Source organism: Acomys minous, assembly GCF_964271855.1.
Source record: "Acomys minous genome assembly, chromosome: 7".
NCBI lineage: Eukaryota > Metazoa > Chordata > Mammalia > Rodentia > Muridae > Acomys > Acomys minous.
This window is the reverse complement of record NC_140488.1, coordinates 13,992,927-14,569,642: the sequence shown is the minus strand read 5'-3', so window position 1 is coordinate 14,569,642 and position 576,716 is coordinate 13,992,927. Positions and strand designations below refer to the sequence as shown.

Genomic DNA, 576,716 nt, shown 5'->3' with positions numbered 1-576,716 from the left:
GCCCTAAATAAAAATATATAGAGAGTGGTACCGAGTGGTACCTTGTACTTCATGCTGGACCAGAAAAAGTTATATTAGATGATGCCTCATCACTCCTCAAGACTCATAATCAGTTAACAGTTTCTATAAGTATCAGGGGTCATGAAACCATGACATATAAGCAGTAAATAATTAACAGCTACAAGAAGGGAAGTCTCATGTGATATTGATTAGGTGAAAAACCTGTATGACGAGAACTTCAAATCTCTGAAGAAAGAAATTGTAGGAGATATCAGAAAATCAAAAGATCTCCCATGCTCATGGATCTTTAGTATTAACATAGTAAAAATGACCACCTGACCAAAAGCAATGTGCAAATTCAATGAAATTTCCATAAAGAACTCCATCAAAATTCTTTACAGATCTTAAAACAAAACAAAACGAAACAAAACAAACAGGATAGTTAGAACAAACCTGTGTGTAAAAGAACTTCTGGGGGTATCACCATCCCTGATTTCATGCTGTACCACAGAGCATCAGAAATTAAAAACTGCATGGTACTGGCGTAGAAACAGACTTCTAAGAATTGAATTGAATAAAGAAACAGAAGTAAATAGACACACCTACAGACACTTGATTTTTGAAAAAGAAGCCTAAACTATACAATGAGAAAGAGAAATCATCTTCAAAAAATATTTCCCATCTAACTGAATATCTCATGTAGAATAATGCAAATAGATCCAAATCTATCACCCTGTAAAAAAACTAAAATGCAAGTAAGTCAAAGGCCTCAATATATAAAAATGGATACACTAAACCTAATAGAAGAGAAAATGAGGAATAGCCTTGAATACATTGGCACAGGAGACAACTTCCAGAACAGAACACCAAAACCCCAGGTAGTAAGATCAACAATTAATAAATGGTACCTCATGAAATGGAAAAGCTTCTGTAAGATGAAGGGCACCACGAATAAGACACAATGGCAGTCTATAGAGTGGAGAAATATTCACTAAATCTACATTAGACAGAGAACTAATATCCAAAATATATAAAGAACTAAAGAAACTAGATAACAACAAACCTAATAATCTAATTTAAAAAATTGGATATAGATCTAAACAGAGAGTTCTCCACAGAGGAGTCTTTAATGGTTGAGAAGTACTTAAAGAAATGTTCAATATCCTTAGCCACCAGGGAAAAGCAAATCAAAGAGATAATGCGATTCTATCTTACACCTTCCAGATTGGCTAAAAAACCTCAAGTGACAGAACATTTTGGTGAGGATGGGAAACAGGAAAACACTTCGCCATTGCTGGTGGGAGTACAAATTTATACAACAACTTTGGAATTCAATTTGGTGGTTTCTCTGAAAACTTGGAGTAGCTTTATCTTAAGATGCAGCCATACTACTCCTGGACATGCACTCAAAAGGTTCTCCACCATACCGCAAGAACACTTGTTCAACTATGTTTATAAAAGCTTTATTCATAATAGCCAGAAACTAGAAATAGCCTAGATGTCTCCCAACCAAAAGGCAGATAAAGTAAGTGAGGTACATTTAGACAATGAAATATTACCCAGCTATTAAAAACAGTGACATCATGGAATTTGTAGGCAAGTTCATGGAACTAGAAAACATCATCTTGAGTGAGGTAACCCAAACCCAGAAAAACAAACATGGTATGTACTCACTTTTAAGTGGATAATATACATAAAGTACAGGATAACCATGCCTTAAAAAAAAAAACAGACTCAAAGAACCTAAGTAACTAGGAGGGCCCAAGGGGGGAACCTTGATTGTCACTGAGAAGGGGAAATAGATTAGACATCTGGAGTGGGTGGAAGGAAGAGACAGAGTGGGGAAGAAAGATGGATGAGGTGGGGTAAGGACAGAGGAGGGAGTACTGGGATTGAGGTGGGGCATCTTTGGGATGAGCTAAATACCTAGGATAATGAAAATTCCCAGGAACCCATAAGGATGACCATAGCTAAGTCTCCTAGCAATGGGGGATGTGGAACCTAAACCTGCCATATCCTTATAACCAGGAAAGAATTCTAATGGAGGGATTGGGACACCAACCCAACCACAAAACTCTACACATACACTTTGTCTTGAAAACAAAATGTACAGTGGTAAAAGATGGAGCATAATTTGAGGGAAGGGCTAACCAGTGACTAACCAAGCTTGAGGCCCATGCCATGAGTGGGAGTGCACCCCTAAAATTTTTAATGATATTCTGCTATACTTGCAGACAGGAGCCTAGCAGAGATGCTTCACCCAAAAACTGATGGAACCTTATGCAGAGACCCACAGCCAAACATTAAATGGAGCTTGGGGAATCTTGTAGAAGAGGAGAAAGCAAGAATGAAAGACCCAGAGCTGTCAAGGATACTTCAAGAAAACCTAAAGAATCAAATCATTTGGTCCTATAGGGGCCACAGAGACTGAACTGTAAACCAGAAAGCAAGCATGGCCCTTTATGCATGTGTAACAGTTGTGAAGCTAAATCTTCATTTGGGACTAAGCCTGACTTTGGACTCCTTTACTCTAACTGGGCTGCCTTATCTAGCCTAAAAGAAGATGCACCTAAACTTACTATAATTTCATATGACAAAGCTGCTTTATATCCATGAGAGGCCTCCCCTGTTCTTAGGAGAAGAGGAAAAAGGGGTGGATGTGGGAGGAGGAGAGAGAAAGGAAACAGAAGGAAAGGACAAAATGGAAGCTGCCACTGAGATGTAAAGTTAAAAAGTAACTTAATTAATAAATAAACAATAAAAAAGAGTTTCTGAGGAGAACTGCCAGGGCCCCAGGGACATATGCCCCAAACTTTGGTCCATGGTTCTATACACCTTACCAATGAGAGTTCCTGGGTCCCAAGATCATCCAGTCTCTAGCCCATGTCTCCACCACCTTCCTCAGTAGACCTACAAGGGCCCCAGGGACACAGGGTTCCAGGCTTCTGCCCATGGCTTTACCCACCTTACCAAAGAGGGTTCCCAGGACCCAGGATCATCCAGTCTCCAGCACATAGCTCCACCTGCCTTCCTGAGGAGACCTGCCAGGGCCCAAGGAACACAGAGTTCCAGGCTTCAGCCAATGCCTCTACCTACCTTACCAAGGAGCACTCCGAGGCCACAGTATCATCCAGGTTGGAGCCACCCACATACTCTCCTGCCTTTGAGTGAAACTGGTACACATCCAGCAGAGGAGAGATGCAGGCTATTCCATGAGGTATAGCCTCTTGCCTATGTCCTTATCCAACATCCCAAGAAGGGCTGCTGGACCCCAGGAACATCCAGCCTCCAATCCAGGTCTTCTGTCTTCTTCCTGAGAGTTGCAACACACACCAGGAACAACCATCCAACACCAGAAACAACCAGATGTCTCAAGGCCAGAATAAGAACACAATCAATAAGAGCCAGGGCAATATAGTACCACCAGAATCCACCTATCCTACTTCAACAAACCCTGGCCACCATGACACACCGGAAGCAAAAGAATAAGACCTTAAATGCAACCTTATAAAGATGTTAGAGGCCTTTAAAGAAGAAATAAATAAATTGCTTAAAGAAATACAGGAAAATACAATCAAAGAGATAGAGGCCTTTAAAGAGAAAACAAATAGATCCCTCAAAGGAATACAGGAGAATACATGAAACAGGTCAAAGAAATAACTAAGATGGTTCAAGACCTGAAAATGGAAACAGAAACAATAGAGGATACACAAACTTAGGCAATCCTGGAGATGGAAAACATAGGTAAGAGAACAAGAACCACAGACATAAACATCAACGACAGAATACAAGAGATGGAAGAGAGATTCTCAGGTGTAGAAAATACATTTGAAGAAATTTTTACATCTGTCAAAGAAAATGTTAAATCTAAAAATATTCCTGACAGGAAACATCCAGGAAATATAAGGTAGTATGAAAAGACAACCTATGAATAATATTTTATTTATAATAATAATAGAAGAAGGTATAAAGTACCAGCTTCAAGGACCATAAAATATTTTCAAAAAATTATAGAGGAAAATATCACCAAACTAAAAGAGAGATGCCTATAAACATACAAGAGGCTTACAGAGCATGAAATAGATTAGACACCCCCACACAACATAATAATAATGAAAACATTAAATCTACAGAACAAAAAAGAATATTAAAATATGCAAAGCAAAATGACAAGTAACATATAAAGTCAGACCTATCATAATTACTCTTGAGTTCTCAACAGAGAAACTAAAAGGCAGAAGTACCTGGGAAGATGTATTGTGGACCCTAAAAGACCACATATTTCAATCACCATAGATGTAGAAAACAAGATATTCTAAGACAAAAAATTTAAACAATATCTATTCACAAATCCAGCCCTATAGAAGATACTAAAAGGAAAACTACAGCCAAAGTGGTAAACTACACACAAAAAAACCACAGGATATAACTAACTCCACTGCAGAAAAATCAAAGTAAGAAAAGCGCGCACGTGCACACACACACACACACACACACACACACACACACACACACACACAGCACCACCACCACTATCAAAAAACAAGCACTAACAATCATTGATTATTAGTATCTCTCAAAATCAATGGACTCAACTCCCCAACAGAAAGGCTAGCAGAATGGATGTGGGAACAACATTCATTATTCTGCTGCATACAAAAAACACACCTAAGCAACAAAGATAGACACTGCCTCAGTGTAAAGGACTGGAAAAAGGTTTCCTAAGCAGAGGAACCCAATAAGAAAGTTGAAGTAGCCATTGTAATATCTAATAAAATATATTTTTAACCAAAATTAATCAGTAGAGATGGGGAAGGACACTTCATACTAATCAAGGAAAATCCACTATGAGGATGAAGACATCTCAATTCTGAACATCTATGCCCCAAATAAAAGGGCATTCACATTTGTAAAAGAAACATTACTAAAGCTTAAATCACACAAACTAATAGTGGGGTACTTCAACACCCACATCCCCACTCTCACCAATGGACAGGTCATTGAGACAGAAACTAAACAGAGAATGAAACTAACAGATGTCATGAATCAAAAGAATCTAACATATCTCTACAGTAGTTGTCATGCAAAAACAAAAGAATATACATTATTCTCAGTACTTCATGGGACCTACTCAAAAACTAAGCAAAGGAAGTCTCACTTATATAAAAAAAATTATATACCCCTTTGTATTTTATCACATCAGCATGGATGAAAGCTGGAATGAAACAATATAGTGCCTTTATACTCATGGAAACTGAAATGCTCTCAACTCAATAACTGCTGGATCAAGGAAGGAATAAAGAAAGAAATTAAAACATTCCTGAAATTTAATGAAAATGAAGGTACGCCATACTCATAGTTATGGGACACAATGAAAGCAGTGCTAAGGGAAAGGTTCATAGTGCTAAGTGCCTTCATAAATTAATTGGAGAGATATACCAGCAGCTTGACAGATACCTGGAAGCTCTAGAACAAAAAGAAGCAAAAGCACTTAACCAGAGTAGACCACAGAAAATAATCAAACTCATGGCTAAAATTAATAAATAAGAAACAAAGAGAACAATACATAAAATCAATGAAACCAAGAGATGATTCTCTTAGATAATCAACAAGATAGACATACCCTTAGTCAAACTAAAAGGCACAGAGACAATATCCAAATTAACAAAATCAGAAATGAAAAGGAAATATTATAACAGATACTGAGGAAATTCAAAGAGTCACTAGGTCTTACATTAAAAGCTTGCATTCCGCAAAATGGAAAATCTAAACGAAATGGGTGATTTTCTTAAAAGGATAGCAGGGTACCAAGAAGAGACTTGATACGCTATGAGCATATAAAGGGGGAGGAAGTCCCCCTCAGGCACAGTCATAGGGGAGGGGAGTAAGGGAAAAATGGGAGGGAGGGAAGCATGGGAGGATACAAGGGATGGGATAACCATTGAGATATAACAAGAATAAATTAATAAAAAAATAAAACAAAACAACAACAACAAAAAGATTTCACTTACCCAAATTAAACCAAGATTAGGTAAACAATTTAAGTAGTCCTATAACCCATAAAGAAAAAAAATCAGTCATTAAAATTCTTCCAACTGAAAAAGGCCCAGACATTCAAAGAAGAGATAATACCAATACTCCTCAAACTATTCCACAAAATAGAAATAGAAGGAACATTGCTAAACTCATTCTATAAGGCCACAGTCACCCTGTTACCTAGACTACACAAAGAGCCAACAAGAAAAATTTTCAGACGAATTTTCCTCATGTACATTGATGGAAAAATACTCAATAAAATACAAACCAAAGCCAAAAAGACATCAAAAATATCATCTACCATGATCAAGTAGGCTTCATCCTAAGAATGCACAGGTGGCTAAATATATGAAAATTCACCAGTTTAATCCACCATATAAACAAACTGTAAGAAAATAAAATGGCATCACATCTAGTATAACCTCATTAGATTCTGAAAATCCTTCTATAAAATCCACTTCCCTTCAGGTTGAAAGTCTTGGAGAGATCAGACATACAAGGCACATACCTATACACAATAAAGGAAATATACAGCAAGCCTATAGCCAACATCAAACTAAATGGAGAGAAACTTAAAGCACTTCCACTAAGATGGGACAAGACAAGGCTACCCACTCTCTTGCTCTCTCTTCAATATAGTAATTAAAGTCCTATCAAGAGCAATAAGACAATTAAATGAGATCAAATTGGAAAGGAGAAGTTAAAGTATCACTGTACACATACATACACACACACACACAGAGAGAGACATTATATATAAGTGACCCCAGTATTCTACCACAGAACTCCTGTAGCTGATTAACATCTTCAGCAAAGTAGCTAGATAAAAAAAATTAACTTAAAAAAATCAGTAGCTTTCCTGTATACAATGAATTGGCTGAGAAAGAAATTAGGGAAACAACATTCTTCATAATAGTCACAAAAAATATAAAATATCTTGTTTTTATTCTAACCAAGCAAGTGAAAGACCTGTGTGAGAAGAGCTTCAAATCTCTGATGAAACAAAATGAGGAAGATGTCAGAAGATGGGAAGATTTCCCATGCTCATGGATCTGTGGATTATCATATTTAAAATGGCCATATTACCAAAATCAATCTACATATTTATTTCAATTCCCATCAAAATATCAACAAAAATATTAATAGACCTTGAAATAACAATTCTCAATTTCATATGGAAAAACAAACAAACAAAAAGAATTGCTAAAACAATACTATATAATAAAATAACTTGTGGAGGTATCACCAACCCTGATTTCAAGCTGTACTACAGAGCAATAGTAATAAAAACTGCATTGTATTGCCATAGAAACAAAGAGGTTGGCCAATGGAATTGAAGACCTAGAAAAAAGTTACACACCTATGAATACTTGATTTTTGTTTTTGTTTTTGTTTTGTTTGTTTTGACAAAGAAGACAAGACCATATAATTGAAAAAAGAAAGCATCTTCAACAATTAGTGCTGGTCTATCTGGATGTCTGCATGTAGAAGAATGCAAATAGATCCCTCTGCACAAAACTCAATTCCTAGGAGATCAAGATCTCAACATAAAATCAGACACACTAAATCTAATAGAAGAGAAAATGAGGATGAACCTCGAACTCATTGGCAAAACACCAACAGCCCAGGCTTTAAGAGATCAACATCTAATAAATGGGACCTCATGAAACTGAGGCAAAAGACACTGTCAACAACAATAACAACAGCAACAAAAACAAAAAAGCCCAAAAAACAAAAAACAAGCAAACAGCTGCCCACAGACTGGGAAAAGATCTTAACCAATCTTACATCCAATAGAGGGCTAATATCCCATATATATATATGTAAACTCAAGAAACTAAACATCAACAAACCAAATAACGCAATTTACAAATGAGATATACAGCTAAACAGGGACTTCTCAATGGAGGAATCTTGAAGGGTTGGGATACTTAAAGAAATGCTCAATGACATTAGCTGTCAGAGAAATGTCTATCTGAATTTCTATCTTGCACCCATCAGAATGGATTAGATTAAAAAAAACTCAAGTGACAGCTCATGCTCCAAGGGGAACATGCCTCCATTGCTGGTGGGAGTGCAAACTTGTACAATTACTTTGTAAATCTGCCTTGTGCTTTCTCAGAAAATTGGGAATAGACTCAGCTGTACCACTTCTGGGCATATTCCCAAAAGATGCTCCACCATACAACAAGGACACTTGCTCAACTATGTTGTTAGCAGCTTATTAGTAATAGCCAGAATCTGAAAACCCAGATGTCCTTCAATGGAAGAATGAGTAAAGACTTTGTAGTATGTTTACACAATGTAATACTACTCAGCTATTAAAAACAAGGACATCATGAAATTTTTGCCAAATGGATGGAACTAGAAAATATCATCCTGAGTGAGATAACTCAGACCCAGAATAGCACACATGGTGCATACTCACATATAAGTGGATTTTAGCCATATAGTATAGAATAATCATACTGCAATCCAAATTCCCAAAGATGCTAAGTAACAAGGAGGGGTCAAGGAAGAATGCTTGAATCTCATTCAGAAGTGGAAATATAATAGTCTTTGGAAGTAGATGAAGAGAGGAAAATGGGTGGGAGAGGGTGTTGTGAGCAAAAGGAACATGGGGATCAGGTGTGGGAATATTGGTGTTGGGAGGTGAGAAGGCTGGGAGAGAAAAGGCAACCACACGGGGCATCTCTGGGACAACCTGGAGACCTGCAACAGGGTAGTTTCCTCAGGGAGGGATATGAGGTGACTCTATCTGAGACTCCTTAATGTGGCAAATATGGATACTGATGTGGCCACCTGCTATACCCAGACAGGAGTCCAGTGGAGAGCTAGGGACATCAACCCATCCACACAAATCTTCGACCCCAAATTTACCTTGCTTTCAAAATGTGCATGGATAAATATAGAACAGAGATTGAGGGACTAGCCCAACCAATGACTGGCCCAACTTGAGACATATGCCATGAGATAGAGCAAACCCCTGACACAATTGATGATATTCTATGATTGCTGAAAGGAGTCTAGTATCACTGTCCTCTGACAGGCTCCACCCAGCAGAAGATTGAAATAGATGCTGAGAAGCACATCTAAACATTAGTTGGAACTCGAGGAGTCTTGTGGAAGAGTTGGAGGAAAGATAGAGGGACCTGGAGGGGACTAGAACTCCACAAGAAGACCAACAGAGTCAACTAATCCACCCATGGAGGTTTACAGAGATTGAAGGACCAACCAAAGAACATGGGTGGACTGGACCCAGGCCCCCTACATACATCTAATGGATGGGCAGCTTGGACTTCATGTGGATCGCCTAGCAAGTGGAACAGGAACTGTCTTTGACATGGACCTCGTTACCTGCTTTTGGATCATTTTTCTCTAGCTGGGCTGTTTTGTGTGGCCTCAGTGGAAGAGGCTTAGTCCTGATGTGACTTGATGTGCTATGGTGGGCTTCTGTGTGTAGGATCCCTTTTTGTGAGGAGAAGTGGATGGGGGAAGAAGGAAGCAGATACAAGGGTGGGGCCAGGAGTATAGGAGGAAAGGAGATGTGATCAGGATGTAAAATGAATAAATAAATACATTTAAGAAAAAGAAGAAAAAACTAAAATGAAATATTTTCTTAATTTTAAGAAATGTGGTATGATAACATGATACTAACAAAAATAATGTGCTGTGGGTTTCGCTATGGTGTCTCTTAATATATGTTCCTTTTCTGAAAATTTTTGATAGTAATATATTTTCTTTTCTTTTTGAGATTATAATATAACATAATTTCTCCTCTTCCTCTCCTCTACCCTAAGCATCTTATATATACCTCCTTGTTCTAATTCAATTTCATGGTCTCATTTTGATATAGTTATATGTTATGGTTTTATGCACATGTGCATATATATGTATATATAAATATCTATTTCCAAATATAAATTGTTTGGTCTGTAATATATTATCTGTATGCATGTCTTCAGGGATGTCCATTTAAAAACCATTCTAAGTAAAAAAAATACTTCATAAGCATAAAAGTTAAAGATATCAAATTCTGGCAAGTATATTAGGATTTTGGTTGCTTATGTATTATTGATAAGAATACCCAATTATATAATTACTTGTGAAATGATTTGATTGGTTATAAAGTTAAATGTACAGCTACCTTATAAAACAATCATCTCATTCCTAAACATTGTACAAATGAAGTAAGTAGTTAAATTCATTCACAAGGTATAAGACTACATTTTTACATAATCATCAACCAATAAAAGCAGGCCAAACTGCATAACTAAACAGTTACACCCTTAAAATGAAAATTATTTACTCACTAGCAGGTAGGAAAAACTTCTTTTCAACACATATGACATTGTAGAATATCTAGAACCATAGACATGATAACACTTCAATAGTTTATCTATTGAAATATGAGTTATGTACCAAAGAGTAGACAAGAGGGATTTTAGGGAGTGATGAGAATCATCTTCCAACATGTCTGCTACTATAATTAACTGAGAGTTTACATTTGGCAAAATTAATAGAATTGTACTTCAAAAGAGGATTAATATGCATATGTTTTAAAATATAAATATGTGTCAAGAGAACAGTTAAAAAAATATAGGCTATGACATTTTGATAATTGTATATAGGAAATTACAACCTAAAGTAACTTAATGATATATTAGGCAAGCAACTAAAGCCAAAATAAAACTATCACAAAATTACATTTATATCAAATATTAAAGTAGATCTCTAAAAGTTTATAAAGTCTCTAACTAAAATAAAATTTGGATATAAGCTATTAATAAAGTTATGACTATAAATTTATCAAGTAACATTTATGTATAAAATGTACTAACAAGAAAAAATAACTACTGACTTATTTAATATTTTATCTTAAATAATAATAAAAAACAAATATACAAAAATATATGAAATTGTATTAAAGAAAAAAATCATAGAAAATTTCCAAATTTAAATGTGTATATTTGATATAAAAAGGATGAAAAGCAATCATATAATTTAAGTATTTATCTCAAGGTTAGGAAAATACATCCAAATTAACCAATTGAGAAGTAAGAAAAATAGTAAAGAAACAGACTAATGAGAGGACAAATTTAAAATAGAGGAGAGTAAACCAAAAGATTGTTGTCTAGCCACTGAATTACCAACCTTTGCAATAATCTACTGAAAAAAGAGTAATAATAAACATCAAAAAGAAGAGATGTCTTGGCTTTGTCGAGTCAATCTTGCAAAGTTTATTTTGCATTTACCTAATCTATAAATACAATACTATATAAATAAATATTCTGTGAAAATTGTTAGACACCTGAATTTTTTAAAGGATGGTATTTAAAGAATAAGAGAATATCTCAAAGTTAAGTCTAAGATGAAAGTGAATGCTGATATAATGAAATATTAACAACTTGGGTAAATTTAAAATAAACATTTTTAGAAAAAAAAATGTCCTGGTCTTTGGTGTAGATTTGAAGCTGGTTCTGTGTGACATAATGAAATAGAAGAGTCAGAATAGACATCAGTAGACTATTCTACAGAGAATTTACACAAAGAAACCTGGAAATTGACACAAGTAGTAATAGGACAACTGAAATATTTATATAAATAGAGACAATGAAAAAAATCTGCAAGTGGTCTTAGTAGTTTGAGTATACAGGATGTGTAAGGTTAAATGAAGAGGCGATCCTATGTAAGATGTTAGGAAAAAGTTGTTTTCCATGCAGGGTAATACTTTTCAATGATGCAGCTGTTTGAGTCAGCCATGTTGCTACATCCATGGTTGAATCATCCATGTTCTTGTAAGCCTAGTAAATTAATGGGGTCATCAAGATCTATTTAGGTACAACCATTTCTTTGGTTTGTCCTTGGCAGCAGCATGCTACCCAGGATCAAGAGATGTTTGTCCATGTTCTTTAGGAACACATAACATGAACGGTGTGTGTGTGTGTGTGTGTGTGTGTGTGTGTGTGTGTGTGTGTGTGTGTTAAAGATAAAAGAGTTCAATGTTGGAAGAAATAAGAGGTTTAAAGCAATGGGAACATAAACATTAAAATGTATGGTATGGAAAGAAAATAAAATGTTGCATGGTTGCTTCATGCATAAAGCAGATTTAAATGTGTATAAGAGAAAGCAACAGAAGAATTTGGAGGTCTTGCTGGGAGATGGACAGAATTGAGGAAGGACAAGAAGAAAAGATTCATGAAGAAAATGAAAAAAACAATTAAATTTATGTATGTTGAATTCTATTACATTATATGCTAACTTAAAATGAAAACTCTACATGCAAAAATATATGACAATATAGCTAAACACTTTAATTACTAATTTAAAAAATGGACGTTAAGTGTACACACACACACACAAACACACACACATCAAATCAGCACATATACTGACCTAATTTATATGCATGTCTAAGCCTGGATATGTGAAACTTTCAATTGTTAGAGACAATGAATAAGCATAGAGGGTTAACCAATTGATTTATACTTAATTTCTATGGTAACTTTCAAGACTAGTTTCTCTCACATTTTTATAAGTGGGCATTTCATATTCCAATCTATACAGCTTTAATTGTTAAAATTATACTTCCCAAGCTAAATATTTTTCAAAACTAATTCTCAAACATGTTTTAATGCCGTTAATACTTAGTAAATGGATCCAAGTAACAATTGATGGCGAGATCTTTTTATTTAGATTTCATCATTTGCCTGTGAAGAAAGAAAAATACAAATAGTTTTTAAAAACTTTTCATTTTATTTTAAAAGACAGTGACTAGTATAGCAAATTTTCTGACATTACTCCTTTTGGTAGTGTGTATGACTTTCCTTACAATTTTGTTTTCCTTTCAAAGGAGTCCTAAAATGGATTTACCTTTCAAGTAAAATGATAATAAAGTTTTAAAGTGGGATAAATGTGCATATCAAATTTGAGCTAGTTCCTTTAAAATATTTACTCTTACACTTTGTTCAAATACTTTATAAGAGTAGTCAGTGAAAAGCAAATATTTTCACTGCTACTCTTTTATCTTTAATCGTTTGTTGTTAACATATGCTTTTCTCTTTGAACATTATATGATATAACTTAAAATGTTGTCAAAAGTGTTTTTCAAGTTTGACAGACCTTGGAGGACTATCATTTCTTCCATTTTGTTTCACATATACTGAAGTTTCACTACCTAAAGGGCAAGTATATAGTTCTAGATATACTAAAAGTTCTATGTGACTACTAGGCATGTGTTAATCACACAAAGTCTCTTCTGATTCTTTACTGTGTTTCTCAAATTCTGACATCCATAATAGTTAAGCTACTGCTAGACATTAAAATCACTGTATCATTAATTTTTCCATAGAATTAATGCTATTTAAGTCAAACTGATTAGTACTGCCTTGACACTAGTAACATGTATAAAAACGTACCTGAGAGTTTGATGTTTTCCATCTAATGTTGACATGTGGCTCTTTCCAAAGTGGCCACATTCTATTTACAGTAAATGGTAATAGTTGTGCCTTCCACGATAGCAAAAGAAGAAAGTCAGGCATAACTTTACAAAGAATAGTATCATAAAAAGGACCAAAACGGTCCAGGTGATCAAAATTGTGACAAGCAGCTGCTCACTTGAATCGAAGTCTAAATCTTTGTCCATGGATAAAGATACAGCTGGAAGTCAAAACAAAAGTTACAGACAAAAGGAAAAGAAAAGAAAAATTTCAAGGTTTCCTGGAATATCAAACTTCTCCTTTGGCCTCAAGCTTGCTTGTGAGAGTTCAACAGGGATTCATGCTCCAGTACTACTTACCTCATAGCTTCAATTGTTATGTCATTAACATGAAGGAAAGCAGTAGCTAGGGCAACCTGTTAGGGACACAGGCCTTTACCCTTGACTAAAACTTACTTTTTGTATACTACTTTCAAATGACTGTAGTACCATAAATGTGAAGAGAATAGAACATTCTCTACATATTTTCTTTCCCAAATCATTATACACACACACACACACATATATATATATATTTTTTTTTTCTACTCAAGGATTTATCTCCTAAAATCAAAGTATAGATTCATATTATCAGCAATTTTCCAATAGTATTCTTTAAGGAATGAGATAAAAACAATCCTAAAAATTAATATGGCCACACTCGGCCAAAGCAATTCTATTCAGAACCAACAGAACCAGAGCATTATATTAAATGAACTCAAATTGCACTATAGTGCCATATTGTCTAAAATAATGTAATACTGGAACAAAAATAGATATGTAGACCATGAAACATAGTAGAAGACTCACATATATATATTGACACAGTTATGAACACCTATTTTTGTGAAGGTGTCAAAAGATGTACTAGAGCAAAGATAAACTTTTCAATAAATGGTTACGTATATAAAAAGAAACCCACGGGATATCTACCTCCAAAAGAATATACATGCCTCCCATTCTACATAGAATTAATTACAACTGGAATAAAAACCTTAATTTAAAAGTTGACATGCTGAGATTCCAGATAATATTTGCCTCCACTTCTCCCTCCCAGCTACTTCCATAGTCCTCACATCTCCTTTCCTACTTCATGTCTTCTTTGCTGCAGAATCTACTTACTTCTGCTCCTATGTGCATGATTATAGATCCACTCACTGGAGCATAGGCCATATTCCTAAAGGCTGAGACCCACCCTCCTCAAATTATCAACTGCCAAGAGCTCTTCAGCTGAGATAAAGCCTCATGAGCTCCTCCCCTATCAATTCGGGAAAATTGACTGGCTTTATCATATATAGGTTTTATACAAGCAACCGCATATTATGTGGGTTCATGAATGTGACAATCCTGCCACATGTGGAAGACACTATTTTTCAAGAGTTGTCTCTGAGATCTGGCTCTTACATTCTTATCCTTCTTCCACAATGTTACCTTAGCAAAATAATAAGAGTAGATTTATTTATGGGGATTATATATTCTGCATCCATTTTTTGGCCAGTTATGGGTATATGTTGCCTCCTGTGGAGAAGACCTTAAATATAATAGAAACAGTTGGCAAACACCATAACATTTGTATTCCTATTGCCCCTCTGTGTTGACTCAATTTTCTTAACCAAAATATTTTTTTAACAACTTATTGACCGTGCCTACGTCAATTATAACCCGATTAACCCAAACAGTAGGAAATGAGGGTTAATTGACACAACAGCAAAACCTTAAGGATATCGGTCCCGAGAGCGACGATTCTCCAATCGGGAGCCACAGGATTTCTTCCACTGGAACCAGGGGTAACCAGACCCCAGAGGCTTAGCAGGAGCCAGAGCTCTGAAGCCTTCCCTCAAGTGGTTTTCTCTAGGAGCGTCTTGAAGGGCAGCGATGTACAGCCAAATCTATCCCAAGTCTTCAATCCGCCCAGCCGCCAGTTCTGGGCTCGTTTATATATCTCCTCCCAGAGTCTGTTCACAGGCTCTTTTTCATCTGGTAGCAATTAAGCTCCTGCACGAGGTGGTTGCTCTCCTAGTGAATTAACATCACCTGTTCTCTTACTAGACCGTTCGATCCCACACTTGGGATCCTAAAGAACAGGTTTCTCTCCTTCACCTCTGGGCATATTGGTTGCCTTGTTTTTTATATTGTAGCTCACAATTTTCATAGATGAGTAAGTCTGTTAATACCCCACCTCCAATAGTCAATGTAGCTCCTTCTTTTCTATGAATGCTAGCTCATAGAAAAAAGATTTCTGGTCATTACCAACTTAATTTTTCCATGTCTTGTGGTCAAGGTGTATAGCATTTTCTTAATATGGTTTTTGCCCATCAAGTTCAGAAGCAATGTCAATAATTCTATATTTTTTAATAGGTTCTCTAATACTCCTTTACCAACCAAGCACTGCAAATTTTATTTTATACAGTATGGCTTCTGGTAGGAACATTATCTATCACCACCACTCCATGTAGAATATATAGATATATTTTTCATACATATAATGAGTTTATAGAATTTTATGTTTCCATGTATGGCCTTTTCAACCATCTTCATTGTTATCTCACCATTCAGCACATCCTCTGCTTTACACTCGCCTCCTCCTTCACACCTAAACCTTTATTCACCCAGTGATTTGCCCTCCTTCTTAATACAATAGTGCCTGTCTTGTTTTCTCGCTTTTATAGGTACTCTAGATTAAAGATGCAAATCGAAAGGTCCAAATCTAGAATCCACATATGAGAGAAAACTCAGTTTGTGTTTGTGGACCTGGGTTACCTGGTTCAGTATAATTTTTCCATTTCCATACATTTATCTTTACATTTAATATTTTAGATCATCAATAGTGTGTTTGTGTAAAAGCATTGTGGACCCAGGAGCATATGCCATGGCATGTGTGTGGGAATCAGAAGGCAACTACACGTAGTTGGGTCTCTCTTTCCACTATGCTGGTTTTAGGCATCAAATTCAGGTGATTGATTCATGTGGCAAGTTTCTACCCGCAGAACCATTTCACTGGCCCCAACACTTGGAATCTAAATCAAAGTCTACAATATCTTCAAATCATGAAACTCATTAACATCATTATAAAATAATTATCTTTTTGTATCAACTTTACACTTGAGAATTTCTGACAATGCATAATAGTTGCTGTAATTGAGGAAATCAGTACAGAATAACATAGCAGAAATGTGAACTCTAAACATATTCATTCATCTTATGAAACCCTATGTATAGAAATTGTCATATCCAATTTTTTTTAGGTTTCTTGATTGAGGAGGTATCAAATTGCTCAAGGTGTCTCATAAATACCTAAACATTGGCAGCTAAATCCTTAAGTGTCAAGGATCAATATGGCCCAAAATTTTAGAAGAAATAATTTTGTCCTGATATTTAGAAATTTTTTGATCTTTAAGAAATGTATCTACTCTCTAGTTCCATGGCTGAAAACATTTGTTGGACATGGAGAGAATTCAGAGGACTGTTACCACATGATTAAATCATTTGAAAATAAGGGCCATGAAGAAAGGTTAATGGAACTAGGCTTGTTAAGCTTGGAAAATAGAAGGCCAAGAGGGGATTTAATAATGGTCTTTAAGTGTATAAAGAGCTATTACACAGAGAATGCTCACCAGCTGGTCTCAATCTTCTCCTAGGACAAAATAAGGGGAATGGAGTATAAATTGCATCACGAGGGATTGCGACAAAATACAAGGAAAAATTTTGTGACAAAGAAACTTTAAGCTGTGCTGCCAGTCCAGAGTTCATCTGCCTGTGTATCTGGAATTCCAATCACTATACCAATTAATGTTAATTCAGTGTATATTTTGGTTAAGCAAGTTGCTATAGGCTCAAATAACTTCTATAGAAGACCATTGCTACATACATGTATTGATTTAGATGACAAATATTATAACTTATCTTGTATATCTAGTGAGTTATAAATTAAGAATCTAGAAAACATTACCTTCACATGTCATAAGTAATACTTGTTTATTTGGATATACAGATAGCATTATAAGATGGAGGTGGTGGGGTGGGGGGATGAAACATGTGATTGTGAAGGAATCCATGAATTCTTGTTTAAAAAACCAAGAGATACTTCATAGCATGAATACTATTTTTTTTTTCAGGATAAGGGCAACAGTAGTAGGTCTCCTAGCTCCCTGATTTCAGACAAGTATTATAGAGTTTGTATTGTGTCAGCCAGTACTATGGGTGTAAGTCGAGATGTACAGAACAAAATGAAGAGAATCCAAGAGCTCATTTTACCCAGTCCAGTTTAATTTCTAATCCGTCAAAGACCAGCTTCAACATCAACAGGGGAAACTAGGTGGGGTGTCGTTTGATCCAGCAGCTGGCTGATCACCCAGAAGACTTCCTTTGAGGGCATTTTTCCATGCCAGAACTGATTGTTACTGGCAGTGGCTTCCACTGATATTGGCAAGCTGAGGGGTCACAATTAAGTTACTGGAGACAGACAAATGCTGATAGCTTCCTGGATGGCCTTACATCTATTGTGGTGTGGGGGCCTGGGGGTATTGGCTGCGAGCATTGGGCTTCCACTGGTAGTGGTAGGTGTCTAAAAAGGAAAGGAAAGAAGGAGAGAAAAAGAACACACACACACACACACACACACACACACACACACGCTAGATGAAGTAAGACATATTCCAGCAGGTAGGTTCCAACAAGCTTCCTCTTTCTGGATGGAAACAGATTCCAACCTCTTCAGTTATTGTACCTATATACATATATACATTTGGTGGATGGAACAAACACCAAAAAACAAGGCCCAACAACCATTAGTATTTCTCCAACAGCTTATATAGCTCAGTCAGATCTTTCAAACAGTACAAAAATCACACTGTGGTTATATTAGATTTTTCTTTAAGTGAACGATTAGAATGAGTACATGTAAGAAAACAATGTTCCCCAATACCCTCACATGATCTAATGTTTTCAGTGTCATGGGTGAGAAACAAACATGCAAAACAAGTTATTCCCCAGAAACCATGTACAATTGTAGCTAAGCAACTTGTTATATATTTAAAAAAATGTGAATAGGCAAGATAATTTCTTTCCCAGTTTTTTTGTACATGTAGGCTGCAATTTGTGGTTACTAAGAATCAATTTTTCTTTCTTTGTTTGTTTGAACTTTAAAAAATGTTTGACTACGACAGCCATATAATTGATAGCCTACATATCACCCACAGAAGACAAGTTTTGAAATGTGAAAAATAACAGAAAATGAATTGTGTACATAATACCATTTTGGAAAGACTGCACAAGATTATTCATAGAAATTATCTTTGCATTTTTAAAACCAGGGAAAGCTTTCCTTTCAAACTTCCAAAGCACATATGTAAACAATATACAGATATTTGAGAGAAAGAATAATAATAATTTATTTTTTGGTACAGGGTTTTTCTGTGAAACAGCCCTGGCTGTCATGGACTCACTTTGTAGACCAGGCTGGCCTCAAACTCATAAGATCTGCCTACATCTACGTCTCTGTCTCGGTCTCTGCCAGACACTTGCCTTGCCTTGTTGGCGTAAACCATGTTTGCATTCACACAGGAAGAACTTCGGTGAGCTAAACCCCAAGCAGAATGGTACAAGTGAAGCCATGTTGTGCACAAAGATAAAGCCTGGAGGCTCAAGAACCTCTGTTTGCAATTTAGCATTCAGTCTAGACACAAGCTGCATCAGGCCAGTTTATCACTTGGCCCTTCTTTGACGGCCTCACTAGGCCTCAGTGAGATTGGCAAGAGAAACCAGCTTCTCTTATCTCCTACCTAGAACCTTTGGTGTGGCCACTGCCATGCCTCTGAGATACCTGCTGCAATAGAAGGCCAAAGCACCATGTCATTCTCCCCAGGTCCTCAGACGACATGACTTCTCAGAATTTGGTGAAGAAGTGAGACCAAGTCTCTGTCCAGTAACACAAGCTAAGTCACCTCTTCAGAAGGAGTACTGAACAATCCCCTTTGGTTCCTGGTGCCACTAGAAATTCTCAGGATGGGACTTTGCCTCACTCCTGAATACGTCACCATTGCTGGGCCCAAGGCCTGGGAGACCACCTGTTTCTTAGTGTCTTCATCTCACCATTGGATGTTGATTTGGTACTCTGATATTGCCTTCTTAGAAGACCCTTCTTTCTCCTCAAAATCTAACAGTTCCAAGATGGACAAGAAAGGGAAAATCTCTTTCTGCAGCTGCAGAAGTGATGGGCAGAGTTAAGTAGCTGAGCACCAGGCAGGCAGCATTCACTGTAATGACTCTGGATCCTGGAGCAAATTCAACAAAGCAAAAGCATTTGGTGAGGCACAGATACACAGTCTGTGCCCACACAGCACAGCCTTTGTGAAGGAAATAAGTGTTCTGAGCAGCGTTACCCTGTGGTCCTCCACAACTGATCCTCTCTCCTGTCATTTGTGTAGATCAAGTTTCCAGACTCCCTGCCTGAAGTTCTATGGAGTAACTCAGGATGGACACATGCCTCCCCACCTTCACCTTGAGTTGCAGAAATCATAGCTAATCCAATCACATTTAGTTAGTTAGTTAGTTAGTTAGTTAGTTAGTTAGTTAGTTAGTTTTTCGAGACAGGGTTTCTCTGTGTAGCCTTGGCTGTGCTGGACTCGCTTTGTAGACCAGGCTGGCCTCAAACTCACAGAGATCCACCTGCCTCTGCCTTCTGAGTGCTGGGATTAAAGGCGTGCACCACCACCGCCCAGCCCAGTCACCTCTTATTGCTTCCCACTCTCACTGTCCCCCTAGGAAGACATAAAAGAGCTCAGAGCTCTAGTTTTATTCTCTCACATAATCTGGCAAACCCTATGAGAAGCCGTTTTGACCAGGCTTCCTGTGTGTGTGGGTATGATGTCATCAGAAAATAGACATACAAGTGTGTGTTCACGTGCCTATTTGATTGTGAAATTGAAGTCATTCCTCACACAAGCTCTTTTGAACATCAATTTAAGGAAATGGGTCAGGCATTCCTGTTTTTTAAAATCAATTATCTTAAAAAATATTCTTATAAAAATTTTAAAAGAATAACAAACCTAAAGTTTTATATTAAAAAAAAGCTCAGCTATTTCTACTTTAAATCCTCAAGCTGTGCATCTACTCATTAATATCTTTTATTAAATCACATCAGGAAGCTGAGGGCAGAATGGGTACAAGAAAATTAATCATCATTTCTGTCACTGGCCCAGCTTGTGCTATGCTAGTCTGGGCTATTGTTCTTCCCCACCAACCTCAAAAAGGCCCTAACTTTACTATTAAGAGTACTTTTCTGAACTTCAAATTATTCTCTAAGATTTTCTATATCAGAGCCACTAGCAAAAGCATCTTTATTTAACCTTGCTAAAAAAATCTGTTTTTTTCATAACATTTTCTGCGTCTGAGGCAATAGCAAAAACATCTTTACTTAACCTTGCTAAACAATCTATTTTTACCAATTCTTTCTAAGGGTAGTGGTCACTGCTAGCAATCTATGTCCTTAGGTTCTTTTCAAGGGTGGTGGTTGAATCATTAATCTGCTTCAGCAGCAGTGCCTGAAAGAGATCAAACATTCTTTTGAGTGTCAATGATACTGTCCAATGAGGGGCTAGAAGCCTTCTTAGAGTTCTCATACAACTCATATATTATGAGGGATGCTGTGACCACCAGGGCAACAAGCAGAGGGATGCTCCATAACAGCATGAAGTCCTCAATGACCCAAGGTTTTACTTTCCCAATACACACCCATCATGGTTGTGCTAATGGGGACCACATTCCTCATTCCATGAGTTCTAGAGCTGTTTTGTTTTCCTCCTGCATGGCCACTGCATGGACACTAATCATTTCCTTTACTTCTTCTACTGCAAATCTCTTCCTCTTAAAGTTGATATGGATTCTGGTTCAATTCCTTTGTTAGATACTTTTCTTCTTTTTCCAGTAGCCAGATTGAAATAGAAAAAGATTTTCAATTTTGACTAGAGGTCAAAGTCTAAAACCAGAAATTTATATTGACACTAGCTGATTTCACTGTTTGTAACTGAGCCCATACCTTCTATTATTTTTTTTTAGTCTGTTTCCCTTAATAGCTATATTAATTTCCATAGCTTATAATTACTTTATACCTTAAATTTTCTCATCTGTGAAGGCAATAATCAGAGGATTTCAGTAAAAACTAAAAATATTTATGAAAAAAAAACTACTGAATATCTGGTACATGAATGGCATCCACTGTTACTTATATGTCTTACATATTGATTGGCATTAGCATTTATCTATACACACACTCTCTCTCACACACACATACATGCGCGCACACACACACACACACACACACACATACACACACACGAACACAAAGAAGAGAGAAATGTAAATAAAAAGAAAGCAAAATCAAACTTCTTTTCTTAAATACAAAGCTCTCCAATTATTTACCTTAAATATTTACTGATGTGGAATTTCACTTGGGTTTCTGGGTTTCTTTTGTTAATATACTGTGGTGCCTTGAATGAGAATGATCCATTTAGGCTCATATGTAGTAATGTTTCCCAACTGGGGCACAATTTAGGAAGGGTTAGGAGGTTTTTCCTTGTTTGAGGAGTTAGTGTCATTGGGGGGTGGGTTTTGAGTTTTCAAAGTGCATGGCATTATCAGTTCTCTGACACATGCATGCAAATCAATGTAAATTCTCAGCTACTTCTCCAGAAATAGGGCTGCCTGCCTGTCATGATACCTTCTTCCATGACGATTATGGACTAACCCTCTGGACCTCTAAGTGAGGGCTCAATTAAATGCTTTAAGTTGCCTTGGTCGTGGTTTCATTTCACAGCAATAGGACAGTAATGAAAGAATATACTCTAAATTGTATCCATGTCTTTCTCAATAATTCAGACAATCAGAATACCAATCCTAGATATAATCCAAAGTGCACTGAGAATTATGAATTTCTTTAACATGAAAAATGTTTTTATTGATCTGTGTTTATTTTTTATTGCTTGCTTGGCAGAAAACTCTACTTTTAAAAAAGTATTGAGTCATTTTTAGAACTGTTTTCCTTTGAGATGCTCTAAGGTGTTGGGAAGCCATGCCAAATTCTGCCAAGTCAGAAATCCTGGCTTAGGCTGCATGCTGTGACCTTCCAGATGCTGATCTCTGCCAGAGGAGGTCTTTGTGTTCCAGGCCATCCTTGGACTATTTACCTTTGAAAGAAGTAGGGCAGTCCCTACTGAGAAACACCTGGAGGGTTAAGGAAGTTCTTACAGAAAGCTATTCAGGCTATTGTGTTGTTCTTGCCTTGGGAGATAGGGAGAGAGGGATCAGTTGGATCCTATTGACCTTACTATATAAAGTCTTACTCATTTGCATTAAAGAGGAATCTTGATCAGAAATTTCCTGACTTGATTTGTTATTTCTCTCGTCTCTGTATCCTACTTTCAATCCCCACTCCCTCTTTCAGGTGAACCCTGATTTGATTTTTCCAGCGGGCTGGGACCTGACACTAAGGTTGATTTTGTCGGAAATATAGGCGGGGTGGTGGTAGTGCTGCTGGTGGTGGTGATAGCATATAGATGTTTTAAGCTCTGTGTATGTGTGATTCTTAGATTAGATAGCATGAACGAACAAATTAAATATCCAAAGTATAAAATGGGCTTTCTATGTAACATAACACATAAAAAATAGTATAAAACATTTGTCTGAGTATGCCGATTTATCAGGCTACTTGCACTATATATCTTTATTGCTGAACTTGGAGAAGTTCTTGTGTTTGTAGCTTTCACTTCTTCAGTTTACATTTCATTACAAAGCAATCTCACTTTCTCCTGGAACTGTATTCCTAAAGGTATCAAAGACTTCTTGTTTTCTTGTCAAGTAGTTTCCTCTTAAATCACTCTGTCATGTGTCATACTGTTAATCATTTGTACCAATACCTTTTCTAAGATGGTAAAAGAAGAAGCATCTGAATAGTTCAAATGCTTATATACATGAAACTCTGTGGAGTAATGTCTTGGGTGGATATAGCTGTTATCAATAAAGAACCAGGGATTTTTCTCTTTTATTTTCCTTTATCTTTCTTTCTTAGAAATGGAGATAGGGGGAATATAGAAAAAGTAGAGATGAGAGGACAAAAACTAGATTATTGAATCTACTCCACAATTTAAGACCTTAATTGTTACAAGGAAACTTATTTTTAATTCATTGGTATAGAATTTTTATATTGATAAAGAATTTTGTATATTGATGCAAAAGTAAGTTTAATTTTGATACAGGTATAGAATTCAAATTTAAGTTTATTCTTCACACATTACACATATTTCTACTCTCAGATATTGTACCCATATGACTCAATTATAATAAAAGGTTTACTTCCAATACCTTTGAATTTGTAATTACAGACTGTTTAGGATAATTAAGCAATGCATGTTAATTGTTAGTTGATCAACTCATGGTCAAGTGAAATACTAGTCTATTTTTATCACAGGAATATACATCCTAGGTTTAATAGATAGGATTCTGTAGAGATATTATATAAAAATAATTAGATAAGGTCTTCAAAAACTTCAGAGATTTACAAAAATTGGCATTTAAAGAAATTTTTCTTACCTTAAGGATTCTTTGACAATGATATAAGTCAACTCCTGGAAGCACCCCACTCTATCTCAAAGAAGATGAGCATCGAAGAGCCTCTTTTTTGGAGATGGCTAAAAATGTGGCAAACAGGCCACTGGGAAAATATGTCCTCATTTCTATAACAGACAGAATTCTGCCTAAAATTGGCAAGCTTGGATGTAGGCTGAGTCGGCGGCCAAACTCTGCCTAAACACGGTAAGTAAGTCTTCAATAGTTCCTGCCACAGAAATATGTCTGTCAGATACACTGTGCCAGAAGACTGAAGATGATGCTCTAATGTTACAGAGAGTTTTAAGTGCTTGTTCAGGTAGCAAACTATCTCTGTCATTTTTTTTTTTTTCATTTTGGAAGCTGCTAACCTGCACTTCTTGTTTACTCAGGGAATTAGTTTTATTCCTTCTCAAGTATCTGATGGGGTTGAAGACCAGAGAGTTTAGTCTTACAATTAAGCCTAGTTGTTTTGGGCTTAAGATGTTTTAGGTCTAGACAGATGTTTTAAGTTGATAGAGATGAGATTTGATTGTTTTGCAGTTCTTCTTGCTGTATGTAGTTTATTGTATGTATGTATAATAATATAATCTATATATAAAAGGGAGCCTTTTATTAGACTACAAGAGGAATTGTGGAGGAATGTCTTGTGTGGACTTAGCAATTGTCCATAGGAAGTGGAGGACCTGAAAAGTCCAAGAATGGGATATAATGTCAATTTAGATTAGCAACATCAGAAAACTCAACAGCCAGCTGCTGGAGAATGAAAGGAAGATACAGAATTAGCAAAACACAGGTAGTGAAATTACTCAGGTAAAACTAAAATTAGAGGTAGAAACTAAATCCACAAAGGAGAAGGAACTCGTACTTGACAATAATTTGCTATCTGAGGCAAAGCTAAAGTGAAGGAAATAAAAGTAAAATTACTTCAGATCTCTAATTATAATAAAATAAAATAAAATAAAAATGTCCTCTGGAGTCTTGCTTTTGTTTACCTTCCAATCTTCTGTCAGTACCTCTGATTAGCTGAGGAATACAGATTGCAGTGTTCATTTTCTTCCCTTTGACACATAGAAGAAAGCGCATGAAAGGTGAGGAATTTTTTTTAAGAAGTTAGTTTAAATTGACAAAGAATTTTTACCATTTGGCATTCTTGTTCAAACTCCTAACTTCATTGCCACTTTCCCTTCTAATATGAAGCAAATATTTATCTTATTAGCAACACTCATTATCTTCTGAACCATGAATGACAAAGGAGTTATTGATTACGTTAGTAATTTGAATGAAAATTTATCCCTTCAGATTCAAGTGGGACTCCTTTTGGTAAGTGTCCTATGGACTAACTTGTAAAGTGCCTTACCTTCCACTCTCAACAGACAAAACTGAATATGATTATTCTAAATGGCTTAACATGTCACATGTCATAGTTAATGCTAATCACTTCATTGAAAGGAAGTAATTCTGTCCAGTCATTCAAACTAGGAAATGTCAAGTCACCAGAGAATCCTTCTTTATACTTATTTTCATTTATTAAATCCATTTTAACTACTACTTATTTTGATGTATGTCAGCTCTTCTGCCAGTACCACTTTGTTAAATTAGACTTTCACTATTTTTCTTTGGTTATCTAAGTCTTCTAATTAGTTTCCCTCTTTCAATTTCTCACCTAGTAACTGAAATTCTACATGTGTACTCTGTTTAGTCATTTGAAATATAAATATGGTCATACAGTTTTTACTTTATGTCAAAAGAAACTTAAGATTCCTTTAACATGACTGGCAAGGTACTTCATAATCTGTTGAATAAGTAACCTCTTGAAGATTCATGTTCACTTTATCACTTTAATCATTTACCCAAAAATTCCAGATTCCACAAAATTATCTAACATCTAATGGACTTTTATGTCTTTGATCTTTTAAAAGTCCTGTTTTCTTTACATGCACTACATATATAATTCATTTACTTATTGGAATTCAACATATTATTCAAAATTTTATTAAATATATTTTTTACAAAGTTCCTTTTGACTCCCTCCACTCCTACTCATGATGCAATTAAATTCTGTTGTTAAAAAACAAAATTTGAATCATGTATTGTGAGTAGTATGAACATCTTTAACCCTGTACAATTGGAACTCAATTCTGATCTGCTTCAGGAAAAACATGCTAGAAGAAACTATGGTGTGGATGTGTAAACTGCCATAAGTTATGTTAGACTTATGTTTTCTTGCCAATGTTTTCCAAATTTAGTGATCATACACAGTAAAATTATTTTTTTTACAATTTGATATTTAAATATTTATTTTAATATATTTTATTAATTTATTCATATTACATCTCAATTGTTATCCCATCCCTTGTATCCTCCCATTCCTCCCTCCCTCCCATTTTCCCCTTACTCCCCTCCCCTATGACTGTTCCTGAGGGGGACCTCCTCCCCCTGTATATGCTCATAGGGTACCAAGTCTCTTCTTGGTAGCCTGCCGTCCTTCCTCTGAGTGCCACCAGGCCTCCCCATCCAGGGGACGTGGTCAAATATGGAGCACCAGAGTTCGTGTGAAAGTCATACCCCACTTTCCACTCAACTAAAATACTTTTTAAATGTTTTTGTTATTTGTGTTTGTGTATGATGTTTTTAAATGAGTGTGTACATACATGTGCCATTGTGCATATGTTAAGGTCAGAGGAAAATCAGAGGAATTTCTGTTACCTTTATGCAGGCTGCTGGTATCAAACTCAGCTTACCAGGTTTGTGCCACAATAGGGATTACTTGCTAATCGATCTCATTAGCCACACAGTAACATTCTTACTGCTATTGTAAGATCAGTATAAACTGTTGTTATTAATATCCATTACTGGATAAAAGATAAAAGAAAAATGAAGTTAACAAATTTTAATCTTTCTCTATTGCTTCTTAGGAGTTTAGCTACACTTGCAAAAATTTCTACTTCCTCTGCCTGGTAAATATTATATGGTTTGGTTCCTTAACCCAGAAATATGCACTAAGATCTTTATGATTTGATATGAAATGAGAACAATTTTAAGCCTAAAAGTACACACATTTTAATATGAATATTTATCAATATAAACATCCAGGTAACAATGTAAAATTCTATATTATTGTATCTTTCTAAGAACACTTTATATTTTTTGCTAAAGCCTAAAGATTTCCTCGAAACAATATCAGCTTGTATATCTCTTAAGGAGGAGAAATATAGAAAATTCTCACAACCAGTCAAAGTAAGAAGCAGGCTTAAAAGGAAAACAAAGAGACATCACAGCAATCAAGTATTGAAATCTACCTTACATTTAAACGGTAGGAGATTATGCCTGGTTGAAATCCCATGGTGGAAATGATCATAAACCTTGTTGTTTGCTAAATGGTTATTCTATCAAACTTCTTTCTGAATATATTTGTATCCATAGATTTGTATTTCTTTCAGTCTAAGTCAGGATAGCTGCCTTTTGCAGTTTGCAGTTGCTGACACAGGGACTCCGAACTGTTCTGAGTGCTAAGACAAGTGATTGAGTGCTCAGCTGCCAAAAGGTCATCTATACATCCTTCCCACTCCTCAAGCTTAAGGATATATAATAGCTGAAGAGATAGTTATTAAGAGGTGGAGGATTGGGATGAGGAGTATTAAATTTGTGTTCTGGACATGACATAGCTGTTACACATACAAACTCACAACAGTTGTGATTAGCTGCAAAAGACACGCAAGACATCAAGATTATTATGGGTATGGAGGAGCTTCAGAGGACCCACCGCTAGATGACAAGTTGATGGCAGTTGATGGCTGCTGGGGAGGGTCTGGTGGGCAGGATCTAGGAGGAGTTGGGAGAGGGGAAACTGATTAGAATATACCATATTTTTAAGAGTTTTCAACAAAATAGAAGTAAAAACCTATACATTATATCAAGGAGCACTTTATATGAATTGGAAACTAGATAATTGCTACAGTTGGATAACATAAACACAATTCAGTCCCAGAATATCATTATTAATTAAATTTGGCAATTAAAAATGTATTTCAGTGAACTAACATATAATTAAAGAATTAGAGTGCTTCTTAGTTCCTCAGAGAACAAAGAGATTAGAATTTTTGGAAACTGAATTTTCTTGGATCCGGAGGATAATTAACAAGAGAGGGCCTAAATCTCTGGGGTATGTTCAATGAATATGTTGTGATGTGAATTGAAAAAAAAGGTCCCCATTTGTAAAGTAGAAAATGTTAATAGGAAGGTAGAAATTTTAATTATAGTTTTACAATGTTTTTGTTAACTAAATACAGAATCAGTCATAGAAAAATTACTAAAGATCTTAATACATTTTTAAAGTATCATAGGAAATTAAATGGAGTTAAACAACCAGGTTCAACCAGAGATTAAAGAAAAGAACAATAGAAGGGAAAATACATCAAATAAATATCAATTTGAAAATATCATCAGAATTAGACCCAAGCCTATTAGCAACCATATTAGATCTTTCCTGATAGGACCAGTGCTCAGTAAAAGATTCAGGAGTTTGTGTATTCCCGTTATTAAACCTCCAAACAAACCCAATAATTGTAATAGAGATAACTAGACTAAGTACTTTAATGTAGAGAAAGCTTTTGAGTTTGGATAAAAAGAACCAATACCAGTCAGAAATAATTTACAGCAAACTTAGGAGACATTGAGGACATGAAAAATTTGAAAGTAAAATGAGAACATATCTCATTTTCAGAATAAGACCAAAAGATCGGGAGGTGATGAGGGAGGGGGCTGCAATTGGAATGTAAAGAATTCAAATAGCAGAACAAGAAGGTAGCTAATATTGCTGATCTCACCCCATGGGAATTGCTCTGAGACATGAATGCCTGTGCATAGATAAGGGTTCTTGTTGGTCACGGATTCTCTGTGACTTATTACTAGAGGTCATTCTTAGTATGGCATGAAGGAAGACTTGCAGATGTCCTACTTCTACTCATACAATGAGCAGAGAACCAGACTTAAATGCTCTGTGCATCCTGCACACCTCATATCATCATAATGTTAGAACTGTATAATGCTTGTGAGAAATTATGTTTTCAGAACAAAAGAACTGGACACTGATGCTGGATCAGATCTGACAGGATTCATTCCTCTCAGCAAGCTGGATGCTGATATCCTGCATCCTCCATGTTCTAGCACCAGGCGCCTCAGTTGATGTTACCCATCAGAACAGGACAGCTTCCAGGACAACATTGTAGAAAGCTACTGATCCTAATTGGTCCAGCATATCAGACTGTCCCACACAGGCCTCCTATTAAGCCTAGAATTTCCCAACTTATGAAAAATGAACCACAAATGCTATCCCTGGCTTACTTAACCATTTCCCCCAATTTTTTGGAGGGGCCATTCAAAGGAATTATTCTCCCCAAATCAGTCTGAAGAAATCTTAAGAGAATGACATCCCATTTCCTCTGAGAGGCGTTGGGTAGGTTTCTGTTTACTCTCTTGGTCTACAGATGCTTATTATCATTGGAAGTTGGTTATAAATATTATTGGTCTTTTACAGAAAGGACTCTAGCTTTGACTCAGGGATGTATCTCTTTTCTTTTATCTTTCTTTTTTAGGTAAGGAGATAGGAGTTGAAAAGAAGGAAAGGGGGATATAGAGATAGAGAGGGAAGATAGAACAAAAGGTAGATGATTGAATCTACTCCTCATCTGAAGGCCCTGTTACTCACAAATAAGGTTAACTTTTAATTCAATGGTATTGAATTTTGTATATTGATGCAAATCATGATCATGTCAAAACTAGTCTAATTTTATCACAAGAATATATACTTGTGATATCTAATAGATATCCAATAGATAGATATGATTCTGTAGACATATGAGATAAAATAGTTAAATAGGGTCACCAAAAACCTCAGAGACCTACAGAATATGGCATTAAGATGTTTTTATTATTCTAAAGATTCTTTGACAACAAGACAAGTTAACTCCTGGTAACACCCAGCCTGTCTCAAAGAAGAAGATGAGCATCAAAGAACCTCCTTATGGAGCTGGCTTCAAATGTGGCAAACCAGCCCTGGGAAAAATGTACTCATTTCTGCCACAGACAGAATTCTGCCTAAAAAAGGGCAAGTTTAGATGCAGGCAGAGTCAATGGCCAAACTCTGCCAAGACAGGGTAAGCAAGTCCTCAATAGTTCCTGCCTCACAAATATGTCTGTCAGATATATTGGGCCAGAAGGCTGAAGATGATGCTCCAAAGTTACAGAGTGTGTTGGGTGACTGTTCAGGCAGTAAATTGTCTCAGTCATTTATTTCTCATTTTGGAAGCTGCTAACCTGCACTCTGGGTTCACTCGGGTATTTAAGTTTTATTCCTTCTCAAGTCTCTGATGGGTTTGAAGATAAGATAGTTTAGTCTTTCAATTAAGCTTCGTAGGTTAGGGGTTAAGATGTTCTTAGATCCCTATGAGCATATACAGGGGGAGGGGTTCCCCCTCAGTCACAGTCACAGGAGAGGGGAGTAAGGGGAAAATGGAAGGGAGGGAGGAATGGGAGGATACAAAGGATGGGATAACCATTGAGATGTAATATGAATAAATTAATAAAATATATTTTAAAAACAGAAAGAAATTTGCAAAAAAAAAGACGTTTTAGATCAAGATAGATGTTTTAAGTTAATAGAGATGAGATAAAATAGATATTAATTTAGACCCAATAAGATAGGAAAGATCTTTACTTCAAGTTTGCTTAGTACAAATGGTCAAATCACTATGAAAGTAACATTTATATAATTCCTTATTGTCTTGTGGTTCTTCCTGCTGTATGTAGTTTATTTTACTCATGTGTAATAATATAAATGTCTATGTCAAAAAAGAAACATAATAATTATTTTCAAAAAAAAGAAGGAAGGAGTGAGAATAGACTATGAGAAAAAAATCTACAATATAATTCTGAACAACTATTTTTAAAAAATCACCAATTCATATTGTCTAGTATCTGGACAAACTATGCCAGAAGCCATGGTATAACATGGTCTAAGTTCGATGATCTCCTGGTAAAGCACAGAAGTGTTTTTTATTTTTTCTTTGGGTGAAGTCTGTATTGCATATCAAGGTTTTAAAAACTGTTCTTTGTTGTTGCAGCCACAATACCCAAAGTATTACTCTGGCATGCAAATAATCATTGGTGTTATGATATCACTGTACAGGATGATTAACATCAAATACATGTGTCTGTATTTTACAAATAAAAAGATGTATTAAGTAAACAGCAAATGGATCGGGTATGTAGCAACTTCTATGTAAGCATGAAACAACTTATAGAAGAAATATAGAATAATTCTCACAATTTGGCCACTTTCAAATAAAGAAGGAGCGATCAGTTCTATCTAAAGCCATAATAGCGTGAAGATAAATATTTGCAACTGTAATGATGATAGTGTCAATTCCATTGCTGAAAGCATGGAAAATGTTACTAGTTTCCATCTGATAGCTAATGTCAGATTCCTTCATCATTTATTCCTATGGTATACTTTGGCTCTACTGCTATATGGCTTCATGCAGTTACCTGGCTGACACTATTCAATTGAATTTTTGGAAAGATCACTTGGAAAAATGTCATCAATTAATGAATTATTGGCTGAGAAAAATATATTTATGGGGACATAAACATGCAGTGTTTCAAAATAAGAGGGAACTAAGAGCTGAAAATACCACAAGAAGAAGAAATGATTATTATGAAAATTTTAGAGAAATTGATGATGAAAACTTTAAAATTTGCTCAGATTTAGAATTATGATAGCAAGAATATGAACACCTTGCTAAATTCTGAAAATAAGAAACTCATTAGTTTGTTGAAGGAAATACTGCCTTGCCCAACATACCCTGTCTACATCCAAAAGTTGATTGTGAGATGAAATGTGTGATTTAGAAAGTATTTTTCAAGAAATGGATCTATAGGTCCCTTGGATTCATTCCAAAGGCAGATACTCTAATAGTTGGCAGGAAGATATGTAAAAGATCCTGCTTTCCCTCACCATCTGCCCCATCAAAAATAAAGAGAAGTTGATGTTTGGTACACTTGAGCCGGTCTGTATGATTTGTCATATGAAAATAGGCTGTGAAGCTACTTTTGTCATTCTTGAAAAATGCTACTACATATAGTCAAGTGGAAGAGACTGAGGAGTCCAACAGATAACTCTACAAGTCACAGGTGTAAAACATCAAAAATAAATGTTTCTTACAATTTAAGAGAACAAGAGATTCAAAGCAGATGCTGTGTAAGTTTTGTAAATATTCAGTTGATATATAGTAATCAAATGTACTATACAAAATACAATGAAAATCATAATAGTAAATATTTCAGAGTGAGAAATAAAATGAAATATCTTTTTTATGTAGAACTAATTAAACAACAACTCCAACAAAAAGGTTTATGAAATTTCACATGGAAAGAAGTTTAAATGAAAGATGTAAATCAGAAAACAAATGGAATTTAATATGAAAATATGTTATTGTTAAAATTAAACTTTCCATCAACAAATTCCATTATTTATTTGACTTATTTGACTTATTTCTTTGATTTATTTGACTTAGAGAATTGAAAAATTTTTAAATAATTGATAAAATTGAGTAAAGAAAATAAATGCAGCTATGGACTTTTAAATTTTTTTGTAATTTTTGAGATTTCATTATAATTAATGTCATCAATTTCCATTAGTTTTTTGCATGCTTATATGTATATGTATATTCATGTGTATTCCTAAATATGACTTGTTCAGTCCGTAAAGTGTTATTTGTATGCATGTTTTCAGGGGTGACTATTTGGCATTGAAAAACCAATTGATGTGCTTTTATAAAATAATATTAATTAATATTTAAATATTTCATCATAAAGAAATCTCTGAACTATTATTTTTCCTAGTTAATTATTTTATTAAAATGTTTTCATTCACTGGTCTGGATAGCAGGAGACTAGCCCTGTGCTTTGGGTCTCTCATAGCCAGTGATCCCCAGCTCCCCTGTACTGTGCGTCCTGTAATTGTCCTGCCCAGGGGTCATGCTCAAACTATGGCTCCAGCCATGGACAATACGTGCAGTAAACTTCAAACCCTTACCCAGATCTAGCCAATGGACAAGACATTCTTCACAGTTGAGTGGAGAGTGGGGTCTGACTTTCACACGTACTCTGGTGCCTTATATTTGACCACATCCCCTGGATGGGGAGGCCTGGTGGCACTCAGAGGAAGGATAGCAGGCTACCAAGAAGAGACTTGATACCCTATGAGCATATACAGGGGAGGAAATCCCCCTCAGGAACAGTCATAGGGGAGAGGAGTAAGGAGAAAATGGGAAGGAGGGAGGAATGGGAGGATACAAGGGATGGGATAACCATTGAGATGTAACAAGAATAAATTAATAAAATATATTAAAAATGTTTTCATTCTATAATATCATCCCAAATAACTAAAAAAAACCCTGAAAAAACATAATTACAAGAAAGAATAGTTCATATCAAGTACTCATACAAATATAAATACAAAACTTAAAAATAAATTAGCATTCAGTACATTACATATATAATTTATTAAATAAATCATGAATAAGATTCATTCAGTGAATTATTAAAAATCAGTTATTCTCATATTAACAGAATCAAATAGGAAAAAAAGCATGATTCTTTCAAACAAAACGATTGGGTACTATCAGAGTCCTATAGTTAAAGACATGTTATTTCAATATTAATTTTAGAGGAAGTTAAGATAAAATTCACAACTCTTAGCCAACTTGAAATTAAATTGACATTCTTATTAACATAATATTCTTTAAAATATTTTTATTTTATTCTTTTTTATTGGGTGTTGTTTAATACAGAGACATACAACTAGTCAAGGTGCAAAGTATAAGAGACTGGAATAATAAGTCCTAAGTAAGACGTTTAAATCACAATTTCTTTCCACAAGGCTCAGAAAATATCACAGAAAAGGTAGACAGAAGAAAGACTGTAAGATGCTGAGTACACGGAGGACTAATGTGAAGTACTAGTTCCTGGATATGTAAGGCCATTGTACTCATGAACTTAAACTAGCTTTTATTGCCTATGTAACTGCATAAAGTGAAGCCAGTCAACATTTCAACAGGAATGTACAAGTATTCATAAGCCCTGACCCCTAAGTGAAGAGTTATTGGCAGTTAATGACTGTTAGGAGAAAGAGAATACATAAGGGTGTGGTCCCTGGTTAGGGTTTCCCTATATTATATATAGGGTTTCCCTATATATAATAGGTTTCCCATATTATAACAGCTGTATATCCCTGCATTTATGAGCTTCACTAACTTAACTCACACTACAGTGAGTATATCAGCAAAACAAAGGGCTTTTTTCTTTTTTCGTGGGGATGGGTGGGAATCACAGGTTTGAGATGCAGACCTGGGGGGATTGGGAAGAGAGTGTGGTCAGGATTCATGATGTGAAATTCCTAAATAATCACACAAAAACAATTATGTTGAAAAAAATAGAGTAAGTAGAAGTGGAATTAAATGGGAAAGTGGGTGAGAGAGGTTCAAGAGTATTATAAGGAGCAAAATGAAGGATGAATCCGGTGAATATACATTGCATACATGCATATTAAAATCTCAAAGAATAAATGGATTTTAAAACTTCAATTAATTTTATTTTTAAATTATCCAACTAAATAAGAGTATTGTTCATAACCCCAAACCTACAATGTTGTTAGGAACAGATTACTGAAGCCTAAAATAAATAACCATATTGCATTCTTACAGGTTGGACTGGTTGCTAAACTCAGTACAACTCAGATTTCCCCCATAATTTTTTAATAAAGTATCATGTAATTTCAGCCAAAAATCAATTCTAAGTTTCATGTGGAAGAGAAGTGAATCTATTAAAAACAAAACCTTTGTCTTTTTTTTTTTTTAAAGTGAATTACTCTTCATGTCACGGAACAAACATGTTCTAAACTCCTGAAATTTGGGAGAATCAAATATTGGTTAGCAAGAAGTGTCCTATGGGAGTTAGGGGACATCTATATTTTTTGTAAAATAGGTATCACTCTCACCATCTCCATCTATTTTTGATATCTATTTTTTCTGCCTTTTATAAGTGAGAGTCAAGACTGGAAACAATGAGATGCATAAATGCTTTGTTCTCTTGTCCTTTATTTCTATTCTACACTCTTGTCACCTATTCCTTCTTCTCCCAGTCTGTAATATTCTTCATTATAACCCTGATATCCTGAAAGTTACAGAAATATCAAACTCTGGGATAAAATCATTGCTATACTATTATTTATTAGTCCCCAAATAATTGAATAAAACATATTTTGTAATATTTAGGAATCACTTGGTTTACATTTAAAAGAGAACAGTGACATGGCACTCAAAGAAATAATAAGCAGGCTACCAAGATGAGACTTGATAGCCTATGACCATATAGTAGGGGAGGAGGTCCTGCTCAGTGATAGATGTAAGGGAGGAGAATGAGGTGAAAGAGGGATGCAAGGCAGAAAGGGAGGTTACAAGTGATGGGATAACAATTGAGTTGTAATCTGAATAAATTAATTAAATAAAAAAAAGAGAACAGTGAAATTTAAGAATGCTTGCTTCATTTTAATATCTGATACAGGTGGCCTCAATAACTAACTGAATATGTTTATAACCTTCACTGTTATGTATTATATTTTAAACACAGATTCTCTGTTTGTAGCCCACACTAGCCTTCAGCTCTTGACTTTCCTACCTATGCCTACAAAGACTAAGATTAAAGTTGTGAACCATCACAATCTCCTGGAATCAATCTTTATTCCAAAGTAGAATTAGTTTAATTACAAAACTTTACTAATAAAGAGTGATGGAAGTTAAGAAGCTTTTGATGTTTAACCCTTGAAGAAAGACTCCTTTCTTTTTTCTTCAAGTTTGATGTTTTCAACTCCTATTTCTAGCTTGAAAATGTTCTTGGGATGAAAGCATGGTTGACTAATATACAATAATCTGTGGGTTTCATCCTTAAGACAAAAGAACAAAACAAAACAAAAACTGTTTGTTATTGTAAAAAAAAATAATCTAACCCCATTCCTTGGGAGGTATATTCATTACGAATAGAAGTTCAAGAACATTCTTGCCTACATAGTGAGTTTGAGACTGTCTTGGACTACATGAGCATCCAGAATGATAATATCTATGTTATTATTTATCCAGAATACTAATTGAGCCTGGCCATGGTGGTGCATACCTTTAATTCCAGAACTCAAGTAGGCAGAGGCAGGCAGATGATTCATGACTATTTTGATAGATGTTAGTCACATTCCAAATGGAATCATGAGGTGTCATTGCCTTCTTTGCTCTATACTTTCAGAAGAGATTGAACTTTGGCCTAATGCACCCCCTCTATGATCTTCAATTCAGGTAAAATGAGTGCTCATTTTCTATGCCCACATCTTACTGACATCACAAGAGGTTGTTTTTAATTGTCCAGTATTCCTAGGAGTGATTCTTTATGATATGTTTCTACATACAACATTTTAATGTCCTCAACTGACAGAAAAGAATACAAGTTAAAGTGTACAGTGATTTGATGACTGCATAGTTTAGCAACATATTTATTACAATGGTTCTGTAAACATTATTAAAAATTTGCATTTATTAAGATTATAATTCAAAATGGATAATATACCTTCTCTACCCATGCCATTCATAAATAAGTCTCTAGTTTCTGTGTTTTTTAATTAATTATTTTTGTGTGCATTGGTGTTTTGCCTGCATGTATATGTGTGTGAATGTATCAGATTCTCTGGAATTGGAGTTACAGACAGCTGTGAGCTGCCATGTGTGTTCTCAGAATTGAGCCAAGGACCTCTGGAAGACTTTCAAGCACTCTCAACCATTGAGGCATCCTTCCACCCCACCCCATATTCTTTTCTACATGTAACATCCTGTATATTCTGATGACTTTTTTCCTTGAAGCTTTTAATTTTAAGTATTTTCATCAGTGTCATATTGTATTAGGCAGTGCCTTCTTCCCCTCAAAAGGAAATTCCTAAACATTTTGGGTAGAATCTGATTTCATACTTGAAGATGCAAATCTAGCCATTATCTTTTGGAGCATCCCTAATTTTCTGATCGCCATCAGAGGTGATGATATTAAATGAGTTTGACATTTGCAATTACTCACTAACTAGAAAACTCACAAAGAGCTGCATCCAGAATGATAATGTCTAGGTTATTATTTATCCAGAACACTAATTGAGCCTGGCATGGTGGTGCATGCATTTAATTCTAGAACTCAAGTAGACAGAGGCAGGCAGATCTCTGTGAGTTCGAGGCCAGCCTGGTTTATGAAGCCAGTCCAGGAAAGCCAAGGTTACACAGAGAAAGCCTCTCTAAAAAACCAAACAAACAAATTAAAAAAAAGAAGGAAAATGAAAATATCTCCATAAAACAAAAAACAAATACAAACATAAAAGAGTACTAATTGTGTATTAATAAATCAAAATTTAAAAACTCAGGTAAAACCAATAAACAACACCAGTGATCAATGAATTGACAACTAAATGTTGACTAATACTATATTCTATATCTCAAAAATGATACCAAACTAACAGTTCTATGGTATATAAACTTTTTTATTATGTTTGTCAATTTGGCTGACAGGATGAAATTTCGTGAATATAAAACAATTAAATGCCATAAAATAGTCTTTTGCAATGGTGTATGTCTGGGGATACTCACTTTAAGTGAAGTTATTGACATTGCATTGGAAATTTACCTGTAGTCCAATTATTTTAAGATTTCTTTATAGATATCCATCATAGCCTTAAATATTTCCATATATTTGCATTGCCGATGTTACATCAATTTATCATATCAGTTGATGACTTATATAGCTCTGCTGTTATACATGCATTCTAAAATAAAGTGCATTAGCTTATACTAGGCAGTATTGGTTTTGCCAGGGAACAGATAATGGTGAAAAATACTTGTCAAGAATCACATCTTGAAGCGTGAAAAAGTTATTATAAAAATAGGAAGATACAAAGTTTGATTAAATGTCGACTGTGGATAAAATTTTTTGGTACTTTCTGAGGAATGTTTTATGCTCTGCAACATTTTATTGAAAGAAAGTGCCTCTAAAGTTTTTAATCCTTCTTATTTCTGAGTTGCCAAAGAGTTCTCAAACATATTACTTGAGGAACTAGCAAAGATCATCATGACAACTGGATTTAATTTGTTTCAGAAAGCATATTGCTCTTGGCTAGGGTTTAAGAGGTATTAAGACTTGTGAGATTTCAGTTATAAAGAGAGTGTGATAATATAAGGGATATTGTTGGAACTTGTTCTGGTTGCTGCCCAAATAAGCAGACTCATTTAAGCCAAACTGCTTGTAACTTTGCCTAAAACCTTGTTCTTATTTCACCAATAAAAAGCCAAAAGACCCAGAGGCAGAGCAAATAGGATAGGTGTGGCTAAAATTCCCAGGCTATTGGGAAAGAAACCAAAGATTAGAGGAGGAGATGAGGGGAGGAAGGAAGGAAGCCAGGGCCATGGGTTAAGTGAAGTAAGAACCACATGGCCAGCATGGATGAAGATTTGGCCTAGATAACAAAAATTAACAAGTATTTGGGATTATGGATGGGAGGTAGCTCGGTAGAAATTATTAGAAACAGATTGCATGGGATTGGGGCAGGGTATGGGATACCTGCCCCAATCTGGGAGGTAGTTTAGAGAATTACTATCTGCCCTGCCTCAGGTGAACCAAGGTTAATTTAAAATATAACAGGTGTCTGTGTTTCATTGATTATTAGTGGGTTAGAAATTACCATAATAATAATTATAGAGCTAATAATAAGCATTAGGCCCTACTTCTAAATTAGCCACAACAGGATATAAAAACATTCAATGGTTCTGAAATCTCTATGCACAAGAAAGATTAACCAAAATGATTTTGTATTTAACTAAATGGAATTCATATACTATCTTTTGGAATGCAATATTACATTGTTAATATGCATGGTTACCTTCCTTAATTCATTCTGAAGGATTTGAGTTCTCAAGAATGTATGTACACACCTTAAGATTATATCATGGTGTATAAACTGTCAAATGCAGGTGTTATTGCACCATATAAATACTGCAAAACAGCATTTTCATAGAGAAACTGTAAAACACTATCACAGATATTTTCAAAGGAAGAGGTTATAAAAAGGTACATAACACTACTTGAAATTTTATTTCTAAATATATTCATTTTGGAACTACATAGTCTTCATGAATCACTATCACTTGCACAGACTTCTTTTTTCTAAAGCAGGTTATGCAGACAAGTTTCAAGTCAAGGAAGTCAAACATATTTCTGTGGGAATTCATTGTCTTTTTTGAAGTAAAATCTATGAATAACCAATTGAAAGTTTTATTAAACATGAGGTTATAATATTAAATTAACATTTATTATGCTATAGAAGAATCTACAATTCATTGCTCTTTCAGGGTTCTTATTTAATTAAGATAATCTCACATCATGGGATACAAGGCACATATCTAAATATAATAAAGGCTATGTACAGCGAGCTGATAGCTAACATCAAACTAGATGGAGATAAACTCAAAGAAATTCCACTAAAATCAGGAACTAGACAAGGCTTCCCACCTTCTCCATATCTCTTCAACATAGTACTTGAAGTTCTAGCTAGAGCAATACAACCTCAAAAGGAGATCAAGGGGGTCCACATTGAAAAAGAAGAAGTCAAAATATTGCTATTTGCAGATGATATGATAGTACCTATAAGTGAACTCCAAAATTCCACCAGAGAACTCTTACAGCTGATAAACATCTTCAGCAACCTGTCTGGATAAAAAATTATTTAAAAAAACCAGTAGCCCTCCTGTATACAAATAACAAACAAGTTGAAAAAATTATGGAAAATATACCTTTCATAATAGCCACAAATAATATAAACTATCTTGGTGTAACTCTAACCAAGCAAGTCAAAGACTTGTATGAAAAAATCTTCAAGCCTCTGAAGAAAAAAAATTGAAGAAGACATCAGTAAATGGAATGATCTTCCATATTCATGGATCAGGAGTATCAACATAGTAAAAATGGCCATTTTACCAAAAGAAATCTAAAGATTCAACGCAATCTCTATCAAAATACCTACACAATTCTTTACAGACCTTGAAAGATCAATTCTCAACTTCATACAGAACAACAATAAACAACCTCTGGAGGAATCTCCATCCTGTATCTCAAGGTGTACTATAGAGCAACAGTAATAAAACCTCCATAGTTCTGGCATAAAAGTAGACTGGTTGATAAATCGAATCGAATTGAAGACCCAGAAATAATTCCACACATTTATGGAGACTTAATTTTTGACAAAGAAGCCAAAACCATACAATGGAAAAAAGACACCAACTTCAACAAACGGCCCTGGTCTAAATGGATGTCTACATGTTGAAAAATACAAGGAGATCCATATTTATCACCCTGAACAAAACTTAAGTCCAAGTGCATTAAAAACTTCAACATAAAACCAGACACACTAAATCTGTTAGAAGAAAAAGTGAGGAAGAGGCTTGAATTCATTGGCACAGGAGACAACTTCCTGAACAGAACACCAAAATCTCAGGCTCTAAGATCAATAATTAATAAATGGGACCTCATGAAACTGAAAAGCTTCTGTAAAGCAAAGGACACTGTCAATAGAAAAAAACAACAGCCTACAAACTTGGAAAAGATCTTCACCAACCCTACATCTGACAAAGGTCTAATATCCAAAATACATAAAGAGCTCAAGAAATTAAACACCACCAACCAAGTAACCCAATTAAAAATGGGGTTCAGTGCTAAACAGATAAATTGCAAGTGAAAAATAACAAATGGCTGAGAAACCCTTAGAGAAATTCTCAACATCCTTAATCATCAGAGAAACACAAATCAAAATGGCACTGTGATGCCACCTTATACATGTCAGAATGGCTAAGATTAAAAACACAAATGACAGAATATGCTGGCAAGGATGTGGAGATAGGGGAACACTCTTCCATTGCTGGTGGGAGTACAAAATTGTGCAACCACTTTGAAACTCAATCTCGGGCTTTCTCAGAGAATTGGGAATAGTGATACCCCAAGACCCAACTACAACACTCCTGGGCATATACCCAAAAGATGCTCCACCATACAAAAAGGACATTTGCTAAACTACATTCATAGCAGCCTTTATTCATAATAGCCAGAAACTGGAAGCAACCTAGATGTCCTCAACTGTAGAATGGATAAAGAAACTGTGGTACATTTACACAATTAAGTACTATTCAGATATTAAAAGCAAGGAAATCATGAAATTTACAGGCAAATGGAAGGAATTAGAAATGATCATCCCGAGTGAGGTAACCTAGACCGGGAAAGACACATATTGGTATATAATCATTTACAAGTGGATATTAGGCCAACATAGATACCCTCTGATATACTCCACCCAGTGGGGAATTGAGACAGACATTGGGACTAACCGCTGGTCTCCAGGTAAGAGTGGTATGGAAGAATGGAGTGTGGAAGGACTCAGAGTGTTCAGGATCCCCACAAGGAGACTATCAAGGCTGGTGGATCTGAACCCGGGGGGGGCGGGGGGGGACTCGCACATAATGTTGCACATATCAAGGACAACACATACCGTAAACCTAGACCTCTGTTCAGATCTAGCTAATGAACAGCTCATCCTCCAGTGGTTGTGGGGAGACCAGGACTGTCTCTGACATGAACTCTGGTGCCTCTGATTTGATCTCTTCCCCTTGGTGGGGAGGCCCAGTGGGCACACAGAGGAAAGGGATTCAGGCTATCCAGATGAAACTTGATAGGGTATGGTTATGTGGTGAGGGAGGAGGTCACCTTCTGTCAGAGGTCTAGGGAAGGGGAATAAGGCAGAAGAGGGAGGAAGGGTGGGAATGGGAAGATACAAGCGAGCAAATAACAATAGGCATGTAGTAATCTGAATAAATTAAAAATAAAATTATTCTTTGATAAAGAAAATATAAAGGAAAAAATTTCAAAAAGAAAAAAGTTGGCACACTGAACTGATTGACCTATTTAAAATTCTTTAATCACAGGTTCAGTATATAGAAAACCAATTTCAAAAAATAAAGCGCTGTCATCCTTATTAGTCTTTTGAATTTAAAAACCTAAGGATCAGATATCTTCAGTAGAATCTATTACATTCAAACTGTAACTAAAATAAAAAATATCTCTTACCTGTAATATAATAACTGTGTAATCAGTGCTCCTGGCACTGCAGTTACTAGAACAATAATTTCCATATAAAATAACTTCAAAGATGTTTAATATGATAGCGCCTCTTCTCTCTCTCTCTCTCTCTCTCTCTCTCTCTCTCTCTCTCTCTCTCTCTCTCTCTCTCTCTCTCTCTCTCTCTCTCTCTCTCTCTCTCTCTCTCTCTCTCTCTTCCTCTCTCCCTCTTTTTCTCGTCATATTAATTTTTTGACTCTAGATAATCTGTGTTTGGTTATCAATCATTTGGGTATTTTAAAGGTGTGGGTAAAATACAGGGAATTTCCAACCTCTGAGTCTGAGTTGAATATATTTGAATATAGTGAATATATGTCTCAGATATAGATCTCCTGTTACCACCTACATTCAGGAACTCTCCCCTGAGAACTGAACTTTGTTGATCATCTTGCCTTTGAGCATCCATCTTTCCCTTTCTCTAAACCTGAACACTTGAATCAAAAGATGGTGTACTTTTGAATATTATATTTTGAAGACCATGAATGTATGGCTAGAAAAGAAGATTTGGAGCTAAGTCTATTCTGCGTGAGCATTTTTAATTAATATTATATACTTCAGAGGGTTGGAGAATTGGGTCAATGGTAAAGAGCATTGGCTGGTCTTCCAGAGGATCCAAGTTCAGGTCCCAGTACCCATATGTCAGCTCATACTTCCTGTAACTTCAGTTTCAGGGAATCTGACACCTTCATACAAACATATATTCAGGCAAAACACCAGTTCACCTGAAATAAATTATTTAAAAATGTTATATGATTTAGAGTGATGATCAAGGAGGTTCGTTCTTTGAGGCCTCCTAATATCTTTATCACATATCATGGCCACACACTGCATATTGTGCTGCTCACAACAGCTTTGATTATAGTGACATTTTATTTCCTGCATGTCAATCTTGTTTAACAACTGTCTCCCTCTTGATTTTTGCTGAATTCACAGAGCTACTTCATCTTTTCGAACTCAAGTATCATATTCCATCACATTAAATTAGTAGATTTTTTTTCCTATTATATTCTGTTCAAAGCTCTATTGTGTTATTTTTTTTTTCACTTTTCATAGTAGTAACTATTTTACTCTATTTCAAAGTCAGTCATTGATTTGTAAAATATGCCTTCTGGGTATCCATCCAATTAAAAATATTGAATAATAAACTATACCAGTTTTAGAATTTTATTAATGAATATCTCACTTAGAAGGGGAAATAAATCTGCTGGCCTTGATGGTCTCCTTGTGGAGCTCCTGACCCCTCCATGTCCTTCCATGCCTGCATTGCACTCTTCCACACAACTCAGTGTTCTGCCCAGAGTCTGGCTGCAAACCCTGAGTCTTAGATAAGATGACTATCAAGGCCTGCAGATCTGGACTTCAGGGGGATCTGTACAAACTGATGTGTCAACTAAAGACAGTGCTGAAAACCTAGATCCCTGGTTCAGAATTAGACTATGGACAGCTCATTTTCCACAGTTGTGGTGATTGGGGCATGGGGACTGTCTCTGACATGAATGCTGGTGCCCCCAATTTGACCACTTCCCCTTGGCAGGGCAGCCTTGTGGGCACACAGAGGAAGAGATTGCTATCCTGATGAGACCTGATAGGCTATAGTCAGAAGGTGAGGGAGGAGCCCCCCACCTCATCAGAGGTCTAGGGTAGGGGAATAGGATGGAAGAGGGAGGGAGGGTGGGAATGGGAAGATACAGGTGAGGGAGTAACAACAATCAATAGAGATGTAATATGAAAAAAAATTGAATAGAAAAGGAAGGGAAAATAAAATAGACATAAGAAGTGGATAGAAGGAGGGGCCTAGGTGGGAGAAAGGATCCAGAGGGAAAGGATGTGGGGATCAAATGTGGGGAGAGTAGAAGGGAGAGGGTTGTTAGATAGAATGGAGATCAGTGGGGACCCATCTCTGGGATGAGTCAGAGATCTGGCACTGAGGACGCTCCTGGGAGTCGATGGAGGTGACCCTGGCTGAGACTTCTAGTGGCAGGAGATATGGAGCTTGAAGTAGCCATCTCCTGTAGTCAAGCAGAACTACCAGTGGAACTAGACACTCTACACATATGTAGCAGATGTACAGCTTGGTCAACATGTGGGTCCCCTAACAATTGGAGCAGGGACTGTGTCTCACATGGTTGCCTAACCTGGATCCCTTTTCCCTAACTAAGTTGCCTTGTTTGGTCTCAGTGGGAGAGGATGTGCTTAGTCCTGCTGTGACATGGTGTGTCAGGGTATATTGGTACACTTGGGGGCCTCCCCTTCTCTGAGCAGTAGGGGAGAAAGGAACGGGAAAGAGGGTTGTGAATGTGGGAAAGGCAGGAGAGAAAGGACGAGGCTGAAATCAGGGTGTAAAGTGAATGAATGAATGAATGAATGAATGAATGAATGAATAAATAAATAAACAAACAAATGAAAAAAATCTTTGACCCACTTTGAATTGGGTCACTCTTTTTTGTACAGGGTGAAAGACAGGGATTTTGTTTTATTTTTTGTCTTTAGCCATCCAGTTATCCCAATACCAAATACCATTTGTTGAAGAGGATGTTTGTTCACCAATGTATGTTTTTGACACGATATTGAAAATTAAATGGCTTGAAATATGTGGGATTAATGCTGAGTTCTCTATTCTATTCTACCCTTTTGTTTTTGTAACATATTCTGCAGTGTAACTTGAAAGCAATATTATTCATTTAGCTTGGGATTGCTTTGGCTTTCTGGAGTTTATTCTGTTTTCACAAGAATTTAAGTTCTTCTCCCAACTTCCACAAAGAATGCTATTGGAATTCTGGTGATATTTGCAGTTGATCTCTAGGTATCTTTTGGTAATACTGATTTTTATGATGGTTATTCTACCTATTATTGACCACAGGAAGTCATTTCAAGTTTTACTATCTTTCTCAATTTTTTTCTTCAGTATAGGAAGACTAAGGTAGGAACTAAATATGGTCAAAAATTATAATGATATACATATATGAAAATATTTTATGTGAACAACAACACAATTTATATTAAAAATAAAAGAAGCCAGACACAGTGGTTCCTGCTGTTAGTCTCAGACTCAGGAAGGAGAGATGATGAGTCTCTGAGTTCAATGCCATTCTCATCTACATGGCGAGTTTCAGGACAGTTGGAGCTGTGTAGATAGATCCTGTCTTTAAAAAGAGAGAGAAAAGAAATGAAAAATTTCCAAATGCTGGCCCTGCAGCCCTTGCTCTAAACTGATAAATGTTAATGCATCTAAATAGCACACTTTATGAACACACACTGGTGCAAACATAATTCATAAAATTGTCCTAGTTTTTAGTTAATACGTTTAAGCTTTTCTTTGAGGTCTCATAAATATCAAATTCCTTGCTGATTCTTGGATTTCATTAGTCTTATGGCATTTTCTTACAACCTTGGGCTAACGTATTGTAATGCTCACAGAAGTCAAAATCCAGGTCCTTTCCTGGGATCTACTTGGTGCTCTGGTCTTCACATAGCCCTAAACATTCCAATGGAAGTCTAATTTGTTAAAGTAGCCAAGAAAAACCTAATCTGTAACTGACTTAGAAAAGAACACTAGTATGACATACAGAGGATACTTCTGGTACCCCACATTTTTTATTTTATCATTTACCCTAAAGTCTCTAATATCATATCACTTCATGGTTCATATCATAGTTTTTAGGTCATCTATCATATCATGCTGGGGTATAAAAATTATGTGTGAAAAAGGACTCCTTAGATCAAATAGTACAACATAGTATTACTAGGTTTGTGAAGTCATGGTTTTTCTCCGTTCATGTGGGAGATTGTCATTTGACAAATGAGGTTATTTGTTTAATTTATTCTGAATATTCTCCCGGTTTCTCTAAGAACATCTTTTATGGGCTCCTAGTTTCTTATGAGCTTTAATGTGTTTAGATCATGTTCAGTCCCTCAGCTCCTCTTAGATCAGCATACCCCTACCCTACCCATTCAACTTTGTGTTTGCTTTTATTTTATTAAAAAATCAAATCCAATTTGTGCTGCCCATGTGCTCCTGGATGTGTAGTCTTTGGCTGGAGTACGGTTGACTTACTATAAGCCACACTCATAACTGTATTTTGACTCTTCAGCAGTTATCAATTGCTACTGCCTTCTCAGCTGTGTGTGGGACCAAGTATCCACCTCCTTTTTATATCCTTTTTATGTATAAATCTTGTATATCTTGTTCCAATTGCTGTATGTTCATATGTTTAACTGCCTTGATGTATCTGGAAAATGACATTTTCTTGTAGTTATTCACTCCCTCTTGTTCTAACACTCTTTATGATACCCTCTTCTGCAATGATTCTAGAGTCTGGGGAGGAAGGTGTGTGCTGTAGATGTTCCATTTAGAGCTAAACATTCTGTAGTCTCCCATTCTGTGACCCTTGACTAGTGTGGGTCTCTGTCTTAATTACGATCTCACTTTAGAAAGAAGCTTTTTCTAATGAGGGTTAAGAGATGCAATAATCTAGGAGTATGATAATAAGACATAAGGAGTCAATGTAACACTATGTTCACTTAGCAAGATGAGGTAGTATGTTCCTCCTAGAGGCTATGTCCTGTATAACCACAGAGCCAGGTATGTTTTCACCTTTTAGAGTATGACTTAAATATAATAAAAAATGCTAGTTTACTGTTATGAGATTTTTGGCATGTTTTTACCAGTGGTATGTTTTGGCAAAATATTTATTATTGTAGGCTGCATGGGTAACAACTGGGAAACTGATGGTTACTTTTCTTTCAAGTTCACATTTGTATGCATTCTTATTTCAAATAGCCAAGTCATGCGAACTTGTCATATACAATTTGAATGTGTACTAAAATAATGTAAATTCTTTATTATGTGAAAAATAACAGCCCTGTGATTATAGCAAATTTTATTCCCTATAACTAGCTTAAACGGAGCAATCTTCTTTGTTTTCAGAAATTGTATTTTATTTTACTGAAAATAGTTTTTTCATAAAATATGTACTGTTTACAGTTTTTACTCCCTTGATTCTTCTCAGTTCTTTTCAACCTCCTTTGTCATGCAGATTCACGCTTTTTCTATCTCTTGTTAGAAAACAGTTATCTAAGAGGATGCAATTAATATAATATAATAATAATAAAAGTAATTCAGAAAGACAAAACAAACAAATGGAAGAAGAAATGCCAAGTAAAAGGCACAAGAAACAGATATAGAATTGGGCAGTGGTGGTGCATGCCTTTAATCCCAGGACTTGGGAGGCAGAGGCAGGCAGATCTCTATGAGTTCATGATCAGCCTGGCATACAGAGTGAGTTCCAGGACAGCCAAGGTTATGAGGAGAAACCCTGTCTTGAAAAACAAAAACAAAAAATAAAGAAAGAAAAGAAACATATATATCCAGAGACCCATTAATTTGCACATACAGTAATCCCTTAAATACACAAAACTGGTAGCTGCAATATATATTCAAATTATCTGCAGGGTAAAACAATTTAAAAAATATAAAAAGATGAAATTTTAAAACTGAAAAAAGCAAAAGCCCTGACTTAATGCTATGAGATAAAGAACCTCCAAAGGTAACATTGATTTTTTTTTTTCTTTTGGCCATCTGCTGTCATGTAGCTTACCCTTAACAGTAGTTTGTTTCCCTAAGGAAGCTCCCTTGGAAAAACCTAAATTATCATTTACAAATGGTTATCAACTGGAAATTGCTTTTGGGTTAAGGATGGGGGCTTCTGTCCAGTTCCTCTCTCAGCTCTAAAACATGTACTTTAAAATATGTGAGTCCCTACAGAGCAGGAGCTAAACTCAACTTTTTGACATATTTCAACATTTATGGTTAGTAATTGGATAAGTTGATGTCCTAATTTGATTCTCTTGCTGTGATAAAACACTGACTGGAAGCTACTCAGCAAGGAAAGTATATATTTCAGTTTATACTTTATACTCTATTACTGAGGGAATTCAGGGAAGGAACACAATAAGGGACTTAAGCAGAGACATGGAAAAAGCAGCTTACTAGCTTCCTTTTCATGGCTCACTCTGCCATTTTTGTTGTGCAACCTATGGTTACCTTTGCATGGATTGTACCACTCACAGTGTACATGGTCCTTTTACAGTAATAATCAATTTAGAAAATGCCCATAAATGCTTACATGCCAACCTGTTGAAGGTGTATTCTAAAATTCAGAAGAAAGAAGTTCCTTCTTTCCAGATGACTCTATCTCATAGCAAGTTGATGAAAGCTATCCAGCACAGTGGATTTCAGGGGCCAATCATTAAAATTGTTGTGTAATGTTATTATGATTGACTTCTTAGATATTTATGAAGAAATATTTTAAGGATCTATTTAGTCACCTAAAACTAAATCTTGTAGTCTGAAGTATAATATCACACATTATTTAGTTTACTAATTGTCAGTTTTACTGATATATGCACATAGTCATGTAGTTTTATTTTTTTTACCTGTCAGTTTTAGTACATATTCTAGGTGAAAAGAGTGCTGTTAGCATAAGGTTATTGTGTAATTCAAATGCTGATTTCTTTATCTACCATAGCTGGTTGCAAGCTGGTTGAGGATTCCATGTCTAAATCTGAATGTGATATAAACTCTATTCCCCAATTGTCCCCCTGATATGTCACTAAAGCAGCTTAGAGCTAATTGAGAAGCAGGGCACAGGATAAGGCTGGACTTCCTGCTAGCTAGGGGAGGAGGAGTTAGAAGAGGAAGTGGGGGATGCATCAGGGGATTGAGCCACAGGCAGAGGTTCAGGATAGATGGAGAAGACTCAGCTGGAGAAAAGAAATAACTAAAAAGCACATAACTTGGGGGATTTTCACAAAGATGGAATCAGGGTAACATAGAGGGTTGAGAACAGAGTTAAATTGTCCAAGATTGTGTTGTAAAGCTTTAAAATAAATAAATAAAGGATGATGTAGATGAAGATTAATGTATGCAGAAAACTATAAACAAACAGTTGATGCATATAAAATATAAGACATATATTGGATTCAGGTTTGTCCCTTTTAACTTCATTACATTAAATTTAATTATTTTAAATTTTTCTTTATTTAAGCAGTTTACAGCCAGATACAGCCCCCCTCCATCTTCTCCCCTCAGCCCCACTTTCATGCCTCCTTAGGCCAAATTTTCCTCTTTCCTTCTCAAAGAAGAGAAGACCCCTAAGGGTCTTCTTGCACGTCAAGTATTAGCAAGACTAAGCTTATCCTCTCCCACTAAGGTGAGACAAGGGAGCCCAGATAGGGAAAAGGGATCCAAAGTTAGGCAACAGAGTCAGAGACAGATATTACTCCCTTTGTTAGGGGGCACACATGTTGACCAAGTTTCACATTTGCTACATGTATAGAGGGCCTAGTTCCAGCCCACACATGCTCTTTGTTTGGTGTTTCAGTCTCTGTATGTACCCAGGGGCCAAGGTTAGTTCATTCTGTAGGTCTTTTTGTGGTGTGTTTGAACCCTCTGGATCACCCAATCCTTCCTCTCATTCTCCACAAGACTTCCTGATCTATGTCTATTGTTCGGTGGTGGGTCTCTGCATCTGTTTCCATCAGTTAGATGGAGGCTGCTAGATGAAGCCTCTCAGAAGACAGTTATGCTAGACTTCTGTCTGAAAGCATAGTAGTGTATCTTTAATAGTGTTAGGGGTTGGCTCTCTCCCATGGGGTGAGTGAGAACTTGGAACAGTCATTGGTTTGCCATTTTCTTAATCTCTGGTCTATCTTACTCCTTACATTTCTTGTAGGCAAGATTAATTTTGAGACAAAGATTTTGTGGATGGGTTTGAGTCACCATTCCTTTGCTGGAAGTCCCACCTAGCTACAGGAGGTGGTGACTTCAGGCTCCTTAAGTCAGCTTCTAGGAGTCTCAACTACAGTCATGCCCATAGATTCCAAAAGATGCTCCCCAACTATTCTCTCTCCTGGTCCTGTTCTTCTCTCTGCCACTCACACCCTAGCTTGCCTCACACCTGATCCTCATCCCCATTATCCTTGTAACCATTATCCTCCTAACACACTTTCCCACACAGCTTCCCCTCCTTATATTTCATATGTCTGTTTTATTTTGCCTTTTGTATGAGATTCAAGCATTTTCCCTTCAGGCCTCATTGGCTTCTTTGGGTCTATAACACAGTTATCCTGTACTTTATGGCTAATATCCACTTATAAATGTCATTGTGGTATGGTGTATCTTTTGGATATATACCCAGGAATGGTATAGCTGGGTCTTAAGGTAGAGATAGTCCCAATTTTCTGATAAACCTGCAGATTGATTTCCAAAGTGGTCTCACAAGTTTTCCCTTGGAAGAGTGTAATGGAAGAGTGTTCTCTTTGCTCCACATCCTCAACAGTATGTGCTGTCACATGAGTTTTTTTTTAATCTTAGCTATACTTACAAGTATAAGATAGAACCTCAGATCCGTTTTGATTTGCATTTCCCTGATGACTAAGGATGATCAGCATTTCTTTAAGTGCTTCTTAGCCATTAGAGATTTTTTTGTTGAAAATTTTCTGTTTAGCTCTGTATACCATTTTTAATTGGATTATTTGGTCTGATGGTATTTTATTTCCTGAGGTTTTTAAATATATTTTGAAAAGTAGCCCTCTGTTGGATATAAGATTGGTGAAGATCTTTTCCCAATCAGGAGGCTGACATTTTGTTGGACAGTTTCCCATGTATTGGGAACATATATGTTCATAACTGAGATGTCATCTTGGTGGATTTTTTTATGTTGTTGGTGTTAGTTTCCTGTGTTTTTATTGATATAGTTACCCTGCTTGGGATGGAATTTCCCTTCTACTATTTTCTGTAGTTTAGATTTGTGTATAGATATTGTTTAAATTTGGTTTTTTCATGGAATATCTCTTTTTCTCCATTTATGGAGAGTTGGGCTTGGTATTGTAGTCTACATTGGCATCTCTGGTCTTTTGGAGGCTGTAAGACATCTGTCCAGTCCTTTCTAGCTTTTAGAGCTTCTGTTGAGAAGTCCGGTATAATTCTCATAGGTCTGCCTTTGTAAGTTACTTGGCCTTTTCCCCTTGTATCTTTTAATATTCTTTCTTTGTTCTCTAGATTTAGTGTTTGATTATTATGTAGCAGGGCTTTTTGAAAGGGTTTCTCTGTGTCAGCCTTGGCTGTCCTAGACTCTTTTTGTAGACCAAGTTGGCCCAGAACTCACAAAGATCTGCCTTCCTCCATCTCCCACATTGCTAGGATTAAGGGCATGAGCCATCATGGCTAGATGGGAGGATTTTCTTTTCTGGTCCAATCTAATTGGTGTTCTATATGCTTCTTATATGTTTACCGGCACCTCTTTCTTTAGGTTTAGGAAATTTTCTTTTATGATTTTGTTTAAAGTATTTTCTGGTCCTTGGATCGAAGACTCTTTACCTTCTTCTATTCCTATTATTTATACCTTAGGTCTTTTTATGGTGTCCCAGATTTCCTGGATGTTTTGTGTCAGGAATTTTTTAGATTTAACATTTCCTTTGACTGATGTATCAATTTCATCTAATCTTCTTCCATCTCTTATTGGTGATATTTGCATATGTTGTTTCTGTTCTATTCCCTAGGTTTTTCATCTCCCAGATTCATTCAGATTGTGTATTCTTTGTTGCTTCTACTTCCATTTTCAGGTCTTGGATGGTTTTATTAATTTCCTTCATCCATTTAGTCGTGTTTTCCTATATTTCTTTAAGGGATTCATTCATTTCCTCTTTAAACACCACTGCCTGTTGGATTGTATTTTCCTACATTTCTTTAAGAGGTTTATTCATTTCTCTTTTAAATGCCTTTATTATGTTCATAAATTTGGATTTAAGGTCATTTTCTATTCCTTCAGTTGTGTTTAAATATTTTAAGCTTGCTGTAGTATGATAGCTGGGCTCTGGTGTTGGCATGTTGCCTTTACCTTCTGGTAGACTCTTGTATTGGCAAGCCTCAGGTAACACAGGCTGAGTTGTGGGCCAGAAAATGGAGCTGGTGGTCTCTGATTGTGCTCTAGGCCTCTGGGAATGCAGATATGGCTGTGATCTGGGAGATGGAGCTAGGGTCCCCAATTGCCTCCGGTGTCTGGGAATGACAGTAAGGCTGTGATCCTTACTAGGATGATGTAGATGAAGCACGCAGGAGTCAGAGTATAGGGTGTGGTACACTGCTGCATTGCTTGCACTGTGGCACCCAGCAGGCAGAGAACTGGTGTGTAGATATCTCAGCTATCTGTCCCAGGTATCTACAAGCTTCTAGTTTTAATTAATTATTAATTCATTAGTCAGTGGTGCTAAGGTTTAAATCCAACATTTTACATGCCAAGAAAATGGTCTTCCAGTGGCTTTTTAAAATGACTTATTAGGCGCACGTCTTTAATCCCAGCACTCGGAAGGCAGAGGCAGGCGGATCATTGTGAGTTTGAGGCCAGCCTGGTCCACAAAGCTAGTCCAGGACAGCCTAGGCTACACAGAGAAACTGTCTCAAAAAACCAAAAACAACAACAAAAAACAAAAAAAAAATAAAAGGATATTTTTATAGCTCAATTGTCCAGGCTATATTTAAATTTACTCTGTAGCTAAGACTACAAGATTTGTAATCCTCTCACCTCAATCTCCTGAGTAGGTGGAGTTATATATGGAAGCAGCCTGGGGTAATACATGTTTTGTAGTCAGATGCTCTCCTGTCATGATCATTTTTCTGTATTGTAATTATTAATGACTCTGTAGATAATTCTGAGACACATCATTATTTATAACATTTACATTAACTTTTTAAGTAGGTCTATGTAAAGAAACTACATGAGTATTAGAAAAACATTTATGACTGTGCATTCACATTCTATTTGTATCTCTTCTTTGAATTTTTGAAAAATCTGTTCTGAGTGATATTATTCCCCATACATCAATTTATAGTTAAATTCAATGGGTAATGATTATTATTAAATAATAGAGTTTTTATGGTCTATATTTTTAATGATATTAGTTATGTAATTCCTGATTATGTTTAGACAACCTTTGTCCAAATGTGACCCTGAGACACTGAAATCTTATTCTTTTCCTTAAAGTAATTTGGATTCCAGTGTGTTAATTTGAATCAGATTTTCAATTTTTCTCTTGGCTTAACAGTTTGATTAGATTAGTTTCTCTACATACTACATATCGACTCCTGTCATGCTTATCAATAGAGCTGTAAATTCTGTATTTAGGCTTTAAAGCCAAATTTATATCCAGAGTACAGTTTGTGGAAATATTAACATAATAAATTATGTAACAATTTACAGTGTACTGCTATCTATGCTATCTCATTTAGTGTTATGTAAAAGTCTTCTTGTGAAGGTGACAAAACAGATTTCCAAGACTTAAGGAATGTTGTCACCTCTAGAGGACTAATAAATGATAGAACTTCTCTTGAGACAATTCTGATTGCTTCTTCTGCACTGCAGTGTAACTCTGAAGTTAGAGTTCCAATCACTGACAGCTTATTGTTCTGCCTCATAATCCAGGTAAAGAAATCTGGGTGGAAAATACAGCTCTAACACGTTAATCTTCTACTTATAACCTTTCTGATAGTTTATGGAACAAGATTTGGAAATCTTGACTTTTCTAGGATAGGTAATTTAGTAGAGTTATAACTCTCAAATGTAATCAATATCTGGATCTCCTAGGACTCTCAGGAAAATGGGAATTCTCATTCACTATTCCCAGAGAAGCATATGAGTGTGCATTTTTATCAAGCTCACAAGTGATATCATTTGCTGTTGTCCTGTGGATCTCAGTTGAATAGCTGAGGGTTGACTTTTCTAGATGTAACTCACTGTAGAGTAATGCTGACAATAACCACTCTTTTTCTCCACTCCGTCATTTGTACCTCCAGCTTTCCTGACTATCATAGGACCCATAGACTATGTCTATGATAACTATTCCATTGAGTTTCAGACTGTAGCATGCTTATCAAGAGCAACTTATCCCAACTGTGAGTCTTTGTTCCCTATAAAGAATGATGAATAGATGAATGTCTTTCTAGATCTCTTCCTTGGTTTTCTGCTTAAGTATATTACAACGGATGTGTAAATATGTCTCTGTAATTTTATGTGTCCTCAATAAACCAGTTCCAAACCACAGAAACTTTTTCTTTGCATCAGAAAACAAGATTCCATTGAGGCAGACAAATAAAGCTTACATAGCAGTTATTCAAGGTTAGTTTTAGCTGACTAGACATTAGGCCATTTGAATGGAAAGAGTATTTTTTTTTGAATTCTCCAAGGTTGAAAGTAATTTTATCATCAATCTCAGAGATAAAAGCCAGATTCAATGTGAAGAAGAAGTTATAGAACTAGAGTTCTCAGTCAGCAGTTTCAGAATTAGAGACTTTCATGAAGACCTCATTCATCACTTCTCAATCCCATCATGTTGTCAATTATGTTTCTATATGAATTTTGACAAAGGCTAAAACATCAAGTTCATAGCAATAGACTATCAAAATGTATCTTTGATAGTTAATGAATAGGTAATGAATATGAAGCCAATTATGTTCTGTTCAGAAAGCCGTAGAAGCTTTTCAAAGGATAATTTTATTAAGAAGTATTAGGCACTAGAGAAACTCAGTTCTTACTATTAGATTTTAAATTTTAAAATGGGTTCTTCTCTAATATAGTACATCCCAACCACACTTACGTCTTTCCTCCCATCTCCTCGCCAAGACCCATCTCCTCTAGCTCCATTCCTCCTCCATTTCCTCTTCATAAAAGAGTGGCCTCCAAGAGATGTGAAACAGGACAAAACAAGATACAATGAGACCAGGTGAAAGTCCTCATACTGAGGCTGAACATAGCAACCCAATAGGGGAAAAGTTTTTCAAGAGAAGTCAGAAGAGTCAGAGGCACACCTGCTCCAACTGTTAGGAGTCCCACAAAACCACAAAGATAATACCCATAACGTATCAAAGAAGACTTAGTAGAGATATGTGTAGGCCCTATGCTTGCCATATCAGTCTCTATAAGCCCATGTGAGCCCTGCTTAGTTGATTCAGTGGGCCATGTTCTTCTGACATCCTCCATCATTTCTGCCTCCTACAGTATTTCCTCTACCTCTTCCACATGTTTCCTCAAGTTCCTAGAAGAGGGATTTTAATGTTCTTTAACAACCAAGGAAAGGATGTATAAAGCTAAAGAATAAAATCTAGAATGATAGTTCAAGGCCAACCTGATCTGCAAAGGGATTCCAAGACAGTTAGGGCTACACAGAGAAAATTTGTCACAAAAAACCAAAAACAAAACAAAACAAAAAAAGGAGTGGTGGCACACTTTTAATCCTAGCACTTGGGAGGCAGAGGCAGGCAGATCTCTGAGTTCGATGCCAGCCTGGTCTACAGAGTCCAGGACAGCCAAGGCTATAGAAACCCTCTCTTGAAAAACAAAACAAAAAATCTTGAATGAGTAGAAAATGGTGGATTTTAGCATCCTGTAACCACCTTTACATACCATTTTAAGACTCTTCACCCTGAAAAAATGTTTCTAGCATATTAAAATGTGGCATATAAGATAAGTATATTAGTGCTCTTAATAAAATTTTGAATTGAAAAGGAAATTGAAAAATTGGAATTGGAAAAGAAGTGAAAATGTATATTGACTACTCACCTAGTAGTCCTTGACATGTTGTCCTATTATTTAGGTATTTGTGTAAAAAGAATAATAAACTTAGCTTAGAGATTTAGTTTTTGAGTAAAAAAAAACCTGACTAAACATATCAATATGCATGAGCATGCACCATAAACTACAGGTAATTCTATGCACAAATTCTATAATTACCATCATGTTTTATGTGCATTTTTAAAAAACAGGGCAGGATATAATATATATTCCTTCAGGGCTTTGGGATCTTAGAAAATAATTACATTCATGCGGCATTAATTAGAGCATGGAATAAAATACAAATCTAAGGAAAACAGGAAAAAGAAACCTAGACTCTAATCCTTTATTTTGAAAAACACTTGTAGAGACTATTCATCAAAGTACCAGAGGGTCAGATAGAGATGAGATGTCTGATAAGATTCTTAATTATGTCCATCAGAATATTTTAAACATTTTAGAGCCTCATTTCAATATCCCTAAGGAAAACTTACAGTTAGAATTTGATGTTTTTTTATTGTAAATGTTGTCTTTTTCTAAATACAATTTATTTTTAGAGCAGGTTTAAGTTTATAAAAAATGAACAGGAAGTGCTTAAAATTCCTGTATATCTCTTCCTTTCTCCATTGTTTTTCCTATTATTAACATTCTGCTATAGTGTGGATCATTTATTGTTTTTTTTTTTGTGAGTTTGTATTTTTTATGCAAATGAGATCATCAAACATGATTCATGATGAGAAAAACTATCTGTTATGTGTTTACCAGAGCTATTCTTTGCCTTGTTTCTTATAGATGACACTCTTAGTGCCCATGAGAATGAAATTCTAGTCACCCATTATATATGGGTGTTCAGATGAATTAAAAGTGAATCATGTATAGACAAAATCTTCTCTTTCTTTTAGAAGCTTTAGAATTTTAGCTTTATTATTCAAATTTTGTTCTATTTGTAATTGATTTGTATGTGGGGGAGCTGGAGGAATAAGTTTCATTCTACATGTGGATACCCACTTCTCAGCATCATTTTTAAAAAGTCATTTCTTTTCTCCAGTGAGTATTATTGTCATCTTTGTAAAATATCAGGGAACTGTAAGTGTGTGGACTTATTTCTAGACACTCAGTTTTATTCTTTGGATCAATATGTATGATTTTCTGTCAAGTCCATGTTTCTTTTACTTCTTTTGCTTTGTAGCATAACTTGAAATCTAGAATGTTGACTCATTTAGCAGTGTCTTCATTGGTCAGGACTATTTTAGCTTTTTTGAGGTTCTGCAATTCCACATAATTTTTTGGTTGTTTTCTTTTTGGAGTTTTCTGTTGTTTTATTTTTTAAAAGAACTTCATACATTAACACTTTGACACCACTCTGGCTCCTTACAACTCCTTCAGTTCCCCCTGCCAGTTTTATGATTTTTTTCTTTAATTATTACCTTTACATACATATGTGCACATACACGCATCTGTTTATCTATACATGCACACATTTATCTCCCACCAACTGAGTCTGTTTAGAATTGCTTCTATGTATAAGTGTCCAAGGCTTAGAAGTTGGGACTTGACAAATAATGCATGAACTCATCTGTGAAGAAAACTGAGTCTCCCTTTCTCAATAACCATTCACCATGGTTCATCATTCATTCTCAACCTAATGGTAGGACTATGTGGAATTTCCTCTGTCCATGTTGACATGTCATATTGTTGTCAAAGTTGGAGTCTTGTTTGGTTAACTATATTGTTGATACACTAGCAGGAAGACATCTTGGTCCTTTGATCATACAGTATTTCCACCCATCTCCATGAGTTTCCCTGAGCCATAGGAGCTGTGTTGCCTGCACATCAGTTGTACCTACAGTCACTCGTTCTCTGCATTTTTGACCAGTTGTAGATCTCTGTAATAGACTCTATTTCAAAGGAATAATTTTCTTTAATGAGTGGAATTACATTTATCTGTGGATATAGGTTCTATGAAACTGAACAGAGTGTTCTCAGAAGAAATACAAATTGTTAAGAGATATTTATAAAAAAGTATTCAACATCCTTGGCAATTAGGGAAATGCAAATTAAAACTACTATAAGAATTCATCTTACCTCTGTCAGAATGACCATGATTAAGGGAACAAAAGACCATAAAGTCAGATGAGTGAGAATTTGAGAAATGGGGAAAATTCATAGAATGTTGGAGTGCGTTCTAGTGGTTGCAGTAGAAATCACTATGGATGTTCCTCAAAAAAAGATGAAGGTATATCTACCCTGTAATACAAATATACCATTCCTAGACATATGCTCAAAGAATCTATTTCCCAGTATAGAGATGCATGCTTATCTACATTCATTTCTGCTCCATTCACAGTAATTAGGACCTGGGAAAAGTTTAGATGCTTAAGAACTTAAAAATAATTACAGTGTGTTACCTATCTGTACACAACAAAATTGTATACAAATGCAAATAAAAATAAAATTATGAAATTTTCTACCACATGGAACTGGGAACCATACTAAGTGAAACAGTCTACTTCCAGAAATCCAAAAGGTACACATTCTCATTCATACATAGATCGTAGCATAGAATATTTAGATTTGTGAGTTTAACATGGATTACTTATAGAAAGCAATAAATTATAAAGGGTAGGGAGGGGAAATAAAAATCTTGAGGCATGAAAAAGTAGAACAGGAGTAATATGAAGTAGAAAAAAGAAATAATAGCATGGAGGGTCTAAGGGGGAGAAAGAATTGGAAGGCAGAGTAGAGAAAAGGATAATCAGCACTCATAAGACTTAAAGGTGAAAAAAAAACATTTAAAGGTGCTATTCAGCTTTCTGAAAAAATGTCAAGAATTATACCCAACTGGGAACTCTATGATCTACAGCAATAGCTGCCATGGCAAGGGAGCCTTGTGCCATTAATGTTATAAGAATGACCAAAACATTTTTTGTATATGCTTCATACTGTCTGTCCATAAATGAGATCACTGGATATGGGGATGAAACTAGTAGTATTACTTTGCTAAATGGCCATAGTATCAAGCTCCCATCTGAATTCATATCTTCATACAAATAGGTTATTTGTGTTTTGGGCTTAAGATATTATCAGAAAAATTACTTTGGGAAGTGGTTGAGAGTTAATGAAGAAATTCATAATTAGTTAGAGTTCATAGAATAATATAAAAAGTGTGGAGTACTCAGACACAAGTGGAACATCTATATCACATATTCTTTTGCAAATCTTCAAGGACCATTATGGAATGGTGAGCAGAAATAGTGGAAGAACCAGAGAATGGGGGTGTGGTCGGAGTAGAAAGACAGTGTGTTCTGGAAATAATGGGACTACTATAATCTTGACGTCATAACAACTGTGAGTGCTGGCACAAGATCTGAACAGGATAAAGCTATTCAAGTTTTAACATGGACCCTGTAAGGGCACAGGAACCCCTGCCTATCTCTGAAAAGCTATTGACAGTTGATCATGGCTTCTGGGATAGGGAGGGTGAGTTTCCTTTAAGGGTATGGCCTCCAGTAAGGCTGACCATTCTTTCCAGGGCAGGGGGCCCGTATTTATAAGTATATAGGCAGTACAAACCAGGATAAGTTGGTTATAAACAAAGAAGGACAGATTTCTTAGAAGGAGTGGGAGTGGGGTGTAGATCTGGAAGGAATTATGGGTAAGAGCTGGAGAGAGTGTAATCAGAATGCCTTGCATGAGTTTATAAAATTCTCAAAAAATGATAAATAATATATTTCCAAATAAGCTTGCTTAATTAATTGCTACCTATGGCCTCACTAGCATCCCTTTTCACTCCCACAGCAAAGATTGAAGCCCAAATTTCAAAAGTCTTGTGCTAAATAAATGCCATCTAGTACCTCAGAATATGTTTACATTTATATATATGGCCTTTAAAGTGATAATTAAGGTAACCTTAAGTACCTAGAATGGTTCCTGGAGACGTTATTAGAAGAAGGGATTGCAACACAAACACAAAATTGTAGAGAGAAAAATGACCCTTTTATATATTTTTCTTGGACATCTATAATCTAAAACTGTCTTGGTAGTTTGTGATGGTAGGTAGGCATGTTATCCCTTCTGAGACAGTAATACTGTACTTACTTTCAATTCAGATACAAGTGTCCTTGGTCTCCTCTTATATTTTTCCATTTGAATTTGTTGTCTTTATGATTTATGAATTATGCTATATAAAGTATGCAAAAGAAGTGTCAACACATATACCTGGTTTATAGATCACCACACAATCTACTGTTTACTCCAACTGAATGTCTTCGTTTGAGAGCTTATAATAATAGCAGGTACTAATTGCAATGTGTTTTCTTCATTTGTATCAGAACTACAGTACAAATTTTATTACATTCAATATATATGACAACAGTTCTACAAGATGCACAACATACTATCCTTAGCCTTGGATGAAAAGCCTTGAACTCAAAAACTAACTGCATTTTCAAAAGATGATTCAAATCATGAGTGACAAATCGAGGATTAATATTAAGTCTATTGGATGCCAAGAGAATGCTTTTTCCCCCTACACTGTTTAAATATATGTTTTTTCTTTCCTGTTCACACATTCAAGGAATGGCCAATACCTGGCCTTATGGTGTTCCATTAAATGCTCGCTATAAACTTCCCAGTGCCACTTCTATGGATGAAATGATTATTGTGCATACAATAAAGTGCAAGTGATGCAGCTGGAGAAATTTCCATCCAGATGCTCAGTGTGTCATATTGAATTTTTATTACAATAAAAAGTTCCTGTTCATACTTTTTCTTATTTGCACGTATGCATAAGGCACGTTTGTTAAGCCAAACCAAGGCATTCTGTAAAAATAAAGCCTAAGATTCACAAAACATTTCTCAAAATAGCCCATTTGTGGCTTCTTATTGAGTAGAAATTGTATAAAACACTCAAGGCTCTTGCATTTATCACTGAACACTTCCACACCTTTTATCTGAAATCAGCTTTCTTTTCCTCTTCCTTTCTCTTTTTTCTCCTTTCTCAGACTGAGTATCCACTGTTGCTAGACAATTCAGCACAGAAAGAGGATTGCTCTTCAAATGAAACTGCCGAACAAAGAGGCTGTAGCTTGCTTTCCAGCTGCTTACTTTGTTTGTACCTTTATTATCATGTTTGTGGTGGATTAGAGTTGAATTTTAAAATTCTTTTTACTTAGCAACCAAAAAGGTAAAAAGGACCCTATGGCATAATGTCTTATAGCTAAATTTCTAGAACAATTTGCATCTGTCAACTCTGATCATTTATATTATTTTGAAAGAAGTGACACAGAAACTTCATTTAATCGCCATACCAAAATGTGCTTTTGAAGACGCTGTGCTGAGAACAGACAATCAAGTTTTTTCTGTTGGAGTTTCTTCATGTATTTTTTCCAGTCCCTGCCTGCTTTGGGCTAACTATATATGTATATGTGTGTATGTATATATGGGTATACATACGTGTATATGTATATACATATATAGTCAAAATGGGGCAGGGATATATATGTATATATATGTGTGTGTGTATACACACATACATACACATGCATGTATATGAACATATATGTATATGCATATATATAAACTACAACTTAAACTATCAGAGTTGACATGCAAATAACTTCAGATATTTAGCTAAAAGACTTTATGCCTGAAGGACCTTTTAACCTTTTTTGTTGCTAAGTAGAGAGGATTTAAAATGCAATTCTAATCCACCACAAATGTGCTAATAAAGGTATGAACAGAATACACAGCTTGAAACATTACACAGCAACTAGTTGAATATTATATTTCACTGTAGTATATGGACGGCTTCAAATTTTTTAAGAAAGAGCTAGTAGTAAGGTTGAGTTGGTCCTCACTGTGGAAAGGCTAAGAAATCTGCTTAAATTCAAGAAGTCAGTAAAATGGAATCAGATTTCATGTCTTTCCTTGGCCCTCTCTAACCCATTAAGCTTAGAATATAGTTTCTCTTCTTCATGGTTGAAGGAAGAATGTCAGTAATATCAGTAAAGACATTATGTTTTATCTGCTCTTATATCACTAAATTTGGAGATGAAAATTATCACCCCTGATTTTTAGGTAAAGAAAATAAGGTCATGATAGCAGGTAATGTAGAAAATAGCCTTAAATATCAAGTTATCTATTTCCAAAATGTTTACCATGAGACATATCATGTATTAGAGAGTACTTTCTTTGCACAATGCACAACACATTACCTGCAATATTTTAGGCAGTCACCACAGAAATTGCATGAGGCACACACTATTTTTTCCTTTACTGTCCACAGGTTGAAGATTTGATTTAAGATATACCTTCACTTTAGACCTTTATTTGCCCAAGGTATAAAGTGAAAATGTATTTTAATGTTTTCTATACTATCTAGTCATCTAGATTCTGTTAATGGTTTTATATTACATGTATTTACTGTGGAAAACTTGATTGTGTTCCTATAATAGGCCTCCAAAGTGGTTCACAACAATGTCCCCCTATCACCTGGGTAGTGATTCTCACTGATTTCCTGAACTAAATGTTTTATCTCCCAATTCTACTTAGTATGGTCCTATTGATTCTCAAAAGCATATTAAAAATCTCAAAATGAAACTCATGATATACAATCAACATATATTAATAAGACATTATTAAAATAAATAAAAAATAAAAAATACCCTCAATTTTCTTGCTTCTACCTACTGCCCATTTTCATATACTTACTTAAAACCAAGACCTTTTAGAGGAGTTGTATACTATTGTTAAATTCAACTGTTCTCCTATTCATTGTAAAAATACAATTAATTCGTAATTACACACAGTGTACCTGTCACTGCTCTTTCAATTATTAGCTCTACATCAATAAATGCAAGGATCAATTCTTAATTGTTAAGATCACATGCTTTATCACTGGTAACTTCAGGAATCTCACACAAACAATCAGCATCTAGGGTATTGCCACCACTTGTTTTCTTTCTTTCTTTCTTTTTTTCTTTTCTTTTCTTTTTCTTTTTTCTTTCTTTCTTTTTTTTTTTTTGCTTTGCTTTTTCCTTATAAGACTTGTTATAAATTTGTTTCTGTATTTTTAAAAATTGTATTACATTTTTAATTTATTTTGTGTACATATGTGTATTCATGATGTTATATTGTGTTTATATGTATGTTTTTAAATGATGGTATGCTTGATTCTGTAGTCAATATAACAGAGCAAGGGGATCAGGGGCTGTCTCTGATATGGATTCTGATGCCAGTTATTTTTATCACTTCCCCTGGTCAGACTGCCTTGCCATGCCACAGAGGGAAGAGGATGAACTCAGTTCTCATGTAACTTGAAAAGCTGGGGTGGATAAATAAGTAAGTAAGTAAGTATGTAAGTAAGTAAGTAAGTAAATGGACAGGACATCATGCACAGTTGTGTGGAGAGTGGGGACTGAGTCTGACATGAACTCTGGTGCCCCATATTTGACCACTTCCCCATGTTGGAGATGCCTGGTGGCACTCAGAGAAAAGATACTCAGGCTACCAAGATGAGACTTGATAGGCTGTGACCATATGGTGGATGAGGAGGTCCCCTTCTGTCACAGGCATAGGGGAGGAGAATAGGGTGAAAGTGGGAGGGAGGGAGGAATGGGAGGATACAAGTGAGGGAATAACAATTGAGATATAATCCAAATAAATTATTTAAATAAAAATATATTCCAAAATAAATAAATAAATAAATTTTTGAAATAAAAAATATTCAAATCTATGTGATACTCCATATGCACTCTTCCACTTTATTATATTTTGCCTTTTTTATTCTCCTTCGTCTTGTCCTTCTAGGTAAATTGATTTTCTCAGTATTTTTTCTTCAAGTATAGCATTGATTATTAAAGGTCAGTATTTTCTATTTGGTATTTCTTCTGATTGGAATATTCTTCCTCCAAGTAAATATATGTTTAAGTTACTACCTGGCTGCTTTGAAGTTGCTTTCAAATTTTGCTTTCCTCATCAAGGCCAATCCTTCCTGGTCGCATTGCTTAAAACGATACAATACGATACATTGTTTCCCTAAGCTCATGATTCTATTTAAGGTGTTCTACTTTTTTCTAAAACTTATAAAAATGTCATAATAAAATCCATTATGTATAATCAATTAATGGTAATTAAAAGCATTTATATTCTAATAAATTACTTGATAAACTTATGATCTCTATTATAATTTGTCATTCATAGTAGAATTTAAACCCCTACATATGTCTTATTTAGCAGCATATTCTACTCATCTAAAATAATACTTGGCCTTACCTGCATTCCTAAACATCTAATGTAATCTTGGGCTTTATATTGCCTTCCCTATGGAGTTTTTGAATGAAAGGATGAATGACAGAACTAGTTAATATGTACATAGAAATTTGGAATTGTAGTTCAAAACCTCAGAATTCATTTTCTCTCATACTGCCATAGTTCATTTCAATTAAATATTGATGTACTTCTCCAGACCAGTACATATTAGTGTACGAGTTCAGAACTTGTCCTATAGCTATTTTTTGTTTTCTGGTTTTTGTTTTTGTTTTTTGGCAAAAAATCTTTTGTGGTTTTTGCTTATATCATTGAATACTACTAAACAATAATGTGACAAAAACTGATTTATATAGACTCCAATTCTTAATTGTACTAGTGTTGCTTGAAACCATAACTACATGGAGAAAATCCTTCATATCTTAAAATTTTCACTTTATTATTTGTAAACTGAAACCTTTTTTGTAGATATTTTCTCACGCCTCTTTTCTCTGCAGAAATCTGAGCCTTATCTTTCACAAAACACATAATCCACTTAGTGAAAAGAGCTTTAGATTTTCAGTCACAGAGATGTGAATTTTCTTAGGTTTCAACAGAATTTACAAGATTAGTGCATGTTTCTGTACTTGAGACAACTTTTCAATGAAATTTGGATTATTGTTACATTATAACTTGAAGGAATTTGTGAACATAAGATTTTAGAATATATTTTGAACACTTATCAATGCCGTGTAAAATTCAATATGAGGTGCTTTGTAAGTAAAAATATAGTAAATATGTAGCCATATCTACATAGTTTTACAAGGTTTAGGGTAAGAATGTTATTGCAAGGTCAAATTGCACAACGCATTATAGATAACAGAATAAGACTCATGACTGAATTTGTAGAGATCTTAATCCAGCAACATGGCTACTCTGATCACATCTGAAGACCTTCTAGATCTATATGATCCACTGGAGTGCAGACATGCCCTTACTATACCTTTAATCCCAAACAATAAAGGTAAAGTTAGTTTGTTGAGGGAAGTACCCACGTTTTATGTCTAGTTGAGAGACAGAAAAAGCAATGAATCAGAGAAATGTGTGACAGAATATGATATTCCCAACTCTCACAGAGGAGAGAGAAAGAGAGGCAACTTAAGAGATCAGTAGAGAGGAAGAAAGAGCAGAGGTTGTTTTACTGGGATAATTGTACAGAGACAGGTTTCAGAGAAATAACAAGCTAGACACAGGTAAAGACAGAAGCCAGAGCACAAAAACATTCCAGAAGATTAGAATGCATTGCAAGAGTTAGTCTGAGACCAAGCAGAACAATTCAGTCAGAAGTTGAGAGAGGCCAGTTTGAACTAGTTAGATTGGGGAGAAGTTTGAGCCAGAACAGCTGAGATGAACCAGCCAGGCATAATTCAGAACGAACTAGAAAGGGTGAGTTTATTCAGGAGTAAGTCTCAGAGGCTGAAAACACTTAGGCCTTGATTAGATTGTATAGAGGCTAGAAACTTCTAGGATAGGGCCTAAGTTAGAAGATGAAGGAAGTAAGCTTCTGAGATAAGAATTACATCTGTGAAATAAAAGATACTTCTACATAAATTGGTATAGGCCTTAACAGGTCCAGCTACTAAGAACAAACTGTATTTAAGTACTACTCAGTCATTTTGTGTTAAGTGGCTATACCTCTCTCACTAATATATTTGCAATAAGATGCTGTCTTATTTACTACACATGATTGAATGAAAATAGGTCATAGACTCAACAAAGTACCAAGCTTATACTTGCTCTGTTCTTCATACATGTATTCCTCATTTATGAACTATGAATGCCTCCCCAGGGATGTTTACCATGCTTGCATTACATTAACTACAACTTAGAATCCAGGATGGGAATCTATACTTGACTATGGATAAAGAAAACTTTAATTTACACACTTCTTTAGCCTACAGAAATTTTAATACATGTTTTAATTTTACAGCAGTGTCCTGAAATAAATAGTATAATACTCATATCTCAGTTAAAAAATCAAAGTCAAATTTCATCCTTCTGTTCTGTTCTAGGTTTACACATATGAAAGGAAGTTCTCTGTAATTCTTCAATAGACTTGATCATTGTCACTATTTATAATTTATTGCCCAAACGCTAACATATATTTGAATTTTTCTTACATTATTTTAAGTTCAAGATACATAAATTTACTCATATTAAATGGAGAAAATCTTCAATTTTCTGAGACTATTCATGAAAGTCACAGTTTCATCAATTTAAATATGCAGGCCATCATGTATCCATAAGCAACAAACTTTATTCTTGTTTACTACTCAAAATAGATCTACAAAGGGGCTGTTGGCATGATTCAGTGGTTAAGAGCATGTGTGCAAACACAAGAACCCCAGCTTGAATCTACAGCACTCATGACAAAAATGACATGGCTGAACTTGCCAGTAATCTCAGCATTGTGGTTGGCATGGAGAGGCAGAGGATGATGGATTCCTGGAGCTTGTTGAGCAACTAGGCCTCTTTAAAACAGCTGTCTCCATTTTAGTGAGTGACCTTCTCAGAAGGCAATAAGGTTAAGAATAATAGAGGACAACACTTAATGATGGATGTCCAAATTCTGCATCTTCATGTCTAATTCAAAGTGATCTTCAGATCAACTCCTTTCAGCTTTGTTGACTCCAACATACTTTTCTCTCTTGGGCTGTTTCTACTGCATGTTAGCAGCTTTCTTTGGCAGATATCCCACAGCTCTGGCATTTACAAAGTTTTGGACTCTCCAAAGCAAATCAGGCTTCACTTTCACAGCTTCACACAATGGCCTCTCTAAGCCTCCATGCAGGGACACCCCTCACACATGCCTGGCCTCAGCAGCTTTCCTTAGTCATGGAGAGAGATTCCAGAACCCTTTCTTCTGTCCTTGACTCTAAAGCCAGCACCACATGCCTGAAGTTCCCAAGTTCTGCTGTTTGCTGGGGCTGGAGCATGGCCTCCTCTTTCCATTTTATCTTCATTAGCCTTTTGTTTTTGATGGTTTCCTTCACTGCCTAAGCTTGGATGTCTGGAACTCCCTCTGTAGATCAAGCTGACCTTGAATTCAGAGGTTCACCAGCCTCAGCCTCTGGAGAGCTTGGATTATAAGTTGTGCAGCACCATTCCTGGCCATAAACTTTTCTTCAATTTCTTTTCACAAGTTGGAAGCTTAGTTGGGTGAAATAATGCCTGGAGGTCACTACTCACTTTATTCTATTTAACATCAATTAAACCTTTCTTTAAAAAGAGTTGGGTGTACAGCCTTATTCATAATAGCCAGAACATGGAAACAGCCTAAGTGTCCCTCAGTAGAAGAATGGATAAAGAAACAGTGGTACATTTACACTATGGAATACTACTCAGCTATTAAAAACAAGGAATTCCTGAAATTTTTGGACAAATGGATTGAACTAGAAATGATCATAATGAGTGAGTTAACCCAGAAGCAGAAAGAGGCAAATGGTATGTACTCACTTATACCTGGACACTAGTCCAAGGGGCATGTCCCATGAAAGTCTTCACTTACCAGGAAAGTGGAACAGAGGGGAGGACCTCCTGTTGGGACTCTAGGTGAGAGAAGCATGAGAGAATGGGGAAATAGAAGGATCCAGAGGGTCTTAGAAACCTACAAGAATAACATTATGATAGGCAGATTTGGGCCCAGGGGTCCCACTCAAACTGTGGAACCAGCCAAGGACAATACAGGCGGGTAAACTTTAAACCCCTACTCAGATCTAGCCAATGGACAGGACATTCTCCACAGTAGAGTGGAGAGTGGGGTCTGACTTTCACACGAACTCTGGTGCCCCATATTTGACCATGTCCCCTGGAGAGGGAGACCTGGTGGCACTCAGAAGAAGGACAGCAGGTCACCAAGAAGAGACTTGATACCCTATGAGCATATACAGGGGGAGAAAGTCCCCCTCAGGAACAGTCATACGGGAGGGGAATAAGGGGAAAATGGGAGGGAGGGAGGAATGGGAAGATACAAGGGATGGGCTAATAATTGAGATGTAATATGAATAAATTAATAAAATATATTAAAAAAGAATTGAGTGTTCATGATGTGTCTTCCCAACATATTCACTAATACTCACATAACAGTCAATGCTAAGAGTTTTGAAAATCTTCTGTGCCAAAGCTGTTAGTTCATAAAGCTTTAATTTAGCCTCAGGCAGAGTTTTTTGGACAAGAGTAAAAAACAGCCACATTCTTCACCAAAATAACACAAGAATAGTCTTCAGGCCACATGCTAACATTCTTTCCTCTAAAACCTCATGAACCAGGACCCCACAGTTCAAGTCATCCCAGGAGCACTATCTTCCTTGCTCCATTAGGACAGACCAAAAAGAATCACCTAAAGAATTCTCAGGAGGGAGGCGACTATAACCGGGATGAAAAAGAAACAAATTAAAAATTAAAAAACAAAACAAAGAGTTCAAGAACTTTTCCAGTCCAATGTCCATGTTCCTCCAAGCAAAAACATAGTCAATCCTATCACAGCAATACTCAAATCCTTGGTACCAACTTCTTTTCTAGTTAGGGTTTTTATCACTATGAAGAGACCATGACCACAGGAACTCTTAAAAAAGAAAACATTTAATTAGTGTTGGCTTAAACTTTTAGAGGTTTACTCTATCAGTGTCATGGCAGGAAGCATGGCAAAATGCAGGCAGAAATGATGTTGGAGTGATATCAGGCAACAGAAAGAGACTGTGTACACATGGGTGTAGCTTGAGCACATATAAGACCTCAAAGCCAAACTTCTGTGATACAATTCCTCTACATACTCTGTCTGACAAGGCCAAATCTCCTGATAGCTTGACACTCCTTAGGGGGCAAGCATTCAATTACATTAGTCTATGGAGGTCATTCCTATTCAAATCACTACAATTAACATCACAGTTCTCTGGTATGGTACTAAATAATTGACACTAATAGTAAGCAGCTTTCATAATACTTAATGTATCAGAAGTTTTGGAAAGTTGAAATTAATTGGCCAAATAAGAAGTAGCCTGAAAACTCAGCCACATATAATATTTTATTCATTGTATATGGTTGATTCAAAGTTACAATAGAGTACACATTCTTTTAGCATCTAAACCTTAAAATATAAACTAAAAACTGTTTTCTTCACAAAAATAAATGAACTAATTGTATGAATTGCTATGTAACACTGACTAGAACTATTGAAATTTTTAAATATGAAGTATAATGAATATTTCTGAACATCATGAATATAACAAGCTTGGTTAATATCAGAAAAATATTTTTCTGTAGTTTTATTTTCAATTTATTAAAAGACCTAGAGAATCTGGTTTGTTTCTCACAATATGCTTTTCTAGTTCCACTCACATACCTGAAATTTTCATAATTTAGTTTTTCTGATTGTGATAAAGTAGAATCTCAAAGTTGAATTCGCATTCCCAAATTTCTAAGCATGTCTAACAGTTTTTAATATGTTTATTAAAAACCTATGCCTATTTTTGACTGTTAAAGATTCTTTTTTTTTTTTTTACATCTATTGACCCTTAATTGTTTGGGTTATTGGTTTTCTTCATGTTTTATTTTGTTCTGTTTTGTGTGTGTGTGTGTGTGTGTGTGTGTGTGTGTGTGTGTGTGTGTGTGCGTGTGCACATGCACACGTGCACTGTATTTATTTTAGGTACTAACACAGATATCTAGCCATCAAATATGTTCTTCCATTTTGCTGGCAGCATCTTCATTCGACTGACTATTATTTTTGCTGCCCAGAAACTAACTTTTAAGAATTCACAAATATGTATGTCAGATATACTGGGCCAGAAGTCTGAAGATGATACTCCAATCTTACAGAGAGTTTTAGGTGACTGTTCAGGCAGAAAAATGTTTCTAATTTCTTCTCATTTGGGAAGCTGCTTAACTTCACTCCGGCATACTCAGGTAATTAATTTTATTCCTTCTCAAGTCTCTGATGGGGTTAAAGACCAGATAGTTTAGTTTTAAAATTAAGCTTAGTGGTTTAGGGGTTAAGATGTTTTTACGTCTAGAGAGATGTTGTAAGTTGATAATGGTGAGATATGATAGATATTGATTTACACTCTGAATTTTAGATGCACCAAGATAGGAAAGATGTTTTCTTCAAGGCTTCCAAATACAAATAGCCAAAACACTATGACTGTAACATTTATATAATTCCTTATTGTTTCATGGTTCTTCTTGCTGTATTTAGTTTATTGTATATATGTGTGATAATATAAATGTATATTAAAAATACAAAGAATTCCCATTTATCAGTTGTTGGCCTTATTTCCTGAGTATCTTAGGTCCTGTTTCAAAAATCTGTATCTAAGCTTATACATTGCTGGATACTACCTACTTTATAATCTAGATGTTTAGGGTTCTACACTGAAATCTTCAATCTATTTGGAGTGGATTTCTTCAGAAGTTCAGAGATAAGTGTTTATGCACATTATTTTGTGTATGGATTTATAGTAATCCAAGCACCAGTTCTTGAATAATCCATCTCTATTTAGGTGTATACTTGTGGCATTTATTTATTTATTTTATTTTATTTTATTTTATTTTTGTGGAACTGTCCAAAAGGGCACAGTTTATTTATTAGGCAGCAGCTGGGAAATCAGCAGTTTGACTTGGCATCTCTTTCAAAAGAAAAATTATCAGGAGGCTGTAGTTGTGTGGATCTAAATTTGATTCTTTACTCTGTTTCATTTATCTCTGTATCTATTTTTACTAGTACCATGCTCTTTTTATTACTATACCTTTATAGTATATCTTACAATGTGATAACGATAGAGAATTATTTTATAATTTACCATATGTTTGTGTATATGTATGTATATGTATATGTACCCATGTGTGCAAATGCCCATGGAGTCCAGAAGCAAGCATGGGATCCCCTGAGGCTATCCACAGCTGGGAGCAGACTGAATCCTGGGAACCAAACTCAAGTATTCTGCATAAACAGCAAGTACTCTTAACTGCTGTGTTATCCCACCTGTCCCCCAGGATTATCTTCAGTAGCTAGTGTCTTCTGTATTTTTATATGATTTTTAATATTACTTTTTGTATTTCTGTGACGATTGACATAGGGATATTGATTATGAATGCATCTAACTTATAGTTTTTGTGGAGATAGCTTGTTAAAAACATTGCTTTTTTAAAAAAATTAGGTTATTTGGTTTAGTGACACAAAGTGTTGCACAAACCATGGACAATGCATGCAGTAAACCTAGAACCCCTGTTCAGATGTAGCCAAAGAACAGCTCATTCTCCACAGTTGTGAAGGGGAACAGGGACTTCCTCTGACAAGAACTCTGGTGCCTGTGATTGCTCACTTCCCCTTGATGGGAAGGCCTGGTAGTACAAAGAAGAAGGGGAAGCAGGCTATCCAGATTGAACCCTTCCATGCCATATGATAGGGGAAGAGGTCTCCTTTTGTCAGAGGTCTAGGGGAGGAAAATAGTGTGAAAGAGGGAGGGAGCGGGGAACAGAAAGATACAAGTGAGGGGATAGCATTCAGGTAAGCCAAATAAATTATAATAAATTAAAATTAGAATAATGTTGAAAAAGATTATTGTTTCTATCAATCTATAAGCCTCGATGTTCTTGTTGTCTTTAAATGTCATTAATAATCTCTCTTCATCTATTTTGTTTTCACTTTAGCCTTCTAGTGATTCTGGCCCAATAGCTAACAATATTTTCTTGTTTGCAGAGGGTTCACATTTGGTCCTGAGCATCTGCAACATGGCTCACAGCAATATGTAACTTCAGTTCCAGGGGATACAATGCCTTCTTTCTGTGTCAGCAGATACCAGGCATGTATATGTTAAATGTGGTTACATTTGGACAAAATGCTAAGGTACATAAAAAATAATAAATGTATCTTTAAAAAAGACAGTTCTCCTGATGCATATCTATTATGCTTGAGTCTATTTAATAGCATTTCATTTTTCCATATATATATATGGAAAAAGAGAGAGAGAGAGAGAGAGAGAGAGACAGAGAGAGAGAGAGAGACAGAGAGAGAGAGAGAGAGAGACCATGGAAGGAGACTAAAGTTCTTTGATGATAAAAACTCTGGTCACAATAAAAACAGATTATGCATAATAGTGATTTTATAATGCTCTGGGTTATTACTCTTTAAACTTTGCTATATTCCACTTATATTTCTACTCTCATTAAACATGCCATTACAAGCCTGGCTATATATTTCATTTAAATATACTCTGGTATGTCTAGGGCTTGATTTTTATAACCTTGCATAAATAGGTCTGGATTGTTTCTTTGACACTGATGAAACTCAAGATACTTTCTCTAATTAAGATAGCCTTTGGCATTATTTTTAGCTATCTGCCCCAAACTGACAATTGTTCTTTCACTGTACCTTCATTTATCTCATCCAGTACTTTTAAACAACCCAAAAAAAGCATTGATTTCTTTCAAAATTCTTTACATTTCAGTTTCTATAATTCAAAAGATTGAAATTTGAGTTTTATACTTTCCATGGAATATCATCTGAGTTCAAAAGGCAATTTCTTTTTGCATTTCACTCTTAAGTTTGATTTCTATAAATTCCAAATATCTCCTTTGTATTCAGATAAATGAATATTCTTAAGATCAAATAATACTGTCCGTAAAAAGGCATAATATATTTTACATCGGGAGAAATATTAAATGTGTCACGCACATCAAGACATTTAAAATTAATATAAATTTGAAATACTTTCAGTGTTTGAGATATATATCATTGTATGAGAATTACAGATTGCCAGATATAATATTTTATTCCTAGTGATCTAAACTAAGTTTAAAGGCTTTTGAATCCTAAAATCTCAGCAAGTCAATGATGTAAGAAACAAAAATTTTATGGCAATAATAGTAACATTTGTGGTTTTGATAATCATTTTTTTTAAATTTTTTATTAATTTATTCTTGTTAGGACAGAGGGGAGGACATCCTATTGGGACTCTAGATGAGAGAAGCATGGGAGAATAACAAAGTAGAAGGATCCAGAGGGTCCTAGAAACCTACAAGTGGAACATTATGATAGGCAGATTTGGGTCCAGGGGTCCCACCCAAATTAAGGCACCAGCCAAGGACAATACAGGCGGTAAACTTTAAACGCCTACCCAGATCTAGCCAATGGGCAGAACATTCTCCACAGTTGAGTGGAGAGTGGGGTATGACTTTCACACGTACTCTGATAATCATATTTTGTATGTCACTATTTTAATGATGAAGTTAGAAAACCATGCATTACATTTTAGTCTCATGTTGAAAAAATATCTTTCTTTTGAAAAGTCTGCATGATATTTTTACATAGTATTTATTTTAGAGGAATTTTAATCCAGCAACACGGCTGTTCTGGCAAGGGATCACATCCAAAGACCTAGGTCTGCGTGATTCTGCTGGAATGCAGATATGCCCTATACTTTTAATCCCTCTGGCTGGAATACAGATATATCCTAAGTTTATACCTCTAAGGTAAAATTAGTTTGTAAAAGAAAGCAGCCGTGTTTGAAAGTGACAACTAATTGAGTGGCAGACCAAGTAATGAATCAGAGAAATATTTGACAGAGTGAGTCAGAGATAGGATATGTGTAACTCTCTTGAGAACAGCACAGGAAAGAGAAACTATTTAAGAGCAGAAATGAAATGAGAGTCAGTCAAATAAGAGTCAGTGCAGTGAATGCAGCACAATCAAATTGAGTTTGTTTCTGAGTTTCTGCAGTTTAGTGCAGGTCAACAGAAGCAGCTGAAGCCAGAGAATAAGGAGCCACAAGATTATAACAGATTGCCATAGTTAGTTTGAGATGAAGCAGAGCCATTTAGTCAGAAGCTGGAATAAGACAGATTGAATGAACTTGGGGAGGAGTTTGAGACAGAACAGCTGAGTTGAACGAGCCAGCCAGAGTTCAGAAAGACATAGAAAAGGAGAACTTATTTAGCAGTAAGTGTTGAAGGCTGAAAACATTGTAAGTCAAGGCCTGGGGATAGTTAGAAATAAGAGGACTCATCACAAGCCATATATTTAGTCATTAAGTCTGGGTATGGCTTTCATCTAATACTTTCATTTGAGGAAATAAATGTTACATTTACAATTTATATTTCTATAAATTTGTATTCATAAATTTATATGGTTATTTTGAGGATTCAAGCCATACTGAGCACATGAATTTCCTGCATTATCATTAGATTTCTACTTGTTTAATTGACTTCCTGGATAAATAACACTTCTAGTATAAAGATGGGCATTTGTTGCTATATAAATGAGTGTAATTATCAAAGATTCCTATCTTAAACTTTATTGTGTAGTTTAAAACTTTTTGAGGAATCAAGAAGCTGACTCAGTGGTTAAGAAATTTGTTCTTACAGATGTCTAGGCTTCAGTTTCCAGAACACATATGCATGCTTGCTAAAAGCCATATAAAATATGTAATCCAGTTAGAGAGTATCCAATAGCCTCTCTTTGCCTTTCCTACCACATAGTATACTAACATACATAGAGAAAAATATCTGTATGTATAACAAATAATAAATAAGTACGTGTGAGTTCATATGTGTGTCAGTTCTACTGTGTCTGGAAGACATTGTTTCCTTAGAATCATCAACCATCTCTGGCTCTTATAATATTTTTTATCCTCTTCTGCATAGATTACTGAGCCTTGAGGGGATGGGTTTGATAAAGACTTCCAAATTAGGACTAAGTGCTCTTAAGTCTCTCACTCTGCATAGTGTTCAGGTATAACTCTTATGTTAATTATTGCCCATTGAAAGAAAAACCAACAAGCTCCAGAAATTGGTTTCATCTCATGACTGGGCTTTAAATCCAATCAAAAAGTGATTGACAACATCCATATCATATAGTTCATGGTAGCACCAGTATATCTTAAGGGCATGTCACTATTACAGTTTGCATGTTTATAGCTGTGAAATATTAATGATTTCTTTCCTTCTTTGTGTATGCAAAGCACCTTCTAGATCCATGAACGCTAGTCAGTAAAGGTGAATCTTCAGATTGGGTATCCACTTAATTTCTTGATATTTGGTGCCATAAGTACAGCAATAGGGCCTAACCCTCAGGTTATACATAGTTAGCAATAGGTTTGGCAATGCCATAGGTTCAAACCAGACAAAATTCCAACATTGAGACAAGAAAATTGACACAAAGTCCAACTCCTATCTAAGAAGCTATTTACAATAGCTATCTTCTGAAAAGGAGAAAACATATTACATCAATGTATTGCCATTTTGTATATTAACCAAACTCTAAGGCAGGCCTCATGACCAGTAGTAGTTTAATAAAAAACAATTTGTTTAATAAAAAAACAAATTCCATGTTTCTCTCTCTGTCTCTCTCTGTCTCTCTCTCTCTCTCTCTCTCTCTTTCTCTCTCTCTCTCTCTCTCTCTCTCTCTCTCTCTCTCTCTCTCTCTCTCTCTGTGTATGTGTGTATATGTGTATGTGTGTATGTGTGTGTGTGTGTGTGTGTGTGTGCTTTAGGTTATAGTTTGTTTTGCTATTTTAGTTTTTTGTTTGCTTGCTTGCTTGTTTGTTTTGTTTTTTGTTTTTTGGTTTGTTTTATCTTGCTTTCTTGAAAGATAATAGATGATAGATGGATAACTATCTAGCTAGGTAGTTAGATATAGATAGATAGATAGATAGATGGATAGATAGATAGATAGATAGATCAACAGTAAGTTTGGTGGGTAGGAAGGTGGAAATGAACTGAGAGGAGTTGAGGAAAATATGATCAAAATATATTGCATGAAAATAATTCTAAATAAAAATCAATTAATTAAAAAGTATTTAAGACATTCAAAAATGAAGAAAAACCTTAGCATGATGTTGTTTGCATTAGAGTGAGAGATTACTGGATTTGTTGGAATAGAAGTAAAGAAATGGAATTACAGGAGATTTTTACAATAACTCAGAGAAAAAAAATGTCCTAGATATGGGTAGTAATAGTTGCAACTTGTTTGATGTTGAGAATAAGTCACAGAGAAGTAGGAATCTTCTAGGTTTGTTGTATGGGTTATTGATTATTAGTAAAACTTTGGTTTTAATATTTTATTTTTAAAAAACTAGAAAGAAATGCACTTTCAGAGTTTGTTTTTAAAAACTGAAACACACTCAAAGCAATCAATTTTATTTATATTATTTTTCTCCATTACTCAATAGTTTTAGATTATTTTAGTGTTGTATTTACCTAAGCTTATATAAATACACCCATCGTAGTTTCGCAAATTGGAAATATGTACTCTTAATAAAGCATTTTTTTATATTTTAAATTTTATTATAAGTTTTTGAGAATTTCGTATATATGTGTGTTGAACTTACATCATTCCCACCCCCTCTCCTCTCTCTAACTCTTCCACAACCTAAATACACCTTATATGTATGACCTCTCTTCTTTAACTATATTTACAAATGCAGACTGCTGTTCTCATTTAGTGTTGTTTGTATGAATTATGTTTTAAAGTGACTACTTAGGGTTGTTGAATCATCAATCAGATGGCTCTTCCATGAAGAAGACTGATTTTCTTTTAGCAGATATTAAATACATATTATTATTATTCTATAGATGTACCCTATAAGATCTTCTCATTTCCCATTGGAATGTCAACTTTTATTGTCATTATGAAGGTCTTGTATAGGTGGCCATATTGTGAGAATTTCTTTTTTTTCTCTCCTTTATTAATTTATTCTTGTTACATCTCAATGGTTATCCCATCCCTTGTATCCTCCCATTCTTCCCTCCCTCCCATTTTCCCCTTATTCCCCTCCCCTATGACTGTTCCTGAGGGGGATTACCTCCCCCTCTATATGATCATAGGGTATCAAGTCTCTTCTTGGTAACCTGCTGTCCTTCCTCTGAGTGCCACCAGGTCTCCCCCTCCAGGGGACATGGTCAAAGGTGAGGCACCAGAGTATGTGAGAAAGTAATAGCCCACTCTCCACTCTACTGTGGAGAGTGTTCTGTCCATTGGCTAGATCTGGGTAGGGATTTAAGGTTTACTGCCTGTATTGTCCTTGACTGGTGCCTTAGGTTCAGCTCCTTGTTATGTACAGGAAACACTGTATCAAAGCATTTTATAACATGATTAAAAACCTCTGCAAAAGGCCACTTTATATGCCTTACTCATTAATCCTCACTGAAAATTCATATTTTTTGAGATAGGGATTCCCAATCCAGCACAGGCTAGACTTCAGTTTTGCGCGCTACTGGCTTAACCTACTGAGTATTGGGTTTACCCACATAAGCCAAGAGGCCTATTATTACTTTCATTAGAATAGTATAAATTCAGGATGTGCTTCTATTTACTTGTATCTACATCTTGTCTCATGAATGTTTTATAGCTTTTAACTTCCTGAATTAAATGTAGTCCTAAAAAGTTTGTGAATATTAGAAATAGAATTTAAAAAATCTTTCTCAACCTGTTCACTATTATTACAAAAATGACATAGATTTTGGTGTGTTGATTTTTGTAGCTGAAAACTTCACTGATTATTTTTACTAGTTCCAAAAGGGATAATGTCATTGTTATTGTCATTAGAATCCAGTGTAATATATGTACAAGATTATGGATTTGCAAATAAAAATGATTTTCCTTCCAATTTCTCAATTCACATGCATTTATTTTCCTTGTAAATAATCTGGCAAGGACACACAGTACTCTGCCTAATAGAAGTGGTGAATGTGTTTATCTCACTCTTTTAAATTTTATTTATTCTTGTTTCATGTGTATGTGTAAGTGTCTGCATGCATATATCTATGTTTACTACATGAATGTCTGGTATGCACTGAGATCATAATTGGACACCACAGTGGGTTGTAAACCACCATGTGAAGTACGAGGAGCTGAACCCAGATCCCGTCAGCAATGTGAGACAATAGAACTGCAGTTGTCCAGTTTTTCCACAGTCCAGGCTGGGTGCTTGCAGAGGGCGAGGCATTGGGGGTAGTATTGCCCAGTGATTAACACACTACAATCCAGGGTCATCTGTCATGCCTAAATCTAAATCTTTTTGGAGACCTTGGGGAACTTCTTCTAGGATTGGGAAATCTATTTATCATAATAAACTTACACATGCTCAAAGCCCCATTCAATAGATCTCTGACAAGCTTGAGGGTTGGCATATTTGAGTTGAGAAAATTTTGTCTGTCTAGTTATTTGCTCTAAACTACACCTTGCAAACATAAAACAGAATGTTATAATCCTACTTTGTTTGACTTTGAAAATATGTATAGGAGTCTAAATAAAGCTCAATCTTGTGATCAATCACATTCGTTTTAGCATGACTAAATATATTCTGAACATGTTAAAGGATTTGATCATTTATAAGACCGTAATCACTAAAGACTATGACTTTAGGTTTAATCTATTTTAAATGAGAACCTTAATATTCATATACATAGTCCATAAAGAAAAAGCAGAATAGTCTCCTTTTTGATTTAGTTTATAAAAATTCAGTAGCTTATAAAAGTATAAATGTATATTATAGATTAATAATATCATATTCAGAAAACAAGGCTGAATGTATTTATAAAGCGGTATTTTTTTAAGCTTTTGAGAATGAATTTAGGTCATAATAACCAAGTTGTCACATTGTAAATAAATGAATGTCTCTAAAATTAATATATCACAGTTTCCAGGGCTGGCAATATAGTAGAATATTGTAAAAAATTTTAATTGCATTTGAATTTATTATATAAAACCCATTGGCCAGGAAGCCTGCAGGTGAACCAAAAGCAGCTGGTAGTGGGAAAAACAACATTTCATCCATGCATCTAAGAACTAGTGAAGACATAGGTAATTAGATATACATTTTAAATTAGCTTGTTTATCTGAATAGACCTTTTTAACTTTGAAATTTTTGCATTATATAAAAACATTTTGAACCAGGGATGAATCATATATATGCAGCAGGTTGTAAAAATATAATTTTAAATTTATATAAAAATCCCTATCAATTTTAAATGAGACTTTTGTGTTTTTGTTATCTGTCCTAAAGCATAACTTTGAAAATATAAAACCAGAGACTAGGTAAAGCTTAATCTTGTAATTAACAGCATCATTATAGCCTGACCATCAGAAGCTTACAAGGACAGAAGTTGCATTTGGAGTTCAGCCAGGTTTTAAATGGAGTGGTAGCCCTAAAAAAATAAAAATAGAAAATAAAAAATAAAAATAAAAGATGAGGGCATAGCCATGATTTTCCCATAACAAAGATGAAGGCTAGTTATGTAATTACCCTCAGTCATGATGGGGATGAAGCCACGGCTGCACCCCTTTATCCAAAATCAACATGGCGATCAGCAATGTATTGTAAACATCTGGCAGTGGGCAGTTTTGAAAGTGCTGCTGGGGGCACTATGGTGCCCAGCTGCTATCTCTGCCATCAGGGCCAGGGCACAGCCAGAGCTGCTACAAAGGCCACTATCATCAGCATCCATCAAGACCATGCATGGGTGTTGGGTAGAGTGAAAAAGGAATAGGAGGGACCTGGAGCTGTAGGGGGTGCAGAGAGCAACTGTGGAAAGTGAAGGAAAGGTGGGCCAGAGCCACGTAGGATAATCTCTAAGTAGAATTTAGGATCACTAAAAATGTTTTTAATTAAATATTTCTTACATATACATTTATATTATTACACACATATATATACTAAACTACTTACAGCAAGATGAAGCTCTCTCTCTCTCTCTCTCTTTCTCTCTCTCTCTCTCTCTCTCTCTCTCTCTCTCTCTCTCTCCTTTCTCTTTTTCTCTACCTCCTCTACTCCCTCTCGACTTTCTCTCTCTTTATCTCACTCTTCCTTTCTCTGGGGTATGCTTTCCCCCTTTCCTTCTCCTCTCATGCTAATTTAACAAACTCCTCTACAACATAATATCTGTTGCCTGGTAACTTCTTATATCTTATTATCTTAACTTACTGCAGTAATCTTATAAATATAAAAGCCATGGAGCAGGGTGGATGTGGCCCTGAGGAGCAGGGCTGCCTGCTCTGGAGTAGTGAAATTCCTGGCTTCAGGTTTGTCTGTAGCTGGTGGCTGGAGCAAAGATCAGGTAGGTAAAACCCAAGTTTTGGAGTGAGAGAAAGACAAAAAATGAAAGATTTTTTATGTTCCTCCATCACTTGTTGCATGATGAAACAATTTAGAAGCTATGTGTCTCCAAAAAGCTTGGAGGTCTCAGTTGGGGACTTCATTCCCTTGGGTGGGTGAAGAGAGAAATAAATCAGTCCCAAGCCTGATCCGTCATCCAAGAGGGCTGAGGGGACTAGAAAGGTGTTGGCACTACCTGGTCAAGCATGTGGTGACAAAGTTTGCCAGTGACCAGAGCAGAAGCCTACGCAACTGAATTTCATCTGGTACCAGGATTTTGGGAGTATGAGAAAGAAGGAAAGAATATTGTGTTTGTAGGAGAAAGAAGATTCACCTGGGAAGATATCTGAGCAGAGGTCAGCTGAAACAGCCAGCCTTTAAGCTGACTTAATAAATTATGCTCTAGCTTTTGTATTTTTGTCTTTTTAGATTATATTAAAGATATATCTCATTTAATTTGATTATTAGAGTTCTCAGAAGTATATTGGGTACTTGTATTTAAAAACGAATATTTCACATTTAGATGATTTTACAACTTGTTTTTTTGTGCTTCATATACTCATTTTACATTTTTTTGTCAGGAAAACTTGATGGTGTTGAATTTTCTCAGCTTTATGTATCTGGAAAAGTTTCTGTTTACCTTTAATATTTGTAATAGATCATTATTAGATACATGTTTTATGTAATTTTTCTTCAGTAATTTAAATTAATCAATTCATTCTTCTTTGGCTTGAATATTTCTCCTTTAAAAAATGACAGGTTCACATATTAAACCCTCATATGAAATTTCCTTTTCTATTGGCAATTTTAGTATATAGTTTATGTCTTCAATGTTTAGCTGTTGACAAAATGTCTTAATGTTCTTAGATTTAATCTGCTTAGATAACTTTCAATTTCTTGTTCTGATATATTTAAATTCTTGCAGATATGACATTTTCCCCATTATTTCTTCAAATATACATTTTTAAACCCCCTTACTTTCATTGTTTTTTCAATATTTTACTTTATGCTGTTTTTGTTTAATTCTGGCCTAAATTCTATAAATTTTTTCATTTGTTTTCACTTTTATTGTTTTTTCTTGAAAATGATTGATATTAAATACACTGTTCTCAGTTTTTCAATCCGTTGCTCTGTAGGGGCTCTGCTCTTGACAGTGCTTAGGTTTTTATCATTTCTCTTACTGAAATTTAGAGCTATGGATAGTCTTTTACTTAAAAATTTCAATTTTTCTGCATTTAAAAAGTTTTTTTCCTTATTCTTTCCCTGCTATAATTGAGTTGTTTGGCTTTATTGTGTTTCTTTATAGCAATCATTTAAAATTATTTGCTACAATTGTTTTTAATTATCAGCTTCTGGTGGTATTAAGACTCCATGCCTTTTCATGTTTCTTGTTTAACTCATGTTACAAACAACATTTGTTGTTTATCAGATGTTGTGGACAGGCTAGGAGGAACAGCAATACAGCTTCAGAACTCATGGAATACTGACCCATTGGTCAATGCGGGTTTGCCTCAGGATGCAGAGCTCTGAGGATTATGTGTCCTGAGGACTTCATGCTGCTATGGAGCATCGCTCTGTTTGTTGCCTTTGTGGTCACCGCATCCCTCATAATATATGAGTTGTACGAGAACTATAGGGGGGCTTCTAGCCCCTCACTGGACAGTATCATTGACACTCACAATAACAGTGCTTGATCTCTTTCAGGCACTGCTGCTGGAGCAGATTAATGATGCAACCACCACCCTTGAAAAGAACCTACAAATGTAGGTTGCCAACAATGATTATTAACCTTAGAAATAATTTGGAAAAATAGATTGTTCAGCAAGATTAGGTAAAAATGTTTTGCTAGTGGCTCTGATATAGAAAATCTTAGGGAAAAATAGATTACTTTGCAAAGTTATATAAAGATGTTTTAGCTATTGGTTCTGATGCAGTAAATCTTAGGGAACAATCTGAAGTTAAGAAAAAGTACACTCTTAATAATAAAGCTAGGGACTTTTTGAGGTCAGCAAGCAAATAGTCCAAAGTAGCGCTGGCTGATGTGACTCTTTCAAGCTGGGCCAGTGATTGAAATGGCAATTGGTTTCCTTATTCTCTTTTTGCCCTCAGCTTCCTGATATTATTTGATAAAAATATTAATGAGTAGATGCACACCTTAAAGAAGTGAAGTAGAAATGGCTCATTGTTTTTATATAAATGTTTAGATTTGTGATTCTTTTAAGATTTTTATAAGATCATCTTTTAAGATGAGTCATTGTAACTGTAAATTGCAGCCAATAAAAAAATGGCTGGGAAGTTACCTTGCTTAGAGTTTGTTAATATATCACAAATTTCTTAGTTAAACATGTATATGGGTTCATGGGGATAACTTGTTTTTCATATTTGTTTTTCATCCATAATATATAAAGCATTTGATCACGTGAAGGTATTGGGGAACACGTTTTTCTTATGTATACTAATTATAACAGGTCATTAAAAAATAAACTGTAATCACATTGTGACTTTTGTACTGCTTGAAAGATCTTTCTGGGACATAGAAGCTCTGGGAGAAATAATTTATTTATTTATTTGTTTGTTTGTTTGTTTGTTTATTCATATTACATCTCAGTTGTTAACCCGTCCCTTGTATCCTCCCATTCCTCCCTTCCTCCCGCTTCCCCCCTACTCCCCTCCCCTCCCCTATGTCTGTGACTGAGGGGGACCTCCTCCCCCTGTATAGTTCATAGGGTATCAAGTCTCTCCTTGGTGACCTATTATCCTTCACCTGAGTGCCACCAGGCAATTCCATCCAAGGGACATGGTCAAATATGGGACACCAGAGTTTGTGTGAAAGTCAGATCTCCTTCTCCACTCAATGGTGGAGAATGTCCTGTCCATCGGCTAGTCTGGGTAGGGGTTCGAGGTTTACTGCCTATATTTTCCTTGGCTGGTGCCTTAGTTTGAGGAGGACACCAGGGCCCAGACTCACCTGTAGTTTTCCAGGACCCGCTGGATCCTTCTATTTCCTCTTTCTCCCAGGCTTCTCACACCTAAAGTTTCAATAGGATGTCCTCCCCTCTTACCCACTTTCCTGGTAGGTACAGTTTTTCATGGGGATGTACACCTTGGACTAGTGTCTCGATATAAGTGAGTATATACCATTTAGCTCTTTTTGCTTCTGTGTGAACTCACTCATTATGACAATTTCTAGTTCAATCCATTTGTTCACAAATTTTGGAAATTCCTTGTTTTTAATAGCTGAGTAGTATTCCATAGTGTAGATGTACCACAGATTCTTTATCCATTCTTCTACTGAGGGACACGTAGGTTGTTTCCAAGTTCTGGCTATTATGAATAAGGCAGCTATGAACATGGTTGAGCATACGTCCCTGTTGTGTGGTAGTGCATCTTCTGGGTATATTCCAAGGAGTGGAATAGCTGGGTCTTGAGGAAGCCCTATTCCCATTTTTCTGAGAAAGCGCCAGATAGCTTTCCAAAGTGGTTGTGCTAGTTTGCATTCCCACCAGCAATGAAGGAGGGTTCCTCTTTCTCCACACCATCGCCAGCATGTGGTGTCAGTTGAGTTATTGATCTTAGCCATTCTGATGGGTGTAAGATGGAATCTCAGTGTCGTTTTGATTTGCATTTCTCTGATGACTAAGGAGGTCGAGCATTTCTTTAAGTGTTTCTCAGCCATTTGATATTCCTCTGTTAAGAATTCTCTGTTTAGTTCTGTGCCCCATTTCTCTATTGGGTTATTTGGTTTGGTGGTGATTAATTTCTTGAGTTCTTTATATATTTTGGATATTAGACCTTTGTCAGATGAAGGGTTGGTGAAGATCTTTTCCCAGTCTGTAGGCTGTCGCTTTGTTCTCTTGACAGTGTCACCTGCCTTACAGAAGCTCCTCAGCCTCATGAGGTCCCATTTATTAATTGTTGATGTTAAGACCTGGGCTGTTGGTGTTCTGTTCAGGAAGTTGTCTCCTGTGTTCCAGGCTCTTCCCCACTTTTTCCTCTAACTGGGTTAATGTCTCTGGTTTTAGGTTGAGGTCTTTAATCCACTTGGACTTGAGTTTTGTGCATGGTGACAAATAGGGGTCTAATTGCATTTTTCTACATGTAGACATCCAGTTAGACCAGCACCATTTGTTGAAGATGCTGTCGTTTTTCCATTGAATGGATTTGGCTTCTTTGTCGAAAATCAAGTGAGCAAATGTGTGGATTCATCTCTGGGTCTTCAGTTCGATTCCATTGATCCACTAGCCTATTGCTGTGCTAGTACCATGATGTTTTAATTACTGTTGCTCTATAGTACAACTTGAAATCAGGTATGGAGATTCCTCCGGAGGATCTTTTATTGTATAGGATTGTTTTTGCTATTCTGGGCTTTTTGTTTCTCCATATGAAGTTGAGAATTATTCTTTTAATATCTTCAAAATATTTTGTAGGTATTCTGATAGGGATTGCATTGAATCTGTAAATTGCTTTTGGTAAGATGGCCATTTTTACTATGTTGATTCTCCCGATCCACGAACAAGGTAGATCCCGCCATCTTCTGATGTCATTTTCAATCTCTTTCTTCAGAGGTTTAAAGTTTTTTTCAAATAAGTCCTTCACTTGCTTGGTTAGGGTTATTCCTAGATATTTTATATTGCTTGTGGCTATTGTGAAGGGAGTAATTTTCCTAATTTCTTCCTCTGCCTGTTTGTCATTTGTATATAGGAAAGCTACTGACTTTTTTGAGTTTATTTTGTATCCTGCCAATTTGCTGAAGGTGTTTATCAGCTGTAGGAGTTCTCTGGTGGAATTTTGGGGGTCACTTATATACACTATCATATCATCTGCAAATAGGGATAATTTTACTTCTTCCTTTCCCATTTGGATCCCCTTGATCTCCTTTTGATGTCTTATTGCTCTGGCTAGAACTTCAAGAACTATATTGAAGAGATATGGGGAAAGTGGGCAGCCTTGTCTGGTCCCCGATTTTAGAGGGATTTCCTTGAGTGTCTCTCCATTTAGTTTAATGTTGGCTATTGGTTTGTTGTATATAGCCTTTATTATGTTTAGAAAAGTGCCTTGCATTCCCGATCTCTCCAGAACTTCAAACATAAATGGGTGTTAGATTTTGTCAAATGCTTTTTCTGCATCTAAAGAGATGATCATGTGGTTTTTCTCTTTCACTTTGTTTATACGGTGGATTACATTGATGGATTTCCATATGTTAAACCATCCCTGCATGCCTGGAATGAAGCCTACCTGGTCATGGTGAATGATGTCTTTGATATGCTGTTGTATTCACTTTGCAAGTATTTTGTTGAATATTTTTGCATCAATGTTCATAAGAGAAATTGGTCTGAAATTCTCTTTTTTTGTTGGGTCTTTGTGGGGTTTAGGTATCAATGTGACTGTAGCCTCATAGAAGGAGTTTGGTAATATTCCATCCATTTCTATCTTTCGGAATAGCTTGAATAGTATCGGTATTAGCTCCTCTTTGAAGGACTGGTAGAATTCTGCGCTGAAACCATGTGGCTCTGGGCTTTTTTTGGTTGGGAGACTATCAATGGTTGCTTCTATTTCTATAGGAGAAATAGGGCTATTTAATTTGTTTATCTGGTCTTGGTTCAATTTTGGCAAATGGAATCGGTCGAGAAATTTGTCCATTTCCCTTAAATTTTCAAATTTTGTGGCATAAATGTCTTTGAAGTAGGTTCTTACGATTTTTTGTATTTCTTCGGTGTCTGTTGTTATGTCTCCCTTTTCATTTCTGATTTTGTTAATTTGGATAATGTTTCTCTGTCTTTTAGTTAGATTGGCTAACGGTTTGTCTATCTTGTTAATTTTCTCAAAGAACCAGCTCTTGGTTTTGTTGATTCTTTGGATTGTTCTCTTTGTTTCTAATTTATTGATTTCAGCCCTGAGTTTGATTATTTCCAGGCGTTACTCCTCTTGGGTGTTTCTGCTTCTTTTTTTTCTAGAGCTTCCAGGTGTGTTCTTAAGTTGTTTATGTGGGATGATTCCATTTTCTTTTTAAAGGCACTTAGTCCTATGAATTTTCCTCTTAGCACTGCTTTCAATGTGTTTCACAAATTTGGGTATGTTGTTCCATCATTTTTATTGAATTTCAGGAAGTCTTTATTTCTTCTCTTATTTCTTCTGTGACCCATGTGTCTTAAGTAGAAAGTTGTTTAGTTTCCACGTGTTGGTATACTTTTTGTTATTTCTATTGTTGTTGAAGTCCAGCCTTAGACCATGGTAATCTGATAAGATACAAGGTATTATTTCAATCTTCTTGTATCTGTTGAGGTTTGCTTCGTGACCAACTATGTGATCAATTTTAGAGAACGTTCCATGGGGTGCTGAGAAAAAGGTATACTCCTTTGCATTTGGGTGGAAAGTTCTGTAGATATCTGTTAGATCCATTTGATTCATGACATTGGTGAATGAGGTTATTTCCTGGATTAGTTTTTTTAATCAAAGTCCTATCCTTGAGTGAAAGTGTGGTGTTGAAGTCTCCCGCTATTAATGTGTTAATGTGTGGGTATCGATGAATGGGGCAAGCTTTGTTAATAACTCTTTTACAAATGTGGGAGCCCTTGTATTTGGAGCATAGATGTTCAAAATTGTGATGTCTTCTTGGTTGACTTTACCTTTGACCAGTACGAAGTGTCCATCCTCGTCTCTTTTGACTAATTTTGGTTGAAAGTCTATTTTATTAGATATTAGAATAGCTACCCCAGCTTGTTTCTTGTGACCATTTGCTTGGAATATTTTCCCCAACCTTTTACTCTGAGGCAATGTCTGTCCTTGTGGTTGAGATGTGTTTCTTGAATGCAGAAGAATGTTGGGTTGTGTTTATGCATCTACTCTGTTAGTCTGTGTCTTTTTATTGGAGAGTTGAGACCATTGACGTTGACAGATATTAATGACCAGTGATTGGTAAGTCCCTTCATTTTTGGTATTTGTAACAATCGAGTTTTTGTGAAGTTGTGATTTTGCAATGGTGTAGTTACTTATTTCTTATGTATTTTTGGTTGTAGTTTGACCAGTTGGGGTGGAATTTTCCTTCTAGTAACTTCTGTAAAGCCGGATTTGTGGCTAGGTACTGTTTGAATTTGTTTTTGTCATGGAATATCTTGTCTTCTCTTCCAATGGTTATTGATAATTTTGGTGGATGTAGTAATGCTGCCTGGTATCTGTGTTCTCTTAGGGTTTGCAGAACCTCTGTCCAGGCCCTTCTGGCTTTCATGGTCTCTGCCGAGAAGTCAGGAGTAATTCTGATAGGTTTGCCTTCATATGTTACTCGTCCTTTTTCTCTTGCCGCTTTTAATATTTTTTCCTTGTTCTGTATATTTTGTGTTGTTATTATTATGTGGTGGGAAGATTTTCTTTTCGGGTCTATTCTATATGGTGTTTTGTAGGCCTCTTGTATGCTCGTATGCGTCTCTTTCTTCAAATTGGGGAAATTTTCTTCTATTATTCGATTAAAGATATTTTCTGGGCTGTGGAGTCGGTTGCCTTCTCTTTCCTCTATCCCTATTATTCTCAAGTTTCATCCTTTCATGTTGTCTTTTATTTCATGAATGCTTTGTGTCAGGAAATTTTCAGATTTAGCATTATCCTGGATGGTTGTTTCCAATTGTGCGATTGTATCTTCAAGTCCCAATATTCGTTCTTCCAATTTTTGCAATCTGTTAGATAAGGCCACCTCTGAGATGCTTGCTTTCTTTTCTGATGCTTCTCGATCACGTTTTTCTTCCGTGTGTTCTTTTATGATAGCTTCCATTTTTATCTTCAGGTCTTGAACTGTTTTAATAATTTCCTTCATCTGGTTATTTGTATTTTTCTGAAATTCTTCAAATGCCTCTTTATATTACTCTTTTAAGTCTTCAGCCCTCTTGTTTGCTTCCTCCTGCATTTGTTTACAGATTTTATTTGTTTCTTCCATTATCATCTTACTTACTAAGGACTTGAGGTGGTTTTCATGTATATCAATTGTTGTTGGGTTCTCCAGGTTGTTTTCATTAGGATTGCTGGGATCTGGAGATGCCATCCTGTTTTGGTTTTTGTTAGCATTCTTTTGTTTTCCCCATGTCATTTTGGTGACTCTAGTGTTGAGAGGTGGTTTGTAGTGACCTTCCCTGTTTGGGAGTGGATAGTTGATATCTGATTATAGGTAGGGTGCCCTTACCTGTGGGGATCAGGGAGTATTTCCCTGGGCCAGGCCAGTGATTCAGATTCTACTCCTGGAGATTTTTCTCAACACCTTAGGCTCCAGGCTGAGTCGTGCAAAGTAGGTTTCTGTTTGGGCCTTTTCACCTTACTGCTGTATCTCAAGTCAGCAGTTTTGGGATCTAGAGTAAGGTCAGCACACCAGCTCTCTGGTTGTGTAGGTTGATCCCAGCTGTCTGTCTTTCCTGTTGCTTTGTAGCCAAGACCCCAGGTGGATCAAATCTTCTGGGTTGTAGGTGTCTTTTAGCTCTGCCTCTACACTCTGTAGGAGCATCCAGCCTTTCCCATCATTTGGGAGTTCTTGCTGGGTCTGCAGGAGCTGACTCAGCTAGGATCTGCCTGTTGGAGATTACAGGATCAGTGCCTGGTGGGCCTGAGACAGTATGGTTTCAGGCCACTGGCAGTATTTGAGGAGGTAGCAGTTTCCACACCCTGTATGCCAGGACACTCCCAGATTGCTATAGATCAGCAGTTATACCCTGCACGCATGAGCCACAGCTCCCTATATCGTGTGACCCAGTTAGGTTCTGTTGTTTGGGGAGTGCGGGTCAGTGCCAGCAACTTGTCCCTGTGGCTGGTGACAAAGGCAGTTCAGACCACTGGCGGGAATCTCCTGTATCTTCTCTTTCTGCTAGAGAAAGCCCGAGTGCTCCCAGGTCGTTTTAGGGCAGCAGTTATTCCCTGCCAGCAAGACCCACGCCTCCTGATGGGAGAAATAATTTAAGAGGGATGGAGCTCACTCTTCAGAGTTTGTTCTATCTGTCAAATGTATATGTGTATATGTACAGTAGCCAGAGAGATTGGAATCTGTTTCTGTCTACCCAATGTGTGTGTGTGTGTGTGTGTGTGTGTGTGTGTGTGTGTGTGTTGTATGTGTCTGCATCTGTATTTATGTATGTATGTAGGTAGGTTTGTGTACATGTGAAATTAAGGAAGCTTGGAGAAGCAGCTTGTTGGAGCCCACCTGCTGGAGTCTGTCTTATTTCATCTTCAAGTGTTATAATAAATATAGTCTTTTTGTCTCTTTCTTTACTTCCCTTTTTAGATGCTTGCCCCAATTTAGTGGAAGCCCCCCTTGCCACAACCAGTGGAAGCTCCTGCTAGGAGCCAACAGCTCTAGCCCCGACTTACATAGTAGCTGTAAGCCCCCACCAGGAATCTTATCAGCACTGGCCTGCCACCAACAATTTAATTATGGTTCCCTAGCTCACCACTATCAATGGAAGCCACTCTGTTCTGGCATGGAAAGTTGCCATGTCTCAGTGAAAGTCTGTGGGGTAACCAGGCAGTGGTCCATCTGCACACTGAATCAGTTTACCCTGTGCTGTCTAAGCTGGCCTTCAGCAACCAGGGAATGCCAATTTTTGCTGTCTGGAGATAAGTTATTCTGCAACTGGTGGATATAAAAGCAATGCCATCTAATCAAGATTGTTTGTGGTACCAGATATTATAGGAATCCTTATTGGATTTCTACAGTAGTAATGTGGATTTTTGGACTCTGGTGGTGATGGCTGTTGAGTCCTAAAATATATATTTCTATTACCAGAGTACTCATTGCTAAGCATATCTTTTAAAAAACATTTGATATAAGTATAGCATCTATCCCTTACCTTTTCTCCATTCAAACCCTCTCATAAACCCATACTTCTCTTCAATCAAATCCATGACCACTTTTTTCACTGGTATTGCATACATACATATATACATGTATATGTATATTCATAAATATAACCTGCTCAGTCTGTACAATGTTATTTGCATGTATGCTTTCTGGAATGACTATTTAACACTGGAAAACCAAGTAGTGTGCTCTTTAAATGACTTGTGAAAATGACTTCTGTGGTTGATGGATGGTGCTTGAGCCTGGGATTAAATTATGGTTATACATGGAGAGACTTTAGTTTTCAGGTCTCAGGTGGTAATACTATTGCTGTCCATAGCACAGGTGGTACATTTATAGGTAATATGGGGCAAACATGTTTCGAGAATTACAATAGCTTCGGGATCTGAGAAGTTACAACTGTACATGGTGATGGAGTCAGTGCTCAGAGAATAAAAGGCAGAAGACAGAGCTTGAATCAGATACACAGAGTGAAAACTACATTTCTCTGTTGTAACACTTATGTCAAACATGCTAACTCATATAAAACCAAGATATAAAGTACAGAAGTATGATAACTTCAGGAGCTTCTATCAGTGTAGTACATAGATCTCTGTAGTAGATAGGTCAGTCTTGGAAATGTATACATCTGCTGTAATAACTTGGTTCTGAGACTCAAATTATGACCTAAATAACTAAAGTAACAATATAGGATCTAAAGAAGTGAGTTGGCACAATGCAGCAGAGTCTTGGCCCAGAATATTGGGTCCCACAGGGTATGCACTGAGTTTGGAGAGATTTCTAGAAGGTTCCTTCCAGAGTGATTGGATGTCATCAGCCTTTCACATCAGGGAGGGTTGTAGAGGCATGCTTTGCTTTCAGAGGTTTCTAGCATAAAGAATTGTGACCCATCCCAGTGCCAAAAGACACCAGTGTCCCCTGAGCAATGGTTCATCAGCACATATCATGGTTTCTACTATCTGATTCCATTTGCCTCTGTTTTTCTTTTCTCTTGAACTATTTCTCAGTGCCTCCTATTCTCACCAGTTATTCCTTGTAAATATATAATCTCCATTTTATTCCACTGTTGCTGCACATTATATAATAGCATGTACATTTGGAAGAAATAAGTTGGTATTTCCTACTTGTCATCCTGCTGATATGCAGTTTTCAGTCTACTTGCTGTTACAAGATTCCTGTTTACTACAACTTGCCTCCCACAGCACAGTAAACCATGTGCAATTACTAATAAAATGTGTGTGGGCCATGTTGTATTTTTACACTTCACCATAACATGTCTAACTACAACCTTAGCATATACTCAATTTCTGAAACAGTAAAAAAAAAAATAATAATAACTTAAGGGTGTAGGGGAGATAAGAAGTAGAAAATGTGTAAAGATTTGTAGAATTAGTACTTCTTCCATAGAAATAGTCTACACTGAGTGATAACTGTAGAAAACAAAGAAAAGTTATGTTGAAATAGCAATTCTATTTATTTACATTATATATATATATATATATATATATATATATATATATATATATATATATCTTTTCTTACTGCACTACTAATGTTCAGAGTAACAGCACTTCAAAGATAAGTTGGTAGATTTAATGCGCATTTTCAAACCCTGTCAAATTATTTTCAAAATATGTGATTCTATGAAGCCTCAAGTTTCACAAGTCAACATGGAAACTCTGTTTGATTTCATGAACAATTCTAGCAAATTCTAAAAGTCACTTATTAGATATGGAGTAATGTATTTTTAGAGGATTTTGGAAATGGTGTTTAGGCCAAGTAGGTAATTTTATCAAAAAGTAATCTGTCTAGAAGTGATCATTATATTATTTCCAGGTGTAAATATATTAAACCTTCCTAAAATATTTCCGTATCTTGTAATTTGAAATTTTGTTATCCTTTTGAATTTAAAATATTTTCACAAATACAAATTAACTATAAAGAAATTTTTAAAAATCAAAGGCATATTTAATTTATACCTATTTTATATCTTTAATGATGAATTTTCTTCTTTTTTCAACAAAACCAGATAAAACAACTGGAATTTTAAAATATTCAAAAATGCTTTCTTGATATATCATAGAAATTGGAATATATTGGCATCTACAATTAGTGAAAACTTTTTTATTATTTTTGAGATATGACATAAGATGACATAATAAATAATTAGCATTGAGTATAGGTTTCATTTGGTTGATCACTGCATTTTTATGATTAAGGACTGGAAATTATCCTTTACCTAATTTGATAGTAGAGTTATTTAATAGTATTTCAACAAAGTGTCCAAATAATGATTGTATTTTATGTCATTACACTTTTCTTAACTTTCTTTAAATATTGCTCTTTAGCCTGGATGGTGTAGGTGTTGACTTTCTACCATTTATGGTTATACCTAGTATACTTGCAAGTGAAAATAATACCCAAACATGCATTTTATTAATTAGAATAACATTCCTTATTATCATAATCCTTTACCATTATTTCCACACAAAATACTTGTGCCTTGTCCATTTCCACATGATGGTAATCACCTACACCTATCAAAATAAATATTAAGAACATAGTCTATAACAATACCATATAACTGGCTATTACCAATTATTCAAGGCTATTCTGTCATGTAATACAAGAAAACTATTTTGTTACATTTCATATATCTATTTTTTGGTTAAAGCAAGCATTAACCTTTTTACTAGCATATTTCAGAATAAGTTGTATTGTATATACCATAAAGTATATGTGAGAAAAATTTGACTCAGGAGGTGACAGATTCTAACATTTCTTTCTTTCTTTTTGATTTTTAGTTTTGAGATTATAATTACAATATTTCTTCCTTCCATTTCCTTCCTCCAAACTCTCCCATACTTTTTCTCCTTATTATTTTTCAACTTCATGGCCTATTTTTGACTGTTATTGCATGCATGTTATTGCATGCATATATATATACACAAACATACAAATATATGTATATATACTGCTACACACACATATATGCATATGTATTTATACATAGATATGAATATACATATATGTTCATGTACATATACACATATATGTGCATATTCATATATGTGTATACATGTATTCACATGTGTATATGCACACATTTACATATGTATATGCATATGTACACATATGTATATACACACATACACATATACATATATGTATACATGAATATATAAATACACATATCCATATACACAATTATCCATATGTCCCACATATACATATACACATATGCATACATACATATACACACATATACAAATATAATCCTAAATATTACCTTTTCCATCAGTAGGCTAAACATCTGGTATTGGATAACCAATTGTTATGCTCTCCCTTGGGGAAGACTATTTCTCTTATCTTTAGAATTCCTTAGTTGCCTATATTAAGTTAAGTTTTGGACCTCATGGAGTTTCTTAGATTCTTATTGCTTTTGTTATAGGAAAAGTAAAGGATGGGCTTGTTCAGATGACTGTTATACACAGTAATATTTATGATAATAAGCATATAATTTGGGATTACTTTTTTGCATTTACATAAATAAGGAGTTATGCACTTTCTTCTATTCCTTAATTGACTTGAGAGTCACTTTGTTATAACCTAATGGGCTGCTTATAGCTTTAATATTCATGTAGATTTTCATCTATTAGCTATAGAGGATATAAAATCAAAGAACCACACATCATTCTTTGTGGACTTAGTAAAGTCTTAAGGTTAGCTACTCTCTTTCTCCGCAGCTATATAGTTGAAATAAATTTCTAGTAGACTAAAAAAAGGGGCCATTGGTATTAAGTGACACAGACACTCAATCTTGGCTTTAAAATATCTATGATTAAATGAAGTTTAGAGACTGTGTTATGTGGCTTAGGAGGAGAAAGAAACATACATAGGGAAAAAGTAACATAAGAAAATGGACAACAGAGTAATGCCACAGGTAAACTTGATTTTTTTCTATCGATATATTTTAAGTATACTTTACAAATTGCTTTATTATAATATTATAACATTATTTTATTCAGTTTTTATAGGAAATATATGGGTAGTAATTGCACAAATAAATGCTCTTCCTTTTTTAAATCCCTTTAGATATTTTACACAAAATTAAAATGAGGATATGTGTTCAGTAATACACACAACATAAAGGTTTAACTCTGGATTTTGTAATACATATTTAAGTTACACAGGATAATATTTTGTTGTTTATACTGAATAGTTGTTAGAATTCAAATAAATTATCATAGTATTCATCCTATATAAAATATTTATAGGTCAGAATACAATATTATCACTACTTTGCTCACCTAAAGGTTTACTCAGTTCTTGAAACTTTTCTCAGCTATTAGGAGCTTTGCACCCTTTGGTATACATGTCTTTGTTTCTGACTCAGCTCCCCATAATCACCTTAATTTATTCATGTCTATATAATCTGATTTTAATTAAAAGTGTTTGTATTAGATCTTTGAGAATTTCATAAATTCATGATGGAGTTTTATCATATTTTCCTTTTGCTCCTCCCTCTACTGCCAAGGTCTAGCCCCTGTGTCAGGGCCTGAAGAAGAGTGGATGTAGAGTGGCCATGGGAATCAGAAGAGGTTTTACAGCCTGACTGATTGGCAGTCAGAGTCCTTCTTTATTTATAAAGAACTCAATAGGCAGGGATAGAGTCATCTTGTGCCAAAACATAGATTATATCTTTTTTGTGCTAGGACATTTGTTTAAACTTGGTCATAAGTTAAGTCATTATTGATAAACCATGACAGAACAGAATTACATTTTACTATCATTTTTCCTCATAGAGCCCACAAAACAGCTTTTAACATTGAAGTTTCAAGGATATATTTTGCTAAAGCCTGACAACCTTTTCTCAGGCTGGTAGCTCTTGTGGCTTCAAGGGCACTAGACAGAAAGAGAATCTCTAAGCCAGGCTGAGCAGATTGTCATGTCACAAGCAGTGCATTATTAACTTTTAATAGTCAGAGTACAAATTCTCATTAGCCCAAGAAAAGTCATCAGGCCAAAGCTTCTGTGGTTATTATTCAGTTGCTGACACAACACAATGTTTATACCTTATGTATTTGTAGAATACATTTATTTATTTATATATTTAATCTTGGTATTTTTTGCTCCTTGGTTATACAACACCATAGTGGTCCTGTATGAGTTAACTTTTTTCTAAGAAAAGGAAGTCTTAATATTTTATTCTTTTATCGTTTATCAACACCACTTATTGTCTATTAGTTTAAGAAAGAGGCTTTTAATTTAATCTGCTGCCAACTTCTCTAGCCTACTGAATATTGTTTATCTTTTTAAGTTTATTTGCTTTGGGTATCTTGTTCCTGAGTAGGGAACATCAAGGGGCAGATGTACCAAGAGTCACAGCCTCATAAGGAGTTCTCTGGAATAATTCTTTGAGTCACAGTCTCCAGGATATAAGATACTCAGGAAGGTCCAGATAATGATAAACTCCCTAAAATCAAGAGGGATAGTATGATCAGGACATTCTTAGGGAAGCTTAGAAACAGTGTTCATGGGAGAGGGCACAAATGATTCATAAAAAATTTCTCTCAAACCAATATCTCCAAGTTGTATAAATAATAACCCTCACCCCAGCATGCAAGAAGTAGAGATCAAGGCCAAAATGTAGAAGACCATACCACAAAGATTGCATCACTCAGCTCAGCATTGCTGGAGCTTTGTGCTGCCTTTATAACTTTTGCTGTTCCCATTGGATATGGGTGCCCCATCCTACCTCCTTTCAGATATATCCACTGTATGAGGGTTGGTGTTCCCCTCCCTCTACTAGGAATCTTGTCTAGAGGGTGTCCTCTTCAGATGCTATGGCCCCTGATACTATGAATCTTGCCATGGTCCTCCTCATATTCTTCCAGTAGCCTACCCTTTTTGTGGTTTGGGAGCTTGAGGTAGTTATGTTGAAAAGTGAAGCCTAGACCTCACAAATGCTAGCTAGGTGCTCTGCAATTATATCTCCCTTAAAATCTTTCTTAAGATTTATTTGTAAATTAATTTTGTTATAAGTGTTTTTGGGGGTATTTGCACATGAATTCGGGTGCTAATGGTTGTCACATATGTCAGAACTCCCTGGATCTGGAGTTATAGGATTTATAGGAGCTATCTAATGTGTGTGGGTGCTTGGAACTGAACTCAGGTCCTCTGAAAGATCAATCCTGCATTTTCATCACTGAGCCATTCTCCAGTCCAATTGATCTCCATTTTTAAGGATGAATAATTTTATAGTAAGTGCAACACACAGTGGAATGACACTAAGACTGATGTAGGCTGGAATTGACTCCAATATTTGTTTACACCTCTTATGTATATCTTTCAACTATTCCTTGCTCTACTTATTCATTCTTCATACAACCAAGAACAGTGTAACATAAAATGACCACAACTTTGTCCTTGTTAATAATTCAATCAATAGTTCCCATTGTTCTTAATTGATGGAGTTTAAATCCTAGTTCTTAGTCCGATGCACAGGCATTCCCCAATCGCATTCACATCTATGGATACTGAAATCCATCTTTGTTTGCACTTATCAACGTGCTGTGTTATTTCTTATTAGAATATTTCTGTATTATATCTTCTTGGAGCATCAGCATTCTCATTTCAGGAGACAAATATTTGATTTTCCCATGAACTCATATGTCTTCAAACAGCTGACTTCTCATTTGGCGTGATCTGTCTCATATTTAAGTCTTTAAGTGTGTTTTATTTATATCTTGATTGTCCTTATCCTGCTTCTGGATGTCAAACATTGCTGTTTTTCCAAGGGGCAACTTATATGTTTCCTAGGTATGAAAATGTTTTATAACATTCCTTTATATGCTGCCATTCTATGAATACATCTTCTATAATAAATACTGGGTGAGTGCCTTATTTCAGTTGTCCATGGCATATGAATACATTGTCTTATGAGTCCTTGTATAATTTTTGTATGGTTTACTTAGACTTAAAAATTTTATTATCATATTTTCTGTATGTTTAAAGGTTGGTTTGCTCTATGCAGTGTGTTGAACATTTTGAAACTGACATGTGATATGAAAAGCTCAAATTGAAACAAGTAAAAGAAAATGTAACTTTTATGAGACCACATCTATTTAAATATGCTTGCAAAGAAGAAAATAAGTCACCTTATAAATTTTCCTGCAGATGAGACTGAAGAACATATTCACAGACTAAAAGTTATACTATGCAATGATTCAAAGTGTGAAGACAAGAGCAGAAATAATGGATAACCAGCCACTCCTGAATAATATATTATTCAAGACATATTAATTCGGTTCTTGTATCCTCTTAGACAACTAAATATATAATAAATGTTTTCATGTATTCTGAGACATTGAATTAACAAATATCTGGTAATATGTTAGATTCAAGCTCTTTGAATATATATTCTGTCATATTTCTCATATATAACCAGGAAGGAGCTTCTGACAAATGAGAATTGAATATAAGCTTTAAACCAACCAATAAGGGTATTAGAACAAGAATGAAGCTAAAAGGCCTTATATAACCTCCTTGAGTATCCAGAACTGACTTTTGATATGGAACCAGAATCTTGTGAAAATAAATCTGAGAAATATGTTCAGATTTTAATGAGGGTCTTTTTTTTTTTTATCAGTCTTCAATATGTTTTAAGATAATAAATCCTGTAAAGTTGTCACTGGGATGTGACTCTAGTCTTTTTAAAAAAGGTTACACATTTACATGTAAAAGTTAATAAGAAGCTGTATAATTAGAAGAAAAGCCCCACAGATTATAATCAAATCCCAAGTAATTTCATTATAATTATATTTAATTTATCAAATGACAAGAAATTTAATAAAGACTAGAGTCTAACTAATTTCATGAAAAGAAAGAGATTCTGATCAGTCTAGGTTTTACATTTTTTCTTTTCTAATTTTAGTTTTAAATAGAAAAATATCTTCTGCAAATTAATAGATTTGACCTGAGATCTGCTGTGAAGAGAGTTTGTAGGACATTTTTTTTTGTTTGCCCTACTTAAGCAATCCAGAGTTCATTTAAAGTAATAATGCCAAAAGACTCCTTAGAGTTATTTTGCCATGTTGTAGTGTTGTTTTTGAGGGAAGATGAAGCCTAGAGATCTCATAAAGATTTTCATTATGATCAAAGTCCAAAAGTAAATAGACACAATGAGGAAAATGTTGAGAGCATAGTGGTTAATTCTAATCCATGAGATCAGTGATGCTTATTTCTAAAACTTGGCTTATGTAAATTCTTTTCCAAGTCATACATTATCATTTTTATATTATCAAATGACACTCACCAAAATTTATATTTCATAATTTTATATGTTTTAATAGCCACAATCAGAGCATACACTTTTAAGATTTTGAAAGTACTTCTATGTCAATTATCATAGTTACAGCCCTAGTTTATATAGAAATACATTCCAAATATGGGTTTCTAAATATCACACAATCATATGATAACACTTAGAGAAGAAAAATGATTTCTAATATATTACTTTTGGTCTACTAAATATAATACCAATCCCATCCCATTTCATCCCAAAGTTGTTTTCTAGGGGACATGAAAACATCTGAAAGGCTCCTCCTCTTTCCCTTCTTTTCTCTTTCCCTCTTCTCTCCCTCTTTTTTCCCTACTTCTATCAAAGTAAGATGGAACCCACAGCTTTCAATAAACTAGGCCACTAAGATAAAACACCAAACTGCATTTCTCTTATGTTTGTGTTTAATCACTGTTTTATTTTTATAACATTTGTTTCATTTTTTTCTAATAATGGTTTCATTTCTTTTCTTTTCTTTTTTTTTTTCTTTTTCTTTTTTTTTTTTTTTTTTTTTGAGACTGGGTTTCTCTGTGTACCCTTGGCTGGCCTCGAACTCACAGTGATCCACCAGCTTCTGCCTTCAGAATGCTGAGATTAAAGGTGTGCGTCACTTCACCCGGCAGGGTTTCATTTCTTAAATGTAAACTGCTCAAAAGCACAGGCTGCATGCTGCCCATTTTTCTTTATTTTCAGTGTACATAATAAACCAAGATGCATATTATTGAAAAATGCATTTCAGTCCAATTTTGCTTTAATCATTTTAGAGAGGCAGTACATTTAAAGTTTTATATTATATATATCAAACAAGTAAATATTTTAATATTATATTATCTGAACAATTTAAAAGAAATAATTATACAACACAGAAGCTCTATCATAGTAATACTTATCCAATCTTCTTCACATTTTTCCTAGAATAAGTACGTGACATAAAACTGCACACATTTATAAACCTATGTAAGTGTAAATTTTATATTTAGATGACATATGAATATGTCAATTGAAAATATGACTTTTCAAAGTGAAAGTATAATATTTCAAATGTCTTTTACAATAGGTATTACTTTGAATTAATTAGTTTGAGGAACTCCAAACACAAGAGAAACTCTTTAGTCACAATCAACCTCAACCAAATTGAAGGAAGCACTAATAAAGATTCAGGGATCAAGATAGTTAAAGGATTTTATAATTGAAAAGTCATAATATTCCTGCTTGTTGACCTTCCACAACATTTTCTTTCTTTTCTTCTTCTTTCACTTCATTTTTTCTTTCTTGAGTTTATCTTTTTATCTTTTCTTTCCTTCTTTTCTCTTCTATTTGTGTATGTGTGTGTGTGTGTGTGTGTGTGTGTGTGTGCGCGTGTGCGCGTGTGTGTGTGTGTACTAGGAATTGAACCCAGAACTTCTTCTTTGCTAAGCATTCTATCTACAGATTAGCTATGTTCCCAGTACAAAAATATCCTTTACTTTTATTTTAGAGATCAATGATATTTAAGTCTGTAACCCTAAAAGTGAAAACTCTAAGCTGTCTGTTGGAGTACTATTTCCTAGGATTCTCTCTCTTCTCTCTCTCTCTCTCTCTCTCTCTCTCTCTCTCTCTCTCTCTCTCTCTCTCTCTCTGTGAGTGTGTGTGTATATGTGTGTACATTTCAATTTATTTTTTGTAGTAATATATCCCAAATAATAATGTAGAATATATAGTATAATATTTCTTACCTAATGTCTATACATTGAACACAAACTTTTAAATATAGATGAAACTGCTGACATTTGAAGAAGAATGCTAAAGTCAAGTTTCCTATATATTTTATATGATATAGGCTTTATTCTCTTTGTCAATTGAATGGAGTGGTTGATTCTTTTCTGAAAGTAAAATTGTGGAAATCAATGTAGAGTTTTCTCAAAAAACTAAAAATTCTATCATAAGATTCAGCTATATTATTCTTGAGATTATACCCTAAAAGGCTCTCCACATTACTGCAGATACACTTAATTACCTGTGTTCACTGCTGTTCTTGCCATAATTGTCAGAAACAGGAAACAACATAGTTGTGCATCAATCAATGAATGGGCAGTGAAATGTGCTATATTTACATTATGGCATATAATCACATGCTATGACAAAATAAATTTTGAAATTACACATAAATTGATGGAATTATAAAAAAAATCATCCTGAGTAAATTAACCCAAAACTCAAAAGTAAATAGTTTTTCCCCTTATTTGTATATGTTAGATTTTAACTTTTACATATATATGTTTCATCTAGAATCCCCACAGAAGTTAAGTAGCCAGCAAGGGATCAGGAAGGAAGAGGAGATCTACCAAGGGAAGTGAAATAGAATATAGGGTTAGAAAGGGACAAAAGTGAAACTAGAAAGGGAAGATTAAATGAGGAGGGGAATGGAACAACCAGGCAAATGAGTTAACCGGGAGAGGGACAACTAACCTATAGGGATTTTCAACATCCATATGGAAACATACTACCCACATCCAAACACTGAAGATTATACAACTGATAGCCATCTAGAAGCATTACCTCTACTGATTAGTGTTCATGGTGGTAGGAGGAACATTGTAAGCAGTTGGATGGGGAAAGTAGTCATTAATCTAACTTAGCTACAAGCCCTACAACCTACCACAGTGATGTGTCTTCAAGATATAATGGCACAAATATTACACAAATGTTATGAGACCACGTCCCATTGATGGGGAAGCCTGGTGGCACTCAGAGGAAGGATAACAGGTAACCAAGAAGAGACTCGATACCCTATGAGCATATACAGGGGGAGGAGGTCCCCCTCAGTCACAGCCATAGGGGAGGAGAATAAGGATAAAATGGGAGGGAAGGAGGAATGGGAGGATACAAGGGATAGGATAACAATTGAGATGTAATATGAATAAATTAGTAAAATATTTAAAAAATAAGTTCTTAAATTGTATTTAAGACCCATAGGATGAGAAGAAATCCATATCTGACCAGCTAAAGAGGCCAAGAAACTGAGACTACATAGGTCATGGGCCCTATGTGAAAGCTTATTACTACTGTTCTGCTAAAAGAATGTAGCAATAAAGTGACGCTTAATGATATTTTGCGATACTCATAGATCAGCATATCTCTCAAGTTCTTCTTGCAGTAGATTGTAATTAATACAAGAGACCCACAAGTAGACAGTGTTCTGAGGGTAAGAAATTTTGGAGTAATCAGTGTTTAATGGGAAACTCCAAACTTCAAGGTTCAGGGATCCATGAGAAAGAGGAGTTAGAAATATTGTGAGGCAGAGGTGGTGAATGACTCCAAGGAAATGGTGTCTTTCAAATACAACAAGGATCATCCATATCTGTGATGGCAATTATAAGACTTTTACAAGTACAAACCACACAAATTTCAACCATAACCAGAAGATATTTACAATTGATTCCTGCTTATAAATATAAAATCACTTTTCTTCAATGGTATAACACTTGGTAGATCAACTAACACTCCAGGGTAGTACCCATGCTCAAGAGTAGATGTCCAACAGGAAATATACACCATGACTTTATCTATGTGCTTTTTTCTGTTGTTTTTGTTTGTTTTTATTGCTGTTTATTTTTATTTCTTTTTTAAAATGAAAGTCCTTTAAATTGGATGGGTAGGGAGGTGGGAATAACCTGGGAGGAATTGATGGAGGGGAAATATATACAATCAAAAAATTGAAGTCAATAAACACATACAAAATGATGATACTTTGAAATTATTTTCTTCATTAATTTATTTAATCACTTTATAGTCTGATAATAGCCCACTCATTCCTCTCCTCCCAGTTGCACCCTTCTCCCCTTCTCCTCAGAGAACTACCAACCCACATCAAATTGCAACAGGACTAGACATATCCTCTCCCACTGAGGCCAGACAAGGCAGTCCAGCTAGCTAAAAGTGACCCATAGGCAGGTAACAGAGTCAAGCACAATTGTTATGAGACCCACTGGATGACCAAGCTTTACATCTGCTATATATGTATAGGGGGCCTAGGTCCAGCCCATACATGCTCTTTGTTTAGTGATTTAGTCTCTGTGAGATGATACAGGCCCAGGTTAGTTTACTCTGTATGTATTCTATAGAGTCTTTGACCCTTCTGGCTCCCCCGATTCTTTCTCCTACTCTTCTATAAAACTTCCCAGGATCCACCAAATCTGCATCCATCAGCTGCTGGATCCAATCCTCTCAGAAGACAGCTATGCTAGGCTCATGTCTACGAGTATAACAGAATATTATTAATAGTGCCAAAAGTTTCATCTCTCACATAGGTTGAGTTAAGTTGGGCCAATCATTGGTTGGCCATTCCTTCAATCTCTGCTTCTTGTTTATCTATTGACATCTTGTAGGCAGGAAAAATATTGGGGCAAAGGTTTTGTGGGTGTGTTGGTGTCCCTCTTCTTCTACTCGGAGTCTGACTTGGCTATAGGAGGTGGCCACTTCAGGCTCCACATCTCCTGCTACTAGAAGTCTCAGCTAGGGGCACCCCCACAGAATCCTGGGAGCCTTCCCCATTCCAGAGATATCTCTCCCACCTGATTTCCATTGTCCCTCCCAGTCTTCCTCTTCTGCATTTCTCCCCACATCTGATCCCCAAAGTTTTCCCCCTCCCCTCCCCTCCCCATATCCTACCTAGTTCCCTCCCTCCATTTATTTCTGATGTCTATTTTGTTTCCACTTTTGAATGAGATTCAAGCATCCTCCCTTGGGCCTATGTGTTACTTAGCATCTTTGAGTCTATAGATTCCAGCCTGGTTATCTTGTACATTATAGTTAATATCCATCTGTAAGTAAACACATACTATGTGTATTTTTCTTGGTCTGGGTTACCACATCCAGGATGATATTTTGTAGTTCCTTCTATTTGCCTGTGAATTGCATGATGTCTTTGTTTTTAATAGCTGGATAGTATTTCATTGCCTAAATATGCCACATTTTCTTACTACTTCTTTCTTTAATGTAAATTAGTAAAACATATATAACACTTAGAAAACCAAAGAATGTGTATCTATGATATTTTAGATTTTGAAATAATTTAATTCTCTAAGTAGTGTCTTATTTAAGCATTCCCTTTCTCCATTTATGCATAAAATCATTAATAAGATAATGATGAGGTTAAAAGTTATTCTGGGAACATAAATTTGACATATTAATAGCATATTAATATGTTGATGTACAGCTGCACTATGATCTTTCTTAGGTTTCTGGGATTGCAATAAAACATCCTGACTAAAGGTAACTTTGGAAGGATAGGGTTTATTTTATCTTACATATCTTCATCATAGTCAATCATGAAGGGACATTGCACATGGACTTACGATAGTGACCTGAAGGACTGCTCCTTACTGACTTGCTCCTCTTGGACTGATGAATTTTTCTTATACATCTCTGGACCATCTATCCAGAGGTCCTAAAATGGACTAGCTCTTCCATGTTGATCATTAATCAAGAAAATACCCCACAAGCTTGCTTACAAGCAGATATTATGGAAGCATTTTCTTATTTAAGGTTCACTTCTCTAATCTGACCTTAGCTTTTTTCAAATTGACACAGCCAACATGAGGTTCACAAGTTCAAGGGTATTCTGAGCTACGTAGTAGCAGTTCAAGGTCAGCCTGGGTAACTTAGTAAGAGCCCGTCTCAAAATAAAAATAAAAATAAGAGAAGTCTGGGTATACTGCTCACTTGTAGTTGTAGAGCACTTGCATAATCTTTGTAAGAGCTTATTAATTTTGACAGCATAAGAAGAAGTATAACAAGCAAAGATAAACACTACAAAGACTAGAGTGGGCTGCTCAAAACAAGGAGAAACCCAGTGGTTCTACATTGTGAATTTTTACATGTTTTATGAATATTTGTGAAGTGGGTGGTATATTCATGGAGCAAGTTGGCACTTTTCTGTACTCCCAAACCATTGTGAACTAGGTATTCCATTTAAGGTATTTCTTCCCATGATTCTCCAGAAAAGTCAATAAGGGGATGTGGAAAAACCACAATATAAATGAGATTATAATAAATATGAAATGTCCTGAAGATACAGATCATTCATCACTTCATGTGTGGGAACATGAACTTCAGCTTCTGATATGTACTCTGGTGCTCACTGGCTGATCACTTCCTCTTGGTAAAGTGGCCTTGCTAGGCCACAGAAGAAAAGGAAGAGGAAGAAGATACAGGGAGTCAATATGAGACTTGATAGACTGAGATCAGATGTTAGGGGAGGAGGGATCCCCTTTCTGAGACTAAGGAGGGGGTAGGGAGAATGAAGGAGGAAGGGTAGGACTAGGAGGAGACAAGGGAGAGGGCTACAATCAGCATGTAAATGAACAAATTAATTTTTTCTGCTGAAAAAAATGGCAAGCCTGTTTCATTTATCATTATCAAGAGAGGGAAAGGAAGCTAGAAGGAAAGAGAAAATGAAGATGTAGAAAGTAAAGTAACTTCCTTATGAATGTGATCAGGGTTTTCAGTCCATATGCAAAATCAAATTCCTTAACCAACCCTGCAATTCAAGAAAAAAAAGACATTTAATCTTAAAGAAATGATGTTTGTGATTGGGTTTCATGTTCTATATTAATAGGAAGTTATTATTACTGTTTAAATATTGATTTCTATCATCCCTATATATTTCTATATTCCCGCTTCTTTCTTTTCAACCCCTATCTCCAAACCTAAGAAAGAAAGATAAAGGAAAAGAGAGACTTCCCTGAGTCCAACCTTGCTTTCTCTCTGAATAAGACCAATAACAATTTATAACTAACACCTAATGAAAATAAACACCTATAGCCCAAGAAAGCGGCCAAAAACCTACCCAACACCCCTTAAGGGAAATGGATCGTCATTCTCTTATGGTTTCTTCTGGCTGATTTGGGATGAATAATACCTTTTGGGAGCCCTAGTAAAATTGGGAAAAATGCTTAAACAAGCTAGGAATAGCATTTGTGATCCAGTTTCTAAATGTTGAGAAATTACTGGCTTAATAAGAATCTTGTGTGGGACAATCTCAAATACTAGACTAATTGGGATTAGAAGCTTCCTTTGAAGCTGTCCTGATGAGGAACAGCAACTGAAGCACTTGTTGCTAGAACATGAAGGATGCAGGATGTCAGCATCCAACATGCTGAGAGGAGTGAATCCTGTCAGGTCTGATCCAGAGTCAGTGTCCTGTTCTTTTGTTCTGAAAACATAATTTCTCACAAGCACTATTAAAATCCTAAATCTCAACTTAAGGCCTTAATTGTTACTCACAAGGTTATTTTTAATTCATTGGTATAAAATTTTGTATATTGATGCAAAATAACTTTAATGTTGATACATTGGTATAGAATTCAAATTTAAGATTATTCTTGACACGCATTATATATATTTCTACTCTTATATGAGGTATTATACCCATACAATGCAAGTAGAATACAAGGTTTACTTCTAATACTTTGACAGTGCCATTGTAGGCTGCTTAGGATAAGTAAGTTATACAAGTTAATTGTTAGTCGATCAAATTATGGTGATGTTGATTACTAGTCTACATTAAAAGAATATACAATCTAGGCTTGACAGATAGATATGATTTTATAGATAGATAAGGTAAAATAGTTGGATAAGGTTTTCAAAACTCTCAGAGGCATACAGAATATGACATTTAAAGATGTTTTTATTACTTTAAACATTCATTGACAATAAGGCAGGTTAACTCCTGGCAACACTCAGCCTACCAAAAGAAGATGATGAGCATCAGAGAACCTCCTTATGGATATGGCTTCAAATGTGGCAAACAAGCCACTGGGCAAATGTCCTCGTTTCAGCCACAGACAGAATTCTGCCTAAACATGGGCAAGTTTAGAAGCACAGAGTTGATGACCAAACTCTGCCAAGACAGGGTAAGCAAGTCCTCAGTGGTTCCTGTCTCTCAAAAATATCTGTCAGATACACTGGGCCAGAAGACTGAAGATGATGCTCCAACGTTATAGAGAGTTTTGGGTGACTGTTCAGGCAGCAAACTGTCTCTGTCATTTTTTTTTTTCAAATTGGAAGCTACTAACCTGTACTTCTTGTTTACTCAGGTAATTAATTTTATTCCTTCTCAAGTCTGTGATAGGGTTAAAGACCAGATAGTTTAGTTTTACAATTAAGTTTAGTTCTTTAGAGGTTATGATGTTTTTAGGTCTAGATAGATGCTTTAGGTTAATAGAGATGAAATATAATAGATATTGGCTTACATTTAGAAATTTAGACTCACTAACATAGGAAGGATGCTTACTTTAAGTTTGCCAAATAAAAATAACCAAAACACTATGAATGTAACATTTATATAATTCCTCATTGTTCCACAGTTCTTCTTGTTGTATGTAGTTTATTACATATATGTGTGTGTAATAATATAAATGTATATGAAAAAATTAATTTAAAATATTAAAAAATATTGATTTCTAATATTACCCAGTTGCTTTGCATTTTGCAGTTGCTATGGTTGTTAAACTTTGACTATTATTTTCAATAATGCTTTGTTGCAAGCATATCATATGTCTCACAATGAAAGTCCAATTTTGATAGATTTAGTGGTAGACACTTCACAGTACTCAAACAATATGTAGGTACCAGAATTATTTTTCTTCATCCTAGAAGATAAGCAAATGGAGAAATACAGAATTACTAATGTCTTTTACTTATTAAAGATTATGCTAAATGTAGTAACTTTGACAAATGTCTTTCCTTAACTATTGCAGAAATGCTGTCAAATGATTTTTAATATTAACAATTTGTGAAATTAAATTTACCTCTATTAGTCTACAAAATAATAATTAAAAATACCCATTTCCTTGTTTAATTGTCAAATGACTAGTACTTCAATTTATAATAAATACACAAAGGAGATTTAATTATTTTTCTTTAGAGGGAAGCTTTTTATTGTTCTCAACAGCTAGTATTTGTGTCTACAATGAAGATATCAAATATTTTTCTTCCCTCAGAATAAGAACCATTGATAAATTACAAGAGGAAACAATAGGAGGTATCCAGCATTCATACTTGACATATTTTTGCAATAGCTAGCAATGCGAAGTTTAGTTGGAATATTTGTATCCTACTTTCTGTATATCTGAGTCTCAAACTTCCACTTTAAATACTGATTAAGATGTAAAAATTCATGCTAAAATTGGTATATTTTCTTTTGTTTTATTCAGAAAAATCCACTAATTGATAGAATAAAACTACAGAGAAATTTTTGATGCTAAGAAGATTTTGGTTGGAAATGATGGTAGTATTTAAAATATGATTTTTCTCCATCTTCCATTGGTAAGATTCTAAGGCAGTAATTTCATCAGTATTCAATTCAGTCATCTTTAGCTTCCACTGAGCATCAAGAGAGCACACATGACACTGATCTGAGATCTAGTCACAAGAACTCCGTTTTCAAACTCAATCACAATGTGAACAAAAATGAACACTTTATTCTTCAGTGCTGTTCAGCTTAAAATGTTGAGCACTGAAAGATATGCCAGCCTTTAATATCTAGTGCAATTTTATAAATGACTCTGACAGTGAAACTCACCAAAGAGCAGATATGACGATTTTCTAGGCTTCTCCTACAATGAGGCCAAGGGTTTTTTCTTACTTCTTAAGGTGAAGAACATTGTGAACCATATTTCATTAACCACTTATTTCCACCCAGTGACCTTAGGTAGTTTAATTGTCCCCTTCGTTTTGCATGGTGAGAGGTAGAATCTTCCAAACACTCCATCAAACTGCTTTTGTTTTCCCGTTTTCTTCTTGTCAGGTTGTCACTGAGGCCAGATTGTTCATCTTCATTTACCTCATATCTTTCATTTTTTCCTTCTTACACTCAAACCTATCAAATATAATCATCTTTCCTCAATTGCCTTCTTTCCAAACTGTATTTTTGCCATTTTCATATTTTATAATATTTTAGTTCTTTATATTTGTATTATCACTTAGATCCTATCAGTCTGGGGCTTGGAACATTTATGAGTTAAAATAAGAGTCTAATTCTTTCTTGCACTAGCTGCAAACATTATAGATGTTCTTTAACTAATATATAGCCAGGTGGAAATATGGATATCTACTTTTGAATTTTTTTTACTTATCATTACATGTTTATTAAGATAATTTATGCAGTGGTTACCAATAATGTAATATTTGCCTTCATATTGTCTATATTAGTATACTAAGGGTGCTATAAACTCTGTTTATTTTTTAACATATACATTTATATTATCGCAATATATATATAATAAACTACCTATAGCAACAAGAACCATGGCATAATCAGGAAATATAAATGTTATATTCTTAGTGTTTTTGCTATTCACGTTCCTACTTTTGAATTTTTATAAGGATTATCTTCCTTATATTTACTGGACAATATTACCCTGACCAACTTCATTTAGATAATCCATTTAAAAAACAGTAAAACCAGGGTCATAAACATACTATCACTCTCTTGCATTCAAAGTGGTTGTGCAAAACGTCATTGTGTTCTAAATGATAGAGTTTGTGGCCAGAAAACCTTTGTCAGGAGTAGTTCCAGATGACTATTACATTTGAATGAGGTGAATGTAAATGATTAAATCTAACTGCTGGTACTTTATTAAGGATATTTTAGTGTTTGTTCAGACACTGTTTTGTTCATCAGAATGTGTCATATTTCTGCTTTGCATGTATGTCATGGAACCTTTACAACACATTCAGGAATATTTTATTCCAGGTATTCCATTCATTTTTAATAGCTGCATTTAACTGACTAAATGTAATATTTGAGGATTTTAGAGTATCTGGCAGATGTGACTGTAGAATAAAAATCACTCAAATCAGTGAGGATTTTTAATTGGTTTTTGCAGATATATATCATGTATATGATTTCCCTTCACAGAGATCATCATATTACTTGTATTTTATATTTATCAACTCTCAACTCTTAATATTATAATTACTATTACCTTACTATTCGTAATATAATTTACAACATCATGTGCAATGGATACATGTTACTTTAGTCAGATGCAATGATAAGTAAGAATGTGTTTGCATATCTGTAATTTTTCACCAATATAAACTGCTTATTGCATACCTACTCATTGCATATTACATAGGACCACATATGAATCATATGATTTTTGTCTTTTCTCGTACTTTGATGTAGAGAAAGCACATAGTGCTTCACAATTGAAATTTTCATTATAAATTATAAAATCTAGACATAAATGATTTTTTGGCTCCATTTAATTTTGTATCTGGTTGTCATGCTTGGTTTTCTTCTCATTTTCATATATTTCTGTGTGTAATTGTATTTATGTAATTATATTTCTATTCTATATTTCTTCATCAATGTGGTCCCTCTTAAGTTGCTTATCACAGGATAAAATGAAAAAATCCTCAGAATATTTTTCTTATACTAAGAAATGCAACAGTAACCAAGAATAATACAAGTAGTAAACACTGAACCCCTACTCTGATCTACCCAATGGGCAGGACATCCTCCATAGTTAAGTGGAGAGCAGGGAATAACTCTGCCATGAGCTCTGGTGCCCCATATTTGATGACCTCCCCTTGGAGGGGAGCCCTGGTGGCACTCAAAGAGAGAATAGGCAGCCTACCAAGATGAGACTTGTTAGCCTGAGAACATAAAATGGAGGAGGACATCCCCCTCGGACATGGACCTAAGGGAGGGTAATAGGGTGGGGGTAGAAGGGTAGGAGGAATGGAAGGATATGAATGATGGGAGAACAATTAAGTTGTAATCTGAATAAATTAATTTAAAAAATAAACAAAAAATAAAATTCTGAATGTAAATTAAAAAAAAGAAATGCAACAGGTTTTTAGATATTGTTTGAATTTGTGCTCTTCCAAATGTTTTTAAATTGTGTGTGTGTGTGTGTGTGTGTGTGTGTGTGTGTGTGTGTGCATTGCACATGCATTTGCATACAAATGTTCTTATATGTGGACATGTGCGATGGAGAGATAAACATGTTTTTTGTTTAGATCACAAGTGTGGGATGTGAAAAAGACTCGTGCGAGAACAGGTGATGTTTATTCTCATAGAAGTTGAACCACCACGTGGGAGAAATTGGTTGTTAACCAGATGAAAAACATCCTTGAACAAGTTCTGAGAGGAGATATAAATGTGAGCCAAAAACAAGAGGTGGGGCCTTTGAAGACTTGGGATAATTTTGGCTGTTCATCGCTCCACTTTGAGATGCTTCCAGAGAGAACTGCTTGAGGGAAGGCTTCGGGGCTTCAGGTTCCGGCTGAGGTTCCGGGTTCTGGTTGCTCCAGGTTCCAGCAGAAGAAATCCTCCTGATTATACCTGGAGAATCGTTCCTCAGAACTGATATCCTTATGGTTTTGTTATTGTATTCTTTAATCTCCTTTTCCTATTGTTTAGATTAGTCGGGTTATAAGTGAGGTACTCTCGGCTAATAAGTTTGTAATAAAATATATTTGTTAAGAAAAATGTGCCTAAACATGTATGCTAGTGCCTGTGCATGTTTGTTTTTGTGCATGTTGTAACCTGAGGTTGATTAACTTCAGAAGACTTTTTCAATTTCTCCCTCTTTATTCCCCATTGTACTCTCAGCTCTCTAATACTGGTAGTCTACTTAGCCAGCTTTCTCTCAATATCTTCCCACCTATGCCTTCTGAGTGCTAAATTGGCATTTACTTGGATTCTGGGAATTTGAATCTGGTCCTCAAGCTTGCTGCTTACAAGGCAAATGCTTTAACTACTGAGCATCTTCATAGCTCTTCCCAAATGCTTATAAAATGCTTTGCATTGTGTTTTGTTTTTATTCCCATTCAAACTTTTTCTTAGGTTTATTTGGTATATTTGTCCAAAATTTTATTGACTAGAGTATATTTTATGAGTTGATAAAAATGCACTGTGAAATGATTACCCAAATAAAGCTAGATTACCTATCAATAATGTTATATAGTATAAATTTATATAACATGCACATATAACATTCTCAAAGAAACACAAACATACACTGAACAAGTGAAAACAAATACTGGATTTTAAATATAATACTTTTTCATTTTTGAGAATTTTATGCATTCATATACATGTGTCATCTTACCCAACCTTCATTGCCAACTCCAACTACTACCAGATCACCACAAATTCTCTAACTTCATGTCTGTAAGTGAAGGTGCAGTAAAACCATAAAACTATATCACACCATGGGTTGAAAGAAAAGTTATTTGGAGAATCAAACTGCTGTGCTGTCCCTGGGCAGGGATTTGGGCAATAGCAAACAGAGTCTGGAAGGAAAATACTTGTCAGTTTTATGGTGGCAGTAAGAGGCAGGAAGAAGGGTGTAGGATAGAACAGCAAGATTGAGAGTTACTGCAGGTTGCGGGGTTAGTCAGAAATTAGATGCCATTTTGCCAGAGGTAATTGACAATTGGTAGTGGATTAGGAAATTTATGCCATTTCCTGACAGAAACCTATTTCACAAGGTTTCTGAGGAATGCTGAATTATGTTTTTGTTTACTCAATGACAATCCTTTTGCTTGAGTTTAGACTGAAAAGATCTTCACCAACCCTACATCTCACAAAGGTCAAATATTCAAATATACACAGAACTCAAGAAACTAGACACCACCAAACCAAATAACCCAATTAAGAAATGGGGCTCAGAACTAAACAGAGAATTCTCAACAAAGGAATAGCAAATGGCTGAGAAACACATAAAGAAATGCTCAAGGTCTTTAGTAATCAGAGAAATGCAAACCCAAACGACTCTGAGATTTCATCTTACACTGGTCAGAATGGCTAAGATGAAAATCTCAAGTGACAACACATGCTGAGAAGGATGTGGAGAACGGATGGTTGGTGAGCAAACCACTTTGGAAATCAATCTTAGACTTTCTCAGAAAATTGAGAATAGTGCTACCTCCAGACCTAGCAACTCCACTCCTTGGAATATACCCAAAAGATGTTCCACCACACAACAAGGACATTTGCTTAACTATGTTTATAGCAGCTTTATTTGTAATAGCAAAAATCTGGAAACAAGCTAGATGTCCCTCAACCAAAGAATGGGTAAAGAAACCATGGTACATTTATACAATGGAATACCATTCATCTATTAAAAACAAGAAAATCTTGAAATTTGAAGTCAAATGGACAGAAATAGAAAAGATCTTCCTTAGTGAGGTAACCCAGACCCAGAAATGCATGCATGGTATGTTTTCTCTTCCAAGTGGATGTTAGCCCAATACAGATGTCCTCTGAGAGACTCCAGCCAGTAGGAAATCGGGACTGATGCTGGGACTAGCAAGTGGACTCTGGGTGGTACACTGAGAATTGTATGGAAGAGTGGGGGGATGGAAAGATCTGGAGGGGATCTGGAAATCCAAAGGGAGACCATCAGGTCTGGTATATCTGGACCCATAAGGACCTGCACAAACTTGTGCACCAACCAAGGACAATGCATGCAGAGAATCTAGACCCCCTGTTCAGATGTAGCTGATGGACACTTCATTCTCCATATTAGGAGAGAGAGCAGGGATTGCCTCTGACATGAACTCTGGTGCCTCAGATTTGATCCACTTCCCCTTGGTGGGATGGCCTTGTGGGCACACATAGGACAGGGATGCAGGATATTCTGATGAGAACTGACCGGCTGTGGTCAGATAGTAAGGGAGGTGCCTCCTCTGCCCCATGTCAGAGGTCTTGGGAGGGTAATAGGGCAGAAGAGGAAGTGAGGGTATGAACAGGAAGATATGAGGGGACAGCAGTCAGGGTGAAATGTGGCTAAATTATAATAATAATAAATTTTAAAGGGGAAAAAGAAAAATATAGATTTATTTGATATATTTTTAAATATAAAATTTTTCAACTTGCATTAAATCCCCTTATTTCCTTCTTTATCTATTCTCATTTAGTTGATATAGAATCTCATATAGAACAGGCTGACCTTAAAACTCCTTATGTAGATGAGGATGACCTTAAACTTGTGATTTCCTGCCAAGTATGGAAATACAGACATGAACTACCATGCCCAGTCCTATAGCCATATTCATGGACATGTTTCTATTTATTTCTAAGAATTTAGCTTAACTCAGTGTTTACTTAAATTCATCTGCTTTGTGAAATTATTTTGCAGTTCTTCAGCTATTTACCTTCATGAGTCAAGGCATTAAACTATTTTCTTCAAGAAATTTTCTTCTAAAGATCATAGAACTAATCATGTGTCTATTTTGCTCAGATATTTCTGCTTGCATCCCATTTCACTCACAATAAAAGCCAGTCTTTACTATTGCCTATTATGATATGATATAGTCACTTCTACTTTGTATTGTAGCCATAACTCTTTTTTTCTACTCCATCTCAGCCTTTTTACTACTCCTTAAAATTACCAGGGATACTTATATCTCAGTTTTGTCTCCTCCAATTGCCTGTATCTAGAATGATCTTTTATAGGGCGCACTTTAGTTTCCTTACTATTGTTACTCTGGTTTTTAAATGTAGAATATTGGTTAAGTTTTCTTTTTCATTCTCTATAAAATAGCAGTTCTCTACTTCTGTAATTTTGTGTACAGCATGTATACTACTTAAAAATGTTTACCAACTTTAATTGCAGGTAGAGTTCATGAGAGCAGAGACACTGCTTGGCATCTTCACTGAGTCATTTATAGATCCGAAAACAAGACTTGGCCTATATAATAAGTCAAGTAAGGCACAGTAGTGACAACTCTCAGTAGGAGAAGAGCAATAAAATCTCTCAAATGTTAGCTGATTGAAATAATAAATAAAATACTTTCAGTGCTTTCAAACAGTACTGACAGCTTGATTTAGATACACAATAAGTCTCCTAAGTAGTATTCACAAGTGAGATAACAGTGCTGAGCACTGAGAGCTTGAAGTGCTTCTGAGTTCCTAACTTTCCCAGTTTCTAGAACTCTCTTCAAATACTGATAATTTCTGAATATGTCTAGTCTGTAAGAGATTGTCAGTGTGCAAACACCGTGCACTCTCAGAATTAAACAAATCCTCTCTTCTCATTCTTCATCTTCTAAACCCAGACATAGTGACATTTTGTTTCTTTCTTACTGCTTCTAACAACACTTTAGTCTGTCCAAGAGTGAGTCATGTTGAAATGTCCTTCACATTTTGCCTCAGTCTTTTAGCCACTGACAATTTCTTTATTGACATATAAATATCATCCACGATGTTTTGACTTATAGCAAATGAAGGCTTATTTTTGTATGCATGATCATTCATTCTTTTGGAAAACTAAAAACAAATATAATTTCTGGAGATTCAGTACATCATATTTTCTGTTGCCTTTTTGGAAAGGGTACTTGAAATTGAATTGAGGACCAAGGTACTGTGAAGTAAGATTTCTACCAATGTTTGTGTGAAAGTCAGATCTCCTTCTCCACTCAACGGTGGAGAATGTCCTGTCCATCGGCTAGTCTGGGTAGGGGTTCGAAGTTTACTGCCTATATTTTCCTTGGCTGGTGCCATAGTTTGAGGAGGACCCCAGGGCCCAGACCCGCCTGTAGTTTTCCAGGACCCTCTGGATCCTTCTATTTCCTCATTCTCCCTGGTGTCACTCAGAGGAAGGATAGCAGGCTACCAAGAAGAGACTCGATACCCTATGAGCATATACAGGGGGAAGAGGTCCCCCTCAGTCACAGACATAGGGGAGGGGAGTAGGGGGGAAGCAGGAGGGAGGGAGAAATGGGAGGATACAAGGGATGGGCTAACAAATGAGATATAATATGAATAAATTAATAATAATAAAAAAAGATTTCTACCAATGATTGTGTATTCATTTAGATATCATTACATTACCTCTAACTAGATATTATTGGTTTCCATGTGTGTATTTTCTTAGTCACTCAGTGTCCAGACTGAGTATCATCTCTGTCTCCTGCTTTTGAGTCAGTTATTCTTTCAATATTTGATCATTTGGTACTTTTTATTTTATTTCTCAAGTATTCATTATTTCCTATCCCTAGAATTACATCTCTGATCAAACTCCTTGCTTTTTAAATTAAAATGAATACATTCAATTCAGACATCCCACCTTATTCTTTGTCTTTTTGGAACCTCCCTGCCATTCTGCTCATCCCTCATTTGCTATGGAGGGATAAATCATGCCTCCTCACCATCCCCTTTCTACTACCTTTTTAATACCCATTTCAACAGTAAGCATTGATTAATTATAAAAAATCACTATACTGCTCAATAGCCCTTAAATCACAGTATGAAATCAATGTAGTTCTCTATCACTGTCCACTATTAGATCAATCATAAGCTTTTCTAAACAATACTGACTATGCTAGCACTACTTGCCTCAATAAGAGTAAGACCTCTGAGAGAAAAAGGAAAAGTAACATAAAATTATTTCCCAAAAAATGCATCTATCCAAACCCTAGTTCCTAATTGTGTGATTTCTCCCATGATAAATAACTACTTAAACCTCAGATTCTTCTTTATCAAAGAAAAAAATTAGTTATATGCACTTTCTTATATCCTGCAAACTTAAAAAGTATGATGTTTTATTCAGCATTCTCTAAAGGAACAGAATTGATGGAATGAATATATTCAGATGAAAATAATTGTAATATGTTTATATGTAAACTGATAATATGTTATTTTTTACATATTTAATAATTTTGTCTTTTCTATTGCATTTCTCAAATGTTCATTCATTCTAATCCAAGTATGGCATATCTAGGGATATGAGATATACTACATTGTGTTTCTGGTAGTTCTAAATGTTTTTCTTACACCAGAGGGGCAAGAAATTAAGTAGTTTTTCACACTACAGGTTTGAATGTCTCCAAAACCCTAATCTGGCATTGAAACATTGGAGGATGGCCTCAGTCAACATTGAAATTCTGACAAAGATGTTTGTTATAATCTGTAATAAATGCTTCAACAGAAATATGGATGAACTTGTCAGTGTGAATAGGATCACACAGGCAAAAATTAAAGTTTTATTATTTCATATATGTTTATTTAGGTTGTCATTTATATTTAGGATGGATCTTCTTGCTTCAAATAATCTGATTAAGCAAACTCCTTATAGGAGCACCCAGAAGTTTATGTTTTAGCTGATTCCAGATATAGTGCAGTTATCAACCAAGATCAGTCATTATATATGACAATACCAATAAAACCTTAAATCCATGTTATTTCATTTTTTGCAGTTTTTAAATTTTTTTTTTGGTTTTCAAAATGGTTAATTAGTATTTAATATGCATTGATAAAATAAATATTTAAGTATTTTCTCCTTTTTGGTTTTTTCAACTTCATCTATAATTCAATAACAATTTCCATTCTTCTCTTTTGGAAGTGATAGTTTATTCGATATTAGTTAATATCCTTTTAATATTTTTATTTTAATTAATTTATCCATATTGCATCCCAGTTGTTATCCCATCCCTTGTATCCTCCCTTTCCTCCTTCCCTCCCACTTTCACCCTATTCAGGAGGGGAAAAATTTTTTTTAATTATTTTATTTTTGTACATACACTTTTATATTATTACACATATACACAATAGATTACCTATGGCAAGAAGAACTGTGAAACAATCAGGAATTATATAAATGTTACATTCTTAGTGTTTTGGCTATTTGTATTTGACAGCCTTCAAAAAGACATCTTTCCTAAATTTCTGAATGTAAATCAATCTCAGTCCCATATTGTCATTACCAAATTAGAACACCTATCTAAATCTAAAAATATCTTAACCCCTAAACAATTAAGCTTAATTGTAAAACTAAGCTACCTGGTCTTCAACTCCCTCATAGACTTGAAAAGAAGTAAACTTGATTATCTGAGTATGCCGAGACTGCAGGTTAGTAGCTTTCCAAATGAAAATATGACAGAGACAGTTTTCTATCTGAACGGTCACCCCAAACTCTCTATAACGTTGGAGCATCATCTTCAGCCTTCTGGTCCAATATATCTGACAGATATATTTGTGAGGCAGGAACTATTGAGGATTTGCCTAGCCTGTCTTGGCAGGGTTTGGCCATCGACTCTGCCTGCATCCAAGCTTGTCCATTTTTTAAACAGAGTTCTGTCTGTGGTAGAAATGAGGACCTTTTGCCCAGGGGTTAGTTTGCCACATTTGAAGCTATCTCCATAAGGAGGTTCTTTGATGCTCATCAAGGCTGAGTATTGCCAGGAGTTAACCTGTCTCATTGTCAATGAATCTTTAAAGTTATATTTAAAAAAAACTTTTTAAATGCCATGTTCTGCATGTCTCTGAGGTTTTTTGAAGACCTTGTCTTTCTGTAGAGTCATATCTATCTGCTGTACCTAAGATGTATATTCCTGTGATAAAAGTAGACTAGCAAACGGCATGACCATGATTTAATCTACTAACATGTAATTTGTACAACTTATTTCATTTTTTGCACACTTTAACTTTAGTGTTGAATACACTCATATTTTTTGTACCTAAAAGCATAGTGGTAGAGCAACTTGTGTGCCAGGATCTATTGTTCTATGCACATTTCTATTACTTACTAGCACTATGTCAAAGGTTCCTGATCTTGTAATTTTCATAAATGCAGTGAAGCAAAAGTGATCAAATATGAAAGATACATAATAGTATATTTGTGTAACAACAATTAATGGAGGAGAGGGCATAAATAATTTGAAAGAGAGTAAGGAAGATATATAAGAGGGTTTGAAGGGAGGAATGGGCAGGAAAAGTGGTTTAATTATGCTATACTTTCAAAAATTACAAGTAATAAAAAGATAATAACAAAAATGTCAGTGCTTCTAAACAAGCTGGTATGGACTAGTATTGTTGCTGTTGCTGAATCTTGGAAATAATGAGCTCAAGGTTCCCTTAAATTTTGTTTTTGAATGCTTTTTATTATTTTTTAATTGTTTCAAAATTGCTATGAAAGTGGCATGCAAGGAAAATACATGGCACTTCTTTCTTCTAATTTTGGCACAGATTATGCCAGCAGCTTGTCTTCAGTTAAGGACCTGGATAACACTGAGGTTTCATCAGCTGGGACAGTGGCCAATGTAGCCTGGGAAGAAATGGAAAACAATATCCTCTGGACACTCACAAATTACTGATGAGATGTGAAGCTCTGCCAAGAACATACTTGTGCCCTCAAGCAAAAGGCAAGGAGATGTTTTGTTAATTTAAATATTTTAGGTACGTCATTAAAAGTGAGGCAAGAATGAAGACCTAACTCAATTTTTTAAAGACAAATATGTCATTTTTTTTCACTTTCAGCTTCATTGAGTTTATAGCTGTGATGATTTTTATGTTGAATTATACAAAGTAAACGCAATAGTTAGTCAAGTGTTAACCAGTGTTGACAACACCTAACCCTGGGGTCTACTTTAAAATATAATTTTAAGGAATGGATTAACTCCTCTATACCAGATAGGTCACATACAATTCATAACACATAACACACCAGAATGCAGTCACACACTCAGTGTTATAATATATATATATACAAGTGTTCATCTACTTGTTTAATAATATTTAATCGTGTTGAAATATAGTTTACTATGCCATTTTTAACACTGGTTGTTGGAGTGTTGTTTGTTTGTCTCACTTTGCATATCCAGCCCATGAAATTGATTAGCTTCTGCATGTTTGCCTCATCTATACTGGTCTATTGCTAGTGTCTCCAGATATTTTAGTACTAAATTCATGGGTTTTGCTGTGGTTAGTTTGTAAAAGAGGCTGATATTATCAACTTGTGCCATCAATTTAGTAAACAGTCAAGTAGCCCTGTTGAAGGACTGTAATACTTAATATTGGTTTATAATTTAAGTAAAATCAGTGGTTACTTGTTAACCAATTATATACCCAAATAACCATACAGAGAGACTGGGATATATTTAATTAGCCTATAGCACAATGCTGTGCAATAATTACTCCATCCTAAACCTCCAAGTTAAAATGGTTTCCTCCCATTCAGGTTTCCACATTATACTTGTTTTTAATTCATACACTTGGTCCAGTTCATTCTTCCTAATGTTGTCTGTTCCTCCCACATGAATCCATACTTTTCTTCCTCTCCTTTTTCCTCCCTTCAGTGGACCAGGATGTTCCACCTTATTGTGTTATTATTCAGCATTGCCTAGTTGGCTTTTATTGGCAATACAGAAACTAAGGGGGGAAAGCCAGAATATGCAACACAACATTGTAATAAGACAATAAGGTGGCCTATCTCTAAAAAATAATGATAAAAGATAATAAAAAAAACTACCAGAAGATGAGGAAAATCCACAAAGTTATCATGTATTTGATTGGAAACCTATAGTTGCACAAGATTTTAAAAGCTTAAAGGAGGCAATAACCAGTTATGTCTTACACTCACCATATGTCAAATAGTTAAGAACTCTACCACACAGAATCCCATAATTCCAAAAGATTAGAGAAATTTGACAACAGACATTCTAGAGCAGAGGCCCAAATTAGAATGGCTGGCATGATGGAAAGGTGAAGCCTCACTTATGGAGCAGTGAAATAGGACTAGAGTCCTTCATGTTGTCAAGGATCAGTTACTAGGTGAAGGTCCATATTTTATATTAAGAATACAAATTACCCTTGATGATGGTGTCCTATAACAATGCCAAACAATAGTATGAATGCTTGTGACAAGATGGAACAACAGGGGCAAACTGAATCTTTTATAATAATAACCTAAGGTTCAAATAAATCTTTTACTGACATTAAACAGAGACTAACTAAAGCTCTGACTAGAAAGATAGCAGATGCAAGTGCTAGAGAAATTATTGTCATCTGTAGCTTTGAAAATGTTAATGCTGAATGCAAAGAGGCTATGAGACCCTGATGGCAAGATCTGGACCTCTTCATGAATGGATTAAAACTACTCCAGAACTATAAATAAATGCTCATGATTCAGTTATAGTTGGACAAACAACTGCAGAAGACATTCAAAGATCAAATGTCCACTGCTGTGGCTGAGAAAATTCAAATCATTCTCAAAAGGGTGGTAAACAAATCATTACTAAAGATAAATTTTTCTATAATAGCAATAATTCAAGGAAAAGATTTCCTATATAATGTAAAAGACATAGAAGGAATGGTCATATGGCTCATGAATGTAGGTCATTCAAAGATATCTAAAGCAATCCTTAATTTAATAAAACTGACTTGGGGGTACGTTCAAGGGCCCCCCAAAAACAATGTGAGCTGTTCATTTTCTGTTCACCAAAAAAAGGATTATTCTAGGGGGCAACAAGAAAATTCAAAGTCTGATAGGACAAACAGGGCTACTGAAAACTTAGAAAAACCAATTAATGGAGATACTAAAAAACAACTGTTTTGGCACACTACTGTGAATGATAAGAGACCCAAATTAAAATTACAGTTAGATGCTAATGAGATTGAAGGGTTACTGGATGCTGAGGCAGATGTAACAATAATTTCCCAAGATTCCTGGCATTCAGGTTGCCTACTTTAGACAGTATCTACACAACTTCTAGGAATTGGAACATTGTCTCAATTAAAGCAAAATGTGAGATGGCTTAACTGTACGGGGCCAGAGGTCAAATAGGAAAATTAAGGCCATACATGACTGATATAGCCTTAATATTACAGAGCATATATCTATTACAACAATGGAAAACCCAGATTAATATCCCTCCCATTTTAGAGACAAGCCATGAAACAAATGAAAAACTCCTGTTTAAATAAATAAAATTATTTTTAAAAGCTTATCAAAGATAGTTACAGACTGTCCAGGCTGTCCATAAAAAAGGTACAGCAGGAGCTGAGTCTTCTACTTTATGTTGGGGAACCACAGCTGATAAAACCCCTACAGCTTTGCTGCTAAAGTGGTTGACTGACCAACAAGACTGAGCTGCCAGACTTCAAGAGTGTGGAATCAAGAATATGAATCTCCAGGAAGTGAAATTAGCTGGGACCCCTAAATCTAGAAACATCTTTGCACATGAGCCATATGACCCCCACTTCTGCTTGAGACCTTTGTGTTTCTTGCTCAGGAGTTTGGGAACATGGATAGTGGCCACTGGTGCTACTAGTGATGCTCCTTAAAGCACTTCTGGGCTCTATCTCAGAAAGTGAGAGTCAGGCTCCTTGGAAGTGAAGCCTGCTGCATCCAGACATCACTACATCAGGGGTTACTCCCATCCTAGCCAGTACCCTCGCTCCTTTTGTGATCACTAAACTCCATGAGGGCAAATGAAAACATTTCATTACAAAAATAGACAAAAGTAAGTGGTGGACACTCAGCCAGCTCTACAGAAGATACCGGAAGGAACACTGTCATCAGAAAACAAATATAAATTCATTCAAGAGGCCACTGTTGAAACATAAACAGTAACAGGAGAAGCAATCAAAAGATGTGGAAGAAAACACAAGTTAAAAAAAATTGGAAGGAATTAATACAAACCTTTCAAAGACAACTCTCCATACTGATAGTCTCAATTTGCTATCCAAAAGACACAGATTACTAAAGAATTATAAAATGGGAGCCATTATTTTGATGTCTCTAAGAAGTACAGGTGTAGCTATTTTATTATAAGACAAAATAAAATTCAAGTCAAGAAGAAAAGAGGTTCCTTCATTCTCATCACTGGAATATTCAGGCATGAGAGAACAGTAATCTTAAAATACATGTGCTAAACACAGGGATACACAATTTGATGGAAAAATGTAAAGCCACAGTTAAAGACCAATACAGTAATAGTGGGTGAGTTCAATACCCTTTACCACTAAGGGAGAAGTCATCTGGATTAAAAGTAAATAGAGGGATGCTAAGAACGAATAGCAGTATGAATTGGATGGACATAAAAGAGTATACCAACTGAAGGCCAACAATACACATGGCACCTAAGGGACATTTGGCAAAACTGGACACACGTTAAGAGAGAAAAGAAAGCTAATGAAGCCATGAATGCTGATAAAGCATCCTATATTCTAAAAGGAAACAAAGGAATAAAGCAAACTATTACTATCAAAAGAAAGTATATTTTACAGAACTTGGCAAACAAAATGGGAGAGTGGATTGAGAATTTATTAGGGTTGGCCATGGAGGCAAACACCTATAATCCCAATGCTCGGGGAGGGAGACGCAGGCAGATCTCTAAGTTCGAGGCTAGACTAGTCTACAAAGCAAGTCCAGGATAGCCAAGGCTACACACAGAAACCTTGTCTTGATAAACCAAATAAGACAGAGGAAGAGAGAGAGAGAGAGAGAGAGAGAGAGAGGGGGGGGGGGACATCAGAGACCACAGGGGATAAAAAGCAGTCCTGTGTCCCCAAAAAAGCTCAAGGAAATAGATCAAAGGGGGAGGAGAACAGGCCCTTCTGGAAGGTACTGCAGGGCTGTGTCCCATCAATACACTGCAGGTGTCTGTGACTCCAAGGAATGACAGGTCCCCTCCCTTGGGCTTCTAGGTCTGGAACAGGTTGCTTCTGTGGGCAGGGGAAATGGTACTGCCGGGGCACAGAGGCCCATGGATAATAGAAGGTGAGGAGAGAGGGTTTTGTTGTCAGGACATAACCCACAAGGGGCAGGGGCAGTTAAAGCCATAGTAGAGGCTGAATATGCAGGTGAGAATATGTCTGGCATGCATCCTCTGAGAACTGGGCTGCCCCGGTGCCTGGTTATGTAGAATACAGTGACCTTAGACTTGGCCTTCTCTTGGGAAAGCCATGAATGGATTGCAATTCATAATTCTTGCCCTGGAGTCAGAATCAGGAAGGAGGAAGGTGTCGATGACTCATATACTTTTTAAAATATTTTATTAATTTATTCAGATTACATCTCAGTTGTTAGCCCATCCCTTGCATCCTCCCATTCCTCCCTCCCTCCCATTTTCCCCTTACTCCCCTCCCCTATGACTGTGACTGAGGGGGATTACCTCCCCCTGTATATGCTCATAGGGTATCAAGTCTCTTCTTGGTAGCCTGCTATCCTTCCTCTGAGTGCCACCAGGCTTTCCCATCCAGGGGACATGGTCAAATACGAGGCACCAGAATTTGTATGAAGTTAGACCTCACTCTCCACTCAATGGTGGAGAATGTCCTGTCGATCGGCTAGGTCTGGGTAGGGGTTCGAAGTTTACTGCCTATATTTTCCTTGGCTGGTGCCATAGTTTGAGCAAGACCCCAGGACCCAGATCCGTCTATCATAATGTTCTTCTTGTAGGTTTCCAGGACCCTCTGGATCCTTCTATTTCCCCATGCCCCTTGGGCTAGTGTCTCGATATAAGTGAGTATATACCATTTGACTCTTTCTGCTTCTGGGTGAACTCACTCATGATCATTTCTAGTTCAATCCATTTGTCCACAAATTTTAGGAATTCCTTGTTTTTAATAGCTAAATAGTATTCCATAGTGTAAATGTACCACAGTTTCTTTATCCATTCTTCTACTGAGGGATACTTAGGCTGTTTCCATGTTCTGGCTATTATTAATAAGGCAGCTATGAGCATGGATGAGCATATGTCCCTGTTGTGTGGTTGAGCATTTTCTGGGTATATTCCAAGGAGTGGAATAGCTGGGTCTTGAGGAAGTCATATTAGCACTTTTCTGAGAAAGTGCCAGATAGATTTCCAAAGTGGTTGTACTAGTTTATATTCCCAACAGCAATGAAGGAGTGTTCCTCTCTCCCCATCCTCGCCAACATATGGTGTCACTTGAGTTTTTGATCTTAGCCATTCTTATGGGTCTAAGATGAAATCTCAGTGTTGCAAATGGTGCTGGTCTAACTGGATGTCTACATGTAGAAAAATGCAATTAGACCCCTATTTGTCACCTTGCACAAAACTCAAATCCAAGTGGATCAAAGACCTCAACATAAAACCAGAGACACTGAGTCAGTTAGAAGAAAAAGTGGGGAAGAGCCTGGAACACATTGGCACAGGAGACAACTTCCTGAACAGAACAACAACAGCCCAGGCCTTAAGGTCAAAAATTAATAAATGGGACCTCATGAGGCTGAGAAGCTTCTGTAAGGCAGGAGACACTGTCAAGAGAACAAAGCGACAGCCTACAGACTGGGAAAAGATCTTCACCAACTGTACATCTGACAAAGGTCTAATTTCCAAAACATATAAAGAACTGAAGAAATTAAATACCACCAAACCAAATAACCCAATTGAGAAATGGGGCTCAGAACTAAACAGAGAATTCTCAACAGAGGAATATCAAATGGCTGAGAAACACTTAAAGAAATGCTAAACCTCCTTAGTCATCAGAGAAATTCAAATCAAAACAACTCATAGACTTTATAAAAGTGAGGAGGATTCACCTGTACCTTGTCAGTGGCTTTTACAGAGACAAGGTTTATAGAACATAGATGGTTACATTTTAAAATCTTCTTCACTTTGTCTTTGGTGTATGCACATGTTCATTTCTGTGTGTACCTGAACGTGAAATCCAGAAGCCGAGGTCAGGTGTCTACCTCATTTGCTCTTCACATTAGTTTGTTTAGACATGGTCTCTTACAGAACCCGGTGCTTGCCAATTCAGCTCCACTGGCTGGTCAGTAAGCCCCAGGGGTTCTGTCCCTGTGGTCCCACTCCTGAGAACACAAGCACCTGCACCATGCTTGGCCCTTTGCCCTGGTAAGAGCCCACTATGTGCAGAAAGGAAAGGCAGTAAATAGCATCAAGGATTAAGGCTCTGCATTCTCCAGTGCAACAGGAAGGGAACAGGTGCTGGGAATCCAGAGGCATTGGCTGGGGGACACATGGGTGTTTACGGGGATTCAGCAGAGAATAAGGGCACAGTGGCCTCAGTCACTTATAAGGTTGTATTTCAGGGTCCACAGAGGCACCAATCCAGTGCCCTATCTCTGAAAAACACCAAGGACTGGGGTCCAAGAGGGCAGTGTGGCCAGGCTGCTTGTCATCAGTACACCCCAGGTGTCAGTGACTCCAAGGAATGACAGGCCTCGCCTTCTCCTGCAAACACCTGAAGGCTCTGATCTCAGGAATCTGAGAAAAGCTGAGGTGGTGATGTCTGCTGCAGACAGTCAGCCCACAGGGTTGGCAAATCTTTCTCATTAAGAGTATGACGCATCTGGGGAGTGGAGGGTGGCTGAGAGTGTAAAGTTCTTCCTGTATGGGGGGGGGGCTGATGAGTTCATTACATTAAAAGAGAGGTATATGGACAGGCATGTTTACTCTCAGCACTGGGGTGACAAACACAGGAGGATCAAAAGAGCTGCCCGGCCAGCCATTCTAGCCCAGTCTGTGAGCGAGCAACAGGTTCAGTCAGGGATCCTGTCTCCAAAAGGAGAGGAGAAACACTGAAGACACCAGATTTTGACCTCTGATTGTCTACACCTTGTGCAGACACACACACACACACACACACACACACACACACACACACACACAGAGAGAGAGACAGACAGACAGACAGACAGAGACACAGAGACAGACAGACACAGAGAATGCCGTACACTGTTCTTTGAAAGCAGGCTATCTCCAGGGTCACATTTCCCTCTCTGGCTGCAGAGACCAGCCTCAAAACACACATCTTCTCCTTCAGTGTGAGTGAGTGAAGAACGAGGTAGTGGAGAAAACAGTGGAACCCGGGCCCCATCCATAGCATCCTAGAGAGAAGACAGAGAGGAGGACCAGGAAGTATGGGGGGTAGTCCAAGACAAGGCCTCAGGAGGAAGCTGGTGTGCTGTCTGGGTGCATAGGGTCCCTGTAGAGAGTGCTAGTCTGTGTGCCTAGCTAGCCAATGCTCCATACAGGGCTGCTGAGGTTCCAGGGAGGTGTGCCCATGGGACTTCTGGGTACTAGGGCTCAGGCCAAAGAGGCCTAGGCCTGGCCTGAAGCTAACAGGATTTGTAGATCCTATCTGGACATCTGCACTGTCAGGCACAAAAGTGAACATTTATTACAAGGGTGGAAAGGAAACGCTCTCCACCCAGTTAGGAGCTTTCACAGCGCCCATAGCATGCCTCCCAGGCTCCAGGATGTTCCTCTTTGGGGGGCGGGGCGTTCCTGTCTCCTGTCATCTAAGAAGTGGGACCAAGCACAGGAGGGGCCCGGGCATTCTGATTTCTGGCTGCTGATCTCCTGCCTGCCGCCTTTAAGATGGTCTTGTCGAAGAGCTCTTTCTCGCGGTAGTGCACGGGTGGGCCACGCAGGTACTTCTCTTCTGCCTCCTTGTAGCTGAGGTCTTCCAGGGCAGCGATGGAGCAGATGATTGCTTCTGGAAGAAGAACCTCCATGGTAAAGCGCACTGTGTCTCCTCTTGTCAGGGAGAGTACGTCCTTATCTGCTTTTTTGGCTATTTCTTGCAAGTACTTGGCCACTACATGCAACTGGTCTTCATCTTCTAGGTAGGTCTCAATGCAGAGGATTTCCCTCTTTAATTGGCGGAGGTTCTCCAGGCGCTTGGACTGTTTTCTCCCCTTCGCGATGTCCCACAGGTGCTGGTCGGCCCCTTTCCTCTTGACGATGAAGTCTACGATCTTCTTGTTGGTTCTGTCCCACGCAGCCCTCATGCGGTCAGGCAGGAGTTTCTTGCGGGGCCCCTTCCCACTCAGGGCCGTCTCCTCCTCCCAATCTTCCAAGTCTGCATAGTTCACCTGGGGAAAATCAATGTGCAGTTCGCCCTCTTGGATGGCCCTCCTCAGAGGGTAGCTGGTTCGGGAAGTGTAGTAGTCCATAAAGGAGGCCAGGGAGGAGCCGCAGGCCAGGCCCTCTCTGTAGTGGTCGATCAGAGAGAAGCACCAGCTGATTCCCTGGCCGTACACTCTGCTGGCTCTTCTCAATAGCGATCTCTTCTCTCTACAGTCCAGAGGCTTCAGCTTGCGGAGAGGAACGCGGACACCCCTGCGCTCAAGCTGCATGTTGCCCTCGATCAACAGCACTCTCGCCATCTTGTCGTGTTGGCTGACGCTCTTGACCACCGCTGGCCAGAAAGGAAGGTCCTGGCATTTGAACCAGACCAGCATTCCTCGTTTAATCGTATTCGGATTCTGGGCAGAAGCCATCCTGGTGGCTTGGCTGTCTTCTTGAATCGCGGCCCTTCTCCTCTGGAACCTGGTGCTGGCCGCCTTTGAGTGCACATGAGGTGACAGTTCTGGTGCCCTGCAGCAGGGACACAGCACGTGGTGGATCTTCCTTTTTCTGCTAGCAAGGCGGGGCGACCTTCGCAGCCTCGGGATAGGAGGCACACAGGCTGCTGATGCCCCCTTTGCATCTGGCTTCAGAGTCCCTGGGCTGGGGTCCTCCTTGTCCTCTGGGAGGGCAGTGTTCTTTCTCTGGCCTCCAATAGCCCGGATCTCTAGGCCTGCAGAGGATGCTCTTGCTCGTGGCTTCAGGGCTTTGGGCGAGGTGGAGATGCGCCGCCTCCTCCTCCTTGGTGGCCCAGGGGCAGCCTGCTGCTCATCTTTAGCCCGGGCACCCTCCGTGGAGGCTGGGTCCCTCCAAGACCTATGCTTGGATGTGCTCAGCTTTCTCTTCCGTGGATTACAATCAGCCCTTCCTGCGGGTGCTGGGGAGCTTGGCCACACTCTGGTGCCTCTTAACCCACTCCCTTCTACTTCAAAGTGAGGGGGCCCAACAGCACTGTGCGCCTGGCTTTTATCCCCTTGCCCAGCAGCCAGATTCTGTGAGCCCCTCACCCGGGGGCGACCCCGCTGCTTCCTAGGACTCCCTTGGCCTTTCTGGCTGTGTGCTTCAAGGTAAAGGCTCTGGAGTGGGCTGCAGCTAGCCTGCTCTTTGGGAACCTTTGGGGCCTCCATGTCGGTTTTTCGACCATGTGCCCTTCGTCCTGGAAACATGCTCCTTCCCTCACACAGAACATCCAACGCCATCTTGAGGGCTCTCCAGTATGCCCTCGTCTGCCCTGGCGAGCCACTGCCCTGTGACTTCCTTCCTGGCAAGGGGGGCATGGTTAAGAGTTTGGACTTGGTTAGGGGCTTCACCTCGGTGCTCCTCACTCTTGTCTTCTCACCCAGTGGCATGACTTGCACCTCCAGGAAAGGTGCCCCTCTCCTCTTACTATGGGCTGAGGTCCTGGGTCTCGACAAGACCCGTGCGGGCCACATCTCACCCTGCCAGCTGCAGATCACATACTCTGCAGAGTCCATGGTGACGGGACTCTGTGATCACGAATGACAGGGTTGCAGTGCGCTCCTTGACTGTCTGCGGGTCCTCTCCGGCCTGGCTGCCCTGCCTGAGGTGCTGGCCTCCCTGCAGAGTCTGGTGGAGAATCTTGAAGTGACTTCTTCACTCGGGGCGATGTGGTGCGCGTGGGTGTATCCTGGAGGGTGGGAGAGGGAAACAGAACTGCATGAGGAAGGAAATAGCCTTTAGTGGACATGGGAGCATCAGCTCTGTGAGGTGAGGCGAAGGAAATCGAGGGAGCTCACAGAAGTTTGTTCTGCAAGTGCAGGAGACGATATGGAAGGCTCCCGAGCCTGTGTGCCAGGCACTCATAACCATTTTGTTTCCCACCCTGAGGCTGGGGTGGTGCACTTCTTCCCAGCGAGGTGGGTGTCTTTACAAGGCTTGTGTATTTGCTTGCCCACTGAGTCAGTACCTTGGGGCTCCCTGGGATGCCCATGAAGGGGATGGGGGTCGGAGGAGGGGAAGCCTCATTGGATTATTTTCTAGGGAGCTAGTCCTGCTCTGCCACAAACAGACTCACACTCCACGCCGGGAAGCCTGTGGACACCTAGCACATGCGCCTTCCATACTTACGGGATTCCAGGATGAGGAGTAAGGATGTGGGGAAATCTTTGTGGTAATTTGCTTAACATAGCAAGTAGGGAGGGATGGCTGCTATCAAAGCTCCAGGCCTCTCGCCCCTCCCTGTCCAATCATTTGATTCAGATCTTTGGTTCCCAACTCCATCCTGGACCTCACTATGGGATCTAGTGTCCACGGGGCACACTTGGAGAAAGCCCCCAAGAGAAAGCATTACATTGTGGAGAAATGGGCCGACTTGGCAGTGTCAGAAGGAGTGAGTGTCTCTGTTGGAGCAGTGCACCCTCCTGCTGCAAATGTCTAGTCTGCAATAGACCCTGCACACCATACCCACCTGCATCTGTGTGTGTGTGTGTGTGTGTGTGTGTGTGTGTGTGTGTGTGTGCATGTGTGTGCATGTGCATGTTCCTGACTGCATCTGCCTTGAGCCTGTGTGGTTCCAATCAGAACTGCACATGTCATGCATGCCTGTGGGAAACAATACCCACATCTGTCTCATCCTCACAAGAGGCCCTCTGTGCTCACCTTGAAGGACTACAGCACAGGGGAAGAACTAGGAAGGGCTCACATGCCACCTGTGCTCACTCTTCATTCAAGGGTGCAAGTGATTTCCTGTCATTCCCTGGGCACCACAAGGCACAGTGAGGCAGAGCACTGTGAACTCAGGGCTCATGACATAGCATCCAGAGGTCACTGTTCTTCTTGGAAACTCCCGTTATCCTAAGTCTTTTCTATGCACACCGAGGATGGGGACCCCAGACCTTATCCTGGGAATTCCCAACCTTACAAAAACACAGGAGGCAAATGATGTTCTCCCCAGTCCCTCCCTCAGTCCTTCCCTCCCCACCCTCTGCATTCATAAGCACCCAGTGGTACACTCTAGCTCCTATTCACTATGGCAATGTGCAGGGCCCCTCCTGTTGTATTCCCATCCAAGGCTAAGGGACTTCAAACCCCATTTCACAATGCCTAAAGTGGCTATCTACAAAAAGGGGTCAGGGTGTGTCTCAGGCCCCACCTGTTGGATGATGCAATATTAAGTGTGTATGGTGGCAGTAGGCGGCTCAAATTAGGGATCAACCAGCAGTAACCCTTCCTCCGATGAGGCTGTGTGATCCTCACAGGGCTGGTTTGCTCTGATTCGGCCTCCTTTGAGTCCTGGGCCTTGTCACGCAGACGTCTCCTGAGGACACAGAGGAAAACACAAGTCCCTCAATTACTGTAGGCTGCTTTCTGCTGGACCTTCCTGGCACATGGTGTTCTCCACCAAGGCCGAATGAGCACCATCCAGACCATTCGTGACCACCCCACACCCACCGGGGCACCATGCTTCGGATGTGTGAGAGCTTAGCCCTCACAGGGTACCCTTAGAAACCAAGGATGTCTGAGTTACACTTACAGAACACACCCTTCCTACCCAGCCCAGGCCTGTGCTTGCTTCTGCTTCCCTCAAGCAGGGCATTCTCGGCCCCACAGACTTAGTCAGAAAGCATACCCAGGAATAACAACTATGTATTCAAGCCCACAAACCAGGGCATCCGTGCAGCATCTGTAACCCAGTCGTGAACAGTCATAACCAGACATAACCAGTCATATCAGGCCATGCTCTCCGCAGACTGCATTCCCTCCCTGTGTGCCTATTGCTCCAGGGCATCTGAAACCTCCTTAAGTTTCCTACAGCCTGCTTAAATCATATATGTATCGCCACCTGCCTCCACCTTCTCTGCCATTGCCCGCGGTGCACTACTTTCAAAGGTTTGCAGAAATTTCTGTAATAGTCACCTTCCCCATGAAAGCAGTCCTATCTTCTCAAGAGGCTCACGGAGAAGTGTGGGAGATGGAACCCTGAAATCTCTGTCTCCGCACCTGTTTCAACCCTGGCGCCAAAAGCCCTCTATCAAGAGCTTGTACTCAATGGCTGTCTGTGAAGGCTATTGGCGTTTTCTCCAGATGGGAACAGTGGCTACTCTCCCTGCAGTAAGACAGACACAGGAGGGACAGGCTGATGAGAGGGTGTAGGAATGGTACAGTGTATACTGCTCACACACAGAGGCAGAGATACACGGAGAGCTCCCGATGAGCTGGAAGGTCACAGAGAAACCCCGGCTGCACACCTTGTACTGCCCAGCTGGTGCTTAACCCAACCCTGAGCAGGGTGAAGGCTCAGACAGAGACACAAACTAACGCCTGTTGAGGGAACACAGTCTGGTCCTTCCTCGGGTGTCCACATCGCACTGATTTTTACCTCAGTCTGCCTAACTGTGATTAGTGGCCAGTTTAGAGGCAGCTAGCTGTCTTTTGGGGGCATTTCTTGCTTCCTGTGTCAGGTATCCAGGCCAAGAGAGTAACAGCACTTGACATCCATTGTCCTCCAAGGAAACTGAGGTTCAGCACCTGCCTCCCACTCCTACTCCCCTCCCCCTCTGTCCCACCCCACCCAACCCCACCACCCTGTTCACCTCCTCCTTAAATGCTCTCTAGCTTCTCTCTCAGACAACACAAGCCACAGCTATCCAGCCTAAGGTGCTGTAACACAAACACGGTCATTCTGTCAAGAGCACATGCGACAATCATGGCTTTCAGAGCCTGAAATGGATAAAACTGTCACCAAAGAGGTGTCACATGAGGACAAAAGAGAGAGGGCTAGGTGAGCAGCCAGTCCTTGGGTCTTCACTTCAGACAGTAGTAGTGAGAACCTTTCCTGTGAAATAGCACACACGCTCAGAGGGCAACACTCACAGGCTCAGCTCACACAGGCACTCAGGTTGGCTACAGGCACCTACCTAGGCGCTTTGCGTGTCTATTTGGTGACTCCAACTCTCCAGCCTGTGAGTATCCTTTGTGAACGTATCTGTAACCAGAAAATACTGCCTTGCTCCCTGCTGTCGTGGCAACCGCTGTGTCATAGGGGAGGGTGGAGAAAAAAGTTTTCTCCTAGCAGCCAGTGCTCTGTGGAAACCAGGAAGTACTAACCCCCCCAGGGGGTTGACTGTCCACTTACATCCCTGTCACCTAGCTCCCTCCCCGACACCCTGCAGCTGCAGGCGTGAAAGGAAGTAAGCATGCATGTGCACATACCACAGAAGGTGATGCTGCCATTCCAGGGTGCAGGGCCTTTGACCACAGAGGTCTGGGACAAGGCAAGACAAGAGATGACGGGTTCTGCTCTGCTCTGCCTCCTGTAAGAAAAGGGGCCATGTCACCTGCCAGAGTTCAGAAGGCAGGCACATAGTTTCTCCAGATGCAAATGAGTGTTCTAGGTCACTTGGCAGAAAATGTGGAGGAGCATGAACCTGCACAGGATAGAAAGCAGCTCAGGGAGTCAGGTGGTGGCATCATCAAAAGATCCATCTTGAATCTCAAACAGGAAGGGGGCAGATCAAACTTCAAATAGCAGGAAGCTTTGGAAACCTCAAAGCCTGCCCCCAGTGACACATTTCCTCCATCACTGCCACACCTCCCAAACAAATCCCAAACAGCACCATCTACTAGGAAACAAATATTCAAAAGCCCCAGGCTGTGGATGCTATCTCATTCAAACCAGCACCAGCATCTGCACCAGCACCAGCCTCCTCTCACCCACCTACCCACCCACCCACAAACACACACAGGGACACTCACAGACACATACTCACCCATGCCCAATCTCCCAATCTCATATTCTCTCTCTCTCTCTCTCTCTCTCTCTCTCTCTCTCTCTTTCTCTCTGTCTGTCTCTGTGTGTCTCTGTCTCTCTGTCTCTCTGTCTCTGTCTCTCTGTCTCTGTCTCTGTCTCTTTCTCTCTCTGTCTCTCTGTCTCTGTCTCTCTCTGTGTCTCTGTCTCTGTCTCTGTCTCTGTCTCTGTCTCTGTCTCTGTCTCTCTCTCTCTCTCTCTCTCTCTCTCTCTCTCTCTCTCTCTCTCTCTCTCTCTGTGTGTGTGTCTCTGTCTGTCTCTCTGTCTCTGTCTCTCTGTCTCTGTCTCTGTCTCTCTCTGTCTCTGTCTCCCTCCCTCCCTCCCTCCCTCCCTCCCTCCCTCCCTTCCTCCCTCCCTCTCAACTTCATATCTATAAAGAACAATGAAAGATCCAAGGTAGAATAGTAAATGACTCAATAAATAGTACTATTAAATACTGGGTTTACTCAGTATTTACATATGAGCAAATAAATTCTCCTTTCACAACATATATATGATTGTCATTGATCTATACAGTATTGTTACAAGTTAAGTTTACCCTTTGTTTGCAGGTAATGAACTGTAATTATATAATACAAATTGCAGGAAAAAAGTAGTGTACTGTGATAAAAACCAATATGAATAGAATAGTCATTTCCTTCTAATCCACAAAACCTATAGGAATCTTAGATTTTTCAGTTATAAATAGAGATAAAACTTAAAAGTTCATTTTTAATACTTAAAAACAATCATATTAGGGTGTGTTGTAACCTGCCTGATATACAGCAAATAGCCATGAAAGGTGGCATTATGCCCATCCTGTATTGTAAACAAGGAGGTAATTAGAATTACAAGTGTGTTGTAGGATAAAGAGGGAAGGCATTTGAGGCTTACTGTCCTAAAGGTGAGGTAGGGCCCTGTCTTACTCTGAATCATCTTAAGTCGCTACGTTCAAAAATTAATCAAGTTGTATATTTAAAAGGATTCTATTATGACTGCTAACTTCAGAAAGATTAAGGCTGGTCTCATAGAATGGCATGGGACTTCTTCATTTTGTTTTTCTTTCACTGTGTTGCTCTTGCTAACCTGGAACTCACTATGTGGACCATGCTGGCCACAAACACAGAGATCCTCCTGCCTCTGTCTTCCTAAAGCTGTCATTGAAATCCTGTGCCACCACGCACAGCTCTTCCTTGCTTTTTAAAAATCATTTTTCTTTTCAAAACAGGGTTTCTCTGTGTAGCCTTGCCTGTCCTTGGAATTCACTCTGTAAACCATGTTGGTTTTGAACTGCTCTGCCTCCCAAGTGCTGGGACTAAAAGATTGAAAAATATTTTCAGTAAAAAAAAATCTTCTAATATATTATAACTTTCATTTTTTTCTTTTATACATATTTTAATTGTTTCTGGATTTTACGCAATATATTTTGACCATATTCTTATTGTAATTTTTACTTATTTTTATACAATATATTTTGATCATTACTTTCCATTCCCCCAACTTCCTGCCTGATCTCCTCCATATCTTTACCCACCAAATCTCCTTCTCTCTCCCTCCCACCTCCCCCCTCATTGTCTCTACATGTCAAAAAACTCACAACAAAAACCATTAAATCCAAAGCTAAGAAAGAAAAAAATTTTTGATAAGATAAGAAATGCCAAAGAAAACAAAATTTTAAAACCTAAATGAAAAACCTGGAGCCCATTTTGTATTGATGGATATAAGGGTCTCTTCTGGAGCGTGGTTAATGTTCTCAGTGGAGAAAAAACTTACTTTCCTTTTCCAAACAGCTTTAAATTGCAAAACTTTATTATTTAGGTAAGGAACTTTGCATCCACTTCCCCTTTTCAGTGTTGTGAGTTAGTCCAGATTGAACCTGTGTATGTCTTATGTATCCCATGACAGTCTCTGTGAGTTTATTTGATCATCAATCCTATACTGTCTTGAAGACAGTTTCCTTGGGGTTATCTACCACCTCTGGCTCTTCTAATCATTTTGTATTGTCTTTTTCATAGATACCCGAGCACTGAGAAATAAGGTTTGAGGAAGTTATCTGATTTAAGGTTAAGGGATCCAAAGTTTCTTATTCAATACAAATTGTCCCATTGTGTGACTCTATGTCAATACTCATAGACACATTGATAAATTGAATCAAATTGAAGATCCAGATGTAAATTTACCCAAATAGCTGAGTTTTTTTTGTTTTTGTTTTTGTTTTTGTTTTTGTTTTTGTTTTTTGAGACAGAAGCAAAAAAATACACACTGGGAAAAATCAGTCCTGGAGGTGAAAGTAGATGGCTGCAAAAAAAAAAAAATTCAAATATTTATTATCTTGCACAAAGCAACTCTAAATGACTCAAGGACCTCAGAGTAAGACCAATGATCTGAATATGACAGAATAGAAAGCATGGAATTGTGGGGAATTCATTGGCATAGTAAAGGGATTTCTGAACAGGACACTAATAATCTAGGCACTAAGACCAGAAATTAATAAATGAGAGTTCATGAAGCAAAAAAACCTTCCATATAACAAAGGAAAGCATAATTCAAGCAAAGCCGTAGCCTACAGAATGGGAAAATCTTTAGCAATTATTGATCTGATTGAAGGTTAGTATCTAGAATAAAAAAAAAACCTAAGGAGCTGAACATAAAGAGAATAAATATCTGAATTAAAATGGAGTTGTTCTCTACACGCTGATGTTAAGGCTCAGAGAACAGCACTTACTTGTGTCATCACACATTCAGAAGCCTGTCTAGTACCCAACTAGAAGCTTCCCCCACACAGATGAACATTTATAGTGCTGAAAGGTAGTCTTCAAGCTATTAATTGTGTGCATCTATCTATAGATTATTTTAAAGATATTAATCATTACTATCATAGAACTACAGACCTTGTGATCTATAACAGGGATCTGCCTGCAAGATACCCTATGGCGGTAGTCAGACAAATGATATTGTTAGGATTTCTATTGCTGTGAAGAGACACATCACAGCAAGTCTCATAAAAATGAAAAAATAAATGAAAACCTTTAATTGGGGGTGGCCTACAGTTCAGAAATTTAGTCCGTTATAGTCATAGCAGTAAGCATGACAGCATGAAGGCAGACATGGTACTGTAGAAGGAACTAGGAGTTCTACACCTTGATTTGAAGGAAGCAAGGGGGAAAAACTGCAGCCCAACCCCCAGGGCACACCTACTCCAGAGAGACCATAACTACACCTACTCCAGCGAGGCCACAACTATAATGCCACTTCCTTTGAACCAAGCATTCAAACAAATGAGTTTATGTGGGGGTCATACCTATCCAAAGTACCACATTCTACTCACTGGCTCCCATAGGTTTGTAGCTATAATATAGTGCAAAATGCATTTGGTCCAGCTTCAAAAGTCCCCATAAGTCTATCACAATCTCAACAATGTTTAAAAATTCAAAGTCTCTTCTGAAACTCATGCAATCTTTCTCTTCACTATAAGACCCTGTAAAATAAAACTTGGAAATGGAGATACCTTACAATGGCATAGAATATATATTAGCATTCCAAAGGGAGGAAAGGGAGAATAGCATGGAAATAACTGGACCAAAGCAAAACTGGGAACCAGCTGGGCAAACTCCAAACTCTGCATCTCCATGTCTGATTCCAAAGCATTCTTATGGTCTCCAACTCTTTTCGGCCTTGTTGACTGAAACAAAGCAAAACCAAACCAAACCAAACAAAGCAAAGCAAAGCAAAGCAAAGCAAAGCAAAGCAAAGCAAAACAAAACAAAAACTTCTTTCCCTTGGGCTGGTTCTATTCCCTGTTACCAGTTTTTCTTGGCCAGTATCCCATGACTCTTACATCTCTAACATATTGGAGTCTTCTGTCTTTGATTTTAATGCCAGAACCGTGTGGCCAAAACTTCCCCCAAGTTCTGCTGCTTGCTGGTGCTGGAGTATGTTCCACCTGTTCAATTATATCTTGACCAACTTCCATTTACTGTTCATCACATTTCTATTAGACAATGCTCAGTAACTCTTAAACATAGTTGATTATTAAGCTGTTTTGTCTTCTTTCTTATAATGAAATATGTGTTTCTTCCTTTCAGTTTAAGACAATTTTAAAGTTAAGGATATTGCTGAGAAATACATTTATATAAAGTAATGCAGCTCTCTTCATAAATAATTAACATTCATTATAACTGATCTTTTCCTGGTGAATGCTCTTTAAATTACTTCATTTTGTAACTGACGTACTTGGTCCTGAATGGTTTCCAGACAGAACAAGAAAGATATATTTTAAAAGCTGGGAACAGTTGAGAATCTGAATGTATTTTGGTTTCTAGCTAATTATTTATGAGGAGAAGCACGGTAGATATAACTCAAGATGAGCTTTACTGAATTGGTACTTTCATTGTTTTCTGAAAGTATCTTACGCCAAATTAAGAAAACATGATACAAAGATAGAACAGATAGAGCAGCGATTGAGAGAATGTCCAACCAATGCCTGGCCCAACCCGAGACTCACCCCGTGGAAGAGAACCAACCTCTGACACGACTAAAGATACTTACTCTGCAATGCTTGCAGACAGGAGCCTATCAGAGTTGTCTTCTGAGAGGCTCTACCCAGCAGCTCCTTGAAACAGATGCTGAGACTCACAACTAAACATTGGGCAAATCATAGGGAGTCTAGTAGGAAAATGGGGTGGGGGTGAGAAAAAGAACAAGAGCTGACAAGAGCTCTACAAGAAGACCAAGAGAGATAACTAACCAGGGACCAGAGGGGCCTGTGGAGTCTGAAGTTCCAACCAAGGACCATGCAGGGACTGGACCTAGGTCCTCTACATAAATGTAGCCAACAGGCAGGAGGGGCTGTCTCTGACATGGACTCTGTTGCCTGCTTTTTGATCACTTCCCCCCTGATGGGACTGCCTTGCCAGGCCACAAGAAAGGAAGCTGAGCTTAGTCCTGAAGTTGAAGAGCAGGGGACGGTGTGTAGGGGTCATCCCTTTTCTGAGGAACAGAGGAGGAAGATGGGATAGGGAGGGTGGGGCTGGGAGGAGATGAGGGAAGGGGCTATGACTTGGATGTAAAGTGAATAAATAAATAATGTAAAAACGTTCTACTTCAAAAGCATAAAACAAAAAACAAAAAACACACGATACCAATTATTTGTTCACCCATTTTCTCAAGGAGCTCAGGGCTAAGGACACCATTTTCAATCTTAGCTACAATAGGCACCTAGAAAGCTATTAAGATGTCCTTTGGAAAGATTTACTGTAGAATGATTAGATCTGGCTATTGGAGAAAGAGAATCACATGAGCACTGTTGAAGCATTTAAGCCTCCTTAAGTTTTGGGCAAGGTGTAGTCCAGAGGACTGGATCAGTCGCTCTGACCATTTATACACATATTGAGATCATGTAAGTGGCCCACTTCAACAGAAACTCTTGGGTAATACTCTGGAATTACTGATTTTGTGGGGCACAGTACTAGATAATTTAATCTATTACAAAATGTCATAATGCTGTAAAATGTCTAACGGTCATAAAATAATATTAGGGTGGTTTGGCACAGCATAACAACAGCAAAAATAAATGAGTAAATAAATAAGTAACTAAATAGCAGTAGAATGGTATCAGTATCTGTCTGTTAACCTTAGAGATTCCGCAGATTCTGGACTTAGGCTGAGTTGAAGCATTACTAAGAATCCATCTGCTGACTCTGGTTTGCTTCCAGATAATAGAACCAGTGTTCTAGCTGAGCCAAAGGTTCACAAGTTATGAATGAAAATTTAAACAATCTCATAAAATATTCAACATTTGATGTCTAAGTCATGTCTCACACAAATTAAATTAGATTTTTTTTTTTGTGCAAAGGCCTAGCCATCATGCTTAAATGGCTCTCCAAGTGATTCCAGTACGCAACTAAGGTAAAGAACACACTGAGTTAGAATGCATATGTAGAAAAGGTGTTGACAGAGGGTAGTGAGAGGAACAGTAGTAGCATACAAAGAATAGACACTTAGGTCTATTGTATTTAAATAATATCTCCCAAAATGCAACAGTCTGAATAGAAAGGGACAATAAGCCCCTGTGCCAATACACTTGTAAAATGTTCTCCTCTGAAATTTTAGATGTCATTTTAAGGGTGCTAAATTAAAATTTAACTTAAAGACAGTGTTTCATATATGATCTTATTAGTATAAGACTCCCAGAGCAGCAGAGACTCGGCGCCATTTCATGAGGTTCCCAGAAGGGAAGGTGTTGGCTCTGTTTCTTAACAATTAAACTTTCTTATACAACCCAACTAGCTTACACAAAAGGGGAAAAAGGGTTAAATGGAAATAAGAGCGAACCTTCTGGTGTCCGTTCCACGGGACGAGTTCCTTGGTGTCTCTGGCCTACGCCCTGGTCTGGCCTGTTTGCTGATCCTCTTCCCGATCCACGTGAGCTCAAGCCCGGTCTAAACCTGCTGCTCTTCTCTTCTCTCCTCTCCGCCTTCCTGTCTCTTCTGTGCAAGGGGTGGGGTCTCCGCCTCCCATTTAGGGTCAATTAGAAACACAATAGTCCAGGTGGAGTCCCTCTGTCCCCTTCCTGAATTCCAGGCCCAAGATGGCTCCACCCAGTCTATCTCAAGGTTAATCTCAGAGAGTATCCCTGGTGTGTCCAAGGGCAAAGCCCGCCAAGACTGCTTTCACCTGTGACAAAGCTTAAACTCTTTCCCACAGGCAGGGCTGGGGACTCAGAGCCAATATTTGAGATTCCCAAAGGGAAGTAGAAGGGGCAACGACTCTGTTCCATTTCATGAGATTCCGGGAGCGGTCAGGGCAAGGACTCGGCGCCATTGCATGTGATTCCCGGAAAGGTTAGGGCGGGGACTTGGCGCCATTGCATGAGGTTCCCAGAACAGTTGGGGCGGGGACTTGGCGCCATTGCATGAGGTTCCAGGAGTGGTCAGGGCGGGGACCCAGCGCCATTGCATGAGATTCCCGGAATGGTCGGGGTGGGTACTTGGCGTCATTGCATGAGATTCCCAGAACAGTCGGGGCAGGGACTTGGCGCCATTGCATGAAATTCCTTGAGTGGTCCAGGCGGGGACTCCGCGCCATTGCATGAGATTCCCGGTGGGTCGGGGCGGGGACTTGGCACAGTTTTCTGAGATTCCAGGAGCTGTGGGTGCGCCGACTAGGCGCCATTTCATGAGACTCCCAGACCGGTTGGTGTGGGGATTCGGTGCCATTTCATGATATTGCCGAAAGGGAGGCAGAAGGGGCGGGGACTCAGGGCCATTTTGTAAGAATCACAGAGCAACAGGGATACAGCACCATTGCCTGAGATTCCACGAAGGGAGGCAGAAGGGGCGGGGACTTGTCAATATTTGTGAGAATCCCTTAGCCACAGGGACTCGGCGCCATTTCCTGAGACTACAGAGCAGCAGGGACTCCTCACCATTTCGTGAGGTTCCCAGAGCGGTGTTGGGAAGGACTCAGCGGCATTTTGTGAGATCAGAGGTGCAGGGGCGGGGACTTGGCGCCATTTCCTGAGGTTCCCAGAGCGGACATGGGGTGGGGTTCCGGAGGGAAGGGAGGGGCAGAGACTCCGCGCCAATTCATGAGGTTCTGGGGGCGGATCTTGGTGCCATTTTGTGAGGTTCCGGGAGCCGTGTGGGCAGGGACTCAGCGCCATTTCCTGAGATTACAGAGCAGCAAGGACTCCTCACCATTTCGTGAGGTTCCCAGAGGGGTGTTGGGAAGGACTCGGCGGCATTTCCTGATATCCCCAGAGGGGCAGGGGCAGGGACTCGGCGCCATTTCCTGAGGTTCCCAGAGTGGACATGGGGTGGGGTTCGGGAGGGAAGGGAGGGGCAGAGACTCCGCGCCAATTCATGAGGTTCTGGGGGCGGCCCATGGCGCCATTTTGTGAGGTTCCTGGAGCGGTGTGGGCAGGGACTCGGCGCCATTTCGTGACATTCTGGGAGTGGTGGGGACTCAGCGCCATTTCCTGAGACTACAGAGCAGCACCATTTGATGAGGTTCCAAGAACAGCAGGGACTCAGACTAGGCGCCATTTGTGAGGTTCCCGGGAGAGAGGCAGAAGGGGCGGGGACTCAGCGCAGTTTGGTGACATTCCCTGAGCAGTGGGGACTCAGTGCCATTTCCTGAGATTCCAGAGCAACAGAGACTCGGCGCAATTTTGTGAGGTTCCCAGTGAGGCAGGGGAGGGGACTCAGCGCCATTTTTTGAGATTCTGGGAAGAGAGGCAGAAGGGGCGGGGACCCGGGACCATTTCTTGTGAGAGGCAATGAGGGCAGCAGAGGCAGCAGCAGCCAGTTGAGGTGAGAGATTAGGGCAGAGTTCAAAACCTTTTGGGACAGATAGGCCCATAAAAATGACAGTTTCGTCTCTGAAGTTGGCCTAGCTCCAAGTGGGGGTGCACCTATGGGAACGAGACCCTTGATTTGGGGGGACTGGGGTCACTTTCAGGCCTTCCATGAGGGAGAGATGGAATATCTTGAAGGGTGGAAGTCACTCCTAAGAGTAGACTGCAAAAGGTCGTTTTGGGACCAGACCACACCCCCAATACAACAGGGACACAGGCACGCACACTATGGGGTATATAATGTGAGCTGTACCAAACCGGGGTCCACATGTCAGAATGAGCCCCTACCCCTCCCTCTCCAGTGACTCTGACATTAGCACCATTTTGCTCCCCAGAAATCAGGCACCCTGTGCCGGTTTTACTTGGACAAAAGCTGGGGAGTCGGCGATAGAAGCTTGATCCAGGATGGAAAGACCCAGACCGTTAAACTAGATTTGTGTCCTTTTGACAGGCCTGCACTGACCTGGCGGCAGCTGACAAGGTAGAGCCAGCCTGTACCCAAGTTTCTGCTTCTGAGGACCTGGAGAGCTCTCAGCCTTATTGTAAGCATCCTTGAGTTTAAAGGACATCTCAGTGCCAACTTGTGGGAAATGGCCCCACTGCACCCTTCCAAATCCTGGGTGCTGAGGAGACACACACTGAAGGCACTGTTTCAGAGGTTCTCTGAAATGAGGGACCATGGGACATTTTTAAATACAGATAGGAGCTGAGAGTGCTTTCTCAAGTCTCTGATGGGGTGGAAGACCAGATAGTTTAGTTTTACGATGAAGCTTTGTTGTTTAGGGGTTAAGATGTTTTTAGGTCTAGATAGACATTTTAAGTTGATAATGATGAGATGAGACAGAGATTGATTTCCATTCAGAATTTTAGACGCCCCAAGATAGGAAAGATGTCTTCAAGGTTGCCAAATTCAATAGACAAAACACCATAAATGTAACATTTTTGTAATTCCTGATTGTTCTCTGTTGTGTAGTTTATTGTATGTGTGTAATAATATACATGTAAGGTAGAAAAGGAAAATAATTTTAAAAAGCTGGTTCCTAGATGGTTAGACCCAGACACCCTAGCTACCTTGTATCATTTTGAGAATCTTGAACCAAATCTGGGCAGACTTCCAGGGATGAGCCTGTATGCAAGCTTCTGCATCTGCATATGGGCACTTCCAGGACTAAGCACCATTTTTGAGATTCAGAGAAGGCCACACCATACTTTCTGAGTCTAGGTGAGCGATTAAGATTAGGGGGAGGGGAGGGGCAGAAAAGTCTCTTTCAGCATATATGGTCGAAAAACAGTGCAGTTTTGGCCCTTTGGTTAACAGGGCAACAAGTGGGTCCAACTTTGGGGACTATGAACAGGAGTCATTTTAGGAAGTTCCCGGAAAGAGCTTTTCATCACCTCCAGGGAGGAAGTCAGACCTGAGAGTGGATTAGGGAACTCCCAGTCTGGAAGTGTCCCAGAGTATTTTAACTGTGCCCTATGGTCATATTGCTACACCAAACAGGGGCCCAGTTGCAGGAATCAGACCTTTATGTAGTCAGTCGCTGTGAACAAGAAGTAATTTATCTAGGTCCTGTTAGCCTGGGTGGTGGCTTCGCATTCACGCTGTGTAGCCAGAGGGTGGACTGCCAAGGCCCCACTCTATCAAGAGCAATGGTTCTCAGCCTGGCTTCCTGCCCCTTTAGGGGGGGCAGGGTCAAATATCAGATATCCTGTGTATCAGATATTTATATTATGATTGGTAACAGTAGCAAAACTATAGTTATGGAGTAGCAAGAAAAATAATTTCATGGTTGGAAGTCACCACAACATGAGGAACAGTATTAACATTGTGGGTTTCAACGTTATGAAGGTTAAGAAACACTGACCTAGTGGGTATCCAAATGATAATTCATCAGATCCACTTGGAGGAATGAGCGTGTTTCCATCCCTGTCCTGGCACGGAACCCTTAAGTAGATCCCCGAAGAGGAGGGGATCTATAAGACCAGATCAAAGCTGGGATTTGGTGCCTGATGATAGAAACCCCATATAGACAGGGTCAGATAATCAAGCAGCAGCGTATTCTTTTTAGAGTCTTGCAGCAAAACCGGGTTGGTTTGTAGGAGTTACCAAGGGGTAACTTGGGGGACTCAGATGCATTTAGTGCCATTGCTGGAGGTGAGAGAAGGTCTCAGTTCTCACTGGAGGGAATGAGGCCCTCCCATACTTCCACATCCGCATCCAGGTGCTCAGGGATGAACTTTGAGCCATTTTTCAATTTCCTGGAGGGGCAATACCCCTACCGAGCTTTCAGGGTTCAAGAGAGAGCTCAGAGTAGAATACACAGCCCCTTTCACAATAGAGGGTCCTCAGGTAAAACAGCTTTGCCTCTGTTGTCAACTGGGCATCAAGCTGTGAGCTCTAATAGGAATCAGCCCCTTGCCAAGCCCCACTGTCATCCTGTGGGGACTGTATGGATGCCATTTTCCGAGGCTGCTCGTTGCGTGAGGGAAGCCATGATCACTTTGTGACTCACGTGTGAGCTGATGCAGGACTGCAGATGCCCTCCTCCATATAGACATTCCCCATGTACTCAGCTGCAGCCTTTTCACTGAGCTACGATAAATAGGAGCCCTTACTCTTAGCACTGTTCCCCTGTCTCACCCTTATGTCTACATACAGAGACTTGCAGGGCATAAAACTTTTTCTTTCTGGAATTTCAAGGCTTCCTTACTTTCAGAGCTAAGGGAGTACAGGATGGCTTACAGTGTCTCCTTCTGCATACATGGTCCCCAGATAATGCAGCTCAATAAGTGAGGGTCTTTCTAGGGAAAAATAGAAATGTACAAGTTGGTATTTCCTAGGGGTGGGGGTGGGGGGCTTGATTGCATCATGAGGAGAGGTAATTTATAGGAATTAGCCTTTTCTGGTTTATGCCTATTGAAATCTGAAAGTCAGAGTATGGAGAGAGGTCTCTATGGTTAAAAGCACTTGCTGGTCCTGCAGGTTCAATTCTAAGCCCCCACATGCTGGTCTACAACTTCCATTCCAGGCGATGTGTTTCACATAAAATACACATGCAGTCAAAACATTAATACACATGAATTTTTACAAAAGTATTCTGGGAGTCAAATAAACAAAAGGGATCAGCTGGTAAGTGTGGGAGGCCAGGGTGAGAATTTGGTGTGCCTTCTGAAGCTCTGATCCAGATGGAGGCACCCCAAATCACTCAACCCTGCCCATTTTGTCCCAAGTGAATGAAATGAGCCAAATCAAGAAGAATGAGCTTCAAGTTAGACAACATCCCAGCATCATGTAGGCAGTATAAGACCCATCCCCGGATGAGGAGATTTTGGTAACTGATAGCCCCTGGAACAGAGACCATTTTCTTTAAGAGTGCACGCCCTGGTCTATTTATCATGCTTCAATGGATGCCCACACTCCAAAGAATATTCCATTCCATTCCATTACAAACTGGTCTCAATGGGTTAAAAAAAATAGGGCTACAAACATTAGTGTGTATAGAAGGAACTGGAACTTTGAAGATTTAGCGGAAGGGTTGCATATGATTAAAATGCAATGTACAGATTTATCTAAGAGATAATAAAATAGTTTTAAAAGATTGTGCTCTGCATGTCCTCTCCAGGTACTCTTGGAATCAAGGTGAGACTTTATGGTGAGGAACCCCAAATCCATACTCCTCTGTTGTCCATTCTGCATGAAATGGGGTGGTGTGTGCTGGTAGGAATAAGCCTCCATCCTCCAAAGGGACTCTGATTTGGATAATTTTTCAGATGTAGTTGGAGTGGAGAAGGCCCAGGCACCATGAAGTGAGCCCAGGCTCCATATAGTAAGACTCTGAGGGCAAGTCGAGGAGCTGCTACATTAGATCACTCATCTGTACATTGGTAAGTAGTCCTGCACTACATGCGGCTTGCCTGGTCAGGGGAGTGGCCTGCTTCCACCCCAGTAGATCAAAGGTCAGAGGCTTTCTCTTAGGTCCATGGACAAAAGTGGTCCTTGGATACATTAACAATCAAAGTGAAATTCCAAGGATTGGCTGAGGATAGCAGGTCCCATATACTCAGTCAAGCTGTACATATTCCAGCATTGCCAGCTACCTAGGTGAGTTGCCATAGTGACAACTAAAGGTGAGGAAAAGCACAGCCCCTCCCAAAAGAAGAGATATAATACCTGCCTTCCCCACTAATGTTGCCGGAAGAGCCCTGGTTGTGTGGATCCTGTGTCTGGCTCTCCTGTATGCTTCATCATTCGTGCTGGGCCTTCTTTGAGGGGTGATGACTTTGTCCTAGGGGTGATTTCAGGTCAGGAGAGGGAACCGCTTGTGGTGAACAGATGGAGGAGTCCCAGGATCAGCCACATCCCAGATGTGGACTTCGGCAGGCCCTATGTGCCCACAGCACAGAAAGAAGGGCTGTACAGCCTGGCCGTGTTCTGAGGACAACACGGGGGAACACCAAGGGGCATGCTGACTTCTCTCCCTTGGGCAGGATGGTGGGAGCCTTTGGCAGGGTGAGGGGTATTTTGTCATCTGGACATAAGGAGAGATGTCAGGAAGGACAAGTCCGATGAGTGACCCTCAGGTGGACTTAGGAAATCTCGACCTCAACAGAGATGAGCCCAGCAGCACAATCCACGCAGATGTGAAGGGACGCGGCACTAGCTCGGATATCAAGGAGGTAAGGAACTTGACCAGAGTGCGGACCCTAGTTAAAAACGGAGTTCCCAGGACCATGTAAGGTCCAGGTAAGGACTACCAGTGGATGAGTGAAGGAAATCCCTGTCGTGGGCCCCACAAACACTCCTTACATGCCTGATCCCCACAGTCCTGGGTAAGGCTGTCTGTCAGTCCGAGGACCCTGTCTTGGTTGCAGATCAGTGGTTTCAGGGAGCTGAAAGACCTGATAAAGGGGAGTTTGACTGGAGTCATCAGAGCGAAGATCTCAGGAGTGCGGGGACTCAAGGTGAGGACTAAAGGGGTCCCACCCCCTAAACACATGAGACGACCTGCCCTCCTCTCAGCTGTGTGAGAACCCAGGGAGCAGAGATGAATCCTCTCACTTCATGTCCTCTTCCCTTTGTCTCTCAGAAATAGGCTCTGGCTTAGAGAAACTAGCCTCAGACCATCAGAGGACACTGTTTAGTCCCTGCCGTTTACCAAGGTGAGTGTCAGGCAAGTCACTCATTCCAGGACACGTGGAAAACACTGAATCAAGCCACCTCTTGCAATTGAAACTGAACAGATATGAAGCGCTCTCAATCCCCTCTGCTATGTCAGAGAGGTGACTACCCAAGAGTCCCCTATGGGCCAGCAGAAGGGTGCTGTCCAGCCCTTGAGAGGGGAAACCTGAGGGCCCAGAGTGAGCATAGAAGGCACCGTTGAAGTTAAGTAGGTTATTCCCCACCATTTACCTTTCCCTTCGTAGTTTAAAAGTCAGTTTTCAACAAGCACTTTGCAGCTTTGGAGTGTTGTCAATATCTCCCGATGGGGGTGGGAGATGAAAGTCTTGGCCTGAGACTGTCTTCAGGTCCTATACAAGGGCAAAGCCATGTAGCCTCAGAATTTTCAGGGAGGTACATAGTGGAAGTGTATATCAAGGGTACCAACAGCCTAGATTATAGACATACCACAATTTCTGGTCCAAAATAATTTGATGGCAGTTCCGATGGATCAAGCTTTGAGACTTGGCTGTACCCTAAATAGCTGGGTCACTTTCTCTTTGGGGCTTTTATGGTTCTAGGGCTGCTAAGTTCTGAGGGCTCGAGCTCTGCAACTTTGCTGTGCCCCAAATAGCTGGGTCACTTTCTTTTTGGGCCTTTTATGGTTCTAGGGCTGCTAAGACTCCTTGTAACCCTAGAGCATCACTTAACAGAAATCAAATAACAGGACTTTTTGAGGACTGTGAGAGAGTGGATGCCAGTAGAGTCTACTCACCTTCTCTCTTTCCTCACCAGGCCTGTGCATCCTCATTGCTGTGACTGGGACACTCTCCTGCCTACTGTTACCAAGGAAAGTCACAATGGATGATCCCCAGGATACTCATCACTCCAACCTCCCAGACAGTCCTCAGGCCCAGTGGGAATTAGACTGTGCCCAGGCCACCATGGCTGCAGCAGGGGAGAAGGAAGTCACCATCTCAGAGGAGGTGTATAGTGGTGGAATACCAGGTTCTCCCCAGAGTCCTCAGAGAGCCCCCTTTCCCCCTGTTGAAGTAGAAATGGCTTCCATTCCTGGGCTCCCATCTGATGAGGCTTTCATGGAGCAAGTACAAGAGGTACGAAACATACTGTCAATGTTGCACAGTGCACTGAACATAAAAGTGTATGACTTGGTGCACTTTCTGGTTTCCAAATATGAAATGAAGAAGCCCACTAGCAAGGGGGAGATGCTGGAAGCTATTGGCAGAGAGTATGAGGACTACTACCCTCTGATCTTTAATAAGGCCTCTGAGTGCTTAAAGCTGGTCTTTGGCATTGACATGATAGAAGTGGACCCTGTTGTCCATACCTATGCCCTTGCCATTGCCCTGGGGCTCACCTATGATGGGATCCTTACTCCTGTGCAGGGCATGCCCAAGACAGGCCTCCTGATAGTTATACTGGGTATCATTTTCATGCAGGGAAACCGAGTCTGTGAGGAGGTGATCTGGAACACGCTAAAAAACATAGGGTTGCCCAGTGAGAGCGGTCCTTACCTATGTGAGGATCCGAGGAAGCTCATCTTAGGTGATTTTGTGCAGGAAGGGTACCTGGAATACAGGCAGGTGCCTGGTAGTGATCCTCCTTCCTATGAGTTCCTGTGGGGCCCAAGGGCCCGCGTTGAAACCACCAAGATGAAAGTCTTGGAGTTTTTTGGCAGCATAACTAGGACTGATCCCAGAGAATATGCCGAGAAATACGCAGAGGCTTTGAGAGAGGAGATAGAGAGGACCCAGGCCTGGATTGCTGGGCAGATGGCGCTTCTTCCCCTGACCTGCTCACGCTCTTGTGAACAGGCAGGTCAGTCATCCAGGTACCAGGCCATCTGAGAGCTGGTGGGAGGAGCTGGGAACCATTGTAGTTGTATTATTCTGTTTATGTGACGTGGATTCTTGGTATTCCAAAATGTCAACACTCTTACCCGAAGATCCATTAGTTTTAAGTTTTTACTAATACATGTGCTGTTGTTGATCCAGGTTTTGAGAATTTTATTAATTTGAAAACAAGTGAGAATGATTTAAGTCCTAATTTGTAACATGTCACAGATACCAGTGACATTGAAAGTGGGATTTCCTGGACAATAGAAAAGAACTTGGCATTAATTTGAACAAGAATAAAATTGTTATTGTTTGATTGTCTTACAGCGTTTAGTCTCTTATTCTGGTTAACTGATTAAAAATAAAACTAAAAAACCTGAGTGGAATTTCTTACCCCCAAACCTTCACTGAGTACCTATTCTTTGCAGAGTTCCTTATTAGCAGTGGGGCATGGCAGAAGCCAGATCTCTCCTCACCCATGAAAGATAAGAGCATAAGGGAGGGCTATGGTTTTCTGTACAGAGTGTAAGGACAGGATCCACAGCCCAGTTGATATAGCTAGAGGTTCTTTCAGACCAGAAGAAGTAGAATAAGAGGCTTGCAAAGGGGTCTTCTGGGACAAGCATCCCAGTGTCAGTACTGTAAACCAAAGCAGTTCGAGAGTCATGTGGACATGGTAGCTCACAAGGTCTATAAAGCCCTGATCCAGGGCATCTGATCCCAATGTCTGACCCTGGGGTTCAGGGGCATGTGAGGTGCACAAGTAAACAACGCACCCGTTCACTCATGAGTGGCTATTAGCTGTTAAGTAAGTGAGAATCAAGCTGTAATCCACAGGCCCAGAGAGGTTAGGTAAAGAGGAGGGCTCTCAGGGTGGGGTGGGGTCACATGGACCTCCCTGGGAAGGAGAAACAGTACATCTTGCAGGTGGAGTCAGGGTAGGTGGGGACAGAAACAGGAGGGGTGTAGAGGGAGGGATTACAGGGAGAGACAGCTAGAACTGGGGAGCATTTTGGAGGGTAGAAACCTAGTGCAGTGGAAACGTCCTGGAACCTAGGAAGGTAACTCCTAGTAATGGAAGATATGAAGTCTGAAGTGGACATCTTTTGTAGCCAGGCAAAGTTTCCGGTGGTGGCACTGGGTTGCATTTGGCTGAGGTTTGGGTTTTTTGTTTGTTTTTGGCTTGGGGTTCCATGGAGATACACAAACAAACCAGGCTGATGCTAGGACAGAGAGCTGCCTTCAGCAAACTGATAGTGGGGTCCCATTGCCAAGGACCACATCCTAGCAGAATGGCTAAGATAAAGAATTTCAAGTGACAGCACATGCTGTAAAGTATGTGGAGAAAGGCTAACACTCCTCTATTGCTGATGAGAGTGCACATGGGAAAATCACTTTGCAAATCCATCTGGTGATTTCTCAGAAAATTGGGAATAGTGCAACTGCAAGACTCAGCCAGCCATACTACTACTGGGCATATACCTGAAAGGTGTTCCACCATACTAAAAAGACATTTGCTCAACTATGTTCATAACAGCCTTAGTCATAATAGACAGAATCTAGAAATAACCTAGATGTCCATAAACTGAAGAATGAATAAAGAAACTGGTACATTTACACAATGGAATATTACTCAGCTATTAAAAGCAAGGAAATATTGAAATTTGCAGGCAAATGGATGGAACTCGAAGAGATCATGCTGAGTTAGGTAACCCAGAACCAGAAAGATACGCAAGGTACATACTCACCTATAAGTGGATATGGGCCCAACATAGATGTCCTCTGAGTTATTCCACCCAGTGGGTATCAGGAACTCACTGCTGGACTCTGGGCAGAGCGCTGAGAGTGGTATGGAAGAATGAGGGCATGGAAGGACCCAGGATGTTCAGGAGCCCCACGAGGAGACCATCAAGACTGGCAAACTTGGACCCAGGGAAACTGCAAATTGTTACACCAACCAAGGACAATACAGATAACCTAGGCCCCCTGTTCAAATCTAGCCAATGGACAACTCATTCTCCACAGTTGTGGGCAGAGCAGGAACTGCCTCTGATGTGAACTCTGGTGTCCTCAGTTTGATCACTTCTATTCGGTGGGGAGGCCCGGCAGCACACAGATGAGGGGGAAGTAGGCTATCCTGATGAGACCTTATAGCCTGTGGTCACTGACCATATCATTGGGGATGCTTATTCTTCAAGCCAAATGGTAGTTTAAAGATGTCAATGCTATTAAAAAGACTGTTACCGTGTTTCTTGCACTGTATCCTATGTAACCCCATTATCTTAAGAAGGAAATCCATGCCATCTTAGTGAGTTTTCTTCAGCTGTGCAAATGTCAGTACTTTAGGACAACCCTCTATCTCAGACAAGTAGCTGTGATCAATATAGGTCAGCTGCCATAGCCACAGAATGGCTGGCTCCAGGTAATGCCAAGAACTCAGAAGCCACAGGAAGAAGTCTGAGGCAGAAATACCATTGGAACCTATTTAAGAAAGATGTGCAAAGCTAGCCCTTATCTGAAAAGGTGAAATAACTAGCCACAGGCATTCTACATTTAGTGTTCCAGTCTCATGCAACTGTATACTACTTGGCACTGCTTATTGTGATATCTTTATCACGACGATATCTTTAGCATGGCTCAGTTGTCAGTCATCACATGAAGACTCATTCTATTACATAGTGTGGTTCAATGTAGCTCCACTGAGCATAGGAAATTATTTTCCAGTCCCCAGTAGGACCCAGGATATTTTCCAGGTCTTGCATACAGGACAGAGTTTTATGAACCACTACAGTGAATAGAAGATGTTGCTTATCCTGGATTATATATGAGTACATCCATCATATAGGTAGGAAGAATTTGTGAAGGAGGTTGAGTGCCTGAGTGGCTTCTGGTCCACTCATCCAACAGGCTTGCCCACAGAGACTTCATAACAGAAATGATGCTTAGAATTCTCAGTCCTAGCCTTGTACCCTGTACTTGCTTCATTTCTTCCTCTATATCTTTCCCATTGTACTAGACTCTGGACCCACGGCGGAGTGGCAGGGAGTCTGGGGATTCCCTAGATGGCTTCTGCCACATGGTTTCATTTTAGAGCCTTGAAATGCTCTTCACTCACTGAAGTCTTCCTCTCTTGAGGAGAACTGCTACTTAGTATTGGCCTGAAAGTGTTAACTAAGGATTTTGGGGAAGAGCTCAGGCGCTGCCCCTCCTAGAAGGGTTGGGTGGCTCTGGCTCTGCTCCCAGAAGTCTTGGCAGTAACTCCTTGAGAACTTCTTGATAAAGTTAAAACAATTATTGGTTCAAGGTGAGGGAAGGCTTATAGTTATCTTCTTTCTTGTTCGTGAAATTGTCTCCCTTGACTGATTCCCAGAATGTGTTTAGTCCAATAGGTATAAGAACCAAGTTTGTTATTGGTAATATTAATGAATAACTAATGTTACACGCCAAGCCGGAATATGCTACTTTAGAATAGTATAAAAGCTGTACTTAAGAAATAAACTGTTGCTATTTGCCACCGGAGCAATAGTTCGCCCGTTTATTAAGGCTACTTGCCACCAGAGCTGGTCTCTGTCACGTTCTTTTCTCTTACTTAGGCTCTTGGATATTGTTTTTACAGAATATATATTACTCAAAAATGTCACTCAAAAAAGCAGATGTTCTATTAAGATTTCAGGATTGAAATTCTCCTGTAAGTTTATGATAATATAAAGTAACCAATAATTTCTGAGTACAATTTTGGCAATATTTATTTAAAAACATACTTTTAATTTAGCCCAATGTCCATGTTATCTTCTTATTATAACGGATGTATATTTACACAATAATTCATGTTACTAGTGTGCATATAAGTTCTAATAATCAAGTGGAAAGTGGTGAACAACCTCTTTGTCTACTTGAGTGAGATGGTTTGACTAATTATAGCCCATGGATCTTTTTCTCCTACTGAGTTTTCTCATCTGGCTTTAATAGGACAGGAGGTACCTAGTCATACTGCAAGTTGATACACCATGCCTGGTTGATCTCTATTGGTGTCTTGACCTATTCTGAAGAAAAACTGAGGAGGAATGGATGGAGGTGAGGAAGAGAGGAGATGGGGAGAGGGACTTAGAGGAGAGAAGGGAGGGGAAACTGTGGCCTGGATATAAAAATTAAATAAATAAAAACTAGACATACACATTAAAAAATCATGGAACATTAATGCTTTTGAATTTCAGAATATGGAGACAAAACTGAAATAGACATACCAATGCTATTATAAGAAGAAGTGCAACTTTTACAGTTTTGTAATGCAACAATACTGCCTCCTGTCACTATTTTTGAGACAAGACTTGCCTTGACTTTTTATGAGTTCTGTAGCAGATGCTTTTCAATTTTTTACATCTTTTTATTTTTTATCTTTTGGAATAGGATCGCATACATCCAAGACCATGAGGCTCAGGCTAGCCTAGAACTTCTGACCCTTCTTGTACTTCCCAATAGTTGGAATTACAGGCATTCACTACCATGCCCAGAGTTAAGCAGACACTTTCAAGTCCTATATTATCCACCTCATTTGAAGGTATCATGTGAAAGCTAACAGGAACTGCCCAGCTTTTTCGGTCAATAGCAGTTTTCCTTACTGCCCTCTGCAGTATCACCCATCCTATGGGAGACTGAGAATTTTCTCCTCAGATGATTACTCACCTGTGAGTCTCACTATGTGCCACATAACCCTTCTTACTGGAACACCTGAACAGGTGCGTTAGTCACACTGACAGCCAGTTACTTCCCATGGCGCAGGCTCCAGGCAGGGCACAATGAAAGCATTGATGAAGCATGGTTTCTCTTCAAATTGGAGTCCGCATGTCTACTAGGGAAATTTTTTTTACCTCCAAAGAAAATAGTAGGGTTTTTAGGAAATGAGGTTGAGTAGATGGTTGCTGCACATCTTTCACTTGAGGGGACAATAGGGCCTGATCACACAAAGAGGCACATCCGTCTGCTTATATACCCAGTTCCCAGCTGCAAGTACGAAACTCAGTCAAACTCTATTGTAGCCATAGACTACTTCCTGATCAATGAGATGCAGAATGGATAGGCTTCTGGGTAGAAATGGCCAGATATATGAAATCAGTCTGGACCAAGTTTAGAGAGTATGTCCTTTACGAGGAGCCATGGCTTTCCAATGGGATGAGAGTAAGTTGTTGGAGAGTCAGGAGACTTCTGCAGGGAGAAACATTATTCAGTGTCCCAAGGAGGGTAGAATATCCTTTCTAGACACCATACACAGCAAAGACAGACAAAATCACAGTGTATAGAGTTGGAAAGACAGGCAAAGAGGCATGAACAGGAGATGGGATGCTCTATCTTTCAACAGTACCTTTACTCTGTTGGAAGTGTGCCTTGGCTCACGAAGGATGCATGCCATCCATTTCTCATCTTGAAAATCCTAAATATAGCTCTAATTCCTTGAGGTTGATGAAGAAATATTAGTTGGCCAGATGAGGTAATCCCAATATTTAGGAGACAGAGGCAGGCAGATCTTTGTGAGTTCTAGGCCAGTCTGTTCTACAAATGGAGTCCAGGACAGCCAAAGCTACACATAGCAACCATGTCCAAAAAAATAGTATTAAACGGTGGACATTTTGTAGTAACCTTTTGCCAGTTCCTTTGCAAAGTTTCTAGTGTCTGTGTTCCTCATGTGTCAGGCAATTTCCTACCCCGAGGTGCTGAGAGGAAAGGCCTGCATCTCCCAGGCTAGGATACAGTAGTGTCCATCTCTTAGCAGACAAGCAGTAGTTTGAGGTGTGCTTATACAGGGCTAAGGGATGCTTGGCTGTGACCCTTGGCTGCTGCTCAGAAACTTTCCGGAAACATCTGCAGAGGGCAGGGACCCAGGAGAATGAAATCTCCTGCTTCCAGATACCTGACCAGTGTGAGGAGATACCACCAAGTCAGTAGCTATAGCCTTCTGCAGCCAGTATGCTGTGGGCATAAAACTGTGGCCGCTGTCCATGGAAGGGCAAGGCTGACCCAAGGGTGTGGAAGCCTGGGCCTCTGGATTAGTGCCTAGGGTAAGCTAGCATAGCATGCAGACTCTGGTCTCAACTTTAAGATGTTTATTCAGCACCACAAGATTTGTTTTATTGCAGTAAGAGATGAAACTGGCCCATTTTCAGAAAAATGATGACTTTTTCGCAGTCTTTAGTGGCCCGTGAGTTCATGAACTTGTTTTGTTTTTGAGCATTGCAGATTAAACACATGTTTCCTGAGTAGCTCTTCTCCTCCTCCACTGCCTCCCCTTCCTCCTCTTCCTCTCATTCGTCCTCTTCCTCCTCAGCTGATTCTCTTAGGGAGATGGTTGAGAGGTCAGCTTTCATGGTACAATGGCAAGTGTTCTACATAGACATCACATACCTGAGGTGTGCTGAGGAGCTACCTGTTGCAGGCACGGCCCCTTCCATCTTACCAGTAGCCAATGGAGAAACTGTCCTATGATCAGATGTGCCCTCTCTACTCAGGCCACTTGTCTCCTGAGGTGGACAGTTGTCAGGGGCACTTACAGGGATGTTGCTCTTTTTCAGTGTACTAGAAGGCCCTGGGGAAAGGTTGTCTGCAGGTATCTGTTTGTTGGGAACGCCCTATTGGGACTTCATGCCATCTTTCTTGGCCTTATGTAACTTAGGGGAGTGGCTGGTAGGTAAAAGCCTCATCCGTTTTTGGATGTGGCCCTGCACTTGCGAATGGAGATTGTGCCACGCTCACCACAGCCACATTAGTAGATTTGCTCCCCACAGTATTCCCCAGGAGCTCTGGCTTATCCCTCTGGAAGTTGAAGTAGCCATAGATCTAAAACAAAATGGATTAGGCTAGCCAATTTGAAACGCAGCTATAGTGACCACACCACATTCTACTGGTCTTTTTTTGTGATGCAGAAAATGACAGAAGTGGCTGGCAAAAGGTGTGCTGTGCTGTGGCACCCACATGTGTAAGGTGGTGACACATGTATGTGACGCAAACTGGCTTACACTTTTATTTCACTGTTAATCATTAAAGGAGGCAAGGAAAGGAAAGGCAGGAACTCCAACAGATCAGGAACCTGGAGGAAGGAGCTGATGCAGAGGCTACAGAAGAGTGTAGCTTTCTGGCTTGCCCCCTCTGGCTTTCTTAGCCTGCTTTCTCCTAGAACCCAGGACCACCACCACCCACAATTGATTTCCCCTACTCCACTAATCACTGATTAAGAAAATGCCCTACAGGTGTGCCTATATCCCAATCTTATGGAGGCTTTTTCTTTATTAAGGTTCCCTCCTCTCAGATGACTTAGCTTGTATCAAGTTGACATAAAACCAGCCATCACAGTCGGCTTCCTCAAACCACCATTGTCTCAGTTCCCACCTCTCTTTCAAAGTCTTCTGATAAGTTACAAATCTGTCCCAGAGACAAACTCCTTTTTTTGCCAACAAAACAGTCTCCCACTATCAGGGTTAATAAACATGGAACCAACAAATTATCCACCCAGTCAGTGTGTATTCCTAGCTGTCTGGGAAGATAGAATGCATAGACTCCTAGGTGTCTAAATCTCAGCCCAATATGAGTATCTCAGACAATCGTGTACTGCACTCAGGGGAAAAGGGAAAGCTGTGGGAGGGGCAGGAGACTCCTGCAGGAACCTGCAATGCTCAGTGTTGCAGGAAGGACAGGGCAACCTTTCTAGTTTCTAGAGACAAGAATAAAATCAGAAGAGATAGATGGATGGATACAAGAGACATGACCTAGGAAAGAAGCAGTAATTAAGGGAAGTATTGAGACTTGGACAGAAACACCCACAAGTGGACACAGACAGTTCCCAAATTATGATTGATTCATGCGGTAACCTTTTTAAAATATTTATTATTTTTATTTCAAGTAACACACTTTGAAAAAATGTTAAATACTAAGTTTAGTTCTTGATAAATTCCACATTGTTTTCTGTGCACTTATTATTCAGTACGTAAATCACAGCTTAGCATACTTCTGGAAGCTTGGAGAAACAATTTGAAGTTGAATCTTACTCCAAAATTTATTTGCTATTTCTGTAAACTAACATTTTTAACATTTAAAATGGATTCTTATCTCATACAACACATCCTGAGCACAGTTTTCTCTCCCTACACTCCTCACAGCTCCACACACACCTCCCTTCTCTCCCAGTTCCCCTCCCTGCCCATTTTCTCTTCAGAAAAGAGCCGGCCTCCAAGAGACAACAAGAAAACAGGGTATCAAGGCTGGACAAGGGGAACCAATAGGAGGAAAAAGTCTCAAGAGGAGGCAAAATGAGTCAGAGACACACCCTCTCCCACTGTTAGAAGTCCTGCAAAAGCACCAAGCTACCCTCTTGGTATGTATGTGGAGAATCTGGTGCAGACCCCATGCTTGCTGCTTCAGTCTCTGCGAAGCCTGCTTAGTTGATTTGATGGGTCATATTCTGATGGTGTCTTTCATCCTCTCTGACTTCTATAATCATCTCCCCCCCATCTTCCAGGGGGTCTCCAGAGTTTTTAGGGAAGGGGCCCAAATAGAGACTTTGGGGCTGGCTGTGGGTCTCTACATACCCTCTCATACGCAAGCAGAGAAAGCCTCTTTGATGATGATGATGATGGTGACAGCAAAAGGCAACAATCTATGAGTATACCAGACTATCATTAGGAATCATTTCATTGACTTGTTTTTAGCCCAGTAGTGTTTGGTTCTACCCTAGGTCTTTGGGCTATCCAATCTCCAGTTGCTGAACATCCAGGCAATGTAGGGGGTGGGCTCCCTCTCGTGTCATTGAAGGGTTTGTGACTGAGTTCATGTCTAGGTTTCTCTTTCTGTAGCCCGCAGTGTATCTTCCTGCACGAAGACTAGAAAGTGGGAGTGGAGACTCCTTGCACAAGGTCAACCTCTCTACATGAAATGTGCCATGTGATGTCCTTGGCAACGGGACCAAACTATCAGTTTGCTGAAAGCAACTCTCTGTCCTAGCACCAGCCTGGATTGTTTGGGTATCTCCATGGAACTCCAAACCAAAACAACTCAACCAAATGTAACCCAGTCCCACCACTGGAAGCTTTGCCTGGCTACAAGATGGCCACTTCAGACTTCATATCCTCCATTTACTAGGAGTCACCTTCATAGGTTCAAGGACATTTACACTGCACTAGGTTTCTACCCTCTAAAATGCTCCCCAGTTCCAGCTGTCTCTCCCTGTAATCCTTCCCTCCACCCCCTCCTCTTTCTGTCCTCACCTACCCTGACTCCACCTGCAAAATATATTCTGTTTCTCCTGTGACCCCACCCCATGCCCAGAGCCCTCCACTTTACTTAACCCCTCTGGGCCTGTGGATTACAGCTTGATTCTCATTTACTTAACAGCTAATAATCACTTATAAGTGAATGGGTGTTTTGTTTGCTTTTGCACCTCATGTGTTCCTGAACCCCAGGGTCAGACATTGGGATCAGATCCCCTGGATCAGGGCTTATAGACCTTGTGAGCTACCATGTCCACATGACTCTCAAACTGCTTTGGTTTACAGTACTGACACTGGGATGCTTGCCCCAGAACCCTTTTGCAAGCCTCTTATTCTACTGCTTCTGGTCTGAAAGAACCTCTAGCTGTATCGACTGGGCTGTGGATCCTGTCCTTACACTCTGTACAGAAAACCATAGCCCTGGCTTATGCTCTATCTTACTTTTCCATGGTAAGGAGAGATCTGGCTTCTGCCATGCCCCACTGCTAATAAGGAACTCTGCAAAGAATAGGTACTCAGTGAGGGTTTGGGGGTAAGAAGTTCCACTCAAGTTTTTTAGTTTTATTTTTAATTAGTTAACCAGAATGAGAGACTAAACGCTGTAAGACAATCAAACAATAACAATTTTATTCTTGTTCAAATTAATGCCAAGTTCTTTCGCATTGTCCAGGAAATCCCACTTTCAATGTCACTGGTATCTGTGACATGTTACAAATTAGGACTTAAATCATTCTCACTTGTTTTCAAAATAATAAGACTCTCCAACCCCGAATGAACAACAGTGCATGTATTACTAAAGACTTAAAACTAGTGGATCTTCAAGTAAGAGTGTTAACATTTTGGCATATCAAGAATCCAAGTCACATCAACAGAATATTAAAACTACAATGGTTTGCAGCTCCTCCCACCAGCTCTCAAATGATGGCTTGGTACCTGGATGACTGACTCTGCCTGACCTGACATTAGATGGACCCTGCCTGTGCACGAGAGCGTGAGCGGGTCAGAGCCAGACGTGCCATCTGCCCGGCGATCCAGGCCTTGGTCCTCTCTATCTCCTCTCTCAAAGCCTCTGCGTATTTCTCAGCGTATTCTCTGGGATCAGTCAGAGCTATGCTGCCAAAAAACCCCAAGACTTTCAACTTGGTGGTTTCAATGCAGGCCCTTGGGCCCCACAGGAACTCATAGGAAGGAGGATCACTACCAGGCACCTGCAAGTATTCCAGGTAGCCTTCCTGCACAAAATCCCCTAAGATGAGCTTCCTGGGATCCTCACATAGGTAAGGACCACTCCCACTGGGCAACCCTATGTTTTTTAGCGTGTTCCAGATCACCTCCTCACAGACTCGGTTTCCCCGCATGAAAATGATACCCAGTATAACTATCAGGAGGCCTGTCTTGGGCATGCCCACGACAGGAGTGAGCATCCCATCATAGGTGAGCCCCAGGGCAATGGCAAGGGCATAGGTATGGACAGCAGGGTCCACTTCTATCATGTCAATGCCAAAGACCAGCTTTAAGCACTCAGAGGCCTTACTAAAGATCAGAAGGTAGTAGTCCTCATACTCCCTGCCAATAGCTTCCAGCATCTCCCCCTTGCTAGTGAGCTCCTTCATTTCATATTTGGAAATCAGAAAGTGCACCAAGTCATACGCTTTTATGTTCAGTGCACTGTGCAACATTGACAGTGGGTTTCGCATGTCTTGTACTTGCTCCATGGAAGCCTCATCAGATGGGAGCCCAGGAATGGAAGCCATTTCCACTTCCACAGAGGGAGAGGAGGCTCTCTGAGGACTCTGGGGAGAACCTGGTATTCCACCACTATACACCTCCTCTGAGATGGTGACTTCCTTCTCCCCTGCTGCAGCCATGGTGGCCTGGGCACTGTCTAATTCCCACTGGGCCTGAGGACTGTCTGGGAGGTTGGAGTGATGAGTATCCTGGGGATCATCCATTGTGACTTTCCTTGGTAACAGCAGGCAGGAGAGTGTCCCAGTCACAGCAATGAGGATGCACAGGCCTGGTGAGGAAAGAGAGAGGGTGAGTAGACTCTACTGGCATCCACTCTCTCACAGTCCTCAAAAAGTCCTGTTATTTGATTTCTGTTAAGTGATGCTCTAGGGTTACAAGGAGTCTTAGCAGCCCTAGAACCGTAAAAGGCCCAAAGAGAAAGTGATCCAGCTATTTGGGGTACAGCCAAGTCACAGAGCTCGAGCCATCGGAACTGCCATCAAATTATTTGGGACCAGAAAGTGTGGAATGTCTATAATCCAGGCTGTTGGTACCCTTGATATACACTTCCACTATGTACCTCCCTGAAAATTCTGAGGCTACATGGCCTTGCCCTTGTATACGACCTGAAGACAGTCTCAGGCCAAGACTTTCATCTCCCATCCCCACCTGGAGTTATTGACAACATTCCAAAGCTGCAAACTGCTAGTTGGAAACTGAGCTTTACACTAGGAAGGGAAAGGTGGACGGTGGGGAATAACCTACTTAACTTCAACGGTGCCTTCTATGCTCACTCTGGGCGCCCAGGTTTCCCTCTCAAGGGCTGGACAGCACCCTTCTGCTGGCCCATAGGGGACTCTTGGGTAGTCACCTCTCTGACATAGCATAGAGGGGATTGAGAGCGCTTCATATCTGTTCAGTTTCAATTGCAAGAGGTGGCTTGATTCAGTGTTTTCCACGTGTCCTGGAATGAGTGACTTGCCTGACACTCACCTTGGTAAACGGCAGGGACTAAACAGTGTCCTCTGATGGTCTGAGGCTAGTTTCTCTAAGCCAGAGCCTATTTCTGAGAGACAAAGGGAAGAGGACATGAAGTGAGAGGATTCATCTCTGCTCCCTGGGTTCTCACACAGCTGAGAGGAGGGCAGGTCGTCTCATGTGTTTAAGGGGTGGGACCCCTTTAGTCCTCACCTTGAGTCCCCGCACTCCTGAGATCTTCGCTCTGATGACTCCAGTCAAACTCCCCTTTATCAGGTCTTTCAGCTCCCTGAAACCACTGATCTGCAACCAAGACAGGGTCCTCGGACTGACAGACAGCCTTACCCAGGACTGTGGGGATCAGGCATGTAAGGAGTGTTTGTGGGGCCCACGACAGGGATTTCCTTCACTCATCCACTGGTGGTCCTTACCTGGACCATACATGGTCCTGGGAACTCCGTTTTTAACTAGGGTCCACACTCTGGTCAAGTTCCTTACCTCCTTGATATCCGAGCTAGTGCCGTGTCCCTTCACATCTGCGTGGATTGTGCTGCTGGGCTCATCTCTGTTGAGGTCGAGATTTCCTAAGTCTACCTGAGGGTCACTCATCGGACTTGTCCTTCCTGACATCTCTCCTTATGTCCAGATGACACAATACACCTCACCCTGCCAAAGGCTCCCACCATCCTGCCCAAGGGAGAGAAGTCAGCATGCCCCTTGGTGTTCCCCCGTGTTGTCCTCAGAACACGGCCAGGCTGTACAGCCCTTCTTTCTGTGCTGTGGGCACATAGGGCCTGCCGAAGTCCACATCTGGGATGTGGCTGATCCTGTGACTCCTCCATCTGTTCTCAAGCGGTTCCCTCTCCTGACCTGAAATCACCCCTAGGACAAAGTCATCACCCCTCAAAGAAGCCCAAGCACAAATGATGAAGCATACAGGGGAGACAGACATAGAACCCACATAATCAGGGCTCTACTGGCAACATTAGTGGGGAAGGCTAGCTATTATATCTCTTCTTTGGGGAGGGGCTAAGCTTTTTCACATCTTTAGTTGTCACTATGGTAACTCACTTAGATTGCTTACAAATGCTGAGAACCTCCAAAGGCAACCTTGATCTGCCTCCTCTGCTGCTCTGATAATATCCTTCACTGGATAGGCTCACCTTCTTTGGAGAGAAGACAGACATGATATACAACATGCCTCTATACCTGTGGGTGGGGCTTCATAAGGCTTACCAGAGCAGGACAGACAGCAATGGCAATGCTGGAATATGTACGGACTGACTGAGTATATGGGGTGTCCTATCCTCAGCCAATCCTTGGAATTTTACCTTGACTGTTATTGTATCCAAGCACCTCTTTTGTCCCTGGACCTAAGAGAAAGCCTCTGACCTTGGATCTACTAGGGTGGAAGCAGGCCACTCCCCTGACCAGGTAAGCCGCATGTAGTGCAGGACTACTTACCAATGTACAGATGAGTGATCTAATGTAGCAGCTCCTCGACTTGCCCTCAGAGTCTTACTATATGGAGCCTGGGCTCACTTCATGGTGCCTGGGCATTCTCCACTCCAACTACATCTGAAAAATTATCCAAATCAGAGTCCCTTTGGGGGATGGAGGCTTATTCCTACCAGCACACACCACCCCATTTCATGCAGAATGGACAACAGAGGAGTATAGATTTGGGGTTCCTCACCATAAAGTCTCACCCTGATTCCAAGAGTACCTGGAGAGGACATGCAGAGCACAATCTTCTTTTAAAACTATTTTATTATCTCTTAGATAAATCTGTACATTGCATTTTAATCATATGCAACCCTTCCGCTAAATCTTCAAAGTTCCAGTTCCTTCTATACACACTAATGTTTGTAGCCCTATTTTTTTTAACCCATTGAGACCAGTTTGTAATGGAATGGAATGGAATATTCTTTGGAGTGTGGGCATCCATTGAAGCATGATAAATTAGACCAGGGCGTGCACTCTTAAAGAAAATGGTCTCTGTTCCAGGGGCTATCAGTTACCAAAATCTCCTCATCCGGGGGTGGGTCTTATACTGCCTACATGATGCTGGGATGTTGTCTAACTTGAAGCTCATTCTTCTTGATTTGGCTCATTTCATTCACTTGGGACAAAATGGGCAGGGTTGAGTGATTTGGGGTGCCTCCATCTGGATCAGAGCTTCAGAAGGCACACCAAATTCTCACCCTGGCCTCCCACACTTACCAGCTGATCCCTTTTGTTTATTTGACTCCCAGAATACTTTTGTAAAAATTCATGTGTATTAATGTTTTGACTGCATGTGTATTTTATGTGAAACACATCGCCTGGAATGGAATTGTGGACCAGCATGTGGGGACTTAGAATTGAACCTGCAGGACCAGCAAGTGCTTTTAACCACAGAGACCTCTCTCTATACACTGACTTTCAGATTTTAACAGGCATAAAGCAGAAAAGGCTAATACCTATAAATTGCCTCTCCTCATGCTGCAGATGGGTACAATAGGCATAAAGCTGAATGCTTTGGAGCCTTCTACAATCCATCCTCACCTCTCACCCTGACTCAAAGCAATCAAGCCCCCACCCCTAGGAAATACCAACTTGTACATTTCTATTTTTCCCTAGAAAGACCCTCATTTATTGAGTCTGCATTATCTGGGGACCATGTATGCAGGAGACTCTGTAAGCCATCCTGAACTCCCTTAGCTCTAAAAGTAAGGAAGCCTTGAAATTCCAGAAAGAAAAAGTTTTATGCCCTGCAAGTCTCTGTATGTAGACATAAGGGTGAGACAGGGGAACAGTGCTAAGAGTAAGGGCTCCTATTTATCGTAGCTCAGTGAAAAGGCTGCAGCTGAGTACATGGGGAATGTCTATATGGAGGAGAGCATCTGCAGTCCTGCATCAGCTCACACATGAGTCACAAAGTGATCATGGCTTCCCTCACGCAACGAGCAGCCTCGGAAAATGGCATCCATACAGTCCCCACAGGATGACAGTGGGGCTTGGCAAGGGGCTGATTCCTATTAGAGCTCACAGCTTGATGCCCAGTTGACAACAGAGGCAAAGCTGTTTTACCTGAGGACCCTCTATTGTGAAAGGGGCTGTGTATTCTACTCTGAGCTCTCTCTTGAACCCTGAAAGCTCGGTAGGGGTATTGCCCCTCCAGGAAATTGAAAAATGGCTCAAAGTTCATCCCTGAGCACCTGGATGCGGATGTGGAAGTATGGGAGGGCCTCATTCCCTCCAGTGAGAACTGAGACCTTCTCTCACCTCCAGCAATGGCACTAAATGCATCTGAGTCCCCCAAGTTACCCCTTGGTAACTCCTACAAACCAACCCGGTTTTGCTGCAAGACTCTAAAAAGAATACGCTGCTGCTTGATTATCTGACCCTGTCTATATGGGGTTTCTATCATCAGGCACCAAATCCCAGCTTTGATCTGGTCTTATAGATCCCCTCCTCTTCGGGGATCTACTTAAGGGCTCCGTGCCAGGACAGGGATGGAAACACGCTCATTCCTCCAAGTGGATCTGATGAATTATCATTTGGATACCCACTAGGTCAGTGTTTCTTAACCTTCATAACGTTGAAACCCACAATGTTAATACTGTTCCTCATGTTGTGGTGACTTCCAACCATGAAATTATTTTTCTTGCTACTCCATAACTATAGTTTTGCTACTGTTACCAATCATAATATAAATATCTGATACACAGGATATCTGATATTTGACCCTGCCCCCCCTAAAGGGGCAGGAAGCCAGGCTGAGAACCATTGCTCTTGATAGAGTGGGGCCTTGGCAGTCCACCCTCTGGCTACACAGCGTGAATGCGAAGCCACCACCCAGGCTAACAGGACCTAGATAAATTACTTCTTGTTCACAGCGACTGACTACATAAAGGTCTGATTCCTGCAACTGGGCCCCTGTTTGGTGTAGCAATATGACCATAGGGCACAGTTAAAATACTCTGGGACACTTCCAGACTGGGAGTTCCCTAATCCACTCTCAGGTCTGACTTCCTCCCTGGAGGTGATGAAAAGCTTTCTGGGAACTTCCTAAAATGACTCCTGTTCATAGTCCCCAAAGTTGGACCCACTTGATGTAAAATTGCACTATTTTTCGACCATATATGCTGAAAGAGACTTTTCTGCCCCTCCCCTCCCCCGAATCTTAATCGCTCACCTAGACTCAGAAAGTATGGTGTGGCCTTCTCTGAATCTCAAAAATGGTGCTTAGTCCTGGAAGTGCCCATATGCAGATGCAGAAGCTTGCATACAGGCTCATCCCTGGAAGTCTGCCCAGATTTGGTTCAAGATTCTCAAAATGATACAAGGTAGCTAGGGTATCTTGGCTTAACCATCTAGGAACCAGCTTTTTAAAATTATTTTCCTTTTCTACCTTACATGTATATTATTACACACATATACAATAAACTACACACAGCAAGAAGAACCACAAAACAATCAGGAATTACAAAAATGTTACATTCATGGTGTTTCGTCTATTTGAATTTGGCAACCTTGACGACAACATCTTTCCTATCTTGGGGCATCTAAAATTCTGAATGGAAATCAATCTCTGTCTCATCTCATCATTATCAACTTAAAATGTCTATCTAGACCTAAAAACATCTTAACCCCTAAGCAACTAAGCTTCATCGTAAAACTAAACTATCTGGTCTTCCACCCCATCAGAGACTTGAGAAAGCACTCTCAGCTCCTATCTGTATTTAAAAATGTCCCATGGTCCCTCATTTCAGAGAACCTCTGACACAGTGCCTCCAGTGTGTGTCTCCTCAGCACTCAGGATTTGGAAGGGTGCAGTGGGGCCATTTCCCACAAGTTGGCACTGAGATGTCCTTTAAACTCAAGGATGCTTACAATAAGGCTGAGAGCTCTCCAGGTCCTCAGAAGCAGAAACTTGGGTACAGGCTGGCTCTACCTTGTCAGCTGCCGCCAGGTCAGTGCAGGCCTGTCAAAAGGACAAAAATCTAGTTTAATTGTCTGGGTCTGTCCATCCTGGATCAAGCTTCTATCACCGACTCCCCAGCTTTTGTTCAACTAAAACCGGCAGAATTTCTGGGGAGCAAAATGGTGCATATGTCAGAGTCACTGGAGAGTGAGGGGTAGGGGCTCATTCTGACACGTGGACCCCAGTTTGGTACAGCTCACATTATATACCCTATTGTGTGTGTGCCTGTGTCCCTGTGTGTGTTGGGGGGCGTGGTCTCTGTCCCAAGCCGACCTTTTGCAGGCCACTCTTAGGAGTGACTTCCACCCTTCAAGATATTCCATCTCTCCCTCACGGAAGGCCTGAAAGTGACAACTGAACACAGTCCCCCAAAATCAAGGGGCAAGGGGCTCGTTCCCACAGGTGCACCCCCACTTGGAGCTAGGCTGACTTCAGAGACGAAACTGTCATTTTTGGGGGTCTATCTATCCAAAAGGTTTTGAACTCTGCCCTAAACTTTCACCTCAACTGGCTGCTGCTGCCTCTGCTGCCCTCATTGCTTCTCAAAAGAAATGGTCCCGGGTCCCCGCCCCTTCTGCCTCTCTTCCCGGAATCTCAAGAAATGGCACTGAGTCCCCTCCCCTGCCTCACTGGGAATCTCACAAAATTGCGTCGAGTCTGTTGCTCTGGAATCTCAGGAAATGGCACTGAGTCCCTGCTGCTCAGGGAATCTCACCAAACTGCACCGAGTCCCCGCCCCTTCTGTCTCTCTCCCGGGAACCTTACAAATGGTGCCTAGTCCGAGTCCCTGCTGTTCTTGGCATCTCAAGAAATGGTGCTGTTCTGTAATCTCAGGGAATGACGCTGAGTCCCCACCACACCGGGAATGTCAAGAAATGGCGCTGAGTCCCCGCTGCTCAGGGAATGTCACTGATGCTCTGCCCACACTGCTCCCGGAACATCACAAATGGCACCGAGTCCGAGTCCCTGCCATTCTTGGCACCTCAAGAAATGGTGCTGCTCTGTAATCTCAGGAAATGGCGCTGAGTCCCTGCTGCTCACAGAATCTCACCAAACTGAGCCGAGTCCCCGCCCCTTCTGCCTCTCTCCCGGGAACCTCACAAACAGCGCCGAGTCAGAGTCCCTGCCGTTCTTGGAACCTCAAGAAATGGTGCTACTCTGTAGTCTCAGGAAATGGCGCTGAGTCCCCACCACTCCCAGAATGTCACGAAATGGTGCTGAGTCCCTGCCCACACCGCTCCCAGAACCCCACAAAATGGTGCCAAGGGCCGCCCCCAGAACCTCATGAATTGGCGCGGAGTCTTTGCCCCTCCCTTCCCTCCCGAACCCACCCCCTGTCCGCTCTGGGAACCTCAGTAAATGGCGCTGAGTTCCCGCCCCTGTCCCTCTGGGGATCTCAGGAAATACTGCTGAGTCCTTCGCAACACCCCTCTGGGAACCTCACGAAATGGTGAGGAGTCCCTGCTGCTCTGTGGTCTCAGGAAATGGCGCTGAGTCCCCAACCCTCCCAGAATGTCACGAAATGGCGCTGAGTCCCTGCCCACACTGCTCAGGGAACCTCACAAAATGGTGCCAAGGGCCACCCCCAGAACCTCATGAATTGGCGTGGAGTTTCTGCCCCTCCCTTCCCTCCCGAACCCACCCCCTGTTTGCTCTGGGAACCTCAGTAAATGGCGCCGAGTCCCCGCCCCTGCCCCTCTGGGGATCTCACGAAATGCCGCTGAGTCCTTCCCAACACCGCTCTGGGAACCTCACGAAATGGTGAGGAGTCCCTGCTGCTCTGTAGTCTCAGGAAATGGCACTGAGCCCTGTCGCTCCGGGAAGGTCACGAAATGGCGCCGAGTCCCTCCCCACACGGCTCCCGGAACCTCACAAAATGGCGCCAAGGGCCGCCCCCAGAACCTCATGAATTGGCGCGGAGTCTCTGCCCCTCCCTTCCCTCCCGAACCCCACCCCATGTCCGCTCTGGGAACCTCAGGAAATGGCGCCGAGTCCCCGCCCCTGCCCCTCTGGGGATCTCACAAAATGCCGCCGAGTCCTTCCCAACACCCCTTTGGGAACCTCACGAAATGGTGAGGAGTCCCTGCTGCTCTGTAGTCTCAGGAAATGGCGCTGAGCCCTGTCGCTCCGGGAATCTCAGGAAATGGCGCTGAGTCCCTGCCCACACTGCTCCGGGAACCTCACAAAATGGCACCAAGGGCCGCCCCCAGAACCTCATGAATTGGCGCGGAGTCTCTGCCCCTCCCTTCCCTCCCGAACCCACCCCCTGTCCGCTCTGGGAACCTCAGGAAATGGCGCCGACTACCCCCCCGCCCCGGCCCCTCTGGGGAGCTCACGAAATGCCGCCGAGTCCTTCCCAACACCGCTCTGGGAACCTCAGGAAATGGTGAGGAGTCCCTGCTGCTCCGGCAATCTCAGGAAATGGCGTCGAGGCCCCGCCCCTTCTGCCTCCCTTCTGAGAATCTCATGACATGGAGCCCAGTCCCCGCCCCAACGGCTCTGGAAATCTCAAGAAATGGCGCTTAGTCCCTGCCATTGCCCCCCTGGGAACCTCACGAAATGGCGATGAGTCTCTGCTGCTCTATAAAGTCAGGAAATGGTGCTGAGTCCCGGGTGCTCCGGGAATCTTAGGAAATGGCGAGCCGAGTCCCTGCCCCTTCTGTCTCCCTTGCGAGAATCTCATGAAGTGGTGCAGAGGCCCCTCTCCCACTGCCCTGGGAACCTCATGAAAAGTCTATGAGTCCCTGCTGCTCTGTAACCTCAGGAAGTGGTGCTGAGTCCCTTCGGCTCCGGGAATCTCACCAAAAGCACCAAGTCCCCGCCCCTTCTGCCTCCCTTCTGAGAACCTCACGAAATGGCGCTGAGTCCCTGCTGCCGCCGGCTCCCGCCCTCTCCCTTCTGGGTGGGACACTGGGGAGGTGGACTTTCTCACAAATCAGCCCTGTGACGTCTTTAATCGCAGGGAAGCTCACACAACATCTCTGAGGCTGCCATGTCTCCATACATAGACAGCTGGGGCGGAGTCATTCCCACAGGTCAGCACTGGGCTGTCCTCTAAACTCCAGGAACCTCACAGCAGGGCCCCAAGGCAGGCACTCAAGTCCCCAGATATGGAAAGCTGGGTACCGGCTCACTCCAGCGAGTTGGTTCCCATTTGTTGAGGACTCCCCAAAGGACACACATCTAGCTTAACTGTCTTGGCCTGTACGTCCTCAATCCAGGTTCCATAAGTGACTCCCCAGCTTTTATCCAGACTAAAACCGTCAAATGGTCGCTCATTTCTGGGAACCCCTGAAATGGCGTGTTGCCTATGGTCAGAGTCACCAGAGAGTCCCCAGAAATCAAGGGGTAAGGAGCTTATTCCGACATGTGTACCCCACTGCATTCTAGGTAGACCTTGGGGATGAAGCTGCATTCTTTGTGGAGCATTATGTTGGAAAGCAGCTTTTCTAGTCAAACCTAAACTCTTACCTGAACCCTGAAGACTCCATGTGGCAGTCTGTATTTCAGAAACCTCCCGAAATGCCTCAGAGTTCCGCAAGTCCCCCACATGTGGAAGAATGCATTGGGGCTCATTTGTACAAATCAGTGCTGAGGCAGCCTCTAGGCCCCAGATACCTCACAAAAGAGTTCATCGTAGCCCAAGTCCTTCTACGCAGCTAAGAATGCTTGGGTATGGCTTCATTACCACACCTGCACCCCTGTTTGGTGAAGGGCTCTCAAAAGGATACAAGGTAGCGTGATTACCTACTCCCAGCTTCCATCTTGACTAAAAAAAGTCAAAACTTCTGAAGGCATCTGTGCTCAGAATCCATGGACAGTAAGGGGCAAGGGCTCATTTGCAAATAAGAGCCTTCGTTTAGTGGAAGCCGCAGTCCTGGCCTATCCTATAATAGTCTATGCAGATCAGAGCTTTGGCTTTCATAATCCACTCTCAGGTCCTGCTTCACGCTGCAAGCAGGGCAGGCCTTTTTTCATCCCTAAGCATATAAAGCATGCACGGCCTTTGGTTCCTGGGTCCCAGGGGGTAAAAGACTCAAAGGCCAATTCATACGTGTTGGCTGGCTTGGTCCACTGTTTCCCACAGGAGTGTAGGTGTGGTGTTTAGGGACCCTCTGTCCAGAGTGGTACTTCACATGTGAACCTTCATGTTCTGCTTTAACTGTCTCTGCAAACCCTGAAAATTGTTCCATGAAGAAAGTCTACAGAAACGTCATGGGTAAGAAGAGATTCCAATAATCACACCAAGCTTCCATGCTTTTCTTATACATTTAGTGATGGGGACAAGGGGTGCAGCTGCATTCTTTGGGATTCTTCCCTCTGGATTTCAGCTTCCTTGGCTATGAAAATAGGCTCTGTGAATCTTATAAAGTGGCTCCAAGCTCTCCCAAGTCCTTTCAGGTGGATGGAAATGTGTAAGAGTGGCTCATTTATATAAACTGGCTGTAGCACATGTAGACACAGCTGGATGATCTAAGGCACTTCTTTCTAGAGTGGTATTTCTGTACAAACTTAGCTTTACCCTGAAATCTAAATAGGAATCAACATATTTTACACACACACACACACACACACACACACACACATACACACACACACACACACCCTTCTTGGATCTAGCTGATGTACCAGTTGAAAATTTTTATAAGATCAAAATGGTGAATGTGTAAAGTGGATGAAATCCTGAGTGGATGTGTATTGTTTGAGATGGTCACAGTCCTATCAAGAACTCCTCTGCCTCAGACACAGAGACTCATGAGAATAGGTAAATCCTTCCTCTGGGCCAAATACAAGTGTCAGCAGGGCGTGTAAAATGAAGGAACTACAACTTTCTCCTCCCAGAAACTGCTCACCAATGAGATTCCAAGTTGTTGTGTGGTAGTTGGCTCTATTCCATCAAATGGACATGCCCCACTATATCCTAACAAGCTTCACAGCACAAGAACCGAGCAGTTCTTACTCTATTCTTAACCCTCTAAGTTAATTTGACTTCCTCCTAGCTAATATTCCAGAGATAGTTGCACTTTGTAGCCTTTTCCTATTCTAGATTTCAGCTCCAGCTCCTCTCCTCTGATGTTTCTTGGTCCTCTTCCAAGGTGGAATCTCTTATTTCCTCCTCTGACTCCTCCTCTTCTTGCAGGCTGGAAGTCCAGACCTATTCTTTACCCTCCTTGGTGATTGTGATTCACTGTTAGCTTCTTTATTGGCATACTAGGGGAAAATTTGGGAGCCATATTTACACAACATTGAGATAGGAGATTCTTAAAACAAGAATTGCAACCATATATGGAGGTATATAATCAGCATTTGAGTTACACAATAACCTTGTGGCTACAATAATATGCCTAAATGAATATGGCTTTACTCCTCTTCTACTGATAAACCTGAAATTCTCTGGGATTCTCACAAGACTGTGAATTTTATTTGCAGTAAAACGTCATAACTTTGCAATTCTTGTGATCTAGGTGCTTACCTTATCATCTGTAATCATATATAATACACCGTGAGAGTCATTTAAATCTTGAAAGTCCTTCATCATCTCTTGATGATATCATTTCAGAATTTACAAAAATTTTATCTGAGACTACTCTAAAGTGAGTTAATCAGGACTCTATAGAGAAGTCTACACCTGCACGTACATATGAATTGTCCTTTCCTTGAACACCCCACTTCCATCCCATGAACACACCATTTTCCACTCCAGCACAAAGTGATAATATCAGTAATAGAATACTTTTGAAACAACATTAGCTTTATTTCATACTGAATAATACTGTAATTCTTTTCTGTGCAAAATCAAGATTTCTTGTTTAATATAAATATATAGTTCTGAAAAGAACTTACCAGGTTTGTAGATGACAACAGGATGCTATGTCACCAGTCACTATGATCAGTTACCTCTGGTTCCTGCAGACCAGCTTCAGAAAGAGAGAAGAGATAGTTTTGGTGGTTCTGTGGTAGAGAGAATTGACCAGGTGGTGAACAGCTGGATAAGGGAAAACAACTGTTGGTTGAACAATTAGTCAAAAGAAGTAGTTGTTGAGGAGAGGCTGTGAACAGTGGAGAAAAAAATATTAGCCAAGGCATAATTGTAGTACAAACTGAAAGGTCTTCCAGCCGAAGAGAACTTTATTTTTCTTGTGTTTTTTTTTTCTTGTTTCCTTCGACTAACCCTGGTATTTTATTTAAAGTGAAATTCGTTCTTTTTTTTTTTCTTTAATTACAGATTACATCATGGTTTTCTCATCTTTTACAATTAATAGAGCCTTTACCAGTCAACAGATCAAGAAAAAGTTTTTCCAGTGTGAATTTCATTAGTGCTAAGAAATAGAGAGAAAGGCAGTTTAGGAGAAAATCATATTTCAAAGTAGTTTTTAGGCAAAATTATACCTGGAACATACACAATATTTTAGGGCAGTGGTGATCAGCCAGAGATCTTAGGAACTTTGTCAAGCAAAGCCTCAACAGCTGCTCTGCATATCTAGAAAACATTCTGGACAGATGGACATCTTTGGAACTTTGTCAAGCAAAGCCTCTATGGCTTGTATTTATGCCTGTGAATTCTGGTAAAAGTATCAGTTGGTTTTCATATACCTATCAATATTTGTATGACCCTGTTTGAATAATGCACCACGTTTATTCTTTCTAAATACATGATCATCCTACCAGAACAGAGTCTACTATTTCACCACCAGTTCAAGAACAGTGAATGTTATAATAGGACAATTCACATACAAACAAATTTAGTAAACTGACTACATAGATATCATCAGAGATGAAAAATCTCCTATGATCCAGACATCTTAAGGAACTATCTCAGAAAAGCATAATCAAGAAGGTAAATTACCAGGAGAACTTAATGTTTGAAACATAAAATTAGGAATTGCTTTTAGCATTATTTACAGAGTATATATAGAATACATTCTTTTTATACACATATAATATTAAATAAAATTGTATTGTTTGTATTTTTATCTTAGATGAATGAAGATATTTTCAATGCACGCTAAATAATCCAAAATATACAAAATAATCTCACAGTGCAAGGTAAGAAAAGGAAAAAGCAATAATCTTTGTATATAAAATATTAAACTTCTGGAAATAATAAATCACATATTCATAAAATAAAAAAACATGTTAAAATTATAAAATATTTACAGCTAAAAGACAAAGTAAACATTGCCATCAAAATCTGTGTTGTACAACCAAGTAGAACATATTATAAAATATATACATACAAATGTACATATTTTTATAAATAGACTCTTTAATCTGTTTTATTGGGTTAGTTGTTCACTGTAGACATAGATAAACAACCACAGAAGAATAGTACAGAAACAGAGAGAAGAAAAGGTAAAGATTAATGAATAACATAGTAGTAAAAATAATTCAGTAAGTAATAACTTCAGTTTTTGAAAGTGGATAAAAAATAAAATCTAGTTATAAAGCTACAAGCGAGTAAATGGTACTAGGAATGGGAATATACATACTCAGACATCATAGATATTTTTCCTTGCATTAGACCTAGGCTCATGAGTGAGTTCCAGGCCCCAGGGGCTTCTAAGTAATGACATCAAGATTGAGCTTTGATTTCTACATGTATGTGCATATATGTGTACAGCTTTACACCAAAGTACACACACACAGAGAGAGACTACACACACACAAACAGACTCTCTCTGTCTCTCTCTCTCTCTCTCTCTCTCTCTCTCTCTCTCTCTCTGTCTCTCTCTCTCTCTCTCTCTCACACACACACACACACACACAGAGAGAGAGAGAGAGAGAGAGAGAGAGAGAGAATAATTATTGTTATTTATTTTCTATATAATTCTAAAAAAGTGTAGATAAATATAACTGCAAAAAATAGAATCAAGAAATTAGAAAAGAAAACTTTTCATTTCAAAATGACATTTCAGTTGATATCTTACTAAATAAATAACATGATTCAATTAAGAAGGAATATGTAAGAGTTATAAATGAAGTAGATTATGAGACTTTTTCTGACATAATTAAGAGATTACCTACACAAAGAGAGAAAAAATAGTATATTCCAGAAAGAAAAGACAGCATCTTAAAAATGTCAATTATCACATACATTGATCTCTTCATAAAACATGACAATCTGGATCTTAGCAACATTTTTTTAAAAATGGGGTTTTATAATCTTACTTTGAAGAAAAAAAATATCATATGGGAAAAAGAACAAATTGTCAACAACTAATGAACTTACTAAACTCACATTCACCAACTCCTTTGTTGTCATGCTTTGCATGTTCTGCATTATCTCATAATTAATATACATATACCTACATGTGTTTTTTATGGTTATATAAATTCACCCATTTCTACAAAATTGCTAGAAAAATATCTACACTATACATTTAAAAACTTTATTGTGGCTATACATATGAATGCTAAATTCTTTTTATTTTTATTGAAAATATTTCATATCATATGTTCTGAACATGGTTTCCTTTTCCCAATTTCTCCCTCCTCCACACCCTCTGAACTCCATACCATTTTTCTCTCTTTTTAGAAAGGAAACAAGCTAACAAACAAACAAACAAGAAAAGAAAAAAGAAAAAGACACACACAAATAAAAAATAAAAACACATAATGAGAAATTATAACATATAATCAAATGACAAGACAAACAAACCAAAAGCCCAAACAAAGCAATATGAAACCAAAAAATTCTAAAAAAAAAAAATACCATTGAGTTCATCTTGGGTTGGCCATTTGCTGTGCATGAAGCTTACCCTGCATTGTGGTTAACATATCCAATGAGACTCCACTGTAGAAAACTAAATTTTCCTCTGCTAGCACATGTTAGTTAGAGATACATAGGTTCTTGTTTGGAGATGGGAGCTCCTTTTCCCCCCCTTTCAGCATTGGGCTTCAACCTGTTCAGTGAAGGTACATGTTGCCAAAGTCTCTGCTGGTTCATATGTCCATTGGTCCTATTGTGTCAAGAAGGCTTTGTTTCCTTGGAGGTCATCCATGTATATCTATCTGGCTCTTAACAATTTTTCTACCTCCTCTCCTGCACAGCTCCCTGATCCCTGAGGGGGAGGGTATGATGAAGATATCTCACTTCGGAGAAGGAGTTTTAGTCTTACACACTCTGCACATTGTCCAGAGTTAGTTTTAGTGATTTTCTTTGATGATGGATGACAATGGAACTGATTTATGTACTCATAACAGAATGTCTTTAGGAGTCATTTTATTGCTCTGTTCTTTTAGCAGAACAGTATCATTTCATTTTCCCCTTACCTCGTTGCCTACGTAGTCTCAGGCTCTTGGCCACTCGAGCTGAGGAAACATGGCCCAGGAATGCAGTCATGTAAGAAGAATTTGGAAGGCTTGGGAAAACAGTTCAACAAAAAAGATAAGAATTCCTGAGAGTCAGTTTTTTCAAAACACAGAAATATTCTGGGAATATGTTTCCACGCTCCCCCCAGGCGGAGCAAAAAAGTGTCTGTTTATTTCACATTATTTATTACTGCTTGCTATTAATAATCAGAAATTGTTTAAACTGTCAGTTTTGTGCTTCTATGGAAAAACATGTTTTGTCATTCTTAGCTTCTATTTGTAACTGTATACAGCTTGAATTCATATAAACATTACTTATACGAACTTCCTTAATCTTCATAGTATACATTGTACGGTGGGTGTTCTGAATAAAGTCACCTATTGCATGAGACTTTAATCCTCCTCGTCCATCAGCTCAGTTCTCCCTGGTCCTCACACCACTGGAGTGGTGGCACTGGTGCCAGGAGTGGGTTCCCTCTCAGAGAGTGGTTGGTTCTATGAAAACATACACTATATACCAAATTTCAAAATACTCATGCACCTTCCTAGTATATATTATTTTTCTATTGTTACAGAACATTATTAGGAATGTTGAGACTTATAAAAACACATATTAAATTTCTTACTGTGTTGATGGGTCAGAATTATGAAAGCAGTTCTATTGTTAAGTAGAATCCATTGAACTGTCTCTTTTCTTAAAAATCACATTATTTGCATATATTCATTATGCATAATGATGTATTACAGGAAGATATCTGAATATATGAATTTCATGTACTTTAATGGTATTTACGCCCCCACACCCCGTCTCCTCCGCACCTTCCCTGTTCTCATCCATTCTCATTACAACCTGATATCTACTTTCATACCTAAAATGCATGTAAGATTTGATATGATAAGATATGAAGTCTAAGATGCACAAATTGGGGGAAACATGGGATATTTGGTTTTATGAGCTGGCTTTTGTCATTCAATGTTATAATTTCCATTGCCACTTCTTTTCTTAAATGCTGTTTCATTTTTATTATATCTAGTAGATTAAAAAAGAAGAAAAAGAAAGAAACAAACAAATGAAAACAAAATAAAACAAAAAAAACCACAACAAAACAAAACAAAACAAAAACACTTCTGTGTATATATACCATATTATCTCCATTGATCTTTTAATTGGTATATAGGATGATTCTATACATTATCTCTTTTAATAGTGCTTCAATAATTGTAGACATGAAAATGTCTCTGTGATATGTTGAATTAAAGTCCCCCAGGCAATACTCAGACATGTTATAGCTGTTTTACATGGTGGTTCTATTTTTAATAATTTAAACTTTTCATGCATATATGCAATGTATCATACCACTACATTGATTTTTATAATTGTTTGGTTAATTTACATTTCCAGTAGCAATGTATAATTGTTCCCTTTATTCCACATTCTTGTTGCTGCTTTATTAATTATAGAAATTCTAATTGGGGTGAGTTGCAATCTTATTCTGTAAAATTTTATATTCCTTCCATCACTTCAAATTGAAAAGTTAATGAGCTTCTTTGCACCATTGGTAGAGATTATTCATGGGAACAAACACCATATAGAAAAGCAGTATCTCTGTTTTCTTTACAGGGAATATGTCTTATTACATTAGGCTCATTTGTTGAAACAAAGACCTCATTTCAAAATGATTCATTTAATTTCCTAGTAAAAGACATTTTGGCTACATGAGATAAAATGTCCAGAGATTTTGGCGATTAGAAATTAAACATCATGGATGAGCATTATTCAGTTTATTAAACATAATGAAGTCTCTAAATGTCTTATTTTACTAATGCGTTTTTAAAAGATATTTCTACTTATTTTCTGTAATATACATCACTAATTCTACACATATATATTTGTATTTAAAAACATTATATATTTTTTTAAAACTGGAAGTAACTAATGTTAAGTTACAAAGACTCTTAAAAATCTAGTTTTGTGCATTAATTCAGTCAGTTTTTTAGTTGGCAATAATGTCATAAAATATAAATTATTTTTTCTTTAAAATATACATATGCTCCACACTTTTCTAATCTTATTTAGTTATATTTCTTATGTAACAATAGTCATTGATTTTGATTTTTCTTTTGAGTATTTACCACTTAAGCATATGACAATGCTATCATTTTATTTCATTAATTTAATTATAACACTAATTTGAATTGTATAATCTCAGAACTAATATGATCATTGAACTATGTTCCTTTTATGCTTCTTATTTATTCTCTAGGATTTTCTTACTTGCTTATAATTTTTATATTAATATACAATTTTAGCTTTTATTTTACTATTATAACAACAGTTAGCATGAGATCTAACCTCTTAAAATTCTAAGTGCAATATTGTTAGCTGATTGTTAACTGTGGGCAAAATGTTATCTGACTGATCTCTATTACTTATTCCTCTTGAATAATTAAAATTGAATGCCCATTGCTTAGCAATTAACCATCTGTGCCTCCCGTGAAACCCACAGAAGCATTTTCCCTCTCTCTCTGCTCATATAAGCAGAATTATGCAAAATTCATTTTTTTGTGTGTCTGACTCAATTCATTTAACAAAGAGTCATAAAGATCCATTCACATTTTTAGATACTCAGATTGTTCTAATACCAAATACCAAATAACTAATCAGCTATGTACATATCACGTTATCTTTATCCCTTCATCCACTGATGTGCACTTAGGTTTCCGTACAGCTTTTTAATTTTAAATATTATAACAATGAACAATAAGGTGTTCTATTTCTTTTCAAGAACATCATTTATATTCCTTAACATTAATACACAATTTGGTATTGATGAATCAAAGTTATTATTATTATTATTATTATTATTATTGTTGTTGTTGTTGTTGTTGTTATTGTTATTGTTATTGTTATTAGTAATACTACTACTACAATTTTTTTACTTCACATTTTGATTGCAGCTTCTCCTATCTTCTTTGCTTTTAATCCCTGTCTCTCCCCTCTCCTCCCCCGGTCCACTCCTCCTCCTTTTCTCCTCAGAATAGGGGAGTCCTCTGATGGATATCAACCAGCCTTGACATATCAAGTTATGATAAGACGATGAGCATAGCCGGGCATGATGGATCATTCTTTTAATTCCAGCACTCGGGAGGCAGAGAGGCAGGTAGATCTGAATGAATTTGTGGCGAACCTCATCTACCCATCAAGTGCAGGACAGCCGTGGTTGTTATACAGAAAAAAAACTGTCTTAAAAAACAAAAACAACCAACCCAAATCAAACAAAACAACAAAATCAAACAAAACAAAACCAAACAAATCAAAAAACCAAACATGAAAATACAAAAACAAGGAAAAAAAAAAAAGAAAGAAGACTAGTCACTTCTCCCATTGAAGCTTTAAGAGATAGCCTAGTTGGGGAAAAAGATCCAAAGGCAAGCACTGGAGTCAGCAACAGCCCTTGCTACTGCTATTAGGGTTCCCATATAAAGACCTAGCTGCAAAACTGTTACATATGTGCAAAGGGCCTGGATTTGCCCCATTCATGTTCTCTGGTTAGTGGTTCAGTGTCTATGAGTACCTATTGTATCCTTCTGGGGTCTTCTGGGGCAAGCAGCCCAGTGTCAATACTGTAATCCAAAGCAGTTTGAGAGTCATGTGGACATGGTAGCTCACAAGGTCTATAAAGCCCTGATCCAGGGCATCTGATCCCAATGTCTGACCCTGGGGTTCAGGGGCATGTGAGGTGCACAAGTAAACAACGCACCCGTTCACTCATGAGTGGCTATTAGCTGTTAAGTAAGTGAGAATCAAGCTGTAATCCACAGGCCCAGAGAGGTTAGGTAAAGAGGAGGGCTCTCAGGGTGGGGTGGGGTCACATGGACCTCCCTGGGAAGGAGAAACAGTACATCTTGCAGGTGGAGTCAGGGTAGGTGGGGACAGAAACAGGAGGGGTGTAGAGGGAGGGATTACAGGGAGAGACAGCTAGAACTGGGGAGCATTTTGGAGGGTAGAAACCTAGTGCAGTGGAAACGTCCTGGAACCTAGGAAGGTAACTCCTAGTAATGGAAGATATGAAGTCTGAAGTGGACATCTTTTGTAGCCAGGCAAAGTTTCCGGTGGTGGCACTGGGTTGCATTTGGCTGAGGTTTGGGTTTTTTGTTTGTTTTTGGCTTGGGGTTCCATGGAGATACACAAACAAACCAGGCTGATGCTAGGACAGAGAGCTGCCTTCAGCAAACTGATAGTGGGGTCCCATTGCCAAGGACCACATCCTAGCAGAATGGCTAAGATAAAGAATTTCAAGTGACAGCACATGCTGTAAAGTATGTGGAGAAAGGCTAACACTCCTCTATTGCTGATGAGAGTGCACATGGGAAAATCACTTTGCAAATCCATCTGGTGATTTCTCAGAAAATTGGGAATAGTGCAACTGCAAGACTCAGCCAGCCATACTACTACTGGGCATATACCTGAAAGGTGTTCCACCATACTAAAAAGACATTTGCTCAACTATGTTCATAACAGCCTTAGTCATAATAGACAGAATCTAGAAATAACCTAGATGTCCATAAACTGAAGAATGAATAAAGAAACTGGTACATTTACACAATGGAATATTACTCAGCTATTAAAAGCAAGGAAATATTGAAATTTGCAGGCAAATGGATGGAACTCGAAGAGATCATGCTGAGTTAGGTAACCCAGAACCAGAAAGATACGCAAGGTACATACTCACCTATAAGTGGATATGGGCCCAACATAGATGTCCTCTGAGTTATTCCACCCAGTGGGTATCAGGAACTCACTGCTGGACTCTGGGCAGAGCGCTGAGAGTGGTATGGAAGAATGAGGGCATGGAAGGACCCAAGATGTTCAGGAGCCCCACGAGGAGACCATCAAGACTGGCAAACTTGGACCCAGGGAAACTGCAAATTGTTACACCAACCAAGGACAATACAGATAACCTAGGCCCCCTGTTCAAATCTAGCCAATGGACAACTCATTCTCCACAGTTGTGGGCAGAGCAGGAACTGCCTCTGATGTGAACTCTGGTGTCCTCAGTTTGATCACTTCTTGTGGGATAGATTAAGCTTTGTCGCAGGTGGAAGCAGTCTTGGCGGGCTTTATCCTTGGAGCACACCATGAATACCTTGTGAGAGACTGTTTGGAGCCTTCCTGGGCTTGGAATTCAGGAAGCCTACCTAGGAACCCCACCGTGGCTATTGTTTTCCTAATTGACCCTCGAAGGGAGAAGGGACCGCCCTTTGCATATGACTGGGAAGGTGGGGGAGAGAAAAACAAGAGGTAGAAGGAGAGAAGGAGGAGGCGCGGAGAGAGAGGAAAGGACCGGACCAGCTCGTGGGACTGAGACACCTAAGAACCCGTCCTGCCGAACAGATTCCAGGAGGTTTTAATCTTCTGTCCCTTTAACCTTTTTTTCCTTCTTGTATATGCTAGTTGGGTTGTATAATAAAGTTTAATTGTTAATAAACTGAGCCAACATCTGGCGCCCAACGTGGGGCCCGATGGGTTCCACAATCCCTAATGATATGAGGGAAGATTCAGTATTCCACGGGATAGAAATGTTGTTTCAGGGTATTGGCAAAATTGCAACTGCTGTTGCAAAACTCTTTCCTGCATTATACTTAGAGGGAATTCTTTGTTTTCTCATTGTTTTTTTATTACAATATTTCATGCTTAGAAGGATTAGAAGACAGGCTAATGACATAGAAAAGCCGGAAGGTTCAGTAAGTTCTATCCTTTTGGAAAAGATTGCAGATTTGACTGGACAGATAGAAAGGCTGAGGTATAAAAATGAAGGGATGGGAAAACGGATAGAATTTTTGGCATTTGGTAGTGATGAAGGACAGAAAATAGAGAGACCGGAAAGCCAGAAAAATCAGGAAGAGTCAATAAGCTCTATCCTTTTGAAAAGAATTACTGACTTGACTGAACAAATAGGCAAAATACAGAGAAAAGTGGAAGGGCTGGAAAAGCAGAAGGCACCTTTGGTTAAAAAGGGTGAAGAAGGTCAGAAACCAGAGGCAAAGGAAGCCAGACCGACCAAAAGGCCTTTGAAAGTAAATGTACCAGTGGAGGATACTTCCACAGTCACCCAGGCACCTTCAGCTTTTCCAGTCACTGTAAGACATGTAATCGAGCCAAATGGTACTAAGAGTCATGACAAAATAGCCTGGTGTCCTGTAGACATGATGGATTTAAAACATTTTAAGGAATCCGTCGTCAGATATGGTATGCATTCTAACTTCGTTAAACAAATGTTAAACAGCTGGGCCTATCAGAATAGACTTGTTCCCCAAGATTGGAAAAATTTAGTTTCAGCGGTATTGGAAGCAGCACAACAGTTACAGTGGTTATCATGGTGGCGAACAGAGGCTATAAAAATAGAACAAAAAAATATCGCACAGGGAATAAATATTAATAGAGATCAGTTACTTGGTGATGGACCATATACTAACATGAGAGAGCAAATTCAAGCTGACGATAGAGTGATTGAACAATGTCGTAAGGCAGCCTTGAGAGCTTGGGAGCTGGTAGAGGAACCTGGGAAAACAACTATTTCTTTTACTAAGGTGTTCCAAGGACCTCTGGAGCCCTTTACAAAATTTTTGCAGAGATTAGGATCTGCTATGGATAAGGCGATGCCAGATTCTGATAACAAAAAGGCATTAAAACTTATCATGGCTTATGAAAATGCAAATACTGAATGTAAGAAGGTGCTTAGACCGTTAAAGGAAAGAGGCGCTCCATTAGATGACTGGGTAAAGGAGACAGTTAATATCAACTCTCAGGAATATCAGAATAATATTGTGGGACAAGCTTTAGTCAGAGAGCCCAGATATCATAATACTCGGTGCTTTAATTACGGTCAAATCGGTCATGTGCAAAGAAACTGTAGAAATAGAAGGCGCACTAACCCAGGAGAAAACGTAACTCATAGAAAAAAGCAGGGGGGTTCTGGTTATGATGGTAATGACGTACCAAGACTCCCAGGGTACTGTAGTCGCTGTGGAAAAGGGAAACATTGGGCTCGGGATTGTCAATCTAAGCGAGATGTGCAAGGCAATATCTTGCCGACGGGAAACGGCAGGAGGGGGCCATCGGCTCGGGCCCCCATAAACAATGCCAGCCGAATTCCTTTGGCCTTTCAGGAAGTGACAAACCCGCAGAAAAACGGGAACTGAGTGTTAGCGATCTAATGCATGCTACTGAAGGCAGTACAGTCTTGGATCTGGCTTCAAATATGTCTCTTACCCTAACTCCTCAGGTTGAATGTAACAAATTAAATACTGGTGTTTTTGGACCTTTGCCTTCAGGCACAGTAGGATTGGTTCTGGGAAGAAGCGGGCTGACGTCTCAAGGTTTTATTGTGCATCCTGGTATTATAGATGGAGATTCTAAAGGGGAAATAAAATTCTTGGTATGTGTGAAAAAGGAGATGAAAATTGATGCCGGGGATAGGATTGCTCAACTCCTACTGTTTCCTTACATTAAGGGCAAAGCCGCTCCAGTGGAAAGGACTGGTGCGTTCGGGAGCACAGGGACCCGTGTGTTCTGGCAAACAGTAATTAATGATCAGAGACCTAAGTTAATTATACAATTGAATGGTATTAAAATAGAAGGCTTGGTAGACAGTGGAGCTGACGTCTCCATCATTTGCCAGAAGTCTTGGAACCAAACTTGGCCACTTAAGAAGGTTTATACGGAAATTGTAGGAATTGGCAAGTTATCTCAAATAAAACAAAGTGTACAGTGGCTTGAGTGTGTGGGACCAGATGGGCAGATAGGGAGGCTGAAACCCTATGTGGCTGACATTCCTATAAATCTATGGGGAAGAGACCTTTTACAGCAATGGGGTACTCAGATTACTATTCCTGCAAATACTGAGATAAAGAAGGTTGAAACAATGGGTGAATTGGTATGCGCTTCTAGGGAAGAGATTAATGTAAGTGATCAGAGGCGACCACCAGCTATGCCCATTGTCCAACCTCAGAATTCTTCAGATTTAGAGTGTCAAAATTTATAAGAGGGGCCACTGCTGAGATACCAACCGCCTTGCCCCTAAAATGGATTTCAAACAGACCTGTATGGCAGGAGCAGTGGCCCTTAACAAAAGAAAAGTTACAGGCGCTTCACGGTTTAGTGCAAGAGCAGCTAGAGGCTCAACACATCGAAGAATCTTCCAGTCCCTAGAATTCCCCTGTGTTTGTGGTAAGAAAAAAATCAGGTGGTTGGAGAATGATAACAGATTTGAGGGCCATAAACAAGGTGATTCAACCCATGGGTTCGCTTCAACCTGGAATTCCTTTGCCTTCCTTATTACCTCGGTCTTGGCATATAATTACAATTGATTTAAAAGATTGTTTTTTTTACCATACCTCTACACGAGAAAGACAGGGAAAGGTTTGCTTTCTCAGTACCTACTCTGAACAGTAATTCTCCAATGAAGAGATATCATTGGAAGGTACTTCCACAGGGAATGTTAAATAGCCCAACTTTATGCCAGTATTTTGTACAACAACCTTTAGAAATACTTCGTAAGCTGTTTCCTCAATCTATCATATACCATTACATGGATGATATTCTGCTAGCTGATTCTGATCCTAATATTGTAAAAAAAATGTTTCAGAAAGCACAAAGAATTCTGCCATGCTGGGGATTACAGATTGAGGTGAAAAAAATACAAAGAGGAGATTCAATTACCTATTTAGGCTATAAAATAACTGAACAAAAAATTCGACCACAAAAGGTACAGATCCGTAGAGATCAATTACAAACTCTTAATGACTTTCAGAGATTATTGGGCGATATTACCTGGTTAAGGCCTACAATCGGGTTAGCTACCTATGAGTTAAGTAACTTGTTTCAGATTTTACAAGGGGATTCGGATTTAAACAGTCCTAGGTGTTTAACTGCTGAAGCAGAAAAGGAGTTAATTCTGGTGGAACAAAAACTTCAAAAGGCATATGTGGATAGAATTGATCCTGAACTTGGTTGCATTTTGGTTATTTTGCCTTCAAAACATTCTCCTACTGGGCTTCTCATACAAAGGGAAGACCGGATTATAGAATGGATATTCCTGCCAAATAAACAAAGCAAAAAATTGAAAACATATATAGAGAAAATTTCTGAATTGATTACAAAGGGAAGAATAAGGTTGCGTCAACTGTCAGGGATGGACCCGGCGGAAATTGTAGTGCCTCTTACTGATTCTGAGATTATGTCACTATGGGTAATTAATGAAGATTGGCAAAAAGCTTGTAGTAATTATTTGGGAGACATTAACAATAGATACCCAAAAAGCAAACGTATACAGTTTATAAAAAGAACTAATTGGATCCTTCCAAGTATTGTAAAGAGGTCACCAATCTCAGGGGTACCCACCTTTTTCACTGATACAAATAAATCAGGTATGGCTGGTTATAAGTCTGAGAAAATGACCAAGGTGATTAAAAGCCCATTTACATCAGTTCAAAAATCAGAATTATATGCTATTCTTATGGTTTTGTTAGATTTTCCTAAACCTCTTAATATAATTACTGACTCTCAATATGCTGAAAAGGTTGTTTTGCATATAGAAACTGCTGAATTTACTCCTGATAACACAGAATTGACTACTTTATTTATAGAGCTGCAACAGGTCATCAAAAGCAGAAATTATCCCTTGTATATTACTCATATTCGATCCCATACAGGTTTACCAGGTCCATTGGCACAAAAAAATGAAGAAATCAACAAATTATTGATAGGTAATGTATTCGAAGCCTCCAAATTTCACGAAAAACATCATGTCAATGGTAAGGGGTTGAAGAAAAGATTTTCTATCACTTGACAACAAGCTAGAAAAATAATTAATAAATGTCCTACATGTTCCTTATATAGTCAACTACCATTACCTGCTGGAATTAACCCTAGAGGTAACAAAAGGAATGAAATTTGACAGATGGATGTGTTTCATTTTCAGAATTTGAAAAAATGAGATATGTACATCATACCATTGATACCTATTCAGGTTTTCAATGGGCAACTGCCTTAAGTTCTAAAAGGGCTGACTGTGTGATTACTCATTTACTAAAAATAATGACATTTATGGGAATACCTGCACAAATTAAGACTGACAATGCTCCTGCATATGTGTCCCTTAAGATGAAAAACTTCTTTATGTATTATAATATGAAACATGTTACTGGTATACCTCACAATCCCACAGAACAAGCAGTTGTGGAAAGAGCTAATCGTACCTTAAAAGAAATGCTTATTAAACAAAAGGGAAGGGTAAAGACACCCAGGAATCGATTAAATAATGCTTTGTTGACTCTAAATTTTCTTAATGTAAATGATGAAGGGACGTCAGCTGCGGAGAGACATTGGATAATAAAAAAAACTAAGGAATTGGGGCAACCAATATTCTTCAAAGACTTGGAAAGTATGAAATGAAAACCTGCAGTAGTTTTGAGATGGGGTCGTGGGTATGCGTATGTTTCCACAGGGAGTAAAAATATATGACTACCAACTAAACTTATAAAGATTAGATCTGACCATATAACAAGTGAATCTTAAGAGCTACCTGGTTCTTAACAAATTGACATTGTTCCTTACAACTTGGAGAACTAATGCCCTCTTCTGTCCTATTGATGTATATGCAGGTAGAGCCCTGTATTTACAAAAAGCAAGACAATACTAAAGACAACAGACAACATGAGTGATTTAACCCCAAAAACATGCCTCTGGCACCTCAAACAAGATGCCTCAAATGATGTTCCCTTAAAAATTATATATGTACTAACATACCTGTACTAATGATTTATAAAGTCTGCTTACTTTCAGAACAAAAAACAGGACAATTATGAAGATCGAACTTCTGCCTCTGGCACTACTACTTCTTCCAGAAATTACATGCATATTAACAATAAATCGGCTAGCCAAAAGGATCAATCCCAAAAGGACTGGACAAAAAACAGCTAGCTTTTCCAGCGCTTGGCCAATATATTATTTTTCTTGGGTACCCAAAAATATTTTTCTCTTAAACAGCATCAAGTAATTTTGAAAACACGACGCCCCCATTCCCAGTAGGTGGGATGTGTGTTTTTGGTGGGTTACCAATGCTCATCTTTGCCTAACGGGGTTATTTACAATTAATAAAAGTTCATTTGGGGATTTCTTTCTTCTATCTTTCTTTCTCTCTTACTTTCTATCCCTTTTAATATTAAAAAAAAGGGGGGGAAGGAAGGGAGGATACAGGATTGTAGAATAAAAGGTAGATTATTGAATCTACTAACTTAAAAAATTCTACATTGGTATTGTAGATTGATGGAAATTTAAGACATCTGATTGACGGAAATTTAAGACTTCAACTTTTGCTTCACATTGATATGAACTTAAATTGTATATTCCATTCATTTTTGCCTTATGTATTGTATGTTATATGTTGACAAAATATTGTATATTGTATGTTAGAAATTTACGTTCTTTTTGTTCAATGTTTATTTGATGTATTATTTGTACCACTAATGTCTTATAAAAAACTGTTTGGAATCATCGGGGATAAAAGTTGGTATTTAGTTACGTAGAAATCCTATTAGATACTCACTTTGTTATAGAGCAGGTTTGTTTAATAGCTTGTCTATGTCTTCAAAGGAATAGATTGATAACTGTAAGAATAGATAGATTTGCTCTTCAAACTCTTCAGAGATCCACAGAATATGGCATTTAATGATGAGGGCTTTCCTTACAGAGAGAGACATCTGCTCCTGGCCGCCTCTCCATTTGCATCATTGAAGATGGGGGCTTCAAGAGACGCTGGTGACAGAATGGTCACTAGACGGAAAAACTGCTCTTCTACTGCTCTTATCTCTACGGCTGATGACAGGCTGACTGTCTGCAACGATCAACAATGATGCTGGAAAGATGACTGTCCAGCTTTAAAGAGAATAGATGGACCAGACCGTCGGATTTCCTGCTTCAAAAAGCAGTTCGTTGGATGTTTTGGGCCGAAAGGCTGAAGACTGATTGCCCCAATGAAGGAGAGAATTCGGTGACTATCCAGGCAGTCTGCTCTCTCTGTACTCTGCAACTTGGAAGTTGCCTGCCAGCACTTCCTTTATTAGATAGATTTTCCTTCTTGGGTCTCTGATGGGATTGAAGACTAGATAGCCACGGTGTTACTAGAAGCTTTAGTAGATTAATAATTACAATTTCTCATGAAAGAAAAGGACTCTCTTTGGTAGGATAGTGGTATACTTTCCCTTAGGTTAACAAGTATAAAAGGACTTTGTTATGTTCTTGATTCCTGATGAGTATGTATATATGTATATATGTATATATGTGTATATAGTTCTTAATTTTTTAGAGAGAAGGGTGAGGTGTGGGATAGATTAAGCTTTGTCGCAGGTGGAAGCAGTCTTGGCGGGCTTTACCCTTGGGGCACACCATGAATCCCTTGTGAGAGACTGTTTGGAGCCTTCCTGGGCTTGGAATTCAGGAAGCCTACCTAGGAACCCCACCGTGGCTATTGTTTTCCTAATTGACCCTCGAAGGGAGAAGGGACCGCCCTTTGCATATGACTGGGAAGGTGGGGGAGAGAAAAACAAGAGGTAGAAGGAGAGAAGGAGGAGGCGCGGAGAGAGAGGAAAGGACCGGACCAGCTCGTGGGACTGAGACACCTAAGAACCCGTCCTGCCGAACAGATTCCAGGAGGTTTTAATCTTCTGTCCCTTTAACCTTTTTTTCCTTCTTGTATATGCTAGTTGGGTTGTATAATAAAGTTTAATTGTTAATAAACTGAGCCAACAACTTCTATTCGGTGGGGAGGCCCGGCAGCACACAGATGAGGGGGAAGTAGGCTATCCTGATGAGACCTTATAGCCTGTGGTCACTGACCATATCATTGGGGATGTTTATTCTTCAAGCCAAATGGTAGTTTAAAGATGTCAATGCTATTAAAAAGACTGTTACCGTGTTTCTTGCACTGTATCCTATGTAACCCCATTATCTTAAGAAGGAAATCCATGCCATCTTAGTGAGTTTTCTTCAGCTGTGCAAATGTCAGTACTTTAGGACAACCCTCTATCTCAGACAAGTAGCTGTGATCAATATAGGTCAGTTGCCATAGCCACAGAATGGCTGGCTCCAGGTAATGCCAAGAACTCAGAAGCCACAGGAAGAAGTCTGAGGCAGAAATACCATTGGAACCTATTTAAGAAAGATGTGCAAAGCTAGCCCTTATCTGAAAAGGTGAAATAACTAGCCACAGGCATTCTACATTTAGTGTTCCAATCTCATGCAACTGTATACTACTTGGCACTGCTTATTGTGATATCTTTATCACGACGATATCTTTAGCATGGCTCAGTTGTCAGTCATCACATGAAGACTCATTCTATTACATAGTGTGGTTCAATGTAGCTCCACTGAGCATAGGAAATTATTTTCCAGTCCCCAGTAGGACCCAGGATATTTTCCAGGTCTTGCATACAGGACAGAGTTTTATGAACCACTACAGTAAATAAAAGATGTTGCTTATCCTGGATTATATATGAGTACATCCATCATATAGGTAGGAAGAATTTGTGAAGGAGGTTGAGTGTCTGAGTGGCTTCTGGTCCACTCATCCAACAGGCTTGCCCACAGAGACTTCATAACAGAAATGATGCTTAGAATTCTCAGTCCTAGCCTTGTACCTTGTACTTGCTTCATTTCTTCCTCTATATCTTTCCCATTGTACTAGACTCTGGACCCACGGCGGAGTGGCAGGGAGCCTGGGGATTCCCTAGATGGCTTCTGCCACATGGTTTCATTTTAGAGCCTTGAAATGCTCTTCACTCACTGAAGTCTTCCTTTCTTTTCTCTTACTTAGGCTCTTGGATATTGTTTTTATAGAATATATATTACTCAAAAATGTCACTCAAAAAAGCAGATGATCTATTAAGATTTCAGGATTGAGGCTTTTGCAGACGCCGCCGTCGCTTCACGTCGCTTGCTGCAGCCATGGTCAACCCCGTCGTGTTCTTCGACATCGCTGTCGATGGAGAGCCCTTGGGCCGCGTCTCCTTCGAGCTCTTTGCAGACAGAGTTCCAAAGACAGCAGAAAACTTCCGTGCTCTGAGCACTGAAGAAAAAGGATTTGGATATAAGGGTTCCTGCTTTCACAGAATTATTCCAGGATTCATGTGCCAGGGTGGTGATTTCACACGCCATAATGGCACTGGCGGCCGGTCCATTTATGGGGAGAAATTTGAGGATGAGAACTTCATCCTGAAGCACACAGGTCCTGGCATCTTGTCCGTGGCAAATGCTGGACCAAACACAAACGGTTCCCAGTTTTTTATCTGCACTGCCAAGACTGAGTGGCTGGATGGCAAGCATGTGGTCTTTGGGAAGGTGAAGGAAGGCATGAACATCGTGGAAGCCATGGAGCGCTTTGGGTCCAGGAATGGCAAGACCAGCAAGATGATCACCATTTCCGACTGTGGAGAAATCTAATTCTTTTGACTTGCGGGCATCTTACCCACCAAACCATTCCTTCTGTAGCTCAGGAGAGCGCCCCCGCCCCATCTGCTCCCAGTACCCTGTAATCTCTGCTCTCACTGAAGTTCTTTGGGTTCCATATTGTCCTCATTCCCCTCCAAGTTTAGCTGGATTGCAGAGTTAAGTTTATGAGATTATGAATAAAAAGTAAATAGGAAAAAAAAGATTTCAGGATTGAAACCCTCCTGTAAGTTTATGATAATATAAAATAACCAATAATTTCTTAGTATAATTTTGGCAATATTTATTTAAAAACATACTTTTAATTTAGCCCAATGTCCATGTTATCTTCTTATTATAACGGATGTATATTTACACAATAATTCATGCTACTAGTGTGCATATAAGTTCTAATAATCAAGTGGAAAGTGGTGAACAACCTCTTTGTCTACTTGAGTGAGATGGTTTGACTAATTATAGCCCATGGATCTTTTTCTCCTACTGGGTTTTCTCATCTGGCTTTAATAGGACAGGAGGTACCTAGTCATACTGCAAGTTGATATACCATGCCTGGTTGATCTCTATTGGTGTCTTGACCTATTCTGAAGAAAAACTGAGGAGGAATGGATGGAGGTGAGGAAGAGAAGAGGTGGGGAGAGGGACTTGGAGGAGAGAAGGGAGGAGAAACTGTGGTCGGGATATAAAAATTAAACGAAAACTAGACATACACATTAAAAATCATGGAACATTAAAGTTTTAGAATTTCAAAATATGGTGACAAAACTGAAATAGACATACCAATGCTATTATAGGAAGAAGTGCAACTTTTACAGTTTTTAAGGCAACAATACTGTCTCCTGTCACTATTTCTGAGAAAAGACTTGCCTTGACTTTTTATGAGTTCTGTAGCAGATGCTTTTTTAAAATATATTTTATTAATTTTTTCATATTGCATCTCAATTGCTATCCCATCCCGTGTACCCTCACATTCCTCTAGCCCTCCCACTTTCCCTTTACTCCCCTCCCTTATGACTATGATTGAGGGGGACCTCCTCCCCCTGTATATGCTCATAGGATATTAAATCTCTTCTTGGTAGCCTGCTGTCCTTCCTCTGAGTGCCACCAGGCCTCCCCATCCAGGGGACATGGTCAAATATGGGGCACCAGTGTTTGTGTGAAAGTCATACCCCACTCTCCACTCAATTGTGGAGAATGTCCTGTCCATTGGCTAGATCTGGGTAGGGGATCGAAGTTTACTGCATGTATTGTCCTTGGCTGATGCTATAGTTTGAGCAGGTTAGTGTCATGAGACACAAACCTCACACACACTGAGTCCAGTTAGGATCTATGGACCCAACCTGAGCATTGAGTCCAGTTTGCGTCTCTGGACCGAAATGGGTCTCTGTGGCCAATCCACATGCTTAGTCAAATTTGCGTTGAGTCTAACCACATTCTCGGACCCAAACCACATGCCAAGCTCAGTCAGGGTCCTGTGTGCCAAATCGCACCCTGAGTTGAGCTAGGGTCTCTGGGACTCTGGGCCCAAACCACGTGCCGAGCTCAGTCAAGGTCCCGGGGCCCACACCCTGCACCAAGTTGAGCTAGGGTCTCTGGGCCCAAACAGCCCACCAAGTTCAGCTAGGTTCTCTGGGACCAAACCGTGCGCTGAGCTTAGCTAGGGTCTCAGGGTCTGAACTGTGCACCGAATCCAGTTTAAGTCTCAGGGCCCAAACCGCATACTGAGTTGAGCTAGGGTTTCATGGCCCGAATCATGAACTGAGCCCCCTCTCCCGCAGCAATTCCCAGAGGTCATCATGCCAATCACCTCTGTCCGAGGGTTCCCAGCTGCCAACCTCAGCTGCTGCCATTGCCTCTATGCTCTGAGAATATCCGTGCTCCTCCCTTGTTCAGGGGTACACAGGTTCTCTGTATTTTTGGTCCTTTCAAACTGTTGAGTACTTTCATTGTAGCAGGATGGGGAGCTTGATGTTCCTGGTTAAGAATTCCATGCAGTTCCCTTAATTGTTTACTGGAACTTCTAAACACGGTCCACACTGCTTGCCGCCATCTTGAAGTCTTCAACTTACATTTTTTTGTTTTTGTTTTTGTTTCTTTGCTTGATTTTTGTTTGAAGGTTTTGAGTAACAATGATATAGAATTAAGAGGCACATCTCAGAGTTCTATATCATCCTGATTTACACAATAAAGTCAGGGTAGGAACCCTTGCTGAAGATATAAAACTGCTTTTTGCAGCTCCTGCTACAGGAAAAAGAGGGTCAGTTTAAGTTTTCCTGGGACAGAACTTCCTGCTGATAAGATACTTGCAAAGACAGTCTAGGATTCAAAATGACAACATTTCACCTAAAGTTACTATGTAAGTTCCTTTTTTCTTAGTAATGGATGATGTGCCCTTACTGATCTGAAGAATGGATACACATTAATCTTAGGTTTATGTAAGGAGAAATAATATCACACTGCTCTAAAAGCCCAGTCAATCTTCTTGAAAATGAGGTTCCCACAGGAAAATTAGTGCCAAAGGGCAATTTGGCCTAAGAGATAATGTTCTGCTCATCATTGTAAGGATCCAAAGTTGGGCATGGAGATGAACATGCAAGCTGCATACTTCCCACATTGAGACTGGTTTGCACCTGAATGGGAAAAAATTCTTTTGCCATATGAATGGGACAAAAATTCTTTTGTTGTTAAAAACAGCTGTACCTCACATGCATGTTGAGTTCATTGAGTACCTTGTATGCATAAATATGTGTATATTTATATAATATGAAAATGAATGTTGAGTCTTCAATTCTTAGCATAAAATGTATGAGAAAATTAAAAAATTTTTGATATATTAGAGCTGAAAAATTATTTCTAGGGCAAATCTTCAGATAGATAGATAGATAAAAAACCTGCTTAGTTTAGAGGCAAATATTTCATAGGATTTTCATGCATTTCCAAGTTACTCCCCAGTTTGAATGGTAGATTTTACTGATTAAAACTTGAAATAGAACGGCCTGTACATAGAGAACCTCATGGAATTCAGTGGTGTCAGAAACTGTGAAGTTAACATTCTGTAGGCAAAATTACAAGTCAACAAGGACAGAGAGTCTCTTCCAAGGTGCCTTCTTTTATTGCTGTGCCAGTGAAATGGTGAAATACACTGAAGAACATCTGTCTTTCATAGTTTTGCACATTGTTTACAATGCTTTGGAACATCCTTCTTTTCCATTGGTGATTCTTTCTATGTGTATCAAACTGTTTCTCTCCCTATAAATACTACAAACATTTCTTTTTATCTAATCAATGAATCAAGGAACTAAGTATATAGTTTTCATCTTTCTTTGAGATGGTTTTGGAATATATGCTGGCTTTGCACTTGCTGAAATAATTTTGCCTTAGCTTCTCAAGGTTACATATATGCATTATTTGTTGAGAATATAAGTTTTTAAGTACACTATTAGAAGTGTATACTTTTCCATGCTATTTATTCAATTTAAAAGGAAAACTTTCAGAAGCCACTGATATAGATTTAAATATTAATTATTACCTCAATAACCTTTCAGGGGAATGGAGTTATGTCACCAAGGCATATATGAAGGACATCTGGCAAAATACCATGCAGATTTTCCCACAAGTTCAAAGGATTTTCCAAGGGTTAAAAGCATACAAATTCAATAAGGTTGCAGGTTAAATGGTGAACAAGTTTAGCCCAATTGTGGATGATAATTAAATCAAGCCGATCCTACACACATTTCCTAAGGAACTAAGTAGTGGCTGGAACACAGAGAAGAACACATAACCGAAGAAGTGATTAGAGAAAAGACAACTCTCAAAAACTGTAACAAAGAACCTGTAGAAAGGTCAATTACCAGAGGGTTTTTCAGACCTCAACAAGCTGCTTATAAAGTTTCCAAACATACTCCTAAACCCAGAAAGAGCCTCCTCAATAGAGAAGTATGTTCAATAGTCATTATAAGTTTACAAGCAAATATTAAATGGAAAAGTAATGAAGAAAATATCATCTATCTATCTATCTATCTCATGACAATGGCACTTGTAAGGTACACCTTACATTTTATGCAATGTTTTCATCTTTACTCTGTTTCCCTGTTTATAGATACCATTACTTATCATGTTCCTTTTTTTTTTTACAATAGCCTACAGTGTTACATACAGATTAGTAATTTAGTAGAATAGAATATATCCTGTAGCCTTGGAGTATAAATTTTATTATCTGCCAACAAGTTAAATATCCTCTAATATGTTCAAATAATGTCCAATTTGCCTAATGACACATTTCTCATATTCTGTCCCCAGTGTTATATAATATGTAATTATATATGTGATTGTGTGTGTGGCATAAAGAAACATAAAAGTCAAAGTTATCTGACAATAAAATATTCTTTCCTATAGGCTAATATTATCATATTTTTGTTCTTATCTCACTTTTTACTTTTAAGAAATGTATCCAAAATAACCAAAAATTATACTTCAAAAAAACTAAGAACACTACTATGAAATATAGAGTATTATTTACTTATATAATGTGAATTAATTTTTAATAAATGAATCAATATAGTACATGGAAGAAATAAGTTCCATTATGATATGCCAGCTTGAAACTTCAAATGAAATCTCAGCATTAAAGTATAGCAAGGTACTAATATAGATTTGCATTTAAATTACTACAAATAACAATTCATTTCAATTTTAAGGACAGTATATCATCATTCATTATTTCTTATGAAATATTCATTGTCTTGACAATTTCAGCCTTATTTATTTAAAATTGCTTATACACTTCAAAATGTGCTCAATTGCTGCTTATACTAAAAGTACCACAAGCTTAATTTTAAATTAATTATTTTTAATATATTAAGAGACTATTAATAGAAAATTTCACTTCTTCCTCTCTTCATAATAACTATCTATCTATATTACATCCATTAGTACTTTAGTATTTGTCACAAAACTAATTAACCTTTTGAACGCCATTAATAAATAGTAGGGCGGAAGACAATTACTGGCACTGAAATTTGGTCAGCAGGCATAAGCTAATACATTGTTATTAGAAAGGGGAAATTCTAATCTTTTTTAAATGACTACAGAAGATCATAACAGCTGTGTTTATAGGAATCCACATCTGGAAGAGTAGGCTCCAACAACGGTCTTGGTTACTGGTTCTGCATTGACTCAGACAAAAAGAGCACCACCACATCGTCGACTTCAGTCCTTCCAGCAGTAGGGATTGCTACAAGTTATATTTCCTTGTTTTTATATAACATGACTGGTTGCAACCCTTGAAATCTACATAAATTTTTATCTTCAGAAGAATTCTGTGAGGCAAGTGACTCAATGTTATTTTTGCCATTTCAAAGAGAAATAATAAGCTCACATGCCAGAAGATAAATGACTTCTCAGATACACAGCTATTATCAGAGCCCAGATTCTAACATTGATTCCATCAGAACACTTTTCCCAAAGATCCAGCTTCATTTTTGTGCATACTAACCAAAGACCTTCTTTTTTTCTCTGATAAGTCAAACTTTCTTTGTGAGTCTTGGATATAATTTATCTAGGTTTAATATGGAATGGCTATAGGACACTCTCATATAAGTTTATGCGAAATACAATGTCTTTTTCTCTTGAGTCAACATAGATATCAAGAAGGCAATCTGAAACTATGTAAATTTAGCTAAATAATAGTGATAAACTCCCCTATCCCAAGGCCTATTTCTTCCCTAGCTATATTCTATTTATTATTTATTTATTATTCATCAATTCATGCATTTATACTTTAGCTTGCCTTCCTTCTACTTACCAAGTAAGTTTCTGATAACTTTGACTTTGCATGATGTGCTAGATTATTTTCCTTATGAAACAATTTTGTGGAGAAGTCTAATAACATGGCCAGCAAGAACATTACTTTCTGACTTCATATTATGCTAAGAATGATTATATTTGTATAGATATACAGATTTAGAAGTACATAAAGGCAATCAGTTGTGTGAAATGCAATGCGTAGAGTGAAAAAAACTTCCCTCCATAGTCTCAGGCTTTTGAATACATAGTGACCTGTTGGTGGAACAGTTTGGAAGTTTTAGAAGTAGTATTTTGGCAGAAGTGTGTTACTGGAGCTTTGATAATTTACTCATTCCATTTTGAGATTTCTCTCAGCTTTGTGCATGTCATTCAAGATATGATTCACAGCGTCTTCTTCAACTGCCATGTATGTCACCTGTTACCTCTGTTTCAATATTATGGTAACTTACTCAGTCTATAACCATAAGCCCAAATAAACTCTTGCCTCTAAAATTTCCTTTGGTAATGCTGTTTTGTCAGAGTAATAGAAAAGGAATTAATTAAAGTATTACACAGATTTCAATAACACACACACATACATACACACACAAACACATACACACACAACTGTCAGCACTTTTGCCATTCACTACTGTTAGGAGAAAAAGAATTTTTTTTCAAACATGCCTGGGCCTTTGTATGCTCACTGCTGTCTTCCAGAAGCTACATGTCAATGGAAAAGACAAGAAGATTAGTTTGACCTTCCGATATCATGTACTTTTGAATATAACATTTAATTGTATAAATATATATTGTCACTGAAGGAACAGAATACTTTTAGAATAAGTGCTTCAAAGGAGACCTGACAATGACTATTACATTGAACAATGATGATTCAGATTTTTATCACTGAGCCATTGGTGAGAAGTGTTTGTGAAATGTATGAAAAATATCTAATTTTTCTTGGTACTATACTTCTTTGCCAATTCTTGGGAGATATAGAACCTTCTTCTTATGGAGAAACTTCATTCAAGACAAGAAATTGTATGTAATTTCTTCTCTGGATTATAAAGAAATGACATACATAAATTTTTAAAGGAAGAAAACTAGAGTAAGAATCATTTCTTTTTGTTTGTTTGTTTATTTGTTTTTGGTTTTATTTTTTGAGACAGGGTTTCTCTGTGTAGTCTTGGCTGTCCTGGAGAATCATTGTTTTTTAAAAGCAAGAGTATTATATAAAATTGTTGACCAAAATGAACGTCAAAAATGAATTTCATTAACTAGAAAAACCTTCTGAAAATAATGGTTTATTGATATGTCAGACCACTTTAATTCATAAATAACTTAATTGTTAATATTACTTAGAAAGGAAACATAGATACCATTGCTTGGCAAAAAAATAGATTCAAAGATAATGTATCCCAGTTTGAAATGAGAATTTTTTTTTCCTTCCAAAGTAGTATCTGGAGCCAGATATTATGCTTGAATATGATGCAAAATGACAGCACAAATTTTTAACCTCTTCATATACTGTAAATGAATTTGGTGTAGTTTATATCTGAAATAATGTAATCTACATGTCATACTTCATAATAATTAAAAAATTATTTTTCTGCCTGACTCAGATACTATACACACTCAGTGTTAGACAGTTCTTTGGCAGTCTATATACTTTTTAGAAGATGCAAACCATTCATCTGAGTGCTGATATGTTTAACAGGAACAGAATTCCTAGAAAAAAGTAATTTGCCACTAGAGTACAAGTAATTATGGCAATAATATCTACAGAACCAGAAATGCATTGCAGAGATTTTATTTGATACTAAAACAGTTTGAAAATTTTTAATGTGCAACATTTACTTGTATAAAAAATCCTCAATAAAGGAAGAGAGGGAAGGAGGAAGACAGATAATACTAAGAAAGTTTGAAGAAGCCTTAAGGTATATCAAGTTGCACCACTTGGGCTGACAATGTTCACACAAGAGCATAAGAATTTCTAACAAAAACCTCAGTACTAGGCATGAGATAATTTTATTTAAGTCATTGTTCAGGGTAGTTCAACAGACTCTTCCCCCCAAAATAGGTTATTGGTGTTGTCCTTGGTTGCCCTACCCCTGAAAGGGAAGGTAAGTTTCTATTGCTGAAGACTCTATACACGTTGGACACAGGTGTCAGAAGCTTTCAGCTATATCTGACCTGAAAGCCTCCTCCCTGAGGACTAGCTTTCATAGTATAAGAAGATGATATGTAAACTGTAATGAAGGAAGGACAGTAATAGTCTCACCCAGCAGTGGTGTCTATGAACTGCAATGGCCATCATTCTAGGATACTCCTAAAAATGTAATAATTGTACTCATATCTTGGCAGTTAACAATAGCTATATAGTTGGATTTAAGGCCCACTAAACAGGACAGAAATCATGCCTTGTATTAGAAATTGCGCCAATCTTGCTATCAGGGTCTTAGATCTTAGAAGATAATTCATTATCAGCACGACTTTATAAGACAAGAATTCCTAAAAGCATTTAAAACTTATCCTTATATCTACATATATGTGTGGCTCTCATGTCTCATCAGAGAAGCATCTCTTTGCAATAGATAAAGACCATTATAGAACACTACAACTGGTTAAAATACAGAGATGAACTAATCGAAGACTGAAAGAACATCACATAAAAAAGGTGGTTGATGGAAGAGTTAGGAAATAGAGGACCTGGAGGGGACAGGAGCTCAAGGAGACTATCGGAGTCAACAAATCCAGGCAGAGACTGATGCACCAACCAAGGACCATGCGTGGTGTGGACCTAAACCCTCTCCTTAGATATTGACCCTCTGCTCAGATGTACTAGATGCACAGTCTCCTTGTGGGTCCCATAATATGGGGAGTAGAGCCTATCTCTGACGTGGACTCTGGTGCACACTTGTGGATCATATCTCCTGTGCCAGGCCACAGAGGAAAAGGATACAGATTGTGCAGATGAAACTTGATAGGCTGAGGTCAGACGATAGGAGAGAGGGCTCCCCCTTTCTGAGGACCAGGGGAGGGGAAGGAGGGGGATGATGGATGGAGGGTGGGACCATGAGGCAAAGAGAGAGGGGCCTACAATCATGATGTAAAATGACCAAATAAAAAATAAAATAAACATAAATCATTTTTAAAAACAGGTTGAAAGATTTTAAGACCCAGAGTACCAAAAAGTTGGCTGTGAGATTGTGTCTCCTAGAAATAAAAAAGAAACTGCACCAGAGATAAACTCAACACCATGACTGACTAAACAAGACCTTAAAAGTGAGAATACCAGCAGATGGGCAAGGATAAAGGAGGGAAGTCTCAGGATATACCATGCTAGACAAAGAAATACAGGGAAGTAGTGACTGTTAAGGGAATGTGAATTCACCACTCTAAGGTATGAGCCCCATAACTGATTAATCCATACCCAGTGGTCATCTTTAAAAACACATACATACAAGAAAAATTAAACAGACTCAGTATATATATATGTGTGTGTGTGTGTGTGTGTGTGTGTGTGTGTGTGTGTGTGTGTGTATGTGTTTGGTATGTGTATATATACAATACACATAATAATTAAATAAAAAGAAGTTATTAATTTGTAGAGTGAGGGGCACAGGTGAAAGGGGTTGGGGGAGGAAAGTAAAGGGGGAAATGATATAAATATATTTTAAATAAAACTTCTAAATTATTATATTTCCAAAAGTATTTTCTTAGTTCCTTGAGAATTCATACAATGTAATTCAACCATATCCACCCTCACTCCCTCAAATTCTCATAAATCCTATTCTTAACTACCTAATTTTGTTTTCTTTCTTTATTAGAATTCAATTTTCATTATTTTTTGAAATTAACATATAATTACATAATCTCCCGATACCCTGTTCTTCCTTCAATTCTCATAAACCATTTACTGTTCTCTCCCAAATACATGGTTTCTTATTCTTTAATTTTCTATCATCTATCTATCTATCTATCTATCTATCTATCTATCTATCTATCTATCTATTTACCTAATCTATTTTAATATCTTATATGATATATCACATTATATCTATATACTTTCATGGCTGGCCACTTGGTATTATAAAATAATTGGGGCTTTTTCCTGAAGAGGAATATTTCTCCTGTTCTGACTATTCCTTAGTTGTATACTTTGTTGTGTCCTTTGTTGGTGGATGACATGAGATTTACCCTTTCCATGTTAGCTTGTCTATTGATGATGTACTTTTTAGGTCTTGTTTAGACAACCATAGTGTTGGTGTATCATGTATGAAACTCTGTTGTTACTTCTAGATGACTGTGTTTTTTTTTTCAACTTGAGACAAATTCGGACTTATTTTGGAAGACAGATTCTTTTTTCTTTTTAATTTTTTTCTCTTTCTTTCTTTTTTTCTTCTTCTTCTTCTTTTTTTTTTTAATTTTTGAGACAGGGTTTCTCTGTGTAGCCTTGGCTGTCCTAGACTTGCTTTGTAGACAAGGCTGGCCTCGAACTCATAGTGATCCGCCTGCCTCTGCCTCCTGAGTGCTGGGATTAAAGGCGTGTGCTACCATGCCCAGCCCTGGAAGAAAGATTCTTAACTGAGAAAATGCCTCAATAAAACCTTGCCTACAGGCAAATATGTCTTGATTGTCTTGATTAATAATTTATGTGTGAGGTCCCAATCCATTATGGCTGGTGCTGCCAACCTGGCCAGGTCCTTGCTATATGAAAGTAGGCTGAGCAAACCATAAAGAGCAGGACAGTAAGAAGCATTTCTCTGCTTCAGTCCTTGAATCCAAGTTTCTGTATTTTCTTGCCCCGACTTCCTTTTAAGATGGACTATAAGTGTAAAATGAATTATTCATTTCCCCTCAAAAATTGCTGTTGTGTTTGATGTTTTATCATGGAAATAGGTACATTCTCCTACCATATTTACTTGTTCTCTACTTTAGTTATGGTTTCTTGCCCTGTTCTGTGTTGTTGTTCTCTGAGCATTAGGTGCAGGAATTGTTTGTAAATGTATCTGCTGAGTCTGAGTACTCATGATTAATTGATTAATTAATCAATTGATTAATTGATATATGCAATTTAACCAGTTCTGTTTTTCTCGAATGTTCTCTGACTGCAGCAAAAAGAAGTTTCATTGGTGCAGCTTATACTTATCTATGAGTATAAAGAATAAATTTTAAATTAGGAAGTATGCTTTTTTAGTACAGTGACAGTTTTAGGTTATCCTACAAGATCCATGACTTACTGTCCTTGAGTAATTGGCTAGGTTTCCAGTACAAGCATAATTTCCCTCTTTTTGAGTGTGCTTTAATTGCAATTAGGGTGCTATGTATTATCACTAAAATATATATGCCTCTATTACATTCTTGGAGTTATTGTGCCATACTGGTCATTATTGTGGTTTGTAGTGTAATGAATCTGCAAGAATATTGGCTGTTTTTCTCCCTTGACAGTCTTCATGATTAGAAAAACAAAACAAAACAAAACAAAAAACAGAGCACTAATTATATCCTAAAATATATTAAGAGTTTCTTGATTTTTTCCCTCACCAATGACTTCAAAGCAACTTCTCATATCTGGTATTAAGGATTCTGTTTAATTTAAAATAGGTGTATATAACATCTTACAATGTAATGAATATATGTAACAAAAATTAATTTATTTTTCATAGTGTGGACATGCCTGAATGTATGTATGGTATACCACCTGTGTGTGGTTGTATGAGGTTACAAGAAGCCTTATGGTCCCTTGGATGTGGAGTTTAGGCCATGTTGAGCTGCCTGATATGGGTTCTAGAAGCTGAATCTGATTCTATGTAAAACAAACCTAAGTACTCTGGAAGAACAAGTGCCACTAACCACTGAGCAATCCCTCCACATTCAATTAAATAATAAAAACCATTTTACTAAATAAGGATGTTTTATTAGCCTTGACATTATCAAATTCTGTACAAAGACAGTAGTAATGAAGCTATTAAATATGTATCTTACCAAATGTGATTACATCATTGGAAAGAATTAGTATAGCTCTGCCTATGAGTGATAGTACAGAATATAGTCTCAAGAATACCTTAATTATTTTGGCTTGTGTTAAAAAATGCCACAGAATGAGTAGTTTTTAAATGACAAAGTTTCCCACCTCACTATTGTAGGCTCTGTTTCTTATCAGTTAAACTTTATTATACAACCCAACTAGCTTACACAAGAAGGAAAAAGGGATAAAGGGAAAAAAGAGTGAACCTTCCAGTATCCATTCCATGGGACAGGTCCTTAGGTGTCTCTGGGCTGCATGCTGGTCCAGTCTGTTCGCTGATCCAAGTGCGCTCAAGCCCGGTCTGAACCTGCTACTGTTCTCCTCCCCACCTGCCTGAGTCATGTGTGAAGGGCGGTCTCCTTCTCCCATTGAGGGTCAATTAGAAAAACAATAGTCCAGGTGGAGTCTCCAGGTCTGCTTCCTAAATTCCAGGCCCAGGATGGCTCCACTCAAGTCTGTCACAAGGTATCCATGGGGTGCCCAAGGATAAAGCCCGCCAAGACTGCTTCCACCTGTGACAAAGCTTAGTCTTTCCCACACACTATTCTCGATAAAAGGAAATCCAAGATCAAGATAAACTGAATGTCTGATGAGACAATGCAGAGCACTTGCCTAACCCAGTAACTTCATTATCTGAACTTGACTATATTGAAACAGCTTCTTATATTTCCCACATTTTATGAGAAAAGTGTAATCAAATTTAAACACAATATATACTCTATGTGAGCTCATCTACACATGATTCACCATAGTGAGAATTTGTGCATGCTGTACAGTAGAAGCCTTAAAAATACAGTATGCTTTGTAGTGGTTTCTATTGTGAAACTAATAACCTAGAATCAAATCTCTATGTAATGAGGCTACATAAAGTTGGGCTCTAATTTTTATAAATACAAGTCAATAGCAGTGTTTCTATTTTTTCTTATTTTACTTTGTTTTCACACAACATCCAGTGCTTTCTGGGTAATAAAGTCTGTTATTCAGTAAACACTTCTATTTAGGACAATCATGACTCAAGTATACAAAGCACATTGAACCTATCTTATTTGGTGTTGGTTATGATGATGGCAACATATGGTTTTTGGTTACATTTATCTCTTCTCATTGACGTCATTATAAATTGAAATGCAGTAATCTTGCAAATTAAACCCTTTTTCTGCTACAATTTAAAATATATATTGGCAGGAAGACAATTGTTCTTTATATCCAAAATGATATTTGATATTTCCATATATTGTACTTTTTTGTTAATAGTAAATATCTATACTGAGATTAATTATTTCTAAGTTTCCTATAAACATATAGCAGATATGGTGTAGAAACACAGGTATTATTTTTTAATGAGAGACAATTATTATATTCTTTCTGTCTTGTGAGAGTAGTTAGAAAATTGTGGCTTGTTATGCTCAGTAGCTCTAACCAATTGATCATTATTTACATTGAGGTGATTGCTAATTACTCATAGCTGATAAGCAGACCAAAATACAAACCCTAACACCATTTGCTTATCCATAAAGGGTAAAATCAAAACAAAACCAAAGGTTTGAAGGCATAGTTCAGGCTTATAACGATTAGATTAGTAATGAAACAAGAACAATAACTTCAAAATAAAATTTATCAGTTTCATATATAATCAACCAGCCATCCAGTATGAAGCAGGATCAGGAACTTCCTATCCCTTTTTCCACCGGAAGCTAAAGGGACATCCGTGAGAAAAGCAGCATATTGCTCTTCATACTTGTAGAAAGTGTGCTTTTCAAAAGCATTCAAGGGCCTGAAGAGATGGCTTGGCAGTTCACATCACTTGATGTCCTTGCAGAGGACTCAAGTTCAGGTTTCAGAACCCTCATGGTAGCTCAAAACTGTCTGTAACTCCAGTTCCATGGAATCCAATGCCCTGTCCTATTTTATTCAGCACAGACATAGATTGGAAACATACACATATATACAGGCAAACCATTATACATACTAAATATGTCTTTTATAAACTACTTCAAAATTAGAAGAATTTTGATTTGCTTTTGTAACATTTTCACTTTTTAAAATTTCTTTTGCTGTTTGAGAATGTCATATATATTTATGGTGTGTTTTCATGAAATTGATCCCAACTTATTCACTATGTTCCCCAAGACTTTCTATCTCATCTTCATGGGCTCTTTTATTTTAATTTTTTTTACATTTTTATATATTTCTCTCTGTCTCTGTCTCAGTCTCATCCTCTGTCTCTCTCTCTGTCTCTGTCTTTCTGTGTCTCTGTCTCTGTCTCTCTCTCTCTCTCTGTGGAGGGGTATGTGCACATTAGTCTCTCCCCCCAATCTCCTCTCTCTCTCTCTCTCTCTCTCTCTCTCTCTCTCTCTCTCTCTCTCTCTCTCTTTGTGTGTGTGTGTGTGTCGGGGTATGTGCACATTAGTCTCCCCCCATCTCTGTCTCTGTCTCTCTGTGTGTGTGTGTGTCAGGGGTATGTGCACATTAGTCTCCCCCCATCTCTCTCTCTCTCTCTCTCTCTCTCTCTCTCTCTCTCTCTCTCTCTCTGTGTGTGTGTGTCTGTGTGTGTATGTGTGTGTGTGTGTGTGTTGGGGGCATGTGCACATTAGTACATGTGCCTGTGGAGAAGAGAAGATGCTTTGCATGACAGGCAGCTTTGCTTCACAGAATGAAGCTTACTCCACCAACAAGAACAGTGTGTATTCTTAACATTGGAGTTATCTCCAGCTTCCATGTGTTCTTTCTAAAGTGCACTGACCTTACTAAATAATGTCATTATACACATACGTGAAGGGCCGTCTACTGAAGGAAATTCTACTCATCCATCATGGCGGGAAAGCATGACAACAGTGCTAGATATAGCAGTTGGAGTAGAAAGCTGATAACTCACATCTTGCAACAAAATTGAAACAGAGTGAACTGAAAGTGCTGTGAATCTTTAAGACTTCCAAAGCCAGCTCCCAGTTACATACTTTCTCTAGTAAAATGGCACTTAAAATGTCCTATGCCACATCATTAATTGATGCTCAAGTGTTTGAATCAATGAGCCTATACATGCATCAAAAATAAAGCTGTACTGCAGGTGTTCACTATTTCTGGCTTTTACACTTTTTCTTCCCATCCCTTCTACCATGATAGCCCTTGAGTCTTGGAGGGGTACAATATAGATGTCCAATTTAGGCAGGATTGCCATCAATTCTCTTATTCTCTGAAGGTTTACCTGCTGTTGGTCTTTGTAATAATTTATATTTATTACAAAAAGCTACCTACTTGATGGGAATTAAGAGATGTACAAACTTATGAATGTAAAGAAAAGAACATAGTTTCGTCTCTACTGGTTAGCTTTCATAGTGCAGGGAACTTCTATATGCACTCTTAGGGAAGAACAGAAATCATTTGCCTTGACAACTATCAACTCTGACAGCTACAGTAACAGTTGGCCTGCAAAAGTATGTCCACTCGTGCAAAATTTGCTTAAATAACCAACTACTTTCTCATTGGATTTAAAGATCACGTCAAAAGACAGAATTCATACCTTGTATCAGCAAGTCACGTGGAAGCATGTAGTGCAATAGCTCCTAGGTAATAGGGGAAAACTTAATACTCCTTTTTGTTTTGTTTTTGAGAGAGGGGTTTCTCTGTGTAGCCTTCATTGTCCTGGACTTGCTGTCCTCAGACTCACAGAGATCCACCTGCCTCTGCCTCTGCAGGGATTACAAGCATGGGTCACTGTGCCTGGCAAACTTAATAGTCTAAGCCTAATAAAAAAATATATGAATACCTGTATTCTCTTTTAATTGTTTTTTCCAAATGCTTTGTAATTTAATACATCATACCCTAGTCTTTTCACTTTACAAATTAGTTATGTGAATCTAGTAATGATAACATGTATCTTTTTAGGGAATATCAATACTTGAAATTAAAGTGAACAGAAACTTGCAACTGCAGTTTAAGGCTGTCTGAAGAAAACATGACTTTAAGTTTATTGGGCAACTGAAACATACAAATTATTGACTTCTTAAGAGTCACTATTTAATACATTAAAAAGAGCGTATACCCTTTATTGGTCAACTTTTTACACCTTTGGTACTTAGATTAGGATTCCCTCCAAAACAGGAACCTATCAATAATAACACACATATGCAAAAGAGCTGGTTCAGACCCTTGTATGCCTTGTGTTTGCCACTTCAGTCTCTGTGAGCCCATAGGAGCTCTGCTTAGTTGACTTTCGGCCAAAATAAAATATTTTGTAACCTGCTGTCCTTCCTCTGAGTGCCACCAGGTCTCCCCCTCCAGGGGACATGGTCAAAGGTGAGGCACCAGAGTATGTGAGAAAGTAATATCCCACTTTCCATTCTACTGTGGAGAGTGTTCTGTCCATTGGCTCCCCCTCAGGAACAGTCATAGGGGAGAGGAATAAGGGGAAAATGGGAGGGAGGGAAGGATGGGAGGATACAAGGGATGGGATAACCATTGAGATGTAATATGAATAAATTAATAAAAGAAAAAAAAGAATGAAAAAAATATTTTGTATTGTTTGAAAGGAATCAAAGTGTCTTACTATATGTGTTCCTGTTTCTTTTTAGCTCATATCTCTCTTTAGTATGACAATTGAGTACAACAAGTAAGATTTAACACTATATGTAAGGAAATAAGAAATGTTAGCCACGTAGGATACATTAACATGAAGTATCATTTGTACATAAATGGCATGTGATCATGATCATGAGAAAAAAATGAAGAAAAAAATGAAAGAAAGATACTTAAAAATGTAAAGAACCCACAAACAATAAATAATAATATTCAACATATGTGTGCATATAAAAAGATTTATGTCATTTAATCTATGTTACATTCTTGAATAATATTGCTTTATTTAATTTTGTACCAGGCTAGAATGGAATAGGATGATTGTACAGACTTTTCAGATGATAGAAATGAAGTTCACCCTAAGGATAGATAGCTAATTAACTTGCAGATACAGTTAAAATATAATAATGCTCTTATCCATAGTATATTTTTCTGATGTTCTAAGATAGACATAAAAATGTACTGAATACCCATATCTCATCCTTCAGATTTGTTATCATAGAGTGAAAGGTTTTGAAAGATGACAACTTATTTATTTTCCACTTATGACTAATATCTTGCTACAATAATAAGACTAAGTATTTGTAACTTAGACAATATAGGCTACAAAATCTGTAGATATTACTATGTAGACCAATAGAAAATGGGTGGCAATTCTAGTAAAAATTAACAACAACAACAACAAAACCAATAAGTAAGGCTAAAAGTATAGTATAATGTTGGAAAGACAAATAAAATAATCATGAATTTAAATTTAAAAATGTAGAGGTGTATAATGAATCAAATCAAATTAAAATACAAAGCTATTTTTCTCATATCTCATTTTAATCCCTCAAATAGCTCTATGGAGTAAGTACTATAGCTTTAGTACACAGAGAAAACTTGAGGCTTGTGTCTTAATATATTTCTTTCCACCACTGAACATAGTTGATATTTGAACTTAGACATGTGTTATGTAAAACACAGTGTTATTTCCACAGCATTAGGAGTATGGACGATTAATAACAGAAGTCAATGAAAAAATACTCCTTTTTGTGTCTCTTGGATGTTTTATCAGTATTAAGTGATAAGAAGATTTTAAAAGTCTATATAACACTTATGTCTTTTCTCTCCCAGAATAAAAGAAGTTTCTAGTTCAGTTCTGCCTCAGTTTCTCTATATCTTGTAACCAAGGTGTATGTCTTAAGCATCAGAGTATTATCATTTAATTTTGATGCAAAATTAAGAAAAATAGGAAAAGTCTATAGTGTTTGAAGGAGCACTATTGGATCTCCCTAACCAACAATGTATACAGATCATCCCACAAGAGTCAGTGGTGTTTCCTTTTAGTAACTATAGCTTCTAGGAATAGCATATTCAAGCCATAGAGGCCATTCCTCTCAAATACAGTAAATTTGTTTTTAATTAATTACAAGATGGAAAGTTTCCATGTGGCTTTTAAATATATCCTTTATTTTGGTTAACTTTCCTTTCCCACCCCTTTGCTTGACATGTCTTCTGTCTCTTCTCCCTGATTAAGCCTTTCTGCTTCCAGTGTTTACCTTTTCTACCTTCATTTTAGTAGTATTATCTATCAGTGAACTCTATTAACTACAATAATACTTTATTAGTAAACTGGCAAGCAGGCTGAGTCCACTTATGTATCAGTGTCAAGACTGTTGAGAAAGTTAAAAAAATCACTGAGTAGATGATTTTCTGCTTCACAAAAAAACAAAACAAAACAAAACAAAACAAAAAAAAAAAAACAAAACGATTTATGCCTGATACTGTGAAGCTAGTAAAAAATATACAGAGCTATCTAAGATGGCTCTACAGATAGAAGCACTTGCTGCCAAGCTTAATAACCCAAGCTTGTTCCTTGAAAATAAGTGATAAAAAGAATTAATTGCTTCAAGCTGTCCTCTCACCTCCACACAAACATGCTCACATGTGTACATATGCATACACATATGCACACAGACACACACACACAAATATATAAGTGAACAAATAAATAAATAAATACACACACACACACACACACACACACACACACACACAAAACATAGCCGGAGGAGTTACAGATCCTGGAATGTGGAAGCTTATCAGTTATTTTGCTACATTTAAAGTGTCATACTGCTTTCCTGATATATGTTTATATTTGCAGACAAAGGCCACTATTATAATTAATCAAAATCTCTCTCTCTCTCTCTCTCTCTCTCTCTCTCTCTCTCTCTCTCTCTCTCTCTCTCCAGTGAATGGTAGTGAATGCAAAAACCATTGACTATGAAAGGTGCTGAAGATCATTAATGGTTAAATGATCAGCCCTAAAAAAGACATTTATATCTTCTTTGAAGTTCATGGAACATTATGGAAGACTGGAGAGGAAAAACTAGGATAGCCAGAGGTAGAGAGCAAGACAGTGAGATAACATCTTCTGGGCATGACACAGCCATTGCAATCATGAAGTAACAGTAGTGGTGGTTGCTTGCCCAAGACGGAGCCTGCATAGGGAAGGGATTCATGAGGCCATACCCTTCCCTGATGAACTTTTGGTTACTCTGAGATTCTGAGAGAGGGAGAATTATCTTCTTCAGTTGTATACCTGCTTGTTAACTGACCAAGTTTCAATGGTCTACTTATCTATGGTCACACTTAGGGCCTTATATAAAATAAATGGGTCACAAAACAACAACAACAACAAATAGGATTTGTAGGGAAAGGAGTGGGTTGACAGGGGTGGGAAGGACTTAAGAGAAAATCTTGGGTAGAACAATTAGAATTTATCTTATGCATGTAAGAAATTGTCAAGAAATACATTTACTCAGAAAAACAATTGCAAGCATGTCTATAAATTCTGTCAGGAATGGCAAAATAATGTTATTACTAAATAAAAATGTGTTGTCTGATTTAAGGTCAAAGTCTACAAATGTAATGAGAATTCTGATGATGTCCCCAACAATTTTGGATGCTGATTAAAAAAAAAAAACAGAAAAAAACTGAGCATAGTAGAGTTAAATAATTATCTGACAATGTAGTAATAGCACTAAGCTTTACACAGAAGCAATTTCTCTTTCTTAAATGAGTACTTCATATGGTCTTAACTGTGGAACCATCTCTCGCTCTCTGTACCAATTGATTTTTAATTAAAAATTGGTGTTCTACTGTAGATTCCAGTTATATTTTGCTTTTTAAATGAATACTTATTCCCAAAGCTATACAGCAAAAAGCCCCTGGACAAAGTCATAATTCTGGTTGTATACTCTCTCTACCTAGTCTTAATGGATGTCCTCAAATAAAACTGAGTATCTAATAATGTCCTTTGTGTTATCTAATATGTCTTATATTCTGCTTCAGTAGATGAAATTGTTTAGAAAATCAGAAAGAGAGATAGTATGGTAATCAAATCTTAACTGCAGCGTACAAAGTATAGGCAACACTGCTCTTTTAGCTAACTTTACTATAGCTTAAACACATTATTTGAAAAGTAGCAGAAATAACCATAAAATTACTCTTTTCTATGTAGTCAGGTGATAAAATTATTTACTAAATAAGTTTCAAGATATTAAGGCTATTGATGATATGCATTTTCTGTCAAAATTGAATAAGTAAGAATAGAATTGTTAAATAAGCTGGCTGTTAAAATTAATAAATCAGAGAGCCAGGTCAATAAAATATATATCTGCTGTTGAGATGGATAAGGTGAGTAGAAAATTGAAAAGCTTAAAGATTAGAATGAAATTAATACCCTGAAGGTGGGATGAATTAATAGTGGACTCTTACTTGAGTATTCACTATCTTCTATAAACTTATATTCTAGAATATTTAGATCCATTTAATGGCTATTAACAGAACATATCTGTTTCACAGACTTTATCTGATAATCAAAGTTAGGTGAAAATACTTTTAAAATCATGGCTTATATTTTTAATAGAATATTTTATCAATCTTGGAGAAATATGTACATACATACAATAGTTTTATCATATTCACCCTCCATTCCTCTCCTGAACTCCTTCAAGATCTACCTTCCATTGCCTACCCCCTCCATTACTGCTAACTTATAGAGTACTAATGATTAGAAAGGGTAGAGAAATTTATTTTTGCATATACTTGCTTATTTTGTTTCCGCAGAGCCATCTTCTTGGTATTGTGTGTCTGTACAGACAGTGGTTTTACAAAATTTGATTACTTTCAGATAAGCCCAGGCATATGTTTTCTGTGTTCTTGGAATTGAACAATTATGATAAATAGTACTACATCTATATGTCTTCCATTATGTAACTTTATCACTCAGTATAAATTTGGGTGAATTATTTCCATTCCAGTACCTGGTCCTATCATTGCAAATGGTAATAACGCCTAGCATAATAAGTCAGTGATGATAACTGATGCATTGGGGACCTCTGATACTCCTGGAATTATATCCAAATCTATACTTATCTCATATGTTTACTTTGATTTTTGGACATTAGTGAATTATCTTCACTTTCTATCTCATATTCCTGTTTGTTTGGCTTTTTTTTCTAAGACATTTAGCAATACTTTTTTATCCTAACATCAAATATTTCAGATTTCCTAAAAAGAATTTTGGTGGAACACATAGCTTTCATTTTTGCAGCATTGCTTTTGTGATAGTTTATCTTAAAGGTAACTACCATCTTTTCTTCCACACATTAAGGAAGGCTTGTCTTCACTGAAAAATTAAGACTATTACGATCAATTCCTTGAATTTGTATCCATCTGTACATACTTTTTCAGATAAGTGTAGCAGAACTGAGGATGTAAAGCATCTGAGAATAAGTCATAAGTAATCATGGACCTTCTGCTTGAGCGTTTTGGACTCTGGTTTAAATTGACTACTATTTGAAGCCCATGCTAATCACACGGATTTCTTCACCACTGTGAAGAAACTGATTCCCAAACAGCATTCAGCATTTCAAACAAATTACAAAAGGGTGTGGAATTTATTATTGAAACATCTGTATAAGAGCACTATGACTACTTGATAGATGAACAGCTTGCTTAAAAAATAACTATTATAAAGTTAATTTTCTTTAAATATACCTATTTTTCAGAAATTCATAGACATATGCAATTAGATATGATCATACCTATCCCCAGGACCATATACATTTCTACATATATCCTCAACATCTTTTCCTTCCCACTTCATCTTGGTGATTTTATGGTTTTTGCTTTTTAATAACTCAATAATTCTAATTAATGTTGCCCATAACTTCTTGCCTATGGGGCCATTCACTGGAGCAGAGGAAACTTATGAGTTTTCATATCCTTAAAAATAAATGATTCTCCTTGCCCTAGAAATCAGCGAATGACAATAGTCCCTCAGAATGGGGAAGCCCTGGAGACTATCCACATCATGTATGTTTTGATTTTGGCTAGTTTTTTTCTTCTATAGGCCAGATACAGGTAACCACCACTCCTGTTATTTCATGAGTATTATTTCCATGTCCTGTCCAGAAAAAAAAATTCCTCGGGTCTCCTTTCGATTCTGTATCTTATGTATAGGAAAATAACAATGCATAAAGAGTGCAATAATATCTCCACGCCAGCTTAAGATTTTAGTTATTTTTTTCTTTGTTTTCTTGCTTGCTTGTTTTGATGCAGCATCTCATGTAGCAGAATTAGGCGAAAAACCTGCTGTTTTTCAGAGTGTTCTTCCTGGTACCACTTCTTATTTGCTAGGACTATAGGTATGTACTACCAAACCCATTGCTTTTTTTTTTTTTTACAATGTTAGAGATCAAACACAGGACTTTGTGCATCTTAAGCAAGTATTCTACAAACTAAGCTTTGTACACAGGGTTTTTCTTTCTTTTAATTGTTACTTTTTAAAATAATTTCATTGATGAAAACTATAATTGCAGCATTTAATCCATCCAGTATTTTCCTCCATTCAGCTCCTCCTATGTCTCCCCACATTCTCTTAAGTTCATGATCTCTTCCTCTATAATTATTATTACACATCTATACATATACACATATGTGTAACAACTCTACACTCTCATTTAGTGTTGCTCACATATGTATGTACTTAAGAGTGACTGCTTGTAATTGGAGACATTATCAGGGGTTCATCCCTAGTGAAAACTAGTACTTCCTCCCTCACCAACCGTTGACTGCCCATAGCTCTTCATGTACAGGTAAAGTCTTGTGAAATTTTCCCTATCTAAATTGGCAAGTCTTATTAGGCAGCCCTATTGCTGAAATTTCATGGGTACTGCATTCCTGTCATATGTAGAAAACACTATCTCACGTCAGTGTTCTGGTCCTCTGGCTCTAAAAGGCTTTTTGCCCTCCTTTATTGTGATGTTCTCTGAGCCTTTACAGGTAGGGGTGGTATTGTAGATGTATCATTTTGTTGTTTTAATTGAAAATCTCTGGTCATTCTATTTTACCAATAAAGACTAAGGAGCCAGATGCTGTGGTGAAAAACCTGCTTTCTCAGAGAGGCAGAGAAAACACCCAGCTGAAGTTCCTACTCAGCTGATGTCCCAATGGAGAAGGCCCAAAATTCTCACTAGCTCAGCTGACAGCCCAGGAGAAAAAGTCCAATGGCTTGCTTGCTCAAAAACCAAAAAGCCAAAGGTCAAGGAGCTGACCTAGAGAGCTAAGAGCCAACAAGCTAAAATCCCAAGAGTAAAGCTCAAGAGCTAAAAGCACCAAAGACCCCTTTTACTTCTACAGGTTGTCTTAAATACTCTTCAACTCAAAGTCCCTCCTACTCTTTAATCCCTGTCACCTGGTTTCTTGCTCTACCTCTTGACCTAGGATTAACTTTATTAAATCCTATGTGTAAAGCTGGCTGAACCACACCTTAATTACCTGTTTACAATAAACAGAAAGTTCTTGGATTAAAGGTGTGTTAAAGTTCAATTACAGTTCAATCTCAGGGATCACAATGGGATCAATGACAGATTTTTACAGTTCACAATCTCAGGGATCACTGTGGGATCAAAGACAGGTTTTATAGTTCACAGTATCATGGATCACATTGCGATCAAATATCTAGGAACCATCTACTATAGTTTTACACTCCACAGTCATAGACGCTTCATTTAACTTCTGTTTCCTGCAAAAAGGTTTCTTTATGAAGGGTAAGTGTTATAGTTTTCTGTGAATATAAGGAAAAGTATTTAGAAGTCAGAAGATAGATAGTCGCAGTAGTAGATTATCTTCTAGATCAGTTGTTCTCAACCTTCCTTCTGCAACCCATTAGTACAGTTCTTAATTTTTGGTGACCCCCCCAAGAATATAATTATTTTGTTTGCTACTTCATAGCTGTGATTTTGCTACTTCTATGAGTTATAATGTAAATATTTCATATGCAGGGTATCTGAAAGGAAACCCTTTTGCCCTCAAAGAAGTTGAGATCCACAGGGTGAGAAATGCTGCTCTAGGGAGGATGGCAACCATTAGCTAGCTAGGTTTATATTACCAGACATGAGTTTCTTCCTATTGAGCAGGTTTTAAGTCAATCCAATTAGGTAGCTGTTTGATACACTGTTTCACCCAATACAATTGTGCCAATATTACACCATTGAAAATATTTTGCAGTGCCAGTCAGCATTGTTGTTCGTGTGCATCACAGCAGAGTGTAACTACTGATCGTTTTTCTTTCCTTGGTAGTTTACATAGCACTTTCAGGTAGTATGATAGCTAGTCTGCAGAGGCACTTTCCAAGATGGTCTACATATCACTCCTCCAACTTCTGTGTCTTTAGAGCATGATGTCTCAAAAATAAGGTCTTCTTTTAACTTTCTGAGGATCAACCAAGAGAAAATCAATAGTCAAACTGTCTGAAGACTCTCTTGGACAGTCATAACCAACAACTAGAAAAGGTTTTCCATGCCTGGCACCAGTGTTCTTGCAGGGGAATTATCACCCTGTATAACAAAACTCCATGTTTGATAACAATTGTCCCCATAAGCTCATAGGGAGGGGCACTATGAGAAGATTTGGTCTTGTTGGAGTGGGTGTGGCCTTGTTGGAGGATCTGTATCACTGGGGATGTGAGTTGAGGTTTCAAATTCTCTAGCCAGAGCCAGTATGGCACATACTCTCCTGTTGCCTGCTGGTCCTGTTGCAGAATTCTCAGCTCTTTCTCAAGCACCATGTCTGATTGCATGCCACCATGCTTCCTGCCATGACAATAACCGATTAAACCTCTGATCTGTAAGCCAGCCCCAATTAAATGGTTTCCTTCATAAGAGTTGTGCTGCAGTCATGATGCGTCTTAACAGCAATTAAAACCTAAGATACTCCATTTAAATTATATATAAGTATAAATGTTTAGACACTCATTCCAGAAGTATTTAATACTGTTTCTTAGGGAAACTCACAGTTATATTAACATTTGAAGGTAAAGTTCATTTAGAAATTAGGGATAGTGAAACTCCGCAATATGTCTAATCAAGGACAATATGCCTACTATAACTAATTAAGGAAAAGATTTATTTTCCTATTTATTTATCTGAGGATTATGTCTTTAAAGTAATATTTAAATTTTTTTCCAAAACAACTCTTCACATTTACCGTAAAATTATTTTCTAATTATCTTACATTTTACTTACTTTTATAAAGAGTATGCTATGTCACTGCATATTTTGATTATTGTTTGCAGATATAATTCAATTTATATGTATAAATTGAGTAATTAAACACATATTAGAATCTTTCTAATGTTTTTGTTCATTGTTTTGCTTTCAGCTGTAACATATGTTAATCAAATAATGCTTATGTTCATATTGCTTCATAGTTTCTAATATTTCTTATTTTCTATCTTAGATAATTACATTTTAAAGAGCAATGTTAAATGATAGTAGTAGAAGACACATCAATAATAATATTTCTTAAGAAATGTTTCAAATGCCAGTGATATTAAGTAATTTTCTGGGTAAGCTTAATGAATTTGCCAAACAGTATAAGAATTTTTAATAAGCAGTCTGATTTTGAAGGCTATTGTGTGCCTTTTATACTAATAACTGGAATGATGTCTCTAATATATAGACTCCCCTAGTCCTCAGAGAGAGGGAGCCCTCTCTCCTACCAACTGACCCCAGCCTATCAAGTCTCATAAGGACAGCCTGGATCCTCTTCCTCTATGGCCTCAAAAGGTTGCCCCACCAGGAGGAACTGATAAATAAGCTCGCAACAGAATTCTTGGAATAGACAGGCCCTGTTTTCCACATTAGGGGACCAATGTGGAGACTAAACTGCCTATTGACTACATCTGAGTGGAGGGGTCAAGTCTTCTGCATGCATGGTCTTTCTTTAGTACATCAGTCTCCACCACCCATCCCTGGGCCCAGATTTGTTCTCACCATTGGTATTCTTATGGAGCTCCTGGCACCTCCAGCTGCTTCTAACCCCCAACTCTTTCATAGTACTCCCTGCACTCTGCCCAAAGTTTGGCTGTGAGATTCAGCTTCTGCTTCGATCTGCAGCTCGGTTTAGTCTTCCAGAGGATGTATATGGTAGGCTCCTGTCCTGTTCTCTCTCTTTAACTGCTTCCGGTGTCTATTCTACTTGCGCTTCTAAATGAGAATTAAGCATCATCCCTACAGTCCTCCTTGTTACTGAACTTCTTTCGGTCTGTGGATTATCCTACGATTATCCTGTATCGTTTTGCTAATACCAAGTTATAAGTGAGTATATTCCATGCATGGCTTTCTGGGTTTGGGTTATCTCACTCAGGATGATTTTTGCCAGCTCTATCCATTTGCCTGAAAGTTTCATGATGTCCTTGTTTTAAATAGCTGAATAGTACTACATTGTGTAGATGTACCACAGTTTCTTTATCCATTCTTTGGTGGAAGGACATCTAGGTTGTTTCCAGAATCTGGCTATTATGAATAAAGCTGCTATGAACATAGTTGAGCAAATGTGCTTATTGTATTGTAGCCCATCTTTAAGGTATAGTCTCAGGAGTGGTAGAGCTTGGCCTTGAGGTAGCAGTATTCCCAATTTTCTGAGAAAGTGCCAGATTGATTTTCAAAGTGGTTGTAAAAAATTGCATTCCTACCAGTAATAGAGGAGTGTTCATCTTTTTCTACATCCTTACCAGCATGTACTATCACTTGAGTTTTTGATCTTAACCATACTGATAGGTGTAAAAAGGAATCTCCAGAGTAATTTTGATTTGTGTTTCCCTGATGACTAAGAACTTTGAGCATTTCTTTAAGCGTGTCTTGGCCATTGGATATTCCTCTGTTGAGAATTATCTGTTTAGCTCTGTACTCCATTTTTTTTATTTCATATATGAAGATTTAATTACGTGAAATTTATTCAAAAATTTAAAACCCAGACACAAATTATTTGTCAAGATTAGAAAGTGGAAATAAGATGGTTCACACACCATGGTTGACAACATAGCTTTGTGAAATCATTACACTCTGTATATTCAAGTATATATAGTTCATATGTGGCTCAAATAAAACGTATCCAACTTTAGCAAAGCCAGCATAATTTAAATTAACTTCCTTGAGTTTTATACCATCACTCCTATGTCTGAAAGGTTAGATTTGATTTATAGCTATGGCAAAAAAATGTACTCCATTTTTTAAATGGATTATTTGGTATGGTGGTGTTTAATTTTTTGAGTTTTTTTGTATATTTTTTATATTAGCCCTTTGTCTGATATAGGAATGGTGAAGATCTTTTCCTAGTCTCTAGGCTGTCTTTTTGATCAGTAGGCAGTGCTTTTTGTTTTGATCCCATTGTGATCCCTAAGACTGAGAAATGTAAAAACCTGTCTTTGTTTGGTGGATTTAAGCCCTAACACACACCCTTTAATTCAAGAACTTTCTGTTTATTATAATAAGGTGTGGTTTAGACAGTCCTAGCACACCACTTTAATGCAAGAACTTTCTGTACAAAGGATTTAATAAATTTAATCCTAGGTCAAGAAGAGACTTTGTTCTTTCCTAGCTACTTATTCTAAGAGTCTTCCTTCAACATATTTGAGTTATATTTCCCTGATATAATAAAGTATTTTATGATTGATTGAAAGGTATGGGGTTGAGGGACATTCCATGTTTTCTAATTATACTTGTACTTCAACTTTTTTGTGTGTAGGTTTTGAAAAAGAGTCTCACTGATTCCATACTGCTGCTAAGTCTGGTCAGTGACTTTAAATTTCTGGTCTTCATGCTTCTACCTCAGCGTGCTAGAATGCTGAGTTTCCCAGAGTCGTACAAGCATGTGCTAGCACACTTTGTTTATGGAAATGCTTGGAAATGAACCAAAGGTTTCATGAATGCTAAGAAGTACTCTCCACCTCAGTATTTTCTCCTTTTAATAGGTCTCTGTGGCTGGGTAATAGTCTTTACAAGGATTTCTATAATGATGTAGTTTTATCCCTCTTCTTGTTTTCCGTTCCTTGAGCATGCCATTTCAATCTATTTTTTGAGCCTATGACTCTTCCATCTTGATTATATTTGCTTGTTTCCTTTTAGGTGATACAGGAAGAGTGGAGGAAGTAGGTACTGAAAAACACATCTCTTTCTGCTAAAGGATAAAGCACTGCCAAACTCTCTTTATCCTAGAGAGTTCTTTTTAAGATAGAAAAGATGATGGATATATCTCATAATGGTTATTCTTTTATCAAAAGTGGATTGTTCTCAGAAAATTATTTTTAAAAGTTGATAGAAGGGCCGGGCGTGGTGGCACACGCCTTTAATCTCAGCACACGGGAGGCAGAGGCAGGCGGATGGCTGTGAGTTCGAGGCCATCCTGGTCTACAAAGCGAGTCCAGGACAGCCAAGGCTACACAGAGAGACCTTGTCTCGAAAAACCAAAAAAAAAAAAAAAAGTTGATAGAGTTTCTATAAATATTGGTAAGTTTGGTGGTACCTTTTAGGACTATGGCCCCTAACTAGTTGATACTTTGATACTACACAATATTTCAGTTACCATTTGACTATTGCAGCTTATAAATTAGAGTGATATTTTGCTCATAAGATGGCAGGTCTGAGCCCGTGGGAAAAATCGAGTCAGGGTTCACCTGAAAGAGGGAGTGAGAAATAACAAATCAAGTCAGGAAATTTCTGATCAAGATTCCTCTTTAATGCAAATGAGTAAGACTTTATATAGTAAGGTCAATAGGATCTATTCAGATCCCTCTCTCCCTAGCTCCCAAGGCAAGAAGAGCACAAAAGTCTGAATAGCTCTCTGTAAGAACTTCCTTAACCCTCCAGATGTTTCTCAGTAGGGACTTCCCTACTTCTTTCAAAGGTAAATAGTCCAAGGATGGCCTGGAACACAAAGACCTCCTCTGGCAGAGATCAGCAGCTGGAAGATCACAGCATGCAGCCTAAGCACGAGATTTCTGACTTGGCAGCCTTTAGCAAGGCTCCCCACAATAAGTGAATAGTCACTTGTTTCTCTTTTAAGGCTTCTACCCTAGTAGATTTTGCAATAATAGACCTTGGTCCTATAATTTTTTCTGAAAGTTATTGATTTTTAAATTCATTCAATATTTTCTTTGCAGGAAGAACAGATGTGATGCTGAGAAACTTTAAACATCAAAAGAGAAACTATAAGCATTAGTATGTTTGTTTGGATTAATTCCAATATTTTCTCAAATAATACCTACTTCCTTTTAAAATAATTATTATATTTTAGGTTCCCAAATTGTACTCTGCATACACAATTGTTTTTCTTTGATATTATTGGTGTCTATGAAAATAAGTTATGCACTTATGATTATGTTGTGCTGGTAAGAAACTCACTAGATTTTATTGCTTTGTAGAGATTTGGCTTGGAATTAGTTGGAAGAGGACCTTTCAATCAATTGAATTGTGTATTGTTTGAAAGCACAGTTTAATATCTCTAGATCCAATGTTTTAAGAAAATAGGTACAGAATGAAATTGACCAAGGTGTGTTTTAGGTTTATTAAAAATTTAGAAAAATGCTGCAGATCATAATGATATTGTTTAGTGATTTTCATATTTTCTATTGCAGGTGGTGTTTTTTACTTATTTTAAGGTATACTGCTCACATAGATTATTTGTAGAATTAGAGGTCATTTATGTTTCTTACATTCTGAAAATATTACCTTATATTCATGATACATATGCCATTTTGAGAATGCATGCCTTCATTTTTTACTGAAGACATTAAAGCAAACACAAACCTGTATGACTATTTTGTTACCCTAATTTGTGTTTCTTTACCAAAAATTCCTTCCAATAATTAAGCAATTGAAAACTTGTGTTCATGTACATGGCTGAGCCAAAATATTTGACATGAATAAAATAATATAAATCATATCATGGGTCATGGATTCAAAAGTCTCATTCAATATTTCATTGCTTTTGCCCTTGAGGTTAGGTTGGATCCTGGTCTTGCAGAACAGAACATGTCATATAAGCTGCATCACATCGTGTAAGTCAGTTGTTTTTAAAGCTTCTGTTATGAGTATAAAAAGTTAAAGAAAAGTTATTGTGGCATTTAAAAGCAATAACAAAATCCTGGCAATGACAAATGGTTAATTCAATAGCTTTGTTTATTTTTTAAAGTATAATTTTTATATTTTCACAGAAGAATAAAAATTACACAATTGTTAATATTTACCACTGGCCAGTTAAAATGACGTTGAGAATCCTTTGAAGTCAGATTGTATTTTCGTTTTCATACCAATACTGGTACAACTGAAGAAAACCTACCATGTGTGTGTGTGTGTGTGCGTGTGTGTGTGTGTGTGTGTGTGTGTGCGCATATGTGTGAGAGACAGAGAGAGAGACAGAGAGAGAGAGAGAGAGACAGAGAGTGAGAAATGAATATTTGAATCACTTAAAATACTATGGAGATAATATGGAAGCTAATTTTATTAATTCTTTCATTATTTTTTTTAATTAAAATCCACAATTGTATTACCTTTTCTGGATTGTCATTTATCAATACCCTCAACAAGATCTGGAAGATTTAACATGCTCAAATTCAATGTCAATATGCACATTGTAATTTACAGGTTACATGTTTAGAAATAACGTTTATATCATTAGAAATTCCAAGCACATAAAAGGGTACAAAAACTCATATGTACCTATAACCTGATTTCACCAGTTACAAATCACAATGAGTTCTATTTCACATATCCTCCTTTACACACTCCACTCACCATTTTTCCAGAAGCAAATTGAGTTCCTTTGTAATCCCCTTTTTCAGTAGATCTCTTCTGTCTTTCCTCAGTTGGCATACTCAAGAGATATAAAGAAATAAAATTGTAAGGTAAGACCTACTGCTGTAATCACAGAAAACATTTCCAGAGCTTAAGAGAAAATATAGATTTTCTGCTGCTGGTTTGTTCCTTAGGGCAAATAATTGACACATAGTAAGAAAACTAGGGACATGTAGTTAGAGCTGACTCTGAAAGTGACACACACAGAAAAACTGCCGTGATTTTGTATTTGGAGTTGAGAAGAATTGTGTAGCAGTTTCCCTGCATTTTCAGAGAGAGAATATGAAAATTTTCTAGCAGCTTAGGGATAAATTATTTTTAAGTATTTATAGAAGATAGAAAGTATTTGCCAGAACAGAAGAAAAGAGCAGTCTAGATGGCACCAGCCATTTATTCTACATATGTTGAAAATGATTAAAAATAATGTTGATTTTTTTTTGCTCTCTGCTAATTCCATGTTTCTGTTCTTTAAATGGTTACAACCTCATTACTTTTAGTGTTAAATAATAAAGTTTATTTGCTGTATCAGTAGATCTGGGACATTGCCAGATCCATCATACCAATATTATCCTAAATCATAGCCAATATTCTATTTCAAATTTCATAGTGTTTACTCTTTGAAAAGAGATTCAAGTAGAAATGGCAGTAGAAACTGTATAATGTTTTTAGTAGAAGTCTGACATTATTTCTGGATGTAATAGTCTACTTCCTTAGAGCTTAGATGAACTTGCTTTGTGTTGTACAGGAAAACGACAGTGCAACTTTTGTTGTGGCAGGATTCATTGATTTGCAGTACCACTATTTATTGCATGCTCATCTGAGATTATTACAAACAAAATCCATCCAAATATATTTGGGTTTTATTGTCTAGCTGCCTGAAGTGCCAACAGTTGTCCAGTATCATCACAGAAAACAAGGCACTTTAAAACCTCTAAGGTGCCTTTCCAGTTTCCATCCTTTAAAACAGTTTTATTTCCAATAATATTGGTTGCATCATTCACTAATTTATTAAATAAATAAATTATTGTAGATGTGCGTTATGCCTCATCATAGGCAAGGCAGTGAGGGTAAGTATATTACCTAACTTTAATTCTTCATCTAAGGAGAACAACACTAATTGAGAAGGTAGGTGCATATATAGAAAACTGCAATCATTTTGCTGCTATTCTAAAAGATTTCTTTCTTTTTAAAAAAAGATTGTTTATTTTAATTTTATATGTATGGTGTTTTGCCTGCTTGAATATATGCGAGCCATATGTGTATTTGTTGTCCACAGTGCCCATAAGAGCGTGTCCAGTCCCCTGGGATTGGAGTTACATCATTGTAAACTGCCATGTAAAAGATATAAGCTGAACCCAGGACTTCTACATGATTAATCAGTGCTCTTAACTTCTGAGCCATCTCTCTAACCACAAAATTTCAATGATTTAATAGGCAGAAGGTGATATCAAAATAAGGTTATTCATTAGCAACAGGATATATTTTATCCACATAGATTGATTTTTGAGATAAAAACTGTTTCACTACAGTTTTAAAAAATAAAATGCTACATTGGTAATTAATGTTTGACATTTTATATCCCCATTGCAAAAGCGTTAACTCAGTGGCACTTTACAGTAAGCCCATAAATATGTATTAGTGTATTTAGCTCTGCTGCCCTGTGAAGTCAGCCTTCTTCAGTCCTTCATGCCTGAGCACATGCACCTCTTATTATTTTCACTGATTTTTTTCAATTATAATCTTACCAACATAAATATAAAAGATTGATTATTATTAAGCCACCAGTATACTCTCTGTCCTCTCTACACCTTTTCAATCATGTCACTTTGCTCTCCTATCTATTATTTCTTTACACTGATCTTAGTAGCTACAGTGATACTTATCTTTGTTCTGGTTTGGCTGGTTCACCTCCTGTCTTCTTCCTTTAGTCCTCTTTTCAGCATACTGCTGCTGTGCAAATGTCCATGGATCATGCTTAGAGGTCTTATCTTTGACTACACTTGAATACATGAGAATATGTTTATTATTTTAAAAGCCACCTCTAAGCCACCTAATAAGCATTTTAAATATGTCTTACTTCCCTAAAATCTCAACTTTAACTAACTCTCTGATAAGAACATAAATATTCAACACCATCCAACTACTGGTAAAACCTGAAAGCACTGTGTCTATATGTAGCAGTAGTCTTTGTCTATTCATATAATCAAAATCTTTAGTTATATTTGACACTTCATTTTCATATATTTTTGAAATATGGAATGCTTCAAAATTTATGTGTCATCCTTGCCCAGTGGCCATGCTAATCTTCTCTTTATTGTTCCAATGTTAGTATATGTACTGCTGAAGCAAGAACCATACTCATAAATTATTCATAGTCAATCCAATATTATATTCAGCCTTTATTTTTTAAGTATGTTTAATCATGAACAATAAATTATAATTTTTCCCAACTTCATGTTCCCAAGAAGAGACTTGATGCCCTATGAGTATATACAGGGGGAGGTAATCCCCCTCAGGAACAGTCATAGGGGAGGGGAATAAGGGGAAAATGGGAGGGAGGGAAGAATGGGAGGATACAAGGGATGGGATAACCATTGAGATGTAACAAGAATAAATTAATAAAAAAAGAAAAAAAATAAATTTTAAAGGTTATTTTAAAGAAAATAATGGAACTATTTTTAATTGAAAAACCTTTTTAAATATGATATATTATAATCTCAGTTTACCCTTCTCCAATCCCTCCCATAACATCCCTACCTACCACACCCTACGCCCATTTCAATAGCATCTTACTGGATATTTTAACCACACTTCTGTGTAGGCCCCATGACTAGTAGTAAATAGCCAAAGCAAAACAAGCTCAGTGGTACTTTTGCAAATTATTTTTGCTCATATTGCTTTCGGGGGGCCTTGTTTGTTTTGCTGGACTTTTTTTGTGTGTTATGGCTTCTGATTTTATATTTTTATTGTTGATTTTGTCTTTTATTTTTGGGATTATAATTTTCCCTCCCCTTCATCTTTCCAAATCTTCTCATATATCCCTCCTTTGTTCTTTTTCAAATTTATGCGCTCATTTTTAATTGTTGTTTCATATGTGTGTGTATGTGTGTACATTTATGAGTAAATCTTCTCAGTCTTCATAATATTACTATACATTTATGTTTTAGGGATGACTACTTAGTATTAGATAACACATTTGTATGTTCTTCCCTTAGTTACATGTGTGTGTGTGTGTGTGTGTGTGTGTGTGTGTGTGTGTGTGTATGTAGCATTGATGCAACATAGGCTTCCCTCTTAAGCGTTTCTATTTGTGTTCTATTTCAGTTCCTATTTAGGCAGCTATGTTGTTGTGACTTTATGGCTGTAGCATTCCTCATTTCTAGGAGACAACAATCCCACACCAAACTCCCTTGTTTTCTGGTTCTTAAAGTCTTTTGGTCCACAGTTCAACATTAAAACTTGACCCTTGGGTTTAGGAGTATTTTATTGAAATATCCATGGAACTGGGCTCCACATCTCTGCATTTTGCTTTGTCCCAGCTTTTTGTAGTCATCTCCATCAGTTGCAAAGAGATGTTTTCTTGATGAGCTATAAGGACTGTACTTATCTGTTGGTATAAGAATAAATGTTTTGAATGTAGATAGAGGTTATGAGGGTTGAATAAAGTTATGTTTGTTCCTTTTCCTACTAGATTTATGGCATAATTAGCCCTGATTAGTTGGCTAGGTCTTTAGTCCCAGACATGGTGTTTTTCTTGTTTCAGTGAGTCTTAACTATACATATAGAGTTATTGGTTACCACCAATGTATCATGCCACCATTGCCTCTTAAGGTTACTGTGTCATATTAGTCATTGCTGTAGTTTATATGCATCATAGCTGTGTGGGACTACTTGATGCTTCCCTCCTTTAGAAGGTTGCATGATGCCTTCTGTTAGCATGAAGTCCAGTCCAGTTTAAGAACCCCTGAACCCTGTGTCTGGAGTACATGGTGACTTCAGCAATTTACCTCCAACATTCTACTCCTGAGGGCAAGCAAAAGAAATAGCAATAGGCTATATGTTTTATGAGTTTCTTATACAATGCTGAACATTGTTGTCTTTATTTTATATTTCAGCTAATACAGTAGAATTTTTACAGTCACCAGTAAACATATATAAATACATTAAATGTTTCTGTTTCTCTGCATTTTTGAGAATTTCATATATGCCTATTGAATTTGTATCATTTCTATCCCATTTTCTCCCTTTCAAATTCCTTCCCTATTTTTCCCATTCTCTTTCATGTACATAGCAGCAACACTAAATGGATTCAGGTATATGTATTTCCATCTAACAATAATAATCAGGGCTGCTGTTGAATTTTAGAAAATATAGGCATAATTGTGTTTTGTGTGGCAGGAAGATTGATATGTAAGTAGGGTAAAACTTAGAGTGGGAATCTTATATGTACATTATGAAACTTTTTAAATAATTGAGATAAAAGTTAGGAGGATCCATACTCTTCACCTGTGGCCTTGTCTTTGTTCGCAGGTCCTTCTGAATTAGAAGAATATGTAAATTTCTTATCTTAGCAATAGGACACTCTGTCTTAGCACTATGTATGTTAGTTCATGTGCTTGTTATGCAAATTTAGCAAGAAATGAGGGGTATAAAAAGTAAGTGACTAAGCAGAAGGTATAAGTGATGACAATGAATATTCCTATTATTAATATTACTATCCATTTATGGCATGTCATACAACTATCAAGAACAAATAGTGAATAAAATTTAATTATTCATTAAAAATGTATACTTATCTGACATTATATGTCAGTCACTGCCCTAAATGTTCTGAATGTACAAATGAAATAAAACTTCTATGTATTCCAGAACTTGAAGAAATCAAGATAAAACTGACCTGGACACCAAATCCCTGAGGACGGGTTCTCATAGTATCAGATGTTGCTGTGCAACCTGCCAAGGGAAAAAACAGTTACTAATCCTGTGTATCTGTAAAGCCTACAAAACAATGGCCAACACAGCAAGATAGCTCCAAGGGTACAACAGTGTCACATATCTTCTCAAATCAGAAACATGTTCGGCAGAGTCAGTAATGGCCAGAGGTCAGAGCCTTGTTGTCAGGAAGGGAGGTAGCTTCAGATATTGAGGACTCAACTATTCCTAATATACAGAGCTATATTTATCAGTCCCATGCCACTATAGGACTGGTCTCTGAAGTCCTTCAGATACCCTTTGTTCCCTCTGTGCAATTTTGTTTGATTAATTTGCTGCTGAAATAATCCAATTGTATGATTGTTTCTCTTAGCTTTGTCCCATTTCTCCCCTGGAAATAGTATACAAGATGCTATATTTCTTATTCAATTTGCTTGATATATGACTTTTTGTGTCAAAGACATCCCAAATGAAGATTTAATATCTCTTAGATCTTATATTTTCTCTATCTTTCTTATTTCCTGGCCAGATTCCATTTAGAAATTTGTCATCAAAAACGATCAGTTTGTTCGGATCAATCCATAGCTGATCAAAATATAGATAATAAATGATCATTGGTACTCAGGCAAGTTGCTGCATTTACAGTACAACTGACCAACTAAAGTTCAGAGAACATTGTGTAATTGGAGCAGAGATATTGATTTTAAGAGTCATAGGATCAAGGCTGCTGCAAGATATTGTGTGTATATAACAAAGAAGGTCTATTCTTAACATTGTAACACTAAACAAGACCTGCAAAGTCAGTATACCAGTAGACATGCCAATGGGAATGAGAGAAATTTCATGATTAAAACACACACACACACACACACACACACACACACACACACACACACACATACACACACACACACACACATACACACACAGAGAGAGAGAGAGAGAGAGAGAGAGAGAGAGAGAGAGAGAGAGAGAGAGAGAGAGAGAGAATTAACTTTCTCTAGAGAAACGATCCATCCGTTATGTTAGCCAATCCCAAGTGGTCAACCCTAAGCCATGTGCATACAAACAAGAATAAATGGGCTAAGTAGGCTCTCTCACCGCCCCACCTCTCTCTCTATCTGTCTGTCTCTCTATCTCTGTCTCTCTCAATCTCTCAATCTCTCTCTCTCTCTCTCTCTCTCTCTCTCTCTCTCTCTCTCTCTCTCTCTCTCTCTCTGTGTGTGTGTGTGTGTGTGTGTGTAAACAGCAAAAATTATAGAAGATGTCATGAATTGGGGAAGTAGGGTGATCAATGAAGATGCTGGAGGCTGAGACAGAGGGGTGGAAATGATGCAAATAGAGTACTCATGTCTGAAATATTCAAAAAGAATTTTTAAAAGAAGAAACATTGAAAGTCAATAAATATTTACTAATATGTGTAAGTCACTAATAATCAGTAAAATGCAAACTTTCTCTGATATATTTTATTTCCATATCAGTCAGAAAAAGGTTATAAAAGTGGTAAGACTTCATGATGAGGTGATACAGGAAACCATAGTCCCCCTTCTATTGTGAATGTAAGTAGAAATAGACATTTGGAAGTTAATGTGAAATATTATACCAAAATTGAGATTACTCAGAGGAAACAAATAGCCAGAACATGGAAACAGCCTAAGTGTCCCCCAGTAGAAGAATGGATATAGAAAGTGTAGTACATTACACTATGGAATACTATTCAGCTATTAAAAACAAGGAATTCCCAAAATTTGTGGACAAATGAATTGAACTAGAAATGATCATAATGAATGAGTTAACCCAGAAGCAGAAAGACTCAAATGGTATATACTCACTTATAATTAGACACTAGCAAGGGACATGTCCCATGAAAGTCTACCAGGAAAGTGGGATAGATGTGAGGACATCCTTTTGGGACTCTAGGTGAGAGAAGTATGGGAGAATGGGGAAATAGAAGGATCCAGAGGGTCCTAGACACCTACACGTAGAACATTATGATAGGCAGATCTGGGCCCAGGGGTTCTGCACAAACCATGGCATCAATCAAGGACAATAAGTCCAGTAAACATTGAACCCCTACCCAGATCTAGCCAATGGACAGGACATTCTCCACAGTTGAGTGGAGAGTGTGGTATCACTCTCACACAGACTCTAGTGCCCCATATTTGACCACGCCCCTGGATGGGGAGACCTGGTGGCACTCAGAGGAAGGACAGCAGGTTACCAAGAAGAGACTTGATACCCTATGAGCATATAAAGGGGGAGGAGGTCCCCCTCAGTCACAGTCATAGGGGAAGGGAGTAGGGTGAAAGTGGGAGGGAGGGAGGAATGGGAGGATAGAAGGGATGGGATAACCATTGAGATGTAATATGAGTGAATGAATAAATAAATTAAAAAAAAAGAAAGTCACCACTCAGAAGTAGAAAGAATATTCTGTTTCAGGATGTCCCATTTATTAATTGTTAATCTTAGAGCCTAAGGTTCTGGTGTTCTGTTAAGGAAATTGTTTCCTCTGCCAAGTGTTCCAGGCTATTACTCAATTTTTCTTCTAACAGATTTAGTGTGTTTGGTTTTCTCTTTTGGGATACTGAACTGAATACAAAGGATTTGAAAAAAAAAGTTTAAATGAGTGCAAACATTATTCTTTTTTTTTCTTCTCAAATGAATGTAACATGACCAGGAACCTCAATCTCCTGCTATGGTAGCTTCTTCATCATGATGGGTCAAAACTTCAAAGTATTGCAGGATACGTGATCCCATTATGATCCCTGAGATTGTGAACTGAAAAATCCTGTCTTTTATTTGGCATGGTTGAGCTCTAACACACACCTTTTATCCAAGAGATTTGTGTACCCAGGGTTTAATAAAGTTAAGCATAGGTCAAGATTTAAAGTAAGAAACCAGTTGACAGAGATTAAAGAATAGGAGGGACTTTAAGATGAAGGGTATTTAAGACACAATGTAGAATCAGAAAGAGCTTTAAGCTTTAGCTCTTGAGTTTTTGGGCTCTTCAGTCCCTTGGCTTTTGGCTTTTTGGGCTTTTTGAGCTTTGAGGTTGCAAGCTTTTGGTCTTGGAGGTTTATTGTAGTTTTTTGTTTTGTTTTGTTTTATTGACATTTTCCTCCTGTGTTATCAGCTGAATTGAGACTTTTGGGCCTTTTTTCTTGTGGGACATCAGCTAAGTAGGGAGGTCATCTGTGTGCTTTCTCTGCCTTTCTGATTTGGCAGATTTTCACCCCAGCATCTAGCTCCTGAGTCTTCATTGGTAAAAGAGAATGATTGGAATTTTTCATTTAAAACAACATCAAAGTGTGACTCAACTAAATTCTTCCTCACTTAAGTAGATTTTGTTGGAGTATTTTTTCAGAATAACCAAAGAAGAAACTAAGAGAATAGTCTTGCCCAAATTGCTTGCTTATTCTAACAAATCAACAAAGGTAGTTTGTATAGAAAATGTTGCATATCATGGCACAATCTTTATATTTGCTATCTTCTATTATTGAGAAGCAAAGGACAAGTACTTTCCATTCCCAGACCTGTGAATACCTGGAAGTTTGGGTATGAGGCATCATTTTATTTTACATGATACAAATTTATTAAATATTATATACAATTGGGTAGTTATTTCAAAACAAATTATTCTATTCTTATTGTTTAAGTGATAACTCAAAATTAGAGGGCGTATATTAACCAGAAATTATTCTTCCTTCTTTTTCTGTGTTAGTTTCTGGTCATGTAAACTTTTAATGTATTTTTGTTGTTTTAGTTTTGACTGTAACATCTATGCTGCAATGACCAAACATCACCTGGAATATGCTCTTCTCTAGTCAAAGCAAAGAGAAAGTGAATTAGTAAAAACTTCAAATTGCTATTGAGTAATATTCTTTAGTGTGGTAGACATCAATTTGCCTCATATTTAATTGAGAGTGCAAGTATAATAACTAAGTGGAATAGCAATGTGACAAGAAACTATTGTTTGTACAGGTAGGTACGAGAAATTATGTTAGAAAGATAAGATATATACTTAGAAATATTAGCTAATATATGCTATCTTTAATATAGTATATTTAATTAAATTAGACCAGAATCATTAATATAGTTGTATGCAAAAATATTCCAATTACAAAGCTCATTGCATGTGGTGTCGCTTGAATTTTTGATCTTAGCCATTCTGATGGGTATAAGATGGAATCTCAGAGTTGTTTTGATTTGCATTTCCCTGATGATTAAGGAGGTTGAGCATTTCTTTAAGTGTTTCTCAGCCATTTGATATTTCTCTGTTGAGAATTCTCTGTTTAGTTCCAAGCCCCATTTCTCAATTGGGTTATTTGGTTTGGTGGTGTTTAATTTCTTGAGTTCTTTATATATTTTGGGGATTGAGCTAGAAATGATCATAATGAGTGAGTTAACCCAGAAGCAGGAAGACTCAAATGGTATACACTCACTTATATCTGCATATTAGCCCAAGGGGCATGTCCCACGAAAGCCTTCACTCACCAGGAAACTGAGACAGAGGGGAGGACATCCTATTGGGGCTCTAGATGAGAGAAGCATGGGAGACTGGCAAAGTAGAAGGATCCAGAGGGTCCTAGAAACCTACAAGTAGAACATTATGATAGGCAGATTTGGGCACAGGGGTCCCGCTCAAACTAAGGCACCAGCCAAGGACAATACAGGCCGTAAAACTTTAAACCCCTACCCAGATCTAGCCAATGGGCAGAACATTCTCCACAGTAGAGTGGAGAGTGGGATATGACTTTCTCACACCAAAGTTCATTGCTTGATCCAAATATCTGTTGTTATATAAAGGATGCATTTGACTAAGTAAGAAAGTCTTAATTCTTATAATTAGTGAATAAAACTTAATTGTGTATCTCATGGTACCTTACTGTGTCCTATGGTTTCTTTGATGATAAATATCACTATGTAAATTTTATAAGATCTCGACCAGATGAATGGAAGATCTCTGATATTATATACATTCATCAATTTTCACAAAATGGAAAGGTACAAAAAGAAACATGTGACTATACCTTAGGATAAAAATTAAGTAATTGCTTAATTTATGAAACAAATAGATATTCTATTGGTGTTTAATTCAATCAAGTAGGTATTTATTGTATTCCTTATGTGAACAGACAGGTGAAAGTAGTCTACTATGTTGGAAGCAGAGCAGCATGAATCATAAGGAAATATGTTTGCTCTGATGTCCCTGATGACCTTGTGGTGGAAAGAGAAGCATTGGAAAGACACTTGCACTAAGGATTTGCACTTCCCAATATAAGCTCATTTACTATTTAAAATCTTTGATGAAGACAGTAACTAACAGACTCCCACTTCACAGTTCATGGTTACATATTTTAATTTGTATAAAACTCTATAAGTGTTGTTAAAATGTTTCTTTTGCCTAGCTGAATATTGGAATAAAAACTGAATTTCTTCATTTGTTGAGATGGGATTTTTTATCATAGTCTATGTTGGAAGCCTACCAAAGGACTAGAAATACAGGCATGGAGCAACACATTTGTTTCAAATTTTAAATTTCAATAAGCTTCTAAGTCATATCATTGTTGGTCTAAACTATGCTTTAAGAAATAAAGTAATACATATCCCTTAGTTGGTCAGCATGAACCTTGTTGAACATGAAGATATATTGAATAAAACAGAATAAAGACATTCTTACATTGGTATTCTTTTCTAAATGGTCTCTGTGACCTCTAATTTTTATGGATCAGGTGTGTCCAAACTGTGGCTAATTGTCCTCATGTGTCCAAGAATAGATGCGGATAAATCTCCATGTATTTTTAGATAATAATGTCAGAAATTGGACATACTTGAACCACTTTATATATGCTTTTAGATATTGCTAAAAATAATCCTTTAGGAGGTCCTCACTGAAGTGTGATTTAGGGGATAAAATACTAAATTAGAAAACTAGAAGTCCACAAACTGTCACTTTGCAACATTCCTTTCCGTAGTTTGATAAGAAAAGAGATTTTGGAAACAACAATAGAAAAAGCTATAGATTGACATAGAAGCAGATCAATCAGAGGATGAGATATATAGTCCTGAAAAGAGAACAGCTTCTGGAGAGTTGGCCAAGGAAGTGTGTGAATAAAGGAGATGAATGCACAGAATTCAAATATGTTCTGATCTAAGTAAACAACACATTGAAATTCTCTGCATGTTTTTCTGTCTCAAGTGATAGGAGATAAAGTTTGGATAAAAATTTGAAAGTATAAGAGAAAGACTGCCTTCCTTATAGTTCCTAAATTATAGAATTGTTCACTAAATGGATATTTACAATTCTAGTACAGAGGATGAATAGCTTAGAAACTCTATTTGGTGGCTGAGGAAATTGAAATACATCAGAGAAACTAGGACCCGATTATCTGAGCTTGTTCATTAAAGCCCATTTTTTAATTCAAGTTTATATAAAATAATGTAGAAAACATGTGTGGTTTCTTTAAGTTTATGGTCACTGGAGTTCTTAGTTCAACTTGTCTTTAGAAGTTAAAATATTTATAAAATACAACACCACATGGGGTATTTTACTTTAATGTATATTTGTCAGAGCTGAAAAAAAAAGCTGTGAGCAGATGATATGAACATTATAATTTTAATGTATTCAGTTTGACATGTTTTCATAAAAGAAAGCTGTTCATAACTATAGATTTATTGCTCATATTGCAGTGTTGTGTGTCACTGAAATCTTCAGAATAAAGCTCAAGAAAAGAGAGGAAGGTGATCATTATTAGGTACTGAGATTGCAAATTAAATTTGAAATCTTCTTTAGGGATAGGATGAACGGGTGGAGGTAAGTGCCTACTAAATCCCAAACAACATGTGCCTGTGATTCAAATGATGAATTGTTTGCTTGACAAAGGCATTAAACAAAGTACTTCTCCTTAGAACTAAATTTAAAACAATGTTTTATTTATATTTTTATATATTATTTATATATATTTATTTATATACAATGCAATGGTCAAAGCTCATAACTCTTAAAGTAAGTGCAAAAAGAAGTGTTTAGTGAATTTCAAACTGTGAGTTAGCATTTATGTGTGTATATATTTGTTTTTCTTTGATTTTCTTAAATGTAATCAGGCTTACTAGATAATCATTGCATAAGAAGCATTGCTTTCCATGATATTTATAGTGATTATTCTGATTTGGAATATCTAAAATAATTCATAAAGTAAAGCAGAAATGAGATAATTTTCTGACTAATTTAGATCAGTAAAAGCAGAAAAGCAAGAGGACAATCAAAATTCTTGATTGCTTGTCTATGTTGTAAATTGTTGCTTATATTACTTCCTCACTGTTTTTAAGCAGAGATTGATTTTGCAACCATGTGTTAACTGTGCTGTAAGTCAAATTGTCTAAGAATGTATCGCTGTGTACCCATGTCTAATGCATCAATGACTGCTTTTAGCATTTCTGTGTAAATGCAGATAAAATATTGTAGATGAGTGGTTTTCAGTGAGTATAGAAGAATATACAAGAACTATTTCCCCTAAATAAAGGTGAGGGTACTTTTAGCACTGTAGCCAGGATCCACAATAAAAGAGAAACTTCAAATAGCCTACTGGGTTTTCCTAATGTGTTTTAAAAGAGATTTCCTAATCTAAAGCAGATTTAGGTTAATAAATACATGGAAAAAGAGGTATATATAGTTCCATTATCAATGCCTCTTTACATGCGCAACTTTCAACTTTATGAATTTTCTCTACTACACTAAAATTGACACAAAATTATCACTCAAAGCTCAGCTGACTTTTATTCATGGGTTTGGGCACATGTATGCATTGTCAGAACTTCACAAACATGCAGAGTTGTTTCTATTTTTCACTATCACCACTGCCTCCATCTTTTCTTCTTCTAATCTAATGCATCCATCATTATTTCTTCTCAAGAATGCCACATAATAAAATCAACAGAATATGTCCTGTATAGGTTATATTCTCTCAGCTAATTTTATGTATTTTTATTTCTACCATGCTTCATGAATTGAGAGCTTATTTGTTTTATTGCTGAATATTTTATTATTTTCTTATGAGACACTTTCTTTCTTTTTTTTTTTTCCACTTAAGAGGTTTAATAGGGAGATACAGGAACCATCTCTAGAGAAACACGTGGGGGGAGAGAGAGACAGACACACACACACACACACACACACACACACACACACACACACAGAGAGAGAGAGACAGAGACAGAGAGACATACAAGAGAGACAGAGAGACAGAGAGAGCACCATGTGGAGGGTCTGTTCTTTTAAAAAATTTTTTTTATTAATTTATTCTTGTTACATCTCAATGGTTATACCATCCCTTGTATCCTCCCATTCTTCCCTCCCTCCCATTTTCCCCTTATTCCCCTCCCCTATGACTGTTCCTGAGGGGGATTACCTCCCCCTGTATATGCTCATAGGGTATCAAGTCTCTTCTTGGTAGCCTGCTGTCCTTCCTCTGAGTGCCACCAGCTCTCCCCCTCCAGGGGACATGGTCAAATATGAGGCACCAGAGTTCGTGTGAAAGTCATACCCCACTCTCCACTCAGCTGTGGAGAATGTTCTGCCCATTGGCTAGATCTGGGTAGGGGTTTAAAGTTTTACGGCCTGTATTGTCCTTGGCTGGTGCCTTAGTTTGAGCGGGACCCCTGTGCCCAAATCTGCCTATCATAATGTTCTACTTGTAGGTTTCTAGGACCATCTGGATCCTTCTACTTTGCTATTCTCCCATGCTTCTCTCATCTAGAGTCCCAATAGGATGTCCTCCCCTCTGTCCCAGTTTCCTGGTAAGTGAAGGCTTTCGTGAGACATGCCCCTTGGGCTAATATGCAGAGATAAGTGAGTATATATCGTCTGAGTCTTTCTGCTTCTGGGTTAACTTACTCATTATGATCATTTCTAGCTCAATCCATTTGTCCACAAATTTCGGGAATTCCTTGTTTTTAATAGCTGAGTAGTATTCCATAGTGTATATGTATCACAGTTTCTTTATCCATTCTTCTACTGAGGGACACAGGCTCTTTCCATGTACTGGCTATTATGAATAAGGCTGCTATGAACATGGTTGAGCAAATTTTCTTGTTGTGTGGTGGAGACTCTTCTGGGTATATTCCAAGGAGTGGAATAGCTGGGTCTTGAGGAAGCCCTATTTCCAGTTTTCTGAGAAAGCACCAGATAGATTTCCAAAGTGGCTGTACTAGTTTGCATTCCCACCAGCAATGAAGGAGTGTTCCTTTCTCCCCACTCCTCGCCAGCATGTGGTGTCGCTTGAATTTTTGATCTTAGCCATTCTGATGGGTGTAAGATGGAATCTCAGTGTTGTTTTGATTTGCATTTCCCTGATGACTAAGGAGGTTGAGCATTCCTTTAAGTGTTTCTCAGCCATTTGATATTCCTCTGTTGAGAATTCTCTGTTTAGTTCCAAGCCCCATTTCTCAGTTGGGTTATTTGTTTTGGTGGTGTTTAATTTCTTGAGTTCTTTATATATTTTGGATATTAGACATTTGTCAGATGTAGGGTTGGTGAAGATCTTTCCCCATTCTGTAGGCTGTCGCTTTGTTCTCTTGACAGTGTCTCTTGCCTTACAGAAGCTTCTCAGCCTCATGAGGTCCCATTTATTAATTGTTGACCTTAAGGCCTGGGCCGTTGGTGTTCTGTTCAGGAAGTTGTCTCTTGTGCCAATATGTTCTAAGCTCTTCCCTACTTTTTCTTCTAAGTGACTTAGTGTCTCTGGTTTTATGTTGAGGTCTTTGATCCACTTGGATATGAGTTTTGTGCAAGGTGACAAATATGGGTCCAGTTACATTTTTTTTTACACATAGACATCCAGGTAGACCAGCACCATTTGTTGAAGATGCTATCCTTTTTCCATTGAATGGGTTTGGCTTTTTTGTCAAAAATCAAGTGACCATATGTGAGTGGATTCATATCTGGGTCTTCGATTCGATTCCACTGCTCCACCAGCCTGTTGCTGTGCCAGTACCATGCTGTTTTAATTACTATTGCTTTATAGTACAGTTTGAGATCAAGTATGGAGACTCCTCCGGAGCACCTTTTATTGTACAAGATTGTTTTAGCTATTCTAGGTTTTTTGTTTTTCCATATGAAGTTCAGAATTGAACTTTCAATGTCTTTAAAAAATTGTGTAGGTATTTTGATAGGGATTGCATTGAATCTGTAGATTGCTTTTGTTAAGATGGCCATTTTTACTATGTTAATTCTCCCGATCCATGAGTAAGGAAGAGCATTCCATCTTCTCATGTCATCTTCAATCTCTTTCTTCAGAGCATGTTACTTTCTTTAATTTCGTTTTGGGCTTTTCATTTGATATTCTGATATTTCTATCCTTTTCTTAAGGGCATCAGTTTCCAAACAGTTTTCCAACCAACCAGTCACTTTTATTTGAATCCCACTATGATTTTATATGCTTTGAAACATCTTATGACGGTGCTTTAGGTAAGAATTTGTTACTACATATAAAATGTTGGTAAAGTTCTAAAGTACATATTGATATCACTTATCAAGGCCATCTTTAGAACATAAAACCTCACATTCAAAACAGAACAGATTTTTGCCTGGGTGCTATTAAAATTAACCTTTTTCTCCTATTCAAATGAGGGGGACACAGCTATCCTTTAATTGGACCATATGTTTTGCAATAGCAATAAAGGTTCTAGCTAAATGGAGTGATTTACATGACAAAAGAAATTAGAATCTCTCCACTGCCAATTCAGTTAAAAGATGCTACATTTCTGTTTGAAAACAATGTGTCAGCTAGAGAAGAATGATTGTAATGTTTTCAAGTGATGCAATTGTCCAGAATTATATGTGTACTGTATGCAGGCATATGCTTATATGCATTCTACTATGGAAAACTAAAACTTGTAAGGCACAAAAATGATATGATGAAATTTAAAAGCTTTTTCTAAGTGATCATCCTCAAAACAGAGAAGGTTCCTATTCTCTGGCAACATTTTACTACTCAACTTGGTCAACATGCCATGTGATGGATGCTGTACATTTTGAAAAGCCTCGGTATAGCAAATAGTTTTTGAGGTTGAAATGATGGCTCTTAAGCTGGGCAATTTGATATAAGCCTCACCAAAAGGACTACTGTGCACTTAGGCTTGTTGAGTCCTTGACAACTATTGATTGCCCATCTCAGATGAGTGCAATTAGTGCAATTTGTCAAGGCCTGTGTAATCTAAAGTGGAAATCCTAAAGTGGAATGAAAAGGTAGATATTATTAGTTTGTTTCTGAAGACTGTTTTATATATATATATACATATATATATAATGTATGTAGGCATACTCTGCCATCAATTCTACTTTAATGGGTGTCATTAAGTTTTCCTAGTGACTAAATTACACAATTTGTCATTTACCTCATATTATTGTGTAGCTGCATTCAGTATCTATAATGTATCTTTGAATATTGTTTTTGACTATCATCGTTTTTGTATAATTCAGTCAATAAGAAATTGCAATTCATATAGGGAGACAGCCCCTACTCCCATTGTTAGGAGACCTGCATAATGACCAAGCTGCACATCTGATACAAATGTGTAGGGAGTCTATGTCCAACCTGTGCATGCTTTTGGTTGGTGGTTCAGTCTACGTGAGCCCCCAGGGCCCAGGTTCATTTACTCTGTAGGTCTTCTCATGGTTTGTAACTTTGCCTCCCTCAATACATCCTCTCACTCTACCACAAGTCTCACCAAGCTCCACCTAATAGTTGGCTTTGAGTCTCTGCATCTGTTTCCATCAACTGCTGGATGAAGTCTCTCAGAACACAGTTATGGTAGACTCCTGTCTGTAAGCATGAGAAAATATCATCAATAGTTACAGGGGTTTGTTCTCTCCAATGGGGTGGGTGTCAAGTTGGGCCAGTCATTGATTTGTCATTCTCTCAATTTCTGCTCCATCCTAATACCTATACATATTGTAGACAACAAAAATTTGAGGTTGAAGGTTTTCTGGGTGGGATAGTATCTTCCTCCCAGAGATGCCACCCACACTGATTTCCATTCTCTCTTCCACCCTTCCCCCATACCCACTCCTGAAACCCACCCTTGTTCCCTCCCTATCACTCTCCCAATGTGTTCCCTCCCTGCATCTACTTCAGATGTCTATTTTATTTCACCTTCAGTGTGAGATTCAGGCATCCTCCTTTGAAATCTCCTTGTTATTTGTCATCTTTCGGTCTGTGGATTGTAGCATGGTTATCTTGTACTTTATGGCTAATATCTACTTATAAGTAAGTAAGTCTGCCTTTCTGAGTCTAGATTACCTTACTCAGTGTGAGCTTTTCTGGTTTCATCCATTTGTCTACAAATACCATGATGTCATATATATACATATGACATTGCCCTTATCTATTCTTCACTTGAAGGATATCTAGGTTGTTTCCAGATTCTGGCTATTATGAATAAAGCTGCTATAAAGGTAGTTGAGCAAATGTCCTTGTGGTATGGTGGAACATTTTTTGTTTATATGCCCAGGAGTGGTATAGTTGGGTCTTGAGGGAGAACTATTCTCAATTTTCTGAGAAAGCACCAGATTGATTTCCAAAGTTGCACAAGTTTGCACTGCTATCAGAAATAAAGGAGTGTTCTCCTTGCTTCACATGCTTTCCAGCATGCTCTGTCATTTGAGATTTTGGCTGTAACCATTCTGATGTGTGTAATAAGAGGAAACCTCAGAGTTGTTTTGATTTGCATTTCTCTGATGAATAAGGGCATGAAAATTTCGTTAAGTGCTTCTATGTCATTAAAATTACTTTGTTAAGAATTATGTTTATCTCTCTAATTCATTTTTTTAAATTGGGTTTTTGGTTTGTTAGTGTTTAATTTTTTGAGTTCTTTATATACTTTGAATATTAGCTGTAGGATGCGTTGGTGAAGATCTTTTCCCATTCTGCAGGCTGCCGTTTTGTCCTACTGATGATGTCCTTTGCTTTACAGAGGCCTTTCAGTTAATTAATTTATTAATTATTAATTTAAGTGCCTGAGCTGTTAGTGTTCTGTTCATTCTGCTCTGAAAGTTGTTTCCTGTACCAATGCTCTCAATGATGTTTGGCACTTCCTCTTCTATTGTATGTAGTGTATCTGTTTTTGAGTTGAGATCTTTGATTCACTTGGACTTGAGTTTTGTTCAGGGTGATAAATATGGGTGTATTTGCATCTTCTACATGCAAACATCCACTTAGACCAGCTATCTTTTCCCATTGTATGGTTTTGGCTTCTTTGTAAAAAATCAGGTGTGGGTTTATTTCTGGATTTTGATTACATTCTATTGATCTATTTTTATGCAAAAGCATACAGTTTTTCTTACTATTGCTTTGTATTACAGATTGAAATCATGGATTATGATACCTCTAGTAGTTCTTTTATTTTACAGGATTGTTTTTAATGATTCTAGGTTTTCTATTTTTATATATGAAGTTTAGAATTGCTCTTTCAAGGTCTGTAAAGAAGTGTGTTGTGATTTTGATGGGAACTGAATTGAATCTGTTGATTGCTTTTGGTAAGATAGCAGTTTTTACTATGTTAACCCTACCGATGAATGGGTAGGCATAGGAGATCTTTCTACTTTCTGATATCTTCATTAATTTCTTTCTTTCAGAGATTAGAAGTTTTTGTCATAAAGGTCTTCCACATGCTTCTTTAGAGTTAAACCATGATATTTTCTATTATTTGTGGCTATCCTGAAGGGGGTTCTTTCCTTAATTTACTTAATTTACAGATTTGTCTTTTGTATAAAGGAGGGCTTTTGATTTTTTAAAAGTTAATTTGTACTGAGCTACGTTGCTGAAGATGTTTATCAGCTGTAGGAGTTCCCTGGTGGGATTTTCGCAATCACTTATTTATACCATCATATCATCTGTGAATAGGAATACTTTGACTTCTTCCTTTCCAATTTGTATCCCTTCAGTCTCAATAGTTGCCGTACTACTCTACCTAGAACTTCAAGTACTATAGTGAATGAATAAAGGAAGAATGAGCAGCCTTGTCTTGTCCCTGATTTTAGTGGGATTGTTTTCATTTTCTCTCTATTTAATTTGATGTTGGCTACTTGCTTGCTGTATACTGTCTTTATTGTGTTTAGATATTTGCCCTGTATCCCTGATCTCTACAGGACATTTGGCATGAAGGGCTTTTGGATTTTTTCAAAGGACTTTTCAACATTTAATGAGTTGATCATCTGTTTTTTTTTTCTTTCAGTTTGTTAATATAATAGATAACATTAATGGAATGTTGTATATTGAACTATTTTTGCTTCTCTGGGAAAAGGATACTTGATCATGGTGGCTAATATTTTTTATGTGTACTTGGATTTTACTGAGTATTTTTGCGAAAAAGTTCATAAGGGAAATTGCTCTGAAATTCTCTTTTTTATTGGGTCTTTGTGTGGTTTAGGTACCAAGATGATTGTGGCTTCGTAGAATGTCTTTGGCAATGCTCCTTCTGCTTTTATTTTATGCAATAGTTTGAGGAGTGTTGATAATGGCATTGCTGTGAAAATCTGACAGAATTATGTGCTAAAACCATCTGTCCCTGGGCTCTTTTTTGGTTGGGAGAGTTTTAATGCCTGCTTCGATTTTTTCAGGGATTATAGGACTATTTAAATAGTTTACCTGATCTTGATTATCTGTCTAGAACATCATCAGTTTTGTTTAGATCTTCTAATTTTGTGGAGTACATTCTTTTGAAGTAATACCTGATGAGTCTTTGTATTTCCTCAGAGTCTGTTGTTATTCCCCTTTTCATTTCTGGTTTTGTAAATGTGGATAATGTTTTTCTATCTTTTAGTTAGTTTATCTAAGGGTTTGTCTATGTTGTTGATTTTCTCAAAGAACCAGTTCTTGGGTGTGTTGATTCTTTGTATTGTTCCTTTTGTTTCTACTTTATTGATTTCATCCCTGAGTTTAATTAGTTCCTGCTGACTACTCCTCTTAGGTGTGTTTTCTTCTTTTTGTTCTAGAGCTTTTAAGTGTGCTATTAAGTGGCTATTATGCGACCTCTCCAAGTTCCTTATGTAAGCACTTAGGTTATGAACTTTCCTATTAGCACTGCTTTTATTGTGTCCCATTAAGTATGGGTATGTTGCGAGTTCATTTTCATTGAACTCTAGAAAGTCTTCAATTTCTTTAGTCTTTCCCTGACACAATGATAAATGAGAAGAGAGTTGTTTAGTTTCCATTAGTTTGTAAGCTTTCTGTTGTTTCCATTGCTGTTGAAGATCAACTTTTATCAATGGGCGTCTGATAAAATACAAGGAATTATTTCAATTTTCTTGTATCTGTTGAGGATTTCTTTGTGACTGACTATATGGTCAATTTTGAAGAGGGCTCTGTGTGGTACTGAGAAGGTATATTCTTTTGTGGTTGGGTGAAATGTTCTATAGATATATGTTAGGTACATTTGATTCAAATAATCAGTTTTATTATTTCTCTGTTTACCTTCTATCTCAATGACCTGTCCATTAGTAAGAATTGGGTTGTGAAGTCCCCTCTATTAATGTATAAAGCCCAAAGTGAGATTTTGTTAATTTGTTAAGTTTTAGTAATGTTTCTTTTATGGATGTGAATGTCCTTGCACTTGGGGCATAATTGTTAAGATATGAGACATCATCTTGGTAGATTCTTCCTTTGATGAATATGAAGTGTTCCTTCCTATCTCTTTTGATTAAATTTAGTTGATAGTCTATTTTTTTAGATATTGGAATTCTACTCCAGCTTTCTTCTTTGGTATTTTTGCCTGGAAATCTTTTTTCCAAGCCCTTTACTCTGAGATAATGTCTATCTTTTTGCTGAGGTGTCTTTTTTAAAAAAGATTTATTTATTTTTATGTATACAGTGCTATGTCTGCATGTTTACTTGCAGGCCAGAAGAGGGCATCAGATCACATTATAGATGGTTGTGAGCCTCCATGTGGTTGCTGGGAATTGAACTCTGGACCTCTGGAAGAGCAGTCAGTGCTCTTAACCTCTGAGCCATCTCTACAGCCCCAATGTGTCTTTTTTATATGCAACAAAATAATGGGTCTTGTTTTCCTACCCATTCTGTTACCCTTTTCCTTTTTATTGTAAAATTGAATTCATTGATGTTGAGAGATATTAATGGCCAATGATTGTTAATCCCTGCTATTTTTGGTATTGGTGGTGTTGGTGTTTGTTTGTGTGTGCTTCCCTTCTTTTGTATTTGTTGGTCTGGAACTACTTATTTCCTCTGTCTTCTTGGATGTGGTTAACCTTCTTAGTTTTTGTTTGTCCTTCTAGTATTTTATATAGAGCTAGATTTGTGGATAGATATTGTTTAAGTTTGATTTTGCCTTGTGATATCTTGTTTACATTATCTATGGTGATCGAGAGTTCACTAGATATAGTAGTCTAGGTTCTTATCAGTGCTCTCTTAGAGGGTACTAAATATTTGGCCAGGTCCTTCTAGCTTTTAAAGTCTCTATTGAGAATTCTGGTGTATCATTCAAATTCTGATAGGTCTGCCTTTGTTAGTTATTTGCCTTTTTCTCTTCAAGCTTTTAATATTCTCTTTTGGTTCTTTAGATTTTTTATTTTGATTATGATGTGTATTTCTTTTCTGGTCCAATCGAATTGGTGTTCTGTATGCTTCTGGTATGTTTATAGAAATCTCTTTCTTTAGGTTGAGTACATTTTCTTTTATGATTTTTTTGAAAATATTTTCTGCTCCTTGGAGCTGAGACTCTTCACCTTCTTCTATTGCTATTAGTCCTATCCTAGATATTTTCATAGTATCACTGTCACCTATATCCTGGATGTTTTATGTCTCGAATTTTTTAGATTTAACATTTTATTTGACTTATGTGTTGATTTCTTCAATTGTACCATCTGTGCCTGTGATTCTGTCTTCTATCTCTTGTATTCTAGTGATGATGCTTTTGTCTGTAGTTCCAGTTCTCTTTCCTAGGTTTTTCATCTCCAGGATTCCCCTAGTTTGTGTTTTCTTTATTGCTCTTACTTCTAGTTTCATGTCTCAAACATCTTTATTCATTTCCTTCACCTGTTTAATTGTGTTTTCCTATATTTTTAAAGGTATATATTAATTTCTTTTTCAAAGTCCTCTACCTGTTTAATTTTATTTTAATGTCCTTCTTTAAGAGTTTTACTCATTTCCTCTTTAAAGGCCTCTATCAGCTTTATAAGTTTGTATTTAATGTCATTTTGTTGTGTCTCATATACCCAGGGCTTGGTATAGTAGTATAGCTGTGCTCCAGGTACTATATTGCTCTGGTTTTCTTATTGTGCCCTTTAGGCATTTGGTTGTCCCTGGATGTTCTTGGTGTAGTAGATATCAGAAAATTTGCCTAACCTGTATGTTCCTGGTGCAGCAGGCTTGGTGAAGGCCACTGGATGAGTGGCTGGGCAGTGGAGGTCATGGGGAGAGAACACAACTCAGGGCAGTTCAGTATGCTTCAAGGGGCTCCTTGTGCCATAAGCCTGATGAAGGCTGTTTGGACAGTGGCAGAACAATCAAATTGTCCTTTAAATCCCTGCTGACATCTTATATTTTTTCAAATTGTCTCATCCACTGCTATTTCAAACTTCTTATTTGTGTTCATTTAAGTCTCATTGTAAAGTTTTCATTTTTAAGTAAAAAAACTTTAAACTACATTGTATATGTATATATTCTACTTTTTGTATTTATTAATGAAAACATATTTTTCAGATCTTTCCCATATAGTACCAAATATATACAATGTTATTAAGAAATGTTCAAACATAAAATGAAGGTATAATAAGAAAAATATTATGAATAGTGCATCATATATGATATAAAATACACTCAAAGAAAGAAGGCACAAACATTTTAAAGTAGATCTTAATAACTGTGCATTTGATTTTAAATAAAAATACTATTTCAAAATTCATAATTAAACATATTTAATGCTTTAGAATAATGTTTAGCTTTAAATTTGTGTATACATGCATGTGTGCATGGATTAATAGGTTGTAAATAAATAGCAAGAAAATATGAAAAGATGAAGTGATTGGTATGACTAAAAGATTGTTAACACTAGTTAATAACAGCTTAGTGTTTTCAAAATTATCCAAAATAAATAAATAAATAAAAGTAGTATTATCTGTGTCACGAGAGAAGATATAAAATAACTGCTATTTTCAACTTTTATTTTTTGAAGAATTTCATTTACACGAACTATATTTATGTCGTTTGTATTCTTTGCTCTCTCCATTCTGACTCATGCTGAGTTCTCCCAACGACTCTGTTTCTAGTTTATTATTACTTCTTTTAAATTGTTATTTTTACTTACACACACACACACACACACACACACACACACAAACACACACACACAGAGACACATACACACGCATTTCCAGTGCCTGGAATGGTCATAGATCCTAGAAGAGAACCTCCTACTGTCACTTCTTAAAAAAAATAATTTCTATTTATATTCTAAATAGTTATTTTTATACCTACAGATGAATAACTTCCTTTACTGGATATAATTTTACTTTATATTATTTATTTGTGTGTGCATACAAGTGGGGCCAGGTAAGCCATGCAACATGAGGAGTTAGTCTGGGGCCAGAGAGAGGTCAAGATGTCTCCAAATCCTGAAAATTTCATTCTAAGAACAGCAAGAGTAGGACTGCTTCTTCCCTGCTCTAGGCCTGCATGTTCTGGTGCTTGTAAGTCTTAAGATCCCCACCTCTGCTGCCCTTGAAGTAGTCACATAGCCTGGTGGCCAGGGTTCAGTTTAAAGTTTCTCTCTAACTATAAGGGAATGTCCAGCAAGCACCTGGAATTCTTTTTTATACAAATGAAGCATTCCTCAGACGTTGGCCACAGCCAATGTTACACACTCACTCCAAAAATCCTTATCCACTCTCCAAGGTTTAAATTGCCCTTGTTTTTCCACAAGAATATTACAGGGCTGCTACACTGAAAACCTTCTCCAGAGAAGAGTGTTTCTCCTGAATTCACACTGACAGAGATCCTGCATACACACCCAAACTGGCTAAGCTTCAATCCTGCAGCCTTGTGAAAAATGGTGGAGCCATGTGTGCAAAGGTGCCAGGATACCTAGAGGGAGGAAAGCAGACCTGGGGAGGCAGCTGGTGCACAAGGTAGATACACTGGACTTCCTGTTCAAGTTGAAAAGGTGAGTACCCCGACCCCTGCCTACAGCTCTTCATCTTCAGGGGAGATCTTGAGAAATCTCCCTCTTTTCATTTATACTAAAATGTCAGCTGTTATTGTCATTGCCTGCATCTTATTTAGACAACCACACTACTAAGATTTCTTGAATGCACTCCCCTTTTCCTAAATAGAAGTGACTATCTTGCAGTAGATATTAAAATACTCTGGCTCTTACTATATTTCCACACCCTTTTCCGCAATGTTCACTGTGTAGGAATTCTTAAGTATAACTATACTTTTATACTTGATTCATCCAAATAGATATTCTAGCATCTCATTATTTATTATATAAAATAGGCCAATTGAACCTAGACTTTCAAAGGGATCAATATTAAAATGCTTTTACCATGCTGAAAATGGAGTGCAGAGTTTGTCATACTAGGCCATTGCTATACCATTATGTTACAATTCCACATCAAAAATTGAATGTATAGTAAAAGTTAACATCAAATACATCAATATTCAGTTGCAATAAGGAGATTTGCTTCAAGCTTTCAACTATAAAAGAAATGAATTTCTCCTAAACTGCAGGGCAATAATCATACTGGATTTCCCAATAAATGTTACTAGTTAAATTAAATAGAAGACATCCATTAATAATAATGACATTTTTCTATCCATGAAGCAGAACAGATGTTTGAGGACTTATATCAGTGCAGGCTAAAGATCAATGAATTAAAGTAGTTATAGTAGCTACAAAATGACCCAAGATATCAATAAAAGACTAAGTGATATTCTGATTAAGCTGAAACATAGTATGATCGCCCCTCATATTATTTTAGATGCCCATAGTTTATTGTTTTAAAAGCTTATTTAAGTAAAATATGAGTTGTGTTTCATTGTTCCTGAACCTTAGCACATAAGCAATTAACTTATCTTAAACAAAAAACCAAACCAAAACCCAAAACAAACCAAAAACAAAAAATCCTAGTTGATTAGTTTGCTCAGCAGCCAAAAAAGAAACTGAATTCATTGAGTCTTAAGGAAACAAAATCATTTACAGACTATTTACAATGCATTGCTCAATTTCTGTGAGAACTTCTTGACTTTGGCTTAAACTTGTATAACCCCATTCCAGAATCTTTAGATCCATCTGGGTCATATTAGATGGTTATTTGTTACAAATAATGGAAGAATGATTTCAGAGCATGAATGCTCAATTTTCTTAATATGATTTTTATGAAATTTATTTATTTGTGAAAATAAGACCATTAATACAAAATAAAATATCATGTTCTTCCATTGTCTTAGACTTACATGAAAAAAATTGCCAAAGCCAATTGCATTATATACATTCTGTTCTCACATGAAGGTGGGAGTCATTATCTACTCCCAATTTGTGTCCTGTTAGAAATCTAAGAACACTATTTCTGACACTATTTTTATTCCTATCTCTTTCTTTCACACTTATTAATAGCTTGTTCATCTATACATATCCACTTTTATTACAACATGCCTCACTATGTCTATCTCACTTCATCTTTCTAAAAAACACTTATATGCTAGGGATAAATGGACTTTGTTCACAGATTTCACTGAATCCCAGCTTGTAGAGGAATGTTAATTCAGGACATGGCTGTTCTGACAAGCAATCACATGCAAAGACCTTCTAGGTCTTTGTGATCCAAATGGAATATAAACATGCTTTTAATCCTGGAGACAGAGACAAACAGGTCTGAGTTTACAGCCGGCCTGGTATAGAGAAAGCATCAGGTAAATCTTAGATCCAGGAGTAGTAGTACATGCTTTAAATGAAGGTAAAGTTAATCTGTAGAAGGAAGCACCATACTTGGATGTGATGTCTAATTGAATGGCAAAAAAGGTGACGAATCAGAGAAGATTTGACAGAATAAGATATGCCCAATTCTCATGAGAAGAGAGAGGAAAGGGAAGCTACTTAAGAGGCAGTTTTACAGAGAGAAGAGACAGTTTTTACTATTGGGATAGTAATAGAGTGTCAGGCTGCAGAGAGTGAACTCAGGTGAAGACTGAATGAGCCAGAGAATGAGAATGAGTCAGAAGAGTAAAAGCTACTTCTCACATTAGTTTGAGGCCAAGCAGAGTAATTCAGGAGGCCAAGAGAAAAGACAGATAGTATAAGTCAGCTGGGAGAGGAGTTTGAACCAGAACAGCTGAGTTGAACCAGACAGCCAAGAGCTCAGAAGAACAAGAGAGGGTGAGCTTATTCAGCAGTAAGTCTCAGAGGTTTAAAACATTCTATACCTAGGTTAGATTGTACGGAGGCTAGAAGCTTCGAGGTCTAGGCCTAGGTTAGCAGAAGGAGGCGATAATCCTTAGAGACAACTATTGAAATGGGCAAATCAAAGTTACTTTCACACCAGCTCCATCTTTTGGAAATGTAAATTGTAGGTAAGCTTTGTACTCTCTTACCCTCAACTTTCTCATTTGTGAAGCATAAATCACTCTTGGATTGTTGTGAACTTTTAAAAATAAAATTATAAATAAAAACCTGTTGCATGTTATATGTGGACTATAGGAGGTTATCTAAAGTCGTCACATTACTTCTGTTTGCTGCTATCCCAGTATAGTTCTCTCTATAGAAATATGTAAGTTTAAAAAAAAAAGAGTATTGTGAAAAAGTAAAAAAAAATGTGTATAAATCCAGGTGCCACAGTTTGGATCTATTGGTCCTAGGAAAGCCAGAATTGACTCTCTATTAAAAGTCAATGAGCAACTCTGGATAGCCTACAGAAGTGATTATATTAGGCAATTTCTGTTCATTCTAACAATGGAATGAATAAGCTCTTTTATTTTCAGTATAATTCTGTTATATTTATAATTTATTTTTTCATCTGAGCTATTATTAATTATATTGGTGCTTAAGGCTACAGGAAATAATTAACAATCTTGCTAAGTAGGAAAAGACATTCTATATGCTTGAATTTCTGCCAATTCATTTGGCAGTAGTGGGATTAATTCTATACATGGGCACTTCAATGACTAAATGTATGAAGCAAGTTAATGAATTTAGCCAGAATTTCTCTTTATTCTGTTTTAGACATTGATAACAAATATCAGTAGAGCCTAAAGTCATCAGTTTTCCTAATGTTTAGAAAAGTGTCTCAGAACAAACTTTCATTTTTTCCCCTGGGACAGGAGGTGTATTGCTTTCATCAATTTGACAAAGTTACTCACTAAATACTTCAGTATTGGAGTACCTACCAGTTGCATAAGAAAAACAAAGTATTGCGAGGTCTCTGGCTTAATTTTGTCTTAGTATCTCACCTATCCTCACCATATAAATGAGAGCCTTTATTATTCGTTCCATGAGAAAAGAAGGGTACTGCAGTTAAATTATTCTGTCATTTAAGTTTTAGTCTATGTAGATAATTAATAACTACAACAGACAGAGAACTCCCTGGTCAAGCTGTATTATTAGGGTTCAGGAATAGCCGCATACTGACCATTTGAACACCAGACTCAGAAGGATGGAAGTTTATTTGAATGCTGAACAAGAGCTAACAGGTCAGGGTCACAGCCAGTAAATTCAGACTGTGACATTGGTAAGAAGAACTGGCCAGTCAAGCACATGATCCGAATTTGGGTATTAAATCACGTGTTACATTGGTCTGATTCTAAGGCAGGCTTTTTGTAAGAAAAACCATAACCAGGTTACCAGATGCATTTATCATCTACTATTTTATTCTAAGCAGCAGGCATTGAACCTTCCTGGTTACATGCACGTGGGACCTGAGAACTTGAACTTAATTTCACCTTATAATCAAAATGGAGACTATGAGGCAAATGGTTTCTGATGAGCTAAGAAATGCTATTAACAGAAGAGCTACAGTCATGAGAGGAACTAAAGTAGATCTCAATCGAGGGCTTGTAGAATTTAAGCAGGTTACAACAGTATGAGTATCCATGAAATGAATGCTCATAATATGCTATTTTCATCTCTTAAACTTGTCTATACCTTATTGGTGTATCAAGCCTCAGCACAAATCTCCAAACCTATATGGAGTAGTCTTCAATATCTACAATCAGAAGTCCCCTGTCCTCTTCTGGCTAATACACCATTCTGCTTGCCTTTATCAGTTACTTGCCCAAAACTCATATGTAAAAAGAATTCGTCATTATTGTTTTTATTCTGGGCTCAAATCACTGTGACATCACTGCATTGAGCACTTAAAAATAACCTTTTAGCAAACATAGGAAGTTTGTTAGCAACATTCTGCCTGCTTCAGAAGGTAATAATATTTGACTACCACAACAACTTCAATTTATGGAAATAATAAAAGTGAGAATGGACTTTGGGTATACCAGAGAATACCCAGAGCATCCAAGAAGGAAAACTGAATGAACCACTTATATTTCCATTTTGCTTTGTACCAAGTACAAACTAAAATTTCTGCATCATGGATTCAATGAACAGTATTGGTGGATTAGAAACATTTTGCTTTTCTGCCTTGCTGCTGAGGATGGTATAGACTTCCTTAACCTCCAATGAATTTCTGTAGGCATAACATATCCTAGGTATTGATTACATCTACTTACTGAATTCTCATAAATTCAGAAGCATATAGTCACTAATTATCATTGATAATACAGACCTATACTTAATGACTTAAAATGTGAAATGTTGCAAGCTATTTTATCAGCTTTCTCTCAATTAATTTTTATAAGCTCTTGGAGAGAAATATAAAGAATATTCTCAAGGTTACAGAATAACTCAATTCTACCTGCCATTTCCCCAAATGCCATGACCTTTCTTTTAAGCTAAACTGTCATTCAAGTCTACATATACTTGCATATTATGCACAAGACGCAAATGCAAAATTCTTTTCTCATGAAAATCACATTTTATTGGCAGCTATATGATATAACTCTACCATTTTAAAGCAGTGTAGTGAAAATAAAACTCACACAAAATCAGATTTGACAACCTAATGGAGCACCTTTCTTTGTTATTTGAAAATAACATCATTCAAACATCATAATTCAAGAGTCTCCAATTTCACAAGAAAGAGATATGTTTATGTGGTATTTGAAGAGGAAAATTCAGGCCACCAAATAACACTGTAGGATGCTAGGAGGCTATACTTCCAGTTTGACCAGTGCCTTTCTCTAGACCTTCGAAAAGTCTTATAAAAATATTTGTAGGTAGTACCTTAATTTTGATTGAAAAATTGGAATAATACTACTTTAATAAATATATTTATTTTAAAGAGGGCATCAGATCACGTTATAGACAAGTTATGAGCCACCATGTGGTTGCTGGGAATTGAACTCATGACCTCTGGAAGAGCAGTCAGTGCTCTTAACCTCTGAGCCATCTCTCCAGCCAATATATTTATTTTAATAACTCTCATTTAACATATGACAGCAGAACAAATTTTTAGTTAATACTTTCGGATGCTTAGCTTAGGATGATTTTTTTGAAAGCAGTCATTAAGAATTCTCAATTCAAACATTTACATGGACTGTCTTTGACTGAGATCTATTATTTTCTTTTGCTAATAGACTTAGAAGAACAAATTCTCAATAATTCTGTCTCATTTGTGGTTACTCTTCTTTCTGCCAGAAAGTTCTTTCTTTTCATTTGTAACTTCTAAGGATTTTCAGGGGCATTTTACTTACTCCTTCAATGAAATTCACTTTCCTTTTTCAGACAGAAATACACGTTTTTCCTTCCATGTCTCACAATATTTAGTTTAACACTTACAAGCACCATTGAGTTCCATTCTTTACATCTGTTTTTCTATCTTAAACATAAGCAAATATAGGTTCCCACTCATGCCTGACTTTTTTGTTTTTTACACTGCCAAACGCACCATGAACTCTTTCATTAGCTTCATCAAGCATTTACTTAGTGAGGAACATCAGTTAAAAAGCTATAGAGGCAAGCCTATGAGACTGATAATATTTTTCCAGTGTCTACTATGAGAAAACTTATGGTAAAAAAATAATGGAAATTTCCTAAGAACATAGACTTCATGAGTTCAGAATTCTGTTGTTGATATTGTTAGATAAAAGTAATATAACATAATATAGTCCTTAGAAATGAATGGTAAGTAATATTTAGTATGTTCATAATGTGTAAATGCTTCTTCCACATAATTGCAAACCATGTTCCTTATAAGTAGAAAGTAATCATCAATCATTTCTCTCTCTCTAGACCAATGGTTCTCAACATGTGAGTGACAACCCTTTTGGGAGTCAGATAACCTTTTTTCAAGTGTCACCTTGGATGGTCAGAATGTACAGATATTTACATCATGATACATAACATGAAGATGATGAGCATCAAAGAACCTCCTTATGGAGATGGCTTCACATGTGGTAAACAAGCCCTTTGGCAAAATGTCCTTGTTTCTGCCACAGACCGAATTCTGCCTAAAAAGGGTCAAGCTTGGATGCAGGCAGAGTCGATGACTAAACTCTGCCAAGACAGGATAAGCAAGTCCTCAACAGTTCCTGCCTCACAAATATATCTATCAGATACACTGGGCCAGAAGGCTGAATATGATGCTCCAAAGTTGTAGAGAGCGTTGGGCAGCAAACTCTCTCCGTTATGTTTTTTTTCACTTTGGAAACTGCTAACCTACACTTCCTGCTTACTCAGGTAATTAATTCTATTCCTTCTGAAGTCTCTGATGATGTTGAAGACCATATAGTTTAGTTTTACAATTTAGCTTGTTTAGGGGTTAAGATGTTTTTAGGTCTAGATAAATGTTTTAAGTTGATAGAGATGAGATATGATAGATATTTATATACATTCAGAATTTTAGATACACCAAGATAGGAAATATGTTTTCTTCAAAGCTGCAAAATACAAATAGCCAAAACACTAGGAATGTAAGATTAATATAATTCCTTTTGTGGTCCTTATTGCTGTATGTAGCTTATTTTGTATATGTGTAATAATATAATTGTGTATGTAAAAAATATTAAAAATATGAGGACGAGTTTGAAAGAAGAAGGAAACAAACATGGGTAGAAGAGATGCAAATGAAGGTGAAAGTGATCACAATGCATTGCACATATGTACAACATTGCCAAAAATTTTAACCAGACTCAAAAAGATCACATGTTGCCACCCATATATACAAATAGAGAACTACTAGAGAAGAGTTTTGGTATCAGGGTTAGTATGTAGAAAACATACTACAGATATAAATATTCAGATATAAATAGAATCAAAATAAGTTATTCTCATGTATACTGTCCCACAAAGAATCCTATCATTTTATACAGTCAACATTCACTGCAATAAAAAAATAGTAGCCCTTCTTCAAAGTACGCATTATTGTGGGAACACCCTTACAAAAGATTCTGGTCCCCTTTTTCCTTTGTCCTCTGGCTAGTGAAGTGAAAACTTTTACTCTACCACATAGTTAGGAGTAAGTGAGGTTTATTAATTATTGACCTTAAGGCCTAAGCTGTTGGTGTTCTGTTCAGGAAGTTGTCTCCTGTGCCAATGTGTTCTATGCTCTTACTCACTTTTCTTCTAACCGAATTAGTATCTCTGGTTTAAGTTGAGGTCTTTATTCCACTTGGATTTGAGTTTTGTACATGATGATAAATATGGGTCAACTTGCATTTTTCTACATGTAGACATCCAGTTAGACCAGCACCATTTGTTGAAGATTTGGCTTCTTTGTCAAAAATCAAGTGACCATATGTGTGTGGATTCATTTCTAGGTCTTTGATTAGATTCCATTGATCAACCAGCCTATTGCTGTGCCAGCACTATGCTATTTTAATTACTATTGCTTTATAGTACAGCTTGAGATCAGGTATGAAGATTCCTCTGGAGGATTTTCTAATGTATAGGATTGTTATAGCTATTGTGGGTTTTTTGTTTTTCCACATGAAGTTGAGAATTGAATTTTTTTTAGTGGTCTTTGGGGGAAAACATGTATTTATCTTTTTTTAATTTTTTAAATTTAATTTTATTAATTTATTCTTATTACATCTCAATGATTATCCCATCCCTTGTATCCTCCCATTCCTCCCTCCCTCCCATTTTCCCCTTACTACCCTCCCCTATGGCTGTGACTGAGGGGGACTTCCTCCCCCTTTATATGCTCATAGGGTATCAAGTCTCTTCTTGGTAGCCTGCTATCCTTCCTCTGAGTGTCACCAGGAGAATTGATTTTTCAATGTCTTCAAAAATGTGTGGGTATATTGGTAGGGCTTGCATTGAATCTGTAAATTGCTTTTGGTAAGATGGCCATTTTTTCTATGTTAATTCTCCCGATATATGAACAAGGGAGATCTTTCCATCTTCTGATATCATCTTCAATCTCTTTCTTCAGAGATTTGAAGTTTTTTTTCAAACAAGGCTTTCACTTGCTTGGTTAGAGTTACTCCTAGATATTGCTTGTAGCTATCATGAAGGGTGTAGTTTTTCTAATTTCTTCCTCTACATGATTGTCATTTGTATATAGGAAGACTACTGGCTTTTTGGAGCTAATTTTGTATCCAGCCAATTTGCTGGAGATGTTTATCAGCATGAGTAGTTCTCTGGTGGAATTTTGGGGGTCACTTATGTACATTATCATATCATCTGCAAATAGGGATAATTTGGCCTCGTCCTTTCCCATTTGAATACCCTTGATCTCCTTTTGTTGTCTTATTGCTCTTTCTAGAACTTCAAGAACTATATTGAGATATGGAGAGACTGGGTAGACTTGCCTGTTTCCCAATAGAGGAAATGGACCTCATGAGACTGAGAAGCTTCTGTAAGGCAGGAGACACTGTCAAGAGAACAAAGTGACAGCCTACAGACTGGGAAAAGATCTTCATCAACCCTACATCTGACAAAGGTCTAATATCCAAAATATATAAAGAACTCAAGAAATTAAACACCACCAAACCAAATAACCCAATTGAGAAATGGGGCTCAGAACTAAACAGAGAATTCTCAACAGAGGAATCTCAAATGGCTGAGAAACACTTAAAGAAATGCTCAACCTCCTTAGTCATCAGGGAAATGCAAATCAAAACCCAGAAACAGAAAGACTCACATGGTATATACGTACTTATAACTGGGAACTAGCCCAAAAGGCATGCTCCATGAAAGTCTTCACTTACCAGGAGATTGGGATAGATGTGAGGACATCCCTCCGGGACTCTAGGTAAGGGAAATATAGGAGAATGGGGAAATAGAATATATGCACAATAGTAAAAGAGTTACATTTTTAAGGCCTTTGCTCTATATCTAGGCTAATAATGACAATTTGGTATTTGGTAGCTACATCTGACTATTCAATATAAATTTAAATTAACAATGAAGTTCAATTGTTATATTACCCATACTACAAGTGCTTGACAGAATTAGGTTGTTAGGAGATACATCAAAAGCATATCTCTAGAGCAGTGCTTCTGGACCCATGGTTCATGACCCGTTTGCAGGGTTGAATGATCCTTTTACAGGTGTCACATAATACCATAAGAAAGCACAGATACTTACATTATGATTAATTACAGTTCCAATATTATAGTTACTAAGTAGCAACAAAAATAACTATGATTGGGGGTCATCACAACACAACGAATCATATTTAAGAGTCACAACATTAGGAGGGTTAAGAACCACTACTCTAGATGCTGATCTCATTTTTGTGTGTGCATTTGCCCATTCTGTAAATTTTATAGAAACAGAGCCATGCCAGGTGTGACTTTTCATCCCTGACAAGTCTGAATTTAATTTCACTGCTCTGTGGATCTATAATAAATTATTTTGCCTCCTTTTCATCATAGGCACTCATTAAGTGATGGATGATTGAATGGGTGTTTGTAGACAATACAGCTATCATGCTACTTATTTTCTACTTAGCCTAGTTATTTATTATGTGATTTTTTATAAGAGGTCTTACTTGCAGAATTTAAGAATTATCCATCTGAGAATGCAGCTTAGTGATAACTGAGGAAGCACTGATTTGCAGGCAGTTCTTCGGGATCCTCACTATTTCAAATTGGCACCTGCAACAGATTTAGTCATTATCACATTTTTAGGATAAATGTAGAGGAGTTTATGTGACTAGAGTGAAGCTGGCCTGCTACACTATACATACACGGATTATTACTGATTTTGTTGCCAGAACTAGAGGAGTGCACTTCTGGAGGGAAAATGAAAGCAGTTCTTCCGGTGTAACCAATTTTCTCTAATGTGTGAGTTATTGCTTAGACAGAAACTGATTGGAGAACTGGTTTTTATGGGCTGCCAAGAAGATTTAAGCAGCTCTTCCTTATTTGAAGGCAGCCTGATTTGTTGTTAAGGGTATTAGAGTATTGATTATTTTTGGACTCAGAATGTGGAGGGTGACTTTTGACAAGGCTAGAAAAATCAGTTTAAGATGTGATATTTGATCTATAATGACTGTTTTGTCCAGTTGTAAGTCATAGAATTCTAAGTAAGTAATTCTTGTTTTCATTTTCCTATAGGAATGTAGATTAGTTTTATATTGAGTATCTGCATCTTTCAGAAAGTTTTCTTATTATAGCTCTATTTTCAGCAGTTAATTTATGTTCATATTGATACATATGAGAAGAGAATATTAATATATTTAACTTTGTGATCACTTATAATCTTAGGATCACTATTTCAAATCTGACATTTTTCATTTTGATCATGAATAATAAAGACAACTCTATTCTTAGTTATATTTTCTTCCAAAGAATAATATTATTGTAAATGTTAGTATAATATTAAGTTATTTTCAACTGTATTTTTATTGTTTTGGGGAAAACGACATCAAAGTTTGAAGCGTGGTTAGTTCTTTTTTAATCCCATTTTTATATACTACTAAACATATAGAATGTTCTCATGTTTTACTAAACTTAAATTTTAATTTGGGGCATTTATATAGTCATATATGGTCATAGTAAATAATACAGAGTAGCTCAGTATATCATTCATACACAAACACCCAAAGTTTTGCAAAACTATCCCACATTGTAAAAGTATAGAATACTGTGATAGCTAAGATGTTGATGTTCATACACTGAAAATATTAAATGATTTAGACATAATAGAATCATCTTATGTTGCTTTTTATGGCTGCAGTTGTCGGTGCTACTACATTTTCAGATGGCTATATTAAGAAAAGTTTATAGATTGTAATATATTGGAGTAATCATTTCTTGATTGTTTGGATTTTATACAATTGCATTTATTGTAGCAATTATAATTGTAATATTTGTGTTGCTCAACATTAATTTTTAATATTTTAATATGCATATTTATGGTGCATTTATTATCATAGCCAGTTATCTCCTCATATACCCATGACCTTCTGATGTTTTAACACGTGGATTCTACTCTCCAATACACAATATTACTAGTGATAGTCATCATATTAACTTATCAGTGTCATATTGTAAATTGTTTAAATTGTATAAATATGGAAATATATCCCAATTCTTCCAGCTCTCTATTACCAATATGAGAAACTACCCTCATACTATCTGTATCTATGTTTTGGTCTTGTTAAATTGGAGTCCAAGTTCCACTTATTATGCAGGAACAAATGAGGCAATATGAAGTATCAAAGCCTTAATATCATCACATTTCAGAGCTCCATTACAAACCAACTTTTAAAATATAAATGCAGTATATTTTATGCAAGTAAACCTAATCTGTACTTCCAGTCTATTTTGTGTAGTATTATCCTAGGATCATAAAATCTTCAAGGACACAGACTATACTACTGTACTTACCCGTCAGTATTGATTTTCTGTTGGGGAGTGAACTTACCACAAAGTGAAGAAACTACAAAAATAATACTAAGGTTGGAAAAACAGTAGCCTGTGCTTGTTGATATGGTTGACACTCAGAAATAGAATTCCTTAAGGGCCATTTATCATGTGTAATTTTCTACTGAGACAATAAGAATGGTTCTACAGGTCCGTGTACGATATATTAGTTAAACCATAGATAAAAATATGTGGACATTTGTTTCCTGTTACTTTAAACTCAATAAAAAGGTTTCCTTAGTATTTTGTTACCAACTCAGATGGAATGTAGATATTAAAATTCTAATAAATTTGTTAGTTATCACCTCTGTGTTTAGTAGATATATTTTGCGTTGCTTAACAATGAGAATAGGTGAAATTTATGATACTATGTGAAAAGTCAGTGGTCGTATGGATTTAAGAATACCTTTATGTTGCTAAGACTTCATTTTAGAATGAGTATCCCAGGCTCACAGAGTATCATTGTAAGTAATAATTCTTTCTTTTTCCTTTTTTCTTCTTCTTTTTGAGATTATAATATAATTATGTCATTTCTTCCTCACTTTCTTCCCTCAAAGCTTTACTGGACACTTTTCTCTATCTCAAATTCATGGGCTGCTTTTTTTCATTGTCTTTTGTTACATGTTTTTTTTTTTTTTCATTGACTGTTGCTCCTAAATATAACCTGTTTGGCCTGTATAGTATTAATTGTATATCATACATTTTAAAGGATGATAATTTTATATTGTATAACCCTGGGATAAACATTCCTACATTCTTTAATTTCCTGTATTTCTTTGTGTAGGGGTGAGGCCTCAGCTCTCTAGTAGGGCTTAAGCCCACTCAATAAAAAGAAAATTATATAAATATTGGAAATCAAGTCAACTACCTAGGGCTATTGAAGCCATGGCTCTTGGAGGATAATTTGTAATCACATTTTACTCTACCAGCAATTCCATAACTACACTCTGCATACTTGTGTTTTATCTAGTAACCTTCTGGGTAGACTTTTCTCCAAAGACAGCATAAATGATTTGAGAGTATAGTTATAGTAATTGGATTGGAGTTTTCATTAAGACATGCTTGTTCATACTTAATGCCTGAAAATCAGTTTTAGAAGCATGCAAATAGTTCTTGATATATAAGAAATTAACAAAAATAATCACTCTAATAAGCTCCACTACATGTTAAATCTATCACAGAATTTGCATCATTTATGTTATCCTTAAACGTCTATAGGTTTATGGGTCCATTGAACAGGCCATACTCAGTAGCAGCTCTGGGTCAACTTGTTGAAGTAGTTTAGGATCACTCAATGTACACCAAAATTTGAAGCTGGTTAATTTTATACTAGATGAATATTTATCTCTAAGTTCTCTAAAGAAAGGTATAAAACAGAAAACACCTGTTATAAGTAGAATTGCACTCTCTCCCAAATTAATTAGTTAAAATCTTAACTCAGAATGTGATCTTATTTGGAGAAATTATTTTTGTTTTCATTTTTATTTGGTATGTGTGTGTGCGTGTGTGTGTAGTTGCTTGTGCATGTATGTATGTGATGTGCCATTGATATGGGGGGTTCTTTCGGAGGGCAGAGATAGACATTAGATGTTTTGTCCTATTGATCCCATATTATTGCCTGAGATACTGTCACCCTGGACCTCAAGCTCATCCATCAGGCAAGAACGTTGGAAAGTAATTCTTAGAGATTCTCCTGGTTCTGCTTTCCAAGAACTGGAAAGTTAATCTTCTCGATGTGTACTGGGGCTCCAAATTAAAGTCTTCCTGCTTGTGAAATTAGTATTTTATAGGCTTGTCAGCTTCTAAAATTACATGGCAGTTAAAAATTAATGAAGTTAAAATGAGTTCAGGACAGTGGGACTTCCTTCACTGTAACCAGTGTGCTTTTAAAATGGGACAAATTTAGAGATGTGCCTGGAATATCCTTGATTTTGGACTTATGGCTTTTAGGGATGTATTATAGCATATATTAAGCCATAGGCTTTGTTGTGTTTGGTTATTGTAGCTCTAGAGAACAAATACAATATGCCTGGCTCCTGTATTTAGTATGATGATGTTTACTCTGTTGAAAATGTATAAATATTATATGTATTATAAATGACTGTCTTTTGGTGTCTTATTTATTTCTAAAAATTTGCTCATGTAATCTACTTTGAGGGTGCTAAGAGGACACATGCTATCCTATACAGGTTGTTTTGTTTTCTGATCAGTATATCCATCTTTTATCTGATTTGGGAAATAGCAGATGGCAACTTTTACATGACCACTTTTAGAGAATTGCCCAAAACTCACTGAGAGCATATTGACTTAGAGGTTGAGCAGAATTTGTCCCTAGAAATAGGCACAGGCTTCATGCAGTGGCTGACTGACACTAAGTACTTAACGATCTCCCATTTTGCTCAAAAAGAAACCAACTTTGGTGGAACCTTGGCCCAGGACTTCGTCATGCTATATAGAAACAAACAATTTCCAGGTGAGAACAGATTAGTGCTGGGCTTCCTTTTGCATTATTCATTCTGCTTCTTTACTCACACCACAACAAGAAACAGGCTTTTCCAATTTATAATCTCAGGGGTCACAATGTGATCAAATATCCTGCAACATGGTCTTGTATGTAACATTCTCTCCATTAACCCATGTGAATCAGACTACTCAGTCTCTGTCTCTTGGCAACTTCACATCAGGGACAAATATTAGGCATTGCAACGATTTCTTAAAATTTACAAGTTATTATAGTGATCTCTTTCTGGTTCTCAGTTCATTTTGTTATATGTGTTTCACTTGGGAAAATTAGAAAATTACCAATTAGATTCAGATAATGTGAACATTATGTATAAGATACTGGAATGACACTATTAGTTTAGACTGTAAAGGAAAAACGATGGCTCTAAGATTAAACTAGTTTTGGAAATGGTGTTGAATTAAGAAGTTTAACTTTCTATTTATGTGCAAAAATTTTAAGGTTTATTTACTTATATGTACATGAGTGCTCTATCTACATGTGTATATGCATTGCAGAAGAGGGTATCAGAACATATTATAGATGGTTGTGAGCCACTATGTGGTTGCTGTCAGTTGAACTCAGGACCTATGAAAGAGCAGACACTGCTCTTAACCTCTGAGCCATCTTTCTTGTTATATTCAAATTTTTGAGAAATGCCAAAACCCAACTTATTTATTCTACCTCATGTCTCCATCATTCCATTGCTATCAGTTTGCTATCTCTGAAAGTAAATTACATACTTTTAAAGCAGTGTTCATCTAATAGGACATTATGGTCTTTATACTTCCATATTAGTGTAGAAATGCAGTACACACACAGTAAGATGAGTAATAGTCTAACAACATATATTTCAGGCCAGTCTCCATTATTGTCAATAGTAATCAAGCTCATGATTTTGCTTCATACATTTTTACATTCCTTACATTCCTTAGATTTCAAACATAGCTAATATAAACAATTACTCTCCTTAGGCATTGCTGATAATTGTCAAATCACATACAATGTTTGACAGCTGACATAAAGTAAATGCTACTGTTTGTTATATTTAAGGTGTTTTGAAAAAACATAAAGTGCATTGAATGATCAATTTTCATTATCTCATTATTTGGATTCAGTATATTATACATATTTTAACAAGCTATCAAGTTTTCTTGGAATGGCCATTTTGTCCAAGGACTTTTGTCTTTTAAGTTTGTGTGATAAGAGGCAAACATAAAGATAACACTCTGCAAATCAGGTAGAGCCATTTGAGTTTTAATTGTGGGGAAATAAAATTTAATATTATGGTATATTAAATGTGTGGGTAATAGATAACCTATAATTAATATGAGAAGCCCCTCAACTCTGAGAACCAAGTCACATGGCTTTTTGATCCTTCTCTGTGTATTGTTGTCCAGCAAGATTTACATACTTTCGAATTTTCTTTGTCTTTTGATGGTTTAGGAAATGTGACTGTGAATTATATTTACTGCAAAAGAGAGGGGTAAAGGTTTTGAATTTTGCATACCAAAGAATGCTAATGAGAAACAGTGCCACACATATGGGGTGCATTTCCTACATTTTTTGTTGTTTTTGTTTGCTTATTTTGTTTTGGTTTTGTGGGGGAAATTTACTTAATTTCAACCTAAGATTTATAATTAATTCGCAATATTCTTTGCTAAAAGTTAAAGTGAGTGTAAGAAAAAAATAGATATAGCAGTAAGCAGAAATAAAATACAAATAACTTGAAATAGTGTAAAGTACAACCAATTCCATCATGGTTTTTCATGCATTCAACCTATCTGGTTGAAAATTTTATTGTAGATTTGATCATCATATAAGTCTGGTAATTGTTTTTGTGGATAATGAGAACTGACATAAAAAATCCCCTAAAGTTTGCTTATATGAAAATTGCCCTGGTCTCTGTAGTATTTTGACCTTTTCTCTCTTTGGGTTTGTGTTTCCCACAGTACCTAGTACCTCAGCTGCTGTTGATATCACAGAATTTCTGATTCATTTTTTTACCTTTCCAAATACAATTAATTACTATATGTCCATATCTAAGTGTCTTTCTATTTTTAATTATTTTTCTTCACTTTGGACAGGAATTCTGAGAATAAACATCTTATATATATTTTCACATTAATATGTTACATGACAGCTCCTTGTGATTATTCTTTCCTATAGGGAGTATGATAATATGTTTTAAAATAGTTAATCAATGCATCCAACATTATACTTAGTTGTCTAATATCTTCTTAAATCCTCACCATAAATGTTTACCTATGTTTTCACGCCCAGACAATTAGTGCACTTATATCACATATGAAAATTGATATATATTAAAATTAGCAAACCTGTTTGAAATGTAGTCTTTTATGTTTACCCTTCTGGCAGTGAAAAAAATAATATACTGCATAATATCTTAATGATAAAAGAACATCAAGACAATATTTCAGTTTTTCTTAAATCATTTCTCTAGCTATATGTATTTATCTTGAAGAATGGCAGCAATGGTGTCAATTGTATAACTTGTTTTCCCCCAAGGGGAAATGAACAAATCAGTAAATCTGTGTAGCACTTACAATTGTTGAAACAATTGCCTTTCTCAAATGAATGATGTTCATATCAGTTTTCAAACTCATCTGTCTAATCTTCTTGTATTTATAGAAACCATGAAAGTTTTAATGAGCCTATAAGAAAAATATTGCTCTTCAATCTACAGAGCAATTACATTGTCAAGTGATAGCTTTGATCATAGAGAACTAAATGCAGGACCATGGTTCATTATGTTTTAAAACTGGAAAATACCACTGATTTGTTGTGCTTGCAAAAATAATTTCATTTGTTATTGGAGATTTAGACAAAGAATGCTTTCAGGACAAAAATAAGACCATTACTTCTATCTTTCATAGTAAGTGGAACTGTGGATGACAAAGAACAAGTACACAAGTAAGTTTTCTGTTAAGGTCAGCAGATTGATATGAAGGACTAGCTTGTTGCCCTTAGTTACAAAAGTAAGTAGTAATATGGATGTTTTATAAGTTGATGTGTGATCTGAAGGTTTTAACTGTACAGAGATGTCTTTAAAGGTGAAATGAAGGCTGAGTCTCTGTAACAAAGAGAACTGATATCATTAGTACTTTATTGTGAGATATTATAAACCCTTCTGAACGTGACTTTCAAAAATTAATGGGAGACATTAACTGGTAAAGGCCTACAATTGGACTCGATACCTATGAGTTAATTCACTTATTTCTTTTTTTTATTTTTTATTAATTTATTCTTGTTACATCTCAATGGCTATCCCATCCCTTGTATCCTCCCATTCCTTCCTCCCTCCCATTTTTCCCTTATTCCCCTCCCCTATGACTGTTCCTGAGGGGGATTACCTCCCCCTGTATATGCTCATAGGGTATCAAGTCTCTTCTTGGTAACCTGCTGTCCTTCCTCTGAGTGTCACCTGGTCAAATATGAGGCAGCAGAGTATGTGTGAAAGTCATTCCCACTCTCCACTCAATTGTAGAGAATGTTCTGTCCATTGGCTAGATCTGGGTAGGGGTTTAAAGTTTTATGGCCTGTATTGTCCTTGGCTGGTGTCTTAGTTTGAGTGGGACCCCTGGGCCCAAATCTGCCTATCATAATGTTCTACTTGTAGGTTTTTAGGACCCTCTGGATCCTTCTACTTTGCCATTCTCCCATGCTTCTCTCATCTAGATTCCCAATAGGATGTCCTCCCCTCTGTCTCAGTTTCCTGGTAAGTGAAGGCTTTCGTGGGACATGCCCCTTGGGCTAGTATGTAGATATAAGTGAGTATATATCATCTGAGTCTTTCTGTTTCTGGGTTAACTCACACATTATGATCATTTCTAGCTCAATCCGTTTGTCCACAAATTTCGGGAATTCCTTGTTTTTAATAGCTGAGTAGTATTCCAGATGGTTTCAGTGCAGAATTCTACCAGACCTTCAAGGGCGAGCTAATACCGATACTCTTCAAGCTACTCCAAAAGATAGAAATGGATGGAACATTACCAAATTCATTCGATGAGGCCATAGTCACATTGATACCTAAACCTCACAAAGACTCAACAAAGAAAGAGAATTTCAGACCAATTTCTCTTATGAACATCGACGCAAAAATACTAAATAAAATACTTGCAAAACAAATACTGGAACACATGAAAGATACCATTCATCATGACCAAGCAGGCTTCATTCCAGGCAGGCAGGGATGGTTTAATATACGGAAATCCGTCAATGTAATCCACCATATAAACAAACTGAAAATAAAAAACCACATAGTCATCTCTTTAGATGCAGAGAAAGCATTTGATAAAATCCAACACCCATTCATGTTTAAAGTTTTAGAGAGATCGGGGATACAAGGCACTTTCCTCAATATAATAAAGGCTATATACAGCAAGCCAATAGCCAAAATCAAAGTAAATGGTGAGATACTCAAGGAAACTCCTCTAAAATCAGGAACAAGGCAAGCCTGCCCACTCTCTCCATATCTCTTCAATATAGTACTCGAAGTTCTAGCCAGAGCAATAAGACAACAAAAGGAGATCAAGGGTATCCAAACGGGAAAGAAGGAAGTCAAATTATCCCTATTTGCAGATGATATGATAGTGTACATAAGTGACCCTCAAAATTCCACCAGAGAACTCCTACAGCTGATAAACACCTTCAGCAAATTGGATGGATACAAAATTAACTCAAAAAAGCCTTCCTATACACAAATAACAAGCTTGCAGAGGAAGAAATTAGGAAAGCCACACCCTTCACATTAGCCACAAGCAATATAAAATATTTAGGAGTTACTCTAACTAAGCAAGTGAAGGACTTGTTTAAAAAAAAATTCAAAACTCTGAAGAAAGAGATTGAAGTCACTTATTTCAAACGTTACAAGGGGATTCACATTTAAACAGTCCAAGATGTCTAACAGATAAAGCAGAAAAGGAGTTAATTTTGGTAGAGCAAAACCTGCAAAAGATCTATGTGGATCGAATTGATCCTAAACTTGGTTGCATTCTGGTTATTTTGCCTTCAAAACATTCTCCGACAGGGTTGCTTATACAAAGGGAAGAGAGGATCGTGGAATGGATATTCTTAGCAAATAAACAAAGTAAAAAAGTCATGTACAGTTCTAGTCTTATAAATGCTAACTGTTATAACTTATTCATGATGGTCAGAAATAGAAATTAGTAGTTGGTCACTTATAAATCTTATTAGATACTAAATTACTTAATTATAGAATAAGCTTTAGTTAGTTTCTTGTATACCTTTTTAAAAGGAAAAAAGAGATGATGGCTAGGATAGTTAGATGGTCTTCAAACACTTCAGAAATCCACAGAAATGGCATTTAATAATAAAGGGCTTTTATGACAGAGAGACACATAGGCTCCTGGCAGCATCTCCAGTCTAATTATGAGGGCATCAAGAAATGATAGTGGCAGATAGCCACTGGACTGAAGAATTGTGCTTATCTCTACTACTGATGACAGACTGACCATCCACAATGATCAATTCTGATACTGTAAAACTGACTGCCCAGCCTTGCAGAGACCACGTGGGCCAGTCTTTTAGGACTCCTGCTTCAGGGCAGTCCGTCAGATGGCTTTGGGCCAGTGGGCTGAAGACTGGATGCCCAACGATGGAAAGGAACCTGTGACTGTCCAGGCAGTCAGCTCTCTCTGTTCTGTCTATACTTTTGGAATCTGCTTGCCTGCATTTCCTTCATGTTAGATAGTATTTCCTTCTGGGGGTCTCTGATGGGGTTGAAGACTAGATAGCCACAGTGTTATTAATTTTGAAAAACTCTGGACACTAGGATAAGATTCTGTAGGATAAAATAAACAGTGAAATAATTTATCCAAGATTGTCAAATACAAATGGACTGTCCTTGTAAATGTGATTTTTACTGGATAATTCTCATAATTATTTTCATTGTATATAGTTTATTATATGTAATAGAAAGAGGGAGATGAAGGGGAGATAAACCTGTTTCTGTTTTGATCCCAAGTGTGGGATGGAGAAGAGGGCAGGATGTTTACCACTTAGACATGAGAGAACAGGATGTTTTTCCACTTAGAAATCAGACTTCATTGAGGAGCTTGGTGAAAAACTCCCTTAAACAGTCTGGGAGGGTATATATATGAGCCCAAAACAGGAGAGAGGGCTTTTGGTTGGGACTTGGTTTTTGGCTGCTTATCCTTGCACTTCAAGAGGCTCCTAAAGAGAACTGCTCCAGGGCAAGTTTCAAGGCTTTGGACTCCAGCTGAGGCTCGAGGTTCCAGCTGCTGCTCCTGGTTCTACTAGCAACGTTGGTGGAATTGCTGGTCTGCTGAAACCCTGCTGCCTATGCCAGGGACTGATATCCTTAAGGTTTCATTGTAGTGTTCTTTAATATCCTTCTCTGAGAGTTTAGGTTAGTCAGGTTGTTAGGGAGGTAGGCTCGTTTAACAAGTTCATAATAAAATATAATTGATAAGAAAATTGGGCCTACATAAATTCTTTCCCCTAAATGAATAACCATCATAAAGAGATCAGCACAAAATAAAAGGGACAGGAAGACTGGGGAATATATGTTTTAAAGAAATATCAAGAATTCTATGTGTTTGCTGAATAATGATTTTTATAAATACAAAGTCAAAATATTGTTCAGCTAATCTTTTGACAAATATGTGATGGTGTAATTCAAATAGATTCATCAGAATCTAGAATGTTTTGAATTTCATAAATTAATACAGATATTAATGATAATAATATGAAAAAGAAATTATTTGCTAATTACACCAAATATATTAGGAAAATTCTTATTGTCTTTAATGAGTGTTATTTTTTATTTTATATTAATCTGAGTTTACCATTTTGCTCAATTAAATATGTCCTCTGAGAACGTGATAGCTTAATAAACTATTAACATTACTTTTCCACTGTCATGAAAAAATATTTTAGCCATATTAGACTCTTCAGTAGCAACTGCTTTTTGTCTGGGTTTTGAGCAGGGTTTTCAGTGGATTTTCATTTAAGAAAAAGTCTTTCTGTAATATATTTAGCTTATCTGCTGCTAATAATATTTATATTTATTCTCTCTCTCCCTCTCCCTTCCTCCCTCTCTTTCTCTCTCTCTGTCTCTCTTTGTGTCTCTCTCTCTGTCTCTCTCTGTTTTTCTCTCTGTGTCTCTGTCTCTGTCTCTCTCTCTCCATGTGTGTGTGTGTGTGTGTGTGTGTGTGTGTGTGTGTGTGTGTGTGTGTACATGGGCAAGAATGCATCTGTGGAGACCAGAGGACAATTTCTTCTACTGTTCTACTATATGGATTTGTAAGACTGAGACCTTCAGAGAGATCTCTAGTCTATACCTGGAGTCCCCAGAGAGAAACGGAGTCCGATGTCAATGCAATACACACAAGAATTTTATTGAGCTGATGTGCATCGAGGTCTGACAAGCTCTTTCAAGCTGCAGACCTCAAAAAGCAGGTGCAAGTGCTTTTTATATCTTTTGCAAAAGCAGAATTGAGCAGGCTAGCAGGGAGGGGTAAGTACATTCCAGGGGTAGGGGTAGTGGAATATTTTTATATACAGCTGGACCCTCAGCGTAGGCTGGATGGCCTTGAGTCAAGCAGGACATTACAGGGGGACCAAATAGCTACAGGACACACATAGTGATTTGATATTGATACCTAGGTTCAATATCGATATTGCTACTTGGACCCTCCAGATTAAGGGTTCTGAGTAGCAAACTCAGGTCTTCAGGTTCAGAAGTATGTATTATTACCTTCTAAGCCTTCTCTCTATCTCTTCTTAACGTGGTGTTTCCTTTTGTTTTTTTTTCAATTAAATTTGTTCTTTGACCATTTCATACCTGCATATAATATAATCTGTATGAAATATAAGCATTTCCTCCTATATTTTCTTGTCCCTTTCCATCCTTCCATAAGTCACCTCTGTTCTAAAAGTAACCTTTTTTGATTATTGACTTTTGGTCTTATCTTATAACCAATTTAATTTATCTACGGTAGCCTATGAGATCACTGAATTGGAACTATCCACTGGATCTTGTTGGGAGTCACCAGTAAAAGATATATATTCTTCTTCTTGATTCTTGTTTTTTTTTTTAACATTTATTTATCATGTATACAGTGTTTTACCTGCATATGCACTTGCAGGCCAAAAGAGGATACCAGATCTCATGGTAGATGGTTGTGAGGCACCATGTGGTTCTGGGAATTGACCTTTAGAAGAGCAGCCAGTGCTCTTAACCTCTGAGCCATCTTTCTAGCCCTTTATTCTTTTTTTTTTAAAGATTTATTTATTTATTATTATATAATCACATTATAGATGATTGTGAGCCACCATGTAGTTGCTGGGAATTGTGCGGTCAGTAGTTGCGGTCAGTGTGCTTAACCTCTGAGCCATCTCTCCAGCCTCTTCTTGAGTCTATTGGTAGCAGATAGTTCAATAGTGAGGTGTAGGGCCTCACAGAACCCTCCTCCATTGTCCATGTCTCATTATTGATGGGCCTATTCTTATGTAGAGTCAGTCAGTGACAACATCTGTAGGTACTGTGTTTTCCTCATTGCCATTGCTGTGCCTGCCTCTTGTTCAAATTATGTCATTTTATAACCTTCTTCGTATTTCCCAGATTCTACAGACTTTTTCATGTGTTCTTTGAGCCTGAGATTTTGTAAATATAAAAAAATTCTGTGCTGTTATTTATCTCTTAGCACCTTATACAGCAATAAATTTGTACATTCATCACCACTCAGTAACAAGAGAGACTTCTCTGGTTAAGATTATGAGAGGTATTTGTCTGTGGATATTAATATTTAGAAGGCAGCTTGATATTGTCAAATTACCTAAACAACAGTATCAGTTTTCCTGTAGAGCTTTTGATCCCACACAATGTGCTATTTTAACCAGGTCTCCAGCACTAAGAATGAATCTTACTCCTGTGGAATAGCTCAAATTTAACCAGAGAGTAGTCAGTTACTTCTCATCCTGGTACTTGATACATTTCATAAGTAGGTACATCTTACCTGGCATGTTGGTTTGGCAGCTCACATATTAAGACCATTAATGCATTTTATTTTAGCAACCTGAAAAGCACCTTTTATGACTATGAAAGCTAGCCAATATGAAAGAATCTTCCAACTCAGTTCACTTTGGTTTCTCTATGTCATCCAACCAAGGTGTAACATGTTTTCAGCAATAAGGTCCTATCATATAGATATAGAGGACAATCAAGAGGACATCCAAACACCTTTATTATTAGTGTGTGTCTGTGAAGGTGGCTTTGGAGGCTCCCTGATCAACAAAACATATTATAGTATATACCACTTTGAGTACTGGGGTTTTTGTTTCATAAGACATGGATTTTAGGAAGTACCTTTTTTATCCCTGTGAGGTCGAATTTTTATTTGTTCTTTGAGTATTTCATACAATGTGTCTTAATCCTATTCATCCCTCCTCCTCATCCTAAATAGATCACTTCTTTCAAAAACACTAAACTTTGTGTGTTCTTTATTTTCCTGAGTCATCAAGTATGGCTGTGCTGCCTATATTTGAGTATGAGACTCTCACGGGAGAGTAATTAACCCACCAGAGGCTACACTCTCATAGCAACTATTTTTGTTTTTCTCTCTCTTGATAGCTATAAATTGTCAATATCTCCCTTGATAGGGGTGGAACTTCTTGTCCACCTTCCATGCTGGGATTTTTCTCAGGTTTGAGCTTGCATGAGCCTTGTGCGTGCAGTCTTAACTGCTTTAAATTCATGGGTGTAGCTGGCCTGTTGTGTCTGTAAAACACTGTTTCTTTGTAGTAATCAACCATCCCTGACTTTTACAATCTTTCCACCCTTACATCTACAGAGTGACCCATGAGCGGAGGGAGGAGAGGAGGTAATATGTTTCACTTAGGGTCAAGGATTACCCTACAGTCTTTTGTTATCTTTCTCTATGTTAATCACCATCTGCTACTAAGAGAAGTTTCTTTCATGAGGGTTGAGAGATATGTTAAACTATTGGTGTAATGATAAGTGACTGGGAGTCGGTTTAATGCTTACATCTACTTAGCAGAATAATAGTAGTAAGTATTTTTATAAGGCCTAAAATCTATCTAAACCTGGGTTCTTATCTCCACATTGGTGCTAGATAGGAATTTGAACTTGTGAAGTCAGCATTAATTCCAAACAGGAAGGAACTGGTTTTTCCCGTTTAAAAATTGTTCCTATGAAATAGTAGATTTACATATTATTTTTAATATCTCCATTTTGGTTTTTATAAATATTTCACATTAACTAGATGGTCAGTTATATCCATTCATATTTTATAATTACCTAATTTTCTTAATAAACATTCTAAAATGTTTCATTTTCAAAAAAATGAAATTACTTAAAGAATTTTGAAGTAATTCTGAAAAAAAATACAAAACCTGATTTTATCCAGTGATACACATACACACACACACACACACACATACACACACACATATAGAGGGGGGGAGGGAAATGAATAGAACTGAAAAAAAACAGTGTAAATGACTTATACTTGAAAATATCAAATGACAACAATTTTTTAAAAAGAAAAAAATTTAAGCCAACTAAGAAACAAAGCTAATAAAATTGAAATTATAGATTATAAAAATTGAGGTGATTGTCTCTAGTCCCATCCATTTGTCCACAAATTTTGGGATTTCCTTGTTTTTAATATCTGAGTAGTATTCCACAGTGTAAATGTACCACAGTTTCTTGATCCGTTCTTCTACTGAGGGACATTTAGGCTGTTTCCAGGTTCTGTCTATTATGAATAAGTCTGCTATGAATATGGTTGAACATATGTCCTTGTTGTGTAGTGGAGCATTTTCTGGTATATTCCAAGGAGTGGGATATCTGGGTCTTGAGGAAGCCCTATTCCCAGTTTTCTGAGATAGCGCCAGAAAGATTTCCAAAGTGGTTGTACAAGTTTACACTCCCACCAGCAATGAAGGAGTGTTCCTCTCTCCCCACATCCTCAGGTACTGACTTGTAAATTTTTATCTAGTTTTCTAGATGCAGAAGAGAAAGGTGAGCACAACCTAAACCACACTTGTGGTTTAAAGAGGAATAAATCTTTAGGAAAGAAAGACTTGTGAGAAAGGGATACACTGCATCCCAACCCTAATTTTCTATGTGAAAAAGAAACCTGAAAATACATAAAATTCTTCAACATACAGTACGGTAGAAATTCCTGTCCAAACAAAAACAAGAAAAATATAGCTAGTATGTAGAACCTTCATTTTTAGTTTAGTATAGATTAAACAAAATAAAGTAAGATATTAAATTGCAGAAATGTTCCTTCACAGTGTATTAATTTTTTAAATATTTTATTAATTTATTCATATTACATCTCATTTGTTAGCCCATCCCTTGTATCCTCCAATTCCTCCTTACCTCTCACTTTCACCCTATTCCCCTCCCCTAGGTCTGTGACTGAGGAGGACCTCCTCCCCCTGTATGTGCTCATAGGGTATCAAGTCTCTTCTTGGTAACCTGCGATCCTTCCTCTGAGTGCCACTAGGCCTCCCCATCCAGGGGACGTGGTCAAATGTGGGGCACCAGAGTATGTGTGAAAGTCAGTTCCCACTCTCCATTTAACTGTGGAGAATGTACTGTCCATTGGCTAGGTCTGTGTAGGAGTCACTTGATTTTTGACAAAGAAGCCAAATCTATTCAATGGAAAAATGATAGCTTATTCAACAAATGGTGCTGGTCTAACTGGATGTCTACATGTAGAAAAATGCAACTAGACCCATATTTGTCACCATGCACAAAACTCAAGTCCAAGTGGATTAAAGACCCCGACATAAAACCAGAGACATTAAATTGGTTAGAGGAAAAAGTGGAGGAAGAGTCTGGAACACAATGGTGTAGGAAAATTAATAGCCACCTAAATTTGATAAAAAGTTAGCTAAGATATTAGTACATAATAAACATACTTGGAAATAATGTCACATCCATAACAGTAATACATCATTTGCTTTCAATGAATTTTGGTAATAAAAATAAAGTAATTAACTGTTAATAAATGAGTCAATAGGAAATAGAAGGTGGCTCAGTGAATAAGAGTACTTGCTCTATAAGCATGAGGATCTGAATTTTCAGTATCATAAAAGCCAGAAAGAGGGTGCTCGAGAGATGGCTCAGAGGTTAGGAGCACTGGCTTCTCTTTCAAAGTTTCTGAGTTCAATTCCCAACAACCACATGGTGTCTCACAACCATCTATAATTAGATTTGGTGCCCTCTTCCAGTGTGCAGTCATACATGAAGACAGAATATTGTATACATACAAAAATAAATAAATCGTTTTTAAAAAGCCAGAGAGAGAAACAGATGTATCCTGAAAGCACATTGGCCAGCCAGTGCTGTCAATACAGTCAGCCTCTAAGTTAGTTAAAGACCTTCTCTCAAGAAGGCAAAACAGAGAGTGATAGAAAAAGGTTCCAGGTGCCCTGCCCTGGCATCTATATGTACATACATAGTCTCTGGTAGCTGTTCATTTCAGTGCATACACCACATACACCAAGTAGACACACACACACACACACACACACACACACACACACACACACACACACACACAGAGAGAGAGAGGGGGGGGGAGGGAGAGAGAGAGAGAGAATATGAGAATAAATAGGTAGAGTAATGGTATTCAGAATTAAAATTATGATGATTATTTTACATTTTAAACTTGACAAAATATTGAATAACCTGGAAAGAGTGTCACTGAAGGAATATCTAAATAAAGTTGGTCTGTGGGCATGTCTTTATGGAGTTATCTTGATTACTTTAATTGAGGTGAAAAGATTCTCCTATTCCCTGGACAGAGAATTTTGGAATGGATTAATGGAGAGAGTGATCTGAGCACTAACATGCAAGCATTTATTAACTCATTTGTATCTGTTCTTGACTGTAAATGGAATGCTGTCAGTTTTCTTAAGTACCTGCAGCTGAGACTTCCCGCTTACAATGAACTTTACCTATAATTAATAAGTATAATAAGCACTTTCTCCTCTAAGTTGATTGTGGTGAGTTATATTATCATAGCAACAGGAAATAATACTAAGACATATGGAATCTATGAAAGGGAAAATACTCTGAAATAAAATCTTCACCAGCATTCATTTTGAAAATGTGTACTGAAATGTAAAAAGATGCAAATAATTCGATATCATAATAGTAGCTTTTTAAAGTACATGCATCTATGAATTTTACCTTTTGCAAAAGGGAAAGAGAAAACAAAATCTAAATACTGAGGCAGGATAATTTTGGATCTGAAATATAAAATATTGCAGACAGCACTCATAAGGAACTCAGAAAACTCTAACCTACTTTAGTTACTGAATTTCTAGCGTAGTAGTGTATCCTTAAAAATAGTTTTTTAGTAGTTTGGTGCACTCACGCCCCAGCCGCTGCAAAAGATCTTCGCTCCCAGACCCCTCGAGTTTCCTGGCCCAGAAGCAGCCATAGACATCGCTTTGCAGGCCAGGACCCTGCCTTGAAGAGCACCTTGAGCGAAATAGGAGATGAGATCATTATAGTCAATGAGCTTCTAAAAAAATTTAAATTGGAAATTCAGTATCAAGAACAAACCAACAATTCACTCAAGGAGCTCCAAGATTCTCTTGATCTGGAGCACATTACTCAAAGAACACATTACTTCCCACTTCCGTGACAGTGGTCCAGAGCTCAGCTGACAAATCAAATCTGGACCCTAAAGAACAAGTTGAAGTTGAGGAACCTTTCCTGTCAAAAAGGCTCCCCAAAGAACAAAGAGTTATTAAGGAGAGGCAATTCATAACTACTGATGAGTTCAAAGGCGTTCCTTTGTACATGAAATCTCGTTTAACATATTGCCAAATTAGTGATATTATTAAAGAAATTAACAAGGCAGTAGTTAGTAAATACAAGATCATACATCAATCAAAAGCATCTGTGAGTTCTGCGAAGAGAAATCTCTATCAAAGATTTATTAATGAAGAGATGTAGGACACAAAAGGTCGGTTTTTCATCGTGGAAGCTGACATAAAGGACATTATAGCTATGAAAGCTGACAAGAGGTTTCTTGTGATCTTGAACATTTTGTGGCATTGCCAGAGACTGTCAGAGGTCCGAGGGGGAGGACTTACCTGATATGTCATAACCTGAGGCTTTTGCAGACTAGGGATTGATTGGATAGTCTTGAAATTTTATGGTTTTAGCTTCTGTCTTTCCTGGCCTTGTTTCTTTAAGAAACAAAACTTTGGATAGAGAAAAATAATTTTTAAAATTAAAATACAATCATATCATTTCCCCTCTTCATTTCCTCCTTATAACCTCTCCTATTATCCTAGCCTTTCCTATCATCTTCTCTTGCTCTATATCAGGTTAATGGCTTCTGCTGTGGTGTTACACACACACACACACATACACACACACACACACACTATACATACATGCATATGTATTATATATAACATTCCTCAATAAAAATACAGATATATATTCTTGAATGCATACAATCCTATCTGTATGTATAAGATTTCAGAGCAGACCAATTACTATTCGGTAACCAGTAGAGCGGCTCATCCTTAGAGATGAGCATTTATGTTACCAACTTTCCTTAGTTACTAGCAGTCCTCTGTCTAGGGATGGGCTCCATGGGATTTCTCACTTCCATGATGTCATGTCTGTTGGTATTGTCTTTCTTCAGGTCTTGTTTAGGCAGCCAAGCTGTGAATACTTTATGGGTGTAGCTTTCTTGGCACTTCTAAGAAACAGTCTCACCAAAAACTTCCTTTTCCTTTAGCTCTTAATTTTTTCTACCCTCTCTACCATGATGTTTCATAAGCCCTAGATTCAGTAGGTGTGTCAGAGATGTATCAGTTGAGGCTGGATACTGTGTAATCACTTGTTCTATTTGTTCGGATCAACTGTCTTTTAAATAATTATGGACACTCTTCACATAAGACTGGGTTATTGCAGATTGGAGCTGTCCATTCTTTTACTCTAAGGCGGTTCCTATCATTAAAGATATGATGATGAGTTTCTTGTAAAGAAAATCAGATTTTATCCTTTATCCATTCAATCACCTTATGTCTTTTGATTGAGGCCATTAATGGTTAAAGTTGTTCCTGAAAAGTGTGCTTTGACTGCAGTCACTGTGTTATTCTATTTTTGTTGCTGTTGATTGTGCTCTCAGTGGTATTTTGTGTTTTATGTGTCTATAATTATAGCTTTGTTTTCTTTCTATAGTCTCTTGGCTATGCTTATTTATCTTCTAAGCCTAAAGTATTGTTTCCTGTATTTTGATTAGTTTTACTTGGCTGGAAATATCTTTTTAGACCATCTGTATCAGGGAAATTTCTTCTCTTCCTTCAATTGTGGCAGATAGTTTTACCAGATAAAATAGTCTAGCTTGGCAACTGTGGTCTTTTAGAACTTAGGATACATTATTCTATGTTCTGGCTTTCAAAGTCTCCAGTGAGAAATCATCTGTTACTCTGATAGGTTTCATTCTAGACATGACTTTTAAAATTTTTTTTTCCAGATTTCAATTCCCCCTGTATATTTAGTGTTTTAACTATGTTGTATATTTTTATATCCTTGTTCTATTTTGCTTTCTGTCCAGGTGTGTCTCTCCTGCAGTCATTTTATTTTTCTATGATCTCATTAATGATCCAATCTATACTGATCTATATCACTGACTTGGAAATCTCTCTCAAATCTGTTTTATTTTATTAATTTATTCATATTACATCTCAATTGTTATCCCATCACTTTTATCCTCCCATTCCTCCCTCCCTCCTGCTTTCACTCTACTCCCCTCCCCTATGACTGTGACTGAGGGGGACCTCCTCCCTCTGTATATGCTCATACGGTATCATGTCTCTTCTTGGTAGCCTGCTACCCTTCCTCTGAGTGCCACCAGGCCTCCCCATCAAGGGGACGTGGTCAAATATGGGGCACAAACCAAGGACAATACGTGCAGTAAACATTGAACCCCTACCCAGATCTAGCCAATGAAAAGGACATTCTCCACAGTTGAGTGGAGATCAGGGACTGACTTTCAATAATCTACCTCTTTTCTATTTTACCTGTATTATTTCTATATTTCTCCCCTTTTTAATTTTCATCCCTTCTCACCCATTTTTCCCTAACAATAGATAGGAGAGAAAGAATCATAGAGGAAATAAAAAGAGAGAAATAATTCCCTGAATCTAACCTCCTATACTTTGTTTCCTCCCTGATCAAGACAATTAATAACTTGCAATGAACCTCTTAAAACCACAACCATCCATCATCCATTGAAGGACCAAAACCTACCCACCTCACCTCTTGGGAGTGGGGTGTCCTTCTCTTCAAATTGCTTCCTGCTGATTTGGGATGTAGTTTCCTTTTGGAGGCCCAAGAAATTGGGAAAATATTGAAGTCTTAAGAAAGCTAGCTGTAACATTTGCTGTCCAATCTCTATGTGCTGTGAAAATTCAGGCTGTGGAACAGTCTATGAGGCTGGACCATCTCAGCTAGCCATTTTGAAGTTGTTCTGAGTGCAAACTTTTGAGACAGCTATTTAGACAGTCTGTGAGGTTGGATCATCTGGAATACTGTCTTGGCTTCTGTAGTGCCTAGTCCTTTTTTCTATAACTGCTTGTTCTGTAGAATTTTGTGGTATACCTGTAATATGCTTAATGTTGTAATATGCAAAAACTGTTTTATTTTACTAGAGACATATGCTGGAGCATCCTCAGTTCTAATTTGTACAAGTATTCATATAGTTTCCTTGTTGGTCCAATAATATGGGGAGTAGGAGCTACTTCTGACATGGCTCTGCTGCCTAAACTTTGATCACTTCCCCCTGGCAGGATGGCCTTGCCCCACTCCAGAGGAAAAGGATACAGGCAGTCTAGATAGCACTTGATAGGATGAGGTCAGATGGTAGGGGAACACTTGTTGGAGGTTGGTCTAATGTATTTTGATGTTAATTACTGCTTTCTGTCTCTGCACCTGCACTTTGCCTAAGAGCCTAACTTGTTTGACCAATAAAAGGCCATCTCACCTGGGCAGAGCAAATGGGATAGGCGTGGCTAAGATTCCAAGGCTTGGGGAGAATCTTGGGATGAGAAGAGATCGAAGAAGAGGAGAGGAAGAAGGATGCTGGGTAATGGGTTAGGTGGAGGAGAAGCACATGGCCAGTGTGGATGGTAAATTTGGCCCAGATGAAGAACATTAGCAAGTATTTGGAGTTATGGATGAGAGGTAGCTTGATAGAAATTATTATAACCAGATGGCATGGGATTGGGACAGGTATCCCATACTGTCCCCACTATGGGAAGTAGTTTAGGGGATAATATCTGCTCTGATCCAGATTACCTAACACTGTTTTAAAATATAGCATGTGTCTGTGTCTTGATTGATTGCTAGCAGGTTAGAAAATACTGCCATAATAATAATTATAGCCCAAATAATAAACATTATTAGACCATACTGGTAAATTAACTGCAACAAGCAGGGCTTCCCCCTTCTGAGGACTAGGAGAGAGGGGATGAGGGAGGGAGAGTGGGACCATGAGTCAATGAAAGAGGGGGCTACAATCAGGATATAAAGTAAATAAATTAAAAACAAAATTAAAAAATATCTTGGTAGAATTTTCAAGCAACTTATTTCACCAGAGTTTGCCTTAAAGACCAAGGACAAGAATGTATTACAAAGGAACTTTAGAACAAATGTACTTCAATGCATGATAAAACCAGAGAATAGGATGGTCAAATGGAAAAGAGGTAGACAGTGGCTGTGTGCAATATTGAACTTATTATGACTGTGTGAGACTTTTGGCACCATGTCAGAAGAACTTTCTGAGTAACTGTGCAGATAACTTAGCATATCAGATAGAACAGTGATGCATCATCATTCTCAGGAATGCATTAGATAGGGATAATCTTTGGAAATGATTAGCACACACAACACAAGAAATTCTATTAAGCTGGAGGGCCATATAAATAACAACTTTTAAATGTATAAGCATATTCCAAGTATTATATAGGGTATAATTCTGACCAATCCTTCATGATTGATGTGAAATTCAAATTTGACAGAACATTATGTATTTTGGAGGTTGTTGTTGTTGTTGTTGTTGTTGTTGTTGTTAGTGATAACAATGGAATCCTGGCATACTAAAACTAGCATACTACCAATTGTACATATATGTATGCAGATGTGTTATATCACAGCATCAGAGTAGCACCATGGTAGAAAGCAAAAGAAACATGATTGATGCTCATGAAGACCTGAAATGACACACAACCCAATTTTCTGTACATATACAGATCAGTAGGAGTGGATGTAGGTCAAGAAGAAATGTCACAGGGCAAAATACACATCTTTGGGGACTAAATAAAAGAATCAATGAAGATACATTTTAATTTTGGGGAATTTAATACATGTATATAATGCATTTTAATCAAATTTGCTCCTTTCCCTCTCCAATAATTCTGCCCATATCCTTATCACCACCTTTCCCATCTGAGTTCATTGCTCTTAGTTTTTTCCAAACTGACTGAGTTCTGCATACATATAAATGAAGATCCATCTACTAGAAAATGGTTAGCCACTTTTTAGGGGCCACATGCCCAACAAAGATGTTTTGCCTCCTTGTGCAACCATCTATATATTTTAAATGAAAATATAAAGTTACATTAATCCTTACCATTGGTGTGCTTTAAAATTTACTTGGTAGAGCAGAGACTTTAAAATTATGGGTTTTATTAATAAACATAAGCAAACTTCATTACAAAAAATAAAAAAAATTCCTTTCATTGTTTCAGCCTTCATATGGGAGCTGATGTATTTTTTACAATTTTTTTCACATGGTTGGTTGCTGCATTTGGTCAGAATTGATGTTTTTACGATAGGAAGTATTATTTTCTCTTTATTATGTATTTATTGTTAGCATTATAATTGTTTTCATTGGAATGGCTTGATTGTGTGCAAAACCTTCATCTGTGCCCAGGGTGTAGGAGTTTCTCGGTCTCTGGAAAGTTTCCATCCCTATAATTATTGTTTTCCTGTGAACTCTATCCTTCCAATGAGTGGTGTTTCCACTGTGGTAACTTAATTATCTCTCCATTCACTCTTGGAGATGATAACTTATTGTTCTTTTCCAAAAATACATAACAATTTCTGCACTAGATATTTGCAGATGATCCCTAATTCTTTCTGCACCCTTTGAGTGTTTCTACAGCAGTCATTATTTGCTCCAAGCCAGTGACATAGATTCCTGCAGAGGGAAGCCTTTACTATTTCACTTAAATGATTGTCCTGTCAGAGAGGCTGCCATTCCTTTTTAATATTTATTTACATTAAAATTTTTTCTTTAGGGAGTTTTGTGAAAAGGTCACTGGCTTCCCACTACCACTTTCTTGGTATGTTCTTTCTTCTGCAAAGTGTGTAATCTTCTAATCACTATAAAACCCCTTCTCAGCCTAGTACTTGCAATCACCTATATTAATTTTGGAAGCATCAGTGGTGTTGAAAAATAAGGATATGCATATATTTCAACCAGTAAGTGATTTTCAATAGTCAACTTGAACAAACTATACATTAATTATGAGTATTTAATTATATAGAGAGCTTGCTATATTCATTGTAGATTTTCCTTAAATTTCTATTGTCCTGAGTCAGTAGTCTTTGGAACATACAGAGTTCTAGTAAAATGTTTTATAGACACTATTATACATTTCTGCTTTGATTGCTATTTAATTGTCAGTGAATTATAACCCCTATAGTAATTTGTTTTAGTGAGAGAGAATTGGCCTTTGGTAGAAATAATTATGCTATGTCATCATAAAAATCCATTTGGTACAATTTTTAATCTAATATGTCCATTATTTATGAAAGCTTATTACCATATCCTATTAGCTTGTTCACAGTAATGAAATTAGGGTCTATTTTGCTACTAAATGAATATAAAAGGACAAGAGAAAACACAAATCTAACAATATTTCACAGAGCTTCACATTCTGCAACTCATTAGCACTTATCAATGCATGCATATTCTGGAAATAAATGAATGGTTATTGTGCAATGACACATTTTATAAATCATCGCAGTATAAACTAAAACAACACTTTAAAATATCCCAGTAGATATCTAAATTTAAAATGTACAAATCAAGTGTGTTTCTGCACTGAAGGATCACTGTACAATGAGTTATGCTTGCAGTCCTAATACATCAGATATTAAGGTAGAGTTCCAGTTGCATATCTTTGTTGCATCCCCCTTAAACATCTGTTATCTATTAGATGGAATTATGAATTTCAGCTACCAATGTTAATATGCTTGAAAATTGGAGGTACCATACACATACCATTAGCTTTCAAAATTTTAGCACCATAGCATCAGGATATGTTCATATACTTAAATAGTATTCCAAAGGAAGGATGTGAACAGCTCTCCAGGGACTCACAATATTTATATTCTTTTATAATCTTCCCCATTGTCTTTGAATAAAATCCTAAATGTATCATATCCAAGTAAAAGATATACCTGTTTTGAGACCCATCAATGTAATTTACAAATGCACCTTCATAAATATTTTATCAGTTATCATCTAAAGTCAAAGCTCTCAAATGTATCTATCTTCCTGAGTCTCAAAACAGGATAGTGTTTATAAATAAAACTAAAATTTTATAATAGTATTACAGAATTCCATTTATTCCAAAATATTTTAGAGTGTCATCTCTTCCCTGGCTTTCAAGCCCACTCTTTTTATTGAATTGGTATAACTTGGATTGGTATATCTTCTTTCATTTACGGATAGAAAAACATCTTCTTTGGTACCTCTCCCTTATTTTTGTAGCTTAGCATAATGAAACTCACGGAGGGTATTGTATAATTGTGTTGATAACTGATAAAACAAAAAAGCTTGAGAATATTCATTTTTGGTTTCTATTTTTTTATAGAATATAGATTCTTCTCTCCTACATCCCTATCACAGTCTCTCGTCCCTCCACTCCTTCTAGCTCCCACCACCTCTCCATCCATATTAATTTCCCCTCTGTTTCCCTTGAGAAAATAGCTAGCCTCCAAGAGACTTCAACCAAACATGACAAAACAAGATAAAATAATATAAGACAAAACTCCCTCATCGTGTTTGGGCAATGCAACACAATAGGAGGAAAACATTCTCAAGAACAGGATATTCATTTTTCAATCTTAGAAATGTGAAAATATTTCCTTTATGATAGAATATGATGATATTAGAATGGGCCACAATATGCACATATAGTTTCACCTGAAGAACATATCCTTCATGGAAATTTTAGCTGTGTAGTTGTAATATAATGTAGTGAGTACAACCTATAATTGAATGTTATGGTAGATATGCAGTATGGTGATCATATTGAGGAGATTGATTTCTGGCTTTCAAAACATATTACCACTGTATCAATTATAAAGATACTGAAGATGAAATATGGTGAAGGTGTTATAAGTAGAGAGCAAAGTACCAGCATACAAATGACTAAGTGCATCATACTAAATTTAAGGAACCCTTCCAAATCCAAATACAGAGTGCAAAAAAAAAAAAAAACCAATTTGGATACAGTAAATTTTCAAGACTGGAAAAGGTGGCTTGGCCACCTAGTGGATGTGTGATTTGGGGCAAATTATTTTCCCTTTCAGCCTCCTTTTCTCCTGTGTTAACATAAATGTAAAGAGTACCTGTGGGGAGGGGGTATTTCTAGAATTTACTTCATGAGATTAGCAAGTGATTGCATCAATTTAAGTTTGTAAGTACACAAAGTATTTCCCAAGTGTTCTTAATAGGATAAACATAATTTCTAGTCGTTAGCCAGGTTGACAATTTTCTGTTTCCTTAGCTCTTATGTAAGTTTTGGAAAATTTGTATGATAGTATCATAAGTCTTTAATGTTTCTTTTAATATCTTGAAATGATTCACGATTCTAAAACATAAGACTTTCCAGTAGGATTTTTTCATGAAATTTCCAATTTCACATTTTTATAAAAAGGTTAATACCTTTTTGCTACTGGAGAATTCCAAGATCCTCAGGCATGCAAATATAATTTTTTCTAAGTTTAAAGAATATATTTATTGATTGTTCCCCTGTATTGTTTCCTTATAAAGTATTGAAGTGATTGATTTTTTTAGGGACTGGTTGAAGGAGAAAAAGAGTTTCACAGATAAACTTTGAAAATAAGAAACTTTGATAAAACAATTTACCTCAATAATTAAAAAAATATCCTATCAGTCACACAAGATACTCTTTGCTTTCCCTAGCAGTCCTATTTACAAAGGTGCTACAAACTCATTAAAATCCATTTATATAATAGAGTATAATGTCAGTTATTTGCTTATTAAACATTTATTGATCAGTTAGGTACCATGCTAAGCAATCAATAAACATTTTTTATTTAATTCAAGGCCTTGAGATATATCTTCATAATTCTAATATTCCACGAGGAAATTTTAATTAAGGAACATTTAAGAGTTAAGATAGGATCACTGACTTTCTCAGAAGTAGAATCATGATTCACTGTCTGTTACTTACTTGGAATTACTCATGTAGAGTTGTCTATATTATATTAAAGATATTTTATATCTTTATAACATCTAGAGATGGTGGAAAGTATAAGAAGCCCAAATATTTAGGAAATTTGGAAAGGAAACTGTTAATAAAAAAAACTGGGATTATGTTTTCTGGGTTTTGAGAATAAAGTGAAAGAATTTGCTGCAATTAATACACTATTGTAAATAATAAGAATTTAAAATGTATATTTTGGACTCTAATTACAATGTGCTTTGTATAATGGTATCCCATGCTGCAAAGATTCTAAAATAAACTAAATTCTTGCTGTGAACTAGATAGCATAAGTCATTTGGTCTTGATTGATTTGGAATGTGACTTCCTTTGAAATGTTCTTCCTACAAGAGTTTATGTTTGACATTCAAAGTCTCTTTCCAGCCATTTTGAAAACAATGTAATATTGCTTTTATCATGAAGAATAAAACGTTCTTACAAAATTCTCTTTATGCTCAATTAGCCACATATACAAATAAAAAGATTTGATATTCAAGACCTGAAGTTGACATTTCCTTTTGTTAATAGATTAATTTTTAGTCTCTTAATTTTAGGATGGAAATGAATTTGAGCAGTTGAGAATTTTTGGTCACACAAACCATAATGGCCAGAAGAGCAGAAAGAAACCAGATATCAAAGGGGAAATTTCATCCAAAAACAGATAAACTCATAAATTGTCACCTAAACCTATAATTAACTTAAACTCAGATCACTTAAGGCCAGCATATGATCAAAATCCATAACATCTAGGGCAATATGGTACCACTTCAGCAAGCTTTGAATATTTCAACACAGCTGAAGCACCAAAAAATGAGCTTAAACCAATATTATGACTATGATAGAGGCCCTTAAAGAAGAAATGAATAAATCTCTTAAAGAAATTCAGGAAAACAGAAGCAAACAGATGAGAGAAATTAATCAAGTCCTGAAAATGGAAACAGAAACAATAAAGAAAGCACAAACAGAAGGAATCTTGGAGGTGGAAAATCTAGACAGGAACTACAGACACAAAAATCACCAAACAAGAGATGGAAGAAAGGCATTGAAGATATACTATAGAAAATTTTGATACAGTGGTCGCAGAAAGTGTTAAATCTAAAATATTCTTGAAGCAAGTATCCAGGAAATCTGGGGCACTATGAACAGACAAAACCTAAGAATAATAGAAATAGAAGGAGAGGATTCCCAGCTCAAAGGCCCAGAGAATATTTTCAGCAAACATAGAAAAAAATTTCTAACCTAAGTATGGTTATGCCTTTAAAAGTACAAGAAGCTTACAGAATTCTAAACAGGTTATACCAGAAAAGAAAGTGTAAGTACCACCCCACCCCCAGCTACATAGTAATCAAAACACTAACCCTACAGAGCAAGGAGAAAATATTAAAATCTGTAAGGGAAAAAGAGCAAGTAACATACAGACCTATTAGAATTATAGAGACTCTAAAATCAAGAAAGGCTGGAGAGATGTTTTATAGACTCTAGGAAAACACAGATGCCAGCCCACAGCCCATGTTTCCGTTCATGATGATAACAGACTAAACCTCTGAAATTGTAAGCCTGCTTCAATTAACTCTTTTTTTTTTTTTTTTTTTTTTTTTTTATTAATTTATTCTTGTTACATCTCAATGGTTATCCCGTCCCTTGTATCCTCCCATTCTTCCCTCCCTCCCATTTTCCCCTTATTCCCCTCCCCTATGACAGTTCCTGAGGGGGATTACCTCCCCCTCTATATGATCATAGGGTATCAAGTCTCTTCTTGGTAACCTGCTGTCCTTCCTCTGAGTGCCATCAGGTCTCCCCATCCAGGGGACATGGTCAGAGGTGTGGCACCAGAGTGTGTGAGAACGTAATATCCCACTCTCCACTTTACTGTGGAGAGTGTTCTGTCCATTGTCTAGATCTGGGTAGGGGTTTAAGGTTTACCGCCTGTATTGTCCTTGTCTGGTGCCTAGTTTGAGTGGGACCCCTGTGCCCAAATCTGCCTATCATAATGTTCTACTTGTAGGCTCCTAGGACCCTCTGGGTCCTTCTACTTTGCCTTTCTCTCATGAATCTCACATCTAGAGTCCCACTAGAATGTCCTCTCCTCTGTCTCTGTTTCCTGGTAAGTGAAGGCTTTCGTGGGACATGCCCGTTGGGCTAATATGCAGATATAAGTGAGTATATACCATTTGAGTCTTTCTGCTTCTGAGTTAACTCACTCATTATGATCATTTCTAGCTCAATCCATTTATCCACAAATTTTGGGAATTCCTTGTTTTTAATAGCTGAATAGTATTCCATAGTGTATATGTACCACAGTTTCTTTATCCATTCTTCTACTGAGGGACACTTAGGCTGTTTCCATGTTCTGGCTATTATGAATAGGGCTGCTATGAACATGGTTGAGCAAATTTTCTTGCTGTGTGCTGGAGCATCTTCTGGGTATATTCCAAGGAGTGGAATAGCTGGGTCCTGAGGAAGCCCTATTCCCATTTTTCTGAGATAGCACCAGATAGATTTCCAAAGTGGTTGTACTAGTTTGCATTCCCACCAGCAATGAAGGAGTGTTCCTCTCTCCCCACATCCTCGCCAGCATGTGGTGTCGCTTGAATTTTTGATCTTAGCCATTCTGATGGGTGTAAGATGGAATCTCAGCGTTGTTTTGATTTGCATTTCCCTGATGATTAAGGAGGTTGAGCATTTCTTTAAGTGTTTCTCAGCCATTTGATATTCCTCTGTTGAGAATTCTCTGTTTAGTTCCATGCCCCATTTCTCGATTGGGTTATTTGGTTTGGTGGTATTTAATTTCTTGAGTTCTTTATATATTTTGGATATTAGACCTTTGTCAGATGTGGGGTTAGTGAAGATCTTTTCCCAGTCTGTAGACTGTCGCTTTGTACTCTTTACGGTGTCATCTGCCTTACAGAAGCTTTTCAGCCTCATGAGGTCCCATTTATTAATTGTTGACATTAATGCCTGGGCTGTTGGTGTTCTGTTCAGGAAGTTGTCTCCTGTGCCAATATGTTCCAGGCTCTTCCCCACTTTTTCTTCTAAGTGATTTAGTGTCTCTGGTTTTATGTTGAGGTCTTTAATCCACTTAGATTTGAGTTTTGTACAAGGTGACAGATAGGGGTCCAGGTGCATTTTTTTACACATAGACATCCAGTTAGACCAGCACCATTTGTTGAAGATGCTATCCCTTTTCCATCGAATGGATTTGGCTTCTTTGTCAAAAATCAAATGACCATATGTGTGTGGATTCATATCTGGGTCTTCGATTCGATTCCACTGATCAACCAGCCTGTTGCTGTGCCAGTACCATGCAGTTTTAATTACTATTGCTTTATAGTACAATTTGAGATCAGGTATGGAGATTCCTCCAGAGAACCTTTTATTGTACAGGATTGTTTTAGCTATTCTGGGTTTTTTGTTTTTCCATATGAAGTTCAGAATTGAACTTTCAATGTCTTTAAAAAATTGTGTAGGTATTTTGATAGGGATTGCATTGAATCTGTAGATTGCTTTTGGTAGGATGGCCATTTTTATTATGTTAATTCTCCCTATCCATGAGCAAGGTAGATCCTTCCATCTTCTCATGTCATCTTCTATCTCTTTCTTTAGGGATTTGAAATTTTTTTCAAATAGGTCCTTCACTTGTTTAGTAAGAGTAACTCCTAAGTACTTTATATTACTTGTGGCTAATGAGAAGGGTGTAGTTTTCCTAATTTCTTCCTCTGCAAGCTTGTCATTTGTGTATAGGAAGGCTACAGACTTTTTTGAGTTAATTTTGTATCCAGCCAATTTGCTGAAGGTGTTTATCAGCTGTAGGAGTTCTCTGGTGGAATTTTGAGGGTCACTTATGTAGACTATCATATCATCTGCAAATAGGGATAATTTGACTTCCTCCTTTCCCATTTGAATACCCTTGATCTCCTTATGTTGTCTTATTGCTCTGGCTAGAACTTCGAGTACTATATTGAAGAGATATGGAGAGAGTGGGCAGCCTTGCCTTGTTCCTGATTTTAGAGGAATTTCCTTGAGTATCTCACCATTTACTTTGATTTTGGCTATTGGCTTCCTATATATAGCCTTTATTATGTTGAGGAAAGTGCCTTGTATTCCCGATCTCTCTAAAACTTTAAACATGAATGGGTGTTGGATTTTATCAAATGCTTTCTCTGCATCCAAAGAGATGATCATGTGGTTTTTTGTTTTCAGTTTGTTTATGTGGTGGATTACATTGATGGATTTCCGTATATTAAACCATCCCTGCATGCCTGGAATGAAGCCTACTTGGTCATGATGAATGATATCTCTGATGTGCTCTTGTATTCGTTTTGCAAGTATTTTATTTAGTATTTTTGCATCGATGTTCATCAGAGAAATTGGTCTGAAATTCTCTTTCTTTGTTGAGTCTTTGTGAGGTTTAGGTATCAATGAGACTATGGCCTCATAGAATGAGTTTGGTAATGTTCCATCCCTTTCTATCTTTTGGAGTAGTTTGAAGAGTATCGGTATTAACTCGCCCTTGAAGGTCTGGTAGAATTCAGCACTGAAGCCATCTGGCCCTGGGCTTTTTTTGGTTGGGAGACTATCAATGATTACTTCAATTTCTGTAGGGGAAATGGGACTATTTAGCTTGTTTATCTGTTCTTCATTCAACTTTGGCAAGTGAAATTGATCAAGAAAATCGTCCATTTCCCTTAGATTTTCAAATTTTGTGGCATATATGCCTTCAAAGTAGGATCTTATGATTCTTTGTATTTCTTCAGTGTCTGTTGTTATGTCTCCCTTTTCATTCCTGATTTTGTTGATTTCAATACTGTCTCTCTGCCTTTTAGTTAGTTTGGCTAAAGGTCTGTCTATCTTGTTGACTTTCTCAAAGAACCAGCTCTTGGTTTTGTTGATTCTTTGGACTGTTTTTTTAGTTTCTAATTTGTTAATTTCACCCCTGAGTTTGATTATTTCCAGGCATCTACTCCTTTTGGGTGTTTCTGCTTCTTTTTTTTCTAGGGCTTCCAGTTGTGTCATTAAGGTGTTTATGTGCGATGCTTCCAATTTCTTTTTAAAGGCACTTAGTGCTATGAATTTTCCTCTTAGCACTGCTTTCAGTGTATCCCACAGATTTGGGTATGTTGTTCCTTCGTTTTCATTGAATTTCAGAAACTCCTTGATTTCTTTCTTTATTTCTTCCCTGACCCAGGTGTCATTTAGCAGAGAGTTGTTTAGTTTCCACATACGTGTAGGCTTTTTGTTATTTCTGTTGTTGTTGAATTGCAACCTAAGCCCATGATGATCTGATAGGATACAAGGTATGATTTCAATCCTCTTGTATCTGTTGAGGCTTTCTTTGTGAACTACGATGTGATCAATTTTGGAGAAGGTTCCATGGGGTGCAGAGAAGAAGGTGTATTCTTTCTTGTTTGGGTGCAAGGTTCTATAGATATCTGTTAGGTCCATTTGACCCATGGCATTGGTTAGTGATGTTATTTCTTGGCTTAGTTTCTGTTTTGATGACTTGTCCTTCAGTGAGAGTGGGGTGTTGAAATCTCCCACTATTATTGTGTGGGGCTTGATGTGTGGTGTAAGCCTTTTTAACAGATCTTTTACAAATGTGGGTGCCCTTGTATTGGGAGCATAGATGTTCAGAATTGTGATGTCATCTTGGTTTACTTTACCTTTGATGAGTAAGAAGTGTCCATTCTCATCCCTTTTGATTAATCTTGGTTGAAAATCTATTTTGTTCGATATTAAAATGGCTACGCCTGCTTGCTTCTTGTGTCCATTTGCTTGGAATATTTTTTTCCAACCTTTTATCCTGAGGTGATGCCTATCATTATGGGTGAGATGTGTTTCTTGGATGCATAAGAATGTTGGATCCTGTTTATGCACCCATTCAGTTAGTCTGTGTCTTTTTATTGGAGAATTGAGACCATTGATGTTGAGAGATATTAACGACCAGTTACTATTAAGAGTCTTAATTTTGATGTTGTTTTCAGTTGAGCGTTTGTGTAGTTGTCTTTTTGCCATGGTATAGTTATCTATTTCCTGAGTAGTTTTGGTTGTAGCTTGACCCTTTGGGATGGAGTTTTCCTTCTAGTACCTTCTGTAAAGCTGGATTTGTGGATAGGTACTGTTTGAATTTGGTTTTGTCATGGAATATTTTGTTTTCTCCATCAATGGTTATTGATAGTTTTGCTGGGTAAAGTAGTCTGGCCTGGCATCTGTGGTCTCTTAGGGTTTGCAGGATCTCTGTCCAGGCCCTTCTGGCTTTGATGGTCTCTGCTGAGAAGTCGGGTGTAATTCTGATAGGTTTGCCATTAAATGTTATTTGGCCCTTTTCCCTTGCAGCTTTTAATATTTTTTCTTTGTTCTGTATGTTTTGTGTTTTGATTATTATGTGACGGGCAGTTTTTCTTTTCTGGTCAATTCTATTAGGTGTTCTGTATGCCTCTTGTATGTTTATAGGCACCTCTTTCTTTAGATTGGGGAAATTTTCTTCTATGATTTTGCTGAGAAGAGTTTCTGGGCCTTGGAGTCTGATATCTTCTCTTTCTTCAATGCCTATTATCCTCAGATTTCTTCTTTTCATGGTGTCCTTAATTTCTTGGATGTTTTGTGTCAGGAGTTTTCCAGATTTGACATTTTCTTTATTGGTTGCTTCAAGATCTGTGATTGTATCTTCTAGACTTGAGATTCGCTCTTCCATCTCTTGGATTCTATTAGAAAAGCTCAGCACTGAGTCATTCACCTTCTTCTCTGAGGCCTCACGTTCTCGTTTTTCTTCTGTCTGTGTGTTTATCATTGAATCCATTTTCATCTTCATATCTTGAACAGATTTTTTAATTTCTTTCATCTGGTTGCTTATGTTTTCCTGAAAAATTTCCAGTTCTACTCTATGTGCTTCTTTTATGTCTCGCACCTGCTTCGCTGCTTCTTCGTGCATCTGATTTCTAATTCTATTTGTTTCCTCCGATACCATCCTCATTACCAAGGCTTTGAGGTCATTTTCTTGTGTTTCCATTGTATGTGAGTTCTCCGTGTTGTTTTCTTTGGGATAGCTGGGAGCTGGAGACTCCATGTTGTTTTGGGGTTTTTTGCGAATGCTTTTACGCTGTCCCTTAGACATCTTGCCGTCTCTGTTTTTGTTGGGTAACTTCCAGAGTTGAGTGGATGGAGTCTGATGATAGATTCACTTGTTTTCTCACGATTTCCGTAGGCTGGAAGCCCTGATACTTCACTGGTGTGGATGGCAGGAGGTTAGCCCTGTAGTTTTGGGCTCTCACCACCAGTGATCCTCAGCTCCCCTTTGCTGTGGATCCTGCAATCTTTCTGGGTCTCTGAGTGATCGTTGGGTCAGGCCAAGGTAATCACAACCTTTTGGGTCCCTTGCCAAGTCCCGCCAGAGATACTGGGCCCGAGCCACGTGGCGAGCTCAGCTAGTTTCTCAGGGCCTGAACCGTCTGTCACAGCAGGAGAACTGCGATTGCACTGAGCAATCACCCCGGGTGGAAGTGAGTGCTCCACCCACCCCGTGTCTCCGCAGGAAAACCAAGGCTGCTTGAGCAAGCACCCAGGGTATAACTGAGTGCCCCGCCCAGCCCGCGTCACAGCAGGAAAACTGTGGCAGTGCTGCGCACTCACCTAGGGTAGAAGTGAGCGCTTCTCCAGGCTTGTGTCCCAGCAGGGAAACTGGGACCTTGATGAGCAAGCACCCAGGGTAGAAGGGAGCGCTCCACCCAGCTTGCGTGGTAGTAGAAAAACCAATGCTGAGCTGGGCAAGCACCCAAAGTATTACTGAGCGCTCCTCCCTGCACGTGTCACAGCAGGATAATTAGGTCTGCGCTGAGCCGGAGCGCAGGATGGAAGCCGGCTCACCGCCCAGCTTGCGTCACAGCAGAAAAACCCAGGCTGCCTGAGCAAGCACCCAGGGTATAACTGAGTGCTCCGCCCCGCTCGTGTCCCAGCAGGAAAGCTGAGCTTGCGCTGAGCCGGAGCCCAGGGTGGAAGCCGGCTCACCTCCCAGCTTGCGTCACAGCCGAAAAACCAAGGCTGCTTGAGCAAGCTCCCCGGGTATAACTGAGCGCTCTGCCCCGCTCGCGTCACAGCAGGAAAACCACGTCTGCGCGGAGCGGGAGCTCAGGGTGGAAGCCGGCTCTCTGCCCCGCCTGCGTCACAGCAGGGGAGCTGCGCCTCGGGCAGCCGAGCCAGCCTCTCCACAGCCCAGCTCACTGAGCCCACCCAGGATTCTGGGGCCGAACCGTCCGCTGAGTCCAGCCTGGGTCTCAAGGCACCACGCGACCCAAATCCTGTCCAGAGTCCCCTCTCCCGCAGCAACTCCCACTGTCCACCGCACTAATCGCCTCCACTGGAAGGCTCTGAGCTGCAAACCTCAGCCACCGCCTCTGGCCCTGCCGGAGCCGCTGTGGGCACTGTTGTTCTCACCGCCGCCGCTCTGATCCGAGAAAGTCCTCGCTCCTCCTGTGTGCAGGGGCCGGCAGGTCCTCCGCACCCTGGTCCCTCCGGACCGTGGAGCACTTCTGCTGCCGTGGTGTGGGGACCTTGGTGTTCCTGGCTCAGAAATCTGTGCAATTCCCTGAATTGTTCGCTGGAGCTTTCAAACACGGTCCACACTGCTCGCCGCCATCTTGGATCACCCTCAATTAACTCTTTTCTTTGTAAGAGTTTCTGTGCTCATGATTTCTTTGCACAGCCATATAAACCTAAGACAAAAGTTTATACCAGGTGCTGAGGTACAGCAGTGATAAACCTGACCATGTTTTTGTTTGGATGAATATGGACTTTGGAGCTGTGCATTAGAAAAGATGTTGAACACTTTAAGTGAGGATTAATAGGCCATTCTAGTAGGAACATGGAAGACAGTGGTGCTGAGAGTGAGATCAAGAAGTTGAGGAAGAGAAGAATGTTAGCATATGGTCTAGAGACTGTTACTGTGATATTTTCGCAAAGAGTTTGTCTTTTTTCCCATGGTCTAAACAGTTTGCCTGAGGCTAAAGTGAAGAGTTTTCTATTCATTGCATTGGCAAAAGAAATCACAAAAACAGTCTAGTATAGAATCTGTGTGTGCTTATTACTGTTCACTCTTATTAAGAGCATTTTGGTGAAAAAGAGCAAGCTGAGGAAGAAAAAATACAAAATGTACAGTTCAAAAAGAAAGGGGGCAACAGGGATTGGAATAGAACCCAAATCCTGTATTCAAAGAGATAAAAATATTAAAGATACTAAATGGAACAAAGGCAGTGGTTATCTCATGGCAAGATCAACCCTCCTCTCCAACTAAGTTTCCATCTTTTGAAAAAGAAATAAAAAACAGTTTAGATATATGTGAGGTAGTACATGTCTTTAATCCCAGCACTCAGGAGACATACAGGCAGATCTCTGTGTTTAAGGTCAGCCTGGTCTACAGAGCAAGCTCGAGGAAGGCAGTGAAAGAAATCATCAAAAACAGAAAACTGGTGAAGATGAAACTGAAACAGGGGCTATGTTCCATCCCCAGAAGGCAACAAAACTTGGTAGCTTCTACCATGTGCTTCTGGCTTTAGAGTCAAGAAGAAAAGAAAAAGGTTATGGAATTGCACTCCCTGACTAACGAAAGCCCCTGATGTCAGGAATATGATGGGGTATCCCTGCATGGAGGTGCAGAGGGGTCCTTGTGTGAAAGAGTTTATGGAATCTCCCTCTGTGGCTAAGGAAATCAACTGAGGCCAGATGTGTAGTAGAAGTGAACTTGCATGGAGGCCTAGAGATGCCTTTGAGTGAAGCTGTGACAGTGAAGTCTAGATGTCCTTGGAGACCCCAAGAGGTTGAAGATGCCTGAGTTGTGGGGTACTTATCAAGGAGAGCTGCTAATAGGGGGTGGAGCCAGCCCAAGCAGTCAAGAAAGCTGAAAGGAGTTGAAGATCTGAAGAGAACTTTGACATCACACAGGGAGATACAGAGTTTGGGGTTTGCTCAACTAGGTTTCAAGACATCCTTTTTTCCCAGTATTTCTTTCCAGTGCTCTCTTTTCTCCATTATGGAATGGAGTTATTTATCCTGTGCCTTTGTATGTTGCTATGAGTCTCAGAAAGAGACAATTGACTTTTTCAAACAGTACTGAGACTTTTATAGACTATGGGGAAGTTGGAGTAAATGCATTTTGCATTATGTCATGGTTATAAGCATATGGGGGCCAGGGAGTGGACTGTAATGATTTGAGTAGGTATGTCCCCCATAGACCCATGTATTTGAATTATTAGTCATAGGGAAGGGGAACAATTAGGAATTGTGGCCTTGTTTAAGGAAGTATGTGCATGGGGTTTTAGGTCTCCTATACTCAATCTCCTGGAAGTGAAGACTTTCATGGGACATGCCTTTGATCTAGTATCCAATTATAAGTGAGTATAAACCATGTGAGTCTTTCTGGGTCTGAATTAACTCACTCAGTATGATCATTTCTAGTTTGATCCATTTGTCCACAAATTTCGAGATTCCCTTGTTTTTAGTAGCTGAGTAGTATTCCATAGTGTAAATGTACCACAGTTTCTTTATTTATTCTTTTACTGATGGACACTTAGGCTGTTTCCAGGTTCTGGCTGCTATGAATAAGGCTGCTATGAACAGGGTTGAGCATACATCTTTGTTGTGTGGTGGAACATCTTCTGGGTATATTCCAATGAGTGGAATAGCTGAGTCTTGAGGAAGCCCTATTCCCAGTTTTCTGAGAAAGTGCCAGATTGGTTTCCAAAGTGCTTGTACAAGTTTTCACTCCCATCAGAAGTGACGGAGTGTTCCTCTTTCTCCACATCCTCACCAGCATGTGGTGTCACTTGATTTTTTGATCTTAGCCATTCTGATGGGTGTAAGATGGAATCTCAGAGTCGTTTTGATTTGCATTTCTCTGATGACTAGAGACGTGGAACATTTCTTTGAGTGTTTCTCAGCCATTTGATATTCCTCTGCTGAGAATTCTGTTTAATTCTGAGCCTCATTTCTCAGTTGGGTCATTTGGTTTGGTGGTGTTTAATTTCTTGAGTTCTTTATATATTTTGGATATTAGACCTTTGTCAGATGTAGGGTTGGTGAAGATCTTTTTCCCAGTCTGTAAGGCTGTCACTTTGCTCTGTTGACAGTGTCTTCTGCCTTACAGAAGCTTCTCAGCCTCATGAGGTCCCATTTATTAATTGTTGACCTTAAGGCCTGGGCTCTTGGTGTTCTGTTCAGGAAGTTGTCTCCTATGCCAATGTGCTCCAGGCTCTTCCCCACTTTTTCTTCTAACCAATTTAGTGTCTCTGGTTTTAGGTTGAGGTCTTTAATGCACCTGAATTTGAGTTTTGTGCATGGTGATAAATATGGGCTAATTGCATTTTGCTACATGTAGACATCCAGTTAGACCAGCACCATTTGTTGAAGATGCTATCCTTTTCCCATTGAATAGATTTGGCTTCTTTGTTAAAAACCAAGTGACCATATGTGTGTGGATTTATTTCTAGGTCTTCAATTAGATTCCATTGATCAACCAGGCTATTGCTGTGCCAGTACCATGCTGTTTTAATTACTGTTGCTTTATAGTATAGCTTGAGATCAGGTATGGAGATTCCTCCAGAGGATCTTCTATTGTATAGAATTGTTTTCTGTTTTTTTTTCCATATGAAGTTGAGAATTGATCGTTCAATGTCTTTTAAAAAATTTAAAAAGTCGTGAAGAGGTCAGGGATACAAGGAACATACCCAAACATAATAAAATCAATTAGAGAGGAACTCACAGGAATTCCACTAAAAGCAGGAATAAAACAAGGCTTTCTTTCTCTCCATATTTATTCAAATAGTACTTAATATTCTAGCTAGAGCAACAAGATAACTAAAGTGTTAAAGGGAAAGAAAGAGGTCAAAGTATCACTATTTTCAAGTGATATGATAATATATATCAGGGATTCCCAGAAATTCTTCCAGGGAAATTCTAAAGCTGATAACCTCCTTCAACAAAGTAGCTGAATATAAGATTAAAAAAAAAAACAAATCAGTAGTCTTCCTATATAACAATGATGAAAGGGATGAGAAAGAAGTCAGGGAAATAACACCCTTTATAATAGCCACAAATAATATAAAGTATCTTGGTGTAACTCTATCCAACCAAGTCAAAGACCTGTATGACAAGAACCCCAAGACTTTGAAGAAATAAATTGGAAGATGGAATGTTTTCTTATTCACACAGATCAGAAGGATTAATATAGTAAAAATGGCCATCCTACCAAAATCAATAATACAGATTCAAGCAGTTCCCAACAAAATACCAACACAATTCTTTAGACTTTGAAAGAGTAATCCTCAACCTCATATGAAGAAACAAAACACCCGAGGTATCACCATCCTTGAACTCAAACTGTATGACAGAGCAGTAGTAAGAATGACTGCATGATATCAGCCTAAAAACATACAGGCTGGTGAATGGAATTCAACCCAGGACCCAAATAAATCCACACAGCTAAGGACACCTGATTTTTTTTTACAATGAAGCCAAAACTATACAGTGTAAAAACAGAAAGTATCTTCAACAAATGGTTCTGATTTAACTGGATGTCTGCAGGTAGAATAATGAAAGTAGATGCGTATTTATCCCCCCTGCACAAAACTCAAGGATTTCACTCAAGAGCTGGATTTCACAGTGACCTAAGATTGAACCAAACATGGCTGACTAAAGGAAAAAAAAACAGAACCCTTGATAAAATGATTCCTAATGATACTAATGATATTCTGCTATGGTATATATGTGTGTGAGTCTCACCCAATTGTCATGAGAGAAGCTTCTTCCAGATACTGATGGGAAGTGATTCAGATTGTCATACAATAGGTAGAACTCAGAGAATCCTTCAGAAGAAATGGAGGAAGGATTGCAAGAGCCAGAGATGAATATCACGAAAAACCTCATACAATCAATTCACCTGGGCTCATAGGGGACCACAGAGACTGAACCACCAAACAAGGAGCCAAGGGACCTAAACCCTATGCATTGCTAGTTTAGGATTTACAACTTGGTCTTGTGGGATTCCTAACAGTGGGAAGAGAGACTGTTTCTACTTTTTTACTTACTTTCCCTCCTACTGGGTTGCCTTGTACAGCCTTAATAAGAGAGGAGGTACCTTGCCTTCCTGTAATTTTATATGCCATTTTTTATTGATAGCCATCGAGGCCTGCCATTTTCTGAAAAGAAATGGAGGAGGGCTAGACAGGGAAGGACAGGGCTGGCAGAAAAATGGTCTGGAGGAGAGGAGGGAGAGGAAACTGAAATAGTTTGCAAAATATGAGAGAAGACTAAATAAGAACATAAAAAACAAACTTTTTCATCTCTGAGGTTCCCATCTGGCTTGAACCTGTGTAGGGTCTTTGCATGCTAGTGTAGTCTCTGTGAGTTCATATATGCCTCAGGCCTGTTGTGTCTGGATGGTGCTATTTCCTTGGTGTCAAACACTGCTCTGGCTCTTACTATCTTTCTAGCTTCTCTTCCACATAGATCCTTGAGCTCTGAGAGGAGGGGTTGGATAAATATATCTCATTCAGGACTGAGTGCTCCATGGTCTTATTTTTTTCTTCCTAAAAAAAAGAGTAAAAGAATACATGGCAATGGGTGGATGAGAAAGTAGGTAAGATATGAAAGAAGATGTTGGGTGTAAAATGGTGATCATAATATATTTGTGAAAAATATGTTTCATATAAAAGAAATTAAAACTCATATTAATAGGTAATATTTGTACATTCTTGCCTATATATTGAACAGTTAGGATACACTGATGAATGGTCTGAGCTGGGAACCATGTTAATTTTCTTTAAGTATGAGGAAGGACTTTTTTCCCATTGCATTTGAAAACTAGGAGAAAGAATATGTCAAAAATAATGGCCAGATCTTGAAGAAAGACATGAGACCCTTAATTTGTCATGGAATCCAGCCCATTCTCTTTTGCCCTATGTCACTTGTCTGGGTGTTTTCTATGTCTTGTCTAACTTTTAGACCTTGTATGACTTTTCATCTACTAATCATTGGAGTGGAGATCAGAGAAAGAGTAAAGTGATCAAGAAAACATCCTATTTTTTCCTTGAAAAACAATGCCTTGCAATATGACAGTTCTTAAAAGGAAAGCTGCAAATAACACAGCAGTTAAGAGAGGATAGACCAATGTCAGACTCTACTACCACTTCTTTTGATAAATAGAAAAATTAGGCCAGTTATTAAAACTAGAAAACAAATAATATGAGACACTCAGACAATGAGTGACAGAAGAGGATCAGACTGAATTATCATATCAGGAAAGAGTGCTAAGGATAGATATCATGGCTTAATTGTTCCTATACACATAGCTATTCAAACCTGTAGAAGTTTGGGGGGAAATTTTCATTTAAGGTGTCCATACAAATTAATCTCCTGTGCACAGAAGAGAATAGATCATATCATGTATCATTAGGTGAAAGTAGAGGACAGCTAATAGAGTGTTGGACTGTACGTGCATTTTGTTGCTTCAAATGCATTATTAGCAGAGCACAATTTATGTTTATTTCTCTCTGCTCCTCCTCCTCGTCCTCTGCATCTTCATTCCTATTTGTACCTTTATTGTACCTCACTGCTCTTGATAATGTTTTTCTTTAGTAATTCTCCGAAGAATAATCTTGTTAAAAATATCTTTGCTTCATACTCCCAAGTTACTTTCAACAATGACCGTCATAGTATCACTCGTGTCCATTTTATTGATTTACTATAAATTATTTAGTCTTGTTTTGAAGGACATTAGCTGTAACTGTTTAAATATTGAATATACTATCACTATGGATATTTTGGATGTGATTTTATTGAATACAAACTCAAATTTCTGTAGAAATATGACCTAGTATGAAATTGTTAATCATAGGAACTTTCATGGTAGTTTCTGGTACCATAAAAACTATACCTTAGGGTCAGTTACAGCTCAGGAGGCTCTATTGCTCTGTTCCTGAAGCTCACAGTTTCTTCTCTCTCTCTCTCTCTCTCTCTCTCTCTCTCTCTCTCTCTCTCTCTCTCTCTCTCTCTCTCTCTGTGTGTGTGTGTGTGTGTGTGTAATTTAGTTTCTATATATAAAGATAAAGCAAAAATATTTGTTTTTTTGAGGCTGGCTGATTTTTCTTAATATGATGATTGTGAACTCTGTCCATTTCACTACAAATTACATAGTTTCTTTCTTTCTTGTTGCTGAATCAAACAATCCATTGTATAGTTATCATATCATATAATGTAATGAATCACACACACACACACACACACACACACACACACACACACACACACACGGGTTAAGAATCATGTGAATAAAATGTGAATGGTAGCCAGAAAAGGGCAACATATATCTGTTGCTGGAGTTAAAGGTCATTATTATTTACCATAGGTAGGTGATAATAACTGAATCCTGATTTTGGAAGAGAAGCAAATGCTCTTATCTGTTGAACCATATCTTCAGACCCCCAAAGTTTGATCTTTTTCAAGAAATGTTTTTTCTTATTTCACAGGTGATTTTCATATTTCACAGATATTTTAAAATGAAGCAATAACTGTATCTAAGAAGCTCTACTTCTCCTGTTCCCATTAACATCTTTTCTCTCCTATATAGGATAGGTGGGTTGGAAGGGTGGTATAATGACTGAAGAACCCCAAATAAAGTAGGTTTGAAAAAGTTCAAGCCTACATACTTATATATTTGAAAATGTCACATTTACTTTTCAGTCTTAACATATCTTTACAAATTGTTAGCATGCTTTTCCTCATACTTGGAATAGTTTACTCTAAATGGATATATCAAAGTACACTTTATATTTTAGGTAATATGATTGGCATCACTATTTTAAGTGGTTAATAATTAATAAAAATACAAATAAAATTTGGATATTTTCTATCTTAAATGCAGAAACTTTAAAATTTGAATATACCATACAATTTTCTGAAGAAAGTTTTTTTTCCTAAATTGTCTAATGCTTTTGTGTATCAGCTAAGTTGATTTCTTATCCTTTTAGGGTAACAAATACATGTTTTTCTTTCCATTTATTTACAGATTGTTTGTTTATATGGAGCTGGTTCTGTTTCTCTAACATTTGAGTCCTTCTGACCCAACTCAAATGATGGGACTTGACAGCAAATTCTTTTACCAACACCATATTCTTATTTTCTAATATTTAGCCAACCTCTCTTTCTTGGCATAAAATCTACTTCATAATAATGGAAAACTAGCTGAATGTTTTCTGATTTGGATATTGATTGGTTAAATAAACAGAATGAGCTAATTGGCAACAAAGCTATAATATAAATGCAGGCTTAGTGGAAATAGCAGGGGAGGGGGGAAGGAAGGGGGAGCTCATGCTGGTGTTTGGAGGGAAGGGGAGAGGATGGGGGTAGAGAAAATGGGGGAGAAACCGAGAGACATAGAGAGAGAGAGAAAGACCCTGGAACCAAAGTGTCTGGTTTCTATAGTGACTCTCTGGAAGAGGGGAAGCTCCGCCCCTAGGTAGAGGGCAGGCCATGCCAGGGAAGCTCTGCAGAAGGATCTAACATCCCTGCCTTTTGTTGACAATAAATGGGTAAGAGACACATAAATCTTGTCTTTTGACTGCCTCAGGCTGACAGTAGGATGGTTATAGGGGTTAAAGGGCTGAAATGTTGACCAAGTCCAGGAAGAGCAGGCTATTATATTTGCTGTTCACGATCTATGAGACCATCTGTGGCTAAGAAACTGCAGGTCCAGCTGAGGCAGTCTGTGAGGTTGAGGCTGGAGCACCTGCACTCTGGACGCAGCACCTGGCAGGATGCTGGAACATATATATGTTAGCAGCAGAAGATAAAGTTAAGGTTTTTACATTGAAACTTTTAGGCCCATGGTCTTGGTAGTTGGTGGGGGGACAGTAAGGGCGGGAGTTCCAAATCTGGGAATGGGGCAAATATCCCATCCTCTGAAATAGGAAATACTTATCTGAGTGTGACCTGTGGATTCCGGTGGGTCTCCTGGAGCTTATAAGAATCTTTTTAAGTTTACAAAAAGAGACAGATTGGCTTGGAGACAATTTAAACTCTGATTAATATTAAAGCTCTGGACAATCTAAATACAACAGTAGCATAGTGGGACAAGAGTTCTTATGTACCTGAACTTACTTTCTTACTCTCAAAGACTTAGATCCTCATACCTTACATAAACTTTACACTTTTCTGAAAAGGCAGCTGAAGCCTTGGTTTTTGTTGTTAAACTGATCTTTAAACCTATCAGAGACCTGAGAAAAATAAATTATGACAAGAAGCATAATCCAAGTGACCTATGTATTGATTAGTATGACAGCAGCTTACCCATTATCCAGCCAGCCTTCCCAGTAGGCTCCTGTGGTGTCAGTGGCTTCATTCTGGACACAAGTCTTAGGGCAGCATCACAGCATCAGTCCAGGCCCAGAAAATCTGAGAGGTCATTTTGTGGAAGAGGGCTCTGGGAGAGTCATTAAGTTTATTTTGTCTATGCAAAAGGGGGCAATCAACTCTCCATGTGTCCATAGTTTGGGCAGGGCTTTTGCAGAGGGCCAGTTGGTGCAGATTTGCACAGTATCACAATCCAGGTGGAGTCATCTCTGTAGCACCTTAGTCTCCTTGGAGGCCTTAGGATCAGGACTAGAAGTTGGAATCTCCATCACATCAAGCTTTTTTATTAAGCACTTAAATGTACTTATTCTACTGATTCTCTGACAGGTTTAAGGGCCATTATCTGTAAAGCATAGCTGACTGAAACAAATGGTAGATCCAGGTGAGGGGACTTTGGGCAGTCCTCAAGAATGCTAGGAATGTGCTGGCTTTTCTTGGAGGGACAGGGTTGGAGAGAGGGAGTGGAATTTGCTGGACCATGTGGGGAAGGGGAGAGGAGGGGGAGGGCTGAGAGTTTTAAGTTAAACATTTTTTATATTTTTTACATATACATTTATATTATTACACGTATATACAATAAACTATCAATAGCAAGAAGAACCATGACACAATCAGGAATTATAAACCTGGAACATACAGTTTCAAAAAAAAAAGTCTTGCTAAATCACAGGAATATGGAAGTGGCATCCTAATTCGATATCCTGTGATTGGTTAATTTGATGAGGTAAATCTAGGAACAGATATCTCTGCAATGTGAGATTACCTGGAAACAAAGGGCTGCCTTTGTTCCAGAGCACTTGCTCTCCAATGGCAACATCTTTACCAGGGAGTGGGAGTCCTGGGCAACCCAAATATACACCTGGTGCCTTTTAGCAGCAACTGGGGTTCAGGATAACTTACTGAGTGCAAAGCTGTCTCAGGCAGAGAGGGAGGTGGGAGAGAAGCCATACCCACTGGCCCTGAGTCACCAGGCTGGGTACTCAACTTCTGGGGGAAAGGGTTTTTAAAAAGCAGGCAGAGAATGATGAGGTATAGGAAGTAGACCCAGGAGTCCAGCCTTCCAGATTGAAAGGGGATCAAATTCTCCATGGAGTCACAGACACAAGATGATTGATTCAATAAATAGAATAAGCTAATTGGCAAAGAGGCTATAATATAAATGCAGGTTTAATGGAAGCAGCAGGGGAGGGGAAAAGGAAGGGGGGTCATGCTCAGGAGGTTGGGGGAAAAGAGAGTAGGGGGGTCAAGAAAGAGGAGAGAGAGAGAGAGAGAGAGAGAGAGAGAGAGAGAGAGAGAGAGAGAGAGAGAGAGAGAGAGAGAGAGAGAGAGACCTTGGAACCAAAATGTCTGGGTTATATAGTGAATCTCTAGGAAAGGAGAAGCCTGCTCCTAGGTAGAGGGCAGGGCAGGCTAGCCATGCCCTGCAGCAGGACATAACAGATATGCTAAAATTGTGGTGTTCATAGTCTTCTATTTTCTTATTCTGATTTTAAATAACTAATTTTGGATACTTTTAGCATCATTCAATCATTGTCAAGTGTTTCTGTTTATTTCTGGGAAGGATGTATCTATGCAGCCTATAATACATGTATATTGTAAAGTGTTAAAATATCAGGCGAATTTGGTTCAGTTTTATATTCTCTCTTTTACTTTTGGAACTACTGATTTCATGTCTACTTCTATTCATTAATGAGATAAAATTTTATATATGCAAATTCAGTAACTATATACATACATAAGGTTGCTATGTCTTGAGGACTAATCAATTCTATCATTTTAATTTTCCCTTCATTTCTGATATTTATCATTGCTTTGATTTCTATTTAGGTGAACTGTTTTCAATGAATTTGTTTTCTAGATTGTGTGTGTAAGAGGATTTTATAATATATGTGACTGAAATACAGGGGATTATCATAGACTATTTGGAAATAATACTCTAGCAAGCTGGAAAATCTTCCTAAAAAAGCACTAGTGTTTAGATATACATCGCACATCACGATTGAAACAAGAAGATTAAAATAAATCTCTAGTTGATCAATAAAGAATTGAAGTACCAATTCAAGCTTTCCTAACAAAGGAAATAATGTCTTTTATAATGCATATTAAATAACACTAATGTGCCTTAAACTCTTTCATGAGAGAGGAAGTCAAACAGTGCTTCTAAACCAATTCTGCAAAAACCATTATTAACTGATAAAAAAACTTAATAAGGACATGACAAAGACAACTATGGGCCAATTTTCTTTTTTGAATATAACACAAGTATCCTTAGTGAAACACTTGAATATCACAAAAAATTATATAACAACTTAATTCACCATGATAAAATTGTTTCCATTTAGCCATGCAAAGAGAGTTAATCATACATAAATCCATAACCACATTACTACAAATAAATAGAGGCAAGGAGAAAACTGCAAGTTCATGTCAATGCATGTGGAGAATACCTTTAAGAAAATTTGTCATGCCTTTATGATAAAAGATTAAAAAATCAATAGAAATATGACACTGATGTTTTTGTTAATTGAATTTTTAGTATCTTAGCCTGAGTCTTCATATTGCTAACAAAATATGCTTGTACACATTGTCTCCACCCCAGAGGCCAATTAAAGAAATAAGTAATCCTAAAAAATAGATGAAAGATATATTCAGTGTCAATATATTTGGAAAAAGAGTAAAAGGCCCAATGAACCACTAAGACTCATCTTGTGGGTCCTGACATATGTTTAGATTTCTGGTCTAGGTATGGTCCCAGTAACATCTTTAACTGTGCTCTAGTCTCTTCTGCAGGGTCACTGTAGGCAAATTGTCAGAAGACAAAATTTGTTTTTCAGGGACAAGTTACTCCTTTAGCTTATACCAGATGTGAGCTGTTTTCTTCTCCCAGCATGAGATTCTTGAAACATTTCTAAATTGTGTGAGACCATTTTTTTTCTAATGGTCTGAGAGCCAAGGGGAAAGGCATAACTTTTTAAAAAGTAGATTTATTCCAGTGAGAACAGTTATAATTATTCTAACTACTCTTATTCAACACTGTATAGTAGTGGAATATAGTCAGAGCCATAAAGCAAAGAAATTAAGTAAAAGTATTATAAGTAGGCAGGTAGGAATCCTAGATAAAACTAAGAGCCAATTTCTCAGCAATGCAAATAATGCAGCTTGCTGAAAAGGCAGTGAAATAATATATGGAAAAGTCTCAGAAAATGACACATTTCTACTGAGAATTCTTTGTCACCCAAACTCTCCTTCAGAAATTCCAATATAATAAAAGCTAGAGCTTATTACTATTAAAACCACCCTAAAATAGATCTATAAGGTGAGAAATGAAAGACATAAAACAATAACTTAAAGCTATACAAGAGACTATGGACCGCTGATAAAAGTAGCTTTATAGGTAATATGTAAAAGTCAATATCCTTGTATTTCTGGCTTGTAACTCCAAGTTTTGTAGCCTACATAATTTTAAAACAAAAGCATCAAACAATAATAAATAGTATTATAAGGCATATTTTTCAAAGAGGTAATTTTCAGCAAAATCTGCCAAAACCTACACAGCTTGGTCCTAGAATTTTGCCTAGAGAAGTGAGGAGATAATTAAGAAATGAAAGATATGCAGACATATGTAAAATGAAGCACAAGTCTTTAACCACCACATCCCAGAACCAAAGCATTTCTTATGTACATAATAAACTGCTGAAATGGTTGACTAGTCTCCATAGAATCTCTGTGCTAGTTTTTTCCTTGTTCTGGTCCATGTCTTCAAGCCAAACACAAGATGATGATAAGATTTATGTAGTTTAATTTACTTTCCTAACAATTCACAATGTTTCCTACCTGAAAATAGTGGTTAATTGACTTTATCCTAGTAGGTAGTTTTTCTGCCATAGTGCTACAAACAAATTCTATTTCAACATAATCTTTATTTCATAGACTTGCAGTTTGTCAATAGGAAAATTAAAAGACATACACACGCACACACACACACACAGACACGGAATGAAGTCTGAATGGCCATGGAGAATTCAATAATGGCTTACAAACAATAGGACTTTTGGTACTTTATCTTTCTACTGTCCCCTTAATATATTCATTTCACAGAATATTTAGTTTGAAATTATTTTTGGGACTGCATTTGTTGATTTACTAGAAAACAGTTGTGGAAAGATGCCTGTTTTAAATGCAATAATTTTAATCATTCAAGATCCATTTTATTTTTATGAGCACCTGACTACAGTTCAATTGCTAAGTCTGAACTTGTGCCTTACTTTTTGTTATGTCTTCCTGCATTTTCACTAACAACTTTGAAAGTTTATTGGGGTTATAGAATCTATCAACATGAAAAAGCTAATTAAAATGCAGTAATAACTTTTGCCTGACTGCTTTTTTCTTATCTCATATGAATTTTGGAACATACTGTGCAAAAGTACATAAAACTCCACATTATGAAAAAATACACATTTGCTGTGGTGATTACCTTTTCAAAAGACAATTTCTGGCAGCTGCAGGCACTCATACCTTGGAAACGTTCTCATAGAAATTTTACTCTAATCAGAATATAAAAATTTCCTGAAAAGAAATTATATTTCTTATTTAAAATGCTACCAAAATTCATGAATATGAAATATGTTTACATTTAAAGTAGCAGATGTTAATTATAAAAGTATTTTTAAATTAAATTTGTGATTTGTTTTAAAAGACATCAGAAAAGAGCTGAGCTTTTTTATCTAGATATAATTTTTAAAGATTTCAAGCTGCTATTTATTTTTTTACTAAATACTGTGATTATGGAGAGCCTTAAGATGTTACAAATCAAAAATGAGAGAGACAGACAGACAGACAGAGACAGACAGACAGACAGACAGACAGACAGAGACAGAGACAGAGAGAAACAGAGACAGAGAGAGAGAAAAAAATTCCCTAGAGATAGTGTTCTGGTAATTAACAAAATGTCACAAGTAACAAATCATTTTTTTTGTGATAAATGCTGAGATATTATTTTTAGTGATGCAATGTGAGTTTTATTATGTGAAGTGGAATGGTAATTATTTTTACCAATGTAATACGAAGCCCTCAAAGTTAATTATAAATAAGAGTAACAAAATAGGAAAATAATTATCCATAAAATAACCAAGAAAGCTAGAGAGTGTTCCTAACACTCCATTAGTTTCTAAACTATATACGGAAACTTAAAAAAATACTTGAAGAAAATACGTTTCTAAAAATGTATTTACCATTTGACTCTTTTTGTTTCTGGGTTAACTTATTCATTATGATCATTTCTAGTTCAATCCATTTGTCCACAAATTTCAGGAATTCCTTGTTTTTAATAGCTGAGTAGTACTCCATAGTGTAAATGTACCACAGTTTCTTTATCCATTCTTCTACTGAAGGACACTTAGGCTGTTTCCAGGTTCTGTCTATTATGAATAAGGCTGCTATGAACATGGTTGAGCAAGTCTTCTTGTTCTGTGCTGGAGCATCTTACCAAGAAGAGACCTGATACCCTATGAGCATATACAGGGAGAAGTCTCCCTCAGTCACAGTCATAGGGGAAGGGAGTAGGGGGAAAATGGGAGGGAGGGAGGAATGGGAGGATACAAAGGATGGGATAACCATTGAGATGTAATATGAATAAATTAATAAACTATATTAAAATATATATAATTCAGATTTGGACTAAAGATAGAATATTTCCATTTTAATTGATTCCCTACCATATATCAGATACTATGCTAAACATCAAACTTTTCATAAAATATAAATAACAATGAACATTTCTTTTCAAAAGTCTTATTTCATTAAATATTAGGGAGAGTTGCATGGATAAACAATATGGAACTCAACTTGATCAATGGTTAATTGTGGAAAATATGACATAAAATGAAGCACATTGGAGAGAAATAAATCATATTTCAGGGACCTGAGAAGGATTGTGAAAAAGAGGAAGATATTCTGAGATCTGAAATGTATGCTGGTCAAAGTTAAGTAATAACTGGATACAAGAAGTAAAACTTGTTTAAACATTAGGACATATCCATTAGGTTACAGGTGTAGAATAGGAAAACACCACTCTGCAGAAGAGACATTGATCTGTTGAGTGAAAAAAGAAAGTGAAACTTCAAAATGTCAAGATCCAAATCTTCTATGTCTCTTTATAGTACATATAACCTATATTGTTACTGTTTGTTTTGTTGATTTGGTTTTGTTTAATGTTTCTTGATCTCTTCTCTGACCATCATCATTTAGTAAAGTTTAATTGTCATGAGTTTGCACACTAGAATTTTGTTTGATGTCAATTTTAAGTTTTATCGAATAATGGCCAGATAGGGTATATGAAATTATTTTTTCTCCTTTATTAATTTATTCTTGTTACATCTCAATGGTTATCCCATCCCTTGTATCCTCCCATTCTTCCCTCCCTCCCATTTTCCCCTTATTCCCCTCCCCTATGACTGTTCCTGAGGGGGATTACCTCCCCCTGTATATGCTCATAGGGTATCAAGTCTCTTCTTGGTAACCTGCCGTCCTTCCTCTGAGTGCCACCAGGTCTCCCCCTCCAGGGGACATGGTCAAAGGTGAGGCACCAGAGTATGTGAGAAAGTCATATCCCACTCTCCACTCTACTGTGGAGAGTGTTCTGTCCATTGTCTAGATCTGGGTAGGGGTTTAAGGTTTACCGCCTGTATTGTCCTTGGCTGGTGCCTTAGTTTGAACGGGACCCCTGAGCCCAAATCTACCTATCATAACGTTCTACTTGTAGGTTTCTAGGACCCTCTGGATCCTTCTACTTTGCCATTCTCCCATGCTTCTCTCCTCTAGAGTCCCAATAGAATGTTCTCCCCTCTGTCCCAGTTTCCTGGTAAGTGAAGGCTTTGGTGGGACATGCCACTTGGGCTAATATGCAGATATAAGTGAGTATATTCCTCACCCAGAAGTATCTTCTGGGTATATTCCAAGGAGTGGAATAGCTGGGTCTTGAGGAAGCCCTATTCCCATTTTTCTGAGATAGCACCAGATAGATTTCCAAAGTGGTCAACTCTACATTTGCTAAGATTTACATTGTGTTACAGTGTGGAATTTATTTTAGAAAAGCTTCTATGTATTATTGACTACAATGTAGATTCTTTGGTGTTTGAATGGAATAATATATAGAGATCTGTTGGGTATAGTTGATATAAAATGTCATTTAATTCTGAGGCTCCCTGGGTGTTTTTTTGTTTTGTTTTGTTTTGTTTTGTTTTTTGTCCAGATGACCTATCTGTTGGATTCCTGTCTTTTATAAGTTCTTTGATAAAGTTTGTTTCTTTAAATTTTATGTCCAATGACTCCTTTAGTTAACTCTCATTAGAGAATATTTCCATAAGACTATTGGATTTGTTTCACGATTTAACCTTTGCGTCTGACTTCAATATTTGATTGTATGTCTGATATGGTAACATGACTTTCAGTGAGTTGGAGTAGTTAATAAGTGCTAGGTCAGGTAAACAGGCTGGTAGATGAGTTGTTTAATTCAATCAGGAAAAGCTGTCACCCAAACCACAGGCCTGGAGCTCAGCTAAGAAAATGGGGGCCCAGTAATGAACGAGATTCACAGCCACAGGTCTGTAGATAAGCTTTAGGGATTTGCAGAGTGTGGAGTATTGGGTGCAAAGTTGAGAATAGTGGCCCATGCTAAAATGTTTGCCAGCTGTGGGTCCAGAACCTTGGCTGGTGTTTTTGGTACATGTTTAGAAAACAATTGCATTATGAATAGAGATAATGACAAAATTTAACTTACTTTAATTGAACTAATATAGTTTATTAGACATATCTTGCATAGAAAAACAAATTTGTAGAAAGTAACAAGAAGTCCTCTAAAATTGTTTCTCAATTTGCCTGAGTTATTAAGTTTATTTCTAATCTTTATCATCTGGGAAAACACAAGAGCATAAATTATGAACTTGGATTTAGATATTTTAAAATATTTATTGAACATCTCAATAGATATGTGACATTATTTTTATTTTTTATGGCCACAAAGTGTTTATTTTTATTTTATTTTTTTAATTTTTTATTAATTTATTCTTGTTACATCTCAATGGTTATCCCATCCCTTTTATCCTCCCATTCTTCCCTCCCTTCCATTTTCCCCTTATTCTCCTCCCCTATGACTGTGACTGAGGGGGATTACCTCCCCCTGTATATGCTCATAGGGTATCAAGTCTCTTCTTGGTAACCTGCTGTCCTTCTTCTGAGTGCCACCAGGTCTCCCCCTCCAGGGGACATGGTCAAATATGAGGCATTATTTTTAATTGCTTTGTACTAAAGACATTGTTCTTTACCAATATGTATTCTTCTTAAGAAGATAAGGTACTGAAGTGGTAAGAATGTAGGGATGTGTATAGTCAGTATGCCCAAATACATGTGCAACATTGCAAAATATTTAAACAGAAAAATAATTCTCTTTAAAATTACAATGAGAACAAAATTTAAAATTAGTATAGTTTTATGAACTTAGAAAGCAACTTACATTTCACATTAAGGTAGTATACTTAAAATCATACAGTTTGGGAAGTCCATTGAAGAAATGGTTCTATACCAAACTTAATAGAACAATATTTACTTGAATATAATTTTCAAAAGGATAGAAAATGGATGACAGACCTAAAGGAACATATGGGAAATGTAAGTCCTTTTCATAAGCATCAATAATAAATGACTTCAGAGAGAACAAACATGTTTTATGGATGGGAGGAGGATATCTCTACAATAGAACTTATATTAAGAAATAGTCTACTTTAGGCTAGTACAAGTAGAAAAAAAATATCCAGTCAACAAATGATTCTATGTATAAGATCCCTAGATTATCAGAAGTGGACTAATATAGGGGTGCTATTAAAATGTGAATGCCAGGGGTCTTGTGCAGACTAATTTTTTGGTTCTTTACAAAGCATGTTAGTAAATCATAGTGACATCAGAAAATCAACATAAACTGAATTGATATTTAAGCAAAAATGAATTTCAGTGATAGGCTATAGAATCTTTCTCACATAATGTTTAGTGACAGCTATTCTTTGAAAATTGGACAGAGGATTAACTGAGCTTCAGTAGTACTTAAAATACCTAAAACTTATAGAAAGAATAAATATTTATTCTTGCCATATTCAGGTACCTCCAGAGGACATGATTATATGTTTGAATAATTGATAATTTGATCATTGATTTGGGGATTCTTTAGACTTACTTTTTTTATGTGCCAACCATAAATATTATTCTATAGGCCCACCAAAATACTGGTGAATCCAAAATCAAACAAATGAATCTTAGATGATAAATATGTAACATATCTATAGTTACGTAAAATGAATGAGGTCATAGTATTATTAAAACAATCTCTGTTACTTGCTTAAACAAATCATTTTTTTCTTTGATATTTATTTTCTATCACATTTGGTTAATATTGTTACATGTTTATTCAAAAGAGAACCTCAAGCCAATAGTATCAGGTTAAAATATGCAGTTAATTTTTTGGTGCGTGCGTGTGTGTGTGTGTGTGTTTGTGTGTGTGTGTGTGTGTGTGTGTGTGTGTGTGTGTGTAGTGAGAATGTGTGATTATAATTGCTCTATCTGTAAAAGAATGCAAAAGTAGGAATAACCAGATCCTTGCTTACTACCGTGCTTCTCTAAAGAAATGTAGATAAATAAAGTGTCTGACAATATGCATAAGGTTCTATATATATTATCCAGTGAGAATGATTTCAAGGGGGCTTAATTAAATACAAAGAATTTTTTTTCTCTAATTCAAACTTTGGCAGGAAAAGTCATGGGCTTATTGTGAATCACACTCTGCTTAAATTTCAGAGCATCCTACCTGGACCAGCTTTATTGAGTTCTGGTAGCTGTTGTGGAGCTAAGGAGGTTTTGTGTTGCAAGAGCAACTCAGGGGGCATTTGGGAGACATTTATGTATAAATGTTGTTCGTAGATAGCCAAAAGGAGACTTCTACATTTTCAAATTTAGGAAAAATTCTCCTAGAATATCTATCATATTCATGTTTATTTTCATACATGCCTTTGTTTTCATATTCCTAAAGGTTCTGGATTAAAATTGGCTTTAAAAAACTTGATTTCCCTACAACACAATATATTAGCAGTTGAAAAAGTGAAACAGAGTGAATATGGTTTAAATATATGCAATGTGCCTTTTGCATGTAATGAAATAGCATTAAGCTGAAGATCTTTATATCTAAAATGAAAATAATAATTCCACTTCAAACAATAGGTCAAAGAGCATATTAAATAGATGTTGATTCATGCATGTTAGAGAAGCCAGTGAGTGGCAGTGATGATCATGGCATTCACATAAAGGAAAATACTAATCACATCCTAACCATTTAATGGAAACAGCTTTAGTAAGAAAGGGAAACAGTAGGAGTTAAATTTTGTATCACTGTGGCCATAATACCTGACAGAAACAATTTAAAGAGTAACTGTAATAGTTACATTTTGTCTCATCATGGCCACAGTACCTGACAGAAACAATTTGGCTAACAGATTCAAAGACTTTAGTTGATTTTAGCAGGGGATGCAAGGTTAAGGAAATTGAGATGGGGAAAGTATTTCTCCCTTTTGTATTCCATGGATGGCCTTAACCCATGGAAAAATACTGCCAATATTCAGAGTGAAACTTCCCTCCCAGTTAGCCTTTGATAGAAACATACTAATAAGCTCATCATAAGCGCATTTCAGCACTTTCCTAAGTAATTTTAAATTGGGGCAAGTTGACAATGTAGATTAACCATCACAAGAACTACACAGATCTTGGCATCATGGGAATCTGTTTTAATTAGCCTCCTGATGTAAAAGTTTATTTAAGCATAAACCCTCAAAAATGTTTACATTTATTAGCATCAACCTTATTTTAATACTTGTTGATGCATAGATATATTTATATACATATACACACATATTCCTAAATATAACCTGCTAAGTCTGTATGATACTATTTGTATGTATATGTTTTCATGACTGACTATTTGGTATAGGATAATCAATTGGTCTGCTCTTCCCGGGGGAAGACAATTTGTCCTACTTTTAACATTCTCTTCTTGTCTCTTTATAGACCTGTGCTTAGCATTAAAATCTTCTGGATTTGCCCCCTGTCGACTTTAGTATGACTATTGTTGTCATACTTGTTCAGGTCATATTTAGATAGCAATATTGGTGATATTTTACAAGTGTAACTTTAAACATTGCTAGGAGACACAATCTCACTGCAAACTCTCTGATCCTACAGTTCCTAAAATCTTTTCACCTTTTCTTCTGCACTATTACCTGAATTATAGGTGTGGAAGTAGTTTTGTAGATGTATCCACTGGGACTGTACTCCACAACTCTGTGATAGTATCCATCTGGTGAAAAGAGAAGTTTCCTTGATTATTGGTGAGAATCACTCTTAATTGTGTATAAAGTTTGTTCTTGATAATTGTTAAATATATTAAATAAAGAAAGTGATACTCAAAACTACTAGACAAAATACCACTATTTTTGTGATTAAGTGTACATAAACTCAGTTGTCCCCAATTTGAGAATCATGAGAACACTATGAAATTATTTTTGTAATTATCGTTACTCAAATTATAATTTCTTGTTTTATTGCTCCGATTACCATTGTTGCTGTTTGAGACAGGGTTTCATGTGATTCAGACTAAGAATTCTTTTACATAGTAAAGCATGACCTTGGACACTTCACTGTAATGTCCCTGCCAAAAACGCTGCTATTATGGCATGAGTTATAATGCCTACATTTTCATATCTATCTGTCTGTCTGTCTATCTGTTTATCTATCTATGATCTACCATGTTGGTATAAATGCAGTTTTTATTTCCTCAGATTAGGGGAGGAGTTGTGAAAACTCCCAAACCTTTCTGTACTCTCGCTAGGTGGTACAACTCAACTGTTCTGGCCTAATATCCTCTCAAGCTGACTGATTCATACTGGCTTCTCCTGATTTCTGATTGGATTGTTCTGCCTGGCCTCAAACTAATTCTGGTAATATTTTTTTTGTTTTTTTAAATATGTATCTATTTATTATTATGTATACAGTGTTCTGCCTGCATGTGGTTGTTGGGAATTGAACTCAAGACCTCTGGAAGAGCAGTCAGTGCTCTAACCACTGAGCCATCTCTCCAGCCCCTGGTAATATGTTTTAATCTTATAGCTCTTTCTCATTTTGTGGCTCGTTCTGTCTTCACCTGTGTCTAGCTGGTCTCTGTCAAAATGTCCTGGTAAGAAACTCTGAAAAATCTTTCTTTCTTTGCCCTGCTTTTAACTACCCTATTTTTCATGTCCTCTTCTCATGAGAGTTGGATATATCCTATCTCTGTCTTATACTGTCAAATCATTCTCTAATTTTTCACTTTGGCTCTCAATTAGAAGTCACTTTCAAACATGGCTGCTTTCTTCTATAAACTAACCTTACCTTCATTGTGTACAATTAAAGATTTAATTTCATTCAGAAAATTAGACCCAACAAGATAGGAAAGATGTTTACTTCAAGTTTGACAAATACAAATAGCCAAATCACTACGAATGTAACATTTATATAACTCATGACTGTCTCATGGTTCTCCCTGCTGTATGTAGTTTGTTCTATTCATGAGTAATAAAATAAATGTATATGTTTTAAAAGGTATGTACTAAGGGTATGCTTTATGCCAGACAGATCATACTGTAATCCAAGAAGTGTCTGCATTCCAGCTGGATCATGTAGACCTAGAAAGACTTTAGATGTGATTTTTTTTTTGCCAGAGTAGCCATCTTGCTGGATTAAAATCCCTCTATAATTTTGCATTGTTTGTTTCAAGCCACATTTGTGGACACAGGTACTATTTATTTGTTCCACCAGTTCTGGGAATTAATTGTATGTATTTCAAGGTATCATAAGTCATTCATTACAGAGATCATCTCTGAACATAAAATCACCTAATACAAGTATCTCTTAGCACCAATATTGCTACATATTTTGATCTCTATGTTTCATATAAGCAATTATCCATAATCTTGGATTTGGTGAGTGGTGCCTATCTGAATAGAAATATCAAGAAAATGTTTCAAATTTATGTCACCTACTGAAGAGGACAAATTTTTATAAACCAGCTTAACTCCATGGAAGGCTTCAGATTCAGCCTTAGGCTGATCAGGCCTGAACTTTCAATCTTTCAGAAAATAAAACTGCAGTTTCTGGAAAAACAATAAATTGAGGACAACCAATCATTTTCTGCCCTGACACATGGCCTGAGCCAGAAACAGTGACATTGTAACTACCCTGGAAAGTCTCTAAGTGCTGGACCAATCCTGAGTGCCTCCATATCCCCTAGACCATTGCCAACCAATCACTGTAAAGATTACCTAACCACTCTCAGAAAGTTCTTTTCTTTAGATTAAGTCTACAAACTCACTTCAGGGTCACCATTCTGTGAAAGTGGTGACCATTGTATGCTGGAAATCTATGCAGAATAAACATATTTTTGTGTTTGCAACATGCCTGACACTGGCATCTTTCTTCAGCAGTTCACCCAGACCCTAACACTATATCAATTAACCCATTCAAAAATATTTTTGTTGTATAAATAGAACTTGGCATTCAACATAATATTTTAAACAATTGATGATCTTCCCTTAATCTACTGTTCAAATAAGCATCTCTTCTACTATGAGACATGCACATAGGATTCAACCTCATTAGAGCACTGTTTATGATTTATGCCCTAGAAAGTTAAGGTTTCAAGAAAAAGTATATTCTGGAGTAAGCAGCCAATATAAGACCCAAATCAATGTAGGAAAGGATTGATAGAATCAGCTGGAATATAAAGGTTTGAGATTGACAATGGAAGGTCAGTTGAAACACAGTGCAATCAACAATATAGTGCTAACCAAGAGGATCTTGAACACATGCTGAGTTTCAGGGCTGAAACACAGCATTTCACTTGTAAATTTTGGCTTATCAAAAATTATCAAAATTTTTAAATCATTCTAGTACATTGTATAATTTGTTTCTTATAATCTTTACCTTCATTCTACATGAATTTGCTGAATGATTTTTTTTGCAGTTTGCCAAAATATTTACCCTTCAAAATTGATTCATGTATCCCCATATATAAAGGTTTGCATGATATTATATATATATATATATATATTAATTATTAGGCATTATTTCTATTATTTAGTTTATGGCTACTTTCACCTACATATCAACTGGTAATAAATAGATAAATGTTTCAGATATATACATGACCACAAGGAAAATGTAAGAGGACTGTCTTCCTCAAATAAGTCATGACAGAATTATTATAGGTATTACTTTGCAGCCACTTCTGTAAAACTCAAGCTACAGCCATTTCTATTCCTATCCATCATGCCTTGCATTGTAAACCAGCTTTGATTTTATTTTTGAAACTATACTCTTCTTATTTTTCTATACAGATTTTGTATATTCTTATTTCATATTCTTTATATTTCAATTCAGCTGGAAAATCTATAGAAGATATATCTTTTTGAAATCTATGCAGTATAATGATAGGAAGAAATTATGCTTTATCTATAGCTTAGTTTCCCATGGTTCTGTGATTTAAATTTCAAGAAACCACATCTGAAGTATAAAAGAGAGTGTAAAATTAACTAAATTCTAGGTTTTCCTCTAAATAGTAGACATTTAGTGCCACTGAAGAATAATAGAAGAATAATTACTACATGGTGTAGTCCACATTAACTAACCTATGTCATGATAATAAAATTCTTTGTGACTTGTGATTAAGGTTTATAAAGTGTATTTTAAATACATTTTTCATTCTACAACTATAGTCATTGTTGAGTTGAATTCAGCTTAGCAGCCACAGTATAGAACAGCTGATCAGCTATAGTATGTTCTTGTAAACCCGTGATCTGAAGAAACTGAGGAATGACTAAGTGAAGCAGGTATCATATGTTTTTTGAAATTTTATCCTGCATGTTAAATGTTCATAAACCCAAAGTCAGCATGCTTTTCCTTTTCAGGACTTTACTATCTTGGAAACATTTTTTTACCATTCTATTAGAATGCTCAAGAGATTTAGCAACTACATATTGGATCAAAAACTGTGTTGAGAAAAAAACTATAGCATTTCTTTTGTCTATCAGGACTTAGAAGGTTATAGGTTTATAGACCTCTATTCCAGAAAAAAATGTTAAAAACAACAACAGCAACAACGACAAAACACATAGAATCACCAGCCAGTCAGGGAACCATATAGGTCACCTTCATCCCCTACCACAACACACTTTGTACTCTAATTTCAACCCCCTACTCTTCTGTCCATCTCTGTAACAGACCATGTATTATAGCTTGTCCTTCCTCTCTGCCCCTTTTTCCAGGTGGATCCTGGATATCTTCTCCTATAGCCATCTACTACCAACCTGTTCCTTTTTCTCAGCTGCCAAGCCCTATAGGTACTCCCTGGAAAACTACCGTCCATGTCAGCCAGGTATCTTCAAGTAAGCTATCTTCACTCCCCTTTCTGTCCTCCAATTCCAATGCCCCAATCTTATCCTAGGTTGATAACAGACCACTTGTTGTGATCTCTCTTTCTTCTCTGCCCTCAAAGCCCAACCCAGGGTGTTCTATGGAAATCCTGATGGAATAACTAATGTTTCTCTCTCCTGTGGATCCTCTCAGCCACCTACCTTCTAACCCATTCCCTGTCATTGGTGTTAGTTCCCAATACCTAGAAACACATTCTACCTTAGACCCCAGTGGCCATACCTGGACGGATCTCAGAAGCACTCCATATGCCACAATAGTTTCCTAAGAACCAGAGATGGCAACAAAAACCAAGGAAAAGAGCACCTACCCACCAAAGAAAGGCCATATATATTGGCATCTAGAATTAAAACCATCCCCAGCCATCTACCTTGATGTCAGTCTAAAGAAGATGCTTCAATATAATAAAGAGTTTTGGGTGACTATTCAGGAAGCTAATAGTCTCTGTCATCTTTTCATTTGGAAAGCTACTAACCTGCATGTCCAGCATACTCAGGTAATCAAGTTTATTCCTTCTCAAGTCTCTGATGGTTGAAGACCAGGTAGCTTGGTTTTACAATGAAGCTTAGTTGTTTAGGGGTTAAGAAGTGTTTAGGTCTAGATAGATGTTTCAGGTTGATAATGACAACAGGTGATAGAGATTGATTTACAGCTCTAAATTTTAGATGCACCAAGATAGGAGAGATGTTTGATTCAAGGCTGTGAATAGCCAAAATAAAAAAAAACACTAAGAATTTAACATTTATATATTTCCTGATTGTTTCATAGTTCTTCTTGTTATAGGTAGTTTATTGTGTATATGTGTAATAATATAAATGTACATGTAAAAACAAAGAAATAAAAATAAAATAATAAAAAATAAATAAAAATAAAAATAAAGAACTAATCAAAACCTTCTGTTAATTAGACCACATACGAGGATGGAGTTTAATTACAATGCAGTGTATGACTTGTTTCTTATTCACAAATACTCTATTTGCAGGTGACTCCAGGTTTTGCTAAAATGCCCATTAAACCTTACCCCCCCCAATAATGTCAAGTCTTCAGTAAAGGCTAGCAACCCTACCACTGTGTGCCCTGAGAAATGCAATGTAGCTGAATAGAAGACAAGTAATTCCACATAGCTTTTATGAATAAGCTCAAGGTTCATAAAAACGATATTAATAAATCCATTAATGAAATATATGAAAACACAACCAGTGAAATAAAATTAACAAAATGAACAAAAAAAGATCAAACATGAAAATGAAAATGGGACTACTGAAGGAAACCAAAACTGAGGGAGAAAATTTTAAAAACTCGATACAGAGAAAAGCCTTCCCAACAGAATATGAGAGAATTGTGACTTTATTTGCATATGATATAATATAAACCTAAGAAAACTCTCACACCTGACAAATTCTCTCAGAAAGCTATCAGGATAGTAAAGTAATACAGAAACTTCAGTAACCTTTTCATAAATAAATGACAAATGGAGTGAAAAAGAAATCAGGGAAACATATCTTTTACAATAGCTATACATACAAGAAAAAATATCTTGGGTTTGTTTTAACAAAGTAAGTAAAAGACTTGTATGATTAAAACTTTAAGACGTTGAAGAAAGTTATCAAAAGAAGGAAAGATCCTTCATGCTCGTGGAATTTAGGATCAATATACTAGCAATGGCAATCTAACAAAAGCAATCTATATATTCAATACCATCTCCATCAATTTCCTAACAATTCTTCACAGAATTTGAAAGGACAATTGGCATCTTCATATGGAAATACAAGCAAAACAAACAAACAAAAACAGGTTCACTAAAACAATCTTGAGCAACAAAATAATTACTGGAAGAATTACCATGCCCAATCTCAAATTGTAGTGCAGAGCTACAAAAATAAAGGCAGCATGATATTGATGTAAAAACAGACATGTTGATAATTGGAATTGAAGTCTCAGACACGAGTACAAACACTCATAGTCACATGATATTTGATAGAGAATACAGGAAAGCACTGTAAAAAAGAAAGCTACAGCCACTTTCATTAAATGGTGCAAGTGAAACTCACCCCCAGGTGGATCACAGACCTTAACATAAGGCCAGATACACTGAAGCTGATAGAAGAGAAACTGGGGAATAGCCTTGAATTCATTGACACTGGAGATAACTTTCTGAACGGAACACTGATAGCACAGGCGCTAAGAACAAAAATTAATACATGAAACATCATGGTATTGAAAAGCATCAGTATGGGAAAGGACAATATCAAACAAAGTAGCAGCCTACAGAAGCAAAAATATTTTTACCAACTACACATCCAATCAAGGGCTAATATCTGAAATATATACAGAAATAAAAAAATGGGACGTCAGGAAAAAATAACCAAATTAAAAATGAGTACAGTTCTAAACAGAATTCTCAAAAGAGGAAACACATGCTGAGCAGCAGTGAAAGAAATGTTCAACATATTTAGTCATAGTGGAAATGCAAATCAAATCTATTTTGAGATTTTTGTCTTACATGAGTTAGAATAGCCAAGATCAGTAAGATAAATGACAACCTATGCCGAAGAGGATAGGGATAAGGGGAACATCCATACATTACTGGTGGCAATGCAGATTTGTACAGACAGTATGGAAATCTGTGTAGTGGATCCTCAGGAAGCTGGTAGTAGATCTGCATCAAGGTACACTTTTATCACTTTGGGGCATAAATGCAAAGACCACATCCTGTTACAGAGACACTTGCTCAATCATATTCATTGATGAGTTACGCATAATTTGATGCAGCATAGACGTCTGTCAACAGATGAATGGAAAATGAAAATATGGTACCTTTACAAAATGGAATATTACTCAGCCATTTAAAAAGTGAAATCATAAAATTCTCATGTAAATGGAAAGAACAAGAAAGAAACAAATCCTGAGTGAGGTAACCCAGATCCAGGAAGACACAGACGGTGTGTGTGAATTTGATTATATGTGGATTGTAGATGTTGCCTTTGATAAGCAAACTATAATCGGAATAGCCACAGAGGCTAGGTAAGAGAGTGAAGGTAGAGATTGAATTCCCTAGAAAGGGGCAATAGATTAAATAGAAATGGATAGATGGCATGGGGAACTGGAACATGAGTGCCATATGGATAGGGGAATGGAAAAGGTGACTTAGGGAAGCGATATGGGGAGAAAGCATGAAAACTAATGGCTATCTGAAGTGTTGCATGGAAAGCTAATACTGTAGAAGCTTCCTAGTAAATGTACATGCATGAAAGTTATCTAAATGACTGCCAAGTAACAGAGTATACAGAGCCCCAACTGGACATCTCTGATCACCAAATAAGGCTACCAGTAGTGATAATTGGTTACATAGAATTATGTGGCCCCATGGGAACCCTCAAACAACCCAGGCTATTGGTTGCTCTCTAGAAAATGATAGTAACCCCCTATTGTTGAAGACAATATCTACATAACTCATTTAACACAGAGAAGTCTGCCTACCTAGGCTCTTTTTCCCTATGGACTAGTGTTTATGATTATAACAGGTACTCTGCATGCTACCAAAGGAGAGAGGGAAACAGCAAGCCAGCCACAAACCCTTCAATCTAAAATGGTGAGCTGGCTGCAAGATACACTGGCATGATAGCCCCAAAGTCCTGAGAGTATGTAATCACTGTCTGACTGGATTTAAGTCCCACTCTTATGAGATAGGACCCATCCCTGACTCTTCTCAGGTGGCCACGAACCTGAGAGTAGATAAGCTATATACCTTGGGGAAAACAAATACTACTGTGCACCTTAAATAAAATGACTCTTAACGACACTTTTCTATACTCATAAGTCAGTGACTTGCTCAGCTATCATCAGGGAAGCATCCTTCTGCAGAAGATGAGAACAAATACAGAGACCCACAGCCAGACAATGTTCAGATTGTGAGAGACCTTGGAACATTTAAACCCTAAATAGTATGTCTCCATTAAATCCTTCCCCTTAAGATTCAAGGAACCCTGTGCGAGAGAAGGCATAAAGAATGTAAAAGCCAGACAGGATGCTGGAGACCAAGGAAACCAGGCCTTCTAAACACAGCAGGAGAAATGCACATATGATGTCACAGAGACTGTGGCAAGATGCACAGGGCCGGCATGGTTCTGCATCAGAGGGTGTCCAAGTGCTGAGAGGAGAAGTGGATCAAAGTCCTCAACCCTAACCCAGAACCTATTTCCAAATTTTAACTACTCACAAGTGAAAAATTATTTTTTTCCCCAAGAAAGCCTCATTGGGCATCCAAACCACTTAAAGTCAAGCCCAATGACCAGCACAAAACAAAATCAGTGGCAAACTTGGAGGTTCTTAGGTTCTTTGTCTTATAATATTGTTTCAAGGCATATTTTGTAACCTTGTAACCTTACAAGTACTTTGCTTATATATTATGGCTTCCAGTTTTGATTTTTTTTTAGGGTTCTTGTGTGTGTGTGTGTGTGTGTGTGTGTGTGTGTGTGTGTGTGTGTGTGTATTTTTGTGTTTGCATGTGCTTCTTGGGCTTTTTCTTTAGCTTTTCTTGTTTTGTTCATTTGTTTGTTCTTTTCTACCCTGGTTTGTCTGTCTTTATTTTATATTGTTTTACTATTATTCCTTAGATGCCTGTTTGTTTTCTAAGGAGAGAAAGAAAAGGTATGAATCCAGGTGAGAAGGAAGGTGGGGAGAATCAGAGGAATTGGGGAACAAGACATGTAATCAGAATATATTGTATGTAAAAATCTATGTTTAATAAAAGAGAAATTAAGAAATTTATGGCAACAAAGAACATATAGCATTTCTACATTGTACTGTCACTAGAGTTTGACTAGGTTTCCTAACAATTGGAAGTCACACTAATGGCATAACATACATAACAAATAAGAAAATATTATGTGACTGATTCATGTATTTTCTTTGCAATGAGAAAAATGACTTTCCACAACTTAAATCAGTCACTTTTTAGACAAAGAAAATTTTAATATTCTATTGCTTATATAATTCAAAGATAAATATGTCCCAAGGTTATTTTGGAATTATAATTTTTTCAATGTGTGTCTCACCCTGGGCAATAGAACTAAATCAAATATATATTTTGAGATCCATAGGATATATTTAAACAAAACAACAACAACAACAAATTCTATGAGTCTGGTCTTTAGACTCTTCACTCTTTTTATTTGCAGCGCTTTGACAAAGAAACAACTGTGCTGTCGATTTAAGAATATAAATATATTTTTTTCAACAAAAGTGTTACACATACCAGCTGTGATGTCAGCAACAAACTCCATCTTTATTTTCTGTCATTAAACAGAAAGTATAAATTCAAAATGGCTCTTCCCATCCATAGTTTGGGAGTTAGGCTGTATGATTGGTAATTCTCATCTGTGAGAAGACAGAATCACAAGACAGAATGTGTGGCCAAAAAGCATCTATATTCCTGAGAAGTTAGATTATACTACATTTTGAAAGTAAATGTTATTGTAGTAAAATTAACATCATTATGTAATAATACAATATAACCTCCAGTAAGCAAAACCACAGTTATCTAAAGACTATGAAAATGCTATATTTTTTTTAGAATTCCTAATTTCATTGCCCTAATGAAGCCACAAAATAAGACAACAATCATGGCAGAAATTGCAGTGGTGAGAGGCAATTAATTTAAGAATGAGGTTTTTTAAAAAAGATAGGAATAAACAAGAAGGAAAAAAGCTTGAGGAAATAAAAGAAATATAATAAAATATAATACAGGAGTTTTAGGTCATGAAAACTATGTAGTAAGTAGATTTTTTAAACAGAGCTCATCAAGAAGCCCAATTAGGAAAAACAATGAATAAATTCATATAAATTTGAAGCAAAGAGTTAAGCATAATGTAAAATGATAGATACTTTTGTAACAAGGGACATGAGAGACCAACATGTGGAAGATGTTCAGAGTACTCACAAGTATAAAAATGTTCTTAACTAAGGTACAGTGAATTAGAATTGGAGTGGCTATGTAAATGTCCCCTTTCAGTTATATTTGTATCTGAAGGACAGACCTTTTAGCTACCTTTTCTGCATCTTGGTCCTACTATATCCAGTGGAAATTTATTTCATTTTTGCTGTGATGTTAGTGCAAATCTCCTTTCTCCTCATAGTACTTACCTCATTTCTATGAACAAATACCTCAGAAGAATAAATTTAAGTCGGGAATAATTTATTTTGGATTATAGTTTTGGGGACTATAGCCCATCATAGAAGGAAGACACGGTGGCATAGGCAAGAAGCAGATGGTTAAATGCATACACTGTCAAGAAAGAGAAATGAATACTTGGTTCAGTTTCCTCCTCTATTATGTTCAATATAGAAGCACAGCCCCTTACCCACATACACAGTAGATAGTCTCACCTCAACCTAACCTAAATCATTTCAGAGATACGCCCAGAGATTTGTGGTGAGTCTAAATCTTATCAAATTTACAATCAATATTAAGGCTTTTATAATCTTGTTTACTTTCCACAATAACAAATCACTTTAAAAACTTTTATTGATTCTTTATGAGTTTTACCCCATGCACTCCAGTCCCTCTGACCTCTCTGTCCCCTCATATACACCCTTCACTCTTGCAACTCCCCCAAATCTCTCTCTCTCTCTCTCTCTCTCTCTCTCTCTCTCTCTCTCTCTCTCTCTCTCTCTCTCTCTCTCTCTCTCTCTCTCCCCCAAACAAAAACAAAGCATAGAAAAACATCATCATGGAAGTTGCAATATGTCACAGTATATTCCACAGTATATCTATTTGTCTATACATCTTCACTTGCAAATGTTCATTGCAATGAGTCACTGGTGTGCTTGGAGGTCTCTGACTTCTGTGACACTATCAATATTGTATCCTCACTGAGACTTCTCCTATTACCCTCTTGTCCTATGTCATGGAGACCCTTTCACATGTCTTAAGCATTCACAGATGATATATATTTTCAGGTGGGCCAACTCTGAGACCTGGATCTGGGCTTCGGTTAGCCAGCAGGCTCTCCTGCATCCACAACACTAGGGTGTGTTCTCCAGCACTGCTTTGGCCAAGCCACCCAATGCTGCCTTTGGCAGGAGGTAGGGTCAGCTCTTCTGCTCTCATGCCCTGGGGCTAGTTCACCAGCATCCACCCCTCTAGCTCCACTGTGCTGCCCACTCAAGGCACAGAGCTCTACCAAGAGCTTCAGCCTTCTAGGCGCTGGGCCAGCTTGTCTATTCTCATGCCATTGCCACCAAGACCAGCTCTACTATGCTCTAGAGGCAAAGTTCAGAGCCTGCTCTTCTGTATGCTATAGTCAGTTAGGGGACAGAGCTAGTTTTCCCACTCTCATGTCCTTGGAGCCAACTCTCCTGATTGCTGCAGGTAGCGAGGTAGGAGAGGGTAAGGGCATCTGCTCTGTACAGGGGCCACCTCATAGCAGAGTGGCAGAGACAGCTCACCTGTGCTCTTTACACTAGGGCCAGCTTTACCATGCTGCTCAGGCAAGGCACAGGGCCCACTCTCTGGATTACTGCAGCCATTGAGGGGCAAGGATTATTTTCAACCCATTTCTTTCCATCCATTTTCCTCATGGCTAGCCAGAATACAAAGTACATTCAGTCACACACACACACAAAAGCTTCCATAGTTTTAACAATTCCAGAACTGCTTTAAAGTGAAACATCTATATCTCATTTAAGACTCAAGGTAATCTATTAAGTATTATCTCTTAATGAAATCCCAAGCAACTACACTTTTCCAATATATAATGACACTAAATAAATATTCACACTCCAAAAATGATGAATGGGAGCATATCAAGGAATGCATAGACATAAGGAAGGGTAATGTATCCCCAAATGTTCATTTTTATCTCACTTATTTTGAGATAACAATATAATTATATAATTCCCCCTTCCCTTTACTCCCCCCAAACTCTCTCATATATCCACTCTTTCTTTTTTTAAACCCATGGTCCCAATTTGTCATCTGAAACCAACTGGTCAGCCCTGAAAACAAACATACAAGTAACATTATATAGCTTAAAAGAGAGAGAAACAGAGAAAGTGAGAGGGGAGAGAGAAATCTAAAGATGAAGAGATACAGAGACCATGACAGGCAAATACCTTATGTATGCTTTTTAAATTATTTAAAAAATTTGAGATTAGAATATAATTACAACATCTCTACTGTCCTTTTCTTCTTTCCATGACCTCTTGTATTCCCCTCCTAGTTCTCCTTCAAATAAACTTTTTCATAACTGTTATTGAATGCACATATATGTCTGTGTGCACATACAAAATATAATATGATCTATTATACAGTTATGCATACTGTTACTTGCATATATGTTTTCAGGTATGAGCTTTGGTCACTGGACAGCCAACTGATATGATCTTCCCTTTATATTTATAGAACTAAGATAGTCTTATTTTATACACATAAGCCATAATTAAAGTTACTAGCGTTTGTTCCATTTCCCTTTCCAAATGTTATTCCTAGCATATATAAAAGTTGCTTTGAGGCTCACACTTTGGGTATAGATGTGTTCTACTTTCCAGTGCTTGGATAGACTACACATTGAAGACATCGATTTTACCTTTATAGGAAGTGTAAGAACTACTCCAGTTCATGTGTAATACTGTCAGTGAAAACTATGGCATACTTCATAGTGACATGCATTTAGCAAGCACAACACAAACAAAGTAGTGATTATTTTGTGGAGTCAAATTCAATTAACTTTTATAGAAATTATTTTATGTGTGTTTCATTACTTGAATTTATATTTCAAGATGGACAGAAAAGAATGTGTGACAATAAACTCTATTTTTGCTCTCCAGGAGCAAATTATCTCAATATCTTCACTGTATATAGACAGTTTGGCTTTATTTTGTTTGCTTGTACTTTCATTTCTAACTGGAAATCTCTGATGAACATGGAATAGTAATAATCATCAAGCCTGAACTAAAATAGGCTACTGAAATCATTGGAAATTTTACATTTCAAAGCCATCAAGCTATGCCCTAAATAATATTACCAAACAGGCTTTTGAAAATCTGTTCCCAAGTTGGTTTACATACATTATCTTGCTTTAGCTGTGTGCATTTGTATTCATTGATATGATTCTCTTGTGTTGCCAAGATAGAATTAGAACAATAACATTATCTTTATAGTGACACCCCAGTGTATCATATACTCTTTATGTTGTGACAAACCAAAAACCATGCTGTCAGTGATAGGGAAAATCAGTTTATGCATGAAGGAAAATTATATCCTTATAAAGCAGACAATGATTGTTAAAAATATATTTGAAATCCAAGTGTGAATTTCTAAAGCAAAAATGTGGTTTTAACTATGTATACATTTTTTAATGTGTAGTTCCAGGAACAAAATAAATACAGTCACAAAACATTGTTTGCTTTAACAGATATATAATTTACCTTTACTGATAGGAGGGTATATTGTGGAATGCATTGAAGAAGTACCATTCAATTTGAGAAATGTATTTCATGCTCATACAAAGTTAATTAAGATTTGTATGTCTGTAAATACTGATGACAAAAGTGTATATATCAGGTAGGGAAGTTTTTTTAACATTAAGGCAGTATGTGGTAGTAAAACATAATCTGCTAATTGGGAATTTGAGGATAGGCTGAACTACAGGACACCCTATTTCAAAACAAAAAGAAAAAGGTAAGAAATTTTGAATGTATAGATCTCAAATTGGGAACTGAAGCCAATGTTCCAAAGCCATCTTATATAATTTAACCCACAAATAAGTAAATGTCACAGTTTTGATATTAGACGTTTTGTTTTCAGTTTTGTGGTACTGGAGATTAAAGCTATGGCTTTTTGAGTGTTAGGTAATGATCCAAGTCCTCAGATCATTAGTAGATTCTTCAGTATGTAGAACTGAACTGTCCCTAGTTTAAAACATTACATAGAGTCAGTATAAGTGGGGCTCATAAAAACGATGTGTATTTAAAAACTTTTATCCTTTTTCCATTTTCACTTCTATTCTACAGTTTCCATCATAATTTGAAAGCCCCAACTAGATCAACCAGCACTGTACATGTCTTTTATTTATTCTAATGCAAATTTCAAATTCTTATATGATTGTGAGTTTTACAATTTAAACCTTACTCTAGACTGATTAATGGTGGCACAGGCCTTTAATCTCAGTTCTTTAGAGGCAGAGGCAAGCAGATTTCTGGGAGTTTGATGGTAACTTGTTCTACAGAGTGAGCTCTATTATAGCCAATATTATATAGAGAAACTCTGTTAAAAAATTACAATGAAGCTCTGTAAGCTTCGTCTTTCTACACCTACTTTATTTGAGATTCTTAAACACTTCAACCTCACCTGTAACGCACCAATTGGAGGAAGGGGAGAAAGAATGTTAATAGGAAAAAGTGGTTGTGGACATGTTTAGACATAGTTCCTTAGGTCAATACTACTCTTCATTGTCATGATACCACAATCTAGTCCCATAGCCAATACCAGTCATAGGAATCAACAGCAGTGGCACAATACAGCAGGAACTACAAGGTTCTGCATGAGTCAGTGGAAGCAACCAGTCAGCCAGAGTACCATGAGAGGTTCTTTGGTGAAGACCAGCAAAAACCATTGAAGATCAGTGAAGTACAGTGAAGACCAGCAAAGACCAGTGGAACATTACACGGCAGGGGAGCAATGCAGCAGCCTTCTCTCATTGTCCATGGAGATCTATTTATACCCACACGCTATCTCTCGTGTCTGCTCCTAGAAAAACACCACACACCTCATATGATCTCTTCCAAACAAATATAAAGTGACACAACTGACTCTTCAAAGAAACCAAAAGCATCTACTTCAAAACTCACTGTAGGATATCCAACACTTACACAAAATCCTGTTCCCTATGTCATAACATTTATCTGTTTGTATTTATATGAGTATTAGGAGTTGTTTCTTATAGAAATTTATCAGTACCTATTATGTGTAATTTTTCTTGCAAAAATTCATTTGTCCTTCATAGCAAACATATAAGGGGAATTCTTACAATGACCACTGATAAAATTAAAATCCTAAAGAAATGAACCTCCTACTCAGTTTTAAGGGATTATAGATGGCAAAGCTTAAATTAAAAAAATGTTGTATGTGAATATAGAACCACTACATAGTTGGGCCTCTCAATGGGTAGACAGGGATAAGCTACATAAAGAAGATGACATTTAAGCCTGTTTTTGAAAACTAAGAAGCTGTTTGATGGATGCAGACATATAAGTTGGCAGAATGCAGCAAGTATTTCAGAATAACTCACCATAGGAGAAAAGACATCATAGAAGATGATTCATTTTTCATGTATCTGGTGAAAAATATACTTAGTTAGCAATAACATATTCTCAGTCATAGTCTTAGTTAGAAAAATGCCTTTCACTTTTTTCCTGTAAATTTCAGGCATATATGTAACTCTATAGCTTCAGGCCTTGTCACATCAAATAAAACGAAAGAAGCATATTAGACTTTCTTACCAGCATTTACTTTTCCTAAGTGATAATACATCCTTCCATGAAGATAAAAATTAGAAACACATAGAAAGCTCTAAAGTTGTCAGGAAAATTTAACTTCTTTTAGATGGCATATTTATTTTTTCTATATTTACTCTAGTGAGAATATAAAAAATCTTCTCATGACATTTCCTTTCTACTTTCGCTATGTCATAGCTTATAATTATTTCTAAACATAAACTAGTCAGGAGTAAGAATTTTCAATGTTCCCTCCTGCAGAAACAAAATGACCTTTATTAAGCTACTGAAAGTGTATTTTCATTTTCATAGTATTTTTTCTATGTTCAGAATATACAAGAACATAGGGATTTAAGAACTGAATAAGGAATGGTGATTGTAAATGTTCAAATAGATAATTGTTCTATGAACCTTTAAGAAAAGCTGTAGCAGAATCTACTAAAGGAAGGCACAAATGAAGGAAAAGAATTTTTTACTGGAGCTTTATTTAAAACAACTCTGATGCATTATAAAGTAATGGTTTCAAATTGTACATTTTAAAAGTTTAAGTCATGAAATAAATATGGCTAATATATGGATGAACTTAAGAATGTATCTTAATATATTTTGATGCAGGGTTGGTGAAGATCTTTTCCCAGTCTGTAGGCTGTTGCTTTGTTCTGTTGATAGTGTCTCCTTCCTTATAGAAGCTTCTCAGCCTCATGAGCATCATATTCAAGAGTAAGAGGTCCCCCTCAGTCACAGTCATAAGGAAGAAGAATGGGGTGAAAGTGGGAGGGAGGGAGGAATGGGAGGATGCATGGGATGGGATAGCAATTGAGATGTAATATGAATGATTTTATTTTTCAATAAAAAAATTCACACCAAAAAAAGAGAATTTATCTCAATACATTCTAGCATTCACTGGGTTTTCTACTTGCTGTGTGACTCACAGAATTTCACTTCATATAATCTATGCTTTAGTTTCCACATAGGATAAGTGTAAATATCTTAATAGTACCTGCCCTCAAGGTTGTTGGAAACTTAAGGCATTGGGGAAGACTCTGTGTGTGTGTGTGTGTGTGTGTGTGTGTGTGTGTATGTGTGTGTGTATTCATATATGCGTATAATAACTGTAGTATATATCAATCTATAATGTGTATATGTATTATACATGTATTTAATATACAAAATATACAAAATAAAGGGTCCTGAAAATTACTATGTAGAGCAGGCTGCCATCAAACTAACAGAGATAAATCTGCCACTGCCTCCCAAGTGTTAGGATTAAAGGTATGTGCCACTATGATCAGCTAAGATATATTTAATATTTTATTTTTCTTTCCTATTCTATGAATCTTATAAACATTTAAAATATTTTTGTGTGTAATCATAGAATTTACCAACCATGCTTATTTCTTTATCTTAATGTACTAACTTAATGGCCAGAGCAGCAATAAGTGCTCAAAACAAAAAAATGCTGAAGGATTGAAGAACACATGGTTGAAGATTTCATATTGCTATCTATATGGCACTATGACTCTAAATGGTAGTGAAAGAACATTTATTGAAATTGTAAGAGAAATGAAGTGTCATTTCTGGGAGGGTAAGATTCAGTTATGAACCTTATAAACATTTAAAATGTTATATATTGCATATGATCATGGATATTTTCAACCATACTTATTGCTTTATCTTAATGTACTAACATAGTGCTCAGGACAGCAATAAGTGGTCAATAAAAGATGCTGACGAATTGAATGAAGGGCTTAGAGTTGAAAACTTTATTTTAGTTATCCATATGGCAATACCACTCTAAAAAGTAGAGAAAAATTTTTATCTTTAAATTGTAAAAAGTGTCAATCCTGGCAAGGCCAGATTCAATTATGAAGAGGTTTTTTTCCCCATAAATGTCTTGTTCTTTAGACTATAATTTCTTGGCATTTAACTTGACTCACTGGTCTGCTAATTCCATGAGTATGATGAGATAGTAGCCCCTTTTATTATAAAACTGGTCATTTTATCATTTCAAAATAGGTACTGGAGGAAAGCAATATAAATATATTAATATAGATTGTGTGTGCCTTTTAAAGTGACCAATATACAAATTAAATCTTTGTACAATTTACAAAGAGTTAGATCAACTGTAGATATTATTTATAGTGCTTAGAGTGAATGGTAAAATAATGATTTGAAGTATCAGTTGTTTTGTTTTACATTTTTTCCATACTGGGGGATCAAACCAAGTACGTTCGGCATCCTCAGTAAATACTAATATGTTAAGCTATTTTATCATCTTGAACTTTCATTGAATCACTTAAACATATTATCTATGTACTTATCTATGTACTCACTTAAATACAAATCAAACAATAAACAGAAAATTCATTAAATATATTTAAAAGTAAAATCATAAGGTATCAAGTCTCTTCTTGGTAACCTGCTATCCTTCCTCTGAGTGCCACCAGGTCTCCCCGTCCAGGGGACATGGTCAAATATGAGGCAGCAGAGTACGTGAGAAAGTCATACCCCACTCTTCACTCAACAGTGGAGAATGTTCTGCCCATTGGCTAGATCTGGGTAGGGGTTTAAAGTTTACGCGCCTGTATTGTCCTTGGCTGGTGCCTTAGTTTGAGTGGGACCCCTGGGCCCAAATCTGCCTATCATAATGTTCTACTTGTAGGTTTCTAGGACTCTCTGGATCCTTCTACTTTGCTATTCTCCCATCCTATGAGCGTATACAGGGGGAGGAAATTCCCCTCAGGAACAGTCATAGGGGAGGGGAATAAGGGGAAAATGGGAGAGAGGGAAGAATGGGAGGATACAAGGGATGGGATAACCATTGAGATGTAACAAGAATAAATTAATAAAAATATTTTAAAAAGAAAGAAAAATAAATAAATAAATAAATAAATAAATCCCTAAAAAAAAGTAAAATCATAAGCCCCTAATTTTTAATGTATGTTTCTCTGTGGAGGTGAAATGTAAAATTAAGGAGAAAAATGAGCAAAAACTTAGATGTAAATACAAAGTAGGAAGTACAATTGGTTAATAAGCTTAAGTAGTAATACAATTCAAATTAAAAAATACATAACTATATATATATAAGCATATATATCATTGAATTTAGAAAGATTTTGAGGATGTATGCTCAAAAATTACAAATATAATAGGGGAATTGAACACTCTTACATTTGCTGGTGACTGTTTAAATTGTTCCTTCAGACTGAATGACAACCAAGGAAAATCTCCCTTGAAAATCCTCATTTCCTTCAATGTAATAACTTCTAGCAGTACACTCTACGAAAATATTGACGTAAGCATGTATGTAGGCTTTTAACCTTTTCAAATATATTTTATTTGGAATTCTTTAATGTTTATACTTCCCTTCCAACTGACCTACTCTAGATAAGAGAGAAAAGAGGAGAAGTAGACCTTTTTCAAACTCAGTTCCTTGCAACAATTCCACTTTTCATTGTCAGGATTTCAGCAGACCCGTTAAACAACAGGCCAGAAATTCAGCAATGGTGACTGCAACTACAGTAACCAGAATCCAGAGCATCATTCTCTGGAACATTTCTTTCTAGGAGGTCTGGAAGCAGAGCAATGAAGTCAAAAGATGGGAAGCAATACCAAAAGCAAAAAGCCAAGCCTCTGGTTTTGGGCTCATACATATCTCCTCTAAGAGTCTGTACTAGGATGTATATCAGCTGACAAAGATCATGCCCCAACAAGAGGAAGTTCCTTTTCTTTCTTTCTTTTTCTCATGAATTTATTCTTGTTACATCTCAATGGTTATCCCATTCCTTGTATCCTATTAGATGAACATCACGTGTCCTCTCACAAGTCTGTTTCCAGGAGACAAACACCACACACCCTCACACAAGTCTGTTTCACCTCCTGTACTTGATATCAAAGCAAAACAATTTTTACATCCACTACACAGGTACTTGAGTTTCTGAAAATATAATGTTATCTTAGCATAAAGATATAAATGAGATTTCTAGGTTGATTTAAATTATTTAATAAGTCACGTGCATTTTAATCTAAGTTTCACAGAACAAAAAGATGGAGCTTTTTAGAATGTATTGGTTGTTTTACGTTATTATTCTCACTCCTCTTATTTCGTTTACTCCTTATGACAACACTAAATGCTAATTATGTTCCCATACAGCAAATGAGAAATTGAAACATCAGAAAGAATAAGTCAGTTTCATAAAGTTTTAAAATTCAATATATCAAATGCCAAAACCAAAGCTCTTAATATGTTGTAATGCAAATATTTGACCACATGGAAAGAGCAAGATATCGGGAGGACAAATATCCTTTATTTACCATTTTCTTTTGTTTTAAAAATTGATGCACATATACAGCTAGGTAAGTTGTTGCAAAACATTTTAATATCTGTTTTTGCACACAATTTTTTCTTCAGTAAATAATCATCTAAATATATATTCTATGTAAAATGTGTACTTTCAGGTTTTAAATTTATTTTTGTTTTTATTCTTTCAGGTTCTATATATGTAAATAATGAATTTTAATAGTGTTTATACCTTACCTTCTCTTATTACCGTTTTTTTCTATTGAAAACCTTCTTCCTAACAAAATTTTCTTCTACTTTGTTATGTTTTTGTATATGTGACCTATTAAATTTAATTATGCTTTCTTGCATGATCATGAGTGGGAAGTTAGTTACTTGAGCACATACAACTCATGAGCATTTACATCCCTGTAAAAACGCCATTCACTACCCAGCAGCCACTCACCCTTCAAAGTAGGGCCTCAGGAGCTTTTCCTCGTGCATGAGATTGTGCAAGTAATTACAGCTGCAGTAAGTAAATGGATGCAACTGCTATGTCATATTAGACATATTTTCTTTTTAAATAATTGACTTCTCCAACTTAACTGCCATTACTTAAATAATTCATATATATCTATGATCTTATTTTTCAGTTTACTATTATTATGTTCTGTTTTAATAAATAAAACTTTCCTCTTAAAACATTCTACAAATATATACATACATATGACGTATTGTGTGTATGTGTGTGTGTGTGTGTGTGTGTGTGTGTATGTGTGTATTTCATTTGGGTATGATGTATTTGGGACCAACTCTGCTAAAATACATTGTCTATGAGAGGACATACATCACATAAAGCTTCACCAAAAGCACACCATCTTCCTGTTTATGATGTGAACCTCAATGAGGCCTTTCAAGTAATCTTATTTCTTTCTGTATTTCCCTACTATGTTTGTGCATTATTACATAAATCTGTTCTAGTTTCACTTTTCATAGGCCCCAAGCTGCTACATCATCAATCATGTAATCAAAAATGGTCCATTTTATTTTGAAGCTTATAAAGCATTTTTGTTTGGGAGTTAGAGTTGATAATAAAATGCCCCTGACAAAGAAGCTAGAAATCAGCAAGTAAGTGGACATTCCCTAGTGATTTAGTACTCATATTTGAAGCCTGAGCACCAAGATTTATAGGACTTAGTCACAATACTTGGTATCTCTGACATGAGAGACAGTGGTATTGACTGTTGAATTAAAGCACTGATATTTTTTAAGCAAACAAGAATCTACTGCTAACTCCAGTTATTAAACATCTAACATACTCATTATTTCTGAATATCAAAATCACTATGGTGGTAGTTTATAAATGGCTATCAGGAAGAAGTCATTTATGTTGGCATGATATACTGAGTGGACTAGTCCGAGAACAATACTTTCAGTATCTCCAGTTTCTCCCTCATGCTTTCACCATGACCTTCTTATTTTCAAATCTATTTATCAGTTAGATAAAATTTTCAAAGAATGACTAATTAACTTTCCTCTTCATTAGGGTACAATAATATTTTTCAGATGAACCCTTCAAGCTATAACTCTTTCCCCTCTTTTTCTTAAAATGTTGTCTTCACCTGCCTCTGTCTTCCTAAGACTATTGATGCTTTTTGCCAAGTAAAAGCAGCATAATTTTTCTTGTTCTTTCACTCTTTACCTCATCGACTTACCATATTTATAACTATCAACCCCCTCTATTAAAAGTTTCTTTATGATCATTAACCTATAGTGTCACTAAACTACTCCTACCAATATAATTACAAGATAGGTTCTACTCATATGTTCAATGACTTGATTAGTAAATGTCCTAAGCATATATAGATTAAACAAAAATATTTTGTTTAGAGTAATATTCATATGGGGACAAAGTGAAAAAAATATATATATACATAAACATGTCTGGATATACGATAGAAAATGTATAGCTATCATGACAGAGCACTATAAGACAAAGTATACACTTTTTAAATTTTTTGAAAATTTAGTATAATAATCAGAAAAACAGACCACAATGCCGCCTATATTTTCTTTTCTACATGAAATTTCTGTTATTGGCTTAAGACAGTAATAAACAAGAAGTGATATTTGGAAATTAGAGCTCAATTAAAGACTTATTTTTCCCACAGTAAACATATTCCAGTGAAGTTATTACATCACATTGAATCACATACCAAAATAATGTTCTCATCATTAGCAGCGTATATTTCAACTATGAAAATTCATACCACACACTTTAACTTGTCAATGGCATTATTTGTGAATCCATACTTTATGACACTATGAATGATTTCAGATGCAAGTGATTAAGCATGTTGAGAGTAAGTACAATGTAAAATGTCCCTGTGATTTTAAATCTGGCTATAAACCACAATGAAAACAAACTTCTGGCCATGTCTTTGACAGAGTTTATAAATTTGGATTAATTGATCCAGCAACATCTAATAGGCTAGGGGATTGGGCTCAAAAAATTAAAAAAGTGAAAATAAGTTAGCACCAGCTTTTATCTCTGTCTTCCTGACTGCATATGCAATGTGAACAACTATTTCAATCTCCTCCCATGAGTGCTCCTCTGCAATGATGCACAATACAGTTGAACCATGAACCAAAATAAATCTTTCTTCCTTAATTTATTTTTGTCAGGTATTTATGTCTCACAAATGAGTAAAGTAGTTAATACAGCCAAACATGGGAGTAAGCTTCTTGCTTAGAGAAAGGAAATAAAAAATGATGTAAATTTCACATAATGGTTCTGAATAAGAAAGAGGATGCCTTTGATTCCGATGTTAAATTTAGCACTAAATATTGATAAGCTTATTTTGTGTTGCTTGCTTTGCATTTTCCATAGTTAAGGATGGATATATATTATACATTATAATACTTCATGTAAGGTAATTACTGCATGGGTTTTATATTAATAAAATGTCATTGAATTACCCATATACTGAAATGAATATTTCCTTAGACATTCTGACATGTTATAACAGAATACCAGAAATTAAGTGAGATAAAAATAACAACAACAACAACAACAACAAACTTTTGCACTATTGGATCTGGGAAAGCCAAGATTTGAGGTTTTACATCTGGAAAGGATACACTTTTTGTAATCTCCTTGCAGCAGAGCAAAAAGACACCAAAAGAAAAGAGAGCCAAATTTGAAACACTTCAGCCTTTTGATAAGGATCATTAATCCATTCATGAAGTTGGAATGGTTAGTGTTGTCAACTTGACACTTGACTCGTGTCTTGTGTAATGCCTGAAAGAGGGACTCTCAAATTGAGTAAGTGCCTTCATCAGATTGTCCTGGGATTTTTTCTGTGGCTTATTTTGTTGATTGCTATTTGATGTAGTGGGTCCAGTCTACTGTGGGCAATGTTATCCCTAAGCAGTTAAGTATGGGTTTTCATAAGAAAGATATCTGAGCAAGCCATGGAGGGGAAGATGGAAAACAGCAGTGTTTCAGGGCCTCTGCTTCATCTTCTATCTTGAATTTCCACTCTGACTATCCTTGTGATGACTGTGACTTCAGAGTTTAAGAGGAAATAAACCCTTTCTTCCCCAGGTATGTTTTTGGTCATGGTGCGTATCCCAGCAACAAAAGCAAACTAGATCAGGGATAGAACTTTCTTCCATTACTTAAAATAGCTGACATTGAACATCATCTTCCTATACTGTTGTCTTTGGATTTAGAATATAATAAACACATTTTGGTGGCAACATACAGAGTCTTTCATATCCTCAGATTCATATATATGCTAGAATCATGAAGAAGCCTGTGTTAAGTATCATAATAAAAAGTCGTTATTTGTTTTCGTGATCTTGTGGTAAGCTATAATGTTGAAAGTAAATGATATATTATTTTTGTACAAGTACACCTATTTCTTTTTTTAATATATTTTATTAATTTATTCACATTACATCTCAATGGTTATGCCATCCCTTGTATCCTCCCCTTCTTCCCTCCTTCCCACTTTCCCCTTATTCCCTTCCCCAATGACTGTGACTGAGGGGGACTTCCTCCCCCTGTATATGCTCAAAGGGTATCAAGTCTCTTCTTGGTAGCCTGCTATCTTTCCTCTAAGTGCCACCAGGCCTCCCCATGCAGAGGACATGGTCAAATATGAGGCACCAGAGTTCATGTGAAAGTCAATCCCCACTCTCCCTCAACTGTGGAGAATATCCTGTCCATTGGGTAGGGGTTTGAAGTTTACTGCACATACTGTCCTTGGCTGGTGCCATAGTTTGAGCAGGACCCCTGGGCCCAGATCTGCCTATCATAATGTTCTTGAAGGTTTCTAGGACCCTTTGGTACAAACAATCAGAGGAGTACACCTATTTACAGCACATCATTTTATACCTACTAAAAGAAATGTAGAAAAATGTTTTAAAGTTATAAAGGATGAGAAATTGTTGAAAACAAACTGCACAATTTTTTTTGCTTGCAACAATATTTAATTTAACCTTGTTTACTTCAATTAAAATTCATCAGATTCAAATAATGTCTTCACTTGAAGGAGGCCCTTATTTTCAAAAACTGAAGATGATCTTGGAGAGCAGAACTTTAAGAATGCTACTACTATATTCCTCAGAATCTGAGAGTAAGGACAATAATTATGAATAGGACTGATAGAAATTTTAATATGTTTCCTTTGTGTGGGGAAATCTGTTAATAATGTATGAAATAGTCTTGCAATTTATGATTCTTAACTAATCCTAATATACTCAGCCCATAATTTTGGAAATGATTCTCAAGAATTGCATAGGTAAAATCTGCAATGTCATTCTCTATCAATGCTCACTAAGAACTGACAATTTAGGGAAACAAAACATGTAATCAAATTATAGAAAGGCAGGATATTGCCATTGTTGGGACAGTATTTTGGGCAGTTGCAGTGTTTTTGAAGCCAAATACCAATGTGGTTTGCTTTAACTGGGAAGATTTTATTATTTTCCCGAAGCTGTTCCCTGAATAAAGCTGTCACTCATGAAATTGTCACAAGAGCAAAAGAGCAGGCAATATATCAAGACTGCTCAATATTGGAGATTTTTATCAAGGTTTATGAAGTTTCTGACATAGTTTTTTTCTATTTAAAACCTTTTGCTACTTTCAAATTTCTACATAAGACACTATGGTAATAATTATTTTAATTTATTTTTTATTTGTATTAATTACAATACATTTTCCTTTCATTTCCTCCTTAAATACCTTTCCATATACCCCTCTTCACTCTCCATCAAATTATTGCACTCTTTTATTGCTAATTGTTTGTATGCATTTTTAATAGAGATATGTATGTACATATACATTACTAAATACAGCCTACTTAGTCCATATAATGTTACTTTGTGTATGTTCTCAGGGATGACCATTTAGCACTGGACAAGTAATTGGTGTATACTTCCCTAGGAAAAGACATCTAAAACTTCAAATTTTTCTCAACTGCCTATACTTCTTTCCCCAGGGTCAAGGCTTTGTGGATTTATCCTGGTCACCTTCAGTATGTCCATTGTTGTCATCCTTGTTCAGTTCACATTTTGGCAGTCATGTTGCTTAGACTTTGTAGGTTTAGTTTCTGAAGTAACTACAAAAAACAATTTCAAATCAGACTCTTTAAAGCAATCTTATTTGCAGGAAAGATGATTTACAGTTTTGGACTACTAAAACTTTTAAAGCCATTAGTTAAGAAATGTCTCACTCTTGCATGGGGAGAAATGAGGGTGGGGAGCAGATGATGGGAGAGGGGTCAGGTGGACAGAGGGCTTACAGAGAAAAGTAAAATCATTGGTGGGGCTTTGTCTCTGAGACAAATTGGGGGCCTATGACAGGTTAAGATTCTGGGATGATTTGCAGGTGACTCTAGCTGAGATTCCTATAAGTAGGGTTCACAGAGATTAGGCTGGACTACTGATAGATGGAGCAGAACACCAACCCATCCACAGAAACTTCACCAAAATTTACCCTGCCTATCAGATGTACAGGGATAAAGATAGAGTAGAGATTGAGGGAATTTCCAAGCAAAGCCTGGCCAAACCTGAAACCCACCCCATGGGAGAGATCCAATCTCTGACACTATTAGATATTCTGATATGATGGCAGATACAGACAGGATCCTAGCATAGCTGTCCTCTGAGAGTCTCTACCCAGTAGTATCTAAATAGATGCTGAGACTCACAGCCAAACATTAGGCAGAGCACAGGAAGTCTTGGGGAAGGGTGAAGGAATGAATAGAAGGGCAGGGAAGGGACAGGAACTCCAGAAGAAGACCAACAGAGTCAACTAACCAGAGGTCAGAGGGGCTTGCATATACTGATCCACCAACCAAAGACCATACATGGACTCAAACAAGACCCTTTACACATAAGTAGCCAATGGGTAGCTTAGCCATCATGTGGGACTCCTAGAAAGGGAGATGGGGCTGTCTCTGACATGGATTTTGTTTCTTGCCTTTTGATCACTTCCCCCTGGAGGGTCAGCCTTGCCAGAACACAGGTAAGAAGATGTACTAAGTCCTGGTGTGACTTGATGTTCAGTTATGAGTTGGTGGAGGGAGGATTACCTTATCTGAGGAGTAGGAGAGGGGGGAACAGGGGTAAAAGGGACTGAGGATGGGGATGGGAGGAGAGGCTGGAAGGCCTATGGTTGGGATGTAAAGTTATTTAATTAACCCTTATTCACAGGATTTATAGTAACAACAACCAAAAAAATAAAAATAAAAGTAAAATAAAAAAGGTAGAAATGTGCCGGGTGTGGTGGTACACAGCTTTAACTTCAGTACTCCGGAGGTAGAGGCAGGCAGATCGCTGTGAGTTCGAGGCTAACCTGGTCTACAAAGTGAGTCTAGGACAGCCAAGGCTACACAAAGAAACCCTGTGTTGACAAAAACAAAAAACAAACAAAAGAAGGAAAGAAAGTAAGAAAGAAAGAAAGAAATGCTCAGTTTCTACTGAGTATCACATGACTTCTAAAGAATATTAGCCATATGATATTCCAGAATATATAGTTTTTACATGTATTTCATATTAAAAGGCTTAATATGTATATAACTGTATTTAGAAAATTTTATATGCATATATATCATTATATACATATATATACACACATATATATGCATTTATTTATTTGTTTGTTTGTTTGTTTATCACATACAGGCCAAGAATAGAATATACTTACTATCTCTAGTCAAGGACACTGAGTTTTGGAATTTCTGACCCATACAAACACACTAAGATGTACAATGTTAGGCCTAAATTTATTTTATATGAAAATACTTACTGCTTTCATATAGAAACCATACAGCTGTTTTTGTTCGTCAAACTTCATCTTCATTCAGCATAAGACATGTTTGAGATATCTGAGCCATGTAGATTTTTTAACCAAGATTTATGAAGTTCCATGAAAAGTTTTTCCATGTTTATACAATCTTTTGCCATTTTCAAATTCCTACCTATCACATTTATGCACAGCTAAAGATGGTTTGTCAGAGAAAAAAGTGCATTTTCCCATTTAAAAGTCACTGAATTTTATGCTTCTTTCAGATACAATGTTAATAGTTGTTAACATAAAATTCATCAGGAATTTTGAAGGAGATAGTTTTGCAACAGCAGTTTTCACTGACATTTTTGCTGATCAATACAAATTAACTAAAGGACAGATAACACTCTGTCTGCCACTGTGTGCTTACCAATGGATGGTTCTCCAGAGAGAGACATTATTTCAGTATTCGGTAGAAGAATTAAGAGTAGAATAGGATTTTTACACTTTGAATATAAGTCAGTTTTTAAACCTGATTTCAGTGTATCTCTTTATGTATTTTTGATGTGCATTCTTGTGGGATCTACCTGAAGAAAGATTAAAGTCATAAAAATCTTTTTAGCTTCAAAAAATAACTACAATTAGAAAAATGTGGTTAGTTTAGAGAACAGTTTATATCTGAAATTATAGAGATTACAGAAGGAATAGACTGTTCTATGAACAACTGTGTTTGGTACATTTGAAAGAAACCCTCCAAAGCACTGGTTCTCAACCTGTGGGTCACGACCCCTTTGGGGGTTGAACAATGGTTTCACAGTGGTCTTATATCAGATATTTCTACTATAATTCATAACTAGCAAAATTACAGTTATAATAATCTTATGGATGGGGTCACAGCATTAGGAAGGTTGAGAACCACTGCAAAACTAGTGTCACTACTAGAACTTGAAAAAATTTTCCTGGTAATGCTGGTAAATAACCTCAATAACTTACACATGTTTAAAAAAAAGGTTGGCAACAATGTGATGTAAATGAAGAACAATGTCATAGTTCCTGATGCATAGCTTGTACCATGTTAAGGGCATCCCATGTTATAAAATTTTATTACAGTTATCTTAATTGTGTAGAAGATGGCATTCATGAAGTTATTTTCTTTCTGGAATATCATGTACATCACCATATTCTCTGTATTTCATTTCATTTCATCTTTCTTTCCTATTAATTCCTATTTTCATTTCCAAAATTATCTCTTCTGTTTTTATGTCATATATGCACACATATCTGTGTACATATTTAAACTAGCTTTCACATGTAAGAAAAAGCATGTGCTATATGTTTTTCTTAATCTTGTTTACTTAACTTAAGATTGATATGGTCTTTACCAGTTTCATTCATGTTTTATGCAAATTATATAATTATATGATCCATTATGGCTGAATACAATTCCATTTTTTATATATAGCAAATTATCTTTATCCATTTGTGTATTAATTGAAAACTAGGCTAGTTTCATATTTTAGATATTATGAATTGTGTGGCAAATTCTTAGAGTGACATATCTAGATCATGTGGTAGTTTTATTTTAGTGTTTTTTGTACTATTTAATCTAGGTACTTATCATATGTCTTGTTCTTTTTTAAAAAAAATAAAATGTGATAAAGTTGCCAACAGTTTTAAATATAATGGTATATCCCTGACAGGCCTTGAATTTGCCATTCTTTAACTTTGGCCTTGTATTACTACGGATTTTAGGCCTACATAAACAGATCTATTTCCAGCTTTCTAACTTATATTACTATTAATTTTTATTGTGGCTACACCAATTTACAACAGCTCAAGGAAATAAGAGCAAAAATAAACAAATATGATAGGGTAAAATATTAACAAACAATAAAAAGCATAAAGGAGTAAAGAAATAGCTGACAAAATGGGAGAAAATATTTAGCAATACATGTGACAAGGAATTTTTCTAGGATATATGTTCTAGAAGAATCAAAATTAAATAAGAGTAAAATAATTTAGTCAATAAATGAGCAGTCTAAAAGACAAACCCAGCTATACTGAACATATCACAACACATGAGTTCAATTAATACTATAAGTCATACTAAAAAAAAAAAAAGCAGAATTCTCTTAAAAGTTGAGGCATAAGAGAAGCCATAGGAATTACACTACTGTGATTTTGAGAAAACTGCCAAACTGTATTAGAGAAAGATGTTCTTTCTATAAATGGAAAGGCTAGAAATCTACATGTAGAAAATGTCCAGGAGTGGTATAGCTGGGTATTGAGGTAGAACTATTCTCAATTTTCTAAGAAACTGACAAATTGATTTCCAAAGTGGTTGTATATGTTTGCATATCCAGCAGCAATGAAGGAGTGTTCCCCTTTCTCTACATCCTTGCCAGCATGTGGTGTCACTTGAATTTTTGATCTTAGCCATTCTGACAGGTATAAGGTGGAGTCTTAGAGTCATTTTGATTTGCATTTCCCTAATGGCTAAGGATGTTGAACATTTCTTTAAGTGCTTCTTAGTCAGTAGAGATTCTTCAGTTGAGAATTCTATGTTTAGATTTATACCCAATTCTTAATTAGGTTATTTGGCTTGTTGATATCTAGTTTTTTAAGTTCTATGTACATTTTGGATTCCGTCCCTATGTCATATGTAGGGTTGTTGATGATCTTTTACCATTGCAAAGGCTGGAATTTTGTCCTTTGTTGATATCTTTTGCTTTAAGACAGTTTTCAGTTCCATGAGGCCTCTTTTATTAGTTGTTGATCTTAGTGCCTGAGCTGTTGGTGTTGTATTTATGGGATTTTCTCCTGTGCAAATGCATTCAAGGCTATTATCCACTTTCTCTTTTATTAGGTTTATGTTGAGGTCTTTGATCCACTTGGACTTGATTTTTGTGTAGTATGATAAATACAGATCTGTTTGCTTTCTTTTCCATGCAGACATCTAGTTAAAACAGCAAAATTTGTTCAAGATGCTTCCTTTTTCCATTGTATAGTTTTGGCTTTTTTGTCAGAAATCAAATGTCCATAGGTTGTGGGTTTACTTCTGGTTCTTTGATTCAATTCCTTTGATCACCTTGCTTGTTTTTATTACTGTTGTTCTGTTTTACTGCTTGAAATCAAGGATAGTGATACCTCCAGAAGCTCTTTTTATTGTACAGAATTGTTTTAGAAATCCTGTTTTTTTCTGTTGTTTTGTTTTTGTTTTGTTTTTGGAAATATAAAATTGTGAATTGTCTTTTCAAGCTCTGTGAAGGGTTGTGCTGGAATTTTGATGGAAATTGAGTTAAATCTGTACATTGTTTTGGTAAGATGATCATTTTTACTAAGTTAATCCTATCAAACATGAGTATGGGAGATCTTTCTATCTTCTGATACCTTCAATTTATTTTTTCAAAGTCTTGACGTTCTTGTCATACAAGTATTTCACTTGATTGTATTATTTGTGGCTATTGACAAGCTAGATATGTAAGAAAGTAGAAACTCTTAGGAAACCATGAAAGTGGCCCTAGATAGGACTCGTAGAAGTGGGGCATACGAAAACTTAAATGGCCATCTGCTGTAACTAAAAAAGATATCTGATGGAGGGCTTGGGACACTAGCCCAGTGACAAAACCTCTGAACCATAATTTCTCCTGCCTAGAAATATACAGGGGTAAACATGGAGCAGAAATTGAGGGAATGTCTAAACAATGACTGGCTCAGCTTGAGACCCATGCTATGAGAGAGAGCCCTCTCTTGATACTATTGATATTTTGCTCTACTTTCAGACAGGAGCCAAGGATAATTGCCATCAGAGAAGCTTTACTCACTAACTGATAGAAATGGATTCAAAGACCCACAGTTGAACATTAGGCAGAGTTTGAGGAATACTGTGGAATAGGGGAAGGAAGGAAAGAAGGAACCAGAGAGGGCAAGGACACCACAAGAAAACCTACAGAATCAGCTAACCTGGGCCTATAGGGGCTCATAGAGACTGAGCCACCAGTCAGAGAACATGCATGGGGCAGATTGTAAGCACTTCGTAACAATTTTGCATCTTGGTCTTCATCTGGGAATCCTAATAGTAGGAGCAGGATCTATCTCTGACCACATTACCTGTCGTTTTATCCATTTCTCCTAACCGGGCTGTCTTCTATAGCTTCAGTTGAAAATGTGCCTAGTCCTACTTCAACTTGATATGCCAAGATGGGTTGATTTCCATGGGAGGCCTCCTATTTTCTAAGGAGGCAGGAAGAAGGTGAGGGGAGGGGAGATGGAGGGATTGGGAGGAGAGGAGGAAGGGATACCTGGGATTGAGGTATGCTGAGTTAGGAGGAGGAAGCTCATGGGGCCTCAAAGAACTACAGGCGACTAAGGAGTGACAAGAGTGAGAGAAGTAGTCTTCGTGAGGGAAGAGCAAACCAAGTGGTTATTCAATATCAAATGGTTAACCTTGAAAACATATATAGGTCTGTAACATTTTACAGACTTATCACACTGAATTTAAAAATTTAGAACTATAGGTATGTGTAAGTACATATGTATCAACACTTATTGAAAAAAGAGGACATGGGTATGAAAGAGAGCCAGGAATGGTATATGGCAAGATTGAAAGGAGGAAATTTAAAAAGAGAATGATGTAAATTTATTATAATATCCAAAAAATTAAAAAATACAAATAGTAAGTAGAGCTATCATTATAACATGGGCCTCCTGACTGTGAGTAGGTGGCAAAGTTTCCAGTACCAGGCATTTTAAAAATGCCTTAAGCCAAGGTAAATAGTATATGAAATCTGACAAGAAAGATGCTTCCAGAAGAGCCTTTTTTCCAATAATACTGACAACTTATCATGAATATATGGTAAAGAAAACTGATAATCCCAACAAATGAAGCAGTTTTCTATTCAATCTTTAATTCTGTTTTCCTAAAATGTGAACTATAATTTTATAGTGGTGACAGTAAAGGAGACCACTCATTTGGTGTTAGTTTATATTAAGTACTTACATGTGGAAAGAATACCACGTGAATTTTCTTTCATTAACAGATATATTTTTTAACATGCTGGAATATAAACACAAACATCTGGAATTAAAAATATATGCACATAACAATATTTAATAGAGATAATTCATATAGCACATATTCATAATTTTAACAATCTAGGGACATTTAAAACCTTTCCATTTTTGAAATTAATTACTATTATCTGGGATTAGAATATTATCATTAACTTAAAATCAAACTTCTTATGCAGTAATCAGTGAATTTTTGCTTCCTTATACTATGGACATTCAGTAGCCCCGACCTCAGAAATCACAAATTTGCTTTCTGCTTCTGTGGGATTATCTATTCTACTTATGTAATAGAAACGGAGTCATGAAACATACAGAATTTTCTGTTTGAGATTAATCTATTCTAATCATATGCTAGTAATTATCTCAAATGGATGAATAATATTTTCTTTAATATATATACTACAACTTGTTTATATATTTTTATTCAGTGGAAATTGTTATGACTTGGGTACCAAAAATGGTAAATCAAGTTACTTTTTTGTCTTTAAATTTTGAAGGAACACCATTTTCTTATATGTGAAATAGTTGCTATAATTGTGGTAGAAATACCATACTAGAGAACTGTTCCAATGTCTCCACACTGAGATAATATGGTATGACTCAAATGTTCACATTCACTACTTTCTGCATGGACATCCAATTGTATCAACACTTAATTGGGAATGTTCCCATTGACTTTACTGTTGTTATTATGAAAAGCAGAAGTTAAACTTTCTCAACTGTTATTATTTTTCCTTCAAATAATTATGTCCACTTATTGGAAAACAGCATACATCTGTGATCTGAAGTCACATAAAATTCTAAGCACTTACTGATTTCTGTCATAAATATTACTCAGTCTATAATCAAAGGTAGAGAAATGCACCAGTAAGTTTAACCAAGTTAAGCATTATTCTGAGACAATTGCATGTCTTCACTCTATGTTCACAACAATACTAACAAGTGGCTATTTTATATACTTTTCACATATAACAAAAATAAAATGCAGTGATACACAATTCTTCTACCCAGCTCAGACAGTTAGAATTCTGCTTCAGTCTGCCTACCTGTGATGTCATTGCCTACCTGCCATGGGGGCATAACTCTGCCCAGTACGTAAAAGGACAGACTTGCCTCACCCCTCCCTCTCTTCCCCTCTCTCCATCTCTTCCTCTCTCCTCCTCTGTCTCTGTCTCTGTCTCTGTCTCTGTCTCTGTCTCTGTCTCTGTCTCTGTCTCTCTCCTTCTCCCTCTCTCTTTCAGGGGTACCCCTACATCCTTTCCTTGTCCCCCATGCTAATTTAATAAACCTCATATAACACCTGTTGCTTTGTTTCTTATTATCTTATAATCATCTTATTTTTAATTATAAAACAGACCCTAAATGATGCTGTTTGATCAGGATTTCCAGGCCATTGTTGTGGCCCCAGAGCTTTCCCTCACGTAGAAGTCTCCTTTCCTGCCACCACCATAGAATTACAGTTCCCATTTTAGGAAAAACAGAATTAAAGACTGAATAGCAAACTGCTTCATTTGTTGAGATTATCAGTTTTCTTTTTCATATATTTATTATAAATAATCTTAGTATTATTGGAAAAAAGGCTTCTCTGGAAGCAGCTTTCTTGGCAGACTTTATATACTATTTACCTTGCCTTAACTTTGTTTTGTTTTGGTTCTTCCACCTGGTAGCCAATAATTTGTTTATTTAAATTGCCTTTGAAATCACATTTTTCCCCTGTCAAGTGATTCTAGGTTGTGACATTTCTGAATATTGATGTAAATTCTTTCTCCTGTTACTTCTTGGAGAACTATTACAAAATTAGACAGTAATTCCCTAAATTGAAGCAAATTTGGTCTAAAAGTAGATTTTAAATCTCTCTGGCAGGAGCTGAAGTGGAGCCTTCAACTTGGCTGTATTAATGTCAGGAGTCTGGACAAGAACATTAAAACAGCAAAGTTGTAGTGGATGTAAACATATTTTTGTTTTCATCACAAGTATGGGATGGGAAACAGACTTGTGAGAGAACAGGTCATGTTTATCTACTAGAAGAGAGACCACCTTTTGGGGGGGGCTTGGTTTTTTCCAGCTGAAAAATATCCTTGTTCAGACTCTGAGAGGAGATATATACATATATGAGCCCAAAACAAGAAGCTGGGCCTCTGTGTCTCCGTATCTTTTCCTATCATTTGGATTTATATAGCTCCACTTTGAGATGCTCTGAGAGAGAGAGCCACTCCAGAGGTTGCTTTAAGGTTCGGGGTTCTGACTGCTGCTCTGGGCTCCAGTTAGTCCACAGCTGATAACTGCCTCCTGAGAGGATATATGACATTTGTCAGCTGTGAACTTCCTAAAGCAGGGGTGTGGTCATTGTCAGTGGGTATAAAAGCCAGCCCCAAAGAAAGACTGGGGTCTCTGAGAAAGAAGAAGGCTGCTGGTGCTTCCCCCTGCTGCTCCTGGTTGCTGTTAATGCAATGAGATGACAAGTCAGAGATATCCTGAAAGGAGGATTGGACTTGCCCCCAAGGAACCTGATGACCCTAAACAGCAGGAAGCAGCTAAGGAAACCTATGTCCCCTCTCCCCACTAACTTTCTTTCTCCCCTATCTAGTGTTGGCATGTTGGAAGGGGTTGGGATGGAGTAGGGAGGAAGAGATTTAAGGAACCCAAAATAAAAATAGTTGGTTAAAAGTACGCCAGCACAAAGTGGAAGATAAAAGAATATAACAATGTCACAAAAATGAAAGGATTTATGCATTTAAAGAATTTGATACAGTAATCACAATATGAGAAAACTATAATGTGGTACTTGAATTGCAAGTTCATAAGAAACAATCAAATCTTATTTACTTGTTGAAGTGAATTTACACTGGAGTATAAGTCCATAGAAAAAATAGCACTCATAAAATATAAGTTCTTTCTGAATCATACAATTGCCGTGTTTTCTCCTGAGAAGCAATTTGCAAAGAACAGTCTGAACAAGCCTCAAAAATATTTTGCAATGTAATCCTTAATTGGATAAACTTGATACATTGTTTCTTTATTGCAATTAACAAGAAAATGGCTCATAATTCCAGTAGGGGAAGATGTAATGTAATGTAGTTGCCTAATTAACTAATTGATAAAATATATATGACAAATAACAAATATGACATTACATTGAAAAACTATAAACATGAGGAAAAACCTAAACTTGAATTTTTCAGAACCTGTGTTCCTTGGTCTAAAGTATAACAGAATCTTTACATATGCATATATGACAGTATTATTTCCATTACTGGCTTTGTCATAGATCATGCTTATAATTCTCTGGAAAGCTTATTCCTAAGATTTTGACATGGGACTGTGAAACACAAAGTGGTACAACACAGAGAGAGAGAGAGAGAGGGGGGGGGGAGGGAGGGAGGGAGAGAGGGGGAGGGGGAGAGGGAGAGAGAGAGAGACATCAGTTTTTGCCTTTAATAAGCTAGCTTATGAAATTTAAGTATTAACTAAGGAAAATTACTTCTATTATTTTTTATTACCAGAATTCAATTGCATTTTATTTAGCTGTTTTAAATAAGTGTCAAATGATTAGGTAAAGTGACAGCTTATTTGAATGGAACTTCACAATAAAAAGGATTTGACTATTGTAATACAATTAAAGATATTTTGTTTAAAGATCGTCATTGGTTTTTAGTTTAGAAGCAGGCAGCACTTCAAACAATTAAATTAAGTGTTCTAACGCACTCTGCAGAGGAAGCTCATTTTTATATTCAGAAATGTGCTTCCTATTCAACTCAAAACAAAAGGTCTTGCCTTTTTCATTTGTCATACCTTTTTGCCATAAGAATATTCAATATTGATCTTTTCATTAAATGACAGTTGATGAATACTCTTAACATGAATTTCACTCTAGATCCTAATATCAAAAGAACATTGAGAAACCATGAGGCAAGATGGCTAAACAATTAATAGGTCTTAACAACTGTTCATTCTGTGAAGGCTAAGTTATTAGTTGAGATCATTTGGGAGTCACATGTTAAAACTTAACACCATAAAACTAAAGGTGACAAATGCAACTTTTACAGCTTTTCATAAAATGTTTTACCTCTTTTCATTAGTATACCACAAGCTACTTTTCCTTCTGCTCTTACATTATCTCTATCAAAACTATCCCCACTTATTTGGACACCAGTAAGGATCATATGGCTACTCATGCTAATGTTGGTGCACTTTGTAAAACTCATATGCTTAAATCAAAACAATACTACGAACTGTGGAAAATCAGAGTGACTCTTTCTGCATTAGGTCGAACATTAAAGCAGACATTTACCTGTCTTTCTATGCATACATTTTTCGATTTACCACAAGCTGTGATTTGAGTAGTCTGGTAGCTTCTGATAGCTGCTAGTATTTTCTAATATTACTCTCTACACTATTCCTTTGTGTGAAGGAGAATTCCAGGAAAATAGTTTTACCCAAATTGGCTGATTGAGTGATTAGAACTTCAATGATTAGGAGAGAGATTGGAATGCTGCAAGTCTAAAGCCAAGATATCTTGGGGCAAATTTAGCTCACACAGTAGTCATTTATTGCCCTCCTCTGTATGTCACCTAACATCTTTTGCCACGATTAGGTAAATCCTCTGAAGAGTATGAACTAGACACAATTCACCTCATCCAAGATAAAGAATGCCATCATATAGCACTTAAGATCTATAACATAATTTTCCCTGTTTTGTTGTAACCTTTCTACCCAATGGACCTACCACTGGATTGAAAAATGTGTTATTTTATATATTTTTATTATTGCTATAAAATATTTGTCATGGGAGCTAGATACTTGGCTCACTGGTTAAGAGTGACTAAAGGACCCAAGTTCAACTCCTAACACCCATATTGGATGGCTTATTAGCATCTATATAACTCCATTTTCAATGTGGTCCTATGTTTCTGGCTTCCATGGGTATCAGCACTCATGAGTACATACTCTCACAGAGACATTGCACCCAACACACACCCACAATTAAAACTAATAAATCTTTCAAGAGCAGTTTGTGAAACTGCTACCTCCTTGGAAACACAATATTTAAGGAAAAGTAAATTTGTGTTCTTTGGCCATGCTCGCTCACATCTAGCTTATGAATAAAGTGTCTCTTTTATTACTTTGAAGCAAGAGCTATTTCATAAGCAGTGTTAAACATTATGGACTTGTGGTAAGCCATTATGTTGAGGATGACTTTTCTTCACATTTCTGGTTCCTAGAATAATGACTTATGAGACTCAAAATATTATTTACAACTACCTAGACCATATAGCTAGGCTGCTCTATGACTAGCTCATAACTTAAAATAATCCATTTTACTAATCTAAATTTTGGTACATGGCTGGTTACCTTAGCTGAGGTGCAATACATCTGTCCCCTTCACATCTGCCTAAGCAAATCTCTCCATGCCTAGCTCTATCCCAGTATCTTTTCTGGATGCCCCATCTTCTATTTCCTGCCTCAGCTATGGGACATTAACTTTTTATTGACAGGTGATGTTACCATACAGACACAAGAGACTCCTTCTAAATAGTCTGTAGTCGTAGGACATTATTTACCAATTCCTCTGAATAGAATATTCCTATCCAGATAGTTCCTTCATTATACCTTCATGACTTTTCTATTTATTCTCAAATGTCTAATGCTTAGAAAGGTCCATAACAACTTAGTTGGAATTCAAATCTTCTTGATCCTACTTCCACCCTTTTGAATACAATTATCCTTGTTATAGTTGACATTGTACAACCACTATGTTTCCTACATTATGTTTAGGAGTTGTCATTTTTTTCATTAAAGCTGGAGTAAGGTTTGGCAATTATAATTATTGTTGTACCAATAGAATATAGAACCATACAATTTCAAAACATAGCACATAATCAATAATTATGAATCAGACTGAGATAAATAAAAATGATATTTTTCAAGAAATAATATGACATGGAAAAATAATTAAATACTATATGGTAAAGTGTTTTATGTATACAAATGCATTTTACACAGTATTTAAAACTATTAAATTAATAACATGCCATGGTACTCTTTGAGATGAAAGAATACTTTAACATGATCAGACTAAGGGATTTGCCAGAAATTTTGTTTTGGAAATGGAAACATCTTCTAATGTATTATACATTTTTCTTCGATTAAAGATTGTCACAAATATTAGGCCCTGATACTTTAACTGTCTTTCCTGATGATAGGAAAGTCTAAAGAAAAATTCTAATGTGTTCCAATAACATTACCGAACTTTAATGAAAAACGGATCTCTTCATTTGAGCACTAGCAATGTAAATTTAGTAGAGTCTTTTGCCGCTACTCTTCTTTTCTACACATACATGTCTTTTGTCTTTGTAGTGGCAATTATTTATTTTCTTTTTAAACATATTATTTATTTATTTAGGAACTAATGAATATATTATTTATTTACTCATGTATACATATATTCTCTTTACATCCTAGTGGTAGCCTCCTCAACTCCCAGTCTCATCTTCCCTTCTATCCCATTCCTCCTCCCCTATTTCTTAGAAAAGGAGAGCCCTCCTTCCTACCCACCCCAGTTCATCAAGTCATATCAGGACTGAGCACATCCTCTTCCCTGTAGTCTGGCAAGGAATTCCTCCAGGAGGAAGTAAAGGAAAAGCTGCCAAGGGAGTCCACACCAGAGATAGCCCCAGCTGACCTACATGAATCCTGAGCTTCCTATTGGCTACACATTTGTATGGGTCCTGTGTCCAGTCCATGCAAGCATAGCAGAGTATCAATAGTGTCAACAGTTTGTTCTCTCACATGGGGTGTTTCTTGGGTTGGACCAATCATTGGGTGAACTTTCCTGAAGATTATGCTCTATCTTTATCTCTGCACATCTTGTAGGCAGGGTGAATTTGAGTCAAAAGTTTTGTGGGTGTGTTGGTGTTCCCTTCCCTCTAATAGAAGGCTGTCTAGTTAGAGGAAGTCCCCTTCATTGTCTATGACTTGTGATTCTAGGAGTCCCTGCTAGAGTCCCTTTCATATTCCCCAAGGAACCTAACCTGACTTAGGCCTCCAGATTGTCACAGAGATTCTCCCAACCACAGTTTCTTTTCTCTACAGGCCTTTTGTCTTCCTGCCCCCACTCTCTCCAGGTCTGATCTCCATCCTTATATCTCTCTGCGTTCCCTCTCCTACCTTGTTCCCTTTCTTCAACCACAATGTCTGACTATTCTATTTCCCCTTCTGAGTAAGACTTAAGCAATTTACTTGGATACCCGTTGTTACCTATCTTCTTTAGAGATACTCATTGTAATATGTTTATCCTGTACTAGATAGCTAAAATCCACTTATAAGTAAGTATATAGCTTGTGTGTCTTTATGGGTTTGGGTTACCTCACTTATGATGATCTATTCTAGTTATATCCATTTGCCTGCAAATTTCATGTTTTGTTTTGTTTTGTTTTTAATGGTTGAAATGTATGATAGTTTCTTTATTCATTCTTCGGCTGAGTGACACTAGGTACTTTCCAGATTCTGGCTATTATGAATAAAGCTGCTATAAACAAAGTTGAACAAGTGTCCTTGTTATATGGTGGATTGTCTTTTGGGTCCTTGTTATATGGTGGACCGCCTTTTGGGTATATACTCAGGAGTGGGTATTGAGGAAGAGCTATTCCTAATTTTCTGAGAAAGTGCCAGATTGATTTCCAAAGTGATTGTACAAGTTTGCAATCCTACCAGCAGTAGAGGAGTGTTCCTCTTTTTCCACATCCTCTCCAGCACATGCTAATTCTAGTGAGTGTAAGATGGAATCTCAGAGTCATTTTGATTTGCATTTCCCTAATGACTAAGGACATTGAACATTTCTTTAAGTGCTTCTTGGTCATTCAATATCCCTCTGTTGAGAACTCTCTGTTTATCTCTGTGCCGCATTTTTCAATTGGGTTATTTGTTTGTTGGTGTTTAATGTTTTTAGTTATTTATATATTTTGGATATTAGCCATTTTTCAGATGTAGGATTAGTGAAAATCTTTTCTCAATCTGTAGACTGTCGTTTCATTCTATGTACAGTGTTCTGGGCCTAAAAGAAGCTTTTCAGTCTCAAGAAATACTATTTATTAATTGTTGATCTTAAAGCCTGAGTTGTTGGTGTTCAGGAAGTCAGTGAGTTCAAGGTGCTTCCCAACTTTCTCTTCTAATAGAGTTAGTATATCTGGATTGATGTTGAGGTTTTTGATCCACTTGGACTTGAGTATTGAGCAGTGATAAATATGGATCTATTTGCAATTTTCTATATATAGACATCCAGTTAAACCAGCACCATTTGTTGAAGATGCTGTCTTTTTTCCATTGTATGGTTTTAGCTCCTTTTTCAAAAATCATGTGCCATTAGATGTATGGGTTTATTTCTGGCTCTTTGATTTGATTCCATTGACCAACTAGTCTATTTCTATGCCAGTACCACGATGTTTCTTATTACTGTTGCTCTACAGTACAGCTTGTGATCAGGAGTGGAGATTCTTCCAGAAGTTCTTTTATTGTAATGGGTTATTTTAGCTATTCTGTTTTTTTCATATGCGGTTTAGAATTATTCTTTCAAGGTTTGTAAAGAATTGTGTTAGTATTTTGATGGGAATTGCATTGAATCTTTAGTTGCTTTTGGTAAGATAGCCATTTTTACTATGTTAATCCTACTGATCCATGAGCATAGGAAATCTTTCCATCTTCTGATATCTTCTTCAGTTTCTTTCTTCAGAGGCTTAAAGTTCTTATCATACAGGTTTTTGACTTACTTGGTTATGATTATTCTAAATATTTTATATTATTTGTGGCTATTGTGAAAGGTATAGTTTCCCCCATTTTCTTTTTCAGCCCATTTGTCATTTGTATACAGAGGCCTACTTTTATTAAAAAAAAAAACATATATCCAGCCACTCTGCTGAAGGTGTTTATCAGCCCAGGTTCTATGGTGGATTTTTGATGGTCATTTATATGTACTATCATATTATCTGTAACTAGCAATTCTTTGACCTTTTCCTTTCCAATTCACATACCTTTCTTCCTCTTTTGTTATCTTATTATTCTAGCTACAACTTCAAGTCCTATATCAAAGAGCTATGGAAAGAGTGGGCAGCTTTGTCTTGTGACTAATTTTAGTGTAATTTCTTTGAGTTTCTCTCTATATAATTTGATGTTGGCTATCATCTTACTGTATATAGTCTTTATTATGTTTAGGTTTGGGCCTTGTATCCCTGATCCTTCAAAGACTTAATAGTGAAAGGGTGTTACATTTTTCCCAAGATTTTTTTTTCTGTATATGATGAGATGCAAAGAACAGTGTGTAATGAAACTATGGGATAAAAAATTTAATTTGGGCTATGCAAGGAATCTGCTACCCCGCCCCCCACTGCTACCCAGACTTGGGCAATTGGTAGTGAAACCCTGCCTGGCCTTCCTATCCTGAGAACTGGTCATGTTTATTAATTCCTTTAAATACAAAGCAAAGCTCTTTAGGGTTCCTCACTCCCTGAGCTGGCTGCCCTGGGAAAAGTTAAACTTGCCCTGGTAGCTGTAAAAGTCTCTAACAGCATTTAACTTTCTTTTCTAACCATAGACACACCAGTCACATCAAAGAGATCCCCAAATTTGCTCCCTGTGAGCTTTATTTAATCTAGAGGATGTAAAATCTCCCAAAAGATTAGAAAATGCTTAAAAAACCAACCCCAAACCTCTTAATGATCCATCAGGTAGAAAGACAATTAAAAATTGACAGGACTCAAATGAAGAGGAAGATGAAAAAAATTATTCAATAGCTTACCTAACTGCCTTAGAAAAAGCAATAAAGCAACTTATTTAACTCCACAACATCCCTTTACTCTCTACTCCTCTCTTCCCCTATGTGAGCCTTCACTGGCCACAGAGAACAGGTAACCTGACTTCTCATTGGATGCAAAGGGTAAAAACAAAGGCTCCTAAGAGCATTCAGATATGCTGTTGCCCACCTACCCCATCTGCCTGAGGCACTCTACTCACAGCCATAAACCATCTTTCTAATCACAGAGACAAGCACCCTAAGAATAATTATCCCCAGCCTGTGAATAACTATCTCCATCCACCTCACTCCCAATTGCAAGAAGCCTTAGGACCTCCACCCATAGGAACTTTTCCTGTTAATTTACATTTAACAAGACAATACCCACTAGCCTGGTATCCTCTTCATACAGCAAAATTAAAAGTGCTATGACAAGCTGTTTAAGAGGATGGAATTCATGCCCCATGGACCAAATGTATTTTACAAAATTTCAATGTAAAAGTTTTAACTCCCCAAGACTGGAAAGATTTAAACAATCTTATCTGGGAAAGGATGACCCCAGAATACAAGCAAGCATGCCAAGGATTAAAACATAAGCATTATGACAAGTGGATTATACATGATAGCCATGAAATTGGGACTACCTCTCAGCAGACTTCTTCCCTGGCCCAAGCCTTTAAGCTGTATGGCAACACAGCTTAATTAAAATGTTTTAAATATTGAGGTAGTAAACACTGGAAGCAAAATTGCCCAAGAAATAACTCAGCCACCTTCAAACTTCCTAAATTTTCTAAATGAAATCACATGTCAAGCCTCCTCTGCCACTCTATGGCTGTCCTCAACACTAATACCTCAATATCTCTGCACAGCTTGTACCAGGAGCTAAGCCTGGGCTAACTCATAATAATATTGTTTTACAGGAAAAAAACTAATAAGCTCAACAATATCCCACTAGTTAACAATCTCCAAATTGTTATAGTTCCTTCATGAAAACAGGATTAACTTCAGGGACTTGATTTCTAATGCTTCCCTGCCTTCTGCAGCCAATTTAAAAAAGGTTACCAAGACATACAGATAATCTCACACAGGTCACACAATCAACATGATGTTTCATTCCTCATCTATTTTAAATACGTAGGATAAATGATAAAGGATGCTGGATCAGGATTGAGATTCGTCTAACACCTGCCCCTGCTTCCTGTAGTGCCCAGGGATACTTAGAGAATAATGCCAACAAAGAAGAATGATGACATTTAATATGTTGCTGATTTTCTTCCCTTCAGTATCCATCCTAATACCTCTCTTTCTTCTGAACATCTAGCAATGGAATTCTGCTGCCAGTAATACTAGTTAATACCACCCTTCTGTACACCAGGACCACAAAAGTTTAACTTGCCAGACATTCCTATTTTTGATTAAATATACATCCTACTCCTCTTCTAAGCCTAAACCATGGGACTACTGATGTGCTGTCAATCAAACTGTTACCAGCTAAAATTGTAAGTTACTTCCTTTCTCAGACACACCTCCTGCCAGAGATCTCTGCCCCATAGTGATTATTTTGCAGGTCTATGTCTATGAAGAAGAGGAAACTGCAATGTATCAGTCAGAGATAAGAGATATCTCTCCATGGATCTGCCTGGACATGGAGAGGTGCCATCATCCAGACACACCTGACTGGAGACTTCTGAAACAAGCTAGACCAGGTGATGATATCTACAGATGACAGCTCTGAATCTCTCCAATGACAGATAAAGGTTTGCTGGAGTTATGCTACAATACAAAGGAACACTAAAATTAATAACTGCTGATAATGGGGATTTACATGATATTGGAGAAGAAATGTTATTTTATGTAAATGTATCAAATGTTTTTGAAACCAATGTTAACTCTCAAAAAACCAAAAACCATAAACCAAAAAACTCTGTACATACTTACTATTGAGATTTCAACACCCTGGCCAATTATGTTGGTTCAAAACCTGTGTTTTCCTAGCTCCTACCCCTTGTTATTCCTCTAATTGTATTATGTTTTCTTTTGATGCTTACCCTTTACCTCATACAGTTCCTCTGGCAAGAGATTACCACTGAAGCTAGAATTACTACCAGTCAGGCTATGGTACTTTACCAGAACCAGGATCCCTTTAAAATAGATTTCTTAAAACTCATGATGACACTTCTTCATTAAAAAATAAAACAATGGGAGGTGTTGTTTGAGGTTGGGGTCCTCCCAGTTTGGATAGCCATTCTGAGGCCAGCATTAGGTATACGACTCCCTCTCACCAGCAGCACCACCAGCTCTCTGCCTGACTTCATCTGGAGAGTATCTTTAGACATAGATGTCCCTAACCACACTTGATATATGGCCCTTGACACAGCTCCCTGCTAGCTATCCCTTCCCTGTGCCTATAGCATGCTGCCAAATCAAAATAAGCATCCTTAAATTGCCTGGTTTCAACTTATTAAGAATATCTATTGTGGAAGCCCTCCTATTCACTCCACAAGGGTGATATATCCTTTGATCTCCCTGATTAAAGTTGAACTAGCTCCTGAAGTGGATCCTGGAGTGTTTGATCTCCATTGTGCTTAAAGCCTTCCAGGCCCTGCATCTCCTCTTCTGCTCCTCTGGCTTCAGTGGGCACTTGGCCATCAGACCCCAAGGAGAAGGAAAACAACATGTACATTTAGTGTTTTTATTATTATGTGGAGGATTTTATGTTCTGGTCCCATCTATTTGGTGTTCTGTAAGCTTCCTGTATGTTTATAGGCATCTCTTTTTTAGGTTAGGGAAGTTTTCTTCTATGATTCTGTTGAGAATATTTTCTGGGTCTTAGAGTTCAGAGTCTTCCTCTTTTATTCCTATTATTCTTAGGTTTGGTCTTTTCATAGTGTCCCAGATCTCTTAGATATTTTGTGTCAGGTAATTTTTATATCTAATATTTTCTTTTACTGATTTATTGAGTTCTGCAATCATGACTTATACACCTCAGATTCTCTTTTGCATCTCTTGTATCCTTTTGGTGATGCTTGTGTGTGTAGTTCCTGTTCCCTTCCCTAGCTTTTCCATCTCCAGGATTGCCTCAAATTGTGATTTTTTTTTATTGTTTCTATTTTCATTTTTAGATCTTGAATGGTTTTATTCAGGTCTTTCTGCCATTTGATTGTATTTTCCTGCATTGCTTTAAGGGATTTATTGAATTCCTTCATCTGTTTGGATGCATTTTCCTGTATTACGCTAAGGGAGTTATTTTTGTCTTTCAGTACCTCTATTATTTTAATAACATTAGATTTAAGATCATTTTCTTGTGTTTCAGTTGGGTTAAGGTATTCAGGGCTTGCTGAGCTAGGATGGCTGGGTTTTGGAGGAGATATATGACTCTGGGTTTTTTTTCTTTTCTTTTCTTTTTATTTATTTCATTGTACAGGATTGTTTTAGCTAGCCTGGTTTTTTTTTTTTTATTAATTTATTCTTGTTACATCTCAATGGTTATCCCATCCCTTGTATCCTCCCATTCTTCCCTCCCTCACATTTTCCCCTTATTCCCCTCCCCTATGACTGTTCTTGAGGGGGATTACCTCCCCCTCTATATGATCATAGGGTATCAAGTCTCTTCTTGGTAACCTGTTGTCCTTCCTCTGAGTGCCACCAGGTCTCCCCCTCCACGGGACATGGTCAAAGGTGAGGCACCAGAGTACGTGAGAAAGTCATATCCCACTCTCCACTCTATTGTGGAGAATGTTCTGACCATTGGCTAGATCTGGGTAGGGGTTTAAAGTTTACTGCCTGTATTGTCCTTGGCTGGTGCCTTAGTTTGAGCAGGACCCCTGGGCCCAAATCTGCCTATCATAATGTTCTACTTGTAGGTTTCTAGGTCCCTCTGGATTCTTCTACTTTGCCAGTCTCCCATGCTTCTCTCATCTAGAGTCCCAATAGGATGTCCTCCCCTCTGTCTCAGTTTCCTGGTAAGTGAAGGCTTTCGTGGGACATGCACCTTGGGCTAATATGCAGATATAAGTGAGTATATACCATTTGAGTCTTTCTGCTTCTGGCTTAACTCACTCATTATGATCATTTCTAGCTCAATCCATTTATCCACAAATTGCGGGAATTCCTTATTTTTAATATCTGAGTAGTATTCCATAGTGTATATGTACCACAGTTTCTTTATCCATTCTTCTACTGAGGGACACTTAGGCTGTTTCCATGTTCTGGCTATTATGAATAAGGCTACTATGAACATGGTTGAGCAAATTTTCTTGTTGTGTGCTGGAGCATCTTCTGGGTATATTCCAAGGAGTGGAATAGCTGGGTCTTGAGGAAGCCCTATTCCCATTTTTGTGAGATAGCACCAGATAGATTTCCAAAGTGGCTGTACTAGTTTGCATTCCAACCAGCAATGAAGGAGTGTTCCTCTCTCCCCACATCCTTGCCAGAGTGTGGTGTCACTTGAATTTTTTTTATCTTAGCCATTCTGATGGGTGTAAGATGGAATCTCAGAGTTGTTTTGATTTGCATTACCCTGATGATTAAGGAGATTGAGCATTTCTTTAAGTGTTTCTCAGCTATTTGATATTCCTCTGTTGAGAATTCTCTGTTTAGTTCCAAGCCCCATTTCTCAGTTGGGTTATTTGTTTTGGTGGTGTTTAATTTCTTGAGTTCTTTATATATTTTGGATATTAGACCTTCATCAGATGTAGGGTTGGTGAAGATCTTTTCCCAGTCTGTAGGCTGTTGCTTTGTTCTGTTGACAGTGTCTCCTGCCTTACAGAATCTTCTCAGCCTCATCAGGTCCCATTTATTAATTGTTGACATTAATGCCTGGGCCGTTGGTGTTCCGTTCAGGAAGTTGTCTCCTGTGCCAATATGTTCCAGGCTCTTCCCCACTTTTTCTTCTAAGTGACTTAGTGTCTCTGGTTTTATGTTGAGGTCTTTAATCCACTTGGATTTGAGTTTTGTACAAGGTGACAAATATGGGTCCAGTTGCATTTTTTTACACATAGACATCCAGTTAGACCAGCACCATTTGTTGAAGATGCTATCCCTTTTCCATTGAATGGATTTGGCTTCTTTGTCGAAAATCAAGTGACCATATGTGAGTGGATTCATATCTGGGTCTTCGATTCGATTCCACTGATCAACCAGCCTGTTGCTGTGCCAGTACCATGCTTTTGTAATTACTATTGCTTTATAGTACAGTTTGAGATCAGGTATGGAGACTCCTCTGGAGCACCTTTTATTGTACAAGATTATTTTAGCTATTCTAGGTTTTTTGTTTTTCCATATGAAGTTCAGAATTGAACTTTCAATGTCTTTAAAAAATTGTGTAGGTTTTTTGATAGGGATTGCATTGAATCTGTAGATTGCTTTTGGTAGGATGGCCATTTCTACTATGTTAATTCTCCTGATCCATGAGCAAGGAAGATCATTCCATCTTCTCATGTCATCTTCAATCTCTTTCTTCAGAGTTTTGAAATTTTTTTCAAATAAGTCCTTCACTTGCTTAGTTAGAGTAACTCCTAGATATTTTATATTGCTTGTGGCTAATGTGAAGGGTGTGGCTTTGCTAATTTCTTCCTCTACAAGCTTGTTATTTGTGTATAGGAAGGCTTTTTTGAGTTAATTTTGTATCCATCCAATTTGCTGAAGGTGTTTATCAGCTGATGGAGTTCTCTGGTGGAATTTTGAGGGTCACTTATGTACACTATCATATCATCTGCAAATAGGGATAATTTGACTTCCTCCTTTCCCATTTGGATACCCTTGATCTCCTTTTGTTGTCTTATTGCTCTGGCTAGAACTTCGAGTACTATATTGAAGAGATATTGAGAGAGTGGGCAACCTTGCCTTGTTCCCGATTTTAGAGGAGTTTCCTTGAGTATCTCACCATTCACTTTGATTTTGGATATTGGCTTGCGGTATATAGCCTTTGTTATGTTGCGGAAAGTTCCTTGTATCCCTGATCTCTCTAAAACTTTAAACATGAATGGGTGTGGATTTTATCAAATGCTTTCTCTGCCTCTAAAGAGATGATCATGTGTTTTTTTTTATTTTCAGTTTGTTTATATGGTGAATTACATTGATGGATTTCCATATATTAAACCATCCCTGCATGCCTAGAATGAAGCCTACTTGGTCATGATGAATGATATCTTTGATGTGTTCCATTATTTGTTTTGCAAGTATTTTATTTAGTATATTTGTGTCGATGTTCATAAGAGAAATTGGTCAGAAATTCTCTTTCTTTGTTGAGTCTTTGTGAGGTTTAGGTATCAGTGTGACTATGGCCTCACAGAATGATTTTGGTAATGTTCCATCCATTTCTATCTTTTGGAGTAGCTTGAAGAGTATCGGTATTAGCTTACCCTTGAAGGTCTGGTAGAATTCTGCCCTTAAACCATGTGGCCCTGGACTTTTTTTGGTTAAGAGACTATCAATGATTGCTTCTATTTCTGTAGGGGAAATGGGACTATTTAGCTTGTTTATCTGTTCTTCACTCAACTTTGGCAAGTGAAATTAATCAAGAAAATTGTCCATTTCCCTTAGATTTTCAAATTTTGTGGCATATATGCTTTCAAAGTAGGATCTTATGATTCTTTGTATTTCTTCAGTGTCTGTTGTTATGTCTCCCTTTTCATTTCTGATTTTGTTGATTTCAATACTGTCTCTCTGCCTTTTAGTTAGTTTGGCTAACAGTCTGTCTATCTTGTTGACTTTCTCAAAGAACCAGCTCTTGGTTTTGTTGATTCTTTGGACTGTTTTCTTAGTTTCTAATTTCTTAATTTCTCCCCTGAGTTTGATTATTTCCAGACATCTACTCCTTTTGGGTGTTTCTGCTTCTTTTTTTTTTTCTAGGGCTTCCAGTTGTGTCATTAAGATGCTTATGTGCAATGTTTCCAATTTCTTTTTAAAGGTACTTAGTGCTATGAATTTTCCTCTTAGCACTGCTTTCAATGTATCCCACAAATTTGGGTATGTTGTTCCTTCATTTTCATTGAATTTCAGAAACTCCTTGATTTCTTTCTTTATTTCTTCCCTGACCCAGGTGTCATTTAGCAGAGAGTTGTTTTGTTTCCACATACGTGTAGGCTTTTTGTTATTTCTGTTGTTGTCGTTGAATTGCAGCCTAAGAGCATGGTGATCTGATAGGATACAAGGTATTATTTCAATCCTCTTGTATCTGTTGAGGCTTTCTTTGTGAACTACGATGTGATCAATTTTGGAGAAGGTTCCATGGAGTGCAGAGAAGAAGGTATATTCTTTCTTGTTTGGGTGAAAGGTTCTATAGATATCTGTTGGATCCATTTGACCCATGGCATTGGTTAATGATGTTATTTCTCAGCTTAGTTTCTGTTTTAATGACTTGTCCTTCAGTGAGAGTGGGGTGTTGAAGTCTCCCACTTTTATTGTGTGGGGATCGATATGTGGTTTAAGCCTTTTTAGCAGATCTTTTACAAATGTGGGTGCCCTTGTATTGGGAGCATAGATGTTCAGGATTGTGATGTCATCTTGGTTGACTTTACCTTTGATGAGTATGAAGTGTCCGTCCTATGACTCTGGGTTTTGTTGTTTTTGTTCTTACACTGACCTCTAGCCATTTGATTGACCCTGGTGATAGTAAGTCTGTTGGTGCTTAATGGTACTAGGCCTTGAGGATTGTAGCTAGAGCTGGTACTCCTGGGTGGTAACAGATGTCTGGTTTTCCTGGGATGTAGCAGGCCTCTGGTGATACAGGGATAACTAGAAGTCTATGATGGCTGTTGGTCTCTGGGATTACATGTAGCAATGGGGTTCAGGAAATGTGGCATGTTTGGAGCTGTTGGACTCTGGTAATTGTCTCTGCTACTCTTTGTTGTTTGGTGCTGTTCCCTGATGGCTACTGGTCTTCATGACTGTTGTTCCTTGATTGTTGCCTGTATCCAGGACTGCAGATGGTTATGCAGAGCAGGAAATGGAGTGTTCCCAGGAGATGGGAATTGGAGCACAGAGTGTGTGAGTGTCAGGGGTGATCGGGTTCAGATGATCTGGGGAAGATTGAGTTTCCTAGCAGGATCTGTTGTTCCCTGGTGGTTTCTGGTCTCTTAGATTGCAAGTGTGGGGGGATGCTGGTTCCAGAGATGGAACATATACATGCTGGAGCATGGCACTCCTTGAGGGACCAAGGCAGACATTGCCTCTGCAATTGTGCTATAGTAGGCTAGGAGCTGGGGGAGGGCTCTTACCTGCTGTTCCAGATGACTACCTGCCTCTGGGAATGCAGATGGAGATGGAGCCTGAGAAATCTAATTTTATTTTTAATTAGGTGGGGGGGGGCAGAAGGTTAATATGCATGTGCAGAGGCTAGATGATCAGATCTGCTGGAGCTGGACCTCTAGAGCAATGCTTCTCAAACTGTAGTGTTAAAGGATTATTAATATTTAATATTGAATTATTATTTTAGTTAAATCAGTGGTTGCTCCTTACCAGCTGTATACCCAAATAACCACACAGAGAGCAGAGGGTCTACTTAATTAGCCTCTAGCACAATGCTACACAATAAGTACTCTATCCTAAACCTCCGTGCTAGTACAGTTTCCTCTCATTCTGATTTCACACTTTATACATGCTTTTAAATCAATTCTAGGCCAGGTTCATTTCTCCTGACATTTCCTCCTCTTCTTCTCCTGGCTCCATCCTTTCTTTCTTCCTGTTTCTCCTCCCCTTTCTGGATCAGGATGTCCCACCCTATTTTCTATTATTGTTCAGCATTGGCTAGTTTGTTTTTATTGACAACACAGAGAACAAATAGTGGCAAGTTTACACAAAGTTGAGACAGGTGATACTTAGAATAAACATCACAATTTGGTGTCCTGATTGAAAACAGATAGTGGGGTAGAGAAGTCAGCATTTTAATGAACTGCATACAGTCCATAAAAACATTATGCCAACACTGTGGTTTGCAAACCTTTTTGAGGTCTGACAGCCCTTTTACAGGTGTCACATGCAGCTGGAGGCAGAACCCAAGTTTTCCTTGCCACCAGTACCAGGGCCACCTCAGCCAGGACAGCATGTACCATCTCAGGATGTCAGCCCTATAGCTCACATCCTGTCATTTACATCCTCAGTCACTTCTGAGGCAACTGTTTCTATAGCAAGTCATTTAATATGGCTGACTTCTGTAGGGAAACATACTGTGAAGTAAAGGCTTCCAACTATGCAGTTAATGGCATGCAAATTCCCACTTTGTTTTCTTTATCTTGTAGAGAAGACTGGTTATATTTGAAGAAAGGTGGTACATGACTGCTGGAAGGGAAGGGGGGAAATCAATTCTCACTGTCTCTAAAGAGGTAAGTAAATCTGAAAAACAAATGTTCATTCTGGGTTCTTAACCCCAAGGGAACACACAATGGGAATGCCAGTCTGGTTATTTCAAAAGATATTAATTCAAAAGAGTGAGAAATTCCAGCAGACCAGATTGTTAAAGATCTACTGAAGTAAGCTTTCAGAGTCAACAGTGTAAAAGAATGTTTGCAGTGTACTGTTCATTTGAAAGGAGACTTGTAAGTGCAAGACTGTTCAACAGAAGGATTGAAGGAAAGGAGGACAAGAGCTTGGTTGGGACTCTACAGACTGATTGAGACTATACTATATCTCCACTTCCTATTTTCCAAAGCCTTAAACTGAAAGTCATCAGAATCACTCAAAATGAAATGTAAGGAAAAAGATTTGGCTAGAACGACTCTGGCTACACAGAAAAAAAAATTGCATTTCCGCAATAAATATTAACAGTTTGAATACTATCAACAAAAAGTAGAAAACCACCTGAACCATTAAGGGCAAAAGTCCTGAAAGGTGAAGTAGAGAAGATAAGATGGGAGGCTGTCTCTTAGAGGTCAGTTGTTTGTACTCAAATGTTCTGATTCAGTGATCGTGTAGGCTATCTTTCTCCCTGCGAAGCAGGTGGGTTATTTTGAGTGTGAATTTATAAAGAAAATGAATTTTCAAACACTCATCATTTAACAAAAGTACTTTTGCTACACACCAGTGGTCTGGCTCTTTTATTGCATCCAGCAAGAGCTAGTATTGTTCTGTGACTTCTTACTCCTCTCTCACTCCATTATATGAAAACATAGTTATAAAGGAATACTGATGTGCTTAGAGAGTGAGAAGAGAGGAAGATGAGTATGCAAAGACTGGCTTCTTCCATTTGGGAGATTATGTTGACAGTAAGAGGATGAAAAAGAGAATAAACTGAACTAGTGAACATACCAAGTAGCAAAATGAAGGGGGTAACTCATTTTGATTGTCTGTATTTTTGTGAGAAATGATAGATTCTAAGCCTTTTTTACACAAGTGTATGCATGCTTAGTCTAAAAATAAAATATTGATAACATCAGTAAAAAGCATGACATTTCCTCCAAATGGTATCCAGTCAGCCCAAACCAAAACTAATACTGCTGCCAGGAATTTATTTTATATCAAGTAAAAAATTCACAGGGAGTTGTTAATCATATCAGATCACATTTCTCAGGCAGAAAACATAAGGACAGATTCGTGATGATTCCTGTTTTTGTTTCTGATTTGAATTTGACCAGAAGATGATAATTGAATGCAATATGAGACATTTTAGTTAGAGGTTAAGAGTCACACACTGAGATTTGACTGACTATATTTGAATCTTGATGATACCAATTATCATATCTATGGCCCTGGAAAACTTATTTATACTCTCTGAGTATTAATGTTCTCATTTGTAAAACATGAATTATAGCATTTTCATTTTAGAGAGCTCTTAAAATGATTGATTTTGTTTCTATTTGCAAAGTGAACAAAATAGCATATAACAGAGACCACCTATTAGATTAATTTATTAAATAAAAGTTCAAAAACTAATTATTTATTATAGACAGACTTAGGTAAATTTAGATCTAACTACTAAATATGTTCACAGTGCTTGCTTCAGGGGATTTTTAAAGCTCATCATGTATTATGCTTCATTATGGCAAATTTATAATATCCCTGTATAAACTGAACAAGTTTATATTTTTCAGGAGGGGTATGCTAAGTAATAGCATAAAAATTGGCTGTGAATATTAAAATTTTCTAAGAGATTATAGTTTTTCCAAGTGATGTTAAAGTTTGTAAGTAACTTGTGATTTATTAATTAGGAAGTGGTTTTATTATTGCACGTAATCTATTAGCCTCATTCTTTCAAATTTTATTTTGTAATAATTTATACCTAATCCATTAAGCAAGTATATGTACACATTATGTATATATGTATACATATACATTTGTATGTCAATCTGTGTTCCTTTTTTCTATGTATTACATTGTTATCATGTCTTCATTTCATATATAAAAGTCAAAGACAGATATCTAAGATTATATATTTTCCTATTCTATATACTTTCAAAATAGCATCCAGAAAATCTTTGTACATTTATCTCAGTCCCACACAGAGAAAAATTAAATCACTTTAAAAGTATTAAGAAAAGATATATTTGATATAAATGTATAAAACAGATTTCACGTTTCCATATCTGACATTCATGTCCTGGTGTCAATGTTAGTTATCAGGGAACTTGTGGCTATTTCATACTGCAGCGTATCATACGTGAATTACAGAAAAAAGAAATTAAATGTCATTTAATAGAGACAATGAGCTAAATTACCTTGAGAATCCCTCGGCTTTTATATTTATCATCTCATCTACAACCTGTCATCACTGATGACATTTCTTTCTGTAGTAGTTCATATTCTTGAAATATGATATTGAAAAGATTAAGAAGATGATGTGTTATTCTTTCTATTATACAGAAGGGATGGTATGGTAACTACAGAATAATTAAGCCGTACTTATCTCTGTTATATTAGACACATGAAGGGAGAGGCAAGAAAACAATCATTAGTAACTTTAAACTTATAAATAGTTCAGTGTGATGGATATTGTTTACAAACCAAAAGAAAGACATACCAGATGTTTTATGGAGGTAGTGGAAAATTGGGAAGAAGAGGTCATGAATCTCCATAATTGCTAAGAGAAGCAGACTTAACATCTTCCTACACTGTGACAAAACTCTTACCAGTTTTTTTCTAAAGAACATTCCATAATATTTTTAGAAAACTAATGGCCTTTTATTTCCAGATCTCCACATTATTGACATGTTTAATCCACAAAACATATGTGATTTAAAAAGAGACTTTAATTTCTATTAGCTGCATATTTATTCAAGCAGAGGTCATACTTATTCTGAGTAGCAGCCATCTAGAGAATTATCACCTATATGTTCCTTCCTGCCTCTTGATTTGCCTCAGTTCTTGGAGCCTGTGATGTTATCCACCTTTATCTACACATACACTTATGTTTTACTCCCATAACATCTGATCATTTCTTTCAGTGTTGGCTGAATTGCAACTTTTTTCATAAGCTTTTCTTACTCCTAAACTAAAAGACAAGTACTTCTTCATTAAGCTTTTCTAACACTCCTATACATTTCATAACAAAATGATACTATAACTTTAAATTCATTTATGTAGTTATTTATTTTGTATTTTCCCTAAATTTTCTCAATTATATTATAAACTAAATGAACCCATAAGCCATTATATACACAGGAATTATCAAAAGGCCTGTATTTTGGGTATGCATTTAATCTTGTCATATTAATAATTAATTCAAATTTATTTGAGCTGCTAGGTCAAAATTTTATGACCATGTTTAAGTTCTTGGTAAACAGTTAGCATTTTGATTTAGAATCTACTGTACAATTAAATATATGTGATAGGGATGCACATTTTACCAATTACTTTTATAATTATTACATTTTCAACTGGAATATATATTTAAAATATTTGTAAATGTAGATTCACTGGTTTTTAATTTGTCTTAAACTACACCTCATATTTTTATGCACTAATATTCAGATTGATTAAATTCAACCATCAATACCAGGCATTTGTGGTATTCTTTAGTGCAAAAAAATCAATCTTTCTAAATCATATTATGTATATATATTTAAATTAAATTATTCTGTTCAACATGACATGCTATGTGTCATTGAACTTTACCTTTCCTACAAGCTAATTTGAAAAAGTACTTTGTCTTACCTCCTGTACAATTTCCATAATGTGTGACAAATACATTTAGAACTTCTACCTTAGACTGTAAATTCACATTTCTTTTGGAATGTTAAACTTAAGAAAAGTAATATATAAGTTAAATATAACTTTCTAGCCCTTACACAACTGTGTATAATTGCAGTCACAGAACTTGATTAGTGGGAGGGGGCAAGACAATAAGTAATTCAATGCCATCCTATAATACATAGTGAGGGAAAGGGCAGCCTGGACTATATAAAACCCAGTTTAAAAAGAAAAATCATCTTTTAAGTATATGCATGTTTCTTTAATATACCCATGGATTACTGAGTAGTTAGCTTCCATTGAAATCAATGTACAAGCACCCACAAGAATCTTCATATATATCTACATAATCCAATCACACAACTCTTTGACATAAACCCAGAGAACTTAATACAGATTCTTTCTTATCTATATGTATTGCCAGAAAATAGTAATAACCTAGTTGTTCATCAATTGATCAACAAAAAACAAAAATGTAACATATTTACACAAGAAAATGTTAGAGAGCTATTAAGAAATATTAAGTATTAAGCCAACTCATAATAATTTACAGTTACTGAAATATATTAATGCATCTGTCATTAGAAAGTCTTCCTTTTATAAATAGATGGAGATTTACAGAGAGACCATCACCTGGTCAAGGTTCAGAGAATAAAAGTCCGGGGATAACTCAGCCTTAATTGGGGTATCTATATTATACCTCCTTTAACAAAGAATCATTCTGTAAGAGGGAAAAGAAATTATGCAAGAGCAGGAGGTAGTGGAGTATTTATTAAAATAAAACAGCTTTTTTTCAGCCATAACAAGGCAGTTGCCTATGTAACACAACAGTGTTTGTCATATCCTGCACAAGCCACATGCAAGGTGTATCTAAAAGAAGTCTCCATATCAATAATGGAGATGTGCTTAGAGTATTATCTCTCGATGAGGAGCTATTGACACCTTAGAGTTGTTGGGAGAGGGTGAAAAAGGTTTCTTTAAGGATATCATCAATGATAAGTTGATCATGTTCTAGTCGATGGCCACACAGCCAAGAGTATACAGGAAGCACAAATTGAACTAAATATATTTTTAAAAGAGGAAAAAAAGTTGAGTATGTCTGAAAGGAAGGGTGGCTATTAATGGTCAAGATATACTCTAAAATTCTCAAAGAACTAATATAAGATTCCAAAATATTTATAATATAGACAATGCTATTTGTTCTTAAGATGCAAATGTTCTTACAATATATGTTATTGGCAAATAAATAATTTCTGGTATTTGATTGAAAATACACTAAAATATTAAATAATAATAAGACAAGTAGAGAAAAACAAAAAGACATAGGAATAAATTCACAAAGCAAATGGATGGCTTTAAAATGAAATTATGTGTAATTCATTAGTATCCGAATGAATAAAATGTTCAAAGATGATGAAGTAATTCTGTCACTAGGAAACTGTGAAAATATAATTCATTTTATTATACTGTGTTCAAGGGTTGTTGAAAGGAAAAAATCTATCATATATTGACAGTGAGTCATTGTGCAATTCAAGTAGGTTCCACCTCTTTCATTTCGAGAAATTGGATATTTTATATCCACAATTGCTAGACTGAAACCCTTTGAACTTCTGATGATAAAACTAATGTAAATCACTTTAGCAAACATCTGGTAGTTCCTCAAAATGTTAAATATACTCTTACTATATTATCCATCAATGCTACCTGTAGGCATAAACCCAAGATAAATTTTAAAGGATAGACACAGAAAACCTTGCGTGAAACTATTCACAGAATCATTCTGCATGGTGGTTGTAAATATTAAAATTTTACCAATTGATGAGTTGCTTTATGAAACAGTATGCCTATACAACAATGTATTATTTGGAAATGGAACAAATGATTTGGGAACATGGATGATCCTTAAAAACATTATATTAAAGAGTTACTATATAAGAGCACATAGTACGACATATCACTTATCATAAATGTTGAAGGCATCTAGTATGTGTTGACTGGGTAGGAAAGTGCAGGGAAAAATACAGTGAGAGCGCTCTACAAACTAATGAAATGATGTTGGTGATGGTGGTGTATTAATGTGATACCTACTTAAGTGGAGGAATGATAACCATCACTTTGATCTTCAGGAAATTGGTTCAATAACTTCTGAATATATCAAACTCTGGAGATATTCAAATTCTTTCAGTAAAACGGTGTCATTTTATTTTTATTTAACCTGTACATGTCTTGTCATATACTTTACTTATCTTCATTACTCTTAATATCTAATAAAGTATAAATGTTTTATAAAGACTAATTATATATTCTTTTATAAATCAAGACAAGAGAAAATCTGTATGTCCATTATAAATCCATGTTCTCATTATTTTCAATTTCAAACCTATATACACAGGTGAACACCATAGATTAAAAAGTTTGCAGCTTTTCCTGACCTTTAGTAGTTTTTAGGCACAAATGAATTCAAGTTTGAGGGTTGAACAATGAAAATAAAGAACATGGCATTTAAAAGTACCAATACATATAAAAACAGTGGGCTTTGTTCAAAATAAAGAAAGTTTGGATTGGGATTACTAATTTTGAATTTCTTATTAGACTTCTAAGGGATGTGTCATGAGTTTGTAAGGTACTTAATTCACAGGGATAGTGGAGGTTCAAACTGAGTATACAAATGTGGACATCTCGGCATATTTTAAAACAATATAGAAGTTCATGTAATACAATGAGTTTATTAAGAAATACAAAAAAGAAATACAAAATAATTCAATGCTTTCCTTCATAAATTATCAAAAATCAAATGGAGTGTTGAGCACAATGAAAAAAATTTAAGAGGAACTTTGATTTACGTTGACTTTAGTTTACAAAAGATTACAGTTTTAGAAAAGCTTCAGAGCTTTAGAGCTTACAATGTTTTAGAGTTTAGAAATCTCTCATTTAATATGAGTATTTAAAAACTTATAAAACTATTTTACGTCCTTGAAAATGAGATATACCATAGAAACATGTTGAAGAAAGTAATGTAGCTCACTAGTAGAGCATTTGCCAAGCATGCTTATGCCCATAGGTAAAATTTCCAGAACCAGAAAGAAAACTATGGACTGGCTCATTTGTAAGACAAGAAAGGATTCAGATGACAGCAACACAGCAGAGCTTGACATCTCGATTTCTTATACATTGGCATTTCCCTGCAGAGAAAATGAAACTATGCAATCTTTCCATTCTACATAAGTTATTATGAATATACGAATGGGTGATAGTACACATAATCACAAATCTCTTTTGATATAAAAATATTCCAGAGTGCCACACATATAATTTAAACTATACTTTATAGGAATATATCAGGTCACACTCCTACTTACCCAAATCAAAGAAGATACATTATCTGACAAACATAGAATTGGTTATGAAATGAAAATGTCCAAAGGTAGTTCTGATATTATAGTACAAGTCCCACACTTTATTCACCAGAAGAGTATTATAGACCCAGCCTACAGATAAACACCTAGCATTTTCTTGGCTTGTTCCAGTTCCATGATTTGGGTATAAAATATTTTGATTATCAATTTCCCTTTAAATGCATTCATTGGGAATTTTTCATGACACAAAAGTTGTATCTTTTAAAGTAAGTATATGAGAATAACTTGTAGGAGAACTTGTGAAGAATGCAGTCATTGTGACAGCAGCAAAGAATATGTAGAGCTATAAAACTGGTTGAAGGCTTATTCGCTTGAAACAAAAATACACATCCTGTATACTGAAATAACAGAAATATGGGCTTTTGCCAACTTTGTGCATTTCTAATTCCATTTTTTTTTTCAAATAAGCCTTTCAGATTCTGCTTTATGCCTTCAACTTGAAATCTGTGATTTCGGTCATTCTCAGTACAATATGAAGCAATTGTAGCCTAAATGAGTTAATTATATCTGCACAATAACGTTGACCTCAGAAGACTTTGGGTTGAGGCTTATTATTTAATCGAAAGATGCTGCAGGAATTTGTCATTAACTTGACTTCACTTGTAGCCTATAATACATTACATTAAATGAGAAAAAGTAATATTAGGCCAGCAAAGTTTAAATATAGCTCAAATAAATGGAGAAAACAGCTATTCATTTACCCCATGCACATATGAAAGAGGAAAGTTAAATAGGAAGTAGGATGATTTGTGTGAGAAATCATTGATAAGTGTCATTCTAGGCTACTTAAAGAATTGGCATATATCCCAGAACAACCATAAGCCATTATGTAGTAAAGATCATAGCAGTCTAGAATTTACTAATGGTGGTCTTGAAACTAATATATCTTTTAAAAAGATAATTAATCAAGTAGTAGCAAACTGACTAGTTTCATGCACGCATTTTTGAAAGATGTGGCCCATATTGATTTCAGCTTTTTTTGGATGGATATTTTTCACAAAAAAGTTTTCATGATTAAAAATTGTTTTAATATATTTTAAATTTGAAAAGGAGGCTATTAAGGGGCCTGTTGTTAGCTTGAGAATTATGTAGTGTAGTGACCCATGAAATATGCATTGTTAAATATTCTTGCTGTCCCTAATTATAATGATTTTGATGTTATAGTAAATAGATTGTAAGACATTTATGTTCTTAGTACTCTGAAAGGTTTTAAACATTACTAGTTATTTGGAAAAGTGGGCCAAAGTATGAAGACAAGTCAGGATGTGCAAACAAAAAATGTCCTGCAACAGAAGCAGATGCTGTTTTCAAAGTGAAACTGAATATCCATCAACATTTCTTCTCTAAACGCTACAAAAATATATGTAACAACTGAAAAACAATGTCCTGATTTATTCTGAGAAATATAAACATATTAGAATAATTATGGTCTTAACCTGAATATAGGTTGTGGGAACTCTACAGAAAAGATAAAAACATCTAATAACTAGAGGTAAATCAGTGATTTTTTTTTAGATGACATCATTAGAAAGTGAAGCAGTTCACATTTTTCAAATAAATGCAAAACTTTTGGTATATTATGATTAATCTATATATTTTATATCTATTCAAAATTCTATATCTGTTATTTATATTTTCTATCTGATATAATCATAGATTTTTTATACCTTAGATTGGAAATTAATATTTTATAATAACAATAATTTCTGATTTATTTTCAATTAAAGTAAGAAAATAATTTTTTATACAAAATTTATGTTCCCCTCAATTATTTGTTCTTCTTGTTTTGCCACATACCATATTTTTTCAACGCTATTATGAAAAATGAGATACCTGCCATAAGATTTATTTTTATTCATATGTGTGCGTATGAAAGGGGGTTGTGAGGGATCTGTAAGTTTGTGTAGGTACCTTCAGATGGGGTCAGATGCCCTGAAACTGCCAGATCATGTGAAGGTGAGGATCTGAACTTAGATCTTCTTTAAGAAGAGAACATGTTCTTAACTGCTGTGCTGTCTCATCAGCCTCAGGAGGAACTTTTATGACATCCTTCAATATTTTTCTCTAAGACTCCAACTAGTGCATCATTTAGTCTTAAGTTTCTGTCTGTTACAGACAATTTAACAATTTATTACAGGGCTAATGTTCATAAAATGCTTGCTCATCTATTCAGCAACACTTTATTTGCCTTTTAGCATATGTCAAACACTTTGTTGACATTCAGGGTTCACAGCTAAATAGGACAGACATATAACTCCTTATGCCATCATTCATAATATTCACAACTACATTTATAGTCTAGTAGATTGAATAGGCAATATTCAAAATTTATGATTAATAATAAGATATAAGGCAATAAAATAAGAAGATATGAGATACCAGGGAGCAGATATTGTGTTATAGATGAGTTTATTAAATTAGCATGGGGAGAGAATGAAAGGGGGAGGGGTACCTCCAGAGAAAGACAGAGACAGAGGAAGAAAGGTGGTAAGAGGTAAAAGAGGGAGGGATGAGGTAGGTCTTCTCTTATATATACTAGCCTGAGCCACGCCCCCATGACAGGTAAGCAATGACATCACAGGTAGGCAGACTGAAGCAGAATCCTAACATTTCTGCCTTTTCCTATAATTAAAAAATGAGGAACACTTTTCCTATAATTAATAAATGAGGAACACTGAGTTGTTTTTATATAAAGTGAGTTAAAGTATATAAATGTAGGTTCATTGGAAGCACCTTTTGGCTGCTATATGAGAGAGAGAGAGAGAGAGAGAGAGAGAGAGAGAGAGAGAGAGAGAGAGAGAGAGAGAGAGAGAGAAGCAACAAAATATCCAGATTGTATAGTGAAAGAGAAGGAAAAGCTCTGCCCTGAAAGTTCAAGACAGAGAGCAGGCTACATCAGCCATGTCCTGCAGCAGATAGGGACCTAGGAGTACTAGGAGAACCTGGAGCTGTTTGTCCCAGGGCTGGAGCACACCATTTCATCCATTTGCAAATGGATAACAGGGGAACTAATCATCTTAACTACTTCCTGCTGACAGTAGGGTGGTGGTAGGGGCTTTAAAAGGCTGAAATGTTGTCCAGGTTCTGGAAGAACAGGCTGTTGCATTTGTTGTCCAGGGTCTGAGAACATCTGCAGCTGGGAAGGGCAGTGCAGGTCCAGTTGGCACATCTATGAGTTTGGACGGAAGCACTTGTGATTAGCTGCTTTGACGATGTCCCAGATGTAGGAATTCTGGCAGAATATTAGAACATAAATGTGGGCAGAAGACAGTTACTAGGTTAGGGAGAAAATTCCCTTTAGGTGTATATTTAATACTCTTGGGAGAGCAAAGAGAAAAGGGTTGAAAATAAGGAAAGGCAATGCTGACAATGCTTGAAAATTTTGGGAGAGCAAATAAAAAGGTTTGGATATGCAAAACTTCCTTTTATTTTACCTAGGAAAGGCTTGAACATGGGAAAGCAAAGACAAGGTTTAGATATAGGGTGCTTCCTTCCATTTTACCCGATTGGTGGCAGTAATTAAAATGGTTTAGTTTTGGATCTGTCCAAGTTTGGCTTCAGAGGCATGTAAGCTTAGAAGCCCTTAATGTGGACCTAGAGATTTGAAATTCTCTAAAAGACATCTCAAAGTATGCTAGGAGGAACAGGAATCTGGACTTTTTCCATGGGGAAGTGAGGTCAGTAACCTACTAGGGCATCCCCCAAAACAGATAGTGACCCAGGAAAAACAGGTACAGACTGATCAGTTACTTGTCAGCATTGACCAGTGACCAAGAGCACAGCTGGACAGAGGATGAGCTGGCCCCAAGGATGTAGCTACCTAGTCCACAAGGGGTTTGGACAGCTGCAGTGGTGGTGCAGACATGGCAGCAGTGGTGGGAAAGAAGATACATCAGAAAACTCACCTAATAGGAAAAGTCCTTTTTGTAGGTCAGTGAGGAGGACTGGGGTTGAGTACCTCTACTCCCAGTGAACCAGAGAGGTATCGACAGTCTCTCTGACAAAGGGAAGAGTTTACACAACTAGGCAGGGGGAATTTACCTGGTGTTGGGTGCAGAAAGGTGGCAACAGGTAGTTAGGGGAGTCCCAGAACTAGTGAAAAGGAGAAGGAATCCCACCCTTAGAGATAGGCAATAGGTGAGAAACTTAGGCTTTGGATTGCAGTACTTATCTGGATTCCATTTGACCTGAGAGTTGGATTTCCTATATCTTACAATAATTCTTTTAATTTCATAAAGGGAGATAAATTTAGCATCATCACTGTTTGAAATCTGCAGTGAAATACACATTATTAGACAAGAATACATTGTAGGAAAAGACAGTAGACATACAACACAGCAAAGGTTTGGTAAAAGAAATTTGTGCTAAAAGCACAAATACTCTGAGGTAAGCTTAGGAAAGGCAGAAGCCTAATGGGACTTTTCTGACACCCGTGAAAAGGTAACATGGGGAGAACAGAAGTTTCCTGTAAAGCAGAAGGTAAAATCTCAGTTTAGCATCAGTACACGTCATGAAAGAAGTCTGTCCAGAAGACTGGATGTATACGATTTTAATATGAGAGACATTTTAAGAAAAAGACAAACAAAAAGATCTATGATAGGATTGTATAATGGAATGTTTTAGCATAGTTATACTAATAAATCAGAGCTTCATTGATAATTGTCAACACTCTGAGCAGTTAATACAACAATAGCATAGCAACAGGATGAATAAAACATCTTTTTAGACATTTAACCTTCATACCTTGCATTTTCCAACTTAAATTACATTCTTAGACCTTCTAACCTTTATAACTTACATTCATCAACTTGAAACACTTTCTTAGACCTTCTAACATTCTTAACTTGCATGTATCAAACTTAATACACCCTCTAGCATTCATAACTTGCAGATATCAACCTTAAAATACCTTTTTAGAAGCTCTAAGACATACGTGAAATTGCTGTAAGGAGTCACTGTCCTTTAGCTAAAAGAATGGTAAGAAGGTAGACTCTATCTAGACCTGACAGTTAATGTATGGTCTCCTGCTTATGAAGAGGGCTTGGAAGTTTTCTGAATCCTCCCATAATGAAGTTGGCCATGTGACTATGTAGCCTGAGTATGAGTTTAAAACATACCTATAGCATTACCCTAGATTTGGTGAGGCTGCTGAATCCAGGAACCATCTGTACTCCACTAGGTAAAGGAGCTTGAAGGCTGGAAGTGTACAGCTCTTGAGCTGGTTGAACCTCCAGTGGCTAGGCATAGAGAACAAGCCCTTCATGGGAGCATCTTGACATCCATAGGCAAATTTGCCAACAGGATAGGCTGTGGGTTGGGTGTTCCATTCTGGCTGTAGCAGCTGTGAGACCAGTGTCTCCCTTTTGGCTGCATCTGAAACAGGTCCCCGGCAGAGCTGGCTCAGGCTGGACCCAGGCCGGAGGAGGCATTACATACCTCTGTTTCCTTCCCTCAGGGGTATTGGCTAACGCCTGGAGTATAGTTTTGTTGTAACTGAGCCTGTTTTAAAATTATTTTTACTTGTTCTTATATGAGGGTACAGGAAACATCCTCAGCCTTTTAATTAAGGTGTTTTGTCTATCTTAAGAATATTTAGATGGACAATATTATTTATAGTTTATCTTAATACTTAAAGACTAAGACTTTAGGTTTTATTCTTGTTAAGCTGGAGCCTTAAAAACATAAACGCAGTCCATAAAAAGAGAGCAGAACACTTTTTGTATGATCAATAACATCATATTTAGAATTTTAGGCTAAACATGTTTTAAGGCAGTCATTTAAATTTAACATTGTAAACAAATGAATGTTAATACAGTAGAACATTGTAGACTAATTTTAAAAAAGCATATCAAACCCATTAGCCAGGAAGCCTGTAATTGAATCCACAGCGGCTGGTGACAGGAGGAACAACATTTATTTACTTGTATAGCAATTAAAACATAAGTTAGAAACAATAACAACAAAAACATTTTGGATCAGGATAAAAACACACCAAATAAATAATCATATGATTTTTTATAATAGAAAAAGAAATTAGAGACAGATTTTATTTTTAATTGACAGCTAGGCATATTTGATTTTTTAGACCACAATTAACTGAGTTAGCACAGCTGCTCATCCCAGGTAGGAGGCCTGGAGCCAGTCACTGTGTGCAGGTGTTTGACTCCACCCCTGGCCTTCCCTGGCCCAACTTTGGGCAGGAGGGGCTTAGGGAGTAGGGTTCACGCATGCACATGTCTTGTGTACCTCCAGCACGCCTGTGGTGGAAAATGGGGAGGGGCCAGGGCAGCATCAGTAAGCGGCAGGAGTCACATGGTGGCCCATAAAGTTGGCAGCTAGCCATGTGAGCAACCAGTGGTGGACAGATTTAAAACTTCCATTAGGTTGTAGTGACTCAGGGTGCTTGAGTCCAGTGTTCTTTTCTCAGCTCCAGTGTGGCACGAACAACCCAAACCAGGAGGATTATCCAAGACCCACCGGGCAGTGAGGGTGGGGTACAGCATATCCATAGCATCTCAGGGTGTACCTGCACTTAGCTGGTGAAACAGGGCCAGCTCAATGATCTGGCCGCTGATGGTGGCAGGCCAGGGAGCCATCAGGGGCCCAGTAGTTGACCGTAGGTGGAATTGAGCCTCAATTGGCCTTCCTGAGAATCAAGAAAGACCGTCTGTGGCAGCTGTATGGTGCCAGTGCATGTGTCCCAGAGTGACAGCCTCAGTGGTGGGGGTGGGGTGAGGTGAGGTGGGAGTGATGGTGCTGCAATTGATAGGCACTGCGGGATGAGGGGATCCAGCTACGATGGCCAAAGGAATCACCTATGTACCATGAGCAGCCGGCATGGCCAGCCCAAAGTTGCTACCCCAGAGGAACCCAAAAGTGGTAGTCGGCACTGGGGTTCACTGAAAACTGTCATTGGGGGGTGGGTAGTGCCATGTGGCACAGTGAATTACCTGCATTCTGCACTGGGTCCCCTGAGTGATAGGAGCAGCAGAAATTTACCTCAGCTTAGAGTCAGGGTCTCAGTGGGAGTCTTGAAAGGCTGTCTTGGGAAGGTGTCCTCACAAGCGGCTCTGGGCAAGCAGGGCTGGGTTAGTCTGAGGCAATGGGAAATAGGAGAGGAGGAGAGTACTTAGAGAAACTTGTTAAGGACATTAAAGGGATGTGAAATTTCACTGTGAAGACAGAAGAATGGTCCTCTGGGTTTCATATCTGAGCCACACACACCAATTTTATGATTAATAATAAGATATAAGATAATAAGGTACCAGACAGCAGATATTATGTTATAGAGGAGTTTATTAAATGAGCATGGGGAGAAAGGGAAAGCGGGAGAGGTACCCGAGAAAGAGAGAGAGACAGAGAGAGAGAGAGAGAGAGAGAGAGAGAGAGAGAGAGAGAGAGAGAGTCAGAGACAGAGACAGAGAGACAGAGAGACAGAAAGACAGAGACAGAGACAGAGACAGAAACAGAAGAAGAGAGAAAGGAGGTAAGAAGTAAGAGAGGAAGAGGCAAGAGGCGAGGTAGGTCTTCCCTTTTATATACTGGGCAGGGCCATGCCCCTGGATAAAGTAGGCAATGATATCACATGTGGGCAGACTAAAGTAGAATCCTAACACAAATATTACTCAATATAAAGCTGTTATAGGTCAAAATGCTATGACTTTTTTGGGGATCATTAAACAGATGACCAGTTTTTGGAGAGTCAGCTCAATGCTTTCTTTAGATAGAATGTTTTATGTCATTTATACTTTAAGTTTTAGAAGAAAAAGTGAATGATAATTGGACAATTATAAGTGCATAAATATTAGTACTTATGACTTTGTCTTTCAAATATACCACTGAGCATGTCACAACAAAATAGAAATATACAGTGTATTCCTGGGATCTGTGGATTTTACATTCATGATATTGACCATATATTAATTGGGGGCAAGGGAGCTGGACTGGAGCAAGAGTAGGGTTGAGACAGGTTCAAACACCAAAAATCTCACCCTGAGATCTGCAGAAGTAGGAACACTTTCTCCCTGCTCCAGGCCTGCATGCCCCGGCACACATAGATTTGTGGCCCCACCCTTAATCTTCTGAGATCACATAGACTGGCAGTCAGATTAAATATCTTTCCCCCTTATAAGGTAATGTCCAGCAGCACCTAGAATTCCTTTTTATTCAAATGAAGCATCCTTAGCACCCTGGCCCCAGCCAATGATGTACATTCACCCAAATAACCCTTACTCACCACCAGAAGTTTAAATAGCTTTTGTTCTATGCAATTAAAGGAGGGAAGCTCGCTGAAGCTTTCTGCCAAAAAAGTCTGTTTCTCCTGCACTCAACACCAACCGATATCATGAACTGTACTCAACTGTTAAGCTTTCCTCCCTCTAGTCCAGTTGGTATGCAAAGAGCCTGGATACCCTAAGTATCCAGACACAGGTGGTTAATTACCATTTTCTGAATGTATAGCAAGAATATGGTACACTAGCCCTAAACTGATGTTTCTAGAGCACTTAATGGCTGTTGGTGCACAATAAATAAAAGTTCATATTACATCAAAAGTTCATGTTGCATCAACAATACCTTTTTAAATTCAAGGTAGAAGTTATAACGATTATCAATATAATTTTGGACATTCAGCTATTGAACTTTTCTCTCAAATTGTAGTATTTTTAGACCTTTCACTAATACATTGGCTTATCTTTGCATCACTATCCTGTTACTTTTCTTCTTCAAAAGACTGCTGTCTTAATCCATTTGGTTAGCTCTAATCAAATATCATAAAATAGCTTACATAAAAAGGACAAATAGCAATTTTTTTACTATTGAAAAATCCAAAAATACACACATGCATGCGTGTGTGTGTGTGTCTGTGTGTGTGTGTGTGTGTGTGTGTGTGTGTGTGTGTGTGTGTGTGTGTGTTTCTGTTCATATATGGTGTTTTAGTGTTGGGTCATCATATGGCAAAGGAGACAATGCAGTTATCATAGGTCTCCTCCATGTAAAAGCTCAGATGATTGATGCTTTTTGGACATTTCCTGTGTAGCTTGACATGTTCATTGTTGCCATCTTTGTTCAGCTGATGTTCAGGTGAGCACACTGGTGAGACTTTACCAGTGTAACTTCTGATGTTAATAGGAGAAATAATCTCACAGCAAAAGCCCTGCTACTGTGGCTCTTTCAAACTTTATAGGGGAAACATAAAAGATTTATGATGGAAAAAGTAAATATTAGATAGCAAACACTTATAATAATTATGTTTCCTCTCTTGAAATATAGTAAATATCACATTTGTTAGGATTTCACATTTATTACATAGTGTTCACCATATAGTAAACTAAAAATGTATTTTTGAAAGTTAATTTATTCTTCTATTTAGTAATAATTTAATCTGAATTTATCACTTTTATTGATCATTTATATATTAATGCATTGGTAGGATATTAGGTAATTTATACATACTGAAAATTTAAAAATATATAGGTAAAAATTGAAGTTTTGTTCTCTCAGAAATATTTGCTAATATTTATTAAATATCATAAAGTGGTTAACATGTTTTACTGAATCTGGGAATAAAGAATGTAGTTTTATATTTACTAATTATTTTCCATGTGATACTTGTACATCTGGTTCCTACTAATCAAAAGTTTTATTTTTGATTTTCACTCTAAAGAAAATATTTTTGCATTAAATCCATTTGTTGATATATTTAGCACCCTACTATCAAAAATAAATATGGCATTTATCTTGCAGTTGATTAAAATGAATAGTGTATATATAGACATATTTATACAGCACACACATACATATTACCTTGATATAGCAAATTAATGACAATTATTCAATAAGAGTGTTTCTTATGCTAGTTTAGAGTACTTTCATGTATTATTTATTGTAAACCCACAGTATAAAAAGTTTACATGCTCAGTTACAATATTAACTCAATTGTTATGTACCTACTCAATTCTTTTAAAAAATTTTCATTGATAATATTCACATTACATCTCAATTGTTATCCCATCCCTTGTATCCTCCCATTCCTCCCTCCCTCCCGGATCATATACAGGGGGAGGAGTTCCCCCTCAGTCACAGTCATAGGGGAGGGAAATAGGGTGAAAACATATTCAACTCTTATGTACAAGGTCTGCACCAGAATGACCAGAGTATAGATAATTTTATTAATTGTTGCTTACTAATTTGACTAACTGCTGGGAAAACCAATTTTCAGAGTTTGGGCAAGTTAACAATGTAGCATTGAATCACAATGGGCAGGACATTCTCCACAGTTGAGTGGAGAGTGGGGTCTAACTTTCACACGAACTCTGGTGCCTCACATTTGACCATGACTCCTGGATGGGGAGACCTGGTGGCACTCAGAGGAAGGACAGCAGGTTACCAAGAAGAGACTTGATACCCTATGAGCATATACAGGGGGAGGAGGTCCCCCTCAGGCACAGTCTTAGGGGAGGGGAGTAGGGGGAATGTGGGAGGGAGGGAGGAATGGGAGGATACAAGGGATGGGATAACAACTGAGATGTAATATGAATAAATTAATAAAATAAAATAAACATTTTTATTAAAGTTCTCTAGAGCAAAAAAATCTCCCATGGTAAAGTTCATCATTCCTTTAACATACCATCATCTTACCTCTTACCATTTCATCATCAATGTAATAGAAAAAATATTTTTCTTATTTGAAATGAATCAGAGTGTACGGAAGAACCATTAATCAATCATCCCTTGTGTTACCTAATTGGCTTAAAAATCCTTTTAATCTTTGGTGAAAGCTGCAATTTTCTAGGCCTTGAGTGTACATAATTGAAAATCCTTTAATTCTTGTATTTTTTTATTTGCTGACTATAGGAATAGAGTTAATGTCTTTCTGTGTGTCAAAGTCATCCTAAAATCTAGTACATTAGTGGAATACAACATCAGATTAAAACTTTGGATTAAGTCCCATGCCCATAACCTTGCCAAAAATTAAATTCATTTCCTTCTGCTGTAACTCTACAAAAATATGTACGAAAGCTTTTCATTTACATAAATGGAATGCAAATGCACCTTAACTGATGATTCAATTCATAGTAAAAATAACTCTGAAAGCAGAGATTTAAATTGACACATCACTGCTTATGCTTAGAACCTTTGGCATTGTACTGGGCAAATTTGCCTCAGTGTCTTCATCTTGGAAAGAGGGTTCCTGACAATCTTTTTATGTTTACCTCTCAAAGCTTTCTGATAAAGACATTTGTTCAACATTTTTTTAGCAATCTTTGAATTCAAATATGAATAATATGCAACAATAACATAATATAACTTGAGGTTGGTGACATGGGTCAGTGAAGACACTTTCTACCAAGCCTGATGACATGATTTTGACCTCCAGAACCCAAATATTGGAAGGAGAGAACCAAGTCCCACAGTTCGCTTTCTGACTTCCACCTATAGGTTATCATATTCAAGAGCACCCATTACAAGTTAAATAAAACTGTAGAAAAAAATAGATGAACATGTTTGCCAAAGATATTTATTATAGCCATTAACAAGTTTACCTATATTTAACATTATATTTTATGTGCTTGCTATTGTCTTATTTTCTCACTGCTATAAAAATGGTCTGACAAAAATACTTAAGCATGAAATTCTTTATTTAGTTCACAGATTAATGTTAAAGCCTATAATTGTGGGAAAGTCAAGTCAGACAGAACTTGAAGCTGTTAGTCACTTTGCATCCATATTTATTCAGAAGTAGAGAGTAATAGATTATTGATTATATACTAATACTAAGCTTCCTTTCTTCACTCTTATTCAATACAGCATTTTTTTACCCAGATAATAGTGCCACCTAATTTAGAAAACACGTATAGACATTCTCACAGGTGAAACTAATCTAGACAACTCCTCACTGATAATTATTTTTCTGATTGCTCTAGAGTTTGTCAAATGGACAATTAAGGCTAACTATCGCAAGTAGACAAATTTCAGTTATGCATACACACAAGAAATTCTCTTTAACTTTTAAAAATGTTGGAAGTACAGTTTTAGAATAATTATCTTCAAAAAAATGAAGGGAGATGAGGATACTCTGAAGAGTTCAGATAATTTATTGACATTTATAGATATTATATATATATATATTTCTAAATATCTAGAGAAAAAACAATTATTTTCACTAACATTGGAAAACACAAGAAATTGCTCTAGAATTTGTGTTGTTCTTCATATAATAGTTAACAAGCAACTCACACACTGAGGGATATGTAGAGAGGACAGGTATGCCATTATTAATTCATCTATTTACATATTCCTAAGCATCACTGTTAGTCATCTTAGTCACTATCATTCCAGTGTTCAATGATATATAAAATAGTGGCATATCCATGATGACCTACTAGACATCATATAGTTTGCAAGATGAATTCCATTTTCCAGCTGTTAGAATGCATAATAAATCCTATGAAAGTCTTTTTTGTACCCTATTTGTTCAAACAAGGAGTTATTGTAAACTCTGGCACCCTGTAACAATAAATTTTGCTACAGTATTCTGATCTTCTTTGAGAAGTTGTTTTTTTTAAACTAGTTAAATTAAAATAAAGTTGAAGTATTGTTACAATGACACAATTTTCAATTAGTTCATGCATTTGATTTAGTGAAAAAACATTTATATTTTGTTCCTATTTTAATTAGAGCAGAAGAAACCCAAACTCAAATTTTATAGCTGGAGAAAGAAGGCAGAGATGAATTCCAAGCTATACATACATTAAAAATGGATATAATCCAATTAGAAGATTATGTATTCCAAGTGTACAATCTTTGGAAAAAAATAAAAGCAACAGGCATATTTTAAAGATCTATGTAATGAGAAAGGAAGGATGCTTCAGAGGTCAGTTGCTGAAGAATAGATGTCACCTTTCACACGTACTCTGGTGCTCCATATTTGACCATGTCCCCTGGATGAGGAGGCCTGGTGGCACTCAGAAGAAGGATAGCAGGTTACCAAGAAGAGACTTGATACCCTGTGAGCATATAAAGGGGGAGGACGTCCTCCTCAGTCACAGTCATAGGGGAGGGGAGTAAGGGGAAAATGGGAGGGAGGGAGGAATGGGAGGATACAAGGGATGGGATAATCATTGAAATGTAACAAGAATAGATTAATTAAAAAAATAAAAAAAGAATTTTGCCTCTACTTTTTAATACTTGCCTTGCTCTTGAGTCATACCTCCTCCCATTTACATGAGACTTTAGCTGGCAGATTTCATTCAAGAAAGCAAGGAAACTGGGTGGATGCTATGAATAAGCTAAGACAATTTTTAAAAATAAAATTTTATTTCAAGGTGAAGGCATAAAAATATGTAAATAGAATCAACTCCCATAATATTTATAGAGAATCCATCCAGAAAACTTGAATATACAAGTTTGAAGTATACACAGTACACACAAGTATACAATTAAAGCTATAGCAGTTGTTCTGAGTTATATTTGGTTTATGACATATCCCCTAAAACAATGTGACATAAATCTTGATACTTTTATATATGATGAGTTATATTCTGGAAAAAAATTATTTAAATACATTGATCAATTTCATATAAATATAAATAAACCAAATTGTATTCCAAGAGTGGACAGAAACAGCTATAGGATATATTATGAGAACTCTAACTTAGTCCCCAATTTTTCCATTTCTGAGTTATTCAGTGAAACAGTGACCATTTTTTCTATGCTTGTAGATTGTCAGTATGAAAAGGCAACTGGTAGGGAAGTTTAGGCAGTCTTTAGAAGCAAGATATCAACTTCCAGTCAAACACCTAACTCAAATATGGGGCTTTGGTCCTCCATCCTCAAGTACTGTGTTACTCTTAAAAAAATGAATTATCCCGTAATTGGTTTCTTCTGCTTAATATTTAACAAAGAGTCTATCATTAGTGAATAGTATTTCATGCAGTGCAAGGTGTGAAGCAGAGGACTCAATAAATCTGTCTTATACTAGTGATATACAGATCTATGACGTAATTTACTAGGGTTACTTTTAATCCCCAAGTTAATAAAATTTATCTTGTAAAATAAAATTAACCTGCTAAAGAAATTATTTTAAGATGATATTTCTTAAACTTGGACGCATTTTACCATAGTTGTAAGAATTTCAAAGATAGTGATGGGGCTGTACTTGTAGTTGCTTTTTTGGGTAAGTATTAGTAGTTGTGAGATTTACACACTTACTAGAGAACAGAACCACTCTCATTCTGTTGATTTTGTCTGCATAGCATTATATGAGATGATCATGTTCTGTAGGGCGATCAATAGCAGAGGATTGAAGAGCTCCATTCTGATATGGCATCTGAAACAAATTTATGTGTTACCTCCCTGTTCTTAGGTAATCTTTGTTACTTGCTTTTCTTTACCAGCAACATAACATCCATGGTCATGACTATGTCTTTCAACCAAATCATAGCAGGTATTCCTCATGTTATGGCTGGAGGTCTTTAATGTTGTCAAGTATTAATTTCCTTTTTGTACCATTTTATCATTTTATGTTTAATTTATTGTAATTTATTCAGATTGCATCCCGATTATTATCCCCTAGCTTGTATCTGCCCATCCCTACTCTATTTCCCTCCCTTAATCCCTTCCTCTCTCTCTCCTTCCCACACCTGCCTTCCCATCCCCTAGACTTCTGACAGAAGGGGAACTCTTCCCCGACCATATGAACACAGCCTATCAGATCTCATCCTGATAGCCTACTTCCCTTTCCTCTGTGGTCCTCCAGGCCTCCCCACCAAGGGGAAGTGATCAAGTTGGGGGCATCAGAGTTCATGTCAGAAGTAGGGATTCTCCCAACAACCATGGAGAATGAGCTGTCCATTGGCTATATCTGAACAGGGGATTCAGTTTACTACATGCATTGTTCTTGGTTGGTGCACCTCTTTGTGCAGCGCCCCTGGGTGCAGAACCACAGGCCTTGATGGTCTCCTTGTGGATCTGCTGAACCCTCTGGGTGTTTCCATCCCCCCATTCTTCCATACCACTGTCACTGCTCTACCAGAATTCCTGCAGTGAGTCACAGCATCTGTCCCCAACCTTCCTGTTGGTTTTAACTGGCCTCAACATTTACACAAATGAGAACAGGACAAAGTATACTCAAACTTATTGGGATGTATCTGAAATAATAAAGATATTCCCAAAAAGTACTTGTTTCAGGTATAGCTTTCTTTTTTTCTGTAGGCAATGAAGATTTCAGTCACTATTGTTTTGTACTACTATGGCATTACACATTATAGTCTTTTGAACTTGTTTTGTTGCTTTAAATAAGCTTCGTATTTTTTCTACATAGTTCTTTGCACATGCTCTATTTGTACCTGTCCAATCTACATGTATTTTGACATACTCTAAGGAGTGGGAATGCAGATGAATCTCTCTTTTGCAACATTACATAATGATTTTGTTCTTTTTAATAATCGATGTAAAATATACAATTTAAATAACTTTAGAGTGTAGTTTAGGGGAAGAGTAAACAAGTGAAATAATGTTAACATGAATTGCACAGTGTTATTTTATGGTGATTTTGTGGTGCATATTGGATGAGGAATGAGCAAGTTGTAATGCTCAGGAATGCTCTTCAGAAAAGAAGACTATCACGCTTGTGCTAAATTAGCGTGGGAAATCACTAGGAAAAAAACAGAAGGAACTGCTCTCCACTCTGAGGAAATGTCATGTGTAAGACACAGAATCTAACAGTATATAATAGAAATAGTTGATAATCTATTGCTACTATAGAGCATACACTATGTGGAAGGCCAAAGGCATCACTGGGAGACACATGTGGGAAGACACATTAAGATTAGATTTTACTTTATCGAGCAAACAAAAAAGTGCCACATACTATTTACAAACAAGAATTTAACCTAGCAAATAAGGACTTGAAAAAGTAACTAGCAGGAGTAGAGAATGTGGAAAGACTATAGAATAGAAGGAAGCTGCAGTTTGTTTCTGTTTGCCATATGCAGATATTTTCATGTGTTCACAGCTCAGACTGCTTAATCCTAAGAATGCTTGCTGTCTTGTGAATCTGCAGGTGTGTTCTGTGCCTGGAGACAGCCTCAGGTAGGTGGAGCTTTTGTCATTCTGAGTTGGGAATAATTGGCCCCTGTGGGGCCTTTGGGACAGCCACTTGAGGGCAGCCATTGAAAGTGGAAAAGAGAGATGCGCATAAAACCCAGGGGTATTTGATTGCTTTTGTGAATATTTTTCATCATACCATGAACATTGCTTAGAGAGCAATACAATAAAGTTATTAACTACAGATCCATATAGCTTTTATTTCTACCAGAGAAAATGCTCAAATTATCTGTCAGAACACATCAATAACCTTGAAATGGATACTGAGTCACAGTTGATCTGACCCTCAAAACTGGACAATGTCTGCTTGTTGCCAGCACAGTTGAGTAATGTGAGATCTTTCCCTCTGTAATTTTGAGATTATGTCTGGCAATGGCATAGATGAAAGCTTTGCAGTCCAACTCCTGTTAGAATCTACATTTAATAAACTGTGATCCTTAGTTTATTTACCTAAGAATAAGAGTGTCCCGAGTTCAGTGAGATTACCAAAGTCTGATTCTTTGAGATCTCAGTAATTTACATGAATGATCATGCTGTTAAATAATGTAATCTTTGAAAGAAATAGCAATTATTACAAATTGGCTACCTATTTGTGGGGATCTTATTAGCCACTTTACATATTTTGATGTAGTTAACATTTTAATTTTAGAATAAAGGATAGTTAATTTGGGGGTAATTTTTTTCTGGTATTATAAATCCAGTACAACTCTGAGTTGAGGTCATATTTGAGGGCCATGTCCGGCCAGACACTATTAAAACCGAGTTAGTGTTTATTTTACTGTTTTAGTATATATTAATGTTCATGCTGCCTTTAAGTAGACAGACATGTGGTTTACCATTTTGGAGCTTCTTTTACTGCTATTATGCAGACTTTGCTGGATGAGTTTATTTGTATATATGGAACTTTGAAAATGAATTTCTAAATAATCTGTCAGTTTGACTATTTTACAAAATTGATTACACTTGCTCTCTGTGATAGAAATGAAAAGTTGTAGCCTGTTTAATTTTCTATTACTTCCAGAAGCAGTTTGCTAATGCCTCATCACACTCCTTCATCGCTAATACATTACTGAAGAACAAGAAGATCATGTCATTTTATTACCATTTGGAAATAAGGAATTTGGATTCTAATAGCATGGTTCTTCTGTTATAGAAATGATGTCTTATTATTTTTAATAATTCTCTGCCAGTCAGTTATGACACTTTCATCAATGCTGGCCCAAGATACCTTTCTTAGAATTTTCCTATGCAAAACAGGAAGAACAAATCCCATATTCCTTTGCATATAATTTTTGAGCATCCACTGAGAAGATAACACTTTACTATATTTTACTAATGTCATACATTTCATGTAGTATCAGCTCAGCTAGTCAGTCAGGCTGCACACTGGCTCAGAGCAAAGCTTTGTAGTAAAGACATAAATTATGAATTGGGAGTGACTATGAAAGACTTTTTAAGTTTTCCTTCATTCAGCTTAGAAATTTAATATCAATGACAAAGGAATATATAAATCCCTGATATTCCCTCCAAACTATGTCAGGGTAATACACTTCATTTCTTGCTAAAATTCCTACATACAAGAATCGTCTATTATATTTTCTGCTACTCTTTTCATCATACTGTTGACCTTATAAATAATTATGGTGCCAAGAAAAAAAGTGTGCTCAAGAGGCAACTACAAAGAAGTACAGATATGCCTGTACAATTTTCAAAAATAATTCTTACATATCCTTCAACAGTTGTGTCATTTTCAGTATTCTACTATATTGAGTAAATTAACATTTTAGTAGACTATCTAGTGGATGTTGTAAAAAAATGTGGCTTACATTTTACCAATAAAACTGGTATCCATATTACTCTTAGAAATATGGAAAACAAGTGAAATAAAATATGTCAGTAACAGTGATCGGCCATTTACTGGCTATTCAGCATATGTAATGTTTAGTGAACTTATTAGTAAGTCCTTATACTTGACTGTATGACGTTCTTCAAACATTTTTTCCTGTACAGTTCTATCAGCTTACTAGGCAGGCACATTAATGGAGGATTAGAAAAAGATAACTTGGAACAATATTATATAGCTGGTAGGAGCTGAAACTAGGATTAACATCTTAAGCCTTCATTGCGTGTCCATGTAATTTTTGGGGTAAAGAAAAAGTCCATGTTCCTAATGATTGAAGGCCATAACCCAGAAACCATTCTCCATACCTGCCTTTATGTTTATTTACCCCATAAACATTTTAGGTGTTCATGTTCCCCCTTCTACCAGTTTTTTTCTAGCCTATCATAAATTTACAGAGAAACCTAAGCCTCTGCTCTTTCTTTCTACAACTAAATCAGACCAATCACTCAATTTCCAAAGATCCTGAAGTGATTATATAGTTCCTTAGTTTCATAGTCAATATCCTTTCTAGTTTCCTTTCATTCTACCCATTCTTCTTCTAAAATTTATCCCCATTCCCTACCTACAGCAAAACTAAGTGAAGTTGTCTTATTATTTAATTTATTTGTTTGTTTGTTTATTCTTCTCTCATATATTAGATCCTGACCGCAGTTTCCCCACCCTTCACCTCTTTCCAGTGTCTCCCACCTCAACATCCTGATCCACTCACTCCTTCTTCCTTTTCAGAAAAGAGCAGGCCTCCCAGGGATATCAACTAAACATGGCATATCAAGTTGCAATAAGCCTGGGTACCTCATCTAATATTAAGGCTGGACAAGAAAACTCAGTTTGAGGAAAAGGGTTCCAATACAGGCAAAAGAGTGAGAGACAGCCCTCACTTCCACTGTTTGAAGTCCCACAAGAAGTGGTACTACTCAACCCTAGCCCATAAACAGAGAGCCTAGGTCAGTACCGTGCAAGCTCCCTGGTTGACATTTGAGTCTTTTGAGAGTCCCTGTAAGCTCTAGCTAGTTGATTGCCCTGGTTAATTTTGATTCTCTGGGACACTTTCTTATAGTGTCTTTCACCTATCTGACTGTGCCTAATGCTTATCTGTGGATCTTTGCATTTGCTCCTATCAGTTGCTGGATTAATCCTCTCTGATGATGAATGTTCTAGTCTTCAATCTGCAAGTATAGCAGAGTATCATTAGAAATCATTTCATTGTTTTTTCTTTGTTTTGCTTTTTATTTATATTTATTTATTTTTTGCCAATCGTGTTTGGCTCTATCCTAGGTCCCAGGGCTATCCAGGCTCTAGTTCCTGGGTGGTCTCCTTCTCATGGTATGGGTCTCAACCTGAACCATTCATTTTGGCCAAGCCCACAATTTTGTGACATAACTTGTAGGTAGGACAAATTGTAGGTCAAAGGTCTTGTGGCTGGGTTGGTGTCTCAATTCCTTCCCTGGAAGTCTTCCTTGTTTACTGAAGATGGCTGGTTCAGTCTTTGGATATTTGTTTTGTTTTGTTTTGTTCTATTTATTTTGTTTGTTTGTTTGTTTCTATACTGTTTTGTCTGATTTTTTGTGGAAATTCTTTACTTCACTCATTTTATCTTCTTCACATCAACTCATTGTTTAGTTCTCTAAATATACTGTCTATTTATGAAAACTTTTCTGATGGCGAAGATCATGAAAGGAAGAATTTCTTGTGTAATAGTACTCTATGCCCATTTTTACAATGGTTGTGATACTGCAGTATTATCTCATTACATTGCCCATTCAGCTATAGCTGTATTCAGGTGAGCCAAGATCAAGGCCTTTTTTCTTATAGAACTTAGACTCTAGAAACAGAGACAAAATGAACTGAATACACAGTAAAAATTCTCATAAGTATTTTGAAATAAAAGTAAAATAGATACGCTAGTTAATTTTATGTCAACCTTATGCAAGCTAGTTTCCTTTTAGAAGAAGGAAGCTCAATTGAGAAATTGGCCCCAGGAGAGTATTCTATAGGGAAGGGTGTAGTACCTTTTTTGTTTGTTTGTTTGTTTTTGAGACAGACTTTCTCTGTGTAGCCTTGGCTGTCTTGTATTAGAGTTGTGGACAAGAAAAGTGTCAAACTCACAGGGATCCACCTGCGTCTGCCACCCTGAGTGCTGGGATGAGAGGCATGCTCCTCCGGCATGCCTGCCTAGTACCTTCTTCTTAATTAATGATTTGTGTAGGAAAGCTGAATTCTCTCCCCCTCTCTCTCTGTCTTTCTGGGGTACCCCTCCCCCTTTTATTCTCTCCCCATGCTCACATAATAAGACTCTATATAATACCTGTTGGCTGTCATCTTATTTTTTTAATTATTAAAAATCACAGCAATAGAAATCTGATCTAAGTAAGACATTATGGTTATATAATAGAGAATAAAATAAAATGTAAATACTTTCTGTAGGATAACAAGAAGAATACTGGAAAGGATGAAATTTAAGTGAAGAATTCAAAGAAGAAAGGACAATCTTGACTAAATAAAGGTAAAATAGTGAGAAACTAACACGACTTGAAAATTTTCAGAAGAACACTAATATTTTCAAAATATTATGTGGCATTGAAAGATTAAGGTATTTTTGTAGAAGTTCAATTTTTAGAACAATGTTCACACATTGATTTTCTTTCTTTTTTATTTTTTTATTAATTTTTTTCAATGTTTCGAGACACGGTTTCTCTGTGTTATCTTGGCTGTCCTGGAACTCACTCTGTAGAGCAGGTTGGCCTCAAACTCACAGTGATCTGCCTGCCTCTGCCTCCAGAGTGCTGTGATTAAAGGCATGTGCCACCATGCCTGGCTCCACACATTGATTTTCAAAGTGGTTAAACTAATTCGTTACCACCAGCAATGAATAGGGTTCACCAACCTTTTTGTTTATTCATCTTTCATACAATACATCCTTATTGCAACCTCCACTCCCTTCACTTCTCCCAGTCTTCCCTTCCCACCATGTCTCCTCTCCCCAGAACCACTGCTCCTCAGTTTCCCTTCTGATAAAAATAGTTTGCCCAGTGATGCCAGCTGAACACAGCATACCAAGATGAAATAGTGCTAGGTACAACAAGGCAACTCAGTAGGAGAAAGACAGGAAAACTTCCACTGGTAGGAGTACCACAAAAACCCCAAGCTAAACAACATCAACATAATATGCATAGGGCCTAGTTATGACCCATGCAGGCTCCATGATTGATGCTTCAGTCTCTGTGAGCCCCCACCAAAGCTCTGCTTAGTTGATTCTGTGGGCGATGCTCTCCTGGTGTCCTCGAACCCTTTGCGTTCCTACAATCCTTTATCTCTCTCTTCAGTGAGGTTCCTCTAGTTCTAACTAACATTTCACTCAGATTTCATCAGAGAGAGAGAGAGAGAGAAAGAGAGAGAGAGAGAGAGAATACTTCATGACAATAGCTCAGTGGTTGTATTTGTATTGGAGTATTGTACTCTTAGAGTCTTAATGAGTAATTATTTTTTTTCCAAAATGCAATGTTTTAATGCAAAACTTTAATTGATGAGTCTTCTGTATAGTGTAATATTGTCCATGGAATTATCTTTTTAATATCAGTAGCTAATGCCTTATTTCGGTACTGGTACTAGTGTCTTATTTTACCTTGTTGCCTTTTCCTAAAAAGGGAAAATGTTTCTTTTTAACTGAATGTGACAACAGAGCATTAATGTAACAAATAGCTTTAATTTCAATAAATGCATTCAATCATAAAGGCCAGGACTGAAGCATTCTGCTGATACATTCCAAAATCAATTTTTATGTCTATCAGTAGAGCTAATTAATTCATCTAGAACACAGAAAATAATTTTTCAAGTTAGGAAATACATGACTTGGTAATAAAAAAAGAACTCAGAATTTTCCATAGGAATCTTTTCTTTAGATATGACAAATACTTAGATGGTACATTTATTTGCATTGATCAATTGCCTAAAGTTGGCTTAGTTCCAGTAATACCTATTAATGTTCATGATATAGAACATCAGCAGAATAGAACAGTCTGGAGGTAAGGAAATTATGAAGCCCACTAGTACTTACTCAACCACTGTAGCAATTGCTATGCTTAGGAAACCATAACCATTATCTAGATGGGAAATATCACAATGCAATGGACTTTCACTCTATGCCCTTATGTGCCTGTTACCATGGTGCATATCCATCAGCAATTTCTATTGATTCTTTGTAAATAGAAGTAAAAATACCTTAGCCAGTGGAAAAAGCATCTATAATCTGTATGTCTCCATTTGAGTTGTGTTTCTGCCACTCACTATAGCTTAGGTCTTCATCAATTAATGTATTGGTAAAAACTTGATATATAAATGTAACACTTATATTTACAAACAGCATATATGAAACTTGATATATAATCAGTGTTTTTGATAATGAACAAGATTTTGGAATTCTAAGAAAATACAATTATCTACAGATCATTATTTTAAGTGATGATATGACAATCTCCAAAATAAAAAGTACAGATTTATCTCTTATATTTGTATTCATTATTAAGAAAACCAACCCAAACTACATAAAGTTATTAGGGATCTGAGTGTGCAACAGGAGTGAATAGAGGAGAAGAATATGTGAAGAGAGGTGAGTAGGAGAAATTATATTTGTTACCTATATGAATACATAATAAATATACTATTTTGAACTAATAACATACAATAATAATTATTATAACTAGGAAAAGATGCCATTTGGTGACATGATTGACAATGCTGTCATATACCATATTCTCCCACTTTTATCTAGACCTTCTCTTACTTAGAACACTCACTTCCTTTCACCATTCTAGTAACCTCTTGGAGCTGATGCCCTGGTCGTGGTCTTTTCTGAATAGAGTGGATAGCTACCTCCATATTCTGTAATGATCATCTTCTCAACACATGGTTGAATTTTGGTATCCTCCTTGTACTAACTTGATTCAGCTTTTTCTGAGTATCCTGGATTTCCCTATACCACCCTCCAATATTTTATGAGAATCAGAAGATATATCTTCACCTTCCTGTATTTAAGATGGGAGATTCAGTTGCAAGAGCTAAATACTGTTTTGTGGTATTACTAGCTAAATATAATAGAAGCCAAAGTGAACTGTTTTGTACTTAATGTAACCTCATCATTCCAAGGGATCATCTACCACAGCCCTCTGTGATGAAGTTAAATATCACATATGCCCACATGGCCAACTATTTGAAAACATTAGTTAAATAACTTTTTCTTTATGTTTTCTTAAATGTCAAGGGCTTTATCTATGATGAAGTAATAGCTATTTGGGGAATAAGCCAGCCTTAATTAATTCTTGCTAAAGGTATGAACAATTAATACTATTGGAAGTGTTTGGCTTGCTCTTAGTTTATCTTAATTAAAATTTCTCCATGGAGACACAAGAACATGTTATATGTTTAATTTTTTGTACCGATAAACATTTAAAAGTATAAATTTTTGTCATTAAAGTAAAAGAAAGAAAGGGAATTGAAGATAATGTAAGATATAAAATGGAGAGTTCTCTTGTGCAAAGAAATATAAAAATGGCTAAGTAAGCTAAAACTATCTACATGTTCAATGCAATTATCATCAAAATCTCACTGACATTATTCATGGAAGTAGAAACATACTAATTCATACACAACTATAAACAACACCACTAGCCACATAAATCATGATCTAAGAGAGAAATGTTGGGGATTACCACCCTTACTTCAAAACACCTCTGAAATCTATTTCCACTAAATCTATTTATACTATTTATACTAAAGTCTGGTACTGGCACAAAAGATATGGAGCAAAATATAATGAATGGTTAGAAATATATTCACAAAATGATAGCCATCTGTTTCTTGACAAAATGCCAAGATTTATGTTAGAACACAGATAACCTATTTAACAAATGGTGCTGGTAAAACTTGACACCCACGTGACTTAGAGTGGATCATTATTTAGCACCCTGTACTAAATGCAGTAAAAAATGGTTCAAATCTTAGTGCCAGACCTAAAATTAGAAACTATCAAAAGAAAACATAAATGTTTAAAGTACAAGATACAACCAGGACTCCAGCAGCTCATAAAATGGCAATAACTGAGAAATGGGCTTTCATCACAGTGAAAGGCTCCTTCTCATTAAGGAAATCATTGCTCAAATGGGTAATGAGACTGAAGCAGTAATAGAGGCAACAGAACACAAAAGATCATAATTGGATAGATTTACTACTACTCCTTACCCAGGTATTAAGAGTTAGGTTGAAAAGAAGGAACAGGATTCATGTCCTCTGAAAGACTCCACCTAGCAGGGGATCCAAGCAGATACAGAAATGCACCGTCAAACTTGAGGTTGAGCACAGAGAGCCTTATGGAAGAACTGGGGGACAGAAGGACCTAGAGAGGACAGGGGATACACAAGGAGACCAATGGAGCCAACAAATCCAGACATAGGAGGGAGGAGGGTGCAGAGATTGATGGACCAAGGACCATGCTTGGTGAGGACCTAGACCCTTTGCTCAGATGTAATAGATACTCAGCACAGTCTCCTTGTGTGTCCCATAATATGGGGAGTAGGGACTACTTCTCACATGTGATCTGGCCCCTACACATTGATCACTTCCCCCTGGCAGGGTGGCCTTGCCAGGCCACAGAGGAAGAGGATATAGACAGTCCAGATGAGACTTGATAGGCTGAGGTCAAATGTTAGGAAAGGAGGGCTCCCCTTTCTGAGGACTAGCGGGGTGGGGAAAAGAAGTGAGGGTGGGACTGGAAGGTGATGAGGGAGGGATATACAATTAGGATGTAAAGTGAAGAATCTAAAAATAAAAATAAAAGTACTAAAAATTAAAAAAAAGAATTAAGTCTTATAGAACCTGGCTACCCAAATTTATACTTCCACAAAATCTGTGATAGAAATCCAGTAGACACAGGAAGCACACACATGCATGTGTGCACATACACATGTGAATACATGTACACCTTCACATATATACACACATACTTCCCTCTGATGTATGGATTGAGAGGTATTCTCAATATTCCTCAAGGACCTCATAGTTACACCTGAGAAGGTACTTCCATTTCCTTCTGTTGGTTGACTTTAGAAGCATGTATCATGTCAGATACTTCATCTCCCTAAACTGCAAGAGAAAGCACACAAGGGCGGTAGAAAGCGGCTTCTGCCTGTTGCCCACACCTGTAGCCACTCTGAGCTCTCTGTGTGGGTGTATATAATGTACACTCTGTTGACAATGAACTGTCTCCTCTGTCCTTCATGGAATGCCTCACTTTTCAGTTCTCTCTCTCTTAACATGCAATCTTTTTCTTGACATCTTCTATAATTTAATATAAAATTCACTCCTACAAAAGAAATTATTTCCTAAAATGCCAAACTACCATGCCTCAGAATATCTTCTCTTACCAAACAGAGCTAAACTTGCTTATGTCTTTCTCATTCCACTCACATTTTAAACTGAAAGATATCTCACTGTGTTTCTGATATAATAGCTGCATAGACTCTACCTGTCTGGCTAATTATATGCATCATTTACCCTTCAACTCCCAAAACAAATCTTATATGTACGGGTGTTTCGTCTGCATGTCTGTGTGTGCACTACAGGTGGGCCTGGTCCCTGAAGAGGTCAGAATAGGACAACAGCTCTCCTGGTCTGAAGATACAGATGGTTGTGAGGTACCAATTTGGTGCTGGGAATTGAGGGCAGGTCCTTTGCAAAAGCTATCATTGCTCTTAACCGTTGAACCATCTCTCCAGTGTGAATCACATTTTCATAGAATAATATTTATAGAAATAAAATGATTATGTATCATTTGTTTCATTGTATGGATTCAAATAGAACACATAAAAATTAAATTATAAAATGTACAACTACTTTTTGATACTAGAAAGCAAGAGAGAGAGAGAGAGAGAGAGAGAGAGAGAGAGAGAGAGAGAGAAGAAAGAAAGAAAGAAAGAAATGAAGCTAACTAAAACCATTGACTTACCAAAAGAAATCATCAGATTAAAGAAGTTTGTTTCTCCTTGTCTTAGAAACAGTGGTTAAAAGCAATCAAAGGCATCTTCAACCATTTAACTCAGTCTGTTTCTTTTGACTGATATTCTATAGCAGACTTTTCAATTCACTTCAGTACATTAAAATACTATTTATTAAATATTTCATTCAATATATTATGTTATAACATATACAAATGTTAATTATAAAACATATTACAATGTTAACAGCAAAATATAGTATAACTACCTTATGAAAACATTACATCTTTTTTAAGTTTTAAATTTTAATTTGTTATAATTTATTCAGGTTACATCCTAATTGTTATCCCCTCACTTCTATCTTCCCATTTCCACCCTCCCTCCCTCTTCGACTCCATCTCCCCTCACCTAGATCTCTAACAGAAGGGGACCTCCTCCCCTACCATATGACCACAGCCTATCAGGTTTCATTCTGATACCCTGCTTCTTCTTCCTCTGTGTGTCCTACTGGCCTCCCCACTAAAGGGAAGTGATAAAATCATGGGGACACCAGAGTGCATGTCGGAGGCAGTCCCTGCTTTCCCCATAACCATGGAGAATGAGCTGTCCATTGGCTAGATCTGCACAGGGAGTCTAAGTTTACAGCATGCATTGTTCTTGGTTGGTGCAACAGTTCTTGAAAATAGAAATAGAAATCAGTTGTAATAAGAACTTCTATGATTACAGGGTGTTAAAATTCAATGTCACTAAAGTGAATGTTTGTAGTAGCTTGAATAGGAAAGAAATGTAACAGAAAATTTCCAAAATTGATGAGTACTTTTAGCATCCTGCATGACATTGCTGATAGCAAATGGTGATAAATAGAAACACTGTTTTTGAAGTGTCAATAAAATTTCTTATTTGCTATCTTTATAAATTTTCTAGTACTTATATTTTCTCTTCTTACTATAAATATTCATGTGCTTATGCAATTTCATATTCATAAATATGCTTCTCACCTAAAAATTATTAAAGCTTCAAGCACTGTAAAACTTATACCTATCCTATCATACACAAATTTATATTTTGCTGTATTTTCAAATTGTAGCATAATTAATTCCCTACTAACACTGAAACCACTAAATATGTGAAGTGTTAATGTATACCAATGTCAAATATTACCATATTATTAGTTATCAGCTACACTGCATATTTTTCATTCTTAAAACTAACATGACAATTATGATCAATATTTCTGCTATAAATATAGTTACTGCATGTTATTTTTCCTTTTAGAAGGAGAACTGAGAATCAAAACTGGAAAGTCTCCAGCTCCTCTTCCTCCTCTGTTTTATTGCCCCCTTTCTCTCTTTTTTTTATTATTTTCCTAATTTATCTCCATAATGGGCTTAGATATTTGCATCTCCATCAGCACACTGTCTAAATCTACAGCATTAATCAGTATTGTTAAAAATACCACATGCTAATTTGGAAAGTAAAATACATCTTTTAACTCTTATTTTACATTTTGATTTATTTTGTGGTTGAGTGTGTGTGTGTGTGTGTGTGTGTGTGTGTGTGTGTGTGTGTGCGCGCTGATGTGCATGCCCTGGAATACAAGTAAAGATCAGAAGGCAACTTGCTGGAGTTAATTCCCTTTCTTTACCTTGCAGGTTCTTGGTATTGATTTCAGGTCCTAGGTCCTTCACCAGTTAAACTAACTCACTTGTACCTTAAAGGTATAGTTTAGACTTGTATTAGAATTTTGAGCCTCCTGCTGCTGCATCTTCAGCCATAGCCTAATGATGTACCCAGCACAACAGTCTTATATTTTCTCATGAAGAAGCTTTAAGTGTTTGCACTTATGCCACTAAAAATTAATAATACTTCATATCTTTGGGAAGTTCTTATTTTGATCTTACTCATCTCCTAAAGTACAATATCAGTACTGAGTCCAGGCATTTTTACCACATACATCTTAAGGTTTAGTAATTAATTTCTTTATAAGATATAACCAGTTAATTGTGGGAGACTATTTTCAATTGGTTATAAACTTAGCATCTAAAATTCTATCTTGAATGTAGGGAAAAACACGTAAAACCAGAAATTTAGTATGTAATAGTATCATTCCAAGTCACTTCTATTTTGTCCATATAAATATTGAATCATAAAAAGGAATTAGGATGAATAGGAAACTAGAAATAATATTCAGTTATATTGACATCAGGAAACATGAACAACCAAAAAATGATTTTAAATAATGAATACAAGCTAATGATAATAACAACAATACCAGTTAATAATAATAAATATAAATATATAATAATAATAATAGGATACATTCAAAAATATCTAGGTACCTATTACTTAAATACAGATATGGCCCACATATGAGCCTTTAAATTATTCAATTATAATATTCCGTGAAGAAAAATAACTATTAACTAGTATAAAGCTTCCTAAATTCTAATTTTTCGTATTTCTGCTTTTAAGACAATTGTTTAAATATTTAGTTGGTGATGAACAAAGTTGCTTGGATATTTATTTAATTCTACTTGAACAGATGGTATCAGATAATTTCCTAACAAACTAATTTTTTTCATGATTTTTCCATATTTTTTCATTTTGTTTTTCTTTGTTTAATAAAATACTTGGTAAATTGTTGAATTAATTTGTTTTTTATATTCAAGAAGTTGCATGGCTCTGTATCTGCAAAATTCTTTCCATTTCAAAATCTATATTAATATTATAAGTACTATTATAAAAAGTGGTAATGATTTTATTTTCTAATTATGATTCAGAGAGAGTTCATTTTAATATACTGCATTGAGGATATTTTTAATTCATTTTATTTAACTTCATTCATTGAACTGTTTGCATATTGTTTTGCTTTAAGTTTTAAGCTAAAACTTTCTCAGTGAGGAGACAATATGGTAGACCATATGCTTAATATGCACAAAGTCCTGGTACCTATCCTCAAAACTAAAAATAATATTGAATAGATTAAGGATTACTTTTTACATATAATTTTCTTGTAAAATTCTAAAATTTTCTTTTTTAAATTAAAATTGATTCTTCTCTTATACAATACACCACAACCAGAGTTTCCCCTCCCTGCACTCCTCCCAGATTCTCCTACCTCTCTTCTCCTCCATATCTACTCCCTATTCCTTTCCCTTCAGAAAAGAGTAAGCTACAAACACAACAAAACAAAATACAATAAGGCAAGGCAAAAGCCCTCATATCAAGTCTGGACAAGGCAAACCCTTTAGAAGAAAAAGAGTCCTAATAGGAGGCAAAATATATATCCATACCCACGAGAACATCAAGATAACAGCCACAAAATATTTTGAAAAGGATCTGGTGCAGACAGTGCAGGCTCTTTGTTTGCTGCTTCAGTCTCTGTGAGCCCAATATGAACCCTGCTTAGTTGATTCAGTGGGTTATGTTCTTCTGGTATCCTTGACCCCCTCTGACTCCTATAATCTTTCCTCCCCTTCTTCTTCAGGGTTCCCTGAGCTCCTGGAGGGGATCTGATGGGCACCTCAAATTTAAAGTCTCTCTCCACCTAATGTTTGGCTGTGGGCCTCTGCACCCATTCCTAATTGCTGGTGGAGGAAGACTTTCTGATGAAAAATAGACAAGGCACCAGTCTATGAATATAGCAGAATATTAAGAATCATTTCATTGATTTTTTTCCCAATAGTGTTTGGTTCTACCATAGATCTCTGTGCTATCCAGTCTTTTCTTCCTGGACATCAAGGTACTGTAGGGCATGCGCTTCCTCCTGTGGCATGGCATGGACTCCAACTTAAATCAGACACTGGTTGGCCACTCCCACAAATTCTGTGCCACCATTGCCCAAGCATATCTAGCAGGCTGGACAGATTGTAGGTTGAGGATTTTGTGGCTGGGTTGGTGTCTAGGTTTCTCTTTCCATAGCCTGCACAGTACCTCCCCATGCCAAAATGACTAGAACTTAGGGTTGAAAGCTACATGCAGACACCAGTTTGACTGCTCTATGTTCAATGAGTTAGGTGGATGTTGTCCTCAGCAATAGGATCCTGTTGTCAGTTTTCAGAGAGCAATTCACTATTCTGGCATCAGTTTGTGCTGTTTAAGGATCTCTAAGGGACCCCTTTGGCTAACAACTCAACTGAATTCAAGAGTCTCACCATGGGAAGCCTTAGCTGGCTATAAAAGATAGCCAGTTCTGACTCCTTATTCTCCATTGCACCTCGCTAGGGTCACCCTCACAGATTCCAGGAAGTTTCCCCTGTACTATGTTTCCATACAACTCCACACATGCCCTGCCCCAATTTCAGCTGTATTTCCCTCTATCTCTTCCGCTACCTGATTCTTCCAGCTCCAGTCCCCAACCACCCCCTGTCCACCCTTAATGCCTATTCTATTTCCCTTTCCCAGGGAAATCCAGTTGCCCTTTCTACAGCTCTTCTGTTTACCTAATCTCTCTGGTTCTATGGAGTATTTTGATTATCATTTACTTAACAGCTAATACCACTTATATGTAAATACACACCATATTTATCTTCCTGGGTCTGGGCTATTTCACTCAGGAACTTTTTAAAATAGTTCTATCCATTTGCCTGCATATTTCATGGTGTCATTCTGCTTTAACAGCTGAGTAACACCTCGTTGTGTAAATTTATCACATTTTCTCCATCTATTCTTCAGCTGAGGTACATCTAAGTTGTTTCCAGTTTTTGCCTATTATGAATAAAGCTACTATGAATGTAGTTGAGCTTGTAAGATGAAGCATCCCTTGGGTATACGCACAAGACTTATATATCTGGATCTTTAGATAGATCAGTTGCCATATTTCTGAGGAACTAACATTGAATTTCAAAGTGGTTGTACAATTTTGTACTCCCACCAACAATGGAGGAGTGTTCCCCTTTCTCCACATCCTCACCAGCATGAGCTGTCATTTGTTGTTTTAATCTTAATCATTCTGACAAGTATAAGATTGAATCTCAGATTAGTTTTAATTTGCATTTTCCAGGTGGCTAAGGATATGGAACATTTTAATAGTGTTTTTCAGCTATTTGAGAGTCCTTTTTTGAGAATTTTGTTTAGCTCTATACCATATTTTTAATTGGGTTTTTGATCTGTTGTTTGTTTTGTTTTTTTTTGCATTCTTTATAATTTTTGGATATTAGCCCTATGTGGGATGTAGAGTTGGTAAAGATATTTTCCCATTTGGTAGGCCGCCATTTTGTCTTATTTTGCATGTCCTTTGTCTTACAGAAGTCTTTTAGTTTCATGAGGTACCATATATTAATTCTGATCTTAGTACCTGAGCTGTTGGTGTTCTGTTTTCCTGCACTAATAAGTTCAAAGCTATTCCCCACTTTCTTTTCTAATAAACTTTGTGTATCTCCCTTTATGTTGAGGTCTTTGATCCACATGGACTTGGTTTTTGTGCATGGTGATGAATATGGACTTATTTACATTCTTCTATATGCAGACATCCAGTCTGACCAGCACCATTTGTTAAAGGTGCTCTTTTTAAATGTGTATTTCTGGATTCTTTATAAAATATCAGGTTTCCATCAGTTTGTAGATTTATGTCTGGGTCTTCAATTCTATTACAGTCACCAATGTGTCTATTTTTATGAAAACTATATGCTGTTTTTATTACTAAAACTCTGTATTTCAACTGTAAATCAGTGATGGTGATACATTCAGCAGTTCTTTTACTGTGTAGGATGTTGTAGCTATCCTAGTGTTTTGTTTAGCCATTTAAATTTAATAGTTATTCTTTCAAATATGTAAAGAATTGTGTGGGAATTTTGATGGATATGACTTTTGGTAAGACTGACCTTTTTACTATGTTAATCCTGCATATCCATGAAGATGGGAGATCTTTCCATCTTTTGATACAGTTTTCAATTTCCTAAAAAACTTGAAGTTTTTGTCATATAGGTCTTTCACTTACTTGATAACAATTACCTCAAGAGATTTTGTATTATTTGAAAGATGTTATTTACCTGATTTTTTTTTGCTCAGTCCATTTTATATTTGTATATAGAAGGGCTACTGATTTTTTTAAATTAATCTTGTATTCAGCCACTTTTTTGAAAGTGATTACTCTTAAAATATATTTGTGTGCCAAAAGTTCTTAAATTTTCTCAATAAAGAAACATAAAAGCAATGGTATAAAAAGAGATAATTATTCATTTTTCTTTGTAATATAAATAAAAGAGGGGAAATTATACTTTATGATCAATGATCCCAATGTATCAATCTGCACAACCCTCTAGCACCTACAGCTCCACAAACATTGCTGAACAGGTGGCAGAAGATTGTGAGAGCCAGAAGGCCAGGCAGTTTGCTATTAGATTGTGTCTCCTAGTAAGATCAGAAGCTACACCCATCATCTCACCATCATCCCCACCTAAACATCAGCCAAACAACGAAGACAGCAATTGAGCAATTGAGTGATCATGTAAAGGTGGATAGGGGAAAGACCATGATGCCTCAACACTACATACACATTTGTTAAAAAAAAAAGTTTGATTCTTTCTAAAAAACACTTTTTTAAAATTACAGTATAAATAAAATTTTTCTCTCTTTCCTTTTCTCCTTATCATTCATGCCTTAGCGTTCTTTTTCAAATTTATGGCTTCTTCTTCTTCTTTTTTTTTTTTTTTTTTACTATTCTTACTGTGTGCTTATACATGTAGGGCTGAGATATCATGCACTTTCCCCCATTTACTTTGGCATGTCCATTGGTGTTATTCTTCTTCAGTTCATATTTAGCAAATGATGATGGTGAGACTTTATGGATGTAGTTTCTGAGATTACCAGAAGACATAGTCTCACAGAAAACTCCATGATGATCTACCCCTGAAAATCCTTTTGCCCTACTTCAGTAATTTTCCCTGAGCTTTAAGTCCTACAGTGTTTTATAGATGTATATATCTACTAGGACTGGACTCAACAACCAAACACTGCATTTTGCCTAACTGGTTTTCTGCAGTGGTCTCAGTCTGTTGAAAAGAAAAGTTTACTTGTTGAGGGGTGAAGACTACACTTGTCTAAACATAGGGACTGATACTGAGATTGTTGTTAGGGATTATGCTGGTTTAGTAATACTGAGTTTAGGTTTTCCTTCAGTATCCACCACTTCACTAGCACTTAGTTAGGTTTCCAATAACAGGCATGTTTTCCCTCTTGTTTTAAGTCCAATTAGAGTGTTATTGGTTACTGTTATAAGTGCCACTGCTATATCATATATTGGCCACTACTCCCTCCCTCCAAACTACTCCTATAGCACTTGTTGCCCCATTTCCATGCCAACTTTATTTAATCTTAAAAAAAACACACTGAGTCTTTTTTATGCTGCTTATATGTGTATGGTATAGGACAATTATCTAGAGTTTGAGGAGCCTCTCAGTGGCATAATTCCTTAAAAAAAAGTTGACTATTCTCCCCAAGTCACTATAGATCACTAATAATTCCTCATATAGAAGTGGGATGTCATAGTGAATCTTTCATTTAATATACTGCTTTCTTCATGTTTTCATCCTATAATAGTTTTATTTTTCTTTCTGTAATAAAGTATGCTGGAAAAAAGCAGATTGAGAGAGAAAGGGTTTACTTTCATTCCCAATTCCAGATTATAGTCCATTATAGCAGTGAACTGAAGATAGTAGGGACTGTAAACATGTTGTAACAATATGGCAAACAAGCCACTGAGGAAAATGTCTTTGTTTCTACCACAGACAGAGTTCTGCCTAAAAAAGGGCAAGCTTAAATGAAGGCAGAGTTGACGGCCAAACTCTGCCAAGATGGAAAGCAAGTCCTCAATAGTTCCTCCCTCACAAATATGTCTGTAAGATATAGTGGGCCAGAAGGCTGAAGATGATGCTCCAGTATTATAGAGTTTTGGGTGACTGCTCAGGTAGCAAACTGTCTCTGTCATCTCATTCAGAAAGCTACTAACCTGCACTCCTGGTATACTCAGGTAATCAAGTTTATTCCTTCTTAAGTCTCTGATGGAATTGAAGACCAGGTAGCTTAGTTTTACAATGAAGCTTAGTTGTTTAGGGGTTAAGATGTTTTTAGGTCTAGATAGGTGTTTTAGGTTGCTAATGATGAGATAATGATAGATATTGATTTATGGTCAGAATTTTAGACTCACCAAGATAGGAAAGATTTTCAAAGTTGTCAAGTACAAATAGCCAAAACACCAAGAATGTAACATTTATATAATTCCTGATTGTGTCATGGTTCTTCTTGATATAGGTAATCTATTGTATATATGTGTAATAATATAAATGTATATATAAAACATGTTGTAACATCATATGCATAGTTAATATAGACATAAATAAATGCAAGCATGCTGGATACTCAGGTGATGGTGCACAGCTTTAGTCTCAATATTCAGAAGTCACAGGCCAGCCAATCTACATGGACAAAACAAGTTCTAGGACAGCCAGTGGTACACAGAGAAACCCTGTTTTGAAAACAAAACAAAAGAAACATCAAGAAAGTAAACAAATAAAAGAAAAATTGAAAAAAAGGAAACTAGTCATCATACTATTCCTGTTAGTTTACAGATTTTGCTTAACTCTGACTTATTTTTAAGGCAGTATATTACTTTGTGACCTTAGACCTCTCTATGGATTTTTAGGTTGGCATTGAACTCACAGAGACCTTTCTGCCTCTGCTGACAAGTACTGGGATAAAGGTGTACTCCACTCTAACTATCCAAAGCATCATAATTTTATTCATGTGTTATTTTCTTCATGTATTTCTGCATATAGGTTTTTCTATAGTTTTAAAAAATTATATTTTAAGAGGGTTGTTATGACTTTTCTGTGAAACAGTTCAAAGTTATTTAATGTTTTATGCACAGTTCTTGCAGCTTTCTTATTTTCTTCTGGTACAAGTATATTTCTCTGAAATTAATTCTTGCATTGTTACTCTCCATTATCTTTTTGAGTACTGACAGAATATCTTGGGCAGAGATATATCTTCACAACTTACTTTATACAAGATTCTCTATGGCCAGTTTTTTATATAGGTAGACATGCAGATAGTGTTAAATCTTTATTTGAGCAAAAACATTGCTTATAATTTAAGGCTGGGAAGGATAAGAGTGAACTCTATAGTCCAACACGTAAACCAGATATTTTATAATGGTTCACAAAAATCCTTTTACGGGACACTGAACAGGAGGAAGAGGTAATCTTGTTAAAATAAATGATTTCTAGGTTTTGAATGTGAACAACACACACACACACACACACACACACACACACACACATACACACACACACACTATGATTTCATCCGTTGTTCCCCTACTTTGTGGCACTGTTTTGTTTTTTTTTTTAAATGTGAGGCTTTCTTAGACATTGGGATTAACTGGCACCAGACAGAGAAGTTCAGAATTATAGAGTTGTGGGGAAAACTGTAAGCTTTGTCACAGGTGAAAGCAGTCTTGGCGGGCTTTATCCTTGGGCACCCCATGGGTACCTTGAGATAGACTGAGTGGAGCCATCCTGGGCCTGGAATTCAGGAAGCAGACCTGGGGATTCCACCTGGACTATTGTTTTTCTAATTGAATGTCAATGGGAGAAGGAGACCGCCCTTTGTGCGCACTTGACCCAGACAGGAGGAGAGGAGAGAACAGCAGAAGGTTGAGACCCAGCTTGAGCGCACGTGGATCAGTGAACAGGCTGGACCAGCATGCAGGCCAGAGACACCTAAGGACCCGTCGTGTGGTACAGATACCGGAAGTTTCACTCTTTTTTTCCTTTAACTTTTTTTCCCCTCTTGTGTAAGCTAGTTGGGTTGTATAATGAAGTTTAATTTTTAAGAAACAGAGCCTACATAGAGTAGCTCCACTTCTGGTTTTCTCTCTCTGCATTCAAGGCCAGATGCCATGTAAAGGTGGCCACATCATGTTTCTTATAAATAGAAGCTTATCATATTGTAATCTATTTCCCACCATAGTCAACCATGGGCCCTTAAGCCATGAGGCAACAAGACTAGTTAAGAACACTTGTTGCTCATTCAGCAGACATTATTTTGATTCCCAGAAGCTATGTCAGAAGACTCTCAAGCCCCTGTAAGTGTAGATTATAGGTCTGGTACCTTCCTCTGTCCTCCAAAGGCCTGACATACACACAATTATTTTTTAGGCAAAATATGCTTTCCTCTCTTAAATATTGTCTTCACTTATGTAACAGTGTGAAGAATAGTGACTAAGAAATATGTTTTTATATGGGGTTGCAGTTTGTACTCCATTGTTGATATAATTTATTATAATATACAGTGAGCTAATCCTTATTAAATCAAGTTTTATATGCTAGAGAAAAAGGATGCTCCTGTGACTGTAAGTGTCCAGATTCTGTGTTCTGCTGAGGTTCCATATGTAGCATCTTTATAAGGTGGTGATTGTAAACTATTCCTTGTAATTGGAAAGGGTCCTTTTCCCATTTGAGTTGTCTTGTATGTTGTATGGTTGAGTAGACTTGCCAGCTAGTTATTAAGGTTATGTCAACCATTAACTAATCCTTGTCATTAAGTGGGGTTCCTTGTTCTCATAATAGAACAGATGACAAACCACACTATGCTATTCTAAGCATTTTCTTCATGCAATAGGCTATGCTCCACAGTTTGGTGAGTTTCTTACTTGTGTGTATGGAAAGATCAGACTCAAGCTAAGAATTATACAAACCCTGAACTGCTGAGTTTGGTACTTGGTGATGGGGGCTTACCAGCTTGGCTCTGCAAGCATTTGGAGCCACTGGCTGGTTTATCAGGTTGGACAAAGCTGCCAACAGAGATAAGAGTGCCACAGCTAAAATAGGCATGCAAATATCTGTGTACTCTGCTTTCTTTTCTTGATAGAAGCGTATTTCAAATATTTTGCCTTGTGTATTGTTCTAACATTTATAGTGATATGAAACCAAAGTGCCACTATTGAATTGATAATGCTGGAGAAAGTGCGAATGTGTTCTAGGTCATTTGTTAATGAATAAGAGAGTCTCTTACTCAAGGACTAGTGTAGTATCTTGTGTGAGAAAATGAAAAGTCAAAACAAAGGTGTTACAATTACCATAGAAATGGCTTAAGGATTTTTTGTTTTGTTTTGTTTTGGTGGTCTTCTTTGTTTCTTTGTTTTTTCCCATGTTCTCAGATTTTTCATTAAGGATTCTAGGCTACAGATAGATTCTAATTAGTATTTCTATGAGTAGTATGGTTCCCCTTCTCCCCCTACTCTTTCTCATTCTCCTTTTCCTTCTACTTTTTCCTTCTCTTGTTTTTTTTTTTTTTGACTTCTTGCTAATGTTCCTCCCATAAGTCAAAATTATTTTTATACTGTGGAAATATAGAAATTCTCAACCTGAATTACAAGATCCAATTTTCTTTGCCCAATAAGAGAATTTCTTGAACATTTCTAAATCTAAATTTTCATTTTTTTTTAAATCTTAGGGAAATCTCATTTTGGTATATGTCATCCTTTATAACTTCATAGCTATATTTTATTAATGTAGTAAATTTCATTTTTATATTAATCATTTTCTTTTACTGTTAAATTCATATAAATAAATTTCCATGGTCATAAAATTGTTATCAAGTCACATTTTCAGTAGAATACTTTTGTCAAAAATGTAATGAATATACAAAGAAACCACACATTTATATGTACATTTATATGTACAGTATATTCAATCAAAGTCAGCATTCTAAGTATGTTCAGTTATGAGCAAAATAATCTTTCTTTATTGGTTCATCATGCCTAGCAAGATAATCAAAGCAGGATTGTTAAAATTGACAATGTTTTTCTTTGAATATATAGTCACCATAATAATATATATATATAACTCTTATATAAACAATGTGTATACAAGTCTGTATAATGTGTATACAGTCTTACAAGAGATAGTTTCTCAAAAAGAAATTTAAAATAATGACTTTTTTTCAAAATGACACCAAGAATATTATTACTTCTTGGCCGTTAATTTTCATTTTTGAGGGGATGTCATTTTGCCATCAGATTTCAACTCATAAAAGAAAGTCATTATACCATTTGGGGACAAAGCTTATTGGAAAAGAAAAATATGTGTTTTGATTTACAGTCCAAATTAAAGACTCCAATAGAGACAAAATGAACCAATTTTTAAACTCATGAGTAGCCTGTGCCCTCTGCAGAGCCCGACTGTTCATCATTTATTATTTGAATTCTAGGGTAAAACTACTATCTAGATTCATGACCTTAAACTTTTATTTTCTGACCTTAAATTTTTCCTTCAGATATAATTCTTTCTAGGTTGATTAGTTTTATTAACTATATAATTTGAGTCCATGCTTACATGTTCCTGTAAAGTAGGTGGTATGGGAAGCTATTAGTAGAATATCTTTTCAAAGTTAAAATAGATATACATTCAAGTCTAAATTCAAGTGGAAAACAGAAAGATCATAAATGAGGGGGATAATAGAATACATACTATATGTAGGGAAAACTATGAATAATGGAGAGGAATTTTAAACGGTGACAAAAATAGAATGAAGGGGTAGAAGTGGGGTTGGAGGAGAGAATCCAGCACTAAAGACTTTTGAAAAATTCATATAGAAATCTATTTTATGAGCTATACCACACACACACGCACACACACACACACACACACACACACACATACACTCACACACAAGGATCTATGCTCTTCCTAGAAACCATGAGTCGCCAAATGAAAATGTTAATTCCCTTCCCTGAGTTGTTGGTCAGATATTGCCCAGATACCCCCTCAAATAATACACGGTATAGACACTGCTCTTGATTGCCAACCGGAACTTGTCAGTAAGGCTCTATTGGTGATGACACTATGTACATTGGTCATAGGACACAGAGTAGTCAAGTTAATATAGATAAAAAGTTTCTTCTGCACTTGCTAAATCTCATTGTTCTCAAAGACGGTGTGCAGGTTCCTGGATAAATAAAATACCCAGCAGTCTTAGCCAGCTGTGAAGCCTGTAAGCTACAATAATGACCTACAAGGTAAAATATATTCATGAGTATATTAGTGATATAACGTTATGGGGTAAAGTACCATTATCTGATTGGATTTATGGTGTTATCTATATGAATATACATGCTTTGTACTTTAAGTCTCATTCACAACCTATAGTTGAGGAGTTTGTAGACCCCAAATTTGAATCTACTACTATTATTCTACTAAATGGACATTGTATCAATTTCCTTCCTTCCTACCAATATATTAGTGATAGTCTCAAACCTTATGAAAAAGATCATTGTGAAGTGGATATCAGCTAATTCAGAAAATCATAACTGAGCAATGTTCACAGAATGTGCGCCAATAGACTGATGAGGTACAAATGAGACATCTATATCTCATCATCTCCCTAAGACTTAGGACCTATCATGAAAAGAGAGCAGGAATGTATAAGAGCTAGAGATTAGGGAACACTAGAATGAAACTGTCTTGTAACCTGACAGAAACTCTTTACTCAGGAAGTCCCAGCAGCCATGACAGCCTGTAAAAGATCAAGTCATGTAACATTCTAGCATAGAGTGGGAAACGGTTGATGTACCCCCACTTCTAACTAAGGAGCTATATAGACCGAGTTCATAGCTAATAACAAAAGGTGGCTCAGGGTTATTGTTGTTGTTGTTGGTGGTGGTGTTTTTATGTTGTAATTCCTAGTGATTTGGTCATGCTTAAATGGATGTTCCTTCATCCAGAAATATATAGGTAGCACAAATTGGAGTTGAGTAATTATTTTTTAAAAGTAAACAAAGTTGGGTGATTGGTTAGATTTAGAGAACAGTCAGCCAAAAGTCATGAGATATTTGTCTTCGTGTTCACATTTCTGTCATATGAAATCTATTTTACATAGTGGACAAATATTCCTTTGCTTACTTTGAGAAAGTAAGCTTCCTTCTTGCATAGCAATTATCAGGTTACTGGCTAAAAACACTTCCTTTGATCTAAGAATAAACTCTAGCTTACAACAAATAAATAAATAGAAGCAAAAGCTTACACTCTAACAGAACCAATTACTGCAATGAACATATGATCTTAGAATAAAAAAGTAACATCATTCAAACCTGAATTTTAGCTCTAGGAAAATATGAACAAAGAACCCAGCAGAGAAGAGAACCCAGTTAACCTATGCTTTACTTCCTAAAAATAGTCCGAGATAGTGAACATATGTTATTTTCAATCATTGATATTTAGATATCTTGTAATGTTGACTACAAAACTAATGTACAGGGCTATAGATTTGAACATTAACCAATTACCATATTCATAATTATGTATTACCCATGACTATAACAATATTCAGACTTGAAAAGATAGTGTATGCTTTGTCACAATTTTAGCTCTTTATGCTGGTAATACTGTCTTTAATCATGTAGAATTTATACAAAAGCTCAAATGTGTCCCTATTTATATCTAGATAAATATGAAGAGTCTACTTCATACTTATTCATAGGAATGTCTCCTAACAACATATCTCTCTACTGAGTCATATGAGAAGAACAATTAGATGTACCTATTACAACAGCTAAGCAATAAGACAGTAAATTGAGCCAACAATGCCCCTTGTCCAGGCCCATCTACAAAGGTCTAACTCTTATGTGAACATATCATTTCATAAATTAAAGCACCCCCCAAATATGTCTATACAAGTTCAAGTCTGGTTTAAAGACAGAGTATTAAGGCAGGAACCAATCAACATAAGTATGCTTTAAGGCAGATAATAGCAGGAAAGAACTGTATACTTTTGAGACAGTAAAAGGACATATGCCTTTCTTGGTTAGAGCAGCATACCTTCCAGATCTAGGAACAGAGGAAATAAAATTTGTGCAATGTTATGAGAGGCTATTAGTAACAAAAGCCAGGTATTGAGTCAATAATTCCATCAATCTGAATGGGATTCAATGGAAATAGCCAGATTCAAGGGAAAAATGATACTGGTTGTCATGACATCAATAACAGAGGTTGCAATCCTTAGGAACATTTTTTTTTGTTCTTCTAGAGTACTCAGATTCAATTCCTAGCACTCACATGTAAGTTCATAACCATTTGTAACTCCAATTCTAAGCAAATCCATAGACAGCAGCCACACATGAAGTACAAAATCATTCATGCAGATAAAACATATAAAACAAAAATAAATAGGGCTGAAGCAATGGGTCAGCAAATAAGAGCATTTTCTACTTTTACAGAGGTCTAGACTTCAATTCACAACAAACACATGGTGGGTCACAGCCATCTATACTGGAATCTGATGTCCTCTTCTGTCATGTAGGGGTACATGCTGATATATCACTCAAACATTTAATAAATAAATAAAATCTTTAAAAATTTAAAAATAAATGCGATAAAATATATATAGTTTTAAAAACTGGGGTTTTGTTTTAGAGACCAAAAGAAGGCCACAAGTAAAAGAAGGAATGAGTGTGAATTTTAAATGTCCAGAGCTCTCTAAGTTCTAAAGCAATGAAATTGTTAAAAAAAGAGATGGAAATTTTGAAGACCTAAAGCCTCAATTCTCATTAATTTTCTGAAACCAGAGCAAATAACTTTTGCTTTCTGGTCTTATTAAGTTTTGGATATATGTCTATAAGAAACTTTTATTTTATAATCAAATTTCAGGTCTCCTTTACTACTGGCAAATTTTTGTATAATTTATTATGATTATTTCAATATTACTAATTATATTTCTACTTCTTTCTTTCCTTCTTTCTTCCTTTCTTTGATCTCTGCAACCAACTTGATAAAATTTTCATATAATTTTGATTGTAAGATGAGTAAATTGAGGTAGTTATTTAACAACTTTCCTGGATACCATTGGTGAGATGTATGTAGTAAGGAGTGTTAAAATCATGGTTATTTTGTTTTGGAATTAAGGTACAAATAGTTACCAAGCTTAATTGTCTTTTTGAGTCCACATGTCCTTTACATGAAATTTGTATTTTTACTACTTTTCTATCCACAGCATCTCAATCACACTGTATATAACACATAGCAAATATGCTGCTCATTTTAGAGTGAAGGACTTCTTTTCCTTTTACATTTAAAGGGTGAAATGTTACATGTTATTGATGTTTTGAAATAATATCCAACTTAAAGAAATCATATTCAACTGAAACTACAAAATTCAAAACAAAGTGCTCTTTATAGAACAACAATCAAACTAAGGACCAAAATGCACTTAGTTTTCATTTCTCTTTGGTTTGCTCAATCCAAAGAAAATCTTCTTGTTCTGTATATTGACTATTAAATTTCTAGACCACTATCTCATTGTTTTGTTAAATTCCCCATAATTCATGCTTGTCTAGTGTTTTTACACTGATAGATTCTGCAGATGTATTTTAAAATTCTATCAGAAAGTTCTGTTATAATCTTATTTCAAGCAAACACAATACATAATTATCCTATCACTAATGATGACTTGGATTTCATGAGTAAGACCTGACAGCAATCTCAAAGTTATGTAATATGTCACAGACAAAAATATTTACCTCTTTAAACGATTTTAGTGTATTTTTGAGGTACCAGTATTCATATTGTATTAGATAATATAAAGATTTGTTTCATCTTGTGAATAAACTAAAATAAAATATAAAAAGTAAATAAAATGTATTTTTATGATGATATTATTGGTTCTAGTCTGAGACTTTTTAATTCTTATTGCTGGGACTATTCAAGAAAAAAAATAAATAAATAAACTTGAAAGAGCCTTAAAGGCACTCGTTGAATTTTTATGTTAGGATGTTATTGGGGAGATGCCTATGACAAAATCAATTTCAAGATTAAAGATCTACATATACTGAGGTGATATATCAATCAAGCCTTGTCTGTGGCTGAGAAAGTTGTTTCAAATATCATAGCTATCACTTGTATTGAAGTTTATTCCTGAGCTTCTGGGCTTCATGTTTGTAGTAATAATGATTCAACCTCGAGTTCCTTGCCTGACCAAAAATGTAAGAATAAATAGGTACACAGTTCTATGGTGAGGCACCAATCAGTGTAATATAATTTCTAAAAAGAATAAATTACTGCCTGTCATTCCAGATTGATAAATGAATTGTATGTATGTCATTTGGCTGGCCTCCCTCCTTACACAGCAGAAAAGGACTTTTTCCTCTAATGCCAAAGTTTCAAATTTTAATTTGTATAAAAACAAGAAAAGCAGTCCATTATGTAATTGGTGTTCATAAATTATGGTAGATGAGTGAGTCAATGAAAATGTTCATGATGCTGAACTGTCCTTTGGATGGTGCTCAATTGAAGACTTGGATTATATTCTGTAAAAATAATGCCTAGATTCCTTCATTATAATAACAATTTCCATTTATTCCTTTGCACATACATAATCTGAAAGAAAAACTTTGGATCTTCTACTATGTTCCATTTATAATCTATTTTAAGTAGAGGAAATACACAATGGCATTTTAAGATAAATTATGGGAAAGCTGGTAACACATGTTTTTGCTCCCAACATTTGGAGGAGGCAAAGGCAAGCAGTTCTCTGTGTGTTTGAGACAGACCTGGTTTACAGAGTGAGTTCCAGGACAGGGCTATGCAAAGAAATGCTATTTTGGAAAAAAGGGGTAAATTAGAGGTAATGCATAAGTCTTCTGTATATACCTCTTACGACAAATAAGCTTTCTTTCTAACAAGACTTCTTTCTGTTTCCTTGAGCTTAATTAGATCTATAAAAATGAATAGTCAGTTTTACCTTAAGTTCCTCATGCCTCAGTAATTTTGACTATCCTTGATTGCTATCCTGAAGACACTTGATGTCACACTTGGTATACCAGTAAGATGTGTAGAATTGAAGATAGATATAAGTTAATGTTGGTTTGTATTGAAAGTCTTATCTTATTGTATCTAGTTTTGTCCTGTTTGGTTGTTGTCTCCTGGAAGCCCTCTCCTTTCTGAAGGGAAATGGAAAGAATGTATCTGGGGAAAGGAGATGACATGGAACTGGGAGGAGTGCTGGGACAGTTAACTGTGGTAGAGATGTATTGTATGAGAGAAGACTTTTTAAATTTATTTTTTATTTTATTTACTTCACATGTAGGCCCCTCTCTCAGCGTGTCCCTCTCCCAACTTACTTCCCTCTGCCCCCTCCCCTCTCCTGTAGTCTTCAGACAGAGCCCTCCTCCCCAACCATCTGACCCCAGCCTATCAAGTCTCATCAGGACTACATGCATCCTCTTCCTCTGTGACCTGGCAAGGGGGCCCAACCAGGAGGAAGTGATAAATGAGTGGGCAACAGAATCCATGTTAGAGGCAGCTCCTAGTCCCCATGTTATGAGACTCACAGGGAGGCTGTGCTGCCCATGCGTTACATCTGAGCAGGGGTCTAGGTCTTCTCCATGCATGGTTCTTGCTTTGTCTGTGCATAAGTCTCAGTAGGTCCCCCTGGGACCAAATGTGTGGGTGCTTTTGGTCTCCTTGTGGATCTCCTGTCCCCTCCAGGTGCTTCTATGCCCCAGCTCTTCCATAGCACTCACTGCACTCTGCCTCACAGTTCAACTGTGAGTCTCAGCATCTGCTTCAATCTCCTCCTGGGAGGAGTCTTTAAGAGGAGATCTGTGGTAGGCTCCCATCCTACTCCCTTTCTTCAACTGCTTCCAGTGTCTGTTTTATTTGCCCTTCTGGATGAGAATTGTGCTTCCTCCCTAGAGTCCTCCTTGTTACATAGCTTCTTTAGGTCTGTGGATTGTAGTATGATTGCCCTATATTATATGGCTAATAAATGCTTATAAGTGAATATATACCATGCATGTTTTTCTGGGTCAGGGTTACCTCACTCTAGATGATCTTTTCTACGTCCATCCATTTGCCTGCAAATTTCAAGGTTTCCTTATTTTTAATAGCTAAGTAGTATTCCATTGTGTAAATGTAACAAAATTTATCTATCCATTCTTTGGTTGAGAGGCATCTAGACTGTTTTCAGATTCTAGCTATTATGGACAAAGTTGCTATGAACATAGTTTCGCCTTATTGTATGGTGGAGCATCTTTTGGTTATATGCCCAGGAGTGGTATGGCTGGGATTTGAGTAGAACTATTCCCAATTTTCTGAACAAGAGAAAGATTGATTTCCAAAGTGGTTGTACAAGTTTGCACTCACACCAGCAACAAATGATGCTAATCTAATTGGATGTCTACATGTAGAAAATGCAAATAGTTCCGTATTTATACCCTGCACATAACTTAAGTAGAAGTAGATCAAAGACCTCAGCATAATACCAGATACACTAAATCTAACAGAAAAGAAAGTGAGGAATAGATTTGAACTTACTGGCACAGGAGACAACTTCCTCAAAAGAACACCCACAGCTCACGTGTTCCAATCAAAAATTAATAAATGGGTCCTAATGAAACTGAAAAGCTTCTTCTTCTTCTTCTTCTTCTTCTTCTTCTTCTTCTTCTTCTTCTTCTTCTTCTTCTTCTTCTTCTTTTATTTTTTTTTTTTTATTTTTCAAGACAGGGTTTCTCTGTGTAGCCTTGGCTGTCCTGGACTCACTTTGTAGACCAGGCTGGCCTCGAACTCACAGCGATCCGCCTGCCTCTGCCTCCTGAGTACTGGGATTAAAGACATGCGCCACCACGCCCGGCTGAAAAGTTTCTTTAATGCAAAGGATACTGTCAACAGCACAAAATGACAGCCTACAGACTGGTAAAATGTCTTCACCAACCCTACCTATGACAGAGGTCTAATATCCAAAATATATAAGGAATTCAAGAAACTAAACACCAACAAACCAAACAGAGCTAACCAGAGAATTTTCAACATGGTAATATCAAATGGCCAAGAAACATGTTATAAAATGTTCAATGTCCTTAGTCATCAGGGAAATGCAAATTAAAACAATTCTGATATTCCATCTTAAACCCACGAGAATGGCTAAGAACAAAAACTTAAGTCACAACATTTCTCCATTGCAGAAGACGCTATTTTCGATGAAAGAAAAGAAAAAGGAAAGAAAGTAAGTAAATGCAGAGTCATTAAGCACTAAAGGAATGTCATGCAAACAAATAAGCACCATACAGTTGTCTCTATATTGGTATCCCAGATTAGTTTACAACTAATCCTCTCTATATTTTGGTTTTAGCACCTGATTAAAGACAGCCATAATTTGACTGTCACTCCTCATCACAGTAGTAATTTTGTCAAAACCATATAAGATGTATTAAGTTCCATCTATTCATTAGAACTATAAAAACTTTTACATTTGATCATGAAAAATCTCCCCCAAATGCTTCTGTGAGGAAAGTTTGGTTTTCAATGGCATCCATATGTGAGGGTTTGGGGAAGTTTATGAATGAGGTCTCTAATTTATCAATGGATACGGGCAATGATAGACTCATAATATTATGCTATTGTTGAGAGCTTATAGAAATGTTGCTGAGGTGAAGCCAGATAGGTAGAAACAAAATAGCATGGTGTGTCTTAGAAGGTTGCACATCTATTTGCCCTATTCCTTGGCGTGTCTTCTTAGTGCTTCCTATGTACCACGGAGTGGAAAGTTTTGCTTTACATTGGCTTCTGTCATCATTCTTCCAGATCACAGATATGAAAGTGTAAATGCTAATAGTGACAGTGTATTGGAGTTCTGGAACATGAGCCAGAGTAAATCTTCACTCTTTTTACTTATTTATTTTTATTTCTTAGAATGTGTATGGTGGGTGAACACGTGTTTGTGCAAGTATGTGTGTGTATGCATGTATGTGTGTGCAAGTACATGTATATGTGTAGAGCCCATACATGTATATACACTTACTTGAACATACACCTTTGGAGGCCATAGCTCTTCAATAGGTAAGTAAATAAAAAACAAATAAATTATTTTACCAAACCTTGAGCTAATTTTTCCTACCTTTGTATGCATGTAAGAGTTGAATTTTAAACTAATGATTCTCTATTAAAAGTTAAATATTATTTGAAGTGTCATACATTCATATATACTTATATATGCATACACCTGTGGGAATCATAGAACGTCAATAAGTAAATAGGCATAAAATCAAATTAATTATTTTACCAATGGTTGAACTAAGTTTTCCCTAGCTCTATATGCATAAGAGTCAAATTTTAAGCTGATGCTCCCTATTAAATTTCAAGTATTATTTGAAATATCATATTGGTGATATTTCAGTTGGTTATATATTATTTCAAAACTGCATCTTTGTGGTCTTTTTAATTAACAAGTATAAGGAATACAAGTTTATATTTGTATAACAGCTTTACTGAAATCTAATTCACATAAAATAATACCACCACATCCAAAGGGTAAATCAATTTGGCTTTTAATACACATATAGCCATCACCATTTTCTAATTTTAAAATATTGTTATCAACCTCGAAATAAGTCATTCTTTAACTCCTTTCCCATTTCTTTAGCCTCTGAAAAACTTATCTGCTTCTTTATTTCTATAACAGTTCATACAGTGATGTATAATTGATAGGTAATATTTATTTTTGTAATTACTAGAATGGTACAACTATTAATGATACTTAATGTCAAAACTGAGGCAATCACAGAGTTGAGTAAAATGCAGAATAAATGTCACAAATATCTCTAGTATAATGAATATTCAAAGCTTGGCTTGATTAAAATTTCCTCAGATTTCTATTAAACACTAGTTAATTTCCAGGGGGTCTAAAAAATATTTTAACAATTTTCTCATACATTTGGGAAAGTATAGGGGGCACTTTCATATTCACATACTGCACTATTTCTTTGATAACTTTTTGTATAATTAAAACTGAAAATGTTCTCAGATACTCCAGGTCAATTTATAAGCTACAGGGTGTATCGTGTTCAAGATAATAATCTTCCCTAGATAAATATCTAAGTTTAAAACTATATATACCATGTATTCTTATTATATCAGGAAAATTTTCCTTTTTTACACATTCAAATTACATAAATATGTGGTAAACATCAGCTGTGAACTAGGATTGTAACCATATTGGTGAGAAAAATTAAAATAGAACAAAACTTTTGTAGATTTTACAATGTTTCACGCATACAGATAATAAATACACACCAAATATCCATAATAAGATTCACCAGAGAGCCAGGAGTGGTGGCTCACGCCTTTAATCCCAGCATTTGAGAGGCAGAGGCAGGTGGATCCCTGTGAGATTGAGGCCAGCCTGGTCTACAAAGTGAGTTCAGGACAGCCAAGATAACACTGAGAAATCCTGTCTAAAGAAAACAAACAAAACAAAACAAAAAACAAGAACAAAAACATTCACCAGAGAAATGAAATCAGTAATACATAATATGTATGTTGAAACATGACTTCTTGAGATACAGAGTAGTTGGGGGTTTTCTAAGTTTTGAGATTAAAAAAGCCAAGATTGAGTAGAACAAACATATAAGAGCAGAAAAAAGATGGAGTACCACGAGCAAAGAAAGGAATGAAAAATTGATGGTAAGCAAGTGAAAGATATAGGAAGAATTGGCATATGGGAATGAGTAATGGGAGGGAAGAGATGAGAGTAAGGGTAAGAAAGCCAAGAAGAGGGCAGGTGGTGTGGGATAAAAATTGTTCTGTCTTTCCTGTCCGTATTTATTATCCCTTGGTCTCCTGCCATCAACAAATTGGGTGGTTCTCACTCACTTTGATGAAAGCACATCTATAGTTTGCCAATTCTAATACTGATGTCTAAAACATTCAAATAGACACATCTAAGAGTATATGCTTAATCATATTTTGGGAGAGCTCAGATATAATATTACAGGTATATATACATAGAATTGCTGGTTAGTGCCAATGACTGTAAAGTCTGTGCTCATTCATCCAACAGTATATTATATCTGTTTCAGTGCATTGAATTCTTAAAATGCATCAAAAATAAATCTGACATGATCTTTGAATTAGTGGAGTACATTAATAAAGAACAATTCATGAAAGTAAAGAAAACATCTGACATGGTACTGTATTCACTCACCATACAGTTTAGAAAGGTGGCAGTGGTTCTTAAGAAGGAATATTGCAAACAGAAAATATAGGAATGTATCAGAGTCATATAAGAAGCCTAAGATTAAGGTGTGAAATGTGACTGTCAAGAAGGACCTGGTTACCCCCAGCTTGCCTAAGTCTCTCTGAATGACATTTTTTTTTTTGAGACAGGATCTCAGGTATCTTAGGCTAGTCACCAATTCACTATGTTTCTGACCATTACCTTGAATTTCTGATCATCTGGCCTTCCCTGTATGCTGAGATTGCAAGCATGTGTCACCATACCTAAATTGTGTAATGCTAGGGATCATATCCATGGCCTCCCTTGTATATTCTAGGCAATACTTTCACCAAGTGAGTCACAGCCACAATACTAACTCTCTGGTATATTTTGATGTATGAGACCTAGCAAGAACTCTAGGGAATAGCATAGATTTGTTGATAAAATGATGAAATAAGTCTTAAAAATAAGTGAATTGATAAGGGAAATGTTATATACATACAATTGAGTTCTACTTAGAAATGGAGAAGAAAAACATATAGTTTGTTGGAAAAAAGTGGACATAGAACCTTATGTTAAATGAAATAAGTGACTCTAAAAGATGGAATTAAAATTTTTGAACCATGAGTAGACTCTATAAAATAGAATAATCTAGAATATATGTATTATGAGGCATAAATGCACCAGAGAGAATATTTGAGAAGAATAAGTGTATCTACAAGGAGCTGAAAAAGAGAAAAATAGAAGGCTAATATTAACAAATACACATTGCTTATGTATGCACTATCACCCTAATAACAATAATTATGATTCTATACAATGACTCTACATTTATAATAGAAGAAACTTTGGGGAAATGGTGGTCAATAATCACGAAAAAAACCGGACATGTGTTGAAGCTATTTTTCTAAAACAGTGTTTGTTTCTCTTAGCTTATTTGTTAACCCAGCTATATCACACACATAATTGAGATTCTTTTATAATTCAATGTTTCACAACACGATCTGAGCAGTTTAAGTCTGTTCTTAACACTCTATGCTGTTTTGTCTTACTCCCAGCAAGCATCCCAGCAACACTTGCACTTTGTAGCTTTCCTTGCCTCCAGCTCCTGCCTCCCAATCTTCCTTGGGCCTCTTACACATGACTGAACTCACTGGTCCCATCCCCTACTTCTCCTACCTCCTCCTCCCCTGGCTGTCAGGAAATCCAGCCCTATTCTCTCCCCTGCTCATTGACTGGCTGTAATGTGCTTATTGACATATCAGAGGAACAACTGGGGAGCAGAGTTACATTTAGACAGTAAATTCTCAGAACAAAGTTTGTAACAAGATATTAGTGGTAAAGAAATGAGCATTTCAACCGGGCGTGGTGGCGCACACCTTTAATCTCAACACTTGGGAAGCAGAGGCAGGTGGATTGCTGTGAGGTCAAGGCCAGCCTGGTATACAAAGTGAGTCCAGGACAGCCAGGACTACACAGAGAAACCCTGTCTCAAAAAAAAAATAAATCAACATTTCATAACTTTATGCCTACATACATGAGTTTCTCTGCATGATAGTAGACAGAAACATAAGAAAAGGTATTGAATGTGGACTTCCTACATTGGAGCTAATCAGGCTGAAAGACACACAATGGCATTCTTTTCCTTGAGAAGAGCTAAACACCATTCACCAAAGACAGCACTGTACTTGGGGATGAGGGTGTGCATATTTCTAAGAAGTTAAGCATTTCCTTTCTTCTTTAACCTGGAGCTGACATTAAGAACGCTCCCTCCACAGTACTGAACTCATTAATGCCTATGTGGTACACATAAAATTATATTATAATAAAGACAACAGGCTAGAAATTTTCTTCAGGAATCAAATAGCCTCATTTACCATACCAATCAGCGAATTTGGAAGGGTACTCTAAAGAACTTGCCTTACAAGAGTTACAGAGATTTTTGGAACATTGTATAAGTGGCAGAAAAATAAGTGCTGACAGTAAGGATATTGATTAATATCTAAATCTACAAAAAGAGGTGTCAGATGAAGGCTATGTGGGTCAGCCATATTAGCTTGTCACCAAGCTGCACTGAATGTAACTGCAGACAAATTTCCTGGTGTACCTTGGACAGTTGTTCGACATGTTTTTTAGTTAATGTTTGTAGTATCATGATTATATAGGCTCAAGAATATGCTGTTTCATGCCTAAAATATATTCATATATTAATAGTTACATTCAATTAATAAAGAATACTAAAAGATGTGTGTGCTTAAATCACAATTTCAGCATTGTAGATTCAATTCCTAGGTATTAAAATTAGATTTAAAAAGTAATATTCAAGGTTTTAGTGGATGTATACCTTCAACCCTGGTAACATTTGAAATCATATTTCTCAGAACCACTCTTTTTGTGTCTGTAACTAATGTACATTATATGAGAGGCAGAAACTAAGCAATTGTCATTATATGCTGAAGGCTTTAAATATTCAGATGTGGTAAGAAAAAAACAGACATTCTGACAATCTTAGCTTATTTCTGTCATTTCTATGTCAAACCCCTTTGCTTTTCTCATAACCAAATCTTCCTAAGAAGCTCAATTGGTCCACCCTATAAAAATAATACAGAAGGTTTTTTTTTCTATTTTTATTCTTGCTTCCCCCAAAAAGAAACAACACAGAGACCTATTACATTTATTAATATGTCTTAAAGCACTAAGGTAGGCAGATATTCATTTATTTTAACCAATCTATACTAGCTTGGCTACTCCCCAGCCATGTGCCCTGTGTTACTTGTCATTTTGGTATCCCCTTGACTGCTTCTGCTCCAACTGCCCATCCTCATGGTGAAATTCTCTTGGCCCTGACTCCTTCCTTTCTTCTTCTTCTTCCCTGGTCCCACCTGGGAAGAAAGTCTTGCCTCCTGTTCTCTCTGCACAGCCTTAGATGGATCAGCTCTTTATTAACCAATCAGAGATGAACAATTTTTACAAATTTTTATAAATGACAATACTCACATCCAGACTGCAAACAGATCTTCAGGCACAGAAATCAGCATCTGAATACACAGTGCAGATGACTGTTCCCCAACACCACACCTGGGAGATTTGCTGGAAATACAGAGAGTTATTACGTACAAATGGTAAACAGCTTTCACACATTTCAGTATTGATGTTTCTTATACCACGTCAATCTAGGTTTTTAAAGAAACTCTCTTTTCTATGTTCTGATAAATCAATAACTTTACTCTGATCTTTTAACTCCCCAATTCAGTCTTACACATGCAATCTTTTCCCAAGGTAATACATTGTCTCTTTCTTATAATGAAGTCTAGCTCTAATCTAACCAAACTTGATAGTACAAATTCCAGATCTCACCTTCTCTGTTTTGCTTCATTTTTTTGATTGTTATCATATGTTTCTTTGATTCTTGTATAAGGTGAAAATTATTTAAAGTAAATATGGCATCTCTCACCTTAAACTTTTAAAATTTATTGCAAGTACATTTAAAATTTTGCCTTCTAACTCTTTTGAGGTAGATAATGCATTGTTGCTGACTACATTCAGACTATTATATCAGAAAGCACTAAGAATTATTCCTTTGCAAGACCCTGATCTACACTCTTTCCATGTTCTTTAATATGAGTCATCCTGGAACCTCTTAAATTCATTCCATTATAAATCAAAATTACTTTAATCATTCCTTTTAATAATAGTGTTATGCACCTTCACTTTACCTTACTTTTCCACAAATCCTCCACCATCAGCAAAACCACAAGCCTAGTTCAAGATCATGACCCAAACTTTCTTTGTTCCTGAGCCATATTCCCTCCATACCCCTACCTGTGGCTATCTGCACACCCAGAGGTGAAATTTCATATTGATGTTCTGCTTTGATAAAAAACTACCTTTAACTGTTGAGATATTCTCTAATGTTCTCTCAGACCACTGCCATCTCTGCAACCATAGGCTTAGATCCAGACCATTAGTTTGGGAGCCACCATTACCTAGTTCACTTCAATGTATCATCTACCAACTTTCTCTGGCCTAGTTCATGTCACTAGTTTCTTTCCTTAAGAGGAAGGCCGATTATCACATCAAACACATAAGCTAAGAAGGAAATCCATTTAAATCACAAAAACAATATTAATGACCAAACTAATATATATAGCCCCACAAACACACTAATTCTATGGAAATTCTACTAATGAGAATGACCTAGATGAACCACAGGACACAGAATTTAAAAGATTGTTTATACACTCCATCTTAAAATTCAAGGAATTAAAAAAAAAAACAAACAAGAAGAATCACTTTATTAAACTACAAGAAAATAACAATAAACACTAATTCTTTCTCAAGAAAATAGAAAGACAAAGCTGACAGAAGTAATAAAGACAATCTAGAATTTGAGATCGGAATTTAATAAAGAGACAGAAATATTGAAACAGAATCAGGCTGACATGAAGATAGGATTGAAAAACACAGTAACTCAACTAGAAAACTCAAAGGAAAGTCTTACAACTAGTATGTATAAAGCAAAGATAGAATATCATGACCCAAAGATAAAATAGAGAGCTAGATATAATAAGTCAAAAATAAAAAAAAAATCAAAAATCACAGGAAAGAAAATAGGCAAAGATGAAGAATCACAAGTCATGGCAGAAATCATATCTATAAAATAGATCCTAGAATAAAACTCCCCAAAACTAAGGAAAGTCACATCCATACAAATCCAAAAAGCATAGAGAGTTCCATTTTAAAGATAGGAATAAAGGAAGCCAATAAACTCTAGAAAGATAGCAAATAAAGCTATGATTTAATGAAATAGAAAGGATGTCTGACTAAGAAAACAAACCAGCACAAAAGAATTCTTTTTTTCTTTTTTACAGGAGATGGCCAGTCAGTTCAGGCTCAGGGTCCCACATTACTAAGGTCAGCCTTGTAGATTTCCGGGAATTTCCATTGCATTAAGTTTCTACCTAGCCTCCCAACCCATCCCAATTTCAGTCTTCTCTCCCAGTACTCTCTCTGCATCTTTCCCTTGTTCCCTTTTTCATCTGCTTCCAGTTCATCTGATAAATCTATTTGATTTATCCTTCCCAGGAAGATCCATGAAACACTCCCTGGAGCTGTCCTTATTATGTATCCTCTCTTGGTATAAAGGTAACGTTTATTTGCCTGAGATAATTGTTGTCTTGGATGCTTATTGCCTCTATCTGCTAATCTAGGCCTAGTTATGGAAGCTTCCAGCCTCCACACAATCTAACCTAGGCCTACAATATTTTCAGCCTCTAAATCTTACTGCTTAATAAGATTACCTGGTTGTTTGTTTGTTTGTTTGTTTGTTTTTCTGAACTCTAGTTTACTGATTCAACTGAGCTGTTCCGGCTCAAATTTTCCTCGAAGCTGACTGATTCAATCTGGTTTCTTTCAATGTCTCACTGTATATCTTTGGCCTCAAACTAACTCTAGCAACTTGTTCTAATCTTTTGGATTCTTCTCATTCTCTGGCTCATTCTGTTTTTACCTGTGTCTAGTTTGTTCATTCTTCCTTCTGTCTCTGTAAATCACTCCCTATAAAACTGTCTGGGAATTCCAGGAACTCAACAGCAATGAATTAAGCTTCACTGCACTCCCTCTCAACTCACTGACTCACTCGGACTGACCTAAGAGAACTTACTAGAACTTAAGAGATCTACATGCCTCTTTCTCCTGAGTTCATGAATTAAAGGTGTTTGTTACCATGCCTGGACCTAAGGTTTTCTTTACCTGAAACTTGTTCAATACCAGGCTGACCTTGAACTCAGAGATTTGCTTGCCTCTGTCTTCCTGGGATTAAAGATGTTTCTGTATTCCAGCCAGATCTCACAGACCTAGAAGTTCTTTATATGTGGTCACTTTCCAGAGCAGCTATATTCAGAATAAAACTCATTTACATCTGGGTCTGTGGACTGAAGCACTATTATTCTTCATTTTACTGTTAATGCCTATTTATAAGTGAGTAAATACCATGTTTATCTTTCTAGGTCTGGGTTACCTCACTCAGAATGATTTCGTCTAGTTATGTTCATTTGCCTATAAACTTCATGATTTCACTGTGTAAATATACCACATTTTCTTTATTCAATCTTTGGCTGAGAGACATCTATGTTGCTTCTAGTCTGCCTATTATGAATAAAGCTACAGTGAGCACAGTTGAGCAAGTTTCATTGCTCTCAATAAAGGGATTGGTACACCAAGCCAGTTACAAAAAGTTTGACTTACAATTTGTCTTTCCTACAATATGTGCTGGAATAAATGTGGTACAGAATTTCTGGGAGTAGATAACTAATGAGACCCATGTCAAGAGAGGGATCCCACTTCTAAGACTGCCTGGAGAGTCAGGAACCAGAGGCTGAACAGCCCAGAGACCTATAATGGAACCAAACACAACTGGCAAAAAGAGGGCAGTGAATTGATTACTAATGATAATCTGCTATATTTGTACAACAGAGTCTACCATAATTATCATCAGAGAGACTATCCAACAAATGATAGAGGCATATGCAGAGGTTCACAGTCAAACACTGACATAGGGGTCAAGGACAATAAAGGAAAGTAGCCCAGAAAATCAACTAATAAGGGCTCATAGAAGCTCTCCAAGATTGAAGAAACAATCAGGGGGCCTGAATATGTGTCACCTAAGTCCTCTGCATATATCTTATGGTTGTGTAGATTGCTGTCTTTTTCAGATTCCTAACATTGGGAGAAGAACCTATCTCTGACTCCTTGTCTATTATGAGGACTCTTTTCCACTTACTGAGCTGCCTCAACCAGCCTTGATATGAGATATGTGCCTAGTCTTATTCTAACTTGTTATATCATACTCAGTTAATATCTCTGGGAGGCCTGCACTTTTCTGAAGGAAAAAGGAGGAGTAATGGATCTAGGGGAGAGAGAAAGTGATGAGAGTCTCTGTGAGTAGAGGTAGGAGGAGAAACTGCTGTCAGGATATGCTATATGAGAAACAAAATAAATTAATTAAAGAGTTTTTACCCATATGGAATTGCTTGTCTGTTGTGCAACCTTCTTCTCTCTATGCCATCCTTAACACCTTTCTGTTTCAGGCAACCACTATTCTACTATATAGTTCTCTGGTATCAATATTTGATGATTTGACAAATGAATAGGCTTGAGTGTGGAACTCTGCTAGATAAGGTTGAAGTCTGACTTCTCTGGATAGCTGTTTCATGCTCGGTCTCTGAAGACTGGACTCCCTTTCTCAACAGGGTCTCACTCCACCTGATTTGGTAACCCCAGATTTTATAAGGGTTGTCACATAATCCTAAAAGAGATATACAGGCCCAACTCTTCCCTGATAAAAAAAACTTTAACAAGTATAGGGAATTTCCAGAAGTACCCCCACACCATGATGAGATCCTAGCCTTCAGCAAATTGCCCTTAACTGTACCTAGAAGTCATGCCCTCACACATACGATAATTAAGTACTGATTTCTTCTTGTTATGATAGGGTCTGGTGGTACTGAGGCACTGTACTATTCTATGTAGATTAAGTATCCTGGCACCCTAAGCCCTAGTGAATCAGAAGAAATATTTATCCTAAAAACTCCTCTCCCACTGCCCAAAGTGGCTGGTTTGTGGAGTGTGTTCCTGCACACTCAGCCTCCTGCTTATCCTCTCTTTCTTGCCATTCCTCCACTATGACTATCTAAGACTCTATTTATTGTAGGGTGGTGGGAGTCGGGGGGCTGGGGAACCACTGCTAGATGCACAGTGGTCAAGCAGCAATGGCAAAACTGCCTTTGCAGCTGACTGGGCCTTCTCAATCACTGCTGACTCCTGATGAAGTACCACTGGGCTTGGATCTCACACCCTGTCACCTACTTCCAATGCTGTGCTTGACACAGAGGCTCAAACAAGGAGATGTAACACTTGTGGAGCTCCCAAGTCTCCACTGCCTTTAAAGTCTTGCAGTCTGGTTCTAAAAAGATCTAACTAAAATACCTGGTGTAGGAACTCATTTCCCATCTACTCCAGAGAGGCTGGGAACCTGGCATTGTGTCCAAGCCACCAGCTTTACCCATAAAACACTCTAGCTACCACTGAGCAAGAAATGGGACCTCTGATCTCAATGTCTATCCATTCTCTTCTGGAATCAAACAGCTCTTAGCCTGACCCACCAGATGTGGGGCCTGGAATCAAACAGTGCTTAGCCTGACCCACCAGATATGGGGCCCAGGCCCACTGCCCCCATACAGGGTATCATTTGTTTTACTTTCTGTAGCTTATTTCATTAAACATGATGCTTCTTGGATTTTACATGTTGATATAAGTGACATCCTTTCTTTTATTTTATGGATAAATAATATCATTTTGTGTATGCATATTTTCCTTATCCATTTCCCTATGAAGTGACATTTAGCTTGATTATATATGCTGGGTATTGTGAATAGAGTTTCAGTAAACTTGTTCATGTAGGACTCTCTTTGATATTCCTATTTCATTTTTGTATAAGTCTCTAGTAGAGACAGTGCTAAGTAATAGAATAGTACTACTTTATTTTAGTTTTTGAGTAACTGTGTTTACCATGACATTTTACTAGCTTATATATTTCCACCCATGATCTATAAAGATTTTCCTTTTACGTATGCATCACTCTGCTACTTTTGACATTTAAAGCTGTAGCACATAGAGAATTCTATTTATATTTTCTAATGATTATTCGTACTGGGGCTATGAAATAATCCTTCATTTTCAGCTGTTCCTAGATGCATTAAAAACTACCATATATGCATCATGGATTTGAAAACCTGAGCATACCAATAAGGACCAACTCAGAAAACAAATTTCCTGTCAGAAAATTCAAAAATTGATTCCTTCACTACTGAATTTTGTGAAGTATTTAAAGAACTTACAACCATTCTTACCAAATTTGTTAAAGAGGTTTTGATTAGATATTCTATCTTGAGTCCTTGTCAGTCACTAAATATTAAGAATGGATTTTATGTTTTGCATTAGACTGTCATTTATCCGACCTCTGACATAAGTAGCTCTACTTTGCACCTTCATTTTCCTTCATCTTTGACTAATAGTCTTAATTATTATTATTATAATTATAACATTAATTAATTAAGCACAGATTAGCTACTGGAAAGGTTAATAAGCACTTTACAAGTGTAGCTCCCTAATTCTTCCCAATAACCTGATTATGTGGGTGGCAACAGTAGTTCTTTCAAGGATGGCATTTACTCATTCTGACACTTTAGACACCTGGCTCAAAGTTGTCTAACTAATCAGTTATAGGACAAGAAGTGGAACTCAGATTTAGCCTCATCAAAACATTAATTGTAAAATAGATATTTGCAAGATGTTTCTCCTCTCAGTAGAAACACAATAGCAGTGGTTTAACACCAAACATTAACCAAATCGTGTGTGTGTGTGTGTGTGTGTGTGTGTGTGTGTGTGTGTGGGTGTGTGTGTGTGTGTCTGTGGTGTATTTGTATACAAAATATCCCTTTCATGATTTTACTTGAAATTTTGGTAAATTTAAATATTAAATTTATGATCTAATATACTGGAACACTATCAGAAGAAAGTAGGGGCATGTCTTCAGGTGATGTTTACTTTCATTTTTGGATGGAGTTCTCTGCCTCCTGATCTCCTGTGTAGCTCCTGACTTGTGTTTCTGCCAGTGTACACCAAGCTACATGTGACACTGTGTCTCACCTGCTATTGTGAATTGTTGCTTTAAGCCATGAGCCAAACTAAGCCTTTCTTCCTTCAATTGTTTTAGTCAGATATTACTGCACAACATCCTGGAAAATAATTAATAGCAATGGATTGTGTATTCAAACCTAATTTTTACAGTAAAGAAAGTTCTACAAGATACATATGATGTGAATAGATGTTATTTAAGAGGCAACACTAAAGAGAATATGGATATGAAGGAGCATATGTCTAGTTTAGTGGAATTGTCATTTATGCTGAGGTGTATTCTGTTTTTATTTTTCAGATCTTATAGCTATTTAAATTTTTATCTATTGTGAGCTACTCTTAAGATTTTTAAATTTTTCTTAATGTCTTTTCTATATAAGCTATTATTCCAAGTATTTCAGACACACCTACATACAAAATTAATAGCTCTGCATTCTGAAACTCAGCGTCAATCATTCACTAATCACTTCACTTGCATTCTGCCTACGATCTTGGCAAGGCACCACACTTCACTGAATAATCATCAGAGGCTCAAAGAGAAAATAATGAGGCAGAACTAAGAAGTAGATAATGTTCCTTGAAGTTCATATCTTGAGATGTCTTGAAGTTGATTTTTTTAAGAGAAAACACAATGAGAAGATAACTAAGAGAACTGACCACTCTTCCTGTTCGCTGTACTGTGTCATGGGTGAAGTAATGGAGCGAGTTGGCTCTATGAACCATTGTTGTTACTTCGTGGATGCCATGTTGGATGGTTAGTGTGTATTCATCCTTAATCTCGAATACATGGTTTTTGAGCTGGATGACATTAAATTTCTGAAGAGTTCTAGAAATACGAAGCAGTTTGAGGAGACCTAGTATTTAAAAAGGACTTCAGTTGAGTAGCTATTGTGAAAATCATTAGAGCAAAAACTTTGTAACTCCATTAACAGCTAAGTAAAGTTGGTCTTTCATTTCAAAGTAACCAAAGTCTAATGTTACAGGTACCTGTTCAAGTACCCAGAGTGCATAGCAAAATGAGAATATTGGTAGGGAAAAGTTAACAGTTGCTCTATGTAGCAATATCCTTCTGTCTTGGCTAGAAGATTCCAGGCAAGGAGTTTTGGTCAGAGGTTATTTCCCAGGATAATATTTCCTCCATCACACTATGATTGCCAATGGCATTTCATACCCCAGACAGAAGTCATTGAACTCTTGGCCCTAAAGTCCCAGAGACATGCATAATGCCCAAGAAATGCATAATATTCACACCTCATCTATGCCCAAGAACTTTTTGGGCTGTCTCAACATTTATTAAATTTGCTTGTACTAATACCTATTAATCACTAATAATTAATTTCTGACATAATTAATATTATATACATAATTTATTATGACTTTCTCTTTTGCTTTATATAATCTGATTCTATCAGTATCTACTGTGGGAAAAACAAAAGGATACAATGGCTAACAAATTTAATTGACATTTGACTATGAAGAAATATATCATACTAGCCAGCCAATATAAATATCTGAAAAATAGATAGCCTCTGGAAAACCTGTTTACTTTAGCACTTTCTGATGTCATAATAGAAATAAATTGGTACACATTCAGTAGAAATCATAATTTGAATTTCTACCATTCCCCAAGTTGGCATGTATGTGTATATATATATATATATATATATATATATATATATATATATATATATATATATATATATATATATATAATCTCATATAATCCTACTGCTGGGCAGTAACAGTGAGTAACAAGCATAGTGACTGTCATATACTATGTTAAGTTGTTTTTAGTAGGACAGGTCTGATAAATATTTTTCAGGTTCTAATATTTTAAACATAAAAAGGCTGATCAATGCAGTCATCGTTGAGGAACATTGGGGTATCAGAAAACTCGTGGAACCCTCAAAGTTATCCAGTCACAGACTGTAAAATAGCTTGTGGATAAATGCACAGTTACTTTCATATTTGGAGGTGTTATGTAATGAAAAACTAATGAGGTCAGTCGGAAAATGTTGCTTTCTTATTTACTCTTGTGAGGTGAAAAAAAGAATGGCAAGGTTGTATCACTGTTGGAAGCCTTCAAAATATAGCTCATTCCCATCTTTTTTTTCATTGTATGTTCTTTTCTTTTTTTATTATTAATTTATTCGTATTACATCTTGATTGTTAGCCCTTCCCCTGTTTCCTCCCATTCTTCCCTCCCTCCCACTTCCCCCCTTCTCCCCTTCCCTATGTCTGTGATTGAGGGAGACCTCCTCCCCCTATATATGCTCTTAGGATATCGAGTCTCTTCTTGGTAACTTGCTATCCTTCCTCTGAGTGCCTCATCTTGATCCCCACAGAGGGGTCATGCTAGTCGATGGGTGTAGTTTGTAGGAAGACATCCATATGAAAGCCCAACAGAACTTTAACTCTTCTTTTCAATTCCTTGTGAACCCAGGGGTGGGAGAAATATTTTTGGAATGTGCCACAGGCAGCCAAGCTGGTTGGGGATTTTATTCCAGCCCATATCTGTTCACAAATAATGAAAGAAGCACTAAGAAATTGTAGCTGTCAAATCTGTCAGGGAGTAAAAGCACCAGGATATCATTTTGACAGTTTCAGCATCCATTTTGCTGATCATCCATGTTACTACTGCACTATGTTCCTATGGAAGTGATAGCTAAGCAGTGAATTGTGTGTTTCAGAATTAACTCAAAAGGATTTCTCAAATGTATTTGTTGCATTTTGACAAGTTTGGGAAAGCTAACTTTGAAAGGCTTGTATTTTAAAATAGAAAGAAAGAGAGAGACGAATAATATACGCTGGGTATATACTATACCAAGCAAACAATGTGATCATATTCCTCTCTCATATTTCAAATGCTGTTTTCTTGCTGAGAGTTTTACTTGCAAATAGAAGTGAACATTATGACACCCACTTGCACATACTCAATTCTTCTCATATTGTAATGTGGGTAAAACAAACAAACTGAAGCACGTACCATTGGATAAGAGAAAAACAAATCTTTATGTTTCACAGTAAAAAAAAACCTACAGATCTGTAAAGTTTTCTTCGGAAGTGGCATTTGTTGTTTTTCATATTAAATTATGAATTTACTAGTCATAAATCTGTCTTAATATCATGTAGCTCAGTCTCAATCTTCTAATTGGATCAGGATATTAACATCTTCCAAAGTTTTTTTTTAATCAGATTAAACTTTTATACAGTTTTTCAATTTTTGGAAAAATTTCATTAATATATTACAATTAGTATTATGCACAAACAATATGGAAATCTACATTCACATTAATCATTTTTCAACTATGAATGTACACATTATTTCAAAAGGGAAAATTTTAAATTTGAAACATGTCATTACCTTGGAATATTCTTTCCAGTATCTCACAGGCGGTATATATTTTCTTTCCTGTTATTTCACATAAGTTCTATTTACAGGTAGGTTAACTAAGACAGGAAAAATCTGTCTTAATCATGCACACACTAACTGTAACATGAGGACTTCAATTTTTAAAAAGTCAACCAACTTGTAAGACATGCTAATCAGTTTCATATTATTAAATGTAGTCCTAAATTTCAATCAAATAATATTCTTCGTTGATGATATAGGATGAAAAATGTAAATTGTGAATTAATCATTAAAGATATTTTCTAAATATGTCTTAGACTCTATCTTCTGTGCACAGGATATGACTCAATTTATGCCTCAAAAATGAAATCTCATGAGATCTGACCAAGAAATTATAAGTAGAACAAAATGTGGAAATTTGTGTCTGCAAAAATCATTCTAATTGAAGTGAGATACATACTTTATTTCAAACATATAATAAATTAAACACAATAAAGTGTCACTAATTGAGAACCAGTGTTTGCTATGTAAGAATGATTGATGTACAAGTATAGAGATCCAAGAATTATTCTTTGTGCTAATTTAGTCATAAGAAGGAATGGAGTATATACACATTTTAAAATTAATGAAAAAGGAATTCGAATGATTATTTTATGCATTCTAAGTTAATGAATATTTTTGTCTCAGATTGACAGAGATTACATTATCAACTATATGCTTGCTATGCTTTTTCTTTACTATCTGAAACCCTGAGTAATAACTGATGTAAGACTAGAGTATTTAAAGTAAATTAATTTTTTACAGCTATAACAGTTTAAGCTGTGTTTATAAGTAAAAAAATCACAACTACAAAATACATTCAGTTACACACAAAAAAGCAGAAGTAGACATAGTAAGTTATGTTTAAAATGTTGCAAAAAAGCTAATTTCTCTAGGTTCTAAAAAAATGTTATTATACTAATATTAGAAATGTATGTTTGTAGTAAATATCTTTGAAATATTTATAGCAGTGCTATATGATACAAGGAAAATTAATCCAAAGCAAAATGGTACTTGAGAATTTTTATTAACACAATGTGAGAGCATAAAAGAGCTTATACAGATAATTACAATGATTTGGCGGAAGATTTTGTAGAAGGTATATATTCATTGAATTTTATTTTTGAGCTGTGAATTATATTTTCTCAGATCAGTGATATGTGTGACTCAATGTTTTCTGGACACTACAGACAACAATATTGTGATTTATAAGCTCACAATAAGAAACAGTGGATACTCTACAGTGCACTGTATTGCTAAGCTCTGGTGCTTGGTAAATTAAGTAGATTACATGAATCTCTTAACTTGCGAAATTTTCAACTGACACTGAGTTTTCAAAAATGTACTATACCCAAGGCATTGAGCATATTCATATTTCCAAAATTTCCTAAAAGCAAATGATATGGTCACTGTGGAAGTGGAAATTCAATAATAAATTGAAAACACATCTGCCATATGATGCATCTATACCATTCTTGGATATGTATCTAACTCAACATACCACAACAATGTTTATTGGTGCAGTAATCACAATAGCAAAGTTATGAAATCACCCTAATTATACAAGAGTAGATGAAGAAAGAAAACATGGCATGAATATACATTGAAATCGTTTTCAGTCATAAAGAATTAAATCAGACTGTTCACAAGTAAAGAAAGACAACTGGAGAGAATGATTAAGTGAATTAAATCAGAATGAGAGAGACAATTGTCCTATGTATTCTCTCACATGTGAATACTAAAATATATATTTGTATTTCACATATCATATTTATATTTATAATATTAATATAGAAAAACTGTAGAAAGGAATGAAGGAAACTAATAGGGGAACATAAGGAAAAGAAAAGGGAGCATGCCGAGTGTGGTGGCACATGCTTTTAATCCCAGCACTCGGGAGGCAGAGGCAGGCAGATCTCTGTGAGTTCGAGGCCAGCCTGGTCTACAGAGTGAGTCTAGGACAGCCAAAGCTACACAGAGAAACCCTGTCTCAAAAGAAAAAGAAAGAAAGAAAAAAGAAAAGAAAGAGCAGCATAAGAAGGAATGATGTTGAACACAGTGAAAGTATATTATACACATCTATGAAAGTGTCTATAGGAAACTCAGCACAATATACAATCAATATATGCAAATAAGACTGAAAATGAAAATTTATAACTCAGTATTGCCACAGAGAGAAAGTGAATGTTAACCATAAATAGTTGAAGATAAAATAGAAATTCTTCATATTTGTAAAACATAAAAAAATATCATTACTTCAATTAATTTGAGAGGAATTTGTCTTTTTAAGGCAGAGTTTCTCTATAAAGCCTTGGCTGTCCTGGAATTCACATTGTATACCAGAATGGTCTAGAACTCACAGAGATCCAACTGCCCCTGCCTCCTAAGTGCTACGATTAAAGACATGCCTACCACTGCCAGAAAATTACTTCATTTCTTAGTTAGGGTTTCCACCAAAAGCAATTTGGGGAGAAAAATGTTTCATTCGGCTTAAATATCTTTAGTCACAATCCACTGACACAATCCAAAGGAGACACTCAAACATGGGAGGAGCCTACAAATAGGAGGTGATGCGGAGGACATGGAGGGGGTACTACTTACTGGCTTGCTCCCCATGTCTTGCTTATCCTGACATGTCTCATTGCTAGAAAAGCTTTAAATTAATGAAAAAATCTTTAAATGCTGTTTTATGCATATCTCTGAGGTTCTTTGAAGACCACCCAGCTATCTTATACATTTACATAGTGTAGAATCATTATCTATCTATAGCATATCTATACAGGCAAACATTGCTCATTTCTAGGTCTTTAGTATCTGTTCAATCTAGGATGTATATTTCTGTGATAAACTGACTAATATATGACATGATCATGAGTTTGATTAGCTATTAACTTGCATTACTTAATTATCCTAAACAGTTTGTAGTAGAAGCTTACAAAATGGCTGGGAGTAAACATTGTATTTTTAAATGAGTTGTAAAGGACCATTGAAACATATATGCATATGCATATCAAACATAACCTTAATTTTGTATGAATATGCAATAATCTACACCATTGTGTCAAATATTTGAGAAAAACAAGAGGTCTATTGAAGAGCAGATTCAATAATCTACCCTATTATCCCTATTATTACTATATCATTTCTGTATGTAATCTTGTAGTCCCCCTCTTATCTCTCAATGTCTTTTCCCTTGCCTAAGAAAGAAAGAAGGATAGAGAGAGAGAAAAAAGAAATCCCTGAGTCTAAGTTCATGTACCTTGTTTTTTTCCCTGAGCAAGACTATTAATAACTTGTAACCAATACCTTTTTAATGATAAGCATCCATCACCCAATTGAATGCCCACCCCAGCTTAAAGGAATGATACATTGCTCTCTTAATATTTCTTCTTGCTGATTTGGGGTATAGTATCTCTTTTGGGGAACAAGTAATTTGGAAAAACAGTTAAATCATAAGAAAGTAATCTGTAAAATTTGTTGTTCAGGCTCTTAATGCTGAGAAAATGCATGTTTAAATGAAGTCCTGATTGGAACAGTCTGAAAGACTGAACCAAATAGCTAGCTGCTTTGTAACTAACCTGGATGCAAGTTTGATGAAAGATCAACATTAGGCTGGATCATGCAGGATTTTGGAACAAATGTGTTTCAGCATCTCAGCAACCTACAGGTCTTATAAAGGCTATCACCATCTTATTGGCATTTTGTTTTGTAGATATATAAATTCTCATAAGTAATAAACAATTCTGTAATTACATATGCTTGGGGTATATACAGATCAGTTAGACATGATTTCTTGCTCTTTGTATGAGCAGGAGTAAAACATCTGTATTTCTTTAAGTCAGCCTAGACTATATACTATACATAATCTAGCATCTAATTTTTCAGGTTTTTTTTCTCCATGTCTGTTTTAGTACGGTCATTCTTAAAAATATGCTTATTACTTAACATATTATTATTTGTATGTTGATACTATTTTACAGTGCCTTTCATCTTTTAACATGGAAAATAATTATTTTATTTTATTAAATCTAAGTCTCTTTATGGAAACTTTATTTTATTAAACTGTATCTTCTACTGATCTAGTTAATTAATTAATTTATTTATTTGCCTCTATGTATCCTTGAAATCATCATTATCTATTATTTTCTGCCTCCTTTCTTTGAAGATTTACATAAATAAATCTATGTATTTATTTATCTCTTTTATTACTTTTTAAGTCAATATATTTTTCTCTATTTAACTTTATCTAAACTTGTTCCTAACTTTATGTGGCTCATTCCTTTCAATTTATGTAATTATGTCTTTAAATATTTTATTTTATCAAATTGAAACCATTCTTTTGTATTCATCATGTTTTATTTTGAGTTTTTTGGCATATACATTTATATTATTCCACATATATACAACAAACTACCTATAGCAAGAATAACCATGACACAATTAGGAATTATATAAATGTTACATTCTTAGTGGTTTTGGCTATTTGTATTTGACAGCCTTGAAGAAAACATCTTTCCTATCTTGGTGTGTCTAAAATTCTGAATGTAACTCAATCTCCATCGCATCTTATCATTATCAACTTGAAACATCTATCTAGACCTAAAAACATCTTAAGCCCTAAACAGCTAAGCTTAATTTTAAAACTAAGCTACCTGGTCTTGAACTGCATCAGAGACTTGAGAAGGAATAAACTTGATTACCTGAGTATGCTGGGAGTGCAGGTTAGTAGTTTTCAAAATGAGAAGATGACAGAGACAGTTTGCTACATGAATAGTCACCCAAAAGTCTCTATAACATTGGAGCATCATCTTCAGTGTTCTGGTCAAATATATCTGACAGACATATTTGTGAGGCAGGAACCATTGAAGACTTGCTTTCCCTGTCTTGGCAGATTTGGCAGTCAACTCTGCCTGCATAAGGCTAGTTAGATAAAGTCTTCAAATTGAAACAATTTATATTGATCTATGATGTTTCACAAACAGTCTCTCTCCCCCCTCTAGCATTAAAACACAAGTTTAAACATTTTTTTAACCTGGATGACTGAGTTTGGATTTGTTTCTTTTCTATGTCTTTCTGTGTCTGTGCTTGTCTCCTGTTTCCTGTGTTTGGTCATGCCCCTGTCCTTCAGCTCATAGGGAGAGTCATTTTGGTCTTCTATCTGATTCTTCCCTAAAACAAGGCCCAAGTGCCACCTGGGTTGAGCCTTTGCTTGCCAGATCTGGCCAACATTCTAACATGGTTCTTATGGTCCCTTCAAGCCTTGTATTTTGCCTCATTCTGGGGCCTTGCTCACCACAGGACTGACTCCTCTCTTCCCCTTTCCACAGTCCTGTCTCTCAGTTAAGTTCCTGTGGGCTACATGCCGCCTGGCCCTGGGTGGAGATAGAGCAATGCTGAGCATCCAGTGTGCTCAGGGAAAAAAGATGAATCCTAGCTCATGCTTTGACACCTGGAATCATATAGTGCTTGGCAGAGCCTCAGCTAGTGTTTGTGTAACAGCAGTTTTAAAGTGCTGCTTCCCCTCCCCCCTCCCCATGCTACACTCTGAGCCTTTTTGTTTTTAATAGAAAGAGCTTTAAATTCTTTTGTTTTCAGTGAAGTTTTGTGCCTCTACCCAGGATTTTTCTCAGGTTAGTTTGGATTTTATGCTCCACATATGGTATGCCTTTATGTTGTGGGTTTTTCTTTCCAAGCTCACAAAATAATGACTCATGAGACTCAACATAATATTTACAAATACCCCAGCCATATAGATAGGCTCTTCTCTGACTAGAACATGATTTAAAATAACCAGCGAAAAGGGAACACTCCTCCATTGCTGGTGGGAGTACAAAATTGTACAACCACTTTGGAAATCAATCTGGCACTTTCTCTGAATATTGGGAATAGTTCTACCTCAAGACCCAGCCAAACCACTCTTGGGGATATGCCCAAAAGATGCTCCACCATTTGAGCATTTACTCAACTATGTTCATAGCAGCTTTACTCATAATAGCCAAAAGCTGGAAACAACCTAGATATCTATCAACCAAAGAAGGGCTAAAGAAACTGTGTTACATTTACACAATAGAATACTGCTTAGCCATTAAAAACAAGGAAATCTTGGAATCTGAAGACAAATGGAACTAGAAAAGACCATGCTGAGTAAGGTAACCCAGACCCAGGAAGATACGCATGATATATACTCACTTATAAGTGGATGTTAGTCACATAACACAGGATAACCACACTACAATATACAGACCTAAAGAAGCTAAATAACAAGAAAGACCTCAGGGAGAATGCTTAACTCTCATTCAAAAGGGCAAATAGAATAGATACCTGAAGCACTTGAAGAGAAGGAACAGGATGGAGCCTACCATAGAGATCCTCTTGAAAGACTCCACCCAGCAGAGGATTTAAGCAGATGTTTAAACTCACATCCAAACTTCAGAATGAAGCTCAAGGGTCTTATAGAAGAGTTGGGGGATAGAAGAATCTGAAGGGTTCAGGAGATACTCAAGGAGACCAGTAGAATGAACAAATCCTGGGGGCGGGGAGGGCTGCTGCAGAGACTGATGCACCAACCAAGGACAATGCATGGTGGGTGAGGACCTAGACCCTCTGCACTGATGTTGTGTATAGGCATCAGAGTTTCCTTGTGGTTCCATGATATGGAGAGTAGGGACTAATTCTGACATGCACTCAGGCCCCTACATGTTGACTTCTTCCCCCTGGTGGGGCAGCCTTGCCAGGCCACAGAGGAAGAGGATACAGGCAGTCCAGATGAGACTTGATAGTCAGATGTTAGGGAAGGAGGACTTGGGGAAAGGGGAAGAGGGGATGAGAAGGGAGGGTGGGATCAGGAGGCAATGATGGAGGGGGCTACAATAGGGATGTAAAGTGTACAAATTAAAACTAAAAAAGAAAAGTAAAAGAAAAACACCCATTTTACATTCTACATTTTCCCTTGTGGCTGGTTACCTATGCTCAGGTGCAATGAGTTTCTCTTCCTCATATCTTGTCTGTATAATCCCCCATATCTGCCTCTATCCCAGAATCCTTTCTGCCTCCCAGATGTTCTATCTTCTCTTTCCTGCCTAAACTATAAGTCACCAGTTGTTTTTTTATTTTTTATTTATGTTTTGTTTGTTTGTTTCTATTGACAGGTTTTGAATCCATACAATATACAAGATATTCTCTCAACATAGTTATGATGACACAAATATATAATCTCATTATGTAGGAGATAGAGGGAGGACTATCAGCATTTTAAAGTTATTCTCAGCAAGAAGGTGAGTTTTAGTCCAGCTTGGACTATGTGACGTCTTTTGTCCATAAATAACAGTGGAGTCCTGCATAAGGGGGTAGATTAGAAATAACATGTAATTGTGAGAATATTGTTAAGTGGAGAAAGACATACACTGCTCTACCACTGCTCCAAAATACTCTTGAACAACTGACATCCTGTATAGTGTCAGGTCTACAAGTTATTGCTGCTTCCACCTGTTATCTAATAAAACCTGCTGCTGCTGGAGATCTGCTCATGTAAGTGGTACAGCAGATACCAAAGGTAAATGCTGAGATCATACTGGAGCAGAGTAAGCAAAGGAGTGGATAGCAGAACTATGAATGAGAACTGAATATGAGGTAAGTACTAAGATAATGTGACTGCAAATCTCCCATTTTAGTCGGGCTCAGCTACATGGATTACAGAATTTATGCTGTGGCACCTAGTGCTGTGTTATGGCAAACAAAGGTAGTCAAACGAGTGAGTCTTCTGACAGAGAAGTAATTGGTCATGTTTTATGAATAAATTTATCAAGGAACATTTCTAAAGTCATCTATAACATAACTGAAATATAGTGTTGACACTATTTGGGCCTCTGTCCTTGGTTCAATCATTTAACATTTTTGAAGTTCAATTTTTTTATCTATAAAGTTATGATAAAGGTAAAATAGTGTGTCCCATGATAATTAAAAAAAACTAAATATGTACTCAACATGATTACTTGGATAACAAAACAAGTAAATATTTCTTTATATTTTTCTTCCACCTTAAACTTTCTTTTCTGTGCTTAGAGTCATTGAAATTAAAGAAATAGGGCTTTAGAGCTATAATGTATGGTATGATGTATCAACCATTTACTTATTATATCAATCCAGTGATTTAAAAAGTGTTGAAAGTTAGTCCATCTGTGGTAGGTTCTGGATTATTCAGTTATAAAATGTGGATGCATTCAAATGATTTTGTGGGGAAGAAAATTGATAATACATATCAAGCTCTTGAAAAATACTTTAAATATTTTGAGTGTTATATATATTATGCATTTTTGTTTTTATAAATTGTAATATTCACTTCAGTTTTATAGTGCTGCACTTTTGACATGTGGATTTACTGTCCAGTGAACATTAAATATGGTGAATTTGTGGACATGTCTGCATTCCCTAGTATTTATTCCCTTCTCCAGAACATTATTAAAATCATATGTAGACTTTATAATATAAAAAAATAAAAGAAACACTCCTAGAATATAGAGCAAGAGATAATTTAATCAATATGACAAAAAATATCCAAAGAAAATCCTTACAGATAGAATCATAATGACAAAAAAGAATCATTCCCACTAACATCAAGAATAAATGAAGGATGTGTGTTCCACTAATATTTTCAAACATTACTTTGGAAAGCCTAGCTTCAGGCATTAAAAAGAAATATGATGTAAACTATACTGGTTAAAATATAAAAACAATATCTTTTTCTAAAGCATGCATGTCTGTGTATAAAATCCAAAAACAAAAACAAAAAGATTAACTATTTTAATCAATGAATGATAATGCTAAAGTTCTGAGATACAATGTTTAATATACAGGAATAAATTTATGTCCTATCTATCAGTAATGAAAGGAAAGCATAATGCCATTTACTTTAGTACTCCTAGAACAGCAAAACACACAATCTGTGTGAGGAAATTGCAAAATTCTGAGGAAAAAAATCAATAAGCAAAGTGGTGATATTGTATATTCCCTCATAATGTATGTAAAATCTTCCTAACTTGATGTAGAGACTTAAAATATCATCAAAATCTGATAAAGTTTATAGTCACTGGCAATTTGATTCTAAAGTGTATATGGAGAATAAAAGACCTAGCATGTCTGATACAATACTGAACGCTAAGAACAAATGGAAGATGGATGCTATTTGACTATGAGTTATTATGAAGACACAGTATGGATCATAGTGTATTACTGGAAAACAATATACAAAGATATCAATGCAATAAATTGCAGTCCAGAAATAGATAGACACTCCCAAATATTATCAGCAGGTCTTTGAAAAATTGCACTCCATACCACCCAGACACTTGCTCAACTATATTCAAAGCAGCTTTATTAGTAATAGCCAGAATCTGAAAACAACTTAGATGTCCTTCCACTGAAGAATGGATAAAGAAAATGTGTACATTTACACAATAGAATACTACTCAGCTATTAAAAACAAGAAAATCATGAAATTTGGAAGCAAACTAATGGAAGTAGAAAAGACCATCCTGAGTAAGAAACACCAAGCCCCAAATGACATACATGGTATGAATTCTCCTATAAATGGATATTAGCCACAAAATGCAGGATAATCATATTACAATCCACAGACTCAAAGAAACTAGGTTAAAAAGAGGACCCAAGGCAGAATGCTTGAATCTCACCCAGAAAAGGAAGTAAAATAGTCATTGGAGGTGGACGGAGGGAGGGAACTGGGCAAGAGAGAAGATGGGAAGGGCAGCAGGAGTGGCATTAGGAGTAGGGGGGACAGGCTGCATGAGAGAACAGAAATAGGAGGTGGGGCAACTCTGGGATTTGCTAGAGATCTGGGATAGAGTTTATGGGGGTCACCCTAGCTGAGACTCCTAGCAGTGGGGATATGGAGCCCCAAGTGGCCACTACCTGTAGCCAGCAGGACTTTCACTGGAGGGATAAGGACACCAACCCCCCAAAACCTTTGACCCAATATTTGTCCTGCCAACAAGATGTACTTAGACAAAGATGGAGCAAATACTGAAGGAATGGCCAACCAATGGTTGGCTGGCTCTGCTTGAGACCCATCCCATGGAAGAGAACCAACCCCTGACATTATTAATGTTACTCTGCTATGCTTGTAGACAGGGGCCTAGCATAACTCCACTGAGAGGTTTCACCCAGAAGCTGATGGAAACAGATGCAGATACCCAAAGCCAATCTTTAGACAGAGATCAGGGAGTCATATGGAAGAGTTGAGGGAACAATTGAGGGAGCCTGAGGGGTCAAGGATTCCACAATATAGCATGGTCAACAAACTTGGGCCCATGGGGCTCACAATGATTGAACCACCAGCCAACAAGCATGCATTCACTGGTCCTGGGCCACCTGCATATATGTAGCAGATGTGCAATTTGGTCTTTATGTGGCACCTCTAACAGAAGGAGCTGGGACTATCTCTGACTTTGATAATTCCTTTTGTATTCTGTTTCCTGATAACTGGGCTACATTGGCCTCAGTAGGAGAGGATGTGCCTAAATCTTAAGCAATTTAATTTGCCATGGCAGGTTGGTTTCCATTTTTGGACCTCCTCTTCTCTGAGGAGAAGAAGAGCAGATAATGGAGGGTGGGATGTGTGAGGGGGGACTAGGAGGAGAGTAGGGGGGCTGCAATCAGGATATAGAGTGAATAAATAAATTAATTTAAAATAAAAATTAAAAAAGAAAAGAGAAAGTAGAAAGGCAGTAAGGTGAATAAATAATTATACTAAATTTTAAAAGGGTTCAAGAAAAAATGGATAGTCATATGTGGCACTGTGAAATCTAGTCACAGAAAATGTCCTTCAAAATTTACTAAAATTTAATCATGAACCTAAATGCCTCTGACTGGATTTAAAAATATCTAGAAGAAGACAGAAAATTTGGGTGTCCTTGAGTATGACTATAACTTTTCACATATAACAAGCACAAAATCCATTCAGAGAGAATGAATAAACTTCAGTTCATATAAAACCCATAGGGTTTCAGTGTGTATGTATGTACATATACATACATACATACATACACATATAAGTACATACATACACACATACATATACATACATATATACACACACATTTATACATACACACACATACATACCTGAATACTTAAAACAAATATATAAGAAAAGTACAAAAAGACTTATGTGAGTAACACCTCATATATATACACACACATACACACATACATACCTGAATACTTACAACAAATATATAAGAAAAATACAAAAAGACCTATGCAATTAATACCATATATATATTTGATTTATCAATTCAGCTGTTCCTAAAAGCCATTTTAGTCAACAAATCTGTTCCACACTGGAAAATGTACCCAAGTTAGCACCGAGGCTTTGACTCAGTTGGTGGAATATTTGCCTAGCAGGTATAAAAAAGGCCATGTTTTTGATGTCCAACACTACATTATTCCAGAATGATGGCACATGCCTGTAATTTCAGAATACAGGAAGGTAGAATTGCAATGATCAGAAATTCAAGGTTACTCTCATCAATCTGGTGAATTGGAGGCCAGCCTAGGATACATAAGACCCTGTCTTAAAAAATAATTTAACCAAATCAAAACAATTTTAATACCATCAAGCAACCTCAAAACAAAACCTGAAGGCTCTCCCTTCAGGTTTCTGTTGGCATATCTCTTATTCCTATAATTTTATATCCATAATTGTCTTATCTATATAAGTTTGTCCACACTCAGTACTAGGCTTTAATTATACTTAAAGGTTTTGTTGCCAAGAGAATAAGTAAGGGCATCTACTAAAGGAGCGTCTTCTGAACTTTGGAAGAAAGGTTTCTGAAACTTTTAGAATGAAACTAGACATTCAACTGTTACATAAGATAGTATTTCAACTACATTGGACCTACTATGTTTGTGTGTAGAGTTTGAAAAGGCTATATCATCAATATACTCATGACAATTATATAAATGCAGTCCTTCAAGTTTTCAGGATACAAGATTATTTCTACAAGGGTCATGGCTTGCTCATAAAAGATCTGCATTGGTGTCTCTTGGACTCTACAATTCTCACCGTGACTTCTTCAGCCTGTTCTTTAAATGTGTCTGGTCTTCTGATACACGTGACTAGGGACTTTTTATCTTCTACTACTGACATCCTCCTGTTCTTTCACTAAGTTATTAACTGCTTATTAACAGCTCCAAGCCTCTCATTATCCATATGCACAGTATAAATACACCTTAGCATGAACCAGCCAACTTCTCTGTATTTTCACAAAATATTTCCCACATATCTTCCAAATGAGTGCCTACTTCAATCTGTTACACAACTGTGCCACAGACATATTTTCCAAGGTCACAAAAGTTGTAATATTTAATGATGAACAATTACAGTGTGCCAAGTACTGTTCACAACAATAATCATAATTGTGTCATTTTTACTTTGATGTTGGTGTAGGATAGAGATGGAAGAGTGAGTGGACACATGTGAAATCTTATTACCAACAATTTAGGGAACATTTTTGAGTACCTGCTGTTTTAGGTATAGTCCCTCCAATAAGCAGAAACTAAAATACAATTTAATGTGTCAGTGTTTTATTAATATAAATATCTATGTGAAAGAGAATGTAAATGGATTTACTGAATCTGATGCAGTTAAATTGTATGTACATGTCACTCAGAGAGATGAAAAAACAATTATAAGCAATTTACATTGTGGGATATTCTAATAGAAAACAAAGAACAGAAGGAGAGGTCAGGAAACAACCAACAGAGAAGTGCCATATACTTAGAAACTAGCTGCAAAGCTAGAAATTGTGCATTGGCAAGTTGTCTCTGATCCGTCAGGAAGAAATCTAAGGAGCAACATTTTATAACTGCCATCTCCAGATATAAGGCTGTGTCTCACGTGGCCTCAAACACAGGTGAAGAACTTTTGGTAATTAGTGACTGCAGAGAGAGGGAGAAATGTTCTGTTCCATAGATATGCTCCTTAGTTAGTTATCCAATAACAAATTGTCATCCCCAAACCATACTTATAAGCAATATTAAGGTAATTTAGTAAGTTGTGTGTGTGTGTGTATATATATATATATATATATATATATAAGAATAAGAAGATATTAAAGATTAAGAGATAGAAGGGAGCACATGAGTTGAGGAATTGTAGAGAGGGGGAGAAATTACATAAATATAGTATCTGTATATAAAATTCCAAATAAATAAATAAAGTATAAATGTCTAAAATGATAAGTGACAAATATTCAAATGCTACTTCTCATAATGGAATGGCATTTGTATTGCCATTTACACCATATACATGTTCTAATCATACTATACTTTGTACTCAAGTCTTTTTCTCTGCTTTTAGCATTCTAATTTTTATATATTCTACTCTAGTTTTTAATACTCACGGACCTCTCTCAGTTTTTACTAATCCATCAATCAATCTTCAATTAACTTAAATTAAAAATTATACCTGATCATCTGCCTTTTGAAAGTGTTTTTTTTTCCATAAGAATCCCTTCCCTGAATCTTATAGAAGAGTTTGAGGGATACAAAGACCTGGAGGGAATAGGAGCACCACAAGGAGACCAAGGGAGCCAACAAATCTGGGGGTAATGGGGCTGCAGTGGCTGATGCACCAAGAAAGGACCATACATGGTGAAGATATAGAGCCCCCTGTTCAGATGTAATCCATTGGCAGTATAGTCTCCTTGTGGGTTCCATAATATGGGGAGAGGGGCTACCTCTTACATGGACTCTGGTGCCCACTCATTGATCTCTTCTACCTGGTGGGCCAGCTTTGTAAGACCACAGAGGAAGAGGTGGTCTAGGTGAGACTTGATAGGCTGGGGTCAGATGATAGGGGAGGCGATCTCCGTCTTTCTGAGGAATAGGGGAGAGGAAGTGGGGAGTGGGGTGGGAGTGATGAGGAAAACAGGGTGGGACCAGGAAGAGACAGGGAAGGGGGTTAAAATTGGGATGTAAAGTGAATAAGTTACAAATTTTAGAAATTTAAAGTTTTTTTAAATTTTATTACCCATTGAGATCTTTTGTCCCCTCTGCCCTTCACTCAAAATTATTTTGAAACATGCCATCTCTTATTCTACTAAACTATTAAGATTTAACTTTGATAACTAGCTGGCTTTTGAATAATGCTGGTGGTGGCTACACTTCAATATGTATTGCATCAGTACCAATTGATAACCTTTAAAATCATCTGTAACATTAGCATTGCTCATATTTCATTGCCTTTAATGAAAAGTAAATTATACAAGTTAATTGTCAGTGATTAAATCATGGTGATATTGATTACTAGTCTATATTTATCACAAGACTATATATCCTATGTGTAACAGATAGATATGATTCTATAGAAAGATAAGGTAAAATAGATAAGGTCTTCAAAAATCTCAGAGACATACAGAATATGGCATTTGAAGATGTTTTTTTTATTATTTTGAAGATTCTTTGACAATGAGACAGATTAACTTCTGGCAACACCCAGCCTACCTCAAAGAAGATGATGACTATCAAAGAATCTTCTCATGTAGTTGGCTTCAAATGTGCCAAACAACAACTGGGGGAAATGTATTCATTTCTACCAAAACCAGAATTCTGCCTAGAAAAGGGCAAACTTGGATGCAGGCAGCATCGACAGTCAAACTGCCAAGACAGGGTAAACAAGTCCTCACTCGTTCCTGCCTCACTAATATGTCTGTCAAATATACAGGGCCAGAAGGCTGAAGACGATGCTCCAACGTTATAGAGAGTTTGGGGTGACAGCTCAGGCAGCAAACTGTCTCTGTCATCTTTGCATTTGGGAAGCTGCCAACCTGCCCTTCCTGTATACTCAGGTAATTAATTTTATTCCTTCTTAAGTCTCTAATGGGATTGAAGACCAGATAGTTTAGTTTTACAATTAAGCTTAGTCGTTTAGGGGTTAAGGTGTTTTTAGGTCTAGATAGATGTTTTAAGTTGATAGAAATGAGATATGATACTGATTTACATTCAGAATTTTAAATGCACGAAGATAGGAAAGATGTTACCTTCAAGGCTATCAAATAGAAATAGCCAAAACAGGATGAATGTAACATTTATATAATTCCTGATTGTGTCATGGTTCTTCTTGCTGTATGTAGCTTATTGTATATATGTAAAATGATATAAATGTACATGTAAAATATTTAATATAATATTGTAAAAATTTCAGATGCTTTTAACATGTCACATAACTATTCTTAATCCCTTTCCTTTACTCTCAAAGGACATTCCCCTTTGTTCTGTACAGTTTCAAAGACCTTCTTTTCCATAAATTCATCTTCTTCCTTATTTTTCACTCTTATCTTTTGGAGTTATTCTGTTCTACATAACAAAAAAATTTAGAGCCATTTAAACATTCAGTTTTTCTTGCTTTGCTTCTACTTTTCTTCCTACTTTATTAGATGCTAGTTCCTTTCTCCATCATTTCAGTAATATATCAATAATTTTAAGACTTATTTTTTGTTTCTACCATCAAAAGGAATTGCTTTCCCCTAAATCTTTGATTTATGTCAATGAAGCGTATGATTTATTCTGTCCTACAAAATGTAGCAAAGATAATAAACTACTTCTGAGATTAATTTTCATAACAGTGAGAATGGACTAGAACTGACTTCTGAAAAAATGCCCAAAGAAGAAGATGCATGAAGCCTGACCAACTACCACCAAGCATGGGATGCTGTAGTATAGAATTCAGGCTACTAACTAACTGACTACTATGAAAAGGAAGGACACAAGCAAAACCAGGAGAATAATCTTGGAAATAAGCCAGCCAAAGGTGCTAATGCCCAACATGTCTTTAATATTTGATAGTTTAAGCAATTAAGATTTAAGGTGGCTTATTTTACAACTAAAGTCAATTGAAATAAGCACTAATGATGCATTCCACAACATATTACACATTATCCTATACATTAAGATAACAGAAAACCATTATACTATTATCTCTGCTCTCAGAGATAAATTAATGAAGTGTAAAATAGTGGCACAATTTGAACAAGGTATCACAGTTACCATGGAGGATCCAGGATTTTTCACCAAGTTTCATACATAATTTCAATATATATTTTAGTATGAAAATCCTGATCTTTTCATTTTTATTTAAAGATATCACTGTTGTGGTGAATTCATTCTATTTCATTGAGTCTAATATTGCTGTATACTACACACACAATTCAGTTTTTTTCTTTGCCTTCTATAAAACACAAGGGAATCTATAGTTATAAAAAATCCAATTGCATAACCTATGTAATTACTCCAGTCTCCACTATTACTTCCAAATATTGACCACGTTTGAGTATGAGTTTTCTAGAGATAAATAGAAATATATTGTATTCTGGTATATGCTTTTGAGCATTAAATCAATGTTAAATTAACTTGATTTATGCATGTGTTTACACAAAAGAGTGTTGGTCCATAGTGCCAATGAACAGTTTAATAACTTGCTAAGTTTTGTTTGTTTTAGTTTAAGCTAGCAATCATTAGAAGTTGTAGACACCTAGAGAACAGATAGCTTAACAGTTTCACTGGATTTTGCTGTTTTCTAACATTTTTACATACCTAACTGTAGATTTCCATCTAAAATATTTAAGATTTTCTACATTTTCTTGATGACAAAAGAGTTCAAAATCAATCGAGTCTTCTAGTGTAGTGTAATCAATACAATTCTAAGAATGTTTAATTAGCTATGTTTGTTTTTCATATTTATAAATATTTAATTTTTAATCTTAGTCCAGGAAAATGTTATGGGGAATGAAAAAAACAATGATTTTTAATACACAATCCTAGGCATATGCTTCAGAAAGCTTGCTCTTATTCCCTACTTTGAAAGTACAAATGTAGGAGAAATCTACTTAGTTCAGACACTTGCTTCCTTTTGTTATTGTAATCTGTCTTCCCCCCTCTTCCATGGGGATCTCTGAGCCTTAATATGAGAGAAGGTATGATGTAGATATTCTATTTAGAGAGGAGTATTCTGCTGGAAAGACCCTGCTGTCTCAGGTTGCAGTCTTCCTGGTCTGGATAGCCATTCTGTTAGGCATAGGACTCCTCTCCCAACAGGGCCTCCAGCTCTCTGCCTGACTCCATCTGGAGAGTGTCTTTAGACAAAGACGCCACTAACCACATGTGGTATATGGCCCTTGATACAGCTCCCTGCTTGCTCTCCCCTCCCTCTACTTATAGGATAATTAGGTACTATGTTCCAGTTCATATGATAAGAGCATGCTACCAAACACAAAACAAGTATCCTTAAAGTGCTTAGTTTCAACCAGTTATGAACGCCTGTCCTGGAAGTCACTCCCCAAGGACTGTATAGCCTTTGTCCTCCCTGAGTAAAGTTGAACTCGTTCATGGAGTAATGTTTGATCTCCATCATGCTTAAAGTCATCAAAGCCCTGTGCCTCGCCGTCTGCTCCTCTTGCCTCAGTGGCTGGTGGCCATCAGCCTCACAGGGAAGAGGAGAACCACAGTACTCTATAGTCTCTCATCCCCTGCATGTTGCCTTGTTAAGGGTGTCTATATTAAAAGGTTATTTCCTGCAAAGAAGTTTCTATGAAGGTTCAGAGATTCACTAATCTATTGGCATAAAAAGAAGAATGTACTCAATTTATTGAACAGAACTAGGATCTCACCTAATGTGTATGATCTAACAAGCCATAAGTTTTTGGTATAGTTACTGATAACAGCCTTGTGCTCTATTTTGTAAATTGAACTTCAAATGGAATTTTAAAAAATGCTTGGTATTGTCCACAACATTCATGATGCTATCACATCACTGAATATATCCTTGTAAGCCAATAATTGTCATATCTCAATGGCTTCATGGTAAGGTTAGACTGTTTATGACTGTTCTCTTATAGTAGCCCACATAAAATTTCCAACCATATGAAAGCTGGCATGGAGCTTTCATGTTTGAATCTGCTTAATTTATGCATGTCCTATTATCCATATGTGTAATATTTTGGCAGTAGATTATTATCAACAAATTCTAAAGGGACACCATGAGCAAAAATAGTATAATGTTTCAGTCTATATGTCATTCCAACATCAAATAACTCAAAATAAGTAACCCATATCTGGCCCTGTTTTTTTTTTTTTGTTGTTGTTGTTGTTGTTGTTGTTGTTTTGGGGTTTTTTGGTTTTGTTTTTTGTTTTTTGTATTCTGTGCTTTTAAGGGAAGAATTGTTCATCTGTGTGGTAGCTTGAAGGAAAATGGTCCCCATAAGCTCATAGGGAGGGGTACTAATAAAAGGTTTGGTTTTGTTAGAGTAGGCATGGTATTGTTGGAGGAAGTGTGTCACGGGGTGAACTTTGAGGATCTCAGATAGTCAAGATAAGCCCAGTACGGCACTCTCTTCCAGCTACATGCCAATCCAGATATAGAACTCTAAGCTACCTCTTGAGCCCGTTGTCTGCCTGAATGCCACCATGTTTTCTACCATGATGATCATGAACTAAATATCTCAACTTTAAGCCACCCCAAGTAAATGTTTTCTTTTATCAGGGTTGGTGCAGTTATGGTGTCTCTTCAAAACAGTAGAAACCTTACCTAAAACACTCTAACATGCTAATTCAATGTAAACCTCTTTTATATACATCGATATTTAAAGTAATTTCTATAGTAGTAAGTTGACATATATCATTTTCAGACATCTTCAGTCTACTTTATACTTTTCCATATACATTGTTTTACCTTTTTCTCTCATTCCTCACCATATTTAAGCCATCGTTTTCCATTATTGACCTTTCTCCACTCCTTGTGTTTCAATTTTATTTTATGGAAATACCTTGCTCCCATGATGTCTTACTGCTTTCCTTTCTTCTATGAGTACTCCAATGTAACTTAAGCACATATATCTGGGAAAAATTAAACCTGGCATCAATGTATGTAACAGAGTAAGAGGCATTTGTTTTTCTGAGTTTGGTTCGTTCACATGGTGTAATTATTTCTAGGTCCTTCCATTAACCTGTGACTTTCCTAATTTAAGTTTTCCTTTCATCTTCAAGGTATAGCATTGCTTGTATAAACCATGTTTTCCCTATCCATTCATTGTAATAAACATCTAAGTGCTAACATTTCCTGGTTATTGTAAATAGATCAGCAGTGAACATGCATAGACAAGTATCTCTTGAGTAGGGTATAGACTCTTTTGGAAATATGCCCCAGAATAATATAACTGGATCATGTCCTACATCTATTTATAGCTTCTTAAAGAAGGTCCGCAATTATTTGTATGTTGGATGAACCAGTTCTCACTCCTACTAGCAAGAAATAAGTGTTTTCTTTCTAAACATCTAAGGCAACATTTTCTGTTGTTGTCACTTTTTAAAATAAAAATCTTAGCCATTTTACAGGGATAAGACAAAATTTCAAAGATGTTTTAATTAGCATTTCATTGATGGCCAAGTATGATAAACATTTTAAAAATAATTTATTAGTCATTTGTTTTTATTCTTTTAGAACCCTTTGTCTAATTGAGTGTCTCAATTTTTAACTGTATTTTTTTTTCAGGTATTAGTTGTTTTGTTTTTGTTTTTTTAATTCTTCACATGATCTAGATTCCAACTATTTTTCAAATGTGTAGATGGCAAAGATTTTTTCAGTTCTGTAGATTTTTATTTTTCTAGAATGATAGTGTTCATTGGCCTACCATAGATTTTTAGATTCATGTTTTCCCATTTACAATTGTTGGTCTTAATAACTATGTTACCAGGGGTTCTGCTTGTCATGTCCTTTTTCATGTTTGTATTTTGAATTACTTTCAACTTTCTCTTCAAAATAATCAGGGCATTAAATCCTAAGTTTGGGTCCTTGATCCATTTGGAATTGAGTTCTCTTCAGAGTAGCAGAAAATAATTAACTTAATTTCTCCACAGGTAGCTAGCTAGTTTAGACACCAACATTTGTTGAAAACGGTGTATTTTCTCCATAGTGTATCTTTGGCCTCTTTGTGAAAAATCAGTTTGAAGTAGGAGTACAATTTTATATCTTGGAATTCAAGTCTAGCTCGTTGATTAATATATTTGTTTTTATGTCAATGCTATCTTGTTTTTATTACTATAAATCCATTCACTACCTTGAAATCAGTGATGACACCTTCAGCACTGTTTTTATTCTTAGGGATTGCTTTAGATATCATGGGTCATCTGTGTTTCCATATGAATTTAGAGAATATTGTCAGTGTCTACAGATTGGGTTAGAAAATTGATGGGTTTTGCAATGAATTTCTTAGTTGTTTTTGGTTGGGTGATCATTTTCACAATATTAGTTCTATTAATCCATGAACATAGGGGGGCTTTCCATCTTTTGGCATTTTGTTTAATTACTTCACTCAATTTTGTAATATTTTTATTGCAGAACTTTCTTACTTTCTTACTTAAATTTATTTTGTGATACTTCAATTTTGAGGTTAATGGGAATGGGAATGTTACCCTTATTTCTTTCTCAGTATTCTTGTTGGTAGAATATATTAAAGCTAATAAGTGTGTGTGTGTGTGTGTGTGTGTGTGTGTGTGTGTGTGTGTGTAAATTCTATACCATTCTACTTTGTTGAATGTTTTTGTCATTTGAAGGAGATTTTTGATGGAGACTTTAGAATCTTTTAGATATAAAATCATAATATTAAATTATATATCATATGATATCATAAGGGCATTTTGATTTCTGCCTTTCCTATTTGTGTTCCCTTTATTGTTTCCTAATGCTCTAGTCAAGACTTCAAAAACTATGTTGAACAAGGGTGGAAAGACTGGAAACTTGACTTATTCCTAAATGAAATGATAATGGCCCATACTTCTATTTAGGATAATGCTGGCTTTGATCCTGTTGTGCATTGTCTTCATTGTGTTGAGATATGTCCACTATATGGCCAAATTCTCTAAGAAAATTTTCATAGTCAATTTTATCAAAATGCTCATTTTTTCAAAAGTCTGTTTTATTTCATTTTTATTATTTTCATATAATGAGGTGATCAAATAATTTCTGTTCTTGAGTCTATTTATGTGCTGCTTGTAAAACAGGCAGGACTTTGTCCTCATTAAGTGGCTCCTTCTTTTGCATAGGGAAAGCAAGCTCAGCTGTTTACATCAAAGAATATTATCAACTGCTGATACAATTATTTGTTAAGGTGGTAAGTAATGGTTAACTATGCTATTTGTATCAGAGGATGTTACCAAATTTGTATTCATGTGTCAGAAAGAAGTACCTAGACATAGGAGGGACCTACTGTCTGAGTCAGAAAGTATCTTATCTTCAATAGATCATGCCTCTTTTTAGCATAGGAAACTGGCACAAACAGTGCATTATGTCCCAAACAGTGCCTCTGAAGCAGCTGGTTTAAATTGGCCCTTTTTATTCTGTCTCTCACTGCCTAACATCCTCTATCACAATCATTATGGCAAAAAGATCCAAAATGGGGGACTGGAAGCATTTCAAAATATGCATAAAATGGTTTTTCCTTATAGTTATGATTAAATGCCAGAAAAATCTAAGATAAATGAGGTCAGCAGTGTGGTGGCAATGAAGATCCAGACCATCTTTCCTTGTAGTTAGCATACTTCTTTGAGAGGGAATAAAGATGAGGTATCTATTGGCCCAGAATAAAGGTGAGCAAAATTGAGGAACCTAGTGAAAGGAGAGAATCTTTGCAAGGGCTTGGAAACAGCAGATATTTTGACTACATGGATCAGTGGAGTACAAAGTGACCCCCTACTCATTTATACAGCTCATAATGGAAATATGTTATTATCTTTTATTGGTGTTTTAACCATATGGTTAGATATGAGTTTTTATATTGAAACATTCCCTTTCCAAAGAAAACAGTGACTATTTCTTAACTATTCCTCAGGAATTTAGGACACTTTATACTGTTAAATACAGGTATTATCATCTAAAGATAAAAATAGGGTTGTTGAATATGGCCACACTAAAAATGTTAAACCTGAGAAGGGACATAAAAGACTTTAGAGACAAGAAAGAAATACCAAATCCCATGACACTCACATCTTAGGAAAAGGTGTGGATATGAGGGAAAGAAACATAATCCATAAAATAAAGGAAGGAAGGAACGAAGAAAGAAAGAAAGAAAGAAAGAAAGAAAGAAAGAAAGAAAGAAAGAAAGAAAGGTCACATATTATTTGTAGAGCTGCATATTCCATTTTCTTAGTTTATGATGGAAGAGTAGCTGCTTTTATATTGTATTTTGATAGGATCTTGCTGTTTTATTTTAAAAATTGCATGGATAAGTCTTTTTACAACTGTGATAACATGAGAATCAGTGCACACACAAACTGATAGAAATAATGGACCCAACAAACAAAATAATAAGAGATACATACTGGTAAGAAGACACAGCTGTTTATATGAACCTGTGGAATTTCTCCTTTTGGTTGTTTTTATTATCACAATGAAATAAAAAGCAAAAATATCAACATAGAAGGACAATGGGAGAATGGCAGGGGAAAGAAAAAAGAATATTTAACAGTTTAATAGTAAAGAATTAAATAAGGTAAATGCTATGTTCAATAGACCCCATTAAGAACCCTCTTGAGATTTATAATTATGAATGTGAAATAGAAATAACACAGTTGTGGGGGCTTTATACTGTTTACTTCAACTACATAGTTACAAGTGAAGACTATGAGACAATTCACTATAGTCAGAATTTGAATCTTTTCAGGAGAGTGAAATGCATTGAAAATTAATTGGACAGTAGTTGGGAATATATGGAAAAAGGATGATGCAAGATATAAGGAAATGACACTTATGTAAATTTGGTCAAAAATATTATTATTTTTAATTTTTACTTTTTTATTGTTGTGTCTATGGATTTGTGTGGGGTGGTGAATGGAGTGAAAGATTAAGAACAATAATGAGAGTGAGAGTAAGAGATAGAGAAAGCGAGGCTAGAGATAAAGCATGTATGGGTGACATAGTGTACAAAACAACTTTTTGGAGTCTATTTTTTCCTTCCACCTTTACATGGGTGCAGGAGTCAAGGTTCTCAGGTTTTCCCATCAACTGTCTTTACTCATTAAGTCATCTCACCAACATTAGATTGCTGCTTTTAATGCTGTTAAAACTATATATTTTTGGATTTCTTGTTGATTAACATTATATAGAAATATAACTGACTTCTGACTTTAATGTACTGCCATTTAACATTTATGTGTACAGAGTGGTTAAGGTTTTTATATACCTGAAATTGCTATATGTAACTTGAGTAAGTTTAACTCTTTCCTTTCTGATTTGGAGAGTTTTCCTTATGTAAATGTTCTGGTTAGTTATCCACTTTATATTTTAAAAAGTTGCAACAAAAGGAGATCAAGGGTATCCAAATGGGAAAGGAGGAAGTCAAATTATCCCTATTTGCAGATGATATGATAGTGTACATAAGTGACCCTCAAAATTCCACCAGAGAACTCCTACAGCTGTTAAACACCTTCAGCAAATTGGCTGGATACAAAATTAACTCAAAAAAGTCTGTAGCCTTCCTATACACAAATGACAAGCTTGCAGAGGAAGAAATTAGGAAAACCACACCCTTCACATTAGCCACAAGCAATATAAAATATTTAGGAGTTACTCTAATTAAGCAAGTGAAGGACTTGTTTGAAAAAAATTTCAAAACTCTGAAGAAAGAGATTGAAGATGACATGAGAAGATGGAATGATCTTCCTTGCTCATGGATTGGGAGAATTAACATAGTAAAAATGGCCATCCTACCAAAAGCAATCTACAGATTCAATGCAATCCCTATCAAAACACCTACACAATTTTTTAAAGACATTGAAAGTTCAATTCTGAACTTCATATGGAAAAACAAAAAACCCAGAATAGCTAAAACAATCTTGTACCATAAAAGGTGCTCCGGAGGAGTCTCCACACCTGATCTCAAACTGTACTATAAAGCAATAGTAATTAAAAGAGCATGGTACTGGCACAGCAACAGGCTGGTTGATCAGTGGAATTGAATCGAAGACCCAGATATGAATCCACTCACATATGGTCACTTGATTTTCGACAAAGAAGCCAAATCCATTCAATGGAAAAGGGATAGCATCTTCAACAAATGGTGCTGGTCTAACTGGATGTCTATGTGTAAAAAAAATGCAACTGGACCCATATTTGTCACCTTGTACAAAACTCAAATCCAAGTGGATTAAAGACCTCAATATAAAACCAGAGACACTAAGTCACTTAGAAGAAAAAATGGGAAAGAGGCTGGAACATATTGGCACAGGAGACAACTTCCTGAACAGAACACCAATGGCCCAGGCATTAATGTCAACAATTAATAAATGGGACCTGATGAGGCTGAGAAGATTCTGTAAGGCAGGAGACACTGTCAACAGAACAAAGCGACAGCCTACAGACTGGGAAAAGATCTTCACCAACCCTACATCTGACAAAGGTCTAATATCCAAAATATATAAAGAACTCAAGAAATTAAACACCACCAAAACAAATAACCCAATTGAGAAATGGGGCTTGGAACTAAACAGAGAATTCTCAACAGAGGAATATCAAATGGCTGAGAAACACTTAAAGAAATGCTCAACCTCCTTAATCATCAGGGTAATGCAAATCAAAACAACTCTAAGATTCCATCTTACACCCATCAGAATGGCTAAGATAAAAAAATTCAAGTGACACCACACTCTGGCAAGGATGTGGGGAGAGAGGAACACTCCTTCATTGCTGGTTGGAATGCAAACTAGTACAGCCACTTTGGAAATCTATCTGGTGCTATCTCACAAAAATGGGAATAGGGCTTCCTCAAGACCCAGCTATTCCACTCCTTGGAATATACCCAGAAGAGGCTCCAGCACACAACAAGAAAATTTGCTCAACCATGTTCATAGCAGCCTTATTCATAATAACCAGAACATGGAAACAGCCTAAGTGTCCATCAGTAGAAGAATGGATAAAGAAACTGTGGTACATATACACTATGGAACACTATTCAGCTATTAAAAACAAGGAATTCCCGAAATTTGTGGATAAATGGATTGAGAAAGAAATGATCATAATGAGTGAGTTAAGCCAGAAGCAGAAAGACTCAAATGGTATATACTCACTTATATCTGCATATTAGCCCAAGGGGCATGTCCCACGAACGCCTTCACTTGCCAGGAAACTGAGACAGAGGGGAGGACATTCTAGTGGGAGTCTAGATGAGACAAGCATGGGAGAATGGCAAAGTAGAAGGATCCAGAGGGTCCTAGAAGCCTACAAGTAGAACATTATGATAGGCAGATTTGGGCTCAGGGGTCCCGCTCAAACTAAGGCACCAGCCAAGGACAATACAGGCGGTAAAACTTTAAACCCCTACCCAGATTTAGACAATGGTCACAACATTCTCCACAGTAGAGTGGAGAGTGGGATATGACTTTCTCATATACTCTGGTGCCTCACCTTTGACCATGTCCCGTGGAGGGGGAGACCTGGTGGCACTCAGAGGAAGGACAGCAGGTTACCAAGAAGAGACTTGATACCCTGTGAGCATATACAGGGGGAGGTAATCCCCCTCAGGAACTGTCATAGGGGAGGGGACTAAGGGGAAAATGGGAGGAATGGAAGAATGGGAGGATACAAGGGATGGGATAACCATTGAGATGTAACAAGAATAAATTAATAAAAAAAGGTAGCAACAATGGAAGTCCTTTCTTTGTTCTTGATTTTAAATATTTTTTTCAGTTTTTTACAATTAATAATGGTATTAGCCATTGCCTTGCTATATATGGTACATATTATGTTGATATACTTTTCTGTGTACTATTAGTTCATTTTTTTTAAATATTGAAAGGATGCTAAAAGTTTTCAAGCATAAAAAAGTGAAGTGATTGTCCTTCATTCTGTTTCTGTCATCTATCCTGTTAATTTCCTATGTCTATTGATATAATCTTGGATTTCAAGGACAAATATCCCTAGATCATGTCATATCATTCCTTTAATGTACTGTTTATTTACTTTTTAATTACTTTGCTTATTCTTCCTTTTATATCCCTCACTATTATTGACTTATGCTTTTCTGTGGTACCAGGGTAAATCTGTCTTCAAATTAAACACTTCTTGGATTTTTGGAAGAGATTCAGAGTGACTCAAAGTAATTGTTCTTGAACTGTTTGGTAGAAGTCACCAATAATGCCATCTAATTGTTTTGATGGGAGACTCTATAAAACAATCATATTAATAATTGGTGGCCTTTCAAACTACATATTTCTTTACAATTACTTAATAGGTTGTGTGTTTCTAAGAATTTATGAATTTTTCTAGATTATACAGTTTAAATATTTACACTAATCTTTTTATATTTCCTATCTTTGTAGAATAATGTGTCTTTGTTTTTTGAAATTGTTTGTCCTTTGCTGTTTTATTCATTTTTTTATTCAACAGTAAGCTTATGAGTATTGTTTTATTATTTGTCCTTAACAAATCTTACTTTTATTTAAATTTTTATATTCTCTTTTTCAGCTTTGAATATGTCAACAAGTAAATAAAATGACAGTAAATATTATCACTAATTGATAGGAAAATGCATATTAACAGCACAGTGAGATATTCTTTCCTATTAAGGTGACTGTCATAAACCACTGCGAGTACTACATGGAGAAATTGACAAATTTGTACATTGTTAATAGAAGTACAGTTAATGAAAATATAATACTTCCTCAATACTTAAAAATAGAACTCTGTTTCTGTGGTACATCATGTAAAGTTACTATGGATGTTGATATAATCTTGGATTCTAGGATACAATAGGTACTCATAGACACTGAACCATTAACCAGAGAACATGAATGGGGCAAATCTTTGCACATATGTAACAGTTTTGCAACTAAGTCTTTATATGGGACCCCTAATAGCAGTAGCAATGGCTGTTGCTGAGTCCAATGCTTGCCTTTGGATCCTTTTCCCCTAACTAGGCTATCTCTTAAAGCCTCAATGGGAGAAGTGACTAGTCTTCTTCTTCTTTTTTTTTCCTTGTTTTTGTATTTTCATGTTTGGTTTTTTGATTTGTTTGGTTTTGTTTTGTTTGATTTTGTTGCTTTGTTTAATTTGGTTTGGTTGTTTTTGTTTTTTAAGACAGTTTTTTTTCTGTATAACAACCACGGCTGTCCTGCACTTAATGGGTAGATGAGGTTCGCCACAAATTCATTCAGATCCACCTGCCTCTCTGCCTCCCGAGTGCTGGAATTAAAAGCATGATCCATCATGCCCTGCTATGCTCATCGTCTTATCATAACTTGATATGTCAAGGCTGGTTGATATCCACCAGAGGACTCCCCTATTCTGAGGAGAAAAGGAGGAGGAGTGGACCGGGGGAGGAGAGGGGAGAGACAGGGATTAAAAGCAAAGAAGATAGGAGAAGCTGCAATCAAAATGTAAAGTAAAAAAATTTAGAAGTAGTATTACTAATAACAATAACAATATCAATAATAATAATAATAATAATAATAATAATAATAATAATAACTTTGATTCATCAATACCAAATTGTGTATTAATGTTAAGGAATGTAAATGATGTACTTGAAAAGAATTAGAACACCTTATTGTTCATTGTTATAATATTTAAAATTAAAAAGCTGTACGGAAACCTAAGTGCATATCAGTGGATGAAGGGATAAAGATAACGTGATATGTACATAGCTGATTAGTTATTTGGTATTTGGTATTAGAACAATCTGAGTATCTAAAAATGTGAATGGATCTTTATGACTCTTTGTTAAATGAATTGAGTCAGACACACAAAAAATGAATTGTGCATAATTCTGCTTATATGAGCAGAGAGAGAGGGAAAATGCTTCTGTGGGTTTCACGGAAGGCACAGATGGTTAATTGCTAAGCAATGGGCATTCAGTTTTAATTATTCAAGAGGAATAAGTAATAGAGATCAGTCGGATAACATTTTGCCCACAGTTAACAATCAGCTAACAATATTGCACTTAGAATTTTAAGAGGTTAGATCTCATGCTAATTGTTGTTATAATAGTAAAATAAAAGCTAAAATTGTATATTAATATAAAAATTATAAGCAAGTAAGAAAAGCCTAGAGAATAAATAAGAAGCATAAAAGGAACATAGTTCAATGATCATATTAGTTCTGAGATTATACAATTCGAATTACTGTTATAATTAAATTAATGAAATAAAATGATAGCATGGTCATATGCTTAAGTGGTAAATACTCAAAAGAAAAATCAAAATCAATGACTATTGTTACATAAGAAATATAACTAAATAAGATTAGAAAAGTGTGGAGCATATGTATATTTTAAAGAAAAAATAATTTATATTTTATGACATTATTGCCAACTAAAAAACTGAGTGAATTAATGTACAAAACTAGATTTTTAAGAGTCTTTGTAACTTAACATTAGTTACTTCCAGTTTTAAATATATATATAATGTTTTTAAATACAAATATATATGTGTAGAATTAATTATGTATATTACAGAAAATGAGTAGAAATATCTTTTTAAAACGCATTAGTAAAATAAGACATTTAGAGACTTCATTATGTTTAATAAACTGAATAATGCTCATCCATGATGTTTAATTTCTAATCGCCAAAATCTCTGGACATTTTATCTCATGTAGCCAAAATGTCTTTTACTAGGAAATTAAATGAATCATTTTGAAATGAGGTCTTTGTTTCAACAAATGAGCCTAATGTAATAAGACATATTCCCTGTAAAGGAAACAGACAGAGATTCTGCTTTTCTATATGGTGTTTGTTCCCATGAATAATCTCTACCAATGGTGCAAAGAAGTTCATTAACTTTTCAATTTGAAGCGATGGAAGGAATATAAAATTTTACAGAATAAGATTGCATCTCACCCCAATTAGAATTTCTATAATTAATAAAGCAGCAACAAGAATGTGGAATAAAGGGAACAATTATACATTGCTACTGGAAATGTAAATTAACCAAACAATTATAAAAATCAATGTAGTGGTATGATACATTGCATATATGCATGAAAAGTTTAAATTATTAAAAATAGAACCACCATGTAAAACAGCTATAACATGTCTGAGTATTGCCTGGGGGACTTTAATTCAACATACCACAGAGACATTTTCATGTCTACAATTATTGAAGCACTATTAAAAGAGATAATGTATAGAATCATCCTATATACCAATTAAAAGATCAATGGAGATAATATGGTATATATACACAGAAGTGTTTTTGTTTTGTTTTGTTTTGTTGTGGTTTTTTGTTTTATTTTGTTTTCATTTGTTTCTTTCTTTCTTTTTTTCTTTTTTAATTTACTAGATATAATAAAAAAATGATCAATGGAATCAAATTGAAGACCCAGAGATGAATCCACACACATTTGCTCACTTGATTTTTGACAAAGAAGCCAAATCTATTCAATGGAAAAATGATAGCATCTTCAACAAATGGTGCTGGTCTAACTGGATGTCTACATGTAGAAAAATGCAATTAGACCCTTATTTGTCACCATGCACAAAACTCAAGTCCAAGTGGATTAAAGACCTCAACTTAAAACCAGAGACATTAATTCAGTTCGAGGAAAAAGTGGGGAAGAGCCTGGAACACATAGTCACAGGAAACAACTTCCTGAACTGCACACCAATAGCCCAGGCCTTAATGTCAGCAATTAATAAATGGGACCTCATGAGGCTGAGAAGCTTCTGTAAGGCAGGTGACACTGTCAACAGAACAAAGCGACAGCCTACAGACTGGGAAAAGATCTTCACCAACCCTTCATCTGACAAAGGTTTAATATCCAAAATATATAAAGAACTCAAGAAATTAAACACCACAAAAACAAACAACCCAATTGCAAAATGCAGCTTGGAACTAAACAGAGAATTCTCAACAGAGGAATATCAAATGGCCAAGAAACACTTAAAGAAATGCTCATCCTCGTTAGTCATCAGAGAAATGCAAATCAAAACGACACTGAGATTCTATTTTATACCCATCAGAATGGCTAAGATCAAAAACTCAAATGCCACCACATGCTGGCGAGGATGTGGGGAGAGAGGAACACTCTTTCATTGCTGGTGGGAATGCAAACTAGTACAACCACTTTGGAAAGCTATCTGGCGTTTTCTCAGAAAACTGGGAATAGGGCTTCCTCAAGACCCAGCTATGCCAATCCTTGGAATATACACAGAAAATGTCCTAACACACAACAGGGACATATGCTCAACCATGTTCATAGCTGCTTTATACATAATAGCCCGAACATGGAAACAGCCTAAGTGTCCTTCAGTAGAAGAATGGACTAAAAAACTGTGGTACATTTACACTTTGGAGTACTACACAGCTATTAAAAACAAGGAATTCCTGAAATTTGTGGACAAATGGATTGACCTAGAAATTATCATAGTGAGGGAGTTCACCCAGAAGCAAAAAGAGACAAAGGGTATATACTCACTTATATCAAGACACTAGTCCAAGGGATACGTCCCATGAAAAACTTTACTTACCAAGAAAGTGGGTCAGAGGAGAGGACATCCTATTGAGACTTTAGGTGAGAGTAGCATGGAAGAGTGGGAAAATAGTAGGACACACAGGGTCCTGGAAACTTACAAGAAGAACTGTATGACAGGCAGATCTGGGTCCTGGTGTCCTCCTCAAACTAAGGCACCAGCCAAGGAGAAATAGGCAGTAAACTTCAAACCCCTACCAAGACCTAGCTGACGAACATGATATTCTCCACTGTTGAGTGGAGAGTGAGATCTGACTCTCACACGAACTCTGGTGCCCCTTTTCTGACCACGTCCCCTGGATGGGGAGGCCTGGCGGGACTCAGAGGACGGATAGCAAGTTACCAAGAAGAGACTTGATATTCTTAGAGCATATAGAGGGGGAGGAGGTGTCCCTCAATCACAGACATAGGGGAGGGGAGAAGGGGGGAAGTGGGAGGGAGGGAAGAATGGGAGGAAACAGGGGAAGGGCTAACAATCAAGATGTAATATGAACAAAATAATAAAAAAAATATTTTTAAAAAAATGTTCTCTTCGGCTGGAAGACCTTTCAGTTTGCACTGTAGTTATGCCTTGGCTAATATTTTTTCTCCACTGTTCACAGCCTCTCCTCAACAACTACTTCTTTTGACTAATTGTTCAACCAACAGCTGTTCACCACCTGGTCAATTCTCTCTACCACAGAACCACCAAAACTATCTCTTCTCTCTTTCTGAAGCTGGTCTGCAGGAACCAGAGGTAACTGATCATAGTGACTGGTGACATAGCATCCTGTTGTCATCTACAAACCTGGTAAGTTCTTTTCAGAACTATATATTTATATTAAACAAGAAATCTTGATTTTGCACAGAAAAGAATTACATTATTATTCAGTATGAAATAAAGCTAATGTTGTTTCAAAAGTATTCTATTACTGGTATTATCACTTTGTGCTGGAGTGGAAAATGGTGTGTTCATGGGATGGAAGTGGGGTGTTCAAGGAAAGGACAATCCATATGTAAGTGCAGGTGTAGACTTCTCTATAGAGTCCTGCTTAACTCACTTTAGAGTAGTCTCAGATAAAATTTTTGTAAATTCTGAAATGATATCATCAAGAGATGATGAAGGACTTTCAAGATTTAAATGACTCTCACAGTGTATTATATATGATTACAGATGATAAGGTAAGCTCCTAGATCACAAGAATTGCAAAGTTATGACGTTTTACTGCAAATAAAATTCACAGTCTTGTGAGAATCCCAGAGAATTTCAGGTTTATCAGTAGAAGAGGAGTAAAGCCATATTCATTTAGGCATATTATTGTAGCCACAAAGTTATTGTGTAGCTCAAATGCTGATTATATACCCCCATATATGGTTGCAATTCTTGTTTTAAGAATCTCCTATCTCAATGTTGTGTAAATATGGCTCCCAAATTTTCCCCTAGTATGCCAATAAAGAAGCTAACAGTGAATCACAATCACCAAGGAGGGTAAAGAATAGGTCTGGACTTCCAGCCTGCAAGAAGAGGAGGAGTCAGAGGAGGAAATAAGAGATTCCACCTTGGAAGAGGACCAAGAAACATCAGAGGAGAGGAGCTGGAGCTGAAATCTAGAATAGGAAAAGGCTACAAAGTGCAACTATCTCTGGAATATTAGCTAGGAGGAAGTCAAATTAACTTAGAGGGTTAAGAATAGAGTAAGAACTGCTCGGTTCTTGTACTGTGAAGCTTGTTAGGATATAGTGGGGCATGTCCATTTGATGGAATAGAGCCAACTACCACACAACAACTTGGAATCTCATTGGTGAGAAGTTTCTGGGAGGAGAAAGTTGTAGTTCCTTGGTTTTACACGCCCTGCTGACACTTGTATTTGGCCCAGAGGAAGGATTTACCTATTCTCATGAGTCTCTGTGTCTGAGGCAGAGGAGTCCTTGATATGACTGTGACCATCTCAAACAATATACATCCACTCAGGATTTCATCCACTCTGCACTTATAAAATTTTTCAACTAGTACATTAGCTAGACCCAAGAAGGGTGTGGGTGTGTGTGTGTGTGTGTGTGTGTGTGTGTGTGTGTGTGTGTTTGTAAAATATGTTGATTCCTATTTAGATTTCAGGGTAAAGCTAAGTTTGTACAGAAATGCCACTCTAGAAAGAAGTGCCTTAGATCATCCAGCTGTGTCCACATGTGCTACAGCCAGTTTATATAAATTAGCCACTCCTATACATTTCCATCCACCTGAAAGGACTTGGGAGAGCTTGGAGCCACTTTATAAGATTCACAGAGCCTATTTTCATAGCCAAGGAAGCTGAAATCCAGAGGGAAGAATCCCAAAGAATGCAGCTGCACCCCTTGTCCCCATCACTGAATGTATAAGAAAAGCATGGAAGCTTGGTGTGATTATTGGAATCTCTTCTTATCCATGACGTTTCTGTAGACTTTCTTCATGGAACAATTTTCAGGGTTTGCAGAGACAGTTAAAGCAGAACATGAAGGTTCACATGTGAAGTACCACTCTGGACAGAGGGTCCCTAAACACCACACCTACACTCCTGTGGGAAACAGTGGACCAAGCCAGCCAACACATATGAATTGGCCTTTGAGTCTTTTACCCCCTGGGACCCAGGAACCAAAGGCCGTGCATGCTTTATATGCTTAGGAATGAAAAAAGGCCTGCCCTGCTTGCAGCGTGAAGCAGGACCTGAGAGTGGATTATGAAAGCCAAAGCTCTGATCTGCATAGACTATTATAGGATAGGCCAGGACTGCGGCTTCCACTAAACGAAGGCTCTTATTTGCAAATGAGCCCTTGCCCCTTACTGTCCATGGATTCTGAGCACAGATGCCTTCAGAAGTTTTGAGTTTTTTTAGTCAAGATGGAAGCTGGGAGTAGGTAATCATGCTACCTCGTATCCTTTTGAGAGCCCTGCACCAAACAGGGGTGCAGGTGTGGTAATGAAGCCATACCCAAGCATTCTTAGCTGCGTAGAAGGACTTGAGCTACGATGAACTCTTTTGTGAGGTATCTGGGGCCTAGAGGCTGCCTCAGCACTGATTTGTACAAATGAGCCCCAACGCATTCTTCCACATGTGGGGGACTTGTACAACTCTGAGGCATTTCGGGAGGTTTCTGAAATACAGACTGCCACATGGAGTCTTCAGGGTTCAGGTAAGAGTTTAGGATTGACTAGAAAAGCTGCTTTCCAACATAATGCTCCACAAAGAATGCAGCTTCATCCCCAAGGTCTACCTAGAATGCAGTGGGGTACACATGTGGGAATGAGCTCCTTACCCCTTGATTTCTGGGGACTCTCTGGTGACTCTGACCATAGGCAACACGCCATTTCGGGGGTTCCCAGAAATGAGCGACCATTTGACGGTTTTAGTCTGGATAAAAGCTGGGGAGTCACTTATGGAACCTGGATTGAGGACGTATATGCCAAGACAGTTAAGCTAGATGTGTGTCCTCTGGGGAGTCCTCAACAAATGGGAACCAACTCGCTGGAGTGAGCCGGTACCCAGCTTTCCATATCTGGGGACTTGAGTGCCTGCCTTGGGGCCCTGCTGTGAGGTTCCTGGAGGTTGAAGGACAGCCCAGTGCTGACCTGTGGGAATGACCCCTCCCCAGCTGTCTATGTATGGAGACATGGCAGCCCCAGAGATGTTGAGTGAGCTTCCCTGCGGTTAAAGAGGCCACAGGGCTGATTTGTGAGAAAGTGCTCCTCCTCAGGGTCCCACCCAGAAGGAAGAGGGCGGGAGCCGGCGGCAGCAGGGACTCAGCACCACTTCCTGAGGTTACAGAGCAGCAGGGACTCATAGACTTTTCATGAGGTTCCCAGGGCGGTGGGAGAGGGGCCTCTGCACCACTTCATGAGATTCTTTCAAGGGAGACAGAAGGGGCGGGGACTCGGCTCGCCATTTCCTGAGATTCCTGGAGCACCCGGGACTTAGCACCATTTCCTGACTTTACAGAGCAGCAGAGACTCATCGCCATTTCGTGAGGTTCCCAGAGGGGCAAGGGCTGGGACTCAGCGCCATTTCTTGAGATTTCCAGAGCCGTTGGGGCGGGGACTGGGCTCCATGTCATGAGATTCTCAGAAGGGAGGCAGAAGGGGCGGGGCCTCGACGCCATTTCCTGAGATTCCGGAAGCAGCAGGGACTCCTCACCATTTCCTGAGGTTCCCAGAGCGGTGTTGGGAAGGACTCGGCGGCATTTCGTGAGCTCCCCAGAGGGGCCGGGGCGGGGGGGTAGTCGGCGCCATTTCCTGAGGTTCCCAGAGCGGACAGGGGGTGGGTTCGGGAGGGAAGGGAGGGGCAGAGACTCTGCGCCAATTCATGAGGTTCTGGGGGCGGCCCTTGGCGCCATTTTGTGAGGTTCCCGGAGCAGTGTGGGCAGGGACTCAGCGCCATTTCCTGAGATTCCCGGAGCGACAGGGCTCAGCGCCATTTCCTGAGACTACAGAGCAGCAGGGACTCCTCACCATTTCGTGAGGTTCCCAGAGTGGTGTTGGGAAGGACTCGGCGGCATTTTGTGAGATCAGAGGTGCAGGGGCGGGGACTCGGCGCCAATTCCTGAGGTTCCCAGAGCAGACAGGGATTGGGTTCGGGAGGGAAGGGAGGGGCAGAGACTCCGCCCCAATTCATGAGGTTCTGAGGGCGGCCCTTGGCGCCATTTTCTGGGGTTCCGGGAGCAGTGTGGGCAGGGAGTCAGCGCCATTTCGTGACATTCCCGGAGCGACAGGGCTCAATGCCATTTCCTGAGACTACAGAGCAGCAGGGACTCCTCACCATTTCTTGAGGTTCCCAGAGGGGTGTTGGGAAGGACTCAGCTGCATTTCGTGAGATCCACAGAGGGGCAGGAGCAGGGACTCAGCGCCATTTCCTGAGGTCACCAGTGGACAGGGGTTGGGTTCAGGAGGGAAGGGAGGGGCAGAGACTCCGCGCCAATTCATGAGGTTCTGGGGGCTGCCCTTGGCGCCATTTTGTGAGGTTCCGGGAGCGGTGTGGGCAGGGACTCAGCACCATTTCGTGACATTCTGGGAGTGGTGGGGACTCAGCGCCATTTCATGAGGTTTCGAGAACGGCAGGGACTCCAACTCGGCGTCGTTTGTGAGGTTCCCTGGAGAGAGGCAGAAGGGGCGGGGACTCGGCGCAGTTTGGTGAGATTCCCTGAGCAGCGGGGACTCAGTGCCATTTCCTGACATTCCAGAGCAACAGAAACTCGGCGAAATTTCGTGAGGTTCCCAGTGAAGGAGGGGAGGGGACTCAGCGCCATTTCTTGAGATTCCGGGAAGAGAGGCAGAAGGGGCAGGGACCCGGGACCATTTCTTGTGAGAGGCAATGAGGGCAGCAGAGGCAGCAGCAGCCAGTTGAGGTGAGAGTTTAGGGCAGAGTTCAAAACCTTTTGGGATAAATAGACCCACAAAAATGACAGTTTCGTCTCTAAAGTCGGCCTAGCTCCAAGTGGGGGTGCACCTGTGGGAACGAGCCCCTTGCCCCTTGATTTTGGGAGACTGTGTTCAGTTGTCACTTTCAGGCCTTCCGTGAGGGAGAGATGGAATATCTTGAAGGGTAGAAGTCACTCCTAAGAGTGGCCTGCAGAAGGTCGGCTTGGGACAGAAACCACGCCCCCCCCAAAACACACACACACACACACACACACACACACACACACACACACACGCAACCAGGGATACACGCACGCACACTATAGAGTATATAATGTGTGCTGTACCAAACCTGGGTCCACGTGTCAAAATGAGCCCCTACCCCTCCCTCTCCAGTGACTCTGACATACGCACCATTTTGCTCCCCAGAAATCAGGGACCCTGTGCCGGTTTTACTTGGGACAAAAGCCGGGGAGACGGTGATAGAAGCTTGATCCAGGATGGACAAACACAGACGGTTACCTAGATTTGTGTCCTTTTGACAGGCCTGCACTGACCTGGCGGCAGCTGACAAGGTAGAGCCAGCCTGTACCCAAGTTTCTGCTTCTGAGGACCTGGAGAGCTCTCAGCCTTATTGTAAGCATCCTTGAGTTTAAAGGGCATCTCAGTGCCAGCTTGTGGGAAATGGCTCCACTGCACCCTTCCACGTCCTGGGTGCAGAGGAGACACACACTGAAGGCACTGTGTCAGAGGTTCTCTGAAATGAGGGACCATGGGACATTTTTAAATACAGATATGAGCTGAAAGTGCTTTCTCAAGTCTCTGATGGGGGGAAGACCAGATAGTTTAGTTTTACGATGAAGCTTTGTTGTTTAGGGGTTAAGATGTTTTTAGGTCTAGATAGACATTTTAAGTTGATAATGATGAGATGAGACAGAGATTGATTTCCATGCAGAATTTTAGACGCACCAAGATAGGAAAGATGTTGTCTTCAAGGTTGCCAAATTCAAATAGACAAAACACCATGAATGTAACATTTTTGTAATTCCTGATTGTTTTGTGGTTCTTCTTGCTGTATGTAGTTTATTGTATATGTGTGTGATAATATACTTGTAAGGTAGAAAAGGAAAATAATTTTAAAAAGCTGGTTCCTAGATGGTTAGGCCAAGACACCCTAGCTACCTTGTATCATTTTGAGAATCTTGAACCAAATCTGGGCAGACTTCCAGGTATGAGCCTGTATCCAAGCTTCTGCATCTGCATATGGGCACTTCCAGGACTAAGCACCATTTTTAAGATTCAGAGAAGGCCACACCATAATTTCTGAGTCTAGGTGAGAGATTAAGATTAGGGGGAGGGGAGGGGCAGAAAAGTCTCTTTCAGCATATATGGTCGAAAAATAGTGCAATTTTGGCCCTTTGGTTAACAGGGCATCAAGTGGGTCCAACTTTGGGGACTATGAACAGGAGTCATTTTAAGAAGTTCCCGGAAAGAGCTTTTCATCACCTCCAGGGAGGAAGTCAGACCTGAGAGTGGATTAGGGAACTCCCAGTCTGGAAGTGTCCCAGAGTATTTTAACTGTGCCCTATGGTCATATTGCTACACCAAACAGGGGCCCGATTGCAGGAATCAGACCTTTATGTAGTCAGTCGCTGTGAACAAGAAGTGATTTGTCTAGGTCCCGATAGCCTGGGTGGTGGCTTTACATTCAGGCTCTGTAGCCAGAGGGTAGAATGCCAAGGCCCCACTCTATCTAGAGCAGTGGTTCTCAGCCTGGCTTCCTGCCCCTTTAGGGGGGGTGGGGTCGAATATCAGATATCCTGTGTATCAGATATTTATATTATGATTGGTAACAGTAGCAAAACTATAGTTACGGAATAGCAAGAAAAATAATTTCATGGTTGCAAGTCACCACAACATGAGGAACATTATTAACATTATGGGTTTCAATGTTATGAAGGTTAAGAAACACTGACCTAGTGGTTGTCCAAATGATAATTCAGCAGATCCACTTGGAGGAATGAGCGTGTTTGCATCCCTGTCCTGGCACGGAGCCCTTAAGGAGATCCCCGAAGAGGAGGGGATTTGTAAGACCAGATCAAAGCTGGGATTTGGTTCCTGATGATAGAAACCCCATATAGACAGGGTCAGATAATCAAGCAGCAGCGTATTCTTTTTAGAGTCTTGCAGCAAAACCGGGTTTGTTTGTAGGAGTTACCAAGGGGTAGCTTGGAGGACTCAGATGCATTTAGTGCCATTGCTGGAGGTGAGAGAAGGTCTCAGTTCTCACTGGAGGGAATGAGGCCCTCCCATACTTCCACATCCGCATCCAGGTGCTCAGGGATGAACTTTGAGCCATTTTTCAATTTCCTAGAGGGGCAATACCCCTACCGAGCTTTCAGGGTTCAAGAGAGAGCTCAGAGTAGAATACACAGCCCCTTTCACAATAGAGGGTCCTCAGGTAAAACAGCTTTGCCTCTGTTGTCAACTGGGCATCAAGCTGTGAGCTCTAATAGGAATCAGCCCCTTGCCAAGCCCCACTGTCATCCTGTGGGGACTGTATGGATGCCATTTTCCGAGGCCGCTCGTTGCCTGAGGGAAGCCATGATCACTTTGTGACTCACGTGTGAGCTGATGCAGGACTGCAGATGCCCTCCTCCATATAGACATTCCCCATGTACTCAGCTGCAGCCTTTTCACTGAGCTACGATAAATAGGAGCCCTTACTCTTAGCACTGTTCCCCTGTCTCACCCTTATGTCTACATACAGAGACTTGCAAGGCATAAAACTTTTTCTCTCTGGAACCTCAAGCCTTCCTTACTTTCAGAGCTAAGGGAGTTCAGGATGGCTTACAGAGTCTCCTTCTGCATACATGGTCTCCAGATAATGCAGGCTCAGTAAATGAGGGTCTTTCTAGGGAAAAATAGAAATGTACAAGTTGGTATTTCCTAGGGGTGGGGGTGGGGGGCTTGATTGCAGCATGAGGAGAGGCAATTTATAGGAATTAGCCTTTTCTGGTTTATGCCTATTGAAATCTGAAAGTCAGGGTATGGATAGCGGTCTCTGTGGTTAAAAGCACTTGTTGGTGCTGCAAGTTCAATTCTAAGCCCCCACATGCTGGTCTACAACTTCCATTCTAGGAGCTGTGTTTCACATAAAATACACATACAGTCAAAATATTAATACACATGAATTTTTACAAAAGTATTCTGGGAGTCAAGTAAAAAAAGGGGATCAGCTGGACTCTGTGGGAGACCAGGGTGAGAATTTGGTGTGCCTTCTGAAGCTCTGATCCAGATGGAGGCACCCCAAATCATTCAACCCTGCCCATTTTGTCCCAAGTGATTGATATGAGCCAAATCAAGAAGAATGAGCTTCAAGTTAGACACATCCCAGCATCATGTAGGCAGTATAAGACCCATCCCCGAATGAGGAGATTTTGGTAACTGACAGCCACTGGAAGAGAGACCATTTTCTTTAAGAGTGCATGCCCTGGTCTATTTATCATGCTTCAGTGGATGGCCACACTCCAAAGAATATTCCATTCCATTACATTACAAACTGGTCTCAATGGGTTAAAAAAAATAGGGCTACAAATACTAGTGGGTATAGAAGGAACTGGAACTATGAAGATTTAGGGGAAGGGTTGCATATGATTAAGATGCAATGTACAGATTTATCCAAGAGATAATAAAATAGTTTTAAAAGACGATTGTGCTCTGCATGTCCTCTCCAGGTACTCTTGGAATCAGGGTGAGACTTTATGGTGAGGAACCCCAAATCCATACTCCTCTGTTGTCCATTCTGCATGAAATGGGGTGGTGTGTGCTGGTAGGAATAAGCCTCCATCCCCCAAAGTGACTCTGATTTGGATAATTTTTCAGATGTAGTTGGAGTGGAGAATGCCCAGGCACCATGAAGTGAGCCCAGGCTCCATATAGTAAGACTCTGAGGGCAAGTCAAGGAGCTGCTACATTAGATCACTCATTTGTACATTGGTAAGTAGTCCTGCACTACATGCGGCTTGCCTGGTCAGGGGAGTGGCCTGCTTCCACCCCAGTAGATCCAAGGTCAGAGGCTTTCTCTTAGGTCCAGGGACAAAAGTGGTCCTTGGATGCATTAACAATCAAATTGAAATTCCAAGGATTGGCTGAGGACAGCAGGTCCCATATACTCAGTCAGGCAGTACATATTCCAGCATTGCCAGCTACCTAGGTGAGTTACCATAGTGACAATTAAAGGTGAGGAAAAGCACAGCCCCTCCCAAAAGAAGAGATATAATACCTAGCCTTCCCCACTAATGTTGCCGGAAGAACCCTGGTTGTGTGGGTCCTGTGTCTGTCTCTCCTGTATGCTTCATCATTCGTGCTGGGGCTTCTTTGAGGGGTGATGACTTTGTCCTAGGGGTGATTTCAAGTCAGTAGAGGGAACCGCTTGAAAACAGATGGAGGAGTCCCAGGATCAGCCACATCCCAGATGTGGACTGATGCAGGCCTTGTGTGCCCACAGCACAAAAAGATGGGCTGTACAGCCTGGCCGTGTTCTGAGGACAATACTCAGAAACACCAAGGGGCATGCTGACTTCTCTCCCTTAGGCAGGATGGTGGGAGTCTTTGGTAGGGTGAGGTATATTGTGTCATCTGGACATAAGGAGAGATGTCAGGAAGGACAAGTCCGATGAGTGACCCTCAGGTGGACTTAGGAAATCTCGACCTCAACAGAGATGAGCCCAGCAGGACAATCCACGCAGATGTGAAGGGACGCGGCACTAGCTGGGATATCAAGGAGGTAAGGAACTTGACCAGAGTGCGGACCCTAGTTAAAAACGGAGTTCGAGGACCGTGTAAAGTCCAGGTAAGGACCACCAGTGGATGAGTGAAGGAAATCCCTGTCGTGGGCCCCACAAACACTCCTTACATACCTGATCCCCACAGTCCTGGGTAGTGCTGTCTTTCAGTCTGAGGACCCTGTCTTGGTTGCAGATCAGTGGTTTCAGTGTGCTGAAAGACCTGATAAAGGGGAGTTTGACTGGAGTCATCAGAGCGAAGATCTCAGGAGTGCGGGGACTCAAGGTGAGGACTCAAGGGGTCCCACCCCCTAAAGACATGAGACGACCTGCCCTCCTCTCAGCTGTGTGAGAACCCAGCGAGCAGAGATGAATCCTCTCACCTCATGTCCTCTTCCCTTTGTCTCAAAGAAATAGGCTCTTGGCTTAAAGAAAGTAGCCTCAGACCATCAGAGGGCGCCTTACATTCCTTGCCATTTACCAAGGTGAGTGTCAGGCTCGTCACCCATTCCAAGACTTGTGGAATATACTGAATCAGGCCACCTCTTCAATTGAAACTGAACAGATATGAAGTGCTCTCAATCCCCTCTATTCTATGTCAGAGAGGTGACTACCCAAGAGTCCTCTTGAGTCAGCAGAAGGGTGCTGTCCAGCCCCTGAGAGGGAAACCTGAGGGCCCTGAATGAGCATAGAAGGCACCGTTGAAGTTAAGTAGGTTATTCCCCACCGTCCACCTTTCCCTTCCTAGTTTCAAACTCAGTTTTCAACTAGCAGTTTGCAGCTTTGGAATGTTGTCAATATCTTCAGGTGGGGGTAGGAGATGAAAGTCTTGGCCTGAGACTGTCTTCAGGTCCTATACAAGGGCAAAGCCATGTAGCCTCAGAATTTTCAGGGAGGTACATACTGATAGTATATATCAACGGTACCAACAACCTAGATTATAGACACTCCACATTTTCTGGTCCCAAATATTTTGATGGCAGTTCCGAGAACTCATGCTCTGCGACTTGGCTGTAACCCAAATAGCTGGGTCACTTTCTTTTTGGAGCTTTTGTGGTTCTAGGGCTGCCAGGGCTCCTTATGACCCTAGAGCATCCCTTAAGAGAAATCAAATAACAGGACTTTTTGAGGGCTGTGAGAGAGTGGATGCCAGCAGGGTCCACTCTCCCTCTTTCTTTCCTCACCAGGCCTGTGCGTCCTCATTGCTGTGACTGGGACACTCTCCTGCCTCCTGTTACCAAGGAAAATCACAATGGACGATCCCCAGGATACTCATCACTCCAACCTCCCAGACAGTCCTCAGGCCCAGTCCGAATTAGACAGTGCCCAGGCCACCATGGCTGCAGCAGGGGAGGAGGAAGTCACCATCTCAGAGGAGGTGTACAGTGGTGGAATACCAGGTTCTCCCCAGAGTCCTCAGAGAGCCTCCTCTCCCCCTGTGGAAGTGGAAATGGCTTCCATTCCTGGGCTCCCATCTGATGAGGCTTCCATGGAGCAAGTACAAGACATGCGAAACCCACTGTCAATGTTGCACAGTGCACTGAACATAAAAGCGTATGACTTGGTGCACTTTCTGATTTCCAAATATGAAATGAAGGAGCTCACTAGCAAGGGGGAGATGCTGGAAGCTATTGGCAGGGAGTATGAGGACTACTACCCTCTGATCTTTAGTAAGGCCTCTGAGTGCTTAAAGCTGGTCTTTGGCATTGACATGATACAAGTGGACCCTGTTGTCCATACCTATGTCCTTGCCATTGCCCTGGGGCTCACCTATGATGGGATGCTCACTCCTGTTGTGGGCATGCCCAAGACAGGCCTCCTGATAGTTATACTGGGTATCATTTTCATGCGGGGAAACCGGGTCCATGAGGAGGTGATCTGGAACACGCTAAAAAACATAGGGTTGCCCAGTGGGAGTGGTCCTTACCTATGTGAGGATCCCAGGAAGCTCATCTTAGGGGATTTTGTGCAGGAAGGCTACCTGGAATACAGACAGGTGCCTGGTAGTGATCCTCCTTCCTATGAGTTCCTGTGGGGCCCAAGGGCCTGCATTGAAACCACCAAGTTGAAAGTCTTGGGGTTTTTTGGCAGCATAGCTCTGACTGATCCCAGAGAATACGCTGAGAAATACGCAGAGGCTTTGAGAGAGGAGATAGAGAGGACCAAGGCCTGGATCGCCGGGCAGATGGCACGTCTGGCTCTGACCCGCTCACGCTCTCGTGCCCAGGCAGGTTCCATCTAATGTCAGGTCATACAGAGTCAGTCATCCATGTACGAAGCCATCATTTGAGAGCTGGTGGGAGGAGCTGCAAACCATTGTAGGTTTAATATTCTGTTGATGTGACTTGGATTCTTGATATGCCAAAATGTTAACACTCTTACTTGAAGATCCACTAGTTTTAAGTCTTTAGTAATACATGCACTGTTGTTCATTCGGGGTTGGAGAGTCTTATTATTTTGAAAACAAGTGAGAATGACTTAAGCCCTAGTTTGTAACATGTCACAGATACCAGTGACATTGAAAGTGGAATTTCCTGGACAATGGGAAAGAACTTGGCATTAATTTGAACAAGAATAAAATTTTTATATTTTGATTGTCTTACAGCGTTTAGTCTCTCATTCTGGTTAACTAACTAAAAATAAAACTAAAAAACTTGAGTGGAATTTCTTACCCCCAAACCTTCACTGAGTACCTATTCTTTGCAAGGTAATGTATTGGCAGTGGGGCATGGCAGAAGCCAGATCTCTCCTTACCATGGAAAAGTAAGATAGAGCATAAGCCAGGGCTATGGTTTTCTGTACAGAGTGTAAGGACAGGATCCACAGCCTTGTCGATACAGCTAGAAGTTCTTTCAGACCAGAAGTGGTAGAATAAGAGGCTTGCAAAAGAGTCTTCTGGGACAAGCAGTCAAGTGTCAGTACTGTAAACCAAAGCAGTTTGAGAGTCATGTGGACATGGTAGCTCACAAGGTCTATAAGCTCTGATCCAGGGGATCTGATCCCAATGTCTGACCCTGGGGTTCAGGGACACGTGAGGTGCACAAGTAAACAACACACCCGTTCACTTATGAGTGGCTGTTAGCTGTTAAGTAAATGAGAATCAAGCTGTAATCCACAGTCCCAGAGAGGTTAAGTAAAGTGGAGGGCTCTGGGCATGGGGTGGGGTCACAGGAGAAACAGAATATATTTTGCAGGTGGAGTCAGGGTAGGTGAGGACAGAAAGAGGAGGGGATGGAGGGAGGGATTACAGGGAGAGACAGCTGGAACTGGGGAGCATTTTAGAGGGTAGAAACCTAGTGCAGTGTAAATGTCCTTGAACCTATGAAGGTGACTCCTAGTAAATGGAGGATATGAAGTCTGAAGTGGCCATCTTGTAGCCAGGCAAAGCTTCCAGTGGTGGGACTGGGTTACATTTGGTTGAGTTGTTTTGGTTTGGAGTTCCATGGAGATACCCAAACAATCCAGGCTGGTGCTAGGACAGAGAGTTGCTTTCAGCATACTGATAGTTTGGTCCCGTTGCCAAGGACATCACATGGCACATTTCATGTAGAGAGGTTGACCTTGTGCAAGGAGTCTCCACTCCCACTTTCTAGTCTTCGTGCAGGAAGATACACTGCGGGCTACAGAAAGAGAAACCTAGACATGAACTCAGTCACAAACCCTTCAATGACACGAGAGGGAGCCCACCCCCTACATTGCCTGGATGTTCAGCAACTGGAGATTGGATAGCCCAAAGACCTAGGGTAGAACCAAACATGACTGGGCTAAAAACAAGTCAATGAAATGATTCCTAATGATAGTCTGGTATACTCATAGATTGTTGCCTTTTGCTGTCACCATCATCATCATCATCAAAGAGGCTTTCTCTGCTTGCGTATGAGAGGGTATGTAGAGACCCACAGCCAGCCCCAAAGTCTCTATTTGGGCCCCTTCCCTAAAAACTCTGGAGACCCCCTGGAAGATGGGGGGGAGATGATTGTAGAAGTCAGAGAGGATGAAAGACACCATCAGAATATGACCCATCAAATCAACTAAGCAGGCTTCGCAGAGACTGAAGCAGCAAGCATGGGGTCTGCACCAGATTCTCCACATACATACCAAGGGGGTAGCTTGGTGCTTTTGCAGGACTTCTACCAGTGGGAGAGGGTGTGTCTCTGACTCATTTTGCCTCCTCTTGAGACATTTTCCTCCTATTGGTTCCCCTTGTCCAGCCTTGATACCCTGTTTTCTTGTTGTCTCTTGGAGGCCGGCTCTTTTCTGAAGAGAAAATGGGCAGGGAGGGGAACTGGGAGAGAAGGGAGGTGTGTGTGGAGCTGTGAGGAGTGTAGGGAGAGAAAACTGTGCTCAGGATGTGTTGTATGAGATAAGAATCCATTTTAAATGTTAAAAATGTTAGTTTACAGAAATAGCAAATAAATTTTGGAGTAAGATTCAACTTCAAATTGTTTCTCCAAGCTTCCAGAAGTATGCTAAGCTGTGATTTACGTACTGAATAATAAGTGCACAGAAAACAATGTGGAATTTATCAAGAACTAAACTTAGTATTTAACATTTTTTCAAAGTGTGTTACTTGAAATAAAAATAATAAATATTTTAAAAAGGTTACCGCATGAATCAATCATAATTTGGGAACTGTCTGTGTCCACTTGTGGGTGTTTCTGTCCAAGTCTCAATACTTCCCTTAATTACTGCTTCTTTCCTAGGTCATGTCTCTTGTATCCATCCATCTATCTCTTCTGATTTTATTCTTGTCTCTAGAAACTAGAAAGGTTGCCCTGTCCTTCCTGCAACACTGAGCATTGCAGGTTCCTGCAGGAGTCTCCTGCCCCTCCCACAGCTTTCCCTTTTCCCCTGAGTGCAGTACACGATTGTCTGAGATACTCATATTGGGCTGAGATTTAGACACCTAGGAGTCTATGCATTCTATCTTCCCAGACAGCTAGGAATACACACTGACTGGGTGGATAATTTGTTGGTTCCATGTTTATTAACCCTGATAGTGGGAGACTGTTTTGTTGGCAAAAAAAGGAGTTTGTCTCTGGGACAGATTTGTAACTTATCAGAAGACTTTGAAAGAGAGGTGGGAACTGAGACAATGGTGGTTTGAGGAAGCCAACTGTGATGGCTGGTTTTATGTCAACTTGATACAAGCTAAGTCATCTGAGAGGAGGGAACCTTAATAAAGAAAAAGCCTCCATAAGATTGGGATATAGGCACGCCTGTAGGGCATTTTCTTAATCAGTGATTAGTGGAGTAGGGGAAATCAATTGTGGGTGGTGGTGGTCCTGGGTTCTAGGAGAAAGCAGGCTAAGAAAGCCAGAGGGGGCAAGCCAGAAAGCTACACTCTTCTGTAGCCTCTGCATCAGCTCCTTCCTCCAGGTTCCTGATCTGTTGGAGTTCCTGCCCTTCCTTTCCTTGCCTCCTTTAATGATTAACAGTGAAATAAAAGTGTAAGCCAGTTTGCGTCACATACATGTGTCACCACCTTACACATGTGGGTGCCACAGCACAGCACACCTTTTGCCAGCCACTTCTGTCATTTTCTGCATCACAAAAAAAGACCAGTAGAATGTGGTGTGGTCACTATAGCTGCGTTTCAAATTGGCTAGCCTAATCCATTTTGTTTTAGATCTATGGCTACTTCAACTTCCAGAGGGACAAGCCAGAGCTCCTGGGGAATATTGTGGGGAGCAAATCTACTAATGTGGCTGTGGTGAGCGTGGCACAATCTCCATTCGCAAGTGCAGGGCCACATCCAAAAACGGATGAGGCTTTTACCTACCTGCCACTCCCCTAAGTTACATAAGGCCAAGAAAGATGGCATGAAGTCCCAATAGGGCGTTCCCAACAAACAGATACCTGCAGACAACCTTTCCCCAGGGCCTTCTAGTACACTGAAAAAGAGCAACATCCCTGTAAGTGCCCCTGACAACTGTCCACCTCAGGAGACAAGTGGCCTGAGCAGAGAGGGCACATCTGATCATAGGACAGTTTCTCCACTGGCTACTGGTAAGATGGAAGGGGCCATGCCTGCAACAGGTAGCTCCTCAGCATACCTCTGGTACGTGATGTCTATGTAGAACACTTGCCATCCCATCTTAAAAGCTGACCTCTCAACCATCTCCCTAAGAGAGTCAGCTGAGGAGGAAGAGGACGAATGAGAGGAAGAGGAGGAAGGGGAGGCAGTGGAGGAGGAGAAGAGCTACTCAGGAAACGTGTTTAATCTGCAATGCTCAAAAACAAAACAAGTTCATGAACTCACGGGCCACTAAAGACTGCGAAAAAGTCATCATTTTTCTGAAAATGGGCCAGTTTCATCTCTTACTGCAATAAAACAAATCTTGTGGTGCTGAATAAACATCTTAAAGTTGAGACCAGAGTCTGCATGCTATGCTAGCTTACCCTTGGCACTAATCCAGAGGCCCAGGCTTCCACACCCTTGGGTCAGCCTTGCCCTTCCATGGACAGCGGCCACAGTTTTATGCCCACAGCATACTGGCTGCAGAAGGCTATAGCTACTGACTTGGTGGTATCTCCTCACACTGGTCAGGTATCTGGAAGCAGGAGATTTCATTCTCCTGGGTCCCTGCCCTCTGCAGATGTTTCCGGAAAGTTTCTGAGCAGCAGCCAAGGGTCACAGCCAAGCATCCCTTAGCCCTGTATAAGCACACCTCAAACTACTGCTTGTCTGCTAAGAGATGGACACTACTGTATCCTAGCCTGGGAGATGCAGGCCTTTCCTCTCAGCACCTCGGGGTAGGAAATTGCCTGACACATGAGGAACACAGACTCTAGAAACTTTGCAAAGGAACTGGCAAAAGGTTACTACAAAATGTCCACCGTTTAATACTATTTTTTTGGACATGGTTGCTATGTGTAGCTTTGGCTGTCCTGGACTCCATTTGTAGAACAGACTAAACTCACAAAGATCTGCCTGCCTCTGTCTCCTAAATATTGGGATTACCTCATCTGGCCAACTAATATTTCTTAATCAACCTCAAGGAATTAGAGCTATATTTAGGATTTTCAAGATGAGAAATGGATGGCATGCATCCTTCGTGAGCCAAGGCACACTTCCAACAGAGTAAAGGCACTGTTGAAAGATAGAGCATCCCATCTCCTGTTCATGCCTCTTTGCCTGTCTTTCCAACTCTATACACTGTGATTTTGTCTGTCTTTGCTGTCTATGGTGTCTAGAAAGGATATTCTACCCTCCTTGGGACACTGAATAATGTTTCTCCCTGCAGAAGTCTCCTGACTCTCCAACAACTTACTCTCATCCCAGTGGAAAGCCATGGCTCCTCGTAAAGGACATACTCTCTAAACTTGGTCCAGACTGATTTCATAAATCTGGCCATTTCTACCCAGGAGCCTATCCATTCTGCATCTCATTGATCAGGAAGTAGTCTATGGCTACAATAGAGTTTGACTGAGTGTCGTACTTGCAGCTGGGAACTGGGTATATAAGCAGACGGATGTGCCTCTTTGTGTGATCAGGCCCTATTGTCCCCTCAAGTGAGAGATGTGCAGCAACCATCTACTCAACCTCATTTCCTAAAAACCCTACTATTTTCTTTGGAGGTAAAAAAAATTTCCCTGGTAGACATGCCAACTCCAATTTGAAGGGAAACCATGCTTCATCAATGCTTTCATTGTGCCCTGCCTGGAGCCTGCGCCATGGGAAGTAACTGGCTGTCAGTGTGACTAACGCACCTGTTCAGGTGTTCCAGTAAGAAGGGTTATGTGGCACATAGTGAGACTCACAGGTGAGTAATCATCTGAGGAGAAAATTCTCAGTCTCCCATAGGATGGGTGATACTGCAGAGGGCAGTAAGGAAAACTGCTATTGACCGAAAAAGCTGGGCAGTTCCTGCTAGCTTTCACATGATACCTTCAAATGAGGTAGATAATATAGGACTTGAAAGTGTCTGCTTAACTCTGGGCATGGTAGTGAATGCCTGTAATTCCAACTATTGGGAAGTACAAGAAGGGTCAGAAGTTCCAGGCTAGCCTGGGCCACATGGCCTTGGATGTAAGTGATTCTGTTCCAAAAGATAAAAAATAAAAAGATTTTAAAAATTGAAAAGCATCTGCTACAGAACTCATAAAAAGTCAAGGCAAGTCTTGTCTCAGAAATAGTGACAGGAGGCAGTATTGTTGCCTTATAAAACTGTAAAAGTTGCGCTTCTTCCTATAATAGCATTGGTATGTCTATTTCAGTTTTGTCACATTATGGAATCCTAAAGCATTAATGTTCCATGATTTTTTAATGTGTATGTCTAGTTTTTATTTATTTAATTTTTATATCCAGGCCACAGTTTCTCCTCCCTTCTCTCCTCCAAGTCCCTCTCCCCACCTCCTCTCTTCCTCACCTCCATCCATTCCTCCTCAGTTTTTCTTCAGAATAGGTCAAGACTCGAATAGAGATCAACCAGGCATGGTGTATCAACTTACAATATGACTAGGCACCTCCTGTCCTATTAAAGCCAGATGAAAAAACTCAGTAGGAGGAAATGATCCATGGGCTATAATTAGTCAAACCATCTCACCCAAGTAGACAAAGAGGTTGTTCACCACTTTCCACTTGATTATTAGAACTTATATGCACATTAGTAACATGAATTATTGTGTAAATATACATCCTTTATACTAAGAAGATAACATGGACATTAGGCTAAAGTAAAAGTATGTTTTTAAATAAATATTGCCAATATTGTACTTAGAAATTATTGGTTACTTTATATTATCATAAACTTACAGGAGGGTTTCAATCCTGAAATCTTAATAGAATATCTGCTTTTTTGAGTGACATTTTTTAGTAATATATATTCTGTAAAAACCATATCCAAGAGCCTAAGTAAGAAAAAGGACAGGAAGACTTCAGTGAGAGAAGAGCGTTTCAAGGCTCTAAAATAAAACCATGTGGCAGAAGCCATCTAGGGAATCCCCAGGCTACCTGCCACTCCGCCATGTGTCCAGAGTCTAGTACAATGGGAAAGATATAGAGGAAGAAATGAAGTAAGTACAGGGTACAAGGCTAGGACTGAGAATTCTAAGCATCATTTCTGTTATGAAGTCTCTGTGGGCAAGCCTATTGGATGAGTGGACCAGAAGCCATCCAGACACTCAACCTCCTTCACAAATTCTTCCTACCTATATGATGGATGTACTCATATATAATCCAGGATAAGCAACATCTTTTATTTACTGTAGTGGTTCATAAAACTCTGTCCTGTATGCAAGACCTGGAAAATATCCTGGGTCCTACTGGGGACTGGAAAATAATTTCCTATGCTCAGTGGAGCTACATTGAACCACACTATGTAATAGAATGAGTCTTCATGTGATGACTGACAACTGAGCCATGCTAAAGATATCGTCGTGATAAAGATATCACAATAAGCAGTGCCAAGTAGTATACAGTTGCATGAGATTGGAACACTAAATGTAGAATGCCTGTGGCTAGTTATTTCACCTTTTCAGATAAGGGCTAGCTTTGCACATCTTTCTTAAATAGGTTCCAATGGTATTTCTGCCTCAGACTTCTTCCTGTGGCTTCTGAGTTCTTGGCATTACCTGGAGCCAGCCATTCTGTGGCTATGGCAGCTGACCTATATTGATCACAGCTACTTGTCTGAGATAGAGGGTTGTCCTAAAGTACTGACATTTGCACAATCAAAGAAAACTCACTAATGGGGCATGGATTTCCTTTTTATGATAATGGGGTTACATAGGATACAGTGCAAGAAACACGGTAACAGTCTTTTTAATAGCATTGACATCTTTAAAATACCATTTGGCTTGAAGAATAAGCATCCCCAATGATATGGTCAGTGACCACAGGCTATAAGGTCTCATCAGGATAGCCTACTTCCCCTTCATCTGTGTGCTGCCAGGCCTCCCCACCGAGTAGAAGTGATCAAACTGAGGGCACCAGAGTTCACGTCAGAGGCAGTTCCTGCTCTGCCCACAACTGTGGAGAATGAGTTGTCCATTGGCTAGATTTGAACAGGGGGCCTAGGTTATCTGTATTGTCCTTGGTTGGTGTAACATTTTGCAGTTTCCCTGGGTCCAAGTTTGCCAGTCTTGATGGTCTCCTCGTGGGGCTCCTGAACATCCTGGGTCCTTCCATGCCCTCATTCTTCCATACCACTCTCAGCACTCTGCCCAGAGTCCAGCAGTGAGTTCCTGATACCCACTGGGTGGAATAACTCAGAGGACATCTATGTTGGGCCCATATCCACTTATAGGTGAGTATGTACCTTGCGTATCTTTCTGGTTCTGGGTTACCTAACTCAGCATGATCTCTTCGAGTTCCATCCATTTGCCTGCAAATTTCAATATTTCCTTGCTTTTAATAGCTGAGTAATATTCCATTGTGTAAATGTACCAGTTTCTTTATTCATTCTTCAGTTTACGGACATCTAGGTTATTTCTAGATTCTGTCTATTATGACTAAGGCTGTTATGAACAGAGTTGAGCAAATGTCTTTTTAGTATGGTGGAACACCTTTCAGGTATATGCCCAGTAGTAGTATGGCTGGCTGAGTCTTGCAGTTGCACTATTCCCAATTTTCTGAGAAATCACCAGATGGATTTGCAAAGTGATTTTCCCATGTGCACTCTCATCAGCAATAGAGGAGTGTTAGCCTTTCTCCACATACTTTACAGCATGTGCTGTCACTTGAAATTCTTTATCTTAGCCATTCTGCTAGGATGTGGTCCTTGGCAATTGGACCCGACTATCAGTTTGCTGAAGGCAGCTCTCTGTCCTAGCATCAGCCTGGTTTGTTTGTGTATCTCCATGGAACCCCAAGCCAAAAACAAACAAACAAAAAAACCAAACCTCAGCCAAATGCAACCCAGTGCCACCACCGGAAGCTTTGCCTGGCTACAAAAGATGTCCACTTCAGACTTCATATCTTCCATTACTAGGAATCACCTTCGTAGGTTCCAGGACGTTTCCACTGCACTAGGTTTCTACCCTCCAAAATGCTCCCCAGTTCCAGCTGTCTCTCCCTGTAATCCCTCCCTCCATGCCCCTCCTGTTTCTGACTCCACCTACCCTGACTTCAGCTGCAAGAAATATTCTGTTTCTCCTTCCCAGGGAGGTCCAAGTGACCCCAGCATACCCTGAGAGCCCTCCTCTTTATCTAACCTCTCTGGGCCTGTGGATTACAGCTTGATTCTCACTTAACAGCTAATAGCCACTCGTAAGTGAACGGGTGCGTTGTTTACTTGTGCACCTCACGTGTCCCTGAACCCCAGGGTCAGACATTGGGATCAGATCCCCTGGATCAGGGCTTATAGACCTTGTGAGCTACCATGTCCACATGACTCTCAAACTGCTTTGGTTTACAGTACTGACACTGGGCTGCTTGCCCCCAGAAGACCCCTTTGCAAGCCTCTTATTCTACCTCTTCTGGTCTGAAAGAACCTCTAGCTGTATCGACAGGGCTGTGGATCCTGTCCTTACACTCTGTACAGAAAACCATAGCCCTGGCTTATGCTCTATCTTACTTTTCCATGGGTGAGGAGAGATCTAGCTTCTGCCATGCCCCACTGCTAATAAGAAACTCTGCAAAGAATAGGTACTCAGTGAAGGTTTGGGGGTAAGAAGTTCCACTCAAGTTTTTTAGTTTTGATTTTAATTAGTTAACAAGAATGTAAGACTAAACACTGTAAGACAATAAAAAAAACCAATTTTATTCTTGCTCAAATTAATGCCAAGTACCTCCTTTCCCATTGTCCAGGAAATTCCACTTTCAATGTCACTGGTATCTGTGACATGTTACAAATTAGGACTTAAGTCATTCTCACTTGTTTTCAAAATAATAAGACTCTCCAACCCCGAATGAACAACAGTGCATGTATTACTAAGACTTAAAATTAATGGATCTTCTGGTAAGAGTGTTAACATTTTGGAATACCAAGAATCCAAGTCACATAAACAGAATAATACAACTACAATGGTTCCCAGTTCCCCCCACCAGCTCTCAGATAGCGTGGTACCTGGATTACTGACCTGCCCATACACGAGAGCGTGAGCAGGTCAGAGCCAGGACTGCCATTCGCCTGGCAATCCAGGCCTGGGCCCTCTCTATCTCCTCTCTCAAAGCCTCTGCGTATTTCTCAGCGTATTCTCTGGGATCAGTCCTAGTTATGCTGCCAAAAAACTCCAAGACTTTCATCTTGGTGGTTTCAACGCGGGCCCTTGGGCCCCACAGGAACTCATAGGAAGGAGGATCACTACCAGGTACCTGTCTGTATTCCAGGTAGCCTTCCTGCACAAAATCCCCAAAGATGAGCTTCCTGGGATCCTCACATAGGTAAGGATCGCTCTCATTGGGCAACCCTATGTTTTTTAGCGTGTTCCAGATCACCTCCTCACGGACCCGGTTTCCCCGCATGAAAATGATACCCAGTATAACTATCAGGAGGCCTGTCTTGGGCATGCCCACGACAGGAGTGAGCATCCCATCATAGGTGAGCCCCAGGGCAATGGCAAGGACATAGGTATGGACAACAGGGTCCACTTGTATCATGTCAATGCCAAAGACCAGCTTTAAGCACTCAGAGGCCTTACTAAAGATCAGAGGGTAGTAGTCCTCATACTCCCTGCCAATAGCTTCCAGCATCTCCCCCTTGCTAGTGAGCTCCTTCATTTCATATTTGGAAATCAGAAAGTACACCAAGTCATACGCTTTTATGTTCAGTGCACTGTGCAACATTGACAGTATGTTTCGCACTTCTTGTTCCTGCTCCATGGGAGCCTCATCAGATGGGAGCCCAGGAATGGAAGCCATTTCCACTTCCACAGGGGGAGAGGAGGCTCTCTGAGGACTCTGGGGAGAACTTGGTATTCCACCACTATACACCTCCTCTGAGATGGTGACTTCCTTCTCCCCTGCTGCAGCCATGGTGGCCTGGGCACTGTCTAATTCGGACTGGGCCTGAGGACTGTCTGGGAGGTTGGAGTGATGAGTATCCTGGGGATCGTCCATTGTGACTTTCCTTGGTAACAGCAGGCAGGAGAGTGTCCCAGTCACAGCAACGAGGACGCACAGGCCTGATGAGGAAAGAGAGAGGGTGAGTAGACTCTACTGGCATCCACTCTCTCACAGCCCTCAAAAAGTCCTGTTATTTGATTTCTCTTAAGAGATGCTCTAGGTTCACAAGGAGTCTTAGCAGCCCTAGAACCATAAAAGCCCCCAAAAGAAAGTGACCCAGCTATTTGGGGCACAGCCTAGTTGCATAGCTCGAGCCCTCAGAACTTAGCAGCCCTAGAACCATAAAAGCCCCAAAGAGAAAGTGAAACAGCTATTTCGGGTACAGCCAAGTCACAGACCTCGAACCCTCGCAACTGCCATCAAAATATTTGGGTCCAGAAAATGTGGAATGTCTATAATCCAGGCTGTTGGTACCCTTGATATATACCTCCAGTATGTACCTCCTTGAAAATTCTGAGGCTACATGGGTTTGCCCTTGTATACAACCTGAAGACAGTCTCAGGCCAAGACTTATCCCCTGGAGATATTGACAACATTCCAAAGCTGTAAAGTTCTAATTGAAAACTGAGTTTTAAGCTAGGAAGGGTAAGGTGGACTGTGGGGAATAACGGGGGCTTCTATGCTCACTCTAGGCCCTCAGGGTTCCCGACAAGGGCTGGACAGCGCACTTCTGCTGGCCCGTAGGGGACTCTTGGGTAGTCACCTCTCTGACATAGAATAGAGGGGATTGAGAGCACTTCATATCTGTTCAGTTTCAATTGCAAGAGGTGGCCTGATTCAGTATATTCCACGTGTCTTGGAATGGGTGACATGCCTGACACTCACCTTGGTAAAAGGCAAGGACTGTACGGCGTCCTATGATGGTCTGAGGCTAGTTTCTCTAAGCCAGAGCCTATTTCTGAGAGACAAAGGGAAGAGGACATGAAGTGAGAGGTTCCCTGGGTTCTCACACAGCTGAGAGGAGGGCAGGTCGTCTCATGTGTTTAGGGGGTGGGACCCCTTTAGTCCTCACCTTGAGTCCCCGCACTCCTGAGATCTTCGCTCTGATGACTCCAGTCAAACTCCCCTTTATCAGGTCTTTCAGCACACTGAAACCACTGATCTGCAACCAAGACAGGGTCCTCAGAATGACAGACAGCACTACCCAGGACTGTGGGGATCAGGTATGTAAGGAGTGTTTGTGGGGCCCACGACAGGGATTTCCTTCACTCATCCACTGGTGGTCCTTACCTGGAACTTACATGGTCCTGGGAACTCCGTTTTTAACTAGGGTCCGCACTCTGGTCAAGTTCCTTACCTCCTTGATATCCCAGCTAGTGCCGCGTCCCTTCACATCTGCGTGGATTGTCCTGCTGGGCTCATCTCTGTTGAGGTCGAGATTTCCTAAGTCCACCTGAGGGTCACTCATCGGACTTGTCCTTCCTGACATCTCTCCTTATGTCCAGATGACACAATACACCTCACCCTACCAAAGACTCCCACCATCCTGTCCAAGGGAGAGAAGTCAGCATGCCCCTTGGTGTTTCTGAGTATTGTCCTCAGAACATGGCCAGGCTGTACAGCCCTTCTTTCTGTGCTATGGGCACACAGAGCCTGCATCAGTCCACATCTGGGATGTGGCTGATCCTGGGACTCCTCCATCTGTTCACCACAAGCGGTTCCCTTGACTGACCTGAAATCACCCCTAGGACAAAGTCATCACCCCTCAAAGAAGCCCCAGCACGAATGATGAAGCGTACAGGAGAGACAGACACAGGACCCACACAACCACGGCTCTTCTGGCAACATTAGTGGGGAAGGCTAGGTATTATATCTCTTCTTTTGGGAGGGGCTGTGCTTTTCCTCACCTTTAGTTGTCACTATGGTAACTCACCTAGGTAGCTGGCAATGCTGGAATATGTACACACTGACTGAGTATATGGGACCTGCTATCCTCAGCCAATCCTTGGAATTTCACATTGACTGTTATTGTATCCAAGCACTTCTTTTGTCCATGGATCTCAGAGATAGCCTCTGACCTTGGATCTACTGGGGTGGAAGCAGGCCACTCACCTGACCAGGCAAGCCGCATGTAGTGCAGGACTACTTACCAATGTACAGATGAGTGATCTAATGTAGCAGCTCCTTGATTTGCCCTCAGAGTCTTACTATATGGAGCCTGGGCTCACTTCATGGTGCCTGGGCATTCTCCACTCCAACTACATCTGAAAAATTATCCAAATCAGAGTCACTTTGGGGGATGGAGGCTTATTCCTACCAGCACACACCACCCCATTTCATGCAGAATGGACAACAGAGGAGTATGGATTTGGGGTTCCTCACCATAAAGTCTCACCCTGATTCCAAGAGTACCTGGAGAGGACATGCAGAGCACAATCATCTTTTAAAACTATTTTATTATCTCTTGGATAAATCTGTACATTGCATTTTAATCATATGCAACCCTTCCCCTAAATCTTCATAGTTCCAGTTCCTTCTATACCCACTAATGTTTGTAGCCCTATTTTTTTTAACCCATTGAGACCAGTTTGTAATGGAATGGAATGGAATATTCTTTGGAGTGTGGGCATCCACTGAAGCATGATAAATAGACCAGGGCATGCACTCTTAAAGAAAATGGTCTCTCTTCCAGTGGCTGTCAGTTACCAAAATCTCCTCATCTGGGGGTGGGTCTTATACTGCCTACATGATGCTGGGATGTTGTCTAACTTGAAGCTCATTCTTCTTGATTTGGCTCATTTCATTCACTTGGGACAAAATGGGCAGGGTTGAGTGATTTGGGGTTCCTCCATCTGGATCAGAGCTTCAGAAGGCACACCAAATTCTCACCCTGGCCTCCCACAGAGGCCAGTTGATCCCCTTTGCTCATTTGACTCCCAGAATACTTTTGTAAAAATTCATGTGTATTAATATTTTGACTGCATGTGTATTTTATGTGAAACACATCTCCTGGAATAGAAGTTGTGGACCAGCATGTGGGGGCTTAGAATTGAACCTGCAGGACCAGCAAGTGCTTTTAACCACAGAGACCTCTCTCCATACCCTGACTTTCAGATTTCAATAGGCATAAACCAGAAAAGGCTAATTCCTATAAATTGCCTCTCCTCATGCTGCAATCAAGCCCCCCCACCCCCACCCCTAGGAAATACCAACTCGTACATTTCTATTTTTCCCTTGAAAGACCCTCATTTATTGAGCCTGCATTATCTGGGGACCATGTATGCAGAAGGAGACGCTGTAAGCCATCCTGAACTCCCTTAGCTCTGACAGTAAGGAATCCTTGAAGTTCCAGAAAGAAAAAGTTTTATGCCTTGCAAGTCTCTGTATGTAGACATAAGGGTGAGACAGGGGAACAGTGCTAAGAGTAAGGGCTCCTATTTATCGTAGCTCAGTGAAAAAGCTGCTGCTGAGTACTTGGAGGTTGTCTATGTGGAGGAGGGCATCTGCAGTCCTGCACCAGCTCACACGTGAGTCACAAAGTGATCATGGCTTCCCTCTCGCAACGAGCGGCCTCGGAAAATGGCATCCATACAGTCCCCACAGGATGACAGTGGGGCTTGGCAAGGGGCTGATTCCTATTAGAGCTCACAGCTTGATGCCCTGTTGACAACAGAGGCAAAGCTGTTTTACCTGAGGACCCTCTATTGTGAAAGGGGCTGTGTATTCTACTCTGAGCTCTCTCTTGAACCCTGAAAGCTCGGTAGGGGTATTGCCCCTCCAGGAAATTGAAAAATGGCTCAAAGTTCATCCCTGAGCACCTGGATGCGGATATGGAAGTATGGGAGGGCCTCATTCCCTCCAGTGAGAACTGAGACCTTCTCTCACCTCCAGCAATGGCACAAAATGCATCTGATTCCTCCAAGCTACCCCTTGGTAACTCCTAAAAACCAACCCGGTTTTGCCGCAAGACTTTAGAAAGAATACGCTGCTGCTTGATTATCTGACCCTGTCTATATGGGGTGTCTATCATCAGGAACCAAATCCCAGCTTTGATCTGGTCTTACAGATCCCCTCCTCTTCAGGGATCTCCTTAAGGGCTCCTATGCATTCTGTCCCTGGACAGAGATGGAAACACGCTCATTCCTCCAAGTGGATCTGCTGAATTATCATTTGGACAACCACTAGGTCAGTGTTTCTTAACCTTCATAACGTTGAAACCCACAATGTTAATACTGTTCCTCATGTTGTGGTGACTTGCAACCATGAAATTATTTTTCTTGCTACTCCATAACTATAGTTTTGCTACTGTTACCAATCATAATATAAATATCTGATACACAGGATATCTGATATTCCACCCCACCCCCCCTAAAGGGGCAGGAAACCAGGCTGAGAACCACTGCTCTAGATAGAGTGGGGCCTTGGCATTCTACCCTCTGGCTACACAGCCTGAATGCGAAGCCACCACCCAGGCTAACGGGACCTAGACAAATTACTTCTTGTTCATAGCGACTGACTACATAAAGGTCTGATTCCTGAAACCGGGGCCATGTTTGGTGTAGCAATATGACTATAGGGCACAGTTAAAATACTCTGGGACACTTCCAGACTGGGAGTTCCCTAATCCACTCTCAGGTCTGACTTCCTCCCTGGAGGTGATGAAAAGCTCTTTCCAGGAACTTCCTAAAATGACTCCTGTTCATAGTCCCCAAAGTTGGACCCACCTGATGCCCTGTCAACCAAAGGGCCAAAACTGCACTATTTTTCGACCATATATGCTGAAAGAGACTTTTCTGCCCCTCCCCTCCCCCTAATCTTAATCTCTCACCTAGACTCAGAAAGTATGGTGTGGCCTTCTCTGAATCTCAAAAAATGGTGCTTAGTCCTGGAAGTGCCCATATGCAGATGCAGAAGCTTGGATACAGGCTCATACTTGGAAGTCTGCCCAGATTTGGTTCAAGATTCTCAAAATGATACAAGGTAGCTAGGGTGTCTGGGCCTAACCATCTAGGAACCAGCTTTTTAAAATTATTTTCCTTTTCTACCTTACAAGTATATTATCACACACATATACAATAAACTACATACAGCAAGAAGAATCACAAAACAATCAGGAATTACAAAAATGTTACATTCATGGTGTTTTGTCTATTTGAATTTGGCAACCTTGAAGACAACATCTTTCCTATCTTGGTGCGTCTAAAATTCTGAATGGAAATCAATCTCTGTCTCATCTCATCATTATCAACTTAAAATGTCTATCTAGACCTAAAAACATCTTAACCCCTAAACAACAAAGCTTCATCGTAAAACTAAACTATCTGGTCTTCCACCCCATCAGAGACTTGAGAAAGCACTCTCAGCTCCTATCTGTATTTAAAAATGTCCCATGGTCCCTCATTTCAGAGAACCTCTGACACAGTGCCTTCAGTGTGTGTCTCCTCAGCACCCAGGACGTGGAAGGGTGCAGTGGAGCCATTTCCCACAAGCTGGCACTGAGATGCCCTTTAAACTCAAGGATGCTTACAATAAGGCTGAGAGCTCTCCAGGTCCTCAGAAGCAGAAACTTGGGTACAGGCTGGCTCTACCTCGTCAGCTGCCACCAGGACAGTGGAGGCCTGTCAAAAGGACACAAATCTAGTTTAACATTCTGGGCCTGTCCATCCTGGATCAAGCTTCCATCACCAACTCCCTGGCTTTTGTCCCAACTAAAACCGGCACAGGGTCCCTGATTTCTGGGGAGCAAAATGGTGCGTATGTCAGAGTCACTGGAGAGGGAGGGGTAGGGGCTCATTCTGACACGTGGACCCCGGTTGGTACAGCTCACATTATATACCCCATAGTGTGCGTGCATGAGTCCCTGTGTGCGTGTGTGTGTGTGTTTTGGGGGGGGGGGCGTGGTCTCTGTCCCAAGCCGACCTTCTGCAGGCCACTCTTAGGAGTGACGTCTACCCTTCATGATATTCCATCTCTCCCTCACGGAAGGCCTGAAAGTGACAACTGAACACAGTCCCCCAAAATCAAGGGGCAAGGGGCTCGTTCCCACAGGTGCACTCCCACTTGGAGCTAGGCCACTTTAGAGACGAAACTGTCATTTTTGTGGGTCTATTTATCCCAAAAGGTTTTGAACTCTGCCCTAAACTCTCACCTCAACTGGCTGCTGCTGCCTCTGCTGCCCTCATTGCCTCTCACAAGAAATGGTCCCGGGTCCCTGCCCCTTCTGCCTCTCTTCCCGGAATCTCAAGAAATGGCGCTGAGTCCCCTCCCCTGCCTCACTGGGAACCTCACGAAATTTCGCCGAGTTTCTGTTGCTCTGGAATCTCAGGAAATTGCGGTGAGTGCCTGCAGCTCAGGGAATCTCACCAAACTGCCCCGAGTCCCCGCCCCTTCTGCCTCTCTCCAGGGAACCTCACAATTGGCGCCGAGTCTGAGTCCCTGCTGTTCTTGGCACCTCACGAAATGGTGCTTCTCTGTAATCTCAGGAAATGGCGCTGAGTCCCCGCTGCTCTAAGTATGTCACAAAATAGCGCTGAGTCCCTGCCCACACCGCTCCTGGAACCTCACAAAATGGCGCCAAGGGCCGCCCCCAGAACCTCATGAATTGGCGCGGAGTCTCTGTCCCTCCCTTCCCTCCGGAACCCCACTCCCTGTCCACACTGGGAACCTCAGGAAATGGCGCTGAGTCCAAGCCCCTCTGGGGATCTCATGAAGTGCTGCCGAGTCCTTCCCAACATGCCTCTGGGAAACTCACAAAATGGTGAGGAGTCCCTGCTGCTCTGTAGTCTCAGGAAATGGCGCTGAGTCCCCACCACTCCCAGAATGTCACGAAATGGCCCTGAGTCCCTCCCCACACTGCTCCCGGAACCTCACAAAATGGCGCCATGGGCCGCCCCCAGAACCTCATGAATTGGCCCGGAGTCTCTGCCCCTCCCTTCCCTCCCGAACCCACCCCCGTCCGCTCTGGGAACCTCAGGAAATGGCGCCGAGTCCCTGCCCCTGCCCCTCTGGGGATCTCAGGAAATGCCGCCGAGTCCTTCCCAACACCGCTCTGGGAACCTCAGGAAATGGTGAGGAGTCCCTGCTGCTCTGTAGTCTCAGGAAATGGCGCTGAGTCCCCACCACTCCCAGAATGTCACGAAATGGCGCTGAGTCCCTCCCCACACTGCTCAGGGAACCTCACAAAATGGCGCCATGGGCCGCCCCCAGAACCTCATGAATTGGCCCGGAGTTTCTGCCCCTCCCTTCCCTCCCGAACCCACCCCCTGTGCGCTCTGGGAACCTCAGGAAATGGCGCCGAGTCCCTGCCCCTGCCCCTCTGGGGATCTCAGGAAATGCCGCCGAGTCCTTCCCAACACCGCTCTGGGAACCTCACGAAATGGTGAGGAGTCCCTGCTGCTCTGTGGTCTCAGGAAATGGCGCTGATCCCCACCACTCCCAGAATGTCATGAAATGGCGCTGAGTCCCTGCCCACACCTCTCCCGGAACCTCACAAAATGGTGCCAAGGGCCGCCCCCAGAACCTCATGAATTGGCCTGGAGTTTCTGCCCCTCCCTTCCCTCCCGAACCCACCCCCTGTCCGCTCTGGGAACCTCAGGAAATGGCGCCGAGTCCCTGCCCCTGCCCCTCTGGGGATCTCACGAAATGCCGCCGAGTCCTTCCCAACACCGCTCTGGGAACCTCAGGAAATGGTGAGGAGTCCCTGCTGCTCTGTAGTCTCAGGAAATGGCACTGAGCCCTGTCACTCCGGGAATCTCAGGAAATGGCACTGAGTCCCTGCAGCTCCAGGATTCTCAAAAATAGTGCCAAGTCCTCGCCCCTTCTGCCTCCCTTCCTGGAATCTCAGGCAATGGTGCTTTATCCCTGTTGCTCTTTGATTCTTACAAATTGGCCCTGATTCCCGCCCATTCTGCCTACCTTTCGGCAATATCATGAAATGGCACCGAATCCCCACCCCAACCATTCTGGAAGTCTCATGAACGGGCGCTAAGTCAGCACAGCCACAGCTCCTGGAATCTCATGCAATGGCGCCAAGTCCCCGCACTAACTGCTCCGGGAATCTCATGCAATGGCGCCAAGTCCCCGCCCCGCGCCTAGTCCCTGCCCTGACCACTCAGGGAATCTCATGCAATGGTGCTGGGTGCCCGCCCTGACCATTCCGGGAATCTCATGCAATGGCGCCAAGTCCCCGCCCCGCGCCGAGTCCCTGCCCTGACCACTCAGGGAATCTCATGCAATGGTGCTGGGTGCCCGCCCTGACCATGCCGGGAACCTCATGCAATGGCGCCAAGTCCCGGGCCCCACCATTCCGGGAATCTCATGCAATGGCGCCAAGTCCCCGCCCTGACCACTCCGGGAACCTCATGCAATGGCGCCAAGTCCCCGCCCCAACTGTTCTGGGAACCTCATGCAATGGCGCCAAGTCCCTGCCCTAACCTCTCCGGGAATCTCATGCAATGGCGCCGAGTCCTTACCCTGACCGCTCCCAGAATCTCATGAAATGGAACAGAGTCCTTGCCCCTTCTACTTCCCTTTGGGAATCTCAAATATTGGCTCTGAGTCCCAAGCCCTGCCTGTGGGAAAGAGTTTAAGCTTTGTCACAGGTGAAAGCAGTCTTGGTGGGCTTTGTCCTTGGACACACCAGGGATACTCTCTGAGATTAACCTTGAGATAGACTGGGTGGAGCCATCCTGGGCCTGGAATTCAGGAAGGGGACAGAGGGACTCCACCTGGACTATTGTGTTTCTAATTGACCCTAAATGGGAGGCGGAGACCCCGCCCCTTCCACAGAAGAGACAGGAAGGCGGAGAGGAGAGAAGAGAAGAGCAGCAGGTTTAGACCGGGCTTGAGCTCACGTGGATCAGGAAGAGGATCAGCGAACAGGCCAGACCAGGGCGTAGGCCAGAGACACCAAGGAACTCGTCCCGTGGAACGGACACCAGAAGGTTCGCTCTTATTTCCATTTAACCCTTTTTCCCCTTTTGTGTAAGCTAGTTGGGTTGTATAAGAAAGTTTAATTGTTAAGAAACAGAGCCAACACCTTCCCCTCTGGGAACCTCATGAAATGGCGCTGAGTCTCTGCTGCTCTGGGAGTCTTATACTAATAAGATCATATATGAAACACTGTCTTTAAGTTAAATTTTAATTTAGCACCCTTAAAATGACATCTAAAATTTCAGAGGAGAACATTTTACGAGTGTATTGGCACAGGGGCTTATTGTCCCTTTCTATTCAGACTGTTGCATTTTGGGAGATATTATTTAAATACAAAAGACCTAAGTGTCTATTCTTTGTATGCTACTACTGTCCCTCTCACTACCCTCCGTCAACACCTTTTCTACATATGCATTCTAACTCAGTGTGTTCTTTACCTTAGTTGCGTACTGGAATCACTTGGAGAGCCATTTAAGCATGATGGCTAGGCCTTTGCACACACAAAAAAATCTAATTTAATTTGTGTGAGACATGACTTAGACATCAAATGTTGAATATTTTATGAGATTGTTTAAATTTTCATTCATAACTTGTGAACCTATGGCTCAGCTAGAACACTGGTTCTATTATCTGGAAGCAAACCAGAGTCAGCAGATGGATTCTTAGTAATGCTTCAACTCAGCCTAAGTCCAGAATCTGCGGAATCTCTAAGGTTAACAGACAGATACTGATACATTCTACAGCTATTTAGTTACTTATTTATTTACTCATTTATTTTTGCTGTTGTTATGCTGTGCCAAACCACCCTAATATTATTTTATGACCGTTAGACATTTTACAGCATTATGACATTTTGTAATAGATTAAATTATCTAGTACTGTGCCCCACAAAATCAGTAATTCCAGAGTATTACCCAAGAGTTTCTGTTGAAGCGGGCCACTTACATGATCTCAATATGTGTATAAATGGTCAGAGCGACTGATCCAGTCCTCTGGACTACACCTTGCCCAAAACTTAAGGAAGCTTAAATGCTTTAACAGTGCTCATGTGATTCTCTTTCTCCAATAGCCAGATCTAATCATTCTACAGTAAATCTTTCCAAAGGACATCTTAATAGCTTTCTAGGTGCCTATTGTAGCTAAGATTGAAAATGGTGTCCTTAGCCCTGAGCTCCTTGAGAAAATGGGTGAACAAATAATTGGTATCATGTGTTTTTTGTTTTTTGTTTTATGCTTTTGAAGTAGAACGTTTTTACATTATTTATTTATTCACTTTACATCCAAGTCATAGCCCCTTCCCTCATCTCCTCCCAGCCCCACCCTCCCTATCCCATCTTCCTCCTCTGTTCCTCAGAAAAGGGATGACCCCTACACACCGTCCCCTGCTCTTCAACTTCAGGACTAAGCTCAGCTTCCTTTCTTGTGGCCTGGCAAGGCAGTCCCATCAGGGGGGAAGTGATCAAAAAGCAGGCAACAGAGTCCATGTCAGAGACAGCCCCTCCTGCCTGTTGGCTACATTTATGTAGAGGACCTAGGTCCAGTCCCTGCATGGTCCTTGGTTGGAACTTCAGACTCCACAGGCCCCTCTGGTCCCTGGTTAGTTATCTCTCTTGGTCTTCTTGTAGAGCTCTTGTCAGCTCTTGTTCTTTTTCTCACCCCCACCCCATTTTTCTACTAGACTCCCTATGATTTGCCCAATGTTTAGTTGTGAGTCTCAGCATCTGTTTCAAGGAGCTGCTGGGTAGAGCCTCTCAGAAGACAACTCTGATAGGCTCCTGTCTGCAAGCATTGCAGAGTAAGTATCTTTAGTCGTGTCAGAGGTTGGTTCTCTTCCACGGGGTGAGTCTCGGGTTGGGCCAGGCATTGGTTGGACATTCTCTCAATCGCTGCTCTATCTGTTCTATCTTTGTATCATGTTTTCTTAATTTGGCGTAAGATACTTTCAGAAAACAATGAAAGTACCAATTCAGTAAAGCTCATCTTGAGTTATATCTACCGTGCTTCTCCTCATAAATAATTAGCTAGAAACCAAAATACATTCAGATTCTCAACTGTTCCCAGCTTTTAAAATATATCTTTCTTGTTCTGTCTGGAAACCATTCAGGACCAAGTACGTCAGTTACAAAATGAAGTAATTTAAAGAGCATTCACCAGGAAAAGATCAGTTATAATGAATGTTAATTATTTATGAAGAGAGCTGCATTACTTTATATAAATGTATTTCTCAGCAATATCCTTAACTTTAAAATTGTCTTAAACTGAAAGGAAGAAACACATATTTCATTATAAGAAAGAAGACAAAACAGCTTAATAATCAACTATGTTTAAGAGTTACTGAGCATTGTCTAATAGAAATGTGATGAACAGTAAATGGAAGTTGGTCAAGATATAATTGAACAGGTGGAACATACTCCAGCACCAGCAAGCAGCAGAACTTGGGGGAAGTTTTGGCCACACGGTTCTGGCATTAAAATAAAAGACAGAAGACTCCAATATGTTAGAGATGTAAGAGTCATGGGATACTGGCCAAGAAAAACTGGTAACAGAGAATAGAACCAGCCCAAGGGAAAGAAGTTTTTGTTTTGTTTTGCTTTGCTTTGCTTTGCTTTGCTTTGCTTTGTTTGGTTTGGTTTGGTTTTGCTTTGTTTCAGTCAACAAGGCCGAAAAGAGTTGGAGACCATAAGAATGCTTTGGAATCAGACATGGAGATGCAGAGTTTGGAGTTTGCCCAGCTGGTTCCCAGTTTTGCTTTGGTCCAGTTATTTCCATGCTATCCTCCCTTTCCTCCCTTTGGAATGCTAATATATATTCTATGCCATTGTAAGGTATCTCCATTTCCAAGTTTTATTTTACAGGGTCTTATAGTGAAGAGAAAGATTGCATGAGTTTCAGAAGAGACTTTGAATTTTTAAACATTGTTGAGATTGTGATAGACTTATGGGGACTTTTGAAGCTGGACCAAATGCATTTTGCACTATATTACAGCTACAAACCTATGGGAGCCAGTGAGTAGAATGTGGTACTTTGGATAGGTATGACCCCCACATAAACTCATTTGTTTGAATGCTTGGTTCAAAGGAAGTGACATTATAGTTGTGGCCTCGCTGGAGTAGGTGTAGTTGTGGCCTCTCTGGAGTAGGTGTGCCCTGGGGGTTGGGCTGCAGTTTTTCCCCCTTGCTTCCTTCAAATCAAGGTGTAGAACTCCTAGTTCCTTCTACAGTACCATGTCTGCCTTCATGCTGTCATGCTTACTGCTATGACTATAACGGACTAAACTTCTGAACTGTAGGCCACCCCCAATTAAAGGTTTTCTTTTTTCTTTTTCATTTTTATGAGACTTGCTGTGATGTGTCTCTTCACAGCAATAGAAATCCTAACAATATCATTTGTCTGACTACTGCCATAGGGTATCTTGCAGGCAGATCCCAGTTATAGATCACAAGGTCTGTAGTTGTATGATAGTAATGATTAATATCTTTAAAATAATCTATAGATAGATGCACGCAATTAATAGCTTGAAAACTACCTTTCAGCACTATAAATGTTCATCTGTGTGGGGGAAGCTTCTAGTTGGGTACTAGACAGGCTTCTGAATGTGTGATGACACAAGTAAGTGCTGTTCTCTGAGCCTTAACATCAGCGTGTGGAGAACAACTCCATTTTAATTCAGATATTTATTCTCTTTATGTTCAGCTCCTTAGGTTTTTTTTTTTTTATTCTAGATACTAACCTTCAATCAGATCAATAATTGCTAAAGATTTTCCCATTCTGTAGGCTACGGCTTTGCTTGAATTATGCTTTCCTTTGTTATATGGAAGGTTTTTTTTCTTCATGAACTCTCATTTATTAATTTCTGGTCTTAGTGCCTAGACTATTAGTGTCCTGTTCAGAAATCCCTTTACTATGCCAATGAATTCCCCACAATTCCATGCTTTCTATTCTGTCATATTCAGATCATTGGTCTTACTCTGAGGTCCTTGAGTCATTTAGAGTTGCTTTGTGCAAGGTAATAAATATTTGAATTTTTTTTTGCAGCCATCTACTTTCACCTCCAGGACTGATTTTCCCCAGTGTGTATTTTTTTGCTTCTGTCTCAAAAAACAAAAACAAAAACAAAAACAAAAACAAAAAAAACTCAGCTATTTGGGTGAATTTACATCTGGATCTTCAATTTGATTCAATTTATCAATGTGTCTATGAGTATTGACATAGAGTCACACAATGGGACAATTTGTATTGAATAAGAAACTTTGGATCCCTTAACCTTAAATCAGATAACTTCCTCAAACCTTATTTCTCAGTGCTCGGGTATCTATGAAAAAGACAATACAAAATGATTAGAAGAGCCAGAGGTGGTAGATAACCCCAAGGAAACTGTCTTCAAGACAGTATAGGATTGATGATCAAATAAACTCATGGGATACATAAGACATACACAGGTTCAATCTGGACTAACTCACAACACTGAAAAGGGGAAGTGGATGCAAAGTTCCTTACCTAAATAACAAAGTTTTGCAATATAAAGCTGTTTGGAAAAGGAAAGTAAGTTTTTTCTCCCCTGAGAACATTAACCACGCTCCAGAAGAGACCCTTATATCCAGGAGTCGTTCATCAATACAAAATGGACTCCAGGTTTTTCATTTAAGGTTTAAAATTTTGTTTTCTTTGGCATTTCTTATCTTATTAAAATTTTTTTTCTTCCTTAGCTTTGGATTTAATGGTTTTTGTTGTGGGTTTTTTGACATGTAGAGACAATGAGAGGGGGAGGTGGGAGGGAGAGAGAAGGAGATTTGGTGGGTAAAGATATGGAGGAGATCAGGCAGGAAGTTGGGGGAATGGAAAGTAATGATCAAAATATATTGTATAAAAATAAGTAAAAATTACAATAAGAATATGGTCAAAATATATTGCGTAAAATCCAGAAATAATTAAAATATGTATAAAAGAAAAAAATGAAAGTTATAATGTATTAGAAGATTTTTTTTTACTGAAAATATTTTTCAATCTTTTAGTCCCAGCACTTGGGAGGCAGAGCAGTTCAAAACCAACATGGTTTACAGAGTGAATTCCAAGGACAGGCAAGGCTACACAGAGAAACCCTGTTTTGAAAAGAAAAATAATTTTTAAAAAGCAAGGAAGAGCTGTGCGTGGTGGCACAGGATTTCAATGACAGCTTTAAAAAGACAGAGGCAGGAGGATCTCTGTGTTTGTGGCCAGCATGGTCCACATAGTGAGTTCCAAGTTAGCAAGAGCAACACAGTGAAAGAAAAACAAAATGAAGAAGTCCCATGCCATTCTATGAGACCGGCCTTAATCTTTCTGAAGTTAGCAGTCATAATAGAATTCTCTTAAATATACAACTTGATTAATTCTTGAACGTAGCGACTTAAGATGATTCAGAGTAAGACAGGGCCCTACCTCACCTTTAGGACAGTAAGCCTCAAATGCCTTCCCTCTTTATCCTACAACACACTTGTAATTCTAATTACCTCCTTGTTTACAACACAGGATGGGCATAATGCCACCTTTGATGGCTATTTGCTGTATATCAGGCAGGTTACAACACACCCTAATATGATTGTTTTTAAGTATTAAAAATGAACTTTTAAGTTTTATCTCTATTTATAACTGAAAGATCTAACATTCCTATAGGTTTCATGGATTAGAAGGAAACGACTATTCTATTCATATTGGTTTTATCACAGTACACTACTTTTGTTCTGCAATTTGTATTATATAATTACATTTCATTACCTGCAAACAAAGGAAAAATTTATCTTGTAACAATACTGTATAGATCAATGACAATCATATATATGTTGTGAAAGGAGAATTTATTTGCTCATATGTAAATACTGAGTTAACCCAGTATTTAATATTACTATTTATTGAGTCATTTACTATTCTACCTTGGATCTTTCATTGTTCTTTATAGATATGAAGTTGAGAGGGAGGGAGGGAGGAAGGAAGTGAGGGAGGGAGGGAGAGAGAGAGAGAGAGAGCGAGAGAGAGAGAGAGAGAGAGAGAGAGAGAGAGAGAGAGAGAGAGAGAAGAGACAGAGACAGAGACAGAGACGGAGGGAGGGAGGGAGAGAGAGAGAGAGAGACAGAGACAGAGACAGAGACAGAGACACAGAGAGAGACAGAGACAGAGAGACAGAGAGAGAAAGAGACAGAGACAGAGACAGAGAGACAGAGACAGAGAGACAGAGAGACAGAGACACACAGAGACAGACAGAGAGAAAGAGAGAGAGAGAGAGAGAGAGAGAGAGAGAGAGAGAGAGAGAGAGAGAGAGAGAGAGGGAATGAGATTGGGAGATTGGGCATGGGTGAGTATGTGTCTGTGAGTGTCCCTGTGTGTGTTTGTGGGTGGGTGGGTAGGTGGGTGAGAGGAGGCTGGTGCTGGTGCAGATGCTGGTGCTGGTTTGAATGAGATAGCATCCACAGCCTGGGGCTTTTGAATATTTGTTTCCTAGTAGATGGTGCTGTTTGGGATTTGTTTGGGAGGTGTGGCAGTGATGGAGGAAATGTGTCACTGGGGGCAGGCTTTGAGGTTTCCAAAGCTTCCTGCTATTTGAAGTTTGATCTGCCCCCTTCCTGTTTGAGATTCAAGATGGATCTTTTGATGATGCCACCACCTGACTCCCTGAGCTGCTTTCTATCCTGTGCAGGTTCATGCTCCTCCACATTTTCTGCCAAGTGACCTAGAACACTCATTTGCATCTGGAGAAACTATGTGCCTGCCTTCTGAACTCTGGCAGGTGACATGGCCCCTTTTCTTACAGGAGGCAGAGCAGAGCAGAACCCGTCATCTCTTGTCTTGCCTTGTCCCACACCTCTGTGGTCAAAGGCCCTGCACCCTGGAATGGCAGCATCACCTTCTGTGGTATGTATGCTTACTTCCTTTCATGCCTGCAGCTGCAGGGTGTCGGGGAGGGAGCTAGGTGACAGGGATGTAAGTGGACAGTCAGCCCCCTGGGGGGGTTAGTACTTCCTGGTTTCCACAGAGCACTGGCTGCTAGGAGAAAACTTTTTTCTCCACCCTCCCCTATGACACAGCGGTTGCCACGACAGCAGGGAGCAAGGCAGTATTTTCTGGTTACAGATATGTTCGCAAAGGATACTCACAGGCTGGAGAGTTGGAGTCACCAAATAGACACGCAAAGCGCCTAGGTAGGTGCCTGTAGCCAACCCGAGTGCCTGTGTGAGCTGAGCCTGTGAGTGTTGCCCTCTGAGCGTGTGTGCTATTTCACAGGAAAGGTTCTCACTACTACTGTCTGAAGTGAAGACCCAAGGACTGGCTGCTCACCTAGCCCTCTCTCTTTTGTCCTCATGTGACACCTCTTTGGTGACAGTTTTATCCATTTCAGGCTCTGAAAGCTATGATTGTCGCATGTGCTCTTGACAGAATGACCGTGTTTGTGTTACAGCACCTTAGGCTGGATAGCTGTGGCTTGTGTTGTCTGAGAGAGAAGCTAGAGAGCATTTAAGGAGGAGGTGAACAGGGTGGTGGGGTTGGGTGGGGTGGGTCAGAGGGGGAGGGGAGTAGGAGTGGGAGGCAGGTGCTGAACCTCAGTTTCCTTGGAGGACAATGGATGTCAAGTGCTGTTACTCTCTTGGCCTGGATACCTGACACAGGAAGCAAGAAATGCCCCCAAAAGACAGCTAGCTGCCTCTAAACTGGCCACTAATCACAGTTAGGCAGACTGAGGTAAAAATCAGTGCGATATGGACACCCGAGGAAGGACCAGACTGTGTTCCCTCAACAGGCGTTAGTTTGTGTCTCTGTCTGAGCCTTCACCCTGCTCAGGGTTGGGTTAAGCACCAGCTGGGCATTACAGGGTGTGCAGCCGGGGTTTCTCTGGGACCTTCCAGCTCATCGGGAGCTCTCCGTGTATCTCTGCCTCTGTGTGTGAGCAGTATACACTGTACCATTCCTACACCCTCTCATCAGCCTGTCCCTCCTGTGTCTGTCTTACCGCAGGGAGAGTAGCCACTGTTCCCATCTGGAGAAAACGCCAATAGCCTTCACAGACAGCCATTGAGTACAAGCTCTTGATAGAGGGCTTTTGGTGCCAGGGTTGAAACAGGTGCGGAGACAGAGATTTCAGGGTTCCATCTCCCACACTTCTCCATGAGCCTCTTGAGAAGATAGTGCTGTTTATGCGGGGAAGGTGACTATCACAGAAATGTCAGCAAACCTTTGAAAGTAGTGCACTGCGGGCAATGGCAGAGAAGGTGGAGGCAGGTGGCGATACATATATGATTTAAGCAGGCTGTAGGAAACTTAAGGAGGTTTCAGATGCCCTGGAGCAATAGGCACACAGGGAGGGAATGCAGTCTGCAGAGAGCATGGCCTGAGATGACTGGTTATGTCTGGTTATGACTGTTCACGACTGGGTTACAGATGCTGCACGGATGCCCTGGTTTGTGGGCTTGAATACATAGTTGTTATTCCTGGGTATGCTTTCTGACTGAAGTCTGTGGGGCCGAGAATGCCCTGCTTGAGGGAAGCAGAAGCAAGCACAGGCCTGGGCTGGGTAGGAAGGGTGTGTTCTGTAAGTGTAACTCAGACATCCTTGGTTTCTAAGGGTACCCTGTGAGGGCTAAGCTCTCACACACCCGAAGCATGGTGCCCCGGTGGGTGTGGGGTGGTCACGAATGGTCTGGATGGTGCTCATTCGGCCTTGGTGGAGAACACCATGTGCCAGGAAGGTCCAGCAGAAAGCAGCCTACAGTAATTGAGGGGCTTGTGTTTTCCTCTGTGTCCTCAGGAGACGTCTGCGTGACAAGGCCCAGGACTCAAAGGAGGCCGAATCAGAGCAAACCAGCCCTGTGAGGATCACACAGTCTCATCAGAGGAAGGGTTCCTGCTGGTTGATCCCTAATTTGAGCCCCCTACTGCCACCATACACACTTAATATTGCATCATCCAACAGGTGGGGCCTGAGACACACCCTGACCCCTTTTTGTAGATAGCCACTTTAGGCATTGTGAAATGGGGTTTGAAGTCCCTTAGCCTTGGATGGGAATAGAACAGGAGGGGCCCTGCACATTGCCATAGTGAATAGGAGCTAGAGTGTACCACTGGGTGCTTATGAATGCAGAGGGTGGGGAGGGAAGGACTGAGGGAGGGACTGGGGAGAACATCATTTGCCTCCTGTGTTTTTGTAAGGTTGGGAATTCCCAGGATAAGGTCTGGGGTCCCCATGCTCGGTGTGCATAGAAAAGACTTAGGATAACGGGAGTTTCCAAGAAGAACAGTGACCTCTGGATGCTATGTCATGAGCCCTGAGTTCACAGTGCTCTGACTCACTGTGCCTTGTGGTGCCCAGGGAATGACAGGAAATCACTTTTACTATTGAATGAAGAGTGAGCACAGGTGGCATGTGAGCCCTTCCTAGTTCTTCCCCTGTGTTGTAGTCCTTCAAGGTGAGCACAGAGGGCCTCTTGTGAGGATGAGACAGATGTGGGTATTGTTTCCCACAGGCATGCATGACATGTGCAGTTCTGATAGGAACCACACAGGCTCAAGGCAGATGCAGTCAGGAACATGCACATGCACACACATGCACACACACACACACACACACACACACACACACACACACACAGATGCAGGTGTGTATGTTGTTCAGGGTCTATTGCAGATTAGACATTTGCAGCAGGAGGGTGTACTACTCCAACAGAAACACTCACTCCTTCTGACACTGCCAAGTCTGCCCATTTCTCCACAATGTAGTGCTTTCTCTTGGGGGCTCTCTCCAAGTGTGCCCCGTGGACACTAGATCCCATAGTGAGGTCCAGAATGGAGTAGGGAACCAAAGATCTGAATCAAATGATTGGACGGGGAGGGGCAAGAGGCCTGGAGCTTTGATAGCAGCCATCCCTCCCTACTTGCCATGTTAAGCAAATTACCACAAAGATTTCCCCACATCCTTACTCCTCATCCTGGAATCCTGTAAGTATGGAAGGCGCATGTGCTAGGTGTCCACAGGCTTCCCGGTGTGGAGTGTGAGTCTGTTTGTGGCAGAGCAGGACTAGCTCCCTAGAAAATAATCCAATGAGGCTTCCCCTCCTCTGACCCCTACCCCCTTCATGGGCATCCCAGGGAGCCCCAAGGTACTGACTCAGTGGGCAAGCAAATACACAAGTCTTGTAAAGACACCCACCTCGCTGGGAAGAAGTGCACCACCCCAGCCTCAGGGTGGGAAACAAAATGGTTATGAGTGCCTGGCACACAGGCTCGGGAGCCTTCCATATCGTCTCCTGCACTTGCAGAACAAACTTCTGTGAGCTCCCTCGATTTCCTTCGCCTCACCTCACTGAGCTGATGCTCCCATGTCCACTAAAGGCTATTTCCTTCCTCATGCAGTTCTGTTTCCCTCTCCCACCCTCCAGGATACACCCACGCGCACCACATCGCCCCGAGTGAAGAAGTCACTTCAAGATTCTCCACCAGACTCTGCAGGGAGGCCAGCACCTCAGGCAGGGCAGCCAGGCAGGAGAGGACCCGCAGACAGTCAAGGAGCCCACGCAACCCTGTCGTTGGTGATCACAGAATCCTGTCACCATGGACTCTGCAGAGTATGTGCTCTGCAACTGGCAGGGCGAGATGTGGCCCGCACGGGTCTTGTCGAGACCCAGGACCTCAGCCCATAGTAAGAGGAGAGGGGCACCTTTCTTGGAGGTGCAAGTCATGCCACTGGGTGAGAAGACAAGAGTGAGGAGCACCGAGGTGAAGCCCCTAACCAAGTCCAAACTCTTAACCATGCCCCCCTTGCCAGGAAGGAAGTCACAGGGCAGTGGCTCGCCAGGGCAGACGAGGGCATACTGGAGAGCCCTCAAGATGGCGTTGGATGTTCTGTGTGAGGGAAGGAGCACGTTTCCAGGACGAAGGGCACATGGTCGAAAAACCGACATGGAGGCCCCAAAGGTTCCCAAAGAGCAGGCTAGCTGCAGCCCACTCCAGAGCCTTCACCTTGAAGCACACAGCCAGAAAGGCCAAGGGCTCTCCCAGAGGAGTCCTAGGAAGCAGCGGGGTCGCCCCCGGGTGAGGGGCTCACAGAATCTGGCTGCTGGGCAAGGGGATAAAAGCCAGGCGCACAGTGCTGTTGGGCCCCCTCACTTTGAAGTAGAAGGGAGTGGGTTAAGAGGCACCAGAGTGTGGCCAAGCTCCCCAGCACCCGCAGGAAGGGCTGATTGTAATCCACGGAAGAGAAAGCTGAGCACATCCAAGCATAGGTCTTGGAGGGACCCAGCCTCCACGGAGGGTGCCCGGGCTAAAGATGAGCAGCAGGCTGCCCCTGGGCCACCAAGGAGGAGGAGGCGGCGCATCTCCACCTCGCCCAAAGCCCTGAAGCCACGAGCAAGAGCATCCTCTGCAGGCCTAGAGATCCGGGCTATTGGAGGCCAGAGAAAGAACACTGCCCTCCCAGAGGACAAGGAGGACCCCAGCCCAGGGACTCTGAAGCCAGATGCAAAGGGGGCATCAGCAGCCTGTGTGCCTCCTATCCCGAGGCTGCGAAGGTCGCCCCGCCTTGCTAGCAGAAAAAGGAAGATCCACCACGTGCTGTGTCCCTGCTGCAGGGCACCAGAACTGTCACCTCATGTGCACTCAAAGGCGGCCAGCACCAGGTTCCAGAGGAGAAGGGCCGCGATTCAAGAAGACAGCCAAGCCACCAGGGTGGCTTCTGCCCAGAATCCGAATACGATTAAACGAGGAATGCTGGTCTGGTTCAAATGCCAGGACCTTCCTTTCTGGCCAGCGGTGGTCAAGAGCGTCAGCCAACACGACAAGATGGCGAGAGTGCTGTTGATCGAGGGCAACATGCAGCTTGAGCGCAGGGGTGTCCGCGTTCCTCTCCGCAAGCTGAAGCCTCTGGACTGTAGAGAGAAGAGATCGCTATTGAGAAGAGCCAGCAGAGTGTACGGCCAGGGAATCAGCTGGTGCTTCTCTCTGATCGACCACTACAGAGAGGGCCTGGCCTGCGGCTCCTCCCTGGCCTCCTTTATGGACTACTACACTTCCCGAACCAGCTACCCTCTGAGGAGGGCCATCCAAGAGGGCGAACTGCACATTGATTTTCCCCAGGTGAACTATGCAGACTTGGAAGATTGGGAGGAGGAGACGGCCCTGAGTGGGAAGGGGCCCCGCAAGAAACTCCTGCCTGACCGCATGAGGGCTGCGTGGGACAGAACCAACAAGAAGATCGTAGACTTCATCGTCAAGAGGAAAGGGGCCGACCAGCACCTGTGGGACATCGCGAAGGGGAGAAAACAGTCCAAGCGCCTGGAGAACCTCCGCCAATTAAAGAGGGAAATCCTCTGCATTGAGACCTACCTAGAAGATGAAGACCAGTTGCATGTAGTGGCCACGTACTTGCAGAAAATAGCCAAGGAAGCAGATAAGGACGTACTCTCCCTGACAAGAGGAGACACAGTGCGCTTTACCATGGAGGTTCTTCTTCCAGAAGCAATCATCTGCTCCATCGCTGCCCTGGAAGACCTCAGCTACAAGGAGGCAGAAGAGAAGTACCTGCGTGGCCCACCCGTGCACTACCGCGAGAAAGAGCTCTTCGACAAGACCATCTTAAAGGCGGCAGGCAGGAGATCAGCAGCCAGAAATCAGAATGCCAGGGCCCCTCCTGTGCTTGGTCCCACTTCTTAGATGACAGGAGACAGGAACGCCCCGCCCTCCAAAGAGGAACATCCTGGAGCCTGGGAGGCATGCTATGGGCACTGTGAAAGCTCCTAACTGGGTGGAGAGCGTTTCCTTTCCACCCTCGTAATAAATGTTCACTTTTGTGCCTGACAGTGCAGATGTCCAGATAGGATCTACAAATCCTGTTAGCTTCATGCCAGGCCTAGGCCTCTTTGGCCTGAGCCCTAGTACCCAGAAGTCCCATGGGCACGCCTCCCTGGAACCTCAGCAGCCCTGTATGGAGTATTGGCTAGCTAGGCACACAACCTTGCACTCTCTGCAGGGACCCTGTGCACCCAGAGAGCACACCAGCTTCCTCCTGAGGCCTTGTCTCGGACTCCCCCCCATACTTCCTGGTCCTCCTCTCTGTCTTCTCTCTGGGATGCTATGGATGGGGCCCGGGTTCTACTGTTTTCTCCACTACCTCGTTCTTCACTCACTCACACTGAAGGAGAGGATGTGTTTTGAGGCTGCTCTTTGACGCCAGAGAAGGAAATGTGATTCTGGAGATAGCCTGCTTTCAAAGAACACAATGTATTGCATTCTCTGTGTCTGTCTGTCTTTCTCTGTGTCTCTGTCTGTCTGTCTGTCTGTCTGTCTGTCTGTCTGTCTCTCTCTCTCTGTGTGTGTGTGTGTGTGTGTGTGTGTGTGTGTGTGTGTGTGTGTGTGTCTGCACAAGGTGTAGACAATCTTAGGTCAAAATCTGGTGTCTTCAGTTATTCTCCTCTCCTTTTGGAGACAGGATCCCTGACTGAACCTGTTGGTCACTGATTGGGCTAGAATGGCTGGCCGGGCAGCTCTTTTGATCCTCCTGTGTTTGTCACCCCAGTGCTGAGAGTAAACATGCCTGTCCATATACCTCTCTTTTAATGTAATGAACTCAGGTTTCTGCCCCATACAGGAAGCTCTTTGCACTCTCAGCCACCCCCCACTCCCCAGATTCTTCATACTCTCAGTGAGAAAGATTTGCCAACCCTGTGGGCTGACTGACTGCAGCAGACATTCAGGTGTTTGCAGGAGAAGGCGGGGCCTGTCATTCCTTAGAGTCACTGATATCTTGGGTGTACTGATGAGAAGTAGCCCAGCCACACTGCCCAGAAGGTCCCGTTTCCCTCTCTTGGACCACCAAGTCCTTGGTGTTTTTCAGAATAGGGCACTGAATTGGCACCTCTGTGTACCCTGAAGTACAACTTTATAAGTGACTGAGGCCACTGTGCCTTTGTTCTCTGCTGAATCCCTGTAAATTCCCTTGTGTCCCCCAGCCAGTGCCTCTGGATTCTCAGCGCCTGTTGTCTTCCCTTCATGATGCAGGTGCTTGTATTCTCAGGAGTGGGACCACAGGGACAGAACCCCTGGGACTTGCTGACCAGCCAGTGGAGCTGAATTGGCAAGCACCGGGTTCTGTAAGAGACCATGTCTAAACAAACTAATGTGAAGAGCAAATGAGGAAGACACCTGACCTCGGCTTCTGGATTTCACGTTCAGGTACACACAGAAATGAACATGTGCACACACCAAAGACAAAGTGAAGAAGATTTTAAAATGGAACCATCTATGTTCTATAAACCTTGTCTTTGTAAAAGCCACTGACAAGGTACAGCTGAATCCTCCTCACTTTTATAAAGTCTATGAGTTGTTTTGATTTGAATTTCTCTGATGACTAAGGAGGTTTAGCATTTCTTTAAGTGTTTCTCAGCCATTTGATATTCCTCTGTTGAGAATTCTCTGTTTAGTTCTGAGCCCCATTTCTCAATTGGGTTATTTGGTTTGGTGGTATTTAGTTTCTTCAGTTCTTTATATGTTATGGAAATTAGACCTTTGTCAGATGTACAGTTGGTGAAGATCTTTTCCCAGTCTGTAGGCTGTCGCTTTGTTCTCTTGACAGTGTCTCCTGCCTTACAGAAGCTTCTCAGCCTCATGAGGTCCCATTTATTAATTTTTGACCTTAAGGCCTGGGCTGTTGTTGTCCTGTTCAGGAAGTTGTCTCCTGTGCCAATGTGTTCCAAGCTCTTCCCCACTTTTTCTTCTATCTGACTCAGTGTCTCTGGTTTTATGTTGAGGTCTTTGATCCGCTTGGATTTGAGTTTTGTGCAAGGTGACAAATAGGGGTCTAATTGCATTTTTCTACATGTAGACATCCAGTTAGACCAGCACCATTTGCGACACTGAGATTTCATCTTAGACCCATAAGAATGGCTAAGATCAAAAATTCAAGTGACACCATATGTTGGCGAGGATGTGGGTAGAGAGGAACACCCCTTCATTGCTGATGGGAATGCAAACTGGTACAACCACTTTGGAAATCTATCTGGTACTGTCTCAGAAAAGTGGTAATATGACTTCCTCAAGACCCAGCTATTTCACTCCCTGGAATATACTCAGAAAATGCTCAACCACACAACAGGGACATATACTCATCCATGCTCATAGCTGCCTTATTAATAATAGCCAGAACATGGAAACAGCCTAAGTATCCCTCAGTAGAAGAATGGATAAAGAAACTGTGGTACATTTACACTATGGAATACTATTTAGCTATTAAAAACAAGGAATTCCTGAAATTTGTGGACAAATGGATTGAACTAGAAATGATCATGAGTGAGTTCACCCAGAAGCAGAAAGAGTCAAATGGTATATACTCACTTATATCGAGACACTAGCCCAAGGGGCATGGGGAAATAGAAGGATCCAGAGGGTCCTGGAAACCTACAAGAAGAACATTATGATGGACGGATCTGGGTCCTGGGGTCTTGCTCAAACTATGGCACCAGCCAAGGAAAATATAGGCAGTAAACTTCGAACCCCTACCCAGACCTAGCCGATCGACAGGACATTCTCCACCATTGAGTGGAGAGTGAAGTCTAACTTCATACAAATTCTGGTGCCTCATATTTGACCACGTCCCCTGAATGGGGAAGCCTGGTGGCACTCAGAGGAAGGATAGCAGGCTACCAAAAAGAGACTTGATACCCTATGAGCATATACAGGGGGTGGAGGTCCCCCTCAGTCACAGACATAGGGGAGGGGAGTAGGGGGAATCGGGAGGAATGGGAGGATGCAAGGGATGGGCTAACAATTGAGATGTAATCTGAATAAATTAATAAAATATTTTTAAAAGTATATGAGTCATCGACACCTTCCTCCTTCCTGATTCTGACTCCAGGGCAAGAATTATGAATTGCAATCCATTCATGGCTTTCCCAAGAGAAGGCCAAGTCTAAGGTCACTGTGTTCTACATACCCAGGCACCAGGGCAGCCCAGTTCTCAGAGGATGCATGCCAGACATATTCTCACCTGCATATTCAGCCTCTACTATGGCTTTAACTGCCCCTGCCCCTTGTGGGTTATGTCCTGACAACAAAACCCTCTCTCCTCACCTTCTATTTTCCATGGGCCTCTGTGCCCTAGCAACACTATTTCCCCTGCCCACAGCAGCAACCTGTTCCAGACCTAGAAGCCCAAGGGAGGGGACCTGTCATTCCTTGGAGTCACAGACACCTGCAGTGTACTGATGGGACACAGCCCTGCAGTACCTCCCAGAAGGGCCTGTTCTCCTCCCCCTTTGATCTATTTCCTTGAGCCTTTTTGGGGACACAGGACTGCTTTTTATCCCCTGTGGTCTCTGATGTCCCCCCTCCCCCCTCTCTCTTTCTCTCTCTCTCTCTCTCTCTCTCTCTCTCTCTCTCTCTCTCTCTCTCTCTCTCTCTCTCTTCCTCTGTCTTATTTGGTTTATCAAGACAAGGTTTCTGTGTGTAGCCTTGGCTATCCTGGACTTGCTTTGTAGACTAGTCTAGCCTCGAACTTAGAGATCTGCCTGCGTCTCCCTCCCCGAGCATTGGGATTATAGGTGTTTGCCTCCATGGCCAACCCTAATAAATTCTCAATCCACTCTCCCATTTTGTTTGCCAAGTTCTGTAAAATATACTTTCTTTTGATAGTAATAGTTTGCTTTATTCCTTTGTTTCCTTTTAGAATATAGGATGCTTTATCAGCATTCATGGCTTCATTAGCTTTCTTTTCTCTCTTAACGTGTGTCCAGTTTTGCCAAATGTCCCTTAGGTGCCATGTGTATTGTTGGCCTTCAGTTGGTATACTCTTTTATGTCCATCCAATTCATATTGCTATTCGTTCTTAGCATCCCTCTATTTACTTTTAATCCAGATGACTTCTCCCTTAGTGGTAAAGGGTATTGAACTCACCCACTATTACTGTATTGGTCCTTAACTGTGGCTTTACATTTTTCCATCAAATTGTGTATCCCTGTGTTTAGCACATGTATTTTAAGATTACTGTTCTCTCATGCCTGAATATTCCAGTGATGAGAATGAAGGAATCTCTTTTCTTCTTGACTTGAATTTTATTTTGTCTTATAATAAAATAGCTACACCTGTACTTCTTAGAGACATCAAAATAATGGCTCCCATTTTATAATTCTTTAGTAATCTGTGTCTTTTGGATAGCAAATTGAGACTATCAGTATGGAGAGTTGTCTTTGAAAGGTTTGTATTAATTCCTTCCAATTTTTTTTAACTTGTGTTTTCTTCCACATCTTTTGATTGCTTCTCCTGTTACTGTTTATGTTTCAACAGTGGCCTCTTGAATGAATTTATATTTGTTTTCTGATGACAGTGTTCCTTCCGGTATCTTCTGTAGAGCTGGCTGAGTGTCCACCACTTACTTTTGTCTATTTTTGTAATGAAATGTTTTCATTTGCCCTCATGGAGTTTAGTGATCACAAAAGGAGCGAGGGTACTGGCTAGGATGGGAGTAACCCCTGATGTAGTGATGTCTGGATGCAGCAGGCTTCACTTCCAAGGAGCCTGACTCTCACTTTCTGAGATAGAGCCCAGAACTGCTTTAAGGAGCATCACTAGTAGCACCACTGGCCACTATCCATATTCCCAAACTCCTGAGCAAGAAACACAAAGGTCTCAAGCAAAAATGAGGGTCGCATGGCTCCTGTGCAAAGATGTTCTAGATTTAGGGGTCCCAGCCAATTTCACTTCCTGGAGATTCATATTCTTGATTCCACATTCTTGAAGTCTGGCAGCTCAGTCTTATGGAGTCTGATTCCTTCCACAGATCTTGTGAGAGGGTTTGGGTGGAGATTGCTGTGAGGTACATTTCCCTAGTAGAGTGACTGAAGTCCGAATCCATTGTAGTACACTTCCAGAAGTGACTTCTCACTAGCGGTGACCCTCCTCCAGGGTAAGAGGAGTTTTGGGGCCTTACTGTGACTTGGGGTTCCTGGGGTGAAGGACAAAGTCTCCAGAGACCCAGGGTAGTTAACTTCTGGAAGTGACATCTAGCTAGCTTTGAGCATTCTTGAGGGTAACAGGGGCTGGGGGGTAGATTGCTGTGAGTTCATGTCCCTAGTGGAGTGACTGATGTCTGGACCCACTGTAGTACACTTGCGGAAGTAACTTCTCACTAGCAGTGACCACCCTCCAGTATAAGGGGAGTTTTGGTGGCTTGCTGTGACCTGGGTTTCCCAGGGTGAAGGACAAAGTCTCATGGGATCCAGGGTAGTTCACTTCCAGAAGTGAAGTCACACAGGTTGTGATCCCTCTTGAGGGAGAGTGGATTAAGGAGGGGACAGTGCTGTGAGGCCTTTCTCCATAGCACAGTAACTAGGTATCCTGGGACCCATGGTTGTCCAGGAGGTGACTTCCTGAGCCCGAATTCCCCATGAAACTGGAAAAGACCCAAGGGGTCAGCCTGGGGAAGGTTTGTCAGGGCCACAGGGTCTGAGAGGAGTGACAGGAGAGCATGTGTGCAGGTTGAGGGTCTAGGGACACACACACACTCTCTCTCTCCATGGAGTGCAGGCATTCTCCCGCGGTCAGTCCATAGTTCTACAGGAGGGACCATTTAAAAGAGGGTTGAGAGCATCCCAGGCCTTCCTAGGCTTTAGTCCCACAGTGCCCTGTTCAAGCAGCTCCCCTGCATGCTTGTCCAGTTGCAGCCTTCACACATTCTACTGCCCCTCCAGTGCCTCATTCCCCCAAACACATCACTCCCATCCCCAGCCCATCTGCCTGCTTTCACACCAGGACAGTCACTCTGTCAGGCATATGCCTTTGTTGTCATGCTTGCTTTAGCAGAGGCAGGGGTTTTTCTTTTCTGGGAAGTTTAGCTAGATGTGGGCTCCTTCATGGGTAAGGAGGGTCTGTATGCAACATCATGAACCTTGTCCTCCTAGGTTTGTTAAGAAGTGTTGGGACCCAGGATTGGCCCATGGTGTCCTGACTCTCACTTCCAAATCTCACTGAGTTGAGCAGCCTGAGAGAGCTCTTTTAGGACCCCAGGACCCTAGGGGGGTGAATGGGATAGTTTTGCCTGCTGCTGGGGGTGGGCTGGGGCTAGGGACCCCTTCCCTGTGACACTCTTTGAACTCTTTGTCTACCGGCCAGATGGGTCCAGGGAGGAGAGCTAGACAAGCGGGCACACTGAAAAGAGATATTGCTGCAGGCCTTTCCAGCCCTAGATAGTTAAGTTCCCATTTCAAGCATGTGCAACTGCAAGCCCTGGAGTTTCTGGGCAAAATTGCTGGGTGGATCTCACCAAGCAACAGGCTTGGCTGGGTGCTTGCCTGGTGAGGCCAAGAAATCTGGGGGCACTGCTTGACAAAGTTCTAGTGCCTGGATGCCCCGGATTGATCCTGACTACAGAAGTTCTTGTTAGAGGCTTCTCACCAAGGCTAGAATTGAACATTAGTAAAAGCTGATACTAATAAAAACATCATTAATGATTCCCTGGGAAAATACAGCAATGCAGAAAATTGAGTCATTCATAAAACTTATTCAGATTTATTGGCAAATTAATATATGAGTTCAAATTCATTATTAAACTATCAACAAACAACTCTGGTAAATGATGTAGAGGATTTCAGAAGAATTAAAATTTTAGGGGAACTTTGAACGCTGACAACCTATAATCAAAATCATTAGGTCTTCATGCTCAGCTTTGGAGACAAGGAACTAGTTTAGAAAGAAAAGAGATCCTGACCATGCCATTATCAATTGACTTTGGTGCCTACCTAGAAACAAAAGAAAACAGTTTTAAAATTCTAAGTTTCCTTCACAAGATTATAATAAAGATAGAAATTGCATTGAAGTAAAAGTTTGTGATGAGGTTAAAAGAAGACATTGGAAACAGTCCTAAAGTTCTAATAGTTTTCTATTCTTTACAAAACTACAGTAAAGATAGAAATTGTGTCGATATAGAAGTTCAAGACAAAGTCACAGAGACAGGCATATTGTCTCAGTGAACTGCCTGCCCTTCTAAGTAAACTTCACAGGCCAGGACTTTCCAAGACAAAGGGACCAGCTGCTTTTAAGTAAAAAAAAAAGGGGGGGCACATAATATTTTAAAATGATAGCCAAAATAAGGAAAAGAAAGGATTAATTAAGGGTCAGGAAGACAAGTTTAGGGTACCAGGTGGAGGGATTGATCTTTAATCTATTAATCATATGCCAACTCAAAACAAAAATCAAATAGAGTTGCTTTGTTTAATACTTTTTGTAACCGCAAGACTTTACCATACAAATCATAAGGAAGAAAGTTTTTAGATTTTATCCTAAAAGTTAATTTTTAGTTCTCAGGAAATTTGCTGTTTGCTTACTTTGTTTTCTTTGTTCCTGTATGTTTATGTAACCAAAAAGATTTCAAGCTGTGTAATCAATGTTTAAACTTTTTAAGGAAATGATTTTGTGTATAAATAAATCTTCCAAGAGACATAAGTTGTCAGAGTAGGTAAAGCCATCAAGGCTTCCTCTCTGTCCAGTCTCTCATCAAAAGAATTGAATGGTGTCCCGCCTCTGATTCTTCCTTCCCTCGTCGCTCTTACATACACCCTTCTTCAGGGCCTGACCCTCATCCAGAGCTGGACTCCGGCACTTGCCGGCACTCTTGTCCTGCTTTCTGAGAGGCAGTAGTTCTTAAGTTCAGGAAGTGAGGACTGTGACCACCCACTAGTGGAAGAGGGGTCCAGAGGGATGGTGATGAATCGAGTCACCCTTAGTGAGTGACCACTTACTAGAGCTCAGGGTAGCCCATGAGGTGATGTCTAGAGCCCTGCTTCCACATCAGACTGGAAGAGGCCCTAGTGCACACTCTGAGAAAGGTTTGTCAGGACCTCAGAGTTTTAGAGGAGTGGGCAGGACAACATGTGTTTCTGGAGAAGGGCATTGGCACCTTCCCACGTATTCTTGCTCTCCTCTGAGCTGATTGCAGAGATTTGGCCACATTGAGGCCAAGGAAGGCAGGTGCATTCAAATGGACACTGGCGCTTGAAATTTCAGTTCTACAGTTCAGTCATGTACATCTATCTGCAAAACCAAGCCACAGTGCTTGAATGCTGGATGGGTCTCATGCTTCAGCACCTTGGACCAGGCTCTTTTATCCCTTGCCCGGTCTCCATCTAATCAGATGTCATTCCATTCAGGGAAGCTGGGCCTACCCAGGTGGGTTAACCCTCTGAGGGGAAGATGGCTCTCAGGGGGATGTGGTGAAGCATTGTCGCCTAATCTAAGTGTGTCCCTGTTTCAACCTACCATATGTGTCTGTCCCCCCCACAGTTGTGTAAGTGCACCAGTTGGGCCCATCTGCTGGGCCTTTGTCCTGCATAGGTACTATTCCAGCCTATGAGAAAGCATCACACTTCTGGGGGGCAGGCTGTGGCTAGGTGTTACCTTCCTGTAAAGAGAAAGGTTTCTGAGTAGAGAGTGTTAAGATAGGACCATCCCAGTGGGTGGCTGGTTGCCAGAGGATGATTTGGTGAAGTCCAGTGATGGGGAAACTGTGTCAGAGTTTGGGGGATGAGATTAGGCTTGTGTGTGGTAGAGTCAAAGCTCGGCCTGTGAGGTGAGGTCCAGATGCAAATAAAAGGGACCCTTGGGAGACTGCAGTTCCCACACAGAGAGATGTGGACCATCACGGGGGGTCCCTGAAAAAGCCATGGCAGGCATTGTAATAATCCTTGTGAGGCAAGAAGGGGATCCTTCCCAAGCATGCCATAATCAGCAGGTGTTGGTTCAGACTTATAGAGTCTGCCCTGGGCAGTTTATTTTAGACTTGGCTAAGTACAGTACAATTTTGGGGAAAAGTTCCCAGGTAAGAGTCATCTCAGTTTCACATGTAGAAGGAAGATTCAGGCCTAACTGCTCAGAAACTCCGTTGCAGTGTACATGTGACCTCTACCAGGAGGATGGGTTCCCTAGAGTAGGGACTTAGGGTCGGCTGTGGTTTCAGTCATACAGACAGTATGGAGGTCACCAGGAGATAAAGTACATTTTGACCTCTCTCCTAAGGAAGGTTCTATTGACTGAGAAACAAAACTAAGGATGAAAGTCTAGGAAAGGAGGATGTGAAGTAAACATAATAGCCTGGGAGATTTGGGTGTGGCCTGGCCCTGCAGGTGGCACAGATCACCAGGCTATTAACCACAAGCAGGCCCAGGCTTCCGGGTGGAAAACAGGTACACACCTCCCTTCTGTTGAAGAGACAAGCCAGCATGCGTCACACTCCTGGCTTCTATAGTGCTTTTCAGGGACTGCAGAGACCTTGTGACCTCTGCATCCTGCTTTGCCGTTTTGGGTGAACGTATTGGTGAATCTCTGCACTTACTTCAGGTGTAATGTTTTAGTGTCTCATGCACAACTGGTCCCCCAAGTTGCTTCTGCAGCGTGCAGAGTGAGAATGGGTAGGGATTTCACCTGACTGTGCAGCAGGGCTCAAACATGAAGTGCCCAGACATGGCTCCAGTGAGCTCGTTGGCCACCAGTGGGTTGGCGTTTGTGACTAGACAGCAATATCGAGTCACTTGGTTTGGAGGCTAGCCCAAGCTGGTCCTGTCGAAGGGACAAGCACTCAGGAGAAAGGACTGAGATTGAAAGGCTACTGGGTTGTGGAGAGCTCTCCATTCAGCTAGAGGAGTGGGGAAGAATGTGAAAGCAGCTGGTGGGCTACTGATGTCCCCGTCCCGCCTCCTCCTTGCTCCAGCACTAGTGCCAGGACACATGGCTGCAGGCTGTGGAGTCCTGGTCCCTGTGTCCATTGCAGTCATGAAATTCTTCTCTGTGTCTTTACTGTCCATTCAATTCAGGAGTCCTGTCTGGCCCAGGAAGATCCCAGCCGTGTCAACCAAGGACCTGGAAGGCCATGGAGAGAAGTGCCAAGTGCCCAAGGGTAGATGGGACTCTCCATCAGATGACTCTCAGAACTGTGATGCTGTTACCCCTGGTAATACCTGATATGGGGCATATAGGGCTGGGGACAACCGAGGGGGACATCCCACTACTCCTGGGCAGGTGGAACACTGGGGCAGTGGGGAGGAACAGGGAAGACAGGACATAGGGTTATTCTGACACTGACCTCTGGTACTCAAGCATGCACTGTGTTTCAGTCCCCACCTGACATTCTTATGCTGTGCTGTGTGGCAGAGATGCAAGGCTCACAGAGCTGTTGGTCCCAGCCCACATGTCTCTGAAGAAGCCTGTGGGTCAGAGGGAATATCCCTGTGACCCTGGTACGAATGAGTGTATCCTACACTGGCACCAAGCTGAGTCTCCGCTGTATCTAGTGGAGAGCTGTGGAGGGCATGAGTTCCTGGGGGGATGTTTTAGAACCGTTGGTGGCCACAGGCAACCAGCTCTAGAGTGAAGCTGTTTCCTGTGTGGGCTGATGAGAGTAGCACATTTCATTTACAAAGGGTTGCCCTTTCTTTCGATGCAGCAGACAACCCAGCAGATGATATCAGTGAGATGGGCAGCTGTTCCTCAAGGTCAGATGTGCAAGAGGCCAGGTGATGTCTTAAAGGAACATGGGCCTGTCTGTGCCATGGGGTAGTTTCAGTGTGGTCATGTACAGGCACACAAAGAAAGATTTAGGCCTTTGTTGGAGAATGGATCCAAGTGGAGACCGTGGTGCTAAACAACATAAGGCAGCATCAAAGAGACCACTGTCACTTGTTTCTGTCACTTGAGCATCCTAGATTACAGATAAGTCGATACAATAACATAACCTGAATCCAGAGGGGAGACTAGGAAGAGGCAGGCAATACTCAGTAGAGGGGAAGCCTTGGGGGCCAGGCCTTAGAGGCAGACTCTGGAGGTTGCACATGGTCACATGACATGAAAGTCGAGGAGACACTTTCTGGGTTAGGGAAGGTGGGTACTGAGGAAGGACGGCGTGCAGGACACATGGGTACACCTTTATGGAACCTGATGCCGCCATAGGGTGAATGGATTCTGGTAAATGTTCAGTATAAAAACCCCTACACTGCCAGAACAGGACACAAAGCTACTGCCTGAGGAGAGGAGACACTCCCCTGGAGCTGCCTGCAAAGGGCAGGGAACAACACCCTGGATGAGATTGTCACAACTTGCCTTACACCCAGCCTGGGGTGGGTTTCCTGGGGTTACAGCTGAATTTCTGTCACCCATGCTCCACAAAGTAACCCTTACCCGTGTGCCCCTAAGCATCTGCAGCGAACTCCTTGGCCCATGGTGACAGTGTGATGAAAGGAATAAAAGCAATGACCCAAAGAGAGGAAATCCCGACTTCCCTCCACATGGGCTCTTGTCTCTACCAAACAGCATGCCTCCCCTAGTCTTCAAAGCAAGCTTAGGATGTTTGTCCACAATCAAGGGTTCTGTGTGCATTTTTCCACAGGGAGTCTGTTGAGAAGAGGATACAAGATGTCAAAGGTATGCTGAGCAGATCTTGGCGGGCCCAGGACTTTCTTTCCAACCCCACAGCCTATGTGTGCATGGTGAGAACGTGGTCACTGAGAGCCACCAGGACTCACATAACAGTTATGTCTCTCAGAGGATGTTTTCGAAGGGTAAATTGTCATTTGGCCTTCAGGGGCTACCTTTAACTTAACATTGAAGTAGCTGCTGTGAGTAGGGGAATGCTGTAGCTGTGGGCAAGGTGGTGGGGAGAGCTCCCTTCTTCCTGCACTGCTGAGGAGTGGGTGTCAGTAGAGATGAAGGGCCAGCAGGTAAAGCTCTGCTCCTTAACTTACTGCGCAGGTGGCACTCTACATTTCAACAGCTGTTTTTAGAGTTCTGAATTAAGTTATTTTTTCCCACTGGCTTTCCAAAGTTGCTCTCTTCCAGGAACCCCTGCCAAAGGAGGGCATGGAAAACAGCATTTAGTCTATATTTATTTATGAGCCTGTCAGGGCATACTGAAGGCAGAATACCACTGACCAGGAGGGTAAGTATGGTTGCATGCAAACACCATGCGTGCCACACTAGTTTGTTTTTTGCCCTCCGTGTTAGCCAAGTCAGTGAGTCACATGCCCCTCAAACCTTAGGGGCAGCCCTAAGACAGCATTAGTAGAAAGGCATGCTCAGTTCTTAGCCAGTGTGTACAGTGTGGGAGGATGTCTGACAGCCTGGCTCTTTCTGATGCAGAAGAGCTGCCTGGGTGTTGAAGTTGTCTATACAATTATTTGTCAGTAGTTACAATGCAGAAGCACATATAAACATATCTACTTCTTTGATAACAGCTAAAAGGCGACTTATTAACCAATTTTTACTTTGCACATTAGAACAAATAATTTTACTTTAGTTGTGTGATAATATATCACTGTTGTTAAAATTTAATGAAGCACCTACCTCAAAAATTTTTTCATTACATATTTTTATTATTGATTATATGTGTTTGTGCATGTGTGTGTGTGTTTGTACATGCCAAAACATATTTGAAAGTCAATGAAATACTTATTGATGTTTTTTCTCTACTTCCAACATGTGGGTTCATGGAGTCTAACTCAAATAATTAGGCTTAGCAGCAAGCACCTATACATTCTGAAAGAGATCAGTATTCCACATACAATTTTTAAAAAGATGAATTTGAACAATAGATAATGCAGTCCTTCTGCATTGGCAATATATATCTAATAGAAAAATAGGTATTGTAACTGTGACATATAAAGATATGAAGGATGAATAATGATGTTTTACAAAAACAAATTTTATTGCAATTGCTTAAATATATTTTTTAAGTAATGAAGAAGTTTTTTTTTCATATGGACATCAAATATGATATACAAGTAAATAGAACAAAAGAAAGACTGATTTAAGCAATATGAATAATGTAAATAAGAAAATTGCTTGAAATTTTCATTTTGATTATCACTTCCCAAAAGACATAATGGTTTGTTCTTTTGAAAGTATTTTTATGCAGTATATTCTGATCATGGTTCCCCTCCCTCATTTCCTTCAATATCTCCCACACCTCACCACCCATACTACTCCACACTTTTTTCTTTATTTAGAAAATAAACACAATAAAATAATAAATATACAAACAGAGATAAACAAACAAAACAAAGAAAAACAAAAGAAACACATGCACATTCAGGCACACACACATACAAGTACATAAAAAAGCACATAAAACAGAAAATTGGAAACTATAGTCGGTAAGCAAAGGACAAGTAAGATTTAAAAATATACTTATTCTGAAAACACCATTAAGTTTATTTTGTGTTGACCCTCTGCTGCTGGGCATAGGGTCGCCTCTAAGGGTGGTTTGTAAACCCAGTGAGACTCTATTGAAGAAAATTTTTTTCCTTTTCAAGTGCTTGTCAACTGGAAATAGATTCTGAATTAGGGATAAGGGCTCATGCCCACTTCCCCTCGCAGCACTCAGACCCCATCTGTCTTGGAGTTGTGCAGGTCTCTGCATGCTGCCATTTTCTATGAGTTCATATATGCATTAGTCCTTCTTTGTCTGGAAGGCACTATTTCCTTGGTGTCTTCCATCCCCATTGGTTCCTATACTCAATAAACCTCTTCTATTACATAGTTCCTTGAGCTCTGCAAGGATAAATTTGATGAGGACATTCCAAGGTATCTCAACACATGCATATTGTTTAGTTGTGGGTCTTTGTATTTTTTCCCATTTCCCTTAGCAAGAAGCTTCTATGGTCCAGGCTGAGTGTGATGGCTATTCTTGATGGCCAACTTGACTACATCCTTTATCATGGAGGGAGCATGGCAGTAGACAGGCAGACATGGCACTGGAGCAGTAGCTAAGAGTTTACATGTTGGAACAACCATGAGGCAGAGACAGAGCCAATGAAATAGTGTGGGCTTTTAAAACCTCAAAGCCTGTCACCAAATGATATATCTACTAATCCTTTCCAAATGGTCCTACCAAATGAGAAACAAACTTTCAAATATATGAGCCTTTGGGAGCCATTCTCATTCAAACTACCATACTACCTATAAATATAGCTAAGAAAAGACAAATTGACTTTTAACATTTGTGATGTATGAATTCTTCCATTGAAAAGACATAATATCCATCTGTTCAGAAGGATTCATAATGACCCCTTTAAAGTTAAAAATGTGCTTTGAGAATGTCAGTTCCTCTCTGTGACTTATCAATGTCTATGTTAAGATACCCAAATTCTTCTTCATTTTGTTCTAATAAATATTACAGTTATTTTCCTGGCTAAAGTAGAATTTCTTTTTTGGATTGTTCTATGGGGCTTTGACATAACACACCCCTATCACAGTATCTTACCAGTTCTTGCCTGTATCCAAGCATCCTGCTACAGTTTTAAAGAGTTCTCCTCAATGGCTTCCTGTCTAGGCTGTTACTAGTTTTATGTGGGTGTGGGGTGGTTCAGAATGGAAGTAGTAGGAGTTGTCACAGAAGTTTTCAATATCCTTCTTCTCAAATGTGCATCTGCAGTCATAGATATCACTGAAAAAAATAGCTTATTTGCTCTTTGTGAACCACAGGAGCATGGATTATGAGCTTCCACATGGTTTCTGGCTGAGCACATACCATGAACAGGGCTTCTGGTTGTAGTAGGGCCAGGACTCAGATAAGGCTTTCTGATACAGTGGTAATCATGGACATCAACATGGCTTCCAGTTACAGCCCAACATACTGACATCCACAGAGCATTAGGTGGCAATACAGGTCATGGACATTAATATAGACCTGGCCTCTGTAAGACCACATAACCAGACATGAGCCTCCTTGCAGAATAGACCAGTACATCAACATGGTCTTGGGTGGCAGAACAGGCCACTCAGATTAATGTTGCTGCCAGTAGCAACATGGTCCATAAACATCAACATGGCTTTATGTTGCAGCACAGACCACAGACATCCACATGGCTTCAGTGATAGTGTAAGACATCAACGCAGATCTAGCTGCAAAAGACCATGTTCCCAGACATGGCTCTCTGTGGCAACATACACTCAGACATAACCATGGAGTCAGGTGGCAGTGCAGGCCACCTACATTGATATGGCTACTGGAAGCAGCACTGCCATGAACCTCAACATGGCTTTTGGCTACAACACATACCATGGACATCTATATGACCTTTGGTGGTAGCACAGACCATGGACATCTATATACTTTTGGTGGTAGTTCAGACATGGCCATTAATTCAGACCCGGTCGCATTAATGCCTTAGACCCATACATGGCTTTGTCAGTGGCTCCTGGTCACCACTATGATCTCAGGTAAGAGTAAAGGCCACTCACATCAGTATGGACTGCTGGGGAAGTGTGACCCATGGACATGAATGTGGACTCTGGCCATAGCACAGATCATGAACATCCACATGTCTTCAAGTGACAGCATGGTCTGGAACATCAAATTGGACCTTGGCCATGTCAACACCACTGACCCACACTTGGCCCTCAACAGCATCATGGGCCACAGTGGTCTTTTGAGGAGGTCTAATCTGGAAAGTGGACTATTCCTCATCTAGTGCTTCCATCATTGCCAAGATATAGGGTGATCCCATATTGTGGAGTGAACCTTAAATTCAACCAGAGAGTGATTACTTTCACAGCCTTTTTGTCACCTTTGCATTAGTGTATCACAGAGACAGGTAACTATTGTAGATTGAAGGGTTTGTTCTGGCTTGGTATTTATTTACTTTTCTACTCAGATAGCATTCAGAATATCTCCCAGTGCCATGCTCACTATTCAATACAGTTGAAAGCACTAGTTAGGAACAAGCTCAAATTCTCCATGTTCAACATGATATGCAAGTCATATGCTGTCTTCAACAATAGAGTCTTACCATCAGTTTGTGGAGAGAAAGTAATAGCTTTGGAAATAGCCTGAGCTGTTTAGGGGTTTCCATGGGACCCCTTTGGCCAACAACTTGATTAGATGTAAGCCATTCCAGGCAGTAGAAATTTCACTTCGTTGCATGAGAAGACTAATAGGTGTTTTGTCTCTTCTGCTATTTGGTGATTTCACTTAGATTTCTTTTATCCATGTATATATTTGAAGAAACTTCTTCTATTTATGGAACTTGAGGGGTAGTATGCTACAAAGGTGAGATTTTCTTTTAGCATTTATATCAAAAGTTTCATGAAGTATATATTTCTTGTTTTTGTTACATTAACTTTGGACATTTGGTTAAGGCTATTTTTATGGGTTTCTCCACAGTAAAGCTATCATAATTTTTGGATTAGAAAATGTCTTGCATTGTATGCTGTGGGAATATGCTTTCATTTTTCTTTGCTGGGTCTATTAAGTGACCTTAGATCCCCCCTTCTCCTGCCGCCCCCCTCTCTCTCTGTGTGTGTGTGTGTTAGAGAAACAAACATTTCTCTTTCAATTCCCAAGTTTTATCAATACTCTCATTTAATCAAACAATGCATTATTAGAATGAACTGTTATATTTGTTATATTTACACAGACTATATGTGGTTATAATTTTGGTGATTTATTACCAGTTAACATCAAAACTCTATTTTTGACAACTGTTATGTTTTGGACTTGTATCACTACAAATACATAGTCAAGAGTTGCAAAAATTGAATAAGAAAAGTTTCATATTCTTAAAATCAAATATTTCATGAATATGTAATAAGAGTATTACAAAATTTTGTTTGTAAATACTACCATCCATAATAACAAACCAAGTTATTTTTAGTTGAATTTAGAAATTATATCTAATATGGTACTGTTATTGTATTTGTCTGACATGTTAATGAACTGTTGGTTTCCAAATAATCACATGTAAACAAATAAGCATTTAGAAAAATTCCCTGAACAGTGATCCTGTTATATACTTTTCATGGAATAATTCTATGTGGATTATTTTGCTAATAAGAAATACACTTGCTATTGAAATTTTAATTACTAAAACCAATCGTAGTAAAGTTAAAGATATCGACATTCTGAGGATAACTGAGTTCTGTGACCCATAACCTGTACAGTGCCTTAAGAACAACAACAACAACAACAACAACAACAACAAAACCTAATCTTTTAATTTGAGGTTTGCTTGTGAGCTGAAGTGCAGAGAACGCTTTTCATGATTAGCATGATTGTTCCCACTGTAGACTCTTTCAGCTCTTTGTGAGCCACTTCATATTTATAGATTTTCTCCCTGGCAGATGGCAGAGAGCCAAGACTGCAGGCAAAGGAGGAAGACTTGTCAGAAGTGTGTCTAATTTTGGTCTAGCAGTGATAATATGCTATGAAAATTTGGGAGGAAAGCTTATAGATAGATACTGAGTGCACTTCTATTCAGTAGTCTCCAATATATAGATGCTGTGCCTCGATATTGGATTGCATCATCTTCTTTTGTGTTACTAAATATGCTTATTTCTGCTTATATTTTATCATACTGTTATTTAAATCATAATACACATGCAGAATATATTTTTTCATGCTGAGCTAATAGTTCAGTTGACAAAGTGTTTGCTGAGCAAGCATAAGCCAGGCATGGTGGTGTGTTTATAATTTCAGGATAGGAAGTTCAGAAAGGTGGTTCATGGGGCTTGCTTGCCAGTCACTCTAGCATAAAAGGTCAGCTATAAGGTCAATGAAGGACCTTATCTAAAAGGGAAGAATGTGGATACTTCCTGAGGAGCAACACCCAATTATGATCTCTGGTTTCTTCATGCATGTGCATATGTGCACATAGGACGGTAGCAGTCACACACATATATTTCTTGCTTGAATAAATGGAAGGATGATCAATTAATTATAATTGGAATGTGAGATACAATCTAGAACTCAACATGTGAGAAAAGAACAATTCTATTTTCTCAGCTATATGTAGGCCCAACACAACGGGAAGATATAGAGAATTTTTTTTTTCTGAATAACTTAATAGCCACAGTCCAGGCAGAAGACTCATGAGCTTTAAAACAATAATGAAACTCAAACTCTTGAACAGTTTCCTCAAGATTTTGTCTTCAGTAATTGATCATTCCTTCAGTCTATTGATTTTCCCTTTAAAGAAAAATTACTTTCTTTTTCTTTCCTTGTTACTGTGAATGAACAGTGGAATTTATCATTGTGAGTGGTTCTTATTCCAATTTAATTTAGTTGTCATCCATAAAATATCCCTGGCTCAGAAATAAATAGCACCAGTGTTTGAAATAAATCTCTTATTACTTCTTGATTTTATCAAACCCAATAATAAACCAAATGATTTTAGTCTTTCAAATGGAAAAGCTGCATTTTATAGGAATATAAATGTGATGCTTAGTCCTAAGTAATTCTTTGACAAAAAATAGTATTTCAGGACTAAAAAAGAAACAAAAATCTACATAAACTTTTGACCAAGAAGGTATCTTTATTAGTGACATCAATATGTTCTCAAGTAATGAACAAGTATGAAAAAGTCTATTTGAATCTGTCAATTGCATAAAAGCAATCAATTCTTCAATGTAATTTACTATAGCTGATTAACAACTTGACACAAAGATAAAATAACATATGCATATTTATTCATGTTATGGGGAATAAATAATGTTTTTATTTATTTTCCATATAGTCATGAGAAAACCTCTATTTTTTGATACTTTCAGGGACATTTCTTTTGCCTTTCTAATAATAGTCCTAGTAGCAGATATGAGGATTGTTTGCATTTCCCTGATGACTGGTGAATGTTCACCATCTTTTAACCTATCCATTAGGGATTTATTTATCTACTTTTGAAAACAAGATATATTGCCAATGTTTTCAGCGGAAGTATTTAGATTTTATTTTCTATTTTTACTATTAAGTAATACGAAATTCTTTATATAGTCTGTAGACTAAACCTTTATGAGATATATTCTGTAGGTTGCCTTATCATTTTGTTTAATGTTATCTTTTTTGCACTAAGTTGAATAAGCCAGAGACCAAAAAGAGCATACTACAAATTTGTACATATATGTGGGCCAACAACATAAAAATGAACACATAGCAACAGAATATTGGTAATTATTTTACCATTTAAGAGACTTGGAGAAATTTAAGTGTTATGACTAGAAAGCATTCATGGTTGAATGCAAGTCTTTAAATAAGACAGTAGATTTTATGTATTCTTATTCCACATTCACAAAAAGAATTACTTTCCTGGCAATATTTAATGATGATACATATAGACACACATATATAAACACAGGCTATATATATATATATATATATATATATATATATATATATATATATATATCTCATTATGTGTAATAAAATTTAAAAAGTATTCAACTCTAGTCACTGGAAAAATAAGGAATATACAGCAATAATTATAGTTACAGTTATAGGACTGTAAAATTGAAACAACACTTAACATGGGAAGGAGCAGTTTACTATGAGAATGACAATCCTGGGTAGGTATTTCTGAGATGTATAAGAAAGCAAGCCAGAAAACAGGGTTCCATGACTTCTGCTTCAGTCTCTCCCTTCAATTTCTGCCTTGAGTTCCTGTCCTGACTTTCCTTACTGATGGGATGTAACCTAGGAACTCTAAGTTGAAATAAGCCCTTTCTTCCCTAAGTTGCTTTTAGTCAGTGTTTGTTTACCGCAACAGAAAGCAAACTGGAAGTCTGGTTCATCCAGTTTCATATGAGGATACAGAGGCTTTGAAATCTGGTTCTTATTTTTTTTTCTGGAACAAACAAATTAATGAACGAACCATCTTCATAACCGTACCTTATTATGTTTTCACTTAAACATTATATTAGCTTACATATTAATATATTATATAATGGTAGTTTTGTGTATCTATTTAGTGGTATATATTTTCATATTCATTATGTGTTTTTAGATAATTATGTTTGTACACAGAAATAAGCCATAATATATGAGAATATATAGATTACAATTATGTGTAGCTGCAAAGAATTAGAATTTGTTTACCATAAAACCATATTGGTTTATTTATGATAAATTTTCATGCCTTAATTTAAAAGAAATTATATTCTAGACATTATTGCAATTGCTCGCAAAGTACTACATTATCTGACACATTTTTAGAACTATTCCCTGCCACTCTTCTTGATAATTCCACTGAATTCACAGTGACCACCTTGGTAGTCTTTTAAAACAATAATCAGAAAAGAAAAACTTGGGTGTTTACTTGGATTCTCATTATTATTGTTATTTTATCATAATTATCATCATCATCATCATCATCATGCTTTTCACTCTTTTAAGAACAGTAATCCTTAAAACAGAGTTGGAATAGATGTTTTCTAAATAAATAGTTAAGCGCTCTGAAATACACACATAAATCATGTATACAAAGAACAAATATATTATCCACAGCAAATCTTAGCCTTCGGAACTATTTTAGCATTTCTGGCATCATATGAGGAGATAATCTCTCGTGTGTGTGTGTGTGTGTGTGTGTGTGTGTGTGTGTGTGTATTTGTGTGCATGTGGGCACATGCCTTCACATGTGTGTGTATGTGTTTCTATGTTTGTGGAAAAATTGTTTTATTTCTTCAAACAATATGTTGTTCCTCTGAGCTCCTGGATGCTGCACTTCCTTGTGGTCCTTGTACTAAGCTTGGAATATGTGACTGCAAAGAGAACAGTTAAACACAAATGTAAATTATTTGGGAGACTCCTCAACTGTGGAAAAATCTGTTCACATTCTTACTTTCCAATGACTGTAAGTCTCTGAGTATATGACACAGACTTCCTGTGTTTAGCCAAAATAAGAAAACATAAATAAAATACAAACATTTAGCATTGCTTTTCTTTGTTTTGAGACAAAGTATGACTATGAAGCCAGTATGGTTGAATGCTGTCATTGCCTGCCTTCCAAACACTTGAACTGTAGTCATTAACTATATATAACATTCCATAATAGTCATGGAATTAAAGCCAAACTCCTGATCTAGTTTAGGTATAGACGTTAATATATGATGATGTATACCTTATCTTAAAATTTGCATGTAGTCATGTGTAGAGGAATTTTAATCTAGCAGCATGGCTGCTCTGGCAAGGGATCATATCCAAAGAGCTTCTAGGTCTATGTGATCTGGCTAGAATATAGACACACTGTGGATTACAATAAGATCTGGCTGGAATATATACACACCTTTAGTACATTTATTTATAAACAATGAAAACAATGTTAATTTATAGAAGGAAGCTGCCATGTTTGAAAGTGACTTTTAATTGAGGGACAGTCAAAGTGATGAACCAGAGAAAGATTTGACAGAATCAATCATAGATAGCATATGCCCAAGTCTCCTGAGAACCAGACAAGAAAGAGAGTTCAGTTTGGGGCAGTTCTGTTGAGTTTGTCCAACTCCATTCAGTTCCATTCAGTTCCATTCAGTTTGGGCAGTCAGGGCAAGCAAGAGCAGATTAGTTTGTCGAGTTCAGAGCAGTTTTTTCAAGTCAGTTTTCCAGTCAGAAGCCAAGAGAATTCATTTTCAATCAGTCAAATTGGAGAAGAGTTAAAACCAGAACAACTGTCTTGAACCAGGCTTCTAGAGTTCCGAAAGAAGTAGAAAGGATGAGTTAATTCAGCAGTAATGTATCAGAGACTAAAACCATTTTAGTGCAAGGGGAGTTTTCATCTATGATTTTGTTGAAAATATTTTCTGGACATTGGAGCTGGATATCTTTTCCTTCAATTCCAAATATTCTTAGGTTTGGCCTTTTAATAGTATACCAGATTTCTTGGATGTTATTGCCGTGAACTTTTTTAAATTTAATTTTTGATTCATATTTCTATTTCTTCAATCATATGTTTTATATCTGTGATTCTTTCTTCCATCTCTTGTATTGATCATTTAGTTTTTTTAAAAAGTTTGTTTATTTGGTGGAGTACATTAATAGATTTTCTTATATTAAACTGCTCCTGCATCCCTGGAATGAATCCCACTTGATCATGGTGGATATTTATTGATGTGCTCTTGGATTTGGATTGTAAGTAATTTATTGAATATTTTTGCACCATTGTCCATAAAGGAAGTTGGAAATTTTCTTTGTTGGATATTTGTATGGTTTAGGTATCAGGGTTACTATTGCCTCATAGAATGAGTTTGGCAATGCTCCTTCTGTTTATATTTTATGGAATACTTTGAGAAGTACTTGTATTAGCCTGTCTTTAAAAATTTGGTACAATTCTGAGCTGAAACCATTAGCCCCTGGCTTTTTAAATTTTTATTTTTTGGTTTGGAGGCTTTTAATGACTGCTTCTATTTCCATGGGTGTTATAGGACTATTTAAATTATTTACCTGATCTTGATTTGACTTTGATAAGTGGATCTAACAAGAAAATTGTCCACTTCATTTAGATTTTCAAATTTTACATAGTATAAGCTTTTGAAGTAAGGTCTATTCATTCTTTGGATTTCCTCAGTGTCTGTTGTAACGTCCTCCTTTTCATTTATGATTTTGTTAATTTGGATATTGACTCTATACCTTTTAGGTAGTTTAGCCAAGGGTTTTCTATCTTGTTGATTTTCTCAGAAAAACAAATCTTGGTTTCATTGATTATTTGTATTGTTCTCTTTGTTTCTGATGTATTGATTTCAGCCCTGAGTTTGATTATTTCCTGCCATGTATTTCTCTTAGGTATGTTTACTTCTATTATTTTAGAGATTTCAGGTGTGCTATTAAGCTGATAGTATGAGAACTCTCCAATTTCTTTATGAAGGTAATTAGTGCTATGAACTTTCCTCTTAGCACTGCTTTCACTGTGTCCCATAAGTTTGCATATGTTGTGCCTTAACTTTCTTTGAATATCAGGAAGTCTTTAATTTCCTTCTTTATTCTTCCCTGACCCTGTGTTCATTGAAAGAGTTATTCAGTTTCCATGAATTTATAGTGTTTCTGTTGTTTGTGTTGTTGTTGAAGTTGAATGTAGGCATAAGGTTACTGTGTAGTTTAAATTCTGTTTTCCTACCTAAATGTTGTGTAACTATCCTCTCTAAGTGTCCCATGATATGTTAATTAAACAGGGGAGAGAATAGGGCTGGACTTCCTGCCAGGCAGAGTAGGAGGAGTTAGGGGGTTCAGCCAGGGGATTCAGCCATGGGTGTAGGTCCAAGGAAGATCTGGAAGAAGAATCCTGAGCTGAGGAAAGCTACAAATACAAGTATAGCTGGGATGCTTTCTGGGAATAAGACAAAAATAGCATAGAAGGTTAACATCATATTTAAACTGCTCAAGATACTGTTGTGGTACCTTGTGTTATAAAAGAATCTCAATTACTCATGTGACAGCCAGGTTAAGAAATAAGATAAGAGAAAAAAATCACTGTTTTATAAAAATAACACCAACAGTTGAAATTTAATCCATATGATCTGATAAGATACAAGGGGTTAATTCAATTTTATTGTATTGACTGAGGCTTGCTTTGTTAGCAACTGTGGTCAATTTTGTAGAAGGTTCTGTGAGGTGCTGAGAAGAATGTATATTCTTTTGTGTTTGGTGAAGAGTTCTGTAGATACATGTTACATTCATTTGATTCATGAGATGTGCTAATTTAATTATTTCTCTGTTTATTTTCTGGCTTGATAACCTATCCATTGTTATGAATGTTACATTGAAGTCACACTCAACATGTGATCTAGGCTTTAGCAGTGAATGTTTTACAAATATTGGTGCCCTTGCATTAGGACTTAGATATTCAAACTGAGATGTCTTTTTCACCTCTTTTTACTTTGATGAGTATAAAGTGTCCTTCTGTATATTTTTTGATGACTTTTGGTTAAATGTCTACTGTATCAGATATTAGAATTGCTACTCCTGCTTGTTTCTTGGGTCCATTTTCTTATCAGAACATTTTCTAGCCATTTACTCTGAGATATTGGCTATATTTTTTGCTGAGGTGTGTCTATTGTGTGCAGAAGGATGAGGATCCTGTTTTCACATCCATTATGTTAACCTATGTCTTTCTATTGGGGAGTTAAGGCCATTGATGTTGATAGACATTAATGACAAGTGACTGTTAGTTCTTGTTATTTAATGTTGTTGTTGTTATTGTTGTGTGTGTGTGTGTACGTGCACGCACATGCATGCGCATGCTTGGGCTCATGTGATTCTCTTCATTTGGTTTTTCTGCCGTGGAGTTATTTTCTTGTGGGTTTTTTTTTTGTGTGTGTGTACTTAACCTCAACCTCCTAAGCTTAGAGTTTTCCTTCCAGTATCTTCTATGGGGCTGGGTTTATGTATAGATATTGTTTAAATTTAGTTTTTTTGTGGAATATCTTATTTTCTCTATCTGTGGTGTTTGAAAATTTTGTTGAGTATATTAGTCTTGGCTGGTATCTGTGGCCTCTTGTGGTCTGTAAAACATGTGCCCAGGACCTTCTGGATTTTAGAGTCTGTTGAGATGTCAGGTGTAATTCTGATAGGTCTACCTTTATGTTTCTTGTCAATTTTCCCTTGGAGCTTTTAATATTCTTTCATTGTTCTGTATATTTAGTATTTTGATTATTACGTGATGGAGGGTTTTCTTTTCTGGTCCAGTCTATTTGGTGTTCTATAACTTTCTTGTCTGTTTATTAGAATCTCTTTCTTTAAATTGGGGAAAATTTCTTCTATGATTTTGTTGAAAATGTTTTCTGGTTTTTGGAACCTGGAATCTTCTCTTTCTATTATTTTTAGTTTTTGTTTTTCATAGTGTCCCTGATTTCTTTGATATTTTACAACAGGAAGTTTTTAGATTTAACATTTTCTTTGACTGAGGTATTGATTTCTTCAATTGTATCTTCTATCTCTGAGAAGATACTATCTTCTATCTATCTATCTATCTATCTATCTATCTATCTATCTATCTATCTCTTTTTCTGTTGGTGATTCCTGTGTCCGTAATTCCTGTTCTCTTCCCTAAGTTTTCCATCAATGAGATTCCTTAAGTTTCTGCTTTCTTTATTGCTTCTAATTCCATTCTCAGGTTTTGAACCATTTTGTTCATTCCCTTCACCTGTTTGATTGTATTTTCCTGTATTTCTTTAAGAGATAGATTCAGTGATAGCGCCAGATAGACTTCCAAAGTAGCTGTACTAGTTTGCATTCCCACCAGCAATGAAGGACTGTTCCTCTCTCCCCACATCCTTGCCAGCATGTGGTGTCGCTTGAATTTTTGAGCTTAGCCATTCTGATGGGTGTAAGATGGAATCTCAGAGTTGTTTTGATTTGCATTTCCCTGATGATTAAGGAGGTTGAGCATTTCTTTAAGTGTTTCTCAGCCATTTGATATTCCTCTGTTGAGAATTCTCTGTTTAGTTCTGAGCCCCATTTCTCAATTGGATTATTTGGTTTAGTGGTATTTAATTTCTTGAATTCTTTATATATTTTGGATATTAGACCTTTGTCAGATGTACGGTTGATGAAGATCTTTTCCTAGTCTGTAGGTTGTTGTTTTGTTCTGTTGACAGTGTCTCCTGCCTTACAGAAGCTTCTCAGCCTCATGAGACCCCATTTATGCCCCATACTTGACCATGTCCCCTGGATGGGGAGGCCTGGCCGCACTCAGAGGAAGGATAGCAGGCTACCAAGAAGAGACCTGATACCCTATGAGCATATACAGGGGGAGGAGGTCCTCCTCAGTCACATTCATAGGGGAGGGGAGTAGGGGGAAATGGGAGGGAGTGAGGAATGGGAGGATAAAAGGGATGGGATAACCATTGAGTGTAATTATGAATAAATTAATAAACTATATTTAAAAAGTAATAGATTCATTTCCCCTTTAAAGGCTTCTATCATCTTCATAAGAATAGATATAATGTCAGCTTTTGCTTTTCAGCTGTGTGAGGGTATTAAGGACCTTCTTTTGTAAGATATCTGGGCTCTGGTGGTACCATATTGCCCTGGCTCTTTTTGGTTTTGTTTTTATGCTGGCCTTTAGCCATCTTGTTTGTTTGTTTGTTTGTTTGTTTGTTTGTTTTTGGTGTTATCTGGGTGTTTCTGGTATATGCAGGGCTTCTTGGGAAGACTGGTAGAGACATGGCCTGTACTCAGTATGATCTAGAGATCCAAGAGCCCTTCTAGGGAAGGCGGGTAGAACTTTGAGCCAGAGGCTGAAACTCTGTGTCCCTATGTCCTCCATAGGCTTCCTTTAGAAAGTGTGTAGAGCCAGGGGCCTCATGTTTGAACTCAGAGAATAGCATGCAGCTCTCCTCTTCTGGCTGTGTCCCAGATAGAACCTCAGAAAGAGTATTGGCATGGAGCTGGGGTTTATCTGGATGATTATGGCAGCCATTCTAGCAGATCTCCTTGGGAAGGCAAGTAGGGCCTTGAGCCTGAGACTGGATGATCCTTGGAGCTGAAACCTCTCCCTGAGGAGCCTGCTTTCTTATAAAACCCAGGCCTGGCTCAGGAGTGCCCCTATCCACAATGAGCTGTCCCCTTCTACATCAATCACTATTTAAAAAAAAATTCCTATAGGCCTGCCTATAGCCCAATTTTATTGAAACATTTTGTCAACTGAGGCTTCCTCCTTTCCAGTGATTGTAGCTTATTTCAAGTTTACATGAATCTACCCAGCACATTTGGCAACTCTTTTTTTTCTACTTTTTATAATTACACATCCTAATATCTCATTACTGTTTACATTTACATTCACTGGTTCTTAACAATATTAATTCATCTTCATGAGTTTCTTGAATACTTGTGTATCTTATTTGAAAAACATGTATATTCAAGTTTTTTTTCAAGTTTAAAATATTTATTTTTAATTTATGTTTATGTATATGTTTGTGTGTGACTATATACTCTCTCTCTCTGTCTCTCTGTCTCTCTGGCTCTGTTTCTGTGTGTGTGTGTGTGTGTGGCCAGAAGAGGATGTTGAATTCCTGTGTGATAGGATTATAGGCAGTTGTAAGTCACATGGAGTGAGTACTTGCAACTGAATTCAAGCCCTCTGGAAGAGCAGCAATTGTTCAAAATTGCTAGGTCATTTGTTCATCCCTTCCAATTTCTTATTTGATATTTTTGTTGTTGTTGAGTTATTAATTTTATTTGAATATTCTGAATATTGTGTCCTTCTTTAACATATGGGTAAGGAATAATTTACTCACGATTCTCTCCATAACACATTCTGTGTTTTAGATATATTCATTTGAAATGATGTGATACTATTTCATTTTATATATATATATTATGAATGTATTTGTTCATATATAAAAAGGTTTATTACTGATAAAGTAGTTTAAAATTTTTTATATCAAGATAGGCCAAAAATATTATTAGGCAATATTTTAGTTGTCTTTCCTGGTTTTTCATTAAATGTAAACAACATCTTTATGTACCAACAAATAGTACATTATCAACTGGAGCTCCAGTCAGTACTAGTAACTTACATAATGTTTTGAAATTTCCAGTCAATAGTATTGAGAACAGTCATAAAATAAGAAACTCATATTAACATTTCCTTTTATCCATTATGCAGAGTCTATTAAATAAAAATAAATTATGCAAGTTTTAATTATTTACACAATAAATAAAGGAAAAATCTGAGGCAAAAGCATGGATTTATTTTTTGTCTTATGACTGGGAAATCTAAGTCATGTTTGTTTATTTTTACTACAAGCAAAATTTTTGAAAATAAGTTTTCTACTTTTTTCTTTAACCACACATGGATGAACTAGGATAAGAACTTTAGCTAACTCTTCTGTAGACATCCTTTCCAACTATTTCAAGACCTTATGAAGAGAAAAGGTGCCCTCAATAGCAGGAAAGCTTTATAAATAATACATAATAGCATGGAAAATCATATGAAACTTTTGGGAAATATGAAAATCCCTTAGGATGTTGATTTTTATACTGGCTATATTTCTCATAGTGTAGCAGTTTGTTTAGAAATAAATAATGTATAGTTTTGAAACTCAACTATCTTCACTTTGAGGCTTAACAAGGCTAAGTTTTCTAGTACTTTCTGAACTGAAGAAGGAGAAAAAAATTTGAGAGAACATCTCCATTACATTAAATAATTGTCAAAAATAAGACAGTTCAGTGGGCTAAAGACGTAAATTCTATCTAGGAGAAATCTTCAAAATGTTGAGAACTTGAAATAAATACACGTGCTTTGCAAACCAATAATATATAGGGTAAAATGTGACAAGTAATGTTTAGTGATACATCGTTATTTTAGTGATTTATAACAAAAAGATATCTGGAAATGTTTGAAATCATTTTGTAGTTTTTCATTTTCTTATTGGCATAAATATGTAATATAAAATTTTTAAATAAACTTCAATTTGATAAGTTTAATTTCAAAATATTTTAATTGATTGAGTCCAAGTTAATTAAGATTTTGACTCGACATGAAGAGACTATATATATGTGTATGTGTATATATATGTATATATTATGTGTATGTAATAGTTTTTCATAATATATATATATATTAACTTTTTATTGATTCTTTGTGAGTTTCGTGTCATGTGTCCCAGTCCCACTCATCTCTCTATCCTCTCATATCCACACTTTACCCTTACAGCTTCCACTCAAATTTGTTGGCAAAATACTCTTGTGGACTGTGTACAGTTTACTCTTGCTCATTTAAATGTTGATTTCTCTACCCCACTAATTTGTTTCAATCCAGACATTGCATTGTGATGTTTATTCTCAGTATCTCCTATCTCAAGTTTGTATAAATATGTTACCATTTGTTCTCTGTATTGTCAATAAAAGCCAACTAGCCTATGCTGAATAATAACAGAACAGAAAAGAGAAGAGGAATTCACATGGACAGGACGGAGAAAACATCAGGAGGAATGAACCAGACCTAGGGGGATGAATAAAAAGCAAGGATAATATGAGAAATCTGAATGGGAAGATGCTATAATAGATTTGAGGTAAAATGGAGTAATTACTGCTCAGTATTGTGCTCTAGGCTAATTAAATATATCCCAGTCTTTCTATGTGGTATATAGTTGATTAAGGAGTAACTGCTGATTTATTAAAATAACAACTCAATATTAAATATTAACTATCCTTCAACAAATAATGAACCAATGTAGTGCTTGCATTTAATTTTATAGTCTGAGAAGTCCCAGGTGAAGGACAGCTTCTTAGCCAAAGAGCAGGCAACCAAAGAGGAATGCATTTCACAAGTGCTGCACCCTGCTGCCACCTGTGGGCTCAGATCTCAAGGAACAGCATGGCTCTGGATCCATGGCCGATTGGAAACAAGAAACTGGGAGACAGGCAATCTTCTAGATAACACTAGGCCTAAAACCTAAAATAAAAAGCCCCATGGCAGAGGGCACTTGGACCTTTTCTGGCTTTATTTTGGATGTTGTTGTCATAGACCTGGTTGCAATGTGTTTAATGGTGATCATAATCTTCCAAGCCCTAAGAAAATTCAAAGAAAACGTGGCAAAAGACAGAGAGATACAATGCTAAGTTACAGATAATAGAAAGGGAGGAAAAAAACCAGGACTCTTCTCAATACAATGATGATGACTAGAGCTCAAAGCTCTCTAGTTACAAGATGTTTGTCAAGTATTTCTGGGAAGGGTCAACAAGTACACTTTAACAATAACTAAATTCCAAAGTATATACAAGGCTCCACCACTGAATCCTAATATGTTGCAACTGTCCCAAAACTTAAAAATTTCTTGTATCCTAGCTTAAAATTTGCTTGAAAGTTTTTCTTTTTTCCTGTAGCAGAAATAGAAAGGATACTTTTGTTGTCTGACATTGCTAACACATAAGATTTTAAAAGATTTTGACTGGACTTGAAATAAAATATTTAAATAAAATGATGATAATACATGCCTTTAATTCCAATACACACACACACACACACACACACACACACACACACACACACACACACACACAAAGACAGATCTCTGAGTTTCTGAGTTCTAGGTCAGCCTCATTTATACAATGGAATCAGAGAAGGAACCCCTTGCTGAGAAATACCCTTTTTACAGCCTTGGCTCCAAAAATAAAATAAAATAAATTTCCCTGTTGCTATCAACATGGGTTGATGCTTTCTTAGGCTAGGTGCTATGAGCTCTGGTTCGTTCTTGATTTCAGCTATGAACAACAAAAGAGATATTCTGTTAATCAATATAAGGACAGAAAGTTAGGCTGTGAGGCAAACATGCAAACTGCATATCTCCCAGAGCCTTTTAAATGCTTATTAAAGTGAGGTGTCACATTGCTCTAGCAACTGACCTTTTTCTTTAAATATGAGACAGTTTCTTATGGGGGACAGATTATACCACACCTGGTACAAAGAGACACAGAAGAGTATATAGGCAGCCAAAAATATGCCAGCCTAAGATAAGTCCCAAAACTCAAGGGCTACAATTCATATGTTTAAAAGACAGAACCATTCATTCCATATTGAAAAAGGGACAGGGCAAAGATAGTCTCTCTCTCTCTCTCTCTCTCTCTCTCTCTCTCTCTCTCTCTCTCTCTCTCTCTCTCACACACACACACACACACACACACACACACACCCAGGTACAAGATCCTAGGGACAAGGAAAAGATAACCAGGATAATGAAAAAAAAAAAAACAGGTATAAGCCTAGGGTATACTTAAATTCTAAAAATAAAGGAGTTTATATAAAGCTTGGCTATAAAGACATAACTGGCCACTTCATGTGAAAAAGTAGTTCCAACAAATATAAAAACTTCTAAAGAAGTACAAGATATCTAGGGTATGCTTAAGTAGTTAAATTAAAAAGAATTTTATATAACATTTATTTAAAGCATAATGCCTTTTTCTATTACTCAGGGCAACTGGCTTGTCCTTTTAAATGGGAGGCCTTCTCTTGGGAAGGTAGCCGCTAGGCCTAATACAATAGTCTCCATAGAACCCAAAGAAGGGCATTTAGGTCTATACTATCTTGCCTTAATTTCATTAAGATAAAGATTGTATGTTCTTTGGTAATGATAATTTTATACATCCCCTTTGAGAAGAATCAAAATAAAAAGACCTAAATACAAATGTTCTCTCTTCTGCTCATACAAAGACCATAAAAGCATCTTAATTGATCTGTGCATCCTGCATAACTTATTTATGTTTAATTTTAAGACTTTATAATACTCGTGAGAAATTATATATTTTCAGAGCAAAAGAACCAGACACTGATGACACAGGATTAGACATGACAGGACTCCTCCTCCAGGATGTTGAGACACTGACACAACTGATCCAGCCTCAACTGTTGTTCCTCATCAAAGCGTGTTCCCAGGAGAGTTTTTAAGAAGCACCAATCTCAATTGCTCTAGTATTACAGACTGTCCAAAACAGGAATTCTGTTGAGCTGAAAATGTCTCAATGTTTACATATTAGACCACAAATGCTATTACTAGCTTTCTTAACCTTCTTTTCAGTTTTATTTGAGACCTTCAAAAGATATTATTCATCCAAAATCAGTGAGAATAAGCCATTAAAAAACGCATCCCATTTTCCTTAAGTGAGATTGGTTAGGTTCTTGTTGTTTTCTTGCGCTATGAATGTTTATTGCCATTGGGAGATGGTTATAAGTTGTTAATGGTATTATTCAGAGAAAAATGAGATTAAACTCAGGGATTTCTCACTTTTCTTTTTATGTTCTCTTTTTTTCTTTCTCTTTTCTTTCTTAGATATGGAGATAGGGGTTAAAAAGAAAGAAAGAGGATTATAGAATTCCTGTAGGAGTAGTATGACAAACCAAATAAGATTATTGAATCTACATCTCAACTGAAAGTTTTAATTGATGCTCTCAAATAAAGCTATTTTTAATTCATTAGTATAGTGCTTTGTATATTAATGGAAAGATACATTTATTGTTGATATGTTGGCATAGAATTCAAATTTAAGATTATTTTTGACACATATATACAAATTAATGGACAGTCAATCAAATTCATGGTCATGTCAAATACTAATCTAATTTAGCACAGGAATATATATCCTAGGTTTAATAGATAAATAAGATTCTAAAGATAGATTTAAAAATAGATAGATAGATAGATAGATAGATAGATAGATAGATAATGTCTTCAAAAACCTCGGAGACCTACAGAATATGGCATTTAAAAATGTTTTTATTATCTTAAGAATTCTTTGACAATCAGACATGTCAACTCCTGGCAGCACCCCCAGACTACCTCAGAAAAATAATGAGTATCAAGGAATCTCCCTATGGAGATGGCTTTAAATATGACAAGCCAGCCACTTGGGTAAAGAAAATACCCTGCTTCATTTTTACCACAGACAGAATTCTGCCAAAATGGACAAACTTGAATGCAGGCCAGTTGACTGCCAAATTCTGCCAATATAGTGTGGCAAGTCCGTAATAGTTCTTGTTTCACAAATATGTCTGTCATGTATACTGGGCCAAAAAGCTCAAGATGGTAATCCAATATTATAGAAAGTTTTAGGTGTCTGTCCAGATAGCAAATTGTCTCAGTCTTTTTTTGAAGCTGCTAACCTGCACTTCCTGTTTACGTGGATAGTTAATTTTATAACTTCTCAAGTCTCTGATGGGGTTTGAAGACTAGTTTATTATAGTTTTACTATTAAACCTAGTTGTTTAGTGATTTTAAAGGATATTTTAAAGTCTAGATAGATGTTTTAGGTTTCTAGCCTGAGAGAAATTTAATTTAGGGACAAAACTTTAGACTTTCATAAATAGGATAGATAATATTTTCTCCTAAGTTGACAAATGCCTCTGGACAGGACACTATGAAGTTAAATCTTACCTAATAGTTTTCATAAATGTTCCATAATTATTATTGTGTATTAGTTTATTATTGAAATAAAAGGAGCCTTTTATTGCATTTAAAGAGGGAAATGCTGGCATAATGTGTACAGGTTACCCTTGCTCATTCAAATGCTAATTTCTCTATCCCACTATTTGCTTTCAATCCTGACATTGCATTATGATGTTTATTCTAAGTATCTCCTGTCTCAAGTTTGTATAAACATGTCACCTTTTATTCTCTGTATTGTCAGTAAATGCCAACTAGCCAATGCTGAGCAACAATAGGGAATAGGGTGGAATATTCTATTCCAATGAGGGGAGGGGAAAGAACAAGAAGGAGAGGAGGAATCCACATGGAGAGAACCAAGATGCTGGAAGGTTTGGGCATGCACCCCCCATTCCCCCCACCCTCACCCCACCCCTGTAGCTCTATCTCCTTGTCTTTCTTTTATCATTAATCTTAGTGAATTAAAATCTAGTTCTTTGACTCTTGACTGTTTTTATTTTAATCAAGTGCAGTCTGGCCTTTCACAAGCCAGAGGTTCCCTTCCCCCTCTTGAAGGGATGAAGATTTCTACTGTCCCAACCCAGCTGAGCTGGCTGCCCTGACTACCTCCCAGCCCAGAAGGCCTACTTAGTGGCCAGTTCTCAGGATAGAGCCTTCTTCAGCTAGCCCCCAGAAGGCTGAAGAAAACTCTGTGACCAGATTCTCAGCCCAGCCTCCAGGAGAAAGGAACCCACAATGTGTGTGAAGAATAATCTTAAATTTGAATTCTATACCAATTTATCAAATATTAACTTATTTTGCATCAATATACAGAATTCTATAACAATGAATTAAAAATTACTCTATTTGTGAGTAACAATAGGAAGAAGTTTTAAGCAATTCCAAAATATAAGTACACTCTTATTATAATGTTACCTCATGTTATACTAAATTAATCTTTTATCTAGTGTAGTTCATGTATATACAAATATTGATGTTAACTACAAATACCAATGTGGAGAGCCACAGATAGCAGCGCCCCCTGCTGCTTCCCCGGCACAATGCGCCCCTTATGCGCATGCGCAATGCACCTTTGAGCGAGCCCCTTATGTGCATGCCTGAAGGCATAGCGTGAGGTGGTGTGATCCGAACAAGGCATGGCATGAGGTGGCGTGATCTGAACAAGTCATAGCGTGAGGTGGCGTGATCCGAACGCACCAACCAAGAACGACAACGTGGCAGTCTCTGATAGGACCAGGCACACTATAAAGGTTCTGTGGGAGCTTTTCCCGAGGTCACTCCGGAAGTCCAAGTTCCTGAATAAACTGCTGCAAGAAGAGTTCCCGGTGTTGGTGTCTTTCTTGCTGGTCGGGGGTGGCATCGACATACCAAGGCAGATTTTTTTTTGTTTCCTAATATTGCTATGCCTTTTCCATAGCGGCAGTAAAATAAAATGAAATGATTGTTTTTTGAAAACTTTGTACTTTACTAACATCTCTGTAATATTAATTTTCTCACCTATAAATTTGTATAACAACTTTGTCCTATAATATTATATGACAGCATATGAATTTGTAATAATAATCACTTATTTGATATATGAACCCATTCTTCAGATATATTGTGCCTAAGTGTATTTATATAAGAAAACAGAAACAATGTTCCAAAGGGAGAATTCCAGGTTTTGTTTCTAAACCAAGTTTAAAGAGAATGAGAGAAAAATGTGTATGAGAAAAAAACACTGACTTTCTATTTCTCACTCTGTGCTTTCTATTTCTAGAAATTCCAAAACATATGTCTTAGTGTCTCTAAGACAGCTGTCTACTTGATCAGGCTAAACCATGAAGCTGTAATGAAGAAGTCAATGTGGTCACAACACACGGTTTGAGATGATAAGAGTTCCAAGGCATTAAAACATCTGGTCCTTGTTACTATGTGATGGCTCAATAGACAACAATGCCCCTTGAAAGGAATGGTTCTTAGTAAATGAACCAGAAACAGTCTAGACTCATTATTCAGTCCAAAGTGGAAGGATTCGCAACCCTTTGAGTATTGTATAGAAATTGTGGCAAGAATTATCCTCAAAGTGAATATAAGAAAAAAACTATTGTCTGGCTCAGTGGCTCCCTATAAGCTAACAAATTGCTTAAGAACGTATACTGATGCTTTATATTCAACCAAAACTTTCACTTCGCGAATGATAAAGAATTCACAGACTTTTTTGGGGCAATTAATGATGAAATCTTGCAGTAATTGTGATTTAATTTTGTATCCATCACAGTCATTTTAATATATTAGTTTGTAGGTTGTGAGTACAAAATAAAGATGATCAAGATATAGAAATTGAAGAAATTTCTACCACATTTTAAAATTTGAACTTATTTTTGCATATATATAAGTAATTCATTTACTTAAGATTTCAGTAAATGTCTCCAGTTTGCTCTCCATAAGGCATAAAAACAACTCTTTTTAAAAAATTTAATTTAAAGTATGTAAAAGTCCAGCAAGAACTTACTATTTCCCATGACCAGGATAATGCATTTTTACCCTCAAAACAAGCGGACTGATATTTGTCTCAGCGACAAAACTTGTGCTCAGTATGTGGGACTCCTTCATTCAATCCTCACTTACACAAATAAATATCCAGTAATATTCATAATGAAATAATGCAAAAGAAACCCTCTCACATTAGGTTAGTTTTGAGGCTGTTCTAATGTTACTTTTACAAAAGTGTGTTTGTTTCTTTTAGTTTCTCTCTCTCTTTTAAAATTTGTTCACTTTACATTCAGATCATAGCTGCCTCCCCCATTGCCTCCTGGCTCCTTCCACATACGCCCTCCATCTCTCCCACGATCTTCAGAAAGGTGGAGCCCTCCTTCCCTAACATCTGACCTCAGCCAATCAAGTCTCATCTGGACTGCCTATATCCTCTTCCTCTGTGGCCTGGCAATGCCGCCCCAACAGAGGGAAGTGTTCAATTTGTGGTCCAATGTCAGAAGTAGTCCTTACTCCCCATACTGTGCTGCCTATCTACTACTGAGCAGAGGGTCTAGGTCCTCAACCTGCATAGTCCTTGGTTGGTGTATCAGTTTCTGCAGTTCCCCCTCTCTGTATTTGTTGGCTCCATTGGTCTCCTTGTGGAAACCTGGCCACTCCAGGTACTTCTATTCCCCAACTCTTCCATAAGACTTCCAGTGCTCCACCCTGAAGTTTGGTTGTATGTCTCAGCATCTACTTTGATCCCCTGCTGGCTGGAGTCTTTCAGAGGACCTCTATGGTAGGCTCTCATCCAGTTCCTTCTCTTCTACTGCTTCTAGTGTCTATTCTATTTGTCCTTCTGAATGAAAATTAACTATTCTTTCTAGGGTACTTTGTAATTTAGTTTCTTTAGGTCTGTGCATTGTAGTGTGGTTCTCCTGTACTTTGTGGCTAATATATTCTTATAAGTGAGGATATACCATGCATATGTTTCTGGGCTGGTGTTATCTCACTCAGGGTAATTGTTTCTAGTTCTATTCATCTGCCTGAAAATTTCAAGATTTCTTTCTTTTTAATAGCTGAGTAAATTTCCATTGTGTAAATGTGCCATAATTTCCTTGTCCATTCTTTGGTTGAGGTACATGTAGGTTGTTTCCAGATTTTGGCTATTACAAATAAAAATGATATGAACATAGTTGTGTAAATATCTTTGTTGTAGGGTGGAGCATCATTCAGGTATATGGCCAGGAGTGGTAAGCTGGGTCTTGAAGTAGAACTATTTCCAGTTTTCTGAGAAAGCACCAGATTGATTTCCAAAGTGGTTATGAAAGTTTGCATTCACATCAGCAATGGAGGAATGTCCCCTCTCTCCAAACCCTCCACATCATATGCTGTCACATGAATTTTTGGTCTTAGCCATTCTGATAGGTGTAATATGGAATCTCAGAGTTGTTTTTTTTGTTTTGTTTTGTTTTTTGTTTTGTTTTGTTTTGTTTTGCTTTTCCCTGATGACTAGGGATGTTGAACATTTCTTTAAGTGTTTCTCAGCTATTCTATATTCCTCTGTTGAGAATTTTCTGAATATTTCTGTACCACATTTTAAAAATTGTATTATTTGGTTTGGTGTTGTTTAATTTATTGTTTTCTTTATATAATTAGGATATTAGCCCACAATCAGATGTAGGGTTGGTAAAGATATTTTCCCAGTCTGTTATTTCCCAGGGTGTCATTTTGTTCTATTGACTGTGTCCTTTGCATTACAGAAGATTTTCAGTTTTATGAAATATCATTTATTAATTTTTAATCTTAGAGCCTGAGCTACTGATGTTCAGTTCAGGAAATTGTCTCCTGTGCTGATGAGCTCAAGGCTCTTTCCCACTTTCTCTAACAGATTTAATGTGTTTGGTTTTATGTTGAGATCCTTAATCCACTTAGACTTTAGTTTTGTGCAGGGTGATAAATATAGATCTATTTGCATTTTTCTAGATGTAGACATCCAGTTAGACCAGCACCATTTGTTGAGGATGCTTTTTTTCTATTCTATGGATTTGGCTTCTTTGTCAAAAATCAAGGGTCAATATGTATGTGGGCTTGTTTCTGGGTATTCAATTTGATGCCTTTTATCCACTTACTTGTCTATTTCTATGCCAGTTCCATGCAGTTTTTGTTGTTGTTGTTGTTTTACTGTTGCTATAAATAGTACAGCTTGAGATCAGGGATGACGATACCTCCAGAAGAACTTTTATTCTATAGGATTGTTTTAGTTATTAAGAGATTTTTGTTTTTCCATATGTAATTGAGAATTGTTCTTTCAAGGCCTTGAAAGAATTGTGTTGGCATTTTGGTGGGAATTGCATTTAATCTGTAGATTGCTTTTGGTAAAATGGCCATTTTTACTATATTAATCCTACTGATCCATGAGCTTGGGAGATCTTTCCATCTTCTCCAATTTCTTACTTCAGAGATTTGAAGTTTTTTTTTCCCATACAAGTCTTTCACTTGCTTTTTTAGAGTTACACCAAGATAATTTATATTATTTTGTGGCTATTGTGAAGGGTGTTGTTTCACTAACTTCTTTCTCAGCCTGTTTTTGTTTTGTATAAAGGAGGGCTACTGATTTTTCTTAACTGATTTTGTATCCAGCTAAAGGAGTTTATCAGCTGTAGAGGTTTCTTGGTAGAATTCTTGGGATCCCTGATGTATACTATCATATCATCTGCAAATAGTGATACTTTCAATTCTTCCCTTCCTATTTGTATCCTTTTGTTCTCCTTTAGTGGTCTTATTGATCTAGCTAGGACTTCAAGTACTATACTGAAAAGATACAGAGAGAGTGGACAGCCTTATCCTGTCCCTGATTTGAATGGAATTTATCTAAGTTTCTCTCCATTTAGTTTGATGTCAGCTATAGGCTTGTTGTATATTGCCTTTACTATGTTTAGGTGTGTGCTTTGTACTCTAATATCCCTGAGACTTAATTTTTTACAAGTTTTTTTATTAAATATTTTATATACATTTATTTTATTACATTATACTACTTACAGCAAGAAGAACCATGAATCAGTCAGAAATTATATAAATGTTACATTCATAGTGTTTTGACTATTTTTATTTTGTAGCCTTGAAGAAAACATCTTTCCTGCTATGGTTAGTCTAAAATTCTGAATGTAAATCAACATTTATCATATCTCATCATTATCAACTTAAAACATCTATATAAACCTAAAAACATGTTAACCTCTAAACAACTAAGTTTAATTGTAAACCTAAACTATCTGGTCTTCAACCCCATCAGAGACTTGAGAAGGAATACAATTAATTACCTAAGTATACAGGGAGTGTAGGTTGTCAGCTTCCCAAATGAGAAGATGTCAAAAACAGTGTGCTTCCTGACTTTTAATATGAATGTGTGTTGGACTATCCAAATGCTTTTTCAGCATCTAAGATGAGTATAATGTGGGTTATTTTCTTTCAGTTTGTTTATATGATGAATTACATTGCTGGATTTCCATTTGTTGAACCACCCTTACCTGCCTGTGATGAAGCCTTGTTGGTCATACTAAGTGATATTTCTTATGTGTTCTTAAATATGGTTTGTGAGTATTTATTGAGTATTTTTGCATCAATGTTCATAAGAGAAATTGGCCTAAAATTCTCTTTATTTGTTTGGTGTTTGTGATTTCCATATCAAGGTAACTGTGACACATAGAATGAGTTTGGTAATGTTCCTTCTGTCTCTATGTTGTGGAATAGTTTGAAAAGAACTGGTATTAGTTCTGCTTTGAAAGTCTGGTAAAATTATGTGCTGAATACATCTGGGTCTGGGCTTTTTATGGTTGTAAGCCTTTGATGACTGTTTCTTTTTCCTTAAGAGACACAGAACTATTTAATTTGTTTACCTAATCTAGAGTCAATTTTGGTAATTGGTTTGGTAATTGGTAGCTATCAAGAAAACTGACCATTTTATGTAAAATTTCAAATTTTGTGGCATATATACTTTTTAAATAAGACCTAATGATTCCTTGGCTTTTCTTGGTGTCTATCTTTATGTCTCCCTTTTCTTTTCTGATTTTGTTGATTTGAGTTCTCTCCCTCTGCCTTTTAGTTAGTGTGGCTAAGGCTTTGTCTATTTTGTTGATTTTCTCAAAGAACCAGCTCTTGGTTTGGTTGATTCTTTAATTGTTGTCTTTGTTTCTAATTTACTGATTTCATCCCTGAGTTTGATGATTTCCAGCTTTCGATTCCTCTTGAGTATGTCTGCTTCTTTTTGTTCCTGAGCTTTCAGGTGTGCTCTTAAATTTCTAGTAAGGGATCTCTCAAATTTCTTTGTGAAGAATGGGATTTATCTAAGTTTCTCTCCATTTAGTTTGATGTCAGCTATGGGCTTGCTGTATATTGCCTTTACTCTGCTTAGATATGTGCCTTGTATTCCAATATCTCTGAGACAATTTTTTACAAGTTTTAAATTAAATATTTTATATACATTTATATTATTACACATATATACAATACACTACTTACAGCAAGAAGAACCATGAATCAATCAGAAATTATGCTGGCTTAATGATACCAACTTTCCTCTTAGCACTATGCTCATTGTGTCTCATAAGTTTTGGTATGTAGTGCCTTAATTTTCATTGACTTCTATGAAGTATTTTATTTCTTTTTTTATTTCATTCCAAACCCAGGATCATTGAGTAGGGAGTTGTTCAGTTTCCATTAGTTTATAGGCTTTCTGTTGTTGTTGGGTTCCAATTTTAATCTACGGATGTCTAATAAGACACAAGGGGTTATTTTGATCATCTTATATCTGTTGAGGTTTGCTTTGTGACCAAGTATATGGTCAATTTTGTAGATGGTTCCATGAGGAGCTGAGAAGATGGTATATTGGGGTGAAATGTTCTGTAGATATCTGGTAGGTCCATTTGATTCATGATATCTACTATATTCATTATTTCTCCATTTAGTTTCTGTCTCAATGATCTATCAATTGGTGCAAGTAGGATGTTGCAGTCTCCCATTATTAACCTGTAGGGTTCAATGGGCAAATTTAAGCTTTAGTAATATTTCTTTTATGAGTGTGGGTCCTCCTTCATTTGGGGCATATATATTCATGTTTGAGATGTCCTCTTGCTATGCTTTTCCTTTGATGAGTATGAAGTGTCCTTCCCCATCTCTTTTGATTCATTTTGGTTGAAAGTCTATTTCATTAGATACTAGAACATTATTTTTTAATTATTCATTTTACATCCTGATTATAGTTTCACCTCTCATCCCCTCCTATTTCTACACTCCCTCATTCTTCCCCCTCTCTCTCTCCTAGACCTCAGAAAGGAGGAGACTTCTCCCCTCCCAACTAATCTTAGCCTACCAAGTCTCATCAGGACTGTCTGCATCCTCTTCCTCTTTGGCCTGGCAAGACCATACCACCAACGGGATGTGATGGAATAGTATGCAACACAATCAATGGCAGAGACAGCCCCAGATCCCTTTACTAGGGGACCCACATGGAAACTGAGATGTCTATTGGCTACATCTGAGCAGGAGACCTAGGTCCTCTCCTCTCCGTGGTCTTTGGTTTGTGCATCAGTCACTGCAGGCCCCACTGGGCCCAGATTTGTTGGGTCTGCTGATCTCCTTGTGGAGCTTCTGTCCCCTCTGGGTTCTTTTATCCTTCCATTCTCCCATAAGACTCCCTGTGCTTTGTCCAAAGTTTGGCTGTGAGTCTCAGAATATGTTTCAATCCCCTGTGATATGGAATTTTCAGAGGACTTATATGGTAGGGTCCTGTCTTATTATTTCTCTTCACCTGCTTCTATTGTCTATTCTATTTGCCCTTCAGTTACTCACATATTTAAATATATAGAAATGTATATATTCCAAGAATAAAAAATATATAGATCACATATACCTTGGGACATTTTAAAGTCTTGTTTAAGGTAGCTGCTGTTATTATTCTTTTTTATTTTTTTATTTTTTATTAATTTATTCTTATTACATCTCAATGGTTATCCCATCCCTTGTATCCTCCCATTCTTCCCTCCCTCTTCTTTTCCCCTTATTCCCCTCCCCTATGACTGTTCCTGAGGAGGATTACCTCCCCCTGTATATGCTCATAGAGTATCAAGTCTCTTCTTGGTAACCTGCTGTCCTTCCTCTGAGCAGCCTTATTCATAATAGCCAGAACATGGAAACAGCCTAAGTGTCCATCAGTAGAAGAATGGATAAAGAAACTGTGGTACATATACACTATGGAATACTACTCAGCTATTAAAAACAAGGAATTCCCGAAATTTGTGAATAAATGGATTGAGCTAGAAATGATCATAATGAGTGAGTTAACCCAGAAGCAGAAAGACTCAAATGGTACATACTCACTTTTCTTTTTTATTAATTGGAGTTGTTATTTAACAATTATATATATACATATAATGCTCTTTTATTTGTACTATTTCCAATGATAATTGATATTCAGAAAACATCACGTAAAGTAATTCTTTTTGCAAGGAGAAGTTATGAAGCTGGCTATGGCCATCCATGCCTTTAAGTCTCTTACTTGTAATATGGAATTAGGAGGATAAATAGTTCAAAGGCATCCAAATCTACACACTAGTTTGAAACCAGCCTGAGATCTATGAGACCCTATCTTTTTGTTTTGTTTTTTTGAGACAGGGTTTCTCTTTTCAACAGAATCCTGGATGTCTTCAACTTGTTTTGTAGATCAAGCTGGCTTTGGACTCACAGAGATCCACCTGCTTCTTTCTCCCCTCCAAGAGTCCTGGGATTAAAGGCATATGCCACCATGCTCAGCTCTAGATCCTATCTTTAAACAAAATAAAATCATGGAATAGAAGCACTTTTGCAACCAAGCTTCATTTTGCGTGTTGAAAGTAATACAAAAGTGTGACCAATGCTTTTTCAGTTGTATCTAATGCATAGTATTGCTAGTGTGAGATTGGAGTCATTACTATTGTTAATTATTCTCAATTGTTTTTTGACAACAGCAATAGCTTGGTTGTTATTTTACCTCCTCAAGTCATGAATAGGGCATATCATATATCTTAGCAAAATCTTAAATGGACCTACAGGGCATGTTTTTCTCTTTAAAAACACTTTTTATTTGATTTGTTTTACTAACAATGAAAACAAGGTAATATAGTAATTGAGATAACAACAAAAGTATGAATATGGTCAAAGTATATGATATCCTTGAATGAAATTATCAAACTGGGCCTCCTGGCACAGATCTGTATTTCAAGCTGAGGCAGGAAGGTCACAGTTCAAGGACAGTCTGTGCTACAGAACGAGTTTAAGGACAGGCTTGGGAACTTAGAGATAGTGTCTCAAAATTAGAAGGGAACAGATTTCCGAGGATATAATTCAATGGGTGAATGCTTGCCTAGCCATGTATAAAACCCTGACGTCAACACACAAGTATGTCATTATGAAACATCACTTTATGAAAAGAATGTAAATAATGAAAAACTTTAGAAGACCAAGGATAGACAATAAGTTATAAATTTTAAAAAAATAACCTGTGTTATCTTATTTACTATTATTTTGCTGTGAGGAGACACTATGACCAAGGCAACTTACAAGGGGAAGCAACTTATCTGGGTCTGCTTACAGTATCAGAGCTTTTGTCCATGAATATTATGGTGAGAAACACGGTGACAGACAGAAAGACATACCACTAGAACAGTAACTAGGTGGTCACATTTTATCCCTAAGTCACAGGCAAAAAGAGAAGGAAACTGGCTTAGTGGGCTTTTGAAATCTTGAAAGTCCACTCCAGTAAGACTCTTCCTCCAGTAAGGCCATACCTACCCCAACAAGGCCACAACTCCTAATTCCTCTCAAACAGTTCCACTAATGGGTAACCAAGTACTAAAGCAAATGACTGTATGGGTTTTTTTCTTACTCCAACCAATACACTTATAAACACATGGTTGTACATGCCTTCAACCCTACCACTTAGGAGTCACAGGTAGACACTTCTTTACTATTTCAGTGACAAACCTTGTCTACATGGAGCATATTAGGATAGCCAGGCTACATACATAGTGAGATCCTGTCTCAAATAAATACACAAAAACCTTGGAACTGTCCAAGCATTTTCATTAGAAAACATTTGTTATTGTTTGTTGAGTGATTAATATATGGCAAATTCAAGTCTAAATCTTAGCTTTGTTTCTAATGCTTTGATAAAACATCATAACCAAAAGCAACTTCGGAAGAAAAGCATTCACTTTATCTTAAAACTCTCAGGTCACAGTCTGTCACTAAGGAAAGTCCAGGCAGAAATTTGAAACAGGAAACTTAACAGGAATTAAAGCAGAGATCACAGAAGAGAGCACTCTTTATAGATTTGCTCCACATTGCTTGCACAGTCTGCTGTTTTTATACTATGCATGATCACCTGCCCAGGATAAAACAATTCCCACTAATCAGTGCACGAAACTGAAGCAGAAGCCACGGAGGAGTGCAGCTTACTTTCTCAACATGGAACAACTGGCAATGGGAGGGACTGTTCATAGAGAGCTGGGCCCTTCCTCATCCCTTGATTAAGAAATGCCCTTCAGACTTTCCTACAAGTATTCTGATGGAAGCATTTCCTCAACTGAAGTATTTTTTCCCATATAACATTAGGTTGTGGAAAGTTATCAAAAGCAAATAAGTATGGCACTGTACATATTCTAAATGTTCCTCTTTATAGTCCTATAATGTAGCATCACTTCTATCCCTGTTTTATGTATAATTCAAATGAAGGCTCCGTGCTCACTCAGCAGCCAAGTAAATGAATCGGAATGAAGAAGTATGCATGCTGCCTCAGGAGCAATGATTCTTAACCTTCCTAATACTGTGACCCTTTAATTCTGTTCCTCATGACCTCCAACCATAACATTATTTTTGTTGCTACTTTATAACTGTAAATTTGTGATTGTTATGAATTGTAATGTAAATATCTGTGCTTTTCAATGGTCTTAGATGATGCCTGTGAAAGCATCATCCAACTTGGTATGTAAGCACATACCAAGGTTAAGAACTACCAATCTAGAACCATTAGAGTTAATCACTTTCTCATGAATAAACTAATATACATGCAATCAAATTTGGAAAAACACTGAGTGTAAAGCAATCAAAGTCCACTGGATCTAGAGTAATCCAGAAGTCTAGGTGAGTAAATGAATAGAGTGAGTCATTTATTATTGGTCAAACACTTTTCTCATCTGCATGTTAGTAGCTACTGGCTCTGTAGAAGCTACATAGAGAGCAGTACAAATTATTAATTTTCTCATATAAAATATTCTACATTAGGTGTTTATCAAGGCTTCTTAGACAATTTAAGTGAAATTAAAATTTAAAACTAATAATATGAATTAAAAATTTAAAATTTAATGGGTCAGACACTGACCCAAATATTGACATCACTTAGTTAAAACAAGGAAAACACTACCTTCCCTATAACAGTGGGTCAGGTGCAAATCATGGGTGTGGGTGCATAAGCTGGAAGGTTAACAGTCCCCAGAAATCCTCCTGTTGCCTTATCCTAAAACTGGACTAACAGGTCCCTGCAGTTATGCACAGAAATTTTCACCAACGTGCATGCTGAGGACTTAATCATGGGTCCTCATGCTTACATACAAAGTGCCTTTATCCACCCAACTCTCTCTCTCTCAGTGCATGTGTTGTATTTTTAATTGCAGCCTTTAAAGTCCATGAGCTTATGATTTACAAAATAGATACAACCTCCAAATAGAAGTACAAGAATCCATGATGCATAGCTATCTAATTTTAAATAGTGTCATAAACATAAAAATAGAAAGGACAAGGGTATAGTTTTGCATCGATACCATAACCATTACTTTATGACAAAAATTTCCAATTTATAAAAACTTTCATTCTAAATGCTCACAGTGTTTTAGTAGGTTTTTTTTTCCTGGAAATGAAAGACCTATTGTCCTAGTACAATTGCCTATGTGGAAACCAAAGGACTGTTTCCTTATGAGAAATCTTATAAACAGTTCTCAGATCCCCATATCACCTGAAAATTCTATTAACACATGATTTCCATGTAATTGGATGAATATTATTTATTTGGTTTTGGCAGTCAAAGTTGAGGGTTATAGTTAAGCAGCTTCCTATGAAGGGTAGTGAAATTATTGATATTTAGAGAATGTATACTTGAAAAATGAGTTGATTTGTTATTTTTTGAAGAGAGAAGTAGAAACCAACAACAATAACATACCAAAATACAATTAAATTGGAATGTTGAAGAACAAATGCTGATAGAACACACTAAGTGGTGAGTAATCAAACACTATTTAGTGGGAAGGAAAACTTGGACTTGGAGGTGATCACAGATTATGTGACCTGTATCTTCAGTATCTTATCTAGAATGCTCTTAATATTCATCAGTAACTTATCAAAAGCTCATATAAGAGAATTATATTTCTTCTAATAAAAATATATAAACATACATATTGCCATAAAAAAAGATAGCAGGTTTCAGGAATAAATGCTAATACCAAAGTACAAAATATTAGTTTGATAACTATATCAAGCAGCAAACAGGCAGTCTTAACTTTCTTTGAGGTCATAAAGGAAAGAAGTCTAGCTTCCCCTTTCACCTACATTTGTGTTTCCTTTTGTGCCTGCATCATTACACAATAATTAAATCAAGGAAAGCTGTGTGTGTCCTGCTAAGACATTTAGACAGTATCCCGAAGGCCATGAAGTCACTGAAGGGTTTTAATTCACAGAAGGAGCACTTACATATTAGGCTCAATTATTGCAGATTACTTTACTTTTGGGCTTAATGTTGCTTCCAGGCAACTGAATAAAATATTGTAACCCTCAGCTTTTGCTTATAAACATTTAGCATGTTCTCTTCTAATGAAACAGTCACAAAAAGATAAACATTGAGTTTATTAACAAACAAATCTTTTGGGTGATGTTATAAAACTCAGCATTTATTATAAAACCAGATACATTATTTTTAACAAGCCAGATGCAACATTCATTACTCTCACTGCCACTTTTAGAGGTCACCAGATATGAAGGCCTCTGGCAGCATTTCTAGTGCGCTAAACACTTTAATATATAATGCAAAAGCTTTTTATAGAGGAATGTAACTTTAGCTAGAGTGCCCACTCAGCAGTAAGGCAGGCAGGGTTTTTCTCCTGTATTGAATCAAATTTGTTGACATGTTGTTCCTTAGAGTCCTTAAAGTCTGATGGCTTCCTAGATTTATTATAAACTCTGCCCAGAGAATCTTGAACTTCACAAAGTATATCTCTCATGTTGCCCTTTCTCTAAAGTAGAAATGCAATAACTTCATCCGCTTGGAAATAATTGGCACTATAGAAAGGAGACCACTTTTCTTGGCCAGTCAGAGGGAAATGGAAAGAGGTTTACATAGTCCAAAATGCATTGATCCATTACTTAAACAATTTTGTTTCTTGCTACTCAAGAGAATATAAATGTAAGAGGTTGAGCAGAAGCATCCGTGCCATATAAAGTACTATCTATGCATGGATGGGTATTCTTACCTCTCAGAAAAGGAAAGGAAGCTAACATGAATGAACATTTGCTTTTTGACTGCTTTAGAATTCTTGTTTTCACAATTGATTGTTATTGTTGCTGTTTAGATGCAGAGACTTACTATGAAGCTCCAGGAGGCCCAGAACTTGCTATATAGATGAGACCAGGCTTAAATTTATGATGATCCTCTAAGGTTTTGAAGTTATACTTATACACTGTCACATTTCTCCAAATTTTCTGCCTTCTATGAAAAAAGTTCCCCACATAATCTGAATTCTTTCTTATTCTTCATAACCATATTTAACGGTACCAAATACTATCATTCTCAGTTTCTTTTAATACTATTGTGATGTATTACTACAAACTTCCTTAACTTAACAATTTAAATCTATTACCCTACAGTTTTATAGGTAAGAAAGAAGAACCAAATTTCTCTAAATTCATTGTTACTCAAGCTGTCTTCTTTCCTTGAAGATTGAGGGGTGATACTTTTTCCAACATCTAGAGGTCTTTGACTCATTGGCTCATGCATCCTTTCCATCATTTCATAGCATATCATTTTCAACTATTCTTGTTTCTAGCTTCCATTTAAATCATGTCTTCCCTGAATAAACTTTCTGACGGTATTTGATAAGGCTCCCATGATTAGATTGATAAACAAAAATGTAATCTTAGGTTCTTTTGTTTTCTCTATTCCTAATACTTTATTTTGACTTTTACCTCAATAAATATTTTATACACAAATTTCTTCTCAAATATGAAGAGTTAATAGATTATCATCTCTGATGAAGAATAGAAAGAAGAAATGGATGAAGATTGGAGCTGGGACCTCAGTAAAATATAAAAGAATTTTAAGTCCACAATATCAATGTTATATGTCTAAAGGAGTTTTTTTTTTACATACTCATCTTTTCACACATTTTCAGATTAATTCAGTCATTTTATTAACCCACAAATATTTATATCCTACTTAAAATTGATTTTCAGACATTTTTCCAATTGCTTTATTCATGCTCTTCTATACTCCCAGGTACGTATTCCTTTCACATTTACCCCTTTTCAAATCCCAGATCCATCTTCAACAATTTTATTTAAAGCTTTCTTACTATTTCTCCCCAAACTAATCAGTTCATTCTTTTTCTTTCTGCTGAACTCTGTTCTCCATAAGCCAGTTTTCAATAAATCAAAATTATTTCTTGTATTTCTTACTTTAGCAAAGTCTATGTCCCTCAAAAATTGACCTTCAAACTTCAAAACTATTGTCAGAACATATCAAAACCCCTGGGTTGTAGTAAATGGTTGGGGAGATGGACACTGAATTGGCTAAATATTCAGTCAATGCACTGCAAATGTTAGTGGGCTGTTCTGTAGTGATGCAAAGGACATTTGTTGGTTTGGTCCTATGTCAATATCCCCTTTTTGATGAAGGGATCATGCAAATTTCCAAAGGAAATAAACAACTAACTCTCTTTCTCAGCTATAACATCCATGGGATTATGACCCTAAGGGTGTAGTAGTGGTATGCATACCTTAGCAGTTACCAAACAGTTCTCCAACTGGACTCACAGCCTACTTGGCAAGAGGGAAATTATATCTGGTACTGGAAACTTAACTAACTAATGAGTGCTTATGAAAGCATGGCTACTGAAGTAAATTACACAACCATAAATTTACTAAACATATATAATACGTAACAACAATATACAAAAATATGTCTTTGCACTGAGAGATAAATGTAGTCCTCTCCATCAAGACAATTTATCTTTGCAGCAGATGGAGACCATTATGGAAAACCATAACCAATTAAAATTCTGTGTTATGGAGTCTATTTGTAATAGGTACATCAATAAAATTTTCCTGTACCTAAGGCTAGGGGCACATTGAATGTAGAAGACCAGCTTCAAAACATCAGGGCAAACTGATGTCGGACATAGATAGGTGGCAGGATAATCACCCATCATACTTTCTATGAGAGTTAAAATGCTTAATTCTCCAGAATAGAATTGTTACCAACAGGGGCTTCCACAGATGGTGGAAAACATAGTCCTTAACTGATTGTTACTGGTGGAAGGCCAGAACTGGTAGCCCTGGCTGGGGCTGCTAGTGATTGTAGTTAGTATCTAAAAAAGGAAAGAAGGAGAAAAAAGACCACCCACCTCCCCTCCGCACAAACACTTATACTTGATGACAGAGTAAGACAAACGTCTGTCTCAAAATAAAAATGAAAAAAGGTACTTTCTTATCATTTTTGAAGCCTTAAAAGTTTGATTCCTAGTTCTACAAATATTGCAATACTAGTAGATATAATAAACTATTAATATTTTTAAGAAGATATGTTTTGTTAAATATTATACTTAGAGGTAGGTGAAAGGGAAAATGTAATGAATATAGAGTGAAAGCAAAAACTCATAATAAAGTATAAATAAGAAATAATTACATAAAATGATAAAGTTTCAAATGGGATTTATTTACAACAGTCATAACAATTTTGTCTCCCAAGTTACCATTCTGGCCAACTTAATAATTATATACATTAAATACATTTGATATTAGATAGATATAGGATATATTAGATATATTTGACTTTCAAGGTAACTCTCTGAAGTTGCTACTGTTTATTTTCCCCTTTGAGAAACAAGAAGTGAAGGTCAGCAAAGTTAAATTTTGCCAAATAGCTAAGTTTAGAGAAAGTGCCAATTGATCTTAATTCCTTACTGATTCCATGTCATGGCCTTAAATATTAATGGCTTCCCCTATGATAAATGTTTTTTGGTCTCTAATTCATGATGATATTCCTTCATAAGCCATGTAAAAGTGGGCTATAGCATAAGACAGGCTTATTATTTGTATGTGTAATTTTCTAAAGTCAAGTATGAATAGGTTTTGAAATGGTTTTCTAAGATGTCAGATATACTAGATGTGGAGTAAACTGAAATTCAGGCTTCTGGACATTTCTATGATAGATTTACTTTTAGATTTTTATTGAAATACATTCTTCTCTCATACAATATATCCCCACCACAGTTTTCCCTCCTTTCGCTCTTCCTAGCTTCCCCCCAATTCCCCTGTCTCTGAGATTGATCTTTCCCTATTTTCCTCTTCAGAAAACAGAAGGTCTCCAGTAGACAACAATCAAACACAACAAAATGGATGTAATGCCACAAGGAAAAGCCTTCACATTGAGGCTGGACAAGGCAACCTGTTAGGAAGAACAGAGTCCCAAGAACAGAATAAGAGTCAGAAACACCAGCTCCCACTGTTAGGGGTATCAATCCAATAATCAAGACATAGACACAGGGAACTCCTGCAGATGCTTGCTGCTTCCGTCTCTGTGAGCCTACATGAACTCCTTGCCTCCTTGCTTTTTCCAGCTCTCAACTCCAGTCCATACTCTTTACTCTACCACAGAACTGTCTTAATCTGATTATATGAAGTGGAAAGACTTATTCTAAATGTTGTTGGCCCATTTTTTGTTGGCTGACCAGATAAAACTACACAGAAAAGGAAATTTCACCTTTTTCATTGTTTGCCCTCATTCTAGCTGGTAAGTTCATCTACTGTCTTGCAGCATTCATTCATTTTTAGAATCAGCTTCATGGGCTGTCAACATGTATCTCTACAGAAGTGCTTCAGAGTACAAGCACTAGATAAGAACTCTGAAATACTCAGCCCCACGGACTGAGAAACTACTGGATTCTCAGCCTCTACAGTGTGAGGCAGCTAGTGTTGACTACTTGAACTATATCCTATAACTCAATGTAATATCACACATGCACACACCATGAACACAGACACAAGCACACATTATATATATGCATATATATCCAATAAATTATATATACATTTTATGATACATAACCTATAAATGTATTAAAATGTATATAATTATAATAAACATATAATAAACATTTTCTTTTTATTTGTATATGATAAAATTATTTATTATATATGTGTGTATGCATGTGCACTGAAAGAAAGCTATCTAAAGAGAGGTAAAAGGAAGCATGTGAAGGAAAAAATGGGTAAGGAGATAGGATATAATTAAATCATAATCCCAGAAGATAAAAGAAATTTTAAAATAGAAGATTGCATCTAATATCAAACGTTCTTTTAAATAGTTGCTTTGATGAAGTATAGTACATTAAAAATGCATGAAATTAATAATTAAACTTATATTAATCTCGGAGTGCAATTAGTTGATGTATATTACTTAATTATGCATAATTCTAGCACGAATTTCAAAAGCACTTTTCAAGTAGACACAGTCCTTTCAGTTGAATATATACATTACAACCTAAAGATAACCAAGCTCAAACTTTCTATATTTGAGATATAACAATAAGAAGGGACTATATTTTACTTTATTCAGCCAAAGAATGGGGAAATGTGTGTGTGTGTGTGTGTGTAATAGAATTTTATTAATCCATAAAGGAAATTATATCATTTGTAGCAAAAGTAGTAGAACTGATAGTAATCTTATTATTTTAAATAAGCCAGACTTGGAATGATAAGTATATTTTTTCACATATCTCTATCTAAGTTAAATATGAACACACACATATATAGGGCTTGAAATAAAAGTGGTATTATTTGGAGGGAGGAAGTTATGTGTGACAGGGAAAGAGAATGGATAATAAGAGCAAAGCATGAAGTATGCATGTGTGAAAATGTCATAATGACAAAATAGTCAATGGAGGGGAGTGTTCACATAAGTTCTCCATGTTTCAGTGACAAATTTCATTGTTATTGTTGACTACTATCATTGGGACTTCACCATAATGGATATATAATGCTTACTAACATTACACTTTAATTTTGAGAAGTTCTTTTTTTTTTTACATTCAGACTTTTATTTTTTTTATTTTTTATTTTTTATTTCTTTTTATTTTTTTAAATTAATTTATTCATATTACATCTCAGTTGTTAGCCCATCCCATGTATCCTCACATTCCTCTCTTCCTCCCACTTCCCCCCTACTCCCCTCCCCTCCCCTATGTCTGTGTCTAAGGGGGACTTCCTCCCCCCGTATATGCTCATAGGGTATCAAGTCTCTCCTTGGTGACCTATTATCTTTCCTCTGAGTGCCACCAGGCATCTCCATCCAAGGGACATGTTCAAATATGGGACACCAGAGTTTGTGTGAAAGTTAGATCTCCTTCTCCACTCAACAGTGGAGAATGTCCTGTCCATCAGCTAGTCTAGGTAGGGGTTCGAGGTTTACTGCCTATTTTTTCCTTGGCTGTTGCCATAGTTTTCGGAGGACCCCAGGGCCCAGACTCGCCTGTAGTTTTCCAGGACCCGCTGGATCCTTCTATTTCCTCTTTCTCCCAGGCTTCTCACACCTAAAGTCTCAATAGGATGTCCTCCCCTCTTACCCACTATCCTGGTAGGTACAGTTTTTCATGGGGACGTACACCTTGGACTAGTGTATCGATATAAGTGAGAATATACCATTTAGTTCTTTTTGCTTCTGTGTGAACTCACTCATTATGACAATTTCTAGTTCAATCCATTTGTCCACAAATTTTGGAAATTCCTTGTTTTTAATAGCTGAGTAGTATTCCATAGTGTAAATGTACCACAGTTTCTTTATCCATTCTTCTGTTGAGGGACACGTAGGTTGTTTCCAAGTTCTGGCTATTATGAATAAAGCAGCTATGAACATGGTTGAGCATATGTCCCTGTTGTGTGGTAGTGCATCCTCTGGGTATATTCCAAGGAGTGGAATAGCTGGGTCTTGAGTCCATCTATATTTACATAGTTGATTTAAAAAATGTTATGCCCCAGCTGTACCTGAAATTTCAGAGACTGGCTGCCCTCAGGGACTACCAGGTGAGACCCCTCTCTCAAATCTTTGCTTGCTGAGCTCCTCCTGGCAAGAGCTGTGAGGTCTGGCCCATTTCTGCAAGCAACCATTTTCTGGTCTCAGCTCTATCTACAGTCTCAGAGGCCTTCTGCCATCAGGGAAGACCAGTGCTGCCAACACCAGGGACAACCAGATAGCTAATAGCCAGTGTACAAACACACTCCTCAAAATCCATTGAAAATGACACCACCAGAATCAAGCTATCTTACTACAAAAAGCTCTGCATATCCTAACACTCTGAAGAGCAATAAAATTACCTTAAATCTAATCTTATGAAGATGATAGAGGTCTTTAAAGAGTATATGAATAAAGCCCTCAAAGTAACACAGGAAAATACAATCAAGCATGTGAAGGAAATTTAAAAAACATGTCAAGACCTGAAAATGGAAATAAAATCAATAAAGAAAATACAAATTGAGGCAGTCCTGGAAATGGAAAACCTAGGAAAGAGAACACAAACTATAGAATACAAGAGGTAGAAGAGAATATCAGGTTTAGAAGATAAGATAGAAGACATTGATACATTAGTCAAAAAAATTCTAGCTCTAAAAAGGGTTCTAACATAAAACATCGAAGAAATTTGGGACACTATGAAAAAAACCAAACTTAAGAATAACAGAAATTGAAAAAGGAGAAGATTCCCATATAAAAGACATAGAAAATATCTTCAACAAATTAATGAAAGAAAAATTTCCTAACCTAAAGAAAGAGATGCCTAATAATGTACAAGAAGCTTATACGACACGAAATAGTATAGACCAAAACAAAAAAAAAAAATCCCAAGAACACATAATAAAAAAATAATATTAAAGGCTGCAAGAGAAAAAGGCCAAGTAACATGTCAAGGCATATATATTAGAATTAAATCTCACTTGTCAACAAAGACTTTAAAAGCCAGAAGGGCCTAGACAGATGTGTTGCAGACTCAAATAGACCACAGATGCCAGCCTAGACTACTATATGCAAAAATACTTTCAGTCAACATAGATGGAGAAATCAGGATATTACATGGCAAAACCAAATTTAAGCAATATCTTTCTACTAACCCACCTCTACAGAGGATAAAAGAAGGAAAACTCCAACCTAAGGGTATAACTATATTCAAGAACACACAGGAAATAAATAATTTCACCCAAGCAAAATCAAAATAAATACACACACACACACACACCACATCATCAAAATTGAAGGAATCCACAACCACTGGTCATTTATAGCTCTCAATATCAATAGACTCATTTCCCTAATAATAAGACACAGGCTAACATAGTGGATGTGAAAACAGGACCCATCACTCTGTTAAGTACAAGAAATATACCTCAGCAACAAAGATAAACATTGCCCAGAGTAAATGCTAGAAAAAGATTTTCCAAGCAAATGGATCTAATAAGCAAGCTGGAGTAGCCATTCTAGTATTTAATAAAAGAGAATTTCAACCAAAAAGCATCAAGAGAGATAAGGAAGGACACTTCATATTTATCAAAGAAAAAAACGTGCCATAAAGGCATCTCAATTCTGAGCAACAGTGCTTCAAATGCAAGGGCACACACATTCATAAAAGAAATGTTACTAAAGCATAAATCACTCATTGAGCCCTACATATTAATAGTGAGAGACTTCAAAACCCCATTCTCACTAATTGACAAATCAACGAGACAGAAACTAAACACAGAAATAATAAAACTGACCAATGTTATGAATCAAATGGACTTAACAGATATCTGTAGAACATTTCACTCAAACACAAAAGAATATATACCTTCTTCTCAGCACTTCAAGGAAACTTCTGCAAAATTGACCACACAGTCAGTCAAAAATTAAGCCTCAGCAGGAGCAGGAATATTGAAATAATCCCTTGTATTTTATCAGACTACCATGGATTAATGCTAGACTTCAACAACAGAAAGTCTACAAACTCAAATTCATGAAAACTGCACAACTCTTTACTCAATAACCACTAGATGCAGGAAGAAATAAAGAAAGCAATTAAAGACTTTCTAGAATCCAATGAAAATTAAAGCACAACATAACTAAACTTTTCGGATACAATGAAAGTAATGTTAAGAGGAAAGAACATAGCACTAAGAGCCTTCATAAAGAAATTTGAAAGGTCTCATATTAACAACTTAAAAGCACATTTGAAAGGTCTAGAAGAAAAAGAAGCAAACACACACAATTGCTAGGGGACCCTCATGAAGACCCAGATGCCCATCTTCTTCATACCTTTAAGGTACCTATGTGTAGCCCATTCAAGCTGTTTGGTTGGTGGATCAGTCTCTGTGTGCCCCCATGAGTCCAGGCTACTCTGTTGGTTTTCTTGTGGAGTTCTTGTTCCCTCCACTTCCCTCTATCTTTCCTCCAACTTTCCCACAAGACTTCCTGAGCTCCACTTCATGTTTGGCTGTGGGTCTCTGCATCCGTTTTCAATAGGCTGCTGAGTAGAGCCTCTCAGTGGACAGTTATGCTAGGCTCCTGTCTACAAGCATGGCAGAGTATAAATAATAGTGTCATAGGTTAGCTTTCTCCCATGGGGTGAGTCTCAAGTTGGGCCAGTCAGTGTTTGACCATTGCCTCAATCTCTGATGCATTTTATCCCTGCATACCTTGCTGACAGGGTAAATTTTAGGTCGAAGGATATGTGGATCAGTTGGGGCCCCCCTCATTCCACTGGAAGTCCTGCCTGTTTATAGGAAATGGACTCTTCAGACTCCATATGTCCTAATGCTAGGAGTCTCAGCTAAAGTCAACTCCTTATCCTTTCAGGAGCTTATCCTATTGTGCACATCTCTAGCTTTTCCCACAGATGCCCCTCCATTGGTTTCCCTTCTCTATCCTAGTCCTCTCACCTCCTACCCCTCATCCCAGCTCTCCCTCTACTTTGCCCCTACCCTCGTTCCTCTTCCCTCCCCAACTACCACTGAGTTATTTCTTTTCATCCACTTCCAATGTCCATTTTATTTCTCCTTCTGAGGGAGATTCAAGCATCCTCACTTAGGCCCTCCTTTTTATTTACCTTCTTTGGGTCCGTGGATTTTAGAATGGTGATCCTGTATAATATGGCTAATATACACTTATAAGTGAGTACACCATGTGTGTCTTTCTGGGTCTGGGTTACCCGACTCAGGATAATATTTTCAAGTTCCATCCATTTGCCCACACAGTTCATGATGTCTTTGTTTTTAATAGTTGAGTAGTATTACTTTCTGTAAATGTATCACATATTCTTTATCCATTCTTTGGTTGAGGGACATCTAGGCTGTTTCTAGTTTCTGGCTATTATGAATAAAGCTTTTGTGATCATAGTTGAGCAGATATCCTTGTGGTGTAGTGTTCTTTGGGTGTATGCTCAGGAGTGGTATAGCTGTGTATTGAAGTAGCACTCTTCCCAATTTTCTGATACACCACCAGATTGATTTCCAAAGTAGTTGTACAAGATTACACTCCCACAAGCAATGGAGGACCTCCTACCCCTGTATATGCTCATAGGGTATCAAATCTTTTCTTGGTAGCCTGCTATCCTTCCTCTGAGTGCCACCTACATTTACATTATGTAATACTACAATGGGGACAAAAGCATCTTCAGTAAGTGGTGCTGGTCTAAGTGGATGCCTGCAAATAAATCCAGTTATCACCATTCAAGCAATAAAGTCCAAGTGTGTCAAAGACCTCAAAATCAAATCAGATACACTAAATGTATTAGGAGGAAAGATGGGAGAAATACTAAAATTGACTGTATCAGAAAATATAAGAACATCATAATTAATAAAAATTATTTTTACATGCAGTAATCATATATTTAATAGTAATAACATATAGGTCAAAAGCCAATTAAAATGGCCAACAGCAGTTAACATACAAATGTTGAAGAATATAATCTCATGGAGGCCCATCTTAAGGTACAGAGCTACAGATAGTTAATGATTGTTGAGAGGAAAGAATTAGTCTTTCCTGGGGAATAACCTCCTCAATTGCTTATCCAATATGAAACCAGCCCTAAAAATGTATATATACATTTGAGCAACACAAAAAGACTCAGCAGGTTGTATCTATGTATTTATTCATCAATATCTATATCTATATAATTAAAGAAAAGAGACTGGACCAAAAAATTCCATTAAGTACAACAACACAGTTATGATTAAATATAGAAAAATATACATTGAGCAGAAAATTGCATGGGATTGAAAGATATATGAGTTTTGAAAGACATATAACTTAACCTCAAAATTAAGAATTTTAGCATATTTTCAGAAAGTCATATTATACTGATGTTAATCCCTTTAAAATTGATCTAGGCCTACAAAGTTCTCACAAGGATTGCATATAGGATTAAGAAGAGCTTAAGAAGCTCATTTAATTAAGGAAAGTGCTGAGAAAAATTGATTTATTTGTGAAGAAAATATACAAGTGGAGGAAATTTTCCCTGTTAAGCACCAACACATTACAAAAGGAAATCATTAAAATCTTGCAAACTGTCACAAGAATAAGTGAATTAGAGGAAATGATATAAAATTGAGAAAATGTTTCATGAATTGATAAAATAGTGCCATTTAATGGTTTCTGAGTACATTATTATTATTATATAAAGTTACCAAAACTGAGAGGCAGACAATTGCCCTAACTGGCTGTGTGACTGACATGTGAGAAATAACTTACCATTTTTATATCATTTAATTTAGCTGATGAATGGAAATAATCAATGAACATTTATATTATAAAATTTTGCATGAATTATTGTGACTATTATAGCACAAATACATGATTAGCATATTCTATTATGGACACAGGTTGTTAACCATTTAGTGGGTACTCAGTATATGACAGATTTGACAGTTATAATTTTTATAAATCTTCTACAAACTATAGACAGGTATTTTAGTGCACACCTATACCTGGACCACTTGGCGGACAAAATCAGAAAGATCAGAATTTTCAGGTCATTCTTGACTTCATGGTGACCATGTGGTTATCTTGGGGCAAAGAAAATCCAACATTACAGAAAATTATGTTTAAACAAATAAAACAAATATAAAAAGTAAGAATAATAAATTAAATTATCCAACAGTTCAGCAGGAAAATTTTTTTATAATCAATACATAGAATGAGGGAACTACAAGAGAAATAGCAATAATCTGCCATCAAGATAAAACTTTTCTCTAAGACAAAATATATAATCTTTTGCCAGTTCTAGTAACTGATGTGAAAAAATATGAAAAATAAATACAGAATATGATTTAACATCTTTAGTATAAGAAATACGTTGAGAAGATTCAGTTTACAGAAGAAACACAGAAAAAATAGTGAGTTGGGAATTTTACACACAGATATTTTAATTTAAAGAGAATTTCTGAAATAAGATCTGATATATCCAAAACTCATCTATGTTGTTAGAATTCTAAAAGTATAAAATGTTCATGTGGGAGGATATGACCAAAAAGTTTCTTTTAAACTGAAAATGGGAAAAGAAATTGGTACAACCAATCTGAAGAACAATTTTCTAACACTTAATGGTAAACATGTATTCCTTATAATATAGGAATTCCATTCCCTGTATGGCCCCAAGGTGAACGTTTTTAAATGTATATAAAATGATAAAACTGTGTTGTATCTGTTATGTACTGAATTGTCCTTTTCTATAGAAATGTCATAATTGAGCTCCTAAACCCCAGTACTTTATTCAGCTGGAGCTAAGAATTTTTAAATGTGACTGTTTAAATGATGCCATCAGGGTAATACCTAATGTAATATTATCAACATTGTTAAAAGAAGAATGAATATGTACATACAGGCAAATGAGGAATGCATGTATATTAAGAAGTTGCCATCTTAATGCCAAGATGATAGTCCTTAGGAAACACCAAACTTATAGAAACATAATAGATATCTAGGCTTCAGAACTGTGAGAAAATAATAGACTAAGGTACTTTATATGTGATATTTTTAAAGAGTTGTCTTAGCAAACTATTAAAACAACATAAATCAAGTGTTGATAAATGTTGTGATTTGTGTTGGGAAAAGAGCAGGTATTATTCATAATCCTCATTCTAGCAGTACTAGAATGTGGTATAATTTAAAGGTGAGGAGGCTAGTTAGGAGCTAAGTAGGTCATGTTCTGCCTCTAGAGATTTATATTCTATAGAGTTAGTTTTCTAGAAATTTATCTGGCATAATGTAACAAGACAGACCAGATCTCAGTGTTCTTACTTTTGTCTCACCATATGGTCTCTTCTGCACGTGACTCTTTCTTTTGTTTTCTCTGCTATGTTTTGAAAATATTGGTGATTATTCACCAGAAGCCTTAATAGATAGATGTAATTGCCACATCTTAAAACTTCACCCCCTCATACACACTAATAAGCAAATCCATTTAATGTATAAAATACCCAGTTCCATGTATCTTGTGATATCGAGAGAATATGAAGTAAAACCTATAACGTATTTTAACATGAAGATGATATACACAACAATTTCAAAAGATGGTTCATCAGTTAAGAAGAGCATGTAATATTCTTCCTGACAATTGGAGTACAATTCCCAGCACCTCTGTCAGGTGCCTAGCAGTGCCTGTAATTCCAGCTCCAGGGGATCGGATCTGCTATTCTGTCCTCCATTGGCACTCACAAGCATGTGTATATATGGACACACACACACACACACACACACACACACACACACACGTAAAACAATAAAATTAAATATTTTAAAATGATACACAAAACAGGACTACTAATCAGCAGATTGACAGTAGCTAAGCTAAAACAGTTCTGATAGGCAGAGGTGACCACTGTTTAAGAGGCCATTAAGGAAGCCCCCTTCTGTCAGAGGTGTAGGGGAGGGGAATAGAGTGAAAGATGGAGGCGGGGGTGGGGGTGGGGGAACGGGAAGATACAAGTGAGATGATAATTGGGATATAATCTGAACAAATTATGTAAAAAGTTATAATTCTACCATATAGGAAAGTTGGAAGTTTTGATAAAAATCATCTTCTTTTCCCCTTGCCTGAGATTACACACTTGTATAATTGGTATAAGAATGCCTTTCTCACTATAAACAGCTGGAAAGTAAAAGAGTTAATACACTTAATTGCACTTACCATATTGCCCGATATAACACACAATGCAAATGTTAGTCTTATAAAATATTTTCATATGAATAAAATAGAGGATGTAAATAAGTACAACTAGGCTGCAGATTGCATTTGGAAATGTCCTGAGTCAAATGCAGCAGAGTGTTTCTATTTTTGTCATGTTTTAAAGTATCTGTATTAGTCTGCTCCGTGCATTTTTGGATGCTGGGAATGCACTGGAACTTAGTCACTTCAAAGATTTAGAAAATATAAGAGGTAATAACTTTAGGGTTGTATTGAAATGATAAAACAACCAGAATTACCAAATATGGACTTTTTATTATAGAGCTCAGCTCAATTCTACAAAGCTCTACCAAGATTTAGAGAAGCTATTTGAGGCAAAGGAGCAGTCTGAAGCAGGCCTAAAAAAAAAAAAAAACAGACAAAGCATTATGTATTGGGTCAGGAACTGACACTGGGTTTTTTTTTCTCCTTTATTAATTTATTCTTGTTACATCTCAATGGTTATCCCATCCCTGACACTGGATTTAAAGTTATAAAACCAGCACATTTTTCTCTATATGGAAAAAAGAGAAAACATATTTTAGCTCTACCATGGATATTGAAGTGAAGTATATTCAAATACTCAATGTAGAATAACAGTTTAAATGTCTCTGTTTCTTTAAAATGCCATTGAGGCCTGGAAAAATATAGAAAGTATAGATAAACATGTGATAAAGGGAACTGAAGAGGAAAATATATTCCTCAGAAAAATAGTTAATGGTATAAGTGAAAATATATTTGTGGTCCACTGAGGTAGGTGGGTGTATTTGTTTTATTTTCTAATTAATTGAGCATTTTTCTACCTCAGCAATTTTTTGATTTATCCATTTTAGAAGTAGACTCAGTATGGTTATCATAATATGTGAAATGCAAGGCCTCATTTTTGCAATCACTCTGAAGACTGGACAGTTTATTACCATTGTTAAATATTTTATGCTTTGTTTCTTACACATTTGAAGATAACTTACCAAATGTTGTTGACTGATAGAATGGGATCTGGCAGAAGCAAATGCATTTATAAAGAAATGTGTACATTGCACCTCAGCAGTGGGATAAAATGAGGAAGAGGAATGGTAAAAATAAATTAATCTTGTTATGATTACAATGAAGTCTCTACTTGGAGTCATCTATTTTAAGTTGGCTAAGCCTCAGGCCATGTGAATTTCATTCTTCAAAGACAGTTGTTTGAATCAGAAAATCCATTTAGAACTTGTTTTTTCCCTTTGGGTTCTAGAAAAAGTTGTATTAAGTTCAAGAGCTTTCTGATAGACTCCATACATTCTTCTAAGTAAAGAATCACATCATCTGCACATAGGGAGAGTATGACTTCGCTCCTTCTTATTATACATTTTTTTTGTCTTTCTCTTGTCTGTGCTGAAGCTAAGAATTCCATCTCTATAATGGATAAGATAACAGACATGCTTGTGTCACTCCTGAATTTACAATAAATCCTCTCAGTTTATCTCCGTTTGATGTAATGTTGTCTATAGGCTTTATTCTTTCGAGATATGTTCCATGTAATTCTAAACTTTCCTCAACTTTTTCTTTATTAAAAATAGATTTTCTCTCACAATATATCCTTATTACAGTTTCCTTCCTTCTACTCCTTCTAGTTCCTATCTACCTCCCCTATCATCCAGATAAACTCCCTTTCTATGTCTCATTAGAAATATAGTAAATGTAAACATGTTTTTGTTTTGATCCCAAGTGTGGGATGTGAAACAGACTTGTGTTAAGGTGTACAGTATTTGTTTGATGGAAATAGGCTTGTGAGAGGACACATGATGTTTGTCCATTGGAAGAGAAACTGCCTCTTGGAGTAGCATGGCCTTTGCCAGCTGATAAACATCCTATGAGTGCAAAACCAGGGCCTTGGTTTTTTGGTTTTGCATCACTTCCTATCTCTGGATGTTCATTGCTCTGCTTCTAGATGTTCCTAGAGAGAAATGCCCTAGAGAATGCTTCAAGGTTCCTGGTTCCAGCTGCTGCTCCAGTTTCTGGTTGCTTGCTGTTTAATGTGCCTGCTGGAATTCTGACAATGAAGGGTGGAATTGCTCCAAGGAACTGAGACTAAAAAGATGTACTTCTCCTGTTCCCATTAATCTCTTTTCTCTTCTATCTAGGGTATGTGTGTTGGAAGGAAAGTATAGGCATTAACAATCCCCAAATAAAGTAGGTTTAAAGAAGTTCAAAGCCTACAGATGGCACTCATATGTGACTTGAGCATAATAGGTTACTTAATTTCTAATGATGTAGATGAAATTGCAGGTTTTGAAGGTATAAAGATACTGTTTCAGAGTGTCAGCAAAAATGACAACTTCTGTCATATGGTTCTCTCCTGCCTTTGTGACCAAAGAGAATTTTCTGTTTTTTGATTTCCCTTCCTCTTGTATTCCAATTTTAAAAAGAATGGAAGAAAAACTAATGAGATCTGAAAATAAAAAGTGTCACTAAATTCTATAGTTTTGTAAAAGATTTCAGAGTTGGTGGTACAACAAGAGATTTTACAGGTAGAGATGGAAGGACTTGGGAAGAAAATAGAACCATTGATAAAGTGAGGAAAAATGTTTTCAGACCCAGTGGTAAATAAATATGGGAGTTCCCTGCTCTTGTCATCCCGCCATGCTCTATGTGCTAGGTGTTCAGAGCTCTTGAGTGCAGTAGTGGGTCTGGAAGACCAGGAAACTGGACAGTGCAAAAGGGCTCTAGAACAAAGTACACAGCTAGAGGAATTGCATTAAGGCTAAACAGGCACCATCAACTTTCCTAGTCTTTGTGCAACATCTCTTTGCTAATGATGGTGGTGAGGCTTATGATGAGATGGCATGACATCCACTAGAAATGTTAGATTTTATGCATTTTAAAGAGTCTATGTTATGGTATGGAATGCATTCATCTTTTGTTAGGCAAATGTTAAGGAGCTAGGCATACAGTATAAACTTGTTCCCCAAGATTGAAAGGGATTGGCATTAGCTGTGTTAGAAGCTGGTCAACAATTGCAGTGATTATTGTGGTGGAGAAATGAAGCCATAAAAATAGAACAACAAAATATAACAAGGTGAATAAATGCTGTTATAAGATCAATTGCTTGGTATGGGTGCTATGCTAACTTATAGTAACAAATACAATCTGAAGATGTAGTAATTGAATAATGAGTTGCAACCTTAAGAGCTTGGAGCATGGTTGTGTTAGCTTGGTAAAACAACCACCTCATTTACTAAGATAATTCAAGGCCATTAAGAAACCTTCACAGAATTCTTACAGAGATTGGGTTCAGCTCTAAATAGAGTAATACCAGACCCTGAGACCAGACAGGCATTGACACAGATGATGGAGTACAGGTTATTTTGCCTTCAACTCATTCTCTTACTGGGCTCATTATACAAAGTGAAGATCATATTATGGAATATATTTTCTTAGCACATAAAATAAAAAATTGAAAACATACATAGAAATATTTCAGAATTAATTATGAATGTCAGAATAAGACTAGGTCATCTGTCAGGAACAGACTCAGCTAAAATTGTAGTGCCTCTTACTAATGCTGAGATTATGTCATTGCAGGTAATCAATGAAGATTGACAAAGAGCTTGGGAAAAATTAACAACAAATACCTGAAAGGTAAACGTATATAGTTTATAAAAATTAATTGATTTATGCACATATCGTAAAAAGACCAATTCCAGAGGTACATTCTACACTGATACAAACAAGATGGGAATGGCTGGTTATAAGTCAGATAAAATAACAAAAGTGATTAAAAGTCCCTACACTTCAGTTCAAAAATCAGAATTCTATGCAATATTCATGATTTTGTTAGATTTTCCAGATTTTTTAACATAATTATCTACTCTCAATATGAAGAAAGAGTTGTTTTGCATATAGAAACTGCTGAATTTACTCCTGATAACTCAGAATTGACTTTGTTATATATGTGATGTCAAGAGGACTTCAGAGGTAGAACCTATCACTTGTAGCTTACTCATATTCACTCTCATACTGGTTTGCCAGGCACAAGAAATTGAGGAAATTAACCAATTTCTAATAGTAAATGTGTTGGAAGTCTCAACATTTCATGTAAAGCATCCTGTTAACAGTAAAGGTTTAAAGAAAAATTATAACATGGCAACAAGCCAAAGAAACAAATAAAAAGTGTCCATTGTGTTCTCTGTATAACCAAACTACATTGTCTGCTGGAAGTAACACTAAGGGTACCAAAAGGAAAGAAATTTGGCTGGTAGATGTGTTTTAATTTTGCAGAATTAAAAAAAGAGGTATGTACATCGTACCATTGATACATACTCAGGATTTCAATGGGCAGCTGCTTTAAGTTATGAAAAGGCTGATTGTATAATTATAAATTTATTGGAAATAATGACAATTATGGAGATACTTTCACAAATTAAGATTGATAATGCCCCTGCATATGTATCCAATGAGATAAAGACATTTTTTGCATGTTATAGTTTAAAGCTCATTATTGGTATACTACACAATCCTACAGGACAAGCAGTTGTAGAAAGATCTAATTATACCTTTAAAGATATGCTTATTAAACAAAAAAGAAGGTTAAAGACCCCCAGGGTCAGATTAAATAATGCTTTATTGACTATAAATTTTCTTAATGTTGGTGAAATGGAAAAACAGCAGCTAAGAGATGTTGGGTTATAGGAAAAAGCTGAGGAACTGTGACAACCAATATACTATAAGGATCTATTGATGTTGGAATGGAAACCTATAATAGTTTTGATATGAGGACATGGCTCTGCTTATATATCTACAGGGAATGAAAAAATATGGCTACCAACAAAACTTATAAAGATTAGATTTTACCAGGAAAGACTTCCTACTATCTGAAACATGAATGTCTTTACATAGCAAGGGAACATTATGGGCTACCTGGTCCTCATAACATGCCATCATTTCATATAGCATGGATATTACAGTTCCAACAGACCTATAAATTGATTGATGCCTTATACATTCTCAAAAATAGAGCAGAAATTTATCTTTAGCTGATCTGTGCACCTTTCATATATATATATGTATTATTACTTTTTAAAAGTTGTTTATTTTCAGAACAAAACACCAGATTATAATGAATATAGAACAAGTAGCCCAGGTGATTCAGCTTCATAGACTCTCACAACTACTACTTTCTCAAGAATTTGCATGCAAACCAACTTCAAAAGAGCTGGCCCAAATGATTGATCCCACAGAGACAGGACATAAAAAGACACAGCTTGGTTTTCCAGTGCTTGGCCAATATCCTAATTTTCTAAGGGTACCCAAATGATGTTCTTACCCCACCCAAAACAAAATACCCCATTCCCAATAGGAAGGGAGGATACTGTTGTTGGGTTACCAATGTTTGTTACTGTCTAGGAAACTTGGTTATATGTTTATAAAGATTAGATTTAGGGATTTCTTTATCTTCTCTCTCCTTTCTCTCTTGTTTTTCTATCATATCTAGTGTTAGGGGAAAGGTGGGAAAAGCAGGAATGATATAAAGGAGGGATATAGATTAAAAGGTAGATTACTCAATCTACTAGCTTCAAATATTTTACATTGGTATTACATATTGATGGAAATTTAAGATTTTGCTCAATTTTTGCTTAATGTATTGTACATATTGAATATTCATAGAAATTTAAGATTATTTTGTTCAACTATTGCTTAAAGTACTGTACATATGCAATTCATTTCAAAATGTGATTTAAAGTTCTACTCTTATGAAAACTATTGGAAACTGTTTGGGATGGTTGGAAATACAACTTAGTAGTTAGTCACCTATAATTCTTATTTCTAGTCTTGTTAGATACTATTTTACTTAATTGAAGACATAAGTTTTTTTTGTCTCTTGTATATGTTTTCAAGATTAGGCAGATAGTACATAGCTAGAAACAAGCAGTGTTTGTCAATTATATATACTGAGATAGATCAATAGATTGATAGATAGATAGATAGATAGATAGATAGATAGATAGATAGATAGATAATGATTATGCACTATAGTAAATGGATAGATGGTCTTCAAACACTTTGGAGATTCACAGAATATGGCATTTAATAACAAAGGGATTTTTGTGACAGAGAGACATATCTGCTCCTGGCAGCACCTCCAATCTGCTTCAACAAAGACGATGGGCATCAAAGAAACAAATGTAACCAAATAGCTACTGGATCAAGCAACTGTTCTTATCTCTACTGCAGATAGCAGACTTACTGTCCAAACTGTGAACAAGCATGACACTGGGAAATTGACTGTCCAACTTTGCAGAGACTAGGTGAGCCAGCCCTTCAAAAATTGTGATTCACAGAAAAGCCTGATAGATATTCTGGGCAAGTAGGCTGAAGACTGAATGCCCCAACAATACAGAAAAACCTTTGGGGACTGTCCAGGCAGTCAACTGTCTCTTTCATTTCTATACTTTTGAAAGCTGCTTGCCTGTACTTCCTTCATATTAGGTAATACCCATAGTATTACTACAATTAAGCTTTTGTTTTTTGGGTCTAAATGCAAATTATAATAGGAAAGCGACTGAGCAAAACTTTGGACAGTGGGATAGGACTCACTAGGATAGGATAGTTAGTAGAATACTTTCAAATGCAAATGGACTTGAACTTGTAACTGTAAATTTTAACTGATCATTCTCACAATTATTCTTATTGTATGTAGCTTTTTTTTAAACAGAAAGGGCTATATGTAGTTGATGTAAACATGTTTTTGTTTTGATGCCACATATGGAATGTGAAACAGACTTGTGAGAGGACACGTGGTATTTTTCCACTAGGAAAGGAACTGTATTTTGCAGAGGCATAGTTCTTGTCAGTTGATAAACATTCTAATATACACTCTGATAGAAGATATATATGTGCCCCAAACCAGAGGCTTGGGTTTTTGGTTTTGCATTGCTTCCTATCATTTAGTTGTTCATTGCTCTGCTTTTGACATGCTCCAGAGAATGCTTTGAGCTTCTTGGTTCCAGCTACTGCTCTGGGTTCTGACAGCTTGCTGTTTAATAGGTCTTCTGAAATCTTAATGACTGAAGAATGGAATTGCTCAAAGGAACTGAGTCTGAAAAGGTCTACTTCTCCAGTCCTGATTAACTTCTTTTCTCTCCTATCCAGGGTAGGTGGATTGAAAGGGAGGTATAGGCATAAAAGATCCCCAAATAAAGTAGGTTTGTAAAAGTTCCAAGTATACAGAAAACAAAGATGCTTCTAAGAGATAATAATAAATAAAATTAAAACAAACACATTCTAATTTGAAAGAAAGAAAAAAGAACAAACAGAAGTAAAAAGAGCCCAAGAGAAAGCACAAGATACAGATGCACACTCATTTGCATACCTACGAACCCTATGAAAACAAAACACTAAACTGCATGTGATAATATATATGCAAAGGACCTGATGCAGACCCATGCAGGGCCTATGCATGCTGAATAAGTCTCTATGAGTTTTGATTATGTTGATTTGGAGGGTCCTGTTTTCTTGGTGTCCTCCATCCTCTCTGAATTCTTCACTCTTTCTGCCTCTTCTTAATCAGTGTTTTGAGTCCTGGAAAGAGAAATTTGATAGTGGTGTGTTCCAAGGTCTCTCAAGGTCTGCATAATGTCTATCTATGTGTCTTCATTCATAGACGAATTTGACTCTATTGTTATTCAAGGTCATCTGAGAAACAAACACCAATGATGAATTGCCCATGCAAAAGATTTTTTTAAAATATTACTCATTAATGAAAATAGAGGAAATTTTACCAGAGAAAACATTGAACTGCCTACAGGTCTAGATATCATGAAGAGGAAGGGGAGGGATGAAAAGCTGTATTACTGTGTTTTAAAGTACTGAACAGTTCTAAGGGGAGACTATTCATGTCACATCCCGCTATCACAAAAGTGCTGAATCACACAAAGTCTGCTTTGCCTAAGTATACCTGATTTAAATCATCAGTTGTTAAGAGAGACTCAGACCAAAGAAATGCTTCAATAAATGTAATTGTAGATTTGGAGTAAAGCAGCAAAGGGTGAGGATCAACTTCAAGCTTCAGATCACTCGTGTATCTAAAAGATTGTTGTTGATGCCTCTGAATCTATTTTATGTTCAACAATCAGCTGTAATGGCTGTAATAGACACAAGTGTGTATTACAAAGTGATTGTCCCCACCCTTCGGAAAACATACATGTGTTCATTTCTTAACCTCCAGTGTGATGCTGTTATGACTAAAACTTTTGAGAAGTAATTAGATTTAGATGAAGTCATGAGATTTGAATTCTCGTTCTGATAAAGACACCGGAGCTTTTTCTGTCACTGTTATTTAAGGACATAGGAGGGGAGGAACATTTTCAAGGCAAGAAAGCAGGGCAAATCAGACACTGAATCTCTCTCTATCATCTTTTACTCGAATAGCTTGTTTTTACAATTTTTTTTGCATTTTATCAAGTATCCAGCAAGCTCATGTAGTCAATTCTATGTTACATTGAAATGTCTGCATTAATATTTTTTGTATAAACCTTTCTCTACCACCATTCTTGTTCACCTTTTTTTCATTATGTTCTCAATGTAGTATTGTATGTAGAATCAAACTTTTCATGCCTTTTCTCCTAAAAATCTGTTTTAGTCACTTGACTGTAATATTTTTAGGGATCATAACTCTGTTTCATTCTTTATTGTTTTCTCAGCAGATGGTGAATACTTAATTAACATTTAATAAAAAGAGGACACATTTCTCAGACATCCCAGTATTTGACATTTACCTACCTGATAATTCTTGATATACTCTTTTCCTTCTGCTTCCATAGAAGTTTTCAGTTCTGAGAGTTACTTGTGTATTTTGGGACAATAGTCTTATCTCAAACTCTATAATCCTATATCATCGCCTTAAATTTTATATTTAATTGTTTGCTTCTTTTGCTTGTTCATTTTAGTGTTAAGTATCTGTAAACCCTCCTTCTAGGTTCTTTGAGTTTTTTCCTTCATTTTATTTTTCTTTATTTTTTCATTTATTTAATCATGTTACAGCTGGATAGCAGCTCTATCCCTCTTCTCCTCCCAGTCCCACTTTCTCACTCCATCCACCTTCCACTTCTCATCAGAGAAGGGGAGCCCCCCCACATGTGTACCAACCCACCCAGGCACCTAAAATCACAGCAAGACTAAGTGAATCCACTCCTACTGAGGCCTGACAAAGCAGGTCAGCTTGGAAAAGGGGATCCAGTAGCAGGCAACAGAGTTGTAGACAACCTCTATTCCAATTGTTGGGGAATCCACATGTTGACTAAGCTGCACATCTATTACATTTGTGTAGGGGGGTCTAAGTCCAGTCCATGCATGCTCTTTGGGTGTTTCAGTCTCTGTGAGCTCCCACCGGACCCAGGTTAATTTACTATGGAGGTCTTCTGTGGTGTCATTGATCCTTTTGACTCCCTCTATCCTTCTTCCCATTCTTCTACAAGACTCCCAGATTTCTGCCTACTGTTTGGCCATGGGACTCAGCATCTGTTTCCATCAGCTGCTGGATGAAGCCTATCAGAAGACAGTTATGCTATGCATAGTAGAATATTGTTAATAGTGACAGGGTTTGGCTCTCTCCTATGGGCCAATCATTGGTTGGCCATTCCCCCAGTATTTTCTCCCTCGATATCCTTACAATTTTTGTTGGAAGAAAAATTTTGAGTTGAAAAGGGGAATACAAACCCATCCTTTGGGTTTTTTTTCTATCACCCATATAGTAAAGATTCACGAGTAAGTACCTTTATGTTGTATTTTTTAAAATCTCCTAAACTATCATCCTTACTCAACTATTATGGTGAAACAATGAAATTTGGTGGGAATAGGAACAGAACAATATTTTGTCTCTGTCATTGTTTGACCTTACTTGAATTTAATAACTATAAAAGACCATCTCTAGTTATTGTTATAATCACAAGTTTCCTACATAATCTGTAATAAATCATTGGGCATACTCATGACCAATCTAATTGCCCTGCATTTAGTATATTCATTTGTCTACTGACATCTTCATTGGAGTGTTTCAAGACTCAAGACTATCTTACACTTAAAATATCTGAATCTTTTTAAAAACGCTGAACTTAAAAAAATTTCTTTTCACATGATCTTCCTTTTTGTGAGCTATAGTACTACCCACCAAAGTTTCAATACAAAACAAAAAACAAAAACAAAAACCAAAAAATTACTAATTGAATATGACTTTAGTTTTTTTTACCTTATCACATTTGAACAGTTATTGAGCTGATTCTCATTGAAACTAAGAATGAAAATTTCTCTTTATCTCCACTCTTACTGAAACTCCCACCTGTAAATTATTATAATCTTCTTGATGACTGAAACAACTTTTGATGTACTATAATTTATCCATATTTAGCATAGGATAAATTAAATCACTATTGCCACAACTCCCTCCATAGTATGCATAAATTCTCTGTTTATGTTGGTCTTTCCATAGCACTTTCTTGTCAAAATTTTATACTTGACTTGTAACACATGATATAGTAGTAATTTGTTCAGATTACATCTTGACTTACCTCAAACTCATGATCCTCCTGCATATGCTTCCTGCACTACCACAACAGTCTTTATTCAGATTATGGAAACACACTATACAAACAGGTTCAGCGCTGATATTATTTACCATTTTTTAACTCTACTAATGCCAAAGTTATTAAAATTCCTTTACTAAATATTAATTGAATGATATAATAAAATATATGAAATATATCAAAAGAGATACTAAGAAAGGACATAAATATCCCCTCTGGTTTTTTAACTGCACAAAACAAATATTTAATTGTAAAGATGAAAATAAGCCTATCAGAGATGAAGGAATAAATAATAAAGATCCTTGAAAATGTAGGATGGTATCCAGATATAGAATTGTACGTCAAACTGCTGATGAAGACATATCACTATGAAATGTAGCAGAAACCCCTAAAGCTCAACACACTTAACATGGAATCTATCACTTGTGTCAAGACAGAAGATATACAAAATCAGGAAACAGCTAAGACTGTTTTTAAACTCCAGAATATTCTCTGCCACTAAATGGGAACGTTATCAAGTCGAGTGCCCATTTGGAAATAAGTGGTTGCTCATAATTTCCTATTTTCTTAACTTCTGTATTTAGTACATTAAACTGCCCCCTTGCATTTACCTAAATTTATCTTTCTCCACAATGAGAGTTTGTGCTCAGTAAGAAAAGAATAATGATAACATTATTATTATCTCTCTTACTCCTTATTAGGCTTTCAGAAACTGGATATTTTCATAATTTATGTGGTCGTCAGAATACTAAATATGCATTGCTTTACTGATTCTCTCTACCTCTTTCTCAGGAGGAGAAGGAAGAAGAAGAGGAGGAAGAGGAGGAGGAGGAGGAAGAGGAGGAGGAGGAGGAGGAGGAGGAGGAGGAGGAGACAGTTAGGGAATGAGAGCATAAGACCTGAAATTCAA

The 576,716-nt window shown here is 37.7% G+C and overlaps 7 protein-coding genes, 1 long non-coding RNA gene and 1 pseudogene across 25 annotated transcripts; 6 read left to right on the top strand and 3 right to left on the bottom strand.

The window, feature by feature from the left end:
* Positions 1-126,544: 126,544 nt before the first annotated feature.
* On the bottom strand, positions 126,545-128,226 carry LOC311601959 (PWWP domain-containing DNA repair factor 4-like; the record flags this gene model as incomplete). The annotated part of the gene is made up of 1 exon (XM_084789711.1): positions 126,545-128,226. A coding segment is annotated over one exon (1,641 nt), but the record flags the coding sequence as incomplete, so codon positions are not given.
* A 12,076-nt stretch (positions 128,227-140,302) lies between these two features.
* Positions 140,303-148,632, top strand: LOC311602431 (melanoma-associated antigen 10-like). Of its 7 annotated transcripts, XM_084790485.1 has the most exons (8): positions 140,303-140,417; positions 141,749-141,839; positions 145,069-145,182; positions 145,786-145,974; positions 146,170-146,259; positions 146,385-146,457; positions 147,251-147,570; positions 147,916-148,632. In XM_084790485.1, exons 7-8 carry the CDS (start codon positions 147,316-147,318, stop codon positions 148,321-148,323), a joined length of 663 nt encoding a protein of 220 aa, XP_084646611.1. In that variant the 5' UTR covers positions 140,303-140,417; positions 141,749-141,839; positions 145,069-145,182; positions 145,786-145,974; positions 146,170-146,259; positions 146,385-146,457; positions 147,251-147,315; the 3' UTR covers positions 148,324-148,632. The 7 variants fall into 7 exon arrangements, with proteins under 7 accessions (XP_084646611.1, XP_084646609.1, XP_084646610.1 ...); XM_084790483.1 differs by having other exon boundaries at positions 145,908-145,974; positions 147,251-148,632; XM_084790484.1 differs by having other exon boundaries at positions 145,879-145,974; positions 147,251-148,632.
* A 9,535-nt stretch (positions 148,633-158,167) lies between these two features.
* LOC311602432 (melanoma-associated antigen 10-like) lies at positions 158,168-465,050 on the bottom strand. 6 transcript variants are annotated; one of them, XM_084790487.1, is made up of 8 exons: positions 465,034-465,050; positions 166,949-167,024; positions 165,147-165,237; positions 161,733-161,846; positions 160,767-160,955; positions 160,482-160,571; positions 160,284-160,356; positions 158,168-159,579 (listed from the first exon to the last, which is right to left on the bottom strand). In XM_084790487.1, the coding sequence occupies exon 8, from the start codon at positions 159,512-159,514 to the stop codon at positions 158,525-158,527; it is 990 nt and encodes a 329-aa protein (XP_084646613.1). In that variant the 5' UTR covers positions 159,515-159,579; positions 160,284-160,356; positions 160,482-160,571; positions 160,767-160,955; positions 161,733-161,846; positions 165,147-165,237; positions 166,949-167,024; positions 465,034-465,050; the 3' UTR covers positions 158,168-158,524. The 6 variants fall into 6 exon arrangements, with proteins under 6 accessions (XP_084646613.1, XP_084646615.1, XP_084646616.1 ...); XM_084790489.1 differs by lacking the exons at positions 166,949-167,024; positions 465,034-465,050 and adding an exon at positions 167,574-167,672; XM_084790490.1 differs by lacking the exons at positions 166,949-167,024; positions 465,034-465,050 and adding an exon at positions 167,613-167,626.
* Positions 167,692-474,636, top strand: LOC311602433 (melanoma-associated antigen 10-like). 6 transcript variants are annotated; one of them, XR_014780743.1, is made up of 8 exons: positions 167,692-167,718; positions 464,686-464,793; positions 466,509-466,599; positions 469,849-469,962; positions 470,657-470,752; positions 470,947-471,036; positions 471,162-471,235; positions 474,567-474,636. XR_014780743.1 is itself a non-coding variant. In XM_084790492.1 (8 exons), the coding sequence occupies exon 8, from the start codon at positions 472,003-472,005 to the stop codon at positions 472,990-472,992; it is 990 nt and encodes a 329-aa protein (XP_084646618.1). In that variant the 5' UTR covers positions 167,692-167,718; positions 464,686-464,793; positions 466,509-466,599; positions 469,849-469,962; positions 470,657-470,752; positions 470,947-471,036; positions 471,162-471,235; positions 471,938-472,002; the 3' UTR covers positions 472,993-473,349. The 6 variants fall into 6 exon arrangements, 5 of the variants coding, with proteins under 5 accessions (XP_084646618.1, XP_084646620.1, XP_084646619.1 ...); XM_084790492.1 differs by lacking the exon at positions 474,567-474,636 and adding an exon at positions 471,938-473,349; XM_084790494.1 differs by lacking the exons at positions 167,692-167,718; positions 464,686-464,793; positions 474,567-474,636 and adding exons at positions 464,913-465,107; positions 471,938-473,349.
* Positions 179,685-187,361, top strand: LOC311601839. Its single transcript, XR_014780662.1, has 2 exons — positions 179,685-180,062; positions 185,786-187,361. It is a non-coding gene; the product is annotated as an uncharacterized lncRNA (long non-coding RNA).
* Positions 188,516-189,258, top strand: LOC311601440 (peptidyl-prolyl cis-trans isomerase A-like). The gene has a single exon (XM_084788896.1). It carries the CDS (start codon positions 188,555-188,557, stop codon positions 189,047-189,049), a length of 495 nt encoding a protein of 164 aa, XP_084645022.1. The 5' UTR covers positions 188,516-188,554; the 3' UTR covers positions 189,050-189,258.
* Positions 267,528-272,153, top strand: LOC311601958 (SKA complex subunit 1-like; annotated as a pseudogene). The gene is made up of 2 exons: positions 267,528-267,571; positions 271,398-272,153. The product of its transcript is annotated as an SKA complex subunit 1-like (transcript).
* An 8,077-nt stretch (positions 474,637-482,713) lies between the features above and the next one.
* On the bottom strand, positions 482,714-491,628 carry LOC311601957 (melanoma-associated antigen 10-like; the record flags this gene model as incomplete). The annotated part of the gene is given in 8 exon segments (XM_084789710.1): positions 482,714-482,815; positions 482,818-483,818; positions 484,585-484,657; positions 484,772-484,861; positions 485,057-485,152; positions 485,850-485,963; positions 489,227-489,317; positions 491,614-491,628. Coding segments are annotated over 2 exon segments (1,038 nt in total). The 5' UTR covers positions 483,754-483,818; positions 484,585-484,657; positions 484,772-484,861; positions 485,057-485,152; positions 485,850-485,963; positions 489,227-489,317; positions 491,614-491,628.
* A 7,803-nt stretch (positions 491,629-499,431) lies between these two features.
* On the top strand, positions 499,432-505,346 carry LOC311602316 (PWWP domain-containing DNA repair factor 4-like). Its single transcript, XM_084790236.1, has 4 exons — positions 499,432-499,515; positions 499,735-499,802; positions 501,404-501,568; positions 503,031-505,346. The coding sequence occupies exon 4, from the start codon at positions 503,203-503,205 to the stop codon at positions 505,297-505,299; it is 2,097 nt and encodes a 698-aa protein (XP_084646362.1). The 5' UTR covers positions 499,432-499,515; positions 499,735-499,802; positions 501,404-501,568; positions 503,031-503,202; the 3' UTR covers positions 505,300-505,346.
* Positions 505,347-576,716: the final 71,370 nt, after the last annotated feature.

Excerpts from the sequence above, each read along its gene's own strand:
- LOC311602431 (XM_084790483.1), top strand. The coding sequence starts at position 147,316 with ATGGATGATCCCCAGGATACTCATCACTCCAACCTCCCAGACAGTCCT.
- LOC311602432 (XM_084790487.1), bottom strand. The coding sequence starts at position 159,514 with ATGGATGATCCCCAGGATACTCATCACTCCAACCTCCCAGACAGTCCT.
- LOC311601440 (XM_084788896.1), top strand. The coding sequence starts at position 188,555 with ATGGTCAACCCCGTCGTGTTCTTCGACATCGCTGTCGATGGAGAGCCC.
- LOC311602433 (XM_084790492.1), top strand. The coding sequence starts at position 472,003 with ATGGACGATCCCCAGGATACTCATCACTCCAACCTCCCAGACAGTCCT.
- LOC311602316 (XM_084790236.1), top strand. The coding sequence starts at position 503,203 with ATGGACTCTGCAGAGTATGTGCTCTGCAACTGGCAGGGCGAGATGTGG.